The sequence below is a fragment of the Ranitomeya variabilis genome, chromosome 2 (assembly GCF_051348905.1).
Source record: "Ranitomeya variabilis isolate aRanVar5 chromosome 2, aRanVar5.hap1, whole genome shotgun sequence".
In the NCBI taxonomy this organism is placed as follows: domain Eukaryota; kingdom Metazoa; phylum Chordata; class Amphibia; order Anura; family Dendrobatidae; genus Ranitomeya; species Ranitomeya variabilis.
The window spans coordinates 279411017-279932246 of NC_135233.1; the positions used below are offsets into that span (position 1 = coordinate 279411017).

The following is a 521230-nucleotide window of genomic DNA, read 5'->3' on the forward strand; positions in this document are numbered from 1 at the left end:
TGTTCATGATCCGGAAGCAGCAGCGCTTTGGACGCAGTGTATGTTTGCTGCGTCCAAAACAATGCCTTCTATTAAACACAGATAAATCTGCATGTGCTCACTGAATCGTGCAGATTTACCGCAATTTACTGTTGCGGAGAATAGCGGCTCCACAAGAGAAATTGACATGCTGCGGTCTTAAAAGACAAGCTACATGTCCATCTCCACGGGTGATCCGCAGACGCATTTGCACGCATAGTGGACATGGGATTTCTAGGAACCCCATCCACTATGCTGTATCATCTGGGCGCTGTATATTTGAAGCTACATAAATAAGCAGCCTCAAGGCCGCAGCAATTCCTAATCGTTGTCACATACCCTTAATGCACCTTCTTTGCACTGATGAGGGCAATACCCTGAAACACGTGTCTGCAAATAGAGTTTCTGGTTTGCCTCCTTATACTAAGTCATGCTAAAAGTTTGATATTGACTTTTAGAATTGCTACATCCAATAAATGGCATATATATCCGATAGTTTTGGGCACAAAATACTAATTCTCCTAAATGAATGATTAAATTATCCTATCAAAAAAGCTTTGAGAACTTCTTAATAAAATCAACAATTCTTTATTAAACACAATTAACAAAACACATAGATTGTATGTAGTATGTGATTAGACAGTACATGATACCTTCAAGTAAGAAGTGGTACAAATATTAGATAGTTCTTAAAATATACATGATTATTCTCACAAAAACACTGTCCTCATTATATTGGACTGTGGAACTATATTCACCATAACCTTCACAAGAATTGCAGTCATAAATTGGGGAACACTTAAACAACAGAATATACCGTATTTTTCGCTTTGTAAGACGCTCCGGATTATAAGACGCACCCCAAATTTTGAGGAGAAAAATAGGAAAAAAAACTTTTTTTAATAAATTGGTGGGGCTTCTTATAATCCAAGCGTCTTATTGCTTACCAGGGGTTGTGGCTGCGGTGGATCAGGATCCCAGGGTCGTTGCTGGAGGCAGGAGTGGAGCATTGCTGCAGGCTGGGATGAGGGAGTCTGCATGGGGGCTCCTGTGCTGCAGGCTGGGATGAGGGGGTCTGCAGGGGGCTCCTGTGCTGCAGGGGGGCTCCTGTGCTGCAGGCTGGGATGAGGGGGTCCTGTGCTGCAGGGGGGCTCCTGTGCTGCAGGCTGGGATGAGGGGGTCTGCAGGGGGGCTCCTGTGCTGCAGGGGGCTCCTGTGCTGCAGGGGGGCTCGAGTGCTGCAGGCTGGGTTGAGGGGGTCTGCTGGGGGGCTCCTGTGCTGCAGGGGGGCTCCGGTGCTGCGGGGGTGTCTCCGTTGCTGCAGGGGTGTCTCCGTTGCTGCGGGGGGCTCTGACGACATTTTGTGAAAGGCCAGAGCCCCCAGCAGTTCGTCCATGGACTTCGGGAAAATGGCCGCAGGGAGGTGGCACATGCGCAGATGGAGATCTTGGGACCAAGATCTCGAGAGATGAGATCTCAGCGCTGAAATCTCATCTCCCGAGATTCCGGCGGCCATTTTCCCGGAGTCCGTCACAGAGGAAAGCATGGACGAACTGCCGGGGGACTCTGGCCTTTCACAAAATGTCGCCAGAGCCCCCCCGCAGCACCGGAGCCTCCAGCATCACCCTGGGCAGCAGCGGGCAACCGCGGCAGCGGTGGCGGGCGGCAGCGGTGGTGGACAACCGCGGCGACGGACACCCCCTCATCCCATCCTGTAACTGTAAGCGGTATATCCGCTTTGTAAGACGCATCCCCATTTCCACCCCAAATTTGGGGGAAATAAAGTGCGTCTTACAAAGCGAAAAATACGGTAACTCCAAGTAAATCAAACTTCTGTGAAATCAAACTGTCCACTTAGGAAGCAACACTGTTTGACAATCAATTTCACATGCTGTTGTGCAAATGGCGTAGACAACAGATGGAAATTATTGGCAATTATCAAGACACACTCAATAAAGGAGTGGTTCTGCAGGTGGGGACCACAGACCACATCTCAGTACCAATGCTTTCTGGCTGATGTTTTGGTCACTTTTGAATGTTGGTTGTGCTTTCTCACTCGTGGTAGTACGAGACGGACTCTACAACCCACACAAGTGGCTCAGGTAGTGCAGCTCATCCAGGATGGCACATCAATGCGAGCTGTGGCAAGAAGGTTTGCTGTGTCAGTGCAGCGACTGGAGGCGATACCAGTATACCAGGAGATGTGGAGGGGGCCGTAGGAGGGCAACAAACCAGCAGCAGGACCGCTACCACAACCTTTGTGCAAGGAGGAACAGGAGGAGCACTGGCAGAGCCCTGCAAAATGACCTCCAGCAGGCCACAAATGTGCATATGTCTGCACAAATGGTTAGAAACCGACTCCGTGAGGATGGTCTGAGTGCCCGACGTCCACAGATAGGGGTTGTGCTCACAGCCCAACACTATGCAGGACGATTGACATTTGCCACAGAACACCATGATTCGCAAATTCGCCACTGGCACCCTGTGCGCTTCACAGATGAAAGCAGGTTCACACTGAGCACGTGACAGACGTGTCAGAGTCTGTGGAGAGCGATCTGCTGCCTGCAACATCCTTCAGCATGACCGGTTTGGCATTGGGTCAGTAATGGTGTGGGGTGGCATTTCTTTGGAGGGCCGCATCGCCCTCCATGTGCTCGCCAGAGGTAGCCTGACTGCCAGTAGGTACCGAGATGAGATCCTCAGACCCCTTGTGAGACCATATCCTAGTGCGGTTGGCCCTGGGTTCCTCCTAATGCAGGACAATGCCAGACCTCATGTGGCTGGAGTGTGTCAGCAGTTCCTGCAAGATGAAGGCTTTGAAGCTATGTTCCCCAGACCTGAATCCGATTGAGCATATCTGGGACATCATGTCTCGCACCATCCACCAACATCACACCACAGACTGTCCAGGAGCTGGCAGATGCTTTAGTCCAGGTCTGGGAGGAGATCCCTCAGGAGACCATACGCTGCCTCATCAGGAGCATGCCCAGGCGTTGTAGGGAGGTCATACAGGCACATGGAGACAACACACACTACTGAGATTCATTTCCTTGTCATGACGCATTTCCACTGAAGTTGGATCAGCCTGTAATTTGATTTTCCACTTTGATTTTGAGCATCATTCCAAATCAAGATATCCATGGGATATTCATTTTGATTTACATTGATCATTTTTATGTTTTATTGTTCTCAACACATTCCACTATGTAATGAATAAAGATTTGCAACTGAAATATTTAATTCAGGGATATCTAGGATGTGGGATTTCCCTTTATTTTTTTGTGCAGTGTATATAGGATGATTTTTCACATTCTTTTATTATTACACTGCCCTCTAGTGGGATAGAAAGAATTACATCCTATTGGTGATTTAAACCATATATCCTGCTGCAATCATTTCTATAGTTCCTTATATGCCTTTTTGCAAATTATGCCAAGCCAAAAGGATATAATTCTTTCTATCCCACTAGACGGCAGTGTAATAATAAAAGAATATGAAAAATCATCCTATATATAACATTTCTGTATTGATTTTGTATGAATAAAACTGTGGAGATTTGTGACTGCGATTCTTGAGAAGGTTATGGTGAATATAGTTCCACAGTCCAATATAATGAGGACGGTGTTTTTGTGAGAATAATCATGTATATTTAAAGAACTATCTAATATTTGCACCACTTCTTACTTGAAGGTATCATGTATTGTCTAATCGTGTACTACTTACAATCTGTGTTTTATTAATTATTGTGTTTAATAAAGAACTGTTGATTTTATAAGTTCTCCAAGCTTTTTTGATTGGATAATCCAATAAATGGCACCAGAGATTAAAGACCTCTTAAGCCGGGATCACACATACGCGAGATACGGCCGAGATACGGCGAGATACGTGCCGGCGCCAGAGGAGGGTTTTCACCTGCGAGACTCGGCTGGATCTCGCGTATGTGTGATCCTGGCCTAATTCTGATTTTTTTTTCTGTAGTGGATGGCTCATGCAGCCTCTCTTTATCGTTAAATCACAGCACCATGGAACCTCAATTTGGTATTTGAAGTGCGGCGGCGATCAAAGTTTTAGAAAAAAAAAACTGGGGATGAAAAATGTGTCAGAGTTGGAGTCGTGTTTTGATTGGCATTAAGATTGTGCTTATGTTCTTGCCTTGAACTGGACTTTTGTCAGCACTAAGCCTCCGATTCATCATTGCTGTTTCTCCAGCAATACTTTTCTGGAGTAAATTGCCCCTTTTTAGTGGTTTTACTATGTGTGCCCTATTCTCAATATGTTTTGCTCCCCTTTAAGCTCTTTGATTTTCTTTACACATTTGCTGAGCCAGATATTTTAGAAAGATTCATGCAATGCCACATTTACCAAGTGTCACATTTTTTAGGCACATCTCACTTAAGTCCCTGGATTTAGTAAGCTTTCTAGAGGAGTTTGGTCAAAAAATGTGGTGCTTTTTTTTTTGTGATTTTACAATTTGCGACCTTTGGTGTTGAAAAGTTGAACAAACTGGTTAAAGACAGAAATAAAGAGCCTTTTGATTTTGAGCCAAATTCATGAACCAAGAACCATTTGGAGGAATTTGGTCAAAAAATCCCAGCAAATACAAACAAAAAAGGGACTTCAAGAAATAGCAAATGCATTTTTGTTGGCTTGTGCATGCAGGCTATGTAACGGAGAACAATTATCTTGTACTAGACTGCCACCTGCTGGCCAGTCTACCTTATACAATACTTTGCTGGAGGGTTTACTATTAGTGATGAGCGAATGTGCTGGGATAAGGTGTTATCTGAGCATGCTCATGTACTAACTGAGTGACTTCGGCATGCTCGAATAATATGTTCGAATCCCTGCAGTTGTTGACAGCTGCAACACATGCAGGGATTGTCTGTTTGTTAGACATGCAGCCGTGAAAACTCGAACATATTATTTGAGCACGCCGAAGCGACTCTGATAGCACCTGAGCATGCTCAAATAACGCCGTATCCAAGCACGTTTGCTCATTATTATTTACTATTAAGACTTTTTTGTTCACCAATCATGAAAAGTGCACTTGAGTAAAATGGCCAAATTAATTCAGTTATGTGCCTCTTAATTTGGTGCATCCTTTAGCGGCCATGCAAGAAATATACTCTAGTCAGCCACCCAATGACATACCTTTTATCTCCAAACATTGACTGTTCTATACAAGCAGTTCCTCAGGTTCGTTTATGCTTACTTGGTCATTTTGTTAATTTCACAAGTTATTGCTTCTCCACGCTAGCATAGAAACTTTCTACTTTGTGTCCATCTCCTAGTGGCAGAAGCTATAGCCAGGACTCAGCCTACCCCATAAATGCTGCGAGAAAATGCTTCTCTTATCCGACATCCGCTGTAAACATACAGAGCACATTGGGTCCGCTGGATGGAGCAGGCTCAGGAGTTGAGCCTGCACACCGTGGCTGGCAGATACATGCTGTAATATTTAGCCAGCATCCAGACGTCACGGCAGTGTCCGGAGCGAAGCTTCCATCTCTGCTGCTAATCTCTAAACAAATGTGAGCCCAGGACCGCCATTCTGAGAAAATAAAAAAATGTTTGACCCATGAAACTAAAGTTGAAAAAAAAAGCACAAAGGTGAAAATTGACTGAGATGGAAAGGGGTTGCAGCAAGTCACAACAAAACAAGTTTTGGAGTGTTTATTGGCTGGGCATGCAAGCAGCTACAAGGAAACAGCCCTCCCTGCCCATCTACCCTGCCCAACCAGGTGAAATCCCAGCTAATTGTACGCAGGAATTCACCGGACATCAAGCCATGGCAGGAGGACCAGTAAAGAAGCAGGGGGACACTGAGAAGCCGGACCTGACATCCAAGATCAGCAGATACCAGAGTGGGCTAGGCAGCCACAGCAGGACTAGCAACCCAGCGAGCCATCCTGTGGGGATGCAAAACAGACTGATGACGATTGGATTTCCATAGCCACCCAGACTTAAATGGAGCTGGTCACCATGAACATGCAGCCCAAGTTATAAGCAGGGGTGAGCAGAGCAGAATGGTCAATAGTTTTGTGAGAAAAGATTCAGTAAAACTTGTGCATTAATGCGAACCTGTCGGCAGGATTGTGCACAGTAACCTACAGACAGGCCACCCTGGAGCACCAGAATTTCATTAACTGAAAATAAGGATTAAACAATAACCACAAGACAGATTTCATCACCAAGGTATCAATCAGTATAACGGCGCCGACCTGACATTGTAGGTTACTGTGCACAAGCCTGCTGACAGGTTCCCTTTAAATCATTTAATCCTCTGCTCTGAGCGGTTCTATCATTAACTGACAGGTATCTCTGTATTCTAACTTATACAAAGAAAGCGGTCACTGATAGGGATTTTCGGACCTGTGAGTGGTCCTGAAAGAGCAGAGTTATACTGAATCTTTTCTCACAAAACTACGATATATATATCAATCTACTCTTCTATGCTTTATAACATGATGCCTACAGATTGGACTGCATTTTCATGGTGAAACACTCCCATTAAAGGATTTGTCCCATGAATAAAGAACATTTTAAGCAACTTGTCTGTTTCTCTGTATTCTTAGGAAAAGTGTCCATTGACTCTGGAGCAGCAGAGAATTTTACATAATTTTCATTGGACAAAAGACTTTAAATTCCCAAAGTTTGTTGGCGGATGGCTCTGAAGCCGATCTGTGAATAGCTACATAATACCGGTCATTGACTTGTTGTCCAACCAGATCGCCCACTGGGGATCATCATGTTTTCATAACGCCTCAAAGCTGTACCTCCACACCTTCTCTGAATCTCTGTTCTACATCCACAGCCTCTTTTACCTGCCTCTTTCCAGGACTTTGCAGATGTCTTCTCCAAGCAGATGGCCAACACACTACCTCCTCATTGGCCATATAAATGGTCCATTCCCCTTCTTCCAGGTATGGAACCATCCAAACAGATTTTATCCTCGATTTCTCTCAGAGATGGAGAGAATGTAAGCAGGGCTGTGGAGTTGAGAGTCCGTTTTCGCAGAGTCCGTGTCTTGGAAATTGAGGAGTCGGATTATAAGCCTATACCAACAAGAAACTGGAAAGGGGATTCATCCAAAAACCTTCATCCCCAGCCGATGCAGGCTTTTTCTTCATTAAAAAGAAAGATAGGCCTCTGATACCATATGTAGATTATTGGGATCTAAATAAAATCAAGCTGAAAGCCATGTATCCATTGCCACTCCTCCCTTAAGGTGCACTCAACTGTGAATTGTCCTAAATCTGAGCTGTCATTCACAGACTGGATGCAGGTGGAAGGGCTGGGGAATCAGAGGGAGCAGACCCCCTGTACAGTCCAGCCTCTGTGCACCGAAATAAAGTTAGAACGCAAATAGAAAAATATTTAGAATTGAGAGTCCTCAGTGGTTGATACCTTTTAATGGCTAACTGAAAAGATGGTAACAAATTGCAAGCTTTCGAGACTACATACGTCTCTTCATCAGGCAAAGACTAAAACAAATTCTGAAGAATCACATATTTATGCACAACATAGTATAGGAAAAAAAAAAAAAAAGGGGTGAGGGGGAAAAAAAAAACCATGGATAAGCCAGGTGACATGAAGCAGAATTACCATGGGTGATAAACAGTTACGTCCATAAATATTGGGCCAATTCTTAGATAAGGAATGTTTTATTGTCCTGTGATTAGGGTCTGTTGTGATGACCCCCACATGGTCTGATGGGCAAGTTCCTTAGTTGTAGTTAGTTGATGTAAAAAGACATAAATCCGTGTGACACATTCATTCCTGCAGTGTCAAAGGTCGTCATCAGTTTATATTCCCAGACTCTCCTGTCTTTCTGCGAATTGAAGTTACTTTTTAGTACAAGTAATTTCATGTCCATAATGCTATGATTTGGGAGACAGAAATGTATTGCCACAGGTATATCCATTCTTTTTTCTTTTATTGTATGGCGATGAGAGTTCATCCTTGTTCTCAGTTTCTGCCCTGTCTCCCCCACATACAGACCCCCAGTTGGACATTTAGTACAAATAATTAGGTACACCACATTAGAAGTGACGCAGCTGAAGGTACCTGGGATCTTGTAGTCCTGATGTGAATTGGGGATCTTTATCTTGTCCGTGGTCATTATAAGTGGACAGGTTTTGCATTTTTTCTGTTTGCAAGGAAAGGTACCTGCAGCTGTTGGAGAGGACAGGGAGCTTCTGACTAAGAAGCATCATTGTCAAGATAAAGATCCCCAATTCACATCAGGACTACAAGATCCCAGGTACCTTCAGCTGCGTCACTTCTAATGTGGTGTACATAATTATTTGTACTAAATGTCCAACTGGGGGTCTGTATGTGGGGGAGACAGGGCAGAAACTGAGAACAAGGATGAACTCTCATCGCCATACAATAAAAGAAAAAAGAATGGATATACCTGTGGCAATACATTTCTGTCTCCCAAATCATAGCATTATGGACATGAAATTACTTGTACTAAAAAGTAACTTCAATTCGCAGAAAGACAGGAGAGTCTGGGAATATAAACTGATGACGACCTTTGACACTCTAAATGCAGGAATGAATGTGTCACACGGATTTATGTCTTTTTACATCAACTAACTACAACTAAGGAACTTGCCCATCAGACCACGTGGGTGTCATCACAACAGACCCTAATCACAGGACAATAAAACATTCCTTATCTAAGAATTGGCCCAATATTTATGGACGTAACTGTTTATCACCCATGGTAATTCTGCTTCATGTCACCTGGCTTATCCATGGTTTTTTTTTCCCCTCACCCTTTTTTTTTTTTTTTTTCCTATACTATGTTGTGCATAAATATGTGATTCTTCAGAATTTGTTTTAGTCTTTGCCTGAAGAGACGCATGTAGTCTCGAAAGCTTGCAATTTGTTACCATCTTTTCAGTTAGCCATTAAAAGGTATCAACCACTGAGGACTCTCAATTCTAAATATTTTTCTATCTACTGGCTAACACGGTACCAAGATAATAGAATTAGTTCTTACCGGTAATTCGGTTTCTAGGAACCTTCCACGACAGCAGTATCGGAGGATGTCTCCCCGCCCTAATAGGGGACAGGAAACAAAGAGGTTAAATACCCCTCCCCTTCCTGCAACCACCAGTGTTTTTTCTGGACACAGTAGCATGTATAGTTACCATTTAAGTGCAGGAATCAAATTTATAAAACAGATAGGGAGGGAAATTAGTGCTGTCGTGGAAGGTTCCTAGAAACCGAATTACCGGTAAGAACTAATTCTATTTTCTCCAGTCACCTTCCACGACAGCAGTATCGGAGTGATACCAACCGCTAAATTCTTTAGGGAGGGACAACCGCCTGCAGAACACGTCTGCCGAACGTTAGATCCCTGTTGAAGTTGAGCCTGTAGTGCCTGGTGAACGTGTGTATTGACGACCAGGTGGCGGCTCTGCAAATCTGCTCTGCTGAAGCGCTTCCCCTTTCCGCCCAGGAGGTTGAGACTGAGCGGGTAGAGTGGGCCTTCAGAGAAGCTGGGGGTGATAGCTTTTGAGAAGAGTATGCTAGGCTAATGGCCTGCTTTATCCAATTAGCGATTGTGCTTTTGGCTGCCTTCTTGCCCTTATTACGCCCTGACCACTGGATGAACAGGTTTTGATCCAACCTCCAATCCTCCGTTTGCTGGAGGTAGAACAGGACCACCCTGCGGACGTCCAGGGTGTGAAAGACCTCCTCTTTAGGATTAGAGGGATTGGGACAGAAAGAAGGTAATATGATGTCCTGATTTCTGTGAAAGCTTGAAGCTACTTTAGGTGTAAAGGACGGGTCTAATTTGAGGATTATACTATCCGTAGTTATAGTCAGGAATGGTTCCTGAATTGATAAGGCTTGTAACTCCCCTATACGCCTGGCAGTGGTGATAGCTACCAGAAAGACCGTTTTGAGGGTTAAGATCTTTAAGCTAGATGCTCAAAGGGGTTCAAAGGGGTCCCCGGTCAGACCTTTTAGCACCAGGTTTAAGTCCCAAGGTGGGGTATGGATCTGGAGTCTCGGACGGATTCTGGTTGCCGATGATATGAATCGTTTCACCCATCGATGACTTGCTAGATCCCGGTCAAAGAAAGCACCAAGAGCTGACACCTGAACCTTTAGGGTACTTGGTGAAAGACCCAGCTCTAAGCCCTTCTGTAGGAATTGAAGAATCTGCGCAATATTTGGGTTGAAAGGATCCGGACTGTTCGGGGCACACCATGATGAAAATTTCTTCCATATCTTGCCATAAATGGCGTTCGTTATTGGCTTCCTACTTTTCTGTAGGGTTTCGATTACTTCCTGCGAGAGTCCTCTGGCTCTCAGGATCTCGGCTTCAGTAACCAGGCTGTCAACTTTAGTTTGTGTAGGTCTGGATGGGTCAGGGGACCCTGTTGAAGAAGGTCGTGTCTCTGTGGTAGCGGAATCGGGCCTTCTAGACACATGCCAGTTAGTGCGCTGAACCAGCTCCTTCCTGGCCATAATGGGGCCACCAAAATCGTTGTGACTTGATCCGTCCGGATCTTCTGCAACGTCCTGGGTAGCAATGGTATCGGTGGAAAAGCATATGCCAGGGTAAACTCCCAGGGGTGGGAGAACGCGTCCAGTCCTAGTGTCCCGTTTGAGGGGGTCAGGGAGAAGAAGGTGTTTGATTTTGTGTTCTGAATGCTGGCAAATAGGTCCACATCGGGAGTTCCCCACCTCTGGACCAGGGCTAGGAATACCTCCTGGTTTAGAGACCATTCCCCTGGATGGAAGTCTCTCCGGCTGAGATAATCCGCCTGGGAATTGTCCAATCCCCTTATATGAACTGCCGAGATTGACATCAGGTGGTTTTCTGCCCAGGAAAAAATCCTTCCAGCAGTCAGCTTCAGGTTCGAGTGTCCTGTGCCCCCTTGGTGTCGGAGATATGCCACGGTGGTCATATTGTCGGACATCACCCGGACATGGTAGCCCTGGATGATGACAGATGCGGCTTTTAGCGCCTCTTCCACCGCTTTCAATTCCCTCAGATTTGAGGAACTGCGTCTCACATCTGGGGCCCACAACCCCTGGAAGTGGAAGCCTTCTATCACGGCGCCCCAACCTCTCTGACTTGCGTCTGTTGTGAGAACTCTGAGGGGAAGCTGATCCCAGCTGACTCCTCGGTGTAGATTCTGGGGGTTCAGCCACCATAACAGAGAGGATCTCACATGCGAGGGAAGGGGAATCTTCCTGGTTAAGGCCATCTGAAGTCCTCTTGAGTATGCCAGGATGTGTGATTGAAGTATTCTCGTATGGGCTTGCGCCCAGGAGACTGCTTGAATGCAGGATGTCAATGAGCCCAGGACTGACATAGAGTCTCTTAGAGTCGGGGCTCTTTGATCTCTGAACCTGGAGATCCTGCGGACAAGATCGGTCTGACGGTCCTCAGGTAGAAAGGACATTCTCTTCTCCGAATCCAGAAGGATTCCTAGGAATTTCTTCTGTGGCGAAGGCTGGAGGTCTGATTTCTCCAGGTTCGGGATCCACCCGAGAGATTCTAGAATGTCGAGGACTCTTGTCACATCCTGATTGAGACGTGAAGCGGATGGAGCGATGATAAGAAAATCGTCCAGGTATGGTATGACACAGATCCCCTGTTGACGAATAAAGATTACCGCTTCTGTCATGATCTTGGAGAAGACTCGTGGAGCTGACGAGACTCCGAACGGGAGGACGTTGAATTGGTAATGGCTGACCCGTTTGTTTTGGGAGATCGCGAACCTGAGGAATCTTCTGTGGTCTGGGTGTATTGGCACATGATAGTATGCGTCCCTCAGGTCCAGCGTCGCCATCACCCAGTCCTGACCGATCAGCGGGATTGCTGATCTGATCGATTCCATTTTGAATCTCCGGTATTTTAATACCTGATTTAGAGGTTTCAGGTTGATAATGATGCGATGTTTCCCTGAGGGTTTTTTCACCACGAAGAGGTGGGAATAGTGACCTTCTCCTATTTCCATATGTGGTACCTGGGAGATCACCTTCGCTCGAAGCAGGTCTAGGATATCCGGCATCAAAATTTCCCGAAGTCCTGGGGATTGTAGGGAAGTGATAGACAGACGATGGGGAGGAGGACTCTCGAACTCCAATCTTAGTCCCTCCCGTATGGTACGTAGGACCCACTGGTTTGTGGTAATCACCTGCCACTGGGAGAGGAATCCCGAGAGTCGACCCCCGACCGGAGGGCAGTCATTGTTTTTCAGAGGCCTGAGTCGGTTGGGGGACCAGGATGTTTCTGGCTTTTCCTCCCTTGGGGTAACTCCATCGTCCTGATTTGCCCTTACCCCTGTAATTCTGCTGGGGGGTTTGGTCACGGGGGGGGGACGAAAAAAACGCTTATTAGGGTTCTTTTGTTCCGGAAGGACCTTCTTCTTATCCGAAGCTTTGTCCAAGATTTCGTCCAGGACTGGCCCAAATACATAATGACCCTGGAAAGGTATACCGCAAAGCTTAGACTTTGAGGTAATATCACCTCCCCAGGATTTGAGCCACAAAGCTCTTCTAGCGGAATTAGTGAGAACCGCTGATTTAGCGGCAACCCGTACTGATTCTGCGGAGGCGTCCGCGAGGAATCCGGTTGCCCTTTGGAGCAGAGGAAGAGAATTAAGAATCTCTTCTCTGGGTGTACCCTGCACCAGGTGATTTTCCAATATACGCAGCCAGAGGAACAGGGATCTGGCTACACATGTTGATGCCACGTTGGACCTCAGTAGGTTAGTTGAAGTCTCCCAGGATTTTCTTAATAAACTCTCAGTTTTGCTATCCATGGGATCTTTTAGCTGGGAGGACTCTTCAAAAGGCAGGGCCGTTTTTTTGGTTACCCTTGAAACCTGGACATCGACCTTGGGCATTTCGAAAAGAGAACAGTCTCCCTCCAAGGGAAACCGGTTCTTGAGTTCTGATGGCACATTTAACCCTTTCTCTGGAAGGCCCCACTCATGGAGGATGAGACTTTCTATATTTTCGTGTATGGGGAATCCCTTTACCGATTTGGGCTTTAACCCCCCGAACATGTCATCCTGTACAGAATGGCCCTCCACCTCCTCCTCCACCCCCATGGTGCCCCTCACCATAGACACTAATTCCTCCAAATCCTCGGAGGAAAAGAGACACTTTTTGTTGTCTGATTTGGGAGCAGAGGTAGAGGCAGAACTCTCATTCTCCCAACGGTCCCCTGAGTCAGAAGTATGCACTTCTCCAGAGTCAGAGACTACAGGGGCTATTTTCCTTTTTTTAGCAGGAGGAGGCTGTGGTGTCGGGGGCTGGGAGAAGGTCGCCATGGAAGATTGAACTTCCTGCCTGATGAGAGTCCTGATGCTGTCCATGAGAGGGCTGTTCAGCACGCAGAACCTCGTCTGTGCATGGCTGGCAGAGCTTTTTATATGTGGAGGGAAGCTTGGACGCACATGCAGCACACTTGCAACTGGGCACCTTCTTAGAGGCAGAAGCCTTGTCTCCCTAAAGGAGAGAGAGAGAAGACGGACTAAGTCGCTTGATTTTAGAAAATGGACAGCAAGGGACATCATCCCACTACTTACGGCAGGGGGGTGAGCGCTGGGCTCTGCAGAAGCAGAGTGAAGGGATTTGTCGCCATCCATATCAGAGATCTGACTATAGAGGGTATAGACAGGAGGTCTTACCTGGAGGCTTCCTTAGCCAGGAATAAATAGGTTACCGAGGCTCCCAGCGAGATTGGTGGTGCTCCTCCCCCTCGTGGTGTCCGTTTGATGGGGGGGGGTCAGGGACGTGGGACGTCCATGCCGCCACTGCATGTCCCAGCTCAGGACGCTGAACGGCGCGCGCGGGAGCTGCGGCGCAAGGAGCCGGCGAAAAAAACGGAAGTTCGGCTGAACGTCACTTCCGGTGCGCGCGTGCCAGTTCCAGCAGCAGCGTGGAGGGAGGAGGAAGCCGGGGAGCTTGAGAAGGACCCCGGAGCACCGCACCTCCCTGCTTTGCCTCCCGAAAGAGGCGCAGGTAGGGCGGGCAGGGGTCCCAAGTCGCGTGGAAGGTCACGGAAATGGGAGCAGTCTGGATGGAGGAGGAGAGCGGAGCCCCCGACCTCGACTGCCCGGCTAGAAAGGTAACAGTGCTCCCGATCGCCGGCCACGGCAGCACTATCAGAGAACCTCTTCATGCCCCATAGGGGACAGGAAAAACACTGGTGGTTGCAGGAAGGGGAGGGGTATTTAACCTCTTTGTTTCCTGTCCCCCATTAGGGCGGGGAGACATCCTCCGATACTGCTGTCGTGGAAGGTGACTGGAGAAATATTTATTTCCTGTATCAGAACGCAAATAGTTATTTAATTAGAACAATGCAATTTTCTTCACTTAAGGTGTCAATGTAATCAGTATTTGGCCACAACCACAAGTTGAGCATTTTACCTCAGTATTTGTAATCCATAAATCAGAGAGAGTATAATAAACACGTCGCCACTTATGCATTTTTCACCCGATCCTGGGTTTTGGCTTCTAAATACTGATGCAAACTAACCAAATACTGAACGTGGCCTTTAAGCAAGCGCCATTACAGTCAAGTCTTTACATTATAAAATTGTGTTGACAGGTTCTCTCAATAATAAATTCCAGAAGCTAAGCACTGTGGATTGACGAATCAGGCTCGGCCTCAAAAGTGTTAAGATACCGCCTGGGATTGGTATAGGAAGAGGTTTCAATGCTGGTACTGTTATCTAGAAATCTAGAATGAGTGATGGGAAGGCTGGAAAGAGAAATGCACATCTGCACCATGCTAAAGGCTGCTCAATGTAGTTGTTACACCATTTGTGCCTCTTCATTTTTGGGGGAACATGTGCATGAATAAGAATATAACCACCACACTTCCATTGTCATTTTGTTCCATTTTTATTACAGCAGAAACCTCCTCACCCTATAAAGGGACAATGAGGTTGCATATAAGGTATATACAAAGCATACACTTGTTAAACGTAGGGGAGGTAGGTCTAAGACAGTGGTGTCTGTTCTATTGGTCCCTCCATTCCTTTGGGGTAACTTTACCAACCGGAGACAGATTCCAACAAATTCCAGTTTGCGTTATCACCTGAAATAGGAACAGAGTCAATGAGCACCAAGTAATGGAAAATAATAAGTCTAGAACTCTGCATTAAATAGGTAGATTATAAGGCAGTTTTAGGGCTTCAATGTATGCCTTTCCATGATTATATGTTGTATCTACAGTGTTACCACAGTCAGATAAGGCATGACGTGAAAGTACAACACCAATAAAAGCAACTGAATTATGAAAATGAGGGTTTCCCAGGTTACAGGGTACAAAGTCCTTGCAACACATGACAGATGCCTCACTTATTGGTTTCATTCAACGCTCAAATACATCCTGTATCAAACATGTTATTTCCAATGGAGCATAGTTGCGCACCACATCAAGTCGCCCCATCCCTGGCTGCGTAACTAGGAAGGCAATTTTATTACCCATCTGAGAAACTTGATTTTTTAAAATCAGTTTTTGTGATAAGTGGCATGTTTTGTTTTTACACATCAAAATCTAATCGCAAAAACAAACAAATAAAAAAAAATCTTGCAATTTTTGAGCTGGACAGACCTTGACCCTATTTTTTGTTTCGGAGCATCTAATGAGTGTGCACACGGCTCATTATGAATGGAGGGGGAGCATGTGAGCTGTGAGAACCAGTCCTGTTGTCCCATGTCATCAACTGTGAAGAGCTGTTACCTCATTCTAAGGCCGGGATCACACATGTAAGAAATACGGCCGAGTCTCGCATGTTAATACCCGGCAACTATGAGATCCATGTTGTATATGTATATGCAAGTGTATTGTGCGAGGCCCGACATGTCTAGTCTGAATGTGACCAGGAGTATGCATACTTGTATTGTAGCCTAAGGCCGGACAACCCCTTTAATAGAGAAATCATAAGGCAATAATACAGAAAATATGTAACCATTTTACTTTTCAACTTTGCCACATATCTTTTTGTGCAAATAAACATTCAAGGATACAGCGGGGAAAACACGTATTTGATACGCTGCTGATTTTACAAGTTTTCCCACCTACAAAGGATGGAGAGGTCTGTAAGTTTTATCGTAGGTACACTTCACCTGTGAGACAGAATCTAAAAACAAAATCCAGAAAAATCACATTGTAGGATTTTTACATAGTTAATTTGCATTTTATTGCATGAAGTATTTGATACAGTAGAAACACAGAACTTAGTATTTGGTACAGTAACCTTTGTTTGCCATTACAGAGGTCAGATGTTTCCTGTTGTTGATGTTGACCAAGTTTGAACACTCTGCAGCAGGGATTTTGGCCCACTCCTCCATACAGATCTTCTCCAGATCTTTCAGGTTTCGGGGCGGTCGCTGGGCAACATTGAGTTCCAGCTCCCTCCAAAGATTTTCTATTGGGTTCAGGTCTGGAGACTGACTAGGCCACTCCAGGAACTCAAAATGCTTATTACAGAGCCACTCAGTTGTCCTGGCTGTGTGTTTTGGGTCATGCTGGAAAACCCAGCCATGACGCATCTTCAATGTTCTTACTGAGGGAAGGAGTTTGCTGGCCAAGATCTCACGGTGCATGACCCCATCCATTCACGCTTCAAGTATGTAAAATTCATACAATGATTTTCTGTTTTTTTATTAAAGATTCTGTCTCTCACAGGTGAAGTGTACCTGCAATAAAAAAAGACCTCTCCATTATTTGTAGGTGGGAAAGCTTGGTAAATAGTCAGTGGATCAAATACATATTTTCCCCACTGTACATAGATTACTTTGCATGCTAAAGTTTCTTACAATCCCCCTCGGCATTCCTTATATCTTCAGAGGATGAGGGAGTTCCCCCAAAATGCTGTGTCCTGCCCGAACATGAAGGAACAGTAAGGGCAGACTGCCTGGCACTTCAGCAAGCGTAAAGCTTTATTCTTCAGCGATACATTATATAGCTCTGAACATTAGCCAAAACTAGATGAAAGCGAAAAAGTTTAAAAAGTTGAAAACTCAAGCACTGCTGCACCCGCAGTTATATGGAACGAGTGAGCTCCCGTGTGCGCAGATTAAAGGACTGACGAAGCTGAAACCACATGTAAAAGGATGAACAAGTGTGAAGTGAGGTACAGCCCTGTGCACAATACTTACATATCCCCAGATGGAGACACAGAACAGGGCTCCAGATGCCAGAATGAGGGTTCCATACTTGTCATGAAAGTCAGGAGCCGCTCTGCTATGTGTCTGCCTGGAGACCGATCTCTGCACGCCACGGGCTGCAAGACACAGAAAATGTATTATCAGCACCATGTCATCCTCAGAGGTAAGGGCACCCCGACATTGTAGTATAGTGGATGAAGGCCGCACGCTGGATGTGATACCTGCTGCTTTCCACAGCTACAATTACGGATATTAAAAATCACTACAAAATACTAAAATATTTAGAAATGAGAGTCCTCAGTGGCTTAATTTAAATATTTTTCTATCTACTGGCTAACAAGGTACAAAGATCTTTATCTTTCCTGTACGAAATACAAAGAATGAAGAGATTCCAACTATCAACTGTTGAGAAGTGTTCTTAGGCCATGTTCTCATGTTCAACTGAGCACAGCGGCTCAGTTTTAGCCCTACTGATTGGCAGCGCGGAGGTCCTGGGTTCTCCCCATATTTGCGTGTGTTTCCCCTACAGTCTAAAGATATACTGATGGGGAACTTAGATTGTGAGTGACGATGGGGACAGTGATGGTGATGTCTGTACAGCACTGCAGAACATGATGGTGCTATATAACCAAACATAATAACAATACTGCAGTCAGTGCATGAGAAACTATTTGGGCCAAGCGCATAAGCCTGGAGAAAAAAAAAAAAAAAAAAGACAGAGCGATGATTTTTTATAATCCACAGCACTAGAGGGGTGCTAGTAAAAGTCCTCCAGAAGTAATATAGCAGGAGTCAGACAACATGATCCGCCTGCTGTACAGGGCACTGGATGCGCCCTGCTACACTTCAATGATACAACAATCAATAACAGACAAGTGTAAGTACACCAGCCCGCACAGTCACAAGGGCATACAGACAAGGCTACTTTCACACTAGTCCGTCGGTACGGGCCGTCGCAAACTGTCGGCCCAACGGACAGTGTGTTAAGTAGCACAACGGGGGCAGCGGATGCAGTTTTACAACGCATCTGCTGCCCCATTGTAATATCCGGGGAGGAGGGGGCGGAGTTCCGGCCACGCATGCGTGGTCGGAAATGGCGGACACGACGCTCAAAAAAAACCTTACATGTAACTTTTTTGTGACGACGGTCCGCCAAAACACGACGCATCCGTCGCACGACGGATGCGACGTGTGACCATACTCGCTAATGCAAGTCTATGGAAAAAAACGCATCCTGCGGGCAACTTTGCAGGATGCGTTTTTTCTCCAAAACGACGCATTCCGACGTACAGCAAACAACGCTAGTGTGAAAGTAGCCTTACACATTAGGACTGGCGACTACTGTGGTGGTAAAACCGTGGGGTATTGTCCATAGCAACCAAAGAAAAGTCTAGGCTGAGACTGCACACCTTTGGCTGTGATACAGGTTACAGGGCCAAATATCACAGTATGGGCTGCTAAGTCACAGTGTAAGTAGGTGAGAGGGGCCACACTGTAACGCACAAAACTAACTGGTTCCAAATGTGTGGCTGCACCTTGCAGGTCGTAATGAGACCCCATTCACCTGGACTAAGATGGACAATAGTAGGGTCACAGACCAACATGTGGCTGCACAAGCTGTTCCACGTCCAGCATTATAGAAAGCCATGATCAGACTGGCTGCCATGGAATATACCTGAACGCTTGTCTGTAGCGGTCTGCCATACAGGAGGCCAGAAGGGCAACAGAGGGCACATTGGACGCCAAGGTGACAGGGCCTTACAGCCCAGTACGGGCCCACACCTACTGCTGGATCACTACAGAGCACGCCCTGCCCACAGGATACAAGGAGGACGTGACGCTCCGCTCACACACACAGGGCTCTGCTGAGCACTACATCAAGCTGTGTGGCAAAATGCCCCCAAATACTGTATCACGCCGGAGCCACCTCACAACGAAGCCAGCGGGGTCACCGTGGACACTGTGCCACTCTCTAACCAAGTGCTTCTCTGAAGTGAAATACTGGAGGGTCCACAGCCACTGCCGGCTTCACTCAAATGAATGGCTGTCGGGTTTAGAATCGGAAAACAGCTTATTTTGGGGGATCACAATAAAAACCCTGACCTAGCGCTCCACGCAGAGCCCTGTAAGAATGCAAGCCGGACACCGCAGACGATACACCTCAGACCCCCGCACATGACACTGATGCGCGGGGGAGACCCCCTTATATGACATTGCTCTGCAGGGGGAGACCCCTACCTACCTCACATGACACTGCTCTGCAAGGGAGATTCCTACACAGCGCAGCCCGACATTGCTCTGCAGGGGACATTCCTACACAGCGCAGCCCGACATTGCTCTGCAGGGGACATTCCTACACAGCGCAGCCCGACATTGCTCTGCAGGGGACATTCCTACACAGCGCAGCCCGACACTGCTCTGCAGGGGACATTCCTACACAGCGCAGCCCGACACTGCTCTGCAGGGGACATTCCTACACAGCGCAGCCCGACACTGCTCTGCAGGGGACATTCCTACACAGCGCAGCCCGACACTGCTCTGCAGGGGACATTCCTACACAGCGCAGCCCGACACTGCTCTGCAGGGGACATTCCTACACAGCGCAGCCCGACACTGCTCTGCAGGGGACATTCCTACACAGCGCAGCCCGACACTGCTCTGCAGGGGACATTCCTACACAGCGCAGCCCGACACTGCTCTGCAGGGGACATTCCTACACAGCGCAGCCCGACACTGCTCTGCAGGGGACATTCCTACACAGCGCAGCCCGACACTGCTCTGCAGGGGACATTCCTACACAGCGCAGCCCGACACTGCTCTGCAGGGGACATTCCTACACAGCGCAGCCCGACACTGCTCTGCAGGGGACATTCCTACACAGCGCAGCCCGACACTGCTCTGCAGGGGACATTCCTACACAGCGCAGCCCGACACTGCTCTGCAGGGGACATTCCTACACAGCGCAGCCCGACACTGCTCTGCAGGGGACATTCCTACACAGCGCAGCCCGACACTGCTCTGCAGGGGACATTCCTACACAGCGCAGCCCGACACTGCTCTGCAGGGGACATTCCTACACAGCGCAGCCCGACACTGCTCTGCAGGGGACATTCCTACACAGCGCAGCCCGACACTGCTCTGCAGGGGACATTCCTACACAGCGCAGCCCGACACTGCTCTGCAGGGGACATTCCTACACAGCGCAGCCCGACACTGCTCTGCAGGGGACATTCCTACACAGCGCAGCCCGACACTGCTCTGCAGGGGACATTCCTACACAGCGCAGCCCGACACTGCTCTGCAGGGGACATTCCTACACAGCGCAGCCCGACACTGCTCTGCAGGGGACATTCCTACACAGCGCAGCCCGACACTGCTCTGCAGGGGACATTCCTACACAGCGCAGCCCGACACTGCTCTGCAGGGGACATTCCTACACAGCGCAGCCCGACACTGCTCTGCAGGGGACATTCCTACACAGCGCAGCCCGACATTGCTCTGCAGGGGACATTCCTACACAGCGCAGCCCGACATTGCTCTGCAGGGGACATTCCTACACAGCGCAGCCCGACATTGCTCTGCAGGGGACATTCCTACACAGCGCAGCCCGACATTGCTCTGCAGGGAACATTCCTACACAGCGCAGCCCGACATTGCTCTGCAGGGACCATTCCTACACAGCGCAGCCCGACATTGCTCTGCAGGGACCATTCCTACACAGCGCAGCCCGACATTGCTCTGCAGGGACCATTCCTACACAGCGCAGCCCGACATTGCTCTGCAGGGACCATTCCTACACAGCGCAGCCCGACATTGCTCTGCAGGGGACATTCCTACACAGCGCAGCCCGACATTGCTCTGCAGGGGACATTCCTACACAGCGCAGCCCGACATTGCTCTGCAGGGGACATTCCTACACAGCGCAGCCCGACACTGCTCTGCAGGGAACATTCCTACACAGCGCAGCCCGACACTGCTCTGCAGGGGACATTCCTACACAGCGCAGCCCGACACTGCTCTGCAGGGGACATTCCTACACAGCGCAGCCCGACACTGCTCTGCAGGGGACATTCCTACACAGCGCAGCCCGACACTGCTCTGCAGGGGACATTCCTACACAGCGCAGCCCGACACTGCTCTGCAGGGGACATTCCTACACAGCGCAGCCCGACACTGCTCTGCAGGGGACATTCCTACACAGCGCAGCCCGACACTGCTCTGCAGGGGACATTCCTACACAGCGCAGCCCGACACTGCTCTGCAGGGGACATTCCTACACAGCGCAGCCCGACACTGCTCTGCAGGGGACATTCCTACACAGCGCAGCCCGACACTGCTCTGCAGGGGACATTCCTACACAGCGCAGCCCGACACTGCTCTGCAGGGGACATTCCTACACAGCGCAGCCCGACACTGCTCTGCAGGGGACATTCCTACACAGCGCAGCCCGACACTGCTCTGCAGGGGACATTCCTACACAGCGCAGCCCGACACTGCTCTGCAGGGGACATTCCTACACAGCGCAGCCCGACACTGCTCTGCAGGGGACATTCCTACACAGCGCAGCCCGACACTGCTCTGCAGGGGACATTCCTACACAGCGCAGCCCGACACTGCTCTGCAGGGGACATTCCTACACAGCGCAGCCCGACATTGCTCTGCAGGGGACATTCCTACACAGCGCAGCCCGACATTGCTCTGCAGGGGACATTCCTACACAGCGCAGCCCGACATTGCTCTGCAGGGGACATTCCTACACAGCGCAGCCCGACATTGCTCTGCAGGGAACATTCCTACACAGCGCAGCCCGACATTGCTCTGCAGGGAACATTCCTACACAGCGCAGCCTGACATTGCTCTGCAGGGACCATTCCTACACAGCGCAGCCTGACATTGCTCTGCAGGGACCATTCCTACACAGCGCAGCCTGACATTGCTCTGCAGGGAACATTCCTACACAGCGCAGCCTGACATTGCTCTGCAGGGACCATTCCTACACAGCGCAGCCTGACATTGCTCTGCAGGGGACATTCCTACACAGTGCAGCCTGACATTGCTCTGCAGGGGACATTCCTACACAGTGCAGCCTGACATTGCTCTGCAGGGACCATTCCTACACAGTGCAGCCTCACACTGCTCTGCAGGGGACATTCCTACACAGCGCAGCCTGACATTGCTCTGCAGGGGACATTCCTACACAGTGCAGCCATGTCTAGAAACCAAACACAGTCGGCACCGTCCGATCTGTGTCACCATAACCGCTGAGAGGACTGCGGCTCCACAACAATGTGCGCAGTGACCGCCCGCAGCGGCCTCACCCCACGTCACACACAGGCGGAAGCGAGCATCTTACCGGCCAAGGACAGCGCGGACCTCGCCAGAGGGAACATGTCACCACCTCACGGTACCCTTGAGAAAATGAAGGAAAACAAAATGGCAGTTCAGGATATCCCGCAGTGGCCACGCCTCTTTAGAAACGTCAGGAAGTCCTGGTACCGCCTAGACGCAATGCATGCCGGTACTTGTAGTTCTACTGCCGACGTTTTCTACCATGGCCCATGCTTGAAATTGTCTCATTTTGCTTTAGTTCAGTTGCATTTCTCTCTGTGGCACAATGCAGCTAACGTTCACACGTCACGTGACCTGCGCCACACCACCTCAGGGCACGGCAACACAGTGCCTCGTTTCCTGCAACTTTCAACGTGCCGTAAAGCTGTAGCCCCAGATGCTGCAAAGTGGAACCCTGTTTTGTCAAAGTGTGACCAATTGTGTAGGTGCATCCCCATGGTCTTGGCATTGCTTACTGCCTTCTCTCATAGGTTTTCATTAAAACTGCATCCAATTTTATAGAATATGACGGCTCCTGCTACTTTGTAGTGGTGTGTAACATATTGTTAGGCTTCTTTCACACTTCCATTTTTACAATCTGCACAGGATCCGTCAAAATGTTGAAATGACGGATCCTGTGTAGATTGTAAAAAACGGGTTCACTGGGCCCGTTTTTCAGACGGACCCATCTAGGCTATGTGCACCTCTTGTGTATGCTGGACCGGACCGCAGCGGGACCGCCCTTGGGTGAGTATAATAGAACCTCTTTTTCTCATCTTTCAGGATACATCGGGGGCTTATCTACAGCATTACAGAATGCTGTAGATAAGCCCCTGATGACGGTGGGCTTAGCTCATCTTCGATTTTGGGGGTGACAGGTTCCCTTTAAAAAGCATACACCCTAAGTTCTTCCAGCACTGTTACAGGAATGGCCACTACAGCACTGCACTTAACAGCTAGTGTCCATTATAAAATTTAAAAAACATACGGTACCTCCGGGACCAGCACCATTCCTCTATTGTCTGTCAAGGAGCAAAGTATATGTTCTTTTATCATGGACACTATGTGTTAAGATTGGCTTTGACCAGTAGTGGACAGCCCCATAATGGGGGTTATCCCACCAAGAACAGTATGATCAGTGGAGTCCAACTGCTGGGTAAAAGGAGAAACTGGACCCCAAAAGTTATTGGACAATTTGTCCTGAGTACGCCGATACCCCATATGTGGGGGGGAACCACTGTTTGGGCGCACGACAGGGCTCGGAAGGGAAGAAGCGCCATTTGACTTTTTCAATTAAAAATTGGCTCCAATCTTTAGCGGACACCATGTCGCGTTTGGAGAGCCCCTGTGTGCCTAAACATTGGAGCTCCCCCACAAGTGACCCCATTTTGGAAACTAGACCCCCCAAGGAGCTTATCTAGGTGCATAGTGAGCACTTTGAACCCCCACATGCTTCACAAATTGATCTGTAAAAATGAAAAAGTACTTTTTTTTCACAGAAAATTTCTTTTAGCCTCAGTTTTTTCATTTTAACATGGGCAACAGGATAAAATGGATCCTAAAATGTGTTGGGCAATTTCTCATGAGTACACCGATACCTCACATGTGGGGGTAAACCACTGTTTGTGCACACGGCAAGGCTCGGAATGGAAGGAGCGCCATTTGACTTTTGAATGAAAAATTAGCTCCAATCGTTAGCGGACACCATGTCGCGTTTGCAGAGGCCCTGATGTGCCTAAACAGTAGAAACCCCCCACAAGTGACCCCATTTTGGAAACTAGACCCACCAAGGAACTTTTCTAGATGTGTGGCGAGCACCCCTAAGTGCTTCACAGAAGTTTATAACGCAGAGCCGTGAAAATTAAAAATAATTTTTCCTTCCTCAAAAATTATTTTTTAGCAAGCAATTTTTTATTTTCACAAGGGTAACAGGAGAAATTGGACCCCAAAGGTTGTTGTCCAGTTTGTCCTGAGTACGCTGATACCCCATATGTAGGGGTAAACCACTGTTTGGGCACACGTCGGGGCTCGGAAGGGAAGTAGTGACGTTTTGGAATGCAGACTTTGATAGAATGGTCTGAGGGCGTCATGTTACGTTTGCAGAGCCCCTGATGTGCCTAAACAGTAGAAACCCCAATTGACCCCATTTTGGAAACTAGACCCCCCAAGGAACTTATCTAGATGTGTAGTGAGCACTTTTTACCCCAAGTGCTTCACAGAAGTTTATAACGCAGAGCCGTGAAAATAAAAAATCTTTTTCTTTTCCTCAAAATAGATTTTTTAGTCTGCAATTGTTTATTTTCACAAGGGTAACAGGAGAAATTGGACCCCAAAAGTTGTTGTCCAGTTTGTCCTGAGTACGCTGGTACTATATGTGGGGGTAAACCACTATTTGGGCACACGTCGGGGCTCGGAAGGGAAGTAGTGACGTTTTTGAAATGCAGACTTTGATGGAATGGTCTGCGGGCGTCACGTTGCGTTTGTAGAGCCCCTGATGTACCTAAACAGTAGAAACCCCCCACAAGTGACCAAATTTTGGAAAATAGACCCCCCAAGTAACTTATCTAGATGTGTGGTGAGCACTTTGAACTCCCAAGTGCTTCACAGAATTTTATAACGTAGAGCCGTGAAAATAAAAAAATCACTTTTTTTCCCCACAAAAATAAATTTTTAGCCCCCAATTTTTTATTTTCCCAAGAGTAACAGGAGAAATTAGACCCCCAAAGTTGTTGTGCAATTTTTCCTGAGTACGCTTATGCCCCATATGTTTGGGTAAACCACTGTTTGGGCACACGTCGGGGCTCGGAAGGGAGGGAGCACCATTTGACTTTTTGAACACAAGATTGACTGGAATCAATGGTGGCACCATGTCGCGTTTGGGACCCCCTGATGTGCCTAAACAGTGGAAACCCCTCAATTCTAACTCCAACACTAACCCCAACACACCCCTAACCCTAATCCCAACCCTAACCATAACCCTAATCCCAACATACCCCTAACCCTAATCCCAATCCTAAGCATAACCCTAACCACAACACACCCCTAACCCTAATCCCAACCCTAACCACAAGGCTAACCCTAACCCCAACACACCTCTAACCCTAATCCCAACTTTAACCACAAGGCTAACCCTAACCCCAACACACCCCTAACCCTAATCTTAATCCTAATTCCATCCCCAACTCTAATCCCAACCCTAATTCCAACCCTAACCCTAAGGCTATGTGCCCACGTTGCGGTTTTGTGTGCTGATTTTTCCGCACCGTTTTTTAAAAATCCGCAGGTAAAACACACTGCATTTTACCTGCGGATTTCCTGCAGTTTTACACCTGTGGATTCCTATTGAGGAGCAGGTGTAAAACGCTGCGGAATCCGCAAAAGAATTGACATGCTGCGGAAAATACAACTCATCGTTTCTGCGCGGTATTTTCCGCACCATGGGTGATTTTGTTTTCCATAGGTTTACATGGTACTATACAATGCATGGAAATCCTTTCAAAGTCATCAGTGTGACGGTTCTAAACAAAAAGTGGACCCTCTGGACCGTGACGACGAACCCCCCACGGACGAGCAGACCAGATGGACCGCCCCCTATACAGGGAGAGTTAGGGGCAGGCCCGTGAGGGACTATCGCCACGGAAGCTGGAGGACCAGGACGGGAATAAACCAGGGACAGGTGGGAGGGATGGAGGACGGGATAGGAGGACAATGTAGAAGAACGGAACTGGCGGATATGACGGGGGAAAAAAGGACTAAACAGGAACACTGAAGAAACTCAGAGACAGACGGAAACACTACAGGGACACAGGGACTGGCGAGATATTGCAACGGCACAGGGACCGAGTGGGTATTGCAGCGGCACAGGGACTGGCAAGGTATTGCCGAGGAATAGGAACAGATTAGATATTGCTGCGGCACGGGGATGGACAGAAATACTGAGGAGACTCAGGAACAGCGAGGTATAGTAGAAACACGGCAACTGGCGAGGCACTGTGGAAACAAAGACAAGCCGAAGTCAGAGGATAGAAACCACACAAAGACCTCGGGTGGCCAAGAGCACTAGTAAGCACAAGTTATCATCAGGCGCTGAGGGGCTGCAGGAAGCAGATTAAATACCTGATGCAGTACGGTACTTCCGGGTACAAGTCCTCCTGGAGCATAGAGAGGACGATAAGGAGGACCGGCCGGTGGTTAGAAGTGCGCACGCGCAGCTTTGAACTTAGCGTGCGCGAGCAGCAGAGACCGGGAGCGAGCGCTGAGGAGAAGAGGCTGAGGAAGGAGAGGAACGCCGGGACGCTGAAGACAGGCAAGTATGACAGGACGAGGAAGCCGGCAGTGGCGGTGAGAAAAACGGCAGCGGCGGCATGACAATCAGGATGGTCGTGGGACATTATGGATTATCTGCTCTGCGGACAGGTGAGGAATATTATGGTTTATTATTTTATTCTTGTTACAGGAGACTTTGGCTTCGGTGGATTAGGCATTCAGTGAGTATGATTTAATTAAGATTCATTAAATGAGTCTGTGTAATTATTTCAAATAAAGGACTTTATTCTGGGTGTCTATGTTTTTTATACAATATCACTATGGGGTTACTAATGGATAGGTATCTTATAGACGCCTCTCCTTTACTAACCTGTGGGCTTGATGTCATCTGACAATACAAAGGTGACATCAACCCCACAAATATGAACCCCACTTGCCACCGGTACAGGGCAAATTGGAAAAGAGGCTAAGCGCCACATTATGCACATCTTATAGATGCGCATTTTCTGGGGCGGCTGGGAGCTGATGTTTTTAATATCAGCCTGCAGCTGTCTGCCTAGCCTTTGCTGGTTAGATTTTATAGGGGACCCTATGTTAATTTTTTGGGGGGTCCCCTTGTAAACTAGCCAGTAAAGTCTAAGCAAACAGCTGTCAGCTGATATTAATAGCCTGGGAACCTATATGGCAATTGGCTCCTTCTCAGAATATTAACATCAGCCCTTAGCCGTCGTCTTTCCCTTTGCTGGTTATGAAAATTACATGGGAGACCACGTAATTTATTTATTAATTTTTTGTAAAAATTAACAGTTACTGTTTGATTACAGCCTATGTAGGTTCATCCTGTCAACGCTCCTACATAGGCTGGTGACAACGTGGGACATCACTTTAACCCTTGGGTTATTTATTGTTGGACCTGGGGTGAGTATATTGGGTTAATTTAAATGATAAAAGAAAATGTCTGTTTTTATTTCAAATAAAGTGTTTTATTCTCAGTGTGTGTTTATTAAACTACTTACCGACTTAGGGTGTCGGGCTAACACCTCTTCATTACTATGCCTAGGGCTTGGTGTCAGTGACAGCTGCTGACATCAAGCCCTAATCCCATTACCCTGATGCCACTGCATCAGAATGAAAAAGAAGGGGTTGAACAAAGAAATTACAGCACAAAACAAATTTTTTTTAAGAAATCTTTATTTAGCTCAAAAAGCCTTCATTGTTGTACAAAACTGCATGCAAAAACCGCATACAAAAATGCAAGTTTTTACTGCCAAGCAGTAGGGTAGCTACCGGGGGGGGCAGAAGGGGCGGTGGCCCAGGGCTCCGCGCTCTGAGCGGGCCCACCCAGAGCTTTGCTATGTAATTGTATCGGCGTGCACAGCGTGCCGATACAGTTACATTCTCCGGCCGAGCAGGGAGACACGTTCTCCCTGCTCTGCCTCCGGGCCGCTATGCAGCCCCTGAGGAGGTGGTGGGGGGCCCTGTTCCAGCAGTGGGCCCCCCACCCGTCATCGCAGGGTTAGCTTGATGAGAGAGGGAGCTTTACACTCTTTCTCCCATCATCCCCCCTGCCAGCATCTGATGACGCCGACACTGACGGGGTAGCAATGACGTCAGTACCCGGCACCCGCTGTCAGGAGATGAGCAGGCGCTCAGAGCACCTCGGGAACAAGGAGGAATAAAGGTGAGTATTGTTTTGTTTTTTTATCTGGTGCATTATACTATACAGGCTGCCTTAATGGGGGCGCATTATACTATACAGGCTGCCTAATGGGGATGCATTATACAATACTGACTGCCTAATGGTGGTGCATTATACTGTACTGGCTGCCTATGGTGGTGCATTATACTGCACTGGCTGCCTAATGGGGGTGCATTATAATATACTAGCTGTCTAGTGGGGGTGCACTATGCTATACAGGCTGCCTAATGGGGGTGCATTATACTATACTGGCTGCCTAATGGAGGTGCATTATACTATACTGGCTGCCTAATGGGGGTGCATTATACTATACTGGCTGCCTATGGGGGTGCATTATACTATACAAACTGCCTAATAGGGGTGCATTATACTATACTGGCTGCCTATGGGGGTGCATTATACAGTACTGGCTGCCAAATGGAGGTGCATTATACTGTACAGACTGCCTAGTGAGGGTGCATTATACTGTACAGACTGCCTAATGAGGGTGCATTATACTGTACTGGCTGCATTATACTATACAGACTGCATAATGGGGGTGCATTATGCCATACAGACTGCCTAATGCGGGTGCATTATACTGTACTGGCTGCCTATGGTGAGTGCATTATACTGTACAGGCCTATGGAGAGTGCATTATACTATACAGGCCGATGAGGGAGCATTATACTGTACTAGCCTATGGGGAGTGCATTATACTATACAGGTTAAGTGGGAACTTAGTGTTATAGGGGAACTCAGGCTACTGTGACTATCAAAGGGGCACACAGGGCAATATTACTTTCTAGGGAGCAAAATATGAGCACTGTTTTCTAGGACACTTGCACCCGGCATTACTATATTCTAGAGGGGTGCTTTAGAATTTAGAAGGCACAGAGAACCACAAAGCAGGTGCAGTAATAGGGTCACATATGGCAGCAGCGGCTCAGTATTGGGGTATCGGGCTGTAATAGGGACACATACGGCAGCAGCGGCTCAGTATTGGGGTATCGGGTAGTAATAGGGACACATACGGCAGCAGCGGCTCAGTATTGGGGTATCAGGGGTAGTAATAAAGACACATACGGAAGCAGCGGCTCAGTATCGTGGTATCAGGGGCAGTAATAGGGACACATATGGCAGCAGCGGCTTAGTATCGGGGTATCAGGGGCAGTAATAGGGACACATGGCAGCAGCGGCTCAGTATTGGGGTATCAGGTGCAGTGATAGGGTCACATATGGCAGCAGCGGCTCAGTATTTGGGTATCGGGCAGTAATAGGGTCACATACGGCAGCAGTGGCTCAGTATTGGGTTATCAGGTGCAGTAATAGGGTCACATACGGCAGCAGCGGCTCAGTATTGGGGTATCAGGGGCAGTAATAGGGTCACATACGGCAGCAGCGGCTCAGTATTGCGATATCAGGTGCGGTAATAGGGTCACATATGGCAGCAGCGGCTCAGTATTGGGGTATCAGATGCAGTAATAGGGACACATACGGCAGCAGCGGCTCAGTATTGGGGTATCGGGCAGTAATAGGGTCACATACGGCAGCAGTGGCTCAGTATTGGGTTATCAGGTGCAGTAATAGGGTCACATACGGCAGCAGCGGCTCAGTATTGGGGTATCAGGGGCAGTAATAGGGTCACATACGGCAGCAGCGGCTCAGTATTGCGATATCAGGTGCGGTAATAGGGTCACATATGGCAGCAGCGGCTCAGTATTGGGGTATCAGATGCAGTAATAGGGACACATACGGCAGCAGCGGCTCAGTATTGGGGTATCAAGGGCAGTAATAGGGACACATATGGCAGCAGCGGCTCAGTATCGGGGTATCAGGTGCAGTAATAGGGACACATACGGCTGCAGCGGCTCAGTATTGGGGTATCAGGGGCAGTAATAGGTACACATACGGCAGCAGCGGCTCAGTATCGGGGTATCAGGTGCAGTAATAGGGACACATATGGCAGCAGAGGCTCAGTATTGGGGTATGAGCAGGATGAGGAGTTTGTGCAGGTTGGGAATAGATGATGATGGGGCTGGAATGTGAGAAGTGTAACGTGTCTTTGTTGTAGTCTCTGCAGACAAGTCCTGGGTGAAAGAAGTTGTCATGCCGGTCTGGGCCGGATGGAAAAGAGGGGAAAAGTGAACAATTCCATGAGAAAGAACGTCAGCGGTAAGACATTATCTGTAACTGTGCTGTGATCTCAGATGTTCTGGAGGATTAGTATCTACCACTGACCATATGGCGGTAATATCCATGTTGGTCGTTATATAGAGATTGTCTTCACTACTAGCGCGGTCATCTGCTGAGGTTCTCCTCCACTATTAGGGTGCGTCACCCAGTTGTAGTCAAGGTTACCTGGTTAGGGGCCCACTCAGAAGCTTAGCCCCCTCCCCCCCTCAAAAAAAAAAACCCTAGCTACGCCTCTGATGCCAAGAGAAGCAGAAACCTTGCAGATGTTTCTGCAAGCAAATACCCAATGCGTGCACATACCTGACGCTGGCATAAAATGATTAGAAAACATTAGAAACCTGGTAAATTTCACGCAGACGCATAGAAACCGCCTGGCACTCGGCCGCACGTCACACACAGAAGCGCACGCAAATCTCCCCGCGCCGCGGCACAACATGAATGAAGCTGTCACACTGGCTCAACCCACCGCACTGCTGACGAATAAGACTGTAACAGCTTGCTGCTGGCTGATTGGATGAGGCTGCTGGGCGCAGCCAATCATGGACAGCCACTGAATGATCCCGCCCCCTCACTGTGGACGTTGTGACGCGGTGACGCCTCCTACCGGTCTTCCTGGTCGGAGAAAAGTTTAGCCGGGAGATGGCGCCGGTGCGAGTGCTGCTGGCCGCGGTGGTCCTGCTCGCCCTGTGCGGGGGTCTCTCTGACGGCCAGAAGAAGAAAGAGGTGGGTCAGGTAGACGGCGGAGAGCGCCCGGCCTCATGGTGCAGGGACAGTCCGGGGGGACTTCAGCCATTACTGGCTCCTGACTACACAGTGCGGGGGTCGCAGCCAGGAGCCCGCGGGGTCGGTAGAGCTTCACCCTGGTGACGTCTCACATCCGTGCGTCGGGGTCCGGCTGCCTCCTGGCTGGGCACCATGGACTATAGTGTGACCACTGCAGCCAGTCACCGCTCACAGCAATCACCCTTCTGCCGCGTGATTGGCTGCATCTGTCACGTGTTCATCTCCCCCACAGGCAGAGGCACTGGTGGGGACCCAGGCAGCAGCATAATACTGCCAATATCGGTGGATTGTGTATGCCCCCATAAGCGCCAGGTCTCTCCCCCATTGTCCCAGGCGCCCACCCTGCCCGCAGTCCTGCACAGCAGTTTGTCCCAACAAGAGGGTAAGATCCCCAGTGTATGGGCAGGAATGGTGCGTCCTGTGACCCCGGGGAGCCTGGGCCTGCACGGAGTGGCTGCCCAGTGTCCGGATGCTCCCAGTAATGGCGGTTATCCATCCACAGCACTCACTGCCTCTTCTGTGGTCACAGATGGTGGACGGGGCGGCAGCTGGCATAAGGCTAGGGTCCAGGAACTCGGATAAGTAGCACCACTCCAGTGCTGGAGTAAACCAAAATGTTGGCGCGGGGCTTTACCGCTTCTGTTTCCAAACCCTGAAGCGTTTCTAAGACGACAGTAGCCACAATATGTGCACAGTAATGTCGTCCTGACCGTGCTGCACACAATGTGGAGAACGTGATCAGGGATGTTTTTTTCGCAGTCCGCTGTCACATGATCGCCGTTATTTGGTGAAGTACAATTTAAAATGAATTTCGCCCTCCTCTATGATCTAGCATATCAGAGAAGTTAGAAATGGGGGTCCCCGGGACACTGGCGGCTAGTGTTGAGCGCAAGTACTCACTACTCAAGTTTGCGTTGGGTGCTCTGGTATGCACGGAGTATTGCGAATCCCTGCATGGTTTTTTTGGGTGTCTAAGGCTGGGTTCACACTTGTGTTCGGCAGCCCTGTGTAGGGCTGCATACTTCCTCCCTTAAGGTCCGCCTATGCTCCTACTTCCGCATGCGTCCTGCGTACCTATCTTTAACATTGGGTACGCAGGGACACGCGGATGCGTCCACATGAGGCATTTTGACGTGCGGCCAAATGCAACATGTTGCATTTTCTTGCGTTCATCCGCACGTCAAAACACCGCATGTGGACGCATCCGCATGTCCCTGCGTACCCAATGTTAAAGATGCATGCAGAAGTGGGAGGAGCTTAATGGAAAAAGTACACAGGGCTGCCGAACACAAGTGTGAACTTAGCCTAACAGCTGCGAAACACGTGGGGCAGGGACTTGAGCACCCTCGATATTTGGTGCGCCCCCGATGCAAACTTGCGTAGCAAGCACTTGCACTCAACACGAATGACTACATATTCAATACAACGACCTAATGTTATCAAATTCTGTGTCGTACCTGTGGGTTCAAAATGCTCACTATACCCCTGGATAAAATCCTGGAGGGGTGTGGTTTCCAAAATGGGGTCTATGGGGGGTTTGCACTGTTCAGGCACATCAGGGGCTCTCCAAACGTGAGATGGCATCCACTCGATTCCAGCTAATCTTGGTTTAAGAAACAAACAAACAAACAGTGCTCTCTCCCTTCTGAGCTCTGCCATGTGCCCAAACAGATCTAAAGTCATTTATTTTGTGAAAAAAGTTAAATGCTAATTTTTTCCTTCCACATTGCTTCAGTAACGCGTGAAGCACTTGGAGGGTTAATAAACTTCTTGAATGTGGTTTTGAGCACCTTGAGGGGTGCAGCTTTTATAATGGTGTCACTTGTTGGATATTTTCTGTCATATAGGCCCCTCAGTCACTTCAAATGTGATATGGTCCCGACAAAAAAAAAATGTTTTTTTGTATATTTTGTTAGAAAAATGAGAGAAATCAATGGTCAAAAAATCCCAATACAAAACACTGAAAACAATAAAACCTGATTTAAATGATAGGTCTTTTTCCCTTTAAAGGGAACCTGTCACCCCCAAAATCGAAGGTGAGCTAAGCCCACCGGCATCAGGGGCTTATCTACAGCATTCTGGAATGCTGTAGATAAGCCCCCAATGTATCCTGAAAGAGGAGAAAAAGGTTAGATTATACTCACCCAGGGGCGGTCCCGCTGCGGTCCGGTCCGATGGGTGTCGCGGTCCGGTCCTCCCATCTTCTTACGATGACGTCCTCTTCTTGTGTTCCTGCTGCTGCTCCGGCGCAGTTGTACTTTGTTAGCCCTGTTGAGGGCAGAGCAAAGTACTGCAGTGCGCAGGCGCCAGGAAAAGTCAGAGAGGCCCTGCGCACTGCAGTACCGCCCCGGGGTGAGTATAATCTAACTTCTTTTTCTCCTCTTTCAGGATACATCGGGGGGCTTATCTACAGCATTACAGAATGCTGTAGATAAGCTCCTGATGCCGGTGGGCTTAGCTCATCTTCGATTTTGGGGGTGACAGGTTCCCTTTAAGCCAGTTTGAAGGTTAATGGCAGTGCTGAATAATAGGCCATAAATGTAGCAATGATGTAGATGATAACGATTGCGTGAGGACTGACCAATGGGACCTCTACCAATCCAATGAGCAAAGACCCAAAGTCTCCTGTGTTTGGAGCATTAGGCACATGTTACCATTACTCCATTCATTTGGTACGGGACTTATGGAGAACTAGATGTTTCCAGCCAGCTAACGCTTGGCACGCTCATTGCTATCTAATTAACGCTGCTGGTGATTAAACTATAGTAAATAATGAGAACATTCAATAGCGCTTACGCAGGTGGTAAATTAACTTAAAATGAAGTTAATAACAATAGTGTGGTGATGTGTTGGGGGCGGGATTATGTGTGGTAATGGGGTGGTGGGATTATGTGTGGTAATGGGGGCGGGATTATGTGTGGTAATGGGGTGGGGGGGCGGGATTGTGTGTGGTGATGTGTTGGGCTGGCGGGATTATGTGTGGTGGGGGGCGGGATTGTGTGTGGTGATGTGGTGCAGATTGTGTGTGGTATTGTGGTGGGGGGCAGGATTGCGTGTGGTGGGGCGGAGCTACTGTGCAGGGGGCGGGATTAGCGAGTAATCACGATGCGCGCTATATATATATATATATATATATATATATATATATATATATATATATATATATATATATATATATATATATATATATTTTATTATATTCTCTATCCATCCTATAGACAGTGAGTCGGTGTGGTGTCGTGCAAGAACGCCACTTCTCCTTTTACACAGGACTTGGGACACCTATTTTTGACAATTGTATTTAATAGGGAAACATCTGTATGGGATATTTTAAAGCTCTTTACATGAGTGACATGTCTGGTCTGCACTTTTCACCGTCTTCTGGTTTTGGCTTACAGAAACTGGCGTAAAATGCTGACCAAATACGGAACGTGTGAACGTGGCTTTAGTAGAACTATAAACTCGCCATTCATTTTACCATATAGCGTACTGGAAAACTGGCAAAAAAATTCCAAGTGTATGGAAATGCCAAAAAAAGTCCAATTCTACAATTATATATTTTTCTATTTACCGTATTCACTGTACGGTAAAACTGACCAGATCAGTAAGAGTACGCTGATACCAAACATGTAGGGTGTTTTTATTATTATTATTATTATTATTATTATTATTTAGGTAGTGAAAAATCAGAAACTTGTTTAAAAAAAAAAAAAAATTGTATTTTGTCTCCATTTTTGAGACCCGCACAGGTTTCCATTTTTTGGCATCTGGAGCTGTCAGAGGGCTTTTTCTTTTTTTTTTTTTTTTTTTTTTTTTTTTTTTTGCGCCTTGAGCCGATGTTTTTATTGATACCATTTGGCGGTAGATACGAGGTTATCAACTTTATTGCAATCTTGCAGTGGCCAAAGATACCAGATGTGTATCTTTTATTTTAATTTCAATGGGGCAAAAAGGGGGTGATTTGAATTTTTTTTTATGTGCTTCATTTAATGTTCCCCTTAGGAGACTTGAAGAAGCGCTGACAGTCTGGTCGTCTGTACTATACATAGCAGGGCTTCAACCCTGGTATGTATGTCAGACCTCCTGACCTCCAATGAACCCCAGTCACAAGGGGTATCGTAATGGCAGGCACAAGGGGTCCTCTGCAGACCCCCGGCTTTGATGACATCCCATCAGTGCTCTGTGATCACATGATAGGGGCGCCGATGGGCTGGATTTGTGACGCGCTTCTGCCTGGTGTGTCTTAAATCCAGCGGTCATTGAATGACATCTGGTCTTTATTCGGACTCCCATGACAGCACCACGAGAGAGGGGATCCGCCCCTTTAGGAACAGGAAACCCACAGACACAAAAGGGCGGCACCTCTCCCATGCATCAGTTGGTTTCCTGTTCCTAACGGGACGGGATCCTGCAGATTTCACAAAAGGATCCCAGGCCGGCCGGCCGACTCAGGTAGCGAGGGGGTCTCCTACCTCGGCGGGTGCGGGGTTCCTGGTAGATGTCGCAATGGTCCTGGCAGGGCTGCATGTGGCGACATTCCAGCAGGGAGCAGCCACCGGTGGTGTCCTGTCTCCGGGCCAGCGCCGGGTGAGTATATCCCCTGAGTCTCCTCCTTCTGGGGTGGCTGGGGCTCAGGTATGCGGCGGTGCTCGGGGGCGCCATCCGGGAGTGCTGCGGCTCTGTCCGGCGTCCTCGCCGCTCTGTGCGCCGATACTGAAGCGCTGGGAGCCCGGGTGACGCCGGGGGAGGAGTCGGCGGTCACTTCCGGGTTCCGGGGTCCTGCGCATGCGCAGTGAATCCAAGATGGCGGCGCCCACCGGTAATAGCATCGCCGGCGTTCTGGGCCCCAGGGCTTACCGCCTGCACCAGGGGGAGGCCGAAAGAAGTAATCAGGGGAGCGCTAGGCACAGCTGCTGACCGGAGGAGGGGTTATAAAAGGAACTCCAGATCGTGATCCCTTGCTTCTGGCCTCATATGGTGAAGATGGAGGACGAGCACGTGCAGTTGCTGCAAGAGGTGTCCCAGAAGCCCAAAGGGAAGGATCGCGACAGGAGGAGTAGTGAGTCTGGCCACAAAAGCACCTCCAGACAGGGGTCTGGAGCATCAGCCAGTGGAAATCCCCCTCGTATTCCGGTACTTTTTTCTCTGGGCAGCGCTGGTAAGTGATCTTCGTGAAAGTTCACCCAGTGACATGATTCCCCTCATATGTTCCATTATAGGGGAAGAAATGTGCCGGGAAGGCGAAACACAGGGAATGTGGCATCTGCGGGGTTCCCCTACCTGATTCGTGCCCCAAAAAGTTATGTGGGCCCTGTATCCAGCAGACGGTGAGGTCTCAGGAAAGGGGAGAGGGGGAGAGCATTATATCTACAGGAGTTAGATTGCTTTACTTACCCCCCTCAGGTAGCGGAGGAATCCCTTACTATGACCACCAGCCTGAAGGAGTTGATCAGAATGGAGGTCAGACAATCCTTGAAGGGTCTTTCTCAAGGAGGAAGCTCTAAGTCCAAAGCTCCGTTACTCTCCGATTCTTCAGTAGAAGAGGATAAGGAGGAAGTTTTTTCCGGTTCAGCTGCGTCTTCCTCTTCCTCGGATGAGGACACCGCCCGCTTCTGTCTACCCCTTGAACGAGTGGATAAGCTGGTTAAGGCGGTCAGAGGAACGATGGGCATAACGGAACCGAGACCCCAACTTTCCAAGGAGGAAATTATGTTCAGTGGGTTGGAGCAGAAAAAACGGAGAGTCTTCCCGCTCAATGAAAAAATCCAGGATCTCATCAATAGAGAGTGGAAAAAACCCGAAAGAAAGGGTTCTTTACCTCCAGCGCAGAAGCGCAGATATCCATTCGATGATCCTGCAGTCACCAACTGGGAAAAAGCCCCTAAGTTGGATGCGGCAATAGCCAAAGTAGCTAAACGAGCCTCTCTCCCTTTTGAGGACATGGGGACCCTTAAGGACCCCCTTGATAGAAAAGCGGACACCTTTCTAAAAAGTACCTGGGAGATGGCGGCCGGCTCTTTAAGGCCTGCGGTGGCTTCAACCTGTACAGCCAGATCAATGATGGTCTGGTTGGAACAGTTAGAGACTCAGTTAAAAGAAGGTGCATCAAGGGACTCTATTTTGTCTGCCTTACCACTGATCCAAGAAGCGGCTGCCTTCTTATCAGATGCATCTATTGACTCTGTCAAAATGGCGGCTAGAGCAGCAGGGCTCTCGAATGCGGCCAGGAGGGCTCTTTGGCTGAAATGTTGGCCAGGCGATATACAATCTAGGTCAAAACTCTGCATCATCCCTTGTAAAGGGGAATACCTATTCGGGCCCACCTTAGACGAACTCCTAGAGAAGGCGGGAGATGACAAAAAGAAGTTCCCCAATCTGCTGGGGTCCTACCGTCGTCCCTTTAATAAAAGAAGGTTCGGTCGCGGAGGGAAGCGTACCTTTTCACCTTCAAGGGATCGGTCTAGGTGGGATGACAGACGTAGACGAGGTACGGGATATATGTTCCGTCGTTCCTCAAAAGAAAGGAAGAAGGAGGACAAATGACTAGGAGCCCCGGTGGGGGGTAGACTTTTACATTTTGGTTCAGAATGGTCAGAGATCACGAATAGTATCTGGGTGCAAGATACTATTTCTCGGGGTCTTACTCTTGAGTTCTGCCATACCCCACGGGATAAGTTTATGTTAACTCCATTACGTTCTAATCCTCTAGAGCAATCTGTTCTGGAAGAAGAGGTGTGGTCTCTCTGTTCAAAAAATGTCCTTACACAGGTTCCAGAGGCTGATAGAGGGAAAGGTTTCTATTCTCCCTTGTTTCTTATCCAGAAGCCCGACAACACGTATAGGACCATCATAAATCTCAGACATCTTAACAGTTATTTGGTTAAGCATACCTTTAAAATGGAGTCCATCAGCTCGACAATAAAAATACTGTTCAAAAACTGCTTTATGGTGGTAGTCGATTTAAAGGATGCCTATTACCACGTACCTATTCATGTGGATTTCCAGCAGTTCTTGAGGGTAGCAGTATTAATGGGTGGAGTTGTTTATCATTTTCAGTACAGAGCTCTTCCCTTCGGTATAACGTCAGCCCCTAGAGTATTCACAAAAATAGTGGCGGAGGTGATGGCTCACTTGCGAGAATCTAATGTCCTTATTGTCCCATACCTGGATGATTTCCTCATAGTAGGTAACTCCGTAGAACACTGTTTGTCCCAACTGGAGCTTACTAGAGTTAAGCTGGAACGCCTGGGCTGGATAATTAATTTTGAAAAATCTCGGTTACAGCCTCAAAAAATTCAAAAGTTTCTGGGCCTATTACTAGATTCAACTACACAACAGTGTTATCTTCCAGAAAATAAATTAACTCAGATTCAGCATCAGGTTCTAAAAGCAATTAATACACCCTCTATGACCCTGCGGCAAGCTATGTCCCTGTTGGGGTCCCTCACATCGTGCATTCCAGCGGTAAGGTGGGCACACTTTCACACTAGATCCCTCCAAAAAGAGATTTTAGTTAAGGATAGAATCTTGAGGGGTGTATTAGAAGAAAAAATAACGCTTGAACCAGCGACTCTCAAATCCCTAAATTGGTGGCTGAATAGGGATAATTTATCAGCAGGCGTTCCCTGGATGATAGATGTGTCCCGGGTTGTGACTACGGATGCCAGCTCCTCAGGTTGGGGGGCTCACATGAATGACATTGTAGTGCAAGGCCAATGGGAACCATACTCAACGTCCTCTTCCAATCAGAGAGAATTATTAGCAATCGAGTTGTCGGTTAAAAACCTCCTCATGTATCTGCAGGGCCACCACGTCAGGATCCTCTCAGACAACCGGGTAGCAGTCTCCTATATAAATCATCAAGGAGGGACACGCTCCGAGGCTCTGATGCAGATCACAGATCGTCTCCTCCGGGTGGCAGAAGAGAATTTACAATCTTTGACTGCTCTGCACATCATAGGAAAAGACAACATAAAAGCGGACTTTCTCAGCCGCAATGTCCTAAAACAAGGAGAATGGTCTCTAAATGGAGACATCTTCAGACAGATTGTCCGCTTGTGGGGTCAACCGGTGGTGGACCTATTCGCCACAAGGGAGAACAAAAAAGTAAAAAACTTTTGTTCCTTAAATCCCAGGGAAAATCCACTGGCAGTGGACGCATTCCTCATAAAATGGGATTTTTCTCTGGCCTACGCCTTCCCGCCACTGAACCTACTACCTCTAGTGGTGAGGAAAGTCAGAGAAGATCGGGCGAGACTCATTCTGATTGCTCCCTTTTGGCCCAGGAGAACCTGGTTTTCATGGCTCAGGATGATGTCAGTGGGCGATCCCTGGGTACTCCCAGACATCCCAAATTTGCTTTCCCAGGGGCCGATACTCCATCCACAAGTGAAGGGACTTCATTTGACGGCTTGGATTTTGAGCGGTCATTGTTAGAAAATAAAGGCTTCTCTCCTAAATTAGTCGATACCCTTTTAAGAAGTAGAAAGCCGATAACAACAAAAATCTACTCCAGAACCTGGAGAAAGTTCTTAACTTTCTCAAAATTTAATATTAATGATGGTGTACCAATACGTCAAATATTGGAATTTTTGCAAAGAGGGTTAGAGTTAAAACTCTCCACAAGCACTTTAAGGGTACAAGTTTCAGCACTTGGAGCCCTGTTTTCATGTAATATTGCGGGTAACTACTGGGTGTCGAGGTTCATTAAGGCGGTCGGTAGAATTAGACCACTGTATAGAAACAAAATGGTGCCATGGGATTTAAATCTGGTCCTTTCTTCTTTGACAAAGCCTCCTTTTGAGCCGTTGAATGAAGCCTCAGTCAGGATGTTATCTCTCAAAACAGCTTTCCTAATAGCTATAACATCAGCTCGCAGAATAGGAGACATCCAGGCGCTCTCTAGAAATCCCCCGTATACAGAATTTCTTCAGGATAGAGTTATCCTTAGACCGGACCCAGCCTACTTACCGAAAGTAGTATCACAGTTTCACAGATCGCAGGAGATAATTTTACCTTCATTTATCCCTAATCCTTCTAACCCGAAAGAAAGTGAGCTCCATACCTTAGATGTCAGGAGATGCCTTCTTCAATATATCTCGGTCACTAATGATTGGAAGAAGGATAATGCACTATTCCTGTCTTACCAAGGTCCAAGGAAAGGGGCTAGAGCTTCTAAATACATATTAGCAAAATGGATTAGGGAGGCTATCTCTCTTGCTTACACGACAGGTGGGGGTCCAGCTCCGCAGAATCTGAGGGCACATTCCACCCGAGCCATGGCGTCATCCTGGGCAGAGAGGTCTGGAGTGTCGGTCGACCAGATATGTAAGGCGGCCACATGGTCATCCCCTTCTACCTTCTTTAAGCACTATAGGTTAGACTTGGGGTTCTCCTCAGATCTCACCTTCGGGTTAAGGGTGCTGCAGGCTGTGGTCCCTCCCTAAAAATGGCTTACATCTCTGTAAATCTCTCGTGGTGCTGTCATGGGAGTCCGAATAAAGCATTAAGCTACTTACGGGTAGCGGCATTTTTCGGAGGCCCATGACAGCACCCTTAGTTCCCTCCCTTTTCACGTGGGGTTGCACATCCTGGGTTTATAATCAACCAGATAATTTAAAGAAGGAATGTTATCTTCTCACATGTATTACTTTATTAAAAATCATTGTGTTCAATTGTATGCAATTTTGTGTTTGCTTGTCATTAACTGCGGTTAGTCCTCTCAGGCTCTGTAATCCAACTGATGCATGGGAGAGGTGCCGCCCTTTTGTGTCTGTGGGTTTCCTGTTCCTAAAGGGGCGGATCCCCTCTCTCGTGGTGCTGTCATGGGCCTCCGAAAAATGCCGCTACCCGTAAGTAGCTTAATGCTTTTCCACCCGACCCTGTAAGAGGCACTTGATGGCTGATTAAATCAGCCATCAAGTGCTGGGAAAGATGTGGGCTCTGTGTGCGAGACGGCATCAAAGGCAGGGACACAACCTTTGACGTACAGGTATGTCAAAGGTAGTGAAGGGAGTCAAGGACCAGTCACCTGATACATGCTGCCTGATCCACATGAATGCGATCCCGGTTGTGTGACTGCAGTTAGTTATGTTTGACCCTGAAACGCTGCAGCAGAGAAGCCATAGTTTCCCTAGCTGTCCGGGGACTATAGGGAGACGCCTGACTAGTCAGCTGCAGTCAGGTTTTTCCTGCTCCGCTCCAGGTGATGAACAGGTCTCGCTATATGTACACAGATCGCTGTTTATTATCCTGAGCGGCGCGGGGAGAAGCCAGACTAGTCGGATCTCCCCCATATAGTTCTCGAATAAGCTCTTCAATCTACCGTATGTCTTTCTGCATGACTGCAATCGTACAGCCAGACTGATTCATGCTTCCGTTGGTCTGGGCAGGATGAACCTTACATGTTTCCTTAAGGGGAACCTGTCACGTCATTTCAGGCATCTAAGGCTTCTTTCACACTTCAGTCGTTTGGCGTCAGTCACTTCCGACAAAGTGACGGATCGACGGATCCGTCACAATTGTTGAAAAAACGGATGTAACGGATCCGTTTTTTTGACGGATCCGTTACTCGGGGGTTGTATATACTTTTTGGAGCATGCGCAATTGAAAAAAATTGAAAAAACGGATTGGGGCGACGGATCCGTCGAAATGACGGTCTCGACGGATCCGTCGCCCATAGGCGCCCATTCTATAAAATGACGGACGCGACGGATCCGTCGCGATCCGCCATTTCAACGCAGACAAAAAACGTTGCAATGACCGTCAATGTCTAGATGACGTCCGCCAAATTTTGACGGATCCGTCGCATGACGGATGGAACGGACGACCATCCGTCACAATCCGTCGCTAATGCATGTCTATGGGGAAAAAAACGGATCCGTCACAAAAAAAACGGATCCGTTTTTTGAGGAAAAGGGCGGATTTAGACTGACGCCAAACAACTGAAGTGTGAAAGAGGCCTAAACTGTCAGTACTGCGTTGTCGGTGGTGCAAACTTTTAACCCTTCTAACTCCCTAACAACAAAAAAATGTTTAAAAAATGATAGTGATGTAAAGTAGACACGTGGGAAATGTTATTAATAGAGTTGAGTGAATTTGTTTGGATTCCCTCTTATTTGGTAAGTTATAGCACTTGCTGAATAAGCTGCAGAGGGAACCTGGCTTCCTGGATCATGGCGGCTGATGAGATGTTTCAGCACCACAGCTGCATGTGTCGCGGCTATGTGACAGCACATGTTTGGGGAGCCCAACACATAAGCTCTCCATGCATGTGTTGTGACTGTCACATGCAGCTGTGGAGCCGAACATCTGATCAGCCGCCACGATCCAGGAAGCCGGGTTCCCTCTGCAGCTTATTTGGTAAGCGCTATAGCTTGGTGACTAAGGAAACCCAAGCAAATTCGCTCATCTCTAGTTATTAACTCTTTTGCGCTGATTAATCAGTTGCAACTTTTTGTGCAACCACAATCCAGTTTTCTCCTTGGAGTAATTTTACGTACTTCTAAAATATGTTGCTGACATTTTGCATCTTTACAGCAGAACATGGGTGAAGACGACAATAAAGAGCATTTTACATTTTAGAATTTGTGCAAAACCCATGACCACATGTAAAATTTTTATGACTTTAAGCGGCTGTCTGCCTTTGGGCTACAAGTCTGCAGTCACTACTCTGCCTGCAGACTTCGGTGAAGTGTCACTACTGGTAGATCCCAACAGTGTGCGGGGGGGTAGGGGGAATAGAAAATCAGAATTTGACATGAAACAAAACAATCTGTCTGAAACCTTGTATGGCTCCTTATACCTGTAGCCTGCTTGTTACTCAGCCCCCCCATTTCTGCTTCGTGTCTGTGCAGATGGTATTATCGGAGAAGGTGGGGCAGCTCATGGACTGGGCCAGCAAGAGACCCGTCATTCGTATGAATGGAGATAAGTTCCGGCGATTAATCAAGGCTCCACCGAGAAACTATTCTGTGGTCGTCATGTTCACAGCGCTGCAGTCACACAGGCAATGCGTCGTCTGCAAGTAAGGAGATAGAAATGTCGTGTGTATATTCAGATGGGCAGATTATTCTCCTATCATAGCACAGGACTGCTGCAGGGTTTTAACTTTTATTTTCTTTTTTATATGGAGATGTTCAAAATTGCACCATTTCCCCATAGCACAATATAGTATTGCATCTTTGTGTGTGTGTATACATTAAGACTGTGGAATTACCCGGCAGTGTTCCTTTCCTCTCCCTCATTGGATTTTTTTTACTACATATAAAGAACACCATATTTCTTCCTATTACATCATTATTAAAGGGTTTTACATATATTTCTGCAGTTTTGAAAGTGACTGCAGATTGGCAAACCCCACTGTCAGGATTCACCTCAATTGCCAGATCAAGCTGGCAGTCACGTGACCAGTGGTATACAGTCTGCCCTCTCAATCTGGCAATTAAGTGGGATCCTGACAGTGTGTGTAATGCACAGTGTTGCGATTTGCAAATCTGCAGTCACTTAGAGCTTTGTCCCAGGATATCTGCGACTTTTCTGTGTTCCCTGAAGATCCACTAAGCATACAACACAGCGCAGATTTTTGCGCCAGCCCCGTTCCTGCGCTCTTGTTCTGGATAACAGAGGTAAGGTATATCCCGAGCCTGCATAAAGCTTCACCTTTTATTGGCAACGTGTTAAAACTCCATACAGCAAACCTACGCCCGTAGCCTTACTCATGGTATGATTGGTATATTCTGTTTTGTTCTCCATCATCATTCATTTTAGTTTGGGTTTGTTGCAAGTGACCATAACTATTACTGCGACGTAATGCAGAACCAGCCCACATTGTATAAGGACAATAAGCTGGAAGATGGCCTTGTTCTCATGCAGTGTTTCTGTGCAGGCAAGCTGACGAGGAGTACCAGATTCTAGCCAATTCCTGGCGTTACTCCAGTGCATTCACCAACAGGATTTTCTTTGCTATGGTAGATTTTGATGAAGGATCAGACGTCTTCCAAATGGTAAAGTATGAAAGATGTCTCCGTGGGTGTGTATATACAGTACAGACCAAAAGTTTGGACACATTCTCATTTAAAGATTTTTCTGTATTTTCATGACTATGAAAATTGTACATTCACACTGAAGGCATCAAAACTATGAATTAACACATGTGGAATTATATACTTAACAAAAAAGTGTGAAACAACTGAAAATATGTCTTATGTTCTAGGTTCTTCAAAGTAGCCACCTTTTGCTTTGATCACTGCTTTGCACACTCTTGGCATTCTCTTGATGAGCTTCAAGAGGTAGTCACCGGGAATGGTCTTCCAACAATATTGAAGGAGTTCCCAGAGATGCTTAGCACTTGTTGGCCCTTTTGCCTTCACTCTGCGGTCCAGCTCACCCCAAACCATCTCGATTGGGTTCAGGTCTGGTGACTGTGGAGGCCAGGTCATCTGGCGTAGCACCCCATCACTCTCCTTCTTGGTCAAATAGCCCTTACACAGCCTGGAGGTGTGTTTGGGGTCATTGTCCTGTTGATAAATAAATGATGGTCCAACTAAATGCAAACTAGATGGAATAGCATGCCGCTGCAAGATGCTGTGGTAGCCATGCTGGTTCAGTATGCCTTCAATTTTGAATAAATGCCCCAACAGTGTCACCAGCAAAGCACCCCCACACCATCACACCTCCTCCTCCATGCTTCACGGTGGGAACCAGGCATGTAGAGTCCAACCGTTCACCTTTTCTGCGTCGCACAAAGACACGGTGGTTGGAACCAAAGATCTCAATTCCTTGTGTTCTTTAGCCCAAACAAGTCTCTCCTGCTTGTTGCCTGTCCTCAGCAGTGGTTTCCTAGCAGCTATTTTACCATGAAGGCCTGCTGCACAAAGTCTCCTCTTAACAGTTGTTCTAGCAGCAGACACATCTCTACAACTGTGTGTGGCATTGACCTGGTCTCTAATCTGAGCTGCTGTTAACCTGCGATTTCTCCTTCGCCTCATTGGGGGACACAGACCGTGGGTGTTATGCTGCTGCCACTAGGAGGACACTAAGTGATACAAAGAAAGTTAGCTCCTCCCCTGCAGTATACACCCACCTGCTGGCTCCCAGCTAACCAGTTCTTGCTTAGTGTCTGTAGGAGGCACTTGGGTCTGTTTTCAGACCCCAACATTTTTTATTTTTATTTTCTGTACATTTTTATTTTTTAATTAACGGAGTGAAGGGGGCGACGGATTCCTTTCTAGGGTCCGCTCTCCCCCGAACCATCAACAGGCAAGCACGGCGAGTATACCTCCCCGTACCTTTCCTGCGACGACTGGGGCACGCCTAATCTACGCTAGGGCGACGGTTCCTATACGGTCCCGATCTCCCCCCTGTAAGATGGCTAGCACATAGAGTATACCTCTTATGTGCATCTCCCGGGCTCCTCCGCAATTAAGCCCTCACCTGTTGGCGTCATGTAGTCCCCACAGTAGCCGTAAGTCCCCTGTGGCAGGCACAGCCATAAGTCCCCTGCGGCAGGCACATATGAAGATGGACAGAGACTCTCCATCCCCCGGCCAAGGGAGGATCGATTGAGCTTATTCCCTCGCAATAGAGGCTGCATCTCTGCTCGGTGGTGGTGAGTAGTTTCCTTCCTCACGCTGCCTGCGTGGAAGGTGCGGTCCTGGTCCCTGGGGAGAGGTGCCGCTGGCCGGTACGCCAGCGGCAATCATTCGGCGGTACGTCGCGGCCCGCCGACGCGCTCCACCGGCAGGCTCCATAAATTTAGTCCCCGGCTTTTTCACCCGGACTAGGCCGCAGTTGAAATCCCCGCCAACCGCCGGAGCCCCGCCCAGCTCACTTCAGGGGCGACGGTGCCTTCACGGTCCCGATGCCGGATAACTGGCCCTGTCCACCCGAGGGCTGAACTCCGTGGATGTACAGAGGCCCCTCTCTATGGCGTCTGAGCAGCCCCCACTGTCCCACCACTGTGAAAGCGGATGGCACAAGGAGGCGGACGGTTCCTCTCCACCTCCCTAACAAAAGGGATGATGGATTGAGGTTTATCCCTCTATCCCTTGCACCGTCCACGCTGCAATACCCGACATCCGCGGCGGCTCCATGCCGGGACGTGCACCGTTGGTGAGTGGATCCTGCCAGCGATGGGCTTCTGCAGCGGGATATTCACAGGCAGTCTCAGGCTTCCCTGTGGCCCACCTCCCTGAGGTAACGCTCCAGCCGGCTACAAAATTTAGCCCCCGGCTTCGGCCGCTGTGTAGGCCGCACCCCGGCAGCTCTGCCTTTTTTCCTGGCACTTTTCGCCTGGCACGGAAGTGCTCAATTTTCTCGAGCAACGCCCCTCACTTCTACGCTGGCGCCGGCTGCAGAAATTTAGGCCCCGGCTTGGGCCTATTCATGGAAGTCTCGAGGCTCCGCCCACGTCGTGCCTGTGGCTCCGTCCCCTGAATTGGCGCTTCTCGCTCGCTGCGAGATTTGACCTAAACCCGCATGACCAGTATGATTTCTGAGGCTGGTGACTCGGATAAACTTATTCTTAGAAGCAGAGGTGACTCTTGGTCTTCCTTTCCTGGGGCGGTCCTCATGTGAGCCAGTTTCTTTGTAGCGCTTGATGGTTTTTGCAACTGCACTTGGGGACACTTTCAAAGTTTTCCCAATTTTTCGGACTGACTGACCTTCATTTATTAAAGTAAAGATGGACACTCGTTTTTCTTTACTTTGCTGCTTTTTTCTTGCCATAATACAAATTTTAACAGTCTATTCAGTAGGACTATCAGCTGTGTATCAACCAGACTTCTGCACAACACAACTGATGGTCCCAACCCCATTTATAAGGTAAGAAATCCCACTTATTAAACCTGACAGAGCACGCCTGTGAAGTGAAAACCATTCCCGGTGACTACCTCTTGAAGCTCATCAAGAGAATGCCAAGAGTGTGCAAATCAGTCATCAAAGCAAAAGGTGGCTACTTTGAAGAACCTAGAACATAAGACATATTTTCAGTTGTTTCACACTTTTTTGTTAAGTAAATAATTCCACATGTGTTAATTCATAATTTTGATGCCTTCAGTATGAATGTACAATTTTCATAGTCATGAAAATACAGAAAAATCTTTAAATGAGGTGTGTCCAAACTTTAGGTCTGTTCTGTATGTATAATTTATTTATACATTTATATTTTTCTGGCCTTAAATACAAAGGAAATGTCATTTTTAACTTTAGTTTTAGGCCTATTAGAGATAATTTCATCCTCAACTTGCTTAACTGTTCACAATAACAGTAATTTTGACCAGAGGCATCCAAACGTTTACATGCCACTGTATGGGTGAGGGGTAACTTGCTGATCTCTGGGTGTCTTAAGAATGGAGCTTTGTAGAGCCCCAATCTTGGCTGGAGCTGAGGTGAACATGCTCAACTTCCATTTATTGTCTTTTTAGACTGCTGGGAAAAGCACAATACATTGCTTGGCTATTTCCGGCAGTCCTATCAACAATGAGTGGAGGTTAAGCATTCACATCTCCACTCTGTTCAAGATGGGACACTGCAGAGCTCAGGATTGCTGGGAGTCCTAGTGGGTGCACCCCAGTGATGAAAAAAATTATCCCCTTATTCTATAGACACAGAATTATTTGCTGTTTTGAGTTAAAGAATTACTTTTTTGGGGGGGGACTCTCTGTAGGTTGGGGATGTATCAGAGAAAGGGTCTCTTTAGCTCCATCCTGAATGGAGCGGCGTTGTGTGCTCTGCATCCATGCCAATCATTGTCCATGAGACTGCTGGAGAGAAACAAGCGCTGTGCGTGGAGATTTCCAACAATCCCGCTGACATTGAATGGAGGCCTCGCATGTGCACCTTCTCTTCATTCAGGACCGGGCTTCACAGTCCCAATCTCGGGATCAGTGAGGGTCTCAGTGGCTGGATCTCAGCGGTCCATAAATTATCCCCTATCGCATGGATAGGGAATATTTTACTATTTTGGGAATAACCCTTAAACGTATATTGTGAATATGAAAACTGTTGTATTTTTATATGAACTAATTACCTTGTATCCTGTTTTCCAGCTGAATATGAACTCTGCACCGACCTTCATTCACTTCCCTCCTAAGGGGAAGCCCAGGAGAGGAGACACGTATGAGCTACAAGTGCGTGGTTTTGCTGCAGAACAAATTGCTCGCTGGATTGCAGATAGGACCGATGTCAATGTAAGCGTATTGGCCATTTAGGGCAGGTTTCATTGTTTTGTACTTCATGAAACCGGGGATATTAAAATTGTAATTCTGTTGTCTTCTGTCTTTACAGATCCGTGTGATAAGGCCTCCTAATTACGCTGGCCCTTTAATGCTTGGTTTGCTAATAGCGGTGATCGGAGGATTGGTGTATTTGAGGAGAAGCAGCCTTGATTTCTTGTACAACAAAACGGGATGGTCGCTGGCTGCCCTGGTAAGTGAATATTCATATGCTTGTATCTGCATGTGGCTTTAAAATGGCGTGGAAATTTAGATCTATTAAAATATTATTTTTGGAATGTGACCTATAAAATCTATTATTGACTGGTAAAACCTGCTGCTGTTTGAGCTCTGCGGCTCCTGTGGTTCCTGCCATTTTTTTTGCAGTGATGTCATGTACATAATATGACCACTGAAACAAGTGATTATCTGCAGCGGTCACATAAATGATGCATGTGACATCATCCCAGCAGGACAGGCGAGAGTCCCTTGGATGGCGGTATTGGAACATTAAGGGGGATTATGACAGGGTAGCAAGGTCCTCCTTTTTTTATTTATTTTTTATTATTTATTTAATAACACTTAATGTGTTTTCACTATTGTAATCGCAAGCTGAAATCTCAAAACTGTGGGGAGAGCCAGAAACCAAACACATTAGACAGCTCAACGATGGGTCCCGGTTTATTAAATTTACTCGTGGTGGTGAGATATTGAAAAAGCGGCTTTTAAATGGCATAACTTTTTGCTAATTGCTCTTGACATTCCTCTCTATTGTTCTTCCTTCATGTCCCAGTGTTTTGTGCTAGCAATGACATCTGGACAAATGTGGAATCACATCCGTGGACCCCCATATGCTCACAAGAACCCCCATACCGGTCAAGTGGTAAATGGTTTTTATTCCTTTTATTTTTAGAGGATTATGTTTATTTTCTTCAGGATAACAAAACCAAGAAATCAGTGGCCAAAGATGCACTAATTAATAATGGGTTGCCAAACCGAAGACCCCTCTGTGGCCATAAGCCCTAAATGGGCAATTTGATTGACGAGACCCTCCAGCTCACAATAAATGCATTATACTTGCTTAAAATTCCTTTCTTTGGCACAGTTCCTCTGATTTCCAGACATCTTAATTCTCAATGGCTGCCAACTTCTCAAACTACTCTTTGCGCAGACAATCCACCCCACCGCTCTCTTCTGGTCCATTCAGTAGGGCAGTATTTCAGGAAAAATGTAGTTAGAGTGAACCGAGAAAACTCTAGATTAGTAAGGTGATGTGATAGATTTGTCTAAAATGGCTTTTTTTGGGGTAGGTTTATAGTTGTGTAGGGATGGAAAAGAATTGTCTGCTTTCCTTCAGAAACTGCATCACCCCTGACTATTGGGCATGTCAGCCCCATGGAAGTGACTAGAGCTCAGCTCCAGTATCAGCCACACAACCTGTGATCAGCAGTTGGTCGGTTTCTGAATAAATCTATACATGTTTTTTCTAATCTTAGACTACCACTTTACAACTTTTATTGTCTGAAGGTATTAAAACCAGAAAACAGGCGCTGAACTACAGAATTGTTTGAGACTGGAGTGGGAGGTTGGGACTATGGGAAATATTGAAGGAGGAGATATGATAGTTTCATTCTGATTTAGATGCGCAACCAGTGCAATGACTGGCAAATGAGGGAAGCATCTGTGTAGCAGCTGGATAGAAATTAGCTAAACTGTGCATCTAGGATAGATTGGAGAGAATTTAGCAGGAGGAAGTCTGTTTTTTTTTTTTTTTTGTTTGTTTTTTAAAGTAGTGTTTCAGGAACTAAAGGGAATCTATCATGTCCCCAAATGCTATTAACCTGTAGATATTGGATTAATCTACATGTTAATAGCGTTCTAAAGCCTAAATCTGAATGCTATGCTGCATTGAGCAGGAGGTTGGACACTATGACCCTTGAGGTTCCTTCCAATTCTAACTTTTGTATGATTCTAAAGCCATGCAGCCGTCGCATCAAAAGAATGGCTAACAGGAGGAAATTAACTTTTGTCCCAGCAGTATCTGTCTTTCAGTGATGGAGGCGCAGCCGGTGCAGCTTCTGTCACTGCTCAGTAGGTAGAGTTGCAGCCGACACTGACAGCCAGCTCACCAGTGCATCCATACAGAGCCGGCTGTCAGTCAGTGCCGTGGTTACAGCCGCCGACTAAGTAGTGACTAAGTCTATGAATGAAAGCCGGAGACTGCAGAGAGGAATAAAGTACATTTCTCTCCGACAGCGGGGCTTTCAGTGTGGTGGTCGCACAGCTTCAGAACACAAATATCCTGCAGATTAACCCTATATCTACAGGTTAATAGCATTTTTTTACATGTTTGGTTCCCTTTTAAGAAGAGAATTACCCTGAGTGACAGAAGTTTACAGTTTTGATGGTAAGAAAAATGCAGATTCTGAAGAGCGTTACTAATTGTAGAGAACACATTATTTACATTGTAGCTTATGCTGTTGAATGGTAAAACCAGTGCTTTTTATATTGCCTCCTACTATATCTATGCCAAATACTATTGTTTTTTTATTTCTCATGTTTCTTGCAGAATTATATACACGGAAGCAGCCAAGCTCAGTTTGTGGCAGAAACTCACATCGTTCTCCTGTTCAGTATCCTTTCTTTGTGTTAACCCCTTCTTGACATGAGGTGTACATGTACGTCACATGTTGAGTGTGGGTCGATGGTTGTGTACCCACTAAGAGGTCACTGTCAGTCTCTGACAGCATCATTTTAAAACGAAATTGGAAAAAAAACTAAATTTACAGTTTTTGATTTTTCTGTAAAACCAAAAAGACCTTCATTAAAGCCGAGGTTAAGTAGCCTGAGTTACAATTATTCAGATGAGTTTAGAAAAACAATTTGCAGGACCCTGGTCAAGCAGGTACGTGATTAGTCTGTGGTCACTGGACCAAGTCCTACGACCTCCTACCTGCCAGGATCCCCGACATCTCTTCTGATTAGAATGCCTGACTTCGTACGTTCATCACACCACAACGGTTATGTCATGGCGGACCTACTAATCAGAAGAGGTGCTGGGGATCTCCGCAGGTAGGAGGTTGCAGGGCTCGGGTCTGCCGATGTGGCCACTGGACCAGGGTCCTGGGAGTCTTTTTGCTCAACTTGAATTATTTACCATGAAGTGTTTTTTTTCTCTGCTTCCAGTAGGTTGGAAGGAGTGTAGTAGACAAACACTAGATCATATAAGGCTTAGTGTGAATATGCTTTCCTTTTCCCTTACATCTGACTTCTAGATGGTGGAGTAACTTTGGGAATGGTCCTTCTACATGAAGCTGCTACTTCTGACATGGATGTAGGAAAGCGAAAGAGTGAGTAATGTAAAAATGGAATGTCAAATAGAACTGCAGTAAAAAGCCTCCTATTAGGGGCCAGATGAGTCTGCTACTTGGGGCCACGTACTCCCTTTATATTTGTCAGGTGCAGTTTTATCAGGGGAACCTCACATGCAGGAGTTCAGGTCTCAATCTACATCAAGGTCTGAACTGGACTGAATAGTAGCAAATTGTGTTTTATGTGAGCCTATTGATGGACAAGGGCTGCGATCACACAGGATCTCCGTGACTGTAAGGGGACATGCTGTTAGAAGTCAGTAGTGCAGCTCCAGGCTTTGGGCCGGTTATTTCTACTGATTAGTATCTCTGCACACTCAGTCAGATTGGAAAATGACGACTTGTTTAGTCCAGTGACTTTGCAGATAGTACTTGTGGCTATTTCTTGTACAGGACAGGATTTGTATGAACGAGAACCTGTCGCCACGTATTTGTCACTTAATCAGAGAGCAGCATAATGTAGAGACAGAGTTCCTTAATCCAGCGATGTGTTACTTACTGGGCTGCTTCTTGTTGTTTTGATAATCTCCTGGTGATAAAACATGGATTTTATCACTAGAGGACTATTAAACCTGTTGCCATGTAGTCCTCCATACTCACGAGCACTGTATAACCCGGCCCCATCACTGATTGGCAGCTTTCTGCCTATGAACAGTTGGCTGCTTTCTGTATACACTGTTCATAGGCAGAAAGCTGGCAATCGGTGGTGTAGGTGAAGTTATTCAGCGCTCCACATTAGAGAACTGGAAGATTTTCAGAAGAGAAAAGGTTATTAAAACTGTAACAGATACAAACAGCTCTTTAAGTCTACGTTCACATTAGCGTTCGGCGCCGCAGCGTCGCCGCATGCGTCATGCGCCCCTATATTTAACATGGGGGCGCATGGACATGCGTTGTGCTGCGTTGTGCGACGCATGCGTTTTTTTGGCCGCAAGCGTTGGGCGCAGAGAACGCAGCAAGTTGCATTTTTTTTGCGTCCAACTTTCGGCGAAAAAGGACGCATGCGTCGCAAAATGCAGCGTTTTAGCGTGCGTTTTGTTGCGTTTTTGTGTGCGTTGCGTCGCCGACGCAGCGGCGCACAACGCAAATGTGAACGTAGCCTAAGAGATCCATTGCTGAACCAGGGTCCTACATCATGCTGTCTGTCGGTCAGTGCCGGGGTGTGCTTCCATCCATTACTGTGTGTAATAAGCGGTGACTGAAGCCGCACCTCTAGAACTGAAACTCATCGGCTCCATTGGGGAAATGAGGTCATTTTCTCCCAGTGACCGCACGTTCAGTAAGGTGGTCGGTCTCATTGTAACGCTATCTATCTGCAGATTGACCCATATCTGCATTTGAGGACATGACTGGTTCCTCTTAAAGATTAACCAAAACTTTACCGCACTCAACACCATGACTACAAGAAGTGATTGTACATTAGTTACCTAACAGTAAGATAGATTGTGATGGTATGACATTGTCAGTTGCCAAAAAGAAAAGTATTTTGGGGCAAATCAATTCCTGCTATTTAATTACGTTTAGTATTCTCACTGACTCGCTCCCTTTTCAATGGCTTAATAGACTGAGATAGAAAATCCTACCAAATTACCAATATCTGTAAAGAATTATATTTTAGTTTTTGGCTATGGTTTAACCTGCAATGTACCATAAAGCATTCTGTGTTTTGGAGAGAAAAAGTATCGAAAAAGTTTCATTCTTCCGTACAGTAATGCGGATTATCATCTTTTCATAGTGATGTGTGTGGCAGGCTTGGGGCTAGTGGTGCTATTCTTCAGTTGGCTGCTTTCCGTCTTCAGATCCAAGTACCATGGATACCCATACAGGTAAATTGTTACATTTTAACAATTGTAATTTATTTTTTTACCATTCATTTTTTTTTCTTTTTGAGTGGGTGATAAACATCTACAAAAAACCTTTTTCTTCAATGTATTTGAGTGCAGTGCCTTTAGCTATTCCTTCAGCATGTACTAATAGAAAAAGTTAGACTATTTCCCTATTCACCTTTTGTTCTTTCTATTGGATATACTGCTTTTAATATAATTGCATTTAATTGTGGTCCTTGAAAAAGGACCTGTCAATCACCCAAAATAATTGAGTTAAAATTCCTGAACTCCCCTGATTCTCCCGTTGTTTTCAGTTTTGCACTGCACTACTCCAGTGCAAAGATATACAAATTTGACACTTTATAGAGGGCAGTATGTGAAATCTCTGATTGCAGTGCAACTGGACTTTTCTTCAGCATCTTCTCTAGGGGTATGCACTTTGCACCTTGTGTGCATCTGAGCTGTGATTGGCAGTATGTGGGAGGGTGAAAGTGCACACACCAGAGAAAATTCTGATGACGCTCTCAGTTGAACTGCAAGCAGAGATTTCACATACTGTGCCCGAAAAGTTAAAAATAAAATGTGAGTGACTCACCAAAATTGGGAGAACTTGGGAATCATATATATATTTTTTTTATTTATACTAGTTATTTACCTAGCTGCAGACAATGAGCTCAGCTGTTGATGGCACAAGCCTCTCAGAGCAGAGATTGTCTGCAGCTCTGTTGGTGTGACACCAACACTACAAACAGTAAGACACTGGGAGCAACGCTTTGGATTTGTATGCCAGCTGCTTTCAGCTTATGTCTGTAGAAAGTTCAGGGACTCGCAGAAAGCATGTCTCTGTGGGGAAGGCTAAGGTTTCCCTATTACACGAAGGAAGATGTAGACGTACAATTTGCAACGTAGCATCTATGTTGTGGTTGCACACAAACTCATCGTATTTTCTTTTTTTTTTTTCTTTTTAGCTTTCTAATGTCATAGAAGCAGTTCCATCATATTGAAGATGTTGGTAAGACCCAGGAAAGGTTCATGCTCCTCTAGAGACTCCTTCCCATGAGGATTCTATACGTTGGATTATACATCAAAGATATGAGAACTTGTTCTAAATGAGATTGTTTGGTCTAAGACTATTGGTAAATGTGAACCAAAGACCTGATGCAGTGCCTTAGTCAAATGCAGTGAAACCCCATCCAAGGTACAGAAGACCCCCTCCCTCCCTGTTCTAAATGCAAAGCATAAGAAATAAATTGGGTTTCATCTTTGTGTTTTGCACAAGCGTTAACAAGATTCCAAACGAAGCCGCCTCCTGACGCCCGCTACAAGATTTCCTTATTTTCTCTCATAATAAAATGAACTTTCCTATTTTTAGTGATCTGTTCTTAGTGTGATTATTTACTTTGTGCCGGGTGGAGGGGACGTGCTAATTATTTAGTTTTATATATTAAAAAAATGAGTGGATTCACTTTAGAAGCACAAGCTATGAATATGAGGTGAGGCCTGGGGTTATGCTGAGATGTGTAAGGGTCCTGCTCGTCACCTACCATAGCATTTACTAGATGGTAGGGCCATCTAACAGCTCATCTTAGGTAACGGAAGGGAAAAGGATCAACTCCCATCAGAAGATACCTTCAGAAATATGAGAAGATGCCAATGTCTTCTATGGCGATCATTTATGTAAAATACCCAGTAAATACATCACCTAACAAAATACAACTCTGCGGTTATACATGGCTTTCTGCACAGATCCTTCACATATGTTGTGAACGGATCTCTTCTACCTATTTCTCCAAATAAACTAAAAGCACCAGCTCTAAACCCTTTGTGACAGAGTCACTGGTGAAGTGATGCAGGGAAGATACGTGTCCCTGTGCATGATGGCGTTCGTGATGTAAAACCAGACGGTTTATTGACAGTTATGTTATGGGCTGGTTTTAGTGGACCTCCATAGAGCGGGTGGGAGGGGGTCTACCGTATCTCCACATGCAGAGTCCTGAAAGGACCTGTGTGATGTCAGGATCATGTGATCAGTCACATGATGGAGTCACATGGTCTGGGCTGAAGGGGAGAGCTTTCAGTGTTCAATGCTAGTCTGGAGAGAGAGCATTCCAGGAAAGTGTGTGCTAAACCTCAACTCTGGGAATTGCTGCCTGTGAGTGGGCAGGTTCCCGCTAGGAAAAGGACTGTTTGTTTTTTTTTGTTTGTTTTTTTTCACTTTGTTTTGCCCAGAGGGGACGTGTTTACTTTCCCGAGCTTGGCTTATGCGGTCTACAATAAACCAAGCCTTTTCTTAAAGAGACAGTGTTCCAGTTATACCTCTGTGTCCAGCCGAGTGAGCTGCTCTACAACACCTTCTACACATCATTACAGCAATCTGTGTGTAAGCCCCTCACAGATCCATGAAGATAACTTTTTATAACATTCCTCGGTGTGGTCTGGTTAGATATGTGATGCTGGTCTGTCCTCGGCACCTCCTCTCTCTCCCCACAATCGCCGTCCCTCTGGTCTTTGATGGATGTGGTGATGTTTCTTACATCATCCAACCAGCACTGCAAATCTTGAGCCTTTGCATTGAAGCATAGGCCTGAGCAGGCTTTCTTTATCTTGAGGGAGCCGCTGACCCAGAAGCGAGGCAGATGTTTGCACAGGCTTGAGATTTGCAGCACTGAGTGGATGATGTCCATCAAGTCCGTAGGACCGGCGAATATGGGAAGAGAGGAGGTGCCGGGCACAGACAAGTGACACCCTTGAGTCCAAACCATGCTGATTTGTAAATGGTTGTGTGAGTATAAGATATTTTGACGAAGGGGCAGGAGGCTTATATACAGACTGCTGGAGTGATGTGTTGAATGGCCTAAAAAGACTGTCCGTACAGAGTGACTGTTCGAACAAAGTACATGCTCTCGGTGATTCATGGTGAGGCCAAACCTTTATGTACACCTTCCCACCTGCTTGGTTCCCATCAATTGCCACCATTCTCTGACTATGAAGCCAGGGCTGTCAATCAAAGAGGAGTTTGGGGGAGATGGGTGAACACAAGCAGGTTGGAAGGTGTATATAAATGAATGGCCCCACCATGAAGCACCGAGCGCCTATACTTGGTTTGAACAGTCCTGTGCTGACAGAGGCCCTCCCCTTTAAAAATTGTGCTTTATGTTTTTTTTTGGCGAAAACCTGGTGACACATACCATGATACTTTCAGAGCCAGAAATGAGAAGTGCCTGACCTGTACACACAATTCCGGCTTTAGCTGATGGGCTTGTGTTGCAATGCTGCCCTATTTAGTGATTGATACCTTAGAATTTTAATCATAGAAATGGGTTTAGAAATTAAGAAATATTCAAGAACTTGCACAACACTTGGACACTGATTTGGAAAAATGTTATGGCCTTCAAATTTTTCTAATCGTTAACTTGCAGATGTAGATTTCTTTCAGGGTAAACAGGCCGTGTTGCTAACCGGTGTGGCAAATCTTTCTAAGGCTGGTGTCACACTTGTGAGTGCAATGCAAGAAACTCGCACATCAATTCCCGGCACAGCCGCCGTCATTCGGGACCTCCGGTGTGAGCCAGGATGCCGCCTGAGGATTGCACCATGTGCTGGTTGTACTGTGAGCATGTCTAACTTGCACATAACCTTGGTTGGTTAAGTATTTTACAGGCTATTACCTGTTTCGACCATTTGGACAGGTCTTATTTAACCTGAGCCTGCATTATTGATGTTAGGGGGCTTTTTTATAGTCTTAGGATTTATGTTAATTTCCATCACAAAAGATATAAATATTAGTATAATTTTTGATGGAGACTTAATAATAATTCATCTTTACATCCCTATGTGCCCTCCATTTTGTATTTGATGCCAATTCTGAATATTTCTAACTGTGTTACACGTGATTTACCCTCCGCAGAACGATGCACTTTAGTATTCCCATATTGAGGGTGGATTACTTTAATTAGGTGCTAATCTCAGAATCTGGGAATCCTATACACTTTGCATTGGTGATACCAGATGTACCGCAGCTCCTGTATGTTAGGTTACTCTTTCTCTGTAACCATTCATGTATTTTAATTTGTTTTTAAGAATTTTTGGTTTTGTGTGTATCATTATAATAAAACTTGATTATTTTATATGGTGATCCCTGCTTCTCAATATTTCTTCTTGGTTGTCAGTGGTTAAAATTGGACATATTGCAGGAGGATCCCGTGTATGTCTATTTAATGATATGGGATGGTGCCCTCCGTTTTTTTGTAATTTAACCCAATCAACATAAATTTCATTAGCAGATATTACTCTGCCGCCTCATTGGGGGACACCGGACCATGGGTGTTATGCTGCTGTCCACTAGGAGGCGACACTATGCATAATCTGAAAAAAATTAACCGTGGCTCCTCCTCTGCAGTATACACCCCTGGACGGCGTCAGCCTTCTCCAGTTTTGTGCAAAAGCAGTAGGAGGAACGTAACATGAATAACAAAACCATGCCTATAAGAAGGCAGCTATGTACGAGCTCAAGAAAAACAATATGAGAACTCAACAGTAACAACGGCCCGGAAAGGGCAACAGGGTGGGAGCTGTGTCCCCCAATTAGAGGCTAAGAGAAAGATTTTACAGTGAGTACACAAAAATCTCCTTTACTCTTGTTGCCTCATTGGGGGACACAGGACCGTGGGACATCCCAAAGCAGTCCCTGGGTGGGAAGCAATGGACAAATGTTGTGCAGACAGGCCCCTAAACTTGGGGCACCTCCGCCTGCAGAACCCGTCTACCCAGGCTCGCGTCCGCTGAGGACTGGGTATGAACTCTGTAGTGTTTAGTAAACGTGTGTAGGCTAGTCCAAGTGGCCGCCTTACACACTTGTGCCGAAGCCTGGTGCCGAATGGCCCAGGAGGCCCCTACCGCCCGTGTAGATTGTGCCGTAATACCGTCTGGAAGAGGAGAATTCTTAAGGCGGTAGAAAAAGATTAACCGTGGCTCCTCCTCTGCAGTATACACCCCTGGACGGTGTCGGCCTTCTCCAGTTTTTGCTTAGTGTCGCATAGGAGGCACAACTAAAATTTTTTTCTTTACTCCGTTTTTTCCGATGGGATTACAGATGAAGAAAAGTGGGTCTCCTGTGAGACTCCCGGCATGGCTCCTTTCTCGGCCCCCTATTACGGGGTGCCCGGTTGAAGTTGAGATGGCTATTCACCATGTCGCTCGTTCCCCAGTCCCTCGGGTGCTGATTCGAAGTCGAGACCCCCCCTCCTTCCCCAATTCCTTTTGGTTTCTGGGTTGAGGTCGAGGCGAGGATAAAGCCCCCTGATGGTCACAGCAGCACCCTCCCTAATCCCCCTTTGGGGGCATTAGGTTGAGACGCCTCAGGTAGGGCCTGTACAGGCAGCACTCTGCAGCTCCCAGCAATGGGCCAGCACACTGCGCCTGCATCCAGGGACCCCAGCCCAGCTGCGGGCTCCTGTTGGGGCCGGGGGGAATGCATGCAGGCATGACACAATAGAGACACAGGGCTCCCTGTGCCCCGGTCTCTGTGGCAGCACCAGCTCTATACTGCCTCAGGGGAACCCCTCACCGGGCTCCCCTTCCGCTTATAGCACCACCGCTATCCTGCCTTTAAATCTGGGGGGTCTGGTTCAGATCCGACCCCTTCCCGAACTTCCGCGCCGGCCTGGAGCCTTCCTGGGCATCAGGCATCTAATTCAGGCCGTGGCTTCGGCCTAGCTGAAGCATCCTCTCCGCCCCCCCCGCCCCGCCCCCCGGATGACAAATATGACACTCTACAGCGTCAGAGGGGGCGGATCGAGACAGGGCCCATTTTTTACACAGCTCTGCCACCTTTTTCAGCTGTCCGCCCCCTTCTCTCCCTTCCTCTTCTTCTCGGCGGCCATTTTTGCTGCAGGGATTAACCCTGCACCTCCCGGTCAGCAGGACCAGGCCAGCCAGTCTCCAGGGGGCACAGGACTGTGGATCTTCGGCGCTGGACCTAGGAGCAAACTGGTGGGGTAAGATCACAGCTGGGTTTTTTACTCTGCTGTGAATCCATATTCCCTATAAGGCTCCCCTATAGGTTCCTCTGCATAGCCAGCACTTCTGCACTCTGTGCACTATGCCGGGCTCAAGGTCCAAGAGAACCGGGCAGGACTGCTATTATGCATTCTGCACAGCCTGTAAGACCGCTCTCCCCAGTGGCAGCACAGAGCCCCAAGAAGCCCCTGCCAATGCCTCGGTGTCTAATGCCACGCCGGAATGGGTCACTCAGAGGTCGCAATCTATGACGCAGTCTATAGATAACCAAACCTCCACATTGCTTCAGGCGGCTCTGCAGAGTCATGCCTTGGCTATGACCGTTACCCAGCAAAGGGAGAGCTTGACTCGGGAACAGGATGACCCTGGCACATCCATGTCTACCTTTACAGGTGGATCAAAGACGCAAGCGGACCCATAGGTCAAGTCCATCTGCGTCGTCCCATAGCACACGGTCATCCCCTTCTAGGGAGAGACCGTAGTTCCAGGTCATCTAGACCGTCCCCTTCCAGGGGCAGACAATGCAGATCTCCACAATCCCCGACCAGAGAAGACCTCCTCCCTAGCTCATCTAGCAGGGGACGCCTCAGTGATACACAGGATTCGGAAGGCATCTGTAACTCAGACAAGGAAACGGAGGGGTCCCTGATCCCAATCCCCCCTAGCAATACAGCGCTAGTTGAGGACCTAATCCCTTCCATCTATCAGGTGCTGGACATTTCTAATCCACCACCAGAGGCCCCAGAACACAAGATTTCCTTTGAAGGACCTCTGAAGCCGCTCAAGGTTTTTTCTAACCACCCAGAGTTTAAGGCTATCCTTAAAAAAGCAGCTCTCACAGCCTGAGAAAAAATTTGCTAATCGCAAATATCTGGAAGCAAGGTATCCTTTCCCACAGAAGGACACCAAGGAATAGACAGATCCATCTGAAGTGGACCCCCCAGTCCCTAGACTAGCTGCACAGACCCTCCTTTCACTGCCAGACAGCTCAACCCACAGGAACACAGCAGACCGGCAGGTAGAGCGCATGGCTCGTTCAATTTTCGAGGCGGCAGGAGCCCCCCTGGCTCCCGCGTTCGCTTCAGTTTGGGCTACCAAGGCCATCCTGGCCTGGCCCAAAGAAATTACAAGCTGGCCTTCAAGCATCTGCTCCCGAGCTGTCGGACCAAGCGGTTCAAATAGCAGTTGTAGCAGATTACATGCTTTATGCAGCCCTGGATTCAGCAAGGGGTGTAGCTGGGATAGCATCAAACGCCATCACAATTCAGCGTATCCTCTGGCTGTGGGAATGGAAAGCGGACGCAGCCTTAAAGAAGTCCCTCACGCACCATCCCGTATCTCAGTGGACGACTTTTCGGTGAAAAGTTGGACACAATGATATCCAACGCTACCGAGGGTAAGAGTACCTCTCTCCCTCAACCGAAACCTAAACGCACTTACAAGAAGCGTAACAAACCCGATTCTGATCCTTTTGGAATTCTTCGGGCTGGGCCGTCTCGCGTCCAGCACAAAATCGTAACCGTTCCCCACGCAGGGACAACTCACGGTCGACGCAAAGGTCGGACAAGACGTGGCAGGCAAGAGCAGGCCAGTCAAAGCCCAAAGAAGGAAAACCTCAGACTTTCTCCTCATGACTCACGGACTCCGGAAGAGATCCCACCCGTAGGCGGCCGACTTTGCTCTTTCAGCAAGTCTGGATGCCTATTACAGAAGACAGGTGGGTCAGGGAACTAGTGTCTTCCGGATACAAGATAGAGTTCAATTCCAACCCACAGAACCTATTCTTCCTCCCTGTTCCCCCAAAACCGCCAGCCAAGGCTCGTGCCATCCACCAAGCGGTTTCCTCGCTTCTTCAAGCAGGAGTCATAGTACCGGTTTCCACGGCCGGGCGCTTCCGAGGGTTCTACTTCAATCTATTCGTAGTCCCCAAGAAAGGAAGCAGCGTACGGCCCATACTGGACCTAAAACAACTCAACAAATATGTACGGGTTCGTCACTTCCGCATGGAGTCCCTTCGGTCCATCATTGCGTCCATGGAGAAGGGAGAATATCTCGCCTTCATAGACCTAGAAGATGCATACCTGCATATACCGATTGCACCTGCTCATCAGAGTTTTCTCAGGTTCGCAATCGACCAGGACCACTACCAGTTCGTAGCTCTCCCGTTCGGACTCGCCACGGCTCCCAGAGTGTTCACCAAAGTCATGGCAGCCACCATGGACGTCCTGCACTCCAGAGGCATAGTAGTCGTTCCATACCTGGACGATCTACTCATCAAGGCTCCCACCTTCAAGGACTGCGTGCTCAGCGCCTCAATCACAACCGACACTCTGAGTCGCATGGGCTGGTTAGTCAACCTACAAAAGTCATCACCAACCCGAGTCAGTCTCTGACCTTCCTGGGAATGCTATACAACACCTCCAGGGGTCTAGTGCTCTTTCCCAGGGACAAGGCACTGGCTCTCCGCCTAGGAGTTCACACCCTCCTCCGCAAACCCCCTCAATCTCTCCGGTTTGCCATGAGAGTCCTCGGCATGATGGGGGCAGCAATAGAAGCGGTCCCATTTGCCCAGTTTCACCTCAGGCCTCTCCAACTAGCCATTCTCAAGTCCTGGGACAGGAATCCTTTTTCTGTCGACAGGGAATTCCAGCTAACGTCGACAACCAGGAGGTCCCTGCAGTGGTGGCTCAAGCTAACCTCGCTAGTAGGGTTGAGCGACTTTTATTTTTATAGGATCGGGTCGGGTTTCACGAAACCCGACTTTCTCAAAAGTCGGGTCGAGTGAAATCGGCCGATCCTACAAAAAAGTCGGGGTCGGCCGAAACGCGAAACCCAATGCAATGCAATGGGATACTATGGTTCCCAGGGTCTGAAGGAGAGGAAACTCTCCTTCAGGCCCTGGGATCCATATTTACGTGTAAAATAAAGAATTAAAATAAAAAAAATTGATATACTCACACTCTGACGCGCCCTGGTAGTAACCGGCATCTTCCGTTCCTAAAAATGGCGCTTGAAAGACCTTTCGAATGCTTCACGGCTTGTGATTGGTCGCGGCGGCCCACGTGACCGCTGAGCGACCAATCACAAGCCGGTGACGTAAATTCTCAGGTCCTGTTCTGGTTCTCAGGTACATGAGAATTACGGCACGGCTTGTGATTGGTCGCTGAGCGGTCACGTGGGCCGCCGCGACCAATCACAAAGCCGTGACGTCATCGGAAGGTCCTTCACGCGTTCATTCTTAAGAAGGAAGGCTGCCGGAAAGAAGCAGGGCACGTACGAGGGTGAGTATATACCTAATAGGAATATACTCACCCTCGGCTTCTTTCCGGCAGCCTTCCTTCTTAAGAATGAACGCGTGAAGGACCTTCCGATGACGTCACGGCTTTGTGATTGGTCGCGGCGGCCCACGTGACCGCTCAGCGACCAATCACAAGCCGTGCCGTAATTCTCATGTACCTGAGAACCAGAACAGGACCTGAGAATTTACGTCACCAGCTTGTGATTGGTCGCTCAGCGCTCACGTGGGCCGCCGTGACCAATCACAAGCCGTGAAGCATTCGAAAGGTCTTTCAAGCGCCATTTTTAGGAACGGAAGATGCCGGTTACCAGCGGTGATGTCCAGGCTGCGTCGGAGAGGTGAGTATATCAATATTTTTTATTTTAATTCTTTATTTTACACTTAAATGTGGATTCTGATACCGATTTCCGATATCGCAAACATATCGGAACTCGGTATCGGAATCCCGATACCAGATTCAGAAGATCGCCGACCTCATGGCCGACCCCACACAGGGGTCGGGTCGGGTTTCATGAAACTCGACTTTGCCAAAAGTCGGCGACTTCTGAAAATGGTCGACCCGTTTCACTCAACCCTACTCGCTAGCAATGGCAAAATCCTTTCTCACAGGTCAATGGAAGGTTCTGACCACCGATGCGAGCCTGACGAGTTGGGGTGCGGTGCACCTACACCACAGGGCAAGTGGTCCCCAGTGGAAGCGACCATGCCCATCAACATCCTGGAAATTCGTGCCATCCTCCTGGCATTGAGGGCCTTCCATCACATACTGGCAGCCTCTCACATCAGAATACAATCGGACAATGCCACACCTGTGGCATATGTAAATCACCAAGGGGGGACCCGCAGTAACCAGGCGATGCCAGAAGTGTCACACATCCTCTACTGGTTGGAGGACACAGGCTTGGTTCTCTCAGCGGTCCACATTCTGGGTGTGGACAACTGGGAAGCAGAATTCCACAGACGACAAGGAATAGATTCGGGAGAATGGTCTCTCCATCTCGAAATTTTTTCGCCAGATCTGCCATCGCCGGGGGACCCCAGATGTGGACCTATTGGTATCCCAGTTCAATGCCAAGGTCTCCAACTTCATGGCCAGAACACACGATCCACGGTCGCTCGAGTAGATGCTCTGGTTCAGGACTGGACCCAGTTCCAGCTTCTGTACATTTTTCCACCTCTCCCCCTGATATCCAGAGTGGTGAGGAAGATCAAGCAAGAGGGAGTTCCAACTATCTTAATTGCACCGGTCTGGCCCAGACGTACATGGTACGCCGATGTCGTACAACTTTCAGCAGACGCCCCCTGGCGTCTCCCCGACTGCCCGGATCTTCTATCACAAGGCCCGTTCTACCACCAGAACTCAGGGGCTTTCAATTTGACGGCGTGACCCTTGAAACCTGGGTTCTAACCCAGGCAGGGCTCTCGACGGACGTCATTACGACCATGATCAGGGCACGGAAGCCAGCTTCTGCCAAGATCTATGACCGTACATGGAAAGTTCACTTTACCTGGTGCGAATCTCGCGGCCAGACCCCATTCCCTTATTCCCTCCCCAAACTACCTGGTTTTCTCAAATCGGGTCTGGAGGCCAGGCTGTCCCTGGGCTCGCTTAAGAGCCAGCTGTCAGCCCTCTCAGTGCTTTTTCAAAGGCACATTGCTACCAAGCCGCAAGTAAGGACATTCCTTCAGGGGGTTTTCCCGATTGGTTCCCCCCTACAGATGACCACTAGAAATCTCGGACCTCCACCTGGTCCTGACAGCATTGCAGGAACCACCCTTCGAACCCCTTAAGGAGGTTCCGCTCCGCCTTCTATCCCAGAAGGTGCTTTTTTTCCTGGTGACAATCACCTCGCTACGCATTGTGTCTGATCTGACAGCACTCTCCTGCAGATGGCCCTTTCTGGTTTTTCACCAGGACAAGGTAGTCCTCCGTACGGTCCCATCCTTCCTTCTGAAGGTTGTGTCCAACTTCCACCTCAATGAGGAAATTTCTCTGCCTTCCCTTTGTCCTGTTATGATCTGGTGGCCTAGGAGTAGCATTGGACATACTCTGGAGAAGGTGGTATCTGTACTGACCGCGGACCCTGAACTTAACACCGCAACTAGAAGTAGCCATGGGATGTACCTACTGATCCTAGACACCTCGACAGAGCCGGAGGACTAATTAACCCTATAGATAGAAAAGGGAAAACTATCTCGCCTCAGAGAAAATTCCCAAAGGATAGGCAGCCCCCCACAAATATTGACTGTGAGAGGAGAGGAAAAACATACACAGGCTGAAAACAGGATTTAGCAAAGGAGGCCAATCTAGCTAAATAGGAAAGATAGGACAGAGAACTATGCGGTCAGTATTAAAATACTAGGAAATATCCACCACAGAAAATACAAAAAACTCCACATCTAACTAAAGACATGGAGGGTATATCTGCCTCTCCAGAGATTCCAGCTTGACTGCATAAATCCTTACACAGATTAAGCTGGACAAGAAAAAACATGAAATGCACTGAACAATGAGGCCCACAAAATGTGGGCTGCAAAACAAGCAGCACTTATCTTGGTGAAAAGACCAGGAAGCAGGAGAAACCATGAAGGAGTGTGAATCCTCCAGAAACAATGGACAACTGGCACTGACTAAAGGGTGAAGCCAGACTAAATAGGCCCAAGAACAGAATTCACAACAGTACCCCCCCTTGAGGAGGGGTCACTGAACCCTCACCAGAGCCCCCAGGCCGATCAGGACGAGACAAATGGAAGGCACGAACCAAATCGTCAGCATGAACATCAGAGGCAACAACCCAAGAATTATCCTCCTGGCCATAACCCTTCCACTTGACAAGATACTGAAGCCTCCGACTTGAAAAACGAGAATCCAAGATCTTCTCAACAACATACTCCAACTCCCCATCAATCAACACCGGGGCAGGAGGATCAACAGAGGGAACGACGGGTACCACATATTTCCGCAACAAAGATCTAAGAAAAACATTGTGGATGGAAAAAGAGGCTGGAAGGGCCAAACGAAAAGACACTGGATTGATAATCTCAGAAATCCTATAAGGACCAATAAACCGAGGCTTGAACTTAGGGGAAGAAACCTTCATAGGAACATGACGGGAAGACAACCAGACCAAATCCCCAACCCGAAGCCGGGAACCCACACGCCGCCGACGGTTAGCAAAACGCTGAGCCTTCTCCTGAGACAAGACCAAATTGTCCACAACATGAGCCCAAATTTGCTGCAACCTGTCAACCACAGAGTCCACCCCAGGACAATCAGAAGGCTCAACCTACCCCGAAGAAAAACGAGGATGAAACCCAGAATTACAAAAAAAAGGTGAAACCAAGGTAGCAGAACTAGCCCGATTATTAAGGGCAAACTCGGCCAATGGCAAGAAAGCCACCCAATCATCCTGATCGGCAGACACAAAGCATCTCAAATAAGTTTCCAAAGTCTGGTTAGTTCGCTCGGTTTGGCCATTTGTCTGAGGATGAAATGCGGAAGAAAAAGACAAATCAATGCCCAGCCTAGCACAAAAGGCCCGCCAAAACCTGGAAACAAACTGGGAACCTCTATTGGACACAATATTCTCCGGAATGCCATGCAAACGAACCACATGCTGAAAAAACAACGGAACCAACTCAGAAGAGGAAGGTAATTTAGGCAAAGGTACCAAATGAACCATCTTAGAAAACCGGTCACAAACCACCCAGATAACCGACATCCTCTGGGAAACCGGAAGATCCGAAATAAAATCCATAGAAATATGCGTCCAAGGCCTCTTAGGGACCGGCAAAGGTAAAAGCAACCCACTGGCGCGTGAGCAGCAAGGTTTGGCCCGCGCACAAGTCCCACAGGACTGCACAAAGGAACGTACATCCCGTGACAAAGAAGGCCACCAAAATGACCTACTAACCAAATCTCTGGTACCAAAAATCCCATGATGGCCAGACAACACAGAACAGTGAACCTCAGAAATCACTTTGCTAGTCCATCTATCAGGAACAAACAGTTTCCCCACTGGACAGCGGTCAGGTTTATCAGCCTGAAATTCCTGAAGGGGAGATGGCAGAAAGAATCACCCCCTCCTTCAGAATGCCGACCGGCTCAAGGACCCCAGGGGAATCAGGCAAAAAACTCCTAGAGAGGGCATCAGCCTTAACATTCTTAGAACCCGGAAGATACGAGACAACAAAATCAAAACTGGAGAAAAACAGTGACCATCGGGCCTGTCTAGGATTCAGCCGTTTGGCAGACTCGAGGTAAATCAGATTCTTATGATCGGTCAAGACCACAATACGGTGCTTAGCCCCCTCAAGCCAATGTCGCCACTCCTCAAATGCCCACTTCATAGCCAACAACTCACGATTACCGACATAATAATTGCGTTCCGCAGGCGAAAACTTTCGAGAGAAGAAGGCACACGGTTTCATCAAGGAACCATCAGAATTCCTCTGAGACAAAACGGCCCCTGCCCCAATCTCAGAAGCGTCAACCTCAACCTGAAAAGGAAGAGAAACATCCGGCTGACGCAACACAGGGGCAGAAGTAAATCGGCGTTTAAGCTCCTGAAAGGCAGAAACGGCCGCAGAGGACCAATTCGTCATATCAGCGCCTTTCTTCGTCAAATCGGTCAGGGGTTTAACCACACTGGAGAAGTTGGCAATGAAACGGCGATAAAAATTAGCAAAGCCCAAAAATTTCTGAAGGCTCTTCACGGATGTGGGCTGGATCCAATCATGAATGGCCTGAACCTTAACCGGATCCATTTCTATAGATGAGGGAGAAAAAATGAAGCCCAAAAAAGAAACCTTCTGTACTCCAAAGAGGCACTTAGACCCCTTCACAAACAAGGCATTATCACGAAGGATCTGAAATACCATCCAGACTTGTTTCACATGAGACTCCCAATCATCCGAAAAAATCAAAATATCATCCAAATATACGATCATGAATTTATCAAGATAATTCCGAAATATAGCATGCATGAAGGACTGAAACACAGATGGAGCATTAGAGAGTCCGAATGGCATCACAAGATATTCAAAATGGCCCTCGGGCGTATTGAACGCAGTTTTCCATTCGTTGCCCTGCTTAATACGAACAAGATTATATGCCCCTCGAAGGTCAATCTTAGTAAACCAACTAGCACCCTTAATCCTGGCAAACAAATCAGAGAGCAAAGGCAAAGGGTATTGGAATTTGACCGTGATCTTATTCAAGAGGCGATAATCAATACAGGGTCTCAAGGAGCCATCCTTCTTGGCAACAAAAAAGAAACCTGCTCCCAATGGAGAAGAAGATGGCCGAATATGCCCCTTCTCCAAAGACTCCTTAACATAACTCCGCATGGCGGCATGTTCTGGCACAGACTGGTTGAAAAGTCGGTCCTTAGGGAACTTACAGCCTGGAATCAAGTCAATAGCACAATCACAGTCCCTATGTGGTGGAAGGGAACTGGACTTGGGCTCATCAAAAACATCCTGGAAATCTGACAGAAACTCAGGAATTTCAGAAGAGGGGGAGGAGGAAATTGACATCAAAGAAACGTCATCATGAACCCCCTGACAACCCCAACTAATCACAGACATAGATTTCCAATCCAACACCGGATTATGCACCTGTAACCATGGAAACCCCAGCACAATAGCATCATGCAGATTATGCAACACCAGAAAACGACAATCTTCCTGATGGGCTGGCGCCATGCACATGGTTAACTGTGTCCAAAACTGAGGTTTATTTTTAGCCAATGGTGTAGCATCAATGCCCCTCAAAGGGATAGGACTCTGCAAAGGCTGTAAGGGAAACCCACAACGTCTGGCAAATTCTAAGTCCATTAAATTTAAAGCGGCGCCTGAATCCACAAATGCCATGACAGAAAATGACGATAATGAGCAGATCAGGGTCACAGATAACAGAAATTTAGGTTGTACAGTACTGATGGTAACAGAACTAGCGATTCTCTTGACACGCTTAGGGCAATCAGAAACAACATGAGCGGAATCGCCACAGTAAAAACACAACCTATTCTGACGTCTGAATCCTTGTCGTTCAGCTCTAGACACAATCCTATCACATTGCATAGGCTCAGGACTCCGCTCGGAAGACAACGCCATAGTGTGCACAACTCTGCGATCACGCAAGCGCCGATCAACTTGAATGGCCAGAGACATAGAATCACTCAAACCAGCAGGCGTGGGGAATCCCACCATAACATCATTAACGGATTCAGAAAGACCCTTTCTGAAAATTGCCGCCAAAGCATCCTCATTCCATTTAGTCAACACAGACCATTTTCTAAATTTCTGGCAATATGATTCTGCCGCTTCTTGACCCTGACACAGGGCCAACAAGGTTTTCTCAGCATGCTCTACGGAGTTAGGTTCATCATACAATAACCCAAGCGCCTGAAAAAAGGTGTCTACATTAAACAATGTCGGATTCCCAGGTTCCAGGGCAAATGCCCAATCCTGGGGGTCGCCACGCAACAGAGATATGACAATTTTAACTTGCTGGATGGGATCACCAGAGGAATGGGGCTTCAGAGCAAAAAACAGTTTACAGTTATTTTTAAAGCTCAGAAATTTAGACCTGTCCCAAAAAAACAGATCAGGAGTTGGAATTCTAGGCTCTAAAACCGGAGTCTGAACGATATAATCAGAAATACCCTGTACTCTAGCAGCAAGTTGATCCACACGAGAAGCAAGTCCCTGAACATCCATGTCAGCGCCAAACTCCTGAACCACCAAGAGGTAAAGAGGGAAAAAAAAACACAACAGAGTACAGAAAAAAAAAATGGCTCAGCACTTTCTTTCCCTTCTTCTGAGATGCGGTTAACTCATTGTTGGCCAGTTGTACTGTTATGATCTGGTGGCCTAGGAGTAGCATTGGACGTACTCTGGAGAAGGTGGTATCTGTACTGACCGCGGACCCTGAACTTAACACCGCAACTAGAAGTAGCCGTGGGATGTACCTACTGATCCTAGACACCTCGACCGAGCCGGAGGACTAATTAACCCTATAGATAGAAAAGGGAAAACTATCTCGCCTCAGAGAAAATTCCCAAAGGATAGGCAGCCCCCCACAAATATTGACTGTGAGAGGAGAGGAAAAACATACACAGGCTGAAAACAGGATTTAGCAAAGGAGGCCAATCTAGCTAAATAGGAAAGATAGGACAGAGAACTATGCGGTCAGTATTAAAATACTAGGAAATATCCACCACAGAAAATACAAAAAACTCCACATCTAACTAAAGACATGGAGGGTATATCTGCCTCTCCAGAGATTCCAGCTTGACTGCATAAATCCTTACACAGATTAAGCTGGACAAGAAAAAACATGAAATGCACTGAACAATGAGGCCCACAAAATGTGGGCTGCAAAACAAGCAGCACTTATCTTGGTGAAAAGACCAGGAAGCAGGAGAAACCATGAAGGGATGTGAATCCTCCAGAAACAATGGACAACTGGCACTGACTAAAGGGTGAAGCCAGACTAAATAGGCCCAAGAACAGAATTCACAACAGTCCTGTCCCGGTTCATAGAGTGGAGAAGACTCTGCATACGCTTGACCTTGTCAGGGCATTGCTTATATATGTGTCTAGAACTGCGTCCTTCCGGAGGTCTGATTCTCTTTTCCTTCCGGAAGGTGGCCGCAAGGGTCTGCCAGCTTCCAAAGCTTTCCTTCCCAGGTGGATCAAATCCACCATACAAGAGACCTGCCTCCTTAAGAATTCTCCTCTTCCAGACGGTATTACGGCACACTCTACACGGGCGGTAGGGGCCTCCTGGGCCATTCGGCACCAGGCTTCAGCACAACAAGTGTGTAAGGCGGCCAATTGCACTAGCCTACAGACATCTACTAAACACTACAGAGTTCATATCCAGTCCTCAGCGGACGTGAGCCTGGGTAGACGGGTTCTGCAGGCGGCGGTGCGCCAAGTTTAGGGGCCTGTCTGCACAATATTCGTCAATTACTTCCCACCCAGGGACAGCTTTGGGAAGTCCCACGGTCCTGTGTCCCCCAATGAGGCGACATTAAAGGAGATTTTTGTGTACTCACCGTAAAATCTTTCTCTTAGCCTCTAATTGGGGGACACAGCTCCCACCCTGTTGCCCTTTCCGGGCCGTTGTTACTGTTGAGTTCTCATATTGTTTTTCTTGAGCTCGTACATTCTTATAGGCATGGTTATGTTATTCATGTTACGTTCCTCCTACTGTTTTTGCACAAAACTGGAGAAGGCTGACGCCGTCCAGGGGTGTATACTGCAGAGGAGGAGCCACAGGTAATCTTTTTCAGATTATGCATAGTGTCGCCTCCTAGTGGACAGCAGCATAACACCCATGGTCCTGTGTCCCCCAATTAGAGGCTAAGAGAAAGAGATTTTACGGTGAGTACACAAAAATCTCCTTTTTGGTGAACACTCTTTAATATCTCATTTAGTTTATGTAAATTGATGTACATACTCCATATTGATCTAAAAGAAACATTTAACATATACCGTATATACTTGTGTATAAGCGGAGTTTTCAGCGCATTTTTTTAGTGCTGAAAACGCCCCCCCTCGGCTTATACACGAGTCACTGTCCAGAAAGCTGGCGGGGGAGGGGTAGCGTCGGCTTCCAGCACACATCAAACACACCTACCTGCGCGCCCTCGGTGCTGGCCTCTCTTCTGTGCAGAAATCCTACCTTAAATCTCATTTAGAAATTGATAATCTCAGTACTATTGTACAACTTGATTAAGGCCTCATTCACACGTCCATGTTTAAACACGTACATGAAAATATGGTACCGGTGTCATCAGTGTATCATCAGGGTGTCTGGTTTTACCAACAGAGTTTTTCATAGATGGATAAAGAAAAATTACAAAGCTTCTCCTATCCTTCGCCATGTTAATGATATAGTACACCGCCTGTATGCGGACTCATCTGTGTGCTGCCCGTTTTTTTCTTGGACCCATAGACGTGTATTGGCCCTTTTAATCATGTTTAATCTGGTTTTTATTGAAAAGAACTTCAAAACAAACAAGGAAAAAAGGATTCAACAACATAAAAAGTATTGAGTACAAAAAGAAATTTCATATACAACTGTATATCAAGACCTGTAACCAACAAGTCCCGAAATAGTATAACTTTCAGGTCAAAATCATTTTCAATCAAGTCCAACAAGATCTGAAAAGAAAAAAAAATCCATGGCGGATGTAGGTATCCCCTATCCAGGGAGACTGTAGGACCTTTGGTGATACATATGAGGTATCCTCTGAAAGAGAGCGACCCAAACAAGAGGAGCTAGGTCACTCCAAGTAATAATGGTATAAACACGAACGGAAAGAATGAGACTAAGAAGAGGAATATGAGGGAGGAGAGAGGATGAAAAAAAAGGGGGGAGGGGGAAGAACCATGGAGTCTGATATAGAAGGGGGCAACTTGCACCCCTATAATGACGTCCATCTAACCCGTATTGTTCAATCTATCTTCCTTATGGCTTAGAAAAGAGGGATTGAAAGTCCTGAGAGTCCATAAACAAAATCCAAGGACTCCAGACCTATAGATATTTCTCCATTGAACCGTTAACCTCAGCGGACAATTCCTCCATACTTTGAAGGCTGGTCATCTCCTTGACCCATTCAGACACACTAGGAGATTGGGAGGATTTCCAATGTCTCGGGATCACAGTGCGCGCAGCAGTTAAGCAGAATCTTAGGGTATGTTTCCACGGTAAGTAAACGCTGCTTGTTTGACGCTGCAGCGTCAAACAAGCAGCGTCCAGATGTTCCAGCATAGTGGAGGGGATTTTATGAAATCCCGTCTCCACTATGCGTGGAAACCCGCACGCGGCGGCCCTGCGACTCCGGACATGCTGCGCGTCTTTTCAGATCGCAGCATGTCCGTACACCTTGCGGGGACGCAGCGTCCCCGCAAGGCATATCACAGGGCCCTATGGCGAGGGGTGTGATGATCCCGGATGTGTACTGTACACATCCGGCACCATCGCCTCCCAGAAAGGGGGCGGGGCTTAGCGCCGAGCGGCTTCGCCGCTGCGGCGATACCGCCGCCCCTCCGGACCGTGGAGCCATACCCTAAGGAGTCCCTTTTTCTGGAAGCGAAACGAGCCCGGGAGGATAGATAATAAAGCCACCTGGGGGGAGTTGGTCACCAAATGACCACTAATGGCTTGATAAGCGGAAAAGACAGAATACCAAAATGGCTTAATAAGCTTACATCCCCACCAAATGTGTAGCATGGTACCTCTCTACCCCGCAACGCCAGCACCTATCGGAGATTGGCCCTTTTTATCCAGGCTGCCCAAAACAAAAGAAGTCTCCCTTTTTTTTTTTGCACTGACATGATCCTTGAAAAACACAGAGCTATAAACAGCACCGTAGATTGAGTACGTGTTGTATCTGTGGAAAAAAAAAATGGATGCAACAGGAACATGTTCATGAGACCTAAGAAACATGTTAGTGGTGCTGTCCGTCTGTCAATCTACACTAAACATTTATTTCTTCTTTATCAAATGTAAACACCCAATGCTTCACTTGTTCTTGGTATTAAGCTTCTCACATACCCCAGAAGTTAAAAATCTACAATAACTGAGTAATACAAAAATACGTTTTTTTTTTCTAATTGAAGGAAACACTAGAAAAGACAAAAGTACAGACATAATTTATGGTATATGCACACACTGTCCTTTTCAGGTGGAACCAGCCTGAAAAAGTGTCCCAAAACCACTGCTGAAAATGACCAACAGTGCACAGCAATGTAAAACCGACATTGCTGTGCCCATGTTCAAATTTTTATTAACCGCTTCAGGGTTCGAAAACCGTGAAAGAAGTAACATGTTAATACAGAGATGTTTGCACATAACCCTTGAAAATGATTTTTAAGCGCATGCAAAGAATAAGATGATGCGGAATGACAGTGGTATTATATGAAGGATTATTCAATATAGTATAGTATAGTGAGTGTCAGCTCCCCCATATGTAGACAGGAATCTGGAGCACGGAGACAGCGGTGCAGCAGGAAAACCAAGCGATCACGATGGAAGGTCCGGCTCCATGATATACATAAAAATTATTTTTTTAAATTCATAATTCATTAAAAATCATTTTGATACAATCGGCATAAATGTCACAAGCCCTCTAGGGGAGGTATATATTTTATATCATTATATATATATTTTTACCTCCCCATAGGGGACTTGTGACATTTATGCCGACTGTATCAAAAAGATTTTTTTAATGAATTATGAATAAAAAATAATTTTTATGGATATTATGGAGCTGGACCTTGCTTTGTGATCGGATTTAATATAGTATAGTTGCTTTTCTAGGCTATGAAAAATTATACACTATCCCAGCTATACCAGTAGTTATTATAAATATTGCAATTGAAACACCATGAAGGGAATAGTTGTGGAATAATGGAAAACTCTATAGATATGTAAATGATGGACATAATTTTTTCAAAATATCTTGATTCATTCAGTGCACTTACACATATTATCATGAGCTCAATGAGGTTATTACTGGTTGTGTGAGGAATATTCTGCCATGCTGAATTCACTTGGGCAAATCATCAAGAGCCAATGCTGACAGCTCCATTTGCAATTACCAGCCAATGATGTCCCAGATGTGCACATTGTGAGACAAGTCCAGGGATGCTGCAGACCATGGTAGCACAAGGTCATGCAAGCTGCACACAGTAGCACAAGCAACATTCGGCCTGTCGGAGAAATAGCCTTACTACTGGTTCCACAACCAAATCCATGTAACTTCAAGTTGTAAGTGTATCTGGAATGAGGACTAGAGGGGTCCGGCTACTATACATTATGCCACCCCACACCATAATCCCAGGTATAGGACTGGTGTGATGTACCTTCGCGAAGACCTTTTCATGACGATATCCACGCGGTCTCCAGACCAATCTCTGGCTATCATTACATCCAAGGTGAAATCACGTCTCATCACTGACCTTCATTGCTCCATTCCTGCATGTGATGTCCATTTGGTAATGCCGAAAACTTTTACTCAAAAAGGGGGCCTTCCCACGACTATAGATCTCAGAGATACCTATCTCCACATCTCTATTTTACGGGAAATTCCTTCGAACAGCAGTTCTGAATTATATAATCCATCGCCAGTTCTTGTAGCTGCTATTTAGGACTGTCGCCTCGCAGAGTTTTCACTGAGATAGTGGTTGCCATGTCAGAAGCCCTAACATTAAAAGGCATTTTCAATTCCTTACCTGCATGACTGGCTAATCAAGGCATCTTGAGAAAAATAATTGCTTCTGCATATTCAAACCTCAATAAATCTTCTCAAACCACATGAATTTCTCATAAATCTGGAAAAATTACAGTTGATATAATTGAGAAAAATCAAATTTCTAAGATTCCTAATGAACACTCAGTCCATAAATGTCAGACTATACAAACACAGGATTCCGAGAATGATGGTAGATATACAGTGACTTGCAAAAATATTCATCACTGCCCCTCACAACCTGGAATTTCACAGTATTTTTTTTTTTTTAGGGTTTGCATCCGTTCAAGTAAAGAACATACCTACAGTTGTGAACATTTGGTTTTCTTTTTATTGTGAAGCAAAAAACAAATAGAACAAAATAACGGAAAATGTCAGTGTGCATAACTATTCACCCCCCTAAAGTTAGTACTTTGTCGAGCCTCCTTTTGAGGCATTTACAGCTACTAGTCATCTTGGATAAGTCTCTATGAGCTTTCCACATCTTGCCCTGATATTTTTGCCCATTCCTCAAGGTAAATGTCATGGGTTTACTGCGACAGAGAGGAGCCAGAAGACCGCAGTGTCTGATTTCGCCTACTCCTGCACTGGTTAGACGCACTTCACCTTCATATTAAACATTGTAAATTTCTTTGTGCACTTGGGGTTAACCTGCCCTGTTGAGAGCTCCTGGAGCATTAAGACTCTCAGCTTTGCACTGTTAACCACTCACATCTCCCATATAAACTGGGTGCTGGCTAGCACTCATTGGCAGAACTAGCTTTTGCTGCATGGCTGGAAGTTGTAAGTTGTTATTATTGGAGAAAGACGTTTGGTGGATTTATAGGTGACTGTTGCTAGGTTTTCATTGTGATAATTTCCTTTCTTCTCCTACTTTGGTTTAACCCTATCCTCCACTCCACGGTGCATTCCTCTATTATGTGTATGTGTATATTTGTTTGGTATTTTTCATTACCCCTGTTCATATTACCTTGTTAGTCTGGTTGGTGTATTACGGTATACTACTACTCTCCTCTTCCCTAGGTGGGGAAAGGGTACAGACTGAGGGCGTATTCAGGAGCTAGGGCAAGGTACGTGGCCCTGTCATCTTCACCATCAGAAGTAACCCAGGGAACAGGGTGAGCTAGGGTGTCCCTAGCGTTAGGGACAGGGATGGAGCCCCTCGTCCTGTGACACAAAACTGCTCCAGCTCCTGTTTGTTAGATGGTTTTCTATGGTGAACATCAATCTTCAAGTCTGACCACAGATTCTCAATTTTATAAAGGTCTGCGCTTGACTATCTAGACAGCATAGAAAGATTCCTTAAAATCTAATATATAAAGCTGAATGTGTGTGTGTGTGTGTGTGTGTGTGTGTGTGTGTGTGTGTATGTATGTGTGTATGTCCGGGATTGGCATCTGCACCGTCGCAGCTACAGCCACAAAATTTTGCACAGCCACATGTCTGGACCCCGAGAGCGTCATAGGCTATGTTGTGAGCTGAAATTTTAACCCCGCGCGTTCCAATTCATGAAACAATTTAGCTCCTATCTATAGAATGGGGAAAAAGTGAAAGGAAAAGGGGGACTTAAAGAATGAGAGCGATGGCGCCAAAGAGTATATACCGTACAGTTGCTAAGGTGGGGCCCCGACATGGGATGCTCACCACACACGGGCATATGAACACACACACACAAAATGCACCACACACTACCACGTGCTTGAACACATATACCACCCTCAGCACACATTTCACCACACATACACCAACCTCGCCACATAACAGTCGAAACACAAAAGTCACCGCTCAAAACTTGCCACGCGCAAAATTCTCCACATGCAAAACTCACCACATGCAAAACTAGGCTCACGCAAAATTTGACACACGTGCAAAACTCACCCCATGGAAAACTCGCCACACGCAAAACTTGCACACGCCGAAAAATTAACATATGCAAAAGTTGCCTCACACAAAACTTGCGCATACTCAAAACGCACCACACATAAAAGGTGCCGGGACAGGTCAGAGAGGCCCGGCACCTGCGCACTGCAGTACTTTGCTCTGCCCTCAACAGGGCAGACAAAGTACGCCTGCACTGCAGCCGTGGCATGGAGACCAGAAGAGGACATCATGGAATGAAGATGGGAGGCTCCGGACCGGACCTGAGACACCCATCGGACCCGAACCGCAACAGGACCGCCCCTGGGTGAGTATAATCTAACATCTTTTTCTCCTCTTTCAGGTAACATCGGGGGCTTATCTACAGCATTAGGCCGGCGTAACACTGGGAGTAAGACAATACGGTCCGTTTTTCACGGCCGTAATACGGCCGTAATACGCAGAAAAGTCCCCAAAATAGTGATCCGTATGTCATCCGTAGGCAGGGTGTGTCAGCGTATTTTGCGCATGGCATCCTCCGTATGTAATCCGTATGGCATCCGTACTGCGATATTTTCTCGCAGGCTTGCAAAACCGACATCTAATGGATTTATGTGCTCAAATGTTCATTAAAACATATATACAGTATATATATATATGTCATTGAGACACATATATATATATTCTGTATTTATATTTAATTCAGCGCGATATACAGTATGTGAAAAGCCGGTAATTCAATTGCCGGCTTTTCATTTCTCCTTCACAAACCCGACAGGATATGAGACATGGATTACATACAGTAAACCATCTCATATCCCTTTTTTTTTTTGCATATTCCACACTACTAATGTTAGTAGTGTGTATGTGCAAAATTTGGGCGCTGTAGCCTGTAAAATAAAGGGTTAAATGGCGGAAAAAATTGGCGTGGGCTCCCGTGCAATTTTCTCCACCAGAGTGGTGAAGCCAGTGACTGAGGGCAGATATTAATAGCCTAGAGAGGGTTCATGGTTATTGGCCCCCCTGGCTACAAACATCTGCCCCCAGCCACCCCAGAAAAGGCACATCTGGAAGATGCGCCTATTCTGGCACTTGGCCACTCTCTTCCCACTCCCGAGTAGCGGTGGGATATGGGGTAATGAAGGGTTAATGTCACCTTGCTATTGTAAGGTGACATTAAGCCAGATTAATAATGGAGAGGCGTCAATTATGACACCTATCCATTATTAATCCAATTGTATGAAAGGGTTAAAAAAACACACACATTATTAAAAAGTATTAATGAAATAAACACACAGGTTGTTTTAATATTTTATTGCTCTCTCAATCCACCTGAAGACCCTCGCTCTGAAAAATAAGAGCCAAATTCTAAACTACAACAGATGATGAAAAAAAGCGACAGTGTTGGTCTGCACAGTAACAGGACCGCCCCACCCCCATTTAAAACAGTATCCTCAAAAAATTAAATAAATACATTACTGCAGTAATAATATCCCTTAATTAGCCCCTATGGTAACAATATTCCCCATCCTGGCCCCCATGTGACTCATTCCTGGTCCAGCCATATGTTCTCCTATCCTGCCCCATATGATTTCCTCATCTTGCCCAATGATCCTGCCTCCTCTGTCTCCATCCTGCCCCATATTCCTGACCGATCTGTCTCCATTCTGCCCCGTGTGTCTCCATTCTGCCCTCTTGTCTCCATTCTGCCCCATGTCTCCATCCTTCCCCTTTGTCTCCATTCTGCCCCCGTGTCTCCAATCTGCCCTCTTGTCTCCATTCTGCCCCATGTCTCCATTCTTCCCTTTGTCTCCATTCTGCCCTGCATCTGCATTTTGCCCCCGTGCCTGCATTCTGCCTCGTCTCATCCTTCCCGTGTCTCCGTTCTGCCCCGTGTCTCCATTCTGCCCCTCGCGCCTGCATTCTGCCCCTTGGCTCCATTCTGCCCTCTTGTCTCCATTCTGCCCCGTATCTGCATTCTTACCCCGTGCCTGCATTCTGCCCCCATGCCTGCATTCTGCCCCTCGTGCCTGCATTCTGCCCCGTTTCCATCTTTCCCATGTCTCCATTCTGCCCCCTTGCCTGCATTCTGCCCCGTGTCTCCATTCTGCCACTGTGCCTGCATTCTGCCCCGTGTCTCCATTCTGCCCCAGTGTCTGCATTCTGCCCCTCGTGCCTGCATTGCGCCCCCTTGTCTCCATTCTGCCCCGTGTCTCCATCCTTCCCCTGTCTCCATTCTGCCCCCGTGCCTGCATTCTGCCCCCTTGTCTCCATTCTGCCCCCGTGCCTGCATTCTGCCCCGTGTCTCCAATTCTGCCCCTTTGTCTTCATTCTGCCCCTTTGTCTCCATTCTGCCCCGTATCTGCATTCTGCCCCCGTGTCTCCATCCTTCCCCTTTGTCTCCATTCTGCCCCGTGTCTCCAATTCTGCCCCAGTGTCTGCATTCTGCTCCTGTGCCTGCATTCTGCCCCTTGTGTCTCCATTCTGCCCCTCGTGCCTGCATTCTGCCCCGTGTCTCCAATTCTGCCCCATATCTGCATTCTGCCCCTTGTCTCCATTCTGCCCCGTGTCTCCAATTCTGCCCCGTGTCTCTATTCTGCCCCTCGTGTCTCCATTCTGCCCCTTGTGCCTGCATTCTGCCCCTCATGCCTGCATTCTGCCCCTTGTGCCTGCATTCTGCCCCTCGTGTCTCCATTCTGCCCCTCGTGCCTGCATTCTGCCACTCTTGCCTGCATTCTGTCCCTCGTGCCTGCATTCTGCCCCTCGTGTCTCCATTCTGCCCCTCGTGTCTCCATTCTGCCCCTCATGCCTCCATTCTGCCCCTCGTGTCTCCATTCTGCCCCTCGTGCCTGTATTCTGCCCCTCGTGCCTGCATTCTGCCCCTCGTGCCTGCATTCTTCCCCTCGTGCCTGCATTCTGCCCCCGTCTCCATCCTTCCCCTGTATCTGCATTCTGCCCCATGTCTCCATTCTGCCGCTCGTGTCTCCATTCTTCCCCTTGTGCCTCCATTCTGCCCCTCGTGTCTCCATTCTGCCCCAGTGTCTGCATTCTGCCCCCGTGTCTCCATTCTGCCCCAGTGTCTGCATACTGCCCCTAATGCCTCCATTCTGCCCCTCATGCCTCCATTCTGCCCCTCGTGTCTCCATTCTGCCCCAGTGTCTGCATTCTGCCCCGTGTCTCCATTCTGCCCCAGTGTCTGCATTCTGCCCCTCGAGCCTCCATTCTGCCCCTCGAGCCTCCATTCTCCCCCTCGTGCCTCCATTCTGCCCCTCGTGCCTCCATTCTGCCCCAGTGTCTGCATTCTGCCCCGTGTCTCCATTCTGTTCCTCGTGCCTCCATTCTGCCCCTTGTGTCTCCATTCTGCCCCGTGTCTCCATTCTGCCCCGTGTCTCCATTCTGCCCCAGTGTCTGCATTCTGCTCCTCGTGCCTCCATTCTGCCCCACGTGCCTCCATTCTGCCCCTCGTGTCTCGATTCTGCCCCGTGTCTCCATTCTGCCCCGCATCTCCATTCTGCCCCTCATGCCTCCATTCTGCCCCTCGTGTCTCCATTCTGCCCCTCGTGTCTCCATTCTGCCCCTCGTGCCTGCATTCTGCCCCTCGTGCCTGTATTCTGCCCCTCGTGCCTGCATTCTGCTCCTCGTGCCTGCATTCTGCCCCTCGTGCCTGCATTCTGCCCCCGTCTCCATCCTTTCCCTGTATCTGCATTCTGCCCCATGTCTCCATCCTTTCCCTTTGTCTCCATTCTGCCCCTCATGCCTGCATTCTGCCCCTCGTGTCTGCATTCTGCCCCCCGTGTCTCCATTCTGCCGCTCGTGTCTCCATTCTTAACCTGGTGCCTCCATTCTGCCCCTCGTGTCTCCATTCTGTCCCAGTGTCTGCATTCTGCCCCCATGTCTCCATTCTGCCCCAGTGTCTGCATACTGCCCCTCATGCCTCCATTCTGCCCCTCATGCCTCCATTCTGCCCCTCGTGTCTCCATTCTGCCCCAGTGTCTGCATTCTGCCCCGTGTCTCCATTCTGTTCCTTGTGCCTCTATTCTGCCCCTCGTGTCTCCATTCTGCCCTGTGTCTCCATTCTGCCCCGTGTCTCCATTCTGCCCCAGTGTCTGCATTCTGCTCCTCGTGCCTCCATTCTGCCCCTCGTGCCTCCATTCTGCCCCTCGTGTCTCCATTCTGCCCCTCGTGTCTCCATTCTGCCCCTCGTGCCTGCATTCTGCCCCTCGTGTTTTCATTCTGCCCCTCGTGTCTCCATTCTGCTCCTCGTGCCTGCATTCTGCCCCTCGTGCCTGCATTCTGCCCCTCGTGTCTCCATTCTGCCCCTCATGCCTGCATTCTGCCCCTCGTGCCTGCATTCTGCCGCCTTGTCTCCAATCCTGCCCCCGTCCTTGTGTCTCCATCTTGAAACATTGCCGCTTTCAATTAAAATAATAAAAAAAAATAACAAAAACTTTCTCCTTACCTAGCCACGCTCCTGCGGCGAAGAGAAGATCCCTCCCGGCGTTTCAGCACGTGCTAACCGGCGAATGACAATGACGTCATACGCCGGTGATGCGCGATGACGTCAGCGGACAGCCTCCGATTGGCTGGCAGCTTTAACCATTGCAGTGCGGGCCAACATGGGCCCGCAAGGCAAACTGAACCTGCGTCTCGGACGCAGGTTCAGTTACCGAGAAGCCGCCTGCCGCTAAGGCCCGGGGCCGGGCCCGATGAGCAGAACAGATGGGGCCCTATGCGGGCCCCCTCTGCCACCGGGCCCCATACTCCAGTCAGGGCAGTAATGCCCTGATGGTGGCCCTGAGGGTAACAGAAGAAAACGTACCATATAATTTGTTGTGCAATACAGGATATCGATAGGATATGAAGCTGTGACATACACCCAGATTAAGGCCGGCCTCACACTCAGCGTATGTAAATACGGCCCGTTTTTTAAGGCCGTAATACGCAGAAAAGTCCCCAAAATAGTGGTCCATATGTCATCCGTAGGCAGGGTGTGTCAGCGTATTTTGCGCATGGCATCCTCCGTATGTAATCCATATGGCATCCGTACTGCGATATTTTCTCGCAGGCTTGCAAAACCGACATCTAATGGATTTATGTGCTCAAATGTTCGTTAAAACATATATACAGTGTGTATATATATATATATATATATATATATATATATATATATATATATACGTCATTGAGACACATATATATATATTCTGTATTTATATTTAATTCTGCGCGATATATGTGAAAAGCCGGTAATTCAATTGCCGGCTTTTCATTTCTCCTTCCCAAACCCGACAGGATATGAGACATGGTTTACATACAGTAAACCATCTCATTTCCCCTTTTTTTTTGCATATTCCACACTACTAATGTTAGTAGTGTGTATGTGCAAAATTTGGGTGCTGTAGCTGCTAAAATACAGGGTTAAATGGCGGAAAAAATTGGCGTGGGCTCCCGCGCAATTTTCTCCGCCAGAGTGGTAAAGCCAGTGACTGAGGGCAGATATTAATAGCCTAGAGAGGGTTCATGGTTATTGGCCCTCCCTGGCTAAAAACATCTGCCCCCGGCCACCCCAGAAAAGGCACATCTGGAAGATGTGCCTATTCTGGCACTTGGCCACTCTCTTCCCACTCCCGTATAGCGGTGGGATATGGGGTAATGAAGGGTTAATGTCACCTTGCTATTGTAAGGTGACATTAAGCCAGATTAATAATAGAGAGGCGTCAATTATGTCACCTATCCATTATTAATCAAATTGTATGAAAGGGTTAAAAAAACACACACACATTATTAAAAAGTATTTTAATGAAATAAACACACAGTTGTTTTAATATTTTATTGCTCTCTCAATCCACCTGAAGACCCTCGCTCTGCAAAATAATAAACCAACAATATTCACTCGCTCGTGCCTGTAAACCCCGGGTACTGAAAGGAAAGCTGGGTGATCTGTACTTACATTGAGTCGCGGTGAGGCGCCCTCTGCTGGATGAACTCATATGAACTCGAGCATGGGAATTTTTCCAAGGCTCCAGTTCATGAGGACATCCAGCAGAGGGCGCCTCACCACGACTCAATGTAAGTACAGATCACCCAGCTTTCCTTTCGGTACCTGGGGTTTACAGGCACGAGTGAGTGCTTTAGCACAGCTCCTGTCTGTAAAATGATTTAACCTCTTCAGATGGATTTACTTCGTGGGACGTGACAGATCAACAGATGGTATGTATATTGTTGGTTTATTATTTTGCAGAGCGAGGGTCTTCAGGTGGATTGAGAGAGCAATAAAATATTAAAACAACCTGTGTGTTTATTTCATTAAAATACTTTTTAATAATGTGTGTGTGTTTTTTTAACCCTTTCATACAATTGGATTAATAATGGATAGGTGACATAATTGACGCCTCTCCATTATTAATCTGGCTTAATGTCACCTTACAATAGCAAGGTGACATTAACCCTTCATTACCCCATATCCCACCGCTACACGGGAGTGGGAAGAGAGTGGCCAAGTGCCAGAATAGGTGCATCTTCCAGATGTGCCTTTTCTGGGGTGGCTGGGGGCAGATGTTTGTAGCCAGGGGGGGCCAATAACCATGGACCCTCTCCTGGCTATTAATATCTGCCCTCAGTCACTGGCTTTACCACTCTGGTGGAGAAAATTGCGCGGGAGCCCACACCAATTTTTTCCGCCATTTAACCCTTTATTTTAGCAGCTACAGCACCCAAATTTTGCACATACACACTACTTACATTAGTAGTGTGGAATATGCAAAAAAAAAGGGATATGAGATGGTTTACTGTATGTAAACCATGTCTCATATCCTGTCGGGTTTGTGAAGGAGAAATGAAAAGCCGGCAATTGAATTACCGGCTTTTCACTAACACTGCTGCGTATTTCTCGCAAGTCACACTGCTGGTCCGTGTGAAATCCGTATTTTTCTCGCCCCCATAGACTTTCATTGGCGATTTTTTTGCGCAATACGGTAACAAACGCAGCATGCTGCGATTTTCTACGGCCGTACAAGACCGTATATTACGGATGCGTAATATACGGCAGATATGAGCTGGGCCATAGAGATTCATTGGGCCGTGTGTAATGTGAATTTTACGGACGTAGTTTATGCGCTCATACGTCCGTAAAACTCGCTAGTGTGAGGCCGGCCTTAGTGTGCATGCCCAGAAAGCTCAGAGTCATTGTGCAAGTTCGGGATCTGCTGTGAGATTATGGAGATGTAGGGAGCAGTGAAGGGAAGGAATTATGATGCGACAGGTGTGGAGAATTTGAAAAAGGCATTTGACTGACTGGCATTTGAAAGCTAGAGATCCGAACCCCCAGGGCCGACATTTCGGGCAGGCAGACCAGGCAGTCAAATAGGGCCCCTGGTCATCCAAAAAACCTATCACAGTGATCAAAATAAAAAAAATAGAAAATGAACCCCCCCTTTATCACCCCCATAGGTAGGGACAATAATAAAATGAAGAAAATATATTTACTTTTATTTTTCCACTAGGGTTAGGGTTAGAACTAGGGTTAGAATTAGGGTTAGGGTAAGGCTATGTGCACATGTATTCTGGTTCTCTGCGGATTTTTCCGCAGCAGATTTGATAAATCCGCAGTGCAAAACCGCTGCGGATTTATCGCGGATTTACTGCGGTTTTTCTGCGGATTTCACTGCGGTTTTACAACTGCGGTTTTCTATAGGAGCAGCTGTAAAACCGCTGCGGAATCCGCAGAAAGAAGTGACATGCTGCGGAATGTAAACTGCTGCGTTTCAGCGCAGTTTTTTCCGCAGCATGTGCATAGCGTTTTTTGTTTCCCATAGGTTTACATTGAACTGTAAACTCATGGGAAACTGCTACGGACCCGCAGCATTTTCCGCAGCATGTGCACATACCCTTAGAATTAGGCTATGTGCACACGGTGCGGATTTGGCTGCGGATCTGCAGCGGATTGGCCGCTGCGGATTCGTAGCAGTTTTCCATCAGGTTTACAGTACCATGTAGACCTATGGAAAACCAAATTCGCTGTGCCCATGTGCGGAAAATACAGCGCGGAAACGCTGCGTTGTATTTTCCGTAGCATGTCAATTCTTTGTGCAGATTCCGCAGTGTTTTACACCTGTTCCTCAATAGGAATCCACAGGTGAAATCCGCACAAAAAACACTGGAAATCCAAGGTAAATCCACAGGTAAAACGCAGTGCCTTTTACCTGCGGATTTTTCAAAAATGCTGCGGAAAAATCTCACACGAATCCGCAACGTGGGCACATAGCCTTAGGGTTAGGGTTGGAATTAGGGCTAGGGTTGGAAATAGGGTTAAGATTAGGCTTGTGTTTAGGGTTATGGTTAGAGGTGTGTTGGGGTTAGGGTTGTGGTTAGGGGTGTGTTGGGGTTAGGGTTGTGGTTGTTAGGGTTGGGTTAGGGTTGTGGTTGTTAGGGTTGGTTTAGGGTTGTGTTGGGGTTAGGGTTGTGGTTAGGGGTGTGTTGGGGTTAGGGTTGTGATTAGGGTTATGGCTAGAGTTGGGATTAGGGTTAGGGGTGTGTTGGGGTTAGTGTTGGAGTTAGAATTGAGGGGTTTCTACTGTTTAGGCACATCAGGGGTCTCCAAATGCAACATGGCGCCACCATTGATTCCAGCCAATCTTGCGTTCATAAAGTCAAATGGTGCTCCCTTCCTTCAGAGCCCCGACGTGCGCCCAGTGGTTTACCCCCACATATGGGGTACCAGCATACTCAGGACAAACTGTGCAACAACTATTGGTGTCCAATTTCTCCTGTTACCCTTGCAAAAATAAAAAATTGCTTGCTAAAACATCATTTTTGAGGAAAAAATAATAATTTTTTATTTTCACGGCTCTGCGTTGTAAACTTCTGTGAAGCACTTAGGGGTTCAAAGTGCTCACCACACATCTAGATAAGTTCCTTGGGGGGTATAGTTTCCAAAATGGGGTCCTTTGTGGGGGGTTTCTACTGTTTAGGCACATCAGGGGCTCTGCAAATGCAACGTGACGCCCGCAGACCATTCCATCAAAGTCTGCATTTCAAAACATCACTACTTCCCTTCCGAGCCCCGACGTGTACCCGAACAGTGGTTTCCCCCTACATATGGGGTATCATCGTACTCAGGACAAACTAAACAACAACTTTTGGGGTCCAATTTCTCCAGTTACCCTTGTGATAATAAAAAATAGCGGACTAAAAAATCATTTTTGTATTAAGAAAATTTTTTTTTTATTTTCACGGCTCTGCATTATAAACTTCTGTGAAGCATTTGGGGGTTTAAAATAGTCACCGTACATCTAGATTAGTTCCACGGGAGGTCTAGTTTCCAAAATGGGGTCACATGTGGGGGAGCTCCAATGTTTAGGCACACAGGGGCTCTCCAAACGCGACATGGTGTCCGCTAACGATTGGAGCTAATTTTTCATTCAAAAAGTCAAATGGCGCTCCTTCCCTTCCGAGCCCTGCCGTGTGCCCAAACAGTGGTTTACCCCCACATGTGAGGTATCAGTATACTCAGGAGAAATTGCCCAATAAATTTTAGGATCCATTTTATCCTGTTGCTCATGTGGAAATGAACAAATTGAGGCTAAAAGAATTTTTTTGTGAAAAAATACTTTTTAATTTTTACGGATCAATTTGTGAATCACCTGGGGGTTCAAAGCGCTCAATATGAATCTAGATAAGCTCTTTGGGGAGTCTAGTTTCCAAAATGGGGTCCATTGTGGGGGAGCTCCAATGTTTAGGCACACAGGGGCTCTCAAAACGCAACATGGTGTCCGCTAAAGATTGGAGCCAATTTTTCATTGAAAAAGTCATATGGCGCTCCTTCCCTTCCGAGCCCTGTCGTGCGCCCAAACAGTGGTTCCCCCCCACATATGGGGTATCGGCGTACTCAGGACAAATTGTACAATAACTTTTGGGGTCCAGTTTCTCTTTTTACCCTTGGGAAAATAAAAAAGTTGTTGCTAAAACATCATTTTTGTGACTAAAAAGTTAAATGTTAATTTTTTCCTTCCATGTTGCTTCTGCTGCTGTGAAGCACCTGAAGGGTTAATAAACTTCTTGAATGTGGTTTTGAGCACCTTGAGGGGTGCAGCTTTTAGAATGGTGTAAATTTGGGTATTTTCAGCCATATAGACCCCTCAAACTGACTTCAAATGTGAGGTGGTCCCTAAAAAAAATGGTTTTGTAAATTTTGTTGTAAAAATGAGAAATTGCTGGTCACATTTTTTTTTTTTTTTACCATAAAATTTGTATTTTATTAAACATGGTATAACAAAACAGGGTCGTACAAGTATTTAGTTTCTGTATAGTGTGCATGAATAATAAACGATATAAACGATGTAAGGCTATAAATGACCTTAATTTTACAAAGACGTAAATGACAAAGACAAGACAAGACAGTAAGGAGTAGAAGGAGGGGAGGGGAAGAAAAAAAAAAAAAAAAAAAGGGAAAAACCTCAGTTAAATCGACTAATCAAATCCGAACTCAGCCGCACTACAGGTCGGATCCCGCTGCATAATAATCCCATGGGGACCATGCTGGTCAAATTTTAACCCTTATAGCTTCCCAGCAAAAAAAAATTTTGTTTCCAAAATTGTGCTGATGTAATGTAGACATGTGGGTAATGTTATTTATTAACTATTTTGTGTCACATAACTCTCTCGTTTAACAGAATAAAAATTCAAAATTAGAAAATTGCGAAATTTTCAAAATTTTTGCCAAATTTCCATTTTTTTCACAAATAAACGCAAAAATTATCGACCTAAATTTACCACTAACGTGAAGCCCAATATGTCACAAAAAAACAGTCTCAGAACCGCTAGGATCCGTTGAAGCGTTCCTGAGTTATTACCTCATAAAGGGACACTGGTCAGAATTGCAAAAAACGGCCAGGTCCATAAGGTCAAAATAGGCTGGGTCATTAAGGGGTTAATCCAATGAATTTGCCTGGCAGAAACCTTCCTCCTTGTGCCTTTATCTGCATGAACTCTGTCTGTGCTCTGTTTCAGTCACAAATCTCTTCACAGTATGATGATCACTCTTAAGTTTTCGTGAAATATCTAATGTTTTCATACCTTGTCCAAGGCATTGCACTATTTAACGCTTTTCAGCAGCAGGGAGATCCTTTTTATTTCCCATATTGCTTGAAACCTGTGGCCTGCTTAATAATGTGGAACATCATTTTTAAGTAGTTTTCCTTTAATTAGAATCACCTGGAAAACTAATTATCACATGTGTTTAAGATTGATTTCAGTGATCCATTGAGCCCTGAGACACAATACCATCCACGAGTTTATTTGAAAAACAAAACAATTAAATCTTTATGACACATAAATACAATTTGCATATTAATTTGGAACATGGTGTATATGGGACCTGCATTATACTGTATCGAGGACTATCTGTGCCAATCATTCTTCCTCAGCTGGAGTAAGGGTTTGTGCACATGGTCAGTAAACGATGTGGGTTGGACGATGCGTACTTGTGCAGCGTCCAGATGTTACAGCATAGTGGATGGGATTTCAAGAAATCCCATGGCCACTATGCATGCACAGATGCTCGCAGCTCATACACAGAGACAGACATATGGCATGTCTCGCCAGACCGCAGCATATCTATTTATCTTGTGGAGACGTTAGTCTCCGCAAGATAAATCTCACGCATACAATGTATTGGATGCGGTGAATCGGCTCTGTTCAATGAACAGGTGTGGATTCACCTGCGTTCAATCGCTGCTAGCAGACATGTACTGCGTCCGAAGCACTGCCAATTACTGAACGTGTGCACATACCCTAACGAGGATGGGAAACAAGCGTCGAACGATTTCAATATTGTCGATCACGCCCGTTTACCCACCTGAACTTAGCGCTTATAAATACAACATAAATATTTCTGTGTGATGGTGCAATATGGGAGCATTTGGGACCCACTTTAAAGTTTTGCCCATGGCTCCACTTTGCCTGAAACCAGCCCTGCCCACCCCTATGACTGAAACAGAAGGTATGTGGGGCAATCAACAAAGTATAAAAAGTGATTTTTTAGATAAATACCAGGACGTTTGGGATAAACATGTCAGTGATGCAATGTGCATCACTGACAAGACATTGGGGGCAGTTTAATAGCTAAATAGGATGTGACAGGTTCGCTTTAATGGTGTTGCAGCCTCTGTGGCTTTTCAGGAAAGGTGTGAATAGACTGACAGACATGTGACACTTAGATTGCACACAGGGGGACGTCCTTTCACTAAGCATGGTACTCATAAAGGGAATTGCTTGAACCAGAAATTTTTAGGGGGCTTCATAACAAAAGTTGAATACAAATGCACATGCCAATTTTTAGTTATTTGATCCCATAAATGAAATTCTTGCCTATATTTTTTCACTTCATCAGCTTAGACTATGTGGTGTAAGCGGGAATACTTTTGCAAGCCAATGTATAAGGGCTTATTTACACGTAGCATTTTTACTGATTGTTTTTTTTGCGTTTTTTAGAGCGGAACAATGCACTTTTACAGTAATAGCAAAATAAATTATATTTGCAAAACCTCATTAACACACTGCATTTTTTTTTTTTGCATTTTTTTGTTGCTTTTTTTTTCTTTTTTTTTAAACCCAACATCACTACTTTTTTCAGCATTTTTTCGTTATTTATTTCTATCCATTCAATTTATTATATGAAAAAAACACATCAAAATCCGTGCGTAGTATATGCAGCACTTTTCCAGCTAACACTGTATTTTCATTGTGAGGAAAAAAAATGATGCAAAAAAGCACTGTGTGAACATACCCTAAGGCTGGGGTCAACATTGCGACCCACAAGATGTTGACAAGCAAAAAATGAAACTGGTGCAGACTTTTCGTGACTTGTGACCCCACTCACAATGTGATAACACTGGTCAACTCAATTTTTTCTGGCAAAAGGTTTTAAAACATATTTTAAGTCAACTTTGGCTGCTGATTATGAATATGAACTCTGTTTTTGGCTATCACATCAGGATTTCGAGATATTTTCAATTTTTTATGAAAATTACTCCTAATGTTTTATGATAAAAACACACGATTTTCAGTACTACATTTTGTATATTTTTAATCAAGGAATAACAAAGAATACAAAGTCTATGTACAGCAAATCAAATATACTTACAGAATTAAACTACAAAATGTAAAAACACATATATATGGCACACAGATGAATGGCAAATGGCAGTTATTTGAACTTTCTTTTCTTGGCTGATCTGTGATGTACAGCTTCTGGGTTGTCTCTCATCAAGCTCCAGAAATAGTCAGCCATCATATGAGGTCCCACCGGCCTTGATACCGTTCTTCCATTGTTTTAATGTCCTGATGAAAACGCTCCCCTTGTTCCTCGCTCACATTCCCAAGCTTCTCTGGAAAAAAGTCCAAATGGCTGTGTAAATAGTGAATCTTGATACTCATTCTACATCCAAGATTTTGCAGACTCATTAGTAGCTCTTCCACAATCTCTTCATAGTTGTCTGCTTTCTAATTCCCTAGAAAATTCTGCACCACATTACAAAATGCATTCCAAGCTCTTTCTTCTGTCTCATTCATTGATGTGATAAAACTTGGGTCTCTCATAAGTGTTCTTATTTGAGGTCCATCAAATATTCCAGCCTTTTTCTTCTCTTCACTAATACCAGGAAAAGTTGAATATATATAGTTAAAGCATTCTCCACTGTGATTGAGAGCTTTGACGAACTGCTTCATCAATCCAAGTTTTATGTGTAAGGGAGGAAAGACAATGTTCTTCCTATCCACTAGAGGATCATGGATGACATTCTCATCACCAGATGCCAAACTCTGTCACTGAGGCCATTCAGTTTTCACCCAATGTTCTGCTGTAGCTCTACCTCTACCTCTGTAGCAGACCCAAAAGAAAGTTAACAATTTTCTAATCAACACAAATTTACCACCCAAATTAAACTAAATTTACCTTAGTGAACCGTATAAACCGGCACTTTTAATTCACTACTTATATTTATCATGGAATTCATGAAAATGGGCTATATACCTATAGTGCAAAAACGTGATGTGATAGAGAAATTATAAGATCAGATTTGAATTCAGCACCCTCAAATTAGTCTAAAACTGTTCTTAAAGTCCATGACAGAATTATTTTTTCTGTAGACCAGTGTAATTGATGGAGAAAGGTTGAACTTGATGGATCCATGTCTTTTTTCAACTTACAGAACCTCATTCACTTGCATCATGCTGCGATCTTTAGCCGTACGATCTGTGTAGCTGCCAAAATTGACTGGTTGTGCCAATCTAAGACATTTTTAATGGAAACTTTTTGAAGACTCTTGTGAAAGTTAACCCAAGGGCTGATTATGCACTAATGGGGAGAGACCTGTCCATTGGACGTTGCATTTTAGCAGAAGTCAGAGGCCCACACATCTCCCTGCTCTCCTTCACACTGTTTCTTTACAGTGTAGCATCTCTTTGGAGAAACTGAAAGAATTTATATATATTCTCTGTTTGCACAAATCACACATCATTTTTAATGGCAGGTTCTGTCATAATAGTAAATGAGTCTATATTCTGCTGGCATACTACAAGGGCCAAGGGAAGGAAGGTTGATGTGCCCTGCTGTGTTGATTTATAAGGCGCCTCATTTGTCTGGGCGTATGATACGGTCATGCTTTTTAAACAAAGATGTTTTCCCATGAACAGGTATGTCAGCTGTTGCCCCAGCCCCTGGGTGGAGAGGTGTTCTGTGTGTAGCCCCTCTACACTTGTTAGAACAATGTACCTTAAAAGCAATATGAAGGAAAATTCCCTTAAAGAAGCCCTCCCACAAAGATTTTTAAAATAAATCTGTGTATATATGTAGTGTATATGTGTTGTTATGCTCACCTATTGCCACATTCTTCGCTATTCTGTGCCGTTCTGCTCCTCTTCTAAGTGACGTCACTGATCTCCAGATTCTCTGGATCAGTCTATGCGTGAGTATAAGGACCAGGCTTAGAAATCCTCGCATTTACATGCCGTGGTATGTTATCAATGAGGTCATTAATGATTGTCTGAGGAATGTTCTGCCACAGTGAATGCACTTGAACAAATCATCAAGATCCACTGCTGGCGGCTCACTTAGCAATTGCGAACTAATGATGTCCGATATGTGCTCAAATAGGACGTTCAGAGACGCTGCCTAAAACTTTTGAACAGTACTGTATATATGTGGATCCCTAAATATGATAGCACATTGCTAATTAATAAAGCATAACAGGGAAGTCCTAATAAATGTTATCAAGCAAGATTACATATAAAGTACAGCGCAAAAGTTTAGACACACCTTCTCATTTAAAGATTTTTCTGTATTTTCATGACTATGAAAATTGTAAATTCACACTGAAGGCATCAAAACTATGAATTAACACATGGGGAATTATATACTTAACAAAAAAGTGTGAAACAACTGAAAATATGTCTTATATTCTAGGTTCTTCAAAACAGCCACCTTTTGCTTTGATGACTGCTTTGCACACTCTTGGCATTCTCTTGATGAGCTTCAAGAGGTAGTCTCCGGAAATGGTTTTGACTTCACAGGTGTGCCTTGCCAGGTTTAATAAGTGGGATTTCTGGGGTGGATACACAGCTGATAGTCCTACTGAATACACTGTTAGAATTTGTATTATGGCAAAAAAAAGCAGCTAAGTAAGGAAAAATGAGTGGCCAGCATTACTTTAAGAAATGAAGGTCAGTCAGTCCGAAAAATTGAGAAAACTTTGAAAGTATCCCCAAGTGCAGTTGCAAAAACCATCAAGCGCTACAAAGAAACTGGCTCACATGAGGACCGCCCCAGGAAAGGAAGACCAAGAGTCACCTCTGCTTCTGAGGATAAGTTTATCCGAGTCACCAGCCTCAGAAATCGCAGGTTAACAGCAGCTCAGATTAGAGACCAGGTCAATGCCACCCAAAGTTCTAGCAGCAGACACATCTCTACAACAATTGTTAACTGTGCAGCAGGCCTTCATGGTAAAATAGCTGCTAGGAAACCACTGCTAAGGACAGTCAACAAGCAGAAGAGACTTGTTTGGGCTAAAGAACACAAGGAATCGACATTAGACCAGTGGAAATCTGTGCTTTGGTCTGATGAGTCCAAATTCGAGATCTTTCGTTCCAACCACAGTGTCTTTGTGCGACACAGAAAAGGTGAACAGATGGACTCTACATGCCTGGTTCCCACCGTGAAGCATGGAGGAGGAGGTGTGGGGGTGCTTTGCTGGTGACACTGTTGGGGATTTATTAAAAATTATAGGCATACTGAACCAGCATAGCTACCACAGCATCTTGCAGCGGCATGCTATTCTATGCGGTTTGTGTTTAGTTGGACCATCATTTACTTTTCAACAGGACAATGACCCCCAACACACCTCCAGGCTGTGTAAGGGCTATTTGACCAAGAAGGAGAGTGATGGAGTGCTACGCCAGATGACCTGGCCTCCACAGTCACCAGACCTGAACCCAGTCGAGATGGTTTGGGGTGAGCTTGACCGCAGAGTGAAAGCAAAAGGGCCAACAAGTGCTAAGCATCTCTGGGAACGCCTTCAAGATTGTTGGAAGACCATTTCCGGTGACTGCCTCTTGAAGCTCATCAAGAGAATGCCAAGAGTGTGCAAAGCAGTCATCAAAGCAAAAGGTGGCTACTTTGAAGAACCTAGCATATAAGACATATTTTCAGTTGTTTCACACTTTTTTCTTAACCCATTACTTGCCAAATTTAATTTTTACAAGTATGGATTTTTCAGAAAAGGGCGTCCCAATATTCAATTAAAAATTACAATGACATGATTTCCTATTTTGAAAACATTCATTTTACAAACACAACACAAAAAATTGGACATAATAAATAATAAAAATTATAAAATCTTAGTTGCTAGAAGCTAAAGATTAGGCGTCCCAAAAAAAGGACATTGGTAGATAATGGGTTAAGTATATAATTCCACATGTGTTAATTCATAGTTTTGATGCCTTCAGTGTAAATTTACAATTTTCATAGTCATGAAAATAAAGAAAAATCTTTAAATGAGAAGGGGTGTCCAAACTTTTGCTCTGTACTGTATATATTTAAAAAATAAAATCTATATCAGAATCAATACTAACCCTTAGAAATAAGATGGCAAGCTTCTTGTTTTCCTATCTCGCACTTTGACACTGATATAAAAGGCTTAATATTTTATTCTGTACTGTATTCTATATTTTTTAGTATTAACCAGTCTCATAGTCTTATATTTTGTTAAATATTTTTCTTAAAGTTTCATATTTGGTATAATATTTTCCTATCTCATATACAGTGTTTTGAGAAATTTGTATGTTATGGTTAGTACACTGTGAAAGACATAATAGCTAAAAATCTCATAACATGTCTGTGAGAAGGTTGTAGCTAATGGAAATTTCCAAAGGAACTCTCTCCAAATCGCATTAAGAAAGCTGCTCACAGGGTAATAAACAGAATTGTTCTGCTCACAAATGGCGTTAATTTCTTTCCTCCGAGCTCTCATGCCTGAGGGCAGAGTCCCACTAATTTCTTCACTGATGGTCATGTAATCTGACTTTGAGTCAGAACACACAGCTACAACACTGCGCATCTTACTAGTGCTTCTTCAGTTACTGAAGGCTTTGATGCTTCAAAACAGCACATCTTGAACAGCAAATCTTGAGAAACCTAGTCTACTTTCAAATCTTAGTCTGGGAAACGAGATAAGTGAACTTGTTTGGAAAACATTCACCAATCTCAAATTGGACACAAATGTAGCACATTCGGATTCGTGTTCGGATTCCCGAGCATTTTTTCCTCAAAGTGGGCAAAATTTGGTTACAGTTCGGTAAATGATCGAGTTTTGTTAGGACTTAAGCTAGGATAGTGTTTCTGAGGGGAGGGGTGTGTGTATAGGTAAGAGAAGCGGCGGAATGTGTTTTTCTTTTAAAATTAACTTAATGTGTGGAGATTTCAGCAGCCAATCACTGTGCAGAAACCATCCACAATGTGCAGACACAAGGGATTCTGTCATTGGCTGCTGAAGCCACAGGTCCCTCTCCATATAAAAAGCGGACTGTAATATTTATAGGGGATAACTCAGGAGACTCTTTGCGTGGATCAAGACAACTAAAGGACACAGTTTTATAAGTGGTAAAATCTATACTATCACATGGTGATTCAAACAGGTGCAGAGAGAAACTCAAGTCCACAACACTTGGTGTAAATATTAAACGCAGCTTAGCAGTCTATAGGAAACTTCAGAGGAAAATGCAATCACGCAGAAAGTCTATGAAGCACAATTATTCTTGAGGATACTTGACACGAATAAGTCCTTGTCTTAGTCCAAACACAGATAGATATGCTTATAAGGCAGTTCAAATAATATCTTAGCTCAACCAGGGAGGCCTGGTTAATAGTCTCAGGTTTAAGCAGAGCAGCAACAGCTTACATGACCAGCAAATGCAGCTGGAAGTAAACACAAGCAGCAGATGAAGGATTACTCAAAACTGGTGTATGCAGCAGGAACTCAGAGCAGAGTAGCAGGATCACCACACAGGTTCACAGGAGCAGGTATATAGCCAGGGAGTCACCAGAGTCAGGAGCTGGATGCAAGGCAGAATACTCTAGCACAGACTGAAGGCTGGGGTGGAGTTTTATAGCAGGAAGACACAGTGCACATGAGACCAAAGACGCCATCTTAGAAAAGGGCAGTAATGCTCAAAAGGTAATAAAAATGTTCAGAGTCCTGACATTACTCCCTCCTTAGAAGCGGCCTCAGGACGATCCTGGACCTGGTTTCTCAGGGAATCTCTGATGAAAACGAGAAATCTTCTGTTGGGCATTGATGTTTTCCACAGGTTCCCAAGAGTCTTCCTCAGGGGGATATCCCTGCCATCTTATCAGATATTGGAGCTGATTCCTGCGAATCCTGGAATCAATAATTTCCTCCACCACAAATTGTTCTTGCCCATCAATCACCACAGGCTGCGGAGGTGGCACAACATGGCCCTGGAAGGTATTAGGAGATACAGGCTTTAGTAAAGATACATGAAAAACTGGGTGTACCTTCATAGTCCTAGGCAGCTTCAGCCGGCAGGCCACAGAGCTCACAATACTGTTGATCTTGAAAGGGCCAATGAATTTCTGTCCAAGTTTTTGTGAAGGAAAGTTTAACTTCAAATTCTTAGTTGCTAACCACACGGAATCTCCTACCTTGAACATGGGTGCAGGTTTACGGAATCTATCAGCTGATCTCTTATAATGTTCTTGAGCTGTGGTCAGGGATTCCTTCAGAACCTCCAGATTTTGCCTCATCGCAGTCAGCCTTTCCTCCACTGCCGGAACCGGAGAATTAATTGAAGACCTAGGTAAGATACATGGATGATAACCCAGATTGGCAAAGAAAGGTGTAAATTTAGTGGAGGCGCTCTGAGAATTGTTACATGAAAATTCGGCTAACGGCAGCAACTCCAACCAATCATCCTGGAGATGGCTGACATAGCATCTTAGATATTGTTCCAGCGTCTGGTTGGTCCGCTCAGTCTGACCATTTGTCTGGGGATGGTAAGCGGAAGAGAGACAGACATTAATATTGAGTGCAGAGCAAAACCCCTTCCAGAATCTTGAAGTGAACTGTACACCACGGTCAGAGATGATCTCATCCGGGACCCCATGCAACCGAAAGACATTCTGTATAACCAAATTCACTGTATCTTTAGCTGAAGGGAGGCCGGTGCACGGAACAAAATGAGCAGCTTTAGTCAGGCGATCAACTACCATCATGATTGTATTCATGCTCCCCAATGTAGGCAGCTCCACAATAAAGTCCATTGATATAGACCCCCAAGGGCGGGACGGAACAGGTAATGGTTATAGAAGACCCGTAGGTGCCACATGAGGAGTCTTGTAATGAGCACATACCTCGCAAGAGAGAACATAGTCCTTGGTATCCTTCAGGCAAGTTGGCCACCAGAAGAATCGGCTCAAGAACTCTTGTGTCTTCTGTACCCCCCTGTGACCAGCCAACTTGGAGTCATGTACCAACTTGAGGATCTGCAGACGGACAACCTCAAGGACGTAGATACGTCGATCTCTGAATCACATGCCACCCTTAAAGACAAGATTAATATCCACAGGTGGGTTGGCCAGAAATACATCACCGTCATAACCCTCCCTGCACTCCTTCCACAAGTCCTGATCGTGGATAACTCCAATGAAATTGGCATCAGATAGAATGGTCTTGGACGGGGCTCCAGGTACAGAATCCGCAGCATGGATTCGGGATAAAGCATCAGCCTTCCCATCACGAGAACCTGGACGGTACGAGATAAAGTTAAATTGATTTAAAAATAAGTTCCAACGAGCCTGACGAGGAGAAAGACATCTAGCGGATCTAAGGAACTCTAAATTGTGATGGTCAGTTAGCACTATGATCTGTTGTGCAGCTCCTTGCAGCTGATGCCTCCATTCTTTGAAAGCCGCAATAATAGCCAGCAATTCCTTGTCTCCCACGTTGTAATTCTTCTCTGCTGAGGTTAGTCTACGGGAAAAGAAAGCACAAGGATGTAGCAGACCCTCCTCTCCAGTTCTTTGGGAGAGAATAGCCCCCAAAGCATTATCAGAAGCGTCCACCTCCACAATGAAAGAAAGTGTTGGATCTGGGTGTATCAACAGCGGTGCTGAGGTGAAACAGATCTTAAGCCGATCAAAAGCTTCTTGAGCCTGTGATGACCACTTAAAGGCTTTTTCTTCTTTGTCAAGGAAGTAATGGGACGGACAATATCAGAAAAATTTTGAATGAAGCGTCTGTAGAAATTTGCAAAACCAATAAAACGTTGTACCGCCTTAACATTCTTGGGTACCGGCCAGTCAAGGATAGCCTGAATCTTACCAGATTCCATGTTCAGCCCCTGGGGAGAGATGATATAACCTAAGAACTGTATCTCAGAACGATGGAACTCGCATTTCTCCGGCTTAATATACAGATGGTTCTCTTTCAGACATCTTAAAACAGTTTTGACATGTTCTTCATGTTCCTGTAGAGAGTCAGAAAAGATTAGTATATCGTCCAAATAGATCACCACAAACTGGTCCAACAAATCTCTGAAAATGTCATTAGCAAGGTGTTGAAACGTTGCAGGGGCGTTACAAAGCCCGAAGGGCATCACAAGATATTCAAAGTGTCCATACCGGCATCTGAATGCTGTCTTCCACTCATCCCCTGGATGAATACGCACCAAATCCTTATTTTTTACAAAAAATATAGGTGCCCCTGCTGGTAAGGAAGAAGGACGTATGAAGCCTTTGGCCAGATTTTCATCAATATACCCCTTTAAGGCTTGAAGCTCAGGTGCCACCAAAGGGTATACGTTACCAAAAGGAATAGCTGCCCCAGGAAGCAGCTCAATGGGACAGTCATAATGCCTGTGTGGAGGAAGCTGATCTGCATTCTTCTTGTCACAGATGTCAGAGCTGTCTTTATATGCTGAAGGTAAAGTAAATACCTGTACATGTGGTTCCATAGCCGTGGACTCAGGGACAGCTTCTGTTAACGCTGAGTTGCTCCTTGTTGGAAAGATAATCTCCTTGGTCTCCCAGTTGATAATTGGGTTCTGAGAACGCAACCAAGGAATGCCTAAAATCACATGCAAATGAGAAGAAATTAGCAAGAATGAAAGTTGCTCCTGATGATTTGGCTCCAACAAAATTTCAAGGGGCACAGTCTCCTGATCCACAGGCCCAGAGATTAAAGGTGACCCATCCACTGTTTCCATGGTAATTGGAGAGGCTCTTTGCTGAATTTCAATACCATGTTCCTTGGCAAATGCGATATCCAGGAAATTGCCACCTGCACCAGAGTCAATCATAGCTGCACTGGAAATCCACTGTCCTGAACACAGGATCTTAATAGGGAGAGAACAGTGAGAGTTCCTCTCCTTCAGCTCCTTGGGGGGTGAAGTCATAGAAAGTGAATGGAATACAGCGTTTAAAGGCAGGCTACATTCAGAGATGTCAGATTCATCATCACAGTTGTCATATTCTCCTACCGCTGCTAGCACCTTGTTAGGCCGCTAGGGACACTTGATTAAAAAGTGGTCAGACTGACCGCAGTAGAAACATAGACTTTCACGAAGGCGATGCTCCCGGCGCTCATTAATCTCGCACCTCTGAACGGAGTCAATTTGCATGGGCACCTCCTCCACCTCCCGAGAGGTTTTACCTGCAGCCTCTTTGGAAGGAAGGGAAAAGTTAGAAATACGGTTATATGCAGCAAACTTTTCCTTCCTACGCTCAGTAAGGCGAATGTCTATGCGCACACAATGCTGTATAAATGTCAAGCTCTTGTGGTGACTCAGAGTGAGCTAGTTCATCTTTTACAATAATAGACAGACCCCTTTTAAAAATAGGCAATTGTGCATAACTGTCCCAATTGGTATCTACCGCTAATCTCCTGAATTCAGTGGCATACTCAATAACAGAATGTTTAGTTCATCTTTTACAATAATAGACAGACCCCTTTTAAAAATAGGCAATTGTGCATAACTGTCCCAATTGGTATCTACCGCTAATCTCCTGAATTCAGTGGCATACTCAATAACAGAATGTTTAGCCTCGCGTAAAGACAATAAAGCAGATTCAGCGGTTGCACGGCGATTAGGATCATCAAACATTAATGCCATAGCAGCCAAGAAATCATCCAAGTTATTTAACCGTGGGTCACGAGACTCAATCATTGGGTTCGTCCAGGCGACCGCTCGTGAGGTCAGCAGCATTATTACACACAATTAGTGTTGAGCATTCCGATACCGCAAGTATCGGGTATCGGCCGATACTTGCGGTATCGGAATTCCGATACCGAGATCCGATACTTTTGTGGTATCGGGAATCGGAATCGGAAGTTCCCAGTGTATGGTTCCCAGGGTCTGAAGGAGAGGAAACTCTCCTTCAGGCCCTGGGATCCATATCCATGTAAAAAATAAAGAATTAAAATAAAAAATAGGGATATACTCACCCTCTGACGCGCCCTGGTAGTAACCGGCAGCCTGCTTTGCTTAAAATGAGCAATCACAAGCCGTGACGTCATTCTCAGGTCCTAAATTCCTAATTCTAGGAATTTAGGACCTGAGAATGACGTCACGGCTTGTGATTGGTCGCCTGGCGGTCACATGAGCGGCACGCGACCAATCAGAAGCCGTGACGTCATGGAAGGCCCTAAACGCGCTCATTTTAAGCAAAGAAGGCTGCCGGTTAACAGCGGTGAGGTGCAGGGGCTTCCGGAGAGGTGAGTATATCAATATTTTTTATTTTAATTCTTTATTTTACACATTAATATGGATCCCAGGGCCTGAAGGAGAGTTTCCTCTCCTTCAGACCCTGGGAACCATCAGGATACCTTCCGATACTTGGTGTCCCATTGACTTGTATTGGTATCGGGTATCGGTATCGGCGATATCCGATACTTTTCGGGTATTGGCCGATACTATCCGATACCGATACTTTCAAGTATCGGACGGTATCGCTCAACACTACACACTACACACAAAACTTTGGATCTATCAGTAGGAAAACGGTCAGCATGCACATCAAAATATAGCATACATTGATTCACAAAGCCACGAAATTTGTCGAGATCACCATTAAATCTGAATGGGGGCAACTTAGGTGGGCTAGCTGGTGGCGGTTGCCCAGAGGGTAAAGTCACTTGTGCAGCTATTTGCGTTGTAAGGCAGTGACCGGTGTCATATGCGAGGGTCGCTATGTATCCCCCAGGATGTGCTTAGAAGCATATTAGGTCCGCTGGAGTGCCCTTGTGCTCACAGCAGGTTTGCCTGTGAGACACAGGGAAGAATAAAAGTGAGTGTGAACTGGATCAAGTTATTTGACCCAGAAATTATTCACAAACCAAAAAAAAACACACCCTCACATCAAGGCCAAATAATGGAAAGAGTATATACTTTATTGATGTAAAAACAACATTTATAACATATAAAATTGTTAGGGGTAATGACCACCAGTGCAGGAGCAATGGTGGGTCACACACAGGAAACGTCCTCAATATGCACAGAAATAAAGCAGCAGGGAGTACTCATAGAGGGAGCATATGTGGTAGTAACAATGTAAACAGATGCATAATAAATCCATAAACACACAGCCCAGTAAATACATACATGTCTGAACTATGACACAATGCCCATACCTAACATCAGGCAGCTAGATCAGCTTGACAAGAGTGCTCACATTCTACATAGTATAACGTCTGAATAAGGGTATAGTTACCTAGAGGAGGAACCCGGGGACCCACCACACCCGACGCGCGTTTCGCACCGAAATGCTTCGTCCGGGGTGGTTGGGTCCTGGCCAAATGGGGTTATATATTGGTCATGACCAATGAGAGGACAGAGGAGTTAGAAATAAAACCACCGACACCTGTGATCATGCATAGTAATGGCTAAGCATACCTTAATCCCCCACATCGCACGTGCCACTCAAGCAATAAGGTGCTGCTTTGACAGCACGGGCGCGCCATACAGCGGTATACATAGTTCCACGTGTAGCGCTAAAAACCGGAAGTTTGATCGGCGTCCATCTGACGCCGACAGCGCAGGCGCTCGCTTGTTAGGACCGGAAGCGTACCTACTGCGCTTGCGCATAATTAGACGTGCATCGCTGGACACTGGGAATATGTACGGCGTAAGTAGGGCACCTACAGCGCAGGCGCGCACTGTTGAAGAAAAAATGCGTACCTGCTGCGTGTGCATATAGTAAATGGAGCCTGAATAAAGTAACGCGTCTGTCAGACACCAACCGCGCAGGTGCGCGCTGCTACAGTAGAAAAAATACCTGTTATACATATATATAGTGGTTAGAATAGCAATTTTGTGGGGCCACAATACCAGGAGCCGAAAAAAATATGTATACAACTGTACTATAGAATAATAAGGCACAGGCGCATATGGCAGGAAAAAGCTTAGTCATACATAGAGATGTGACGAAAAAGAAAAAATATCGGTAATGCTAGTCAACACCAATAAAGATGATAGCAAAAATAAAAAAAGAAGTGGAAATTAGATGAAAAACCAACCAAAATAAAAATAACAATAAGAAAAGTGTGGGAATAATAATGTGAAACAGAAAGTGAGGAAGGTGAAGGACAATAACATAGTACATAAAGAATAATGTAAAACAATAACAAGAATTGCTATATATATAAAAATGCATGAATGAGAACTAGCAGGAAAAAGAAAAATAATAAGAAAATAAACTCTAATTAATAAATTGGAAGGACAAAAAGTGACGTACACCAAAGTGTATGAATATGTTGGACAAGAACAATATAATAAGCTAGGGAATAAAGTGATATAGGTGCGTATGAATAAATATGGTAATGCACAATAAAGTGCGATATGTGATATATTATAAAGGAAAAAATAGCCACACATAACACGGTTATAGAAAAAACATGAGATGACAAACATCAGTATATAGGATTATCCCAGATAGTAAAAAAGGAAAAACTTAAGCCAAGAAAAATAGAATAAAATGACATAAATGCATATAATAAATATGATGATTGACAATATAAAGTCCCCCCAAGGTACAGGTAAAGAATACAATGGGGTAAGTAATATCCTATAAAGGAATAAAGTGACATAAGTGCATGACAATAAATATAATAATTATCAATACAACAATACAACCAATTGGAATAAATAAATACCCTAATAGGTGAATATATAAAAATATTTAAAACCATATAATGATGACTATGAAAAATGAATCCTTATTAATTAATATAACAAATATAATGCCATGACGCGCGTATCCTCTTGAAGCAGCTGATAATGACATCATCTTGAAAGACCATGGAAACGTATGACCAAATATGTAAACCCCTAAAATATTAAAATTAGAAATAGAAATCATGAATAAGACACAGACATACAGTATATAAAAATTTATTAAAAACAAGCCAGGATAAAAACATACAGAAAACAGCAATGAAAAGTCGTGGAGATAATAACTCAAGCAGGACGATCATATAGGTAAAAAGGGAACAAAACTATTATGATCGTTCAAGCCATGTGGAGAAATGGTCTGGAGTCTGTATATCCACTTTGTTTCCCTTTGAGCCAAGAGTCTCTTCCAATTCCCCCCACGAGGGCCAATAAACACTCTATCAATACCCTTGACGCTCAACCCCATAGGGTCGCAGTTATGAAAGGCCTTAAAGTGGCGCGGTATTGGTTTTAGTTTAGTGGTGTCATCTTCAGTGGAAGCATCTGTAGTATCCAAAACATGCTCACGCACCCTGCGGCGAAGTTCACGCGACGTCATACCCACATAAATGAGGCCACAGGGGCAAGTGGCATGATAAACCACTGCTTTGGTAGTGCATGTAATTGTGTGGGTGATTTTAAAGATTCTATCCCCAGCAGAATTGGGGAATTCTGTGGACTCACAAATATTTTTACATGCAACGCACTTACCACATCGAGTGCAACCCCACTTTGGCCCTCTGGACTCGAAAATGTATTTTTGTCTTAGACCCTTATGGTGGCTGTGAACTAGATGATCTCTAAGATTCTGGGATCTCCTAAAAGAGATCGCTGGATAATCACCAATAAATTGGGAAATTGTGTCATCTAGTTGCAATATATGCCAATGTTTGGCAATAGCAGCCCTGATCTCACTACTCCTAGAGTTGCACGTCGGTTAATTCAGTACTACATGCGTCCTCACAATATCCTTATCATCTCATAAAAAATATCCCAACAGGACAATACCTACGTGCAAGAAGAATCTGTTCAAACAATCTTCTTTTTGAAAAGCAGGCATCAGACCTCCATAAACGATTCAAGGACAGAGGATATGGGAGAAGAACCATCTGTCGGTCATATCAACGAGCATATCGGAGCCAGAGAGCTGAATTGCTACAGCAAAAGAAACCCACTGGACAAAACGATCAGGTACGATGTATCTTGGATTACAACTCTAGGAGTAGTGAGATCAGGGCTGCTATTAGTTAGTAGGAGATCCCAGAATCTTAGAGATCATCTAGTTCACAGCCACCATAAGGGTCTAAGACAAAAATACATTTTCGAGTCCAGAGGGCCAAAGTGGGGTTGCACTCGATGTGGTAAGTGCGTTGCATGTAAAAATATTTGTGAGTCCACAGAATTCCCCAATTCTGCTGGGGATAGAATCTTTAAAATCACCCACACAATTACATGCACTACCAAAGCAGTGGTTTATCATGCCACTTGCCCCTGTGGCCTCATTTATGTGGGTATGACGTCGCGTGAACTTCGCCGCAGGGTGCGTGAGCATGTTTTGGATATTACAGATGCTTCCACTGAAGATGACACCACTAAACTAAAACCAATACCGCGCCACTTTAAGGCCTTTCATAACTGCGACCCTATGGGGTTGAGCGTCAAGGGTATTGTCAGGACTCTGGATTTCCTGTTTCATTTGTGGTACTTTTCGCCCCTTTTCCAAGATGGCGTCTGCTACCTCGCTTCTGCTCATGTGATCTGCCTTCCCTGTCTTTATAACCCTGGTTCACATACAACTCTCTGCTTGTGTATTCTGCTAGTACTCCAGGCTTGTGCTACAAGAGACTTTCCTCTTCAGACTCTCCGGCTCCGCCTCCTCAGCAAACCTGCTCATTTCTCAGTGGTCTTGTGCTGCAAGCTGTTTTTGCCTGAGTCTATCTACAACCTTCTCCTGCCTGCTAGGACACGTAAGCTCTGCCTGCTACAGCCAATCTAGTTTGGTATCCGCTGCCAGTTTGTCTGTTTCTGGACTCGTAAGCTCTGCACTGCTTTTGGACACTTTTCTAATGACTGCCTAACCTAGTATGAACTGTGTCTGATTACCTCTTCACCACAGAGGGTGCTACACCCATCAGACTTTGCCCGCAGCAGGGCTGCAATGAACTACTCCTAAGAAGGACCTCGTTTGCTTTTTACTGGAACTGTTGTACACATGCTGCAACCACGTTTGTGCATATAACACTGACTCTGCCTGCAGCAGAGCTGCTAAGGCACTACTCCTGATTTCATCTTGTTTGCTGTGTTTGGACTTGCTCTCACCTTGCACCTGTGTTTTTTGAATAATACAGACTTTTCACTGCACTTTGGTTTTGTTGCCTTATTTGTCTCAAGCCAAGAGATTCCTGAGTGTACCACTATAATCGTTACAGGATACACAAGCCAAATAAGGAATCTGCTGAGACAATGGCTACTGACCCTAAGTTGGAACAATTGTTCTCTATGATGAGATCTCTGCAAAAGGAGGTGGGCAGTCTGCAGAGTAAGGTGGGAGGCTTGGAACATAATCAGCAGTTGTTTGGACAGACTCTGCAGGATTTGAGTACTCGCATGGACACCCATGAAAATAAATTTAAGAGCATGGAGTCTCAGTATGGACAGGCCTTTCAGGACTTAAGTGCTCAGATGGCCACTCAGGCGGTCTCACCCCCAGGGCAACCGCAGGCAGTCAGTCCTCCTAAGCTGCCACCATTTAGATACAATGGCGATCGTGACAAATTTCGTGGCTTTATAAACCAATGTATGTTGTATTTTGATGTGCACACCGACCGCTTTCCCACTGATCGTTCTAAGGTGTTGTGTATAATTTTGTTATTGACATCACGAGCACTCGCCTGGGCGAATCCAATGATTGAGTCTCGTGACCCACGTCTAAATGTTTTGGAAGACTTTTTAGCTGCTATGGCCTTAATGTTCGATGATCCTAACCGTCGTGCCTCTGCTGAGACCGCCTTACTGTCTTTACGCCAGGGTAAACGTTCTGTAATTGAATATGCCACTGATTTTAGAAGGTTAGCAGTTGATACTAATTGGGATTGTTATGCACAGTTGCCTATTTTCAAGAAAGGTCTGTCTAGTGTTATAAAGGATGAGCTAGCTCGTTCTGAGTCACCTCAAGAACTAGAAACCTTTATCCAACATTGTGTACGCATTGATATTCGCCTTACTGAGCGGAGACAAGAGAAAATGGCAGTATTTAATCGCATGTCTAACTATTCCCTTTCTCCCAAGGAACCTGCAGGTAAAGCCACTCGGGAGTCTGAGGTGGTGCCTATGCAAATTGACTCAGTGCAGAAGCGTGAGAGTAATGAACGCCGGGAACACCGCTTCCGTGAGAGTCTATGCTTCTATTGCGGCCAATCTGACCACTTCCTGATCAATTGTCCCAAGCGCCCTAACAAGGTGTTAGCAGCAGTAGGGGAATATGATAACTGTGACGCTGAGTCAGATGTCTCTGAATTTAGTCTACCAGTGAATGCTGTTTTCCATGCACTCTCAATGACTACTTCTTCTACTGAGCAGAAAGAGAGGAGTTCTCACTGTTCTCTTCCTATAAAAGTTTTGTGCTCTGGACAGTGGATCTCTAGTGCAGCTATGATTGACTCTGGTGCAGGGGGTAATTTCATGGACATTGCTTTTGCTAAGAAACATGGTATAGATATTCTGCATAGAGCTTCCCCAATTGCCATGGAGACAGTGGATGGGTCACCTTTAGTCTCTGGGCCTGTCGATCAGGAGACCGTCCCTCTTACCATTGTATTGGAGCCAGATCATCAGGAGCAGCTTTCCTTCTTATTAATTTCTTCTCCTCATTTTCCTGTGATTCTAGGCATTCCCTGGCTGCGTTCACAGAATCCAACAATCAACTGGGAGACCAGAGAGATTACGTTTCCAACAAAAAGTGATTCAACATTTACAGAGACTCTACCAAAGTCCTTTGATTCGGAAACTCCAGAACCGGTATTAACTTTACCTTCTGTGTATAAGGAATTCTCAGATATCTGTGATAAAAAGAAGGCAGATCAGCTTCCACCACATAGGGCTTATGATTGTCCTATTGAACTGCTTCCAGGGGCAGCCATTCCTTTCAGCAATGTTTATCCATTAGCGGCTCCTGAACTCCAAGCTTTGAAGGAGTATATAGATGAGAATTTGGCCAAGGGCTTTATACGTCCTTCTTCCTCACCAGCAGGGGCACCTATTTTCTTCGTGAAGAAGAAGGATGGGACTCTGAGACCTTGTATTGACTATCGGGAACTCAACAAGGTGACTATCCGGAATAGATATCCTTTGCCTTTGATTCCAGAGCTATTGGAGAGAGTCCGTCATGCCAAGGTATTTTCTAAATTAGATCTTCGCGGGGCATACAATCTGGTACGTATACGTCCTGGTGATGAATGGAAGACTGCTTTCAGATGTCGGTATGGACACTTTGAATACTTGGTGATGCCTTTTGGGCTGTGCAATGCTCCTGCAACCTTTCAACATCTTGCCAATGATATCTTTAGAGATTTACTGGACCAGTTCGTCGTAATCTATCTGGATGACATCCTAATTTTTTCTGATTCTCTACAGGAGCATCAAGAACACGTCAAGGTGGTTTTGAGACGTTTACAAGAAAACCATCTTTATATCAAGCCAGAGAAGTGTGATTTCCATCGTTCTGAAATACAATTCTTGGGGTATGTCATCTCTCCTCAAGGGATAAACATGGAATCTGGTAAGATTCAAGCAATCCTTGATTGGTCGGTACCCAAAAATGTTAAAGAGGTTCAACGCTTTATCGGCTTTGCAAATTTCTATAGACGTTTTATCCGAAATTTTTCAGAGATTGTCCGTCCCATCACTTCTCTGACTAAGAAGGAGAAATCCTTTAAATGGTCTTCACAGGCTCAGGAAGCCTTTGATCGGCTGAAATCATGTTTCACTTCAGCTCCGCTCTTGATTCATCCGGATCCAGCAATACCTTTCATCGTGGAGGTGGACGCTTCTGATTGGGCGTTGGGGGCCATTCTCTCTCAAAGAACTGGAGAGAAGGCCCTGTTACATCCTTGTGCTTTTTTTTCCCGTAGGCTTACCCCTGCAGAGAGGAACTACGACGTGGGAGATAAGGAACTCTTAGCGATTATTGCTGCCTTCAAGGAATGGAGGCACCATCTGCAAGGGGCAGCACAACAGATCATTGTGTTGACCGATCATCGCAATTTAGAGTTCCTCAGATCTGCTAAATGTCTTTCTCCACGTCAGGCTCGGTGGAGTTTATTTTTAAACCAATTTAATTTTGTGATTTCGTACCGTCCAGGTTCACGTAATGGGAAGGCTGATGCTTTGTCCCGAATCCATTCTGCGGATTCCGTACCTGGAGCCCCACCCAAGACCATTTTATCGGATGCCAACTTCATCGGAGTAATCCATGATCCAGACCTGTGGACGGAGATCAAGGAGGCCTATGATGGTGATGTATGTCTTGCTAACCCACCTGTGGATCTCAATCTTGTCCTTAAGGGAGGCTTGTGGTTCTATGACCGACGTATCTACATCCCTGAGGCCGTACGTCTGCAGATTCTCAAGTTGGTACATGACTCCAAGTTGGCTGGTCATAGGGGGGTACGGAAGACACAAGAGTTCCTGAGCCGATTCTTCTGGTGGCCAACTTGCCTGAAGGACACTAAAGACTATGTTCTTTCTTGCGAGGTATGTGCTCGTTATAAGACTCCTTGTGCTTCTCCTACGGGTCTACTCCAACCACTACCAGTCCCATCTCGCCCATGGGGCTCAATTTTTATGGACTTCATTGTGGATCTTCCTACTTCTGGTGGTATGAATACAATCCTAGTGGTGGTTGATCGTCTGACGAAGGCTGCTCATTTTGTTCCTTGTGCCGGCCTCCCCACGGCAAAAGAGACTGTGAACTTAGTGATTCAGAATATTTTTCGGCTGCATGGGGTCCCAGATGAAGTCATCTCTGACCGTGGAGTACAATTCACATCAAGATTCTGGAAGGGGTTTTGTGTTGCACTTAATATTAATGTTCGTCTTTCTTCTGCATATCATCCTCAGACGAATGGTCAGACCGAGCGAACCAATCAGACTTTGGAGCAATATCTGCGATGCTACATCTGCCATCTTCAGGATGATTGGTTGGAGCTACTTCCTTTAGCAGAATTCTCCTATAACAATTCTCAGAGTGCCTCCACTATGGTAACTCCTTTCTTCGCTAATCTAGGTTATCATCCGAGCATCTTTCCTAGATCTCCAATTGATGTTCCAGTTCCGGCAGTGGAGGAGAGGTTGATTACCATGAGGGAGAATCTAGAAGTCCTTAAGGAATCTTTAACCTCAGCCCAGGAACGTTACAAGAAATCAGCTGACAGATTCCGGAAGCCAGCACCTATGTTTAAGGTAGGAGACTCAGTGTGGTTATCCACTAAGAATCTAAGACTTAACATTCCCTCACAGAAACTGGGACAGAGGTTCATCGGTCCTTTCAAGATCAGCGGTATCGTGAGCTCTGTGGCCTGCCGTCTAAAACTGCCAAGGACTATGAAGGTACATCCAGTATTTCATGTCTCTCTATTGAAAAAGGTCTCTCCTAATAAATTTCAGGGACGCAGTGTGCCCCCTCCACAACCCGTACTGGTAGACGGGCAGGAACAATTCTTGGTGGAAGAGATCATCGATTCCAGGATTCGCAGGAATCGACTTCAGTATCTAATAAGATGGCAGGGGTATCCACCTGAGGAGGACTCCTGGGAACCCGTGGCTAACATCTGTGCCCCACAGAAGATTGCTCAGTTTCATCAAAGATACCCAGAGAAACCAGGTCCAGGATCGTCCTGAGGCCGCTGTTAAGGAGGGAGTAATGTCAGGACTCTGGATTTCCTGTTTCATTTGTGGTACTTTTCGCCCTTTTCCAAGATGGCGTCTGCTACCTCGCTTCTGCTCATGTGATCTGCCTTCCCTGTCTTTATAACCCTGGTTCACATACAACTCTCTGCTTGTGTATTCTGCTAGTACTCCAGGCTTGTGCTACAAGAGACTTTCCTCTTCAGACTCTCCGGCTCCGCCTCCTCAGCAAACCTGCTCATTTCTCAGTGGTCTTGTGCTGCAAGCTGTTTTTGACTGAGTCTATCTACAACCTTCTCCTGCCTGCTAGGACACGTAAGCTCTGCCTGCTACAGCCAATCTAGTTTGGTATCCGCTGCCAGTTTGTCTGTTTCTGGACTCGTAAGCTCTGCACTGCTTTTGGACACTTTTCTAATGACTGCCTAACCTAGTATGAACTGTGTCTGATTACCTCTTCACCACAGAGGGTGCTACACCCATCAGACTTTGCCCGCAGCAGGGCTGCAATGAACTACTCCTAAGAAGGACCTCGTTTGCTTTTTACTGGAACTGTTGTACACATGCTGCAACCACGTTTGTGCATATAACACTGACTCTGCCTGCAGCAGAGCTGCTAAGGCACTACTCCTGATTTCATCTTGTTTGCTGTGTTTGGACTTGCTCTCACCTTGCACCTGTGTTTTTTGAATAATACAGACTTTTCACTGCACTTTGGTTTTGTTGCCTTATTTGTCTCAAGCCAAGAGATTCCTGAGTGTACCACTATAATCGTTACAGGTATTGATAGAGTGTTTATTGGCCCTCGTGGGGGGAATTGGAAGAGACTCTTGGCTCAAAGGGAAACAAAGTGGATATACAGACTCCAGACCATTTCTCCACATGGCTTGAACGATCATAATAGTTTTGTTCCCTTTTTACCTATATGATCGTCCTGCTTGAGTTATTATCTCCACGACTTTTCATTGCTGTTTTCTGTATGTTTTTATCCTGGCTTGTTTTTAATAAATTTTTATATACTGTATGTCTGTGTCTTATTCATGATTTCTATTTCTAATTTTAATATTTTAGGGGTTTACATATTTGGTCATACGTTTCCATGGTCTTTCAAGAGGATGTCATTATCAGCTGCTTCAAGAGGATACGTGCGTCATGGCATTATATTTGTTATATTAATTAATAAGGATTCATTTTTCATAGTCATCATTATATGGTTTTAAATATTTTTATATATTCACCTATTAGGGTATTTATTTATTCCAATTGGTTGTATTGTTGTATTGATAATTATTATATTTATTGTCATGCACTTATGTCACTTTATTCCTTTATAGGATATTACTTACCCCATTGTATTCTTTACCTGTACCTTGGGGGGACTTTATATTGTCAATCATCATATTTATTATATGCATTTATGTCATTTTATTCTATTTTTCTTTTCTTTTCCGGCCTACTAAAGGTGTCTGTCTGTGTGCCCCTGCCTGGTGTTGTCCTCAACTAAATAAAGCTGAGCTTCAACCTTCTGCTCCAAATTACCATTTTAAAAAATGCAATAGGCTTTTCCGGCCTACTAAAGGTGTCTGTCTGTGTGCCCCTCCCTGGTGTTGCCCTCAACTAAATAAAGCTGAGCTGCAACCTTCTGCTCCAAATTACCATTTTAAAAAATGCAATAGGCTTTTCCGGCCTACTAAAGGTGTCTGTCTGTGTGCCCCTGCCTGGTGTTGTCCTCAACTAAATAAAGCTGAGCTTCAACCTAAAAGCCTATTGCATTTTTTAAAATGGTAATTTGGAGCAGAAGGTTGAAGCTCAGCTTTATTTAGTTGAGGACAACACCAGGCAGGGGCACACAGACAGACACCTTTAGTAGGCCGGAAAAGCCTATTGCATTTTTTAAAATGGTAATTTGGAGCAGAAGGTTGAAGCTCAGCTTTATTTAGTTGAGGACAACACCAGGCAGGGGCACACAGACAGACACCTTTAGTAGGCCGGAAAAGCCTATTGCATTTTTTAAAATGGTAATTTGGAGCAGAAGGTTGCAGCTCAGCTTTATTTAGTTGAGGGCAACACCAGGGAGGGGCACACAGACAGACACCTTTAGTAGGCCGGAAAAGCCTATTGCATTTTTTAAAATGGTAATTTGGAGCAGAAGGTTGAAGCTCAGCTTTATTTAGTTGAGGACAACACCAGGCAGGGGCACACAGACAGACACCTTTAGTAGGCCGGAAAAGCCTATTGCATTTTTCAAAATGGTAATTTGGAGCAGAAGGTTGAAGCTCAGCTTTATTTAGTTGAGGGCAACACCAGGCAGGGGCACACAGACAGACACCTTTAGTAGGCCGGAAAAGCCTATTGCATTTTTTAAAATGGTAATTTGGAGCAGAAGGTTGAAGCTCAGCTTTATTTAGTTGAGGGCAACACCAGGGAGGGGCAGAAGCCGTTAGTAGGCCCTAACCACCATTTTGTTTTTTAAAAACCACTTAATGAGAGCCGGAAGGTTGAAGCTCAGCTTTATTCAGTTGAGGACAACACCAGGCAGGGGCACACAGACAGACACCTTTAGTAGGCCGGAAAAGCCTATTGCATTTTTTAAAATGGTAATTTGGAGCAGAAGGTTGAAGCTCAGCTTTATTTAGTTGAGGGCAACACCAGGGAGGGGCAGAAGCCGTTAGTAGGCCCTAACCAAAGTTGAAGGCCAAATGCAGTTTAATTTCTGATACTATAGGCCGAAAGCCAGAAGGTGGAAGCTCCGATTTAGACAGTGGAGGACAATTTGAATTAGGGACTGCAGACAGACTTAGTAGGCTGTCCCCTGTGGACCATGCATCCAACACATTAACCCATTGCGCCGTAATGGACACGTAATCTTCCGTGGCCATGCCTACAGGTCCATGCGTCTGTTGTCAGGTGCACCTTTGTACTCACAGATTGCCAGAGTGCATGGACAATGCGGTCTTCTACATGCTGGTGGAGGGTTGGGATGGCTTTTCTCGCAAAAGAAGTGTCGACTGGTTAGCTTGTAGCGTGGTACAGCGTAGTCCATCATGGCCTTATTAATAGTAAATAAAATATATAACTAGGCTCTATGAACTTTTAAATAGGTTCCAGGGGTACACGGGCAGCATTGGTGTGGTCAGTGGAGGAGTATTGCAAGTAGGGGCTGCAGACAGGCTATCAAAGGCCTAAAATACCAAACAGTAGGCACTCATGGCAGTTTTACATCGGTTACATGGATACACAGGCAGGCACTCCAGGCAGCATTGTGGTCAGTGGAGGAGTATTGCAAGTAGGGGCCGCAGACAGGCTATCAAAGGCCTAAAATAACAAACAGTAGGCAGTCATGGCAGTTTTACATCGGTTACATGGATACACAGGCAGGCAATCCAGGCAGCATTGTGGTCAGTGGAGGAGTATTGCAAGTAGGGGCCGCAGACAGGCTATCAAAGGCCTAAAATAACAAACAGTAGGCAGTCATGGCAGTTTTACATCGGTTACATGGATACACAGGCAGGCACTCCAGGCAGCATTGTGGTCAGTGGAGGAGTATTGCAAGTAGGGGCCGCAGACAGGCTATCAAAGGCCTAAAATAACAAACAATAGGCTCATTGCAGTTTTACAGCGGTTACATGGATAGACGGGCAGGCAGCTTGGTGGTGAGTGAAGGAGTATTTAAAGTAGGGACCGCAGACAGGCTTCAAAGGCCTAACATAAGAAAATGGGCTGGCTGTAGGCACTTTATAATTGGTTCCAGGGGTACACGGGCAGCAGTGGTCTGGTCAGTGGAGGACTAGTGGAAGGAGGGACCGCAGACAGGCTTCAAAGGCCTAACATAAAAAAATGGGCTGGCTGTAGGCACTTTATAATTGGTTCCAGGGGTACACGGGCAGCAGTGGTCTGGTCAGTGGAGGACTAGTGGAAGGAGGGACCGCAGACAGGCTTCAAAGGCCTAACATAAAAAAATGGGCTGGCTGTAGGCACTTTATAATTGGTTCCAGGGGTACACGGGCAGCAGTGGTCTGGCCAGTGGAGGACTAGTGGAAGGAGGGACCGCAGACAGGCTTCAAAGGCCTAACATAAAAAAATGGGCTGGCTGTAGGCACTTTATAATTGGTTCCAGGGGTACACGGGCAGCAGTGGTCTGGCCAGTGGAGGACTAGTGGAAGGAGGGACCGCAGACAGGCTTCAAAGGCCTAACATAAAAAAATGGGCTGGCTGTAGGCACTTTATAATTGGTTCCAGGGGTACACGGGCAGCAGTGGTCTGGCCAGTGGAGGACTAGTGGAAGGAGGGACCGCAGACAGGCTTCAAAGGCCTAACATAAAAAAATGGGCTGGCTGTAGGCACTTTATAATTGGTTCCAGGGGTACACGGGCAGCAGTGGTCTGGTCAGTGGAGGACTAGTGGAAGGAGGGACCGCAGACAGGCTTCAAAGGCCTAACATAAAAAAATGGGCTGGCTGTAGGCACTTTATAATTGGTTCCAGGGGTACACGGGCAGCAGTGTCTGGCCAGTGGAGGACTAGTGGAAGGAGGGACCGCAGACAGGCTTCAAAGGCCTAACATAAAAAAATGGGCTGGCTGTAGGCACTTTATAATTGGTTCCAGGGGTACACGGGCAGCAGTGGTCTGGCCAGTGGAGGACTAGTGGAAGGAGGGACCGCAGACAGGCTTCAAAGGCCTAACATAAAAAAATGGGCTGGCTGTAGGCACTTTATAATTGGTTCCAGGGGTACACGGGCAGCAGTGGTCTGGCCAGTGGAGGACTAGTGGAAGGAGGGACCGCAGACAGGCTTCAAAGGCCTAACATAAAAAAATGGTCTGGCTGTAGGCACTTTATAATTGGTTCCAGGGGTACACGGGCAGCAGTGGTCTGGTCAGTGGAGGACTAGTGGAAGGAGGGACCGCAGACAGGCTTCAAAGGCCTAACATAAAAAAATGGGCTGGCTGTAGGCACTTTATAATTGGTTCCAGGGGTACACGGGCAGCAGTGGTCTGGCCAGTGGAGGACTAGTGGAAGGAGGGACCGCAGACAGGCTTCAAAGGCCTAACATAAAAAAATGGGCTGGCTGTAGGCACTTTATAATTGGTTCCAGGGGTACACGGGCAGCAGTGGTCTGGCCAGTGGAGGACTAGTGGAAGGAGGGACCGCAGACAGGCTTCAAAGGCCTAACATAAAAAAATGGGCTGGCTGTAGGCACTTTATAATTGGTTCCAGGGGTACACGGGCAGCAGTGGTCTGGTCAGTGGAGGACTAGTGGAAGGAGGGACCGCAGACAGGCTTCAAAGGCCTAACATAAAAAAATGGGCTGGCTGTAGGCACTTTATAATTGGTTCCAGGGGTACACGGGCAGCAGTGGTCTGGTCAGTGGAGGACTAGTGGAAGGAGGGACCGCAGACAGGCTTCAAAGGCCTAACATAAAAAAATGGGCTGGCTGTAGGCACTTTATAATTGGTTCCAGGGGTACACGGGCAGCAGTGGTCTGGTCAGTGGAGGACTAGTGGAAGGAGGGACCGCAGACAGGCTTCAAAGGCCTAAAATAACAAACAATAGGCTCATGGCAGTTTTACAGCGGTTACATGGATACACGGGCAGCTTGGTGGTGAGTGGAGGAGTAGTGCAAGGAGTGTCTGTCCCAGTACTCCCAAAATATAAATAGATGTTAATGTCTCGCAAAACAACCAAAACAAAAAAAAAGGTGGCATACTTAGGTACAGGGGTGGGCTCATCTGCTGAGTTTCTGACATAGTAATTTGGCAGTAACTATTTAATGGTGCCAATATAGGACACAGACACAGACTACTTTAAGTTGCATCATAGATGTCTACAAATGTGTATTGTCAGTGCCAGACATTGAATGATGTCAGCGAATAGACTAAAGATTGGTGGAGCTGTGCGACATAATTTTGCATGTGGTAGAGCACATTTTGAGCTGGGGTAGGGGGGAACTCTCTAGAGGCCGGCGGGACCGCCCCAGGGCCCCTCATGTTACAACGGTGTGTCTGACGTTGGGTGCGCACCACCACCGCCAGAGACATTACATTGTACTATGAGGGACCCAGTAGCAATGCCGTCAACCAAAAGCGAGCACACCCACCTCTTCAGACAAACAGCAGTCTCACGGGTGCTTGCGCCAAGTCGCGATACCACGGCCCCGTGTGGGGAGTTTGGCCATTTAGGGAGGTGTAAACATGTCGTATGCTGTACAATCAGCTGCAGCAAATTAGACATTAGAAAAGTAATTCACAGGCAAGAGCCTTTCATAGGAAAGCTAGGTGTCGGCCGGGCAAGGTGGGGCAAAAGATTTCGAAATCCAGTTGTGGTTCATTTTAATGAATGTTAGATCGTCAACATTTTGGGTAGCCAGACGAGTCCTTTTTTCGGTTAATATTGAACCTGCAGCACTGAATACTCTTTCTGATAGGACACTTGCTGCCGGGCAAGCAAGCTCCTGCAATGCATATTCTGCCAATTCTGGCCAGGTGTCTAATTTGGAGGCCCAGTAATCAAATGGGAATGACGGTTGAGGGAGAACATCGATAAGGGATGAAAAATAGTTAGTAACCATACTGGACAAATGTTGTCTCCTGTCACTTTCAATTGATGCAGCAGTAGCTGTCCTGTCTGCGGTCATAGCAAAATCACTCCACAACCTGGTCAGAAAACCCCTCTGTCCAACGCCACTTCTGATGTGTGCACCCCTAACACTCCTAGTCTGCTGCCCCCTGGAGCTCGTGTGAGAACGATCACGTGCGCTGTGTGCTGGGAATGCCTGAAGCAAACGGTCAACAAGAGTTGATTGTTTGGTTGCTAATATTAGTTCCAAGTTCTCATGTGGCATAATATTTTGCAATTTGCCTTTATAGCGTGGATCAAGGAGGCAGGCCAACCAGTAATCGTCATCGTTCATCATTTTCGTAATGCGTGTGTCCCTTTTTAGGATACGTAAGGCATAATCCGCCATGTGGGCCAAAGTTCCAGTTGTCAAATCTCCGGTTGTGATTGGTTGAGGGGCAGTTGCAGGCAAATCTACGTCACTTGTGTCCCTCAAAAAACCAGAACCCGGCCGTGACACGCAACCAATTTCCTGTGCCCCCGGGAAAGGTTCGGCATTAAAAATATACTCATCCCCATCATCCTCCTCGTCCTCCACCTCCTCTTCGCCCGCTACCTCGTCCTGTACACTGCCCTGACCAGACAATGGCTGTCTGTCATCAAGGCTTTCCTCTTCCTCTGGTGCAGACGCCTGCTCCTTTATGTGCGTCAAACTTTGCATCAGCAGACGCATTAGGGGGATGCTCATGCTTATTACGGCGTTGTCTGCACTAACCAGCCGTGTGCATTCCTCAAAACACTGAAGGACTTGACACATGTCTTGTATCTTAGACCACTGCACACCTGACAACTCCATGTCTGCCATCCTACTGCCTGCCCGTGTATCCTCCCACAAATAAATAACAGCACGCCTCTGTTCGCACAGTCTCTGAAGCATGTGCAGTGTTGAGTTCCACCTTGTTGCAACGTCTATGATTAGGCGATGCTGGGGAAGGTTCAAAGACCGCTGATAGGTCTGCATACGGCTGGCGTGTACAGGCGAACGTCGGATATGTGAGCAAAGTGCACGCACTTTGAGGAGCAGGTCGGAGAACCCAGGATAAGTTTTCAATAAGCACTGCACCACCAGGTTTAAGGTGTGAGCCAGGCAAGGAATGTGTTTCAGTTGGGAAAGGGAGATGGCAGCCATGAAATTCCTTCCGTTATCACTCACTACTTTGCCTGCCTCAAGATCTACTGTGCCCAGCCACGACTGCGTTTCTTGTTGCAAGAACTCGGACAGAACTTCCGCGGTGTGTCTGTTGTCGCCCAAGCACTTCATAGCCAATACAGCCTGCTGACGCTTGGCAGTAGCTGGCCCATAATGGGACAACTGGTGTGCAACAGTGTCATCTGCCGATGGAGTGGTTGGCAGACTGCGTTCTGTGGAAGAGCTGTAGCTTCTGCAGGAGGACGAGGAGGAGGAGGAGGAGGGGGTGCGAACGCCTACAGCCAACTGTTTCCTAGACCGTGGGCTAGGCACAACTGTCCCTAAATTGATGTCGCCTGTGGACCCTGCATCTACCACATTCACCCAGTGTGCCGTGATGGACACATAACGTCCCTGGCCATGCCTACTGGTCCATGCATCTGTAGTCAGGTGCACCTTTGTACTCACAGATTGCCTGAGTGCATGGACGATGCGCTGTTTAACATGCTGGTGCAGGGCTGGGATGGCTTTTCTGGAAAAAAAGTGTCGACTGGGTAGCTCGTATCGTGGTTCAGCGTACTCCATCAGGGCTTTGAAAGCTTCGCTTTCAACTAACCGGTAGGGCATCATCTCTAACGAGATTAGTCTAGCTATGTGGGCGTTAAAACCCTGTGTACGCGGATGCGAGGATAAGTACTTCCTTTTTCTAACCAGAGTCTCATGTAGGGTGAGCTGGACTGGAGAGCTGGAGATCGTGGAACTTTCGGGTGTGCCGGTGTACATGGCAGACTGAGAGACGGTTGGAGACGGTATTGTTTCCGCCGGTGCCCTAGATGCAATATTTCCTCCTACAAAACTGGTGGTTCCCTGACCCTGACTGCTTTTGGCTGGCAAAGAAACCTGCACAGATACTGCCGGTGGTGCAGAAAATGGTGGCCTTACAGTGACGGAAGGGATGTTGCGTTGCTGACTAGCTTCATTGGCCGAGGGTGCTACAACCTTGAGGGACGTTTGGTAGTTAGTCCAGGCTTGAAAATGCATGGTGGTTAAGTGGCTATGCATGCAACTAGTATTTAGACTTTTCAGATTCTGACCTCTGCTTAAGCTAGTTGAACATTTTTGACAAATGACTTTGCGCTGATCTGTTGGATGTTGTTTAAAAAAATGCCAGACTGCACTCTTCCTAGACTCGGATCCCTTTTCAGGGATTGCAGACTGAGCTTTAACCGGATGGCAACGCTGTGCTCCAACAGGTTTTGGCTTTGACACGCGTTTTGGGCCAGATACGGGCCCGGCAGATGGAACCTGTTGCGATGTTGATGCCTGCTGCGGCCCCTCCTCCACCTCCGCTTCTGAACTACTGCCGCCTGCACCCTGTTCCCCCAATGGCTGCCAATCGGGGTCAATAACTGGGTCATCTATTACCTCCTCTTCGAGCTCGTGTGCAACTTCGTCTGTGTCACTGTGTCGGTCGGTGGTATAGCGTTCGTGGCGGGGCAACATAGTCTCATCAGGGTCTGATTGTGGATCTGTACCCTGAGAGGGCAATGTGGTGGTCTGAGTCAAAGGAGCAGCATAGTACTCTGGCTGTGGCTGTGCATCAGTGCACTCCATGTCAGAATATACTTGTAATGGGCATGGCCTGTTAAATGTTTCACTTTCTAAGCCAGGGACGGTATGTGTAAAGAGCTCCATGGAGTGACCCGTTGTGTCGCCTGCTGCATCCTTCTCTCTTGTTGTAGTTTTTGCTGAGGAGGACAAGGAAGCGACTTGTCCCTGACCGTGAACATCCACAAGCGACACGCTGCTTTTACATTTACCAGTTTCGGAAGAGGAGGCAAAAGAGCTAGAGGCTGAGTCTGCAATGTAAGCCAAAACTTGCTGTTGCTGCTCCGCCTTTAAAAGCGGTTTTCCTACTCCCAGAAAAGAGAGCGTTCGAGGCCTTGTGTAGCCTGACGACGAAACTGGCTCCACAGCTCCAGACTTAGGTGGAATATTTTTATCCCCACGACCACCTGATGCTCCACTACCACTACCATCATTACCAGCTGACAATGAACGCCCACGACGACCTCTTGCACCAGACTTCCTCATTGTTTTAAAATCTTAACCAAAGTAACTTTATTTGTTGCTGTCAAACAACTTACACGGTGAGCTATAACTTCAGTATGATTTCAATATCCCTTAACAGGTTGGTGAGACCACAAGGAAAATCAGGCACAATGTTACACACTCTGTTTTCTGTGGCACAAAATCACAGAGATGACACACACGCAGGACTGTCACTCAAGCACTAATGTCAATATTAATCTCCCACCTAATTTATTTATTTTTTTTTCTCAGGGAGACTTTAGAAACCAAATAATATAAAAAAAAAAAAAAAAAAAAAGGCTTTCTATGGCCCACAATTAGAGAGAGAGAGGTGGCACACCCAGGAGTCAAGACTGGCACACAAGCTGAAAGGGCAATATTACTCTCCCACTGTTTTTTTATGTATTTTTTTTTTTTAAGGGAGACTTTAGAAACCAAATAATATTAAAAAAACCAAAAAAAAAAATAGCCTTTCTATGGCCCACTGAATGAGAGAGAGAGGTGGCACACCCAGGAGTCAAGACTGGCACACAAGCTGAAAGGGCAATATTACTCTCCCACTGTTTTTTTATGTATTTTTTGTTTTTTAAGGGAGACTTTAGAAACCCAATAATATTTAAAAAAAAAATAAAATAGGCTTTCTATGGCCCACTGAATGAGAGGGAGAGAGGTGGCACACCCAGGAGTCAAGACTGGCACACAAGCTGAAAGGGCAATATTACTCTCCCACTGTTTTTTTATGTTTTTTTTTTTTTTTTCAGGGAGACTTTAGAAACCAAATAATATTAAAAAAACAAAAAAAAAAAATAGCCTTTCTATGGCCCACTGAATGAGAGAGAGAGGTGGCACACCCAGGAGTCAAGACTGGCACACAACTGAAAGGGCAATATTACTCTCCCACTGTTTTTTTATGTATTTTTTGTTTTTTAAGGGAGACTTTAGAAACCCAATAATATTAAAAAAAAAAAAAAATAGGCTTTCTATGGCCCACTGAATGAGAGGGAGAGAGGTGGCACACCCAGGAGTCAAGACTGGCACACAAGCTGAAAGGGCAATATTACTCTCCCACTGTTTTTTTATGTATTTTTTGTTTTTTAAGGGAGACTTTAGAAACCCAATAATATTTAAAAAAATAAATAAATAGGCTTTCTATGGCCCACTGAATGAGAGGGAGAGAGGTGGCACACCCAGGAGTCAAGACTGGCACACAAGCTGAAAGGGCAATATTACTCTCCCACTGTTTTTTTATGTATTTTTTGTTTTTTAAGGGAGACTTTAGAAACCCAATAATATTTTAAAAAATAAATAAATAGGCTTTCTATGGCCCACTGAATGAGAGGGAGAGAGGTGGCACACCCAGGAGTCAAGACTGGCACACAAGCTGAAAGGGCAATATTACTCTCCCACTGTTTTTTTATGTATTTTTTGTTTTTTAAGGGAGACTTTAGAAACCCAATAATATTTAAAAAAAAAAATAAATAGGCTTTCTATGGCCCACTGAATGAGAGGGAGAGAGGTGGCACACCCAGGAGTCAAGACTGGCACACAAGCTGAAAGGGCAATATTACTCTCCCACTGTTTTTTTATGTTTTTTTTTTTTTTTTCAGGGAGACTTTAGAAACCAAATAATATTAAAAAAACAAAAAAAAAAAATAGCCTTTCTATGGCCCACTGAATGAGAGAGAGAGGTGGCACACCCAGGAGTCAAGACTGGCACACAAGCTGAAAGGGCAATATTACTCTCCCACTGTTTTTTTAGGTATTTTTTTTTTTTCAGGGAGACTTTAGAAACCAAATAATATTAAAAAAAAAAATAAAATAAATAGGCTTGCTATAGCCCACTGAATGAGAGATAGCACACACAGCAGTGACACACAAGCCCTGACTGAGGCCAATATTTTTCTCCCACTGATTGATGTAGTGTTTTTGTGTTGAGGTAGAATTTAGAACACAAATCACGGAAAAAATAAATAGGCTTTCTATGGCCCACTCAGTGAGAGATGGCACACACAGGGATGGCACTGTAGCAGAAATGCCAATCTTAATCTCCCACAAAAAAAAAACAGGGACTGTCCTACAATTACTATCTCCCTGCAGTAATCTAAGCCAGGTATGGCAGGCAGCAATAGGAGTGGACTGATGCACAAATTAAATAAAAAGTGTGGACAAACAAAAAAGATAGCTGTGCAGAAAGGAAGGAACAAGAGGATATGTGCTTTGAAAAAAGCAGTTGGTTTGCACAGTGGCGTACACACAGCAATACAGCTATCAGGGAGCCTTCTAGGGCAGCCCAATGAGCTACAGCGCTGAGGGGAAAAAAAAAAAAAAATAGCTTCCACAGTCCCTGCACACCGAAGGTGGTGTTGGACAGTGCAAATCGCTGCAGCACAAGCGGTTTGGTGGTTAGTGGACCCTGCCTAACGCTCTCCCTGCTTCTGACGAAGTGGCAGCAACCTGTCCCTAAGCTCAGATCAGCAGCAGTAAGATGGCGGTCGGCGGGAACGCCCCTTTATAGCCCCTGTGACGCCGCAGACAGCAAGCCAATCACTGCAATGCCCTTCTCTAAGATGGTGGGGACCAGGATCTATGTCATCACGCTGCCCACACTCTGCGTTCACCTTCATTGGCTGAGAAATGGCGCTTTTCGCGTCATTGAAACGCGACTTTGGCGCGAAAGTCGCGTACCGCATGGCCGACAAGCACAGGGGTCGGATCGGGTTTCATGAGACGCCGACTTAGCCAAAAGTCGGCGACTTTTGAAAATGATCGACCCGTTTCGCTCAACCCTAGTCGCCACGATAGGGACAGTGTGTAATCCCGATAGGTTTCCCCTAGAGGTATTGGCAGGAGAGGTGGAGGAGAATTCACCAATTCCTGAGCTGGAGGTGTCTCCTGGTAAGTTCGGGACTGCCCAGCTCCAGGATCCCACTCTGACCCGGGCAAGGGAAAGAGTAATCGAAGTGAATGGGGTGGCACAACAACCTGGTGCAGAAAAGGAGTTTCCCCGGATGATGATCAACCAGGAGTTACTGTACAGGGTTGATAAAATCCGGGATGAGGTGGTGGAACAACTGGTAGTGCCCCAACCCTATCGTCGGACGGTGCTCGACATGGCTCACACTCACATGTTGGGGGGGCACTTGGGGGCCAAAAAGACGTTAGAGCGCATATTACAGAGGTTTTTTTGGCCTGGTGTCTACGCTGAGGTTACAAAGTACTGTGACACATGTCCTGAGTGTCAACTAACCTCACCCACCATGAACTACCGGAGTCCATTAGTGCCTCTACCCATCATAGAAGTACCTTTTAAGCGGATAGCGATGGATCTGGTAGGACCAATAGTAAAATCCGCCCGGGGCCACCAGCACATATTAGTAGTTGTAGACTACGCCACCCGGTATCCAGAGGCAATACCGCTCCGGCACACTTCGGCTAAACTAATAGCCCGTGAACTGTTTGCCATGTTTTGTCGCCTTGGGCTTCCCAAGGAGATCCTTACAGATCAGGGAACCCCTTTTATGTCTAAAGTGACTAGGGAGCTATGTAAATTGCTCCAAATTAAACAGTTACGTACGTCAGTGTACCATCCACAAACCGATGGGTTGGTCGAGAGGTTTAATAAGACCCTCAAGGCCATGCTCAAAAAGGTGGTCGCCAAGGATGGGAAGGATTGGGATATGTTATTGCCATATTTAATGTTCGCAATACGCGAGGTACCGCAGGCGTCCACGGGGTTCTCCCCATTTGAGCTATTGTATGGCAGGCACCCGAGGGGACTGCTGGATGTAGCCAAAGAGACGTGGGAACAGGAGCCCACTCCACATAAGAGTGTTATCGAGTATGTGGCAAGTATGCAGGATCGGATTGCGGTCGTGCAACCCATAGTAAAGGAGCCTCTGTTGGATGCCCAGGCCGCTCAGAGCCGTACATATAATAAAAGGGCCACGGTCAGGACCTTTAAAGAAGGAGACTGGGTGTTGGTACTAGTACCCACCCCAGAGAGTAAACTCATGGCCAAGTGGCAAGGGCCTTATGAGATACGGGGGAAGGTGGGGGAAGTGAATTACAAAGTGTACCAACCCGGGAAAAGAAAACCTGAGCAGCTGTACCATGTAAACCTGCTAAAGGCCTGGAAGGACCGAGAATGTTTGGTCACAGAAGCAACTACGGTCATACAATCGGAGGTCCCTCTGGCACTCGCCAAGGACACGGCCGGGTGTGAGGTAAAATTCAATGATGACCTCACAAAACAGCAGCGGCGGGAGGCTCGAGCTTTGGTACAGCAGAATATGGATGTATTCTCAGAGCTGCCGGGGCGAACCTCAGTGGTTCAGCATGACATTGTCACTGAGCCCCGGGTAAAGGTGCGGATGAAACCCTACCGAGTGCCAGAAGCCCGAAGGCAAGCCATCGCGGCCGAGGTAAAGCAAATGCTTCAGTTGGGAGTCAATGAGGAGTCCCGAAGTGAGTGGGCTAGCCCCATTGTACTAATACCAAAACCTGATGGGTCATTACGCTTCTGTAATGACTTTAGGAAGTTAAATGAAGTGTCAAAATTTGACCTGTATCCCATGCCACGGGTGGACGAGCTAACTGAGAGACTGGGGAAGGCACAGTACTTCACCACGCTGGATCTCATGAAAGGTTACTGGCAGGTTCCCTTAACAGAGTCAGCGAAAGAAAAGACTGCTTTTATAACCCCAGAGGGTCTCTTTCAATACGTTGTCTTACCTTTTGGGTTACATGGGGCTCCGGCCACGTTCCAGAGGCTGATGGACATTGTGTTAGCGCCACATAGAGATTACGCGTTGGCCTATTTGGATGACATAGTCATCTTTAGTACCGACTGGGATACCCATCTGTCCCAGGTACAAGCAGTGCTGAAGTCTCTTAGAGCCGCAGGGTTAACAGCAAACCCAAAGAAATGCGCAATAGGTCTCACGGAAGCCCGGTACTTAGGATACGTGATCGGCCGAGGGGTGATCAAACCTCAAGTGAACAAAATTGAGGCCATTCAAAACTGGCCCAAGCCCTTAAGTACCAAACAAGTGAGGGCATTCCTTGGCATCATTGGGTATTACCGTTGATTTATACCCAATTTTGCTGGTAAATCGGCTTCCCTAACGGACCTGTTAAAAGGGAAGAAAACGGTGATGGTCAAGTGGAATCCTCAAGCAGAGGAAGCTTTCCAGTCTCTGAAGTCGGCGTTGTGTGGACAGCCGGTCCTCATCAGCCCCGACTTCAAGAAAACCTTTATTGTGCAAACCGATGCCTCAGAGGTAGGCTTAGGAGCGGTGCTGTCGCAAGAGGTGAATGGGGATGAGCATCCAGTCACCTATTTAAGCAGGAAACTGACCCCGGCAGAGAAAAATTATAGCGTAGTGGAGAAGGAGTGCTTGGCGATTAAATGGGCCTTGGAGTTCCTACGCTACTATTTGCTCGGGCGTCAGTTTCGGTTGGTAACAGACCATTCACCCCTTGTCTGGATGAGAAATGCAAAAGAGAGGAATGCCCGAGTCACCAGATGGTTCTTGTCCCTACAAAACTTCAGCTTCTCTGTGGAACATCGGGCTGGGAAATCACAGGGAAATGCGGATGCCCTGTCACGGGCACCATGCATGCTGACAAATGTTCAACCCCACAAGTCTGAACAGAGGGGGGGGGTATGTAAGGCAGTGACCGGTGTCATATGCGAGGGTCGCTATGTATCCCCCAGGATGTGCTTAGAAGCATATTAGGTCCGCTGGAGTGCCCTGTGCTCACAGGAGGTTTGCCTGTGAGACACAGGGAAGAATAAAAGTGAGTGTGAACTGGATCAAGTTATTTGACCCAGAAATTATTCAGGAAAACCCGGTATGGGCATTTATTTTTAAAACGGACTGCAGGAAGGTAGTGGGGCCAGTCCGTTTCCTCCAGCCCAGATCTTATAGTGGCCCATGGCCATAGAATCTGGAGGAAAGAAAAAAAACCCTGCAAGAGAGTTTGGGTGTGTCAGTGTTGGTCTGGGAGTCAGACCTAGCAGGAGCTTTATGAGGAGCTCTGTCCGTGTGGTGCAACACGGGCCAGGCAAAGCCTAAAAAGCCTGACATCCCAGCGTACACGGTGGTGTATTACGTTCACGGCAACGGATTGTGGACTGTCGTTATTTTTCCTGGCTGCATACTGAAGGACTTGTTTGCTTACTTTTTCCGGTTTGTGAGTATGCTGTGAAATAAACAAGACTTTATTTGAACTTTATATGGGTCACTGCCTATTCACTGCACAGCAAGGACATCGCTACATCACAGCGTGCTTATGTCCTGAAAAGACCGTCCATACTGGGACTCTATGCCAGCAAGTTTGTTTTCCTGGGCTGCCATGCGGTTGCTTAAGTCCTGCAAAGTTTGTCCAAACACTTGTGTTCAAAGCTTCCAAACTTCTTTTGCAGACCTTCCACATCTTTCTGCAGTGATCTAATTTTGGAAAATACCTGCTCTAATCTGCTTTGTGCCTAATCTGCTTCCTGCAGTCATTGTTTCAGCAGTCTCCTCTTTTCTGGCTAGAGTATCCTGTAATAATTATAGGGGATAACTCAGGAGACTCTTTGCGTGGAACAAGACAACTACAGGACACAGTTTTATAAGTGGTAAAGTCTATATTATCACACGGTGATTCAAACAGGTGCAGAGCGAAACTCAAGTCCACAACACTTGGTGTAAATATGAAATGCAGCTTAGCAGTCTATAGGGAACTTCAGAGGAAAATGCAATCACGCAGAAAGTCTATGAAGCACAATTATTCTTGAGGATACTTGACACGAATAAGTCCTTGTCTTAGTCCAAAAACAGATATGCTTATAAGGCAGTTCAAATAATATCTTAGCTCAACCAGGGAGGCCTGGTTAAGTCTCAGGTTTAAGCAGAGCAGCAACAGCTTACATGTCCAGCAAATGCAGATGGAAGTAAACACAAGCAGCAGATAAAGGAGGATTACTGGAAACTGGTGTATGCAGCAGGAACTCAGAGCAGAGTAGCAGGATCACCACACAGGTTCACAGGAGCAGGTATATAGCCAGGGAGTCACCAGAGTCAGGAGCTGGATGCAAGGCAGAATACTCTAGCACAGACTGAAGGCTGGGGTGGAGTTTTATAGCAGGAAGACAGAGTGCACATAAGACCAAAGACGCCATCTTGGAAAAGGGCAGTAATGCACAAAAGGTAATAAAAATTTTCAGAGTCCTGAGATGGACATATTGTTTTTCTGATGTCATTTTGTCAGTGTAACAGTGCACAGAGACTGCTCCTGCTGCAAGTTGTCATATAGTTAGATAGGATCCTGTCCTGTGTGAAATCAACCTTCCAGCACCTAACTCGTTTGTGCTAATAGTGTTGTGCAGGCAGGAGTCTATATTTCCTACTCAAAATCATTTGAGCTAATACTGTTCCAGTTATGACACGGGAGGTCACATTTGCTAATGAAAATCATTAGGGCTAATATTGGGGCGCAGGCACCAGCCTCATTTCCTAATCAAAATTGTTGGGCTAATACTGTGTTGCAGTCAGGACTCAGAAGGCCCCATTTCTTAATCAAAATCATTTGGGCTAATATTGGGGTGCAGTCAGTAGGCCTCATTTCCTAATCAAAATCGTTAGTGCTAATATTTGAGTGCAGGCAGGAGGACCTATTTACTAATCAAAATCGTTTGGGCTAATATTGTGGTGCAGCCAGGATGCCACATTTCCTAATCAAAATCGTTAGTGCTAATATTTGAGTGCAGGCAGGAGGACCCATTTCCTAATCAAAATCCTTTGGGCTAATATTGGTGTGCAGCCACGAGGCCCCATTTGCTAATTGTTAGGGCTAATATTAAGGTTCAGGTACCAGTCCCCAATTCTTAATCAAAATTATTTGGGCTAATACGGTGTTGCAGTCAGGACTCAAGGGGGTTACATTTGCTAACCAAAATCATTAAGGCTAATATTGGGATGCAGGCACCAGGCCTTATTTCCTTATAAAAATCATTTGGGCTAATAATGTGTTGCAGTCAGGACTCAGGAGGCCTGATTTCCTGATCAAAATTGTTTGGAATAATATTTGGGTGCAGGCAGGAGGCCCCATTTCCTTATCAACATTGTTTGAGCTAATGTTGGTGTGTAGCCAGGAGGCCACATTTGCTAATCAAAATTGTTAGGGCTAATATTGGGGTGCAGGAACCAGGTCCCATTTCCTAATCAAAATCGTTGGGGAAAATATTGGGGTGCAGGGACCAGGATTTATTTCCTAATCATAATCGTTAGGGCTAATATATGGGTGCAGGCAGCAGGCCCCAATTCCTAATCAAAATTGTTTGGGCTAATACAGGGGTGCAGCCAGGAGGCCACATTTCCTAATTAAATTTGTTTGGGCTAATATTGTTGTGCTGGCTCCAGGCCCTATTTCCTAATCAAAATCGATTGGGCTAATATTGTTGTGCAGGTACACTATCTCAGAAAATAAATAATAATGACAGGTGACTAACAGGTTTAGGCCTTGTTTCCCCCCACGTCACAACTTTATAGCTGACTGTGGTGAACCACAGATGGCGAGTCTGCAGAGCTGTTTACATATTTTATTCCATGGGCATCAGAGGTCTTCTCCAAAGATTCACCTAATACATCAAAGGATAGCATCTGCACCAATGGCCAAAATGATTTCCTGTTGGATCTGGGGCCGGACGAAGTAGGGTCTGAGCAGAATCCAGACCCTTGTCATCAGATGTTAACCCCTGTGTTATGACCTGGTGGTTAAGAGGCCACACTGAAATGACCTGGTGGCTAAAACACAACATGGGACGAGCTCTGAGGAGGTGGTATCTCTACTGACCGCAGTCCCTAATCCTAACAACAACACTAGTAATAGCCGTGGGATGTTCCTGACTCTCCCTAGACACCTCTTCAAAGCCTAAGAATTAACTACCCCTAAAGAAGGAAATAGAAAGCTATCTTGCCTCAGAGAAAACCCCAAAAGGAAAGATAGCCCCCCACAAATATTGACTGTGAGTGGAGAGGGAAATGACATACACAGAAATGAAATCAGTTTTCAGCAAAGGAGGCCAATACTAAACTTGATAGACAGAGAGAAAAGGATACTGTGCGGTCAGTATTAAAAACTACAAAAATCCACGCAGAATTTACAAAAATGAACTCCACACCGACTCACGGTGTGGAGGGGCAAATCTGCTACCCCAGAGCTTCCAGCTAGCCTGAATATGACATAGCGACAAGCTGGACAAAATGAGACATATTTGCAAAGCAATAGAGTACAAAGCAAATGGACAAACAAGAACTCAGAAACTTATCTTTTGCTGACAAGGACAGGCCATATGAGAAATCCAAGGAGAGAACAAAATCCAACCTAAGACAATGACAGCTGGCATGAACTAAAGCCCAGAGCAGGTTTAAATAACAAACCCAGGCAAGGCGATCAGTGAATGCAGCTGCTACAGCCAGCTAAAGGAGCAGCAGTTCCACTCGAAACCACCAGAGGGAGCCCAAGGGCAGAACTCACAAAAATACCATTAGCAGCCACAGGAGGGAGCTCCAAAACGGAATTCACAACACCCTGGGGGTGTAGGTGATTCTGATGAGACTCAGATACCTGAGAAACACGCGGACTGTACTGTGCTGTCGGGGCAGGAAGAAAAAGGAGGGTGACTCTCAGCGCGAGGAGTGGGAGAATAGAGGATGATGATGAGGCTGTAGAACCCCCTTGGTGTGAACCTAGAGGCACACAGCTGAGTAGCTCAGCAGAGGAGGAGGAAAACAAGGAGGTTATGTTGCCTCTTCCCGCACAGGCACAGAGTGATGCAACCACAACATTCCCTGCATCCTCAGCCACCACTCTGGCTGTGGTCAGCAGCAGTTGTGAGTCTGCAGTTCGCAGCGGCAGCAAGGAGTGCCTAGACTGGGCCTTTTTTAAGACCACAAAGGATGACTCAAGTTATCTGCCAACTTTGCAAAAAACGACTCAGTATAGGCCAAATTTGCAATAATTTGATTACTACATGCATAAACCAGCACATGCGCGATCAACATGTCTTGGCATGGGAATCTCACTGTGTTAAAATACAGGCTAGTGGGCATCGCCAACCACCAGCCATCATCAACCGCATCTGCTGCTTCTTTCTCCTCTGTTACCATGTCAAGTGTTCTCACACAGGTCTCCAGATGCAGAACCTCCACTTCTTTGCCCCATACAGGGTGAACGAGAGCCCATAAGCTGTTAAGGAAGTGGAGATGACTGCTGTTTTTTTGTTTCACCGAGCACACCACATCTTTTTCAATCTGCCATAACATCTCCGCTTGCACCTCACTCACTGTCCAGCAGTTTGTTGGGTTGACCCTACTCCACCTTCTCTCAGCACAGCAGCCAGCCTTTGGTCCAGCAGTTATGGTCAAGTAAAATGTTTTCTCCTACATACGTCAAAGCTAAGAGCTTGAACTCCAGAACTCCACCATCTCCAATCTGTTGGTCATAGAAATGCTGCCTTCCTGCCTGGTAGAGACAGACGGTTTCCGAAAGCTGATGGTCATCATGGTCCCTCAGTTCAAGTTGCCCAGTCACCATTACTTCTCTAAGTTGTGCCTTCGCTACACCAGCATGTCGCAGACATCACCTGTTCCTTGAAAAAAATCTATGGCTATCAAGGTGGATTTGCAGCGCCCCAGAGTCCTGGTCGTTGCAGTACTGTCGCTCCGCCACTAAGGGGGGTGATGGTACGTCTGATGGCACTTAAGGAGTTCACCTGACCAGGTATCACAGTCACACATTACACTTCACACTCTGGCCACCAGGGGGAGCAAAGGGTTCTATGATTAGGCCACTCCTCACAATCTGGTAAAACTGGGGGCTGGATAGGAAGTTAGGGAGAAGCTGACTGGGTTTTGCCCAGGCAACACCTAGTGAGAGAAGGGGTTGCTTGGGAAGATTCAGGGGGTCCCTGTCAGGGGTGGGATCCTGACAGAGGCCTAGCGAAAAGGACAGATCGTTTCGGAACCGCGCCTGCACTTCATTGCGGCGGTATCTTAAGAAAGAATAAGAAGTGAGGTTTATTGTGGAGAAGTGAGAAACGAGATCACAGCACAAAGGAGAATAGAACCAGTAGGAGTCGTGCCCCGAGATCGGCAACATCCTACTGAGGCGCGTAGCCGGTGGCCGGAACGCCGAGGAAGTATTGGGCTCCACGCATTACTTCAAACAGCGGCAGGGCAGTTGACTTTAGGTTGGCTGTCTCACCTAAATCACCTAAGCAGACAACGGAGGCAATTGTGGGAGAGGGGCGTCTCTAGGGTCCCAGAATAACTCCAGGCCTACCCCGTCAAACGGGTGCGTCCTAGCCAAATCATCTGGGGGACGGAGAGAGAAAGAACATCAGAAACAGATGCAACAATTGTGAGGACTATCCCGTGGTGCTCAGCAGGGAGGTACTACAACACCCAGGCGCTAGAAGGTAGGCACTGATTTCCAGCTGCAAAGGGAACTCTGGATGTGCCTTCGGACCGGCCGGTCTCAGCCAACCCTGTGTCCTCGTTATTCATCGCGCCTCGCACCACGCATCATCATCACACCTTTCATTGGACGCCCCTTAGCAGGGTCACGGACCGGGTCTAGTCACCGTGACAACCCCATGACCGAGACAGAGAGGCCCGGTACCGAGTACCCCGCGGCCCTGCGTCTGGGGGCACTCCAGATTTCACCACTAACACATGGATAAGCAAACATGGGCAGGGACGTTACATCTCGCTGACTGGGCACTTGGTGACTCTGGTGGCTGTGAGGGCTAGCAGGCAAGGGGCTGCTCCACAAGTCTTGGAATCCCCAAGACTTGTGGGACAACCCTGTTTCCTTTACTGCCTCTGGCCCCTCACCTCCTCTAGGGCCTCCACTTGTACCCTCAACCTCTCCCTTAATGAGACAGTAATTTTAGCAGTGCAGAAAGATTCCTCCCACCTCCGTACTGCACAGCCAGGACTCATTGCAATCAGGCAGTGTTTAAATATGCTTTGAATAATGCAGTCACACAGCTCAAGAGTTGTGGACAGGTTTCCAGGCTGAGTTTGAGCAATGGCTGTCTCCACTGAACCTGGAGCCAGGGAATGTCATGTGTGATAACAGTGTGAACTTGGTGGCAGCCCTTCCCCCTGGCAACTTCACATATGCCTTGCATGGCTCATGTCCACAATCTGGTGGTACAGCAATTTCTATGCCAGTATACCGGCCTGGATCCGCTGCTGCAGAAAGCAAGATCGCTGTGTGCTCACTTCTGCCATTCGCAGGACATCGACTAGTTTCACTACAGAGGTCTTTTGGCCTACCGGTTAACTGTTTGATTTGCAATGTGCCGACACAGTGGAATTTCACTCTGCACATGCTGCAGCGACTGTGGCAGCAGTGACAAGCCCTGCTGCAGTATGTCCTTTTGCATAGCCTAGGCCAATGCAGTACAGACGTGTTGCAATTCACGCTTGCAGAGTAGGCAGATGAAAGACCTCTGCATCAATCTGTACAGTTTTGAAATGGCTACTTAGATGGTTAATGCTGACGATGCGGTCATCAGCATCACTATTCTGGTCACCTATATGTTGGAGCAGACTTTCAATAGTCTGCAGGAGGAGGTGGAAGCAGAGGAGGATGAGTAAGGGATAAAAATATCTATAAGTTCCGAACTGTTGTCGCACAGGCGGGTGCCATGGGAGGGTGGATTACAGTGGTGATTGAGGGGGGCTCATGGTACCAGACTAAGGGTACGTTCACACAGGACTTTTTTGCTGCATATTTTTGCTGCTTTTTTTATGCTAATTTTCAGCTGCTTTTTACATAACCAGCAAAGCCTATGAGATTTCAGAAATCTCATGCACACACATTGGGTTTTTGTTTGATCAGTATTTTCTGCTTTGCTGCGTTTTTTGGACATAGGGCATGTCACTTCTTTCAGCGTTTTTGCTGCGTTTTTTCACCCATTGACTTGAATGGGTGATGGAAAAAACGCTGCAAAAACGCAGCAAAAACACATGTAGCATTATTTGCTGCGTTTTTTGTGCAGAAAAATCATGGCCAGCAGGAAGTGATCTCACAGCCAACAGCTTAGGGGTGTGGTTAGTGAGGTGTGAAGAGCCATTGTGAGCCATTGTGAGGTGTCCTGATTGTGATCTATTGTGAGGGAGTTCCTGGTAGTGAGGTGTGAAGAGCCATTGTGAGCCATTGTGAGGTGTGAAGAGCCATTGTGAGGTGTCCTGATTGTGATCTATTGTGAGGGAGTTCCTGGTAGTGAGGTGTGAAGAAACATTGTGAGGTGTGAAGAACCATTGTGAGGTGTCCTGATTGTGATCTATTGTGAGGGAGTTTCTGGTAGTGAGGTGTTAGCCATGTCTTGGTATAGATGAATATAAGTCACACAGTACACATAGAGTAAATTTCAAAAATAATTCACATTCCTATTCATATATCTGTATATGTGAAGAAAGTTACAGAAATATCATACACGTCACCCCAGTGCACTGTGTAACAATTCGCTGTGGAAACCACAGCAGCAACCAAACTAAAACCAAAGCAATTCAGTAGGGGTCAAAAAAACCAAATGAAATACCAAGACGTGGACATATCGGAATAAACTTTTATTATTATTGTGTGTGACGATGGTTACAAAAGAGTGAATAGCACAACAATATACCCAGAAAGTGCCTAGTAAGGTGTTGAAGGATATATTGAATCCGAAACGCGCGTCGGGAGAAGCGCAGGTCCAGGATTCAGCCCCCGCAGGTATAAAACTATATATAGTTGCTGACACCGCTGTTTATAATTAGCTATCTCCAACACCTTACTAGGCACTTTCTGGGTATATTGTTGTGCTATTCACTCTTTTTGCACTATGTCACTTTATGTAGTGATTTGTATCAATTTATAGTCATGAGTGGTTATTTTTAATTTGATTTGGCACTGATGCACCTTAAATCATGTTTTATTGAGTTAAACTTAGCAATGCCACTTTAATTTTAACTTGGCATTTGTGCACTTTTTTATTGTTGTTCTATTGAGTTGGACTTGGCAGAGATACTTTTAATTACGTGGTGCCAGCATAATCTAAGACATCCTGTTATTATAGTGGGGCTGGGGTTAGGAGTGATATTTCACTCTTTCATCCTGATCTTCCTGGTGCAGCGCATGTTTTTGTTGTTTTTAGAAATTAATGTTTACATACGATTTTATATTTGTGGATTTATGTAATTTAAAGGTACTTTGTAACCATCGTCACACACAATAATAATAAAAGTTTATTCCGATATGTCCACGTCTTGGTATTTCATTTGGTTTTTTTGACCCCTACTGAATTGCTTTGGTTTTAGTTTATGTCTTGGTATAGGAGGATGAGCATTAATGTTTCCCAACTAATCATGGAGGTAATTTTTTTTTAATTTGTGATATATCTATCTATCCGATTGTTTGCAATGGTACACTTTGCGATGCTCATGTGCTGTTATGTACATGTTCATGTGTTCTGCATGTGTATGTTTGTATCTTCCTTGTCATGAATGTTGGCTTCACTTCATCTTGCATTTGGTAATTACTTTTTCATTTATTTTTCCAGGGTGGAAGCAATGCCTGTAATTTGGGATGTAGCTTGCCCAAACTACAGTGATCGTCAAAAAAAGGCCGATGCATGGCATGTAATTCGCCGTAAATTGTTCCCCCGCTGGGATGAAGGCGATGCTAAGCTCCACTGGGGTCACTCAACTTCATTATCATGCACAAATAGACAAAAAAACGCACCAAAACCGCACAAAAAAACGCATCTATTATAAGCAGCTGAAAATTGGCATAAAATACGCAGCAAAAATACGCAGCAAAAATACGCAGCAAAAAAGTCCTGTGTGAACTTACTCAAAAAACGCACCAAATACGCACCAAAAAAACGCACCTAAATTAGCATAAAAAAACGCAGCAAAAATACGCAGCAAAAAAGTCCTGTGTGAACTTACCCTAAAACTGTTACTGAAGGTGCAGAAGCTGAGGAACAAATAGAGGAGTCAAAAGATAAAGAGGATAACTATCCCCTCTCTGTTGTCCGTGGTTGGCGAGAGGCGATGGAGGAAGCAAGCTTAAGTGTTACTCTACTACCAACACACCATGAACTTGGACCTCATGGAAGCGCCTGACACATGAGCGCCTTCTTTTCTTTTTTAAATCATATAGTTTTTATTAAAGCATATGACATGCAAGTAACACAGTCTGATACATTTTCCAGACAGGTACAATGAATACAGAACCGATGAATACATTTTCATTTTAAAGTAAACAACGCTCTTACCCCATACCCAACCCCCCTCTCCTAAACCCCTGCCCTTTGTCCAATTAAACCATCTGAAAACATCACCTCTTGAAAAAGTGAAAAAGTTATACCAAGCTTTACAAAAGCACACCTGTACAAGTCCTTCCAGAATCAACTAAATGACACCCATTCTACTCTGGAATAACTCAGCAGACGCCACACCTGGACAATCCATCTATCCACCCCACACATTTTCAAACTTTGTATTCTGACCTCTCTTGATGGATATATTTTTTTCCATGAGGAAATAACATTTATTTTGTTAACAAATTCCTTTTTACCTGGCGTTCTTTAATCCAACCAATGCATCACAACAAGCTTCCTCGCAGCATACAACAATCTTGCAATAGCCAACCTTCCGCATTCATCCGTAGCAATAGCAGCCATACAGCCCAGGAGGCAAGTCAACGGGTTACGCACCACACTTACTCCTGTCACCTCCTGAATCAAATTAAGCCCCTTCACCCAAAAAGGCTGGAGGTGAGCACACAACCACATATGTAGAAAATCAGCACCTTTCTTACCGCACCTTGTGCATTTTGATCCACCTCTCAGTCTTGCCTTCATTATCCATACCGGAGTCCTGTACACCCTATGAACCAGGTATAGCTGCGACACCCTGTTAGCCTCACTCAAGGAAGCCCTGGGGATGTACTGTAGTATGGACTCCCACTGGGACTCCAACAAGGGACCCACGTCTGCCACCCATTTTTTCTTAGCAGACCCCCTGTACATCAAAGCAATAAATCCCTTCGTACTCCTCAGAATCCCTATAAGATTCAACAAGCTATCAGACTGCAGAATCACGCGCAACACCTCATTTTGACTATTTAGGGCGCGTCTCAATGGCAGATACTGAAAAAACATCTTCTGACTTAGGCTTCTTTCACATTTACGTCGGTAGTCGGCCGTCATAAAGCGTCGGCGAGATGTACCGACGGACGTTTGGGAAATAGTGGATAACGTGTGCAGCGGATGCAGTGTTTCAACGGGTCCGCTGTCCGGAAAGGTAAAGTGCAAAATCCCAGGGAGGAGAGAGAGATTTCCTGCCGGGCATGCTCAGTAGGAAACACAGGATCCAACGTACAGAAAAATGTTCCCTTGAACATTTTTAGCAGACGACGGTCCGCCAAAATGCACAGGATCCAGTGCATGATGGACATAACGTGTGCCCATATGTCGCTAATACAAGTCAATGGGAAAAAAACAGGTTCCTTCATACAAATTAGCAGGATCCTGTTTTTTCACAAACCAACGTATTTCGACGTGTGGAGAAAGACGGAAGTGTGAAAGAGGCCTTAAAGGAAACTCATTCCTAAGTGTTTCAAAATGTTTTAATAACATCTCCATCAAACAGCACAAACCAAATACCAATGCGCCTCCACTGACCGAACCCCGGCAATCTCAAAAACTACGCCAACCTGGGATCAAACCAAATCAACGCATAAATTCCGTTATTCCTCTCCACTGCTTAATTTTCTGCCAGTCTTTCCCAATCAAAACTATTGTTGGGAATTTTTGGGGGTTAATTCTGAATCTACCCGATTCCAGACTAGCTAACAATGGGCCCTTCCCCACCGCATATTCAGTGATTATCCCCGATGAAGAACTTTTTTCTGGTTCTCCCCAACCTACCATATGTTGACATTGGAATGCTATAATACTAATTTTATTTATATAGCGCCAACATATTCCACAGCGCTTTACAATTATAGAGGGGATTGGTACATACAATAGACATTACAGCATAACAATAATCACAGTTCAAAACAGATACCAGGAGGTGTGAGGGCCCTGCTCGCAAGCTTACAATCTATGATGCTATATAATAGATCCATGGATTAGGGACTGCCAGACCACCCTCATCCTTTGCCCTTTGCAGTTGTTCTAATTTGATGCGTGCACGTCCACCCTTTCAAATTAAATCCCTAAAGTATTGATCCTATAAAATTTACTCTGAGGCAACCACACTGGAGCATTATGCAATATATAAAGGAGATGAGGCATAAGTATCATTTTGATCAGATTAACTCTACCTGCAACCGATAGAAATAGCTTCTTCCAGGCCCCAATCTTCTGCTGAAACTTCCCAAGCTGGTGGTGTCCTGACAGATAAGCACATCCTGCTGTCCCCTGAAAGCGCAGACTGCCTAACTTTCATCAAGTTGAACAAGACATGGATCTCCAATGACTTTTGCACCCCAGTCGCAGACTTTGTGATGGTGTAATTTTTAGTGTGCTGCATTGATCTCATGTTATTGCAGTCTGTGACGTCTTTGTTGTGGCTTCTGTGCCTGCAGTTGCTACTGCTGCTTATGTTACAAACATTTTTTGGAAATGTGGAAACTCCAAGTTGGGTCTCCATCTGGGTGGTTGCCTGTAATGGAAGCAGTGTCAGAGGCCCATTATATTATTTATCTCATGGGGAAATTGATGTCACTTTAGTGGTGTGTGTCAATAATTTTTTCAAATGTTTGCACTCCAAAGTGGGTCTCCTTTATGTGTATTGCCTGTAGCAGTAGGGCTCCCAGACCAGCAGGCATGCACTTACTTTCAGTCAACTACCTGTGTTACTAGCCTTACATTTTTATAAAATTTGTGGTCTATCAAGCTGATATTTTGCTACCTGAGTCTGGCTGAGCAAAAAAGCAGTGAGCTGTTGCCTGAAGTATCAGTGCTCCTAGCAAATGAGGCTTACACCTCTCCCTCACCCACCTCATCTTAATTGAAACTTCAAATCTCTAAATGCTAGCTCAGACCCCAATACCTTATGCAAGGCCAACGACTGCTACTGTGTCATTCTAAAATTTCTACTGTGGGTGAATTCATCATCAGTCAACTACTCAGGGGAGGACAGGGGCCCAAGAAAGGGGCCCATTTCTACCTGCAAAGCAGGTGCAATTTTGCATTTTTAGTAGCTCTTGGGTATATACTATTCTTGCACAGGGGCCCTTTTCTGTCTACTTGTGTTACTATCCTTACAATTTTCTACCAATAGTCTGCAGAACTGATGTTAGTGGCACCTGAGTGTGACTGAGCAAAAATCCAGTTTGAGCTGTTACATGAGGTATCAAGGTTCCCAGCAAAGAAGGCTTACACTGCTCCCTCACCCACCTCATCTTAATTGAAACTTAAATTAAAACCTATAGATATTGGGCCAGACCCTGATACCTGGCCTATGGCTGACTGCTGCTGTGCCATTATCAAATTTCTACTGTGGGTGAATTGATCAGTCAACTACCTGTGTTACTATCCTTAAATTTTTATAATATTTGTGGTCTACCAAGCTGATATTTGTGGCACCTGAGTGTGGCTGAGCAAAAAAACAGTTTGAGCTGTTGCATGAGGTATCAGGGCTCCCAGCAAAGAAGACTTACACCACTCTCTCACCCATCTCATCTTACTAGAAACTTGAATTCAAAGCTCTAAATGCTGGGCCAGACCATGATACCTCATGCATGGCCCATGTCTGACTCCTGCTGTGTCATTCTAACATTTCTACTATGGGTCAAATGATGCCACTTTTCCTCGGGTCTGCCCCTAAATTTTGGAAATGTTTGGACTTGACTTCAAGTTGGGTCTCCTTCATGCATATTTCCTGAATTTGGCAGGGCTCTCAGAGCACCAGGCCTACACCTGTCACTCATCCATCTGTTATTGATTAATGTTTCATCTAGAAATGCTGGTCCAAGGCCTGTCCCATGCTGCTCAATTATACTATTTGTACTCTGGGTCAATTAATGTAACTTTTCATGGTCTCTGCCCCTAATTTGAGCTGTTTGGGAAGCTTTCTGGCCACCCTTAAGGTGTTGTCTATGCGCTTAGTTTTGCCTCCCACTGCATTCAATGGGGCTTGGGGATGTTCCACAAACCGTTCAGCGAACATCTGGAGGTTTACCAAACCGAATATAACCTTGAAAGGTTGGCTCATCTCTATGGGAGACTCCTTTCTGATGAAGTGTAACTACCATGTGTATTGTTGCTGTGCTCACGGTTGTCATGGTGTATAACATGATATAATTAGTCTTCCACAACCTCAACTTTGTTGCAGTTTGGCTGTTCCCCTCCAAATTTTTAGCCTCTGCTCAGCTGTTTCCGTTCCAGTTAATGATTGTTTCAACCTACTTATGAAAATGATGACCATGAGAGGCGTATTGAGGCCATAGGAGTGCATTGCAGTCACAGGCATAGCTGTGATTGTAATGCGGAATAAAATGTGTTAGTCTTGGGCATACTATTTGTCCAGGGAAGACTTGAGAAAACCTGATGGGTTTTGAAACGGACTACATTGCCCCCATTTGGAAGAAGCCTAGTCGGCGAAACGGCGCTGACGGGGTGGTGGCACAGGCGATATACACAGCTTTTACTCATGTAAGTCTTATTGGGTTTCCATGCTTGATTTTCTTGTTTCATTAAGATGCCAGATATGTTTTCTTATTACATTTGCACTATAGCACATTATGGGGCCATATTTCAGGAGTATTCATAGAGTTTAATGTTAGGTGACTATTAAGCCTTCATATGGCTATATGTCTTTTGCACTTTTGCACCTTACGCATAGTCTCTGTATGAGTGGCTCCCTATATTATTGTTGCCTTGTCATCTTTATTTTTTATGGTAGCTTTTTTTCTTTGGGCACCAATTTTTGTTGCATTTTTCTATCTGGCACAAAATATATTCATTAATTGAACAAGCGAATAACCTGGTCTAGAGAAGTCTGTTATTTCACTATCGCTCTGTAGCCGCCTCCGTTGTTTTTAATGGAGATTCATCTTGTTGAATGGATTTGTGGTTAAATTGTTACTGATTGTTTGGTTCTATAAAATAAAATATTATTTTTTAATTTTCTTTGTTTGCCTTTGTTTTTCCATGTTCATATATGGGATTTGTTGTTTTGCAGGATGGTAGTGGTGTAGTCCATTTCCTTCCTCGCCTGGTTTTCCATGTGGCTGGAGGCCACAGATTCTTTAATTAAAATTCCTGCAGTAAAGGGTTTAGATGTGTCAGAATCAGTCTGGTGTTTGCAGAAGTGCAGAGCGGTTGGCTCTGCAAAGCTCCACCTGTGTGAGGCAACACAGGCAAGCGGAGCCAAACAGCCAAGGCAGCAGGAAGGCCTGGCACCCACAGCGGTGCAGTTGCCCACGGCATATGGTCTCAGAGGTGGACTGGCGTGTTTATCAGATGCAATCCAGAGAATATGGTTCCCGGCTGCAATCCGTAGGATATCGTATACTGTGTAATGCTGTGAGTTGAACATTAACACGGCGGTGCAGTCGCCCACAGCAATCGGTCACGAAGGTGGACTGGCGCATGTATTGGCTCTAATTCAGGGGATATGGTTCCAGTCTGCGATCCGGAGGATATCGTGTGCTGTGCTTTTGTGAGTTGAACATTAAAGAAACTTTTGATTTGAACTTTCCTGGGTCACTGCCTCATCACTGCATAGGGTGCTAAAAGCTGCACTACACTGTTTACAAGAATGACTGAGCTCTGCAAACCCCCACCCCTCATCAAACACGTGCCAAACGCTCGATACACCACCTTTAATGTTGCTAAAGTGCTGAAAATTCTTTTGTGGCAACACAAATATTTTCCCGCTCTTTTACCGAATGTTACCAATTTTATAAAATGTGTCTTGTGTTTCTGAACACGAATCCGAATGTGCCATGTTCGTGCCGAATTTATGCTTGGCGATCATTTTCTGAACAAATTCGCTCATCAATAGTCCTGTGCTCCCCCTGGCTGTACTGGTTTATGACATAAGACTGAAAATACATGATAGATGCCCAGTCCTGTACACAAACTATACATGTGTACAATATATGCACAGTATATAACTAATAAGTACAGCGTGTAATGCATGTTTGTGTCTGTATAGTTGTGTACTGTAATTCCTATATGTGTGCCTATGTATAAAGAATGCATCTTAATTTCCACAGGGGTATGTGCACACGTTAGGTATTTGCTGAAAACATTTCTGCATCAAAAATGTTTCTTGTCAGGAAAAACGTATACAAAAATGGCATGTTTTTTACTTGCATGTTTTGTGTGTTTTTCTCTTGTGATTTTTTTTCTCCATGCATTGGATAGGGTGAAAACGCTGAAAGAATAGACATGCTACAGATATGAAACTGCTTCTAATCTGAAAGAAAAAACTAAGCAAGGTGTGCATGAGACTTCAGGATTCTCATTCACTTTGGTGGAACTAGGAAATGCGGCAGTTCTAGCGGCAAAGCTGTGCGGGAAAAAAAGGTAGAAAAACTTAAAAAAAAACAAACAAAAAACTTACACCTGCACATACCCAAAAGCTATACTCCTTCAGACTGCAGTAGCGTTTAACCCATTTGGCCAGGTTTTTTTGCTTCATCTAGTGGAATCTTTCCCACTTATGATGAGAAAACCTCCTTTTTGCTGCGGCTACACAGTTGTGACACAGGGCGTGCAGCCAAAAACCCTTGTGCCGCTCCTTCATGGCAGCATGATGTGGGTGATAGGGGTCACAAAGTGATCACCCCGAGGGAATACTCCTTTTTTCGGCGATTTATCCCCTGAGGGTATGTGCACACGTCAGGATTTCTTGCAGAAAATTCCTGAAGAAAACCGGACATTTTCTGCAAGAAATCCGCATGCGTTTTTTCTGCGTTTTTCTTGCATTTTTGACGCGTTTTTTTCCAGAGGTTCCCAATGCATTAAATAGCGGGAAAAACGAAAAAATCCACAAAATTAATGAACATGCTGCGTTTTTTACCGCGATGCGCTTTTTTGCGGACAAAATAACGCATCATGTGCACAAAAAATAGAATTAGAACTACCGGTAATTCGGTTTCTAGGAGCCTTCCACGACAGCCCAGGAGGTTGTCTCCATATTGTAATGGGGGACAGGAAGCACAAGAGGTTAAAAGCTCCTCCCACCTCCCATTAACCAGTGACTTACAACTGATACCAAAGCATCGGTTACCTTTTAGGTTCTTAGAAAAAATATCCAAGAATGTCGGGAGGGAATTAATGCTGTCGTGGAAGGCTCCTAGAAACCGAATTACCGGTAGGTCTAATTCTATTTTCTCTAGTTACCTTCCACGACAGCCCAGGAGGAATGCCAACCAATTCTGTATTTAGGGAGGGACCACGGCCTGGAGAACTTTCCGGCCAAAGACTAGATCCCGGTTGGACCAGAAGTCCAATCTATAATGTTTAGTAAAGGTGTGTAGAGAAGACCATGTTGCAGCCCTGCAAATCTGCTCTGTGGAAGCACCAGCCCTTTCAGCCCAGGAGACAGAAGTAGATCTGGTGGAATGAGCTTTTAGGCCTGCAGGTACCGCGACATTCTGAGCTAAATATGCTTCAGTTATGGCCTTTTTATCCAGTTGGCAATGGTATTCTTCACTACTTTTTTGCCTTTGTTTCGGCCAGACAAATGAACGAAGAGATTTTGGTCAATTCTGAAAGATTTAGTTTGTTCTATATAGTATAAGACTATGCGACGTACATCCAAAGTATGGAATCTATGTTCCTCCGGATTTGTAGGATTGTGACAGAACGATGGGAGGACTATGTCCTGTGATCGGTGAAATTCTGACACCACCTTTGAAAGAAAACATGGATCAGGTCAGAACACAATGGAATCGTCCCTTATGCTGAGATAAGGTTCCCTGATTGAAAGGGCTTGTATTTCCCCCACTGGCAGATAGATATGGCAACTAAGAAGGCTGTTTTGCAGGACAGGAGCTGCGAGGAACAAGAAGATAACGGCTCAAATGGAGGAGCCCTAAGGCCTTTTAGGACTATGTTTAAGTCGCATGATGGTACAAAGATTTGTTGTTTTGGATGATATCTTGATGCTGAGACCCTAAACCTTTTTATCCAACGATGACCTGCAAGGTCTTGGTCGAAGACAGAACTCAAGGCTGATACCTGAACCTTTAAAGTACTCAGCTTTAACCCCAATTCTAGCCCTTTTTGTAAAAAGTCTAATATTTGAGAGGTATTAGGGTGGAAGGGGTCAGGATTACAAGGGTGACACCACGAGAACCTTTTCCAAATTTTGCTATATATAGCGTTAGTGACAGGTTTCCTAGATTTTTTTAAAGTGGAAATCACTGATTCCGAGAGTCCTCTAGCTCTTAACACCTGGGCTTCAGCAGCCAGGCTGAATATTTGGGGGTTTGGGTGATAAAAGGGACCCTGAAGAAGATCGTCTGATGTTTGTAGGAAGACTGGACCATCTACTTGTAATTTCATGATGAGGTGGTACCAGCTCCTCTTCGGCCATGCTGGAGCTACCAGGATAGTCGGGATCTGATTGTCTCGGATCTTCCGGAGGGTCTTTGCAAGCAATGGTATTGGAGGAAACACATATGCTAACCGGAACCTCCATGCATGGGCAAAAGCGTCCACTCCCTGAGATCTGTCTCTGGGGTCTAGAGAGAAGCCTCGACCTGTGCATTCCGACTTGAAGCTAACAGATCTATGTCGGGCAGGCCCCATCTGTTCGTCAACATCCTGAAAACGTGTTTTCAGGCTCTATTCTCCTGGTTGTAAGTCGTGACGACTTAGGAGATCTGCTTGAACATTTACCGACCCCTTGAGGTGTATTGCTGATGAGAGGAGATGTTTCTCTGCTCAGCAAAAGATTCGGCTTGATACAACTCTCATGTAGTTAAATTTCGGACTCCCCTGGTGTTTGAGGTAGGCTACAGTCGTTATGTTGTCTGAGTATACGCTGACATGTTGACCTACGATTAGACTGTTTGCAGCTAGAAGGGCCTTCTCCACCGCCATTAATTCTCTGAGGTTGGAAGAATAGGAGCTTTCTTTTTGATTCCAGTGACCCTGGAATGGGACTTGCGATACAACGGCACCCCAGCCTCTTCGACTGGCATCTGTTGTTACTGTCACCAAGGGAGTTTGTATCCAGACCACACCTTTGAGAAGATTTGTTTGGATCACCCACCAGGTTAGGGAGGCTTTTACTCTCCCCGGAGTGTAGATTCTTCTGTTTAGGAAGTTTGGATTTCCATTCCAGTTTTCCAGAATGTGCCCCTGCAGAACTCTGGAATGGGCTTGAGCCCACGGGACTGACTATGCAGGCCGTCATAGACCCTAGAAGAGACATCGCTGTCAGCAGAGTGGGGGACCTTTGTTTTTTGAAGTCTAGAACTTTGGATATCAAGTTCTCCTGGTGATCTTCTGGTAAGAAAGATTTTTGGTTTGCTGAGTTCAAGAGGACCCCCAAAAATCTTATCATTTTCAATGGAAGAAGTTGAGACTTCTTTAGATTGGGTCCCCAACCCAAGAGTTGTAGAATGTTCAGAGTTCTGGAAACCCTCTGAGAATTTCGGCGGAAGGACCAATGATTAGAAGGTCGTCTAGGTAAGGTACTATGCCGACGTCTTGGTTCCTGATATGAGATACTGCTTCCGCCATGACTGGAGAAAACCCTTGGGGCCGAGGAGATCCCGAAGGGAAGAACATTGTACTGGAAATGTAGAATCTTGTGATTCAGCTGAACCGCAAATTTCAGATACTTCCTGTGACAAGGATGTATCGGGATATGAAAGTAGGCATCCTTGAGATCTATTGTTGCCATATACGAATGAGGAGCTATCAGAGGAATGGCTGATTTGACTGACTCCATTTTGAATTTGCGGTAGGTGATGTATTGATTGAGAGACTTTAGATTTATTATAATTCTGGCTTGCCCGGAAGGCAATATACGGGAATAATGCCCCCTTCCCTGTTCGTTTACTGGGACCATAGAAATTGCTCACGAGGTTATCAAGTCTTGTAACCCTGACGTCATCAATTTTTGAGTCTTTTTTTTTGAGTCTCCCGAGATGAAGGGGAGGTGACTCTTAGGATCCTGGGAGGGGGGGCTTCGAACTTTATAAAAAGACCCTGCGGGATAACACTTAAGACCCAGGAGCTGTTGAAGATATTCCGCCAACTGTGAACAAACTTCGAAAGCCTCCCCCCTACTGGTTCGGAGTCATTGCTTTTCTTGCTGTGGCTGCTGGGGGATAAGGATATTCTTGGGTTTCAACTTAGCATAGCTCCGTCTACCAGTTTTCCCTTTGGCCTTAGCCTGGGAGGGCCAAAAGAAACGCTTTCTGGGAGGTCTCTGTTCAGGAACAGTCTTTTTCCTGTCCGTGGCTTTTTCCAGGATATCATCTACTGAGGGCCCGAAAACATAGTCGCCTTTAAAGGGAATGGAGCACAATTTTATTTTAGAAGTCACATCTCCACTCCACATCTTGAGCCAGAGTGCTCTTCTGGCTGAATTAGTCTGGACTAAGGATCTGGCGGATACACGGATTGATTCCATGGAGGCGTCTGCAAGAAAACCAGTTGCTCTATGTAAGATAGGCAAGGAGTCCAACACATCATCTCTCGGAGTTCCCTGAGAGATGTGGTTCTGTAATTCTTCCATCCAGCAGAAGAGAGACCTGGCTACACAGGTAGATACTATATTAAACCTGAGAGCTGAAGTGGAGGTTTCCCAGGATTTTTTTAAGTAGGCTTTCAATCTTGATATCCAAAGGATCTTTTAACTGGGAGGAGTCTTCGAACGGCAGCGCAGTCTTTTTTGCCACAATAGCCACCTGAACATCTATTTTTGGGATATTCAATTTAATTAAGTCTTCATCCAGAGGAAACGTGTTTAAAGTCTGATGGGGTGGTTAGCCGTTTCTCTGGAAGTTCCCATTCCTGATTGATCATATCAATGATATTGTTATGTACGGGTAAGCCAGTCTGTTTATCAGTATGTATGCCAAATAACTCGTCCTGTATAGTCTGAGGAATGGGTTCCTCTTTTAGCCCCATAGTATTCCGCAATGCGGACACCAATTCTTCAATATGTTCAGAAGAAAAAAGGTATTTTCTGATTTCAGGAGTTTTATGAGGTAGGAAATCTTCCCATTTAACTGAGGATGACGCATATGAGCCGTCAGATTCTGAGTCAGAGTATTCCTGGATTTTTATTTTCTTAGAAAGCGATGGACCAGGTGAGGGTGGTGGTGGCGGCAGGGGAGGGGCAAACGTGGCTAAAGAGGTTTGAACTTCCTGTCTAACCAAGGAACGTATCTCTTCAATTAGTGAAGGATGTTCAGCCCGGATTATTTTGTCCGTACAGGGTTGGCACAATTTTTACTCCCATTTTAAGGGCAATTTTTCATTACATGTAGCGCATTTGCGTTTAGTGGTGGATCTATAGAGAGGCTTGTCTTCCTGAAACGAGAGGGGGAGTAGTATGACCTTTCTGACCTCAGACGGGATAGTACGTTCAAGGTCAGATACCCCGCTTTGATGCAGGGCTCCGGCGGTGAGCCCGCATCAAAGCCGGGACATGTCAGCTGTTTTGAACAGCTGACATGTGCCAGCAATAGCGGCGGGTGAAATCGCGATTCACCCGCCGCTATTAACTAGTTAAATGCCGCTGTCAAACGCTGACAGCGGCATTTAACCGGTGCTTCCGGACGGAAATGAGCACATCGCCAACCCCCGTCACATGATCGGGGGTCAACGATGCTTCTGCATTGTAGCCATAAAGGTCCTTGAGACCTCTATGATTACTGATGCCGGCCTGCTGTGAGCGCCACCCTGCGGTCGGCGCTCATAGCACACCTGCATTTCTGCTGCATAGCAGCGATCTGATGATCGCTGCTATGTAGCAGAGCCGATCGCGTTGTGGAGATCAGACTGAAAGAATCCATTGTGTCTTTCTCCTGAGGCATCTGGCTTATTTCAAGAAACTTAAACAAAGTTGACATTTTCTTTTATGGACGCATTTCTTCTTGTAATTGTAACCTTTTACCTACATACCAAGCTGAACCTTATCTCTAGTATAGACTGTTATTGTATAAGGATGTGAAATATGAGCGCTTGTACGCATGTCTGTAAAATGTTTAACTTTTTTTCTATATAAAAGGAGGGGTAGAGCTCAGTGGGTCAGACGCGCTCCTGGGCTTTCCCTGTATATGATCACACAACCTTTTGTGCTGCGTGTCATTTCACTCGGATTCCTACAGTTAGGAAGCCAGGGACAGATAAGGACTCAACATTTCTCTGGCGCCTGAACAGGGACCTGAGAAAAGAGTATTTGCTCGAGATTTACCTGCGGATACGGACAACGGAGATCTGGGATAATGGACGGCAAATGAACTGAAAAACCTGGCCAGGTAAGAGACATTATTAGTTCTCTTTTATCTGCCCTGTATTATCCGAAAGATCTCTATGAGCCGTGTCACGCTGGGTTAGTCTAGTAGTGAGTAGATACCTATAAAACTCGGGTTACCATATTGTATAGACTTATGAGTCCTGTCCCTGGCAGTGTGTGAACAGTGTGAAGGTTGTGGTATGTTGTGAAAGAAGAGCAAAAGTGCGTAGAAAAATAAGCCGAAATAGTTGGGGTATAAGCCTTATACACGGAAGTCAGCCTAACTGGGTCATGTGGTTGCGTTCTTCTTCTCCGCCCATGCTTGACTCTTATTAAGTGCTTAAACCTCCTTCATTTCTGGATAAGGTTTGATAGAATGAGCCCAGGACGCGGAATCATGAGCCTGGGACAAGTATGCTAACTGACACAGAAAGTTTTGTGATCTGTATGGTGTTGCTGGGTCTGTTTGCGTGCATAATAGCACTTAAGTACGTCCTGCATATTAGAAGAAATGGAGCAGACAAGCCCTTCAATATTTTAGCTCCCTAGGAGAGAAGGCAACGAGACGCCACCAACAGAGGAAGTGGTTGTCCAAACGTCACCTAGGGTAGTCATAGCTAATATTGAAAAAGAAAAATGGGAAATAAACAGACCAAAACTGTCTTAGGACAAGTGGAAGCAGCAGATATCATACAGGAAAGATGTGGAAAGATAGTCAGAAGGCAGATTAGGAGGGTAAGAGAAAAATTGGGAATTTCAGAAGCACTTATGTTCAGTACAGAATGGGAAAGACTGAGTAAAGAACGAGGTGGAATTATCAAAGACAATGGGTGGGAAGAAATCATACACTGTATGATAGAGGTCTCAAAAACAGCTAAAGAGGAGAATTGGAAGTACGATCCAGACACTTCCAAATGGATCATGGGGAAGGGAAAAAGTTGTGACATAATCCCGCCACCTTACCTAGATCCAAAAGCCCAATCATTTGTACCATCTGGAAGAGCAGAAGGAGGAAAACAATTTCCAGCCTTGTATCCCAATCTTGGTGGGGTAGGAGGATGGGAATGTTCACACTGTGGACAACAAAATCCAGATTGGAGAAATGATTGCCTAGCCTGTGGTACACCTAGATATGGCGCTGTACTTGCCCCTGTTAGGGTAGTACCAAGACCCTTTAGGGAACCTGGTGCTGACGGGGTAATGAACACCAGATATCACCAGACCAGACAATACTTTCCTTGGTCCCCTGCTGAGGGTATGTCCCTCCTGCATAATGCGCCTGATCCCACTCAATACCCCATAAGGTTTGCGCAGTATATACAACAAATCATGCAGACTCATGCTGGGGTCTGGGCGGACGGGGAAGAATTATGTAGAATGAAAATGTCCCCCGGACTTTTTCAGGAATTATTGACACACCTACAGCCCAATAGACCAGTGGCAGAAGGGGGTGCCTTACAGACAGAAGCATCAGGTACCCAGTTCACAGAGGCATTAATAATTTTCATGAGAGGAAAACAGAGGGAAAGGGGGTCTACAGGTGTGATTATGCAGAAATTTGGGCAAAGTATTGAAGAATATAGTCAAGAACTAGAAAATAGCTTTAGGGATGAAGGATTGGATTTGACTGATGCTTCAGTAAGGAGACTTTTTACAAAACAATTAATAGAGGGGCTAGATCCGAAAATCAGAGAAAAATTTAAATCCTCTACTCCAGATTGGAGAACAATTGAACAACCAAATATTGTGAAACAACGATGTTTAGGAATAGTCATGGATATGAGAGAGAATCGTAAGCCTGTTAGAATAGCACAAGCTAATACAGGAGGAAGAGTGAGACACAATTTTCCTTGCCACTACTGTAAAAAGCCAGGTCATTTCCAAAGAGAGTGCAGGAAGAAGTTGGCAGATATAAAGTCAGGCAAATTTGTTCCCAGAAATAACCCTTCCCAAACGGACAACCAGCAGAAATCTACCATCATAGATGGTCCCATACCAGATTCAGATTGACTCGATGTGTTACAAACTTCCCTACCAGCTAGAAGACCTATGATACAGGTGAATGTGGGGGGGAGAGAGATTCCATTTTTGATAGATACAGGTGCAACTTCCTCAATTTTGAATCAAGATTTTCTTCCGAATCCGGAAGATATTTCAGAACAAACAACTTTTGCTGAGGGTTATGATGGGGTAATTCGAACACTGCCATATACTGTGCCCCTAGAGGTCTCATTAGGACCTAAATGTTTTGCATCCAGATTTTTGTATGCCAGAGGTGCCCCAACATGTCTGTTAGGAACTGATGTACTAAAGAAATTAGAAGCTAACATCAAATTTAGGGAAGATGGCACAGTTATGCTGACTATCCCTGATGATGCAGAATCATTAGAACAATATGTCAGAATTCAGGCTTTTGAGGATTATACTGAAGAAAAAGAGTACAACACAGATCTAGACCTCTCAATGATCCCAGAAACACTGTGGGCACAGGGTGACACTGATGTGGGATTATTGCATATTTCTCCTGTAAAATTATCTGTGCAACCAGGAGCTGTTCTCCCACAGCTCAGACAATACCCTGTGAGTGCCCAGCAGGAATTAGCGATTACAAAACAGATAGAGGGATATAGAGAGAAAGGAGTTTTGGTAGAGATACAATCACCTGCTAACACTCCTCTGTATCCAGTCAAGAAGAGAACTCTTGATAAGGGTTCCATGCCCAAATATCGTATGGTACATGATCTAAGAGAAATAAACAAAGTTCTAGATCCAATCACCCCAGTTGTACCCAATCCTCATACGTTACTATCACAGATACCAGCCAGTTCTCAAGTGTTTACTGTAATAGATCTTTCAATTGCATTTTTCTCGGTTCCTTTACACCAAGATAGTTGGCATTTGTTTGCATTTACATTTAAGGGCAAACAGTTGGCGTGGACACGCCTTCCACAGGGAATGATACACTCCCCTACTCTTTATTCAAATGCCCTACAAACAGTTCTTCAAAGGTTTGAACCTGAATCACAGGTAGTAATTTTGCAGTATGTGGATGACCTACTACTTTGCTGCCCAGATTTAGAAACTGCAGAAAGGTCCACTGTGAGTTTACTATGTTTTCTAGAAAAAGAAGGGTGTAAAGTGAATAGACAAAAGCTACAAGTTTGTCAGATCAAAGTGGTCTTTCTAGGTCATTGCATTTCTCAAGGTAAAAAGCATCTTACACCTCAAAGAACTGAAGCAATAAGACAGATGAATGAGCCTAGAAATCATAAACAGCTACGAGCATTTTTAGGAATAGTGTCTCATTGTAGACAATGGATTATACATGCCAGTCAACTAATGCAACCACTGTATGACTGTGTAAAAAGTGAACCTTATTTGTTGACAAAAGAAGGTCAGATTTCGTTCCAACAATTAAAAGATGCCCTTGTTTCAGCTCCAGCGTTAGGGCTACCAGACTACACCAAACCATTTCAGCTTATGGCTGCAGAAGTTGATTCTCATGCTACAGGAGTTCTTACCCAGAAGCATGCAGGGAAACAAAGACCAATTGCATATCTTTCAGCAAGGTTAGATCCCGTAGCTAGAGCAGCGCCAACCTGTGTACGTGTAGTTGTTGCTGTCTCACTATTGTTGGACAAAGCATCAGAAATTGTCCTAGAGCATCCACTCACAGTTCAAACTACACATGATGTTTATGGGATATTAAACCAGGTCCAACCAAAACACATTTCCATGGCCAGACATTTGCGGCTACAGTGTTCTTTGCTGCTTCCCTCTACTATCACATTTGCTAGGCTTCAGACTCTCAATTTAGCTACACTGCTACCTCTCGAGTCTGAAGGGGGGAATAAGGACACTGATCCACACGCAAATTTTTTCCCTACAGACACACATGATTGTACAGAGCTCATTTTACAAGAAACAGCAGGCTTACCCAATGTATCCGAAACACCACTTCAAAATCCAGATTTAGAGCTGTTTATAGACGGTAGTAGGTTTGCAGATGACACAGGTAACTTTCATACAGGGTATGCAGTTGTGTCAGAATCTGAAACTCTCAAAGCAGAACCACTTCCACCAAAACAGTCTGCACAAGAAGCAGAACTAACAGCATTGATCGAAGCGCTAAAAATAGCTGAGAATCAGACAGCTAATATATACACTGATTCTAGGTATGCACATGGTATTGTGTTTGACTTTGGAGTAATCTGGAGAGCTAGAGGTTACATGACAGCGTCAGGCCAACCTGTAAAACATGCTTCTCTGATCAAACAGATCTTAGAGGCTGCACAAGAAACAAAAGAAGTAGCAGTAATTAAGGTAGCTGCACATGTGAGACTCGACACTAGGGAATCTAGGGGAAATGATAGGGCTGATAAAGCAGCCAAAGCAGCAGCGGTCAAACCCTTACGACAGGTTCATACTGTAAACCTCACAGAAAATACTGAAGATAGACTGAGACAAGCACAGGAAGATGCAGGAGAAGAGGAGAGGGACAGGTGGAAAAAGGAAGGGGCAGAAGAACAAGCAGGAATTTGGAAGAAAGATGGACTAATATGTCTACCTAGAGCCTGGTACCCGATTGTAGTTGGTGGACTACACCACCCTACTCATGTGTCTGCAAATGCAATGACACTACTGGCAAAGCAAGTCTGGTTGGCTCCAGGTTTTGGCAACTACGCAAGAGACTATTGTGCTGCATGCGTTATATGCCTGGCACATAATCCCGGACAGACGACAAAGACCCCTATGAAGCACCACGTCCGACCTCTCTATCCGTTTCAGCGATTACAAATAGACTTTATCCAGCTGCCAAAAAAATAATGGGTATGAGTATGTGTTGGTGTGTGTGGACATGTTCTCAGGGTGGCCAGAGGCCTATCCAGTTCGGAAGGCTTCAGCTAAAAACACTGCTGTAAAGCTAGTTGCCGAACTGGTACCCCGTTACGGTCTCCCTGAAGTGATCGAGTCAGATAGGGGTACTCATTTCACTGGAGAAATATTTCAAAATGTACTGAAAATGTTGGGTGTTGAAAGTCAGTTACACACTCCGTACCATCCTCAAAGTTCTGGTAAGGTGGAACGCATGAATGGAACTTTAAAATTAAAAATACAGAAAGCCATGGCTGAAACAGGAAAGCCTTGGACAGAATGCCTTCCACTGGCCCTTTACTCAATACGCAATACCCCAAGGGGTAAGACTAAACTGTCTCCATATGAAATTTTGTTTGGCAGGACTGCCAATTTAGGATGTTATTTTCCACAACAACTTGTGTTAAATATTGAGTCATTGACTTCTTATGTGCAAAATCTTCAGAAACAATTAACTAAGGTGCATGCACAAGTTTTTGCTTCCCTTCCAGATCCTGACAACATTGAAGGAAGTCACAAGTTGAAACCAGGTGATCAAGTCTATGTAAAAAGACACACCAGAAAGGCTCTAGAACCAAGGTTTGACGGACCCTTCCAAGTCCTGTTGACAACACCTACATCAGTCAAGCTTGAAGGAAAGGCATCATGGATACATGCAAGCCATTGCAAAAAAAGCAGTATAAACTCATGATATTGATGTTAATAGTATTAACCACGACAAAGGCATGGGAAAGACTAAATTCTCTAACCCCTTTGAACAATAGATTCGTACAACATCATAGAAAATTAGTGCATGACTTGTTAAATAATACACAACCCCTGGCAGATTGTTGGATCTGTACCCATTCACCGGTATCAGCCACAAGTATACCTTTTCTAGCAGTTCCCGTATCAGCAGAAGAAATATTTGCTTGGCCTAATTGTTCAGACAACCTGGCCAACAACCAAACTGGTAATGCTAGGCTGTGGAATACTACAATCGCCATACCAATTGTGGGATGGGTAGAATTTCCTTGGTGGCAGGGTAATCTCTCAGGGAGTAATACACATCTACAATATTTAGCATTCAGGGGAGGAAAATGGGTACCTAGGAATAAGACTGGATTAACTGATCTAGGACAGGTCCCCACTGAAAATCTACAGCTCAGTTTTAGTACAACCGTCCCTTCCTCTGATGCTTTCAAACCTGTAGTATTGGAAAGATACATACACAATAGAAATTGGGAACATTCTGAGTTGTTCCCTCAAGGTAATGAAAGAGATTGTACAAGCAAACTGGGGAACCTGGTTTGTAATGAATCTGATGAGTATGTCAATGGAATGCCTGTATGTGGAAATCCCGCAGCCGGGTACTGTAGCCCCTTGGGACAAAAACCTTCTTGGTGTATGCTTCAGAATGTATCTAGATTTGTGGATTTGGCTCACAGATTGGTATTGCAGCACTCAGCTTTATGGGATCTGCCTGAAGGTACATTTTGGATATGCGGAGAAGGAGCATATAAATGGCTTCCCGTAGGTATAAAGGGTACTTGTACATTAGGACGCCTAACCCCGGCTACTTTCATAATTTCGAACAAACAAGTGAATATGCAAGCCGTGCCCAAGCACACACTGTATAAAAGAGCTGCAGATAACTCACCACGTCCCTCGGGGAGACCACACATAGTGCAAATGGGTATAGCCAATAAAATTGTCAGTTCTATTTTTATTTACCCTATGATGATCAAATTTGGGATATATTGGATATACTAAACACTAGTATAGCTGTACAGAATCAGCTTATAATAGTCATCAACCAACATACTCTGGTATTGGATTACCTAACTGCCTCACAAGGAGGTATGTGTCAAATCATCGGACCCACCTGCTGTCATTATATAGACCCGAATAGTACTATGAGTATGACATTTAAATTAAAGGACGTACAACGACTCAGAGATCAGTATGACAAAGATAATGACCAGAATAAGGATAACTGGTGGTCAGATACCTTTTCTTTTCTTAACCCAGCCAACTGGTTCAGAGGAATCGGTGGGTGGGTTGCTGGGATTATGCAGAGCATAATACATATAGTTATGATTATTGTAGTCATATACGTACTATTCCAGATTGTGCTCAAGGGTATCTCAGTATGCACAGATAAACTTTGTGTAATAGATGCAAGAGTATAAATTAATATAAGTGTGTGTATGTGTAATGCCAAAAATAAAGGCTTTGTCTTTGGCCCTATGGTAATAAATAAAAGGAATATGTCAAAGGGGGGAATTGTGGAGATCAGACTGAAAGAATCCATTGTGTCTTTCTCCTCAGGCATCTGGCTTATTTCAAGAAACTTAAACAAAGTTGACATTTTCTTTTATGGACGCATTTCTTCTTGTAATTGTAACCTTTTACCTACATACCAAGCTGAACCTTATCTCTAGTATAGACTGTTATTGTATAAGGATGTGAAATATGAGCGCTTGTACGCATGTCTGTAAAATGTTTAACTTTTTTTCTATATAAAAGGAGGGGTAGAGCTCAGTGGGTCAGACGCGCTCCTGGGCTTTCCCTGTATATGATCACACAACCTTTTGTGCTGCGTGTCATTTCACTCGGATTCCTACAGTTAGGAAGCCAGGGACAGATAAGGACTCAACAGCGTTGTGCCAGCTTCTAGCCTCCTATGGAGGCTATTGAAGAATGGCAAAAGTAAAAAAAAGAAAAGTAAAAAAAAATGTGAAAAAATAAAAAAAATATAAAAGTTTAAATCACCCCCCTTTCGCCCCATTCAAAATAAATCAGTAATAAAAAAAAATCAAACCAAAATGCTATCATTAAAAACGCCAGCTCAGCACGCAAAAAATAAGCCCACACCTGACCCCAGATCATGGGGAACAGGAAAGACACTGGTTAATGGGAGGTGGGAGGAGCTTTTAACCTCTTGTGCTTCCTGTCCCCATTAGGATATGGAGACAACCTCCTGGGCTGTCCTGGAAGGCAACTAGAGAAATTGCAGAATGCATTATAATTGATGGGATGCATATGTATGCGTTTTTTAATCACGTTTTTATAGCGAAAAAACGCAACGTGTGCACACAGCCTGAAGCGTGTTTCGCAGCCCTCACATTGCACAGTGCCTAGCTTTGAACAGATTCCAGTCACAGAAGTAAATTCCATTTCCCTTTCCCCAAACTGCATTTTGCTGCAGCTGAAGAAAAAAAAACTTCAAAACCCGCTGGTTTTCCCATAGAAATGAGTGGGAAGAGTGTTCCCAGTGTTTTTTTTGCCGTTTGGTGTGGATCCGAGATGCAAACGCGTGATCGTGACATAACGAGCTCAGTCAGTGAGGAGCCGAGCTGCAAACGCATGCGTGTGATGCAATGAGCTCAGTCAGTCAGTGTGGATCCGAGCTGCAAAAGCGCGAGTATGACGTAACGAGTGCAGTCAGTCAGTGTGGATCCGAGATGCAAACGCGTGAGCGTGACGTAACGAGCGCAGTCAGTGTGGATCTGAGCTGCAAACGTGTGAGTGTGACGTAACGAGCTGTCAGTCAGTGTGGATCCGAGCTGAAACGTGTGACGTAACGAGCTGTCAGTCAGTGTGGATCCGAGCTGAAACGTGTGACGTAACGAGCTGTCAGTCAGTGTGGATCCGAGCTGAAACGTGTGACGTAACGAGCTGTCAGTGTGGATCCAAGCTGCAAACGTGAGCGTGACATAACGAGCTCAGTCAGTCAGTGAGGAGTCGAGCTGCAAACGCATGAGTGTGATGCAACAAGCTCAGTTAGTCAGCCATTGCGGAGCTGAGCTGCAAATGCGTGAGTGTGATGTAACGAGCTCAGTCAGTGTGGCTCTGAGATGCAAACGCGTGAGCGTAACAAGCTCAGTCAACGCAGAACCGAGCTGCAAACGCGTGACGCAACGAGCTCAGTCACTGCGGATCTGAGCTGCAAATGCGTGAGTGTGACGCAACGAGCTCAGTCAGTCAGTGTGGATCCGATCTGCAAACACGTGATGTAACAAACTCAGTCAGTGCGGATCTGAGCTGCAAACGCATGAGTGTGACGTAAGGAGCTGAGTCAGTCAGCGCAGATTCAAGCTGCAAACGCGTGTGACGTAACGAGCTCAGTCTCTCGGTGCGGATCTGATCTGCAAACGAGTAAGCGTGACGTAACGAGCTCAGTCAGTGTGGATCCGAGATGCAAACGCGTGAGCGTGACGAGCTCAGTCAGTCAGTCAGTCCCGGGCGCCAGCCGATACTGCACGGTCAGCACAAGGAACAGGATCGGTCACCGGAGAGCTGCCGTACTCCTAATAACGGACGAGTGCGTGGCGCCTCACGAACCGGATCCCGGCCACAGGAGACGTCCATTATACCTCACAGAACCCACCGGTGCCTACTGCTGGACAAATCAGATTTCAGGCGACTGCTGACGTCACCCCCCCCTGGTAACAGCCTCCCAGTTTCGCGCCGTTAGCCAGTCAGAAAATCTTTCCAGAGTCGTGCTCGTCCAATCAGCGCTCAGCAGTGCGGGCGGGGGGAGAAAGCGCCAATTCGATGCGTCTCTGTGCTCCCTCCCCCGACAAGATGGCGGTAACTGCTTTGTTTCTGGGTCTTCGCCGAGTAATGTCTGTGTGATCCGGGGAGGCGGGGAAAGAGCGGGCCGGCCGGGAAGGGAGCGATCCTCTGCGCTGTAGTGAGAGGGCGGCAGTTACCGGGCTGTAGAGCGCTGTTCCCGCCGCCCGTCCGGTGACGTTGCCCCGGCGCACAGGCCTCGCCGCCTTCTGAGGAGAGTCTCACTTGTCTCTATACTGTTCTCGTCATCCCCTCCCCCTCTTTCAGGATCTCCGGGGAATGGACGGACATTGGTGAGCGGGAGACCGAGAGACGAGCCGGGCGGAGGAGAGACATGACAGCGGAGCCCATGAGGTAGGTAGGCCGCGGGGCCTGGGGAGACGCCGGGGGTGGTGGCAGTGCCCGGGCGCAGGGTGGCATGTGACGGCGGCGGCTGCTGGTAGCACACGTGCCCCCCGCCTGCGCCCAGTACTGTGGGGGGTGTACACTACTACTGGGGGTCCTGCGTATACACACATTGCCCGCAGAGCTTTCTGAGCCCTGGATCTGATTCCCATCTGTTTCTCGTACTTTATTTTTCAGTTTTTAGCATTTGCATGATTTTAGTGTATTTTGCATATAAAGAAAAAAAACAACTTGTCAGATTTTAGGCACCAGAGTTGTGGCATGAGCGACGTCAGCACTGATTCTGGAGGTTATTCTTTAAAGAGGTTGTCCTATATTGGACAGCTCCATGTTAAAGGGAATTTGTCAGTAAGATCAACAACTCTTAAAGGGAACCTGTCACCCCCAAAATCGAAGATGAGATAAGCCCCCGATGTATCCTGAAAGATGAGAAAAAGAGGTTAGATCAGAGGTCCCCAACGTTTCTGACCTTGAGAACCACATTCAGTTCTGAGAGAGGGTCGCGAGCCACATCCAGCTTTGAGAGAGGGTCGCAAGCCACTTTCAGCTCCCGCCCCCTCACAATAGTGGCAACCAAAGCCCCCGTTACATGCATAATGGTAACCAAAGCTTTTCCACAAAAATCAATCACCCCATAGCAGTATACAAAGATCTAAGGGTTCCTATAATATCCCCATTCAGTATTCTCCTATAAAGCACTCCCAAGACACTGTCATATTCAGCTTTAAACACCTCCTCTGACAGGTGGTGTCATCTTGTCTCCAGCGTACCATACTTAAATCATCTCAAAACCTCTAAGAAGAGTATATGTGCATCCAGATCTTCTCTTCTGTGCAGGGTTGCTCACAAAATTCACCATTTTCAGATGTGTTCTTCATACCTGTTTGCCAGACCTGGAGCTAATGCACCAAGCTGACAGACAGCCGCGAGCCACAATTCATGGGACCGCGAGCCACATGTGGCTCCCGAGCTACAGGTTGGGGACCCCTGGGTTAGATTATACTCATCCAGGGGTGGTCCGGTCCCATGGGCGTCGCGGTCCGGTCCAGCCCCGTCCTCTTCTTGTCTTCACGCTCCGGCGCAGGTGTACTTTGTCCTGTTGAGGGCAGAGCAAAGTACTGCAGTGCGCAGGCGCCGGGAAAGGTCAGAGAGGCCCGGCGCCTGCGCACTGCAGTACTTTGCTCTGCCCTCAACAGGGCAGACAAAGTACACCTGCGCCGGAGCTGCAGCGTGAAGACAAGAAGAGGACGTCACCCTATGAAGATGGGAGGTCACAGACCGCGACACCCATCGTACCAGGACCGCCCCTGGGTGAGTATAATCTAACCTCTTTTTCTCATCTTTCAGGATACATCGGGGCTGCTGTAGATAAGCCACTGATGCTGGTGGGCTTAGCTCATCTTCGATTTTGGTGGTGACAGGTTCCCTTTAAGCCGTGGGCATGTAGGCCATAGGAAATCTTTATGTGTAAATGAGCTGTTAAGATCTATCGGCCGTAGATAGATCTCCCTGAGAATCTGCCTCCAGAGATTATTATAAATAAGCGGGGGGTTAGGGCTTGTGCACATGCTGCGGATTCCATTGCGGAATTTTCCGCAGCGGATTTGATAAATCCGCAGTGCAAAACTGCTGCGGATTTATCGCGGTTTCTATTGCGGTTTTCGCTGTGGTTTTACACATGCAGATTTCTATTGGAGCAGGTGTAAAACCGCTGCGGATTCCGCACAAAGAATTGACTTGCTGCGGAAAGTAAACCGCTGCGTTTCCGCGCGTTTTTTTCCGCAGCATGTGCACTGCGGATTTCATTTCCCATAGCTTTACATGGTACTGTAAATCCAAACACAGCATTGAAGCATAAGACCACAAAAATAGATATAAAAAATATATATTTTATTAAATTACATAACAATAAAATTAGTGCCACATGAGTACCATAACATTCAATAAATATACGTATAATGTACATATAATATACACAACCAGAGTTAATTTGAATGAGGGGCAGAAATGCACCCACTAAAAAGTGCGGCACTGAAATCGGCATTAACTCTGGTTGTGTATATTATATGTACATTATACGTATATTTATTGAATGTTATGGTACTCATGTGGCACTAATTTTATTGTTATGTAATTAAATAAAATATATATTTTTTATATCTATTTTTGTGGTCTTATGCTTCAATGCTGTGTTTGGAGATATTTATGGAAGCATCACATTGGATTTCTTAGAGTAGCTTTACGGGATTTCCCATTGACTACTATGCTAACGGTCAAGGAAATTTTGTTAACACTTGAGGAATGAAAAATTCTATCTATACCATCCCATATATATATATATATGTCAAAGGATTATAAACCAGTGATCTCCAGTGCAAACAAACAAGTGTTGAGTGGGAACCACTCATATAACTAGCAAGAGCCAACCACCAGAGACTAGGATCAATTACCAAAGGAATAGTGACACGGATATAGTTTATTAAAATTACTTTATTTGAGCTGGTAATAACATATTTCATGTGCACATGTTGGGAAAAATATAAAAACAATATAAGGTGACATAAATACACAATTAATCACCAATATATAAAAGCCTAGATAGGCAAATGGTGCACCACATCAGGAAGGGTTAATCTCAGGGCTCCCTATAGGACTATAATAGTGTCTCACAAGTGAAAAAAGTTTATAAAACCATAATGTGAGAATTAAAAATATAAAAATATGAAAACCCTACAAGGCAATGTGTGGGTTTAAAAGCAAGTGCACCAGTGCTGAGTGCAATGTGCAAAAAGCAAAAATGGAACAAAAGTGCTGAGTGCAAGAAATAGTCCAAAAATATATATGGGAGTACCTGTACCTTTATGTAGCGTCACCTTGGGGTGCGCATTGTTTGGAGGTTGGTGACGCTACATAAAGGTACAGGTACTCCCATATATATTTTTGGACTATTTCTTGCACTCAGCACTTTTGTTCCATTTTTGCTTTTTGCACATTGCACTCAGCACTGGTGCACTTGCTTTTAAACCCACACATTGCCTTGTAGGGTTTTCATATTTTTATATTTTTAATTCTCACATTATGGTTTTATAAACTTTTTTCACTTGTGAGACACTATTATAGTCCTATAGGGAGCCCTGAGATTAACCCTTCCTGATGTGGTGCACCATTTGCCTATCTAGGCTTTTATATATTGGTGATTAATTGTGTATTTATGTCACCTTATATTGTTTTTATATTTTTCCCAACATGTGCACATGAAATATGTTATTACCAGCTCAAATAAAGTAATTTTAATAAACTATATCCGTGTCACTATTCCTTTGGTAATTGATCCTAGTCTCTGGTGGTTGGCTCTTGCTACTATGCTAACGGTGCCTGAGATTTTGTATCTGATGGTACTGTAAATGCATGGGAAACCGTTGCGGATCCGCAGCAAAATCCGCAGCGTGTGCACATACCCTAACCAGTGTGAGACATGTAACTAACACAGAACAGGAGAACAGAACTTTGTCTCCTTACAAACATCTGCTGTAGCTCTCAGAGTTCTGATGTATTGTAATCCTGTCTGCCTGTGAGCTGGAAGCAACCTGCAGATGTGTCAGGTGTAATCACACCCTGCTCTGCAGAGAGCGACCATTACACACCACACTGGTAACTTCCCCTATCATTTACAATAAACGAGTCAGACTCTCAAGCTGATCAGTGTCTGCCCCATAGCCCTGAACAGCCCAGTTACATATAAGAAATACATGGATTACTCTGGAATAAAACTGGATCACAGATTTGATTCCACTTCCTATGACATTCATGCTTAAATGGGAAAAGCTATACTGCCTTTCCTCTCCCTGGATAGTGACACCAGCGGAGGAGAGGGAGTTTTTTTTTTTTCTCGCCTCCATGTATTTATTAATAAGAAGTTGTACTTTGGGGACAATGTTTTACTTTATTGTTCTACTTAAAAGGAACTGGTCACCTCGGAACACTCACTTTTTATTTGCAGAAATAGAGATATAGGGCTAATCTGCTGGTCAATAGCTTTACAGTGCTGCCTTACTGAAAGTGCAGCTAACAGGAGAAATTTGACTTATTTTTTTACCAGGAGCCACCATCTTTCAGTCATAGAGGCTCTGCAGGGAGCAGCTACAGTCACCATTCACTATAATGTGAGCACGGCTGTAAACAACGTACTCATGGCTGAAAGTCAAGAAATCCTGGGAGGCAATAAATCCATTTTCGCCCTATAGCCACACTTTCAGTAATCTGCAGTTACCTGCAGATTAAGGGTATGTGCACACGTTGTGGATTTGCCTGTGGAATTTTCTGTGCAGATTCTTACTCTCTTGGCAGAAACCCTGTTGAAAATCCATGTGTATTTGATGTCGATTTTCATGCGGATTTTTATGCGTTTTTGTAAGCTAAATAAAGATATATTAAACAAAAAATGTGATGTCATTTCCTTGTCCAACCTCTTTTACATACTCCATTGAAGACCATAATATCCATACATTCCATGTTCACATATGTTTACACACACAAAACAAATATTTATTATTATACATTTTTATAGCGCCATTTATTCCATGGCGCTGTACAAGTGAAAAGGAGGCAAATATAGACAAATACAATTAAACTTAAGCAAAAAAAACAATGCATACAGGTACATAATGAGGGAGGGCCCTGCCTGCGAGGGCTCAGTCTGCAGGGGATGGGTGAGGATACACTAGGAGGGGGTAGAGCTGGTTGTGCTGCGGTTCAGTAGGTTGAGGATCACTGTAGGCTTAGATATAAGTGAATATATGAGAGAGATAATACCAAGCCCGACGTTTAGTAATGAACATAATAAAATGGTACATAAAGAGTTAAATAAAGACACCCACACACATGAAATCTGCGTGAAATGCAATATCTGGTTAATTTAAAAAAATAATAGAAATAAAAATTGCTCCCATGTAATTTTCCTAACCAGCAGAGGGAAAGACAGCAACGGGGGGCAGATGTTTATAGCCTGGGAAGGGGGTAATACACATGGATGTTCCCAGGCTATGCTCACAGCTGTATATTTAGCCTTTACTGACTATTAAAATAGGGGAGGTCACCAAAAAATGACGTGGGGTGCCCCTATAATTAATAACCAGCAAAGGCTATGCAGACAGCTGTGGGCTGATATTAATAGCCTAGGAAGGGGCCATGGATATTGCCCAACCTGGCTACAAATACCAGCTCTCAGCCGCCCCAGAAAAGGTGCATCTCTAAAATACGCCAATTCCGGCACTTAGCTTTGCTCTTCCCACTTGCCCTGTAGCGGTGGCAAGTGAGGTAATAGGTGAAGGGGTTGATGTCGCCTTTGTATTTGGTGATATCAACCCCACGGCTTAGTAATGGAGAGGTGTCAATAAGACACGTATCCATTACTAATCCTATAGTTGTTACATGTTAAATAAAGACACAGACAGAATAAAGTATTTTAACCCCTTCCCGCCGCGGCCCTTTTTCGTTTTTCCGTTTTCGTTTTTCGCTCCCCTCCTTCCCAGAGCCATAACTTTTTTTATTTTTCTGTTAATATGGTCTTGTGAGGGCTTATTTTTTGCGGGACGAGCTGTACTTTTGAACGACACCATTGGTTTTACCATGTCTCGTACTAGAAAACGGGAAAAAAATTCCAAGTGTGGTGAAATTGAAAAAAAAAAAGTGCAATCCCACACTTGTTTTTTGTTTGGCTTATTTTCTAGCTTTACTAAATGCTAAAACTGACCTGATATTATGATTCTCCAGGTCATTACGAGTTCATAGACACCAACATGTCTAGGTTATTTTTTATCTAAGTAGTGACAAAAAAATTAAAAACTTTGCCAAAAAAAAAAGCGCCATTTTCCGATACCCATAGCGCCTCCATTTTTCGTGATCTGGGGTCTGGTGAGGGCTTATTTTTTGCGTGCCGAGCTGACATTTTTAATGATACCACTTTTGTGCAGATATGTTCTTTTGATCGCCCGTTATTGCATTTTAATGCAATGTCGCGGTGACCAAATAAACATAATTCTGGCATTTCAAATTTTTTTCTTTCTACGCTGTTTAGCGATCAGGTTAATGCTTTTTTTTTTTATAGATCCGGCGATTCTGAACGCGGCGATAATAAATGTGTAGGTTTCACTTTTTTTTTTTTGTTTGTTTTTTTTAAAATTTTATTTAGGATGGGGCGAAAGGAGGGTGATTTTAAACTTTTATGTTTTTTTTTTTTTTTTTCATATTTTTAAAAACATTTTTTTTTTTAACTTGTGCCATGCTTTAATAGCTTCCACCGGAGGCTAGAAGCTGGCACCACTGGATCGGCTCTGCTACATAGCAGCGATCATCAGATCGCTGCTATGTAGCTGAAATGCAGGCTTGCTATGAGCGCCGACCACAGGGGGGCGCTCACAGCAGGCCGGCATCAGTAACCATAGAGGTCTCAAGGACCTCTATGGTTACTGTCCTGACACATCGCCGACCCCCCGATCATGTGACGGGTTTCGGCGATGCGCTTATTTCCGGCCGCGCGGCCGGAAGCAGTAGTTAAATGCCGCTGTCAGCGTTTGACAGCGGCATTTAACAGGTTAATAGCGGCGGGTGAATCGCGATTTCACCCGCCGCTATTGCGCGCACATGTCAGCTGTACAAAACATCTGACATGTTGCGACTTTGATGTGGGCTCACCGCCGGAGCCCACATCAAAGGGAGAGACACGACATGCGCAGTACTAGTTCGGCGCATGTCGTGAAGGGGTTAAAGAAATAAAACACAATACAGTTTGCCATTTTTATTATTACACCTAATCCATGCAACACCCTGAATCTCTTGAGAAAAAAAAAGGAAACCAACACATACTCCCTGTTTCGATGCAATCCATTTAATAACGAATGTCCCACGACGATCTTCCGTGTAGAGCAATCTTATCGGGGGATGTGACTGCCCTACCGGGCCTCCGATGCACTGACAGAAGATAATCGCTCCTGCCGTGCATCAGTGTTCATCTGAGTTTGTGCTCTCACTTTACGACTTTACTGCTGCCTGAGAATTTTCTCACACAGCGGTGCCGCATGTGACAGCATGAACTCTGGTGAACTCTAGGCGGCGGATTGATACACGGCGGGAGGCATATCTCCTGTCACTGTATCACCAGAGCCGTGTGGAGCGGTCACATCTTCTGATGTGACTGTTCTACACGGGAGATTGTTGTGGGACCCTCATTATTAAATGGACTATGGTGGACCAGGGAGCATTTGTGTTGGTTTGTTTATTTTTTTGCAGGAGATCGAGGGCGTCGGGAATTAGCTGTTTGAGTATGATTTTTTTTTTTTTTTTTTACTATTGAACATAGTAGCTGAATGATGGGACTACTATCCCATCATCGGCTAATGCTGTTACTGTTATATGTGACAGCAGACATAGCCGGATGGGACTAGTAGTTCCATCACACGATGTCTGCCTTCACACAGACACCCGCAGATACACATAGACACCCGCAGACAAACCCGCACATATTCTCTGCACACAGTCTCCGCCCACACACTTCCTCCTTCCTTTCTGCAGTGTTTTTCGCACGCACATCCACAGTAAATCCACAAATCTTTTTACAACTGTGGTTTTGCTGCGGATTTGACTAACTCAATTTAAGTCAATGGGTGCCGAAACGCTGCAGATCCGCAAAAAGAATTGACATGCTGCAGAAAACAAAATGCTGCGAATCCGCATTAATTTTTTCCGCAGCCTGTGCACACCAATTCTGGATTCCCATTGATTAACATTGATTGTGCACTACACTGCGGATTTGGTGCAATTCCACACATCCAAAAACGCTGTGGGTCCGCAATGTGTACACATAGCCTAACCCTGTTCCTCCAGTGGTGTTCTCTGAGATGACCGATTCCCTTTAAATGTATGTAATGAAGGAAAAAAATTTTTTTTTTAGTCCCAAACAAATTCATTGCTTGCAAATGCCAGTGTGTGTAAAAAAAAAAAAAAAAAAATAGATGGACATCCTATTTCAATTGTCTGCCATCATTGAAAAGCTGTTCAAAGGCCATAGTACATTTAAAACAATTGCAGTGCCTTGTCCCCGATTTCCCCCTTGGGCTTCTGTTTCCCTGTTTTCGGACATAATGTATATACCATTTGACCACATCACCACTTGCCTCTGCGGTTTTATGCCGTACACTGCTCAGTAATTGGTTGTAAGGGCTCATACTCACTTGCAATCAAAACGGACGAGTGCAATCCGATAAAAAATCGGATTGTACTCGGACCAATGTTATTCAATAGGTGACATCTCATTTGCGATTTTTTTTTTTTTTTTTTTTTTTTTTTTTTCTCCTTTCCTCAGCAGAAATCGTACTGAGAAAAAAATCTCAGCTTGCTGCGAGTCTTGCCAATGCAAGTCAATGGGTGCGAAAAAAAACCCGCACGGAATGCAGACCATCCGTTTTTCATCCATTTTTTTACAGATACCTTACCATTCTGTGGCATAGAACACTGTAAATGGTCCTGTAAATGATTGTAAAAAAATAGTTGCAGAGAAAAAAAACGCATTGCATACGGATGTCAAACGGATGGTGCAATTAAAAATCGCATTGAAGTCGCATGAAATTAAAAATCGCATTGAACTCGCATGACAATCCCATAGTTGGCATCCAATTTTTTCGGTCCAGATTACGGACCGTTATTTTTCTCGCAAGTGAGTATGAGCCCTAATGGGTGATGTCTGCAGTGAAGTAAAATGGAAGACCAGCAGGAGATGCAGCAATCAAAAGTAGTGGGAATGATCCGTTGTTTAAATCAGGTTTCAGTGTTAAATATTTTTAAAAATTTTTGCCATTTTTTTCCACCCTATCACAATCTTGATTAAAAAAAAAAAAATAAAAAAATAGTAATGCTGCATTTTTCACGCTGTGGCTACTGGGGCTTTTTTTTTTTAGAACAAACTTCTAACAGTTGTCTTAGGAAATGCACATACATTACCAGCAATGAACAGACTCTCACCCTATATTTTGTATTGAAGCTTCTAATGAGCGTGTGCAAAGGTCATTGTGAAGGGAGAAGGAGTGGGGTCAGCTATGAAATCCCCTATTGTGGTCGATGGATACTGTGTATAGAGGCGTTACCGGTCAATGTAGCACTGCCTCTCCTAAGGAACCTGCGGAAAACTGTTCCTGAAAGGATAACAAGTGTTAGTCCAAAAAAAGCCCCAGTGGGTAGTGTTACTATTGCAAGATTAACTAATTGTTGTTTTTTTTTTTTTTTTTTTAAGGGTTGTCAACTACTCACACTTTTTAAAACTCTAAGGGTAAGTGCACATATTGCGGATTCTGCTGCGGATTTTTCCGCAGCGTATTTGAAAAATCCGCAGTGCAAAACCACTGCGGTTTTCACTGCGGATTTTATCGCGGTTTCTTCTGCGGATTCCTCTGCGGGTTTTCAACTGCACTTTCCTATTGGTACAGGTTGAAAACCGCTGCGGAATCCGCAGAAAGAATTGACATGCTGCGGAAAACAATCCGCTGCATTTCCGTGCGGATTTTTCTGCAGCATGTGCACAGCGTTTTTTTTTTTCCCATACGTTTACATGGTACTGCAAACTTTGGGAAAACTGCTGCGGATCCGCAGCGTCAAACCCTTAGGCTATGTGCACACGTAAGAAAAGAGGTGCAGAATTTTCTGCACAAAATCCGCATCTGCGGTTTTTATGCGGATTTTGTGCGGTTTTTATGCAGAATTTGTTCGGATTTTCTGCGGTTTTTGCCACTGCGGAATTTTAACATGGAGGGGTGCAGAAACGCTGCAGATCCGCACAAAAGAAGTGACATGCACTTCTTTGAAATCCGCAGCAATTCCGCACTGATTTTTCTGCACCATCTGCACAGCTATTTTTTTTCCCCCCCATTGACTAACAATATAGTGTACATCACAGTGCGGAACTGCAGCGTTTCTGCGCGGAAAAATTTGCTGCGGATCCGCAGCAAATCTGCACATAGCCTTAAGCCGTTGGCTCAACTTCGAGCCATGGCGATTTGATAAACGATCTGTAGGAAGATCGATCTTGTGCAAGCCTAGATAAGTCCACTCAGACAACCCCTTAAATACTACATTCCCCAATGAAAAATAACAGCTTGCACTCAACTCCTGTACAGGTGCCAGTCTAAGGAGGCGAGCGTGAGATTGTCACTTGAGCTCTGTGGTATTTCAGTGGTCGCTACTAGCAGCTCATTAGTGGCCTCTGGCTGTAGGGCTTTCTTGACATAACATTTTTAATTGATACCATTTTGGCGTACATACATTTTGATAGTTTGTCAGTGATGAGGTGACCGCAAAGACACAAATCTGGCATTTTTGATATTTTTTTTTTTCTTCATAGATTGTAAGCTTGCGAGCAGGGCCCTCATTCCTACTGGTATCTGTTTTGAACTGTGATTTCTGTTATGCTGTAATGTCTATTGTCTGTATAAGTCCCCTCTATAAGTTGTAAAGCGCTGCGGAATATGTTGGCGCTATATAAATAAAATTATTATTATTATTCCCTACATCTGCCTTTTATGGCCACAGTGATACTTGGGGGACTTAAACCTGTGTTTGTATCCTCGTTTATACTATATATTGAAATCCCATCGTATTACAGTATTTAGAGAAATCGATGTTCCATGTCACTCGGCCAGTGACTCACAGAAGGACTAAGGGGTACTGTCACACTAAACGATTTACCAACGATCACGACCAGCGATACAACCTGGCCGTGATCGTTGGTAAGTGGTTGTGTGGTCGCTGGAGAGCTGTCACACAGTCCTCTCCAGCGACCAACGATGCCGAGGTCCCCGGGTAACCAGGGTAAACATCGGGTTACTAAGCGCAGGGCCGCGCTTAGTAACCCGGTGTTTACCGTGGTTACCAGCGTAAAAGTAAAAAAAAACAAACAGTACATACTTACATTCCGGTGTCCGTCCCCCGGCGTTCTGCTTCTCTCCACTGTGTCTGTGCCAGCCGGAAAGCACAGCGGTGACGTCACCGCTGTGCTCGCTTTATGGCCGGCCGGCGCTCACAGTGCAGAGAAGCAGAACGCCGGGGGACAGACACCGGAATGTAAGTATGTACTGTTTTTTTTTTTTTTTTTTTTTTTTACTTTTACGCTGGTAAACATCAGGTTACTAAGCGCGGCCCTGCGCTTAGTAACCCGATGTTTACCCTGGTTACAAGCGAACGCATCGCTGGATCGCTGTCACACACAACGATCCAGCGATGACAGCGGGAGATCCAGCGACGAAAGAAAGTTCCAAACGATCTGCTACGACGTACGATTCTCAGCAGGATCCCTGATCGCTGCTGCGTGTCAGACACTGCGATATCGTATGGATATCGCTGGAACGTCACGGATCGTACCGTCGTAGCGATCAAAGTGCCAATGTGTGACAGTACCCTAAGGCTATGTGCACACTTCAGGATTATTTGCAGAAATTTCCTGAACAAAACCGGACTTTTTCCGCAGGAAATCTGCATGGGTTTTTTTTGGGCGGTTTTTGTGCGTTTTTTTCCGGAGATTCCCAATGCATTAAATAGCGGGAAATCCGCGAAAAATCCGCAAAATTAATGAACATGCTGCATTTTTTGTGTGGAAAAGAAACACAACATATGCACAAAAATTGCGGCTTGCATTCTATTAATAGGATGCTTAATGGATGCTTTTTTATCGCGTTTTTATAGCGAAAAATCCAGAACGGGTGCACACAGCCTTAGACTGCAGATACATTGGCTTTCAGCAGGCCCCCTGGCTGCCATGGTATCGTATTGAGGTTGGCCAATGGGAGCATTTTCACATTATCAATTAAGTAAAACACCACTGTCAGAAATTGACAGCACCATTTAAATGGTTAAATTAGTGATCTGAGCACATTTGGGCTATGTGCACACGTTGCGGATTAGTGTGTGGATTTTTGCGCACTGTTTTTGCAAAATCCGCAGGTAAACCGCACTGCGGATTTACCGCGGTTTTTGTGCGGATTCCACCTTTGGTTTTACACCTGCGGATTCCTATTGAGGAGCAGGTGTAAAACGCTGCAGAATCCGCACAAAGAATTGACATGCTGCCGAAAAAACACAGCTGCATTTCCGCTTGTTTTTTTCCACAGCATGTGCACTGCGGATTTTGTTTTCCATACGTTTACATGGTACTGTACAACGCATGGAAAGCAGCTGCAGATCTGCAGCGTCAAATCCGCAACATGTGCACATAGCCATAGGTTGGTGATGACTGTCTAGCAGAGCTGGCTTTAGCCTTATATAGTGCGGGCTAGGCTCTTGAGTCCATTTTGGTAACCCCACATAGGGACAAACTAGTATGTCCTAAGTCATTAAAGACGCACTCCCATATAGCCTCTTAATATATTGGAATCCTCATAGTATATAGCACTTTGTACTTACAATTGCTCATTTTGCCCTTCTACCCAGTTAATTCTCCTTTTCCATTAGGTCTATATCACTCAATTAAAAACTGACAAGCTGCGTCCTTCTAAGCTCTATGTAGAAACAGGAGGTCTTTTCCCTGCATGAATATTCATTACAACTACAATATTGCATCACTGCAAAGTCCATGGCAAGGGGGAGGAGCAGAGCAACTGGGTCAGGAGATCAACAGGGGATGACTCATGCAGGAAAAAGACTTCCTGTTTCTACATAAAGCAAATAAAAGGATAATTAGCTTGGTAGAAAGGCAGAAGGAGCAATTGTAAGTACACAGTTGTATATAATATGATTGCAATATATATTAACCCCTTCACCACCTTGGGTTTTTCAGTTCCTGTTTTTTGCTCCCTTCCTTCCCAGAGCCATCACTTTTTTATTTTTCCGTCAAAATGGCCATGTGAGGGCTTGTTTATTGCTGGATGAGTTGTACTTTTTAACAACACTATTGATTTTGCCATATAGTGTACTTAAAAACAGGAAAAATTTCAAAGTGCAATGAAATTTTAAAAAAGTGCAATTTCTCATATTTTTTTTTTTTTTTTTTACCATGTCCACTAAATGCTAAAACTAACCTGCCATTATTATTCTCTAGGTCATTATGAGTTTGTAGAAACATTTACCGCAGTTTTTTTTTTTAAGTTGGGAAGAAATCCAAAGTTTAAAAAAAGAAAAAGAAAAGTTGCCATTTTCCGAGACCCGTAGCATCTCCATTTTTCGTGATCCGGAGCTGGGTGAGGGCTTATTTTTTGCGTACTGAGCTGACGATTTTGTTGATACCATATTGTTGTAGATACAAAATTTTGATCGTTCGTTGTTACATTTTAATGCAATGTCGTGTCAAATAAAAAAACTTAATTCTGGTGTTTTTTTTTTTCTTGTTATACTGTTTACCGATCGGATTAATTATTTTTATATATTGATAGGGCGATTATGAGATGTTTAAAAAAATAAAATAAAAGTTAAAATCACCCCTCTTTCGCCCTATTCAAAATAAAACAATTAAAAAAAATTAAATGTACACATATTTGGTATCGTTCAGAATCGCCCAATCAATATATATAAAAAAAAGAATTACCGTATATACTCAAGTATAAGCCAAGATTTTCAGCCCATTTTTTGGGCTTAAAGTCCCCCTCTCGTCTTATACTCGAGTCATACCCAGGGGTAGGCGGGGGAAGGGGAGCAGGGGCTGTCTAATTATACTCACCTACTCCTGGCGCGGTACCGCTCATTACAGTAATGAATATGCGGCTCCACCTCCCATAGGGGTGGAGCCGCATATTCATTACTGTAATGATCGGTAACGGTGACAGCTCAGTACAGGAAGAAGCTGCGGAGCCGGGAAGCCAGGCACTGCACAGCGCCAGGAGCAGGTGAGTATAACTGGGAGCGCTGCGCGATATTCACCTGCTCCTCGTTCCGGCGCCGCTCCGTCTTCAGCGTCTTCTGCAGTGACGCTCAGGTCAGAGGGCACAGTGATGTGGTTAGTGCGCGCCCTCTGCCTGAACGTCAGTGCAGAAGACGCTGAGGATGGAGCGGCGCCGGAACAAAGTTAGGTGAATATGAAAGTGCTGGGGGCCTGAGCGACGGAGAGGTGAGTATGTGATTTATTTTTTTTATTGCAGCAGCAGCAAATGGGGCAAGTGTCTGTATGGAGCATCATATGGGGCCATAACGTTTGTGCAGCACTATATGGGGCAAGTGTCTATGGAGTATCTTATGGGGCCATAACGTTTGTGCAGCACTATATGGGGCAAGTGTCTGTATGGAGTATCTTATGGGGCCATAACGTTTGTGCAGCACTATATGGGGCAAATATCTTTATGGAGCATCTTATGGGGCCATTATTAACCTTTATGCAGGATTATATGGGGCATATTTTAATATGGAGCATCTTATGGGGCCATCATAAACTTTATGGGGCTCCTGATTCAATATGGATATTCAAAAACACTTAACCTACTGATGTCTCAATTAATTTTACTTTTATTGTTATCTATTTTTACTTTTGACATTTACCGGTAGCTGCTGTATTTCCCACCCTAGGCTTATACTCGAGTCATTAAGTTTTCCCAGTTTTTTGTGGCAAAATTAGGGGGGTCGGCTTATACGCAAGTATATACGGTTATTAAATCGGTGAACGACAGTGAGAAAAAAAATCAAAATTCCAGAATTGTTTTTTTTTAGTCGCGGCAACATTGCAATAAAATGCAATAGCGAGTGATCAAAAGATTAATTCTGCACCAAAATGGAATAAATAAAAAGCCAGATTGACACGCAAAAAATAAGCCCTCCCTCAACCCAAGATCACGAAAAATGGAGACGCTACGGGTTTTGGAAAATGGCAACTTTTTTTTGTTTTCTATTTTTTTTTTTTTATACAACATTTTGAATTATTTTTTCACCACTTAGATAAAAAAAAATATCCTAGATATGCTTGGTATCTATGCTTGGTATCTATGAACTCTTAATGACCTGAAAAATCATAATGGCAGGTCAGTTTTAGCATTTAGTGACTCTAGTAAAAAAGCCAAAACAAAAAAACAAGTGTGGGATTGCACTTGTTTTGCAACTTCACCGCACTTGGAATTTTTTCCCTGTTTTCTGTTATATGATATGGTAAAACCAATGGTGGCGTTCGAAAGTACAACTCATCCTGGAAAAAACAAGCTCTCAAAAATAAAAAAGTTATGGCTCTGGGAAGAAGGGGAGCGACAAATGAAAATGCAAAACCAAAAATACCCCTGGTCGTTAAGGGGTTAAATTTGCTTCAATAGTGTCCATGGGAGACTAGAAGCTATGATCATCCCATCATCTGTTCTACACACAGCAGGGTTTCAGCCTTGATGTCTGTAGTAGAAATGCTTTCTTGCTATGAGCGTTGGGTGGTGCTAATAGTTATCCGGCAATGACAACCACAGGGGGCTCCTGCAGACCCAGTGTTGTCATGCCAACCCATCGGCGACCCGTGGTCATGTGATATGGGCGGGATTAGTGACACTTCCGGCGCGAGCATGCTGAATGCTGCTGTCAGAGATTTGACAGCGGCATGTAACGTTAACAGCAACAGGTGGACCGTGATTCCACCTGTGGCTGTCAGAGGCACATGTCGGCTGATAAATGCAGCTGACATGTGCTGGAAAAGTTGCAAGCTTAGCAACATAGCCTGGGGAGCCAACATTAGACATACCTATACTCTAAGGTTTAAAGCAGTTAAGGACAAAAACTTTTGGGAGTACTACTTTAAGGAGTCATAGGTTTCGTAGTTGTTGTTACCGTATTTTTCGGATTATAAGACGCACTTTTGTTCCCCCCTCAATTTTGGGGGAAGTGGGGGGTGCGTCTTATAATCCGAATCTGTGTGTTGTGCTGTAGAGGAGGGGGGGCAGCTCTGGAGTGGTGTCGGGGCTGGAGTGGGCTGGCTGCAGAGACAGCAGGAGGTCCTGTGCTTCCGCTCATTAGCCTCATGTAATATTCACTGCACCTGCTGTCCATCACCTCGGTGCTGAACCTGTCGGGTTGATTCACAGGGGAGCAGCAAATATTACATGTGCCTGCATCTCTCCCCCCCTTCATGGATATGGCCCCCCGGTCACTCTGTCCCCTCCTGTGCTACTGACAGACACATGCCCCCCCTGCTGCTGGCAGACGCATGCCTCCCCCCCCCCCCCATGCTACTTTAGGCACATGCCCTACTGACCTCCCTCCTGTGCTGCTGGCAGGCACATGCCCTCCCTGCTGCTGGCAGACACATGACCCCCCCCCCCCGCTACTGGCAGGCACATGTCGTCGAAAGACGCCCCCCCCCCCCGTGTTGCTGGCAGGCAGATGATAAAATAACACACACTTAACTCACCTTCCGATGATGGCTCCGTGCTCCCAGCTCCTCGGTTGTGCTTCCTGTGTCTGTGCTGACATCCGATCATGTGATATCGGCACAGCACAGTGATGACATCACTGTGAGCCCAGGTCACATGATCCGATGCCTGGGAAACAGGAAGCACAACCGAGGAGCTGTGAGCTCGGAGCCATCAGAAGGTGAGTTGTGTTTTTGTTATTTTATCATGTGTCTGCCAGCAGCACAGGGGGGTGGCATGTGTCTGCCAGCAGCACAGGGGGGGGGGTGGCATGTGTCTGCCAGCAGCACAGGGGGGGGGGGGTGGCATGTGTCTGCCAGCAGCACAGGGGGGGGTGGCGTGTGCCTGCCAGCAGCACGGGGGGGGACACGTGTGTCTGCCAGCAGCACGGGGGGGGGGGGGGCGTGTGCCTGCCAGCAGCACGGGGGGGGGGGGGGGCATGTGCCTGCCAGCAGCACGGGGGGGCATGTGCCTGCCAGCAGCACAGGGGAGGCGGCGTGTGCCTGCCAGCAGCACAGGGGAGGCGGCGTGTGCCTGCCAGCAGCACAGGGGAGGCGGCGTGTGCCTGCCAGCAGCACAGGGGAGGCGGCGTGTGCCTGCCAGCAGCACAGGGGAGGCGGCGTGTGCCTGCCAGCAGCACAGGGGAGGCGGCGTGTGCCTGCCAGCAGCACAGGGGAGGCGGCGTGTGCCTGCCAGCAGCACAGGGGAGGCGGCGTGTGCCTGCCAGCAGCACAGGGGAGGCGGCGTGTGCCTGCCAGCAGCACAGGGGAGGCGGCGTGTGCCTGCCAGCAGCACAGGGGAGGCGGCGTGTGCCTGCCAGCAGCACAGGGGAGGCGGCGTGTGCCTGCCAGCAGCACAGGGGAGGCGGCGTGTGCCTGCCAGCAGCACAGGGGAGGCGGCGTGTGCCTGCCAGCAGCACAGGGGAGGCGGCGTGTGCCTGCCAGCAGCACAGGGGAGGCGGCGTGTGCCTGCCAGCAGCACAGGGGAGGCGGCGTGTGCCTGCCAGCAGCACAGGGGAGGCGGCGTGTGCCTGCCAGCAGCACAGGGGAGGGGGTTATATAGATACCAGGATGAGGGACATATGATTTGTAAGACGGACACTGGCATTTTAAGACAGACCCCCATTTAACATAAACAATTATTTTTTTCTCTTTTACTTCACCAAATTTGGAGGTGCGTCTTATAAAGCGAAAAATACGGTATTTTAGATGTATAGTAGTGGCCGAATGTTTTGACTATGGGGAGTATTTCCTGAAGTATATAGTGGAACGTCACAATATGCACAGAGCTGAACAGTAACAATTTCATAGTATAGTCTATTGTGTAAATGTGTCTTAAAGGGAACCTGTCAGCAGGATTGTGCACAATAACCTACGGACAGTGTCAGGCTGGCGCCGTTAAGGTACCGTTACACTAAACGACTTACCAACGATCATGACCAGCGATACGACCTGGCCGTGATCGTTGGTAAGTCGTTGTGTGGTCGCTGGGGAGCTGTCACACAGACAGCTCTCTCCAGCGACCAACGATCAGGGGAACGACTTCGGCATCGTTGAAACTGTCTTCAACGATGCCGATGTCCCCCTGCAGTACCTGGGTAACCAGGGTAAACATCGGGTTACTAAGTGCAGGGCCGCGCTTAGTAACCCGATATTTACCCTGGTTACCATTGTAAAAGTAAAAAAAAAAAACTCTACATACTCACATTCTGATGTCTGTCACGTCCCCCGGCGTCCACAGGGTTACGCACTGCTGCTCAGAGCTTCCTGCACTGAATGTGTCAGCGCCGGCAGTAAAGCAGAGCACAGCGGTGACGTCACAATGGTAACCAGGGTAAATATCGGGTTACTAAGCGCGGCCCTGCGCTTAGTAACCCGATATTTACCCTGGTTACAAGTGAACACATCGATAGATCTGCGTCACACACGCCGATCCAGCGATAACAGCGGGTGATCAGCGACCAAATAAAGGTCCTGATCATTCCCTACGACCAACGATCTCCCAGCAGGGGCCTGATCGTTGGTCGCTGTCACACATAACGAGATCGTTAGCGGGATCGTTGCTACGTCACAAAAAAACCTGACGTTGCAACGATATCGTTAACGAAATCGTTATGTGTGAAGGTACCTTTACACTGATTAAAATGATACCCTGATTGATGAAATCTGACTTGTGGTTATTTAACCCCTTAATGACCCCAGCTTTTTTTGGTTTTGGGTTTTTGTATTTCGGCCCCCTTCTTCCCAGAGCCATAACTGGCCAATCAAGCACAGTGATACTGTTGTTTTTAAGCCTTTAACCCCTTCCCGACCCATGACGCCTATGTGGCGTCATGGAATGATCGCATCCCTGCAGATCGGGTGAAAGGGTTAATTCCTATTTTACCCGATCTGCAGGGAGAGGGGGAGTTGTACTTCAGCCTAGGGGGGGTGGCTTTGCCCCCACGTGGCTACGATCGCTCTGATTGGCTGTTGAAAGTGCAACAGCCAATCAGAGCAATTTGCAATATTTCACCTATGAAAATGGTGAAATATTGCAATCCAGCCATGGCCGATGCTGCAATAGCATCTGCCATGGCTGGAAATCATGTTCTGGCCCCCATACCGCCCCCGATCTCCTCCCCAGTCCTCCGTTCTGTCCGGTACCCCCCTCCGTCCCCCTGTCCGCTCCCCCGTGCTCCTGTCCGCTCCCCCCGTCCTCCGATCCCCCCCCCCCGTGCTCCGATCCACCCCCCCACCATCCCCTCATACTTACCGATCCTCCCGAAGTCGGTCCGTCTTCTCCCTGGGTGCCGCCATCTTCCAAGCTCAGTGCGCCCAAAGAATCTGCCGGCTGGCAGATTCGTTAGAAGTACATTTTGATCGCTGTGGTAGAACCTACCACAGCGATCAAAATAAAAAAATAATAAATAAACCCCCCCCCTTTATCACCCCCATAGGTAGGGACAATAATAAAATAAAGAAAATATTTTTTTTTCTTTTTCCACTAGGGTTAGGGTTAGAACTAGGGGTAGGGTTACGGGTAGGGTTAGGGGTAGGGTTATGGCATGTGCACACAGAGCGGATCGGCCGCGTATCGGCCGCGGATCTGCAGCGGATTGGCCGCGGATCCGCAGCGGATTGGCCGCTGCGAATTCGAAGCAGTTTTCCATCAGGTTTACAGTACAATGTACACCTAAGGAAAACCAAATCCGCTGTGCCCATGGTGCGGAAAATTCCGTGCAGAAACGCTGCATTGTATTTTCCGCAGCATGTCAATTCTTTGTGCGGATTCCGCAGCGTTTTACACCTGTTCCTCAATAGGAATCCGCAGGTGAAATCCGCACAAAAAAACACTGGAAATCTGCTGTAAATCCGCAGGCAAAACGCAGTGCCTTTTACCTGCAGATTTTTCAAAAATCGTGCGGAAAAATCTCACACGAATACGCAACGTGGGCACATAGCCTTAGGGTTAGGGTTGGAATTAGAGTTAGGGTTGGAATTAGGGCTAGGGTTTGAAATAGGGTTAAGATTAGGCTTGTGGTTAGGGTTACGGATAGGGTTAGGGGTGTGTTGGGGTTACAGTTGTGGTTAGGGTTGGGATTAGGGTTACGGTTGGGATTAGGGTTAGGATTAGGGTTGGAATTAGGGTTACGGTTGTGTTGCGGTTAGGGTTGTGGTTAGGGGTGTGTTGGGGTTAGGGTTGTGATTAGGGTTATGGCTACAGTTGGGATTAGGATTAGGGGTGTGTTGGGGTTAGTGTTGAAGTTAGAATTGAGGGGTTTCCACTGTTTAGGCACATCAGGGGTCTCCAAACGCAACATGGCGCCACCATTGATTCCAGCCAATCTTGCATTCAAAAAGTCAAATGGTGCTCCCGCCCTTCCAAGCCCCGACGTGCGCCCAAACAGTGGTTTACCCCCACATTTGGGGTACCAGCGTACTCAGGACAAACTGGGCAACAACTGATGGGGTCCAATTTCTCCTGTTACCCTTGCAAAAATAAAAAATTACTTGCTAAAACATAATTTTTGAGGAAAGAACAATTATTTTTTATTTTCACGGCTCTTCGTTATAAACTTCTGTGAAGCACTTGGGGGTTGAAAGTGCTCACCACACATCTAGATAAGTTCCTTGGGGGGTCTAGTTTCCAAAATGGGGTCACTTGTGGGGTGTTTCTACTGTTTAGGCACATCAGGGGCTCTGCAAATGCAATGTGACGCCCGCAGACCATTCCATCAAAGTCTGCATTTCAAATGTCACTACTTCCCTTCCGAGTCCTGACGTGTGCCCAAACAGTGGTTTACCCCCACATATGGGGTATCAGCGTACTCACAACAAACTGGGCAACAAATATTGGGGTCCAAATTCTCCTGTTACCCTTGTGAAAATAAAAAATTGCTTGCTACAACATCTTTTTTGAGGAAAGAAAAATGATTTTTTATTTTCACGGCTCTGCGTTGTAAACTTCTGTGAAGCACTTGGGGGTTGAACGTGCTCACCACACATCTAGATAAGTTCCTTGGGGGGTCTAGTTTCCAAAATGGGGTCACTTGTGGGGGGTTTCTACTGTTTAGGCATATTGGGGGCTCTGCAAACGTAACATGATGCCCGCAGACCATTCCATCAAAGTCTGCATTCCAAAACGTCACTACTTCCCTTCCGAGCCCCGGCATGTGCCCAAACAGTGGTTTACCCCCACATATGGGGTATCAGCGTACTCAGGAGAAACTGGACAACAACTTTTGGGGTCCAATTTCTCCTGTTACTCTTGCAAAAATAAAAAAATTCTGGGCTAAAAAAATATTTTTGAGGAAAGGAAACACATTTTTTATTTTCACGGCTCTGCGTTATAAACTTCTGTGAAGCACTTGGGGGTTCAAAGTGCTCACTACACATCTAGATAAGTTCCCTTGGGGGTCTAGGTTCCAAAATGGAGTCAATTGTGGGGAGTTCCTACTGTTTAGGCACATCAGGGGCTCTGCAAACGCAACCTGACGCCCGCAGAGCATTCCATCAAAGTCTGCATTTCAAAACGTCACTACTTCCCTTCCGAACCCCGACGTGTGCCAAAACAGTGGTTTACCCCCACATATGGGGTATCAGCGTACTCAGGAGAAACTGGACAACAACTTTTGGGGTCCAATTTCTCCTGTTACCCTTGGGAAAATAAAAAATTGTGGGCTAAAAAATCATTTTTGAGAAAAGAAAAAATATTTTTTATTTTCATGGCTCTGCGTTATAAACTTCTGTGAAGCACTTGGGGGTTCAAAGTGCTCACCACACATCTAGATTAGTTCCTTGGGAGGTCTAGTTTCCAAAATGGGGTCACTTGTGGGGGAGTTCCAATGTTTAGGCACACAGGGGCTCTCCAAACGCGACATGGTGTCCGCTAATGATTGGAGCTAATTTTCCATTCAAAAAGCCAAATGGCGTGCCTTCCCTTCCGAGCCCTGCCGTGCGCCCAAACAGTGGTTTACCCCCACATGTGAGGTATTGGTGTACTCAGGAGAAATTGCCCAACAAAATTTAGGATCCATTTTATCCTGTTGCCCATGTGAAAATGAAAAAATTGAGGCTAAAATAATTTTTTTGTGAAAAAAAAAAGTATTTTCATTTTTACGGATCAATTTGTGAAGCACCTGGGGGTTTAAAGTGCTCACTATGCTTCTAGATAAGTTCCTTGGGGGGTCTAGTTTCCAAAATGTGGTCACTTGTGGGGGAGCTCCAATGTTTAGGCACACGGGGGCTCTCCAAATGCGACATGGTGTCCGCTAAAGATTGGAGCCAATTTTTCATTCAAAAAGTCAAATGGCGCTCCTTCCCTTCCGAGCCCTGCCGTGCGCCCAAACAGTGGTTTACCCCCACATATGAGGTATCAGCGTACTCAGGACAAATTGGACAACAACGTTGGTGGTCCAGTTTCTCCTTTTACCCTTGGGAAAATAAAAAATTGTTGCTAAAAGATCATTTTTGTGACTAAAAAGTTAAATGTTCATTTTTTACTTCCATGTTGCTTCTGCTGCTGTGAAACACCTGAAGGGTTAATAAACTTCTTGAATGTGGTTTTGAGCACCTTGAGGGGTGCAGTTTTTAGAATGGTGTCACTTTTGGGTATTTTCAGCCATATAGAACCCTCAAACTGACTTCAAATGTGAGGTGGTCCCTAAAAAAAAATGGTTTTGTAAATTTTGTTGTAAAAATGAGAAATCACTGGTCAAATTTTAACCCTTATAACTTCCTAGCAAAAAAAAAATTTGTTTCCAAAATTGTGCTGATGTAAAGTAGACATGTGGGAAATGTTATTTATTAACTATTTTGTGTCACATAACTCTCTGGTTTAACAGAATAAAAATTCAAAATGTGAAAATTGCGAAATTTTCAAAATTTTTGCCAAATTTCCGTTTTTTTTCACAAATAAACTCAGAAATTATCGACCTAAATTTACCACTAACATGAAGCCCAATATGTCACGAAAAAACAATCTCAGAATCTCTAGGATCCGTTGAAGCGTTCCTGAGTTATTACCTCATAAAGGGACACTGGTCAGAATTGCAAAAAACGGCAAGGTCATGAAGGGGTTAATGATCAGGGGTATTTTTTGGTTTTGCATTTTCATTTTTGGCTCCCCTCCTTCCCTGAGCCATAACTCTTATTTTTCCATCAATATGGCCATGTGAGGGCTTTTTTTTAGCGGGACGAGTTGTACTTTTGAACCACATCATTGGTTTTAGCATGTCATGTACTAGAAAATGGGATAAAAAATTCCAAGTGCAGTGAAATTGCAAAAGTGCAATCCCACTCTAGTTTTTTGCTTGGCTTTATTAGGTTCACTAAATGCTAAAACTGACCTGCCATCATGATTCTTCAGGTCATTACGAGTTCATAGACTCCAAACATGTCTAGGTTATTTTTTATCTATGTGGTAAAAAAAAAAAATCCAAACTTTGCTACAAAAAAAAAAGAAAATTTGCGCAATTTCCCATTACCCGTAGCGTCTCCATTTTTCGTGATCTGGGGTTGGGTGAGGGCTTATTTTTTGCGTGCCGAGCTGACGTTTTTAATTATGCCATTTTGGTGCAGATAGGTTCTTTTGATCGCCCGTTATTGCATTTTAATGCAGTGTCGCGGGAACAAAAAAACCCCGTAATTTTAGCGTTTTGAATTTTTTGTCGCTACGCTGTTTAGTGATTAGGTTAATTTTTATTTTTTTTATTTTTATAGATCAGGCGTTTCTGAACACGGCGATACCAAATATGTGTAGATTATTTTTTAAAATTTTTTTATTTTGATTGGGGGCAAAAGGGGGTAATTTAAACTTTTTTTATATATATATATATATATATATATATATATATATATATATATATATATATATATATTTTTTTTTTTTTTAATTTTTCATATTTTTTAAAACCTTTTTTTTTTATTTTTTACTTCTGCCATGATTCAATAGCTAGAAGCTGGCACAGCCTGATTGGCTCTGCTACATAGAGGCGATGCTCAGATCGCTCCTATGTAGCTAAATTACAGCATTGCTATGAGCGGCGACCACAGGGTGGCGCTCTCACCAATCTGGCATAAACAACCATAGAGGTCTTCAAGAGACCTCTGGTTGTCATGCCGACGCATTGCTGACCCCCGATCAGCGATCAGGGGGTCAGCGATGTGCGTATTTCCAGCCCGATGGCCGGAAGTGCTAGTTAAATGCCGCTGTCAGTTTGACAGCGGCATTTAGCTAGTTAAAAGCGGCGGCTGGATCGCGATTCCACCCACCACTATTGTGGGCACATGTCAGATGTTCAAAACAGAGTGGTTCTCTGCTTACATATTCATCTGTATGGCTTAAGTTTGTTTTTTGGACATAAAGCATGTCACTTCTTTCAGCGTTTTTGCTGCGTTTTTTCAGCGTTTCACCCATTGACTTGAATGGGTGTTGAAAAAACGCTTAAAAATGCAGGTATCATTATTTGCTGCATTTTTGCTGCTGAAAATGCAAGGACATTAGCATGGACAAAGAGGAAAAAAAAACGCACCTAAACCTGTGTTTTTAACGCAGCTTCTTTCCTGCCAAGAAAATCAGGTTTTGCTGCATAAAAAAGCAGCAAAAACACCCTGTGTGAACTTACCCTTATTCTGGAAATAAAAGTCTCAAAATGGCATATCTTGCGCAGTAGCATCTATCAGTGATCTACTACTATTTTGAGACAGAATTTTTTTTTCTCAGAATAAAAGTATATCAATAAATACAATAATGTATATTATAGAAGCGATACTGCTGCAGCGCCGGCGACTGCCTGATTTTTTTTTTTTCCCCAATACATATTATATTCAGTGTGTAAAATAGGGGGGCAGGTCAGTGAGGGATCAGAGACCTGTCAGAAGTCATACAGATGAATACCTAATCGGAGTACCACATAAAGACCCCCACAGGCCGCCCTGGAGCACGAGCATATCATTAAAGGGAACCTGTCACCCCGTTTTTTCGGTATGAGATAAAAATACTGTTAAATAGGGCCTGAGCTGTGCATTACAATAGTGTATTTTGTGGACCCCGATTCCCCACCTATGCTGCCGAAATACGTTACCAAAGTAGTCGTTTTCGCCTGTCAATCAGGCTGGTCAGGTCAGATGGGCGTGGTGTCTTCCCCCAGATCTTGCGTAGTTTTCCGTTGGTGGCGTAGTGGTGTGCGCATGTCCAAGGTCCCGAATCCTGCACAGGGGTGTGAAAATAGCAGCGATGTCCGTTATTCCATTGGTGGTCGGTGGGCGCAGCCATCTTGCTTTGGCCGCGCGTGCGCAGAAGCGGCGCTCTGCTGGCCGCGGCTTCAGGAAAATGGCCGCGGGCATCCGCGCGTGCGCAGATGGCTATCGCGGCGGCCATTTTCGTGAAGTAGAGTTCGTATCTCGGCTTCACGAAAATGGCCGCCGCGATAGCCATGTCAGCCAGTATGACCAACTTTTTACAATTGATGGTGCCTATGCAGCATCAATAGTAAAAGAATGTTAATAATAATAAAAAAAAAAATATGGTTGTCACCTTCCGAACGGCCCCCGATCTCCTCAGTGGTGCTCCCGGTACGTTCCGTTCCCAGGGATGCTTTTATGAAGGACCGTGACGTCATCTCAGGTGATTTGCACAATGCATCCCTGGGAACGGAAGCCGCCGCGTGCACCGCTGAGAGGTGGGAGGACTCCGGGGGCCATCAGAAGGTAAGTATATCCCTATTTTTTCTTAATTTTTTTTTTTTTTATACAGGATTATTGTACCCAGGGCCTGAAGGAGAGTCTCCTCTCCTCCAAACCCTGGGTACCATCCGCACATGAAGCGCTCACTTTACGCATGGCGGGCATAGCCACATGCGCAACGTGAGCGTTTCAATGCAATTCTATGGCTGCTGAATTGCCGCGATTCGCAGAAATAATGAACATGCTGTGGATTTTTCTGCTTTGCGATTCCGCAGCAGGAAAATCCGCAGCATGGGTGCAGCAAATGCGGAATCCCATAGGATTGCATGGGAATGCGGTTTTAAGCCTTTCTGCTGTGGCGGAAACGCATAAACGCAATGTGGGCACACAGTCTAAGACTGATTTCATCAACCAAGATATCATTTTAATCAGTATAACGGTGCCAACCAGAGACTGTAGGTTACTCAGCGCAGTCCTGCTGACAGGTTAAATAGGTTCCCTTCAAAGGGAATCGCATATAAACCAATAATATAGGCATACAGGTTATAGACTGAAAAATGTCTGCCTCATATTGGATGCCTTGTTGTGGAGAAATAATCTTTTTATCACTTTATATAAAATGACCTCTTCCAGGCTCTGGGGAGGTGACAGGTTCCCGTTAATTAAATTACATAAGTGTTTTTACATGTCTCGGTCTGTACAATAACAGCTTTGTTCACATTTACGTAATTGATTTTTGGTTAAGACATAACTAGTGATGAGGGAGTATACTCGTTGCTCGGGTTTTCCTGTGCACGCTTGGGTGGTCTCCGAGTATTTGTAAGTCCTCGGAGAGTTAGTTTTAGTTGCCTCAGCTGCATGATTTATGGCTGATAGACAGCTTGAATACATGTGGGGATGGGATTCCCTAGCAATCAGGCAACCCCCACATGTACTCAAGCTGGCTAGCAGCCGTAAATCATGCAGCTGTGTCAACAAAAACTAAATCTCCGAGCAGTTACAAATACTCGGAGACAACCCGAGCGTGCTCTGGGGGGGGGGGGGGGGAATAAAACGAGTACATTCGCTCATCTCTAGTCATAACAGGTGCCGTATACACTCGAGTATAAGCCGAGAATTTCAGCCCATTTTTTCAGGCTGAAATTGCCCCTCTCGGCTTATACTCGAGTCATACCCAGGGGTCGGCAGGGGAGAGGTGGAGTGGCAGCTGTCTAAGCATACTCACCTGCTCCGGGTGCACGGTCCCTGGTTCCCCGGTGCCTGCAGCTTCCTGTAGTGAGCGGTACCATGTGACCGCTCACTACAGGAAGAAGGTGCCGGGTTTAGCAGGGACCCGCGCCAGGAGCAGGTGAGTATAAGCAGTGAGTGATATTCGCCTGCTCCCCGTTTCACCGTCGCCAGCCGCCGCTGCATCTTCTCCATCCTCTGCACTGATTCTCAGGTCAGAGGGCGCGTTGACGCGATTAATGCGCGCCGCCCTCTGCCTGAACAGTCGGTGCAGAAGACGCAGCGGCGGCTGGCGACGGTGGAACGGGGAGCAGGTGTATATAGCAAGTTCCTGGGGCCTGAACGACGAGAGGTGAGTATGTGATTTTTTTTTTATTTTTTTTTTAACAGCAACAGCATATAGGGCAAATGACTGTATGGGGCAATTATCTGTATGGAGCATCTTATGGGGCCATAATCAGCATTTATGGAGCATTACATGGGGCAAATGACTGTATGGAGCATCTTATGGGGTCATAATCAGCATTTGTGCAGCATTATATGGGTGTATTTTGTATGGAGCATTATATGGGGCCCCTGATTCAATATGGATATTCAAAAACACTTAACCTACTGATGTCTCAATTACCGTATATACTCGAGTATAAGCCGACCCGAGTATAAGCCGACCCCCCCCCTAATTTTGCCACAAAAAAACTGGGAAAATTTATTGACTCGAGTATAAGCCTAGGGTGGAAAATGCAGCAGCTACCGGTGAATTTAAAAAATAAAAATAGATGCTCCATACCATTCATTATGGCCCCATAGCTGTGCCATATAGTGCTCTGCACCGTTCATTATTGCCCCATAGCTGTACCATAGAAAGCTGAGCCATATAGTGCTCTGCACCGTTCATTTGCCTCATAGCTGTGCCATATAGTGCTCTGCACCGTTCATTATTGCCCCATAGCTGTACCATAGAAAGCTGTGCCATATAGTGCTCTGCACCGTTCATTATTGCCCCATAGCTGTGCCATATAGTGCTCTGCACCGTTCATTATTGCCCCATAGCTGTACCATAGAAAGCTGTGCCATATAGTGCTCTGCACCGTTCATTATTGCCCCATAGCTGTGCCATATAGTGCTCTGCACCGTTCATTATTGCCCCATAGCTGTGCCATATAGTGCTCTGCACCGTTCATTATTGCCCCATAGCTGTGCCATATAGTGCTCTGCACCGTTCATTATTGCCCCATAGATGTGCCATAGAAAGCTGTGCCATTGCTGCTGCAATAAAAAAAAAATGACATACTCCCCTCTCTTGCTTGCAGCTCCTCAGCGTCCCGTCCCGGCGTCTCTCCGCACTGACTGATCAGGCAGAGGGCGGCGCGCACACTATATGCGTCATCTCGCCCTCTGACCTGCACAGTCAGTGCGGAGAGACGCCAGGAAGATGGAGCGGCGCCCGGCGTGTGGAACGCGAACAGGTGAATATGTAATACTTACCTGCTCCCGGCGTCCCACTCTTTCCCCCAGACAGATGGTCTTCGGTGCCGCAGCCTCTTCCCCTGTTCAGCGGTCACGTGGGACCGCCCATTAGAGAAATGAATATGCGGCTCCACCCCTATGGGAGTGGAGTCCATATTCATTTCTCTAATGAGCGGTCCCTTGTGACCGCTGAACAGGGGAAGAGCTGCGGCACCCGGAGACCGTGGGACTGCAGGGACAGCGCCAGGAGCGCCGGAAGCAGGTAAGTATGCCTCAGCGCCCTCTCCCCCTCACCCGCCGACCCTGCTGCCGACCGTGACTCGAGTATAAGCCGAGAGGGGCACTTTCAGCCCAAAAATTTGGGCTGAAAATCTCGGCTAATACTCGAGTATATACGGTAATTTTATTTTTATTGGTATCTATTTTTATTTTTGACATTTACCGGTAGCTGCTGCATTTTCCACCCTAGGCTTATACTCGAGTCATTAAGTTTTCCCAGTTTTTGTGGGAAAACTAGGGGTCTCGGCTTATATACGGTAATTAAATTGAAGCTTGAAATGTGACAGTGCGTTGACTGTACCCCATTGACTAAATTGGATCTTTTGGGTTTGCAGTGTGATGTCCATCATCTTGCCTTTAGGAAGTAGCTCACTATGCTGTGCTATTTATTATTTTTTTTATTGTATTTTTGAATGCTCTGCTATGGAGCCTCAAAACTGAGATTCCAACGCATTTGAAGAGCACATAAATTAAGGTATTTACTGCAAAATGGCAGAAAATCTCAAAGATGATCTCGCACTGTCATGAGAAAAAGTAATGGGTCCTCATAGAATGAGGTAGAAACTAAATGGCATACAGCGTCCTAAAGCCTAGAATTAGCCGCCTTTATCGCATTGAACAGGCTGCAGTGCTAGCACAGAGCAGAAGTTTTAGATTTTTTTTTTCCCCCTCCGTATAACACCACTCCTTTTGCAGTGCTGGGTAGGAGCCTGGACACAGCCAGGTTCACTTCAGAGGGGTTGGTTAAGTTCCTGCTGGTTCTCCTAGCAAATTGCTATAACTTTATATTGAGAATATAAGGGGTAACAATTAAATGCTGACATTGGTGGCACATGTTGACAAGAGATTAAATACAGCTCTTTCCACATTGGTGTCGTGGTTTTCATTGTATATTAGCCAAAACTGGTATAATAGCTCCATAATAATCTGAGACCAGTAAAAATGATATATTTATGCCACAGCTTGTAAATGTAAAGGGGTATTCCCATCTCCAAGACCATATCCCAATATGTAATAGGTATAATATCAGGGCTGTGGAGTCGGTAAGCCGCAGTTGCGACTCCGACTCCTTCATAAATGGCCAATTCGTAACAATAAATTTACTGTTGTAAAATATTAACATCGTGCTTATTCAGTTTCTCACCATCATATAACTAATCAGACCACTTGGAGCAAAAGCTATATTTATTAGAATACAATTAGAATATAGCAAATAACTTTTATAAACTTTTCTAAACTCTTGTAAGTAAATATGCAATAAACACTGTTAATAGAAGAAATCTATAAATTTGTCCTCAGAAAAAGTATTGCCTCTGTCAGATCCTCCTTCATGGATGCCCTCAAATCTGATCTAATTATTTTGAGAGCAGAGAACAACCTCTCTACACTAACTTGGGTTGGTGGCAAAGCAGTAACCACTCGGGCAACATCTCCGACAATGTCAGGATACAGAGGAATCGCTTGTTGTACTGTTATTTTTGATGAACGGTCAAATTTCTCAATTTTTTTTAGTGCACATGAAAAATTCTGCTGAAATGTACTGGCTGTGTTCTTTGATGGGGATGACTCTTCTTCTACGCGGGAACGCTTTGCACGGTCCTTGTGATCCAAATATTTTTCGAAATTTAACTCTTCATCAGTTGATGAGGGTGAAGATGTGGCAGGACGACCAAATTCTTCTTGTTCCTCCTGACTGTTCTGCAACCCTTTCATCCTTACTGCTATTTCAAACAGAGCTTCTTTTCCTTTAGTTAGCTGTTGATCATCTAGAAGAATCCGATGCATTGGGTCTACATAAACAGCTGCCAAAAGAATGTTATTTTGTAATAGTAGCTCCTCTCTCCGTTTCATTGATGTAGCAATGCCACTTGCAATTAACCCTCCTCTTTGCGACAGGCGAAACATCAGGTTCTTCCACTCCTTTAAGAAAATACCTGGAGTTAAGTCCTCTGCTTGTAATTTTTTAGTCACTGTAAATGGGTGCTCTAGCAATTTTTCCAGCTCAGTCACCTGATTCCACTGACTTTCATTTAGCGTCAGTTGAGTGTTAGCCATGTCTACAAGAAAGGTTTTCAGTTCAACCAAGCGCTGAATCATTAAGTACTGCCCCATCGTGTGGCTTGATCAATAACTGACCCTTTTCCAGCACGTCTCTTCAAAATTGAGTCAACTTTACGGGTTCTGGCAACAGTAGCCAATTTTCTCACCTTGCCAATCAGTGCAGCAGCATATCCTTCTTGCAGACTGTCTCTTATAGCCAGCTGTAGCGTATGCACAACACAGCGCATGTGATGAATGAAAGAACGTATTGACACAGTTTCAACAAGATCATCTAAACTATCATGTTGCTGTTCATCTGAAGCAACTTCAGTTTGCTCCTCAGTTACAATACTGTGTTCCTCTATTTCAAACATTTCTGTGTCTGTGGACCCAGAATGTTCTTCTAGCTGCTGGTCACCATCATTACTCTTTCATTAGCTTAATAGTACTTATCATATTTGAAGCATTGTCAGTTACGACAGAAAGAACTTGCTCTTTTTTAAGTTCATAGTCTTCCAGAACCTTTTCCACTAAGACCTGGAGAAACTCACTGGTGTGATGAGCTTTGGTGTCTTTTACTGCCAATGTCTTGGTAACTATTTCATTTTTGTCACAAACAAATCTGACATTGATGGCAAAATAGTTCACTCTGTGCCGTGTGCAGGCATCCATTTTAAGAAACAGAAAGCGTCCCTTGAGAGTTTTTTAAGTTCTTCCTTTTGTTTAACCCTTTCCCGACCCATGGCGTCATGAAAACCTGTGCCAATCCGACCCATGACGCCTATGTGGCGTCATGGAATGATCGCGTCCCTGCAGATCGGGTGAAAGGGTTAACTCCAATTTCACCCGATCTGCAGGGACAGGGGGAGTGGTACATCGGGACAGGGGGAGTGGTACATCAGCCCAGGGGGGTGGCTTCACCCCCATGTGGCTACAATCGCTCTGATTGGCTGTTTCACTTTCAACAGCCAATCAGAGCGATTTGTAATATTTCACCTAAAAAACTGGTGAAATATTACAATCCAGCCATGGCCGATGCTGCAATATCATCGGCCATGGCTGGAAACACTGATGTGACCCCCCACCCCCCCCAAGCCACCGATCTGTGGTCCGCTCCCCTCCGTCTTGTGCTCCGCTCCCCCGTCCTCCTGTCCGCTCCCCCCGTGCTCCTATGCCACCCCCCCGTGCTCCGACGCCCCCCCCGTGCCCCGATCTCCACCCCCTTATACTTACCGAGGCTCCCGGTGTCCATCCGTCTTCTCCATGGGCGCCGCCATCTTCCAAAATGGCGGGCGCATGCGCAGTGCGCCCGCCGAATCGGCCGGCAGATTCGTTCCAGGTATAGTTTGATCACTGTGATAAAACCTATCACAGTGATCAAAATAAAAAAAATAGTAAATGACCCCCCCCCCCCCTTTATCACCCCCATAGGTAGGGACAATAATAAAAAAAAGAAAATATTTTTCTTTCTTTTTCCACTAGGGGTAGGGTTAGGGGTAGGGTTAGGGCATGTGCACACAGTGCGGATTTGGCCGCGGATCCGCAGCGGATTGGCCGCGGATCCGCAGCGGATTGGCCGCGGATCCGCAGCGGATTGGCCGCGGATCCGCAGCGGATTGGCCGCTGCGAATTCGTAGCAGTTTTCCATCAGGTTTACAGTACCATGTACACCCATGGAAAACCAAATCCGCTGTGCCCATGGTGCGGAAAATTCCGTGCGGAAACGCTGTGTTGTATTTTCCGCAGCATGTCAATTCTTTGTGCGGATTCTGCAGCGTTTTACACCTGTTCCTCAATAGGAATCCGCAGGTGAAATCCGCACAAAAAACACTGGAAATCCGCTGTAAATCCGCAGGTAAAACGCAGTGCCTTTTACCTGCAGATTTTTCAAAAATCGTGCGGAAAAATCTCACACGAATCCGCAACGTGGGCACATAGCCTTAGGGTTAGGGTTGGAATTAGAGTTAGGGTTGGAATTAGGGCTAGGGTTGGAAATAGGGTTAAGATTAGGCTTGTGGTTAGGGTTACGGATAGGGTTAGGGGTGTGTTGGGGTTACAGTTGTGGTTAGGGTTGGGATTAGGGTTAGGGTTGGGATTAGGGTTACGGGTTTGTTGGGGTTAGGGTTGTGGTTAGGGGTGTGTTGGGGTTAGGGTTGTGATTAGGGTTATGGCTACAGTTGGGATTAGGTTTAGGGGTGTGTTGGGGTTAGTGTTGAAGTTAGAAAGAGGGGTTTCCACTGTTTAGGCACATCAGGGGTCTCCAAACGCAACATGGCGCCACCATTGATTCCAGCCAATCAAATGGTGCTCCCTCCCTTCCAAGCCTCGACGTGCGCCCAAACAGTGGTTTACCCCCACATATGGGGTACCAGCGTACTCAGGACAAACTGGGCAACAACTGTTGGGGTCCAATTTCTCCTGTTACCCTTGCAAAAATAAAAAATTACTTGCTAAAACATAATTTTTGAGGAAAGAACAATTATTTTTTTATTTTCACGGCTCTGCGTTATAAACGTCTGTGAAGCACTTGGGGGTTGAAAGTGCTCACCACACATCTAGATAAGTTCCTTTGGGGGTCTAGTTTCCAAAATGGGGTCACTTGTGGGGTGTTTGGGGTGTTTCTACTGTTTAGGCACATCAGGGGCTCTGCAAACGTAACATGATGCCCGCAGACCATTCCATCAATGTCTGCATTCCAAAACGTCACTACTTCCCTTCCAAGCCCCGGCATGTGCCCAAACAGTGGTTTACCCCCACATATGGGGTATCAGCGTACTCAGGAGAAACTGGACAACAACTTTTGGGGTCCAATTTCTCCTGTTACCCTTGGGAAAATAAAAAATTGTGGGCTAAAAAATCATTTTTGAGAAAAGAAAAATTATTTTTTATTTTCATGGCTCTGCGTTATAAACTTCTGTGAAGCACTTGGGGGTTCAAAGTGCTCACCACACATCTAGATTAGTTCCTTGGGAGTTCTAGTTTCCAAAATGGTGTCACTTGTGGGGGAGTTCCAATGTTTAGGCACACAGGGGCTCTCCAAACGCGACATGGTGTCCGCTAATGATTGTAGCTAATTTTCCATTCAAAACGCCAAATGACGTGCCTTCCCTTCCGAGCCCTGCCGTGCGCCCAAACAGTGGTTTACCCCCACATATGGGGTATCATCGTACTCAGGACAAACTGGACAACAACATTTGGGGTCCAATTTCTCCTATTACCCTTGGGAAAATAAAAAATTCCGGGCTAAAAATCATTTTTGTAGAAAGAAAAAAAAATTTTTATTTTCGCGGCTCTGCGTTATAAACTTCTGTGAAGCACCTGGGGGTTTTAAGTGCTCACTGTGCATCTAGATAAGTTCCTTGGGGGGTCTAGTTTCCAAAATGGGGTCACTTGTAGGGGAGCTCCAATGTTTAGGCACACAGGGGCTCTCCAAACGCGACATGGTGTCCGCTAACGATTGGAGCTAATTTTCCATTCAAAAAGTCAAATGGCGCGCCTCCCCTTCCGAGCCTTGCCGTGCACCCAAACAGTGGTTTACCCCCACATATGAGGTATTAGCGTACTCAGGACAAATTGGACAACAACGTTCGTGGTCCAGTTTCTCCTTTTACCCTTGGGAAAATAAAAAAAATTGTTGCTAAAAGATCATTTTTGTGACTAAAAAGTTAAATGTTCATTTTTTACTTCCATGTTGCTTCTGCTGCTGTGAAACACCTGAAGGGTTAATAAACTTCTTGAATGTGGTTTTGAGCACCTTGAGGGGTGCAGTTTTTAGAATGGTGTCACTTTTGGGTATTTTCAGCCATATAGAACCCTCAAAATGACTTCAAATGTGAGGTGGTCCCTAAAAAAAATGGTTTTGTAAATTTGTTGTAAAAATGAGAAATCACTGGTCAAATTTTAACCCTTATAACTTCCTAGCAAAAAAAAAAATTTCTTTCCAAAATTGTGCTGATGTAAAGTAGACATGTGGGAAATGTTATTTATTAACTATTTTGTGTCACATAACTCTCTGGTTTAACAGAATAAAAATTTAAAATGTGAAAATTTCGAAATTTTCAAAATGTTCGCCAAATTTCCGTTTTTTTTTTTTCACAAATAAACTCAGAAATTATCGACCTAAATTTACCACTAACATGAAGCCCAATATGTCACGAAAAAAAATCTCAGAATCGCTAGGATCCGTTGAAGCATTCCTGAGTTATTACCTCATAAAGGGACACTGGTCAGAATTGCAAAAAACGGCCAGGTCATTAAGGCCAAAATAGGCTGGGTCATGAAGGGGTTAAAAGCTTCTTCGATTACTAATTTTCTAATACTCTCTCTCTCTCCATAGAAACACCAAGCTTGCGGGCCATTTCCCCATTCAGACAGATAAAAGCTGGTCGTGAAAATAATGAAATAGGCACACTATCCTTTACAACAAGCTCTATGATCTGTTTTTTAAATGTATCTACTGTCATTGTCACAGTAACTTTGTCACTGACAAAATATCTTGCAACTGATGGCTTCAAAGTTCTCTGCTCCTTTGTTTGGCTGGAAGAGCTGGGCACTGGTTCATTGGTTTGGATGCAGTCTTTCTCATCCACTGCTTTCAGTACTTCTGGATGAAAGCGCTGTAAATGTCTATTTAGATTAGAAGCTCTGGTAGGAGCATTTTTATCTTTGCCTGAATATGCACTGATCTTGGCTTCACAGCATTTGTTTTTGTCTGGATCATTTGTCATACACTGACAGACATAATATTTTCTATCTAGAGTGATGGTGAAATGTTCAAATACAGCTGATTTAATGTGACGCTTCTTTGACATTCTCAGGTTTTTAATTCTGCATTCACAATCCAAATGACAATTGTTTTTCCTAAAACCAATTGTACAATATTATTGCCCGGTCGTACAACTGATATAGTGGTCAGTAATACTGTTATTCCTCATGTACTCACAGTTAACTGATGCAAAGTTTGTTGAAAGGATAATACTTCTTACAGTCTTCCTCTTCTGAGTAGCAGCTGTGAGATGCTTGGAAGACGCACACCTAGTAAACATCTAGTCTAGAGGAGGAGCTTTACTACTTACATAGTTACATAGTTAGTAAGGCCGAAAAAAGACATTTGTCCATCCAGTTCAGCCTATATTCCATCATAATAAATCCCCAGAATCTACATCCTTCTACAGAACCTAATAATTGTATGATACAATATTGTTCTGCTCCAGGAAGACATCCAGGCCTCTCTTGAACCCCTCAACTGAGTTCGCCATCAGCACCTCCTCAGGCAAGCAATTCCAGATTCTCACTGCCCTAACAGTAAAGAATCCTCTTCTATTCTGGTGGAAAAACCTTCTCTCCTCCAGACGCAAAGAATGCCCCCTTGTGCCCGTCACCTTCCTTGGTATAAACAGATCCTCAGCGAGATATTTGTATTGTCCCCTTATATACTTATACATGGTTATTAGATCGCCCCTCAGTCGTCTTTTTTCTAGACTTAATAATCCTAATTTCGCTAATCTATCTGGGTATTGTAGTTCTCCCATCCCCTTTATTAATTTTGTTGCCCTCCTTTGTACTCTCTCTAGTTCCATTATATCCTTCTTGAGCACCGGTGCCCAAAACTGGACACAGTACTCCATGTGCGGTCTAACTAGGGATTTGTACAGAGGCAGTATAATGCTCTCATCATGTGTATCCAGACCTCTTTTAATGCACCCCATGATCCTGTTTGCCTTGGCAGCTGCTGCCTGGCACTGGCTGCTCCAGGTAAGTTTATCATTAACTAGGATCCCCAAGTCCTTCTCCCTGTCAGATTTACCCAGTGGTTTCCCGTTCAGTGTGTAATGGTGATATTGATTCCTTCTTCCCATGTGTATAACCTTACATTTATCATTGTTAAACCTCATCTGCCACCTTTTCAGCCCAAGTTTCCAACTTATCCAGATCCATCTGTAGCAGAATACTATCTTCTCTTGTATTAACTGCTTTACATAGTTTTGTATCATCTGCAAATATCAATATTTTACTGTGTAAACCTTCTACCAGATCATTAATGAATATGTTGAAGAGAACAGGTCCCAATACCGACCCCTGCGGTACCCCACTGGTCACAGCGACCCAGTTAGAGACTATACCATTTATAACCACCCTCTGCTTTCTATCACTAAGCCAGTTACTAACCCATTTGCACACATTTTCCCCCAGACCAAGCATTCTCATTTTGTGTACCAACCTCTTGTGCGGCACGGTATCAAATGCTTTGGAAAAATCGAGATATACCACGTCCAATGACTCACCGTGGTCCAGCCTATAGCTTACCTCTTCATAAAAACTGATTAGATTGGTTTGACAGGAGCGATTTCTCATAAACCCATGCTGATATGGAGTTAAACAGTTATTCTCATTGAGATAATCCAGAATAACATCCTTCAGAATCCCTTCAAATATTTTACCAACAGTAGAGGTTAGACTTACTGGCCTATAATTTCCAGGTTCACTTTTAGAGCCCTTTTTGAATATTGGCACCACATTTGCTATGCGCCAGTCCTGCGGAACAGACCCTGTCACTATAGAGTCCCTAAAAATAAGAAATAATGGTTTATCTATTACATTACTTAGTTCTCTTAGTACTCGTGGGTGTATGCCATCCGGACCCGGAGATTTATCTATTTTAATCTTATTTAGCCGGTTTCGCACTTCTTCTTGGGTTATATTGGTGACCCTTAATATAGGGTTTTCATTGTTTCTTGGGATTTCACCTAGCATTTCATTTTCCACCGTGAATACCGTGGAGAAGAAGGTGTTTAATATGTTAGCTTTTTCCTCGTCATCTACAACCATTCTTTCCTCACTATTTTTTAAGGGGCCTACATTTTCAGTTTTTATTCTTTTACTATTGATATAGTTGAAGAACAGTTTGGGATTAGTTTTACTCTCCTTAGCAATGTGCTTCTCTGTTTCCTTTTTGGCAGCTTTAGTTAGTTTTTTTAGATAAAGTATTTTTCTCCCTATAGTTTTTTAGAGCTTCAATGGTGCCATCCTGCTTTAGTAGTGCAAATGCTTTCTTTTTACTGTTAATTGCCTGTCTTACTTCTTTGTTTAGCCACATTGGGTTTTTCCTATTTCTAGTCCTTTTATTCCCACAAGGTATAAACCGCTTACAGTGCCTATTTAGGATGTTCTTAAACATTTTCCATTTATTATCTGTATTCTTATTTCTGAGGATATTGTCCCAGTCTACCAGATTAAGGGCATCTCTAAGCTGGTCAAACTTTGCCTTCCTAAAGTTCAGTGTTTTTGTGACTCCCTGACAAGTCCCCCTAGTGAAAGACAGGTGAAACTGTACAATATTGTGGTCGCTATTTCCTAGATGCCCGACCACCTGCAGATTTGTTATTCTGTCAGGTCTATTAGATAGTATTAGGTCTAAAAGTGCTGCTCCTCTGGTTGGATTCTGCACCAATTGTGAAAGATAATTTTTCTTGGTTATTAGCAGAAACCTGTTGCCTTTATGGGTTTCACAGGTCTCTGTTTCCCAGTTAATATCAGGGTAGTTAAAGTCCCCCATAACCAGGACCTCATTATGGGTTGCAGCTTCATCTATCTGCTTTAGAAGTAGACTTTCCATGATTTCTGTTATATTTGGGGGTTTGTAACAGACCCCAATGAGAATTTTGTTACCATTTTTCCCTCCATGAATTTCGACCCATATGGACTCGACCTCCTCATTCCCTTCGCTAATATCCTCCCTTAAAGTGGACTTTAGACAAGACTTTACATAGAGACAAACCCCTCCTCCTCTCCGATTTTTACGATCCTTTCTAAACAGACTGTAACCCTGTAAGTTAACTGCCCAGTCATAGCTTTCATCTAACCATGTCTCGGTTATTCCCACTATGTCAGTTACTTGTAGATATTTCTGCTTCTAGTTCTTCCATCTTGTTTGTCAGGCTTCTGGCGTTTGCGAGCATGCAGTTTAGAGGATTTTGTTTTGTTCCAATCTCCTCGCTGTGGATTGTTTTAGAAATGTTCTTACCTCCCTTCTGAGTATGTTTTCCTGGGTCTTCTTTGTTCGAGTCTAATGTTTTTCTTCCCGTCCCCTCTACTTCTAGTTTAACGCCCTCCTGATGAGTGTAGCGAGTCTTCTGGCGAATGTGTGTTTCCCAGGTTTGTTGAGGTGTAGTCCGTCTCTGGCGAGGAGTCCATCGTACAAGTAATTCACACCGTGGTCCAGGAATCCGAATCCTTGTTGTCTGCACCACCGTCTTAGCCAGTTGTTCGCATCAAGGATCCTGTTCCATCTCCTGGTGCCATGCCTGTCTACTGGAAGGATAGAAGAAAAAACTACCTGTGCATCCAGTTCCTTTACTTTCTTCCCCAACTCTTCAAAGTCCTTGCAGATTGTCGGTAGGTCCTTCCTTGCCGTGTCATTGGTGCCAACATGTATCAGCAGAAATGGGTGGACGTCCTTGGAGTTGAAGAGCTTTGGTATCCTATCGGTCACATCCTTGATCATCGCACCTGGAAGGCAGCATACTTCTCTTGCGGTTATGTCCGGTCTGCAGATGGCTGATTCTGTGCCTCTCAGTAGTGAGTCTCCCACCACCACCACTCTTCGTTGCTTCTTGGCTGTACTTTTTGCTGTCACTTGTTGCTGTGTGCCCTTTTCTTTTTTGCTTGCTGGTATTGCTTCATCCTTAGGTGTGCCATCTTCATCCTCTACAAAGATTTGATATTGGTTCTTCAGTTGTGTGGTTGGTGATTTCTCCATGGTCTTCTTGCTTCTTTTGGTCACATGCTTCCACTCATCTGCTTTTGGAGGTTCTCTGACACTTTTTTCACCTTCTGTGACCAGTAGAGATGCTTCTGTTCTGTCTAGGAAGTCTTCATTCTCTTTGATGAGTTTCAAAGTTGCTATTCTTTCTTCCAGACCTCGCACCTTTTCTTCTAAAAGGGCCACTAGTCTACACTTCTGACAGGTGAAATTGGATTCTTCTTCTGGTCGATCTGTGAACATGTAGCACATGCTGCAGCTCACCATGTAGGTTGTCACATCTGCCATGTTGCTCCTAGATCCTGCTGACTTGCTGTGTGTTTTCCTTCTTGTGTAATCTACTCAGCCAAGCTTTCTTGCAATAATGACCTACAGGCAAAAATTCTTTGGTTTGGTGATGCTTTCCAAGCAGCTGGTCCCGGCTGTACCCAACGATCTTCTTGCTGAGGGAGACTCTTTGCTTTTCCCAGAAGGCACCTGGAATATGCAAATTATCCTCCTCAAGCTTGAATCCCTGGTTTGGTGATGCTTTCCAAGCAGCTGGTCCCGGCTGTACCCAACGATCTTCTTGCTGAGGGAGACTCTTTGCTTTTCCCAGAAGGCACCTGGAATATGCAAATTATCCTCCTCAAGCTTGAATCCCTGGTTTGGTGATGCTTTCCAAGCAGCTGGTCCCGGCTGTACCCAACGATCTTCTTGCTGAGGGAGACTCTTTGCTTTTCCCAGAAGGCACCTGGAATATCCAAATTATCCTCCTCAAGCTTGAATCCCTGGTTTGGTGATGCTTTCCAAGCAGCTGGTCCCGGCTGTACCCAACGATCTTCTTGCTGAGGGAGACTCTTTGCTTTTCCCAGAAGGCACCTGGAATATGCAAATTATCCTCCTCAAGCTTGAATCCCTGGTTCAAGAATTTTCAACACATTTTCACTTTCAGTTTCATACATTGTAAGTAGGGGGGTTGGGGCAGTTTAAGACTAGATAAGGGCAGTGGAGAACAGTGACACACAAGAAGTAAGAAATGTCTATCTCCAGCAGAACTGCTTATCACTGTTGTTCATAGTTTGATAGAACATATATATTTGAGTAACATTTATAAAATTCATATGAAAGTTCAATTATGAAATATTAATACATTTTTTTTAAAGCTAGAGTCGGTACATTTCTACCGACTCCGACTCCAACCAAAACTAACTCCTTCTCCGATTCCGACTCCACAGCCCTGTATAATATTAGCAAATACCTCCAGAGAACAGCCTTCTTGATTCGCTCTCTTTTCTCGTGTAGGCATTGCAGGACCTTTTTTTCTCCTACGCCTCATTGGGGGACACAGACCGTGGGTGTTATGCTGCTTGCCACTAGGAGGACACTAAGTGATACAAAGAAAGTTAGCTCCTCCCCTGCAGTATACACCCTCCTGCTGGCTCCCAGCTAACCAGTTCTTGCTTAGTGTCTGTAGGAGGCACTTGGGTCTGTTTTCAGACCCCAACATTTTTTATTTTTATTTTCTGTAAATTTTTATTTTTTAATTAACGGAGTGAAGTGGGCGACGGATTCCTTTCTAGGGTCCGCTCTCCCCCGAACCATCAACAGGCAAGCACGGCGAGTATACCTCCCCGTACCTTTCCTGCGACGACTGGGGCACGCCTAATCTACGCTAGGGCGACGGTTCCTATACGGTCCCGATCTCCCCTCTGTAAGATGGCGAGCACATAGAGTATACCTCTTATGTGCATCTCCCGGGCTCCTCCGCAATTAAGCCCTCACCTGTTGGCGTCATGTAGTCCCCACAGTAGCCGTAAGTCCCCTGCGGCAGGCACAGCCATAAGTCCCCTGCGGCAGGCACATATGAAGATGGACAGAGACTCTCCATCCCCCGGCCAAGGGAGGATCGATTGAGCTTATTCCCTCGCAATAGAGGCTGCATCTCTGCTCGGTGGTGGTGAGTAGTTTCCTTCCTCACGCTGCCTGCGTGGAAGGTGCGGTCCTGGTCCCTGGGGAGAGGTGCCGCTGGCCGGTACGCCAGCGGCAATCATTCGGCGCTACGTCGCGGCCCGCCGACGCGCTCCACCGGCAGGCTCCATAAATTTAGTCCCCGGCTTTTTCAGCCGGACTACGCCGCAGTTGAAATCCCCGCCAACCGCCGGAGCCCCGCCCAGCTCACTTCAGGGGCGACGGTGCCTTCGCGGTCCCGATGCCGGACAACTGGCCCTGTCCACCCGAGGGCTGAACTCCGTGGATGTACAGAGGCCCCTCTCTATGGCGTCCGAGCAGCCCCCACTGTCCCACCACTGTGAAAGCGGATGGCACAAGGAGGCGGACGGTTCCTCTCCACCTCCCTAACAAAAGGGGATGATGGATTGAGGTTTATCCCTCTATCCCTGCACCGTCCACGCTGCAATACCCGACATCCGCGGCGGCTCCATGCCGGGACGCGCACCGTTGGTGAGTGGATCCTGCCAGCGATGGGCTTCTGCAGCGGGATATTCACAGGCAGTCTCAGGCTTCCCTGTGGCCCACCTCCCTGAGGTAACGCTCCAGCCGGCTACAATATTTAGCCCCCGGCTTCGGCCGATGTGTAGGCCGCACCCCGGAAGCGCACTGTGGCGCCCTAAGGCAGCTCTGCCTTTTTTCCTGGCGCTTTTCGCCTGGCACGGAAGTGCTCAATTTTCTCGAGCAACCTCACTTCTACGCTGGCGCCGGCTGCAGAAATTTAGGCCCCGGCTTGGGCCTATTCATGGAAGTCTCGAGGCTCCGCCCACGTCGTGCCTGTGGCTCCGTCCCCTGAATTGGCGCTTCTCGCTCGCTGCGAGATTTGACCTAAACCCGCATGACCAGTATTCCTGGTCTTAAAGGCACGTGACCAGTATTCCCTGGTCTTAAAGGCACATGACCAGTATTCCTGGTCTTAAAGGCACATGACCAGTACTCCCTGGTCTTAAAGGCACATGACCAGTATTCCCTGGTCTTAAAGGCACATGACCAGTATTCCCTGGTCTTAAAGGCACATGACCAGAATTCCCGGTCTTAAAGGCACACGACCAGTATTCCCTGGTCTAAAAGGCAATGACCAATCCGAAGCTGGTCATAAATGAGGAGCCCTCTGCCGCTGATCCCAGTTTATCCCAGTGTAACTAGTTCCCTCAGTGGACTTCGTCACTGCCGCAACCCATGGTGTTTATGACCAAGAAATTGAATCCCTCCGTGGCTCGGAGTGCTCGCAGGACCGATATACATGGTCCCTCTCCTACATGGGATCCGTCGGCTAGCAGGGGCCGCGAGTATTCCAGAAACGTACAGGCATCTACAAAACAGAAGTTCTCATTTCATGATCTCTCTCCAAGGATTTGCTGACAACAAGACTCTGAACACGGATCGGATATTGCCTTGGACCTGGACTTGCCAGAGTTTCAGTAAAGGATGACTCGCCTATTTATATCATCATCCAATCTCTGTACATTGACGAGGACTCCGGTCCTGCTCTAGACTACAGTGTCCCTCATACGGTGACTAAACTCCCTCGTAGAGCATTTGTCATCCAGTCCGGATATGCGATTCACTGGACAGAAGCCTCTACGTGGGGCTCCATGCCTGGTCTGATTTTTAAGGGCGACAGGCCCTTCAAAGGGGCCGATCTCCCCACACCATCAACAGACGGGCACACGGAGTGTCGCCTCCAGGTATCCTCTTCTGCATCCAGGCCTAACGCCAGACAACCTGTCCGGTCCACCCGGAGACCTGAACTCTGTGGATGTACAGAGGCACCCTTTTCGGGCGTCTGAGCACCCCGCTCTGCATCACCACTATTTAACAGAAGATGCAAGAAGGCGGATGTTCCCTCTCCACTTCCCTGTTAAGAGGATGGTGGATCGAGGGTTCCTAATTTTTAACTCTGCAATGACCTGCTGGAAGCAGCCGCGCATTCTGCCACTTGGCAGATTAACCGGGTACAATCTCCTGTGGTTTACCTACCAGTATCCCTGCCCGATGTGTCATCAATTAAAAATGCCACGATCTGTCAAATAGCAAATCTGGTTTGTTCCGTTTTGCGGCTACGGGTCCAGCCCTCTACCCTCCCTAGCCGCCACATGGATTGCTAGAGCAACGGTCTCTTGCCTGGAGACCTTAACTACTTTGATTCACACCAGTAACCCTTTCCTGAAGACAGTACAGCTGGTCAATCAAATCTTTTGAGCGGGAGACTAACGAAGGATCGTACGTTCCTACAGCCCCGACCAACAGTGAAAGGGTTGTCCGGGACAGTCTAGATCTAAGGGATCTTGGTTCCTAAAAGGGGAACGAGAAGTAGGACCGATCCCGGACCTCAAACTTCTAACAACCTTTCACAAGGTTCTTCTTCGAATGGAGTTCCTCCGCTCAGCCATTACTTCAACAGAAAAAGGTGCAGTTTCTGGCATCCATCGACATTCGGGATGCTTACCCTCTTCAAAAATTCCGTCGCTTTTCCATTCGTGAACAGCATTTAAGTCACGACCTTGTCCTTCGGCCTTGCTACCGCACCCAGAGTGTTCGCAAGGGTCATGGCGGCTGTCATGTTCCTCTTGCACCTAGAGGCGTGGTCGTCCTGCACTGTTTACCTGCCCTTGCAGGACTACGCTAAGTCGTCTATATCACTTGCGATACCCTCTCACCTGAGCTGGTGGCTAGACTTAGACAACTTCTCATTTCCATCCCAGCAGATATCCTTTTTGAGGATGATCCGGTACTCTTCCAGAAGGGTGGTATATCTCCCTCCAGACAAGGTCATGGTCCTTCAACAGGGAGGTCGCGCACTTGCTCACTCATCCCCTCATTTCATTCGATTTGCTCGGAGGGTTCTGAGGAAAAAATGGAGACGACAATGGAAGCAGTTTCCTTCGCTCCGTTAGTTTCCAGCGAGTCAAGCAGACTTTCAGACGATAGTCTCTGAGCTCCTTCTTCATCCAGGACTTTTCTCCCGGTTCATTGGTTACTAGTAGCTTCCAATGCCAGTCCTCTTTTCCCGATCATTGCTCTGGAGATCCGAAAGGTAGTCCTACAGTAGGTCCACTGCCTTATGGCGGGTCAACCCATCTGAATTCAATTGGACAATGCCACGGCTGTGCCATACGTCAATCATCTAGCAGGTACCCACGTTCAGGCACCATGGCCGAGGTACCTCACATTCTCACATGGGCCGAGATCTATCACTCGGTGATCTCGGCAGTACATATCCCAGGAGTATGACTCTGGGCTGCGAACATATTCAGCCGTCAGGGTTTCGCCTGAAGTGAGTGGGAACTTCACCCGGAAGTCTTCCATCAGACCTGCCTTCACTGGCGCTCTCCAGTTGTAGTTCGGATGTCGTCCTGACTGATCGCCTGTGTACTTGAGTTTGTCGTTCGGCCTCGAGATCCAAGAGCCATCGCACTGCATGCTCTGGTTCTTCCGCGGTACCAGTTTCCACAACTCCCCGTTCACTACTTCCGAAAGCTTTTCAGAAGCAGAAAGGGCCCCAGTGATCCTCGAAAATCCGCACTGACCACGTCAGTTTGTTTGCTTGCGGAGCTGGTAGCTTTTCTGCCTTTCTGCAACAAAACTGCAAGTAGGGACCACCTCGCAGGAAGTTTTCACTTGTAGTTCTTCCCTATCGCATACCGTTAGATCATTGGGATCTATTCTATTAGGGAAGGTCGCCCCTTTTTTCTCGGCGATATCCTCATCCTGACGAGTCTTCGGTGCTAACGGGTCCTTTCAGACTTTTTGTTCCCTTATTTCCTTCAAGGCAAGGTCGTCCTCAGGCCTTCCCCGTCCCTTGTTACCAAGGTGGTATTGTATTACCACTGTTATGAGGGCATAGTTCTTCCCTCATCTCTTTCAGCACCAGTCCACAAAATGGAATGAGTTCCCCATATTCCGGATGAAGCGAGTGCTCTGAGTAGGTATGTCTCGAGGACGGCGTCCTTCCGAAGGTTGGACACTGTATCTTGGGCTTCCTGACGGTAAGGGGAAGGCTTCCTGACGTTTACAGGAAGGGTTTAGCCGTCTTCATCGGCCATTTAGCCTGGTGTATTCCTTTCACCATCCAGGAGTCCTTCCGTGTTAGGCTGACATCTATCTCCCTGTCTATCGTGGGTTCTAGGCACCAGGCGTCGACAAGACACGCCTGCAAGCTTGCGGATTCGTCCAGTCCGCATGCATTCTTCAAGCATTATAATTCCCAGACTTCCACAGATGTGAGTCTGGGCAGGCGGACTCTGCAGGCCGCGGTGGCGCACTTGTAAGTAGCGGTTACACAGGGCCTGATCTGATGTTGTCCCCACCCAGGGACTGCTTTGGTACGTCCCACGGTCTGTGTCCCCCAATGAGGCGTAGGAGAAAGAGGGATTTTTGTGTACTCACCGTAAAATCCTTTTCCCCGAGCCAATCATTGGGGGACACAGCTCCCACCCTGGTATTGGCTTATGCTTGTTTTTATAATCTGATATGCTATACTCTCATATATAATATGACATGCTGTAAGCTAATATGTTGTTACTGATCTCCTACTGCTTTTTGCACCGAACTGGTTAGCTGGGAGCCAGCAGGAGGGTGTATACTGCAGGGGAGGAGCTAACTTTCTTTGTATCACTTAGTGTCCTCCTAGTGGCAAGCAGCATAACACCCACGGTCTGTGTCCCCCAATGATTGGCTCGGAGAAAAGGATTTTACGGTGAGTACACAAAAATCCCTCTTTTTTTTTTTTTCTTTTTTCTTTTTTAAATCAGAAATTTTTATTCAACCAAATTCGAGGTACAAAGCAATAAAAAATCGCATTGATAACATTAACAGCACTGCTGTCCAATATGGGTTCAGTTTTGGACACTGCCATAACATATGGAGAATTCCAGCCCCCTCCACCCGGCACCGAGGACACTCAGAAGTCTGTCTCAGACCCGCTATATCCAGTTGTTCAGGGAGTCCTCTATACTCTATAGAGTACATATATCTGCGAGAGTATGCCCGGTTAACTCAGCGATAATTGGGGTATATATTCCATAATCACTTCCCATTTATCTTCCTCCTCCCATTTCCCTCCCATTTCCCCTGTGTTTTAATAGGATAATTATTTATAAAAGTAGCATTGCAGGACCTTAGAAATCCATAGTTGCGATCTCTAGCAATTAGCTAACTAACTCACTATATCAGTGGAAGTAACTATGGATACCTAAGGTCCTGCAATAACCTACATGGGGTAAGTGACATAGCGAATCAGAAAAACTATACTACATTTCTAATTGGAGGTATTTTCTAATAATGTTATTACACTTACTGCATATTGGGATAGGATCTTGGAGATGGGATTCCCCGTTTAAATAAGCACTCCTCCTCCCAGCAAAGATTTTACCTTAATATATTGCAGTTATCATATTGTATAGCACTGGGCACTTACAATTGCTACTTTTGCCCTTCTACCCACATAATAATTTTCATTACCGTGTATACTCGTGTATAAGTCGACCCGAGTATAAACCGAGGCACCTAATTTGGACACAAAAAATTGGCAAAATGTATTGACTCGAGTATAAGCCGGGTATGCATTCTCCCCTCATCCCCATCCTGGATGCATGGTTCCTTATTCCCATCCTTGTATGCGTGGCTCCTCATCCCTGTCCTGGTATGCATGGCTCCTCATCCCTGTCCTGGTATGCATGGCTCCTTATCCTTGTCAGCATGGCTCCAAATCCCTGTCTTTGTGTGCATGGCTCCTCATCCCTGTCTTTGTATGCATGGCTCCTCATCCCCATCCTGGTATGCGTGGTTCCTTATTCCCATCCTTGTATGCGTGGCTCCTCATCCCTGTCCTGGTATGCATGGCTCCTCATCCCTGTCCTGGTATGCATGGCTCCTCATCCCTATCCTTGCCAGCATGGCTCCTCATCCCTGTCTTTGTATGCATGGCTCCTCATCCCTATCCCTATATGCATGGCTCCTCATCCCTATCCCTGTATGCATGGCTCCTCATCCCTATCCTTGTATGCATGGCTCCTCATCCCTGTCCTGGGATGCATGGCTTCTCATCCCTGTCCTTGAATGCATGGCCCCCCATGAGAAAAGCATAAAAAAAACCCAAAACCACCTACTTACCTTCCCATCGTGCCCTCGCAGCATTCTGTTCTGGCTTCCAGCAGCTCCTGCGGCCCAGCGATCATGTGACCCCGCTCATTAAGGTAATGAATATTCACCTCTCTCCACTCACCAAGGACACTTGACACTTTTTTTTTTTTACCGCTGCTGGAAGCCGGCGGCTGCAGCTGTAACTGCGCGCTCTAAGAGAAATGAATATTCATTGCCAGTGCAGTGAATATTCATTTCTTTAGCAACGGGCACAATTACAGCCGCAGGCTCCGGCGCCTGCCTCCTCTGACCCGCTGCTCCGTCACTCCGCCTCCCCTGCCGGCTTCTGGGACAAAGACTCGTGTGTAAGCCGAGGGGGGTGGTTTCAACACAAAAAAGTGCTGAAAAACTCGGCCTATACACGAATATATACAGTAATTCTTGTCTTTTCTCTGCTTTATGTAGAAACAGGAAGTCTCTTGTCCCGGCATTTATCATCCCCATCTTCACCTCCTGACCCAGCTACTTGACTCCTCCCCCTGCCAGGCACTTTTGCAGTAACATATGACTCGTACAGGGAAAATTGACCTCCTGTTTCTACATGGAGCTTAGGATTCAGGTAGTCAGTTTTTAATCACGTCATGTCATAGACCTAATGGAAAAGAGAAGAATTAGTGGCGTAGAAAGTACAAAATGAGCAATTATATGTACACAGTGCTATACAATATGATTTCAATTTATTAAGAGGATAACAATTTTGATGCAATTGCTTCATCTTGTGAATGCAGCACAAGAATTAATGAAGTACTGCAGAAGACAAGCGATTGTCATTTGCTTTAGACAGTAGCTTATATCCAAAGGGCATATGTGGAAGAAAATCTGTCTTTTTACCATGTTTTTGGTGTAGGTTTGCCTTGGATTTTACCCTGACTTGCCACATTCAGCTAGGCGCAGGAGCGCTGCTAGGACCATTTACTCCACACAGACCTATGCCCGTTGGGAAGGCTACTTATACCCCCACCCCATGCCCACAGGATTTCTCTATCCCTACAAGGGATCCTCCCATTGTTACTTCTATTTGTATTCTTAAAGCGACCAATTTTGATTAAGGGTACCGTCACACAGTGCCATTTTCATCGCTACGACGGCACGATTCGTGACGTTCTAGCGATATCGTTACGATATCGTTGTGTCTGACACGCTACTGCGATCCGGATCCCCGCTGAGAATCATACGTCGTAGCAGATCGTTTGGAACTTTCTTTCGTCGCTTGATCACCCGCTGACATCGCTGGATCGTTGTGTGTGACAGCGATCCAGCGATGTGTTCGCTTGTAACCAGGGTAAACATCGGGTAACTAAGCGCAGGGCCGCGCTTGGTAACCCGATGTTTACCCTGGTTACCAGCGTAAACGTAAAAAAAACAAACAGTACATACTTACATTCCGGTGTCTGTCCTCCGGCGTCTCAGCTTCTCTGCACTGTGAGCGCCTGCCGGCCGGAAAGCGAGCACAGCGGTGACGTCACCGCTCTGCTTTCCGGCTATGGTGCTTACACAGTGCAGAGAAGCAGAACGCCGGGGACAGACACCGGAATGTAAGTATGTACTGTTTGTTTTTTTTACGTTTACGCTGGTAACCAGGGTAAACATCGGGTTACTAAGCGTGGCCCTGCGCTTAGTAACCCGATGTTTACCCTGGTTACCCGGGGACTTCGACATCGCTCCAGTGCCGTGATTGTAAAGTGTGACCGCAGTCTACGACGCTGGAGCGATAATCATACGACGCTGCGACGTCATGGATCGTGCCGTCGTAGCGATGAAGATGGCACTGTGTGACGGTACCCTAAGACTCAGGAAGAGTCGAAACGTCAGCTTATTCTTCTGGTCGCCCTCTGCATTATTGATTACTTTGTCTAATGTTATACAAATAAATTGTACTTCCTTTTTTTGCATCATATACTCACTGAGTGTGCGGTGTATATTACTTACATTGCAGGTCCTGGTCCGGCGCCTCGCATCTTCTTGCTATGCCGCCCTCCTGCTTGCTTCATCACTCCCTGGCATCAGGCTCCTGTGCAGGTGTACTTATCTTAGATAAGCCCTGAAAGTTGCCATATCTTATATCAGCCAAAACAGCTGACAGATTTGCTTTAAGCCCTAAATAGCCTCACAGAATGTGTGCAGTGCTAACATAGTCTGACGCTATTAGTACCCATTTGAAGTGGTATGTACTGTAAAAGCCTCAATTGTCAATTTAATTCTAAGAGAAATAGTAGAACTCTGCATAGTGGCTTTCCGCTAAAGCAGGGATGTCTAATTCCTATACAGAGCGCCAAAATTAAAAGCTTTGACACAGTCACGGACCAACCTTCATATTTCTAAAAAAATAAAATAAATAAATGTCTTCAATTGAGTAAGTTTTACCTTTTTCATATAGAAACAAACTTAAAGGGGTTGTCCCAGGAACAAAGAACATTTTAATGAATAGATCTTAGAATAAAATATTGAAATAATATAATATGTTATGTAAAGGCAGTAAAAGGCAAATGGCCTAATTTAAATATGTAGTCACAAAGGATAAAAAAAGTGAAAATACAAATAGTTTGATGCAAAGAAAAAGTGCCCCCTAACACAGCATGATACCTCACAGTGCCCTCCACATGCACGGTGTGATGACTACTGTACCCCCCTCCCTCAATCACCCCCCGACACAGAATGGTGACCACAACATGATACTCTAACCGTACTCCCCAAACAACTCTCCATACAGTATAATGGCCCCACATAGTGCTCCATACAGTATAATGGACCCACTCAGTGCTCCATTTAGTGTTATGGACCCACAGAGTGCTCCATACAGTATAATGGCCCTACATAGTGCTCCATACAGTATAATGGACCCACTCAGTGCTCCATTTAGTGTTATGGACCCACAGAGTGCTCCATACAGTATAATGGCCCCACATAGTGCTCCATACAGTATAATGGACCCACTCAGTGCTCCATTTAGTGTTATGGACCCACAGAGTGCTCCATACAGTATAATGGCCCTACATAGTGCTCCATACAGTATAATGGCCCTACATAGTGCTCCGTACAGTATAATGGCCCTACCTAGTGCTCCGTACAGTATAATGGCACTACATAGTGCTCCATACAGTATAATGGCCCCACATAGCGCTCCATACAGTATAATGGCCCCACATAGCGCTCCATACAGTGTAATGGCCCCACATAGTGCTATATACAGTGTAATGGCCCCACAGTGTGCTCCATACAGTGTAATGGCCCCACAGGGTGCTCCATACAGTGTAATGGCCCCAGAGTGCTCCATACAGTGTAATGGCCCCGCATACTGCCCCATTCAGTGAAATGGCCCCACATAGTGCTCCATACAGTATAATGGCCCCACAGAGTGCTTCTTACAGTATAATGGCCCCACAGAGTGCTCCATACAGTATAGCGGCCTCTTGTGATGCTCCGTAGAGTATAATGGGCCCCACACTAAAAAAAACCCCCCAAAAACCAAAATGCTCACCTCTGCTTGTTGCCCCGTTACTCTTCATGATTTCTTCAGAACCTCTGAGCACTCTACATCTGGCACAACGTCATCCCGCCTGCTGCTTTGGGACATCGGGTGGAAAGGGGGAATGATGGGAGAGGGAGCGTCAGCTGACTGTTCCCTCTCCATCATTCTTTCACTGAAACTTGAAAATGCGACACAGGGTGAAAGTTAGATGTCATGCGGGTTCCACCCGGCTTTGTAAGCCAAGTATACTCTGGCGGGTTCCGCCCGGAATAGCGCGAGCCTCAACATATGCTCACCCTGCGGGCCAAATTTGGCGAGCGGGCCAGAGTTCGACATATGTGTTCCAAAGCTTCATTCAGACCCCTGTTTTTTTATTGTTTCCCCCCCCCCCCCCCCCCATGCAAGAATAAAAACCACTGATACAGATCGGTCTTTTTTTTTCCCCTCTCTTCTTCCAAGGAAAAAACCCTCCACATTCCAATACCCTTAGCGTCTCCCATTTTTCGTGATCTGGGGCAGAGGATGATGGCTTATTTTTTGCACGCTTAGCTGATGTTTTTAGCCAGGGTCATCTACCTGGCTAGTCGGTATTGAGATGCAGCCGCTCTTCGCCAGTCGTTACACTGGTAGGATCCATTTCAAAGTACTTGTTCTCACCCACAAAGCTCTTCACAGTGCGGCACCCTTACATCTCCTCCTTTATTTCTGTCTATCGGCCTAGCTGACCGCTACGCTCTGCAAATGACTTTCGACCAACCTCTGCACTAATCCGTACCTTCCACTCCCGTCTCCAAGACTTCTCCCGCACTGCACCAATCCTCTGGAATGCTCTACCCAAAGAAATTAGGACCATTCACAATTTGCATAGTTTTAGGTGCGCCCTCAAAACATAATTTGTTCAGAGCGGCCTATCACGTTCCCTAATAAATAATTTTATGTGTAAAGGCGCGTGTGTAGCCCAATTCACTATCTCCATCTATCCCCCACCCCCTGAAGATGGCTGGACCATCATTGTAAATACATCATTGTAAATAAGCTCCTGTACTTTGTATCTCCCACAGCTCATTGTAGATTGTAAGCTCTCACGAGCAGGGTCGTCTTATTGTGCTTTAATTATTGTTAACGTTGTCACTTATGACTTGCTTTTGAAACTGTTAAACTGTAAAGTGCTGCGGAATATGTTGGCGCTATATATTATTTTTATTGATACCATTTTGGTGTAGATACGATCTTTTGATCACCCGTTATTGTATTTTAATGCAATGTTATGGCGACCAAAAAAAGTTATTCTGGCGTCTTGACTTTTTTTTCTCATATCACCGTTAACTGATTGGATTAATTTTTTTAATATATATTGTATATATATATATATATATATATATATATATATATATATATATATATATATATATATATATATTTATATTTTTATATTATATTATATTATATTATATTGTATTATATTATATATATTTTTTGTTTTATTTTGAATGGGGCAAGTGGGTGATTTTTATTTTTTTTTTTCTATATTTTTTAAAACTCTTTTTTTAAAAACTTTTTAATTGCTTCAATAGTATCCACGGAAGACTAGAAGCTGCGATCTTCCGATCGCTTGTGCTACACAACAGGGCTTCAGCCCTGCTCTATGTAGCTAAAATGCTCACTTGCTCTGAGCGCCGACCGCCAACTTATGATCACATGGTCATAAGTATTCAGACCCTTTGCTCAGACACTCATATTTAAGTCACATGCTGTCCATTTCCTTGTGATCTTCCTTGAAATGGTTCTACTCCTTCACTGGAGTCCAGCTGTGTTTAATTAAACTGATAGGACTTGATTTGGAAAGGTACACACCTGTCTATATAAGATCTCACAGCTCACAGTGCATGTCAGACCAAATGAGAATCATGAGGTCAAAGGAACTGGCCAAGGAGCTGAGACACCGAATTGTGGCAAGGCACAGATCTGGCCAAGGTTACAAAATAATTTCTGTAGTACTCAAGGTTCCTAAGAGCACAGTGGCCTCCATAATCCTTAAATGGAAGACGTTTGGGACCACCAGAAGTCTTCCTAGACCTGGCTGTCCAGCCAAACTGAGTAAAAAAGAACCCCAAGATCACTGTGGGTGAGCTCCAGAGATGCAGTAGGGAGATGGGAGAAAGTTTCACAAAGTCAACTATCAATGCAGCCCTCCACCAGTTGGGCCTTTTATGGCAGAGTGTCCCTATGGAATCCTCTCCTTAGTGCAAGACATATGAAAGACCGCATAGAGTTTGCTAAAAAATACATGAAGGACTCACAGACTATGAGAAATAAGATTCTCTGGTCTGATGAGACGAAGATAGACCTTTTTGGTGATAATTCTAAGCGATATGTGTGGAGAAAACCAAGCATTGCTAATCACCTGCCCAATACAATCCCAACAGTGAAACATGGTGGTGGCAGCATCATTCTATGGAGGTGTTTTTCTGCCATTAAAGGAAACATGAATGCGGCCTGGATGAAATCCTCTTCCAGAGTGCTCTGGACCTCAGACTTGTCCGAAGGTTCACCTTCCAACAAGACAATGACCCTGAGCACACAGCTAAAATAAGAGTGGCTTCAGGACAACTCTGTGACCATTCTTGACTGGCCCAGCCAGAGCCCTGAGCTAAACACAATTGAGCATCTCTGGAGAAATTTGAAAACTGCTGTCCAGCAATGTTCACCATCCAACATGACGGAACTGGAGTTGATCTGCAAGGAAGAATGGCAGAGGATCCCCCAAATCTAAGTGCGAAAAACTTGTTGCATCATTCCCAAGAAGACTCATGGCTGTACTAGCTCAAAAGGGTGCTTCTACTCAATACTGAGCAAAGGGTCATGCTTAAGACCATGTGATATTTCAGTTTTACTTTTTTAATAAATTTGCAAAAATTACTACATTTGTTTTTTTTAGTCAAGATGGGGTGCAGAGTGTACATTAATGTGAAAAAAATAAACTTTTTTGAATTTACCAAATGGCTGCAATGAAACAGTGAAAAATTTAAAGGGGCCTGAATTCTTTCCATACCCACTGTATGTGTTTGTATATATGTCAGTGCATGGAGAGCTGTGACTCAACCAGCGAGCCTGTGGGGGGGATAGTTTCCTCCCGAGAGCAGGGTCTCTCAATGTGCTGGCTACACATTGTCAGAACGCTATTATCCTGCAGATTAACCCTATATCTACAGGTTAATAGTTTTATTTAACCCCTTCCGGACCTGTGACGCCACGTAGGTGTCATGAAAGTCGGTGCCAATCCGACCTGTGACGCCTGGAGGGATCGCGTCCCTGCAGATCGGGTGAAAGGGTTAACTCTAATTTCACCCGATCTGCAGGGACAAGGGGAGTGGTACTTTAGCCCAGGGGGGGTGGCTTTGCCCCCACGTGGCTACGATTGCTCTGATTGGCTGTTGAAAGTGCAACAGCCAGTCAGAGCAATTTGTAATATTTCACCTATGAAATTTGGTGTAATATTACAATCCAGCCATGGCCGATGCTGCAATATCATCGGCCATGGCTGGAGACCCCGATCTGACCCCCCCCCACGACTGACAGCGGCGATCTGCCGCAGCTGTCAGTCTATCCTCCCATTCGTTCGGTGCTCCGCTGCCCTCCGCTGCTTTCCTATCCCCTCCGGTGCACCCCCCCCCCTGCTGTCTGATCCCACCCCCCGTACCGCTGGAGTCCCGGGAGTTCCGTACGGCATCTTCGATGGGCGCCGCCATCTTCCAGATTCGTTACAGGTACATTTTGATCACTGTGATAGGTTATATCACAGTGATGAAAATAAAAAAAAAATAGCAAATAAAGCCCCCCCCCCCATCACCCCCCATAGGTAGGGAAAATAATGAAATAAATAAAATATATTTATTTTTATTTTTCCACTAGGGTTAGGGTTAGAACTAGGGTTAGGGTTGCAATTAGGGTTAGAATTAGGCTATGTGCACATGGTGCGGATTTGGCTGCGGATCGGTGGCAGATTGGCCGTTGCGGATTCTTGGCAGTTTTCCATCACGTTTACAGTACCATGTAAACCTATGGAAAACCAAATCCGCTGTGCCCATGGTGCGGAAAATACAGCGCGGAAAGGCTGCATTGTATTTTCCGCAGCATGTCAATTCTTTGTGCGGATTCCGCAACGTTTTACACCTGTTCCTCAATAGGAATCCGCAGGTGAAATCCGCACAAAAAACACTGGAAATCCGCAGTAAATCCGCAAGTGAAACGCAGTGCGTTTTACCTGCGGATTTTTCAAAAACGGTGCGGAAAAATCCGCACACGAATCCGCAACGTGGGCACATAGGCCTTAGGCTTAGGGCTGGGAAAAAGAGTTAGGGTTGGAATTAGGGTTAAGATTAGGGTTAGGGGTGTGTTGTGGTTAGGGTTGGGATTAGGGTTGGTTGTGTGTTGGGGTTAGGGTTGGGATTAGGGTTAGGGGTGTGTTGGGGTTAGAGTTGTGATTAGGGGTGTATTGGGGTTAGGGTTGTGATTACGGTTATGGTTAGAGTTGGGATTAGAGTTAGGGGTGTATTGGAGTTGGAATTGAGGGGTTTCCACTGTTTAGGCACATCAGGGGGTCTCCAATCACGACATGGCGCCACCATTGACTTCAGCCAATCTTGCATTCAAAAAGTCAAATGGTGCTCCCTCCCTTCCGAGCCCCGACGTGTGCCCAAACAATGGTTTACCCCCACATTTGGGGTATCAGCGTACTCAGGAAAAATTGTACAACAATTTTGGGGTCTAATTTCTCCTGTTACTCTTAAAAAAATAAAAAAAAGGGGGCTAAAAAATTATTTATGTGGGGGGAAAAAAAGATTTTTTTATTTTCACGGCTCTGCGTTATAAAATTCTGCAAAGCACTTGGGGTTCAAAGTGCTCACCACAAATCTAAATAAATTCCTTGGAGGGGGTCTAGTTTCCAAAATGGGGTCACTTGTGGTGGGTTTCTACTGTTTAGGTACATCAGGGGCTCTGCAAACGCAACGTGACACCCGTAGACCATTCCATCAAAGTCTGCATTTCAAAAAGTCACTACTTCCCTTCCGAGCTCTGCCATGCACCCAAACAGTGGTTTACCCCCACATATGTGGTATCCGTGTACTCAGGACAAACTGGACAACAACTTTTGGGGTCCAAGTTCTCCTGTTGCCCTTGTAAAAATAAAAAAATGTGGGCTAAAAAATAATTTTTGAGGAAAGAAAATTTTTTTTTTATTTTCATAGCTCTGCGGTATAAACTTCTGTGAAGCTCTTGGGGGTTCAAAGTGCTCATCACACATCTAGATGAGTTCCTTGGGGGGTCTAGTTTCCAAAATGGTGTCACTTGTGGGGGAGTTCAAATGTTTAGGCACACAGGGGCTCTCCAAACGCGACATGGTGACCGCTAATGATTGGAGCTAATTTTTCATTCAAAAAGTCAAATGGCGCTCCTTCCCTTCCGAGCCTTGCTGTGTGCCCAAACAGTGGTTTACCCCCACATATGGGGTATCGGTGTACTCAGGAGAAATTGCCCAACACATTTTAAGATCCATTTTATCCTGTAGCCCATCAGAAAATGAAAAAATTGAGGCTAAAGGAATTTTTTTGTGAAAAAAAAAAAGTACTTTTTCATTTTTACGGATCAATTTGTGAAGCACCTGGGGAATGGAAAGTGCTCACTATGCATCTAGATAAGTTCCTTGGGGGGTCTAGTTTCCAAAATGGGGTCACTTGTGGGGGAGCTCCAATGTTTAGGCACACAGGGGCTCTCCAAACGCGACATGGTGTCCGCTAAAGATTGGAGCCAATTTTTCATTCAAAAAGTAAAATGGCGCTCCTTCCCTTCCGGTCCCTGTCGTGTGCCCAAACAGTGATTTTCCCCCACATATGGGGTATCAGCGTACTCAGGACAAATTGTACAACAACTTTCGGGGTCCAGTTTATCCTTTTTTCCCTTGGGAAATTAAAAAAATTGTTGCTAAAAGTTGATTTTTGTGACTAAAAAGTTAAATGTTAATTTTTTCCTTCCATGCTGCTTCTGCTGCTGTGAAGCACCTGAAGGGTTAATAAACTTCTTGAATGTGGTTTTGAGTACTTTGAGGGGTGCAGTTTTTAGAATGGTGTCACTTTTGGGTATTTTCAGCCATATAGACCCCTCAAAGTGACTTCAAATGTGAGGTGGTCCCTAAAAAAAAAAAAAAAGGTTTTGTAAATTTTGTTGTAAAAGTGAGAAATCGCTGGTCAAATTTTAACCCTTATAACTTCCTAGCAAAAAAAATGTTGTTCCCAAAATTAAGCTGATGTAAAGTAGACATGTGGGTTATGTTATTTATTAACTATTTTGTGTTACATAACTCTCTGGTTTAACAGAATAAAAATTCAAAATTCCATTTTTTTCACAAATAAACGCAAAAATTATCAACCTAAATTTATCACTAACATGAAGCTTAATATGTCACGAAAAAACAATCTCATAATCGCTAGGATCCGTTGAAGTGTTCTTGAGTTATTACCTCATAAAGGGACACTGGTCAGAATTGCAAAAAATGGCCAGGTCATTAAGGTCAAAATAGGCTGGGTCATGAAGGGGTTAACAGAACAGGTTCTTTTTTAAGCAGTATATGCCTTATCCAATTCAACCATTTTTGTCCAAGCATGAGTAAGCTTTTTTTCTTCCATACATGAGGTTATAAGAGCTCTATTATTTTTTTTCCATTCAGGTATTTAAATAATTTTTGCCTTTTGTAATAAGTGAGTCCTAATTTCTGTAACTTTTTTCTTGCTGATATTTGAGGGGTTATAGTGGTGTATGTGAAGAGTAAAAAAAAATGGAAATGTGTCTTAACAATTACCGTATTCACAATTTTTCACGATTTTTAATCTAAGTATCACTAAAATACTAATTGTGTGCCTCTTTTGGTAGCAGGAATTTTTATGAGCCTGTAATTGCTTTTTCAGTGGGACTAGAAACGGCAGTTCCAACTGGTAGTGGCTTTTCCTTTTTCTTTCTTCACTCCTAGTTCACTCAATGTGCCCCCACTGAGCCTTTAGGCTGTGTTCACACTTTGCAGATTTTGCTGCGGATTTTTCCACAGCGGATTTTGAAAAACCGCAGTGCAAAACCACTGCGGATTTTCCTGCGGTTTCTTCTGCGGATTCCTCTGTGGGTTTTCAACAGCACTTTCCTATTGATGCATGTTGAAAACCGCTGCGGAATCCGCAGAAAGAAGTGACATGCTCCTTCTTTTTTTCCGCAGCAATTCCGCGCGTTTTTTTCTGGGATTTTCCGCAGCGGTTTTTGTTTTCCATAGGGTAACATTGTTCTGTACCCTGCATGGAAAACTGCTGCGGATCCGCAGCGTCAAAACCGCTGCGGATCCGCAGCAAAAACCGCAAAGTGTGAACATAGCCTTACCATAATAGACCTTAGGAAGGAATTTAAACATTTACGTAAATAAATTTTTATACTGCAGATTTCCCCTGTAATAGACTGGCATATTTGCCCCAGTCACAGTATAAATTAATTCAGCCTATACTGTGTAACAAAGTTGATCTGTGTGAGCTAGGATCCAACAGTTTCTGCTTCATCCCAGCAATCGCCTGAACGCTGGGACCGGTGGAGGAGGTAGCGATGTTGGCACTTTCTATACTTTGTATATACAGTGCTTGTTCAGCACTAAACAAAGGCAGAAATAAACCGTTTTCTGCCGCCTTGATGTGGAGTTTGGCTGTCTGTGTCTCCTTGCAGAGTTATATGCAAAGTGTCCAAATGTTTAACCCCTTCACCCCCAAGGGTGGTTTGCACGTTAATGACCGGGCCAATTTTTACAATTCTGACCACTGTCCCTTTATGAGGTTATAACTCTGGAACTATTCAACGGATCTTGGCGATTCTGACATTGTTTTCTCGTGACATATTGTACTTCATGTTAGTGGTAAAATTTATTCGATATAGCTTGCGTTTATTTGTGAAAAAAATGGAAATTTGGCGAAAATTTCGCAATTTTCCAACTTTGAATTTTTATGCCCTTAAATCACAGAGATATGTCACGCAAAATACTTAATAAGTAACATTCCCCACATGTCTACTTTACATCAGCACAATTTTGGAACCAAAATTTTTTTTTGCTAGGGAGTTATAAGGGTTAAAAGTTGACCAGAAATTTCTCATTTTTACAACACCATTTTTTTTAGGGACCACATCTCATTTGAAGTAATTTTGAGGGGTCTATATGATAGAAAATACCCAAGTGTGACACCATTCTAAAAACTGCACCCCTCAAGGTGCTCAAAACCACATTCAAGAAGTTTATTAACCCTTCTGGTGTTTCACAGGAATGTTTAAATAAAAATGAACATTTAACTTTTTTTCACACAAAATTTATTTCAGCTCCAATTTGTTTTATTTTACCAAGGGTAACAGGATAAATTGGACCCTAAAAGTTGTTGTCCAATTTGTCCTGAGTACGCTGATACCCCATATGTGGGGGGGAACCACTGTTTGGGCGCATGGCAGAGCTCGGAAGGGAAGGAGCGCCATTTGGAATGCAGACTTAGATGGATTGGTCTGCAGGCGTCACGTTGCATTTGCAGAGCCCCTGATGTACCCAAACAGTACAAACCCCCCCCACAAGTGACCCCATATTGGAAACTAGACCTCCCAAGGAACTTATCTAGATGTGTTGTGAGAACTTTGAACCCCCAAGTGTTTCACTACAGTTTACAACGCAGAGCCGTGAAAATAAAAAATCTTTTTTTTTCCCACAAAAATGATTTTTAGCCCCCCAAATTTTTATTTTTCCAAGAATAACAAGAGAACTTCGACCCCAAAAGTTGTTGTCCAATTTGTCCCGAGTACTCTGATACCCCATATGTTGGGGTAAACCCCTGTTTGGGCGCACGGGAGAGCTCGGAAGGGAAGGAGCACTGTTTTACTTTTTCAACGCAGAATTGGCTGGAATTGAGATTGGATGCCATGTCGCGTTTGGAGAGCCCCTGATGTGCCTAAACAGTGGAAACCCCCCAATTCTACCTGAAACCCTAATCCAAACACACCCGAAACCCTAATCCAAACACACCCCTAACCCTAATCCCAACGGTAACCCTAACCACACCCCTAACCCTGACACACCCCTAACTCTAATCCCAACCCTAATCCCAACCGTAAATGTAATCCTAACCCTAACTTTAGCCCCAACCCTAGCCCCAACCCTAGCCCCAACCCTAGCCCCAACCCTAGCCCCAACCCTAGCCCCAACCCTAGCCCCAACCCTAGCCCCAACCCTAGCCCCAACCCTAGCCCCAACCCTAGCCCCAACCCTAGCCCCAACCCTAGCCCCAGCTCTAACCCCAGCTCTAGCCCTAGCCCTAATGGGAAAATGGAAATAAATACATTTTTAAATTTTTTTTTATTTTTCGCTAACTAAGGGGGTGATGAAGGGGGGTTTGATCTACTGTTATAGCGGGTTTTTTAGCGGATTTTTATGATTGGCAGCCGTCACACACTGAAAGACGCTTTTTATTGCAAAAAATATTTTTTGCGTTACCACATTTTGAGACCTATAATTTTTCCATATTTTGGTCCACAGAGTCATGTGAGGTCTTGTTTTTTGCGGGACGATTTAACGTTTTTATTGGTAACATTTTCGGACACGTGACAGTTTTTGATCACTTTTTATTTCGATTTTTGTGAAGCAGAATGACCAAAAACCAGCTATTCATGAATTTCTTTTGGGGGAGGCGTTTATACTGTTCCAAGTTTGGTAAAATTGATAAAGCAGTTTTATTCTTCGGGTCAGTACGATTACAGCGATATCTCATTTATATCATTTTTTTATGTTTTGGCGCTTTTATACGATAAAAGCTATTTTATAGAAAAAATAATTATTTTGGCATCGCTTTATTCTGAGGACTATAACTTTTTTATTTTTTTGGTTATGATGCTGTATGGCGGCTCCTTTTTTGCGGGACAAGATGATGTTTTCAGCGGTACCATGGTTATTTATATCCGTCTTTTTGATCGCGTGTTATTCCACTTTTTGTTCGGCGGTATGATAATAAAGCGTTGTTTTTTGGCTCGTTTTTTTTTTTTTTTCGTTTTTGTTTGGTTTTTTTTCTTACGGTGTTCACTGAAGGAGTTAACTAGTGGGACAGTTTTATAGGTTGGGTCATTACGGACGCGGCGATACTAAATGTGTACTTTTATTGTTTTTTTAAAGAAATGTATTTATGGGAATAATTTTTTTTTTTTCTTTACTTAGGAATCTTTTTTTTTTTTTTTTTTTACACTTGTGGAAATTTTATTTTTTTTACTTTGTCCCAGGGGGGGACATCACAGATCGCCCATCTGACAGTTTGCACAGCACTCTGTCAGATGGGCGATCTTACTTTCATCGGAGCAGCTGGCTCCGGACCCTGACCCGGAAGTACTCCCTGCAGGACCCGGATGCAGCCCCGCGGCCATTTTGGATCCGGGGCTTGCAGGGAGAAGACGCTCGGTACAAGGTGAGTACATCACCTTGTACCCATCGTCTCAGGGAAGCACGCAGGGAGCCCCCTCCCTGCGCGATGCTTCCCTGTATCGCCGGTACACCGCGATCATGTTTGATCGCGGTGTGCCGGAGGTTAATGTGCCGGGGGCGGTCCGTGACCGCTCTTGGCACATAGTGCCGGATGTCAGCTGCGATAGGCAGCTGACACCCGGCCGCGATCGGCCGCGCATGAGCGCGGCCGATCGCATATGATGTACTATCCCGTCGGTGGTCATACGGGCCCACCCCACCTCGACGGGATAGTACGTCAGATGTCAGAAAGGGGTTAAAGGGCCACTGTCACCCCCCTCCAGCCGTTATAAACTAAAAGAGCCACCTTGTGCAGCAGTAATGCTGCATTCTAACAAGGTGGCTCTTTTAGTTTTAGGTTCAAGTATACCCCAAATAAAGCGTTTTTATACTTAGCCACAATTCCTGTCTCTAGCCAGGTAGGCGGGTCCTCACTCCCCAGCTTTGCCAGCTCCTCTGCCGTCACTACAATCTTCCTGCGCTTTCGGCGCCGCCCCCTCAGCGCTGTTATCGTTTCAAAACCAGCGCCTGCGCTGTGTACTGGTGTCCTGCGCAGACGCAGTAAGCTCTGGCCGTCTGACATCCCAGCCAGGCTTGCACACTGCGCCTGCGCGGGCATTGCGGCCACCGGCCAGCCACCTTTGGAATCCCTGGAAAACGTCTTCTTATCAGTATATATTTGTTTCACCTATACAGAATATTCCGTGTAATGGCTGATACCAGAGAACAAAAGACATCCACAGAACACCAGGATGGATCTGCTGCACAGCAAATAGCTGTAGGACCTGCGGTGACGTCACTGCCATGTGATTGCCCTAATCACATGGCAGTGATGTCATCGCAGGTCCTACAGCTATTTGCTGTGCAGCAGATCCATCCTGGTGTTCTGTGGATGTCTTTTGTTCTCTGGTATCAGCCATTACACGGAATATTCTGTATAGGTGGAACCTTTGGAATCCCCGCCCCGCACTGTGCATAATGCATAACACAGTGCGGGGCGGGGATTCCAAAGGTGGCTGGCCGCAATGCTCGCGCAGACGCAGTGTGCAAGCCTGGCTGGGACGTCAGACGGCCAGAGCTTACTGCGTCTGCGCAGGACACCAGTACACAGCGCAGGCGCCGGTTTTGAAACGATAACAGCGCTGAGGGGGCGGCGCCGAAAGCGCAGGAAGATTGGAGTGACGGGAGAGGAGCTGGCCAAGCTGGGGAGTGAGGACCCGCCTACCTGGCTAGAGACAGGAATTGTGGCTAAGTATAATAACGCTTTATTTGGGGTATACTTGAACCTAAAACTAAAAGAGCCACCTTGTTAGAATGCAGCATTACTGCTGCACAAGGTGGCTCTTTTAGTTTTTAACAGCTGGATGGGGGTGACAGTGGCCCTTTAAAGTTGTTGGCAGCTTTGGAAACCATTAACTTAAAGGGAGATGCCTACTTTACATTTACTTCTACAAATTTGATGGGGAAATAATTTTCTGACACTTTTTTTTACATAAAAGTATTCCAGGATCTCCCCGTGCTCTTGTCAGTTGTCTATTTTTTCAAAGACCTCACTACATTATTGTAAAAATGAAGGAGCAGGTGACCAGAGCAGTTGGCCTCCTCCAGTTGAAAAAGGCTGTGCTGACAAGTGCAGGAGGAGAACCTGTAATGCTTCACATTACTAAGTGCCACAGCATTATGTTCCTAACAAAATTTGTTAAAAAAAAAAGTGTCCAACCCCTTCAGTGTAAATCGCCCCAATGTTCTTATCCTTAGAATTCCATTAAATAAGTCAGGGACGCGTTGACTTTTGTTTTATTTTATAAGGATTTCGATTCTTTGGTCATCCTTTTGAGGACTGAGTTTTTTAGAACATTCTCACGTCAGACATGAATTGTGCAGACTGATCTGAAGAGCTCCTCTGCCCTTGTGACTTATGTAAAGTTCAAAGTGCGTATTGGCAGATGGGCTTCCTTGAAGTCATGATGGCCATAATTTTATAGTCCATATTCTTAAACCATTTCCTACCACATGATCTGTATCCTCCCTGCAGTCCTGCATGCAGAGTCCTAATGGCTAGAATATGTCTTTAGATTCTGAAATATTAGTCCAGATTGCAGCCTTCTAGCCCTACATGTGAATATTACTATGTGTGTATGTGTATATAAATATATCAACATTGAAGAGAAAAAATAAATATATATATATATATATATATATATATATATATATATATATATATATATATATATATATATATATACGTACCTGCGGATGCTTTTGTCTCTGATTATTATATGTCAACTGAACTGTTAGGAATTTGGAGAAATGCCTATTGCTTGCTTATGCAGAAGTTTGGGTCTATTTCTAGATGAAAGTATTGTAGGTGTCTGATTTTCTTAGCGGCACATAACAATTAATATTTTTTTGTTTTTCCTCTTTTTTAGTAAAAACAAGTTGAATACTTTGGTGCAAAAGCTTCATGAATTTTTAGCTCACTCCTCTGAAGAGTCTGAGGATACAACTTCTCCTACCAGAGAATCTGGGGGCAGAAGTGCAGGTAAGATGGAGATGGTAATGTTTTTTTTCTGTTTTTCTGAGCACCATATGGAGCTCTACTTTCAACTTAAAAGGGGTTGGCCACCACAGTTTTTTTTATGTTCCTTATCCCAGCACGTTTTCTCATCACTAGTAACGATCACAAGCTCTAAATGTGAGTCTAAGAGACCCGTGTTCTGGCTTTGTATGGGAGAGATCACTTCAGGTCTTCTCCTCCCTTCAGCTTCCAACACTTTGCAAATTGAGGGAGCTTACTGAGAGGAAAACTGGTGAAAATGCAGGAAGCGAGTTATGTTATAACCACAAACCTTATTAGTCCTATTGTACATATACAGGACAGCTTTTTCCTAAGTTACGGTACTTGAAAGTACAGTAAGCCTTTAAAAAGTTGGCAAACAAATGTTTTTTTTTTCCTTCCGTTTTTTTTCTTTTTAGGTAAATTGAAGTCCACTCATAGGCTGAATTCAATGGAGAACATGGAGGAGGTAAAAAAAAAAAGTGAACTTTTCACAATTACTTTTTTTTACATGTTGTAAAATCCTACAGGAATTGCAGGTTTTATATGAAAGATATTGTAACCATTTGCCTGAATTAAAAATTAATTTACCAATTATATCTCTGCTTATGGAGGATCAGGGTGTGTCCCGTAATCTCTATAAGGGCTCTTTTCCATTTGTGAGAAACACGTCCATATCTCGCATGTGGAAACCAAGCTGGGGCGCCGGCACTTTGGAGCGGAGCGTGCGGCTCCATGTGTTCCTATGCAGCCGCACGCTCCGCTCTGGAGTGCCGGTGCCACAGCTTGGTTTCCACATGCGAGACACGGACGTGTTTCTCGCAAGTGGAAACAAGCCCTAAGGATCATCCTCTAATGCTGACCATGGCCGTATACATTAGATAGCCGACGGCTGAACTGTAGTCGCACATCTCTCCTGATTCCCCCTACACAGGGATGAGTTTGGCTGCACTGACGTTCACTTACAAATCTCACTTACTGTTTCAGGGAAGTTCTTCTGAAAAGGCCAAAATTGCAGGAACACCTCGCTCAAAAAGGTTGGTCTTTTTTTTTTTTTAACTTTTGTTGTATTCATGACAAAGTATTTTTGACTTTTTATGTTTGCTGTGATATTTCTGTTGTGTTGCGACATTAGAGCAAGAAACATAAAGATCACGATCGTTTTTATTTCATTAGCTCTCAACTGCTTTTTTCAGTGCCTATGATTTTTTTTTTCTTCTTGTTAAATAATTGAGTTTCATATGGCAGTTTTGAAGTAAGGCCACTTGAATAGGGTCACAATGCTTCCGTGACCTGTCCTTGCCCTAGCAAGGAAATTATTTTCTAACTTCTTCTCCACTAGATTTCTAAAACTTAACATGGACAAAACAGAATTCATCATCTTTCCCCCATCTCACGCGACCCCCCCCCAACGAACCTATCCATTACAGTAAATGGCTGCCCGCTCTCCCCAGTCCCACAAGCTCGCTGCCTCGGGGTAATCCTTAACACTGATCTCTCCTTCAAACCGCATATCCAAGCCCTTTCCACTTCCGGCCACCTTCAACTCAAAAATATTTCACAGATCCGTACATTCCTAAACCAAGAATCTCCAAAAACCCTAGTCCATGCCCTCATCATCTCCCGCCTCGACTACTGTAACCTCCTGCTCTGTGGCCTCCCCTCTAACACTCTCGCACCCCTCCAATCTATTCTAAACTCAGCTGCCCGACTAATCCACCTGTCCCCCCCCATTCCCCGGCCTCTCCCCTCTGTCAATCCCTTCACTGGCTCCCATTGCCCAGAGACTCCAGTACAAAACCCTAACCATGACGTACAAAGCCATCCACAACCTGTCTCCTCCATACATCTGTGATCTCATCTCCCGGTACTTACCTGCACGCAACCTCCGATCCTCACAAGATCTCCTTCTCTACTTATCTCCATTTTTGTGACCGTTTTTCAAATGATAAAATATAAAGGCAAGACTTTTTACTTTTTCTTTCTGAATCTACTTCTGGTTTAAAACACTGAACCAAAAACTGCTGTTAATTTAAAAAAGAAAATACTGGAAAACGTAACTAATTTAGACTATGAATTGCAGGTGCGTGTCCATATTGGATTGGCATGGAATATGTTCCATTTATGAACTGTGCGCAGTCTCCTATAGGGACAAATGTCAGTAAGCCGAGTCACTTGGCAGCTGCCTGTAATGTATAAATGGGTTGTCCTATAGATGCAATACCCTCTAAAAATATCCATATTTTTCTCGCTTCATTGGGGGACATAGGTAACCATGGGGTGTATGCTGCTGTCACTAGGAGGCTGACACTATGCAAATAAAGAAGTAACTCCTCCCCGGCAGTATACACCCTCCGACAGGCACCAGGCAACTCAGTTTTTGCTTAGTGTCTGTAGGAGGCGGACCTGGATCTAACACCAGATCCGCATTTCTTTTACAGGGATTTGTTGTTTGTTTTTAATCATTTCCCCTTTCTTTTTCAGATACTTTCTTCAGGGTAACAGGGTGCAGTTTTCTCACCCTGTCTTCCCCACTTTGAGCGACCGAGAGAGCAGTGTGGTATCACCCACATCGCACCCTCTCGGACCCGCTGGGCAGGACTTTGTCCCCTGTCACCCATTTGGGTGTTCAGGGTGACTCTTTCCTCGGTGGCCAGTCCTGCCCGTTTCCCCTCCTCATCCCTCTCCTCGGAGCGGGCTGAGAGGAAAACGGCGGTCACATCCATTGACCCTCTCCCCCTGTGCAGGGGTCGACGCCGTCTTCTGCGCCGGAGAGTCGTGGCGCGGGAAGGAGGACTACTTCCAGGACCCTCTATCTACCAGGGATCCTGATGATTCCTCATCTGCAGGTAGGGAATCTTCAATCAACAAAATCCCCCACCAATACCCTGCCCAGCGGCGATCTCCTCTTACCATAGGGGAGCATCTGACAGGGAAGTGGGCTGCATATTCGGGCGTTGAGACCACGTAGGAATGGGAGCAGGAAGGCTGGCATCTTTTCCCCCTCCTTATTCAAACTTGCAGGCTCCTTCGCCCGCCATTTCTCTCTGCCTCACGGTTTTTTCCCTTTCTTAGCGCTTGAGCGCCCTCTGGTGGTGGCTGGAATTAGTGCGGCCGGGATGTGCAGCGTCTCCCTGCTTTTCCCTTTCTTGCCGCTTGAGCGCCCTCTTGTGGCGGTCGACGGTATAACGGCCGGATTGCTTTCAGTTTTACAGGGGGCGTTCCTTTCTTTCCCCACTTCGGTCCTGTGCACGCCCACAGCGTCGCACTTTCTCCGCGCTCTTTTCTCCTGCTTCCTGCTCCCTGTCAGCGTGTCAGCGTCTGCTCATCGCGAGGGACACAGGATTTCTCGAGGGAACACAGGCACCTGCGGTTACCGCTGTCTTTCACCAGGCTCAGCGCTACCTCCTACTCCACCTGGCAGTATTCTCTGGGGACAAGGTAATATCCACCTATGTCCGACCCCACCCCGGCCTTTGCCCCTACGGCCATCCATTACGCCTGCGCTCACTGTAAGAAAAAGTGGGTTTCAGGTCAGCCATCTCCTTTCTGCCCGTCCTGCGTTCCTCCCACCATGTCCGCTCCCCTGGAAGCTTCAAGGTCCCGGGATGAGTGCACCCCCCTCCCCCGGAGTGGGCTGTTGCTATGTCTCAATCTGTGTCCGACCTGACTAAGGTTTCTCAGTCCCTGGTCCAGGCACTGGAACGCATACCGCTTCTCTCTAATGCCACCAGTGCCACGAACGCCTCTCACGGCGATTCGCCCGCACCTGTCCTAGACTCTCACAGAGGCAGACCGGACAAAAGAGACAGAAAACGGACCTTATCTAGATCTCCCTCCTGTTCACCGGACCACATCGGGATTCCCCTATCTGCCCGTTCCCCTTCCTCACAGGCGGACCTCGGGTCTGACGTAACTTCTCAGTCGGAATCTGACTCGGATGCAGATCAGACTTCCGGAACACAAGACATGGTTGATAGCCTTTTTTCAGCTATCGTTCAGACGCTTCATCTTAAGGAGGATGAGGCAAGCTCTCAGGACGTCTCCATTGCTTTTAAACGGATTAAACGTTCCTCTAGGGTTTTCCCTAATCACAAGGAGTTTGACAACACTACGCCACTCACTGGGAAAACCCTGGCAAGCGTTTCCCAGGTAGGAAACTGCTTGATGTGTTATACCCTTTTCACTCTGACCTGGTCTCCAAGTGGTCCGAGTCTCCTAAGGTCGACCCGCCTGTGTCCAGGCTATCCTCACAGACAGTTCTGTCTATTCCGGACGCGGCTTCTCTTAAGGACCCCTCGGACAGACAAATCGAGGCGCTAGCAAAATCAGCATTTGAGGCCTCCGGAGCCTCCCTTTGCCCTATTTTCGCCTCATCATGGGTAGCCAAGGCTGTATCAGCCTGGGCCAAGACCCTGCGCAGGGGCATTTCGGCCTCTGCTCCTGCTGAGGAACTGTCTGAATTAGCGGATCAGATTTCACTGGCAGGAAAATACCTGATGAATGCCTCCCTTGATGCAGCGGCCTGCTCTACCAGGGCTAATGGCAACATTGTCGCCATTCGCCGGATTCTTTGGTTAAAGGCGTGGAACGCTGACCCCGCATCTAAGAAATCGCTCACTGGTCTGCCCTTCCAGGGCTCCAGACTCTTCGGCTCGCAGCTAGATCAAATGATCTCGGACGCTACTGGCGGTAAGAGTACCTCCTTACCCCAGTCCAAGCCTAAACGTCCCTTCAACAGGAGGGGTCCCCAGTCCTTTCGTCCCTTTCGGTCTTTTGCCTCTTCGGGAAACCCCGTCCAGGACCGTTCCTCCTCACAAGGGGACCGAAGAAACCCTTTCAGGCCTCCGCCACGCTGGAGAGCCAAGAGCCAACCCCGCAAAACCATCGGGATCTCGGGGCCGCAGGTTTTCTAATAAATGACGGGTCGCCCCCACCTGGAACTCCTTCCAGGGTGGGAGGCCGCCTGCTTCTATTCTCAGAGGTTTGGCTTTCAGTAGTCGACGACGCCTGGGTCAGGGAGATCGTCACGTCAGGCTACAAAATAGAGTTTTCTTCGCCCCCAGGAAGACGTTTCATGCTCTCTCGTCCTCCCAAACAGCCCTCTCATCTCCCAGGGCTTCTCCAGGCCGTCGATTCGCTCCTCGCCTCGGGAGTCGTAGTGCCGGTGCCTTTTCGCCAGCGGTTTTCCGGGTTTTATTCAAACCTGTTCGTGGTTCCAAAAAAGGACGGCTCTCTCCGTCCGATTCTGGATCTCAAACGATTGAACCGCCACCTTCGGATTCAACACTTCAAAATGGAATCTCTGCGCTCGGTGATCGCGTCCATGGAGCCGGGAGAGTTTCTGTGCTCAGTGGACATTCGGGATGCGTACCTTCACATTCCTATTTGCGTGCAGCATCAGAGGTTCCTCCGATTCGCGATCAGGGAGCATCATTACCAGTTCACTGCCCTCCCCTTCGGGCTGGCATCTGCTCCCAGGGTCTTTGCGAAGGTCATGGCAGCTGTCATGGCCATCCTGCGTTCGAAAGGGATTCTGGTAATCCCATACCTCGACGACCTATTGATCAAGGGCTCATCCCAGGGGGATTGCAGCCAGAGCCTCCATCTTACTCTGGACACCTTAGTTCGCCTAGGCTGGTTGATCAACTACCAGAAGTCTTCCTTGATTCCAACCCAGCGGCTGGAGTTCCTAGGCATGGAATTCGATACCTTTCGGGCTCAGGTCTTCCTTCCCAAGGAGAAGTTTCTTTCTCTTCGTCGGGGTGTCAGAGCGCTAAAGGGTCCGAGTCCTCTGTCCCTTCGTCTAGCCATGAGAGTTCTGGGGAGAATGGTCGCTTCTATGGAAGCGGTCCCCTATGCTCAGTTCCACTCTCGTCCCCTCCAGCTGGCTCTTCTGTCTGCCTGGGACAGGAACCCGCTTTCCCTGGACCGTCCGTTTCGCTTCTCCCCCAGGGCGAGACAGTCTCTCTGTTGGTGGATGCTGTCCACCTCCATTCTGCGCGGGAGGTCATTTTTACCCCCCCACTGGCAGGTGATTACCACCGACGCCAGTCTCCAAGGTTGGGGAGCGGTCTTTCTCCACCTCACAGCCCAGGGCCGCTGGACTGCTCGAGAGGCGTGCCTCTCGATCAACCTCTTGGAAATCAGAGCCATCTTCCTAGCCCTCATCCGCTGGGAGTCCCTCCTTTCGGGAAAGCCGGTCCGCATTCAGTCGGACAACGCCACGGCCGTGGCATACATAAATCGCCAAGGGGGGACTCGCAGCAGTCAAGTCATGGCGGAAGTAGCAAAAATTTTCCGCTGGGCGGAGGGTCATGTTCCCTCTCTGTCAGCCGTCCACATCCCAGGGGTGGACAATTGGGAGGCCGACTTTCTAAGTCGCCAGGGCATCGTAGCGGGCGAGTGGTCTCTTCTTCCAGCAATCTTCAGCCAGATTTGCCAGCGGTGGGGCGTTCCAGACGTCGACTTGATGGCCTCCCGGGCAAATCACAAAGTTCCCCAGTACGTCGCCAGGTCTCGGGACCCGATGGCCGTCAGATGCGACGCTCTCGTGATCTCTTGGGCCCAGTTCCGGATGCCCTATCTGTTCCCGCCTCTCCCTCTGATCCCAAGGGTCGTAAAGAAGATCAAGTCGGAAGGGGTCCCCGTACTCTTGGTAGCTCCAGATTGGCCTCGCAGAGCCTGGTACGCAGAGCTGATAAACATGTTATCGGATGTTCCGTGGAGACTTCCGGATCTTCCGGACCTTCTTTCACAGGGGCCTCTCTCCCACCCGAATTCTCGGTCGCTGAATTTAACGGTATGGCCGTTGAGGCCGCGGTCCTGAAGAACACGGGTTTTTCTCATAGCGTCATCCAGACTATGATAAGAGCGAGGAAACCGGCCTCATTGCGTGTCTACCACAGATGTTGGAAGGCCTTTTTCCGGTGGTGTCAGGATAACAATCTGTTTCCTATGACCTTTTCCCTTCCTTCCCTTCTCAGCTTTCTTCAAACGGGCGTAGATTCGGGTCTTTCCCTTAGCACCTTGAAGGGTCAGATCTCCGCTCTATCAATTCTTTTTCTAAGAGACCTGGCTTCCCTGCCTCAGGTGAGGACCTTCATCCAGGGGGTCGCTCATATAGCTCCCCCTTACCGGTCTCCTGTTGAGCCTTGGGATCTCAACCTCGTCTTAGATGCCCTGCAGCGGCCGCCCTTTGAACCGCTTCAGGATGTTTCCTTCTCGCTTCTATCCTGGAAGGTAGCCTTTTTGATCGCCATCACCTCCATTAGAAGGATTTCAGAGCTGGCGGCTTTATCCTGTCGTTCTCCCTTTCTGGTCCTGCATCAAGACAAGGTGGTTCTTCGTCCGGTTCCTTCCTTCTTACCGAAAGTTGTCTCATCTTTTCATATCAACGAGGACATTGTCCTCCCGTCCTTTTGCCCTTCCCCAGTTCATCCATTGGAGAAATCCCTTCACAAGCTGGATGTGGTCAGGGCTATCCGGATTTACATCGCCAGAACTGCCTCTTTTCGTCAGGCCGATCCTCTGTTCGTCGTCTCGGATGGGCGTCGAAAGGGTCTTCCTGCCTCCAAGTCCACGATTGCTCGTTGGATCCGTTCGGCGGTTTTGGAGGCATACCGCGTCCAAGACAAACAGCCTCCTTCGGGGGTGAAGGCTCACTCTACCCGGGCAGTGGGAGCTTCCTGGGCAGTTCGTCACCAAGCTTCGGCCTCGCAGGTTTGCAAGGCCGCTACGTAGTCTTCCATGCACACCTTTGTCAAATTCTACGGGGTGAATACTCAGGCTTCCGTGGACGCGCGAGCCTGGGTAGGAGGATACTGCAGGCGGCGGTTTCTCACCGGCCAACCTGACTCCTCTTTTTCTGCAGAATACCCGCCCTAGGGACTGCTTTTGGACGTCCCATGGTTACCTGTGTCCCCCAATGAAGCGAGAAAGAAAGAGGGATTTTTGGTTCTTACCGTAAAATCTCTTTCTTGGAGCCTTCATTGGGGGACACAGCACCCTCCCTTGAAGTTGTACCGTGTTGGCTAATGTGCCGTTGTTGTGGGTTGGTACATAGGTTGAGTTTTATATTACCTGTTCCTACTACTTCTTTTGCACCAACTGAGTTGCCTGGTGCCTGTCGGAGGGTGTATACTGCCGGGGAGGAGTTACTTCTTTATTTGCATAGTGTCAGCCTCCTAGTGACAGCAGCATACACCCCATGGTTACCTGTGTCCCCCAATGAAGGCTCCAAGAAAGAGATTTTACGGTAAGAACCAAAAATCCCTCTTTAATCCTTAACTACTTTTTATATATTTGAAATTTGCTTTATTATAAAATCCCTACCATTCTCTTTTTACAGCTAATCCCTACGTAGAAAAGTAACCCCACCCCCTCCTGTGACTTTTCATTTGATGGGTGTCTCAAACAGGTTGTCACAGGAATCTGTCCCTGCAGTCACTTCCTCTAATCCTCTAGTACCCTCCTGTCCTCTGCAGAACTTCAGGGAGCAGCACTACTGTCACCAAAGCTTCTGTCACCGCCGGTCCTTTATTACATTCAGGGATAGTTGATGGAGAAGTGAACTCCTCTTCAGTTGCTACCCCCTGCATCTTCAGTGACTGTCGTGACACTTTTGTTGCCTTACTTCCTGCTTCTGTTCCTGCCTCTTCTTTCTTTGAAAAGAATCGTCATCTGTCGTTGTGATAAAAGCAGGGTGAGTGACATCCACTCCACAGCCTTAAAATGAATCGTCGTCAAGGGGTGGCACTGCTGTAACTCATCCTGCTTATATCTTCTGATGACTTATTGGTTCATGGAAAGAGGCAGCAATGTCAAAAGCAGGGAATGTGATGGTGACCAATGAAGATGCAAGTGGTGGCTAGAGAAGCTGTGGTCACTACTCAATCACCACCATGAAACCAGAAGTCATTAGGGGATGGCAGACATTACAACCCATAATGACATCCTGTTGCATGGGAGTTTAAAGAAAAATAAAGGGATTAGCTATGGTTAGGACTTTAAAGTTATTTATAATGGGTGTTATTGGTTGAAACCTTTTCCTTTAAAGAGGCATCATCTCGTTAGACATTTATAGAGCAGCATCCACCTTGTGGCTTTCCAGCTGCTGCAAAACTACAATTCTTATAATGCCATGGCTGCCACTGGCTCGTGATTGTTTTTTTACGTTTTGCTATGCTATCCTGATATCCTATGTAATTCAGTGATCTATTTGCTCTACCATTCAGCTTCATGTAACTGGTGAACGCTTGTTCTTTAAAGCACTGACTTTGTTTTAAGCCCTAACATCATCTGTTGTAGTATATGATGCTATACATAATTTATATTTTCGATTTCTTAAGGAAACCTATTTTTGTAACCAAGTATGTGGGATCTGAAGAGGATCCAAAACCTGATGCAATTGTTATTGATGATGTTCCCAATGAACACTCGGATCCTGAAGTTGATATGGAAAGTTTACCTTTAGGTATGAGAGAGAACATAATACAATGACCAGTTGTATTGATGTGTTTTTTTTATACATTTATGTACAGTCCTAAAATGGTTGCTGTAAACAATGTACCGGTATGCTGATCTAAGCTTTTGAAATTACTTGTTAAAGGGACACTGTCACCCCCTCCAGCCGTTATAAACTAAAAGAGCCACCTTGTTCAGCAGTAAAGCTGCATTCTACCAAGGTGGCTCTTTTAGTTTTTGTTGCTGTTATTCCCAAAATAAAGTTTTTTTTATAACTTCTCCAAAATACCCTTCTTTAGAGCTGGAGGCAGGTCTGAACCCCACTCTGTGAAGCGCCAAACTGCCGTCAGTCATATCTTCTGGGGCGCTGGTCGCCGCCCCCTCAGCGCTGTTTTCCTTGGAAAGGCCGTCTGACCTCACCTGCTGGGTTGCAGACTGCGCCTGTGCGGGCAGTGCAGCCACCCAGCTACTGAATCCCCGCCCCGCAGTGTGTTATGCATTATGCACAGTGCGGTGCTGGAAGGCGGGGGACCTGGGGGAGCTTCTGACAAGCGCACTGCGCATGCCCAGGAATCCCAGCCCCGCACTGTGCATAATGCATAACACACTGCGGGGCGGGGATTCAGTAGCTGGGTGGCCGCACTGCCCGCACAGGCGCAGTCTGCAACCCAGCTGGTGAGGTCAGACGTCCAATGCTCAATGCGCCTGCCCAAGGCAGAAGAGCACAGCGCAGGCACCGGATTTCCGAGGACAACCGCGCTGAGGGGGCGGCGACCAGCACCCCAGAAGATATGACTGACGGCAGTTTGGCGTTTCAAAGACCTGCCTCCAGGTCTAAAGAAAGGTATTTTGGAGAATTAATAAAACGCTTTATTTTGGGAATAACGGCAACAAAAACTAATAGAGCCACCTTGGTAGAATGCAGCTTTAATGCTGCACAAGGTGGCTCTTTTAGTTAATAACGGCTGGAGGGTGTGACAGTGTCCCTTTAAATACTCCTTGTAAAGGAGCCTGTATACAATACCCTAAGGTTAGCTGATCCCTCCAGTTATAGGATCAATCGTCCATTAAATGTGTATTCGCTGTTTGGCTGCAATTCTTTGTGTTTTTTTCATTTATCAGGAGGACAATGAGTTAATAAGGTATACCAACCATGTTATATAATTTAACAAACGTTTTTATTCAATAACATCAAATACAACCATAAAAAGGTACATGGGTCTCATATATCATGTGAATCACCCTAAAGTGTAAAATATGACCAGGAGAGAACGTGCCGGGCTGAAATGAATACATTTACACAATCATTGCAAAGGTTCCTGCTAAGTGATGAAATGTCCACTCCAATGAGTCTATTACTGGGTTGGAATTACAACCCCTCACACTCGCAGCAACATCATAAGTGTCATATACTCAACGCCCATGTTTCAGCAGATAAATATCATGTTAGAGGCAATAATTACCCATCATCAGATGCCAAAACCACGTTCCAGCCTGCGTCATGTAACCCCAACGCGCGTTTCGCGTATTAGTGATGTCGCTTCCTCAGGGGGCGACCCAGTAATAGACTCATTGGAGTGGACATTTCATCACTTAGCAGGAACCTTTGCAATGATTGTGTAAATTTATTCATTTCAGCCCGGCACGTTCTCTCCTGGTCATATTTTACACTTTAGGGTGATTCACATGATATATGAGACCCATGTACCTTTTTATGGTTGTATTTGATGTTTTTGAATAAAAACGTTTGTTAAATTATATAACATGGTTGGTATACCTTATTGACTCATTGTCCTCCTGATAAATGATATATTCATGAGTTATTATACTTAAGTGGGTATTTAATATTTATTCTGGTGCCGTATAGAAGAATTCTTTGTGTTTGTTGACGAAGGGATACTCCTTGAAGGTAAACTGCTGCTAGAGGTGTCTGGAACCCACTTATATTCCTTCTCATTCGGTTGATTACATAAAGTACCTAGTTTTAGGGCTCGTGCACATGACTGTATTTTCAGTCCGGGTGCAATCTTGACAATTTCAGATTGCATTCTGACTAATGTTGTTCTATGGGGCTGTGCACATGTCCAATTTTTTTGTTTTGACCAAGTGGTTTCAAGGGAAAAAACTCAGAACATGCACAAGTTGTATCTGGTTATGGGATTGCTCTCGGCCATGCAAGTGCGTGAAAAACATCAGACTGCACTCGGATGATATCTAAGTGCAGTCCAATTTTCAGACTGACAATATGGAGAAAATTTAATTTTTCTCTCCATCTTCTGATCCTAGCAAATAGCATCACACTGTGATTACACTCCTCAAACTGTGATAAGAGTTTGAATAGCGTGTTATCAGCATAATCGGCTCGATACGCTCAGATGAGACCCCAGCCTTATAGGTACTTGGGCTATTTCAACAAAAACAGATGTAGTTATTGGGATGATAGGATCCTCTCTCACAAAGTGATTGAAGCTGAAAGTGATGTATATTGTGGTGAGAAGCATTTCCTTTACACGTCCTACAATTCTTTCAGGTACTGTAGTTGTGCAACCAGAGCCAGTTCTAAATGAAGACAAAGATGATTTTAAAGGACCAGAATTCCGAATTAGAAGTAAAGTTAAACCTGATCTCTCCCTACCTAAGAAACGACCAGGTATTTAAAGTGCAATTGATGAACTATGAAAATTTGTTTCAAGTTGTGTTATACAAACGTAATTTAAAAATATGTATTCCTGTTCTTAGTAGCTCTAGTTCATGGCATTGCTTCTATGTGAATTTGCCATAGTGCTTGGCCAGTCAGCAGAAGAGTTTACGGTGTTCTGCTGCATTAGCTGGCTTGCTAATTCTTGGGCATTGAAGTAGTAAGAACTAGCTTTGCGAGAGAATAAAAGCTAAAGGGCTACAGGACTCTGCACAGCTATGCTTCTGCTTTTGTCTACTTTTTTAACTTATTTGTTGTTTTGCAAATGAATCCCAGTTCTTCTCCTCAGTATCTTACTAGTATTGGTATTTTACATGGTGAGAGATCTTGTTCTGTTGTCTAGTCAGATTGGTTCAGTACGCAGCTCTTGTATGAGTGTGCTCAGTGCATGGGCTCAATAAAAAGTTCATGCACCCATATATTGCTGTATTGCTGGGTCATCAATAGATTAGTCGTCACCCTCTCTAGGCTATGTTTTTATGATGAGTGTTTGAAGTTACAGATTTTCTGCAGCATTTCTGCACCTATTAGGCTATATTCACACATTGAGTTTTTGATGCGTTTTTCCCCACATGCAAAACCTGCTCTCTTGGCAGTAAGAAACTTGCTTCACATAAGGTTTTGCTTAGGTTTTTTTTTTTTGGTGCGTTTTTTTTCCCCCTGCGTTTTTGTCATGGTACTTTTGTCTCATGTGCATTCTGATAAGTTTAGTGCATAAAAAAAAATATTTTTCTACTTAATCAGATTCTTGCACCAAAAATGCAGCAATAACCTGATTAGTGTTTCTGCACCACTCACTGCTTTCAGTGGGTGAAAACGCTGAAAGAGGTGACATTCTGTGTTTTACAAAAACTAAAGGTATTGCACAAAATAGGATAAAAACCAAGCTGTATGCATGAGATTTCTGAAATCTCAAACTTTAATCTTACTGTAAAATGCATCTGAGAATTTGCATTAAAAATACGCAACTGTGTGAACATATTTAAACAAAAAAAGGAGTTCTATACGAAATTTAAAAATTACGTATTTTTATTACAACAATTTTAAAAGACATAAAGTAGTCCAAAAATTACAATACAATAAATAGAAGAAAGGAGACCCTAGTACACAAAAAATCCAAGTCACAGGCAAAAGAAAGTAAAAAACACCATGGTATAGGTATATGAATAAGCACCAATATTAGCACATAAAGAGATAATATAAGTATTTATGTAGTACTAATGTCCATGTGGACATATATCTACCAAAAAAGGCAAATTATAGTGCAAGTCTGATGCAAAGTTTCTTACCCATGAGGGGGTATTCAGAGTCCCAGGCAAATAACTACTTCATCATGGGTAAGAAACTTTGCATCAGACTTGCACTATAATTTGCCTTTTTTGGTAGATATATGTCCACATGGACATTAGTACTACATAAATACTTATATTATCTCTTTATGTGCTAATATTGGTGCTTATTCATATACCTATACCATGGTGTTTTTTACTTTCTTTTGCCTGTGACTTGGATGTTTTGTGTACTAGGGTCTCCTTTCTTCTATTTATTGTATTGTAATTTTTGGACTACTTTATGTCTTTTAAAATTGTTGTAATAAAAATACGTAATTTTTAAATTTCGTATAGAACTCCTTTTTTTGTTTAAATACTGAATATCCGGAGTATACGTCACCGTCCCTTTATATATACATGGGTAGAGGTAATCATCTGTCTACACCTGCACACGTTGTGTGTGGGATCCATGTTGTTTCTGTTGGTTTATTTTCATAACTGTGTGAACATAGCCTTAAATTACTTCTGTTTAATTGCATTTGTGAGTGAATTTTAAAGAAATATATTTTTACTTCTATAAGACCATGTTCACGCTTCGCGGTTTTTACCGCAGATCCGCGGCGATTTTGATCCTGCGGGTCCGCAGCAGTTTCCATAGCGTTTACATTAACATGTAAACCCTATGGAAACCGCAAACCGCTGTGCACATGATGCGGGAAAAACCGAGCAGAAACACAGCGGTTTAAAACCCGCAGCATGTCACTTCTTTGTGCAGAATCGCTGCGATTCTGCACCCATAGAAATGCATTGAACTGCTTACTTCCTGCATGGGGCTGTGCCCACTTTGCGGGAAGTAAGCGGATAATGCGCGGTTGCTACCCGGGGTGGAGGAGAGGAGACTCTCCTCCAGGCCCTGGGAAGCATGAATAGTGGAAAAAAAAAGAATTAAAATAAAAAATGATGTTATACTCACCTCTCAGCGCTGCCCGCGGCCGTCCGGTCTTCGGTTTGCTGTGCGAACAGGACCTGCGGTGACATCGCGGTCACATGACCGTGACGTCACGAAGGTCCTTCTCGGCACAGCAGCTTTGGAATCGGAGTGCCGCGTGCAGCGCCGAGGAGATCGCAACGTCAGAGGGTGAGTATAGCCAATTTTTATTATTTTTATCATTACTATTGATGCTGCATATGCAGCATCAGTAGTACAGGAGTAATCCCGCAGCGGAAACCGTGGAACAAACCGCGATAAATCTGCAGGGATAACCGCAGCGGTTTTGCCCTGCAGATTTATCAATTCCGCTGCGGGATAAACCCGCAGAGCACACCGCAAAGTGTGCACATGGCCTAATGACGTTGCAGTTTGTCTTTTTTGTATGTCATGTTTTAAATTAAACTGCTTTTTTGGATTTGACAAACCTTTACTGATATTCATATGTGAATTACATGTGTTTCTACCTGTGGGTTTTCCCGCATATAATGGGGAAATCTGCACACTTAGCTTGCAAGCAGGATAAGTTGACACATTGCGGATTTCATACACAAACCCGCAGGTCAGTTTCTGAAATGTAAAAAGAAACAAAAAAAAACAGTGGGCATTAGATTTCTATATATCCCATCCACTTTGCTGGAACTGTAAGTTCTTTTCGTTATTTGTGCAGCTATGACGCTTACCCCATGTGCAGGGCATTGCTGTAGTGTATGTGTCCATGGTTATGACCACTCATAGTGACAGTACTAAGTGGTCGTAACCATGGATACATAAACTACTGCAATGCCCTGCACATGGGGTAGGCAACATAGCTTATCAGAAGAACATTTCAAATTGGAGCTATTTCTTAATATTATTATTGTACCTACTACATATTGGGATAGGATATCCCGTTGAGGTGACCTGGCCCCATATGACCATCGACGGGATAGTACGTCATATGCGATCAGCCGCCCTCATGGGCGGGTGTCAGCTGATTATCATAGCTGACATCCAGCACTATGTGCCTGGATATGGACCGCTCCCGGCACGATCACAGACCGCTCCCGGCACATTAACGCCCGGAACACTGCGATCAAACATGATCGCAGCATTCCAGTGGCAAAGGGAAGCATCTCGCAGGGAGGGGGCTCCCTACGTTTTTCCCTGAGACCCTCAAAACAACGCGACGTGATTGCGTTGTTCCTCACGTCTCCTCCTCAAAGGAGGCGGCTTGTCAGTGCCTACTGAGAGCAGGTGCCGGCAAGCCGCCTGCACTGCCTGTCAGATCGCTGATCTGACACACTGCTGTGCAAAGTGTCAGATCAGCGATCTGACACTATATAGTGATGTCCCACCCTGGGGCAATGTAAAAAAAAAAAAAAAAAAAAAAGAGAAAAAAATAAATAAATAAATAAATATATATATATATATATATATATATATATATATATATATATATATATATATATATATATATATATATATATATATATATATATATATAAAAATCCTGAATAAAGAAATGTATTTATTGGAACAATATTTTTATGTAAATAAAAAAAACAATAAAAGTACACACATTTAGTATCGCCGCGTCCTTAACGACCCGACCTATAAAACTGTCCCACTAGTTAACCCCTTCAGTGAACACCGTAAATAAACCAAATAAGAGGCAAAAAACAATGCTTTATCATACCGCCGAACAAAAGTGGAATAATACGCAAAAAAGACGGATATAAATAAACATGGTACCGCTGAAAACTTAATCTTGTTCCGCTAAAAACGAGCCGCCACACAGCGTCATCAGCTAAAAAATAAAAAGTTATAGCCCTCAGATTAAAGCGATGCAACATAATCATTTTTTATGTTTTTATTGTATTAACCCCTTCACCCCTCGGAGCTTTTTTCGTTTTCGTTTTTCGCTCCCCTCCTTCCCATAGCCATAACTTTTTCATTTTTCCATCAATATAGCCATGTGAGGGCTTATTTTTTGTGGGACGAGATGTACTTTTGAACGATACCATTGGTTTTACCATGCCGAGTAACAGAAAACGGGAAAAAAATTCCAAGTGTGATGAAATTGCAAAAAAAGTGCAGTCTCACACTCGTTCTTTGTTTGGCTTTTTTGCTAGGTTCACCAAATGCTAAAACTAACCTGCCATTATGATTCTCCAGGTCATTACGAGTTCATAGACACCTAACATGTCTAGGTTATTTTTTATCTAAGTGGTGGAAAAAAATTCCAAAGTTTGCAAAAAAACAAACAAAAAAAATTGCGCGATATTCCGATACCCGTAGCGTCTCTAATTTTCGTGATCTGGGGTCGGGTGAGGGTTTATTTTTTGCGTGCCAAGCTGGCGTTTTTAATGATACCATTTTGGTGTAGATACGTTCTTTTGATCGTCCATTATTGCATTTTAAAGCAATGTCGCGGCGACCAAAAAAACGTAATTTTGGCGGTTTGATTTTTTTTCTCGCTACGCCATTTAGCGGTCAGGTTAATCCTTTGTTTTTATTGATAGATCGGGCAATTCTGAACGCGGCGATACCAAATATGTGTATGTTTGATTTTTTTTTAATTGTTTTATTTTGATTGGGGCGAAAGGGGGGTGATTTAAACTTATATATATATATATATATATATATTTATATTTATATATATATATATATATATATATATATATATATATATATATATATATAATATATATATTTTTATATATATTTTTATATTTTTAAACACTTTTTTTTTTTTTTAATTTTGGCATGCTTCAATAGCCTCCATAGGAGGCTAGAAGCATGCACTACACGATCGCCTCTGCTACATAGAGGTGAAGCACAGATCACCTCTATGTAGCAGAAATCCAGGTGTACTTTGAACGCCAACCACAAGGTGGCGCTCAAAGCTATCGGCCATCAACAACCATAGAGGTCTCGAGACCTCTGGTTGTTATGGCAATGCACCGCTGACCCCCGATCATGTGACGGGGGTCAGCAGTGCGAGCACTCCCGGACGCGCGGCCGGGAGCGCTAGTTAAATGCCGCTGTCAGAGCTTGATGGCGGCATTTAACTAGTTAATGGGCGCAGGCGGATCGTGATTCCGCTCGCGCTCATTGCGCGCACATGTCAGCTGTACAAAACAGCTGACATGTCGCGGCTTTGAGGTGGGCTCACCGCCGGAGCCCACGTCAAAGCAGGGGATCTGCCAGCTGACGTACTATTCCGTCAGCTGGCAGAAAGGGGTTAAAGTGCCAAAACCTAAAAAAGATATAAATGCGGTATCACTGTAATCGTACTGACCCAAAGAATAAAACTGCCTTATCAATTTTACCAAACGCGGAACGTTATAAACACCCCCTCCCCCCAAAAGAAATTCATGAATTACTGGTTTTTGTTCATTCTGCAAAAATCGGAATAAAAAGCGATAAAAAAATGTCATGTGCCCGAAAAGTGTACCAATGAAAACGTCAACTCGTCCCGCTAAAAAACAAGACTTCATATAATTCTGTGGACCAAAATATAGAAAAATTATAGCTCTCAAAATGTGGTGATACAAAAACTTTTTTGCAATAAAAAGTCTTTGTGTGTGACAGATGCCAAACATAAAAACCCGCTATAAATAGTAAATCAAACCCCCTTTATCACTGCCTTAGGGAAAAATAATAAAATTTAAAAAATGTATTTATTTCCATTTTCCCGTTGGGGTTATGTTTACGGTTGGGTTAGGGGTGTGGTTAGGGTTATGGTTAGGGTTGGTATAAGGGTTAGGGGTGTGTTGGGGTTAAGGTTGGAGTTAGAATTGGGGGGTGTCCACTGTTTAGGCACATCAGGGGCTCTGCAAACGCAACGTGACGCCCGCAGACTATTCCATCAAAGTCTGCATTCCAAAATGGTGCTCCTTCCCTTCCGAGCTCTGCCATGCGCCCAAACAGCGGTTTACCCCCACATATGGGGTATCGGTATACTCAGAACAAATTGTACAACAACCTTTGGGGTCCAATTTCTCCTATTACCCTTGGTAAAATAAAACAAATTTGATCTGAAGTTGTTGTCGCGAGAAAACAATGTCAGAATCACGAGGATCCGTTAAAGCGTTCCAGAGTTATAACCTCATAAAGGGACAGTGCTCAGAATTGTAAAAATTGGCCCGGTCATTAAAATGGGAAATATAGAACCCTCTCTCATGGTTGTTGGTCCCGAGCAATGGGACTCCCAAGTATATAAAGGGGTCTACAAATTTTCTGAGTGTGCTAAAATAAATATATATATATATATATATATATATGCACCATAAACGAGTTCAGTAGGCGGCACAATCTCTGCTGAGGTTCTGTGCAAATCGGTGTATCCCTGAGGGAGTGCTTAACAATTAACTCTTGCAATATTCACTGAACCAAACGTCGGGTGCTCCTCCAGAAAATGCGACTATGATAGTAATCCAGAAAATAGAAAAATAGAGGGCACTCACCGGTCTTCATATTCAGTCTTTATTAGCAATACATGTGAATAAAATTCATGGCCGGGAACGTCGGAGCCGAAGCTCGTGTGAGCAGGGAAGGAAGGAGACGACGGCCGTTTCGCGCTGTGCTTTGCGCTTCTACGGGTCACTCAGTGTGAGAGCAAAACAGCGGAAATATAGTGCCGGCCATGACACCCACCTCCACCTGTGAGCCCTCCCACCAAATCTAAAACACTCATTAAAAGGCACAATTAAAAACAATATCATATAAGCATAATTTCATTATAAAAATTCTTAAGTTATTAAATTAGGATGCTGGCTTATAAATTTACGGATGGAGATCAAATATGTATAATATACCACAGATATAAACACATATATACTAACGAACCCTTAGCACTTGCCCTTGTATCAGCCCTCCTCCATAATTGCTCTTTTTCTTCTAGAGGTACCTACTATTACCATCATTTATCCATGAACTTTCCAGTCCTTTCAAAGAAATATTGAGAGATCCACTCTATCATTGAAACCTAAAGGGCCCATCGCATTACTGCGCATAATCCATTTTGCCTCGGCCCTGAGCAGCAGATTATCTAAATCACCACCTCTGGTAGGTAAACTAATTTTTTCTATTCCCGCAAAACTTAAACAGTCGGGGCAGCCTCCATGCTTCTCCTTCACATGGGCAATTAATCTCGGTACCCCCTTACCTGTAATTATCGAACGGCAATGCTCACGGAACCGCACAAACATAGGTCTGATCGTTTTACCTATGTAATAATATCTGCACGGACAGAAAACCACGTACACAACGTGGTCCGTCCTGCACGTTATAAAGTCATTCACTGTGCGCTTTATCGCTCCCATTTGCAATGTCCGTTCTGTTACATGCTGTTTGCACATAGGGCAGTGTCCACACTTATGGTTTCCTTTAGGCGCAGCAGTACTCAACCAATTTTGATTAGGCTTGACAATTCTATTCCTCACAAGTTTATCCCGTAACCTGACACTTCTTCTGTTGGCTATCAAGGGACCTCGTGCTACAATAGCTGCCAATTCTTTATCCTGTCCCAAAATGTGCCAATTTCTCTTAATCAAAATTGGTTGAGTACTGCTGCGCCTAAAGGAAACCATAAGTGTGGACACTGCCCTATGTGCAAACAGCATGTAACAGAACGGACATTGCAAATGGGAGCGATAAAGCGCACAGTGAATGACTTTATAACGTGCAGGACGGACCACGTTGTGTACGTGGTTTTCTGTCCGTGCAGATATTATTACATAGGTAAAACGATCAGACCTATGTTTGTGCGGTTCCGTGAGCATTGCCGTTCGATAATTACAGGTAAGGGGGTACCGAGATTAATTGCCCATGTGAAGGAGAAGCATGGAGGCTGCCCCGACTGTTTAAGTTTTGCGGGAATAGAAAAAATTAGTTTACCTACCAGAGGTGGTGATTTAGATAATCTGCTGCTCAGGGCCGAGGCAAAATGGATTATGCGCAGTAATGCGATGGGCCCTTTAGGTTTCAATGATAGAGTGGATCTCTCAATATTTCTTTGAAAGGACTGGAAAGTTCATGGATAAATGATGGTAATAGTAGGTACCTCTAGAAGAAAAAGAGCAATTATGGAGGAGGGCTGATACAAGGGCAAGTGCTAAGGGTTCGTTAGTATATATGTGTTTATATCTGTGGTATATTATACATATTTGATCTCCATCCGTAAATTTATAAGCCAGCATCCTAATTTAATAACTTAAGAATTTTTATAATGAAATTATGCTTATATGATATTGTTTTTAATTGTGCCTTTTAATGAGTGTTTTAGATTTGGTGGGAGGGCTCACAGGTGGAGGTGGGTGTCATGGCCGGCACTATATTTCCGCTGTTTTGCTCTCACACTGAGTGACCCGTAGAAGCGCAAAGCACAGCGCGAAACGGCCGTCGTCTCCTTCCTTCCCTGCTCACACGAGCTTCGGCTCCGACGTTCCCGGCCATGAATTTTATTCACATGTATTGCTAATAAAGACTGAATATGAAGACCGGTGAGTGCCCTCTATTTTTCTATTTTCTGGATATATATATATATATATATATATATATATATATATATATATATATATATATATATATATATATATATATATATATATATATATATATATATATATATATATATATATATGTATGTATGTGTATATATATATATGTGTATATATGTGTATATATATATATGTATATGTATATATATGTGTTTGTGTATGTATGTGTAATTAATAAAAAAAATTAAAAAAAATATATATATATTTGGAAACCTCTGTCAGTGTCATAGTTACATAGTTACATAGTTATTGAGGTTGAAGGAAGACTTTAAGTCCATCTAGTTCAACCCATAGCCTAACCTAACATGCCCTAACATGTTGATCCAGAGGAAGGCAAAAAAAAACCCATGTGGCAAAGAGTAACTCCACCATGGGGAAAAAAATTCCTTCCCGACTCCACATACGGCAATCAGACTAGTTCCCTGGATCAACGCCTTATCAAGGAATCTAGTGTATATACCCTGTAATATTATACTTTTCCAGAAAGGTATCCAGTCCCCTCTTAAATTTAATTAATGAATCACTCATTACAACATCATACGGCAGAGAGTTCCATAGTCTCACTGCTCTTACAGTAAAGAATCCGCGTCTGTTATTATGCTTAAACCTTCTTTCCTCCAGACGTAGAGGATGCCCCCTTGTCCCTGTCTCAGGTCTATGATTAAAAAGATCATCAGAAAGGTCTTTGTACTGTCCCCTCATATATTTATACATTAACATAAGATCACCCCTTAGTCTTCGTTTTTCCAAACTAAATAGCCCCAAGTGTAATAACCTATCTTGGTATTGCAGACCCCCCAGTCCTCTAATAACCTTGGTCGCTCTTCTCTGCACCCGCTCCAGTTCAGCTATGTCTTTCTTATACACTGGAGACCAGAACTGTACACAGTATTCTAAGTGTGGTCGAACTAGTGATTTGTATAGAGGTAAAATTATGTTCTCCTCATGAGCATCTATGCCTCTTTTAATACATCCCATTATTTTATTTGCCTTTGTAGCAGCTGCCTGACACTGGCCACTGAATGAGTCTGTCATCCACCCATACACCCAGGTCTTTTTCATTGACGGTTTTGCCCAGAGTTTTAGAATTAAGCACATAGTTATACATCTTATTACTTCTACCCAAGTGCATGACCTTACATTTATCCCCATTAAAGCTCATTTGCCATTTATCAGCCCAAGCTTCTAGTTTACATAAATCATCCTGTAATATAAAATTGTCCTCCCCTGTATTGATTACCCTACAGAGTTTAGTGTCATCTGCAAATATTGAAATTCTACTCTGAATGCCCCCTACAAGGTCATTAATAAATATGTTAAAAAGAAGAGGGCCCAATACTGACCCCTGTGGTACCCCACTGCTAACCGCGACCCAGTCCGAGTGTGCTCCATTAATAACCACCCTTTGTTTCCTATCCCTGAGCCAGCTCTCAACCCACTTACACATATTTTCCCCTATCCCCATTACTCTCATTTTATGTAACAACCTTTTGTGTGGCACCGTATCAAAAGCTTTGGAAAAGTCCATATACACTACGTCCACTGGGTTCCCTTGGTCCAGTCCGGAACTTACCTCTTCATAGAAGCTGGTCAAATTAGTCTGACATGAGCGGTCCCTAGTAAACCCGTGCTGATACTGGGTCATGAGGTTATTCCTCTTCAGATACTCCAGTATAGCATCCCTTAGAATGCCCTCCAGGATTTTACCCACAGTAGAGGTTAAACTTACTGGCCTATAATTACCGAGTTCAGTTTTTGCCCCTTTTTTGAATATTGGCACCACATTTGCTATACGCCAGTCCTGTGGTACAGACCCTGTTATTATGGAGTCTTTAAAGATTAAAAATAATGGTCTATCAATGACTGTACTTAGTTCCTGCAGTACTCGGGGGTGTATCCCATCCGGGCCCGGAGATTTGTCAATTTTAGTGATTTTTAGACGCCGCTGTACTTCCTGCTGGGTTAAGCAGGTGACATTTAATGGGGAATTTTTATCACTAGTCATTTTGTCTGCCATGGGATTTTCTTTTGTAAATACTGATGAAAAAAAGTCATTTAGCATATTGGCTTTTTCCTCATCCTCATCCACCATTTCACCCAGACTATTTTTAAGGGGGCCAACACTGTCATTTTTTAGTTTCTTACTATTTATATAGTTAAAGAATATTTTGGGATTATTTTTACTCTCTTTGGCAATGAGTCTCTCTGTCTCAATCTTTGCTGCCTTGATTTGCTTTTTACAGAATTTATTTAATTTTCTGTATTTATTTAATGCCTCATCACTACCTACTTCCTTTAATTCTCTAAATGCTTTCTTTTTGTCCCTTATTGCGCCCCTAACAGCTCTATTTAGCCATATTGGTTTCCTCCTATTTCTAGTATGTTTATTCCCATACGGTATATATATACTGTGCACAGGTCCTATCCAGGATGCTAATAAACGTCTCCCATTTTCTTTGTGTATTTTTGTGTCTCAGGATATCGTCCCAGTTAATTGCACCAAGATCCTCTCTCATCCGTTGGAAATTTGCCCTCCTGAAGTTTAGTGTCCTTGTCACCCCCCTACTACCCATCTTATTAAAGGTTACATGAAAACTTATTATTTTATGATCACTATTCCCCAAGTGACCCCCAACCCTTATATTTGATATGCGGTCTGGCCTGTTGGTTAATATTAGGTCTAGCCGTGCCCCCCTCCTTGTTGGGTCCTGAACCAGCTGTGAAAGGTAATTGTCTCTCATAGTTGTCAAAAACCGATTACCTTTGCTGGAACTGCAGGTTTCTGTTCCCCAATCTATTTCAGGGTAGTTGAAGTCCCCCATAATAATGACTTCTCCTTGAGTCGCAGCTTCATCTATTTGCTTTACGAGGATATTCTCCATTGCTTCCATTATTATTGGAGATTTATAACAAACCCCTATCAGTAATTTATTATTTTTTCCCCCTCCCCTTATCTCCACCCACAGGGACTCCACATTTTCATTAAATTCACCTATATTATCACGCAGGATGGGTTTTAAGGAAGATTTTACATACAGACACACCCCTCCCCCTTATCACGCAGGATGGGTTTTAAGGAAGATTTTACATAGACACACCCCTCCCCCTCGCTTATCTGTACGATCATTTCTGAACAGGCTATAGCCCTGCAAGTTAACAGCCCAGTCATGGCTCTCATCCAGCCACGTCTCAGATATCCCCACCATATCATAATTATGCTCCAACAACATTAGTTCTAATTCATCCATTTTGTTGGCAAGGCTTCTGGCATTAGTATACATGCACTTGATGTTACTCTGTACCTCTATTCTTTCTTAAATTATTAACTGTTCTAACCCCACCCCCCATGCCACCGCCACCCCCAACTTTCTTATTGGTGCCCAGCTCTCTATCTGCACTATCTTCCCCTCCTATAAAATGAATACCCTCCCCCCCAATCCCTAGTTTAAACACTCCTCCAACCTTCTAACCATTTTCTCCCCCAGCACAGCTGCACCTTCCCCATTGAGGTGCAGCCCGTCCCTAGCGTAGAGCCTGTAGCCCACTGAGAAGTCGGCCCAGTTCTGCAGGAACCCAAACCCCTCCTTCCTACACCAATTCTTGAGCCACTTATTAACCTCCCTAATCTCCCGTTGCCTCTCTGGCGTGGCACGTGGTACAGGCAGTATTTCGGAAAATACCACGTTGGAGGTCCTTGCTTTCAGCTTGCAGCCTAATTCCCTGAAATCATCTTTAAGGACCTTCCACCTACCTCTAACTTTGTCATTTGTGCCAATGTGCACCATGACCGCTGGGTCCTCACCAGCCCCTCCCAGTAATCTGTCCACCCGATCAGCGATGTGTCGGACTCGAGCGCCAGGTAGGCAGCACACCGTCCGACGATCCCTGTCTTTGTGACAGATTGCCCTATCTGTTCCCCTAATAATTGAGTCCCCCACTACCAGCACCTGTCTGGCCTGCCCTGCTCTCCTATTTCCCTCCTTACTGGAGCAGTCACTCCTCCAGCTTTCAGAGGACATGCCTGGCTGCAGCAGTGCTACCCCTGTACTGGCACCCCCCTCATCTGCCAACTTAGCAAACTTATTGGGGTGTGCCAGATCAGGACTAGCCTCCCTGGCACTCTTCCCTCTACCCCGCCTTCTGTCTGTCACCCAGCTAACTGCCACACTGTCCTGCAGCTCCATCCTACCATCCCCCTCCTCATCTATCCCATTGAGCGTCTGCTCTGTGAGCAGAAGACTCCTCTCCATATTGTCTATGGATCTCAGTGTTGCCAGCTGCACATTTAGATCCAAAATCTGGGCTTCCAAATGCACAATGTGCTCACATCTCGCACAGCAGTATGCACCCTCGACCAGCTGGTCAAGGACTGCATACATGTGACAAGATGTACACTGGATGGCATTAACAATTGTGGAGCACATTTCCTAATGGGGATTGCACCACACAGAAACGTTAATTAAAAATAAATACAAAGTATTAATTAAAAAAAAAAAAAAACAGAAGCAATTCCTCCCTTGGAAACTCCCTGATTCCAAAGTCACTGAATCACAAGTCACACACTTACCGCCGTTCACACTTACGCTCAGGTCACACTCAGCTCGTTCACACTCGCTGTGCTGAAGATTTATAGATTTTTTTTTTTTTTTTTTTCTCTCTATCTCCCCTCAACAGCAATCCACCTTGCTGTTCAGATGCACTTCCAAAAAAAGTGTCCTTGTCCTGGCAGCTTTTTCTAAACCTTGGTCTAAAATGAGAGCTTTTTAGTCACCATTGCTGGGCAGGAATGTGGCTGGCCGACTTGGTAGTTATAGGGGATAATTGCATATGAGGACAGAGGATGGGCAGCGCTTACTGCGCCTGCCCAAGGCAGGAGAAAAGAGTGCAGGCGCCGGCTCATTTCAAAACAGCGCTGAAGAGACGGCGCCAAGAAGACTTGAGTGATGGCTGTGTGGCGTCTGCAGCAGAGGGGGAAAGGCCTGCCTCCAGGACTGAAGAAAGGTATTTTCTGACAAATTACAAAATGGATTATTTCTGCAGTTACAGCACCCAGAACTAAAAGAGCCACCTTGTCAGAATGCAGCATTACTGCTGCCCAAGGTGGCTCTTTTAGTTTCAAATGCCTGGGGGGGGGTTACAGGTTCCCTTTAAGCTCAACAGATTTCCTTTCTAGGAATGTCCCTGGACTCGCCTCGGGTGTTGGTAATTCTTCCTCCAGACAAGGTCTTAGCCCTTCAACAGGGAGGCTGAGCGCTTCGTCAGTCTTCCACTTCATCCGGTTTGCAATGAGGGTACTAGGAAATATGGTGGCCACAATGGAAGCAGTCCCTTTTGCCCAACTGCACCTTTGTCCCCTACAACATGCCCTTCTGGCAGTTTAGGACAGAAATCCGTTTTCTCTCGACCGCAGGTGCCACTTGTCCCTGCAGGTCAGACAGACTCTCAGGTTGCGGACGTTGATCTCTTCCCTCAACCGGGGGAAGTCTTTCCTACCCGTTCAATGGCTGGTGGTGACTACTGATGCAAGTCTTTCGAGCTGGAGAGCAGTTTTCCACCACCACACTGCTCAGGGCCGCTGGTCAATTCAGGAATCGAAGCTACCGATCAACGTTCTGGAGATCCGTGCTATTCGGCTGGCCCTGCAACAGTTCCATCATCTTCTAGCGGGTCACCTCATCCGTATTCAATCAGACAACGCTATGGCAGTGGCATACATCAATCATCAAGGCGGTACCCACAGCAGGGCGGCCATGTCCGAGGTGACTCGCATCCTTCAATGGGCAGAGAACAACCACTCTGTGATCTCAGCGGTGCACATTCCAGGAGTGGAAAACTGGACGGTGGACTTCCTCAGCCATCAGGGTCTCACCTCGGGGGAGTGGAAGCTTCATCCGGAAGTCTTCAACCAGATCTGTCTTCGCTGGGGGATCCCAGATGTGGTTCCTCAGTTTATAGCGAGGTCTCAAGATCCGTGAGCTATCTGTGTCCACGCTCTTGTTCTTTTTTGGTGCCAATTCTGCCTTCCGTACATTTTTTTCCCCCTCTACCGTTGCTCTAGAGTAATCGGGAAGATCAAAGCGGAAGGAGTCCCAGTGATTCTAGTCATTCCCGATTGGCCACGCCGATCGTGGTTCGCTGAGTTGGTACACCTAGTCGCAGAAATACCCTGGAGGCTGCCAGATTTGCTCTCCGAGGGCCCGATCTACCACCAGAACTTAGGGGCCCTGTGTTTAACGGCATGGCCGTTGAATCCTGGGTCACGACCCAGGCTAGGTTTTCTCAAAAGGTCATTTCAACTATGATTAGTCCACGTAAACCCACTTCGGTCTGTATCTATCACTGTACCTAGAAGACATTTTTTCTTGGTGCAAGGATCACAGTCTTTCCCCTCTCGTCTTCTCAGTTCCCACCATTTGAGTTCCTACAGGCCGGTCTGGACTCCGGTCTGGCGCTCTGTTCTCTCAAGGGCCAAAACTCAGCTCTTTTGGTCTTATTTCAGAGACTCATCGCGTCAAAACTTCAGGTTAAGACCTTTCTTCACACTTGCTCCTCCCTATCATGCCTTTAGAGCTTTGGGACCTCAACTTGGTGCTAAGTGCCTTTCAGGAACCTCCCTTTGAACTGCTTCAGGACATTTGCCTTCCTTGTGGCAATCGCATCGATCAGAAGAGTTTCGGAATTAGCAGCCTTATCCTGCCGGCCGCCTTTCCTTAATTTCCATCAGGACAAAGTTGTCCTCAGGCCGTCGTCATCCTTTTTGCCAAAGGTCGTTTTGCCCTTCCATCTTAACGAGGACATTGTTCTTCCTTCCTTTTGTCCGGCCCCTATTCACACGGTTGAAAGAGCTCTCCACATTCTGGACCTGGTCAGAGCTCTGTGAAGGTACGTCTCAAGGACGGCGTCCTTCAGAAGAACATATGCTCTGTTCGTTCTCCCTGAAGGTTACAGGAAGGGTCTTGCCGCTTCTAAGGCCACGATAGCTAGGTGGATTCGTTCCACCATAAGGAGTCATGTCGAGTCAGAAGTCCGCCCATCCCAGTGGGGATCAGAGCACACTCCACTCGGGCGGTGGGGGCTTCTTGGGCCATTCGGCATCATGCGACGGCGGAGCAGGTCTGTAAAGCTGCGACTTGGTCCAGTTTACATACCTTCAAAAAGCACTATAATATTCACTCTCAGGCTTCAGCGGATGCGAGTCTGGGCAGAAGAATTCTGCAGGCAGAGGTGGCGCACATTTAAGCAGTTGTTGCATGAAGCCTAATACTTTGTGTTGTTTTGCCACCCAGGGACTGCTTTGGGACATCCCATGGTCTGTGTCCCCCAGTGAGGCGAAAGAGAAACAGGGATTTTTGTGTACTCACCGTAAAATCCTTTTCTCCGAGCCACTCACTGTGGACACAGCACCCACCATGTTAGCCTAAGGCTAGGTTCACATTGCTTTAGTGCAGTCCGTTCAGCGCATACGCTAACGGACTGCGCTAACGCAAGTGCCGACTTTGGCACAGCGCTAGCGCAGATGGAGCATCTGCTAGCTCCCATCTGCGCTAGCAGTGACGGACCCAGAAACGCTGCAGCCTGTGTCTCGGGTCTGTCACTCAATGACAGCACATCGCCTAGCGCACCCCCATTGTGGGCGTGCGCTAGCGATGCGTCCGACATTGCTTTCAATGGCGGCGTTAATGGACTACGTTACACTGCGTTATGCCGCGGTGTAACGTAGTCCGTTTAACGTACAGCCATAACGCAATGTGAACCTAGCCTAATGGCTTATATAGCTTTTGTCTGTTTTTTTTTTAAGTTGACATGTTGTACTCTATGTTGTTACTGTTTGTTCCTACTGCTTTTGCACCGAACTGGTTCTCTGGAGCCAGCACGAGAGTGTGTACGGCAGAGGAGGAGCTAACTTTTTTTGTGTTAACTTAGTGTCAGCCTCCTAGTGGCAACAGCATACACCCCCATGGTCTGTGTCCCCCAATGAGTGGCTTGAAGAAAAGGATTTTATGGTGAGTACACAAAAATCCCTGTTTTCCTTATAAAATGGATACGGATACTTGAGTAAACTGGAAAACCCAAGACAAAGTACATGCTTACACAGGCTTTAACTCCTGTCTTTATGGGTGATTTTTTTCATTCGGACCAAAAAATATCAGCTTTGTAGTGATCTATGGCAAGGTGCTCGTATTACATTATTAGTGGATATACTGATGTCGGGCACCTTGTATTGCAGTTATAAGGTTAGTACACAGTTTTACATAAGCTGATGTAATTGATGTAAACCCCTGCTCCCTGTTTTTCTTTCTTGTAGAGGAAGGACTTCACGGGATTGTGAGTTGTACAGCATGTGGACAACAAGTAAATCACTTTCACAAAGACTCCATTTGCAGGCATCCTGCTCTCAAAGTCCTCCTTTGTAAGGTACACGTGGTTTTGTGTGTTCTGAGATGTTTAATTAGTCTTCTCACTGCTAGTGTATCTAAGCAGCCTCCACCAGATATGTAATTGTAGCTTTCAATTCTGACTTGAAGAAAAGGTGGAGTCCTCTTTATTAGGTCTTTTTATGCTTTAATGGAGATATTTTTAGTTCCCTACTATCAATGCTTAATCCTCAGAAAATCTAACAAATTATCTGACTGAAGAGGCCTCTGAGGATTCTTAATCACCTTAGATTTTGTACTTATAGCAACTTATTGCCATATTTGACTGTGCCTTGCACCAAAGTATATGGGCCTTACGCTGGCCCCTCTATATCATCGTGTCCGATTTATTGATTGCTGCGGGTTTAGCTGATCAGACCAGTAGGACACCTGAATAATAAAGGAGTAAGCCATTCAGTAGTTGATATCAATATTGATGCACAGGTGCTCATTTTATTTCCAGTACTGAGTCAGGTGTAAACCTCAGATTGGTGAATTTTGTAGCGTTTTCACTCTTATTTTTGCACCTTTTTTTTAATAAGGTTTTTCTCGCTTTTTTGTCCTTTCTGCCTTTTTAACCTCAGACTTGCTATAAGTATTACATGAGTGATGACATCAACCGTGATGCTGATGGTATGGATGAACAGTGTCGGTGAGTTGCATTCCCTCTCCATCCTGTAAATAAAAAGATTGTATTGTCTGAATGCATAATGTATTTTTTACAAAGGGGAAATGGGCATTCATGGACAATACTTGTATTAAATGAGTCAGAATTGTGAGCTGTTTTGAAATTCTCTGCACAGCCATGTCCTCCATGTTTATTGCTTAAGGTTTCATGTCTGTGGAAATGACTGTCAAACTGTAATCGTGCCCACTGCTCTACGTGTGATACATCCTACTCTACCTGTGACTGTGCTGAGCAAGATGTCTGTTAAAGATCCTTGGATGTGTATTCAGCTCTTGCACATGTAGAGCCATGACTGTTTGCTGTTAGGCCGCCCAGATGGATGGACAGAGACAACAAAAGAGGACAGAACTTTTTGTCCCTGCATCTAAACATTGTGATTAGATGCTCAGATAGGATACTGGAACTAATGATAAAATAATTTGGATAGTGATAGAATTTTAGTTCACTTTTAAACCTTAGGTTCAATCTAGACAGGCTGATATTTTGCAAAAGAGCAACACATCTTTTCTGGCACCCTTTTTTTTTTTTTTTTTCATGCTCCCAAATGCACAAAATTTAGCTCTGTGTTTTAAATAAAACTGACCTGGCTGCAATCTTAGAGCCCAGCTCTGATTCATGCTGCCTGTGGTTTGGGCAGCATGAATTTCCTGACATGTTTCCTTTATAGGTATGATTTTAATAGGGCTGTCACCTGTATGATTATGTAGTTTTGAGGGCTGATGATTTTTTTCTTTTTTAAGCTGAAAGTCTTCAATCCCATAGTGACGACTTTCTTTTAAATCTAAACCGTGAGCATACTGACCATATACAACGGGGAAAATAAGTATTTTATACACTGACGATTTTGCAAGTTTTCCCACCTACAAAGGAGAGGACTATAATTTTTATCATAGGTACACTTCACCTGTGAGAAACAGAATCTAAAAATAGAAAAATAGAATCCAGAAAATCACATTGTATGTTAAGTATTTGATCACCTTTTAACGGGGGCAGTTAAGGGTACTTATTCCTCGGCACCGCTTTTTAACGGCACTGAGAAATAAGTGGAAAAGCACCCCCCAGCGTCGGAAATTCTCTGGGGTCTCGGCTACCGGGGGTAGCTAAGACCCCAGAGAACATGATCCGGGTCAATTTTAACTGACCCCATTCATGTGATCACCGTTATTCACCGAAGACCAAGGAGCTGTCTAAGAACACCAAGAACAACATTCTAGACCTGCACAAGGCTGTGATGAGCTACAGGACAATAGGCAAGCACCTTGGTGAGAAGGCAATTATTAGAAAATGGAAGAAATACAAGATGAATGTCAATCTTCCTTGGCCTAGGGCTCCGAGCAAGATTTCGCCTTGTGGGGTAAGGATGATTATGAGAAAGGTCAGTAATCGGCCCAGAACTACAAACAAAGTCTCAAAACATTAGCATTCGCAACACACTATGCTGTCATGGATTAAAATCCTGAAAGACATGCAAGGTCCCTCTCCTCACGCCAGCACATGTCGAGGCATGTTTGAAGTTTGCAAATGACCATCTGGATGAGACAAAAATAGAACTTTTTGGTATCAACTCCGCTTGCTGTGTTCGGATGAAGAATGATAAGATAATAATATTTTTATATAGTGCTAACCTATTCTGCAGCGCTTTACAGTTTGCACACATTATCATCACTGTCCCCGATGGGGCTCACAATCTAAATTCCCTATCAGTATGTCTTTGGAAGATGAGTACAACCCCAAGAACACTATCCCAGCTGTGCAGCATGGTGGGGGAAACATCATACTTTGAGGGTGCTTTTCTGCAAATGGCACAGTACAACTGCACCATGTTGAAGGGAGGATGAATGGGGTCATGTATCGCAATATTTTGCCCAACAACCTCCTTCCCTCAGTAAGAGCATTGAAGGTAGGTCGTGACTGTGTCTTCCAATATGACAATGACCTGAAACACAGCCGGGGCAACTAAGGAGTGGCTCTGTAATAAGCATTTTGAGGTCCTGGAGTGGCCTAGCCAGTCTCCAGACCTGAACCCAGTAGAAAATTTTTGTAGGGAGCTGAAGCTCGATGTTGCCCAGGGACCGCCCCGAAACCTGAAAGATCTGGAGAAGATCTGCGTGGAGGAGTGGGCCAAAATCCCTGGTGCAGCGCGTGCAAACTTGGTCAAGAACTACAGGAAACGTCTGACCTCTGTAACTGCAAACAAAGGTTTCTGTACCAAATATTTAAGTTCTGTGTTTTTATTGCATCAAATCCTTATTTCATGCAATAAAATGCTAATTATGTAAAATTCATAGTGTGATTTTCTGTTTTTTTTTTTTTTTTGTTAGAATCTGTTGCATAGTTGAAGTGTACCTACGATAAAAATTACAGACCTCTCCATTCTTTGTAGGTGGGAAAACTTGCAAAATCAGCAGTGTATCAAACACTTTCCTTTATCGCTTCATTGGGGAACACAGGTAACCATTTTAAAACTGAGGTACTTGGCGCCTGTCAGTGGGTGTATACTGCTGGGGAGGAGCTATATTCATTTTTTTGCTTAGTGTCAGCCTCCTAGCGACAGCAGCATACACCCATTGTTACCTACTCCCCCAATGAAGGCTCCAAGAAAGATTTTACAGTGAGTACCAAAAATCCTTCTTTTTTCCCCACTGTATCTCTGGACCCAACTGGATAAACTTTTTACGTCTCCTTTATTACTGATCTGTTTAGGCATTGGGATGATGTAACTGCAGTAGCACAGCATTTTTAGTGTACAGAGCACAGGTTCACCTTTGTGTGTTTCAAATGCAATATTAAAATCACCCACGTATGCTTTATATCTGTATCAAATGATGAAGGGCTGGGGACCAAGTAAGCCTGGCTGCCGAATCCATCTAGAGTTCTTTAAATGACTGTATTCATTTAATTCATACAATATTAATAAGTTTATATTATTGGCATTGATATGTTTCCACGGACTCCAGCTCCGCATCCATCACAGCATCTTTGCTCATTCCCCTGAACCAGGCAGTTCTGGTAACTTAAGTTGTGCCGGAGACTAGGGTGTGGCATTTTATTATTAATGAATTGGTCTATTGTTTTTTTTTTGTTTGTTTTTTTTAAAGCCATATTATGGCCGTTATATAGAAGAGCATAATATTTGTATTTTTTTTTCTTGTTTCCTTTCGTAGGTGGTGTGCTGAAGGAGGAAATCTTATCTGCTGTGATTTTTGCCACAATGCCTTCTGCAAAAAATGCATTCTCCGAAACCTTGGTCGGAAAGAATTGTCTATTATAATGGATGAAGAGAGCAAATGGCATTGCTACATATGCGAACCAGAACCTCTGTTGGACTCGGTAGCTGCGTGCGACAGCGTTTTTGAAAACTTAGATCAGCTGTTGCAGCAGAATAAGAAAAAAATGAAAGTAGACAATGATAAGAGTAAGCCTTATGACCAAACTCAGAAAAACCTAAGTTGTAATGGACAGGATAAACAAATGGATAAACCACATTCTTGTGCAATAACCTATTCCTTCAAGGCATTAATGGTTCCAAAGGATATGTTAAAAAAGACTAAAAGAATAATTGAGACGACAACTAGTTTGAACTCCAGTTTTGTGAATTTTCTGAAGCAAGAATCTGAAACTGCGGACGCTAATCACAGCACTAGAATTAGACAGTTAAAGGCATTTAAATCCATTTTAGGGGACCTTAAAAAAGCACATCAAGCTTTGGAGGAAAGATTGATCAAAGAGATGGCTTCTGATTTTGGCAAAACAAAGAAAAACCGAGATGTTAGGGAGAATAGGCAGCCAAAAGAGAAACAGAGTGATAAAACTAGCGAGCCTCGGAAAGAACCAGCCAGCAAATCTGAAAAAGAGAGAGTCAAAAATGTCTGCAATGAAAAGTCCAGAAAGTCTGAGAACAGTGGTGCTGTTGAAAAAGTAAATTCAGATCAGACTCAAAATGGAGAACAAAACGATGTTTTAGATTCAAGTGTTGAAGAAAAAGAGGGTAATGAAGAAAATGAAGATAACGGTGATCTAAAAGCGTCACCTTTACATGGAGAGGTCACAGAAGATGCCTGTATGGGCACACAGGATAGCGACGTTGAAATGATGGAAGGTACAAAGCAAAAGCAGAATGACAATCCCCCTGATGACACTTCATTAGAGGTCATTGAGCAACCTCAAGAGGATTCTCAAGTTGAGGATGCATCTGATATTGAAGATCAACCAGATAAGTCTGAGAAAACTAGAAACAAGCTGAAAAAGACAAATGAAAGGCCAAAGCGTCCCACAAGTAACAGCAAAAAGAGAAGTACAGATAAAAGTAAGAAAGAGCAACAGTCTAGTGCAGAATCTGAAAATGATGCCGAGAAGACAAGATCATCGAAATTAGCCAAGTCTCGTTCACGGACGAAGAAAGAGGAAAATGATCCATCCTTTTCGTCTAATGCTGCTGAAGCACTTGACATGGACATTGTGTCTGTCCCCTCTTCTGTGCCAGAAGATATACTTGACAGCCTGGATGCTTCACAAGAAGCTCAAAATGCGCTGAGTGATTCAGGCTTAAAACCGCCAAGTAAGAAAGATGGAAAAAAAGATCCAAAGTCGACTGTTAAAAAAGAACTGATTCTGAAATTGTCTCCTGTATCTCGTTCCAAGTCACCTTCTAAGAAAATGCAGTCAAAAGGAGAGGCTTCTGAAGATGGATCTGATGCTGACAAAGCAATGAGCCCCAGCAAGGTTTCTGGTAATGAGCAATCATCTGAGAATGAAGAGTCCAAGTTAAGAAAGTCACCTCGTGTGAAAACCACACCCAAAAGACGCCAAACTGATAAAGTGACCCCCTCAAATACAGAGGAGGAAAGTAATGATACAGACAAGGAGAAAAAGCAGTCCTCTAAAAAGAAAGAGAATAAGACAAAACATGCTTCTTCAGACACTGGTAAAAGTTCTAAAAGAAAATCTGACAGAAAGAAAACAGATACCAAGAGCCATGAAAGTGGGTCTGATTCTGAGGAGATGCCTGATGTTCTTAAAAAAGCAGCGCTGATGAGTAACTCTTCTTCAGAACATGAGAGCTGCAGTGAAGCCAAAAAATCTAAAAAAACAGATAAAGATCACCTTAAGGTGGATGGAAAACGCAAAAGAAAGAGTTCAAGTTCTGGTCCAGAAGTTTCTAAGAAGTTGACGAGAAACTCAACTGCAAAAAAACGAAGATCAAACCACTCTGATTCATCAAACTATGACTCAGAACTGGAGAAGAAAATGAAAAAAGCAGGAAATACAGAGGCTGCAAAGAAGGGTAAAAAGAAAACCGTTAAGAGTGAGGAGGAAAGTGCGCCATCTGCCGAAGAAGTGAAAAGCAAAAAATCCAAGAAGAGTAAGGCAAAGACCACCGCACTGAAGAAGAAAGAGTCTACTTCATCTTCTGACTTGTCTGAAGACGGTCACCATAACTTAAGTCACAATTCTGAAGAAGGCAGTGAAGATGAGCAAAAGATAATGCCCATCGTGGAGAATGAGGTCCTGTCAGCTGTTGGATTCTCTCAGTCCTCCGGTATGCATTTATAATCCTGATGGTTTATTACGCCTCATAAAGGTTCTTTCCTTATTTCACTAACCACTTATTTTTCTTATTGGTTATGTTAAAATAGTCATTACTAGAGCTTGGTTTTCTTATTCTCCCCTATTTGGATCTATTCCAGTTAAAACTTCATTATTAGATATACCTTTCTTTGCAATTAGAGCAAAGCTGTTCAGGTAATGTGGACAGCAGCAAAACATTCTGATCTTGTGAATAGTGTGCAGCTGATATCCGCTTATTCATTCACAAGGTCAGGGACCATCAGTTTGTATTCTGCAGACTACACTTAATGTTATCTCTCCTGCTTGTAAGGTTCAGGTATACATTATGGAACACTTTGTAGCTTGGTAATCAGCCAAATTTAGCATCGACAGAGGTGTAATAAGGATTTCTGGAATGTATAAACGGCCTTGACCAGTAATCCTAGTGAACGATCACCGCCACAGCGGTATTGCTTTCTCTAGAGCTGGCAAATAAGGGCTGCTATTGGAATTATTAGTTTGTTTTCCTTGTAGGCAATTTTATTTTTCTAAGAACCTTGTTATTAACCTCTTGCTTATGTGACATGTATGTCTTATCATGTGTAGGGCATGCTCAGTAGATAAGTCCACTCCATGTGTAGTGAAAGCGGACTGTGGTATATAGATTTCCCGCCTGCCACCGACTAGACTGCAGTTAACTCCAATTGGTGCAGTGTTACTCTTTCAATTAATCTGAGCACCGACTGCTAATGACTCCCCCGACCTGAGGGTCACAGCTTCATATAATTTCTGAGGCTGTCACACTCTGGTTGGGAAACCCACTTCCAGTCGGTGCATTGCGTTTTTGATCTTGGACTGAAATCCACAGATGTCTGTCTATGCCAGATTAAGGTGACACTGACATATTGTACCAGAGACTGTGCAAGAGTGGAAGAAATGTAAGGCTTCTTTCACACTAGCGTCGGGCTCGGCCCGTCGCCGTGCGTCGGGCCGAGATTCCCGACGCTAGCGTTGTCTCCGCCGCACAACGGGGGCAGCGGATGCATTTTTCCAGCGCATCCGCCGCCCCATTGTGAGGTGCGGGGAGGTGGGGGCGGAGTTCCGGCCGCGCATGCGCGGTCGGAAAAAGCGGACCGTCGGGAGCAAAAAAATGTTACATGTAACGTTTTTTGCTCCCGACGGTCCACCACAGCACGGCGCAACCATCGCACGACGGGTGCGACGTGTGTCATTGCGTCGCAAATGCGTCGCTAATGTTAGTCAATGCAGAAAAAACGCATCCTGCAAGCACTTTTGCAGGATGCGTTTTTTCGGCAAAACGACGCATTTGCGACGTAATGCAGTTAACGCTAGTGTGAAAGTAGCCTTAAAAGTTCAATAAATCCTTTTCTTTGTTTTAAACATTAAATTAAAAATAAAATATTATTTCAAACATTAAAGGGAAGGTGCCGTGATTTTAGTTTTTGTATTAATAATTATTGATTATATTATCAATTATTTTTAATACAAAATTAAATTAAACTACTTTTAGATTTTTGTATTTATTCCCTTTTATTTTTGCCACTGGAGGCTGCCATTTTCGTTAGTGGGGGTTTAAGTGTCTGGGAACGACACTTGCACACCTCACTTACGGCAGCCATGGGCATAAGAGACTGCAGTCGGACTCCGGCTCCTCCTCCTGCTTCTTAGCTGTGACCTGGGCACGCCCACTGGGCTGCTACGTCACAGCTGTGAGAGGAGATAGCGGCCATTTTGTTGTAGCTACAGATGTGGGCTTTATTTCCCTCTGTCATCGCACACACAGCTCAGTGCGTGCGATGGCAGGAGCTGCTGGGTAGAAGCTGCTGCTGGGAAGCGAGGTAAGTATCTGCAGCGAGGAGCGGTGATTGCAGCCTGTACTTAGTATTACAGTACAGGCTGCAATCACTGCCGACCTGTTCAGAGCACAGCAGGGAGATCGTCACACTGCTCTGCCCTGAACATGATTCAGCACTTCCTGGGAGAGGACTGAAGGCAAGTACAGGGTTTTTGTGTTTGTTTTTATTATGCACCTACCACTGCTACCTGCCCCTATATATACCACCTACCACTGCTACCTGCCCCATATACAACCTACAACCGCTTCCTGCCTCTATATACCACCTGCTACTGCTACCTGCCCATATATATATATATATATATACACCACGTGCCCATATATATACACCACGTGCCCATATATATACACCACGTGCCCATATATATACACCACCTGCCCATATATATATACACACCATGTGCCTATATATATATATATATATATATATATATATATATATATATACATACATACATACATACATACATACATACATACATACATACATACATACATACATACACCACCTGCCCCTATATATACCATATATCACCTGCCCCTATATATATCACCTGCCCCTATATATACCACCTGCCCCTATATATACCACATACCACTGCTACCTGCCCCTATATACAGTCATGGCCAAAAGTATTCACACCCCTGCAATTCTGTCAGATAATACTCAGTTTCTTCCTGAAAATGATTGCAAACACAAATTCTTTGGTATTATTATCTTCATTTAATTTGTCTTAAATGAAAAAAACACAAAAAGAATTGTTCTAAAGCCAAATTGGATATAATTCCACACCAAACATAAAAAAGGGGGTGGACAAAAGTATTGGCACTGTTCGAAAAATCATGTGATGCTTCTCTAATTTGTGTAATTAACAGCACCTGTAACTTACCTGTGGCACCTAACAGGTGTTGGCAATAACTAAATCACACTTGCAGCCAGTTGACATGGATTAAAGTTGACTCAACCTCTGTCCTGTGTCCTTGTGTGTACCACATTGAGCATGGAGAAAAGAAAGAAGACCAAAGAACTGTCTGAGGACTTGAGAAACCAAATTGTGAGGAAGCATGAGCAATCTCAAGGCTACAAGTCCATCTCCAAAGACCTGAATGTTCCTGTGTCTACCGTGCGCTGTGTCATCAAGAAGTTTAAAGCCCATGGCACTGTGGCTAACCTCCCTAGATGTGGACGGAAAAGAAAAATTGACAAGAGATTTCAGCGCAAGATTGTGCGGATATTGGATAAAGAACCTCGACTAACATCCAAACAAGTTCAAGCTGCCCTGCAGTCCGAGGGTACAACAGTGTCAACCCGTACTATCCGTCGGCGTCTGAATGAAAAGGAGACCCAGGAAGACCCCACTTCTTACCCCGAGACATAAAAAAGCCAGGCTGGAGTTTGCCAAAACTTACCTGAAAAAGCCTAAAATGTTTTGGAAGAATGTTCTCTGGTCAGTTGAGACAAAAGTAGAGCTTTTTGGGCAAAGGCATCAACATAGAGTTTACAGGAGAAAAAAGAGGCATTCAAAGAAAAGAACACGGTCCCTACAGTCAAACATGGCGGAGGTTCCCTGATGTTTTGGGGTTGCTTTGCTGCCTCTGGCACTGGACAGCTTGACCGTGTGCATGGCATTATGAAGTCTGAAGACTACCAACAAATTTTGCAGCATAATGTAGGGCCCAGTGTGAGAAAGCTGGGTCTCCCTCAGAGGTCATGGGTCTTCCAGCAGGACAATGACCCAAAACACACCTCAAAAAGCACTAGAAAATGGTTTGAGAGAAAGCAGTGGAGACTTCTAAGGTGGCCAGCAATGAGTCCAGACCTGAATCCCATAGAACACCTGTGGAGAGATCTAAAAATGGCAGTTTGGAGAAGGCACCCTTCAAATATCAGGGACCTGGAGCAGTTTGCCAAAGAAGAATGGTCTAAAATTCCAGCAGAGCATTGTAAGAAACTCATTGATGGTTACCGGAAGCGGTTGGTCGCAGTTATTTTGGCTAAAGGTTGTGCAACCAAGTATTAGGCTGAGGGTGCCAATACTTTTGTCTGGCCCATTTTTGGAGTTTTGTGTGAAATGATCAATGTTTTGCTTTTGTCTTCATTCTCTTTTGTGGTTTTTCATTTAAGACAAATTAAATGAAGATAATACCGAAGAATTTGTGTTTGCAATCATTTTCAGGAAGAAACTGAGTATTATCTGACAGAATTGCAGGGGTGTCAATACTTTTGGCCATGACTGTATACCACCTACCACTGTTACCTGCCCCTATATATACCACCTTACCACTGCTACCTGCCCCTATATATACCACCTACCACTGCTACCTGCCCCTATATATACACCACCTACCACTGCTACCTGCCCCTATATATACCACCTACCACTGCTACCTGCCCCTATATAATCCTAATCTTGTCCTGTGTATCTAATCTTGTCCTGTGTATCTAATCTTGTCCTGTGTATCTAATCTTGTCCTGTGTATCTAATCTTGTCCTGTGTATCTAATCTTGTCCTGTGTATCTAATCTTGTCCTGTGTATCTAATCTTGTCCTGTGTATCTAATCTTGTCCTGTGTATCTAATCTTGTCCTGTGTATCTAATCTTGTCCTGTGTATCTAATCTTGTCCTGTGTATCTAAACTTGTCCTGTGTATCTAATCTTGTCCTGTGTATCTAATCTTGTCCTGTGTATCTAATCTTGTCCTGTGTATCTAATCTTGTCCTGTGTATCTAATCTTGTCCTGTGTGATACTGACTGGTAAGTCGTGTATCTAATCCTGTCTTGGGTAGCTAATCCTGTCTTGGGTAGCTAGTCCTGTCTTGGGTAGCTAGTCCTGTCTTGGGTAGCTAGTCCTGTCTTGGGTAGCTAGTCCTGTCTTGGGTAGCTAATCCTGTCTTGGGTAGCTAATCCTGTCTTGGGTAGCTAATCCTGTCTTGGGTAGCAGACTTTATCACACACGATAGGATTAGATACACGGCTCAGCACCGTGTCACACAGGATAGGATTAGATACACGGCTCAGCACCGTGTCACACAGGATAGGATTAGATACACGGCTCAGCACCGTGTCACACAGGATAGGATTAGATACACGGCTCAGCACCGTGTCACACAGGATAGGATTAGATAGACGGCTCAGCACCGTGTCACACAGGATAGGATTAGATACACGGCTCAGCACCGTGTCACACAGGATAGGATTAGATACACGGCTCAGCACCGTGTCACACAGGATAGGATTAGATACACGGCCCCCATTTTAATAGCCAGTAAAGGCTAAGTATACAGTTGTGTGAGCATGAGCACACTCCCCCCCCCCCCCCCCCCCCCCCCCCCAATAGACCAGCACACCGCTCTCCTGAAATACTGTGCTCTTGTCACTCTGCTCCTTCCACCATGCATCTCTGTGACCACCCTAGACCCCTAGATGCTCCCATATAGACAACACATGCCGCCATATGTATTTATTACATAATACTGCCATATAGATCACAAATGATGCCGCCAAGTATTGTGTGATCTGTATTATGGCATTGTGTGATCTCTATGGCGGTGTTATATGTGATCTATTTGGTGGTATTATGTTTGATCAGTATTGTGGAATGATGTGAAAACTATGACGGTATTATGAGAGTTATATTGTGGGATTATGTAGTATGTGAGAATTATATGGTGGTTTTATGTGTGATCTATATGGCGGTATGTGAGAAGTATATGGTGGTATGTGAGAAGTATATGGCAGTATTATGTGAGATCTGTATGGCGGCATTATGGGTGATCTATATGGTGGTATGTGAGAACACTATGGTGGTATGTGTGATCTATATTACTGTGAGAAGTATATGATGGTATTGTGTATGATATATATGGCGGTATTATGTGTGATGTATATGGCGGTATTATCTTCAGAAAGCGGACCCATTCTATGGTGGTTCTGGCTGAACACCTGCACGTGGGTCTGGGGTAATAGAGGGGGCAGCATGACCTCCAGTTAGGTGCAGTCGGGAGGGCTGGTGAGGCAGCTGAATAGAAGGGCCTTATTTTTATCGTTACTGTATGGCTACATTTCTTCCCAGCCTCACCCCGGACTGCGCCTGTCGCCTTGCTTTCTCACATTGCCAGGACAGCATGGAGAAGACAGGATCTGAGGAGGGGAATGGGGTCTTTGCATGCAATATCTGGATCAGAACAGGCCATCAATCAGCAGAAATGTTTCCTGGATTTCTGTGGAGCAGACGGTCCATCCATGTGTATAAAAGACAGCTCTCAATGTAAAATCCCTGGCTGCTCCGCGCACCGAACAGGTTGCCCCCCATAGACCAGCACACTGCTCTCCTGAAATACTCTGTGCTGATGTCACCCTGCTCCCTCCACCATATATCTCCCAGAATCCTTGCTGCCTGCCATCTTCGGTGACTGTCTACTTGTCAGAATAACTTTGCAGTCACTAACAAAATGGCTGCTCAATGTGTTCCTAATAGTGATGATTGAGTATACTCGTTACTTGAGATTTCCAGAGCACGCTCGGGTGTCCTCAGAGTATTTTTTAGTGCTCGGAGATTTAGTTTTCTGGGCCTCAGCTGAATGATTTACATCTGTTAGCCAGCATAAGTACATGTGGGGGTTGCCTGGTTGCTAGGGAATCTCCACATGTACTGATGCTGGCAAACAGATGTAAATCATTCAGCTGAGGCCCAGAAAACTAAATCTCCCGAGTACATACAAATACTCTGAGGACACCAGAGCATGCTCTGGAAATCTCGAGTAACGAGTATATTCTCTCATCACTAGTTCCTAAATCTCATCCGCTCTTATCCCTTAGCAAACACCCAGAAGGGGAGGAGAGGAGACATCACACACACACGTCAGCAGACTCCGCCCATAATTACTGCAGTGCTGTAATGTGAGCTAGTTGTACACTAGATTTTTGTCCAATTTCAGTAGCTGCTCCCCCTAGTGTTTAAAAGTGGAAATGCCAAACCTTTTAAAATTATTTTTCATATTTTACTAAATTATGAACAAATAATAATATTTTTTTAAGAAAATGTAAACATTAATTCTTTACATTTTTTCAATTGCTGGAAAAAAACATTTTTTGATGGCACCTACCCTTTAAGTGTATATGTAAGGGATTATTTTTTTCTGTTCACACCGTCCCACAGCTTGCTTGTAAAAATATAGAGGAGTGAAAATAATCTAGCTTAAAGGGAATAATAATAATAATAATTTTTATTTATATAGCGCCAACATATTCCGCAGCGCTTTACAACTTATAGAGGGGACTTGTACAGACAATAGACATTACAGCATAACAGAAATCACAGTTCAAAATAGATACCAGGAGGAATGAGGGCCCTGCTCGCAAGCTTACAAACTATGAGGAAAAGGGGAGACACGAGAGGTGGATGGTAACAATTGCTTTAGTTATTTGGACCAGCCATAGTGTAAGGCTCGGGTGTTCATGTAAAGCTGCATGAACCAGTTAACAGCCTAAGTATGTAGCAGTACAGACACAGAGGGCTATTAACTGCATAAAGTGTATGAGAACACGATGCAAGGAACCTGATTATGTGTTTTGTTTTTTTTCTATTTTTAATAGGCCACACAGGGATAGTTAGGTTAATGCGTTGAGGCGGTAGGCCAGTCTGAACAAATGAGTTTTTAGGGCACGCTTAAAACTGTGGGGATTGTGGATTAATCGTATTAACCTAGGTAGTGCATTCCAAAGAATCGGCGCAGCACGTGTAAAGTCTTGGAGACGGGAGTGGGAGGTTCTGATTATTGAGGATGCTAACCTGAGGTCATTAGCGGAGCGGAGGGCACGGGTAGGGTGGTAGACTGAGACCAGAGAGGAGATGTAGGGTGGTGCTGAGCCATGGAGTGCTTTGTGGATGAGGGTAGTAGTTTTGTACTGGATTCTAGAGCGGATGGGTAGCCAGTGTAATGACTGGCACAAGGTAGAGGCATCGGTGTAACGGTTGGTGAGGAATATGATCCTGGCAGCAGCATTCAGGACAGATTGGAGCGGGGAGAGTTTGGTAAGAGGGAGGCCGATTAGTAGAGAGTTACAATAGTCCAGACTGGAATGAATAAGAGAAACAGTAAGAGTTTTTGCAGAGTCGAAAGTAAGAAAAGGGCGAATTCTAGAAATGTTTTTGAGATGCAGATAAGAGCGAGCCAGTGATCGGATGTGGGGGGTGAATGAAAGCTCGGAATCAAGGATGACCCCAAGGCAGCGGGCATGTTGCTTTGGAGTAATGATTGAACCGCACACGGAGATTGCAATGTCAGGCAAAGGTAGGTTAGTAGAGGGAGAGAACACGAGGAGTTCAGTTTTTGACAGGTTCAGTTTCAGATAGAGGGAGGACATGATGTTAGAGACAGCGGTAAGACAATCACTGGTGTTTTCTAAGAAGGTTGGAGTGAAAGCAGGTGAAGAGGTGTATAATTGGGTGTCGTCAGCATAGAGATCGTACTGGAAACCAAATCTACTGATTGTTTGTCCAATAGGGGCAGTATACAAAGAGAAGAGGAGGGGGCCTAGGACTGATCCTTGAGGAACCCCAACAGTAAGGGGAAGGTGAGAGGAGGAGGAACCAGCAAAACATACAGTGAAGGATCGGTCAGAGAGATAGGAGGAGAACCAAGAGAGAACGGTGTCCTTGATGCCAATGGAGCGGAGCATAGTGAGGAGGAGCTGATGATCCACAGTATCGAATGCTGCGGAAAGATCCAATAGAATTAGCATGGAGTAGTGACCATTAGGGTACGTTCACACAGGACTTTTTTGCTGCTTTTTTTTATGCTAATTTTCAGCTGCTTTTTACAGTACCAGTAAAGCCTATGAGATTTCAGAAATCTCATGCACACACGTTGGTTTTTTGTTTGATCAGTATTTTCTGCTTTGCTGCTTTTTTTGGTCATAGGGCATGTCACTTCTTTCAGCGTTTTTGCAGCGTTTTTGCAGCGTTTTTTCACCCATTGACTTGAATGGGTGATGAAAAAAACGCTGCAAAAACGCTGAAAAAACGCATGTAGCATTATTTGCTGCATTTTTTGTGCAGAAAATCATGGCCAGCAGGAAGGGATCTCACAGCCAAGAGCTTAGGGGTGTGGTTAGTGAGGTGTGAAGAGCCATTGTGAGCCATTGTGAGGTGTCCTGATTGTGATCTATTGTGAGGGAGTTCCTGGTAGTAAGGTGTGAAGAGCCATTGTGAGGTGTCCTAGCAGCTGAAAAGTGGCATAAAAAAAGCAGCAATAATCTGCAGCAAAAATCTGCAGCAAAAATCTGCAGCAAAAATCTGCAGCAAAAAAGTCCTGTGTGAACGTACCCAAAAAACGCACCAAAAATGCACCAAAATAACGCACCTAAATTAGTATAAAAAAAAGCAGCAAAAAAGTCCTGTGTGAACGTACCCTTAGATTTAGCTGTTAGTAGGTCATTAGAGACTTTAGTGAGGGCAGTTTCAGTAGAGTGTAAAGAGCGGAAGCCAGATTGAAGAGCGTCGAGAAGAGAGTTATCTGAGAGATAGCGGGTAAGACGGGAGTGGACCAGGCGTTCCATGAGTTAGAGATGAAGGGAAGATTAGAGACAGGTCTATAATTAGCGGCACAGTTTTGGTCGAGGGAGGGTTTTTTAAGTAATGGATGTATGATGGCATGCTTAAATGAGGAGGGAAAAATACCGGAAGTGAGGGAAAGGTTGAATATTTTTGTTAGGCGAGAGGTGACAGCCGGGGAAAGGGACTGGAGGAGATTCTGGAGGGAATCTGTCTGTACGATCATAGGAAGCTGAATAAAATCTTATCTGAGAATCCGATGTCTTATTTCAGAGAAATCCTTGTTTTTGTTATATGTAAATGAGCTGTAAAAGGGAACCTGTCACCCCCCTCCCCCCAGGCGTTTGTAACTAAGGCTACTTTCACACTAGCGTCGTACGACGCACGTCGCAATGCGACGTTGCGACGTATCAACGCATACTGTGGAAGCTCCGCACAACGGGGGCAGCGGATGCAGTTTTTCAACGCATCCGCTGCCCCATTCTGAGCTCCGGGGAGTCGGGGGCGGAGTTCAGGCCGAGCATGTGCGGTCGGAAATGCTGCACACGACGCACCAAAAAACGTTACATGCAACGTTTTTTGTTGCCGACGGTCCGACGTGTGGCAATGCGTCGCTAATGTTAGTCTATGGATAAAAACGCATCCTGCAAGCAATTTTGCAGGATGCGTTTTTTAACCAAAACGACGCTGTGCGTCGTACGACACTAGTGTGAAAGTAGCCTAAAAGAGCCACTTGTGCAGCACTAATGCTGCATTCTGACAAGGTGGATCTTTTAGTTCTTGTTCCTGCCACTGCTGAAAGAATCATTAATCAAATTTGTCCCTCATACCTTGAAATCGCCACGGGGGCAGGTCTTTCCCCCCCCCCTAACACAGACGCACCACAGCCGCCACTCAGTGGCTGTTTTAGTTACAAATGCCGGGGGGGGGGGTGACCGGTTCCCTTTAAGATCTATGGGCCAAACGCTGTTCAGCTTGAGAATCTGCCTCCAAAGCTTAGATGAAATAAAAGGGGCTTTACCAGTAGCTTTATTGTTTTTTTGGTCTTTTATGGTCTCCATTTTATATATTCATAAAGCTTTGCTGTTTTCAGGTGATGAAGCAGGAACAAAATCTGCTACTCGCGATGGGGAGGATGAGGACGAAGATGATGACGATGATCCAGAGAATAGGTATGATTCCAACCATACGGACTTAAAAAAGATTATAACACACCCTAAGCGTGGGTCCAAAGCAAAGCAACGGAAGAGCAAGCAGGTTGTACAAACCCGGACTTCCTGCCTTTTAAAGACTCGATCCAAGGCTAATCTCAAGTTTGACCGAGTGGCCAACAAAGCAAGGCCAAAAACCAGAAAACCAATGAAAAAATAAATCTTTAAAGTGTTCACACACCTTGCATAGGGTGTGTTATAAATACACAGCAGTGTACTGTTGTTTGTCTTCATATTTTTCTTTGGGAAGCTATTTTTTGTTGGTTGAAAGCAATGACTTGAAGGATTGCGATTACTGTTCTAGGAAACAATGTTTGAATTGTTAATCTGTTCTTGAAACGCTGCCTTATTGGCTGTTGAAATATGTAAGTTTGAGTGGGAAATTTGTTCCTTAAATTTCTTTGCTCAGTTTTACTTCCTCTGAAAAAGAGACTTTATGGTTTGTGAAACAAAATCCATCCTGCCCTAAAATGTAAATGAGTTTGATCAACAGCTACTCTGCCGTTTTGTTTTGTGCTCACGAAGTGTACAGATTATGGGCATATAATGGCAGCATTTTATTATGCAAGCTATCCAAAATATTTTATTTTTCATTTAGATAATTAGTGTATGATTAAAGCTATTTTGGAACCCTTTGGTACGCTTTTTTACCATGACTTATGGGTCTGTCCTCACACATTCAGCCTTAAAGGGTATGCACTCATATGCAACCAGTGTTATTACCCTAATGCATGTAAAATATATGGAAACAAGAATACTTTGCAAGTAGCCTTGGTTAAAAATGTCCTGTTGTGTCTATGGCTCATATGCACAGACAACAAACACTGTTCTACTCGGTGTCCTGCATATTTTTTTTTTTTTTTTTTACAGCTGTTTTCCTTAATACCCCGCCCTCTTCTCCCTTCCTAGTCAGTTTTGCAGGGTTCAAGAAAGTCATGGATCTAGGACGCCATCAGTAAGGCTATTGACGTGATGCTCTGTTAAACAAAATCACTGATGGTTTCCCTTTTTTGAAAAAGTAGTTGATTTGATACATTTTACCAATACTTAAGAGGCCCTTTTCCTAGTGTTCTATGATTAGAGGGTCTTCTGGGGGTCCCTACTGGAACTAAGAATGAAGCGAACATAGGTCTGGCCACCATTCACTTATTCGAGCAGCCGTCCTTTACATACCCGTCCTATAGCGAGTGCTGCTGTTTAGTGGTCCTAAAAGTTATAAGCTCACAATTATAAAGTGATGGCGTATCCTGGCATTGAAAATAAACAAAACCCTGCAAAATATCTACCAGCCTGTTGGAAAAAGTGTGAATTGGGTGAGAGTGAGGGGGGAATCTGAATGAGGGGAGGCCATTTCCTATCCCTCAAATGGAAAGGTGACTCCATATAAGTTCTTTCTCTGCTGAGAACGGCGAACAGAATGGTAACCTTTAAGGGGTGAAGTGGACCAGTATTGGCAATTGCCAAACTGATATATTTCCAATAAATGCTGAAAATCGAGTTGGCCCCATTCTCCACTGGTGGTACAAGCCTCTTTGTGCTCCTTATTAACGGAAGGATGTACTCTTGATAGAAGGCAACAAGCGTAAGCTTATAACATTAAAGCTTTAAATTCAACGGTGTCCAATATCTGAGTGGGAAAGGTGCGTTTGCCTATCACGTGACATGTTAGAGCTGTTATCGCACCAATGGCACGAGAGATAACCGTCTTTGTCTGACATGTCGCTGCATAAGAACCTGCACACACCCAGCAGAGCTGACACTCGTCTATTCAGGACTGCCTCTTTCACGGAGTGTCTATCACTACCATTCACCCATTCAAAGTCTCTGTTTTGCGATAGTGAACTGGCACACTGTTTTGTAAGCTTTCTTTTGAGAGTTAATTGACCCCCGTCTTGTCTTATCCTATACCTACTATTGGTGGAAAAATGTGCTTGTCTGTTGCAGTTAAGGACACTGCTGAACAAGCGTTTTCAGCTGTTTATTCCTTATAAAGGGAGCTCTGCATGAGCGGCCACGGTGACCGGGCACATAGAGGGAGGTGTGCATGAGTGGCCATGGAGACACAGAGGGAGCTGTGCATGAGCGGCCACAGAGACTGGGAACATAGAGGAAGCTGTGCATGAACAGACACTTAGACAAGGCACATAGCGGGAGCTGTGCATGAGTGGCCACGGAGACCGGGTACATAGAGGGAGCTGTGCATGAGTGGCCACGGAGACAGGGCACATAGCGGGAGCTGTGCATGAGTGGCCACGGAGACAGGGCACATAGCGGGAGCTGTGCATGAGCGGCCACAGAGACTGGGAACATAGAGGAAGCTGTGCATGAACAGCCACGGAGACAGGGCACATGCGGGAGCTGTGCATGAGCGGCCACGGAGATGGTGCACATAGAGGGAGCTGTGCATGAGCGGCCACGGAGATGGTGCACAGAGGGAGCTGTGCATGAGTGGCCATGGAGACATAGAGGAGAGGGAGCTGTGCATGAGCAGCCACAGAGACTGAGAACATAGAGGAAGCTGTGCATGAACAGCCATGGAGACGAAGCACATAGCAGGAGCTGTGCATGAGCGTCCACGGAGATGGTGCACATAGAGGGAGCTGTACATGATCGGCCACGGAGACCGGGCACATAGAGGGAGCTGTGCATGAGCGGCCACAGAGACTGAGAACATAGAGAAAGCTGTGCATGAACAGCCACAGAGACTGGTGACATAGAGGGAGCTGTGCATGAGTGGCCATGGAGACGGGGACATAGAGGGAGCTGTGCATGAGTGGCCACGGAGACTGGGTACATAGAGGGAGCTGTGCATGAGTGGTCACGGAGACCGGGTACATAGAGGGAGCTGTGCATGAGTGGCCATGGAGACAGGGCTCATGGCGGGAGCTGTGCATGAGCGGCCACGGAGACCGGGTACATAGAGGGAGCTGTGCATGAGCGGCCATGGAGATGGTGCACATAGAGGGAGCTGTACATGATCGGCCACGGAGACCTGGCACATAGAGGGAGCTGTGCATGAGCGGCCACAGAGACTGAGAACATAGAGAAAGCTGCATGAACAGCCACGGAGACTGGAGACATAGAGGGAGCTGTGCTTGAGTGGCCATGGAGACGGGGACATAGAGAGAGCTGTGCATGAGTGGCCACGGAGACTGGGTACATAGAGGGAGCTGTGCATGAGTGGCCACAGAGAAACGGGTACATAGAGGGAGCTGTGCATGAGTGGCCACGGAGACCGGGTACATAGAGAGAGCTGTGCATGAGTGGCCACGGAGACGGGGACATAGAGGGAGCTGTGCATGAGTGGCCACAGAGAAACGGGTACATAGAGGGAGCTGTGCATGAGTGGCCACGGAGACCGGGTACATAGAGGGAGCTGTGCATGAGTGGCCACAGAGAAACGGGTACATAGAGGGAGCTGTGCATGAGTGGTCACGGAGACCGGGTACATAGAGAGAGCTGTGCATGAGTGGCCACGGAGACGGGGACATAGAGAGAGCTGTGCATGAGTGGCCACGGAGACGGGGACATAGAGGGAGCTGTGCATGAGTGGCCACAGAGAAACGGGTACATAGAGGGAGCTGTGCATGAGTGGCCACGGAGACCGGGTACATAGAGGGAGCTGTGCATGAGTGGCCACAGAGAAACGGGTACATAGAGGGAGCTGTGCATGAGTGGCCACGGAGACCGGGTACATAGAGAGAGCTGTGCATGAGTGGCCACGGAGACGGGGACATAGAGGGAGCTGTGCATGAGTGGCCACAGAGAAACGGATACATAGAGGGAGCTGTGCATGAGTGGCCACGGAGACCGGGTACATAGAGGGAGCTGTGCATGAGTGGCCACAGAGAAACGGGTACATAGAGGGAGCTGTGCATGAGTGGCCACGGAGACCGGGTACATAGAGAGAGCTGTGCATGAGTGGCCACGGAGACGGGGACATAGAGAGAGCTGTGCATGAGTGGCCACGGAGACGGGGACATAGAGGGAGCTGTGCATGAGTGGCCACAGAGAAACGGGTACATAGAGGGAGCTGTGTATGAGTGGCCACGGAGACCGGGTACATAGAGGGAGCTGTGCATGAGTGGCCACGGAGACGGGGACATAGAGGGAGCTGTGCTTGAGTGGCCACGGAGACCGGGTACATAGAGGGAGCTGTGCATGAGCCGCCATGGAAACTGGGCAGGAGTTGAGCACCACATCAGCGGCCTGCACATAACATATACAGGATTTTTTTTTTCTAATTTTTCATAAATAACCCTTTAGGAATAAAATGGTGTCAGATTCTCCTCAAGAGTTTGTAGGACATGTATATTTTTTTTCCCTCTCCTGAAATGTTACCCTGTTGTCTGTGTGGTTTGCATCACTACACTATTAGTGAATGGGACTGACACTGTGATCATAGGAAACAGTGACACTGTTGTGGTGGTGGGGTGAAATGTCACTACTCCGGTCTACACCCTTGTAAAGCATATTCTTTTTTTCACAATTCTCTGTACAAATCTGTCATCTTTCATATGTATAAAAGGAGCAGTAACGCTATTAAATAATGCCCCTCACCCACAAAATCTGGAGTATAAGTTAGATTTTCAGTACAGCACTCTGTTTTGCTTGTTCTTGACATTCAGAGGCAGTGTGCACCCACTGCATAATAACAGTGCTCTATAGAAGTGTGGTCTGGTACAAACCTGCAACTTCCAGCTATAGAGGAAATTAGCACCCCTGTAAGAGGTAACTGCTGATCAGATCTGGCTTGCATTTACCAAAGCTGTCAATTCAGTAAATTTACACTTGATTATTCCAGCTTAAATGGGCCGTCCAGCTTGACAAAAGTGAATAATATGCTTAACTAAAGAAAGCTTACCCCAGTCTGGAAATCAATAGCAGTGTAAGCAATAACACATTCAGCTTTTTTTTCTGTTTTTTTTTTCCGCCACCTTGGCAAAATGAGGCAGTCAGTCCAGTGCACACATCCACATTTAATTCTTGAACCAGGTTGCATTAGTATTAATATTCTATACGAATGTTTACAAGATGAAGAAAGGGTAACTGGAAGACATTTATATAGTCTGGAGCATTAGCGGCGAACATACATTTAGGGGCCAGTCACCAGAACTGGGTTTTGACACATTTCTCAATATTGTCCTACAAACCACTCCTGAGAACGTGATTTGTAGATCTTTGAGCCAAAAGTGAATATGATGCAAAAACTGACTTGTATGTTACTCACAATCCATTTGCTGCTTTTCTGTAATTTTTTAAAATAGGTTTTTATGAATAATATTTATTGTTCAGTTTTTCTGGTTGGTTGATGTCTTACCAGTCCGTAAAATGTAGCCTAAGAATTTACCTATAATGATTAATGTTCAGGAGCATGTTGCTTCTGAGACATATGTCTGCTGCTAGATTTTAAAAGAAGAAAAATGTAACTTAAATGCAATATAAAGACATAACTTTGTAAAACTAGATTCTGCCTTTCCTCCTGCGCTATTAGCAGCTCTGCTGAAGTGTAATTGTTGAATGAGATAAGGTTGATATGTTTATCGTGCACAACTGCTAAAGATGCTGGCTTTTTTACTTGTTTCTATAGAGTTGATTTTACATTATGGGAGCACAGCACAGCTGATTCAAACTGAATTATTATTAGGACTGTTACTTTGGGACATCATAAACTTCTTTTAAAGAAGTCACGTTTAGTAGTACAGACATTATTTGGAAGGCTTTAGATAAAGGGTGTTAAAGTTTGCAACTGAAAGACGTTTGAGAATGACAGCACATCAGCTTTTCCTTTACTCCTAACGTGAACTCATTGCTAGTCCTCAGTTTAGGCCTCTGTCAGCCATGCTACTTCCCCCAAAAATATTCCAGGAGCATTTCAAGTGTATTATCTGGATTTCTTGATTCATTCTAGAACCTTTTTCTTAATGAGTGAGGTGAAAACGGATGTCCTGCCAATATGTAGTGATGCCAAGATAAACCAAAATATTGGGAATGTATTCTTCAAAAAACTCACATTATGCTTTCAAGTAGATTAGTAATCCAGTACTGTGTTAATTAACCAGGGACCTTGTTTCTGGACCGTGAGATTTCAAGGTGTCCTGTTTGGTGGTCATAGACTGTGCTGATTAAAACTGAGTAACCGCCTTGAGAAAACCTGCTTAGAATCAAATGTCAATGAAACAGGGAGTCTTAATTTGTGCGTCGTCCATTTGACCCATTTTTGGAGAATCCCATTTAAATCTTCTGTAATTCAGTTGATGATGCAGTGCTGTGCTCCCACATGTGTGATTTAAACTTCTGCTTATATTTTTTTTTGTTTTTCCTTTTGGGATTGTTTTGTTACCTCATCAGTTCTAACGAGGTTAATGGTGTATTAATGCATTTTGCTTTTATGGTTGCAATAAATTTTTTGAAACTTTCTTGTCCATGCATTTCCTTTTTTATAATTATTGGATGTGGGAAGGATTAAGGTAGATTACAGGGAACTTTGGGTTAGTCACCCAATTTAAAAAAAAAAAAAAATCATTTTTTTTTTGTTCATCGGCTCTTAGGCAATGTTCACACATTGTGTTTTTATGTTCTTTGTGCAAATTAAAATCTTTTTACAGTGGCAACAAAAGCTATGAGATTTCAGAAATCTCATGCACGCAACTTTTTTCCTGACTTAATTGAAAAATTGCAGCATGTGAATTTCAGTGGTTTTGCATCATTTTTTGACCCATAGAAAGCAGTGGGTAAGTGCCAAAAAAGTTTTTGCTGTGTTTATAGTGAAAAAGCAGATAAAGCAGGATGTGAAGCCCATTTTTTTGTGACTTTTTTTTTTTTTTTTTTAGGATTAATACAGTTTCATTAAATTAATCATTTGTTGAAATAGACATTGCCTGATCATCTCTATGCACGACCATCGTGTAAAAGTAAATAAGGGTACTGTCACACAGTGGCACTTTGATCGCTACGACGGTACGATTCGTGACGTTGCAGCGATATCCATACGATATCGCTGTGTCTGACACGCTACTGCGATCAGGGACCTCGCTGAGAATCGTACGTCGTAGCAGATCGTTTGAAACTTTATTTCGTCGCTTGATCACCCGCTGACATCGTTGGATCGGTGTGTGTGACACCGATCCAGCGATGTGTTCGCTTGTAACCAGGGTAAACATCGGGTTACTAAGCGCAGGGCCGCGCTTAGTAACCCGATGTTTACCCTGGTTACCAGCTTAAACGTAAAAAAACCCAAACACTACATACTTACATTCCGGTGTCTGTGCCCCGGCGTTCTGCTTCTCTGCACTGTGAGCGCCGGCCGGCCGGAAAGCGAGCACAGCGGTGACGTCACCGCTGTGCTTTCCGGCTGGCGCAGACACAGTGCAGAGAAGCAGAAGCCCGGGGGACAGACACCGGAATGTAAGTATGTACTGTTTTTTTTACGTTTACGCTGGTAACCAGGGTAAACATCGGGTTACTAAGCGCGGCCCTGCGCTTAGTAACCCGATGTTTACCCTGGTTACCCGTGGACTTCGGCATCGTTGGTCACTGGAGAGCGGTCTGTGTGACAGCTCCCCAGCGACCACACAACCACTTACCAACGATCACGGCCAGGTCGTATCGCTGGTCGTGATCGTTGGTAAATCGTTTAGTGTGACAGTACCCTAAGTCTGACCAATGTGTGAAATTGAACAATACCTGACAAACTCAAGGGATGACCCATGTGTGAACATAAACCGTGTCCTGCCTACAAAGTGCACTACCAATGTGTTAGGTAAAGTATGCCTGACAAATTCCACTCCCCCCAATGTTAGTACATCTGCAATTCTGTATTTTTTTCATGAACTTTTTTTGGTCAGAATAGTCATTTATTTTTTTTCAGACATAAAATAATAATTCTCCACTAAATAATTTGATCAAATTGCCTTTTCCCCAAATGTTTTATGGAGTCACATACATCTTACATTGTTTCTGTTTCTATGGTGGAAGCAAAACTGAACTTGGGGATCCTGAAAAACACAGCAAGAGAAGGAAAAGTAGCAAAAGTCAGCAAAACCTGCTTTTTTTTTTTCCTTCAGTAATGCCAAGAGATTTATCATCAGAGTACTGCCCAATGTATGTGCACATAGACTATGGAGGAGATGGAGGAATTAAGTTCGGTCTTCTCGGCACCTGTGCTGTAATGCTCTCATCCCATAGAATCCAATCACAGTGCGATGACATTCATTCACATGATCTGCCCAATTTCTCTTGCATAAGAGACTCTACGGCACGTATATATATTTTCAGAAGCTTGGTCCTATTTCTGGTGGAAAAATAAGTTAAAGGGTTATGTCAGGATGTTTCTCCCCCACACATATAGATGTGGTGAGATGGCCTGTATAGGCATTTGTCATAAAATAAAAAAAGATACCTAATTTGTAGTGTTCTGATGTGTCACCCATGATAAATCTAGAGTAGGAACTATATGCAAATCAGGCTGTAAGGAAAGAAGCCGTCCAACTACAATGTCACTTTGAGCCTGATTTGTATAAAGGCCCCGTCTCACTAAGCGATTTACCAACGATCACGACCAGCGATATGACCTGGCCGTGATCGTTGGTAAGTCGCTGTGTGGTCGCTGGGGAGCTGTCACACAGACCGCTCTCCCCAGCGACCAACGATCAGGGGAACGACTTCGGCATCGTTGAAACTGTCTTCAACGATGCCGAAGTCCCCCTGCAGCACCCGGGTAACCAGGGTAAACATCGGGTTACTAAGCAGGGCCGCGCTTAGTAACCCGATGTTTACCCTGGTTACCAAAAAAAACAAACAGTACATACTCGCCTTTCGGTGTCCAGGTCCCTTGCCGTCTGCTTCCTGCTCTCACTGAGCCGCCGTACACTGAGAGCAGAGCGCAGCGGTGACGTCACTGCTGTGCTCTCACTTCTCACTGTACGGCCGGCAGTCAGTGAGAGCAGGAAGCAGACGGCAAGGGACACCGAAAGGCGAGTATGTACTGTTTTTTTTTTTTGGTAACCAGGGTAAACATCGGATTACTAAGCGCGGCCCTGCGCTTAGTAACCCGATGTTTACACTGGTTACCAGTGAAGACATCGCTGGATCGGTGTCACACACACCGATTCAGCGATGTCAGCGGGGCCTCAACGACCAAAAAAAGGTCCAGGCCATTCTGACACGACCAGCGATCTCGCAGCAGGGGCCTGATCGCTGGTACGTGTCACACATAGCGAGATCGCTATGGAGGTCGCTGTTGCGTCACAAAACTTGTGACTCAGCAGCGATCTCGCTAGCGATCTCGCTATGTGAGACGGGGCCTTAAGACTCCTAAGCTAGATTTCTCTAGACTGGCCTGATTTAACTTCCTTAGGTTTTTGCACCAAAAACACAGCAAAAACTGATAACTTTGTTGTTTGCTGGCTTTTTGCCCTTAGCTGTTGTTTCCAATGGGTGAAAAAACGCTGCAAATACGCTGACAGAAGTGACATGCTGCAGTTTGCAAAAATGCAGTAGTTTTCCATATCAGTCAGGACAATAAACCAATGTGTGTTCATGAGATTTCTGAAATTTCATATGCTTTGCTGGTACTGTCAAACTCATCTTATAATTTGCATTAAAAATACACCGTATAAAAGGCAACGTGTGAACATAACCTTACAGTAGCCTCAAATTATATGAAGTAGGCCAGTCATGTTTATATGGCATACACAGAGGACGGAACTGACTTGATGTTAAAACAAAAAAAAAAGTGATTTTCATCTTGCACATCCAATCTGCAGCAGTGTCCCATGTTCCGTTACATTTTCCATCTAGTGCTAGTTTCTTAGCTATAATCCAGTGCATCTCCTTAATGGAGTATGGCAAGTTTGACACATGTATGATCATTTGAGCTGCCCTTTTATGTGATGTCACATCTGACCGTCCTTACTTTAAAGTGGATGCAGTCGAGCATGAGCATTGAAATGGATGGGACTTCAGTGGATTCATGATGTAAAGACCTTGCACTGTAGTGTCTTGGATGTATGTTTGGCTATGTTGACGCATTAATTGCGCCTGAATGCTAAGCGATCCCACCAACATGTATGGTTTGTTGTTGCTCTACTCGATTGTACAGTTGCCCTGTAGAATCTGCATTGAAGGGTAAGAAAACATTAAAATAAATACAAAACTTGCTGCATTAACCCCTTAATGACCACCAAGATGTCTTTTTACTGCCTGCTAAATGAGACTAGCATCCCTCCATGGGTGATCCTGTAGCTGACAGCTTGCTGCATCAGCCACTGGTCATTTAACCCTTTAAATGCTGCTGTCTATAGTGACTATGGCAGATGGTTGAGTGCTGGGGGGGGGCTTTCTCTTTAACCCCATTGGCACCCTGAGATCTTGATCACGTGGTCCTGATGTTTGCCATGGCAGTTCACTGCCAAATAACGGCCATAGGCCAGGTTCACATTCCGTTGGTGCCGTCCGTTCAGTTCATGCGTTAAGCGGACTGCACCAACGCTAGTGCCTTTTCCAATATTGCGTTATGCGATTGCGATAGCATCTGCGTAGCGGTGAATGACCCGGAAACGCTGCAGACCGCGTCCGAGGGTCTGTCACAGAATGACGGCACATCGCTAAGGCTACGTTCACATTTGCGTTGTGCGCCGCAGCGTCGGCGCCGCAACGCAAACAAAAACGTAGCAAAACGCATGCACAACGCTGCGTTTTGCGCCGCATGCGTCCTTTTTTTGATTGATTTTGGACGCAGCAAAAATGCAACTTGCTGCGTCCTCTGCGCCCGGACGCGGGCGCCGCAGGGACGCATGCGGCGCAAAACGCAAGTGCGACGCATGTCCATGCGCCCCCATGTTAAATATAGGGGCGCATGACGCATGCGGCGCCCGACGCTGCGGCGCAGACCGCAAATGTGAACGTAGACTAACTCATGCCGATTATGCATTTGCGTTAGCGATGCGCTACATAGTGGCCGTCAATGGGTGCACTGAAGCATCAGTTACATTGCGTTAGTGCCGCTGTGTAACGGATGCCGTCAGCGCATTGCCATTGACGCAGTGTGAACCTGGCCTTAGTCTGCCAGCTATAGCGGCCTGTTCAAAAGTTATCAACGTTTAGGTGGTAAAAATAAACTTTTTCATTTGTTATGCTACTTTGCATTAAATCCTGAAAAGCACCAGAAGGGTTAATAAACTACCCGAAAGCAATTTTGATTACATCAAAGGGTGCAGTTTTTAAAATTGTATCACTTTTGGGGGTTAACAACATATAGGACCCACAGTCACTTAAAAAAATGAACAGGTCCATATAAAAATAAGTTTTGTACGTTTCCTTGAAAAAAATGAAAAATTACTGCTGCATTTTTAAACCTAAAATTCTAACAAAATAAAACCTTTTACAAATGGTGCTGATGTAAAGCAAACATGAGTAATTATTTATTAATGGTTTTTTGTGGTATGTCCACCTGGATTATAGGCATAATCGGTCAGTTTGAATGACGGTTGCGACGTGTCATTGCGTCGCAAATGCGTCGCTAATGTTAGTCAATGCAGAAAAAACGCATCCTGCAAGCACTTTTGCAGGATGCGGTTTTTCGGCAAAACGACGTAATGCAGTTAACGCTAGTGTGAAAGTAGCCTTACATATCAACCTAAATTTTGCCACTCAAATAACCAACGTATGATATGCCACAAAAAAACCCTCAATCAATGGTGTATATAGAGAATCCTTCCACAGTTATTACTACATATAGTGCCGACACAAGTCAGATTAAAAAAACATTGGCCTGGTCACTAAGGGGTTAAGTTTAGATGCTACCATTGCAACAGCTAGATTCTTTGTCAAGAGGATCTGAAAGGAAAAAGATAAATTGGAAATAGATAAGGATCAACAGAAATGTTTCTTATTGAACCCCTTAGTGACAGAGACAATTTGGTACTTACTGACCAAAGCAATTTTTACAATTCTGACCACTGTCACTTTGAGGTTATAGCTCTAGAACGCTTCAACAGATCCCACTGTTTCTGAGATTGTTTTTTCCGTGACATATTGTACTTCATGTTGGTGGTAACATTTCTTCAATATACAGCACTGGCAAAAATTGAGACCACTGCAAAATGTTCAGTTTGTCAGATTTTTCTCTTTATAGGTATATTTTTGAGTGAAATGTAAATTTTTCATTTATTCTGTAAACTTCTGACATGTCTCCAAATTTCCAAGCAATAAATTTAGTATTTTTTTTCTGAAAAGGAGAAATGGTCAAAATTACAAAAAAAAACAAAACAAAAAACCCAGTGCTTTCAGACCTCAAATTAATGTAAAGAAAACAAGTTCATAATCATTTAGAAACAACAATACTAATGTTTTAAGTCAGGAACAGATCAGAAATCAATATTTTGTGGAATAACCATGATTTTTAATCACAGCTTTTATGTGTCTTGGCATGCTACCCACCAGTCTTTCACACTGCTTCTGGCGCAAAAATGTAAGCAGTTATCATTTGTTTGATGGCTTGTGACTATCCATCATCCTCTTGATTACATTCCAGAGGTTTTCAATGGGGTTCAGGTCTGGAGATTGGGCTGCCCATGACAGGGTTTTGATGTGGTGGTCTCTTAATTTTTGCCAGAGCTGTAACTTGCGTTAATTTATGAAAAAAAAACGGAAACACGGGAAATAATTTGAAAATGTTAAAATTTCCAAACATTTAATTTTTGTACCCTTAAATCAGACAGTGGTGTCACACAAAATAGTTAATAAATAACATTTCACACATGTCAAATTTACACCAGCAAAATTTTGGAAACATACATTTTTTTTTTGTTGTTAGGACATTGGTAGGGTTAAAAGTTGACCAGTGATTTCTCATTTTTCCAACAAAATAAAACCATTTTTTTAGGGACCACCTCACGTTTGAAGTGAGTTTGGGGGACAATATAATACAAAATACCCAAAAGTGACACCATTTTAAAAGCTGCACCCCTCAAGGTGCGCAAAACCACATTCAAGAAGTTTATTTACCCTTCAGGTGCTTCACGAGAACTTAAAGCAATGTGGAAGGAAAAAATGAACATTTTACTTTTTTTCACCAAATTTTACTTTAGAACCAATTTTTTTTTCACAAGGGTAGCTGGAGAAAATGGATGACAAAATTTGTTGTGCAATTTCTCCTGAGTACGCCGATACCCCATATGTGGGAGAAAGCCACTGTTTGGGCACATGACAGGGCTCAGAAGGGAGGGAGCACCTTTTGACTTTTTGAACACAAAATTGGCTGGAATATTGTAATGGTGGTGCCATGTCACGTTTGGAGATCCCCTGATGTACCTAAACAGTGGAACCCCCCCAATTCAAACTCCAACCCTAACCCCAACACACCCCTAACCTAATCCCAACCATAACCCTAACCACAAGCCTAACTCTAACACACCCCTAGTCCCAATCCTAACCGTAATCCCAACCATAACCACAACCTTAACTTTAGCCCCAGGACCTAGCGCTACAGCCCTTTTTGGAGTGACATTACCGATCTGTTTGATGTGAAAAGGGTTCTTAAAATGTAAGCCTATGGGGCAGTATGAGGCACCATAAGCTTATATTTTTATAGAGATTTCTGTCTCCTAGTGCTCACTGATCCAGAGCGTCTGAAGTGCGGTGCTGGATACTAGAGAAGGCAAGGCAATGGTAGGTGAGTGTATTAACACAATGACACTACACCGCATACACATATAGAGAGAAGGAGAAAAAAAAAAAGTTAATGGTAGGGCGTTTTTTTTTTTTTTTTTTTTTTAAAGGGAATGCGTATCCATATAAAATAACCTATTACATCAGGTTTTTGTTACATGGATTTTTTTTTTTTTTACATAGATTCCTATCACTACATTGCTCATAAAAATAAAGGGAAAACTTAAACAGAATATAACTCCAAGTAAATAAAACTTCTGTGAAATCAAACTGTCCACTTAGGAAGCAACACTGTTTGACAATCAATTTCACATGCTGTTGTGCAAATGGAATAGACAACAGATGGAAATTATTGGCAATTATCAAGACACACTCAATAAAGGAGTGGATCTGCAGGTGGGGACCACAGATCACATCTCAGTACCAATGCTTTCTGGCTGATGTTTTGGTCACTTTTGAATGTTGGTTGTGCTTTCATACTCGTGGTAGCATGAGACGAACTCTATAACCCACACAAGTGGCTCAGGTAGTGCAGCTCATCCAGGATGGCACATCAATGCGAGCTGTGGCAAGGAGGTTTGCCGTGTCTGTCAGCGTAGTGTCTGGAGGCGCAACCAGGAAACAGGCCAGTACACCAGGAGATGTGGAGGGGGCCGTAGGAGGGCAACAACCCAGCAGTAGGACCACTACTTCAGCCTTTGTGCAAGGAGGGACAGGGGAAGCACTACCAGAGCCCTGCAAAATGACCTCCAGCAGGCCACAAATGTGCATGTGTCTGCACAAACGGTTAGAAACCGACTCCCATGAGGATGGTCTGAGTGCCCGACGTCCACAGATGGGCGTTGTGCTCACAGCCCAACACTGTGCCACAGAACACCAGGATTGGCAAATTTGCCACTGGCGCCCTGTGCTCTTCACAGATGAAAGCAGGTTCACACTAAGCACGTTACAAACGTGTCAGAGTCTGGAGACGCCGTGGAGAGCGATCTGCCTGCAACATCCTTCAGCAAGAGTGGTTTGGCAGTGGGTCAGTAATGGTGTGGGGTGGCATTTCTTGGAGGGCTACACAGCCCTCCATGTGCTCGCCAGAGGTAGCCTGACTGCCTTTAGGTACCGAGATGAGATCCTCAGACCCCTTGTGAGACCATATGCTGGTGCGGTTGGCCCTAGGTTCCTCCTAATGCAGCACAATGCCAGACCTCATGTGGCTGGAGTGTGTCAGCAGTTCCTGCAAGATGAAGGCATTGAAGCTATGGACTGGCCCGCCCGTTCCCCAGACCTGAATCCGATTGAACACATCTAGGACATCATGTCTCGACCATCCACCAATGTCACGTTGCACCACAGACTGTCCAGGAGTTAGTGGATGCTTTCGTCCAGGTGCATGCACAGGTGTTGTAGGGAGGTCATACAAGCACTTGGGATATTGTGATTTACGTTGATAATTTTTAGATTTTATTGTTCTCAACAAATTCCCCTATGTAATGAATAAAGATTTACAACTGGAATATTTCATTCAGCGATATCTAGGATGTGGGATTTTAGTGTTCCCTTTATTTTTTTGAGCAGTGTATATATGTAAAAAAAAGAAAAGGAAAAAAACAAGCTATTTTCACACTGCCCACTGTAAATCAAAAACTCCTTTCCGTTGTTCACATGGATATTAGCCACAATTGTTCGACTTGGATAATCTTGTATTGAAGCTTTGTCTAGTATAAGACTTGGAGGCCGGTGTAAAAGTTGCAAGATTTTTTTTTTATTATTAATTGATGTGGAATATTGAAAAAAAAATATGTAAAATTTTAAATTCTCAAGTAAAAAGAAGAAACATATAACATAAAACCAAAAGTGATTTTCAGATGAAGCATTCCCTTAACCATACTTTCATTTATAAGTAAGGATTTTAATATGTGAACTAAAACTTGTGGTGTCCAGCTGTAGCCTCTGATTGTACAGACAAATTAGTTAAATTTAAGGTTAATCTGCCTTTATTCCATGTTGTGGATTAAAATAAAATGAGCTTTCTTATAGCACTATATTTAATTATTCTTTTACAAGAGGGCTACGGGTGGCCGCATATGAGAAAAGGTGACCAAATCTTATATCTACATCTGATTTGCAAGTTAATTCCTGTGATTTTAATTTTGCTCATAAAGAAAAAAAAACACCACAATGACTAAATATGTTACTACGTAGAATAGCATTATAAATAATTATTGGATTGCAAAATAAAGAACTTTATTTATAAGCCCATAGCAGGTGGGTTAGATGAGGGCAGGCGAAAACTGAATTTTTCCTGAAGCAGCACAACTATTGTCAGCCATGACTTTTATATTACCAACCAAAGAAAATATTCATAGAAAACAGGGTTCAAATATAATACCTTATTAATAAATATTAAAGCATGATTACACAACAAATGAGTAATAAAACATGATCACATGAAGGATAAAAAATGAAATCTAAAATAACAAATGTATGAAGGGGGCAGGATATAGAATCATAGAATGGTAGAGTTGGAAGGAACCTCCTGATTCATCTGGTCCAACCCCCTGCTTAAAGCAGGATTCACTAAATCATCCTAGACAGATGTCTGTCCAGCCTCTGTTTGAAGACTTCTATGGAAGGAGAACTCACCACCTCTCGTGGCAGCCTGTTCCACTCATTGATCACCCTAACTGTCAAAGTTTTTTCTAATATCTAATCTGTCTCCTCCCATTCAGTTTCATCCCATTGCTTCTACTGTTTCCTTGTGCAAATGAGAATAGAGATGATCTTTCTACAATGTGACAGCCCTTCAGATATTTGTAGACAGCTATTAAGTCTCCTCTTAGTCTTCACTTTTGCAAGCTAAACATTCCCAAATCCTGTAACATTTCCTCAAAGGACATGGTTTGCAGACTGGTCACCATTCTGATCGCTCTTCTCTGAACTTGAGTTTGTTGATGTCTTCTTTAAAATGTGGTGCCCAAAACTGGACACAGTATTCCAGATGAGGTTTGACCAAAGAGTAGAGGGCAATAATGACTTCACGTGATCTAGACTGTATGCTTCTGTTATTACATCCCAGAATTGTGTTTACCTTTTTTGCTGCTGCATCACACTGTTGACTCATGTTCAGTCTGTGATCTATTAGTATACCCAAGTCTTTTTCACATGTGCTGTTGCTTAGTTCTATTCCTCCCATTATGTATATGCTTTTTTCATTTTTATTGCCCAGATGTAGTACTTTGCATTTTTCTGTGTTAAAAACCATTCTGTTAGTTGCTGATCACTGCTCCAGTTTATTTATATATTTTTGAATCCTCTCTCTCTCTTCTCTAGTATTAGCTATCCCTCCTAGCTTTGTGTCATCAGCAAATTTAATCAGTGTACCCTCAATTCCTTCATCTAAATTATTGATAAAGGTGTTGAACAATACAGGGCCCAAGACAGAACCCTGTGGCACCCCACTTGAGACATTCTTCCAACTGGATGTGCAGCCATTTACGACCACTCTCTGGGTCCGATCACTACAGCAGGTTATGAATCCATTTAACAGTTGTCTTGTCCATTCAATAATTAGTCTTTTTTTTTTTTTAATAAGGATGGTGTGAGATACTTTGTCAAATGCTTTGCTGAAGTCAAGAATATACTATATCTACAGCATTTCCCAGATCCACCCAGTCAGTGATTCTGTCATAGAAGTAAATTAACCCCTTCACCCCCAAGGGTGGTTTGCACGTTAATGACCGGGCCAATTTTTACAATTCTGACCACTGTCCCTTTATGAGGCTATAACTCTGGAACGCTTTGACGGATCTTGGCGATTCTGACATTGTTTTCTCGTGACATATTGTACTTCATGTTAAAGGTAAAATTTATTCGATATAACTTGCGTTTATTTGTGAAAAAAATGGAAATTTGGCGAAAATTTTGAAAATTTTGCAATTTTCCAACTTTGAATTTTTGTGCCCTTAAATCACAGACATATGTCACGCAAAATACTTAATAAGTAACATTTCCCACATGTCTACTTTACATCAGTACAATTTTGGAACCAAAATTTTTTTTTGTGACGGAGTTATAAGGGTTAAAAGTTGATCAGCAATTTCTCATTTTTACAACACCATTTTTTTTTAGGGACCACATCTCATTTGAAGTCATTTTGAGGGGTCTATATGATAGAAAATACTCAAGTGTGACACCATTCTAAAAACTGCACCCCTCAAGGTGCTCAAAACCACATTCAAGAAATTTATTAACCCTTCAGGTGTTTCACAGGAATTTTTGGAATGTTTAAATAAAAATGAACATTTAACTTTTTTTCACACAAAATTTATTTCAGCTCCAATTTGTTTTATTTTACCAAGGGTAACAGGAGAAAATGGACCCCCAAAGTTGTTGTACAATTTGTCCTGAGTACGATGATACCCCATATGTGGGTGTAAACCATTGTTTAGGCGCATGGCAGAGCTTGGAAGGGAAGGAGCGCCATTTGACTTTTCAATGCAAAATTGACTGGAATTGAGATGGGACGCCATGTTGCGTTTGGAGAGCCCCTGATGTGCCTAAACATTGAAACTCCCTACAAGTGACACCATTTTGGAAAGTAGACCCCCTAAGGAACTTATCTAGATGTGTGGTGAGCACTTTGACCCACCAAGTGCTTCACAGAAGTTTATAATGCAGAGCCGTAAAAATAAAAAATCATATTTTTTCACAAAAATGATCTTTTCGCCCCCAATTTTTTATTTTCCCAAGGGTAAGAGAAGAAATTGGACCCCAAAAAATGTTGTGCAATTTGTCCTGAGTACGCTGATACCCCATATGTGGGTGTAAACCATTGTTTGGGCGCATGGCAGAGCTTGGAAGGGAAGGAGCGCCATTTGACTTTTCAATGCAAAATTGACTGGAATTGAGATGGGACGCCATGTTGCGTTTGGAGAGCCCCTGATGTGCCTAAACATTGAAACTCCCTACAAGTGACACCATTTTGGAAAGTAGACCCCCTAAGGAACTTATCTAGATGTGTGGTGAGCACTTTGACCCACCAAGTGCTTCACAGAAGTTTATAATGCAGAGCCGTAAAAATAAAAAATCATATTTTTTCACAAAAATGATCTTTTCGCCCCCAATTTTTTATTTTCCCAAGGGTAAGAGAAGAAATTGGACCCCAAAAAATGTTGTGCAATTTGTCCTGAGTACGCTGATACCCCATATGTGGGTGTAAACCATTGTTTGGGCGCATGGCAGAGCTTGGAAGGGAAGGAGCGCCATTTGACTTTTCAATGCAAAATTGACTGGAATTGAGATGGGACGCCATGTTGCGTTTGGAGAGCCCCTGATGTGCCTAAACATTGAAACTCCCTACAAGTGACACCATTTTGGAAAGTAGACCCCCTAAGGAACTGATCTAGATGTGTGGTGAGCACTTTGACCCACCAAGTGCTTCACAGAAGTTTATAATGCAGAGCCGTAAAAATAAAAAATCATATTTTTTCACAAAAATGATCTTTTCGCCCCCAATTTTTTATTTTCCCAAGGGTAAGAGAAGAAATTGGACCCCAAAAAATGTTGTGCAATTTGTCCTGAGTACGCTGATACCCCATATGTGGGTGTAAACCATTGTTTGGGCGCATGGCAGAGCTTGGAAGGGAAGGAGCGCCATTTGACTTTTCAATGCAAAATTGACTGGAATTGAGATAGGACGCCATGTTGCGTTTGGAGAGCCCCTGATGTGCCTAAACATTGAAACTCCCTACAAGTGACACCATTTTGGAAAGTAGACCCCCTAAGGAACTTATCTAGATGTGTGGTGAGCACTTTGACCCACCAAGTGCTTCACAGAAGTTTATAATGCAGAGCCGTAAAAATAAAAAATCATATTTTTTCATAAAAATGATCTTTTTGCCCCCAATTTTTTATTTTCCCAAGGGTAAGAGAAGAAATTGGACCCCAAAAAATGTTGTGCAATTTGTCCTGAGTACGCTGATACCCCATATGTGGGTGTAAACCATTGTTTGGGCGCATGGCAGAGCTTGGAAGGGAAGGAGCGCCATTTGACTTTTCAATGCAAAATTGACTGGAATTGAGATGGGACGCCATGTTGCGTTTGGAGAGCCCCTGATGTGCCTAAACATTGAAACTCCCTACAAGTGACACCATTTTGGAAAGTAGACCCCCTAAGGAACTTATCTAGATGTGTTTTGAGAGCTTTGAACCCCCAAGTGTTTCACTACAGATTATAACGCAGAGCCGTGAAAATAATTTTTTTTTTTTTTCTCAAAAATGATTTTTTAGCCCCCAGCTTTGTATTTTTACAAGGGTAACAGAATAAATTGGACCCCAAAATTTGTTTTCCAATTTGTCCTGAGTATGCTGATACCCCATATGTGGGGGGGAACCACTGTTTGGGCGCATGACAGAGCTCGGAAGGGAAGGAGCGCCATTTGGAATGCAGACTTAAATGGATTGGTCAGCAGCCGTCACGTTGCATTTGCAGAGCCCCTGATGTACCCAAACAGCACAAACCCCCCACAAGTGACCCCATATTGGAAACTAGACCTCCCAAGGAACTTATCTAGATGTGTTTTGAGAACTTTGAACCCCCAAGTGTTTCACTAAAGTTTATAGCGCAAAGCCGTGAAAATAAAAATTCTTTTTTTTTTTTTCACAAAAATGATTTTTTAGCCCCCAGTTTTGTATTTTCACAAGGGTAACAGGATAAATTAGACCCCAAAAGTTGTTGTCCAATTTGTCCTGAGTACGCTGATACCCCATATGTCGGGGGGAACCACTGTTTGGGCGCATGACAGAGCTCGGAAGGGAAGGAGCGCCATTTGGAATGCAGCCTTAAATGGATTGGTCTGCAGGCGTCACGTTGCATTTGCAGAGCCCCTGATGTACCCAAACAGTACAAACCCCCCACAAGTGACCCCATATTGGAAACTAGACCTCCCAAGGAACTTATCTAGATGTGTTGTGAGAACTTTGAACCCCCAAGTGTTTCACTACAGTTTATAATGCAGAGCCGTGAAAATAAAACATCTTTTTTTTCCCACAAAAATGATTTTTAGCCCCCCAAATTTTTATTTTCCTAAGGATAACAAGAGAACTTGGACCCCAGAAGTTGTTGTTCAATTTGTCCCGAGTACGCTGATAACACATATGTTGGGGTAAACCCCTTTTTGGGCGCACGGGAGAGCTCGGAAGGGAAGGAGCACTGTTTTACTTTTTCAACGCAGAATTGGCTGGAATTGAGATTGGACGCCATGTCGCGCTTGGAGAGCCCCTGTTGTGCCTGGACAGTGGAAACCCCCCAATTCTACCTGAAACCCTAACCCAAACACACCCCTAACCCTAATCCCAACGGTAACCCTAACCACACCCCTAGCCCTGACACACCCATAATTCTAATCCCAACCCTAATCCAAACGTAAATGTAATCCAAACCCTAACCCTAACTTTAGCCCCAACCCTAACTTGAGCCCCAACCCTAACTTTACCTCCAACCCTAGCCCTAACCCTACCCCTAACCCTAAACGTGACTGAAATACGTGGCACTGAAATACGTGGCACTGAAATACGTGGCACTGAAATACGTGGCACTGAAATACGTGATACGTGGCACTTAAATACGTGGCACTGAAACACGTGGCACTGAAATACGTGGCACTGAAATACGTGGCACTGAAATACGTGGCACTTAAATACGTGGCACTTAAATACGTGGCACTTAAATAAGTGGCACTGAAATATGTGATATGTGGCACTGAAATACGTGGCACTGAAATACGTGGCACTGAAATACGTGGCACTGAAATACGTGGCACTGAAATACGTGGCACTGAAATACGTGGCACTGAAATACGTGGCACTGAAATACGTGGCACTGAAATACGTGGCACTTAAATAAGTGGCACTGAAATATGTGATATGTGGCACTTAAATACGTGGCACTGAAATACGTGGCACTGAAATACGTGGCACTGAAATACGTGGCACTGAAATACGTGATACGTGGCACTGAAACACGTGGCACTGAAACACGTGGCACTGAAACACGTGGCACTGAAATACGTGGCACTGAAATACGTGGCACTTAAATACGTGGCACTGAAACACGTGGCACTGAAATACGTGATACGTGGCACTGAAATACGTGGCACTGAAATACGTGGTACTAAAATATGTGGCACTGAAATACGTGATACGTGGCACTGAAATACGTGGCACTGAAACACGTGGCACTGAAATACGTGATACGTGGCACTGAAATACATGGCACTGAAATACGTGGCACTGAAATACGTGGCACTGAAATACGTGGCACTATGACTGTCAGAAAATGTTCATTAAACGGTTAGGGGTGAGGTTAGGGGTAGAGTTAGGGTTAGGGTTTGGATCCCTTTATCACCTTGATGGTGGTGGGTGGCTTTTCAGTGTGTTTTCTGTTTTTTTCGATAAAAATGCATGCGTTTTTAACGCAAACAAACGCATGTGCTTAAAAACGCAAGAAAATACTGCAGGTTGTATTTCTGAAAATGAACGCATGCAGAAAAAACCCGCATGCGTTTGAAAACGCGACCAAACGCATACAAAAAAACTGCATGCGTTTTCAATGTTAAATATAGGGAAAAAACGCATGCGTTTTTTTGTGCAAAAAACGCTGCAGACAAAAACGCAAGCGTGAAACCAGCGACGCCTTTTATAGCAAAAAAGTTTTTGCGTCTCCACATTTTGAGACCTATAATTTTTCCACATTTGCTCCACAGAGTCATGTGAGGTCTTGTTTTTTGCGGGACGAGTTGACGTTTTTATTGGTAACATTTTCGGACACGTGACCGTTTTTGATCGCTTTTTATTCCGATTTTTGTGAGGCAGAATGACCAAAAACCTGCTATTCATGAATTTCTTTTGGGAGAGGCGTTTATACCGTTCCGGGTTTGGTAAAATTGATAAAGCAGTTTTATTCGTCGGGTCAGTATGATTACAGCGATATCTCATTTATATCATTTTTTTTATGTTTTGGCGCTTTTATACGATAAAAACTATTTTATAGAAAAAATAATTATTTTGGTATCGCTTTATTCTCAGGACTATAACTTTTTTATTTTTTTGCTGATGATGCTGTATGGCGGCTTGTTTTTTGCGGGACAAGATGACGTTTTCAGCGGTACCATGGATATTTATATCAGTCTTTTTGATCGCGTGTTATTCCACTTTTTGTTCGGCGGTATGGTAATAAAGCGTTGTTTTTTGCCTCGTTTTTTTTTTTTTTTCCTTACGGTGTTTACTGAAGGGGTTAACTAGTGTGGCAGTTTTATAGGTTGGGTCGTTACGGACGTGGCGATACTAAATATGTGTACTTTTATTGTTTTTTTTTTTAATTTAGATAAAGAAATGTATTTATGGGAATAATATTTTTTTTTTTTTTTTCATTATTTTGGAATATTTTTTTTTATTTTTTTTTACACATTTGGAAATTTTTTTTTTTACTTTTTTACTTTGCCCCAGGGGGGGACAATACAGATCGGTGATCTGCCAGTTTGCATAGCACTCTGACAGATCACCGATCTGAGAGAAGTGCAGGCTGCTTCACAGTGCCTGCTCTGAGCAGGCGTCTGTGAAGCCACCTCCCTCCCTGCAGGACCCGGATCCGCGGCCATCTTGGATCCGGGTCTGGAGCAGGCAGGGAGGGAGGTAAGACCCTCGCAGCAACGCGATCACATCGCGTTGCTGCGGGGGGCTCAGGGAAGCCCGCAGGGAGCCCTCTCCCTGCGCGATGCTTCCCTGCATCGCCGGCACATCGCGATCATGTTTGATCGCGGTGTGCCGGGGGTTAATGTGCCGGGGGCGGTCCGTGACCGCTCCTGGCACATAGTGCCGGATGTCAGCTGCGATATGCAGCCGACACCCGGCCGCGATCGGCCGCGCTCCCCCCGTGAGCGCGGCCGATCGGCTATGACGTACTATCCCGTCGGCGGTCATACGGGCCCACCCCACCTCGACGGGATAGTACGTCAAATGTCGGGAAGGGGTTAAAGGGAACTTGTCACCTCATTTTTGAGCTATGAACTGCTGCCACTGCCTTTTAGGGCTTATTTACAGCATTCTAGAATGCTGTAGATAAGGCCCCAGTCTAACCCCATAGAGAAGAAAAGCAAGTTATTATACTCACCCGAGGCAGTCCGGTCCAATGGGCGTCGCAGGTCCGGGTCCGGCTCCTCCCATCATCATGCGATGTCGTCATCTTCCTTGCTTCTTGTTGTGGCTCCTGTGCAGGCGTACTGATCTGCCTTGTTGAGGGCAGAGCCAAGTACTGCAGTACGCAGGGCCTCTCTGACCTTTCACGGCGCCTGCGCACTACAGTACTGTGCTCTGCCCTCAACAGGGCAGATCAGTACGCCTGCGTAGGAGACACGAAGCAAGGAAGATGATATCGCATGAAGATGGGAGGCTCTGGACCTGCGACGCCCCCGGGTGAGTATAATATAACTTGTTTTTCTTATCTTTCAGGTTAGATCGGGGGCTTATCTACAGCATTCTAGAATTCTGTAGATAAGCCCTGAAAGCAGTGGCCGCAGCTCATAGCTCAAAAATGAGGTGATAAATTCCATGCAAGTTAGTCTGACATGACTTATTAGTTACAAATCCATGCTGACTCTGGTTAATCACAATTCTTATCCAGGTACTTACATACATGTTGTTTAATAATGTGTTTAAAGATCTTTCCTGGTATAGACGTCACTCACCGGCCTATAGTTCCCTGGATCCATCTTCTTCCCCTTTTTTGAAGATAGGAACAACATTTGCTCTTCTCCAGTTTTCTGGGATTCCCCTGTTCTCTAAGAATTTTCAAAGATTAAGGAGAGTGGTTCAAAAATTTCTTCTGCTATCTCCTTCAGTACTCTGGGGGTTTAATTCATCTGGACCTGGAGACTTAAATTAATTTGTTAGCTAAGTGTTTCCTCACTATCTTTCTGTTTATAAATATTTTGGATTCTTCTATTCCTTTAATAGGACAGTGAAAATCATTTTGTTACATTTCCTTTCTGAGAGAAAACAGATGCAAAATAGGAATTTAAAAGTTCGTCCTTCTCAACATCCTTTCTTACCAATCCATCATTTTCATCCCGTAAAAATCGTATGGCATCTTTGACTTTTTTCTTTTACTTTTGACATTTCTCCAAAATTCTTTTTTTATTGCTTTTGACGCCTCTTGCAAGCCTTAATTCATTTTCAGCATTATCTAATCTGATTTGTGCCATGCAGGTACTGCAGACAGCATTATATTCTTCTTTAGATATGCCTCCCTCTTTCCATTTGATGAACATTTTTCTTCCTTTTTAGCATGTGTTTTAAGTTGTGTGTTCATCCATCCTGGTTTCCTTAAATGCTTCGTATTCTTCCCTCTTTTTGGAATTGTTAATGATTGTGCTTTGATAATCTAATGTTTCAAAATTTCCCATCCTTCCTGGACATTTTTGTCCTTAAGGATATCCAGCCATTGGATCCTTCTGGTTCTCTTTCTGAATACCTTAAAATCTGCCTTCTGAAATCTAACCTTGAAGTCTGAGTTCTTCACAGGTTTTCCTCCTCTAGTTATCCAATATTCTAAAATAGCATGGTCACTACCTCTAGGGTCCCAGCCAATCTTACCTCCTCAACCATTTCCTCCCTGTTTATAAGGATTAGATCCAAGGTAGCAGATCCCGTTGATTTCTCCCCTACCTTTTGGAAAATAAAGTTGTCAGCAAGAGAGGATAAGAATTTGCTTGACCTGTTAGTTTTGCCTGAGAGAGATTCCCAACAAATGTCTGGATAGTTGAAATTTCCCATGACCACTAGAGAAAAATATTTAGGCCATGTTCACACAGTGCGTTTTTTACCGCGGAACCGCAGCGGTTTTGCCGCTGCGGTTCCGCAGCTGTTTTCCATGCAGGGTACAGTACATTGTACCCTATGGAAAACAGGAACCGCTGTGCACACGATCCTGAATTTTAAAAAAAAAGCCGCGCTGAATAGCTGCGGGAAAAAAGGAGCATGTCACTTCTTTGCCCGAAACAGCAGCGGTTCTGCACCCATAGACCTCCATTGTGAGGTCAAACCCGCAGTAAAACCCGCAGATCAAAAATATATCTGCGGGTTTTATTGCGGTTTGTGGTGCAGAACCGCTGCAGCCGGAAGTGCGGGGAAGCGGCCGGACGTGCTTGGGCGGAGAGACATGGAGGCATACCGTCGCATGGGGATCGTGATTGATTTGGTGTGTGTGTATATGTATGTGTGTGTGTGTGTGTGTGCGTGTGTGTCCCCATGCGACGCTAGTGCCACCATTGTGCTAAGTCGCCGTATGGGACTACTACTCCCATCCGGTATTAGGATGGGAGAGTTGTCTCTGTGTCCGGCGACTTAGCACAATTGTAAAGTTACACAAAACACCTACACACAATACACATACATGACACACAGTACAGTACATACAACACATAACATAGAGTATATACTCACCAACAGCACACTTGTAGGCGAAGCCCTCGATCCTCCAGGAAAAAATCACAAAATAAAAAATCAAATTCATACTCCCTGTCCGCAGAATCCATAAAACGAGTGTTCCTAGCAGTGTATCGCGTACTGTCCCGGAGTTCAATGACTCCGGCGTCTCGGTTAACAGCAGTACAGCTGCGTTGAACTTTCCCACGCAGCACTGCCGTTAAGCGAGAGTGCCGGGGTCAATGACCGCCGGTAAACTCGCTCGCGCATGCGCAGTGACACACCGACAGGAACTATGGCTCCTGTCAGTGTGTTGCTGCAGCCGTGGAGAGCAGACATATCTCTGGATGTGTCTGTTCTCCATGGAAAATCTTCGTGGGATACGTGGCACTTAACCCCTCTGTGACCTTAGACGTACTATCCCGTCGAGGTGACCTGGGCCTATCTGACCCTCGACGGGATAGTACGTCATAGCCGATCGGCCGCGCTCACGGGGGGAGCGCGGCCGATCGCGGCCGGGTGTCAGCTGACTATCGCAGCTGACATCCGGCACTATGTGCCAGGAGCGGTCACGGACTGCCCCCGGCACATTAACCCCCGGCACACCGCGATCAAACATGATCGCGATGTGCCGGCGGTGCAGGGAAGCATCGCGCAGGGAGAGGGCTCCCTGCGGGCTTCCCTGAGCCCCCCGCAGCAACGCGATCGCGTTGCTGCGAGGGTCTTGCCTCCCTCCCTGCCTGCTCCAGACCCGGATCCAAGATGGCCGCGGATCCGGGTCCTGCAGGGAGGGAGGTGGCTTCACAGAAGCCTGCTCAGAGCAGGCACTGTGAAGCAGCCTGCACTTCTCTCAGATCGGTGATCTGTCAGAGTGCTATGCAAACTGGCAGATCACCGATCTGTATTGTCCCCCCCTGGGGCAAAGTAAAAAAGTAAAAAAATTTTTTTCCAAATGTGTAAAAAAAAATATTCCAAAATAATGAAAAAAAAAAAAAATATTATTCCCATAAATACATTTCTTTACCTAAATAAAAACAAACAATAAAAGTACACATATTTAGTATCGCCGCGTCCGTAACGACCCGACCTATAAAACTTGCCCACTAGTTAACCCCTTCAGTAAACACCGTAAGGAAAAAAAAAAAACACGAGGCAAAAAACAACGCTTTATTATCATACCGCCGAACAAAAAGTGGAATAACACTCGATCAAAAAGACAGATATAAATAACCATGGTACCGCTGAAAGCGTCATCTTGTCCCGCAAATAACGAGCCACCATACAGCATGATCAGCAAAAAAATAAAAAAGTTATAGTCCTGAGAATAAAGCGATGCAAAAATAATTATTTTTTCCATAAAATAGTTTTTATCGTATAAAAGCGCCAAAACATAAAAAAATAATATAAATGAGATATCGCTGTAATCGTACTGACCCGAAGAATAAAACTGCTTTATCAATTTTACCAAACGCGGAACGGTATAAACGCCTCCCCCAAAAGAAATTCATGAATAGCTGGTTTTTGGTCATTCTGCCTCACAAAAATCGGAATAAAAAGCGATCAAAAAATGTGACGTGCCCAAAAATGTTACCAATAAAAACGTCAACTCGTCCCGCAAAAAACAAGACCTCACATGACTCTGTGGACCAAAATATGGAAAATTTATAGCTCTCAAAATGTGGTAACGCAAAAAATATTTTTTGCAATAAAAAGCGTCTTTCAGTGTGTGACAGCTGCCAATCATAAAAATCCGCTAAAAAACTCGCTATAAAAGTAAATCAAACCCCCCTTCATCACCCCCTTAGTTAGGGAAAAATAAAAAAAATGTATTTATTTCCATTTTCCCATTAGGGTTAGGGCTAGGGTTGGGGCTAGGGTTAAGGCTACAGTTAGGGTTGGGGCTAAAGTTAGGGTTGGGGCTAAAGTTACGGTTAGGGTTTAGATTACATTTACGGTTGGGAATAGGGTTGGGATTAGGGTTAGGGGTGTGTCAGGGTTAGAGGTGTGGTTAGGGTTACTGTTGGGATTAGGGTTAGGGGTGTGTTTGGATTAGGGTTTCAGTTATAATTGGGGGGTTTCCACTGTTTCGGCACATCAGGGGCTCTCCAAACGCGACATGGCGTCCGATCTCAATTCCAGCCAATTCTGCGTTGAAAAAGTAAAACAGTGCTCCTTCCCTTCCAAGCTCTCCCGTGTACCCAAACAGGGGTTTACCCCAACATATGGGGTATCAGTGTACTCAGGACAAATAGGACAACAAACTTTGGGGTCCAATTTCTCCTGTTACCCCTGGGAAAATACAAAACTGGGGGCTAAAAAATAATTTTTGTGGGAAAAAAAAAGAGATTTTTTATTTTCACGGCTCTGCGTTATAAACTGTAGTGAAACACTTGGGGGTTCAAAGTTCTTACAACACATCTAGATAAGTTCCTTGGGGGGTCTAGTTTCCAAAATGGGGTCACTTGTGCGGGGCTTCTACTGTTTAGGTACATTAGGGGCTCTGCAAACGCAATGTGACGCCTGCAGACGATTCCATCTAAGTCTGCATTCCAAATGGCGCTCCTTCCCTTCCGAGCCCTCCCATGCATCCAAACGGTGGTTCCCCCCACATATGGGGTATCAGCGCACTCAGGACAAATTGGACAACAACTTTTGGGGTCCAATTTCTCCTGTTACCCTCGGGAAAATACAAAACTGGGGGCTGAAAAATAATTTTTGTGGGAAAAAATTTTTGTTTTATTTTTACGGCTCTGCATTATAAACTTCTGTGAAGCCCTTGGTGGGTCAAAGCGCTCACCACACATCTAGATAAGTTCCTTAGGGGGTCCACTTTCCAACATGGTGTCACTTGTGGGGGGGTTTCTACTGTTTAGGTACATTAGGGACTCTGCAAACGCAATGTGACGCCTGCAGACCATTCCATCTAAGTCTGCATTCCAAATGGCGCTCCTTCCTTTCCGAGCCCTCCCATGCGCCCAAACAGTGGTTCTCCCCACATATGGTATATCATCGCACTCAGGACAACTTGGACAACAGATTTTGGCATCCAATTTCTCCTGCTACCCTCGAGAAAATACAAAACTGGGGGCTAAAAAAATAATTTTTGTGGGAAAAAATTTTTGTTTTATTTTTACGGCTCTGCATTATTAACTTCTGTGAAGCCCTTGGTGGGTCAAAGCGCTCAAAACACATCTAGATAAGTTCCTTAGGGGGTCTACTTTCCAAAATGGTGTCACTTGTGGGGGGTTTCAATGTTTAGGCACATCAGGGGCTCCCCAAACGCAACATGGCGTCCCATCTCAATTCCAGTCAATTTTGCATTGAAAAGTCAAATGGCGCTCCTTCGCTTCCGAGCTCTGTCATGCACCCAAACAGTGGTTTACCCCCACATATGGGGTATCGGCGTACTCAGGACAAATTGTACAACAACTTTTGGGGTCCATTTTCTCCTGTTACCCTTGGTAAAATAAAACAAATTGGAGCTGAAGTAAATTTTTTGTGAAAAAAAGTTAAATGTTCATTTTTATTTAAACATTCCAAAAATTCCTGTGAAGCACCAGAAGGGTTAATAAACTTCTTGAATATGGTTTTGAGCACCTTGAGGGGTGCAGTTTTTAGAATGATGTCACACATGGGTATTTTCTATCATATAGACCCCTCAAAATGACTTCAAATGAGATGTGGTTCCTAAAAAAAAATGGTGTTGTAAAAAATGAGAAATTGCTGGTCAACTTTTAACCCTTATAACTCTCTAACAAAAAAAAATTTTGGTTCCAAAATTGTGCTGATGTAAAGTAGACATGTGGGAAATGTTACTTATTAAGTATTTTGTGTGACATATCTCTGTGATTTAAGGGCATAAAAATTCAAAGTTGGAAAATTGCAAAATTTTCAAAATTTTCGCCAAATTTCCATTTTTTTTGCAAATAAACGCAGGTAATATCAAAGAAATTTTACCACTATCATGAAGTACAATATGTCACGAGAAAACAATGTCAGAATCACCAAGATCCGTTGAAGCGTTCCAGAGTTATAACCTCATAAAGGGACAGTGGTCAGAATTGTAAAAATTGGCCCGGTCATTAACGTGCAAACCACCCTTGGGGGTGAAGGGGTTAAATACGTGGCAATTAAATACGTGACACGTGGCACTTATACGTGATACGTGGCACTTAAATACGTGGCACTGAAATACGTGATACGTGGCACTTTGATACGTGGCACGTGTCACTTAAATACGTGGCACGTGGCACTGAAATACGTGATACGTGGCACTGAAATACGTGATACGTGGCACTTTGATACGTGGCACTGAAATACGTGGCACTGAAATACGTGGCACTGAAATACGTGGCACTGAAATACGTGGCACTGAAATATGCGGCACTGAAATACGTGATACGTGGCACTTTGATACGTGGCACTTAAATACGTGGCACGTGGCACTGAAATACATGATACGTGGCACTTTGACACGTGGCACTGAAATACGTGATACGTGGCACTTTGATACGTGGCACGTGGCACTGAAATACGTGATACGTGGCACTGAAATACGTGATACATGGCACTTTGATACGTGGCACTGAAATACGTGGCACTGAAATACGTGGCACTGAAATACGTGGCACTGAAATACGTGGCACTGAAATACGTGGCACTGAAATACGTGATACGTGGCACTTAAATACGTGGCACTTAGGCTATGTTCACATTTGCGTTGTGCGCCGCATGCGTCCTTTTTTTTATTGATTTTGGACGCAGCAAAAATGCAACTTGCTGCGTCCTCTGCGCCCGGATGCGTGCGCTGCAGTGACGCATGCGGCGCAAAACGCAAGTGCGACGCATGTCCATGCGCCCCCATGTTAAATTATAGGGGCGCATGCGGCGCCCGACGCTGCGGCGCAGACCGCAAATGTGAACGTAGACTTAAATAGCTGGATAGAGCTGGATCCGCGGGCTGTGATCTGGCCTACGCTCAGCACTCTGCGGAGCGCTGTCATTCAAAACACGTCCACTCATTTTGGTGTTTAGTCCCAAAATGGAGGATGGAAGAAGAAAAGGGTTGGACAAGGAAATGACATCATTTCTTTTTTTTTTTCCCCCACTGCAGTTAAAGCTTTATTTGTGTCAAACACAGACAATCTGCAGAGAAAACTGCATAAAAAACCGCACCAAAAACCGCACCAAAAACGCACCTGCGTTTTCTGCCAAGAGCTGCGGTTTTTGTCCTGAAAAAAAAAGGATTGAAATCAGGATCGTGTGAACATACCCTTAGAGATGAGAGTCCTCAGTGGTTGATACCTTTTAATGGCTAACTGAAAAGATGGTAACAAATTGCAAGCTTTTGAGACTACTCAGGTCTCTTCATCAGGCATAGACTAATAAAAATTATGGAGAATCACATATCACATTATGCACAACACATCACAGGGAAAAAAAAATCATGGATAAGACCTGAAGCAGAATTACCATGAGTGATAAACAGTTAAGTCAATGAAACAATCCTTATCTAAGACCTGGTCCAATATTTATGGACGTAACTGTTTATGACTCATGGTAATTCTGCTTCATGTCACCTGTATAATCAATGGGTTTTTTTTGTTTTTTTTCTGTGATGTGTTTCACATAAATATGTGATTCTCCAGAATTACTTTTAGTCTATGCCTGATGAGGAGACCTGAGTAGTCTTGAAAGCTTGCAATTTGTTACCTTTTAATGGCTAACTGAAAAGATGGTATCAACCACTGAGGACTCTCTATTCTAAATATTTTTCTATCTACTGGAAAACACGGTACCAAGATATACCGTATATCTTTCCTGTACCATGACCACTATGTCATATATTTTTTGGAGAACTTGGCCATTTGATGCATAAAGAGTTCATCAATATCTTCAGCTTGCTCAGGCGGCCTGTAGTAAATGCCTACAATGGTGTCCTTTCCGTTATCTCCTTGTGTTCATACCCAAACAGTTTCCACAGAACTCCCAGTCTCTGAAGCTCCAATCTCTGTCCAGATATATGCTTTTCTAACATAAAATGCGACAACTCCTTGTTTATCAAATCTGTTTCTTGCTTATAAGTTGTATGTATATATGTCAAATGAATTGGTAATTCATAAATAAAAGAATATCAAATCGCAATAAGCACATTTCCAAGAAAATGCTGTATATTGATAAGTGACAATCAGATGAAAAAAATATGAATAAATTATAAAAAGTACATAATGCATTAATAGTGAAATATTGCCTTGATGTTGAGATATAATATATAAATTTGTAAATATAAGTAAAAAAGGTTGAAGACCCAAATATACGGCAAGCAAGGTAAATGTAAAAAGTCTATGGGATAAATTTATCATGGAGGTAGAAATTGGCATTAGTAGCTGAAAAAATGCATAGTAAGGCTGAAGGTGCAGCCAAAAAAAAGATAAAAATCCAGTGAAGATGATGCATAATAATATGATACCAACCCTGATGAAGTGACAGCGAAATGTGCGTTGGAGTGGTGTGAGGGGGCAGTGGTGTCTCATCGTGGTAGCCTCATATTATGCATTATCTTCACTGGATTTGTATCTAATTTTTGGCTGCACCTTCAGCCTTATGCTTATGATTGCACTATGCACTATTTGCAGCTACCAATGAAAATGTCTACCTCTGTGATGTACTTATCCCATTGACTTTTTACTTTTACTTTGCTTGCTGTATATTTGTGTCTTCAATCTTTTCACCTTATATTTGCAAATTTATATATCAACATCAAGGCAATATTTCACTATTAATGCATCATGTACTTTTTTACAATGAATTCATATAACTTTTCATCTCATTGGCCCTTATTAATATACAGCAATTTTTTGGAAATGTGCTTATTGCTATTTGATATTCTAGAATAAAAATAGTAGTAAACACTGGCGCTGCACTATTCAGGCAATGAATCAAACAAGGAAGGGGGAAGAAAAAGGGGAAAAGGTAGGAAATTGTGGCTGCTGGTGTGGTGGCAAGGTCTGTGCTATACCCTGTCTAAGATAAATGCAATAAAAATTAAAATTAACACACCTGCGCTCTAGCTAATGACAAGATACAGTAAGAAGGCTGTGCAAATAAGCCTAGCAATGTCACACCTGCATACGCGGTAATATATAATAGCAATAGGCAGACTGTGTCCGTCATACAGATATACTGTTTAGGGAAAGAACTGCCAATAAAGGAATGCCTGTTGGTGCACAAACACTTACTATTGGTAGTGATGTTGATGGTCAGGGGAGTCGGAGAATGTCCAAAAACACTTCTTACTTGACGTAATGTGCTGCACCGTGCGGCTGGGGAGAGAGGTTACCCACGCCGGCTAACCCCAGATGGATGGCTCACCACTGGGAGTCCGGATGAGCAGGAACCGCCAACTCCTAGCGTGCCCCGGCCGGAAGCAACGCCGGAGCAGTAGCGGTGTGTGCGGGGGGCGTGGCTAAACAAGTGACGTCACAGAATGGGCGGGAGCGTGTCAGGGGAACCAATCCAAATTGGTAGCGTATGCAGGTGTGACATTGCTAGGCTTATTTGCACAGCCTTCTTACTGTATCTTGTCATTAGCTAGAGCGCAGGTGTGTTAATTTTAATTTCTATTTGATATTCTGTTTATGAATTAGCAAGACATTTGACATATCTTGCCTACTTTATACATTTATTTTATATTTTGCTTTCTTATCCTTCATGTGATCATGTTGAATAATTTATTTGTGTGATCATATTTTAACCCCTTAAGCCCCGAGGGTGGTTTGCACGTTAATGACCGGGCCAATTTTTACAATTCTGACCACTGTCCCTTTATGAGGTTATAACTCTGGAACGCTTCAACGGATCTTGGCGATTCTGTTTTCTCGTGACATATTGTACTTCATGATAGTGGTAAAATTTATTTGATATAACTTGCGTTTATTTGTGAAAAAAATGGAAATTTGGCTAAAATTTTGAAAATTTCGCAGTTTTCCAACTTTGAATTTTTATGCCCTTAAATCACAGAGATATGTCACGCAAAATACTTAATAAGTAACATTTCCCACATGTCTACTTTACATCAGCACAATTTTGGAACCAACTTTTTTTTTTTTTTTTTAGGGAGTTATAAGGGTTAAAAGTTGACCAGCAATTTCTCATTTTTACAACACCATTTTTTTTAGGGACCACATCTCATTTGAAGTCATTTTGAGGGGTCTATATGATAGAAAATACCAAAGTGTGACACCATTCTAAAAACTGCACCCCTCAAGGTGCTCAAAACCACATTCAAGAAGTTTATTAACCCTTCAGGTGTTTCACAGGAATTTTTGGAATGTTTAAATAAAAATGAACATTAAACTTTTTTTTACACAAAATTTATTTCGGCTCCAATTTGTCTTATTTTACCAAGGGTAACAGGAGAAAATGGACCCCAAAAGTTGTTGTACAATTTGTCCTGAGTACGCTGATACCCGATATGTGGGGGTAAACCACTGTTTGGGCGCATGGCAGAGCTCGGAACGAAAGGAGCGCCATTTTACTTTTCAATGCAAAATTGACTGGAATTGAGATGGGACGCCATGTTGCGTTTGGAGAGCCCCTGATGTGCGTAAACATTGAAACCCCTCACAAGTGACACCATTTTGGAAAGTAGACCACCTAAGGAACTTATCTAGATGTGTGGTGAGCACTTTGACCCACCAAGTGCTTCACAGAAGTTTATAATGCAGAGCCGTAAAAATAAAAAATCATTTTTTTTCACAAAAAATTATCTTTTCGCCCCCAATTTTTTATTTTCCCAAGGGTAAGGGAAGAAATTGGACCCCAAAAATTGTTGTGCAATTTGTCCTGAGTACGCTGATACACCATATGTGGGTGTAAACCATTGTTTGGGCACATGGCAGAGCTCGGAAGGGAAGGAGCGCTATTTGACTTTTCAATGCAAAATTGACTGGAATTGAGATGGGACGCCATGTTGCGTTTGTAGAGCCCCTGATGTGCCTAAACATTGAAACCCCCCCACAAGTGACACCATTTTGGAAAGTAGACCCCTTAAGGAACTTATCTAGATGTGTTTTGAGAGCTTTGAACCCCCCAAGTGTTTCACTACAGTTTGTAACGCAGAGCCGTGAAAATAAAAATTATTTTTTTTCACAAAAATGATTTATTAGCCCCCAGTTTTGTATTTTCCCAAGGGTAACAGTAGAAATTGGACCCCAAAAGTTGTTGTCCAATTTGTCCTGAGTACGCTGATACCCCGTATGTGGGGGGAACCACTGTTTGGGCGCATGGCAGAGCTCGGAAGGGAAGGAGCGCCATTTGGAATGCAGACTTAGATGGATTGGTCTGCAGGCGTCACATTGCATTTGCAGAGCCCCTGATGTACCCAAACAGTAGAAACCCCCAAGAAGTGACCCCATATAGGAAACTAGACCTCCCAAGGAACTTATCTAGATGTGTTGTGAGAACTTTAAACCCCCAACTGTTTCACTACAGTTTACAACGCAGAGCCGTGAAAATAAAAAATCTTATTTTTTCCCACAAAAATGATTTTTAGCCCCCCCCCCCCAATTTTTATTTTCCCAAGGATAACAAGAGAACTTGGACCCCAAAAGGTGTTGTCCAATTTGTCCCGAGTACGCTGATACCCCATATGTTGGGGTAAACCCCTGTTTGGGCGCACAGGAGAGCTCGAAAGGGAAGGAGCACTGTTTTACTTTTTCAACGCAGAATTGGCTGGAATTGAGATCGGACGCCATGTCGTGTTTGGAGAGCCCCTGATGTGCCTGAATAGTGGAAACTCCCCAAGTCTACCTGAAACCCTAATCCCAACACACCCCTAATCCCAATGGTAACCCTAACCACACCCCTAACCCTAATCCCAACCGTAAATGTAATCCAAACCCTAACTTTAGCCCTAACCTTAACCCTAACTTTAGCCCTAACCCTAACTTTAGCTCCAACCCTAGCCCTAACCCTAGCCCTATTTCTAATGGGAAAATGGAAATAAATACATTTTTTAAATTTTATTATTTTTCCCTAACTAAGGGGGTGATGAAGGGGGGTTTGATTTACTTTTATAGCGTTTTTTTTATATCGGATTTTTATGATTGGCAGCTGTCACACACTAAAAGACGCTTGTTATAGCAAAAAAGTTTTTGCGTCGCCACATTTTGAGACCTATAATTTTTCCATATTTTGGTCCACAGAGTCATGTGAGGTCTTGTTTTTTGCGGGACGAGTTGACGTTTTTATTGGTAACATTTTCGGGCACATGACCTTTTTTGATTGCTTTTTATTCCGATTTTTGTGAGGCAGAATGACCAAAAACCAGCTATTCATGAATTTCTTTTGGGGGAGGCGTTTATACCGTTCCACGTTTGGTAAAATTGATAAAGCAGTTTTATTCGTCGGGTCAGTACGATTACAGTGATACCTCATTTATATCATTTTTTTATGTTTTGGCGCTTTTATACGATAAAAGCTTTTTTATATAAAAAATAATTATTTTGGCATCGCTTTATTCTGAGGACTATAACTTTTTTATTTTTTTACTTATGATGCTGTATGGTGGCTTGTTTTTTGTGGGACAAGATGATGTTTTCAGCGGTACCATGGTTATTTATATCCATCTTTTTGATCGCGTCTTATTCCACTTTTTGTTCAGCGGTATGATAATAAAGCGTTGTTCTTTGGCTCTTTTCTTTTTCTTATGGTGTTCACTGAAAGGGTTAACTAGTGGAATGGTTTTATAGGTTGGGTTGTTACGGACACGGCGATACTAAATATGTGTACTTTTATTATTTTTTTATTATTTAGATAAAGAAATGTATTTATGGGAATAATATATATATTTTTTCTTTATTTAGGAATTTTTTTTTTTTTTTTTTTTTTTTACACATGTGGATTTTTTTTTTTTACTTTGTCCCAGGGGGGAACATCACAGATCGCTGATCTGACAGTTTGCACAGCACTCTGTCAGATCAGCGATCTGACTGACAGGGCTGCAGGCTTACCAGCGCCTGCTGTGGACCCGGAAGTAATCCCTGCAGTACCTGGATGCAGCCCTGCGGCCATTTTGGATCCGTGGACTGCAGGGAGGAGACGCTCGGTACAAGGTGAGTACATCGCCTTGTACCGATCGTCTCAGGGAAGCACGTGTACCGCCGGTACACTGCGATCATGTTTGATCGCAGTGTGCCGGGGGTTAATGTGTCGGAGGCGGTCCGTGACCGCTCCTGGCACATAGTGCCGGATGCCAGCTGCGATAGTCAGCTGACACCCGACCGCGATCAGCCGCGCTCCCCCCGTGAGCGCGGCCGATCGCATATGACGTACTATCCCGTCACTGGGAATTAAGTCCCAGGTCACCTTGACGGGATAGTATGTCATATGGGATTAAGGGGTTAATATTTAGTAATAAAGTATTTGTGCCCAACTTTCTTTGAATACTTTGGTTATATTGTGGTTATGGTATTCATTGTATGTTTAATAAACTTTTATTTGTTATTTTTTTCCATATAGGCTATTATTTTTTTTTATGTCTTACATTACCACCTACATGGCTGTAGGCCTTTAAGGAAAGGTTTCCTTCATAATCTCTGCTTCACCTTGGCTCTAGTCCAGTTTATATAATTAAAGGTGGACAAAACAAATCTGTCCAAGTCTATACTATTGGAGTTTTTAGGGTATGTTCCCACGGTCCGTATTATGTCCCGGAACACAGCGAAATACTTCCGGGACATAGTGCGCCGGCGCTTGCGCACTAATGCTTTTCGGCTTTGCCTGCAGTTGGGCAAAGCATACTGCGCGTGCGCAAGGCAAGATTGCCTTGCGCAGGCGTGTACTACGGAGGACAGAGAATGAGCTTCAATCCGATATTGTGGCCAGCATACAGCCAGCGGGTAAGGAAAGGGTGAATCAAACACCCGAAAACCCCGCCCATATGACCGAAAACTGCTCCCGCCAAATTCAGGTGACAGGTTCCCTTTAACTCTTTCTTCAGTCAGCAATAGACAGTGCAGCCAAGTGCTAACAGAAGGCAATCCACAAAGTTTTTAATGGAACATAATTGTAAAAATGTATTTTTAGCCACAAGTGCATGCTTTTAAGTAAGAAATTATAACCAAAGGTTGACAACCTCTGTTGGCTGATTAATGTATGTGGGACCTTGTTGCACTTCTCTAACAGGTAATGTGGGGGAGAGATAAAGATAAGGAAGGCAGATTGAACTCTATGCCAATCATTACCTTCTCCAGAAATTCTTTGCTTCGATGGGTGTCTGACAGCGGCTTATTCAGCTTTCCTGTTGACATTGGGAGTTTGGCAGAGGTAACGATCAGCCCAATGAGCTTTTGGCCAGAGGAGTATGGCTACCATGAGACAACAAAAATTAGTGAGTTCTGTGCTCAAAGCGTCAGAATTGGTATATAGGATGGGGCCTGAAGTAGGGGATGGCTCATTAGCCGACACATTTGAAACTTGTTTTTCTCTTCAGTTGTGATTAAACTTATTAATTAAAACTAATATTGTAGTGAAAACTCAGCTTCTGGATCCTTGTGGGTCTCCATTGGTGTACTGGGTGTAAAAAAGCATACTTATAGGTGGAGTGTTTATCTTTTACATCCCTTTTATATATGCATTATAGCAAATCAAACTTCCCAACCCATTTATTGTTTTCACAGGATTGCAAAGAAAATGCTTCTAGAGCAAATAAAAGCCAATTTGTCATCGGACGATGAGGCCTCTTCTGATGAGGAGCCAGATGATGAAAGTAAAAAGAAAAAAGTCAAATTTGAAAAAGCAGAGGATGAGGATAATGGTGAGTGTTGGTGTCTGTTTACTCAAATCACCAGAGTGTATGAGTACATGGAGGTTCATTTCTTAGTGTTTTTTTCCTTGCATATTGTTTCTTGTTGAGATTGTAGATGAAAAATCATATACCAAATTTTGCAGTGTATAAGACGCACCCCAAATTTTGAGAAAAATAGGAAAAAAAATTGTTGTTTTTATTAATAAAATGATTGTGCTTCTTACAGTCCATGCGTCTTATTGCTTACCGGGGGGGGGGGGGGGGGGGGTGTTGGCTGCGGTAAAGCAGGGTCCCTGGGTCGCTGCAGGCAGAGGCAGGAGTGGGGCGATGCTGTGGACCCCAGACTGGAAGAAATTGGTGTTCGGATGTGCGACGCTGCGGGTGTTTGGTTGTGTGGGGGCTCCGCCGACATTTTGTGAGAACCTGGAACCCCCGTACTTCCATGGTTTACTTTGCGGTGGACTCCGGGAAAATGGCTGCTGGGGGTGGCGCATGCTCAGAATGAGATCTTGGCACTGAGATCTCATCTCCCAAGATCTTGGTGCCGAGATCTCCATCTGTGCATGCACTGCCGCTAGCAGCCATTTTTCCCGAGTCCACCGCAGTGTAAACCATGGAAGTGCAGGGGGTCCAAGGCTTTCACAAAATGTCAGTGGGGCCCCTGCACCACCGAACACCCACAGTGTCACACCTCCATACTCACCCTCATCCCCCAGCCTGCAGCAACGCGCCACTCTTGCTTCCTCCAGCAGCGAACCTGGGACCCTGCTCCACCCCGAACAGTAAGGTATATTCGAATTATAAGACGCACACCCATTTTCCCCCCGAAATGTGGGGTGGGGGGGTGGAAATACATCTTATATTCTGAAAAATACAGTAGCTGAAAGAATTAAAAAAAATAAATAAAAAAATACCACAATAGTTTAGTGAGCATCCTGCTAGTGGTCTGCAATCACAATGGTAATGTGTGATCAGGCATTAATGTGAAGGCATTGTTAAAAATGCTTTGTTTTCCAGAATCGTAATACTAATAGAGCACATTTATGTTTTAGATGAAGAAAACTCTGACTCCAAGTCTGATTCTGACTCTGACGCTGACTCTGGAAAGAAGCCCCGCTACAGACATCGGTTGCTGCGGCACAAACTGTCCCTAAGTGAAGCAGAATCTGACGGGGAGAAAGCGGAAAAAGGAGAGAAGAAAGATAAATCTAAGCGTTCAAAGGATGGAAAGCGTCGGAACAGAAGAAAGGGTACTTGAGAATTCCTTTTCTGACAAATTATTCTAGTTCATGAGTGGATTTGCAGCTTCGCAAAATGCAGCTTTACAGTAAAAAATAAAAATTCTCATTTGTTTTCATAATGTTTTTTTTCCAACTGGGAACTTTAAACTTTGTATGCATATGTCACCAAATATCTTTGTGTATATTAGAACAGAATAAAAATCTGCACATAACAAATGTAAACATTACTTTCTATTAAAATCTTTTTAATAGCGATTTTCCATTCACTACTGTATTTGATTGTACATTGTTGTACACTTACTACAATGGAAAGATAAAAAACAATGACACTGGCGCTAATGAGAAATATATGTGCAAGCTGCTGATGTCAGACAGGTACCGTGCCTCACCCGTCACACCTACAGGTGAACAAAAACAAACATAAAAATAAGATATCGCGCTAAAACACTAATGTACTAATCTGACCTATTGTGGGTTTTGCAGAAGACTTATCTGTAACCACAAGCTACCGCCACTAGAAATGCCAAAACCGTTTTAATTTCTTTTTAACTTTATCAGTTTTAATAAAAATGTTTAAATATACGGATATACCTTCCTATTTATACAATAATTATAGGTCATATACATTTACTTTTATTTGTCATTTATAAGTAATTTTTAATTCATATACCTTAGCAGTATTTTTTACCGTAGTGGTATATACATTTTAATATTCCCTTTCCATATCTTCCCTCTCCCCCTTTTTCTCCCCTTCCCTTCCCCTCCCCCTTCCCCCCTCCCCCTTTTTTCCACAGTTTTGGTTGTTTAATTATAATAAAATGATTGTATTTTATATAAGCATTGTTGGCAATCCCACTACATATTGCTGTAGCATCCCACACATTACATAAATATAACAAATCAATGGGAGCAATTATTGCGCATTTATATTCCTTTTAGGGGTTAATTTGTTAATTCATCAATTACACTGGTAAACTATATATAGCGATCGGCAGTGAGGGGGCGGTAACCCTGACTAAGAGGGACGGTGTCCCTCGAAACGCGTTGGTTAGCTTCTTGCCCCGCTCTACACGCCGTAGTTTTTGTGACGTCACACGCTGCTGGGTTAGCAGTGTCGGCCATTTTTTCACACGCGCATCCAGGATCGCTACCGGCCGGAGCACTTCTGGCTCTGCGCGTTCTCTAACTACGGGCATTCTCACAGCCCACTCCTGCCGCCAGGTGTCCGGTACTCACAGCAACCGACACTTACAACCAGCACCGCTATGCCAGTCGTAACCCCTATTGTGCCATCTTCTAGGTAAGGAGCAGTGCTCACCTTTCTTTGTAACACCAATATCGGTTTTGGCATTTCTAGTGGCGGTAGCTTGTGGTTACAGATAAGTCTTCTGCAAAACCCACAATAGGTCAGATTAGTACATTAGTGTTTTAGCGCGATATCTTATTTTTATGTTTACAATGGAAAGATATTATTCTTTTAACTTTTTATACCTTTATTTTCCTAGTGAGCAGCGATGAATCGGAGTCTGCAAGTGAAGGTTCTGGAGTCAGCGAAGAAGTCACTGACAGTGAGTCTGATGACCAACGCCCCAGAACAAGGTCTTTTTTTTTCTTCTTTTATATACAAAGTTGTCTTCATTGTAGCCATGATTATGTACAGGTGCTATTCACAAAATTAGAATATCATCGAAAAGTTAATTTATTTCAGTTCAATGCAAAAAGTGAAACTCACATATTATAGTCATTACAAAAGAGTGATCCATTTCAAGTGCTTATTTCTGTTAATGTTGATGATTGTGGCTTACAGCCAATGAAAACCCAACAGTCATTATCTCCGAAAATTTGAATAATTAACAAAAAACACCTGCAAAGAAAGGCTTCCTAAGCATTTAACCCCTTTCTGACCTCGGACGGGATAGTAGGTCCGAGGTCAGATCCCCTGCTTTGATGTGGGCTCCGGCGGTGAGCCCACATCAAAGCTGCGACATGTCCGCTGTTTTGAACAGCTGACATGTGCGCGTAATAGCGGCAAGTGGAATCGCGATTCACCCACCGCTATTAACTAGTTGAATGCCGCTGTCAAAAGCTGACAGCGGCATTTAACTACCGCATCCGGCCGGAAATGTGCACATCATCAACCCCCCGTCACATGATCGGGGGTCAGCGATGCGTCGGCATAGTAACCAGAGGTCTCCTTGAGAACTCTATGGTTGCTGATGCCGGCTTGCTGTGACGCCACCCTGTGGTCAGCGTTCATAGCAAGCCTGTAATTCAGCTACATAGGAGCGATCTGAGCATCGCCTCTATGTAGCAGAGCCGATCAGGCTATGCCAGCTTCTAGCCTCCCATGGAGGCTATTGAGGCATGGCAAATGTAAAAAAAAAAAAAAATGTTTAAAAAAATATGAAATTAAAAAAATATATAAAAGTTTAACTCACCCCCCTTTCACCCCATTCAAAATAAAACAATAAAAATAAAATCAAATATTCACATATTTGGTATCGCCGCGTTCAGAATCGCCCGATCTATCAATAATAATAATTAAAAAAAAAATCATGATCTGTCGTATCAAGAAAAAATGTCCTAACGCCAGAATTACGCTTTTTTTTGGTCGCTGCAACATTGCATTAAAATGCAATAACTGGAGATCTAAAGAACGTATGTGCACCAAAATGGTATCACTTAAAACGTCAGCTCGGCACCCAAAAAATAAGCTCTCACCCGGCCACAGATCCCAAAAAGTAGAGATGCTACGGGTCTCTAAAAAAAAAAAAAAAAAAATTGCCATTTTCATTTATTACAAACTGGAATTGGAATTTTTTGTCACCACTGAGACAGAAAATAACCTAGACATGTTTGGTGTCTATGAACTTGTAATGACCTGGAGAATCATAATGGCAGGTCAGTTATACCAGAGGTCCCCAACCGCCGGTCCGCGGACCAGGACCGGGCCGTTGGGGTTTTGCAGCCGGTCCGCGGCGCCGCTGACAGCGGCTAAACACGCCGGTTGTGCGGCTTGTCACACTCCAGCGCCGCAGCGTTCGTCACACTCCAGCGCCGCAGCGTTCGTCACACTCCAGCGCCGCAGCGTTCGTCATTACCCCTTTGGTGGGCGGCCGTGGAGTTCGGGCGGAAGTCTCCTCCCCCTCATCCGCCACTCCCTCCTCCCATCTCCCGCTGTACGAGCAGGGCGGGCGGCTTCCACAGCCCGCCATGTATTTCCGGAGTCACCATGGGTGCCTGTGCGTGTGTGCGGGAACAGCGGGCTGGGCCCCTCTGAATGAAGGTATTACCGGCGGCTGTGCAGGGTCCATGTGTGGGGAGCTGGGATATAAGATGTAGCAGTGCTGAATATTTTTTTGGTGATATGATTTCATGAAGTGGCCATGAAACTTAATAAATAACAAACTCAGCTCTGCTACATCAGTAAAAAACCAATTGATTAATCATTAATCAATTGGTTTTTTACTGATGTAGCAGAGCTGAGTTTGTTATTTACTGTTTGTTACTCATGTGCTCTCAAGAGAAGTTATCGGTCCACACTGCACTGATAAAAGTACCACAAAGCTTTAGCATGAGGCCAGATGTAGCAGAGAGGAATGTGTCACTTGTAGATTTCATAAACAGAGTGATTCATTTGTCGGGTTTATGAAACACTGAACACAGATGTAGCAGAGCTGATGGTGTCACAGCAGAGTACATTCATTAATCATTAATGAATGTACTCTGCTGTGACACCATCAGCTCTGCTACATCAGTGTTCAGTGTTTCATAAACCCGACAAATGAATCACTCTGTGTATGAAATCTACAAGTGACACATTCCTCTCTGCTACATCTGGCCTCATGCTAAAGCTTTGTGGTACTTTTATCAGTGCAGTGTGGACCGATAACTTCTCTTGAGAGCACATGATCAATGACTAACACAGGTCTGCTACATCCGCACCGCCGTGCCGGAGGAAATGTTATGGAATGATCAGGAAACTGTCAAGGAGCGAAAGAAAAAGAACAAATCCAGCCCTGCTACATCTGAGTTACAATATTATTAGTGAACCATCACACAGCAGAGGGTTCGTCATAATGTATCAGTGCAGGATAGTTATAATATAAGCTCCATCCCTCCATAACCTCACCCCCATATGACCAAAGCCCCGCCCCTGCCCCACCCCCACCGGGCCATGGAAAACTGGTCTTGCTTAAAGCCGGTCCCTGGTGCAAAAAAGGTTGGGGACCTCTGAGTTGTACCATTTAGTGAACCTAGCAAACCCCTCCCCCCCCCCCCCCCCAAAAAAAAAAAAAAAAAAGTGTGGGATTGCACTTTTTTTTTCACTGCACTTGGAATTTTTTTCATGTTTTCTGTTACATAACATGGTAAAACCAATGGTGTCATTCAAATGTACAACTCGTTCCGCAAAAAATAAGCCCTCACATGGCCATATTGACGGAAAAATAAGAGTTATGGCTCAGGGAAGGAGGGGAGCCAAAAATGAAAATGCAAAACCCAAAAATACCCCTGATCATTAAAGGCTTAAAAACAACAGTATCACTGTGCTTGATTGGCCAGCAAACTCGCCTGATCTTATCAAGAGGAAGATGAGACACCAGACCCAACAATGCAGATGATCTGAAGCAAACCTGGGCTTCCATAACACCTCAGCAGTGCCACTGGCTGATCGCTTCCATGCCATGCCACATTGATTGCCGTAATTGATGCAAAAAGAGCCCAAACCAAGTATTGAGTGCATTTACTGAACATACATTTCAGTAGGCCAACATTTCAGATTTTAAAATCATTTTTCAAGCCGGTGTTATAAAGTATTCTAATTTACTGAGATAATGATGACTTTTGGGTTTTCATTGGCTGAAAGTTAAGTTGCTCACTTTCCCCTTTCTTGGCATCCTGTGTTACACACATGAATTCTAACTAGTAGCCTCAATTGGTTGTGACATTGACAGCCATATCATCTATAATATAACGCTGGGAAGCGTCACTCTGTCCGAAGCCTTTATAGACTGTTCAAGCGCCGGCGCAGTCTGGACCCCAGAGTGACACAGCCCAGGAGATCATGGTGTGCGTAAGCACTGAACGCACACCGCGATCTCCAACGGAGAAGCATGGATGTGCCAGGAGGGTGAGTATGCTATACTCACCTGTTCCGTTCAACCGCTGCGCGCCGCTCCGTCCTCCACATCCTCTGCCTGTGACGTTCAGTTTAGAGGGCGCGATGACGCGCTTAATGCGCGCCGCCCTCTGACTGAACAGTCACAGCCAGAGGACCCGGAAGACTGAGCGGCAGGCAGCACTGGATCAGGGCCAGGTGACTATAGCAAGTGCCGGGGGCCTGAGCTAGCGGCGACTCCGGCACCTGACCCCCACAGCGCGCTGGTGTCCCCGTCTGCTCAGGCCCCCCAGCACTCGGCACCCAGCGACGATAGGTGAGTATGTTTTTTTTATTTATTGCAGCAGCATACAGGGCATATAATACTACTATGGAGTATCTTATGGGGGCCATCAACCTTTATGGATCAGCATACAGGGCATATAATACTATGGAGCATCCTATGGGGGCCATCAACCATAATGGAGCAGCAAACAGGGCATATAATACTATGGAGCATCTTATGGGGGCCATCAACCTTTATGGATCAACATACAGGGCATATACTATGGAGCATCTTATGGGGGCCATCAACCATAATGGAGCAGCATATGAGGCATATACTATGGAGCATCTTATGGGGGCCATCAACCATAATGGAGCAGCATATGAGGCATATACTATGGAGCATCTTATGGGGGCCATCAACCATAATGGAGCAGCATATGAGGCATATACTATGGAGCATCTTATGGGGGCCATCAACCATAATGGAGCAGCATATGAGGCATATACTATGGAGCATCTTATGGGGGCCATCAACCATAATGGAGCAGCATATGGTGTATATTATGCTATGGAGCATCTTATGGGGGCCATCAACCTTTATGGAGCAGCATATGAGGCATATACTATGGAGCATCTTATGGGGGCCATCAACCTTTAGGGAGCAGCGTATGGGGCATATGGATGGGAGCAGCACATGACAGAATAGAGCAGCACATGACAGAACGGGGGTGCTGGATGGCAGCAGCACATGACAGAACGGGGGTGCAGGATGGCAGCAGCACATGACAGAGTGGGGGCGCAGGATGGGAGCAGCACATGACAGAATATGGCAGCACATGACAGAACGGGGGTGCAGGATGGGAGCAGCACATGACAGAATATGGCAGCACATGACAGAACGGGGGTGCAGGATGGCAGCAGCACATGACAGGACGGGGGTGCAGGATGGAAGCAGCACATGACAGAACGGGGGCGCAGGATGGGAGCAGCACATGACAGGATGGGGGCGCATGATGGTAGCAGCACATGACAGGATTGGGGTGGAGTATGGGAGCACCACATGACAGGATTGGGGTACAGGATGGGACCACCACATGACAGGATTGGGGTACAGGATGGGAGCATGTGTCGTGATGTGCTACTGTCTTCCTGAGCACTCATCCTAAGATGGAGGCACACAAAACAGGATGGGGCTGCACATGACAGGATGGGGGCGCAAGATGGTAGCAGCACATGACAAGATTAGGGCACAGGATGGAAGCAACACATACCAGGATGGAGACCATATACCAATATAAATGCTCGCCACCCGGGCGTAGAACGGGTTCAATAGCTAATGTACTATAAGGCCATGTTCACACGCTGCGGTTTTTACCGCGGAACCGCCGCGATTTTGATGCTGCGGGTCCGCAGCAGTTTCCATAGCGTTTACATTAACATGTAAACCCTATGGAAACCGCAAACCGCAGTGCACATGCTGCGGGAAAAACCGCGCAGAAACGCAGCGGTTTACAACCCGCAGCATGTCACTTCTTTGTGCATAATCGCTGCGATTCTGCACCCATAGGAATGCATTGAACCGCTTACTTCCCGCATGTGGCTGTGCCCACGTTGCGGGAAGTAAGCGGATAATGTGCGGGTGGTACCCGGGGTGGAGGAGAGGAGACTCTCCTCCAGGCCCTGGGAACCATAAAATAGTGTAAAAAAAAGAATTAAAATAAAAAATGAAGCTATACTCACCTCTCAGCGCTGCCCGCGGCCGTCCGGTCTCAGTTGCTGTGCCGAACAGGACCTGTGGTGACGTCGCGGTCACATGACCGTGATGACGCCGCGGTCACATGACCGTGACGTCACGAAGGTCCTTGTCGGCACAGCCGCTTGCAGCGCCGGGGAGATCGCGACGTCAGAGGGTGAGTATAGCCAATTTTTATTATTTTTTACATTACTATTGATGCTGCATATTGCTGCATATGCAGCATCAATAGTACAGCAGTAATCCCGCAGCGGAAACCGCGGAACAAACCGCGATAAATCTGCAGGGATAACCACAGCGGTTTTGCCCTGCAGATTTTCAATTCCGCTGCGGGATTAACCCGCAGAGGAACCCGCAGCGTGTGAACATGGCCTAACAGGACTGAACTAATCTGTTCTCTAATGGTAAAGATTTGTAAACACACAACACCTTGTTGATAATTGATGCACTTGTCATCTGTAAAAGGTAATTCCAGTATACTACTGCACATGTACATCGTGGTGATTGCATAGGCAGTGCACCCCCACCACACAACCAGCCACAGTGCTCCACATCTTCCCCTTAGCACATCAGAAAGGGGGGCTGCTCTGCTCTTTGGTATAAATCCTGCCCCTGTTCATAGCAGTGGACATAGCTAGAACGTACTGGACAAGCAGAACCTGCACAGATTTACTCTGGTGTTTGCACACGTGTCTCCATTGGTTGCTTACTGAACGGTCAGATTTTACAAAAGTCAGTGTTTCAGATCTGACAACAAGTGGGTGACATGGATTCTGTCCACCTTGCAGAGTACATGCTGCCTCCAGGACATTGCACAGCAAGGAACTTTGCTTCTCTAAACTGCATTCTGACTAATATCACCAGAAGATTGTACTCAACTGTCCAAAATAAAAACAGTGCCTAAATTAGTTATTTATACAACCATTATTTTTAAAGGCTAAAATGGAATTTCTCAAATATATCTGTCGCTTATAATTTTGCAGGTCGTCAAAGAAGGAAGCAGAGGAAACTCAACGAAGTTATAAGCAGAAAAAGAAGAGGCGACGAATCAAAGTCCAAGAGGACTCTAGTGAATCAAAGGTACCAGCCACAGTTACTGCACACTGGATTTTAGGGTGTGTGAATATCTATATCCCGAGATCGCACGTGCCCTAATTATAGCAGGTTTCCTGCAACACCTTATGCTATAATGCAAGTGGATGAGGCTTTCACACTCTATGAAAAATATCTGCAATGATATCCAGACATACTGTGTATTTTCAGATTAATGTCATCCTTTATATGCGATGTACTTGGTGTATTTTTCTCCACTTACGGTATATGTGTGGGTTTGCCACTGATGGTTAGAAGTCTTACGCTAGGGTCACACAACAGAATTTTCTCTGATGTCATCTAATCACATTCTGATCAGACTCTGATTAGAGGATGATCGTATTATGATCCGATTTTTTTCAGAAGACAAAATGGAAGGAAAAAAGGTCTCAATCTTATCCATTCTGTCAGTCCATGAAAATCTGACGTATTGTACTTGAATGTTATCTCATTGCAGTCTGACTTTTTTTTCCAATTCCCCCCCCCTTTTCTTTTAGCAGACTCTGTCCGAGTTAAAAATCTGACATGTGCATGGCCCCATAATCTCCTACTACTATCCACACTACAGTATATCACTTGTACTGCCACATCTCATCCTGCAGATGTCACTGTTGTCCTTTAATTTCTGTATGTAAACTTTTGCAATAAAGAAGCGGCGGCTCTGATGATTAGCCCTAGGTTAATTGGTGCCTGCTGGTGGCTTCTTGGACAGTGGGTTTGTAAATAAGACCAAAGTGCTAATATCTACTATACTTTTTTCTACAATTAAAGCTTGATATTAATAATCACTAGCCAGCTATGTATTTCTTCTAAATAATTTAGGCAAATTCAGAAGATGGAGATGAGGACGATGACTCGGACTCCAAATCTCCAGGAAAAGGTCGGAAGAAAATCCGAAAAATCTTAAAGGATGACAAATTAAGAAGAGAAACTCAAAATGCTGTGAAAATTGAAGAAGAAAGGAGGAAGAGAATTGCTGAGAGAGAACGAGAGCGGGAAAAATTGAGGGAGGTAAGATTATCACTACGTACCACAATTTATCCTTCTAATATATGATAGCCAAATAACACGATTAAGTTTGTAATGCATGACATAATCTCCATGTAATAACTGTTTTGTGCACAGGACTGCTTTCAGTGACCGTCTAACTAGTGTTCTTGATTTAGGTTATTCTTGTAGAAGATGCCTCACCAGTTAAATGTCCAATTACCACAAAGCTTGTTTTGGATGAAGATGCTGAAACAAAAGAACCTTTGGTGCAGGTTCACAGGAGCTTAGTCACAAAGCTTAAACCCCATCAAGTTGATGGTAAGACTGCATATTTTTTATGTTTAATATCAATTAATAAAATATCATGTATTTTCCCCCCACAACAGTGTAAACTCGCGCAGCCTGTGTGTGTTTTGATTTTTTTTCTTCTTACTCTAAGCACATCAATCTCTTCCAGTCAAAAAGCGCTGCGCTTTAGATAGCTGGATTGCTATTGGAGGAGGTGGCTGGACCAGCAGGTATCATTCTCCTCCTTCAGCTGGCATTTTATACCTTCAGAGCTGTGCGGTCTGTGAGAAGGGCTGAACAATCGGGCAGCTCTGCACAGAGGAGGAGAACCTGTAATACTTGAACATTAGATCCACAAACTTATGTCCCCTAATACATTTATTAAAATAAAGTGGACAATCCCTTTAATTTAATATTCGCTTGTATATGCTAGCTGCACCTATTCGTCCTGTTCGTCACATGCCCCCCCCCAGGATGACAGATTTTCTTGCTTTAGCTAGACCCTCACATCCCTTATTGTCACAATATCACATGATCAGAGCAGTTTAACACCAACCATACAAATAAAACAGCACTTATGAAAAATATACTACCAACTTAGAAGAATGTGACACTGGTGCAATGTTTAATATTGGTTAAAGTAGACAAATCCGATATAAGTATACTACCAGACCCAGGGGTTTTCTTAGCCCCATCACCAAGACAGAAGGTCATCATCTTGATAGCCAAGGCTCACATCTAACAAATCTTCATGCCTCTTGCCTAGCTGTGGCGCTGTAGCACGTGGTAAGGTTTTCACTAACTCCAAAAGGAGGATAAAGAGAACTGACCATTAAATGGGTTTTACTATGATGGTAAGTGCATTCTATGTAAGAGAACTTAACCCCCAGGTTAATTAACTTATGTAAAACAGCTTAAAAAAATTAACCCCTTCATGACCCAGCCTATTTTGGCCTTAATGACCTTGCCGTTTTTTGCAATTCTGACCAGTGTCCCTTTATGAGGTAATAACTCCGGAACGCTTCAACGGATCCTAGCGATTCTGAGATTGTTTTTTCGTGACATATTGGGCTTCATGTTAGTGGTAAATTTAGGTCGATAATTTCTGAGTTTATTTGTGAAAAAAACGGAAATTTGGCGAAAATGTTGAAAATTTTGCAATTTTCACATTTTTAATTTTTATTCTGTTAAACCAGAGAGTTATGTGACACAAAATAGTTAATAAATAACATTTCCCACATGTCTACTTTACATCAGCACAATTTTGGAAACAAATTTTTTTTTTGCTAGGAAGTTATAAGGGTTAAAATTTGACCAGTGATTTCTCATTTTTACAACAACATTTACAAAACCATTTTTTTTAGGGACCACCTCACATTTGAAGTCAGTTTGAGGGTTCTATATGGCTGAAAATACCCAAAAGTGACACCATTCTAAAAACTGCACCCCTCAAGGTGCTCAAAACCACATTCAAGAAGTTTATTAACCCTTCAGGTGTTTCACAGCAGCAGAAGCAACATGGAAGTAAAAAATGAACATTTAACTTTTTAGTCACAAAAATGATCTTTTAGCAACAATTTTTTTATTTTCCCAAGGGTAAAAGGAGAAACTGGACCATGGACGTTGTTGTCCAATTTGTCCTGAGTACGCTGATACCTCATATGTGGGGGTAAACCACTGTTTGGGCGCACGGCAGGGCTCGGAAGGGAAGGAGCGCCATTTGACCTTTTGAATGAAAAATTGGCTCCAATCTTTAGCGGACACCATGTCGCGTTTGGAGAGCCCCCGTGTGCCTAAACATTGGAGCTCCCCCACAAGTGACCCCATTTTGGAAACTAGACCCCCCAAGGAACTTATCTAGAAGCATAGTGAGCACTTTAAACCCCCAGGTGCTTCACAAATTGTTCCGTAAAAATGAAAAAGTACTTTTTTTTCACAAAAAAATTATTTTAGCCTCAATTTTTTCATTTTCACATGGGCAACAGGATAAAATGGATCCTAAAATTTGTTGGACAATTTCTCCTGAGTACACCAATACCTCACATGTGGGGGTAAACCACTGTTTGGGCACATGGTAAGGCTCGGAAGGGAAGGAGCGCCATTTGACTTTCTGAATGAAAAATTATCTCCATCGTTAGCGGACACCATGTCGCGTTTGGAAAGCCCCCGTGTGCCTAAACATTGGAGCTCCTCCACAAGTGACCCCATTTTGGAAACTAGACCCCCCAAGGAACTTATCTAGAGGCATAGTGAGCACATTAAACCCCCAGGTACTTCACAAATTGATCCGCAAAAATGAAAAAGTACTTTTTTTTCACACAAAATTTCTTTTAGCCTCAATTCTTTCATTTTCACATGGGCAACAGGATAAAATGGATCCTAAAATTTGTTGGGCAATTTCTCCTGAGTACGCCGATACCTCATATGTGGGGGTAAACCACTGTTTGGGTGCACGGCAAGGCTCGGAAGGGGAGGCGTGCCATTTGACTTTTTGAATGGAAAATTAGCTCCAATCGTTAGCGGACACCATGTCACGTTTGGAGAGCCCCTGTGTGCCTAAACATTGGAGCTCCCCTACAAGTGACCCCATTTTGGAAACTAGACCCCCCAAGGAACTTATCTAGATGCATAGTGAGCACTTATAACCCCCAGGTGCTTCACAGAAGTTTATAACGCAGAGCCGTGAAAATAAAAAATAATTTTTCTTTCCTCAAAAATGATTTTTAGCCCAGAATTTTTTATTTTCCCAAGGGTAATAGGAGAAATTGGACCCCAAAAGTTGTTGTCCAGTTTGTCCTGAGTACGATGATACCCCATATGTGGGGGTAAACCACTGTTTGGGCGCACGGCAGGGCTCGGAAGGGAAGGCACGCCATTTGGCTTTTTGAATGGAAAATTAGCTCCAATCATTAGCGGACACCATGTCGCGTTTGGAGAGCCCCTGTGTGCCTAAACATTGGAGCTCCCGCACAAGTGACCCCATTTTGGAAACTAGACCTCCCAAGGAACTAATCTAGATGTGTGGTGAGCACTTTGAACCCCCAAGTGCTTCACAGAAGTTTATAACGCAGAGCCATGAAAATAAAAAATAATTTTTCTTTTCTCAAAAATGATTTTTTAGCCCACAATTTTTTATTTTCCCAAGGGTAACAGGAGAAATTGGACCCCAAATGTTGTTGTCCAGTTTGTCCTGAGTACGATGATACCCCATATGTGGGGGTAAACCACTGTTTGGGCATATGCCGGGGCTCAGAATGGAAGTAGTGACGTTTTGGAATGCAGACTTTGATGGAATGCTCTGCGGGCGTCAGGTTGCGTTTGCAGAGCCCCTGATGTGCCTAAACAGTAGGAACTCCCCACAAGTGACTCCACTTTGGAAACTAGACCCCCAAGGGAACTTATCTAGATGTGTGGTGAGCACTTTGAACCCCCAAGTGCTTCACAGAAGTTTATAACGCAGAGCCGTGAAAATAATAAATGTGTTACCTTTCCTCAAAAATATTTTTTAGCCCAGAATTTTTTATTTTTGCAAGAGTAACAGGAGAAATTGGACCCCAAAAGTTGTTGTCCAGTTTCTCCTGAGTACGCTGATACCCCATATGTGGGGGTAAACCACTGTTTGGGCATATGCCGGGGCTCAGAATGGAAGTAGTGACGTTTTGGAATGCAGACTTTGATGGAATGGTCTGCGGGCATCATGTTACGTGTGCAGAGCCCCTGATATGCCTAAACAGTAGAAACCCCCCACAATTGACCCCATTTTGGAAACTAGACCCCCCAAGGAACTTATCTAGATGTGTGGTGAGCACGTTCAACCCCCAAGTGCTTCACAGAAGTTTACAACGCAGAGCCGTGAAAATAAAAAATCATTTTTCTTTCCTCAAAAAAGATGTTTTAGCAAGCAATTTTTTATTTTCACAAGGGTAACAGGAGAAATTGGACCCCAATATTTGTTGCCCAGTTTGTTGTGAGTATGCTGATACCCCATATGTGGGGGTAGACCACTGTTTGGGCATATGCCGGGGCTCGGAAGGGAAGTAGTGGCATTTGAAATGCAGACTTTGATGGAATGGTCTGCGGGCGTCACATTGCATTTGCAGAGCCCCTGATGTGCCTAAACAGTAGAAACACCCCACAAGTGACCCCATTTTGGAAACTAGACCCCCCAAGGAACTTATCTAGATGTGTGGTGAGCACTTTCAACCCCCAAGTGCTTCACAGAAGTTTATAACGCAGAGCCGTGAAAATAAAAAATAATTGTTCTTTCTTCAAAAATTATGTTTTAGCAAGTAATTTTTTATTTTTGCAAGGGTAACAGGAGAAATTGGACCCCAACAGTTGTTGCCCAGTTTGTCCTGAGTACGCTGGTACCCCAAATGTGGGGGTAAACCACTGTTTGGGCGCACGTTGGGGCTTGGAAGGGAGGGAGCACCATTTGACTTTTTGAACGCAAGATTGGCTGGAATCAATGGTGGCGCCATGTTGCGTTTGGAGACCCCTGATGTGCCTAAACAGTGGAAACCCCTTAATTCTAACTTCAACACTAACCCCAACACACCCCTAATCCTAATCCCAACTGTAGCCATAACCCTAATCACAACCCTAACCCCAACACACCCCTAACCACAACACTAACCGCAACACACCCGTAACCCTAATTCCAACCCTAATCCTAACCCTAATCCCTAACCCTAATCCCAACCCTAACCACAACTGTAACCCCAACACACCCCTAACCCTATCCGTAACCCTAACCACAAGCCTAATCTTAACCCTATTTCCAACCCTAGCCCTATTTCCAACCCTAACTCTAATTCCAACCCTAACCCTAAGGCTTATTTGCCCACGTTGCGGATTCGTGTGAGATTTTTCCGCACGATTTTTGAAAAATCTGCAGGTAAAAGGCACTGCGTTTTACCTGCAGATTTACAGCAGATTTCCAGTGTTTTTTTGTGCGGATTTCACCTGCGGATTCCTATTGAGGAACAGGTGTAAAACGCTGCGGAATCCGCACAAAGAATTGACATGCTGCGGAAAATACAACGCAGCGTTTCTGCACAGAATTTTCCGCACCATGGGCACAGTGGATTTGGTTTTCCATAGGTGTACATGGTACTGTAAACCTGATGGAAAACTGCTACGAATTCGCAGCGGCCAATCCGCTGCGGATCCGCGGCCAATCCGCTGCGGATCCGCGGCCAATCCGCTGCGGATCCGCGGCCAATCCGCTGCGGATCCGCGGCAATCCGCTGCGGATCCGCAGCCAAATCCGCACTGTGTGCACATGCCCTAACCCTACCCGTAACCCTAACCCTAGTTCTAACCCTAACCCTAGTGGAAAACGAAAAAAAAAAATATATATATATTTTCTTTATTTTATTATTGTCCCTACCTATGGGGGTGATAAAGGGGGGGGTTTATTTATTATTTTTTTTATTTTGATCGCTGTGATAGAACCTACCACAGCGATCAAAATGTACTTGTAAGGAATCTGCCGGCTGGCAGATTCGGCGGGCGCACTGAGCATGCGCCCGCCATTTTGGAAGATGGCGGCGCCCAGCGAGGAGACGTACGGACACCGGGAGGATCGGTAAGTATGAAGGGGTGGTGGGGGGGTGGATCGGAGCACAGGGGGGGTAATCGGACCACAGGGGGGGTGAATCCAAACAAGGAGGGAGCGGACAGGAGGACGGGGGAGCCGGCAGGCGGACGGAGGGGACCGGACCCCATAACGGAGGACTGGGGGGGGCGATCGGTGGGTGTGGGGGGGGGTCACTTCAGTATTTCCAGCCATGGCCGATGATATTGCAGCATCGGCCATGGCTGGATTGTAATATTTCACCAGTTTTTTAGGTGAAATATTACAAATCGCTCTGATTGGCTGTTGAAAGTGAAACTGCCAATCAGAGCGATCGTAGCCACGGGGGGGTGAAGCCACCCCCCCCTGGGCTGAAGTACCACTCCCCCTGTCTCTGCAGATCGGGTGAGATTGGAGTTAACCCTTTCACCCGATCTGCAGCTACGCGATCATTCCATGACGCCACATAGGCGTCATGGGTCGGATTTGCACGGATTTTCATGACGCCTACGTGGCGTCATGGGTCGGGAAGGGGTTAAACAAAAAAAACCTAAACTTTTGAAATATGATTCATGTTTAAAATTGCACTATTTTCCGATTTTAGGCTAACTGTATAGCTTGTCCAGTAGCAGACTTCTACTCCGGTCAAGCGTAGCGATTTCAGGAGGAAGACAGACAGCATTGTCCTAGGCAGCGTTCTCCCTGCATGATCGCAGAGAGCCAAAAATGATCACTTCTTCCCGTGACTGATGACTGTCTTGCATTGTCCCTGTGCGACTCTGTTCTATATATCTGGCTGCGTAGTAAAAGTTAGCCATCACTCTCAGGAGGAAGCGCGCGTTATTAGTTTTAGGCAGTAGTGTAAACATATACATAGGACAACGAGAAGGTAAATCAGACCATGTGAGGGAGAAAGGGAGGCTTGTTCCATGTACCTGCATTCCTGTACTATAACTGAGAACTGCTAATGAGTGCTGCGTCCTGTGAGTGACGGCAGGCCTCACCGTACAAGCCAACCGGCAGTCATGGAAGAGGCGCTCAGTCATGATCAGTCTTTGGCAATAGTTAAGGGAGATGTTTGCATAGGACTGTGCTGTCTCCCTCATGTAAATGCTTTAATTTTATTTTTCGGGGCAGTATAATGAGCACTACTCAAAGTGGGTTATGCATGCACCTCTGTTTCACAAGTAACCAAAATCCTATACATCTACCAGCCATGTCTTTCAATAGATTCAGGTTTAAAATTAAATTTCAACCCCTCTCACCAATTTCATTATAGTCAGGAAACCTTTTAAAGAAGGAGGAGGAGTAGTCCTTCAAGACCGCACAACAAATATCAATGAGGCATCACGCATTCTGTTAGGCTTTCCCTACTGTCAAAAACTTTACAACAATACCACCGTAGTTTATTTCAGAGAACACAAGACTCCGAGACGAAGCTACAGGTCATCAATAATAAAAAGAAAGAATATATCTTTATACCTAACCCTACAAAGGCCACTTGTTATCATCTCTAAAGCACTCAAGAATTAAACTCCTGGGAGACCAGTTATATCTGGCATAAAGTCTCTAACATGCAATTTGTCACATTTTGTTGACCTAAATCTGCAAAAACATATTTTAAAATTGATTACCGTATTTTTCGGACTATAAGACGCACCGGACTATAAGGCGCACCCAGGTTTTAGAGGTGGAAAATAGGGAAAAAAAATATTTGAAGCAAAAAAATGTGGTAAAATATTTAATAACATAAATAACATATTATTATATGTGGTGTTATTATATATAATAGTATGTTATTATGTTGGAAGCTGCAGGACCAGTGTGGTGTCTGTACAGTACTATATCAAGATGCTGGAGGGTGAGTATAAGAATGGGGGCACAGGGCTTATATTGAAAGCACCACTCCAGCACTGCAAAATAACACTGGAGTGCTGCTTTAAAATCCCATGGGAGAACTATAACTCCCAGCATGTCCTGCAGATCCTATGACATGCTGGGAGTTATAGTTCACCACAGGAGTGGCAGAGTGCTTTATTGTGTATTGTAAAGACTAACCTCTTAATTGTGGCAGCCTGCCAGCCTGTGGTGAGGTAAAAGCATCCCATGACTGCACACAGAGCCCACCCTCTTGTTGCCTCTCCACAGCACAGGTTTTGAGGAAGCCTGCAGATTCTAGTGGAGAGCCTGAAGGACCTGTGATGATGTCAAGAAGAGGGAGGGCTCTGAGCTGCCATGTGATGCTCCAGCCCGCCCACTCCTGACATCACACAGGTCCTGTTTGTGCACAGCACTCGGCATCCAGGCATGGCAGGCAGGTATACAGCGATCTCCTCTCCGCTCTGGCCCCTGCTGCTGGTGCTGCCTCCTCCCCAGGACACACAAATCTCCCTAGCTGCTGCAGCAATCAGCGCTGAGGAAGCCATGCGTGTCCCTGCTTAAGTGCAGTATTCATTTGCTGCTCCCGGCTCACCTCTCAGCTGATAGGTGGGCGGGGAGCCACTAATGAATATTCACTGCACTTAATCATCGGGACCACATGGTTTTCCCAGCGCTGATTCCAGGCAGGGGGGACATCCTGAAGTGGGATAACAGTGCGATCCCACTCACTGCTGCCCCCCTCCCCACATGCTACATCCGTACCATAAGACGCACCCACACTTTCCTCCCAAATTTGGAGGGAAAAAAGTGAGTTTTATGGTCGGAAAAATACGGTATATCTCAAAGATTCTTCCAGCTTTATTGCTAGGCTCCAACAATTCCACTGAGAATCATCACATATTGGTGACGGTTTCCTTTTAGTACTCACGCATCACATATGAAAAGGGCCTAAAATGCATAAAACTACCTGTAAATGATCTCCATATGTCTAAAGACTAAAGCAATTATCTGTGGGAAACTGCACTATTTATACTTACTCGTAATATGTTCACCTCCACTGCATAGACAGACTAGTGCAGAGTTTCCTAAACTCCGGTCTTCACTGCTCCCAATATGTCATGTTTTCTTTAGAATTGCACAGGTGATGGAATTACCGTATTTTTTTGACCATAAAACGCACTTTTTTCCCTCCAAATTTGGAAGGAAAGTGTGGGTGTGTCTTATGGTCGGAATGTGGGGAGGGGGCAGTGGCGGAGTGGGATCGCAGGAGGAAGAAAAATATCGCAGGAATCCGGCGTTGGGGAAACCACGTGGTCCCGATACTTAAAGTGAGGTGAATATTCATCAGCCGCTTCCCCGCCCACCTGTCAGCGGGGAGCAGCAAATGAAAATTCCTTCATTCAAACAGCGGACCCACATGGTTTCCCAAGTGCCGGATTCCTGCAGCAGCTGGGGAGATCTGTGTCCGGTGGAGGAGGGGGCGGGATGCTGCATACCTGACAGTGATGATGCAATGTTGAATGCTCTGTGGAGGACCTGTGCTGAGGTCAAGAGGAGGACGGGCTTGGAGCATCACATGACCGCACAAAGCCCTGCTTCTTCTTGATGTCATCACAGGTTCTGCAGACACTCACTACAAACCGTGCAGTTTCGTCTTACATGATCTGTGGTGGGGTCATAATAGGGAGGGCACTGTGCGGTCATGGCTGGCTGCAGGACCTGCACTGAGCACAGCCTGTACAAGAAAGAATTTATTAAAAAGTTAGTAATTACAGCACATAAAATAGCACTTTGCCACTCCTGTGGTGAACTATAACTCCCAGCATGCTATAGCATCTGCAGGACATGCTGGGAGTTATAGTTCTCCCATGGGATCTTATAGCAGCACTCCAGTGTTATTTTTCAGTGCTGGAGTGGTGCTTTAAATATAAGCCCTGTTCTCCCATTCTTATACTCACCCTCCAGCGTCTTCACATAGTACTTTACAGACATAACACTGGTCCCGCAGCACCATCTTCTACCGGTAGCTTCCAACATAATAACATACTATTATATATATTAACACCACATATAATAGTATGTTATTTAATATTTTACCACATTTTTTGCTTCAAATACATTTTTCCCTATTTTCCACCTCTAAAACTCGGGTGAGTCTTATAGTCTGAATAATACGGTATTAAGGCATCATAAACTCCCACAGGTTCTCTCATCTGTGCAATACTAAGGAAATCCTTAGTTTGGGGAACAGTGCACTAGAGGGGCAGTTTGCCCCTAGTTTTGCAAATATTTTTTGGTTTATTAAAGGAACTATAAATGTATAACAAAGCAGGGTCTGAAAATATTGTTTTATATGAGAGCTAGAGATGAATTTATCATAATTTGGGATAGATCCAGGAAAAATATACACGATTTCATTGAAAACCTCAAATGTAACAACTGAATTTGTGCTTTCTCTATCGCCTCATTGGGGAACACAGGAACCATGGTGTGTATGCTGCTGCCACTAGGAGGCTGACACTATGCACAAAAAAAGTTAGCTCCTCCTCTGCAGTGTACACCCCACCGACTGGCATCATGAACTTCAGTTTAGCTTAGTGTCAGTAGGAGGTGGACACGGGTCTTTCATTAGACCCTTATCTACCTCAATGTGCGTTGTTTTTTTTCAGGTTTTCCGGAAGGATACAGTGTGAACAGTCACAACTGTAATCCCACATTACGGACTGAGTACGGCGTGTGCTGCCACCCCGTATCCTCATAGATCAGCTAGCAGGACCAAGACCCCTAGCACACCAGCGTGCTCAGAAAACCGGTCCTAGCTCCGTCCCCCTCCCACTCGCCCACCAGAGCCTGTCGGTGGCGGAGACGAGGACGTCCATTACCAGCTCCCTGGACGTCTCATACCTTCCTCGGACTAAGGTCAGTAACGGACGACGTGGGATGTTTTAGGTGAGTATTTTCCGCACTAGTCCCAGATTAGGCAAAGGGGGCGCAGACGTTAATATGGGGTCCCCCTGGATTTTTTATTTTCCTAAAGGGTGCAGGGTTTTTCGCAGGCTACCTTGGCCTGGTCGTCGCTCCTTGTGGCCATCGGCGGTCGCAGGGGGCAGGGATCTTCGCTGCAGGCAGCCGTGGCAGACACAGTTCCTCTCAACCACGCGGCGGCCTTTGCAGGCAGCCACGTCTCCCACTTTTCCGGTCGGCTGCGGCCACACTGTTCAAGCACAGTGGCTTTCTCCGGCGGCCGCCGGCCTCTAATTTAGGCCCCGGCTTCAGCCCGAGCCTACTTCCGGCGCCGCGACTCTGCCCACTTCCTTTATTCTCGGGCGAGAGAAAAGCCCGCCCGACTGTCATAGCACGCCCACCGGCACCATCTTGGTACTCCTGTACAGGCGGTTTAGCTCCGCCCACCATTCCTGTGCCTCTGCAGGAAGCATTTTGGCGCCCTCCAAGAGCGCGATTCCTGGCGTCCTCATCTCCCTTGCGGTCGCCATCTCCCTGCTGTTGCCCGCACCACGCTCCGGACCCTGAAGCCTTCTCTGACTGACTTCTTTGAGGAGAATCTTCCAGCCGTGCAGTGGACACCAAATCGTCTGCTGGGAGTAGCTCTGCACTGCAGACTGACACTCTCCTCTGCCCTCCTGTCCCCTAACCTTTTGGCATTCGTCAGGGACCCGTTCGTCATGTCTAATTCTAAGGGAGGTCGCTCTCGCCCTCCTACTTCTTCCTCTACTTCCTCGGCCTTAGTCAAACACTTTGTGTGTTCGTCTTGTAACTGCAAACTTCCCTCAGGTCAGTCCTCTCCCCTCTGTCAGGCCTGCAGCAACCCCACTATGCCCACCGTCCAGGATCCTCCGGCTGCCCCACTTGAGTGAAGCCCCCACTCCAGTTTGGGCTTTTTCTCTGTCACAATCGGTAGCTGACCTAACTCTGGTGTCACAGACCCTTGTGTCCGTGTTTGATAGGTTACCCCTACAGGCTCCCGCAGTAGCCAGCAGGTTGCAGGAAGCCCTGTCCAAGCCTTCCACTATAGGCTGCAAAAGATCAGACAGGAACAACGGTCTGAGTCCTCTTCCCGTTCCATCTCGCCTCACGGTCCTTCTCTGCGATCGGCTTCTCCCCGATCCTCCTCCCCTGAGTCAGGCGAGGCGTTCTCTGATGCTCCTTCGGAGGTTAATTTGGAGCTGGACTCGGAACTAAATAGCTAGCCTGAGGGACACGGTTCAGAGTCTCATTGGAGCAATCAATCAGACCTGTGGCATCAAAGATTCCTCTGCGGATCAGGCGGTTTCGTTTAGACGGTCCAAACCACCTCCCAAGGTTTTCGCTTCTCATCCTGAATTTGATGAGCTTCTGGCCAAAGAAAGGGAGAATCCGACCAGACGTTTTCAAAGAGGAAAGCTTTGGCGTCTTGTATCCCTTTCCTCCGGATCTCATCGCCAACTGGACTTCTTCGCCCTCTGTAGATCCTCCAGTCTCTAGACTTTCCACCAACACAGTCCTTCCACTGTCCGGAGGGGCGTCTCTGAAAGATTCCAACGACAGGATTATTGAATCCTTTGCGAAGTCGGCTTTCGAAGCGGCCGCGTCTTCCCTATGCCCGGCCTTTGCTTCCACCTGGGTTTCGAAGTCTGTATCCGACTGGGCCAATCAACTCCGTCGGGGCATTCTGGCTGGAGCTCCACCAGAGCAGCTGGCGGAACTTGCCACCCACATTTCTCACGCGGGGGAATACTTGGTTTCCGCTTCCCTGGACGCCGCGACTTGTGCTGCTCAGGCGTCCAGTAATGTTGTTTCCATACGTCGCACCGTTTGGCTCAAGGCCTGGCAAGTGGATCTATCATTAAAAAAGTCCCTTACCAGCCTGCCTTTTCAAGGATCACGTCTTGTCGGTTCCAAGCTGGACCAAATTATTAAGGATGCCACCGGGGGCACAAGTTCCCTTCTTCCCCAGTCTAAACCTCGCCACCCTCCTCCTAGATGGCAATTTCGGTCCTTTCGGGCCCTTTCGTCATTTCGCGGCGGCAGATTCCTTTTCCCAACAGGAGAGGCCACAGGCACGTCAAGAGAAGAAGGTATACTTTAGACCCATTCCTTCCTGGCGTCCTCGTTACTCCCAAGGTAGATCCTCCAGGTCTAGGACTGGAAGATCCACATCGGCATGACTCCACGGCAAGACCCCAGCCCACTTCCCAGGCTGGGCGGATCATTTTTTCGAATTCCGACCTCCAAGACATCCTGCTCTAGTTCCGGGTTTCTTCGCAGCCATCGCTTCTCTCCTCAAATCCGGGGTAATTATTCCCGTCCCAGAAAAAGAACGGTTCACAGGTTTCTATTCAAATCTTTTTGTGGTACCGAAAAAAGACCGCAAAGTTCGCCCCATTCTGGATCTGAAATTGCTGAGCAAGAGGGTTTGTCTGAGACATTTCAGGATGGAATCCCTTCGTTCAGTAATTGCTTCCATGGAGGCTCAGGAATTTCTGTGCTCTAAAGACATCCAGGACGCCTACCTCCATGTCCCGATATTCCCTGGACATCACAGATTCCTGCGTTTTGCAGTACTTCAGGAGCACTTTCAGTTCGTCGCCCTGCCGTTCGGTCTCGCAACTGCTCCCATGGTTTTCACAAAGACCATGGCAGCGCTGATAGCCATCTTGAGGGTCAGGGGCCTGGTTCTTTTTCCGTACCTCGATGACATCCTCATGAAGGCCTTGTCCTTTTCTCAGGCTCACGAAAGTCTGTCCATAGTCCTCAACACTCTAGCCCGTTTCGGGTGGCTTGTCAACAGGAAGAAAGCCTGTCTTCTTCCCTCTCATCGCCTCGTTTTTCTGGGCATGCTCTTCGACACTCGTCAGACCAGAGTCTTCCTTCCCGAAGACAAGAGATCCATCCTTCGCGTGCTCCAGGCTTCTCGGCTTCCCTCCTTCCAATCGGCCATGAAGGTTCTGGGGAGGATAGTTGCAACATTGGAAGAGATTCCCTTCACCCAAATTCACTCAAGACCTCTTCAGCAGGCTATTCTATCACAGTGGGACAAGTCTGTCTTCTCCCTGGATCTTCCGATTCGGCTTTCTCCTCGGGTCAAACAGTCCCTCAACTGGTGGCTGACGTCACCTCTCATCTCCCAGGGCAGGACCTTCCTTTCAGTACACTGGCAGGTGGTGACGACGGACGCAAGCCTGGTCGGCTGGGGTGCGGTGTTTCGTCACCTGACTGTTCAGGGTCATTGGTCGACGCAGGAGTCATCCATGCCGATCAATGTCCTTGAGATTCGGGCCATCTTTCTGTCTCTCCTTCACTGGGAAAAGATTCTCAGGGGTCTACCAATTCGGATCCAGACAAACAATGCCACAGCAGTGGCATATGTCAACCACCAGGGGGGACTCGGAGGCCTCGGCCAAAGTATCCAAGATCCTCCTTTGGGCAGAGGCAACAGTACGGGTGATATCCGCGGTGCATATCCCCGGCGTGGACAATTGGGCCGCCGACTTTCTCAGCTGCGAGGGCCACGCGGCAGGGGAGTGGTCCTTGCATCAGGAGGTCTTTCATCAGATTTGTCTTCGATGGGGGACTCCGGATGTGGAGTTCACGGCGTCCCGAATCAACAGGAAGGTCCCTTGGTTCGTCTCCAGGTCCCCGCTATCCTCTCGCAGTGGGCGTCGATACTCCGGCCATTCCTTGGTCGCATTTCGTGCTCCCCTATCTGTTTCCACCCCTGCCCTTGCTTCCCAAGCTGTTGAAAAAGATCAAAGTGGAAGGGGTGCCGGTCATTTTGATTGCCCCGGATTGGCCCAGGAGATCTTTGTTTGCAGGGATTGTCAATCTTCTCGCGGACGCCCCCTGGAGGCTTCCAGACAGACCCGATCTGCTGTCTCGGGGTTCGATCTGCCACCCGAATTCTCGGTCGCTCAGTTTAACGGCGTGGCTTTTGAGACTGCAGTTCTAAGAGCGTCAGGCCTTTCGGATCGGGTGATTCATACTATGATCCAGGCTAGGAAGCCTTCGTCTTCCAGGATCTATTATCGTACCTGGAAGGCTTACTTCCGTTGGTGCGAGTCCATCCACGTTTCACCTATGTCCTTTTCCCTTCCTTCCATTTTGGCCTTCCTTCAGACAGTACTGGATGCGGGCCTTGCCCTTAGTTCCCTAAAGGGCCAGGTTTCTGCGCTCTCCATCCTCTTCCAGAAGACATTATCTTCTCGGCCATAGGTCAAGACTTTCCTTCAGGGAGTGGCCCATGCTGTCCCTCCGTACAGGACGCCTGTGGATTTATGGGATCTCAATCTTGTGCTGAGGGGTCCCCCCTTTGAGCCTCCCAGGGAGGTTTCCCTGTCAGTCTTAACTTGGAAGGTGGCCTTTCTTGTGGCCATCACCTCTATCCGGCTCGTTTCCAAGTTGGCGACCCTTTCTTGCTGACCTCCTTTCCTGGTTATCCACCAGGACAAGGTGGTCTTGAGGCCTCCGCCTTCCTTCTTTCCTAAGGTGGTTTCCACCTTCCACCTCAACGAGGACGACGTTCTACCTTCCTTTTGTCCAGCTCTGACTCATCCTCTGGAGCGATCGTTGAACAAGCTGGACCCCGTCAGGGCGGTGAGGATATACCTGGCTAGAATGGCCTCTTTCCTGAAGACGGACTCTTTTTTCGTCATTCCTGATGGCACGCATAGAGGCCTGCCGGCATCCAAGGCGACTATTGCTCGCTGGAACAGAACGGCAATTTTGGAGGGCTTTACAAGGTCCATACCTACGCTTCGGCGGACGCCAGCCTAGGCAGAAGGATCTTGCAGGCGGCAGTGGTGAGTCCTCTGACCTGATGGAAGTCTGTTTTTCCCACCCCAGGGACTGCTTTGGGACGTCCCATGGTTCCTGTGTCCCCTAGTGAGGCGATAGAGAAAACAGGATTTTTTTGGTTGCTTACCGTAAAATCTGTTTCTCGGAGCCTTCATTGGGGGACACAGCACCCTCCCATATTATTCAGTTTCTGTTGTTCTGTGTTCTATGACTGTTCTCACGTTAACAGTTCTCATGTTTGTGGTTGTTATTTCAACCTTATTGTTTTTCTCTTACTGCTTTCTCACTAACTGAAGTTCATGATGCCAGTCGGTGGGGTGTACACTGCAGAGGAGAAGCTAACTTTTTTTGTGCATAGTGTCAGCCTCCTAGTGGCAGCAGCATACACCCCATGGTTGCAGTGTCCCCCAATGAAGGCTCCGAGAAACAGATTTTACGGTAAGCAACCAAAAAATCGTGTTTTTCTAACACCCAGTCCCAACATGAGGCTGAATATTTGGATTTACTTGTATATATAAATCCTGCAGATCTACAGTATATCTGAAACAATTAAGTCAGGTCCTAACAACTATGTATCTTACAAACATAAGGTTGAATTATATTTTAATGTACTTTATAATGCTGCTTACATTTTTTTTTTCTTTTTGAATTGCAAATTTTAATTTCTGTTGTATCAAGTAGATAAACATGATGTCCTGTTTTTGTTTTTTTTTAATTCCTAGCTTAAAAGCAATACTCAGAACCCCATAGTGCACTATGTGTTCCACCTCCTGTGGCCCATTTATTCTGCATTGTTCTTTATTACGCTAAATGCATTATAATCTGTCTTTTTGTGTGAAAGTGCTTGTCAGGCAGGCAAAGCCATTATCCATTGTTCTTCTCTGTTTGTGATAGTTTTATAAATATGAAGTCTATGTATTCAATTTGTAGACTCCCCTAATACCTATAATTTGGCTTTACATTTTCCTTTTTGGGAAGAGCCTAACAAGAGAGGGAATATATTAATTTTTTGTAAATCCTTCTTTTAGGTGTCCAGTTTATGTGGGATTGTTGCTGTGAATCTTTGAAGAAAGCAAAGAAAGAGAAAGGCTCTGGATGCATTTTGGCTCACTGTATGGGTCTTGGAAAGACATTACAGGTACATGGTTAACTTTTCAGAATGACTCCCATGGCAGATGACTACCTTTTTATTTTCTTTCAATGTTTCTTAAAGGGGTTGTCCACTAATAGGACAACCTTTTATCATTCCCCATGCCTGGCCACGATAAAATAGGGATATATCTGTATAATACAGTCCTGTGATTTCTTGTGGTGTTCAGTGCTAATTATACTGTGAAATACGCATATCTGAACCTGGCCTTAGAGATATATCCGTATAATACAGTCCTGTGATTTCTTGTGGTGTTCAGTGCTTACTATACAGTGCCGTGTCACATCTTTCACCCTCTAGTTGTTGGTGGGGGCAGATTTATAAAACAAGTGATCATAAAGTGCACAACTTTTCCTGTAGTAATCTCTGGTTTAGCTGTATAACCCAATATTCTGCACACTAGGGAGACTAATTGTAAGATGAATGAATTGCCATGGGCTGCATGCAGTAGTGAAGCCCATGTATGCCCATGTTTTGGCTGGTGACTGCCTAGTAGTGAGTGATTGAGGCCCTGATGTACAGAAGTTTATAAGCGGTTTCCAAACCCATATGGTACCAAGGAAAGATGCTCGGTGGCTGATGGGGTGTTTTGTGCAGACCGGCAAGACCACCAGTGATTTTGGTTTGTGTAACGGAAGAAATAAAAAAGGCAGCATTTAACAATGGTGTATAAAATTCATTAATTAGGTAACTTATGGGTTATCAGACATCTCTATCTTCTGCATCTGTAGAGGAGAGGTGCTACTTCTCTGCTGCAGCCTTTACTCCTCCAGTGTCTTCTCATCACCAGAAGTTAGCTGTCCTTATCTACCATAAATTGTTTGTTTTCCTTGTACCCTGCGTGACTGAGAACGCAGCATAGACCTATAAATGCATGCTCCTGGCCATGCAGCAGAGGGTAGTTATAATGCGGATTTGCACGCTCCATTTACTGCATTTGATGTACATGCAACGTCTCTGCTTTGTTGGGTTGGAGCCTAGTTCTTGGTATCTATACGCTGGCTACACTCCATCTCCTCTCAGGTTCCATCTATTTATTTTAGTGTTTTGATCCTAAGCCTTTGTGGTAATTGGCTGTTCCCTGTGGGTGTACTTCTATACAGTGCTAATCAGATTAGCATTAGAAAATTTTATCACTCCTTTATTTATTTTTCTCTAGATGTGCTTACCATTAAGGGGCTGTCCACTACTAGGACAACCCCATCTTGATCTAAATGTTTGGACGTCAGGGCCGGCATCAGCACCCGGCGTACCCGGGCAGTGCCGGGGCCCTGGCGAGACGGGGGGCCTATTCAGGGCCGGCGTTAGGGGCAGGCAGCTGCCTAGGAACCCCGCTCCCCAGGGTCCCTCAGCTAGCGGCACATCACGCAGCCGCTATGAGGCCTCTGTGAGGCAGGGGGGCCCACCTGTCGCCAGCTCCAACTCCCCTGCTGCCGCATTGAACTACACCGGCGTCTGCCAGTAAAGTTCAAAGCAAATGATGGAGGAGAGCGCGTCACCTGATGCTCCCTCTCCCATCATTCCCCACTCTGACACTGCTGCTGCAGGTGCGCGCTGACGTCATTGCGCACTCGCTGTGTGTCAGGCAGTGCAGCGGCAGCCGCCGAGACCGGAGCAGGGAACATCGCGTGCACGTTGAGAGGTGAGAAGTGTCGTTTTTTTTTTTTTTTGTAACTATAACAGTGAGTACTGGACTATGGGGCCATTCTTGGGGGGAAGGGGGCTGTGCTGTATACTACATGTCTGTGCTATATACTACGTGGGCTGTGCTATATACTATATGGGCTGTTATATGCTACGTGGGCTGTGCTATATACTACACGGCTGTTCTATATACTACATGGGCCGTGTTATATACTACGTGGGCTGTGTTATATACTACGTGGGCTGTGTTATATACTACGTGGGCTGTGTTATATACTTCATGGCTGTGTTATATGAGATCATGAATCGTGGTATATGTTAAAGGGGGGGCCCACTGAGACTCTTTCGCCCGGGGCCCTCAAAAACCTGGAGCCCGCCCTGTTGGACGTGATAACACAAGAAAGTTTCTACTCCCCTCCCATGCCGGCACCATTCCAGTGGTGTCAACACTCGCTGTCCCAGGGCTGTGATGCTGTGTTGTGACACGTGACCCCGCCGCCCAATCAGTAAAGACTGTCCCCGCCTCCAGACAAATCGAACATGAACATAAAGTCCAGGCTGCATCTGCTCTTACTTACCATTCATGTTCAGCTCGACAGGAGGCGGGGACAGTGACGCCATCACTGATTGGGCGCCGGGGTCACGTGTCACCACAACAGCACAGGAGCCCTGGGGAGCACGAGTACTGACACCGCGAGAACGCCGCTAGCACTGGAGGCGAGTATAGGCTTTATTATTTTATGGGGGCCAAGCGTGGGGAATGAGAAGGGGTTGTCCCAAGTAGTGAACAGCTTCTTTATGTGCATTTAGTGGTTTAAAATTCTTTGTCAATGTGTAAAATGAGTACAATCTACTTGGGATTGAATATTAGTGAAATGTTACTGTCCTTTACTTAGAAAAGAAATATCTGCTAGGTCCATCTTCTGTGATATTTTATCTCCTTTATATTATAGAGTCCACAGAGAACCTGTCGTTATGACTGATTTTTTTTTTTTATATTTTAGCATTACGAGATGCGCAGTAAGTTGCTACAGATACAATTCTATGTAGATGGGAGAAGCTAGAGACAGAATTTTATCAGTAGCAGCTGCCATCTCCTATCCCAGTAATGGGAAAGTCTTCACTGAATACACATTTTATCTCTGGATTGAGAATTTTGATAATGTCTGATCAACTCTGTCAGAGAAGAAGCCGATTTCTCTGATAAGATAAATTACAAAGTTGCTTATTTTCATGTGTACTAATGATTTATGAAATGAAAACGACAGTTACGCTTAAACCCCTTTCCGACCTGTGACATACCTATACGTCATAGGTCGCCTCCCCTTCTTTGATGCTAGCTCTGTCACTGAGCCCCCATCTTATCAGTTGTGATGTGCCGGAATTGATCAGCTGAAATGTGCCCCTAACAGCCGCTGATGGGATCGCGACATGTTAACATGTTAAATTACGCTATCAATCTCTGACAGCTGCATTTAACATGCACGCTTCGGAAGCGCGTCATTAACCCCTTCATGACCCAGCCTATTTTGACCTTAATGACCTGGCTGTTTTTTGCAATTCTGACCAGTGTCCCTTTGAGGTAATAACTCAGGAACGCTTCAACGTATCCTAGCGGTTCTGAGACTGTTTTTTCGTGACATATTGGGCTTCATGTTAGTGGTATATTTAGGTCGATAATTTTTGCGTTTATTTGTGAAAAAAATGGAAATTTGGCTAAAATTTTGAAAATTTCGCAATTTTTGAATTTTTATTCTGTTAAACAAGAGAGTTATGTCACACAAAATAGTTAATAAATAACATTACTCACATGTCTAGGGAACCACTGTTTGTGCACATGGCAAGCTCGGAAGGGAGGGAGCGCCATTTGACTTCTGAATGAAAAATTAGATCCAATCGTTAGCGGACACCATGTTGCGTTTGGAGAGCCACTGTGTGCCTAAACATTGGAGCTCCCCCACATGTGATCCCTTTTTGGAAAATTGACCTCCCTTGGAACTAATCTAGATGTGCGGTGACCACTTTAAAACCCCAAGTGCTTCACAGAAGTTTATAACGCAGAGCTGTGAAAATAAAAAATCATTTTTGTTTCCTCAAAAATTATTTTTTAGCCCGCAATTTTTTATTTTCACAAGAGTAACAGGAGAAATTGGACCCCAAAAGTTGTTGTCCAGTTTGTCCTGAGTACACTGATACCTCATATGTGGGTGTAAACCACTGTTTGGGCACACTTCGGGGCTCGGAAGGGAAGTAGTGACTTTTGAAATGCAGACTTTGATGGAATGGTCTGCGGGCGTCACGTTGCATTTGCAGAGCCCCTGATGTGCCTAAACAGTAGAACCCCCCCACAAGTGACCCCATTTTGGAAACTAGACCCCCCAAGGAACTTATCTAGATGTGTGGTGAGCACTTTGAACCCCCAAGTGCTTCACAGAAGTTTATAACGCAGAGCCGTGAAAATAAAAAATATTTTTTCTTTCCCCAAAAAATATTGTTTTAGCAAGCAATTTTTTATTTTCGTAAGGGTACCAGGAGAAATTGGACCCCAATAATTGTTGCCCAGTTTGTCCTGAGTATGCCGATACCCCGTATGTTGGGGTAAACCACTGTTTGGGCGCACGTCAGGGCTCGGAAGGGAGGGAGCATCTGACTTTTGACTTTTTGAACGTAAGATTGGCTGGAATCAATGGTGGCGCCATGTTGCGTTTGGAGACCCCTGATGTGCCTAAAAAGAGAATTGAGGGGTTTCCAATCTCCAACACTAACCCCAACACACCCCTAACCCTAATCCCAACTCTAGCCATAACCGTAATCACAACCCTAACCACAACCCTAACCCCAACACACTCCTAACCCTAATCCCTAATCACAACCCTAACCCCAACACACCCCTAACCACAAGCCTAACCTTAACCCTATTTCCAACCCTAGCCCTAATTTCAACACTAACTCTAATTCCAACCCTAAGGCTATGTGCCCACGTTGCAGATTCGTGTGAGATTTTTCCGCACCATTTTTGAAAAATCCGCAGGTAAAAGGCACTGCGTTTTACCTGCGGATTGACCGCGGATTTCCAATGTTTTTTGTGCGGATTTCAGCTGCAGATTCCTATTGAAGAACAGATGTAAAACGCTGCGGAATCCGCACAAAGAATTAACATGCTGCGTAAAATACAACACAGCGTTTCCGCGCGGTATTTTCCGCACCATGGGCACAGCGGATTTGGTTTTCCATAGGTTTACATGGTACTGCAAACCTGATGGAAAACTGCTACGAATCCGCAGCGGCCAATCCGTTGCGGATCCGCAGCCAAATCCGCACCGTGTGCACATAGCCTAATTCTAACCCTAGTTCTAACCCTAATTCTAACCCTAACCATAGTTCTAACCCTAATCATAACCCTAGCCCTAACCCTAACCATAGTTCTAACCCTAGCCCTAACCCTAGTGGAGAAAAAAAAATATTTTCTTTATTTTATTATTGTCCCTACCTATGGGGGTGAAAAAGGGGTGGAGGGGTGTTCATTTACTATTTTTTTTTATTTTGATCACTGTGATAGGTTTTATCACAGTGATCAAAATGTACCTGGAACGAATCTGCCGCCCGGCAGATTCGGCGGGCGCACTGTGCATGCGCCCGCCATTTTGGAAGATGGCGGCGCCCATGGAGAAGACGGATGGACAACGGGAGGCTCGGTAAGTATGGGGGGGATCGGAGCACGGGGGGGACGGGGGGTGGATCGGAGCACGGGGAGCGGACAGGAGAATGGAAAGGCGGGCGGAGGGGAGCGAACGGGAGAGCGGACAGGCGGACGGAGGGGAGTACGGGACAGAACGGAGGACTGGGGAGGAGATTGGTGGCGGTGGTGGGGGCACATCAGGGTTTCCAGCCATGGCTGATGATATTGCAGCGTCGGCCATGGCTGGATTGTAATATTTCACTACTAGGTGAAATATTAGAAATTTCTCTGATTGGCTTTCACTTTCAACAGCCAATCAGAGCGATCTTAGCCACGGGGGTGGCGAAGCCACCCCCCCTGGGCTGAAGTAACACTCCCCCTGTCCCTGTAGGTCAGGTGAAAATGGAGTTAACCCTTTCACCTGACCTGCAGGGACGCAATCATTCTGTGACACAGCATATGCGTCACAGGTCGGATTGGCACAGACTTTCATGACGCATACGCTGTGTTACAGGTCGGGAAAGGTTTAACCCTACCCATCGGTGCCCCTGTCACATGATCGCAGGGCGCCAAAGGGTTGGCATGACAACCGGGGGTCTGCAGGAGACCCCTGTGCTTGTCAGTGCCGATATGGTATGAGCACTGCCCTGTTGCTGGTGTTCATAGCGTACGATCATTAAGTTCTTAATATTTTAAAAATATAAACGTGCAAATCGCCTCTTCACCCTATTCAAAATAAAATAAAAAAAATAAAAAATACACATTTGGTATCTGTGTTCAGAAACGCCCGATCTATCAAAATATAAATAGAATCAAATCGGTGAACGTTGCAGTGAGAGGAAGAAAAAAAAGCCAGAATTACGTTTTCTTTTGTTGCTGCTGCAACATTGCAATAACAAATTATCAAAAGATCGAAGCTACACCAAAATAGTATCGATAAAAACATCAGCTCGGTGCTCCTAAAATAAGCCCTCACCTAGCTCCAGATACTGAAAAATGGAGCTGCTACAGGTCTCGGGAAATGGTGCCCTTTTTTTTATTTTTATTTTTTACAAACTTTAAAAAAAAAAAAAAAAAAAAAAATTCACCACTTAAATAAAAAAAACAAACCTGTGCATGTTTGGTGACTGCGAACCAGTAATGTCCTGGAGATTCATAATAGCTGGTCAGTTTTCGCATTTAGTGATTATGGTAAAAAAAAACCACACAATCGTGGAATTGCACTTTTTTTTTGCAATTTCACCGTACTTGGAATTTTTTTCCCCATTTTCCGGTACACTATATGGTAAAACCAATGGTGTCGTTCAAAAGTACAACTCATCTCGCCGAAAACAATCCCCCTCACGGCCACATTGGCGGAAATTTTTTTTTAAAAAAGTTATGGCTCTAGGAAGGAGAGCAAAAAACGAAAACGCAAAAACTGAAAAGTCACAATATGGTGACGAGCTTAATGATTCGGCCAGGGACCATGGGCAGAGATGAGTCTAGTGCAGCACTGGCCTCAGTGGGCTTTTCTCAGCATTGCTGGACGTGATTCACAGGTTTCTCCCGTAGCGAGAGACCTGTCAATCACCTGGGACAAGCGAACCAGCAGCAGTGCTGGGTTTGTAATGTCCCCAGTCAGATCTTAAAAGTATATCTTAACTTTTTCAGAGAAAAATATACCAGCTGCAGCCATGTGAGCAGACTGATTCATGATGCTTGCACTTTTGGGCAGTATGACTTAGGTGACTTTACATGCAGATACCTTTCCTAGTTAGAAACAATGGAGAACATGGAAGCAGGATTCAAATCATGGAGTACAGCTTCTATTTTTTTATAACAAATAATTTTGGCAAAATTCATGTGAAGAACCTCTAGTGATGAGCGAACTTGCTCGGATAGAGTGTTATCAGAGTATGCTCGGGTGTTATCCGAGTATCTTGGGTGTGCTTGGATAATATGTTATAGTCCCTTGCACTGCATGTTTTGCGCCTTTTAGGCAGCCACAACAAATGTGGGGATTCCCTAACAATGTTTTCGGCTCAGACAAATCATCACATCTTACGTTGTTTTTGTTTTTTGTTCAGGTGGTTTCATTTCTACATACTGTCCTGCTCAATGACCAGCTAGACTTTTCCACTGCTCTGGTGGTGTGTCCTTTAAATACAGTTTTAAACTGGACCAATGAGTTTGAAAAATGGCAGGACGGCCTCAATGATGATGAAGCGTTAGAGGTACGTATATTACAATTAAAGCACGGTAATTTGGTATCTCTTATTTAATATTCTTGTTACTGAAGCTAGATCCAAAAATCTGGATTTGTAATTTTAGTACTTTAGAGTGAATTAAAAGGCTAAAGTACAAATTTTTTTTTTGTTGTTAAAAAGTGGTTTTCTGATAAAGTACATTATTGTCCTATCCGCTACAACACCCACCAATCACTAGAACATCTACCCCTTCCCTCACAAAGTATATTATTGTCCTATCTGCTACAACACCCACCAATCACTAGAACCTCTACCTGTTCCATCACACTTCAACCAGCGTGAGGAGCCGTTTGAATGGAGCAGCTTTCAGTATTTGTGGTAATGACAGAAATTGCTGAGCACAACACTCTACTGAATCAACCCCTAGATATATTTAATCTTTTGGGGCCCAAAAGTAACAGTAACCTCTGCTAAAATACATATAAGCTCTTCCTGCTGACATACAGAGAGCCTGAACAGAGCTCAGGGGACCCCTGTTCTAGTGACCGATGATGGTTCTGAGGACACAAAAGCGTCAGGTATAACGTTGTATACTGCCTGTAGAAGAGACAGGCAAAAGTGAAGAGCGGAAGGATTGGTGACATCACTGCAAGATGGGGACCAGGATGAGAGATGCTACTGCTAGATGGGGACCAGTATGAGGGATGCTACTACTAGATGGGGACCAGTATGAGGGATGCTACTACTAGATGGGGACCAGTATGAGGGATGCTACTACTAGATGGAGACCAGGATGAGGGATGCTACTACTAGATGGAGACCAGGATGAGGGATGCTACTACTAGATGGGGACCAGGATGAGGGATGCTACTACTAGATGGAGACCAGGATGAGGGATGCTACTACTAGATGGAGACCAGGATGAGGGATGCTACTACTAGATGGGGACCAGTATGAGGGATGCTACTACTAGATGGGGACCAGGGTGGGGAGGGACATTGCTACTAAATAAGGATCAGAGTGGGGGACATTACTACTAAATGTAGGAGAAATAAACATATTGACAAAACGGTTGATTAAACCCAGTCACGAAGTGTATGATATTTAAAACCAAACCTTTATTCACATGTAACAATACAAAAAAATATCTGCCCGGTACATATTACCTGAATCGCTAATCCTCTGCCCCGTGGCAGGGGAACACCTGGTGACACACCGAGGATGACCTCCTGTATAGGATGGGTGAATAGATGGAGGCGTACCGGGGACGGCCCCTCGTATGTGATTGGTCTATTAATGGTGTGTGTCCTGGGATGACGTACTGGGGATATTCCCCTGCGAGCTATCTGATTGGTTGGTCTTGATTTTAAATACTCCAAGATGCCTTACCTTAGAAACGCCCCCAGGAGGAAGCGGATGCGAAACGCGCGTCGGGGTAGTCAAGGTGCAGCGTTCCACGAGGCAGAGGATTAGCGATTCAGGTAATATGTACCGGGCAGATTGCCCGCAATGCTATATAAGATTGTTCATTTGATATATTGCCTGTATGGCGTGGTGGACTTTACAAGAAGTGTTTTTGTCCTGGGATGCTTTCATGATGGTGGGAATTTCCTGCCTGGGACTGTGTAAGCAGGGCATACGATTGAGGGATAGGGATTATGTGCAATATTTGGCTGCTTCCCTTGTGTTCTATGTTTGAGCAAGGAATTAGTATTGAGTCTTTAGCATTCCCCATTGTGCGGACCACGAACTGATGAATGAGGGATCATTTTGTATACATCACGTGTGGTTTCTGTATGGTCACCAGAGATAGTTACGGTAGCAATTTTGCGGTGTTATTGTTCGACTGTGGTATGAACCACATGGAAATGTTTGTTTGGTGACTTGTATGAAACTGTGAAGCAATATACCTATAAATCTCGCTGCCTTCCTTGACATTTAAATACTTTACTTGATTTTGAGGCACTGTTTTAATATTTTTTTGTATTGTTACATATGAATAAAGGTTTGGTTTTAAATATCATACACTTCGTGACTGGGTTTAATCAACCGTTTTGTCAATATGTTTATATCTAATTTGGAGTGTGACCCATTTGTAACTTGAGGAAATGGGTTGGTGCGTTGTGCTAATTAAATGTAGTAGAAGGAAGATATGTCTGCACTTCGTCTAGCAAATAGTGGTACTACTACTACTCACAACTACTACTCGCTACTACTAATCACTACTACTACTCACTGCTACTTCTTACTACTACTCACTACTACTACTCACTACTACTACTCACTACTACTACTCACTACTACTCTCTACTACTACTACTACTCACTACTACTCACTACTACTACTACTCACTACTACTCACTATAACTACTACTCACACTCACTACTACTCCCTACTCCTACACCACCACCAGGGTGGGGGGACTTTACTACTAGATGAGCACTAGAGTGGGGGGGACATTAGTACTAGATGGGCACCAGGGTGGGGAGAACATTGGTACTAGATGGGCACCAGAGTGGGGGGCACATTGGTACTAGATGGGCACCAGGGTGGGGAGAACATTGGTACTAGATGGGCACCAGGATGGGGGGGACTTTGCTCGCAGGGTGGAGTATGTATAGTATATAATCACTATAATTGTAAGACAATATTTGTATATGGGAGTCAATTGTGAGACAAACATATTCCCTGGCCTAGTCTAAGGGTACCGTCTCACAAAACGATTTACCAACGATCACGACCAGCGATACGACCTGGCCGTGATCGTAGGTAAGTCGTTGTGTGGTCGCTGGGGAGCTGTCACACAGACAGCTCTCCAGCTACCAACGATGCCGAGGTCCCCGGGTAACCAGGGTAAACATCGGGTTACTAAGCGCAGGGCCGCGCTTAGTAACCCGATGTTTACCCTGGTTACCGTCGTAAATGTAACGTCACCGCTGTGCTCTGCTTTCACTTTACGGCCGGCAGTCAGTCAGTGCGGGAACCAGACGGCAAGGGACCTGACGGACACCGGAATGTAAGTGTGTACTGTTTGTTTTTTTTACATTTACGACGGTAACCAGGGTAAACATCGGGTTACTAAGCGCGGTCCTGCGCTTAGTAACCCGATGTTTACCCTGGTTACAAGCGAACGCATCGTTGGATCGGTGTCACACACACCGATCCAATGATGACAGCGGGAGATCCAGCGACGAAAGTTCCAAACGATCTGCTACGACGTACGATTCTCAGCAGGGTCCCTGATCGCTGCTGTGTGTCAGACACAGCGATATCGTATGGATCGTACCGTCATAGCGACAAAAGTGCCACTGTGAGACGGTACCCTAAGTCTTCACTGTGTAAGAATTAGTGTTGATAAATCTGCCCTAGTAAGTCACTTTCACAAGCTAAAGTCACCTTGTGTTCTGTTGTGGTCCAGAGCCTAGTATTTCATTGCTTCAGTTATTGCATTATGTGGTTTTGTCTTCTGTCAGGTCTGTGAACTTGTGACAGTAAAGCGTCCTCAAGAGCGAGGATACATTCTACAACGCTGGCATGATAATGGAGGAGTGTTGATTATCGGCTATGAAATGTACCGAAACCTCACTCAAGGAAGGAATGTGAAGAGCAAGAAGCTGAAGGAAATGTACCAGAAGACCCTGGTTGATCCTGGTAAGGTTTCGTTTTAATAAACCATGTATGTTTTTTTCCTGGTGTACCCTCTGCAGGCAGATGCACTGATCTTTCTAGCCTAGGTATCACTCAATATTAGAGCTGCCTTTTTAGGTAAAGGATTTCCAATGACTTGGTGATCTTGTAGCTGTGCAAGTCATTTGTAGCCAGATAGTTGATCACAATCTGTCAGCAAACCAAAGGGCAGAACCAATGGCTATTGATCCTCCACAGCCAAGCTCTTCTCCTGTATAAGTAAGCATACTGACTCCTCAGAGGTCCATGTTTCAGTGTGTCCATCTTAGGTCTCCCATACTACTTGGCAGGTAATATAAACTTTGATCGCAGGGCAGGACAAAGGGCCATGAGCAGAATGGTCTCTTATGAAGAAGAATGTATTGTGGAACAAGTGCAATAAGCAGCTAGTGACTGCTTTTTATTATGGGGGCAATGATGCTTTTCTGAAGTGGGAAAACAAAATAAAAATGCAACGAAGGTCTGTGTTGTGCACACTTGTCTTTGGTTACTTAGTGGTCTCATATGGAAGAATAGTTGGACTGCTCATGATGCATCTCAACAATCAGGTATTGACAGGACCACATTACCATGTAAATTCAAGGTTAGCCTATGTCCTAGGATCTGATTCTTGGTGACTTATTTTTCCCATGTATTTCCCAAATTGTCTGCTTTTAAGAGTGGGTGGGAGTGCCCTTAGTGAGCCTGGCAAGATTGATGCTGCCTATGCCATGTGCAGCGTGCATCAGGAGCTGGCGTCATTATTGTAACTATGTATGGTTTGCTCTGAAATGCTGCAGTGTTTTCACAGAAAGAATATTTTGATGCCGGCTGGGGATTGTGTGTACTAAGGCCTCTTTCACACTTCCGTCTTTCATCTCCCGTCACAATCCGTCGAGTTTTGAGAAAACAGGATCCAGCAAACTTTTTTGCAGGATCCTGTTTTTTCTCCTAGACTTATATTAGTGACGGATTGTGATGGATGGCCATCCGTTTCATCCGTTGTGCACTGGATCCATCAGCCAAAAACGGTCCGTCGGGCGGAGAAAACGTTCAGAGGAACGTTTTTTCTGCACGTCGGAAAATCTGTCAGCGACGCATCCTGCGCTGCCCGTCACTGGCTATAATGGAAGCCTATGGATGCAGGATGCGTCGCTGACTGTGAAAAACAGGAATCCAGCGACGTATCCCGTTTTTCCACTCTAAGCATGCCTGGAAGGATTTTCAAGTCCGGGGAAAAAAAAAAATCTCTCTCTCTCTCTCTCTCTCTCTCTCTCTCGAGAGAGAGAGAGAGAGAGAGAGAGAGAGAGAGAGAGAGAGAGAGAGAGAGAGAGAGAGAGAGAGAGAGAGAGAGAGAGAGAAATTTCTCCATTGAAATTCAGGCAGCAACGCATCCGTCAAGATACTGGATACATTGCGCACGTTTTTCCCTATTTTCACGATGTCCATCGATCCGTCACATCAACGCATTACGACGCTCCACAGCAGACGGAAGTGTGAAAGAGGCCTAAGAGACCTGTCAGTCTAGGGGAGTGGGGCGAGGAGACGTTCTGGGATGCTTATCAAAAGTATATTTCCTCTTAAGTGGCGCAGACTAAATCCTATATGTCTTCAGTGACTCAATCAGTATCTAATTCATGCTATCCTGGGTTTGGACGACATGCATCTCCCATCAGGTTACCGTTAGCTGGGTTTTATACTTTTTTTTTTTTTTTCACCTTTGTCCTCTCTTCTTTACAGTAATAAACCATAAACTTAATCTTCAGTCACAAATTTGGAATGATCAGGGCCTTAGGCTTTTTTTTGTTAAAGTATTTAATTTCTGTGGATCTGCAGTTAAAGGGAGTCTGTCAGCAGTTTTTTTCTACCTCAGCTGTGAGCAGTCTGATGTAGGCAAAGAGACCCTGATTTCAATGATGTATCACTTAGGGCCCCTTCACACTGGTCGATTCTGCTACGATTACGACGCATTTGCGTCATATTCGACATCGCAGTACGAGCTCGTAGCCAGCGGTCACACTCTACGATGTTAACGCTTTTTCTGACGTAGTTGCGATGTGAACGTCACGCGTCGCAATCGTACGCTACCCTTCACACCGCCATAGTCCTACGACTCCGAGCGTGACGTATTACCAGCATGGGCGTGCTAAAACGTCACGCCCAATCAGGAGACAGGTATGCGGAAGCCCAACCCACGTAGTCGCATTACGAGCTCGTATGACCGCCGTCACATACTACGATTTCGACCGCCACAGCGAGACATTTACGACGAAAGAAAGTTCTGCTCTTTCTTTCACATCGTACGATGCTGGGCTGCATCGCAGATCGTAACGCCATGTCACACTTTGCAACCTCGGAACGAGGACGGATAAACGTCACAAATCGAACGCTCGTTCAGACTTTGATTGCACAGTGTGAAGGGGCCCTTAGATTACTGGGTGCAGCCATTCTGACACAATCAGTTTGTATATTTGCAGCAGACCTGAGAAAGCTAACCCCGTCCACACCGGGCTCTATACAAAGTCTGTAGACATGAGGTGCTTATCACAGGAGGGGAAGTTGCTTCTCAGTTAGCACTTTTAGAAGTGACACATCCCTGAATTCAGTGTTTGACCCTCTATCTCCTGCAGTGTTAAGATTACATAGCATAAACCTGCTGACAGATTCTAAGGTTATAGTCCTCCATCAGAGCACAGTATATACTAGTGATGAAGACCCAGCAATGTTTTACTTCATCTAGCAGTGATTTCTATAAAATCTTTGGATATCTGCTGCAGCTCCCCACCCAGCCAGCTATCTGTATACTGTTCATATGTACAGAGGGGTCATTAGCTCATGAATCTCACGGGCTGAGTGTGCTAAGCACTGAGCAAACACCTCCGCTCTGCCGTGCTACAGCAGGTAACCAAGGGATTTTATGAAGGCAGCTACTAGAGAAAAAAAGGAGAAACCTCGAGCTCTGGATTCAGGATCGATCCTCACCTTATATTGTTGTCAGCACAGCATAACATGGTGACAGATTTCATATAGGGAGGCTATAATGTGTAGCATGTAGCTATTGGTGAATGCTGGGGGTTGCAGTTTCAAAATACCTTTTAAAAGCCAAAAGCATATGAGACCTCAACCAACTTTCACATTGGGATTTCTCCACTCTGTGAATGTAGCATTGGTGTCCATGCTTGACCACCATTCCATTACTTCTATGGGATTAATTAAAGGGAACCTGTCATGTCATTTTTATCATCTAACCTGTCCCCATTGCTTTGTTGGTGATGCAATATGCATCATTAATACATTTTGTTTTAGTTAAAAATGGCCCTGTAATGTCCAAAAAGCATTTTAAGTGAGCATGTATGATCTAACTATATAGTTACTGGGGTGTTCTTCATTTTCGTTCAGTCACGGAGTCACTGCCCAAGTAATTGGATGTTCCAGGTTGCGCTGACGTCACTGGAATCCACTGTAAAATCTTGCTCAGTGTGTAGCGAGGAGCCGCGCTTGCTACACACATGTGGCTGCCCGCTCAACGTCACTCGAACCCGCTGTAAAATCCCATGTTTGCGCTGTATGGAGCCTCGTTGGCGCAGTGTTGAGCGGACAGTTGCGCTTGCGCAGTGTGTAATGTGGGGCTGCACTCGCACAATGTATGGCGGGGAGCCGCGCTTGCCACACACTGCGCAAGTGCAACTACACACTGCAGGCGTGGCTGTCTGCTCAACACCGTACAAGCGCAGCTCCACACTAAACAATGCGCAAGTACAGGACTTTACAGTGGATTTGAGTGACGGCGCTACCTGGAACACCAATCAAATCACCCCTATGACTAAATGAGCAGGTACGATTGAACTATGTAAAGTGCTTTTTGGACATGACTACAGCGTTTTTAACCCCTTCATGACCTTGGGATTTTTAGTTTTTCCGTGTTCTTTTTACGCTCCCCTCCTTCCCAGAGCCATAACTTTTTTATTTTTCCGTCAATATGGCCATGTGAAAGCTTATTTTTTGTGGGACGAGTTGTACTATTGAACGACATCATTGATTTTACCATGTATTGTACTAGAAAATGGGAAAAAAATTCCAAGTGTGATGAAATTTGCAAAAAAAAAGTGCAATCCCACACTTGTTTTTGTTTGGCTTTTGCTAGGTTCACTAAATGCTAAAACTGACCTGTCATTGTGATTCTCCAGGTCATTACGAGTTCATAGACACCAAACATGTCTAGGTTATTTTTTATCTAAGTGGCGAAAAAAAATTCCAAACTTTGCTAAAAAAAAAAAAAAAAAAAATTGCTCCATTTTCCGATACCCGTAGCGTCTCCATTTTTCGTGGTCTGGGGTTGGTTGAGGGCTTATTTTTTGTGTGCTGAGGTGGCGTTTTTAGTGATACCATTTTGGTGCAGATACGTTCTTTTGATCTCCCGTTATTGCATTTTAATGCAATGTTGCGGCGACCAAAAAAACTTAAGTTTGGCGTTTCAATTTTTTTTTTTTTTTGCTACGCAGTTTAGTGATCAGGTTAATCCTTTTTTTGTATTGATAGATCGGGCGATTCTGAACGCGGCAATACCAAATATGTGTATATTTTATTTTATTTTTATTGTTTTATTTTGAATGGGGCGAAAGGGGGGTGATTTAAACTTTTATATATTTTTTTATTTATTTCATTTTTTTTTTTTTTTTACTTTTGCCATGCTTCAATAGCCTCCATGGGAGGCTAGAAGCTGGCATAGCCTGATGGGCTCTGCTACATAGCAGCGATAATCAGATCGCTCCTATGTAGCTTAATTACAGGCCTGCTATGAGCGCTCAGCAAGCCGGCATCAGTAACCATAGAGGTCTCAAGGACCTCTATGGTTACTATCCTGACGCATCGCTGACCCCCGATCATGTGACGGGGGTCGGCGATGCGCGCATTTCCGGCCGTTCGGCTGGAAGCGCTAGTTAAATGCTGCTGTCAGCGTTTGACAGCGGCATTTAACTAGTTAATAGCAGTGGGTGGATCACGATTCCACTCGCCGCTATTGCGCGCACATGTCAGCTGTTCCAAACAGCTGACATGTCACGACTTTGATGTGGGCTCAGCGCCCTGCATCAAAGCGGGGATCTGACCTCGGACGTACTATCCCTTCCGAGGTCAGAAAGGGGTTAATGGGAAAAAGTGTTAGTGCACATTGGGGTCAGTTAACATGCTATAACTAACATGACCGGTTTCCTCTAAGGGCTGTCCCACACGTCCAGATAATTCCGGTACCGGAATAAATCGGTACCGGAGTTATCCGTGTCCGTGTGCCTGGGAACTCACATAGGCCATACGTGCGGCACACGTGTGCCGCCCGTATGGCGAGTGGGTACCACATGGAGCGTGTGGTACCCACGCGTGTGGTACCCTGCATCGCGCTGAAGCCGCGATTCATATGTTCCCTGCAGCAGCGTTTGCTGCAGAGGGGTCATTCCATGTCAAGTGAACCAATGATTTTTACCACTATATTTTTAATTCTTTTGAGATTTTGTTATTTGGTAATAGTGTGTCAGAGAATGCAAAATATGAAGAAAAAAAAATCTAGATTTTTTTTTTTTTTTTTATTGATTTTCAAAGTTCGGAAAAAGTGCGGATTTCGGTGTTGTCTGCCTTTACATTTCTCCCCATAACTCAGGCTAGAAAAGAGATAGAGAAACAAAATAAACACCATTCTACTCAGAACTGTACAGGCTTTCACCAGATATGTCACAAGAGTATCTTTAATAATATTTTACCTATGCGAACGCAAGCGCAAAACTTTAAAATACATTTCCGAAAAAAACGTTTAATTAAAAAATTTCAAAAACAGCACATGTGCCTGTTATGATCCTAGCCACATCTGTACCAAAATACAAGCTGGGATCGTGATGGGATCATATTTTAAAAAATAAAACTATTACAGTGTCAGTTCAAAAATCTTGATTTCAGGTCTGTTCAGCCTGTGGTGTAGAAGTAAGTGTGGGGTTCATATTTACCTAATAATCCATGATTGCTAGATATTCCTGTATTATTTTATTATGTTAGAGCTTAGAAGCAGGAGAGAACAGAGGAGAAAGCTTTGTTAGGGCCCAACCTGAGATTGAACAGGGGTAGACAGTGACTGCAGAGCAGATGACAGGCCGGCAGCTCGGGCCTCCACAGACCGTATTCGCACCAAATCTGAACACCCAGACAACTGTTCAAATGGAGGGAGAAAAATATTCTTAACATCCAGTTCATGTATTGTACAAACCTGGACTACGAAGAGGAGGAGGAGAGTTTGTTATATCGGTTACAGGAAGCAGAACCCATCACAGGGACTCCGCAATACCGGACTGTCATCCCATGTAGTGGAAATAAAGACAGTGATGTCTATGAAGTGGTAGAAGGCGGCACAAGATCGGCAATGGATGACAACTGGTGATGTGACCTGTGAATATGATCAGCGCTGGCGGCTACTGGACTCTCCAAAGATTGTGAAAATTTAGACATAGAAGTGACTTTTCTGCACCTTCTGGTCCACCGCCGTCCTTTGTGTATCCAAGAAAATTAGACATTGTAAAAGTTACAAAAATCAGATATAACTCAGGTGGAGCCGAGCACCATGACAGCCGCACATACTCTGACACAGAAGGAAACGGCCATTGCTAGTGAGCGCTTATGGACAAGATGACATTTCACCCACTAGAAGGGACACATTGATGATAACAGGCCAGTGTAAAAACCTACTATTAATTGTTTGATTAGTTCATATTTTATAGTACGAGGATTTAACTACTGGACTATTCTTCTTAAACACTTCAGAAATGACATGTTTAGTGATATAGTAGAAAAAAAATTGTTCCATGTATAAATAGGTGGTAAAAATATTGGTTCTTTTAATCTTGTTTTTAACATATAATTAGGATCAGACTGTATTTAGAAAATCACACTTGAGGATGTGATCACGTTTTTTCTTTTGGCTTGTTCAATGCATTCAGGTAGAAAATGCTGAGCAAGTTGTGTTATGATAAATAAGATGTATTTATTCTGGCACTTTGGTATTTATTTTTTGTGTTTCTTTATTGTTACATATAAATGCTGAATGCAATAAGTTGTAATTTGAAAAGAAAAAGGGAAGAAACTCGCACAAACCTAAAATCAGATGATTCAAGGCTTAAAAAAAAAATACAAATGTGATAGATCCCAAGTTGAATCCCGGTACAAATATAAACAAGGACACAAGTAACACACATGCATGTTTTCACAATTTTAAAACATACGTTTTTTTCAGAATTGCACATCAAAATGTTTAATTTGATTTCACCAAAACAAAATATAAAGAAACATAGTCTTGTGACATATCAAATGAAAGCCGGTACCGTTCTGAGAAAAATGATGCCTCTCCCACCTCTATATCTTAATTCTAGCCCGAGATACGATAAAAAATGTAAAGCCATACCAGGCCAAAATCCGCACTTTTTTAAAACTTTAAAAATCTGTAAAAAATTAACTGAAGAAAAAAATTCTAAACTTTTAATTTGTAATTAACTAAAGTTGTACTTCATAAAAACAAAAAATAAAAAAAATCTAAAGACGTCAGGTAAAAAAAATATTCATATTTGGATCACTTGATATGGAATGACCCAGAGAAAATATGAATAATAGTGTTTAAAATAAAGATCTATGTGTCCGCCGCCCTCCCACCCCCTGTGCGCCCCCCAAAACCCCCTCTTCCCCCCCCCTGCTGGTCAGAAAATACTTACCCGCCTCCCTCGCTGCTTCCTGGTCTGGCCGCGGCTTCTAGTGTATGCGGTCACGTGGGGCCGATCATTTACAGTCATGAATGTGGCTCCACCTCCCATAGGGGCGGAGCCGACTATTCATGATTGTTAATGAGCGGCCCCACGTGACCGCATACAGTAGAAGGCGCGGGGCAGAGAGGAAGGAGTGACAGCCAACGAGGGAGCGGGTATTTTCAGAACAGCGGGGGGGGGGGGGCAGCAAACGCTGCTGCAGGGAACCTATGAATCGCGGCTTCAGCACCATGTGGGGGGGACAGCGCTTACTGTAGCGCTGTCTCCTGCACGCACACGGACCCCAGACGGAGAATGTCCGCGTAAGGTCCGTGTAATACGTGCGCTCCCACGAACACTGACATGTCTCCGTGTTTGGCACACGGAGACACGGTCCGCAAAAAATCAATGACATCTGAACAGATGCATTGATTTTTATGGGTCTACGTGTGTCAGTGTCTCCGGTACGTGAGGAAACTGTCACCTCACGTACCGGAGCCACTGACGTGTGAAACCGGCCTAAGGCTAAGTTGACACTGGGCATTTTTGCTGCTTTTTTTTAATGCTAATTTTCAGCTGCTTTTTACAATAGCAGCAAAGCCTATGAGATTTCAGAAATCTCATGCACACACATTGTTTTTTTGTTTGATCAGTATTTTCTGCTTAGCTGCGTTTTTTGGACATAGAGCATGTTACTTCTTTCAGCGTTTTTGCTGGTTTTTTTCACCCATTGACTTGAATGGGTGTTGAAAAAATGCAGCAAAAACGCAGGTATCATTCTTTGCTGCTTTTTTGCTGCTGAAAATCCAAGGACATTAGCATGGTCAAAGAGAAAAAAAAAAACACCAAATACGCAACAAAAAACACACTCAAAACGCACCTACACCTGCTCTTTTGACGCAGCTTCTTTCCTGCCAAGAAGATCAGGTTTTGCTGCAGAAAAAAAAAGCAGCAAAAACGCCCTGTGTGAACTTAACCTAAGGGTAAGTTCACACAGGGCGTTTTTGCTGCATTTTTTTATGCTAATTTTCAGCTGCTTTTTACAATCCCAGCAAAGCCTATGAGATTTCAGAAATCTCATGCAAACACATTGCTTTTTTTGTTTGATCAGTATTTTGTGCTTTGCTGCGTTTTTTGGACATAGCGCATGTCACTTCTTTCAGCGTTTTTGCTGCGTTTTTCACCCATTGACTTGAATGGGTGTTGAAAAAAACGCAGCAAAAACGCAGGTATCATTTGCTGCGTTTTTGCTGCTGAAAATCCAAGGACATTAACGTGGACAAAGAGGGGAAAAAAACGCACCAAAAACGCACCTAAACCTGCGTTTTTGGCGCAGCTTCTTTCCTGCCAAGATGATCAAATTTTGCTGCAGAAAAAAAGCAGCAGAAAAAAAGCAGCAAAAACGCCGTGTGAACTTACCCTTAGACTGTCAATTTGTCAGTCCCATGTAATTGATCAGAGCAGTGCTCGAGCATTCATACCACTGCTACATTCACATCGCTCGTCAGTCCAATATAAGTGAACAGGAGCTGTGGTGAATCATGTGCCTCCACTTCATTCATACAGGGGACTTAGATCCCCGTTATTTATGGGACTCTGAGCGTTTGAACCCAAGTGATCACATTTTTAGGATTTTATCCTATTACAAGGATCGCTAATAGAGAGGTTTTCTTCACTAAAATTGAATTCAGATGTCTGTGTATCACGGTCCAGATATGCCTATGAAGCTGTCTGTGCTCTGGCTGTCCTACACGGACGCCTGAATTCAGCCTTACTCTTTATTCATTATAATTATGAGCTTTCAGTGCTTTGGGGTGGTGTTTTTTGGGGAGGGGGAGAGGGATTTTTTGACCTGCACTATATCTCTTATGCTGCATGTTTTTATTATTTCTTCCCCCTGGGTCCGGACATTGCACTGTGCAGTACCATAAAGCAGTTGTAACGCACGGTTATCGTCCAGTAGTTTCTGGCGGCACTAGACAGGGCTGAGATGCAGCTGTGCTGTTGTTTGGAGCTTATGGCGGTGACTCAGAGCTGGCAGTGAACCTGGCTGCCAGTAAATGCAGCTATGGTGTGGTGCTCTGGCTCACTGCTGTGACTTTAAATAGGAAAACATTTACTGCTGGGAACCATTTAAATTAAAAAAAAATAATAATTAAAAAAAAAGTTTGTGAACTGTTAACATCTATCACGTTATACATTGCTGTGTCTTAGTTGTAATATACTGACGTGTGATAAATAGACATTTCTTCCTTCAGTATTATTTGGAACAAAATGGCTCTTCCCATGTTTGTGTGTTCTTCATTTTCTCTGTACCGTAGATAATTGTTACATTTTTTAGGGATTTGGATGTTTCGCCCCCAGCAGTTCGCCCCGGGTACATTTACTTCACCTGTGGGAAGTTATACCATCCAGCTGCCATACTATCACCCCAGAGGACCCCTTTAAGCAGCATCGGTCCCTACTGACAGAATACCACAGGTGGCGTCACAAACAAACTTTATTCTTAAACTCCCTTTAAAGACCTTTCAATTTACTTGGGCGCCCAGGGCCACGGACCGGGTCGCAGCCACCGTGACATCCCCTTCAAGTACCGGACCCGGTACCGAGTACCCCACTACCCTGTCGGGCAACTCAACTTGGCGTCATGAACAGGATGTACCTGGGGCGAACTGCTATGGGCGAAACATCCTATAACCCATTTTTTACTACCTTGTGCATGCTGGAATCTGATGGGCGGTAGGCAGCAATTGGGGAGAGCCAAGAGAAGTCCACAAATCAAGTATTGTCATATTTTCCTGCATGAATAGCATACTTGATCCAAGGCAATCCATTCAGTTGCATGTTTTCTTCTAGGAAAGAATAAAAAATGTAGCGATATTTAAATTCCTATAGCATCCTGGATAGGACCTGTGCACAGTATATACCATATGGGAATAAACATACTAGAAATAGGAGGAAACCAATATGGCTAAATAGAGCTGTAAGGGGCGCAATAAGTGACAAAAAGAAAGCATTTAGAGAATTTAAGGAAGCAGGTAGTGATGAGGCATTAAATAAATACAGAAAATTAAATAAATTCTGTAAAAAGCAAATCAAGGCAGCTAAGATTGAGACAGAGAGACTCATTGCCAGAGAGAGTAAAAATAATCCCAAAATATTCTTTAACTACGTAAATAGTAAGAAACTAAAAAATGATAGTCTTGACCCCCTTAACAATAGTCTGGGTGAAATGGTGGATGAGGATGAGGAAAAAGCCAATATGCTAAATGACTTTTTTTCATCAGTATTTACACAAGAAAATTGAATGACAGACAATATGATCAGTGATAACAAAAATTCCCCATTAAATGTCACCTGCTTAACCCAGCAGGAAGTACGGCGGCGTCTAAAAATCACTAAAATTGACAAATCTCCGGGCCCGGATGGGATACACCCCCGAGTACTGCAGGAATTAAGTACAGTCATTGATATACGATTATTTTTCATCTTTAAAGAGTCCATAATAACAGGGTCTGTACCACAGGACTGGCGTATAGCTAATGTAGTGCCAATATTCAAAAAGGGGACAAAAACTGAACTCGGAAATTATAGGCCAGTAAGCTTAACCTCTACTGTGGGTAAAATCCTGGAGGGCATTCTAAGGGATGCTATGCTGGAGTATCTGAAGAGGAATAACCTCCATGACCCAATACCAACATGGGTTTACTAGGGACCGTTCTTGTCAGACTAATATGATCAATTTCTATGAAGAGGTAAGTTCCGGACTGGACCAAGGGAACCCAGTGGACGTAGTGTATATGGACTTTTCAAAAGCTTTTGATACGGTGCCACACAAAAGGATACATAAAATGAGAATAACGGGGATAGGGGAAAATATTTGTAAGTGGGTTAAGAGCTGGCTCAGGGATTGGAAACAAAGGGTGGTTATTAATGGAGCACACTCGGACTGGGTCGTGGTTAGCAGTGGGGTACCACAGGGGTCAGTATTGGGCTCTCTTCTTTTTAACATATTTATTAATGATCTTGTAGGGGACATACAGAGTGGAATTTCAATATTTGCAGATGACCCTAAACTCTGCAGGGTAATCAATACAGAGGAGGACAATTTTATATTACAGGATGATTTAGGTAAACTAGAAGCTTGGGCTGATAAATGGCAAATGAGCTTTAATGGGGATAAATGTAAGGTCATGCACTTGGGTAGAAGGAATAAGATGTATAACTATGTGCTTAATTCTAAAACTCTAAGCAAAACCGTCAAGGAAAAAGACCTGGGTGTATGGGTGAATGACAAACTCATATTCAGTGGCCAGTGTCAGGCAGCTGCTACAAAGGCAAATAAAATAATGGGATGCATTAAAAGAGGCATAGATGCTCATGAGGAGAACATACTTTTACCTCTATACAAGTCACTAGTTCGACCACACTTAGAATACTACGTACAGTTCTGGTCTCCGGTGTATAAGAAAGACATAGCTGAACTGGAGCGGGTGCAGAGAAGAGCAACCAAGGTTATTAGAGGACTGGGGGGTCTGCAATACCAAGATAGGTTATTACACTTTGGGCTATTTAGTTTGGAAAAACGAAGGCTAAGGGGTGATCTTATTTTAATGTATAAATATATGAGGGGACAGTACAAAGACCTTTCTGATGATCTTTTTACTCATAGACCGGTGACAGGGACAAGGGGGCATCCTCTACGTCTGGAGGAAAAAAGGTTTAAGCATAATAACAGACACAGATTATTTACTTTAAGAGCAGTGAGACTATGGAACTCTCTGCCGTATGATGTTGTAATGAGTGATTCATTACTTAAATTTAAGAGGGGACTGGATACCTTTCTGGAAAAGTATAATGTTACAGGTTATATATACTAGATTCCTTGATAGGATGTTGATCCAGGGAACTAGTCTGATTGCTGTATGTGGAGTCGGGAAGGAATTTTTTTACCCAGTGTGGAGCTTACTCTTTGCCACATGGGTTTTTTTTTTTGCCTTCCTCTGGATTAACATGTTAGGGCATGTTAGGTTAGGGTATGGGTTGAACTAGATGAACAAAGTCTTCCTTCAACCTTAATAACTATGTTACTATGTCATGATCCACTCTTTTGAAGGGTAGCATCCATACCAATGTTGTGTGGTAGATGCTCGTCTTTATATTCATGTCTTTAGGTTCAAATGGTGAACAACCGTGAGGCAGACACAGCTTTACATGTTATGTGGCACCAATTATAAGATATCAATATGCTACATGCAAAATCACCCTAATGAGGAATAAGATGTGTACCCATAGTCTTTTTTTTTTATATGGATACTAATAAACATACATTGCTTGCCCAATTTTTTTTGTAAGTTTTATATTTTAAATTTTGCTGCAGATTTCTCCTTTGCGTGACACGTTGAGCACAGTTAAATTTCTACAACATGTTGTTTTTCTTTTCTTTTTCTAAAGCTCGTGCACATTTATTGTTCTGTGCAAAATCCACACCTGATATCTCCACACGTCTGAATTCACCCTGCAGCCTCATTCAGACATCGAGTTTTCTTCCTGTACATTAAAAAAAGCAACTTCCCACTAGTGTGCTGAATTAGATTTTCATTAGGGTTTTTTTCTCTGTCAGTTTTTAATATCGTGTCTAGTATTCAACAGGAAAAATATATCTTTGTGTCATGTGTGGTAGATCGGCTCACTCGGCTGCACTCGGAGGTAGTCAAAACGCTGCGCTTTTAAGCATGCACTTGGTTTATTAGTACCGCATAAACCAAGGTAAAGAAAATACAGCCCTCTGGGCAAAACAAAACGGTAGCACTTCGTGCAGTCTTTACACTAGTGGGGGATCAGCCCACTTAAGGTTAACAATGTCCTTGCACAAGCACTATGTGCATAAACACTCTCCTGGAGTCTTCCTCTCTAGGCACTCAATAGCCCAGACTAACCCTGGAGTTCAGCTATTTAAAACGAGACCATGTGACTCTCCATCATGTGACTGATCAGATGATCCTGACATCACACAGGTCCTGTCAGGACTCTGCATGTGGAGATACGGTGGACCCCCTCCCACCTGCTCTGGAGGTCCACTAAAACCAGCACATAATATAACTTAAAATAAACCGACCCAACACATAGTGTGCTGGAGGAAACTATTCTGGTTTTACATCACTGACGCCATCATGCGCAGTGACACTTATCTCCCCTCCATAACTTCACCAGTGACTGTCACGCATGTTAGGGTATGTGCGCACGTTGAGCATTTGCTTCCTGAATTTTCTTCAACGTTTCTGCATCTCTAGGAATTTATTGCCAGCAAAAACGCAACGGAAAAACGCCTGTTTTTTATGCGGTTTTGGTGAAAGTAAAGAGTTAAACACACTCTGAGAATAAAACACATAATTTAATCATTTAAATCAACTCAATATACTCGCCTCTGGTCCTATGGTAATCCAAGGGTTAAAGTGATGTCCCACATTGTCACCAACCTTTGTAGGAGCATTCACAGAATGAACCCTACATAGGCTATAACCAAACTGCAACTGGCAGAACTCTGCACGTACTGCTACACCTGGCGGTGGTGACTTGCAGGGGGTCATAAAGGGCTCATGCTCATCTGCGAGAAGAATGGACGAGAGCAATCTGATTAAAAAATAAATAAATAAAAATTGGATTGCGTTTAGACCAATGGTAATCTTAGTCCCTGCTCTTCTGCAAATTTTTTTTTTCTCAGCTGAATTTGGACTCAGAAAAAAATTGCAGCATGCTGCCATTGTCTTCGTATATCGGACGTGACTCACCAATGCAAGTCAGTGGGTGTGAGGAAAAAAATTGCATGTCACTCAGACCATGCGAGTGCCTTCCAATTTTTACACATCCATGTCCTTAAAAACCCGGCGTTTCATCTGCCATGTACCTTAAAATCACAGTGTGACCCGACAAAATAAAATAGATGGATACACATACAATACATAAATATAAAAATGTTAGTGACATAATTAGTACAGTAATTGTGTAGCTTACTGTAAATGTATTTAACCCCTTTCTGACCTCGGATGGGATAGTACGTCCAAGGTCAGAACCCCCGCTTTGATGCGGGCTCCGGTGGTGAGCCCGCATCAAAGCCAGGACATGTCAGCTGTTCAAAACAGCTTGCCGCTATTAACCCCTTCACCCCCAAGGGTGGTTTGCACGTTAATGACCGGGCCAATTTTTACAATTCTGACCACTGTCCCTTTATGAGGTTATAACTCTGGAACGCTTCAACGGATCCCAGTGATTCTGACATTGTTTTCTCGTGACATATTGTACTTCATGATAGTGGTAAAAATTCTGTGATAGTACCTGCGTTTATTTGTGAAAAAAATCGGAAATTTGGCGAAAATTTCGCAATTTTCCAACTTTGAATTTTTATGCAATTAAATCACAGAGATATGTCACACAAAATACTTAATAAGTAACATTTCCCACATGTCTACTTTACATCAGCACAATTTTGGAACCAAAATTTTTTTTTGTTAGGGAGTTATAAGGGTTAAAAGTTGACCAGCAATTTCTCATTTTTACAACACCATTTTTTTTTAGGGACCACATCTCATTTGAAGTCATTTTGAGGGGTCTATATGATAGAAAATACCCAAGTGTGACACCATTCTAAAAACTGCACCCCTCAAGGTACTCAAAACCATATTCAAGAAGTTTATTAACCCTTCAGGTGCTTCACAGGAATTTTTGGAATGTTTAAATAAAAATGAACATTTAACTTTTTCACAAAAAATTTACTTCAGCTCCAATTTGTTTTATTTTACCAAGGGTAACAGGAGAAAATGGACCCCAAAAGTGCCTAAACATTGAAACCCCCCACAAGTGACACCATTTTGGAAAGTAGACCCCCTAAGGAACTTATCTAGAGGTGTGGTGAGCACTTTGACCCACCAAGTGCTTCACAGAAGTTTATAATGCAGAACCGTAAAAATAAAAAATCATATTTTTTCACAAAAATTATCTTTTCACCCCCAATTTTTTATTTTCCCAAGGGTAAGAGAAGAAATTGGACCCCAAAAGTTGTTGTACAATTTGTCCTGAGTACGCTGATACCCCATATGTGGGGGTAAACCACTGTTTGGGCGCATGGGAGACCTCGGAAGGGAAGGAGCGCCGTTTGACTTTTCAATGCAAAATTGACAGGAATTGAGATGGGACGCCATGTTGCGTTTGGAGAGCCACTGATGTGCCTAAACATTGAAACCCCCCACAAGTGACACCATTTTGGAAAGTAGACCCCCTAAGGAACTTATCTAGATGTGTTTTGAGCGCTTTGACCCACCAAGGGCTTCACAGAAGTTTATAATGCAGAGCCGTAAAAATAAAACAAAAATTTTTTCCCACAAAAATTATTTTTTTAGCCCCCAGTTTTGTATTTTCCCGAGGGTAGCAGGAGAAATTGGACCCCAAAATTGGTTGTCCAAGTTGTCCTGAGTGCGATGATACACCATATGTGGGGAGAACCACTGTTTGGGCGCATGGGAGCGCTCGGAAAGGAAGGAGCGTCATTTGGAATGCAGACTTAGATGGAATGGTCTGCAGGTGTCACATTGCGTTTGCAGAGCCCCTAATGTACCTAAACAGTAGAAACCCCCCACAAGTGACACCATTTTAGAAAGTAGACCCCCTAAGGAACTTATCTAGATGTGTGGTGAGCGCTTTGACCCACCAAGGGCTTCACAGAAGTTTATAATGCAGAGCCGTAAAAATAAAACAAAAATTTTTTTCCCACAAAAATTATTTTTTAGCCCCCAGTTTTGTATTTTCCCGAGGGTAACAGGAGAAATTGGACCCCAAAAGTTGTTGTCCAATTTGTCCTGAGTGCGCTGATACCCCATATGTGGGGGGAACCACCGTTTGGACGCATGGAAGGGCTCGGAAGGGAAGGAGCGCCATTTGGAATGCAGACTTAGATGGAATGGTCTGCAAGCGTCACATTGCGTTTGCAGAGCCCCTAATGTACCTAAACAGTAGAAGCCCCGCACAAGTGACCCCATTTTGGAAACTAGACCCCCCCAAGGAACTTATCTAGATGTGTTGTAAGAACTTTGAACCCCCAAGTGTTTCACTACAGTTTATAACGCAGAGCCGTGAAAATAAAAAATCTTTTTTTTTTTCCCCACAAAAATTATTTTTTAGCCCCCAGTTTTGTATTTTCCCAGGGGTAACAGGAGAAATTGGACCCCAAAGGTTGTTGTCCTATTTGTCCTGAGTACGCTGATACCCCATATGTTGGGGTAAACCCCTGTTTGGGCACACGGGAGAGCTCGGAAGGGAAGGAGCACTGTTTTACTTTTTCAACGCAGAATTGGCTGGAATTGAGATCGGACGCCATGTCTCGTTTGGAGAGCCCCTGATGTGCCGAAACAGTGGAAAACCCCCAATTATAACTGAAACCCTAATCCAAACACACCCCTAACCCTAATCCCAACAGTAACCCTAACCACACCTCTAACCCTGACACACCCCTAACCCTAATCCCAACCCTATTCCCAACCGTAAATGTAATCTAAACCCTAACCGTAACTTTAGCCCCAACCCTAACCCTAACTTTAGCCCCAACCCTAACTGTAGCCTTAACCCTAGCCCCAACCCTTGCCCTAACCCTAGCCCTAACCCTAGACCTAGCCCTAACCTTAGACCTAGCCCTAACCCTAGCCCTAATGGGAAAATGGAAATAAATACATTTTTTTTATTTTTCCCTAACTAAGGGGGTGATGATGGGGGGTTTGATTTACTTTTATAGCGAGTTTTTTAGCGGATTTTTATGATTGGCAGCCGTCACACACTGAAAGACGCTTTTTATTGCAAAAAATATTTTTTGCGTTACCACATTTTGAGAGCTATAAATTTTCCATATTTTGGTCCATAGAGTCATGTGAGGTCTTGTTTTTTGCGGGACGAGTTGACGTTTTTATTGGTAACATTTTTGGGCACGTCACATTTTTTGATCGCTTTTTATTCCGATTTTTGTGAGGCAGAATGACCAAAAACCAGCTATTCATGAATTTCTTTTGGGTGAGGCGTTTATACCGTTCCGCGTTTGGTAAAATTGATAAAGCAGTTTTATTCGTCGGGTCAGTACGATTACAGCGATATCTCATTTATATTATTTTTTTATGTTTTGGCGCTTTTATACGATAAAAACTATTTTATGGAAAAAATAATTATTTTTGCATCGCTTTTTTCTCAGGACTATAACTTTTTTATTTTTTTGCTGATCATGCTGTATGGCGGCTCGTTATTTGCGGGACAAGATGACGCTTTCAGCGGTACCATGGTTATTTATATCTGTCTTTTTGATCGAGTGTTATTCCACTTTTTGTTCGGCGGTATGATAATAAAGCGTTGTTTTTTGCCTCGTTTTTTTTTTTTTTCTTACGGTGTTTACTGAAGGGGTCAACTAGTGGTCCAGTTTTATAGGTCGGGTCGTTACGGACGCGGCGATACTAAATATGTGTACTTTTATTGTTTTTTTTTTATTATTTAGATAAAGAAATGTATTTATGGGAATAATATTTATTTATTTTTTTTTTCATTATTTTGGAATATTTTTTTTAATTTTTTTTTTACACATTTGGAAATTTTTTTTTTTACTTTTTTACTTTGCCCCAGGGGGGGGACAATACAGATCGGTGATCTGCCAGTTTGCATAGCACTCTGACAGATCACCGATCTGAGAGAAGTGCAGGCTGCTTCACAGTGCCTGCTCTGAGCAGGCTTCTGTGAAGCCACCTCCCTCCCTGCAGGACCCGGATCCGCGGCCATCTTGGATCCGGGTCTGGAGCAGGCAGGGAAGGAGGTAAGACCCTCGCAGCAACACGATCACATCGCGTTGCTGCGGGGGGCTCAGGGAAGCCCGCAGGGAGCCCCCTCCCTGCGCGATGCTTCCCTGTACCGCCGGCACATCGCGATCATGTTTGATCGCGGTGTGCCGGGGGTTAATGTGCCGGGGGTTAATGTGCCGGGAGCGGTCCGTGACCGCTCCTGGCACATAGTGCCGGATGTCAGCTGCGATAGGCAGCTGACACCCGGCCGCGATCGGCCGCGCTCCCCCCGTGAGCGCCGCTGATCGCGCTGGACGTACTATCCCGTCCGTGGTCATGGGGGCCCACCCCACCTCGACGGGATAGTACGTCCAAGGTCAGAACCCCCGCTTTGATGCGGGCTCCGGTGGTGAGCCGCTATTAACTAGTTAAATGCCGCTGTCAAACGCTGACAGCGGCATTTAACTACGCGGCCGGAAATGCGCGCGTCGCCGACCCCCGTTTTTTAGCTCGGTTTGGAATTTTTTTTCACCACTTAGATAAAAGGTAACCTAGTCATATTTGGTGTCTACGAACTTGTAGTGACCTGGAGAATCATAATATCAGGTCAGTTTTAGCATTTAGTGAACCTAGCAAAAAAGCCAAACAAAAACAAGTGTGAGATTGCACTTTTTTTTTGCAATTTCACCGCACTTGGAATTTTTTTTCCCGTTTTCTAGTACACGACATGCTAAAACCAATGATGTCGTTCAAAAGTACAACTCGTCCCACAAAAAGGATTTTTCATCAGTATTTGTAAGCCAAAACCAGGACTGGAACAATTAGAGGAAAAGTATAACAGAAACACATGCACCACTTTTGCATTTATCAACCACTCCTGGATTTGGCTTACAAATACTGATGAAAAATCCTGACCAAATCCTGATGCAATCCTGAACGTGGACACATACCCTTACAATATTGTAATCCTATCTGCCTGTGAGCTGAGGGGAACCTGCAGATGTGTCAGGTGTAATCACACAGCTCTGCAGTGAGATCAGGAGAGAAGCTATATAACACTGGTAACCATTACACATAACACTGGTAACTCCCCCTTATATTTAAAGCAAGCTCTGGAGGCAGAGTTATCTTCCTGGCAGCATCCTCCCCACAGCCTGGAAGAGGTCATTGTTAAAAGATGATTTCTCCACAACAAGGCATCTGATAGGAGGCACACAGGGAGGAGTGGTTTCAGCTGTCTATAACCTGCATGCCCATATTAATAGTTTAGATAGGTCAAATGTGGTGACGGATTCAGTTTAAAAGGTATCAACCAAAAAGGCTCTCAATTTTAAATATTTTTCATATGCAACAAATTGATGGAAGATTCTCAAACTTCTAGCAAACAGTAGATGAATATCAGACAGCACTGGGATGCGATCAGTGTGCTATCAGTAGACATGTATTGATTTATGACTACTATAAAAAACGGACGCCTGTGGTTTGTATTTGTTTTTTTTTTGTGGACAATAATGAAGACGATAGTGAAGACCAGACATCTGAATATGACCTAATAGTGGGTTACAGCGTGCTGCAAAAACTAATTTTACCATAATGTGTGGACTCTCCATTAGTAGTTGTTTAATTTCTTAGCCATTATTTGTTACTTTTCTCTATGGTTAACCCTTTCACGACATGCGCCGTACTAGTACAGTGCATGTCGTGTCTCCCCCTTTGATGTGGGCTCCGGCGCTGAGCCCACATCAAAGTCGCGACATGTCAGCTGTTTTGAACAGGTGACATGTGCGCGCAATAGCGGCAGGTGGAATCGCAATCCACCCGCCGCTATTAGCTAGTTAAATGCCGTGTGGTTGGCGCTCATAGCAAGCCTGTAATTCAGCTGCATAGGAGCGATCTGATGATCGCTGCTATGTAGCAGAGCCGATCCAGTTGTGCCAGCTTCTAGCCTCCCATGGAGGCTATTGAAGTATGGCAAAAGTTTTAAAAAAATGTTTTAAAAAATATGAAAAAAGAAAAAAATGCATCATGCAGCGTCCTGTGCGCCCTGACGCTTGCGCCAAAAATGATGCATGCGTCACATAACGCAAGACAACGCATGTCCATGCGCCCCCATGTTAAATATAGGGGCGCATGACGCATACGCCGCTATGCGTCTCCGAACCTGCGCCCGACGCAACGCAAATGTGAACGTAGCCTGAATCTTTGTTTTAATAACCTCATATAGTAACATTGGTGACCACAGTGTGAACCTGGCAATTACTGGTCATACATGGACCTTGTCTTTCATTCTCTGGGATTGTCATATTTTTTTTTTTTTTCAATCTGCCTGTGCATCCGGGTATGATCGCGTTCAGTACACTTTCGATAACAGTTTTGTCATCGTGCATGTTGGCGTAAGAAATCCACCGCTCAAGCAGAAAAAATAAACTGTTCTCTTGAGATGTCTGTGTGGGGCTGAGTCCTGGGTCTTGTGTGCAGTCATTTGATGCCTTGTTTAAACTCCAGCCGTGGTCACAAAGTAAAGCGGAGAATTGGGGCAGTCATATGTTTTGTATTTATTTTCCTTCTAGAATTCTATAAATCTTGTAATCTACCCTTTCAAGCACTTACGTTATTTTTGTGTCTCTCCTCATTTATTATTGAGTTACCGTATATGTAAGGTGCATGTTATAGGCTAATACTGATTAGAGATTAAAAGTTGTCAGAGCTTTATGGTGCACTTTGTCAGAACCATGTGTGTCTAAATGCCGTACTCATTACCATGCAAAGCTTTCTACTCGTCCTAATTGACTCGAACATCTCATTGCTGGTTTGTGTTAGCAGCGTTTATTTCACCTCTTCTCAGGGTAAGAAAATAACCTGGAGCTTGATTGCACTTGCCTTTGATTTCTTCTTTAATAACTCTTGCATTGTTTTTTTTTTTGCTTACTTTGGTCTAACATAACCCTGAAGGCTTTGGTTTTTATGTTTTTACTGAGGGCATGCTTTAGAAATCCATACTTCCTATTATCAGTGGTCACTCTGCATAGTCCAAAGTATCTTTCCTTTTACTACTTTGCACATCATAAAACGTGAAAATGCTTCCCTTCTCCGGAACACTTCCTTTTGGTACTGGGCAAAAGGTATAAAGAGCACAGCTTGATCATTCTTAATGACTGTGTTCCAGTAGTAGAAGACATAGATGTACATACTTTGCTGTCACTATGTGATTATTGATCTGCTTCTAATGCCTAGCTCCACTGGAAGCCAGAAAATGTGACTTTGGTATAGGTTACTACCCCTGGAAGGAGTTCATGATGCCAAGATGGAGATTGAGGCTGATGTTGTCCTGGAGGTTCCTGTTAGCTGATCATACACCAGATACTCGTTCAGACAATATCTATAATTCAAACAAAAAGTTACTTTGGGTGCAACCCGACAATGCTCAAAAGCATAAGTTGGCTACTTGGGGACCAGGGGAACCTTCTTAAGCTTGAGTGTAACGGACTACTTAACCCTGCTGCTCTGCTCATATTGGCTATACACTTGTGCTGTACACTGACCTAATAAAGTCTGTTAGTTTCGACATTTAGCTACTCTATGCGTATTATTTAAATCCTAGTTGCATTATATAGCTGTATTTGAACATGGTTGGTCAAAAACAAATGAAAAATAAAAATCAAAATTTCATTTTGCTTTTTTATTTAGAAATAGGTTGTACATGTTCACTTATTGGTATATTCAGGCATTCTAAGGCTATGTGCACACGTAAGAAAAGAGGTGCAGAATTTTCTGCACAAAATATGCATCTCCTGGCAGAATCCGTAGCTGCGTTTTTTGTGCAGATTTTATTTCTATAATGGAGGGGTGCAGAAAGGCTGCAGAACTGCACAAAAGAAGTGACATGCACTTCTTTGAAATCTGCAGCGTTTCTGCTCAGATTTTTCTGCACCATGTGCACAGCTTTTTTTTTCCACATTGATTTACATTGTACTGTAAATCACAGTGCAGTTCTGCAGCGTTTCTGCTGCAGATCTGCACCAATTCTGCACTAAGGCTGGTTTCACACTTGCGTTTTGATCTGCAGCGTTTGAAAAAAAAAACCGCAGGTGGTGAAAAAACGCATATAAACGCGTGCAAACGCTGCGTTTTTTTTAGACGCATGCATTTTTGCATGCAGGAAAAAAATGCGGCGTTTTGACGCGTTTACATACGTTTTTTCCTGCGTTTGCGTTTTTGAAACGCATGCTGAGAAGTGTGTGACAGCTGCCAATCATCAAAATAAACTAGAAAACCCACTATTAATAGAATTAGCTAGGGTTAGGGGTAGCTTTTTATTAGAAGAATGTCCTGGTCACCAGGTAGGTCACTGATAAGCCACCCCCCACCATCAAGGTGATAAAGGGATCCAAACCCTAACCCTACCCCTAACCATAACCCTAGGGATCCAAACCCTAACCCAAGGGATCCTAGGGATCCATAGGGATTGGCTATTATGTTGACCTGGAGACCAGGACATTCTTCTAATAAAAAGCTTTGTTCAATGTGGACACCCCAAGATATACGGTATTGCTATAGAGTACTAAAAATATAAACTCGGAGAGTATTCACTGTCATATTGGTAGGGTTAGGGGTAGGGTTAGGGTTAGGGTTTGGATCCCTAGGGTTAGGGTTAGGATCCCTTTATCACCCTGATGGTGGGGGGTGGCTTATCAGGGTGCATTCTTGTTTTTTTTCTATTTAAACGCATGCGTTTAAAACGCAAGCAAACGCATGTACGCAAAAACGCATGCGTTTCCATAGACATCAATGTATTTTTTGACGCAAATGAACGCATGCGTTTTTTGCGGCAAAAAAAAGCCTCTGAAAATTACTACATGTTGCATTTCTGCAAAAAAACGCATGCGTCGTAAAACGCGGCCAAACGCGTACAAAAAAAAATGCATGCGTTTTTAATGTTAAACATAGGAAAAATAAACGCATGCGTTTTTTTCGGAAAAAACGCTGCAGATCAAAACGCAAGTGTGAAACCAGCCTAAGGCCTTGTTCACACTTTGCAGATTTTGCTGCGGATTTGGAAAAACCGCAGTGCAAAAACCTCTGCGGTTTTCACTGCGGATTTTCCTGCGGTTTCTTCTGCTGATTCCTCTGCGGGTTTTCAACAGCACTTTCCTATTGGTGCATGTTGAAAACCGCTGCGGAATCCGCAGAAAGAAGTGACATGCTCCTTCTTTTTTTCCGCAGCAATTCCGAGCGGTTTTTTAAGGGAATTTCCGCAATGTGGGCACAGTGGTTTTTGTTTTCCATAGGGTAACATTGTACTGTACCCTGCATGGAAAACTGCTGCGGATCCGCAGTGTCAAATCCGCTGCGGATCCGCAGCAAAAACCGCAAAGTGTGAACATAGCCTAAATCTGCATCGTGTGCACATACCCTTACATTCTGCACAGAAATAACTCGCGTGTGCTTTACATAAATATTTATTACAACAATGTGTAATATTTATCACACAAAGATGGATAAATGCTGCATCTTTTCGGCTATGTGCACACTTTGCGGGTGACCTCTGCGGGTTCTCCCGCAGCTGATTTGATAAATCTGCAGGGCAAAACCGCTGCGGTTATCCCTGCAGATTTATCGCGGTTTGTTCTGCGGTTTCCGCTGCGGGTTTCCGCCTATACTATTGATGCTGCATATGCAGCAATATGCAGCATCAATAGTAATGTTAAAATTTAAAAAAAAAGTTTATATACTCACCCTCTGACGTCCCGATATCCTCGGCGCTGCACCCGGCGGTCCGGTTCCAAAGATGATGTGTGAGAAGGACCCTTCGTGACGTCACGGTCATGTGACCGCGACGTCACCGCAGGTCCTGTTCGCACAGCAACTCTGACCGGCCGCGTGCAGTGCTGAGAGGTGAGTATAACATGATTTTTTATTTTAATTCTTTTTTTTACACACAAATATGGTTCCCAGGGCCTGGAGGAGAGTCTCCTCTCCTCCACCCCGGGTACCATCTGCACATGATCCGCTTACTTCCCGCATCGTGGGCACAGCCCTATGCGGGAAGTAAGCGGATCAATGCATTCCTATGGGTGCAGAATCGCAGCGATTCTGCACAAAGAAGTGACATGCTGCGGAATGTAAACCGCTGCGTTTCTGCGCGGTTTTTCCCGCAGCATGTGCACAGCGGTTTGCGGTTTCCATAGGGTTTACATGTAAATGTAAACGCTATGGAAACTGCTGCGGACCCGCAGCATCAAAATCGCAGCGGATCTGCGGGAAAACCCGCAAAGTGTGCACATAGCCTTCCTGTTTTGGAGGCTGCTCATTTACTCCGGGGTTTTAATTTTCTTCCTAAAATAGATGGCATAACAAGTGACCTTCTTAATTCTTCTAGAAAGAGTCTTTGTTTATGCAGTTTATTTCACGCCAAAAAGCTAATGCATTGTATGCAGATCCATCAAGAATGTTCTAAAATATAACTATTGGCCACCTTTTGCATTTACATGTGTTTGTAGCTAATAGTTGTTCTTGTGTATCAACTGCCCCTTTGCTGGAATTGTAATCTCAACTCTTGCATTGTCATGGTGCAGAATGACTTGTATTTTTTGGGGAAATGTAAGAAACCACTGTTGTATCTCCAGTAAAGTAAACATCTATTTTACTAAAGGTACCTTCACACGAAGCGACGCTGCAGCGATAGCGACAACGATGCCGATCGCTGCAGCGTCGCTGTTTGGTCGCTGGAGAGCTGTCACACAGACCGCTCTCCAGCGACTAACGATGCCGAGGTCCCCGGGTAACCAGGGTAAGCATCGGGTTGCTAATCGCAGGGCCGCGCTTAGTAACCCGATGTTTACCCTGGTTACCAGCGTAAAAGTAAAAATAACAAACAGTACATGCTCACCTGCGCGTCCCCCGGCGTCCGCTTCCTGTACTGTGTGAGCGCCGGCCCTAACAGCAGAGCGGTGACGTCACCGCTGTGCTTTTACTTTCGGGCCGGCGCTCAGTCAGAGCAGGAAGCGGACGGCAGGGGATGCGCAGGTGAGTATGTACTGTTTGTTATTTTTACTTTTACGCTGGTAACCAGGGTAAACATCGGGTTACTAAGCGCGGCTCTGCGCTTAGTAACCCGATATTTACCCTGGTTACCAGCGTAAAACATCGCTGGTATCGTTGCTTTTGGTGTCAAACCTGACGATACACGCCGGTCTGACGACCAAATAAAGTTCTGAACTTTATTCAACGACCAGCGATATCACAGCAGGATCCAGATCACTGCTGCGTGTCAAACACAACGATATCGCTATTCAGGACGCTACAACGTCACGGATCGTTGTCGTTCTCGTTGTAAAGTTGTTTCGTGTGAAGGTACCTTAAGGATACCTTGCAGAAGTTCAGGCTTGCTTTTTCTTAGTGCCCAGCATTGTAAGTTTTCGTTTTAGCAACAGCTGCTCCAGTTGGTGCGATGATAAAAAAAAAAAGATGTCACATTTTGTCCTCTTAGTCCATACATCAAAGCTGAAACAACTCGCATGCCCTGCTTCTTTTTAGGTTTTTCTCCAGGCTTTTTTCCTGTATACACCTGAGCGTTTAGAGCAAATTAACTGCTGCTGTCACAAAGTGTCCATATCTTAGGAAAAAAACACTCCTAATAGCACCTACCCTTAAACAGACTAGCCTAACCTTGATTTCCAGATCCTCATAATCTGCTGCTTCACCAACTTTTTTCAGGTCAAATTAACCCTGCTGTACTGTTTGGGTCTAAGGAAACCTGTCATCAAATTTCCTGTTATTAAACTGCTGCCTAAGGGGTAAGGTTTCTCTTTATGGAGAGTGACATTCCAGGTCTGGCATGCCAGTATGAGGAGACTTAAACGCCTTGCATGCTCCTCTGGGAAATTCTCTTCACAGAGTATGCAAATTGCCTCTTCTGAGAAAAAGAGGACTTAACTCTATAGCGCCACCTGTTGGAAGTAGCGATCCTACAAGTCACAATCAACCCTTTAACGAGTCGTGCAAAGGGTTGATTGTGACTTGTAGGATCGCTACTTCCAACAGGTGGAGCTATAGAGTTAAGTCCTCTTTTTCACAGAAGAGGCAATTTGCATATTTAAATTCCCAGAGGAGCATTGTACGGCAAATAAGCCTCCTTACCTTGACAAGCCAGAGATGGTATGTGACTCTCCATAAGGAGAAACGATACCCCTTTGGGCTTGTTCACACGATGCGGTTTTCGCTGCGGATTTGCAGCTGCGGATCCGCATCCTTTTTCCATGCAGGGTACAGTACAATGTTACCCTATGGAAAAAGAAAACCGCTGTTCCCACGTTCCTTTTTTCCGCTGGAAAATCCGCGCTGATTTTCTGCGGAAAAAAAGAAGTACCATGTCAATTCTTTCTGCGGATTCCGCTGCGGGTTTCCACCTGCACCAATAGGAAAATGCAGCTGGAAACCCGCAGTGGAATCCGCAGTAGAAAAAGGACTGAAAACCGCAGTGAAAACCACCGCAGGTTTTGCACTGCGGTTTTCCCAAATCAGGACCTGAAAATTCCGCAGCGAAAAAAGGATCGTGTGAACATAGCCTTAGACTTCACAGAGTAAGAAGACTTGAACTCTAGCTCCACCTAATGACTGCTGCCAATAAGTTCTGTGCCTTCCAGTTAGGATCCGAAGAAACCATTCAGATGGGTGTGTACAAACCAACCTCAACACTTGCTGTGAGGTTTGACCCAGACCCATCAATAGCTAGAGGGGCTCTGTTAGTGAGCTCACAGCGGGTGCCGAGGATGGTCTGTAAATGCCCATTGTGCCTCTTGGTATTGATTAGCATACACCGTGTAGTGTATAAAAATCATATTTACGGTATGTCCGGCTTCAGGGGCACACTGAGCATTATAAACCTAATTAGGAGGCACATACCTAGATGATAATGGAAAACCTGAGGACAAGTTCTCTTTAAATTGGTTTTCACTTTCCAGGGAAGTACTTTTTTGTTGTTGTTGCTGGTTTTTAACCCCTTTTATGGACCAAACCATTTTTTCCTATGTATATTTGTTTTCATTTTCACCATGTGACTGCCCAGAGCAATGACTTTTTTTTTCTTCTTGTTATGTAGACATATCTGCATGAGGGTTTTTTTTTTCTAGGGGATGTCTTTTAATTCATCCTCTTTGTGAGGTGAAATGGAAACAAATGCAAATTCTTCTGCTGTTGAGTTGTTTTATGGTGTTTATGGCATGCCCTACAAAAATGACTTTACTTTTCGTCAGCATGGCTACATTAATACCAAACAACTGTCTTTTTATGTCCCAAGACCAAAAGGTTTTCGGTCAATGGACTTGTCTAAGGGCTTGTGTTTTGTTTTTGCCAGGCAAAGTTGGGACTTTTTTTTTTTTCCTTTTTGAGGTGTTTTTTTTGGTTGCCATTTATTTGTGTGTGTACTTTGTCACTTTTGATACCATAATTACTGTAACCTAAAAAGAACCTTGTAGTATTATTTTTATCTTGTAAGCTGTTCCTCATGGTGATGCCACCTGCAGGGCTGTGGAGTCGGAGTTAGTTTTGGTCGGAGTCGGTAGAAATGTACTGACTCCAGATTTTTTAAAAAAAGTATTAATATTTCATAATTGAACTTTCATATGAATTTTATCCCCTTTCTGACCTCGGACGTGATAGTACGTCCGAGGTCAGTTCCCCTGCTTTGATGCAGGGCTCCGCGGTGAGCCCACATCAAAGCCGGGACATGTCAGCTGTTTTGAACAGCTGACATGTGCCCGCAATAGCGGCGAGTGAAATCGCGATTCACCCGCCGCTATTAACTAGTTAAATGCCGCTGTCAAACGCAGACAGCGGCATTTAACTACCGCATCCGGCCGGGCGGCCGGAAATGACGTCATCGCCGACCCCCGTCACATGATCGGAGGTCGGCGATGCTTCAGAATGGTAACTATAGAGGTCCTTGAGACCTCTATGGTTACAGATCCCCGGCAGCTGTGAGCGCCACCCTGTGGTCGGCGCTCACAGCACACCTGATTTTCTGCTACATAGCCGCGATCAGCAGATCGCTGCTATGTAGCAGAGGCGATCGTGTTGTGCCTGCTTCTAGCCTCCCATGGAGGCTATTGAAGCATGGCAAAAGTAAAAAAAAAAAAAAAAGTGAAAAAAATAAAAAAAAATATAAAGGTTTAAATCACCCCCCTTTCTCTTACTCTCATGACGGCACCACAGAGAGAGAGGGATCCGCCCTCAGGGACAGGAAACCCACAGGTTAAAAAGGCAGGACCTCTCCTCCACCTCAGTTCGGTTTCCTGTCCCTGACGGGGAATCCACAGTTACCTGACGTCGCGGGATACCGGGGACCATATGGCCGAATTCAGGCAGCGGGGGGCCCTGCCGCGGTCGTAGGTGGAGGTTCTCCCTGTAGGCACAATCCGGGGTCGGCGGGCCTTGTATGAATGTGCAGTGAAGAGGACACCAGTCTGCCTCTTTCCTTCAGCAGCAGCAGCCGGTAATAGGTAGCGGCGGCTACCTGGTATGTTACCGCCGGCTTAGGGCCCTGGGAGGAGGTGGCGGTGGTCACCAGCAGGAAGCGCCAAACAGGAGACAGCAGCGGCGGCTGCTGCAAGGCTTCCGTCCCTCCTGGGAGCCGACAGGAGCACGTGCGCATGGGGATGGAGAAGAAGAGCGCTATGGGCGAAGCCGCTGATCAACAAATTTCACAATGTGTGAAAAAAAAAAAAAGCTAGCAGAAGAAACGCCCGCAGCAGTGCCATCACCCGCAGCGGAGACCGCAACAGCAGGGCGAACCTGTGCAACGCCACAACTCGGGATCCTTAAGCAGCAGAGGCTCCAGCGGATCCGGGAGAAAATCAACGGTTCAAATGGAGGAGGCTTCCCCAAACACCAGAACCTGTATCTCTCCCACATTAGGAGGGTAAGTGACCTCCGTGAATGTATATATTCCAAATAGGGATTCATTGTGGAAAGGCACATCGAAAATCAAACATAAAGTGTGCCCACTTTGCTCCACAAATTTACCCGCTACCTGGGTAAAGAAACTATGCGACATGCATAGAGAACACCATAAGTGAAGAAACCCCAAGATTCACTTCTGATCTTAAGTACTTAATTAAGTCTCAAGTGAAAGATGCGCTGAAAAGCGTAGAGAACCGTAAAAAGAAACGCAAGGCCAGACATAAATCCCCGGAGTCTAGCGTTAATTATAGTTCAGATAGCTCTACGTCCCCCTCATCATCCTCTGCATCCTCAGAGAGCGAGCAAAACTGTTTTCCTATAGAGGAAACTGATGTTCTAGTCAAAATGGTTACAACAACCATGGGACTGGCGGACACTCACTCTAAAAAACGGTACAAGACCTTATGTTTGGCGGACTAGAACAAAGGAAACGCAGGGCGTTTCCGTTAAACGAAAGAATTCAGGCCCTAATAAAAAAGGAGTGGTAAAGGCCAGATAAAAAAGTCCTGTTAACACATAAGAGAAAATACCCATTTGACCAAAATTAGATGTCGCAATTACGAAGGCCTCTAAAAAAAAAAAAAAAAAATTTTGCATTGCCCTTTGAAGGCATAGGAACTCTCAAAGACCCTATGGATAAGAAGGCCGACATCTTCTTAAAAAGGCTCCTGGGAAGCAGCTAGGGGGGTTAAACCCCGGGATAGCTGCTACATGTACGGCCAGAGCATGACTAGATCACCTGGAGACCCAATTAAAAGATAAGACTTCAAGAGAATCTATATTAGACTCTGTCAGTAATGAGGGGAGCCGCGGCATGTATAGCGGACGCCTCCTTAAATTCAGTGAGACTGACAGCAAGATCAGCCTCATTCTCAAACGCAGCAAAAAGATCGCTTTGACTGAAGTGCTGGCCAGGTGATCTACAAACTAAGGCCAAGCTATGCTCCATACCATGTCAGGGCGAATTTTTATTTGGGCACCCTGGATGATAATCTTGAAAAAGCTGTGGACAAGAGAAGAAAAAAAAAAAAAAAGCCTTCCCAGGTTTTCCCAATCAGTCTTATAGATGACCCTTTTGAGGTAGAGGATGGGAGGATAAGAAATTTAAAGGCAGAGGCTTCATGTTTAACAAACAGGATAATAAGAAGCTGCCCCAATGAAGGTGCGCCTCAGGTAGGAGGGAGACTGACATACTTTCTCCAAGCCTGGGGGAGAGAAAAAAAAAAAAATCAGTAAGCACGTGAACTTTAAACATAATCAAGACGGGTCTGAAGTTGAATTTCCATACAATGCCACATCATCAAATTGTCACAACACCACAGAGGAAATCAGAGATCAAACAGCTGGCCATTCAAAAGGAAGTCTACAGTCTCCTTTTAAAGAACGTCCTACAGGAGGTCCCACAGCAGGAGGAGACAACAGGTTTCTACTCCCCTCTTTTTCTACGGACAAAGCCAGATGGAACTTTCAGGACAATAAAAAACCTGAAGAACTTAAACAAATACCTTATAATAGACAGCTTCAAGATGGAAGCAATAAAATCATGTGTCAGAACCCTTCATCCATCTTGCTTTATGACTGTAATAGACCTAAAAGACGCATACTACCATGTGCCGATCCATCCGGATCACCGAAAATATCTGAGTGGCGGTTAGTGATGCAAGGGGAACTGAGGCATTATCAATTCAAAGCTCTCCCCTTTGGTCTTGCCATAGCCCCGAGGGTGTTTACAAAATTAATGGCAGAAGTGATGGCTCACATAAGGGAACAAGATGGGTTAATTGTTCCTTATCTGGACGACCTCCTAGTGATGGGCAGATCCTCTCTCCATTGCAGTCAGCAGTTGGACAAAGTGACGATAGCCCTATCAAATCTGGGTTGGTTATTGAACCTAGAGATATCCAAAATTATCCCAACACAAGTACAGCAGTACTTAGGGATAATAATAGACTCAACAAAACGAGAGTCGTCTCAGAGTTAAAAATTTCCAACATGACACAACTAGTGGAGCACTTAAGACATTCTCCAGTCATTTCTTTAAGGAAAGCAATGTCCATATTAGGATCGATGACCGCCTGCATTCCAGCAGTCCAGTGGGCTCAGCATCATTCCAGAGATCTCCAGTGGGAAATCATGCCTAGAAGGAGATTTAGAAAAACGCTTGAAAATCTCCTCGCAAACAATGACTTCCCTAGCCTGGTGGATAGACTCGACCAATCTCACCAGGGGGGTTCCATGGATATGGCCTGTCTCCGTAACCCTCACCACGGATGCAATTCCATGGGGTTGGGGAGCTCTCTTAAAAGATCAAATTGCCCAGGGCCCATGGTCAGAAGGGGAAAAGCTCTTCACTTCAAACATGAAAGAGCTTTTGGCAGTAAATACGCGCTAGACCATTTCTTAGTTTCCCTCCGTTCCCATCACGTAAGGGTACTGACAGACAACAGGATGGTAGTGGCGTATTTGAATCACCAGGGGGGTACGAGGTCCCAATCCCTGATGGAAGTGACGAAATCCATTCTGTTACAAGCAGAATCCAACCTATCCTCCCTAACAGCCCTTCATATCAAAGGGACAGAAAATCAGACAGCAGATTTCTTAGCAGAACACAGCTAAAGCAGGGGGAATAGGAATTAAACCAGCAAATATTCAACCACATAGTGGACCCTTGGGGGACCCCGGATATAGGTCTATTCGAGAACAGTCAAAACCGGAAAACAGAGACCTTCTGTCCAATAGATCCACGGGGGAATCCAGTGACCCTAGATGCCTTTCTAATTCCCTGGAATTTCCAAATAGCATACGCCTTTCCCCCGATAGCATTAATTCCATTAGTCCTGACGAAAATCCAGGACGACAGAGCAAAGATGATCATGATTGCCCCGTTTTGGCCAAAAAGAACGCGGTTCCCATGGTTACTCCTAATGTCGGTAACAGACCCTTGGGTCCTCCCAGATATCCCGAATCTTCAGCGCCAGGGGCCAATAAACCATCCACAAGTAAAAAAACTTGCATATGGCAGCCTGGAATTTGAGAGGGAACTTTTGACCAGGAAAGGGTTTTCTCCAAATTTAGTCTGAACTCTGTTAACCAGTAGGAATCCAGTAACTACCAGAGTGTATGGCAAAGTCTGGAAAAGATTCCTCTCTAATTCAGGTATCAGCTTATCGGGAGAGACCCCAGTTGAGGAAATACTGGAATTCCTCCAAAAAGGATTAGAGAAAGGCTTGGCAACGAGCACCCTAAAAGTTCAAGTCGCCGCATTGGGCGCCCTTTATAACTGTGACTTGGAAGGGAACCACTGGATTAAAAGGTTTGTTAAAGCTTTAACTAGATATAGGCCAGTCGTACATCATACTACGCCTCCCTGGGATCTGAACCTAGTACCTTCTGCACTAACCAAAGCGCCTTTTGAACCCTTATCACAGGCTTCCTTAAAAATAGTTTCCCTGAAAACCTCCCTACTGGTAGCACTAACCTCGGCTTGCAGGATCAGTGACTTACAGGCTCTATCAGCTTATCCCCCTCTAATTCAAATAAAAAAGGACCGCGTAGTCCTTAGAACTGATCCATCCTGCCTTCCTAAAGTGGCATCACGCTTCCATAGATCCCAGGAGATATCCTTACCATGCTTTTGTCCAAACCCCAAAAATAAAAAGGGAAAAAATCTTGCACACACTAGATGTGAAGAGATGTCTCACCCAATATATATCAGCCATGAGGAAGTGTAGGAAAGGGAGGTCTCTGTTTGTCTATTTTCAGGGGCCAAACAAAGGACACAAAGCATCAAAAGCCACGTTGGCAAGATGGATAAGGGACGCCATTGCCTGTCATACGCCTCATCCAAGGAAGCCATTCCAGAAGGAATTAAGGCTCATTCAACCAGATCGGTGGCGACCTCTTGGGCAGAGCGAGCTGGAGCATCACTTGACCAGATATGTAGAGCAGCCACTTGGTCCTCTTCCTCTACTTTCTTTAAGCACTACCAGCTTGACCTATCTTCCTCTTCAGACTTAACCTTCGGGAGAAGGGTTCTGGAGGCAGTAATCCCACCCTAAAACTCACATCCTATGAAATTCTCTCTGTGGTGCCGTCATGAGAGTAAGAGAATATCGTAGTTACTCACCGATAACGGTATTTCTCTGATCCCATGACGGCACCCGTATATTCCCTCCCTTCACATATGGGTGTGCACACTACTAGTTAGCCGTTAATGCTTAGCCACGCGGTGCGGAAAAGGAAAAGGAAAAATTTTTTTTTCAATAATAATATAATGATGATAAACGATGACTTGAAAGACTTTCTGTGTGTGTAAATAACTACTTAAGTTACAGCTGAAGTCCTGTCAAGGCTCTATAAAACAACCTGAGGTGGAGGAGAGGTCCTGCCTTTTTAACCTGTGGGTTTCCTGTCCCTGAGGGCGGATCCCTCTCTCTCTGTGGTGCCATCATGGGATCAGAGAAATACCGTTATCGGTGAGTAACTACGATATTCGCCCCTATCAAAATAAATCAATAAAAAAAAAAAATCAAACCTACACATATTTGGTATTGCCGCGTTCAGAATCGCCCGATCTATCAATAAAAAAATGCATTAACCTGATCGCTAAACAGCGTAACAAGAAAAAAATTTGAAACGCCAGAATTACGTTTTTTTGGTCGCCGCGACATTGCATTAAAATGCAATAACGGGCGATCAAAAGAACGTATCTGCACCAAAATGCTATCATTAAAAAACGCCAGCTCGGCACGCAAAAAATAAGCCCTCACCTGACCCTTGATCACGAAAAATGGAGACGCTATGAGTATCGGAAAATGGCGCTTTTTTTTTTTTTTTCTTGCATAGTTTGGAAATTTTTTTCACCACTTAGGTGAAAAATAACCTAGTCATGTTAGGTGTCTATGAACTCGTACTGACCTGAGAATCATAATAGGTCAGTTTTAGCATTTAGTGAACCTAGCAAAAAAGCCAAAAAAAAAAAACCAATGTGGGACTGCACTTTTTTTTGCAATTTCACTGCACTTGGAATTTTTTTCACGTTTTCTAGTACACGACATGGTAAAACCAATGATGTCGTTCAAAAGTACAACTCGTCCCACAAAAAGTAAGCCCTCACATGGCCAAATTGACGGAAAAATAAAAAAGTTATGGCTCTGGGAAGGAGGGGAGTGAAAAACGAACACGGGAAAACGGAAAATCCCAAGGTCATGAAGGGGTTAAAAATGTTACTGAAATATATATGTTCTATCAAACTATGAACAACAGTGATAAGCAGTTCTGCTGGAGATAGACATTTCTTACTTCTTGTGTGTCACTGTTCTCCACTGCCCTTATCTAGTCTTAAACTTGGTTAAAGGGACACTGTCACCTGAATTTGGAGGGAACAATCTTTAGCCATAGAGGCGGGGTTTTCGGGTGTTTGATTCACCCTTTCCTTACCCGCTGGGTGCATGCTGGCTGCAATATGGGATTGAAGTTCATTCTCTGTCCTCCGTAGTACATGCCTGCACAGGGCAATCTTGCCTTGCGCAGGCGTGTACTATGGAGGACAGAGAATGAACTTCAATCCCATATTGCAGCCAGCATGCACCCAGCGGGTAAGGAAAGGGTGAATCAAACACCCGAAAACCCCGCCCCTATGGCTAAAGATTGTTCCCTCCAAATTCAGGTGACAGTGTCCCTTTAACCTCATGCTGCCCCAACCCCCCTACTTACAATGTATGAAACTGAAAGTGAAAGTGTTGCAAATTCTTAGTAGTAAAGCTCCTCCTCTAGACTAGATGTTTACTAGGTGTTCGTCTTCCAAGCATCTCACAGCTGCTACTCAGAAGAGGAAGACTGTAAGAAGTATTATCCTTTCAACAAACTTTGCATCAGTTAACTGTGAGTACATGAGGAATAACAGTATTACTGACCACTATATCAGTTGTACGACCTGGCAATAATTTTGTACAATTGTTTTTAGGAAAAACAATTGTCATTTGGATTGTGAATGCAGAATTAAAAACCTGAGAATGTCAAAGAAGCGTCACATTAAATCAGCTGTATTTGAACATTTCACCATCACTCAAGATAGAGAACATTATGTCTGTCGGTGTATGACAAATGATCCAACAAAAACAAATGCTGTGAAGCCAAGATCAGTGCATATTTAGGCAAAGATAAAAATGCTCCTACCAGAGCTTCTAATCTAAACAGACATTTACAGTGCTTTCAACCAGAAGTACTGAAAGCATTGGATGAGAAAGACTGCATCCATCAGTTGCAAGATATTTTGTCAGTGACAAAGTTACTGTGACAATGACAGTAGATACATTTAAAAAACAGATCATAGAGCTTGTTGTAAAGGCTAGTGTTCCTATTTCATTATTTTCACGACCAGCTTTTATGTGTCTGAATGGGGAAATGGCCCGCAAGTCTTGGTGTTTCTCTGGAGAGAGAGTATTAGAAAATTAGTAATCGAAGAAGCTTTTAAACAAAAGGAAGAACTTAAAAAACTCTCAAGGGATGCTTTCTGTTTCTTAAAATGGATGCCTGCACATGTCACAGAGTGAACTATTTTGCCATCAATGTCAGATTTGTTTGTGACAAAAATGAAATAGTTACCAAGACATTGGCAGTAAAAGACACCAAAGCTCATCACACCAGTGAGTTTCTCCAGGTCTTGGTGGAAAAGGTTCTGGAAGACTATGAACTTAAAAAAGAGCAAGTTCTTTCTGTCGTAACTGACAATGCTTCAAATATGATAAGTACTATTAAGCTAATGAATGAGAGTAATGATGGTGACCAGCAGCTAGAAGAACATTCTGGGTCCACAGACACAGAAATGTTTGAAATAGAGGAACACAGTATTGTAACTGAGGAGCAAACTGAAGTTGCTTCAGATGAACAGCAACATGATAGTTTAGATGATCTTGCTGAAACTGTGTCAATACGTTCTTTCATTCATCACATGCGCTGTGTTGTGCATACGCTACAGCTGGCTATAAGAGACAGTCTGCAAGAAGGACATGCTGCTGCACTGATTGGCAAGGTGAGAAAATTGGCTACTGTTGCCTGAACCCGTAAAGTTGACTCAATTTTGAAGAGACGTGCTGGAAAAGGGGCAGTTATTGATCAAGCCACACGATGGGGCAGTACTTAATGATTCAGCGCTTGGTTGAACTGAAAACCTTTCTTGTAGACATGGCTAACCCTCAACTGACGCTAAATGAAAGTCAGTGGAATCAGGTGACTGAGCTGGAAAAATTGCTAGAGCACCCATTTACAGTGACTAAAAAATTACAAGCAGAGGACTTAACTCCAGGTATTTTCTTAAAGGAGTGGAAGAACCTGATGTTTCGCCTGTCGCAAAGAGGAGGGTTAATTGCAAGTGGCATTGCTACATCAATGAAACGGAGAGAGGAGCTACTATTACAAAATAACATTCTTTTGGCAGCTGTTTATGTAGACCCAATGCATCGGATTCTTCTAGATGATCAACAGCTAACTAAAGGAAAAGAAGCTCTGTTTGAAATAGCAGTAAGGATGAAAGGGTTGCAGAACAGTCAGGAGGAACAAGAAGAATTTGTTCGTCCTGCCACATCTTCACCCTCATCAACTGATGAAGAGTTAAATTTCTAAAAATATTTGGATCACAAGGACCGTGCAAAGCGTTCCCACATAGAAGAGGAGTCATCCCCATCAAAGAACACAGCCAGTACATTTCAGCAGAATTTTTCATGTGCACTAAAAGAAATTGAGAAATTTGACCGTTCATCAAAAATAACAGTGCAACAAGCGATTCCTCTGTATCCTGACATTGTCAGAGATGTTGCCCGAGTGGTTACTGCTTTGCCACCAACCAAGTTAGTGTAGAGAGGTTGTTCTCTGCTCTCAAAATAATTAGATCAGATTTGAAGGAGGATCTGACAGAAGCAATACTTTTTCTGAGGACAAATTTATAGATTTCTTCTTATTAACTGCATAACAGTGTTTATTGCATATTTACTTACAAGAGTTTAGAAAAGTTTATAAAAGTTATTTGCTATATTCTAATTGTATTCTAATAAATATAGTTTTTGCTCTAAGTGGTCTGATTACTTATATGATGGTGAGAAACTGAATAAGCACGATGTTAATATTTTACAACAGTAAATTTATTGTTACGGATTGGCCATTTATGAAGGAGTCGGAGCGGGAGTCGGAACCTGATAAAATCCAGGAGTCGGAGTCGCAACTGTGGCTTACCGACTCCACAGCCCTGGCCACCTGTGACCCACTCCTTCCTCTGCAAGCCAGGAACTGCTCTGCTGCCAGTGGCAACATTAAACCCCATTCACACCTGCCTGTATTCTACATAGCAGTCGATGTAGATCTTATTTCAGAACAAAGACTATTTCCATCCCATTCATGTGACTACTGTTCATATGGAGTGGAAAAGTATCTGGATGGATTTTTGGTGCCAACAATTAAATGAGCGGCATGTCAATTTTGGATAAAAAATGCAAGAACTAGTCTATATTGAAATAGATACTGGGGCTTAACTGTGTGCCGGTCTTCTGTAGACTCGGCGGCACATCCATTTCAGGCTAGCTTCACACTAGCATTCGGCAGGGCTGCGGATGGCAGCCTTCTTCCCCTGTTAAGCCTCGTCTACTGCCGCACCTCTTCCTTCAGCTCCACCTACAGCTGCATGCTTCCTGCGTTCCCTATCTTTAACATTGAGTACGCAGGCCATGCCTATGTATGTGGATGCCTCCACATGCTTTTTTTTTGATGGTGCACTGACCGCAACCAAATGCAACACGTTGCGTTCGGCGCTGCGTGAAAATGACGCAAGCAGAGGCATCCGCATACATCCATATGGCCTGCATACCCAATGTTAAAGATGGGTACGCAGGACGCATGCAGACGTAGGCGGACCTGAAGGAAGAGGCGGGGCTTCACAGAGGAAGAAGGCTTTCATCCGCAGCCCTGACAAACGCAAGTCTGAAACCAGCCTAAGCCTAACCATGACCATAACAATCTTTGGTGACATGTGGATGAAAGTCATGATCTTAGCTAAATGCCGAGCTAAGGAACAAAATCTTCTGCCATGGCAGGGTGTAGAGTGGCACATTTGGCACCCATTCCCCATTATTGGGTTGTTCTGTGAGGGTGGGATAGCATGTTGTGGTTCAAGGCATACGTTTGCTTTCCGTGTGCACAGTGGACTGTATATTAACCTATTTTCAAGTACACAAGTAATTTATTTATTCATTTTTAGACAGAATTTGGGTCCATCTAGAAACAAATGGCAGTGGGCACTATTGTGGTCCATCTACCCACATAATAAAGCAGGCAGCTCCCTCACCCATCTACAGTGTGGACGGTCACCAGGAGCCAGGCACATCCGTCACTGGTTTGGGCTTTACAATTGCCATTTCAATCAGTCTTTAAATTGATGTTAGCTTAAAGCAAGTTGTTGTGATCGGCCATCGTTTTTCAGCTAAACAGCCGTTTAGAGCAAACTTTCTACTATCGGACAGCCACACTTAAAATAAAAGCAATGCATACCCGCAGTCGTGCCGGTCCCACTGTTCTTGGGAGTGAGGTGATGTTGGCTTCAGCAGGCACATGAAAACAATCTGAGGCCGCATTTTGGAAGGAGCCTTTACTATTTCAGTAGTTGTCTACCCTAATAAAAGATTGATGACCTGCAGCCAAAAAGCAGCTGCTCATTGGCTACTGCAGTCATGTGACAAAATGTTGAGCAAGACATTAGTATGCATTGTTTTGATTGCAATTGGATTGATAAAACAGGAGCTGTTCAGTAACGGACAGCACCACCTTTTGACAATCAAACTGCTTTTAGCAAGAAATTGTAAGACTGGTCCAAATTTGAGAACCCGGACTAACCAGTGCTACAATCTTTAATACTGTAGTACGTCCCTTCTGATAGATCTATCCTGGAAGATTTCCTTCTGTGTGTTAGTCGCAGTAGAGAAGTGTGCAGGTGACAGGGTCCCCTCTACCTTACAAGTGCCACAGTTTCTTTCCACCCACTCGGATTCGGTGGTTTGTGAGGTTGTTAGGCCGGGTTCCCATTGCATTAATGACAATGCACTGACGGCATCCGTTAGATAGCGGCACGAACGCTATGTAACGGATGCGTTCGCGCACCCATTGACTGCAATTAAGTAGTGCATCGCTAACGCATGTCATAATCGGCATGCGTTAGCGATGTGCCGTCATTCTGTGACAGACCCACGGACGCGGTCTGCAGCATCTGCGCTAGTGCGATCGCATAATGCGATCTTTAACGGCACTTGCGTTAACGCAGTACGTTCAACACATGCATCGAACGGACTGCCCTAACGCAATATGAACCTGGCCTTAGCTACATTAACTATAGAAATGAAGATGTTTCATAGCTCTGTATAATGAATCAGAGTTTAATGTGTCTGTATGCAGATGTTTATTAACCCCTTCATGACGGAGCCCTTTTGCGTTTTCCTTTTTCACTTCCCTCCTTCCCAGAGCCATAACTTTTTTATTTTTCCACAGTTTGAAGAAAAAAAGTTGACAGTACCGCTCTGTGGCAAAGTCTTTGTCACAGATGTGATTAGCAAAAACAGGCTGAACCTCAGGATCCCAGGTGCTTGTCCAGAAAAAACATTGTCATGTGTCATAAGAATAAGGAGATGGATAGCACTCACCGATCCTTTTAAAATTCCATGCTTTATTCAAACCATTAAAACATCATGGCCAGGAGAGTGGATCTAGGAGTGTACGAGCCCGTGCTGACGACGGCCGTTTCGCGCTAAACGGCGCTTCCACGGGTCAAGCGGTTCGAGTTGTACTTTTGAACGACCCCATTGGTTTTACCATGTCTTGTACTAGAAATAGGGGAACAAAATACAAATGTGGTGAAATTCCAAAAAAAAGTGCAATCCCACACTTGTTTTTTGTTTGGCTTTTTTGCGAAGTTCACTAAATGCTAAAATTGACCTGCAATTGTGAGTCTCCAAGTCATTACGAGTTCATAGACACCAAACATGTCTAGGTTATTTTATTATCTAAGTGGTGAAAAAAAAAACATAAGTTTGCTAAAACAAACAAAAAAAAAATTGTGCAATTTTGGTGCAGATACGATCTTTTGTTCGCCCGTTTTTGCATTTTAATGCAATGTTGCAGAGACCATAAAAAGCGTAATTCAGGAGTTTTGAATTTTTTTCTCCCTACGCTGTTTAGCGATCAGGTTAAGCCTTTTTTTTTTAATTGATAGATCGGGCAATTCTGAATGCGGCGATAACAAATATGTGTATGTTTGATTTTTTTTTTTAATGGGGCGAAAGGGGGGTGATTTAAACTTTTATATTTTATTTTATTTATTTTTTTTTAATACTTTTGCCATGCTTCAATACCCTCCATGGGAGACTAGAAGCTGGCACAACTCGATCGGCTCTGCTACTTAGCAGCGATCATCAGATCGCTCCTATGTAGCTGAATTCCTGCATTGCTATGAGCGCCGACCACAGGGTGGCGCTCACAGCAGTCCGGCATCAACAACCATAGAGGTCACAAGGAGACCTCGGGGGTCAGCGATGTGTCGGCATGACAACCAGATCACGTGAAGGGGGTCAGTGATGCGCACATTTCCGGCCCGATGGCTGAAGCGCTAGTTAAATGCCGCTGTCAGCGTTAATAGTGGCGTGTGGATCGCTATTCCACCCGCTGCTATTGCGGGCACATGTCAGCTGTTTTGTACAGATGACATGTCGTGGCTTGGATATGGGCTCACCGCCGGAGCCCGCATCAAAGGGGGAGACACGACATGCGTAGTACTAGTACGATGCATGTCGCGAAGGGGTTAAAGTGACCTTTTGGTTAAGGATATAAATCTCACAAACCAGGGGCAGTGTCTTGTTTTGCTTGTTACTGTGGATCCGCCAACGCACAGCAATTATCCACAAAGACCGCCAGCTTTTGGCTACCTATGCTTTAGTCTAGGAAACCCCTTCTTCTCGCAGATCTGCCTGTGCTGCTGAGGTCAGTCCTGGACTGCTGGTATCTGTATGCTGACTTTTTTTTCTTGGTAGTGTTTCAGTGTAACCAGATAGGTTCCCGTTATTGCACTATATATGAGCTAATGTTTTCTATAGTAGTGATATAGAATATATAAGTGAAGTCATGAGTTGGTGTTTGCTGGCTTTGCATATATTTATTTTTCTCTTTCCCTCCAGGCCCAGACTTTGTGGTATGTGATGAAGGCCATATTCTTAAAAATGAAGCATCTGCTGTTTCAAAGGCTATGAATTCTATAAGAACAAAAAGAAGAATAATCCTGACCGGAACACCACTGCAAAATAATTTGGTGGAATGTAAGTAGTTTCTTTTGTTTCTTGTTTATTCTTATTTTATTTTTCTACAGACTTGACACCCTTGAAGCCTGTACAGATATTTTTTTGTCCCAAAGCATTTCGCCCAAGACTGGTGTACTCACTTTAAAGATCCATTGTTGTGTAAAACATCTGAAAAGTGTTTTTCTCCAAAAAGTTAGAGCTTGTGAGGAAGCTTTCTACACTTGTTCTAATATGGATTTTTAAAGCAAGTACACCAGCCTCCTTAGGTCCAGCAGATTTATTCATGTATGCAGATTGTATTTTGAAGTCTGGTGACAGGTCCTTTTTCAGTTTTGCTTGTTAAGCCATGAATACTCATGATCAACTCTAATTTGAAGATCCCTGATATTGGGGACTCCGTTTTACAGTTTATTGGTAGTTTGCAGCATTTTTATGCGTTGTGCATTTCCAAGCCTAGTGCTAATTCTGAACTTCTTTTCAGACCACTGCATGGTTAACTTCATCAAGGAAAACTTACTTGGCTCAATCAAGGAATTTCGAAATCGCTTCATGAATCCTATACAGAACGGGCAGTGCGCAGACTCCACCATGGTGGACGTCAGAGTGATGAAGAAACGTGCTCATATTCTCTATGAAATGCTGGCCGGTTGTGTACAGGTGAGGTGTAATGTTGAACTGATGGATGGTTTTCTGTCTCTGTAGCTAGTGTGTGAGAAACCATCATTACATTGTGAGTATCTAACTTCTAAAAACTGCTGGTCGTTTATTTCAGAGAAGAGACTACACTGCTCTGACAAAATTTTTACCACCCAAGTATGAATATGTCTTATCTGTTCGGATAACTCCAATACAGTGCAAATTGTATCGTTACTATCTGGACAATATAGCCGGTAGGTAGTTGGTGAGTCTGTGACTGGAGTTGTGCTTGACGTGCTCATATTTCTTATTGAAATGTTTATGAAAACAGAAATTGAGGAGGAAGTATGGGTTTATACATGTTCTAGGGGTCTTCTCAAGTTTTAAAGTTCTCTCCTATCCGAGGGATAGGTGATAATTTTCTGATTGCTGGGGGTCTGACCGCTATAGCCCCCACCAATCCCCAGAACCACTATTGGCAATCTTCATGAAGATTAATGAAGCAGCTTCAATGATCGACCTCTGCTTTATTCAGTCGTAGCTCTTCATAGCCCCAGTTCTTGAGATCGCTCAAGGCCACTGCTGTCTGACAGCCAGCTATCGGAAAGTTATCCCCTATCCTGTGGTTAAGGGTTCATTTTTAAACTTGAGAACACCCCTGTAAGTTATTGCACCTGAAGATATTTGTTTTTTACTTGCATGAAGGCCATATTTATGCAGGGGTCTCTGAACAGTAGACCAATGTACCACAACTGCAGAGTCTGCTAAACCTTTCTGAAGGTCTTTTGCAGACAAGCGGGGGTTCTGATTTGCCTCACTAGCAATCCTAAGAGCAGCTCTCATTGCTTGGTCTTCCAGACTTTATCTTGACCTCCGCTTTTCCTGATAACTGCCATTTGTTAATTACATTTCAAACTGATGAAAAAGCAACTTGACAACGCTTTCCTATTATCTTTATAGCCTTCTCCTGCTTTGTGGGCCTCCACCATTTTCATTTTCAGAGTGATAGGCAGCTGCTTAGAAGAACCCATGGCTGCTATTTTTTGGCACAAGGTTAAAGGAGGCTGTGTTTTTCTAAAGCTTTGAAATTTCCATCACCTGCCTTTCTAACGATAATAGTGAACAAGCCATAACCCTAACAGGCTAATTAACTTTGACCAAGGTATCAGGCCTTATCCTGAGCACACAAATCTCCAGGGGTGCCCAAACTTTTGCATCAGCCCATTTTCCTTTTTGTAATGTTTACAAATATATAATTATTTTTTGGCTAAAATACAGAGGAAATGTGCCATATTTAACTTGAGGCCCTTTAATTAAAGATCAATTAAACTTCAACTTGCTTAACTGTTCAAAATGACAGTAATTTTGACCAGGGGTGCCCAAACTTTTACATGCCACTGTTAATGGGTCATGTACATCAGCACATGGAGACCCTATGGGCTATCCTTGCTGATCCACTGCAGTGGTATAGTAGGTTTCCCTGGTTGCTGGTCTGTAGTTGGGAAACCTGCATCATTTTTCTCATGGAGTCTGTATCCAGCAGACAAAATCTCCATGTTCCTCTATATAAATTGCAGTCGCACATGGGCCCAGTATGAACCCGTAGAAAGCGAACGGTGCCATATTATGTTCCATGCAGACCATTAATATTCATATGACCACACAAGTACTTGTGGGAATTTGTTGTGAATGATTTGAGTTTGTGATGTAAACCTGCATTTTAACATTAATTAAATTGTAGATAAATTGATCCTCAATATTGTGTTAATCGCTGCTTCTACATTGGGCTTTTTTCCTGTTCTTGGCAGATTTGTCTAAAGTTTTTCTACCAACTTTAATTTGCAACCAGAGGTATATCATAAATATAATTGCACATTGTACCAGTGCATGATGGGCAGCAGATGTTAAATCTAGGTACAGAAAGTCGGCCATTGTCCTAATTGTTTTGATTGTGCAGTTCAGAGTGCCTCAGATAACTTGCCAACTGGCTTTTTTTTCCGTCTGAATTTTTAGACAGACTATTATCATTAGGCTGGATTTGATGGTAATAAGATAGTAATTTTGGAATATTAATAAATCGTGTGCATTAGTAATGCCACTCTACCCCGAGGGGAGCAGTGTAAATAATCTAATAAATGCTGAACTCTGCATTTAATCAAATCATGTCATTTTGCCTCATTATTTTCTTGTTCTTTTTTTTCTTTTTTCTTTTTTAATAAGCTTCACAAACTCTTCACTGTATGGAGGACTGAGCTGAAAATGCGATAGACGGCCATTTCATTATCTGTGCAAATTGACTGAAGTTTATATCCCTTATTTAGATTTTTAGATTAAAAACATCTCACATGTGAAGAGGGGTAATAGCCTATCTTTACTGTCAGAGACAGCATAACATTCAGGGAGACTAAAAGTGTGGCGGCCACCATGTGTGTATACAAGATAATTCTTGCAATAATATATATTATTGTATGTATTATCTTATATATAATCTTAGATCTGTAATCTATAAGTATTAAACATGCATATGAATTTCTAATACATTAGTAAAGATTAATCGGCTTAAAATCAATACCAAGCTGTTAGCGCTAGTCTATGGAGAAGTGTGCTCACAAGGTCGGCCTGATGGAAAGGATTTTTTGTGAAACCAAATTGTGTAATATATTGTGCACCTTATCTCCTATTTATTGACTGGGGAATAAACTGCAGTACTCGCCAATGACCACTAAACCATGTGCGGAGCTGTGTTCTGCCCCATACATCAGCTGATCAGGAGATTGGCGTCAGACCCCCACCCATCTTCTGTCAGTGACCTATTATAACACAAGTTATCATACATCAGTTGTTTACTCCATGATGGCCCTATTAGAAAAAAAAAGTTCAGGATCCCAAATCACTACATTCCTACCTATTTAGCAGGGTAGATACCGTGGTCCCCAACCAGTCCAGTATTACATTTCCTGCTTAGACTGTATGACCTATTACCACTGCAGACAATCACTGAAAACACAATATTCAGCATGTTGGGGATTTTTAAAGGCAGAATGTTGTTCTAGGCCAAGATCAGTTGCTATTAAATTTGAGAAAACCGCTTTACATTTCCAGGAGAGTCTTTTGCTTTTTGACACAATAGAAATATCTGACGCTTTGTGCCTCTCCTAGGGGCATTTTGTAGCTACATCTTTGCCTAGAGACCTTATAGTATGGTTAACATAGAGCTAGTGTTTTTATACAGTCCCAAACCTGAACACAAAGATATTGTATCCTTCCTCAATATCCTCAATACCAATGTCATGGTGTAGTCAGGGAAATGGCCACAAGTTACTAGACTGCACTCTGTAATTGACAGCTAGGTGTACTCTATATTTCTCTACACATAAAGCATGTGGTTTTCTTTTTTGTGGTTTTAGATAACGCACTTGCTTTTCAATTTAACTTTTCAGGCTTAAAACCAGATTTCTGTATAGAGAATTTAAGTGTGAAATGGAAACACATGCTGGGATCTTGTAAAACCTTGCCATAGCCCCTCCGTATAATCCTTTTACCTTAACAGGTGGTGGTGGTGGTGTTGGTGGTGAGGGAGGAGGCGGACGAGGCAAATCTGGAACCAAGCTTTTCCAGGACTTTCAAGTTTTAAGTAGGATCTGGACTCACCCTTGGTGCTTGCAGCTGGACTACATTAGTAAAGAAAATAAGGTACAGCAGATATCAGACTACATATTTTTGTCTGTTTCCCCAATAAATGGTGCCAAAAAGTGGGTAGAATTTCGGTGAAATAATGGAAATTAGTTTTTTTTTTGACTATGCAGTGCTATAGATTTGACTGCTGCTCTTTCATCTCTGATCATATTCCGTTATATTTCAAGATATATGCCCATTATTAAAGCTTTGTTTGAAATGATGTAAGCCAGACTTTTTCCAAGTGACTAAACAGATGTGCTAGAGTTTAACACGACAGTGCCTGCCGCTTCTGAGTTATCCGTTGCAGTGACGTTATCATGTGTTTTTTTGTTTGTTTTTTTCTCTTTAGGGTTACTTTGATGAAGACAGCATGGATGAGTTTATTGCATCTGACTCAGACGAATCCTCAATGTCCTTGAGTTCAGAAGAAGAGTCCTCATCGTAAGCATTTTTCATACAAGCACTGAAAGGGTTACAGCCCCACAGGATCATTCTGCCTCTTTCTTTTTTTTTCTCTCAGTGGGTACAACAGTATTATGAATGCAATCAAAATTTGCCTCTGTGGCAGAGCGGCCTACCTACTAGAATAATTATTGTGTGTTTATCATCTTCTGCCAGAAAATCACTTAACAATAACGTAATGTGAAAGATCACCAGGAATTAGTCAAACAATCAAAGATAAATGCCAATTGATTTTACGTGTGTCCTGGCATGTTTTGCCAAAATGTGAATTAAATTATGAATCAACCGGTTACAGTTTTATAGAAGGTATATTTAGGTTGCAAGCAGCCTAATTGGTTTCAGATTTTTTTTTCTTTTTCAATGTAACTTGCTCATATTTGGCAATTTTCTAGAATTGCTGAAAATAGTCTTTGCTCTGGGTATGTCCTCATGGGATGGTGTTAATGTGAATTTTACCTGTGACTTTTGCACAAGCGGGAGCAAGCAAATGGAATAGATATTTAAGGTTTGTTCCTAGTTTTTTGTTTTTTTTTTTCCCTTCAAATACTTTGTGGAGCTTGAACCATACGTGTGCTCATTAAAATCCTCCTTGAATCTACAGCAAGAGCTGCATGTAACACATGTGGATTCGTAATGTAAAAATCTACCACGTGGTGAACAACCCTCGACTACATGGATGTCTTACACTTTTGCGCCCTACATTTAAGTAGCAAAGATTATTTAATGGGAGCCAAATAAAATGCATGTCTCTCCTATCTGCGTAAAATAAATTGTTGTTTTAAAAATTTTAGCAAGAAGAAATCAAAGGTTAAAAGCAAACCGGAGAAAAGCTCAAACTCCGAAGAAAGCGATAATGAGGTGGAAGTGATTAAGGTGTGGAATTCTAGGTCTCGCGGTGGGAATGGAAAAGACCGCAAACTCGACGAACATTCAAATACTTCTGCGGCTGCTAAAGTAGAAGAAAGTGAGTTACTCATATGTAGTATGTAATAGTTTGGGTGGAACTAAAACTGTTGCGTATACCGTATATATTTGAATATGTCGACCCGAGTATAAGACGAGGCACCTAATTTTGCCACGGAAAACTGGGTAAGCTTATTGACTCGAGTGTAAGCCGTGTATGTATTGCCCCCTCATTCTATCCCTGTGTGTGGTTCCCTCCATCCAGTACTGCTTTGTGTGGCTCCTCCTGTTGTATGCGTGGCTCCCTTGGTCCCCTCGTATGCATGGCTCAGCGCCCCCCCCCAAAAAAAAAAATAAAAAAATCCTTGTATGCATGGCTCTGTGCTACCCCCGTCCCATCTTATATGCATGGCTCGGCTCCCTCCTGTCCCATCTTGTATGCATCGCTGGCCTCCCCCATCATACTCGCCCTCCTTGCACCGTCGCTGACTGCCCCTGCATCTCCATTGTCCCGGCGCCACAGCTTCTTCCTGTGCTGAGCGGTCACCTGGTACCGCTCATTAAGGTCATGAATATGCGCTCTACGCCTATGGGAGTAGAGTTGCATCCATATTCATTACCTTAATGAGCGGTACCACGTAACCGCTGAGCACAGGAACAGGAAAGAGCTGCCGGGACCGAGATGCAGCGACGGAGGGTGAGTATTGATGTCTTCTGGAAGCCGACAGCTGTCACTGTGCGACACCCACCGGCTCCATAATCCCCCTCCCCCGTCGGCTTTCTGGGCCATGAGTCGAATATAAGCCAAGGGGGGCATTTTCAGCACAGAAAAATTGTACATTATATAATGTATAATGTAAAAAAATACATGTGGATTCGCTACATCTGTAAAAGTCCAATCTATCAAATGGTGTAAAAAAATAAAAAAATCAAGACTACAGAATTGTGGTTTTTCTGCTACCCCAACAGCGCAAAAAAAGGTACAATAAAAGATTATCAAAACATCGCATCTTCCCTAAAATAGTGTCAATAAGAAATGTGAGCTTAGGGCGCAAAAAATAAACCCTTACACAGCTTCAGTTCTCAAAAATTTAAAACGTTTTGGAAAGCGTCAATAGAAGCAAAACATTTTTTCCCCCAGTTCATTCTTGGAGTATAATGAATGTTGTAAATAACCACCCCCTCCCCAAAAATTAAGAATTTTGCTTATTTCGCTGCACTTGGAATCCCACCCCGTATCTCTGCTTTTTAGTACATCACATCAGAGAACATGGATGGTGTTGTAGAATTGCACTTTTTTTTTTTTTTTGCAATTTCACCGCACTTGGAATTTTTTCCGTTTTACAGTACACTATGGTACAATCAATGGTGGTGTTCAAAAGTACAACGTTGTGTTTTTTCATAGAGGAGCAAAAATGAAAAATCACCCAGTCAGGAAAAGTTTAAAGTGGTTCAAAAATTAGAAAAAGAAATGGATATAATGTGTTTTTAAATATTCTAAAACTTATGAGTTGGCTTTTTAATTAGCAAATGATGCTTGTTTTATTAGTGAGGTAATCACTATTGTACATTAAAATGCCTTTCATCTTTCTAAACTTGACAATAAACTGTCAGAATTTTAAAGGGAAGCTGTCCCTCTCTTCCCCCATAAACATGCACATAGCTCAAAGACAAATCCAGCAATACCTTTACATGGCCAGTCTGTTCCTCAATTATTAAAAAAAATCATTGTTTCAATTGCTGTGTAGATAAGTCTGAAGATCTGAAGCCTCTGTCACTCCAGCCCTAGATCCCCGTCAAGCGCCGCAATCTCCTGCCCGACCGATGGCGCCTTTGCCTGAAATCGCACAGCATTAAAGGCTGTCAATCAGGATAAGGCAGCCCTGGGCTGGGAATAGAGCTGGAATAAGTAGTTTGGGGGGGTGAAATTCTGTAGACAGATTCCATTTAATACAATAGTATTAGAGGAGAAAGACATGATGGACAGCATTCCTAACCTCAGCACTCCTGGTATCGCCAGCATTAGAGCTGATAGACATGGTGGACAGCAGTGGGAGCAGCCTCTCCTTACCTCAGCACTCCTGGTATCTCCAGTATTAGATCAGTTAGACATGGTGGACAACAGTGTGAGCAATTTCTCCTTACCTCAGCTTTCCCGGTATCACCAGTATTAGATCAGATAGACATGGTGGACAGCAGTGTGAGCAATTTCTTCTTACCTCAGCTTTCCCGGTATCACCATTCTTAGATCAGATAGACATGGTGGACAGCAGTGTGAGCAGTCTCTCCTTACCTCAGCTCTCCCAGTATTGCCAGTATTAGATCAGATAGACAGGGTGGACAGCAGTGTGAGCAGGCTCTCCTTACCTCAGCACTCCTGGTATTGCTAGTATTAGATCATATAGGCACGGTGGACAGCAGTGTGAGCAGTCTCCTTACCTCATCACTCCTGGTATCTCCAGTATTAGATCAGATGGGCACGGTGGACAGCAGTGTGAGCAGGATCTCCTTACCTCAGCTCTCCCAGTATTGCTAGTATTAGATCAGATAGCACGGTGGACAGCAGTGTGAGCAGTCTCTCCTTACCTCAGCTCTCCCAGTATTGCCAGTATTAGATCAGATAGCACGGTGGACAGCAGTGTGAGCAGTCTCTCCTTACCTCAGCACTCCCAGTATTGCCAGTATTAGATCAGATAGCACGGTGGACAGCAGTGTGAGCAGTCTCTCCTTACCTCAGCTCTCCCAGTATTGCCAGTATTAGATCAGATAGGCAGGGTGGACAGCAGTGTGAGCAGTCTCTCCTTACCTCAGCACTCAGATAGGCACGGCGGACAGCAGTGTGAGCAGTCTCTCCTTACCTCAGCACTCCTGTTATTGCTAGTATTAGATCAGATAGCACGGTGGACAGCAGTGTGAGCAGTCTCTCCTTACCTCAGCTCTCCCAGTATTGCCAGTATTAGATCAGATAGGCACGGTGGACAGCAGTGTGAGCAGTCTCTCCTTACCTCAGCTCTCCCAGTATTGCCAGTATTAGATCAGATAGCACGGTGGACAGCAGTGTGAGCAGCCTCTTCTTACCTCAGCACTCCTGGTATTGCTAGTATTAGATCAGATAGGCACGGTGGACAGCAGTGTGAGCGGGCTCTCCTTACCTCAGCACTCCTGGTATTGCTAGTATTAGATCAGATAGGCACGGTGGACAGCAGTGTGAGCAGTCTCACCTTACCTCAGCTCTCCCTGTATTGCCAGTATTAGATCAGATAGGCAGGGTGGACAGCAGTGTGAGCAGTCTCTCCTTACCTCAGCACGGTGGACAGCAGTGTGAGCAGCCTCTTCTTACCTCAGCACTCCTGGTATTGCTAGTATTAGATCAGATAGGCACGGTGGACAGCAGTGTGAGCGGGCTCTCCTTACCTCAGCACTCCTGGTATTGCTAGTATTAGATCAGATAGGCACGGTGGACAGCAGTGTGAGCAGTCTCACCTTACCTCAGCTCTCCCTGTATTGCCAGTATTAGATCAGATAGGCAGGGTGGACAGCAGTGTGAGCAGTCTCTCCTTACCTCAGCACGGTGGACAGCAGTGTGAGCAGTCTCTCCTTACCTCAGCACTCCTGGTATCTGCAGGATTTCATCAGATAGGCACGGTGGACATGAGTGAGAGCAGCTGCAGCCTCCCTGGTATTTCATTAGAATATCCACTCGCAGCACGTCATTATAACAAGATAGCAGCCATGTTACTTCTATAGTGATTAGTTCCCTATTCATAATGAGGTTGATTTACGAATTGAGTATTTAGGAACTTATTTATGACTTTTCTTTTTGTTACTCATCTTGTTGTAAGAGCAGAGATTTGTCATTTTTGTTTTTGTCTTTTCCAGCCGTTAGTAAAACCACATCTTCCACTGCAGGGAGCCCATCCCCTGAATGGTACAAAGAGTTTGTAACTGATGCTGATGCAGAGATTATAGAACACTCTGGAAAAATATTCCTTTTGTTTGAAATTCTTCGCATGGCGGAGGAACTTGGTGATAAAGTGTAGGTTGCATTTTCTTTCTTTGTGTTCATTTCTTTTTCGACTAGTTAACGTATATTTGGGCTTGTATATATCTAGTTTGCTTTAGAATAGGTTAAAAGTCAGTACATTTTGTATTTTGTTTTGTGATGTTTTTTTTAATGAGTTTTTTTTTTTCTTTCTGAATATTTCAGTAGACATTATAATTTGCCTTGAAATTTAATTTTTTTTTTAAAATGCTTTCAAAGAAAATTCCTGGTATTTATACAGATTATTTTGAAGCCGTTTTAGAAAGGATCTGCTAACAGTTGTCAGTTCGGTGCACGTTCCCACCTGCTTGTTTTCAATCGTTCTTCCCCATTTCTTTGGCTTTTTAACCCCTTAATGACCGCCAATAGGTCTTTTTAACTGACCTGAGATATAAGAGAATAGTCTCCCCATACAGGTGACAATCCAGCAGCTGTCGGCTGTACACTATAGCTGACAACTTGCTGCATCAGCCACGATCAGTATTTGCACCATGCAAATCTGTTTAACCCCTTAGATGCTGCTGTCAATAATGACTACATCATATAAATGGTTAACAGAGTGAGGGGGGCCTCCTCTTTATCTCCATTGGTGCCCTCAGATCAGGATTGTGTGGTCCTGATGTTTGCGATTGGCAATTAATGACCAAATAGCGGCCTTAGGGTATATGCACACGTCCGGATTTCTTGCAGAAATTTCCTGAAGAAAACCGGAAATTTTCTGCAAGAAATCCGCATTTTTTTTTTTGCGGTTTTTTCGCGGTTTTTTTAGCATTCTGCAAGCGTAATTAGCTTGCAGAATGCTAAAGTTTTCCAAGCGATCTGTAGCATCGCTTGGAAAACTGACTGACAGGTTGGTCACACTTGTCAAACATAGCGTTTGCACATGGCCTTAGAGTCTGACGGCTGTAGTAATCTGTTCAGAAGTTGGGGACATTTAGGTGGTAAAAATACACATTTTCATTTCTGTCATGCCACTTTGCATTAATTCCTGAAAATCACCTGAAGGGTTAATAAACTACCTGACTGCAGTTTTCAGTGTGTCAGGGGTGCTGTTTTTAAATGGTATAACTTTTGGGGTTTTTCCAATATATGGGACCCCTAAAGTCACTTCAAATCTGGATAGGTCCCTAAAATAATAAAATTTGTAAATTTCCTTGAAAAAAATAAAAAATGACTGCTACATTTTTAAACCTCCTAAAATGCTAACAAAATAAAAGAACACTTTACAAATGGTGCTGATGTACAGCAGGCATGTGGGAAATGTTTATTAATGTTTTTCTATGGTATGACTAGCCTTGATTAAAGGGATAATAATCATTAAACGTTTGAAAATTGCTAATTTTTTAAGAATTTTTCTCAAATTTCTGATATTTTTTTATAAATAAACACAAAACATTGACCTAAATTTATCATTATCATAAAGTATATTGTGTCACGAAAAAACAGTCTCAAAATCACTGGGATTTGTTGAAACGTTTGAGTTATTACCACATAAAGTGACACTGGTCAGATATTAAAAAATTGGCTCTGTCACTAAGGGGTTAAAGCCAGATCTGTTAATCAAGGAACAGGGAATCGGAGGTGGAAACCAAGTGGAAGGAAGTTGCACAAAACTGCTCAGTGACACAAAGTTCACGCTGCTTCTGTAGTTGGTCTGAACAGTTTTTTTTTTTTTGTTTACATTCTTTTACGAGGACATGCAACCAGTGCCATCATGTCTATTTTACTAAATACATTCATGCATCCTGAAATATCAAGAAATGTATTAGTTTCACATCTGCATCATTACATACCATTTCTTATCCTCCAATCCAATTATTAGCAACACACTTTTTTGGTGTAAAGCTTGATGAATATTCTACTATGAATTCGCATCAAATTGGTGACATGTCACTTTTTTTTTTTATATATATATATTTCTATTGAAATCAATAGGAATCTTTTTCAAATAATATTTTATTTTTCTTTTTTTTTTTCTTTAAGTTTTATTTTGGAGAAGAATCTACTCCAAGATCCAAGTAAAAAACAACAACCTGTGAATATAGCATAAGAGTGCATTTACACTGCACGATTATTGTGAATGCTGTTCTGAGGGACACATATTTCACAATAATCGTGCAGTCTAAACAGGCTGCCAATCACAGAGCAAAGAAGCAAAACGTTTATCAGCTGAAATTATCTTTTGGGTTTGCCTAAAATATCATAGTTCTCTGCAGCACCCCGTTCTGTGTAAATAAAACTTGTGCTGTTGAGAACAATGTCAGCCTATCGGTGGCCATTTAAAGCTGCAAAGTTTGGAAGTGTAAAACTCTTTAGAGAAAATACTCCAGAATGATTTCACGGGAAATACAAATAATTACTTCAAAAAACTTCTGCAAGGCTGGTTAATGATTGTTCTCTGAGCCTTAAGCTGGGTTCACACTGCGTTATAGACGTCCATTAGACGGTCTACGTTACACCGCGGCATAACGCGGTGTAACGTAGTCCGTTAACACCGCCATTAATTCCTATGTCGGACGCATCGCTAGCGCACACCCACAATGGCCGTGCACTAGCGTTGTGCCGTCATTGAGTGACCGACCCTGGGACGCAGGCTGCAGCGTTTCCAGGTCCGTCACCACTAGCGCAGATAGAGCATCTGCTAGCTCTATCTGCACTAGCGCGCTGACATATTGGCACTTGCGTTAACAGCAGCCCGTTATCGCATGTGTTGAATGGGCTGCTGTTAACGCAATGTGAACCCAGCCTTAGTGAGGACCTTTCACAGCTTTTGACCTTCTAATCTATGCATTGGTGCACATAGTAGCAGGATTGTAGATAACTCTTTTGTGGAGATACAATAGGTCTGCCATCCTCAGCTGCTCCTGTGATCCTCCTCACTCTGATGCTGCTGTATGCCTCCTCTTCCAGTGCTTTAATAACAGGAAGTGCCAGGAGGGAGTGGGCGCACAATACAGTATCGCGTGATCACGCTGGCTAGTACGTCCTCTGGCACTTCCTGTTATTGAAGCAGTGGGAGAAGGAGGCAGATAGCAGCATCAGAGTGAGGAGGGTTTCGGGAGCAGCTGAAGACAGCAGACCTATTACATGTATGTATTACTGTTAATGCAGTTAGGGAGGATTTATAAGTGTGAACACATGAGTCGCACAGGTTTGACATTTTCTGTGGTATGGGTGTTTATTTTGGTTAACTGTGGGCATCTACTATTTCATCCTGATGCCGCTGACTTTTTATGATTGGTCAGTCATTGGGATGAAAGCACGCACCCACTCAACGGAAAGCAATTAAACTCAGTTGAACAAGAAAAAAATTGACGCTAGTGATTTTGTAACTAACGCTAAACGTTTTTATCTTCATGTGCAGGAATGTACAGTTTATAAGGTCAAAAGTTGTGAAACGTCCACTTTAAGCTGCCACATGCAAGAGATTTTAGATATTCAGAAAGGTAGATTTTAGACCATTTTTTCATTCTTACCTGACTTAATAAATCTGCTTCCCATCAATAAAAGGCAATAGCAGGCAACATATAAAGACAAAGATTGATTTATCATTTGACAAGTCGTTCAGAAAAAGCCATCTGAAATGCCTAATGTCTGCACCCCTTCTGGGAGTTTGTGTTCTATGATGAAACGAATTCTAATTTATTTGTGTCAAATGCTGCAATGTTTCTTGTGCTGTTTCTTCAGTTTAGTTTTCAGTCAGTCTCTCATATCCTTGGATCTGATTGAAGATTTCCTAGAATTGGCAAGTGTAGATCGATCAGAAGAAGAAGAAGCTGAATCCAAACCAATTATATACAAAGGTATGTAGTAACCAGAAATAAGGGGTTCTGCCAATCTACTCAAGTCATTTGGCGCTCATTTACCAGCCTTTTTACTTAGGCCGACAAATGAAGGGGGTCCGTCCCCATACAGTATCATGTTGTCTGAAGCCCCTCCACTATTTACTCCGGATAATGTGCTGGGATACTGATGTGTTCTATGTTTGTCGGCTAAGAAAAAAATCTCATTGCCTGATGAACAAGTGTTTTGCTCATTTGTTGGATAATTGCAGTCATGTTTACACTGGTAGGTAATCAGGAATGAGTATTTATCTACCAGTGTAAGTACACCATATGTACCTTAACCTATTTTTTGTATTCTAAGGATTTGTAATAATCTGAAAAGTGAATCTATCACATTGTTAATGTAGCCTAATCCTCATAAAGAAACTGTTTAGAAGGAAAAGATTTAGTACAACTTGTTGCATTCATTTATTTCCCTGTTTATTGTGTCCTTTTCTGTCAACTGGGTGGTCCTACTGAGTAACTGACATTTGCATCTGTATCCACACTTATACAGGGAAGACTGTCCGTCACTGATTAGCACCGCCCACTTCACTGAAAAGCCCACAATAAGCAGGGAGATAAATGAGTAAAGCAAGGGTTATACTGAATAATTTCTCACTAAATTATGTATCAATCTGTTGAGCACCTCCCGCTCTATGCCAGGCTTCCTGCTAAGATTACATTTTCAATGTGACAGGTTCACATTAATGAAAAAGCGATTTAATCTGCCCCATAGGTCTGATATGCTGCAGCCACTCAAGATCTCTTGCTAAGTGATTTTTCTTCCCTAACCACACTGTATTGTTTGCTTGCCTATAAAAAGTTATAATTTCAGCCTTCCATAGTTTTAGGAATTGTTTGAAAGAAAATACATTAGCTTAAACTTGTTCATATTTAGGAAACAATGGCTGTAATTTCTAGTCACAGCATGAGTGATAAATGGACATAAAACATTGTGGACGTTGTAGCTGTAGTTTTCTAGCAGTCAGCTGTTTAGTTTTCGCATGCTATAGGTTCATGTGTTTTTTTTTGTTTTGTTTGTGTCTGACATCTGGTAAAAACCTATAATTATTAGTCTAATTAAGCACGCGCAGCTGGTCCACATTTGTGTGCAAAAAAATAATTAGACCTTGAAGGCAATTGCACTGGCTACAGTTTGCAAATTGTGTTGAGAAAGCGCTATCTCCTAATTGAAAGCACCTCTTCTGTTTGGGACGTTGTCGTTTTTTTTTTTATTTTCTATTTAAATGAAAAACCCCTATGACAGGTAATAATGACATGGTTAACATCGCCAGCATTTTGGCCCAGATTCATTAATTCAGTCTTAAAGAACGGGTCCGCTGGTGTATGATGTGCCTAAATCATTAAAGAGTAATCGTGATTTTAACTTTTGTTTCCTAAATCGATTGTATGCATGAAAATTAGAAACTTTGTAATAGATCTTATCAGAGAAAGCTCCTTTTTTCTCCTCCTGGACTGACCAGTCATTCTAAATTCCAGCGTAAAATCTGTATTCAGTGAGGACAGATTGTTACATCACTTAGATAGGAGATGAGAACCGCTTACAGACCAGATTCTATGTAGATGGGAGTGGGGAGGCTCTGCCTCCAGCTCCCCTGTCCTCCTCCCTGCCATCTTAAAAATAAGATTCTATCTCACTAATGTAGTAATCTGTCTTCACTGAATACATATTTTATCCAGGTATGGGGAGTTTAGAAAATAAATACTCCATCCTGGATGAGAAAGAAGCATATTTCTCTGATAGGATATATTACAAAGTTACTTATTTTCAAGTGTTTTATTGCATTTGGGAAATAAAAATGTAAACAATTGTTACCCTTTAACCCCTTCCCGACATGCGCCATACATATACTGCTCTGCGGGAGGTGCATTCCCACAAAGAGCAGAATATCTACGGCGGCACAATTGCGAGGCCTCACGTTAAGTGCCTTGGCGATCTCGTGCGGGTGTCTGTATGTGACAGCTGACACCCCACAGCAATGCCCACGATTAGTGCTAGCACCGATCGCAGGCATTTAACCCCTCTGATGCTGCTGTCAGTAGTGAAAGCGTCATAGAGAAGAAACGCACAGGGAGGGGGCTCCCTGCGCGCTTCCATCAAGACATCGCGATCGCGTCACGATGTCCTGATGGTCTCCATGGAGACCCCCGGTACTAAGATGGCGGCGGGGTCCTCCAGGGAAGTTGGCTTGCGAGCGCCTGCTGAGAGCAGGCGCCGGTTTGCCTCCTTCCCCGCCTGTCAGATCCTGATCTGATGCTCTGCTGTGCAAAGTGTCAGATCAGTGATATGACATTATATAGTGATGATCCATACTGGGACAAAGTAAAAAAGTTAATAAAAAAAAAAAAAAATTACAAAGTGTAAAAATACTTTTTAAAAATCACTAAATAAAGAAAAAAATATTTTTTCCTTTCCAATAAATGTGTTTATGTAAATAAGAAAAAAACAATAAAAGTACACATATTTGGTATCGCCGCATCCATAACGACCTGCTCTATAAAACTGTCCCTCTAATTAACCCCTTCAGTGCACACCATAAAAAAATAAAATAAAGCATTTTTTTGCCTAGTTTTTTTATCATCATACCTCCGAACAAAAAGTTCAATAATACGTGATAAAGACTGATGTAGATTAAAATGGTACCTCTGAAAACTTCATCATATTCCACAGTAAAGCAAGCCGCCGTACAGCTCCATCAGCAAAAAAATAAAAAAGTTATAGCTCTCAGAATAAAGCGATGCAAAAATTATTTTGTTTTTCTATAATAGTTTTTGTTTAAAAGCACCAAAACATAAAAAAATATAAATGAGGTATCGTTGTAATTGTACTGAACCGAAGAATAAAAGCTGTCTTGCCAATCTTACTACACACGGAACGGTATAAAAAAACAAAAAGTAATTCCTGAATTGCTGGTTTTTGTTCATTGTCTCCCAAAAATCAGAATAGAAAGCGATGAAAAAAATGTCATGTGCCCGAAAATGGAACCAATAGAAACGTCAGCTCGTCCCGCAAAAAACAAGCCCTCACATGACTGTCGGCCGAAAATAGAAAAAATTATAGCTCTCAAAATATGGTGATACAAAAACTAGTTTTCCCAATGAAAAGCGTCTTTTAGAGTGTGACAGCAGCCACACATAAAAACCCAATATAAATCTGGTATCGCTGTAATCACACCGACCCTAAGAATAGTCGCCTAATGACTTATACCGCACGAGGAATGGCTTAAAAAAGAAAACCAATTCTTCACCTACTGTTGATTTTTTTTTTTTTTTTTCTCATTCTGCCTCCCAAAGATCGCAGTAAGGCTTGGCGCACATTTATCCTGCACTATGTGCTGAGTGCTTACACCGGGGTTTCTGTGTAAATCTCTGAAATACGTGATTCAGACAGAACCCCTGGCGGAGAATTCCCTATAATGAGGCAGATGGAGTCAATGTGGATGCCATAGGACCTGTGATCTGGTGGTGTCCATCTTTTTAGGATTGCACAGTTTTGTGCACTTCTGAAAAGGACACCGCTTACCAGAGGCCAGACTGAGTCCAGAGTAAATCTGCTGCCTCATTATTGTGAATGGATCCCTCAGGGGTTTCATCTAAATGTGATGAAACCCTTGAGAGGGGCCACGTGATCGCGCTCAGCACAGGAAGCCGGAACCTACGAGATGCTGTGAGCACGCCGGGATCAATGAGATGCTTCGAGGGCACGCTGGAGAGTGAATAGGATGTCTTCTGGATGCTGTCGGCTGCGGGTGTCACTGTCGTGCTATAAGAGAAATGAAAAAATTGTTTCCAAAATTGTGCTGATGTAAAGTAGACATATGGGAAATGTTATTTATCAACTATTTTGTGTGATATGACTCTCTGATTTAAGGACATAAAAACAACAATTTGAAAATTGCTAAATTTTCACCAAAATTCTGTTGTTATTTCACAAATAAACACAAGTCATATCAAAGAAATTTTACCACTATCATAAAGTACAATATGTCACGAAAAAACAGAAGTCTCAGAATCGTTGAAGCGTTCCAGAGCTATAACCTCATAAATTGACACTGGTTAGAATTGTAAAAATTGGCCTGGTCAGGAAGGTGAAAACAGACTTTGGGGTGAAGGGGTTAAGAGATGCTTGCCACTTAATGAACTTAGGCGCATCTTACAACTGGCTTGTGCATCCGCCAGAAATGTTACTTCTGCTGGTATCTGTAGGCATAACATACAGCTTACCACGGGCTCAAGTAAAAAAAAGAAAAAAAAAGTTGTCACCAAATCCTGAATCCTACTGAATATGCAACATTCCAGTGAAATGGTGATATAATGCATAAAAGATTTAATCCCTTCCCGACCTTTGACGCCACGTAGGCGTCATGAAAGTCGGTGCCAATCCGACCCATGACGCCTATGTGGCGCCATGGAATGATCGCGTCCCTGCAGAGCGGGTGAAAGGGTTAACTCTAATTTTACCAGATCTGCAGGGACAGGGGGAGTGAGACTTCAGCCCAGGGGGGGTGGCTTCACCCCCTCCGTGGCTACGATCGCTCTGATTGGCTGTTAAAAGTGAAACAGCCAATCAGAGCGATTTGTAATATTTCGCCTAAAAAACTGGTGAAATATTACAATCCAGCCATGGCCGATGCTGCAATATCATTGGCCATGGCTGGAAACACTTATGTGACCCCACCGATCGCCCCCCCAAGCCACCGATCTGTGCTCCGCTCCCCTCCGTCTTGTGCTCCGCTCCCACATCCTACTGTCCGCCAACCCCCCCCCCCCCGTGCACCTACGCCACCCCCTTATACTTACCGAGGCTCCCGGTGTGCATCCGTCTTCTCCATGGGCGCCGCCATCTTCCAAAATGGCCGGCCGGCAGATTCGTTGCAAGTAAATTTTGATCGCTGTGATAGGTTCTATCACAGCGATCGAAATAAAAAAAATAATAAATAACCCCCCCCCTTTATCACCCCCATAGGTAGGGACAATAATAAAATAAAGAAAATATTTTTTTTTCTTTTTCCACTAGGGTTAGGGTTAGGGTTATGGCATGTGCACACAGTGCGGATTTGGCTGCGGATCGGCAGCGGATTGGCCACGGATCCGCAGCGGATTGGCCGCTGCGAATTCGTAGCAGTTTTCCATCAGGTTTACAGTACCATGTACACCTATGGAAAACCAAATCCGCTGTGCCCATGGTGCGGAAAATTCCGTGCAGAAACGCTGCGTTGTATTTTCCGCAGCATGTCAATTCTTTGTGCGGATTCCGCAGCGTTTTACACCTGTTCCTCAATAGGAATCCGCAGGTGAAATCCGCACAAAAAAACACTGGAAATCCGCTGTAAATCCCCAGGTAAAACGCAGTGCCTTTTACCTGCAGATTTTTCAAAAATCGTGCGGAAAAATCTCACACGAATCCGCAACGTGGGCACATAGCCTTAGGGTTAGGGTTGGAATTAGAGTTAGGGTTGGAATTAGGGCTAGGGTTGGAAATAGTGTTAAGATTAGGCTTGTGGTTAGGGTTACGGATAGGGTTAGGGGTGTGTTGGGGTTACAGTTGTGGTTAGGGTTGGGATTAGGGTTAGGGTTGGGGTTAGGGTTGGAATTAGGGTTACGGGTGTGTTGGGGTTAGGGTTGTGGTTAGGGGTGTGTTGGGGTTAGGGTTGTGATTAGGGTTATGGCTACAGTTGGGATTAGGATTAGGGGTGTGTTGGGGTTAGTGTTGAAGTTAGAATTGAGGGGTTTCCACTGTTTAGGCACATCAGGGGTCTCCAAACGCAACATGGCGCCACCATTGATTCCAGCCAATCTTGCGTTCAAAAAGTCAAATGGTGCTCCCTCTCTTCCAAGCCCCGACGTGCGCCCAAACAGTGGTTTACCCCCACATATGGGGTACCAGCGTACTCAGGACAAACTGGGCAACAACTGTTGGGGTCCAATTTCTCAAGTTACCCTTGCAAAAATAAAAAATTACTTGCTAAAACATAATTTTTTGAGGAAAGAACAATTATTTTTTATTTTCACGGCTCTGCGTTATAAACTTCTGTGAAGCACTTGGGGGTTGAAAGTGCTCACCACACATCTAGATAAGTTCCTTGGGGGGTCTAGTTTCCAAAATTGGGTCACTTGTGGGGTGTTTCTACTGTTTAGGCACATCAGGGGCTCTGCAAATGCAACGTGATGCCCGCAGACCATTCCATCAAAGTCTGCATTTCAAATGTCCCTACTTCCCTTCCGAGCCCTGACGTGCGCCCAAACAGTGGTTTACCCCCACATATGGGGTACCAGCATACTCACAACAAACTGGGCAACAAATATTGGGGCCCAATTTCTCCTTTTACCCTTGTGAAAATAGAAAATTGCTTGCTAAAACATCTTTTTTGAGGAAAGAAAAATGATTTTTTATTTTCACGGCTCTGCGTTGTAAACTTCTGTGAAGCACTTGGGGGTTGAACGTGCTCACCACACATCTAGATAAGTTCCTTGGGGGGTCTAGTTTCCAAAATGGGGTCACTTGTGGGGGGTTTCTACTGTTTAGGCATATCAGGGGCTCTGCAAACGTAACATGATGCCTGCAGACCATTCCATCAAAGTCTGCATTCCAAAACGTCACTACTTCCCTTCCGAGCCCCGGCATGTGCCCAAACAGTGGTTTACCCCCCCATATGGGGTATCAGCGTACTCAGGAGAAACTGGACAACAACTTTTGGGGTCAAATTTCTCCTGTTACCCTTGCAAAAATAAAAAATTCTGGGCTAAAAAAATATTTTTGAGGAAAGGAAACACATTTATTATTTTCACGGCTCTGCGTTATAAACTTCTGTGAAGCACTTGGGGGTTCAAAGTGCTCACCACACATCTAAATTAGTTCCTTGGGAGGTCTAGTTTCCAAAATGGGGTCACTTGTGGGGAAGCTCCAATGTTTAGGCACACAAGGGCTCTCCAAACGTGACATGGTGTCCGCTAGAGATGGAGATAATTTTTCATTCAAAAAGTCAAATGGCGCTCCTTCCCTTCCGAGCCTTACCATGTGCCCAAACAGTGGTTTACCCCCACATGTGAGGTATCGGTGTACTCAGGAGAAATTGTCCAACAAATTTTAGGATCCATTTTATCCTGTTGCCCATGTGAAAATGAAAAAATTGAGGCTAAAATAATTTTTTTGTGAAAAAAAAAGTACTTTTTCATTTTTACGGATCAATTTGTGAAGCACCTGGGGGATTAAAGTGCTCACTATGCTTTTGATAAGTTCCTTGGGGGGTCTAGTTTCCAAAATGGGGTCACTTGTGGGGGAGCTCCAATGTTTAGGCACACGGGGGCTCTCCAAACGCAACATGGTGTCCGCTAAAGATTGGAGCCAATTTTTCATTCAAAAAGTCAAATGGCGCTCCTTCCCTTCCGAGCCCTGCCGGGCGCCCAAACAGTGGTTTACCCCCACATATGAGGTATCAGCGTACTCAGGACAAATTGGACAACAACGTTGGTGGTCCAGTTTCTCCTTTTACCCTTGGGAAAATAAAAAAATTGTTGCTAAAAATCATTTTTGTGACTAAAAAGTTAAATGTTCATTTTTTACTTCCGTGTTGCTTCTGCTGCTGTGAAGCACCTGAAGGGTTAATAAACTTCTTGAATGTGGTTTTGAGCACCTTGAGGGGTGCAGTTTTTAGAATGGTGTCACTTTTGGGTATTTTCAGCCATATAGAACCCTCAAAATGACTTCAAATGTGAGGTGGTCCCTAAAAAAAATGGTTTTGTAAATTTTGTTGTAAAAATGAGAAATCACTGGTCAAATTTTAACCCTTATAACTTCCTAGCAAAAAAAAAATTTGTTTCCAAAATTTTGCTGATGTAAAGTAAGACATGTGGGAAGTGTTATTTATTAACTATTTTGTGTCACATAACTCTCTGGTTTAACAGAATAAAAATTCAAAATGTGAAAATTGCGAAATTTTCAAAATTTTCGCCAAATGTCCGTTTTTTTCACAAATAAACTCAGAAATTATCGACCTAAATTTACCACTAACATGAAGCCCAATATGTCACGAAAAAACAATCTCAGAATCGCTAGGATCCGTTGAAGCGTTCCTGAGTTATTACCTCATAAAGGGACACTGGTCAGAATTGCAAATAACGGCAAGGTCATTAAGGCCAAAATAGGCTGGGTCATGAAGGGTTTAAGAACAAGAAAATGTAAACTATAAAATAATGTTTTATAGGTGACGGGAAGTGGTTTAGAAACATTGATTACTACCGATTGGATGGCTCAACCAGTGCTCAGACCAGAAAGAAATGGGCTGAGGAGTTTAATGATGTGACCAATGTGAGGTAAGATATTCTTGAAAAAATACCAGCTCCTCATTCCATTGAACTCAGCTGTTTGCTATGTGCCTAATACCATTTTTTTCCCATGGTTTATTTTACTAGGGGGCGTCTGTTCCTGATTTCTACAAAGGCAGGATCCCTCGGCATAAACCTGGTGGCTGCTAATCGTGTGATCATTTTTGATGCTTCATGGAATCCATCATATGATATACAGAGTATCTTCAGGGTATATCGATTTGGCCAGACCAAAGCTGTGTTTGTGTACAGGTTTTTGGCACAGGTTTGTTTTTAACTTTACTAACGTTTCTTGTTTTGTTACAACTTATAGTAAACTTGTTATTGCTGAATAAGTACAATTATGTAGTATGCCATCCCTCCCATACACAGTAGCACTCTCTCGGCAGAGCACTTTTGTGTTCTCTAGGATAGAGTCGCTGCCAAACGTTTCTGGCGGTGGCTTCTCTCAGGGAGAACAAAATGATCACTAGTTTGAAATCGGACCTGCCAGTTTATTATCTCCCGACATCATCCCTGAGGACCCTTTACACATTAGACTGCCTTTACACAAGCTGTATTTTGTGTATAAGAACCAGGATTGTCTAAAAAATGCATCTTAAAGTGCACAATATAACACAAATTTCTTCAGTAGAATAACAGAAAGCAAGGACTTCCTAATAACTATAAGAAAGCACAATTTATTTATAATTCTCTTGCGACTTTTGTGTTACATGTATATATATATTTTTTAATTGGAAATAATTTTTTTTTTAATCCATATAATTTATTTTAATGTAAATGCGAAATCTTGCAATTTTTTCACTAACCCCTGGAGCTTTTTAAGATTCCAAATTTTCTATTGTTTCAGGAAACAACACTAATACATAGTGGTCGTATTTTGACCTAATGTTTTGTATGGAAATGTCTAATCATGTGCCAGTTGTCACTGTGGAGGGACTGGGAGCAGGGGAGCTGTGACATCACCTATTGTGATTGCTGGTTCCTCTATTATCAGCTCTGTCTGTATAGAGCTGTTAGCTCAGTGAAAGCATAAGAAACAAGTACACCAAAATATTTTTTTCGCCACTGCTTTTATGTAGTATTAATGACCATCAAACATCACACAATAGCACATATGATGATACATCATATAATCAGATAGTACACCGTAGTATTTCACAGATTTTCATATCCACCAGTATAGGCACAATTGTGACTTTCTGTGCGGAGATTCCTTCGCTCATGGCGCTTGAGCCTAAGAGCAAGCAGAATTTCTAGTTGGAATGTTTTGGAGTCTACCCCTTTCTGATTGGGGTGGTCCCCAAAAGGTCAAAATGTCACCAGCCGAGTATCATTAAAAATTGATGAGCATGCCTAAGGCCATGTGCACACGTTCAGTATTTTTCGCGTTTTTTCGCTATAAAAACGTGATAAAAACGCGAAAAAAACGCTTACATATGCCTCCTATTATTTACAGGGTAGTCCACATTTTTTGTGCAAATGTTGCGATTTTTTCCGCGAAAAAAATCGCATCGCGGAAAAAAAGCAACATGTTCATTAACCCCTTCACCCCCGGAGCTTTTTCAGTTTTCGTTTTTCGCTACCCTCCTTCCCAGAGCCATAACTTTTTTATTTTTCCGTCAATTTGGCCATGTGAGGGCTTATTTTTTGCGGGACGAGTTGTACTTTTGAACGACATCATTGGTTTTAGCATGTCGTGTACTAGAAAACGGGAAAAAAATTCCAAGTGCAGTGAAATTGCAAAAAAAGTGCAATCCCACACTTGTTTTTTGCTTGCCTATTTTGCTAGGTTCACTAAATGCTAAAACTGACCTGCCATTATGATTCTCCAGGTCACTACGAGTTCATAGACACCTAACATGACTACGTTATTTTTCACCTAAGTGGTGAAAAAAAATTCCAAACTTTGCAAAAAACAAAACAAAATTGCGCCATTTTCCGATACTCGTAGCGTCTCCATTTTTCGTGATCTGGGGTCAGGTGAGGGCTTATTTTTTGCATGCCGAGCTGGTGTTTTTAATGATAGCATTTTGGTGTAGATACGTTCTTTTGATCGCCCGTTATTGCATTTTAATGCAATGTCGTGGCGAGCAAAAAAACGTAAATCTGGCGTTTCGAATTTTTTTCTCATTACGCCATTTAGCGATCAGGTTAATGCTTTTTTTTTATTGATAGATCGGGCGATTCTGAACGCGGCGATACCAAATATGTGTAGGTTGGGGGTTTTTTTTATTGATTTATTTTGATTGGGGCGAAAGGGGGGTGATTTAAACTTTTATATTTTTTTTATTTTTTTCACATTTTTAAAAACTTTTTTTTTTTACTTTTGCCATGCTTCTATAGCCTCCATGGGAGGCTAGAAGCAGGCACAACGCGATCGGCTCTGCTATGCAGCAGTGATCATAAGATCGCTGCTACACAGCAGATTTGCAGGTGTGCTGTGAGCGCCGACCACAGGGTGGCGCTCACAGCCACCGGCAATCAGTAACCATAGAGGTCTCAAGGACCTCTATGGTTACAATGGAGGAGCATCGCCGACCCCCGATCATGTGACGGGGGTCGGCGATGCGCTCATATCCGGCCGCACGGCCGGATGCGGTAGTTAAATGCCGCTGTCTGCGTTTGACAGCGGCATTTAACTAGTTAATAGCGGCGGGTGATCGCGATTTCACCCGCCGCTATTGCGCGCACATGTCAGCTGTAAAAAACAGCTGACATGTCGCGACTTTGATGTGCGCTCACCGCCGGAGCGCACATCAAAGCGGGGGTCCCGACATGTGACGTACTATACCGTCACATGTCGGGAAGGGGTTAAAAATGCGGAATTGCGGGGATTCCGCACACCTGGGAGTGCATTGATCTGCTTACTTCCCGCACGGGGCTGTGCACACCATGCGGGAAGTAAGCAGATTATGTGCGGTTGGTACCCAGGGTGGAGGAGAGGAGACTCTCCTCCACGGACTGGGCACCATATAATTGGTCATAAAAAAAAGAATTAAAATAAAAAATAGTCATATACTCACCCTCTGATGGCCCCCGAAGTGTTCCCGCCTCTCCGGTGCATGCTCCGGCGTCTGTTCCTATAGATGGTGTGGTTCAGGACCTGTGATGACGTCCGTGATTGGTCACGTGACCGCTCATGTGACTCACGTGACCAATCACAAGCCGCGACGTCATCACAGGTCCTGAACCACACCGGCATCTATAGGAACGGACGCCGCTGAGGAGATCGTCTGGGTGAGTATAACCATTTTTTATTTTTTTTATTATTTTTAAACATTCTATCTTTTACTATAGATGCTGCATAAGCAACATCTATAGTAACAAGTTGGTCACACTTGTCAAACAGTGTGTTTGACAAGTGTGACCAACTTGTCAGTCAGTTTTCCAAGCGATGCTACAGATCGCTTGGAAAACTTTAGCATTCTGCAAGCTAATTACGCTTGCAGAATGCTAAAAAAGCGAAAAAAAAAACGGGAAAAAAACGCAAAAAAAAAAAAATGCGGATTTCTTGCAGAAAATTTCCGGTTTTCTTCAGGAAATTTCTGCAAGAAATCTGGACGTGTGCACATACCCTAAATTAGTTTGTAGATGGGTTACCTCGCACTGTAATCCTGCCTCTTATAATATGGAGCCTGCTGTGATCCTTGAAAGGACAGGAAGTACAAGTCTAAAGAGAAAAAAAAGCCATGAGTGGCCATTGTGAAAATTTGCAAGATTATTATTACCGTATATATTTTTTGTAATAACGATTATATTTAAAAAAGAATTCCAAAAATTAAAAGAAAAAATGCAACACAAACACCTAATTTAAAACAATAAATCATTTTCTATTGACGTCTGTCACATGTGCTCATTGTGAACCTGCTTTCATCTGTGAAAAGCACAGGGTGCCAGTGGCGAATTTGATAATCCTGGTGTTCTGTGGCAAATGCCAAGCGTCCTGCACGGTATTGGGCTGTGAGCACAACCCCCATCTGTGGACGTCGGGCACTCAGACAATCCTCATGGAGTTGGTTTCTAACAGTTTGTGCATACACATGCACATTTGTGGCCTGCTGGAGGTCATTTTGCAGGGCTCTGGCAGTGCTCCTCCTGTTCCTCCTTGCACAAAGGCTGAGGTAGCGGTCCTGCTGCTGGGTTGTTGCCCTCCTACGGCCCCCTCCACGTCTCCTGGTGTCCTGGCCCGTCTCCTGGTAGCGCCTCCAGCCTCTGGACACTACGCTGACAGACACAGCAAACCTTGCCACAGCTGGCATTGATGTGCCATCCTGGATGAGCTGCACTACCTGAGCCACTTGTGTGGGCTGTAGAGTCCGTCTCATGCTACCACGAGTGTGAAAGCACAACCAACATTCAAAAGTGACCAAAACATCAGCCAGAAAGCATTGGTACTGAGATGTGGTCTGTGGTCCCCACCCGCAGAACCACTACTTTATGGAGTGTGCCGTTGATAATTGCCAATAATTTCCATCTGTTGTCTGTTCCATTTGCACAACAGCATGTGAAATTGATTGTCAAACAGTGTTGCTTCCTAAGTGGACAGTATGATTTCACAGAAGTTTCATTTACTTGGAGTTATATTCTGTTTTGTAAGTGTTCCCTTTATTTTTTTGAGCAGCGTTTGTTTAGTGCTGGATCTGTGGACATACTTTTTTTTCTCTCCCACTCCACCACACCTTGTATAATTAGGAGTTATAGTAAAATATAATAATAAAAAAAGGACACTCTGTAATATATTGCAACCCTCTATTAGCAGTATACATACGAGCAAAAAGGGAAAATGAAATGTGACAGATACATCTGGTGGACTTCAGGAAGATATAAACAGTGGAATTAGAACTACAACATGCTATGGGCTTTTTAAAAAGCAATTGTTAAATAACAGAAATACTCCCTTTCCTCTGGATGAGTAGCCTGTATAAAAAATGTGTGTAACGTTAAGGCTATGTTCACACGGTGCGTTTTTTGGTGCGGATCCGGAGCGGAATTTCAGCTGCGGATCCGCATCCGTTTTCCATGTAGGTTACAGTACAATGTAACCCAATGGAAAACAAAATCCGCTGTGCCGACGATCCTTTTTTCCCCAGGAAAATCCGCGCGGATTTGCCTGCGGAAAAAAGAAGTACCATGTCAATTCTTTCTCCGGATTCCGCTGCGGGTTTCCAGCAGCACCAATAGGAAACTGCATTTGGAAACCCGCAGTGGAATCCGCAGAAGAAAAAGGATCAAAATCCGCAGCTAAAATCAGCGCTGAATTTTAGCTGCGGTTTTTCAAAACAGGACAGGAAAAAAAACTGATGAAAAAACTGAACGTGTGAACGTAGCCTAACAGTGGAGTATCTGAAAAGGTTCTAGTTGTCATTTACGCTAGAGCATAGAATATTGATAGACAAGTTACATAACGTGTATGCCTTGTGTTACCTAAACGGTAAATAGACATTTAACGGTTTAACGTGAATATTCGATTTGATTCTTAAAGCAAAATTATTTGTTGGATTTTCAGGGTACCATGGAAGAAAAAATCTATGATCGACAGGTCACCAAACAGTCACTCTCCTTCAGAGTAATCGACCAGCAGCAGATAGAACGTCACTTTACTATGAATGAGCTCACAGAGCTTTACGCATTTGAGCCAGATCTCATAGATGACCCCAACTCAGAAAAGAAGAAGAAGAGAGAGATTCCAAAGCTGCCAAAGGTGAGAGGATCAATCCTTATTGTTTGAAGCCATACTATAGTCATAATATTGTACTAGAGGCGAATCATCACCCAGTGCGCATTTACAGTCAGTGACCTGAAGAAGATTTAGCTTTAGGCTGTGTTTTTGTATGCATGTTTGTGGTGTATGGACATTATCTCTGCGTCTTAGACTGCGGTTCTGTACACTAGTCTTTATAAACAGTGTGCCGCAGTACAATATGCTGAAATCATTGAGGCATGCAGCTGAGTGCCAACGCAAAGGGAGTTTTTCTGTGATTTATTACCCTTTTTTATGCTATAAGTTACAATTAATTTGCTGGACACTGTCATCCATGCCCCCTCCCTCCGACGCTCCTCCTTTTTTTGTTGTTTGTTTTTTTTAGTTGGCCAGGCAGGACTTGCATAAAATACCAAGTTGCAACACTTTTATGCAACTACAAGCTGTGGTGACATCTCAAGCAGTTTTATGCAATAATTTTGTGAGCCCTTCATTTCCATCTGAAAGGAAACTTTCAGTGCAATTCTATATAAAATGTTGAGTATGCTTATACATTTTGGTTCTCCTTTTGAGCTTATGCTGCAGTCTTTTCTATTTACCCTCAGAGTAACCTTTTTCTGGTTCCTTTGTGGAATTATCTGTGCTTTGTAGACATGGAACTTAATCTGCTCTTCTTTGTTTGTGGCCATACTCAATAAACAAATGCAGAACCAAAGAAATGAGCCAGAATATATGTTGGTTGTAGGTATACAAACCAAAGATACCAAATGTTAGAACAGGACCCGGATCATGTTTGGCCTGCTTGGCTATTTTCATGTATCCCTCAGACTTGTATAGAATATTGTCCTCTCTTATGTAGGTATAGTGTAGATTGGTGGTTATGATCTGAATACAGGGTCGGAGCACTTCATATCTAAGGATCAGTCTGATGGCTGCATGGCCCCATGTGAGTTGAGCCAACGTTTTGTCATTTTTAGTTTGACATTTTTGACATTTCTGAATTTTTACCATAATGTAAAAGTCTTACTATTACAGTCCTACTATTTTTACATCACAAGTCTGGAAACTGATCACAATCTCTACTGTAAATGGTGTAATGTTTTGCTGAGCACAGTCTTGTGTACATTGGCATGGCAGGGCTGTCGACATAAAAGAAATGATGTCATTTGACTTGTTGGCGCTTTACCAGAGTACAGGGATGGGCAGTGATGTTGTGACCTCTGCAGCTCCTTCACCCCTGATTCAGAGGAGAAGATATTGCAGAGAGTTTTGGCATCGTTTTGGCAAGTTTTATTAGAACAGCATGAGCAGGTCTCCTCCAGACGTGACTTTTAGGGACTTATGCATTAAAATAAATACCAAGTGCTTTTATGTGTGTCCAGCCAAAAAAGGGATCTGAAAACCTGGAGAAAAACAGCCTACTGCAGGAGTAGCGCGGGCTACTAGACGTCTGCTGAGCATATTCCAAGAGTAATTCTTTCCTTTTCACTTCAGAAGTTCTTTGAAAGGTAACCCGCTACCCTGCGCTATTACCCTCCTCCCCTTCCTTCAAGCACACACTTATCCAACATAGATCTTTCCCACAGACAAAGAATGCCAGAGAACCTAGTGTGAACTGAAGCTTGACTTGAATATTAGATGACTTGCACAGAGGAATAATGGCCGTAACCTCAGAATAGAAACACGTCCCCTTTCACAGAGAGATTGATTTGATGCCTTAACTTGGAGATCAGATTTAGGCTGGCAGGATAAGGTTTAAGGAGGTAAACAATAGGTTATTTTAACCTCTTAGCTGGTAATGCTGCTGAACTCTTCCTCCGGTTCCTGATATATGAATGAATCCGTTTGGGCACAGACCACCAACAGTGACCTTGCAGCTATTGACATTTTGATGTTGGCTTGATGTTGCTACATTAAATTTGTATTGGGAACTGCATTGTTTGAGTAGACCCCCTACATTCCTCAGCACTGACTTTCATCATTGGGGTCACCTGCCCCAAATCATTGTTAATGTCTATTTAATACATGGTTATCTCTTCATGAGATCTGATTTGTGTACAATGTTCCTTTGTAACTGCATTGCTTGCACGTAGTATCATGTGGGGTGTTTTTTTGCATTTAGTGTACCTTCAAGTACTGTACCACCCACCGTAACTGGCCTTTTCTAGCTTTCCTTCCTTGGAGTTAACATTGTCCCTTTTTCTTGAACGCGTGTACAGTATAGGAGGAGCATGGCGCGGTCTATGTGATCCAGGTCTGTGGAGTCGGTAGCCAAACCTCCAATTCAGACTCTTCCATTTCCCTGGCTCCTGACTTCACGACTCTGACCCCACAGTGCTGGTCACTACTGAGTCTGAGCATGTACATAAAGTGCAGCACAGATTCATCTCAACTAAAAGCCCAGATCCTAAGATCAGGAACAGAACAGGCATTTATAGGACATTTCATAACTTTCCCAAATTCTAATGAAAGAATTTACAGCACATCCTGCTCTGAACTACTGTGCCCAATTTATTACGGTATATATTTTAGGAGTCAGTCCATTTTATACAGACTCCACCAAAATGGACACACTCCATCTCCACAGCCCTGCTGTGAGCATATAGGATTTGACACAGGAACTAGCAGTACTCCCAAGTTTTGTGAAGAACCAGAATGTATCGTGTAACTAAGCTTTGAAATTTTGTTTTGTACCTATTGAAATTTTTGCTACGTGATGAAAGGTATAATTTTCCCTTACATGCAAGTTTCGTTGTGACAAGTGTGTTACATTTTCAAGCTTTCATCTTATAATTTCTCTGCTATGTGTTACTCTCATCGTCTGCTTTGATACTTTGTTTTCTTTTATTTCATGTTTTGCACCTGGACTTTGTTTTTTATATACTTTTGAACAGTTGGAGCAAATGTGGTATAGCCTGGGACACACTGAAATTGCTGCTCAGTTTTGTAGTGACTGGCAATTATTTGCCTGAGGTTATCCATTTTCTAGCTATCATATCGCTTAAAAGAACGTACTGTTCCTTATGTCTCATACTAGTGTAAATATCCTAACAATTATAATTACAGCTTACCGTGACTGATACCCCAAAGAGACCATATTCAAGTTAAATGGTTATGATCACTGAAAAGGAAAAGAATCATGACTTCAGATTAATGCATTTCACCTTCATATTAATTGATATTTTTATTGACTGTCATATGCCCCATAACAATGGCTGCTTAGTACTCCATTGTAGATACCTTCCTATTTTTAATTGCTTTTCCTATGTCTGATAAACGTGATAAATCTCTGTCACACGTCTGGGAATTGCAGTGGTGATGCTTTCTGACATTTTGTTATGAGGATGGCAGACATTTAGTAATGTGAGAGTTTATCAATACTTTTTGACTACCAGTTTCTATATCAAAGCATACCTCCAGCCAACAAAGAAAACTTCCCTATACTCTGTGTTCATGAATCTTGATTTGTTGGAAGGCAGCTTCATACAGACTCTCCCTACCTTCTAATGACAACAGTGTGTGGAAGGCCCTGGAAGGGCTGTAGAGTCTCCTGTTAGTGGCTGCAGATCACATCCCTGAGTAGCTTCACTCAGTTAGGAAATATCAGATTTGGGAGATATACTGGTGATTATAAATGGAAGTCTGTTTTAATGCATCCTATTGTATGTCTACTCTTTATGGAAACCAAAATATAGATAGTCAGTGTATGTATAGCAGGAGGACAATGCTAATGTTTTATTTTGTGACTCTGTAACTTAAGGCCCCCATATACATTAAACGGCTGTCGTCCCATGGCTCCTGCATTCTCTGTGAGACGGCCACTGACTGACAGCTCTGCCGGCAGCTTATCTATGGGAAAACAAAGCGCTCGGCAATCCGAAATCGCACATGCCCAATCTACATTTCCTACGACATTCAGTGGCTGGCGCCCCCATACGCACTATAGACTGGTGGGTGCCTCAGATCTAAGACTAATACGTATAGGGGGCTTTAACCTATGAGCAACCAAGTGTGTATGGACAATTGCCTGGCTGCTACTATAGAGAAGTTGTAGGTGATAATTAATTTGGGTCACCATGACTGATGAGGATTCCCACCAAGTACCGTATTTTTTGGACTAGAAGACACACCTTTTCCCCAAAATATTTTGGGAAAATGGGGGGTGCGTCTTATAGTCTGAATGCAGGCTTACCAGGGGGGATTGTGGGGGTGGAGGAGCAGGGTCCCTGCTCAGGAAGCAGAAGTGTGGCAATGCTGCTGGCCCGGTGTCGGCGGTGAGCAGAGCGGAGTGCATCATTGGTTTCCCGGCGGCCATTTTCCTGAGGCTATTGGCTTCAGGGAAATGGCCGCCGGGAAACCAATGATGCTCACTGCCGTCACCGCGCCCACAGCACCGCCACACTTTTGCTGCCAGCTTCCTGAGGAAGGGACCCTGCTCTGCCTCACTGCCGACATCGGGCCCGCAGCATCGCAACGCTGGGATACCCCCTCCTCCCACCCAGGACCCGCGCATTGCCCCACTTCTGCTGCCGGTTTCCTGAGGAAAGGACCATGCCTCCTGTGACCCCGCTCCACCGCCGCTGGCCTCCAGGTAAGATATCTTAAATTCGGACTATAAGACGGACAACCATCTTATAAAAAAAAAAAAAAATTCTTCCTATTTTCCACCCCAAAATTTAGGGTGCATCTTATGTTTCAAAAAATACGGTAATCTGTAGAAGCGCTGGACGTAGAGGAGCCATTGATATTTTACCATCTGTGTATCAGCCATGGAGATGGCTGCCAGTTTCAGGAACATCACATACATAAATATTTTTTTGTGTCCCTTTTAAATGATCACGGTAAATAAGTAATATGATCAACAAATGGATAGTGGCCTAAACATTGGACTCTGAAGTACAGTTATTGCCATTAAGTGAACAAAGGGGTTAAAAGAGAGCGTGCCAAGTCTGGCTTTCTTCTCTAGTGCTGGCAGATTATATATGACAGGTTTTATAATTGTAAATTGGCAGCTTATCACCAATCCAAGAAATGTAATAAAAATGCAGCTTTGAAATATTAGCTTTATATATTTTTTTTCCCTAAAGGTTGTTCCCGCCAAGACGCTGTTGTGTAATTCAGATCTGAGGAGCTGATAGCATTACCCCAGTTTATAATTTGGGTTTATACTTACTAAGCAGCATGAGATTGTTTTCCCGAGCTTTCTGGACAGGAAGCCAAAGCAGCTGTGATCTTCCCACTGCATCGGCTTCAGCAACAGAACATATCTCCTAAATGTACACCAAGCAGAATGTACACACATTTTACAGCTTTTTTCTTTTTTTGCTTCACATATTTGAGTGTAATATTAGGTCTTTTTACCTGATGTGAACCATGGTTTAAACTTTATAGTCCGGGATTTTGCAATCTGAACTGTATGAGTAAGCATTAAGTGTAAGAATTGGTTTGTGGCATCCACCATAATGTGATCAATAGGATGTTTGGTTCTAGTCCAGCAGAATGTTACAGTGGCCGCAATGTACTGACAGTTAGTTGGCAACATCCAGGTCTATTGTAATAAGCTTGTCCTGTGTGATACGTGTATTGTTCTGGGCTGGGACAGTGGATATCATACAACTCCAGAAGTACTTATAAAGTATTTTGCCATTTTATATTGCCAAGTGTTTGTCTCGGATGTTTTTATGGGTGGTCCAAAAAAGCACTGAAACATCTACTTTTTGTTGGAAGACAGCAAAAATATATTAGTACAGACATAGACCTCAGAAGTAAGAGCGATTCTTAATGCATGACTACAGGAAAGTAATCTACATTCCTTCCATGAAGTTTCCATACAAGTCCTGCCAGTTGCTGACCATTTGTTTTTACCTTAGTCGGAAGGAATATATAGAAAAGCACACTCTAGATAGGCCGAGCCATATATCCGCTTAGAGAACAAAGAAAAAAAGGTGCAGAAATGATCAGACTTCCATCTTTTTGCATAGTCTTCTGCAGCATTCAATGTTAGTGTTTAACATAATTCATCTTTAAGAACAGCCAGCTGTTTTGACATTCTACAGCTGATAGGATTTTATATGTAATGGGCACTTTTTTTTATGTTGATGGAACTGGGTATCTAGCCAGGTCTAACAGGTATATATATATATGCCTTTCACTTGCTCCCTACTGCTGATGTTACCCTTTATTGTCATTAGACACAAGTTTACACATCATGTCTCTCTTCCTCAGGATACAGTTCTTGCAGAGTTGCTACAGATCCGTAAGGAACAGATTGTGACTTACCATGAGCATGATTCTCTGCTGGATCATAAAGAGGAAGAAGCTCTGACCGAGGAGGAAAGAAAGGCAGCATGGGATGAGTATGAAGCTGAGAAGAAGGCAAGTGCAGATGCTGAGAATAATTGGTAGAGGACCACAAGTCTCATAATTGAATACAAACTTCTATAAACAGAAGTATTTGGACACATCTCTTCAAAGGGGTTTTGGGGGAATAGAAAAAAAAACAACATTGTAAAAAAATTCCTAAATTTAGTCAGAAAATCTCAAGTATTTTGGCTAGGAAGTAGTGATGAGTGAATATACTCGTTACTCGAGATTTCTCGAGCATGCTCGGGTGTCCTCTGAGTATTTTTTAGTGCTCGGAGGTTTAGTTTTTCTTGCCGCAGCTGAATGATTTACATCTGTTAGCCAGCATAAGTGCATGTGGGGATTCCCTAGCAACCAGGCAACCCCCACATGTACTTATGCTGGCTAACAGATGTAAATCATTCAGCTGCGGCAAGAAAAACTAAACCTCCGAGCACTAAAAAAATACTCTGAGGACCCCCAAGCATGCTCGAGAAATCTCGGGTAACGAGTATATTCGCTCATCACTACTAGGAAGTTAATCACTATAGAATTAAAATGACCACCACCTTATTGCACAGACATTAACCTATCCTGGAATGTTTAGACAGCAGTAAGAGCAGCCTCTTATTTCAGCATCTCTGATACTTCCTGTATTAGATCAGATGGGCAGGGTGGTCAACAGTGTAAGCAGCCTTTTCTTACCTCAGCACCTCTGATACCTCCCGTATTAAATCAGATAGATGGGGTTAATAGCAGTGTGAGCAGCTGCCTCTTATCTCAGCTCTCCCTAGTATCTCCAGTATTAAATCAGATGGACAAAAGTGTGAGCATTTGCTTCTTACCTCAGCACTCCTGGTATCTCCATTATTACATCAGGTGGACCGTACTGTGAGCAGCTGCTTTTTATCCCAGCACTCCTGGTATCTCCATCATTAAAGGAGGTAGACAGCAGTGTGAGCAGCCTCTTCTTACCTCTTCATCTCCAGAATTGTTAGAAGTATATAGTGTATATATCACAGTTTGATCACACTTCCTTATTCTGAAGTTGTGAGTTTTGGATGCCGTTGCATGTGTTACTTTATGGAACGCTGTAGTTCGTTAGATCTCGAGTCATTGCTTTCAGCAGTCTTTATTTTGCACACACTGGTCCACAGTTATTAATAGTGCCATACCTTGCACCCCCAAAAAATTAAAGGGTCTAGTTGTTGACCATTTCACGTAATTCATGAAAGGGCCAACGTGTCTGATGCATTTATAATCAATTTTTAAGTGCTTTGAGCAGTTGTTCATTTTTTTTATGTTGTGGAGTGAGAAGACAAATTACAGATTTTGTGCTAATTTTAAATCCAACTTTTTAAACTGCAATTTTATTCCAATTTGGTGTGCGCTGAATAATAAATGTTGGTCACCTGCTGTTTGCATGTGAGTGGACTAAAGTGCATGTACTGTATCATGTATGCTTTAGCTAAAGGGCTTCTCCACTACATAAACAGCTTCTTCTTAAATGTTGTATTCCCCAATGTAAAATAAAAATGCCCTACATTCACCTCCCGTACATGTTCTCACACATAAGCCACCAATATTATTTTTCCAGAAAAACTATTTGACTAAAATCTTTTAGTATGATTTAAAATTCATATGCAAAATAAGATTTTATAGTTATAACCATTGTGCTGTCACTTTTGCTCTAATGTATAAATGTGGTGTTTTTTTTTTCCTTTAAGGGTTTGACCAGTCGTTTGAACACAGCAGCTGCAACTGGGGTCAATTACTCTCAAATCAATTTCAACGCAGCTCAGTCGCCTTACATGCCCTTAAACTTAGGAGCGTTGTCTTCACTGACTAATCCTCAACTGGAGGTGAGTAATGTCATCTGACTGCTCCGATGCATTTAGAGCCATAGGATGAAATGTACCTTGAAGCCTTGTGCTGGCTGGAAGCACGTACTGTTATGAGCTCCTCATCTGTTTACGTATAGTAACTTCTCATCCTAAGCTTCTCCTCTCTATGAAATCATTACATGATATAGCTAAGTGGTTACATCTTGCTTGATACATCTAATTCAACACTACCAACAAAGCAATGTTCTTGTTGTCATTTACCTCTTCTCTTTTCTCAAGGATCTTATTAACCAAGGCCGAGAGAAAGTGGTCGAGGCTACAAATAGCATAGCATCTGCGAGGATTCAGCCTCTGGATGATATTATTGCTACAGCGGTAAGTGATTTTGATTGTGGTCTTTACTTCATAAATATTCTGAACCCTTCTTACAACCTTGTATTTATTTTTTCTCCTAGTGGAAGGAAAATCCAAGCTTGTCGGAATCCCAGATCCAGGCTTTGTCTCTTAACAGACAGTCAACCCAAGAGCTGGAAATTAAAAGACGGGAAGCTATATACAATGATGTTTTGGCCAAGCAGCAAATGGTGAGTATTTCAACTGTATCTCGTTCAGAAAGTATGACAATTGTGAGCACGTGTAATGCGGGGTATAGAACTAGTATAGTATCCAGTAATTTCTGGCCTCCTTGGTATTTGAAGGGTTACATTTCACAGATACTTGTTATGTGAGCTTTTGACACCTTACCAGAAAAATACAACTTTATCCTTCCTGCGGAATCCCTTTGAATCTTTCACGCAAGTGTTTCCTGGCCTTATTTCCAGTGACCGGCTTCACACAATTAAAAAATCCTTCCAGTTACTAGGTTCCAAGTTATTTGGGGAACACATTGCTCCGGAATGTTCTGGCCTCTACAAGGTGCTGGACACCTCCACGGCATTCCTGCTTCAAATTGAGCTCTACCATTAATATTTTTTAACTTGTGCATGTTATACTGCCCCTTTTCCAGTCACAATGACTTTCAATGTCCTCACTGTGACGAGTGTGAGCTTGGTTTTTCCCAGCCTGCATGTGTCTTGTTCTACATGAGCAAGTGAGAACAGCGTGGCCCTGCAACTGAGTGTTAGTATGTGTAGGAAATGCCCTCTGGATGCCAACCTGTTAGCGATAGTGAGAAGTTTAAGGCTCTTGCATCTGGTGGGGGTGTTCCTTACTAATTGATTTTATAGTGGAAAGCTTTTTCTCCTAGATATGTAAGAATGGAAAACCATGTTATTCCATTCAGGGAAATGTATCTGTTGACCAGATTCTTCCTGAGTTGCACCAAATTAATGTAACATAAAATGTATTTATTTCAACATTTATACCACCTTTTTCAGTTAGTGATAATGACAGTGGGCTGACAACTAACAAGCCATATCCAACTGTAAAATTTGTTGTCCGTGCATATTGCTGTAGATGTGACTAATGGTGATACAATGTCCCCTTGATATAATTCTGTTTCGCCTTTAATAAAGTGGCGATATCCTATACAGAAATCCCTGTTAACCAATGTCTACAAGACAGTCTTGTGAAATCTATAAAAGAAAGGGCTTGACCCAGAGAAGTTTCTTTTAGTGTGCCCATTAGAGACCATTAATGAAGTTGTCCACTACTTGGACAATCCCTTCTCATTCCATGTTTAACTCCCAGTAAAATAATAATACCTATACTGACCTCTGGTGTCAGCACTCTCTCTCCCGGGGATTGTGTGACATTATGTCATGGGAGCCCTGCGGCCAATCAGTGGCTGCTTGACTCTACCCTGCATCAGACAAATCACATATATCCGGAGGAAGTGAGAGAACAGCAGTGCTTGCTTCCTCTACATAAAACAGCCCACTTAGAAAAAACGCAGTCATAAGTCCAAATAGATTTGAATTACAAAAAAAATCTTTTATTTATCATAACAGATATAAAAACAGCAGATAGGGATACTCCCCCATGCCATCCTCAGCACATACAAACAGGACAGAGGCGGGTATATGTATGTATATCAAATGTAAAAGATACAGAAAATACAAAAGGAAACCGTATAAAGTGCATATCAATAAATAGGTATCACCATTTGCATTTTAGTCATAATAATAATTTCAATATAGCAGTTAATTATATATAAGATATACTTACCAAGAAACGTAATAACCAGAGTGTACCAATACCGCACCTCCGTCCACCCCGACGCGCGTTTCGGCAAATGCCTTGCTCAAGGGGTGTGATTTGCCGAAGACTGGGAGAGTGAAGCCGCCGCTCATTGGCAGCAGGGCTATCGTGACATAAGTGTCATACAAACCCCAGGAGAGACCATGCCAACATTGGTGGGATTATAAGTGTTATTTTATTGGGGGCAAACATGCTGGTTGAGAAGGGGTTTGTTCAAGTAGTAGATTGCCCCCTGTTACTGACCAGTTAAGCCTGTTAGAAAAAAAAAAAAAACATAAAAAGGTGACACTTTGTACCACTTTAGCACTCTTTGTAATATTTCATGGTAAAATTACACCTGTGAGCAATAAACGTGCTTAGATAAAATGTTTGACGTGTCGGTGTCAGCATTATATCACATATAAAATGGTCCAAAGACTGTTGGTTTCCAGTCATTAGTTTCAGGTTTATCAAGATCGGTAGGGGTCTCGGCTGCTAGCAGACTACTTAAGTTTATAAATGTCAGATATGGGAAAGTGCCCTATAAGGAACACAAAGCCAGCCATCTTAAGGCTATGTTCACACGTTCAGGATTTCTTGCAGAAAATTTCTGACAAAAACCTGAAATTTTCTGTAAGAAATCTGCATGCGTTTTTGCCACGTTTTTGGTGCGTTTTTTTCCGGACATTTCCCAATGCATTTTATAGTGGGAAATCCGCAAAAAAACCGCAAAATTAATGAACATGATGCGTTTTTTTCGCGGAAAAAAAAACGCATCATGTGCACAAAAATTGGTGAATTCATTCTAAATGATGGGATGCATATTGTATGCTTTTTTTTTGCGGTTTTATAGCGTTTTTATCGCGAAAAAAAAAACGTGAAAAATCAGCAACGTGTGCACACAGCCTAAGGGTTCATTGTTGTTTCTTCCGACAGCTAATTAGCTGCGTCCAGCGAATACTGATGGGCCGAAGATTACAGCAGCAGTATAACCAGCAGCAGTATAACCAGCAGCAGCAGCAACATCAGCTCGCCTTCCAGCAGCAGGCGGTATTGAACCGTATGATGATGCAGCAGAAACCGCCAAACCTTCTGATGAACACACCTAACTATTCACAAACAGACCTGCAAGGAATATATCAGGCCAGTATGCAGAACCTCCAAATGCAGAGAGCACCAACTCCCAACAGAAGCAAAAATCCTGGACCTTCGCAATCAAAAAAGTGATGATACTGCACTGACCTCGACTGGATTGTTTCAATATGAGACCTTTTTTATTTCCCTCATTTTGTCTAGGTATCTAAGGCTTGACATACTGTAGAAAACACCACACATAAAAGCGTTAGGTGTGTTCCCTTTCTGAATGCTGAAAATGTACCGATATTAAGCTTTGCAAGTGATTGGTTCTCTGTTTTTGTTGAAGAAAAGCCCACAGGGGACATCATTTTTCTTTTTTTTTTGACTAATCGTGTGCAGAAGAGACCTGTTTTCAGTGAAAACATGCCTTCTGTATCCAGACCAGTTGCACAGCTTTGGCGACAGTCACTCCAAAGCAGACATCCTAGCAAGACATAATTATCTTTACTAGCCATTGCACTCTGTATGCAGCTCCACAGTACTTTAGACATTTCTATGGTATTGTGGAACGCGGCATATGTAGTAATTTTCTAAATAAATAAATAAATTACTGGTTTTAGACCCAAGAGGGACATCCTATCAGGACTACTGTTATTGCTGAACTACATATTCAATGATAATCAGCCACATCGTGCAAGATGTAGCTCAGCAATGTAGCGGGAATAGCCATCAGATACCCGTAAATGATTCGATGGGGGTAATAGTTTTTCTGACTAGAGATTTCAAGGCTTGAAAAGACTTGTTGCCTAATGGCAAAAACATCTAGACACTTTGTTCATGTTAAGGCTCCTGTTGTCCGTCATGCATTGCTATACGTTTTTATGGTTGTATCAGCATCCCGGTGCCTTTGTAAATATAGTTTATTTTTTTCTCCTTTTTTTTCCCCCCTAGTGCTATACTAAATAATAGGTGTTTACATTAAACATGTTTGTTCTTTTTCTGCCCTTGTACTGCGCCACAAAGTGTTAGAATTATCTAATATTTTCACAGTCTGTTGAATTTGCACAGCAACTAGTCCTTGTATTTTTAGCACTTTTTAAGGTGCAAATCTTCATTTCAGCCTATAATCCTTAAGACCTAAACTACCACCTAAATATAACCCTAAATTGTGGCTAACGATTAGCCCTACCATTGTATAGACATTTAAATAATATTTTGGAGTATCTGCACCGATTGGAAATATGAATATATATTGATTTCCTACTAAAAAATCTTTTTCCTTTGAATATGTGGGTGAGTGAAGACATAATTCCGGACCCTGGATCATGCTCCTTTTCTTGCCATTATTGCAATTTTCACAGTGTGTTCAGGAGCCACCTTACCTACCATCCTGTGGCTTCATCCTGTACAGCTTGGAGGAAGTAAGCCATTGTTCTAAAAAGACCAGGCATATGCAGTCTATACTGAAGTCACAGATGAAGAATGATTTTACTGCTTATGTCACTGAATGGCATTGATTCCTGTTTATTGATGGAGAAGTGCTTTCTTTTCACCATGCAAATGACTATACAATTTGGCACCAAGCCTTTCCTGCTGTTTAATTGCAGGCCACTGTATGCAAATTGAATTTTTTTTTTATTTTCTTCCTAGTTTTGTATTAGAGTTTTAATTCAGTCCTTCCCAAATTTTGTGGGATCTCTGCACATTTCTCCATTAGTTCCATGGCCAGTCATTGAAAATGGACCCTCCAACCCGTGGCTGTACCAGAACAAGTGACACCATCTACACTTTTGTCTAGCACTTGCTGTTAAAGGTGAAGTCCCCCTTTTTTTTTTCCATGGGAAAATAAAAATGCTTGTTCTACTGACCAACATACAATAGACTCAGAAATCACACTGCATAGACATTTGGATTGAGATTGAGCTATCAAGTAGGCTCTTAGTCACTTATGTAGGGGAGCAGCAAAATTGTAGCCACTATGATTACAAAAAAAAGGACAATTTTCAACACTTTCTACATTTTTGTTATTTAAATATTTCATTAGTTTTGCATACAAGTAGTGAAAAAGTCAGAGCGGAATTAAGTTAAAGATATGTCAAATGAGTAAAATGTTCAGATGTTTAAGAAAAATGTACATGCTTTCTAACTGCTTTAAATGTCTTGTAATAAGATTTCTGTTTGTACCTAAATGTAAAAAAAGAAAATGCATTTGTTTCTCTTTATTAAAGCAAAAAAGCATATTTGCCTTTTGAAGTAACGGCTTTTTACTTTAAAGTTCACAATTACGTCTTGGTAGATCAGAAGCGTTCCTGGAGTTACAGAGCAAGCCTTGTGAAGAGGACGTGCATCGCGGACCACCCACACCAGTTTCAGTAGACATTTTAGTTGCATATACTGTCTGTACTTAGTAGAGCATCAAGCTTTAACCAATATTCAGAGACTTATCTAAACCTTAGAAAGACACGGAAGGCTCATTTTTTTATGTTCTTGGTGTTTTAACTAGCTGCATTACCTTTAAGCACAGTTAAAACAGAGTTACTTGTATTACAGTTTTGCCTGCTAAACTCTCCACATTTTGATGCTGTTACTTTGGATGTAAAGCGTTGGTATTTGTGATCTTGTACATGTATGTCTCAGTTGTATAGTAGTTTCAGTCCATCTGATCAGCTTTGGCTGCTGAAATCATACAGCTGTTGAAATAGCGTTTCTTTATTTCCCTGCTATTTGATTTCGATATTAAGTACTGTAGAAGTACTACAGAAGTTAATAATTCCAACAACGCAGTGTTTTTTTTTTTTTTCCTGTTTGTAAAATACTGAAGGACTGAAAATGTGTTTTTAATGAGCGAGCATTTAAAATGAAAATATCCTATGTGTTTTCACCATTAAAAGTGCTGTTTAGTAGTTGAAACTTTAAAAAAAATATATTTAATATCTCATTTAATAAAGTGACCAAAACAGTTTCCAGGCTTTGACTGTTGTATTGGATTTTTTACACATTTGAAAAAGGATATTCAGAAGTTAGTTCAAATGTGGCAACTAGATTATTACAAAGGATGGAGGCCTCTCGTATGATGAATGGTTGGAAAAGTTGGGCTTGTTTAGATTAGAAAAAAATGTCTCGGAGCTGGTCTTATTTATATGTATGGTCAGTTATGTGTGGTCAGTTCAAAGGACTGGCACATGACTTATTCCTTCCAAAGACCATAAGGACCAGGGTGCATTCATTACGGGTGGAAGAAAGGCAATTCTGGCAGCTAAATAGAAAAGGGTTCTTTACAGTTAGAGCAGTCAGACTGTGGAATGCCGACCACAAGAGGTAGTAATGGGAGACACTATAACAGCTTTAAAAAAGGCTATATGATTTTCTCACTACACATAACATTGTGAAACACAAAAAAAGGCACAGTAAAACCCAAAAAATATTCTTGCAAAAAATATCAGTAAACAGCAAGTGCTAGTAAAAAATATGGAAAAACACAGGGTATTTGGTTAATACGTTTTTTTGCGGAAAATTTGTTAAGCAGCTCTACCAAACGTCAAGGTATACCTGTATTAGAGCAGTCCTAACTAATGTGTGTAATCCCTATCTGATGTATTTAAAAACCTGGTCATATATATAGTACCTGTATGAGCAGGATTCAGAAAGGTAAAGTCCAATGTGGACACGCTGCATAGAACGGCATTTATGTGCACGGCTCACAAGGAGGGGTGGGAACCTCCCTAGTCTTGTAGAAACAATTGGTTAAAACAGAAACATGAGCCGCGCACACAGTGATCAAGCCTGTAAGGACACTGTTAACACCACCAAGAAACTGAAACACAAAAATGGCACAGTAAAACCAAAAAATACAAAAAAGTTTGTTTTACATAACATTGTAAGTTATAAATAATTTAGTGACAAAAATGTACAATTGTTGGGGAAAGATTGAACTTCATAGACCTAGGTCTTTTTTTCAACCTATGTAATTAAGTAACATAGTTAGCAAGGCCGAAAAAAGACATTTGTCCATACAGTTCAGCCTATATTCCTTCAGAATAAATGCCCAGGTCTACCTCCTAAAGAACCTAATAACTGTAAGATACAATATTGTTACGTTCCAGGAAGACATCCAGGCCTCTCTTGAACCCCTCGACTGAGTTCACCATCACCACCTCGTCAGGCAAGGAATTCCAGATTCTCACTGCCCTAACAGTAAAGTCTTCTATGTTGGTGGAGAAACCTCTCCTCCAGAGTCAGAGAATGCTCCCTTGTTGACCATCACCTTCCTTGGTATTAACAGATCCTTGGAGAGATATTTGTGTTGTCCCCTTATATACGTATACAAGGTTATTAGATCGCCCCTCAGATGTTTGTTTTTCTTGACTAAATAATCCTAATTTTGCTAATCTCTCTGGGTATTGTAGTTCCCCCATCCCCTTTATTAATTTTGTTGCCCTTCTTTGTACTCGCTCTAGTTCCATTATATCCTTCCTGAGCAATGGTGCCCAAAACTGTACACAGTACTCTGTGGTCTGATCAGGGATTTTTACAGAGGCAGTATAATGGTCTCTTCGTGCGTATCCAGACCTCGTTTAATGCACCCTATGATCCTGTTTTCCTTGGCAGCTGCTGCCTGGCACTGGCTGCTCCAGGTAAGTTTATCATTAACTAGGATCCCCAAGTCCTTCTCCATGTCAGATTTAGCCAGTGGTTTCCCGTTCAGTGTGTAATGGTGATATTGATTCCTTCTTCCCATGTTGTATAACCTTACATTTATCATTGTTAAACTGCATCTGCCACCTTTCGGCCCAAGTTTCCAACTTATCCAGATCGATCTGTATCTTCTCTTGTATCGACTGCTTTAGGGTATGGCTCCACGGTCCGGAGGGGCGGCGGTATCGCCGCAGCGGCGAAGCCGCTCGGCGCTAAGCCCCGCCCCCTTTCTGGGACGCGATGGTGCCGGATGTGTACAGTACACATCCGGGATCATCGCACCCCTCGCCATAGGACCCTGTGATATGCCTTGCGGGGACGCTGCGTCCCCGCAAGTTGTACGGACATGCTGCGTTCTGAAAAGACGTGCAGCATGTCCGGAGTCGCAGGGCCGCCGCGTGCGGGTTTCCACGCATAGTGGAGACGGGATTTCATAAAATCCCCTCCACTATGCTGGAACATCTGGACGCTGCTTGTTTGACGCTGCAGCGTCAAACAAGCAGCGTTTACATACCGTGGAAACATACCCTTAGGGTACGTTCACACAGGACTTTTTTGCTGCTTTTTTTTTGCTGCTTTTTTTTATGCTAATTTTCAGCTGCTTTTTACAGTACCAGTAAAGCCTATGAGATTTCAGAAATCTCATGCACACACGTTGGTTTTTTGTTTGATCAGTTTTTTCTGCTTTGCTGCTTTTTTTGGACATAGGGCATGTCACTTCTTTCAGCGTTTTTGCTGCGTTTTTGCAGCGTTTTTTCACCCATTGACTTGAATGGGTGATGAAAAAAACGCTGAAAAAACGCATGTAGCATTATTTGCTGCGTTTTTTGTGCAGAAAATCATGGCCAGCAGGAAGGGATCTCACAGACAAGAGCTTAGGGGTGTGGTTAGTGAGGTGTGAAGAGCCATTGTGAGCCATTGTGAGGTGTGAAGAGCCATTGTGAGGTGTCCTGTTTGTGATCTAATGTGAGGGAGTTCCTGGTAGTAAGGTGTGAAGAGCCATTGTGAGCCATTGTGAGGTGTGAAGAGCCATTGTGAGGTGTCCTGATTGTGATCTATTGTGAGGGAGTTCCTGGTAGTGAGGTGTGAAGAGCCATTGTGAGGTGTCCTGATTGTGATCTATTGTGAGGTGTCCTAGCAGCTGAAAATTGGCATAAAAAAAGCAGCAAAAATCTGCAGCAAAAATCTGCAGCAAAAAAGTCCTGTGTGAACGTACCCAAAAAACGCACCAAAAAAACGCACCTAAATTAGCATAAAAAAACAGCAAAAAAAAAGCAGCAAAAAAGTCCTGTGTGAACGTACCCTTACATAGTTTTGTATCATCTGCACATATCGATATTTTACTGTGTAAACCTTCTACCAGATCGTTAATAAATATGAAGAGAATAGGTCCCAACACCAACCCCTGCGGTACCCCACTGGTCACAGCGAACCAGTTAGAGAATATAGCATTTATAACCACCCTCTGCTTTCTATCACTATTTAAAGGGAACCTGTCACCCCCAAAATCGAAGGTGAGCTAAGCCCACCGGCATCAGGGGCTTATCTACAGCATTCTGGAATGCTGTAGATAAGCCCCCGATGTATCCTGAAAGATGAAAAAAAGAGGTTAGATTATACTCACCCAGGGGCGGTCCCGCTGCGGTTCTGGTCCGATGGGTGTCGCGGTCCGGGGCCTCCCATCTTCTTACGATGACGTCCTCCTCTTGTCTTCACGCTGCGGCTCCGGCGCACATTGTCTGCCCTGTTGAGGGCAGAGCAAAGTACTGCAGTCCGCAGGTGCCGGGAAAGGTCAGAGGCCCGGCACCTGCGCACTGCAGTACTTTGCTCTGCCCTCAACAGGGCAGACAATGTGCGCCGGAGCCGCAGCGTGAAGACAAGAGGAGGACGTCATCGTAAGAAGATGGGAGGCCCCGGACCGCGACACCCATCGGACCAGAACCGCAGCGGGACCGCCCCTGGGTGAGTATAATCTAACCTCTTTCTCATCTTTCAGGATACATCGGGGGCTTATCTACAGCATTACAGAATGCTGTAGATAAGCCCCTGATGCCGGTGGGCTTAGCTCACCTTCGACTTTGGGGGTGACAGGTACCCTTCAAACACATTTTCCCCCAGACCCAGCATTCTCATTTTGTGTACCAACCTCTTGTGTTGCACGGTATCAAACGCTTAGGAAAAATCAAGATATACCACGTCCAATGGCTCACTTTGGTCCAGTCTATAGCTTACCTCTTCATGAAAACTGAATAGATTGGTTTGACAGGAGTGATGTCTCGTAAACCCATGCTGATATGGAGTTACAGTTATTCTCATTGAGATAATCCAGAATAACATCCCTCAGAAACCCTTCAAATATTTTACCAGCAATAGAGGTTAGACTTACTGGCCTATAATTTCCGGGTCACTTTTGGAGCCTATATTGAATATTGGCACCACATTTGCTATGTGCCAGTCCTGTGGAACAGACCCCGTCACTATAGAGTCCCTAAATATAAGAAATAATGTCTTGTCTATTACATTACTTAGTTCTCTTACTACTCATGGGCGTATGCCATCTGTACCCGGAGATTTATCTATTCTAACCTTATTTAGCCGGTTTTGCACCTCTTGGGTTAGATTGGCGACCCTTAATATAGGGTTTTCTTTGTCTCTCACCATTTCACCTAGCATTTAATTTTCCACTGTGGAGAAGAAGGTGTTTAATATATTAGCTTTTCCCTTGTCATCTACAACCATTCTTACCTCACAATTTTTTTTAAGGGGCCTACGCTTTCACTTATGCTTCTTTTACTATTGATATAGTTGAAGAACAGTTTGGGATTAGTTTTACTCTCCTTAGCAATGTGCTTCTTTCCTTTTTGGCAGCTTTAATTAGTTTTTTAGAGTTTTTTTTACAGTGCCTATTTAGGATGTTTTTAAACATTTCCCATTTATTATCTGAATTCTTATTTCTGAGGACATTGTCCCAGTCAACCAGATTAAGGGCATCTCTAAGCTGGTCAAACTTTGCCTTCCTAAAGTTTAGTGTTTTTGTGAGTCCCTAACAGGTCCCCCTAGCGAAAGATAAGTGAAACTGTACAATATTGTGGTCGCTATTTCCTAGATGCCCGATGACCTGCAGATTTGTTATTTTGACAGGTTTATTAGATAGTATTAAGTCTAAAGGTACCTTCACACTCAGCAACTTTGCAACGAGAACGACAACGATCCGTGACGTTGCAGCGTCCTGGATAGCAATCTTGTTGAGTTTGACATGCAGCAGCGATCTGGATCCCGCTGTGCCATCGCTGGTCGGAGGTAGAAGTCCAGAACTTTATTTGGTCGTCAGGTCGGCGTGTATCGTCGTGTTTGACAGCAAAAGCAACGATGCCAGCTATGTTTTACATGGAGCTAACGACCTGTGAGAACGATAAGTGAGTCACCGTTACGTCAGAGGATCGCTCCTGCATCGTTCTGGAGCTGCTGTGTTTGACGTCTCTACAGCGACCTAAACAGCGACGCTGCAGCGATCGGCTCGTCTATATCGCTGCAGCGTCGCTGAGTGTGATGGTACCTTAAAAGTGCTGCTCCCCTGGTTGGATTCTGCACCAATTGTGAAAGATAATTTTTCTTGGTTATTAGCAGAAACCTGTTGACTTTATGCGTTTCGCAGATTTCTATTTCCCAGTTAATATCTGGGTAAAATCTCCCATAACAAGGACCTCATTATGGGTTGCAGCTTCATTTATCTGCCTTAGTAGTACACTTTCCATGATTTCTGTAAATCATTGGGGGTTTGTAACCGACCCCAATGAGAATTTTGTTACTATTTTTCCCTCCATTTATTTTGACCCATATGGACTTGACATCCTCATTCCCTTCGCTAATATCCTCTCTTAAAGTGGACTTTAGACAAGACTTTACATACAGACAAACCCCTCCTCCTCTCTGATTTTTACGATCCTTTCTAAACAGACTGTAACCCTGTAAGTTAACTTCCCAGTCATAGCTTTCATCTAACCATGTCTCGGTTATTCCCACTATGTCAGTTACTTGTAGATATTTCTGCTTCTAGTTCTTCCATCTTGTTTGTCAGGCTTCTGGCATTTGCGAGCATGCAGTCTAGAGGATTTTGCTTTGTTCCAATCTCCCTGTGGGTTGTTTCTTACCTCCCTTCCGAGTATGTTGTCTTGGGTATTCTTTCCCGCACCTCATATCCTTCATCAGTATATTTTCTGGCTTCATGCTCAAGTCTAATGTTTTTCTTCCCGTCCCCTTGTGTAGTTTAATGCCCTCCTGATGAGTGTAGTGAGTCTTCTGGCGAATGTGTGTTTTCCAGGTTTGTTGAGGTGTAGTCTTTCTCTGGCAAGGAGACCGTTGTCCAGGTAGTTCACACCGTGGTCCAGGACTCAAGTGCAAAGAGGGTTTCTGAGATAAGAAAAGTGATGTATCCATGCCTTGGAATGGTAATAAATAGCTGATTTCTTTCTCTGCCACTCCGTCAACACATTTCTGGTCCTTCCACTGATCTTTCTGCTTACCTATCTACAGTCATGACGTCCTATATGTACTTGATGTTCAATCTGCAGCCAGTTTAACAGAAGTCTGGCTGATGGACTGTAGCTGAGTGAGAACTAATCAATAAATATACACTACTTTTGTTATGGAAACTGCTAAGTTCAGACATTAACCCCTTCCCGACCTGTGACACAGCGTATGCGTCATGAAAGTCGGTGCCTTCCCGACCTGTGACGCATATGCTGTGTCACAGAATGATCGCGTCCCTGCAGATCGGGTGAAGGGGTTAACTCCAATTTCACCCGATCTGCAGAGACAGGGGGAGTGGTGCTTCAGCCCAGGGGGGGTGGCTTCACCCCCCCCCCCGTGGCTACGATCGCTCTGATTGGCTGTTGAAAGTGAAACTGCCAATCAGAGCGATTTGTAAAATTTCACCCAAAAAAACGGTGAAATATTACAATCCAGCCATGGCCGATGCTGCAATATCATCGGCCATGGCTGGAAAACCTAATCTGCCCCCACCCCACCCCACCGATCGCCCCCCCAGTGCTCCGGTGCGCGGTCCGCCCCCCTAATAAGTTCTGTCCGCTCCTCCGTCCTCCTGTACGCTCCCCCCGTGCTCCGGTGCCCCCTCCCTGTGCTCCGGTCCCCCCCCCCTGTGCTCCGGTCCCCCCCCGTGATCCGATCACCCCCCCTTCATACTTACCGGGCCTCCCGATGTCCGTCCGGCTTCTCCATGGGCGCCGCCATCTTCCAATATGGCGGGCGCCTGCGCACTGCGCCCGCAGAGTCTGCCGGCTGGCAGATTCATTTCAGAAGTATTTTGATCACTGCGATATAGCCTATCGCAGTGATCAAAATGAAAAAAAAGTAAATGACCCCCCTTTATCACCCCCATAGGGACAATAATAAAAATAAATAAAATATATATATTTTTTTTCTGCTAGGGTTAGGGTTAGAACTAGGGTTAGAATTAGGGTTAGAATTAGGGGTAGGGTTAGGGGTAGGGTTAGGGCATGTGCACACAGTGCGGATTTGGCTGCGAATCCGCAGCGGATTGCCGCGGATCCGCAGCGGATCGGCCGCAGATCCGCAGCGGATCCGCCGCGGATCCGCAGCGGATTGGCCGCTGAGAATTCGTAGCAGTTTTCCATCAGGTTTACAGTACCATGTACACCTATGGAAAACCAAATCTGCTGTGCCCATGGTGCGGAAAATACCGTGCGGAAACGCTGTGTATTTTCCGCAGCATGTCAATTTTGTGTGGATTCCGCAGCGTTTTACACCTGTTCCTCAATAGGAATCCGCAGGTGAAATCCGCACAAAAAAACACTGGAAATCCGCTGTAAATCCGTAGGTAAAACGCAGTGCCTTTTACCTGCGGATTTTTCAAAAATGGTGCGGAAAAATCTCACACGAATCCGCAAAGTGGGCACATAGCCTTAGGGTTAGGGTTGGAATTAGAGTTAGGGTACCGTCTCACAGTGGCACTTTGATCGCTACGACGGTACGATCTGTGACGTTCCAGGGATATCCATACGATATCGCTGTGTCTGACACGCAGCAGCGATCAGGGACCCTGCTGAGAATCGTACGTCGTAGCAGATCGTTTGGAACTTTCTTTCGTCGCTGGATCTCCCGCTGTCATCGCTGGATCGTTGTGTGTGACAGCTATCCAGCGATGCGTTCACTTGTAACCAGGGTAAACATCGGGTTACTAAGCGCAGGGCCGCGCTTAGTAACTCGATGTTTACCGTGGTTACCAGCGTAAAAGTAAAAAAAAAAAAAAAAAACGTACATACTCACATTTCGGTGTCCTTCAGGTCCCTTGCCGTCTGCTTCCCGCTCTGACTGTCTGCCGGCCGGAAAGTGAGAGCACAGCACAGCAGTGACGTCACCGCTGCGCTCTGCTCTCACTGTACGGCGGCACTCAGTCAGAGTGGGAAGCAGACGGCAAGGGACCTGAAGGACACCAAAATGTGAGTATGTACATTTTTTTTTTTACTTTTACGCTGGTAACCACGGTAAACATCGGGTTACTAAGCGCGGCCCTGCGCTTAGTAACCCGATGTTTACCCTGGTTACCCGGGACCTTGGCATCGTTGGTCGCTGGAGAGCGGTCTGTGTGACAGCTCCCCAGCGACCACACAATGACTTTCCAACGATCACGGCCAGGTCGTATCGCTGGTCGTGATCGTTGGTAAATCGTTATGTGAGACGGTACCCTTAGGGTTGGAATTAGGGCTAGGGTTGGAAATAGGGTTAAGATTAGGCTTGTGGTTAGGGTTAAGGATAGGGTTAGGGTTGTGTTGGGGTTACAGTTGTGGGTAGGGTTGGGATTAGGGTTAGGATTAGGGTTGGATTTAGGGTTATGGGTGTGTTGGGGTTAGGGTTGTGGTTAGGGGTGTGTTGGGGTTAGGGTTGTGATTAGGGTTATGGCTACAGTTGGGATTAGGGTTAGGGGTGTGTTGGGGTTAGTGTTGAAGTTAGAATTGAGGGGTTTCCACTGTTTAGGCACATCAGGGGTCTCCAAACGCAACATGGCGCCACCAATGATTCCAGCCAATCTTGCGTTCAAAAAGTCAAATGGTGCGCCCTCCCTTCCAAGCCCCGACGTGCGCCCAAACAGTGGTTTACCCCCACATATGGGATACCAGCGTACTCAGGACAAACTGGGCAACAACTATTGGGGTCCAATTTCTCCTGTTACCCTTGCAAAAATAAAAAAATACTTGCTAAAACATAATTTTGAGGAAAGAACAATTATTTTTTATTTTCACGGCTCTACGTTATAAACTTATGTGAAACACTTGGGGGTTGAAAGTGCTCACCACACATCTAGATAAGATCCTTTTGGGGTCTAGTTTCCAAAATGGGGTCACTTGTGGGGTGTTTCTACTGTTTAGGCACATCAGGGGCTCTGCAAATGCAACGTGACGCCCGCAGAAAATTCCATCAAAGTCTGCATTTCAAATGTCACTACTTCCCTTCCGAGCCCTGACGTGCGCCCAAACAGTGGTTTACCCCCACATATGGGGTACCAGCGTACTCACAACAAACTGGGCAACAAATATTGGGGTCCAATTTCTCCTGTTACCCTTGTGAAAATAAACAATTGCTTGCTAAAACATCTTTTTTGAGGAAAGAAAAATGATTTTTTATTTTCACGGCTCTGCGTTGTAAACTTCTGTGAAGCACTTGGGGGTTGAACGTGCTCACCACACATCTAGATAAGTTCCTTGGGGGGTCTAGTTTCCAAAATGGGGTCACTTGTGGGGGGTTTCTACTGTTTAGGCACATCAGGGGCTCTGCAAACATAACATGATTCCCGCAGACCATTCCATCAAAGTCTGCATTCCAAACCGTCACTACTTCCCTTCCGAGCCCCGCCATGTGCCCAAACAGTGGTTTACCCCCACATATGGGGTATCAGCGTACTCAGGAGAAACTGGACAACAACTTTTGGGGTCAAATTTTTCCTGTTACCCTTGGGAAAATTAAAAAATTCTGGGCTAAAAAAATATTTTTGAGGAAAGAAAACACATTTTTTATTTTCACGTCTCTGCGTTATAAACTTCTGTGAAGCACTTGGGGGTTCAAAGTGCTCACCACACATCTAGATAAGTTCCCTTGGGGGTCTAGTTTCCAAAGTGGGGTCAATTGTGGGGAGTTCCTACTGTTTAGGCACATCAGGGGCTCTGCAAACGCAACGTGACGCCCGCAGAGCATTCCATTAAAGTCTGCATTTCAAAACGTCACTACTTCCCTTCCGCTCCCCGATGTGTGCCAAAACAGTGGTTTACCCCCACATATGGGGTATCAGCGTACTCAGGAGAAACTGCACAACAACTTTTGGGGTCCAATTTCTCCTGTTACCCTTGGGAAAATAAAAAATTGTGGGTTAAAAAATCATTTTTGAGGAAAGAAAAATAATTTTATATTTTCATGGCTCTGCGTTATAAACTTCTGTGAAGCACTTGAGGGTTCAAAGTGCTCACCACACATCTAGATTAGTTCCTTGGGAGGTCTAGTTTCCAAAATGGGGTCACTTGTGTGGGAGCTCCAATGTTTAGGCACACAGGGGCTCTCCAAACGCGACATGGTGTCCGCTAATGATTGGAGCTAATTTTCCATTCAAAAAGCCAAATGGCGTGCCTTCCCTTCCGAGCCCTGCCGTGCGCCCAAACAGTGGTTTACCCCCACATATGGGGTATCATCGTACTCAGGACAAACTGGACAACAACATTTGGGGTCCAATTTCTCCTATTATCCTTGGGAAAATAAAAAACTCCGGGCTAAAAATCATTTTTGAGGAAAGAAAAATATTTTTTTATTTTCATGGCTCTGCGTTATAAACTTCTGTGAAGCACCTGGGGGTTTTAAGTGCTCACTATACATCTAGATTAGTTCCTTGGGGGGTCTAGTTTCCAAAATGGGGTCACTTGTAGGGGAGCTCCAATGTTTAGGCACACAGGGGCTCTCCGAACGCAACATGGTGTCCACTAACGATTGGAGCTAATTTTCCATTGAAAAAGTCAAATGGCGCGCCTTCCCTTCCAAGCCTTGCCGTGCACCCAAACAGTGGTTTACCCCCACATATGAGGTATCGGCGTACTCAAGAGAAATTGCCCAACAAATTTTAGGATCCATTTTATCCTGTTGCCCATGTGAAAATGAAAAAATTGAGGCTAAAAAAATTTTTTTGTGAAAAAAAAGTACTTTTTCATTTTTTACGGATCAATTTGTGAAGCACCTGAGAGTTTAAAGTGCTCACTATGCATCTAGATAAGTTCCTTGGGGGGTCTAGTTTCCAAAATGGGGTCACATGTGGGGGAGCTTCAATGTTTAGGCACACAGGGTCTCTCCAAACGCGACATGGTGTCCGCTAACGATGGAGATAATTTTTCATTCAAAAAGTCAAATGGCGCGCCTTCCCTTCCGAGCCTTGCCGTGCACCCAAACAGTGGTTTACCCCCACATGTGAGGTATCAGTGTACTCAGGAGAAATTGCCCAATACATTTTAGGATCCATTTTATCCTGCTGCCCATGTGGAAATGAACAAATTGAGGCTAAAAGAAATTTTTTGTGAAAAAAAAAGTACTTTTTCATTTTTACGGATCAATTTGTGAAGCACCTGGGGGATTAAAGTGCTCACTATGCATCTAGATAAGTTCCTTGGGGCGTCTAGTTTCCAAAATGGGGTCACTTGTGGGGGAGCTCCAATGTTTAGGCACACGGGGGCTCTCCAAACGCGACATGGTGTCCGCTAAAGATTGGAGCCAATTTTTCATTGAAAAAGTCAAATGGCGCTCCTTCGCTTCCGAGCCCTGCCGTGCCCACAAACAGTGGTTTACCCCCACATATGAGGTATCAACGTACTCAGGACAAATTGGACAACAACTTTTGTGGTCCAGTTTCTCCTTTTACCCTTGGGAAAATAAAAAAATTGTTGCTAAAAGATCATTTTTGTGACTAAAAAGTTAAATGTTCACTTTTTCCTTCCATGTTGCTTCTGCTGTTGTGAAACACCTGAAGGGTTAATAAACTTCTTGAATGTGGTTTTGAGCACCTTGAGGGGTGCAGTTTTTAGAATGGTGTCACTTTTGGGTATTTTCAGCCATATAGAACCCTCAAACTGACTTCAAATGTGAGGTGGTCCCTAAAAAAAATGGTTTTGTAAATTTTGTTGTAAAAATGAGAAATCACTGGTCAAATTTTAACCCTTATAACTTCCTAGCAAAAAAAAAATTTCTTTCCAAAATTGTGCTGATGTAAAGTAGACGTGGGAAATGTTATTTATTAACTATTTTGTGTCACATAACTCTCTGGTTTAACAGAATAAAAATTCAAAATGTGAAAATTGCGAAATTTTCAAACTTTTTGCCAAATTTCCGTTTTTTTCACAAATAAACTCAGAAATTATCGACCTAAATTTACCACTAACATGAAGCCCAATATGTCACGAAAAAACAATCTCAGAACCGCAAGGATCCGTTGAAGCGTTCCTGAGTTATTACCTCATAAAGGGACACTGGTCAGAATTGCAAAAAACGGCAAGGTCATTAAGGCCAAAATAGGCTGGGTCATGAAGGGGTTAAGATTCCAAAAGCCTTTTGGTGGGAAAACGCTTTCACATGAAACTAGTGACAGTATTTTAAGTCCATAATCTATTCCCTGGCTAAGAGATATAAACATCAAAAATGGCTAAAATTGATGCCTGTTACCATATCTGTCTATTGTGAATATCTCATCCAGACATGACCAGCCCCCATCTTGTAAGATGTTACCACTTTTGGAAAATCCACTATTTACATAAGGCATTGAACCTCAGACTGACTATATTTTGGCCAGTACACAAATGGAAGAGGGCCTTTGTGTTGACCCCACAGCTTAAAGGCCCCGTCTCACATAGCGAGATCGCTGCTGAGTCACAAGTTTTGTGACGCAACAGCGACCTCCATAGCGATCTCGCTATGTGTGACACGTACCAGCGACCCGGCCCCTGCTGCGAGATCGCTGGTCGTGTCGGAATGGCCTGGACCTTTTTTTGGTCATTGAGGCCCCACTGACATTGCTGAATCGGTGTGTGTGACACCGATCCAGCGATGTCTTCACTGGTAACCAGGGTAAACATCGGGTTACTAAGCGCAGGGCCGCGCTTAGTAACCCGATGTTTACCCTGGTTACCAGCGTAAATGTAAAAAAAAAAAACAGTACATACTCGCCTTCTGATGTCCGTCAGGTCCCTTGCCGTCTGCTTCCTGCTCTCACTGACTGCCGGCCGTACAGTGAGAAGTGAGAGCACAGCAGTGACGTCACCGCTGCGCTCTGCTCTCACTGTACGGCGGCACTGTCAGAGCAGGAAGCAGACGGCAAGGGACCTGGACACCGAAAGGCGAGTATGTACTGTTTGTTTTTTTTGGTAACCAGGGTAAACATCGGGTTACTAAGCGCGGCCCTGCGCTTAGTAACCCGATGTTTACCCTGGTTACCCGGGTGCTGCAGGGGGACTTCGGCATCGTTGAAGACAGTTTCAACGATGCCGAAGTCGTTCCCCTGATCGTTGGTCGCTGGAGAGAGCTGTCTGTGTGACAGCTCCCCAGCGACCACACAACGACTTACCAACGATCACGGCCAGGTCGTATCGCTGGTCGTGATCGTTGGTAAATCGCTTAGTGAGACGGGGCCTTAAGTTTAGACTAGATCCTAGACAAAATAAACTGCATTGCGTCTGTAGAGCTCTAGTAAGTCTAATATAGCAAGGTAGGTTACTAAAGAGTCACTAGACTGGTAGAAGTTATTTTAAAAAGAATTTTATACAGACAAAAATATACAGTTTGTTGTTCCAAATATCCAATAAAAGTATTGATGACCATCCTCGACTTTGATAGGTGTCATAGTTGTAGTCGCTTCTAATAGTAATTAAACAGATTGGCTTCTTTGTGCTCATACACTTTAGGGCTTATTTGTGTGCTGTGTTTTTAAAAACTGATTATAGATCAGGATTTTTATTTTCACTGATTTAGGTGATCCAAGAAAAAGTCACTGCAATATCCTCTTCTAGTCCATTTTTATGAATAAGACTATGATAGATGGTTGGCCCGGGCGCATAGAAAATCAGTGGGTTTGGCAGACTTTAATGTCTGTGGGGTGAGTTCAGTGTATGGGCTTCTCGTTTTAGATAATGAAGTCTGACAAGTACTATAGCTCATGAAGGTGGATGGTGGCATTTCTTCCCTTCAATGTAGCCTTATACTTGGGATGTCACCTCCGCATTCTCTCTCCAGCCCCTTAGAGTACTAGTTTATATATACTTTGTTTTTAAGGATCTATTTTAGATTTGAAAAAAAAATAAATTATATATATAGAGAGAGAGAGAGAGAGAGAGAGAGAGAGCATCTTGTTGCATAATATTTTGGTTGAATAGTTTTACATCTAGCAATAAGACTCATGCTATACAAATCCATGCAATCTGGCATACCTATTACCACTCCCAATGAAGTCAATGTAGCAGTGGTCAATATGTTAGGCAATCCCTGTATGTCTTGTGACTATTTGACAGCCGCAACACATGCAGGGATTGCCTAACGTATTATTTTTTTTAGCATGCCAGAGTCACTCTGTTAGCACCCAATCATGCTCAGATAAGACCTTATCTGAGCACGTTCATTCATCACTACCGTAGTGATGAGCGAGTATACTCATTGCACGGGTTTTCCCGAGCACGCTCGGGTGGTCTCCCGAGTATTTGTGAGTGCTCGAAGATTTAATTTTCGTCGCCTCAGCTTCATGATTTACAGCTACTAGCCAGCCTGAATACATATGGGGGTTACCTGGTTGCTAGGGAATCCCCACATATATTCAAGCTGTCTAGCAGCCGCAAATCATGCAGCTGCACTGACGAAAACTAAATCTCCAAGCACTCTCAAATATTCGGAGACCACCCGAGCAACGAGTATACTCGCTCATCACTACTCATCACTAATTGTAATATATTTTATGAGACAAATCTGCTTCTTTCTCTGCCAGAATTGATCAGTCATCATCAAAATTCTCAATTCAAAGTTAAAATCTGTATTCACTGAAGACTTTCCCATTACTGAGATAGGATTGTATCTGTAGCAGCTGCCATCTCCTATAGGAGGGAGGAGCTAGACAGCTCCTCCCTCCTGCTACTCCTATCTACTTGGCAGCTGCTACTGATGAGATTCTATGTAGATAGGAGGGAGGAGCTCTGTCTAGCTCCTCCCGCCGTAGGATTTTATCAGTAGCAGCTACCATCTCCTATCTAAGTAATGGGAAAGTCTTCACTGAATACAGATTTTACATCAGAATTGAGAATTTTGATAATGTCTGACCAATTCTGTTGGAGAAAAACAGATTTCACTGATGAGATAAATTAACAAAGTTTGGATCAGCCTGCTAAGTTGAGTTGGTGCAGATGTTAGAAAGTTAATTAAGTAAAGAAGATTTCACACAAACTATAATGCATGTTTTATCTAAAGTTATCCACGAGTATGAACTGCTTTTTTTTTTTTATTATTATTATTATTTCAAAAAGTGTCTGGTAATGCAGCAATTTGGACAGCTACAGTCCAGCACTTGCAAGCTACATAGCAAGGAATCTGGCCAGTGCAGAGGTGGCTGATAACCTAGACAATGAGCTGTAAACTATAGAATAAAAATTAATTTATTATTTTTATAGAACTTAGAGGATTTTTAATAATGGATAAATTGCAAAGTTTCTAGTTTTTACAAACACTTTGCAGTTTTAACCATTCATGAGTATGAGACGACCCCTCTAATTTATCTCTGATAAAACATGGCATTGGCTATTTTCTTTAATAGGGAGTAACCATATCCTTTTGTAAATCCATTTTGCTGGTGAAATTAGTTTATACCTTATTTGAAGTGTTAATAACCGTGCTCCTATAATAACCCAAAGTTCCCACAATGCGCTATGGAACAGCTGGAACAGTGTCATTTTCTTCCACAAATACTGCTTTCCTGATCCATCACTCTTCATGTACCCGGCTGCACCCATGTGCAAAGAACAGCTGCACTTTGTATTGTGCTCTTTCCCTTAATACCAGCTTTTACTTGCTTCCTTGTACAGAAAGCTGCAGTCTACTCAGTATTACCAAACTTAACTATTGTTCATCACTTAAAGCATAAGAAAAATGGTGGTAGTTGTCAAGGACCATTAAAGTTCCCCATTCATTTTACATCAATTGCAAATTTGTTTTTCAACAATCAGCGAAAAGGTAAACAAGAAGCATTGCCATGATCAGGTCTCCAGCCAGGAGAAACCCTTTAAAGCACTCAATCGTGGAGGCATCGACTTTGGGGGAAATTTATCAAGACTGGTATGTGACCTAAAGCAGTGCCTGAGCAGGTGTATCTCGCTGAGCTCCAGCAACGTCTGCTTATTGCTAGTGATGAGCGAATATACTCGTTACTTGAGATTTCTCGAGCATGCTTGGGGGTCCTCCGAGTATTTTTTTTTAGTGCTCGGAGTTTGTTTTTCTTGCCGCAGCTGAATGATTTACATCTATTAGCATAAGTACATGTGGGGGTTGCCTGGTTGCTAGGGAATCTCCACATGTATTTATGCTGGCTAACAGATGTAAATCATTCAGCTGCGGCAAGAAAAACTTAAACACCGAGCACTAAAAAAAATACTCGGAGGACCCCCGAGCGTGCTCGAGAAATCTCGAGTAACGAGTATATTTGCTCATCACAACTTATCGCTACCTCCTCCTAACTGACTCCTTGAAAAAGCCACGAAGGCGAAACGTACGTTGGAGCTGGAGTCTTGGGGAACCACGGATCATCCTTCTACTGATACTTATGCTGAGAGACACTTTGTTTTTACACTTTATTTGGTCTTAGGACCTCTTAGGATATGTATTGGTATTCACCTCGTTTTTTTTGAGGTTTATTTCCCAGTATGGGTGATCTGTACCCTTTTTTGATGTATTTAGCAATTTGCACTATGTACTATTTTTGTCAGTTTCTCCTTTTTTAATACCTTTTGTAACAATTTAATAAACTTATTGACAGTAGTTGTTGACACTTTGGTATTATGTCTTTTTTTGAGGTTTCAATTTAGTTTTTGGGACATATGGTGAGGTTGTCTCACTGAGTTGTGCATTCTCCTCCTAACTTGAGCAAATCCAATAGGAAACTTATCTACTTTTTCTGTTCTTGAACATGGAGGATTTTCACCCACACTTTTGGCTTATTATGAACATCATGGTTTTCTTGGTCCTTGGTGACCACAGCTTCTGTTAATACTTACACTGGCAGAATTGCAGATGGCTTACCTGCTGCCTCTACTGGAGCCGGACCTGCAAGAATGAAAGGAGAAGTAGGTTCCAGATCCTTGCAGAACGAGACAAAGCACTCACAGGGAAATCTTGACATTTTAATGAATGGCCAGAAAAGAACTGCCTTCTTAGAATATAAGCTAAGTGTGGCCTGCGTTTGCTCACTTGCCCATATACAGGACTGCCTCTACAATCCGTCCACATAAAGAACTGCCTCTGCATTCCGCCCATATAAAGGACTTCCTCTGCAATCCGCGCATATAAACGACTGCCTCTACAATCTGCCCACATAAAGGACTGCCTCTACAATCTGCCCACATAAAGGACTGCCTCTACAATCCAACCACATAAAAGACTGCCTCTACAATCCAACCACATAAAAGACTGCCTCTACAATCTGCACACATAAAGGACTGCCTCTACAATCCACCCATATAAAGGACTGCCTCTACAATCTGCCCACATAAAGGACTGCCTCTACAATCTGCCCACATAAAGGACTGCCTCTACAATCCAACCACATAAAAGACTGCCTCTACAATCCAACCACATAAAAGACTGCCTCTACAATCTGCACACATAAAGGACTGCCTCTACAATCCACCCATATAAAGGACTGCCTCTACAATCTGCCCACATAAAGGACTACCTCTGCAATCTGCACACATAAAGGACTGCCTCTGCAATCCGCCCATCTAAAGGACTGCCTCTACAATCCGACCACATAAAGGACTGCCTTTGCAATCCGCCCATCTAAAGGGCTGCCTCTAGAATCCGCCCATATAAAGGACTGACTCTGCAATCCACCCATATAAAGGACTGCCTCTACAATCTGCCCATATAAAGGACTGCCTCTACAATCCAACCACATAAAGGACTACCTCTGCAATCCGCGCATCTAAAGGACAGCCTGTGCAATCCGCCCACATAAAGGACTGCCTCTACAAACCGACCATATAAAGGACTGCCTCTGCAATCCACCCATATAAAGGACTGCCTCTACAATGTGCATTGCTTTATTGTTCCTGAATGACTGGTTTCTCTGGCAGAGGGTGATTCTGCCAAATAAGTCTACATTATAATTAATATTTCCACTTCTCAAAGGGCAACTTTCCTCGACAATTTTCCAAAACTTTTTGCAGGCTCATACACAAACATAGCGACTCAGCTGCAAGTCATACATAATTATCTCCGTTTTTTTTAGGCCACATTTTGCAGGAGATGATTGAATCTTCTATTATCTCAACACTATCTAATCATCTCATCTAACATACTGTCCTTGAATTTCCTAAAAAAGATGGTTATTGTGGAAAAGAGGCGTTTTCCTCTTATAAGATACATTGCAAAGTTTCTTATCCTCACTTGAATTATTAATTTATGTAAAAAATAAAAAAAGTGTCACCATTTAAGAATGCCCTTTGGGATTTCATATCAGGAATCAGAAGAAATCAGAACTGGGATTGTAACATAACGCTCAGGAAAATAGGGTTATGTTGTTCCTTCCTGTTTATTTATTAATATTTTTCTTGCAATACATAGGGGCCGATTCACCAAAGCTTGGAAAATTTGTGTGCAATGGGGAGTTGTGTAAACATGTAGTGACTTTTAAAAAAAATGTTTTTGCCTGTTTGACTCAGCTCCCTTGAAATAGGCAGCTTGAAAGGAGTCGGATGGGGTATGAACATGTCCGACTGTTCAATTCTGCAAAATTGTCAGGGCTTTGTACGCCACTGGGACTGGAGTAGCATTTCTTTTTTTGTACTTTCAACTACAATATTCATCAGTTTTCTGGAATATATTGTAGTACATTTGTTGCAAATTGGTTGGACGTGCTTTTCTGTAAATCCCTGTAAACTTTTTTTTTTAAGAAAAGATCAACTTTCCAATGACTTTCTATTAGAATCGCCCACCATGCTTTTAGTTGAGTCAAAAAGAATGTCATCACTGGTGCCACATTTCGATGCCAGCCTGACTTACAGTACAATATTTTATTACAACAACATAGTAAAAAGACAATATTACCAAAAATGTAAAGAAAAAAGGGGAGACCCTAGTACAAGAACATCCACGTCACAGACACATACATTTGTATATCACCATGGTGTAAGTATCTAAAAGAATATTTGTATTAGCACACAATGGTAGAACATAATTCTAGTTCTCATATGGACCAGTGTCCTCCATGCAAAATACGCAGGAACACCATTTGTAATGCATATTAAACAAACAGTTTCTTACCCATGGTAAAGTAAAGTGACCAGTGCCTGGGACTCTGGAGACCCCCTTTTTTCTTTACATTTTTTGTAATATTGTCTTTTTACTATGTTGTTGTAATAAAATATTGGTTTTTATTCAATATTTCGTATAGAACTCCATTTTTTTCTTGTTACTTATGAATATCCGGAGTATACGGTACTTTCCTTATATATACATGGGTAGACCTCGACAGCTTTCTACAACTACACACGGTGTGTGTGGGATCCATGTTATTTCTGTAGGTGTTTTTTCATGACTTACAGTACAGTACATGTACTGAACATTGGACAAACCAATTGGCGGCGCATACCCATACTTGGTGCAGTATTAACTCAGACCGTGTTGAACACGTGCGCCATATTCATATAACTTTTGGTAGGCTTCTTTGTTATGTTTTCCATGTAAATTTTGAATAAATTTCACACATGGCACTACTATCAGTATCTTATACATAGTCAACGTACCACAGATAGGAATCCCAATCCACTCGAGGTTGGGTAAGCAAATGTAAAATAACAAATATATCTACACATAGTGACTAGTGATGAGCGAGTGTACTCATTGCTTGGGTGTTCCAGAGCACACTCGGGTGACCGAATATTTATGACTGCTTGGAGATTTAGTTTTCATCTCGGCAGCTAAATGATTTACAGTTAGTAGACAGGCTGAGTATATGTGGGGGTTACCTGGTTGGTAGGGAATCCCCACATGTACTCAGCCTGGCTAATAGCTGTAAATCATTCAGCTGCAGGGATGAAAACTAAATCTCCAAGCAGTCAAATACTCAGAGGTCACCCGAGCATGCTCGGGAACACCCAAGCAACGAGTACACTCGCTCATCACTAATAGTGACCCAATAAATAACTAAAAGACAGGTCTTCAAATACCAAAGTTTGCACCGAATTGATTAACACATAGCCCAGTGTCTGTATACTGAAGTCAATAATACATAATAGATTTCGAGCCTCTAACTATCTATGCCAGTGGGTTCTTGTTATAAGTCCAATGATATTCCAAGCAGAGTGTTCAGTGTAAAGTGCCCTGATCAGCAGCAACTCCCCACACGTTGTCCCCATCTTCAAGCTGAGCTCCAAGTGTCCAATTCTCAAAACACAAAATGGTACACAGCAAGGTCCACATACAACCAACACTTTTCTGAGATGAACCCTCTCCTCATCAGAGTATCTGGGCAGCGTGACTCGGCGATTGTGATAAGTGGTAACATTACTGATGTCACTGCTCATCACAGTCGTCGGGTCTTGCTGAGCGCATCGGGAGTGGCTGCTGCTCAAAGCCTATGGAGCCTCAGGCTCCACAGCCTTTGATCGTCGGAATCAAGGAACGTCGGTGGAAGAGTTGGACTACTTCGGACTTGCATGGGAACTTTACTTTCTAATAAATTGGTGAACGAGGGACAGTCCCTTGTTTTTATTTCTCTCTTTTTTAAATCTTTCAGGTTTCCATTTGTGAACTGCATCAGATTCCCTGGACTACGTTGGACCTGCATAGTTTTTTTTTCATAAATTGGTGAACCAGGGAAAAAGTTAGGGAGTGTTTTTAAAATAAAAATTTGTGTGCGTGTGTTTTTTTCATTTTTACTTACTAGTAAAACTAGGCTAGTAATGGAGGTGTCTGATAAACAACTTTCCATTACTAACAAGAGAGCTTGATGCTAGCTGTGTTTTGGGCCAATTCACAGCTGACATCAACTCCAACCACAATTACCCCGATTGCCAATGCACCAAGACAATCTGGGAGAGCCAATGCGAACCACCAGTATTGGCACATCTAATGTAATGCACCACTTCTGAGGCAGCTGATAGCTGGTATCTTTAGGCTGGGAAGGGCCCAGTAACCATGTACCTGCCCAGCCTGATAATATGAGATAACAGCTGTCTGCTTTACCTTTGCTGGTTGTCAAAAATAGGGGGGACCCCATGTCATTGTTTTGCAATTATTTATTTATTTTGTTAAATCAGGCTAAACACCTTTTAGTGCTACATGAAAGGCACTAAATGATGCAAGTTTATTATATGTAAGTGACTTGTGAAATTATATATCTGCAGTATATCTATTATTTATTTATCTTTCTATCTACAGTAGAGAAAATAAGTATTTCATATGCTGCCGATTTTGCAAGTTTTTCCACCTACCTATCATACGTACACTTCAACTGTGAAAGACAAAATCTTAAAAAGAAATCCAGAAAATCACATCTTATGAATTTGACATATTTCATGCAATATAATGCAAATTAATTAAGTATTTGATACAACAGAATTTAATATTTGGTACAGAAACCTTTGTTTGCTATTACAGAGGTCAGACTTTTCCTGTAGTTTTTGACCAAGTTTGTACACATTGCAGCAGGGATTTTGGCCCACACTCCAATACAGATCTTTCAGGTTTCGGGCTGTCTCTAGGCAGCATTGAGTTTCAGCTCCCTCCAAAGATTTTCTATTGGATTCAGGTCTGGTGACTGGCTAGGGTACTCAGCCATGACCCATCTTCAATGCTCTTACTGAGGGAAGGAGGTTGTTGGCCAAAATTTTGCAATACATGACCCCATCCATCCTCCCTTCATTACGATGCAATACCATATTGATGGGTACTACGGTATTGCAGAAAAGCACCCCCAAAGTATGATGTTTCCCCCACCATGCATCACTGTTGGGATGGTGTTCTTGGGGTTGTAGTCATCCTTCTTCCTCCAAACACGGTGAGTGGAGTTGATACCAAAAAGTTCTCTTTTGGTCTCACTTGCCCACAGGACCTTCTCCCATACCTCCTCTGGATCATCCAGATGATCATTGGAGAACTTCAAATGGGCCTGGACATGTGCTGATGTGAGCAGGGGGACCTTGCGTGCTCTGCAGGATTTTAATCCATGACAGCATAGTGTGTTACTGTTGAGGGAGGATCTAAAGTGATCCTTCACGGTTAACTCAGTGATTTCCAAATTAATCTACAGGGAGTTGCCGGCAACTGAAAATGACCAGACGGAGACGTGTGCCTCTGTTTGGCGGGATCAAGCAGATCTCTGGGCCCCCGTTTATTGTGTATGACTTTTCATAGTCATAGAAATTATACTTCAACCAATCAGCATAAGAACACGCTCACAGTTCTTAACCTATAAGAATGCAGGAACAGTCTGTACGTCATCTTGTTTTTCTTCCATTTTCTAATAATTGTTCCAACAGTTTTTGCCTTCTCACCAAGCTGCTTACCTATTGTCCTGTAGCCCATCCCAGCCTTGTACAGGGCTACAATTTTGTCCCTGGTGTCCTTAGACAGCTTTTTTGTCTTGGCCATGGTGGAGAGGTTGAAGTATGATTGATTGAGTGTGTGGACATGTGTCTTTTATACAGGTAATGAGTTTAAACAGGTGCAATTAATACAGGTAATGAGTGCAGAGTAGGTGGGCTTCTTAAAGAAAAACTAACAGATCTGTGAGAGCCAGAATTCTTGCTGGTTGGTAGGTGATCAAATACTTATTTCAAGCAATAAAATGCAAATATACTTATTTACAAATTATACAATCTGATTTTCTGGTTGTTATTTTTAGATTCTGTCTCTTACAGTTGCAGTGTACCTACGATAAAAATTGCAGACCACTCCATTCTTTGTACGTGGGAAAACTTGCAAAATCAGCAGTATATCATATATTTTTTTCCCCACTGTATATAATATCTATGTATTTATTATACAGAGTGGGCCATTTATATGGATACACCTGGGTGGGCCATGTATATGGATACACCTAAATAAAATGGGAACGGTTGGTGATATCAACTTCCTGCTTGTGGCACATTAGTATATGGGAGGGGAAAACTATTCAAGATAGGTGGTGACAGTGGCGGCCATTTTGAAGTTGGCCATTTTTTTATGTAACTTTATAAATGGCCCTCCCAGGTGTATCCATATACATGGCCCACCCTGTACAGTATATCTGTTATAGATATATATCTAATATCTTTATATAGTCTACTAGATGGTGGCCCGATTCTAACGCATCAGGTATTCTAGAATATGTATGTATGTATGTATATAGCAGCCACATAGTATACACTGTGTTCCAAATTATTATGCAAATTGGATTTAAGTGTAATAAAGAATTAATTGTTTTGTTTTTCAAATAAACTCGTGGATGGTATTGTGTATCAGGGCTCAATGGATCACTGAAATCAATCTTAAACACATGTGATAATTGGTTTTCCAGGTGATTCTAATTAAAGGAAAACTACTTAAAAATGATGTTCCACATTATTAAGCAGGTCACAGTTTTCAAGTAACATGGGAAAGAAAAAAGATCTCTCTGCTGCTGAAAAGCATCAAATAGTGCAATGCCTTGGTGAAGGGATGAGAACATTAGAAATTTTCCAAAAACATAAGCGTGATCATCGTACTGTTAAGAGATTTGTGGCTGTATCTGAGCACAAATGTGTTTGTGCTGATAAAGGCAAAATGAGGAAGATTTCTGCCAGGCAAGTTCATTGGATTAAGAGAGCAGCTGCTAAAAAGCCATTACAAAGCAGTAAACAGATATTTGAAGCTGCTGATGCCTCTGGAGTCCCTCGATCCTCAAGGTGTAGGCTCCTTCAAAGGCTTGCTGTGGTGCATAAACCTACTATTCGGCCACCCTTAAACAGTATTCACAAGCAGAAATGGTTGTATTGGGCCCACGCATACATGAAGACTAATTTCCAAACAGTCTTGTTTACTGATAAGTGTTGAGCAACCCTGGATGGTCCAGATGGATGGAGTAGTGGATGGTTGGTGGATGGCAACCATGTCCCAACAAGGCTGCAACATCAGCAAGGAGGTGGAGGAGTCATGTTGTGGGCCAGAATCGTGGGAAACAGCTGGTAAGGCCCTTTAAGGTTCCTGAAGGTGTGAAAATGACCTCTGCAAAGTATATAGAGTTTCTGACTGACAACTTTCTTCTATGGTCTAAAAAGCAGAAAAGTGCCTTCAGGAGCAAAATCATCTTCATGCTGACAATGCCCCATCTCATGCTGCAAAGAAAACCTCTGAGTCATTGGCTGCTATGGGCATAAAAGGAGATAAACTCATGGTATGGCCACCATCTTCCCCTGACCTCAACCCTATAGAGAACCTTTAGAGGATCATCAAGCAAAAGATCTATGAGGGTGGGAGGCAGTTCACATCCAAACAGCAGCTCTGGGAGGCTATTCTGACTTCATGCAAAGAAATACAAGCAGAAACTCTCCAAAAACTCACAAGTTCAATGGATGCAAGAATTGTGAAGGTGACATCAAAGAAGGGTTCCTGTGTTAACATGTAACTTGGCCTGTTGGGATGTTTTGGCGTTAAATAGCTTTTTTGTTCAGTGAATGTGACCTCCTAATGCTGCAAATTCCACAAATGAGCATTTTCAGTTCTTTAAAACATATCAAATGTGTAGAAATTCGACTGTGCATAATAATTTGGAACAGTGCATTTTGAGTTTTTATTCATTTTGGAGATTATACTGTTATCATTGGGAGGTTTCTTCAATAAAATTCGATGTATAATCTAACGGGTGATGACTTTTATTAGACTGACTGTCATTTGCACCGACCATTTAGGAAAATCTGATAAAAATGTAATTTGCATAATAATTTGGAACATAGTGTATAGGAGCCATGTATTATATAGCAGACAAACAGTACATGGCCTGTGCTATATACTATGTGGCTGCTATATACATACATACAGATTGTAGAATATCCGATGCGTTAATACAGGCCACGCTATATATAACAGTGGCCATGCAGTATGTAACACAGCCCAAACAGTATATAACCCAGCCCACGTACTATATAACACAGCCCACGCATTATATAGCAGCCACGCAGTATATAACACTGGCCACGTAGTATATAACACAGGCCACGCAGTATATAGCACTGCCCACGCAGTATATAACACTGCCCACGTAATATATAGCACAGCCCACGCAGTACAAAACATAGCACATATAGTATCTAACACTGGCCTCGTAGTATATAGCAGCCACGCGGTATATAACAGCCCACGTAGTATACAGCAGTGTGGGCACCATATCCCTGTTAAAAAAAATAATTGAAATAAAAAATAGTTATATACTCACCCGCCGGGATCCAGCGAAGCTCTGGCGATGCGCGCATGGCTGCCGCCATCTTCCGTTCCCAGGATGTATTGCGAAATTATCCAGATGACTTAGCGGTCTCGCGAGACCGCTAAGTCTTCTTAGAGAATAGTAGGTTTTTTGTTTTTTAATTATTTTTAACATTACATCTTTTTACTAGTGATGCTGCATAGGCAACATCAATAGTAAAAAGTTGGGGACACACAGGGTTAATAGCAGCAATAACGGAGTGCGTTACCCGCGGCATAAAGCAATCCGTTACCGCTGGCATTAACCCTGTGTGAGCGGTGACTGGAGAGGAGTATGCGGGCGCCGGGCACTGACTGCAGGGGAGTAGGGAGGGACTAATCAGACTGTGCCCGTCGCTGATTGGTTGCAGCAGCCATGACAGGCAGCTGGCGAGACCAATCAGCAATGCGGGATTTCCGTTACGGAAGTTGAGGACAGAAAGACGGAAGTACCCCTTAAACAATTATATATATAGATGTTTATATAATGTTGTTTTATTATTTATGACAGCTAAATTTAATTTTCATACAGTATTTTATTATAGTATGTAAAAGATGATAGCATGCATATGCAATGCATTTTTAATAAGTGAGAAAAAAAAACCAAAACACTTGCATAGCACTCGCATGACATACAGAATGACATACGCATGGCACTCATCTGACACTCGACAGCTTTTCTGGCTGAAAATCTGAGTGATTTTATATACACAGATGTGAGCAAACCCTTACAATAATTACAGGTCCTTCTCAAAAAATTAGCATATAGTGTTAAATTTCATTATTTACCATAATGTAATGATTACAATTAAACTTTCATATATTATAGATTCATTATCCACCAACTGAAATTTGTCAGGTCTTTTATTGTTTTAATACTGATGATTTTGGCCTACAACTCCTGATAACCCAAAAAACCTGTCTCAATAAATTAGCATATCAAGAAAAGGTTCTCTAAATGACCTATTACCCTAATCTTCTGAATCAACTAATTAACTCCAAACACATGCAAAAGATACCTGAGGCTTTTAAAAACTCCCTGCCTGGTTCATTACTCAAAACCCCCATCATGGGTAAGACTAGCGACCTGACAGATGTCAAGAAGGCCATCATTGACACCCTCAAGCAAGAGGGTAAGACCCAGAAAGAAATTTCTCAACAAATAGGCTGTTCCCAGAGTGCTGTATCATGGCACCTCAATGGTAAGTCTGTTGGAAGGAAACAATGTGGCAGAAAACGCTGTACAACGAGAAGAGGTGACCGGACCCTGAGGAAGATTGTGGAGAAGGACCGATTCCAGACCTTGGGGAACCTGAGGAAGCAGTGGACTGAGTCTGCTGTGGAAAGGAGTGTGCAGGAAATGGGCTACAGGTGCCGCATTCCCCAGGTAAAGCCACTTTTGAACCATAAACAGCGGCAGAAGCGCCTGACCTGGGCTACAGAGAAGCAGCACTGGACTGTTGCTAAGTGGTCCCAAGTACTTTTTTCTGATGAAAGCAAATTTTGCATGTCATTCGGAAATCAAGGTGCCAGAGTCTGGAGGAAGACTGGGGAGAAGGAAATGCCAAAATGCCTGAAGTCCAGTGTCAAGTACCCACAGTCAGTGATGGTGTGGGGTGCCATGTCAGCTGCTGGTGTTGGTCCACTGTGTTTCATCAAGGGCAGGGTCAATGCAGCTAGCTATCAGGAGATTTTGGAGCACTTCATGCTTCCATCGGCTGAAATGCTTTATGGAGATGAAGATTTCATTTTTCAGCACGACCTGGCACCTGCTCACAGTGCCAAAACCACTGGTAAATGGTTTACTGACCATGGTATTACTGTGCTCAATTGGCCAGCCAACTCTCCTGACCTGAACCCCATAGAGAATCTGTGGGATATTGTGAAGAGAAAGTTGAGAGACGCAAGACCCAACACTCTGGATGAGCTTAAGGCCGCTATTGAAGCATCCTGGGCCTCCATAACATCTCAGCAGTGTCACAGGCTGATTGCCTCCATGCCACGCCGCATTGAAGCAGTCATTTCTGCCAAAGGATTCCCGACAAAGTATTGAGTGCATAACTGAACATTATTATTTGATGGTTTTTTTGTTTGTTATTAAAAAACACTTTTATTTGATTGGACGGGTGAAATATGCTAATTTATTGAGACAGGTTTTTTGGGTTATCAGGAGTTGTAGGCCAAAATCATCAGTATTAAAACAATAAAAGACCTGACAAATTTCAGTTGGTGGATAATGAATCTATAATATATGAAAGTTTAATTGTAATCATTACATTATGGTAAATAATGAAATTTAACACTATATGCTAATTTTTTGAGAAGGACCTGTATATAATGTAGAACGTTACCTATAAATTCCTATACATTTTCTTTTTTACAGATGTATCTACATAAATAAAGAAACTCTGCAGGGAGGTTGTTCCACACATCTTGGAGAACTAACCACATATCTTCTGTGGATGTCGCTTCTGCAAATCCTTCTGTATTTTCATGTATTCCCAGACATACTCCGTGATGTTGAGATCAGACCTATGTGAAGACGTATCATCACTATGAGGGCTCCTCGTTCTTCTTTATGCTGAATATAGTTCTTAATGACATTGGTTGTATGTTTAGGGCCATTGTCCTGCTGCAGAGTAAATGTGAAGCCAATCAGAAGCCTCCCTGATGGTATTGCATGATGGATAAGTATCTGCCTGTATTTCTTAGCATTGAGGACACTAAGGGTACTGTCACACATAACGATTTACCAACGATCACGACCAGCGATACGACCTGGCCGTGATCGTTGGTAAGTGATTGTGTGGTCGCTGGGGAGCTGTCACACAGTCAGCTCTCCAGCGACCAACGATGCTGAAGTCCCCGGGTAACCAGGGTAAACATGGGTTACTAAGCGCAGGGCCACGCTTAGTAACCCAATGTTTACCGTGGTTACCAGCGTAAAAGTAAAAAAAAAAAAAAAAACAGTCCATACTCACATTCCGGTGTCTGTCCCCCGGCGTTCTGCTTCTCTCCACTGTGTCTGTGCCAGCCGGAAAGCACAGCGGTGACGTCACCGCTGTGCTCGCTTTCCGGCCGGCCGGCGCTCACAGTGCAGAGAAGCAGAACGCCGGGGGACAGACACCGGAATGTAAGTATGTACTGTTTGTTTTTTTTTACTTTTACGCTGGTAACCAGGGTAAACATCGGGTTACTAAGCGCGGCCCTGCACTTAGTAACCCGATGTTTACCCTGGTTACAAGCGAACGCATCGCTGGATCGCTGTCACACACAACGATCCAGCGATGACAGCGGGAGATCCAGCGACGAAAGAAAGTTCCAAACGATCTGCTACGACGTACGATTCTCAGCAGGGTCCCTGATCGCTGCTGCGTGTCAGACACAGTGATATCGTATGGAACGTCACAGATCGTACCGTCGTAGCGATCAAAGTGCCAATGTGTGACAGTACCCTAAGAAATGGGCAGTATTGAAGACTGTAGATGCACTAGTCGGCTAAGGAATGTTGCAGCATATGAAAGACACATCAAGTTTGCATCCCTCCAAAACCAGAAAATGTCCAGCAGTGCCCTCAGCTCAGAACTGGCAGTAAACAGTGGGACCCAGTTACTAATGTTCGCAGAAGTCTGGCTAGGTATTGTCTTCATGGAGGCATTGTGGCCAAAAGTCATACCATCAACTTGGAAACAAGACTAAAGGTACCGTCACACTAAACGATATCGCTAGCGATCCGTAACGTTGCGGCGTCCTGGCTAGCGATATCGTTGTGTTTGACACGCAGCAGCGATCAGGATCCTGCTGTGAGATCGCTGGTCGTTGATTAAAGTTCAGAACTTTATTTGGTCGTCAGATCGCCATGTATCGTTGTGTTTGACAGCAAAAGCAACGATACCAGCGATATTTTACAATGGTAACCAGGGTAAATATCGGGTTACTAAGCGCAGGGCCGCGCTTAGTAACCCGATGTTTAACCTGGTTACCAGTGTAAAATGTAAAAAAACAAACACTACATACTCACCTTCTGATGTCTGTCACACGTCCCTCGCTGTCCGCTTCCTGCACTGACTGAGCGCTGGCCGTAAGTGAAAGCACAGCACAGCGGTGACGTCACCGCTCTGCTGTTAGGGCCGGCACTCACACAGTGCAGGGAAGCGGACGCCGGGGGACGCGAAGGTGAGTATGTACGGTTTGTTTTTTTACATTTTACACTGGTAACCAGGGTAAACATCGGGTTACTAAGCGCGGCCCTGCGCTTAGCAACCTGATGTTTACCCTGGTTACCCAGGGACCTCGGCATCGTTGGTCGCTGGAGAGCGGTCTGTGTGACAGCTCTCCAGCGACCAAACAGCGACGCTGCAGCGATCAGCATCGTTGTCTGTATCGCTGCAGCGTCGCTTAGTGTGACGGTACCTTAAGTGACTCAGCTATGTATGACAACACATACTCTGTACTGGAATGACAAAATGTGAAATAGTTGGCTGCACCAAACGGCAGTTTGCTGAAGAGCTGGAGATCGGTCCAGTAATGAGCGTCTGCAGGCAACAATGGAGGTGGGTCCTTGTAAGGTTTGTGCTGCATTTCAGGAAATGGACTTGGGGATTTGGTCAGGATTACTTTTGTCCTCAATGCTGAGGAATACAGGCAGATACTTATTCATCATATGATACCATCAGGGAGATGTTTGAATAGTTTAAAATCTATTCTGCAGCGAGTCATCAACCCCAAAACATATAGCTAATGTCATTAATATCCAACATAAAGAACAAGGAGTCCTTGAAGTGATGATATGGCCGCCACAGAGTACTGTTCTCAACATTGAGTCTGCCTGGGATTATATGAGGAGATAGAAGGATTTGCACAAGCAACATCCACAGAGGAACTGTGGTTAGTTCTCCAATGTTTGGAACAACCTTCCTGAAGAGATTCTTTAAAAACTTTGTACAATGTGCACGCTTCCCTTGACCTAAAAAGCATCACACAACTTTCAGTGCGCCTGTGATGAATTTGACAGCCACGACCGGACTGTCAATCAATTTGATATCAATGGTAACACTCAGTTGACAGAGCAGTGCAAAAGAGAAGTAACTACTCTATCGATGGGATTCACAAGATAGAAAATTGCTGTTAGGAGTGGTCACTAGGGATGAGCAAGCACTAAAATGCTCAGATGCTCATTACTCGAACCAAGCAATTGAGAGTATAATGAGAGTCAATGGGAGATATTATGGAAGAGGGACTCAGATACACCCTGTATTTGAGATAAAGAAGGACCTCATGCACATTATGTTCAAATTGTCACATAGTGCATAGCCTTTATCAGTCTCGGAGTACCACTAAGTGCAAAGGCTACCAAAAATCAGAAGCAGGGTCATCCATACACCCTTAAAGGCACCAACTGTAGTGCCTCATTCAAATATTGTGAACAAAGTTTAGTTGTGGTACTTCTACCCTCATAAAAGCTGCACATAGTGCAAAGCCTGAAAAGAAATTAAAAGGAGGGTCATCCATACATCCTTGAAGGCACTGGAGTGTCATCTGCTGGTGTAGAAAAGTCAGGGCTAATCTAGGCTGTGTTAATTTTTATCAGAGTTAGCCTGTTAGCATTTTCTTTTGACAGGCAAAAGCACCTGTCTGTTATGACCTCCCCGGCAGCACTAAAAATCTGCTCAGTCAGACAAGACACCAGCGGCAGCAGGGCAGCACAACACCTCCAAGGCATAGAGGGATAGCTCATGCCAGGTGTCCAGCTTTGAGACCCAATAGTTTAATGTTATGATCCCAAGTGGCAGAGGATCACAAATAGATCAGCAAGTGATTAAACTAAGGACGAGCTCTAGGGAGATGGTAACTGGACTGATCGCAAATCTGAACCTATCCAAAACAACTAGAGGTAGCCGGTGAACGTGCCTAAAAAATTCTTAGACGTCTCGAGCCAGCCTGAGGAACTAGCTACCCCTAAAGAGAAAGAAAGACCTCGCTTGCCTCCAGAGAAATAATCCCCAAAGATATAGAAGCCCCCAACAAATATTAACGGTGAAGTAAGAAGAAGGCACATACATAGGGATGAAATCAGATTCAGCAAGAGGCCCACTAGTACTAGAAAGCAGAAAATAGAGCAGGGGTCTATGCGATCAGTAAAAAACCCTTACAAAATATCCATCCTGAGATTTCAAGAACCCACACACCAACTAACGGTGTGTGGGGAGAAACTCAGCCCACTAAAGCAACCAGCAAGCGAGGGAATTACATTTTAGCAAGCTGGAACAGAAAACATGATAAACACTGCTGATCAAAAAAAGAGCAAACAAAACTTAGCTTATCCTGGATGGACTGGGAGCAAGGTAGTCAGAAGGAATCTGAGTAGCACTGATTACATCAACAGCCGGCCACAAGTGGAAGTAAAACAGAGCTATATAGGAACCTCCCAGAGGATAACCAGAGACCAGCAGGATAACAAACAAAGCCACCAGGGGGAGCCCAAAGCAAAAGTCACACCATACCACCAGTGACCACAAGAGGGAGCCCGAAAACAGAGTTCACAACAGTTTAAGGTAGCAGAGGAATTTGGGAGTATGCGGGTTTTGTTTGATCATCTTTAAAAATGTTTCCCTCCTTGTCAAATATACCCAGTCATCAGGGCCTGGGCACTTGGAGGGTGTCATAAAATTGGCCCAGGCCTTTGATAAAGTGCCCCTGCACCCCTTTACCCGTGTACATAAAGTCGGCCATATGTGTCTAGTTCCCTCCAGCCTATACTTCCCTGTCTCCACCATGATGACGACTCTCCATCTCCTCCCTCTTATTTTTCTCATTCCCATCCTCACCCCATTCACGTAGACGGGACACAGCTTGTGTGGTTACAAGCCTCTGTTGCACTAGCAACCAGCTCCTGTTCCTCTTCCTCAGCCTCCACCTTTACATTGTTACCTATTCCGCTCTGAGCAGATGAGATGAGGCTATGTAGTATCTATGTCTTATGTCTACCTTGACCAGAGGCTCTGGCAAATCCAGGTATGTTTTCAGAAAACGCTGTACTACCAAGTTGAGCACCTGGGCAAAGCATGGTACATGTGTGATCTTGTCAAGCTTCACAGCTGCCCCCAGGTTATGGCCATTATCACACACGACCATGCCTGGTTGTAGGTTCAGCGGCTAGAGCCACAGATATGTCTGGTCTGTTATTCCTTTCAATAACTGCCGTGGTATGCGTTTTGTCTCCTAAACAAATTTGCTTCAGCAGAGTCTATTGCCTCTTTGCTGAGGCAGTACTGCAGAGCTTACGGCTGATGTGGTTGATGTGCTCTGAGATAACACATCAGAGATGGAGCATGAAGAGGAGCAGGAGGGGATGCAGGAACTGATGTAGGAGGTAGAGAAGATAGATAGTGTAGGAAATAGAAGTTAGGCCAGCAATCCTTGGTGTCGATAGCACATGTGCTGTGCCAGGGTGGAACTCAGCCTCGGCAACCACAATGTTCACCCAGTGTGCCATCAGGGATATGTAGCATCCGTGGCCACAGCCAGGGCCATGTGTCTGTTGTTAAGTGGACAATCCCAGTAAATGCATTGGTAAGGGCACGAGTGATGTTTCTGGACATGTGCTGGTACAAGGCGGAGGAAAACATGCTGGACTGGCTGAACGCTCTGCTGTGACAAGGGTTTGGAAGTGCCTGATGGTGGTACCTCAGAATGTGCAAGAACAGGACAGGAGGCATCAGTCCCATTGCGATATGTACAAGGGATTGGCAAGCACCTAAGCACAGGTGAAGAGGCAGTGGTGTCATCCGCTGGCATCAATTGTGAACCTTAGTTGGGTGCTAAGATGACATGTGACCAATCATGCTCGTGGTGGTTAGGCTCTTTGTGGTCTGGCCCTTCCTGATCTTGGCATGGTAAAGTTTGCAAATGACCATTTTTTTGTCTCAGAACTCTTTTAAAAAATGTTCCAGACTAGGTAACACCTAACTCTTTGATGGAAAAATTATCGAGTGTTGGTGCTCTGCGGAACAGTTGCCTGCCTTTTCCTTCTGGTCACCCCACTGCCTCTTCTTGCATGTTTCGATGCAGCTGATTCCTCCCCCTCAGCACTGCACGCCTCTGCATGCCAGCTTCCCAGGTTGGGTCACTGATTTCGACATCCACCACACCTTCTCCCGCCACCGCACCATGGTGGTCCTGACTTGGTGACTTAACAACAACCTAACTTATTGGCAACAATGTCTCATCATCATCAATCTCACTAAACAATTGACAGAACCATGTGGAAGACTGGGTGGTGCTGCCAAGCATGCTAGAAGCATTATCTTCTATTTAATCAACCACCTGTTTGCACTAGTGTGGCTTCAGAAGTGGTGTCCCGTGCCTCTGTTATAGAAGGGTTAATAGTTTGCCTTTAACTGCCTTGCCTTTAAGTGCCTTTTACCTTTAAGTGTTAGAATTACTAGAATCTGTTGACTCAGTAGTCTGATGGTCTCCTCTCCAAGGAGACTACACTTCTTATCATGTATGTACTCAATAGTCAGTTACAATATGTTCTGAGCTATGGTAAATAGAATATGACCCTGGGTGCTGGTGGGGGCTACATGAGTTACATTGAAATGCATTGGATGTAAATGGTATAAAACATTGCTTTGGCTTTTTATATATCAGATAAAAGTGACTTGCTCACGGGATACGTGTGAGGTGTCTTTTGTCTCCAAGCGCTTGTCAACTAAGGGCGTAAATCCACAATTAGGTCTCACTGGTGATATGTCAGCTGACATTTGGGTCAGAATGAAAACAGCTACGACAGTTTGGCGCCCGAACGGGGACCGTGTAACCAGCCGCCTTATTCGGAATCCGTATGTGGGAGCTTCCAGAGAGATTGGATAATGCAAACAACAGCTGCAGCAAGGTGAGAAACGTTATTCTTACAATCTGTTTGCACCTGCAATCTCTCTTCCGGATTTCTCCATACCTCTGGGTAAAGGCTGTAAACACGGTTCAAAGAATCCACACATCACCAGTGAGTTTTGTGTTTGTTTTGTCTGTTTATGTCCGTATGAGAGTTGAATAATAGAGTTATAAGATGATAATTGTTTTCTGTATTATTTGTCAATATCCTAATTGGTTGTGTATTTGTTTAGTGTGTGTAATACAAGAGCTGGGATAGACTCTGTGCAGTGTTGTTATTTTGGTCACTTTGGATTGGCAGTACATTATATGAAGCTGTATTTTGTATAAGGCTGTGGTTTTTGTTGTTTGGCCTTAAAGTGTTTTCAGAGTGTCAGTGGACACTGCTGCAGTTTTATTTATATGGAGTTGTGTTAATTCCAAAGTGCAGAATAGACAGGCTGTGTGAGCCTTGTATGTGTGTATGTCTATGAGAACCTCTGAATGAGATAAGAGGTGGAGTGATTGAGATAAGGGATTTTCTTCTTGTGAAACTCAACTAAAAAGTGAAAGGAAAAGAAAAAAAAAAAAACCAATCCCTGAGCACGTATGAATGAATGATCACATAAGTATCATTACTTATCTAAGTGTTGTTGAGGGTCCAGGATGAATGAGTTGTGGATATTTTTAATGTACATTTAATTTACATCTGAGATTTAGAGAAACCTGTGTTATATATGGTTTGATACTGGATAGTTTTCTATGTATGTCTATATGTGGTTTGGCCGGACGCGGTCAGAATCAGCTTTTTCAAGTTGTGCAGTGATTTGCCTGTATAGAGAAATTGTTTTTAATTCCGAGAGGATGAATGTTTTGTAAACTGCTTCTGTGTGTGTGAGGCACAAAGCTCTGATCAGCGCGAAATACCAGATGGGAGGAGGGAAGTGCACCCCTGCGCTACTTGCTTGAGATTTCTCCCCTTTGCGTTGTGGGCCAGAGGAAGGGGGGCCATGTATTGCATTCTAAGTTTCTCTGTCCTTGGTTTGGTACACGCTGAGAGATTTGTGTTTAAAGCAATAAGTACTGTATGAAATTGAAAGTGAAAAAGAACTGTGCCTATTTTAGAGGAAAACTTGTAAGTGATTGAAAAGATTGGTAAAAGATTCACCTGCTTCAAGCTGAGTGACTGATATAGCAAATTGAGGATCAGCAGAGGAGGTAGCCAACTGCACGGCTGATGTAGTGTACGGAGTAACCTGCTACAGTCAGTCTACGGCATTAGGTGGTGGAACCTTGCCGTCCATGGAGCTGTGCTAGCCAGCTGATTTACCGAGTGGTAGGTAGTGAACCTGCTCGGTAAAATCCTTTAAGTCCACCGAGTGGTAGGTAGTGCACCTGCTCGGTGCCACCGAGTGGTAGGTGTTGTTGAGCGGATAAGTTGAAGCCATGGGCAACTTATTCTGTGTGCAGTCAGGGCCCCCAATGGGATCCAAAAACCACTGTATAGATTGGAAAAAGGAAGCAGTGAAAGATGTGAAACCAATATTGAAAAAAGGCAAAAATGCCAGTGAGTGGATGTTTTGTTGTTCAAAAAGGCACAGACAAAGGACGAAAGTAAGGTGTATTATGAATGTTTTGATGCTTAAAAGTCCGACTATGACTGACACATTACTGCTACCGTTATACCTTTGTATAACCAGAGACCCAGACAAGACAGATGGACTGTGGTCAGACAAACCCAGACTGGAGAAATACTCGTATGATTTGTGCTGCAACCTGACCTAAGAATTGCATTGAATCCTGTCCAGACAAGATCACATGTAGTGACATAAGAAGCTGACACAGGATTGTGGTTGGTGGATAGTGGGGACATTAACTTTTGGGGGTAGGCTGACAGTAATCCTTTTGGGAAGGAGCTGTAGACCAGCATGTCTAGTCACCCCCACCACCAGAGAACCAACCACATCAGGTAGGGTAAGACAGATACAGGAGTATTATCCCTGGAGGCCCTCTGACTAGCTAGCTACGCTAAACACAATTGGCTGACCCTGAGAACCAACCTTTCCCATTTTTCAGATAAAGACAATATGATGGACGTATAAGTGCACCTGGGCAGGCCTAGGTAGCTAGTGAGCACAAAAGCAGGTGACGTACTAGGACACATAATTAAGACACATACAGATGTGACAAAAGAAGAGAGTGTAGAGATGTACTTTGGACAGTTACAGCTGAAATGGACAGACATGGGGTACAGTCCCATAAACCCACTTGATGTTAAAGTATTGGTAAATACATTCATTGACGGTATGACCAAAAGCTTACAAGACACAGTACAGACAGCCAGACCTGAATGGAGAAATGTATATCCAAAGACCTCCTTAAAAGTTGCTAAAGGAGTTGAACAAACTAGGACAATAAGACGACGTGTCATGTATGCTGGATTACAAGGACTTAGAAACAGAAAAGTGCTGGAATTGTGGAGAAAATGGACACTCAGACCAATCTTCCACCTTCTTCACCTCCAGACTAGGAAACTGACAACCCAGTGACAAATGTGTGCCCTGTTCTTGTCCCCTCTGGACCAGGTCCAGCCTTGATGGCCACCATACCAATGCCGGGAGGGAAGGAGACAGAATTCTTGATTGACACCGGGGCAGCCGGAACTGTGGTACACAAAGACTTGATAATGCCAGAGATGATTACTGACGAGACTGTGGAATACGTGAGTGTAGAGGGACAAGCGACTGAAGCCCCTATGACTAAACAAATAAGACTAGAATCACGAGACCGTGCTTAGAAGAGCTGCTTACAAACTTATTGTCAGTGACAATACCCCTATGGATTTGCTGGGAGCAGAGTTGAGTGCTGGCTAGGCCATCATACAGTACTCTCCTGAGGGTATTACAGTCACAAGTCCCCTTTCATATAAACACTTGGTGCAGAGAGACGCCAGAGTCTTCCACATGCACATTATACCACAGGTAAATCATGCCCAATTATAGTTACACTTAATTCCATTCATTTACCAGTTTAATAGTTTCCTTACACAAGATGGTATAGTTACCGTGTATTTCTAGGTTGTCTTCATATGATATATAGTTTTTTTAGCCATTCATTATATTGGCTCAACCCATAATCACTGTTTGTCTTTTCCACTTCCTATACCTTATCGCAAGCAACTGGTATTGATATTTGGTAGTTTTCAAATCCCTTCTTTTTATATTTGGAACTGTTAGTTATGGATTTACATAGGGCTACTACCTTCTTAAAATAAGCTTGTGCTTTGCTGTGGCCTATGGCATTGTGCTCTCCCATTTTACGACTCAGTATCTTTCGTAAATATATATTTTCATATATATAATTTCTTTTGGTAACATATTCTGTGAATCAAATTTAGTTTTCTTAAGAGGTACTCTACCCAATCAAATATGGGTATAAATAGTATTTGGTCATTAATGTGTGATTTATATAAACACTTGTGTAATATTGCAGAACTGGTGTATATGGCAAGAGTAGTGAAAGTAATACCTGACACCAGAATGTCTGAGGACAGGGAAAAGAGTCAGGTACCAGACACCGTTTGGGCAAGGGGAAAATCTGATGTGGGTCGGCTGCCCATTCCCCTTGTCATGATTAAATTAAAAGAAGGAACCACTCCTCTTTGGTTAAAGCAACACCCCTTTGTATCCCATTAAAAAGAAAAAGGACCCAAGGGTTCCCCTGACACAGAATAGTTCAGGACTTACAGGCCATTAATGATGTTACAGTGAGTGTAATCTCAATTGTCCCTAATACACACACCGTACGGTCACAAAATGTTTCACAGTCATTAATTTGGCAAATGCATTCTTCTCTGTACCCCTGCACTCTGACTGTATCTTTTCTTTTTTACTTACGAAGGTAAACAAATACTGTTGGACGGTCCTCCCAAAAGGGGGAAAGAACTCCCCAACCATCTATTCAACAGCGATGGCAGGGGTTCTTGAGCAGTGGCAACCACCTCATCCACCTCATCCACAGACTGTACTATTGCAGTACGTGGATGACTTCTTGCTCTGCTGCCCGGACCAGACGTCCTGCAAGGAAGCTACAGTTTCCTTGCTGTGTTTTTTGGCAGAGAAGGGGTGCAAGGTCTCACGTGACAAATTACAGTATTACAAACAAAAGGTGACATTTTTAGGACATTGTATTGATGAATGTACAAGACACCTGACTGAAGACAGAAAACAGGCAATACAAAATCTCCCTTTACCCAGGTCACACCAGCATCTACGTATTTTCCTAGGTTTGGTGACCTACTGTAGGCCTTGGATAAGGTCTGCTTCACAAATGATGCAACCACTCTATGACAGGTTGTCATCAAACCCCTACAATCTCACTCAAGAAGCAATTGATTCTCTGAAGCTGCTCATTGTGCCAGCCCCGGCCTTAGGCATTCCAAACTATGATCGGCCATTTTTCTTATTTTGAACAGAGCAGGGAGGACATGCTACCGCAGTACTGACACAGCAATGTGGAGAGGAACAGAGACCAATAGCTTACTACTCAGCACAATTACACCCAGTGATTAGAGGGTCTCCTACGTGTGTCCGTGTTGTAGAGCTGCTGTATTACTGCTAGGCATGTGAGCTCACAGTGACTTTTTCTTTTGATAATTTGTTCCCCACATGACATTAATGCCATACTTGTACAAGTTCAACCAAAACACCTGTCTATGAATTGACAGATCAGACTCGAATGTGTTCTAATACTAATTCCTGAATACGTCACCCTCAAAAGACATAGTGTTCTGAATCCAGCCACTCATCTGCCTGTGGATTCAGAAAAGGGGGAATTGGTGACAGCATTAGAAAAAAAAAAAAAAAAAGTACACTGGTACGTTGACATGACGCACAAACATGACTGCATAGGAACTGATGAGTCAGGAGACAGTATGTTTTACATGTTCATGAAAAAAAAACAAAAAAAAAAACCTGTTCCTAATGCATATTTTGAAGTTTTATTTTTGTAGATGGCTCCAGATACCACCAGGATGGGCGATTCTACCCTGGACATACAGTAGTATCCTCACATGAGGTAATCCGAGTTGAACCACTCCCTCCACACATGTTGGTGCAGGAGGCAGAGTTGAAGGCGCTCACTGAGGCGTGTAGAGCTGCTGCAGGTAAAGTCGCTAATATTTACACAGATTCGAATTGTGCATGGGGAATATCCCATGATTATTGCCCTGTCTGGAGAAGCAGAACGTTTCTTACATCAGCCGGTAAGCCCATTAAAAAAATGCAGAGCTGGTGAAACAATTAGTGGAGGCATTGACGTTACCAGTCTAGGTTGGCATCGTCAAGGTAACAGCACACACGGACGGTGACTCTGTGGAGGTAGAGGGCAACAGAAGGGCGGACGAGGCTGCTAAAGTAGCAGCAAGGCGGCCTAGGGAGCAGTGGACGGTGGCGGAGAGTCAGCGTATTCCAGCCACACTGAGCCTAGATGTCCTGAAATCCCTCCAGCTGCCCAAACAGAGAAGGAACACGGGGGAGAGAATGGGAGCTGAGCAAAACTCAAAAGGAGTTTTGGGAGAATAAGGATAAATTGTATACACCAAAGTCCCTGTTCCTAATAATGGCGCAAGCAACACCTGGCCCCACTCACACCTCAAAATGTCACATGCCTTCCGGATCGCTCCTGGTTTCAGTTACGCAGCAGCAAAGCTCGTACGGTCATGCCTCATCTGTGCACAGCACAACCCTGGTAAAACAGTAAAAATCCCTAAGAAAGCGACACCCAGGCCTCTCTACCCGTTTCAGAGACTGCAGACGGGCTACATACAGCTACCCAAGGTAGGAGTGTGTGAAAAATGTCCGAGTATGTGTAGATCTCTTCTCTGGTTGGCTGGAAGCCTATCTGGTAAAATGTGCAAATGCTAAAGTGACTGCAGACAAACTGATGAAAGAACTGATCTGCAGGTATGGTGCCCAGAAACCACAGAGAGCGATAGGGGCACACACTTCACGGGAGAAATAATGAGGGAAGTCATGCAGGCCCTGGGAGTACAGCAAGCATATCATGCACCATATAGACAACAAAGTAGTGGGAAAATGGAAACCCTAAATGGGACACTTAAACTGAAAATTCAGAAGCCATGGCAGACACAGGAAAGAGCGGGGTAGAATGCTTGTCTCTTGCACTCTTTCTAGTCAGACACACTCCAAATAGAAAGACAAGCTTGTCCCCTTTTGAAGTCCTGTTTAGTAGTTTGCCAGAGACTGGTCTGTACTTCCCACAGGTGCTACAAATGCAACACGGTGCTATGACAGCCCATGTCCAGGCCTTGCAGAAAATACTTAATGTGGTGCATAAACATGTGTTTTCGTCCACTCCAGATCTTAATGCCAGTGCGGACGCACATCTGCTGAATCCAGGTGATTGGGTGGTCATACACAGACACGCGAGAAGGAGCCTATATCCACGGTTTGCCGGCCCGTTGTAAAGTCCAGTTGACCACATTCACTTGAGGGAACGCCCACCTGGATCCATGCCAGTCACTACAAAAAGATCTTTTCACTAGCAGAAAGACGGTTGTTCTAATCACCTTGCTGGTAGTGGTAGGATGTCTGCACCTTACAGAGACACTGGATAAACTTTTAAATGTTGACAAGGACAGCAACTTACTCAACATCATGGTTTTCTTATAAAAGACGCGGACGGACAAACCTGCTGGACTGTTAGATCTGTATACACAGCCCAGTATTTGTAAGGGCTATGCTGTACTTAGCCTTTACCCCTGGAGCCAAGGAAGGTATTAACACCACACAGCATACCCAATGAGACTTGGACTCAGATTTTCTTGGTTCCTTAAGGCTCTTAATCAGACTAATACAATATAAAGACTTCTTTTTAAATCCAGCCGATTGGCTTAGCGGCCTAGCAGGATGGATTATTTTTGGTATTTTTCAGACTTGTATGCAAATCTTGTTGCTTTGCTTATTGTTTTATGTAGCCGTAAAAGCGCTAATATATGTATTATCTAAGGCTGAACCTTCTGTAGTATATCATAGGCCCCGTATGGCCACTGCTGATGGGGAAGTTGAGTGTCCACATTGAGGGTGGATGGGCGAAGCAGGTAGGAAGTCCCCTTGTGGGTACTAGACCCATGAGACAGTAGCTCCTTTGTGGACATCAGCGGACCCCGTAGCAGAGGTTATACCATTTACAAAAGGGGGAAATTGTTATAGAAGGGTTAATAGTTTGCCTTTAACTGCCTTGCCTTTAAGTGCCTTTTACCTTTAAGTGTTAGAATTACTAGAATCTGTTGACTCAGTAGTCTGATGGTCTCCTCTCCAAGGAGACTACACTTCTTATCATGTATGTTCTCAATAGTCAGTCACAATATGTTCTGAGCTATGGTAAATAGAATATGACCCTGGGTGCTGGTGGGGGCTACATGAGTTACATTGAAATGCATTGGATGTAAATGGTATAAAACATTGCTTTGGCTTTTTATATATCAGATAAAAGTGACTTGCTCACGGGATACGTGTGAGGTGTCTTTTGTCTCCAAGCGCTTGTCAACTAAGGGCGTAAATCCACAATTAGGTCTCACTGGTGATATGTCAGCTGACATTTGGGTCAGAATGAAAACAGCTACGACACCTCCCTGCAAAGTGTGGCATGAAGCTATGTGTCATGGATGGGCGTGTTGCTTGTACTCCAGCAACAGGCGCATTCGCACCTGCCCCACATCCTTGCTGTCTGCGTGTACCATCATCAGCACTTCCACTTCTCTGTCCCTTACTGCACGCCTTATACATTTTGTAATTGGTAGGTCTCTGGAAACCAAATTTCCTTAATTAATTGAAACTACATTGTTTTAAGAAAAAAAAAATGGTCGTAGCAGTCCAAGCGGTTTGAAAAAAAATGTTAAACCACTGTAATTTCACACAAACCACGTTGAACTGTATGAATGACAATAGTCAATTTTTAGAACAAACAAATTTGTTCTAAAAATGTTTTTATAAATTTCAAAACTGCTATAATTTCATACAAACGATGTTTAACTCTTTGGATGACAACAGTCAATTTAAAAAAAAAACAACAACAATGTAGTCACTTGCAGCAGCTATATATTTAGTAATGGACTGCATAAGCTAAGCCTTGCCTAGAGGCTGCATTCAGTCACTCTCCATGCTCCAGCTGTCCCTAGGCTAAATGAAAGGAACTGGGAGCGCAGGTCATCTTCTCATCCATCGTCCCAGTGGATGGACATGGACCATGGAGAATGAACAGGATTCTACTGGGGAACAACCTGCTAAGTTGATGGTGCCGTGAACGTTTTGGGTTTCTTGACCATGGAGTGAATTACCTGTATGATGAAAGGACTTGGCTATAGTAATAAATCACAGACTGCACATGAGTCAACAGTGTGATGTAGCAGCAAAAAGGCAAACACATTTCTAGGATGTATTAAGAGAAGCATATAGTCTAGATCATGTGAAGTAATTATCCCCCTCTACTCCTCCTTGGTCAGGCCTCATATGGAATACTGTGTCCAGTTCTGGGAAACCACATTTTAAAAAAAGACATTGAAAAACTTGAGCAAGTTCAGAGAAGTGCTACCAGGATGGTGAGCGGACTGCAAAGTCCAACGAGGAACGGTTAAAGGATCTGGGAATGTTTAGCTTGCAAAAAAGAAGGCTAAGAGGAGACTTAATAGCTGTCTACAAATATCTGAAGGGATGTCACAGTGTAGAGCGATCATCCTTATTCTCATTTGCACATGGAAACACAAACAATGAAATGAAACTGAAAGGGAAAAGATACAGATTAGATATTAGTAAAAAACCTTTTTTAACAGTGAGGGTGATCAATGAGTGAAACATGATGCCACGAGAGGTGGCGATTTCTCCTTCAATGGAAGTCTTCAAACAGGCTGGACAGACATCTGTCTGAGATGGTTTAGTGAATCCTGCATTGTACAGGGGTTTGGACACGATGACCCTGGAAGTTCCTTCCAACTCTAACATTTTCATAGAATCATAGATTGTATCGCATAGAAACAGCAATGTACAAGATTGGCCCTAAGCAGGACTTTTAGTATGATTGTTCAGCAAAGTATCACCACTAGAGGACTCTGATTCCTAAAATTGTTCCCACAGGCCTGGACAACTACTCTATCCCTCTAATAAGAACTGTTCCTGAACTATGCAATGGCATCAGTGTGCCGAGCATAGCGGAACCAGTCCTTTTATAACCTTTGATGAGGTAATGCCACTACCAAGATGGCTACGGTATTACACTGACTGGCAGGCAATCTCCGTATGTTTATTGGCTGTGTAACAGGCCCCAAACATGCGAGGTGGGAATTCGAGCACCAGCCAATGCTCGACGAGTGCGAGATCGTTCATCACTAGTGGTCGCATAACTGCTCTAAGCAGAATATAATTGCTATACTTTACAAGAGGTAGTCAGGTACCACTACCAGTCCTCTAGTATTCAGTAAATAGTTTAAAAAAAAAAGTACCTAAAACTCCCTTTAGAGTTAAACTGTCATTTAAGGAGATCTTACAGCAGAATGTCTGTGTCTGCCTGTAGCTACTCTCTCCTCTTTCATCTTCATAGAACTTTATGAGCACCTACTGTCATCTTGTGTCTTGATAGAGGGTAGATCTGTAATCACTGAAGACAGATTTTACAGATATTAACAGCGAATTGGGAATAAAAGAACAATCCAGGAGGAAAAAGAAGCTGATTTCTCTTATCCATCAATTGTAAAGTGTCTTTATTTAACGAGTACAATTGATTTGTGAGAAAGAAATTAAAACGACTGCTACTCTTTATTTTCCTTTTGGACACAAATACCACTAGTTGGGACAAGAGGTTATCTGACCTATTAATATAAGGGTTAACACTGCTCGAATTACAAAGGAAGGCAGAATTACATTTGTCTATTTCTGCTGGAATAATGGGTGTTTCTTTGATTTTGTAGTTAATGAAATGCATCAGAAGCGTGATTTATGACAGTATAATTACCAACAAGCAGGATTTAATGTATAGCCCTTTAAAGTCTGAAGTTATTTCCTGAAGAGTAACTCACAAGAAAATGTTCCCGCAAATCCAAGCAAAATGTCATTAAAGCTGTATTTGGGGTTTAAAGTTGAGACACCCCCTCCCATCACTGCCTGGAAATGAACATACGGCTTCAGTTATGTAAAAGCCTCATACCATTCCACCAGTAGTCAACATGGAAGTGGCAACCACTACTAGCCCCATCCACTTTATTTTGCAGTTGCTTTGGAAATTACATATATAAGTAATATTATGCCTGATTATCATTAGGGGATTCAGAGGGATTATATTAAATGGCTCATAAGCATTCCAAAAGGGATCATGATCACACCGTGGGGCACCCTATATTTGGCACATTTTTAGGGCACCATTTATATGGCACTGTTGATGCAGTAATACGAAACTGAAAATGAGAGCAGCAGGGAGGGAACAAGCTAAGGTCCTTAAGGTGGTCTGGGTTAGCGTCCTGAAGTGCACAGCACCAACACAGACTACAACTGGTCCATTTGTGGTCTGTGGTGCACGCAAACTGGAAATACACCCGTCTGAACGAGATCTTAGTTTTTGGGAAGATATTTGCTTTCAAAGCAGTCATATGTTTTTTTCCTAATTTGTTGTTATGGCAAGTGAGTTTTTTTTATCTTTACTAAAAGTATACGAATAAAATATAGATCCCAGTGTTGCTTCGTTGATTCATTCCAAAAACTTATGAGGCAGTTCCAATTCCAATTTTAATTTTCTCTTCCCTATATTATGTTGTGCTTGCGACACCCACTAGGGCCGTGGGGTACTCGGAATCGGATCAGCCGGTTCTTAAAGGGGTGGTCATGGCAGTGGTGACCCGGTCCGTGGCACTGGTCACGCAGTTAAAGGAATAGCTAATGGGAATAAAGTTTATATAGAAAAGGGGATTGTTTGTGACGCCACCCGTGGTGTTCGGCTATAGATGGCCGACGCTGCTTAAGGAGACCTGCTGGGGCCGATTGTGATGCAATTGGGATGGTTCTGCTCCCCACAGGTGGATCATGCATAACAAGAAAAAACCACGACCAAAAACTCCCAAATATAGTTTAGATGATCCATAATATATTTATTCTCACCTCTTGAGAAAGGCTACACCGCCGAAACTCGCGTCGGGGAGGACGCTCGCGGACATATTCCTGGCATATCACGGGTAATGATATCAGCTTGTATGGCTACTTAGCTGTTCCCTCTCATTTGTGATATACACCTTATATGCTAGACGCTATATAGATTAGGCTGGATGGGAATTGTGCAATATATGCATGTGATCATACTTCAAATTATGATATATGTCCCTGGAAGCCCTACCACTGATATATTTTATGTCCTTGTGAGCGTCCATTTTTTCTGACATGTGCTAGTGGTTGTAACCCCTCTTTTTTCCTGTTTGTCATCTATTCCTGTTTTTTCAATAAATATATTATGGATCATCTAAACTATATTTGGGAGTTTTTGGTCGTGGTTTTTTCTTGTTATGCATGACTTTTGCGACTGTTTCCTTGATTATGTCCTTGGAAACATACTATCACAGTATTTTTATATTGTAATCTAGTTGATAGAGCTACTGTGATTCTTCTTTGTCTTCATGAGGTGTGTTGTCCCCACAGGTGGAGCAGGGCCCCAGGGCTACCGGTACAGTTTTGTAAAGGGATTGTGGACGTTTGGGTGCAGGACTGAGGGTGCAAGAAATGATTAGAGGACACGAGGGCTACAATTTTCTTTACCTTTAATCCCTGGTTGAAGGTGCAGTATGGGGCACAGGTAACAGGTGGTAATGGAGATCCGGGCAGCCTGGAAGCAATTCAGAGTCCACCTAGCCAGGTGGGGTTGGAGGTCTTCCTACTGCGCTGTTCTCTAGGTTCTTGATGCTTTTTTCTCTGCTCAAGTCCCTCTCTCAGTCTGTCCATTAGATGGAACACTACCCGCATGGCAAGCAGCTTGAGCCTGTTCCAGGTGTCACTCCCTTGTGGTGACTGTGGGCTCTCATATGCTGCTGTCCCTAAGGGTGTCAGCTGGGGCCAGGAGACTTGCAATCTCCTGCCCTCCAGTTTTAGTTGCTGGGCCGGCAGTTCCCAAACAACCACGGGCTCCAGTGTCCGGTCTTTGGCGCTCAGTCCTGGGGCAAGCGCAGTTGCAGCTCCAATCCCCCAGGTTCTCCTTACTTTCCTCTTCCTCCTTTACTGTCTGCCCCCTCACACTGACTCTCTCAGTCTCACTAACCCTGCCTCCAGACCAGAACTTATAGGGAGGTTCCCCTGAAAACCGGGTTAGAGCTCCCCCTTCTGGTTTGGCATCAGGAAAGGTGTTGGATGCGGACATCAGCTGGTAAGGGGACCCCTCTTTGCTTTCAGGCATGGCATCACCCCCCATGAGGAAGGCAATGCCACTGTGGCAACCGGACTCCTGGGATGCCACATGCGCAATACTAGATTTACAGGGCAGAAGCTCTAAGGTAGATTTGCTAAGCCAAATGTTAAGACTGCCCCGATTTGCGATAAAAAAACTGTTATACTTCCCATTATTATGTGCTGTAGACACTTCCCAAATAAGGGAGACATGGCAGAATGAGGAAGGGACGTTATAACAAAGCGCACCAAAATTATGCTGAAAAATGTATTGCAACATAAGCTAATAGATAAGACGCATTTGTCTAAATTTACATTAAGACACAGCAAATTTATTTAATGGCATGAGCTGTCTGGTGGGCTGTCTAGCTGAAGTTTACAAGGTCTGAAAACTAGACCGTATTCATAGTTCAACCAATTAGGCTAAGTTCATACAGCCTTATTTTCAGTCCTGATTCTGTCTGTGGAAAAAGCTGACAGCACCCGGACAAATGCTAATCATTTGGGTTGTTCAGATGATGGTTTTTACATGGACCGATTATATCCGCGTGAAAAAAAATTGCAGCGTGTGCTAATCTCATCCATATTTCAGATGAGACTTGCTCATTCCAGTCTATTGGTGCAAAAGAAAAAAAAGAAAAATCAATTTCCATGTGCTTCAACTGTATAGTGTCTGATTTTTATGGATACGTTGAAACTATTAACACAAGAAACTTTTTTTGGCCTTGTAAATTTTGTTCACTGCTGATGTATAAAAACGGATGCCATACAAACGACAATGCAGATGAAAATCAGAGAGGACCTTTCACCAAATTTTTCATATTAAACTGGACAGAATGGAATAAAGCTTCTTTTTTTTTTTTAATTTGTCTCTCCGTTGCTGAGATATTAGCTGTGAGGAGCTGGCCTTGTTCTAAAGAATATTGGACCAATGGACGTAGAGTGGAATCCGCGGCTCTAAAGGTACCTTCACACTAAACGATATCGCTAGCGATCCGTGACATTGCAGCGTCCTGGCTAGCGATATCGTTTAGTTTGACACGCAGCAGCGATCAGGATCCTGCTGTGATATCGCTGGTCGTTGTACCAAATTCAGAACTTTATTTGGTCGTCAGACCGGCGTGTATCGTCGTGTTTGACACCAAAAGCAACGATACCAGCGATGTTTTACACTGGTAACCAGGGTAAATATCGGGTTACTAAGCGCAGGGCCGCGCTTAGTAACCCGATGTTTACCCTGGTTACCAGTGTAAAATGTAAAAAAAACAAACAATACATACTCACCTTCGCGTCCCCCGGCGTCCGCTTCCCACACTGACTGAGCGCCGTAAAGTGAAAGTGAAAGCACAGCACAGCGGTGACGTCACCGCTCTGCTGTTAGGGCCGGCGCTCAGTCAGTGCAGGAAGCGGACGCCGGGGGACGCGAATGTGAGTATGTACTGTTTGTTTTTTTTACATTTTACGCTGGTAACTAGGGTAAACATCGGGTTACTAAGCGCGGCCCTGCAGCGACGCTGCAGCGATCGGCATCGTTATCGCTATCGCTGCAGCGTCGCTTAATGTGAAGGTACCTTTAGGGATGCAGACTTTTTCTAGCACGGAGCATTGGTTACGTCAATCTTAAAGCCCCGTCTCACATAGCGAGATCGCTAGCGAGATTGCTGCTGAGTCACTAGTTTTGTGACGCAACAGCGACCTCAGTAGCGATCTCGCTATGTGTGACACGTACCAGCGACCCGGCCCCTGCTGTGAGATCGCTGGTCATGTCGGAATGGCCTGGACCTTTTTTTGGTCGTTGAGGTCCCGCTGACATCGCTGAATCGGTGTGTGTGACACCGATCCAGCGATGTCTTCACTGGTAACCAGGGTAAACATCGGGTTACTAAGCGCAGGGCCGCGCTTAGTAACCCGATGTTTACACCCTGGTTACCAGCGTAAATGTAAAAAAAAACAAACAGTACATACTCACCATCTGATGCCCGTCAGGTCCCTTGCCGTCTGCTTCCTGCTCTGACTGAGTGCCGCCGTACAGTGAGAGCAGATCACAGCAGTGACGTCACCGCTGCGCTCTGCTCTCACTGTACGGCGGCTCAGTCAGAGCAGGAAGCAGACGGCAAGGGACACCGAAAGGCGAGTATGTACTGTTTGTTTTTTTTGGTAACCAGGGTAAACATCGGGTTACTAAGCGCGGCCCTGCGCTTAGTAACCCGATGTTTACCCTGGTTACCCGGGTGCTGCAGGGGGACTTCGGCATCGTTGAAGACAGTTTCAACGATGCCGAAGTCGTTCCCCTGATCGTTGGTCGCTGGAGAGAGCTGTCTGTGTGACAGCTCCCCAGCGACCACACAACGACTTACCAACGATCACGGCCAGGTCGTATCGCTGGTCGTGATTGTTGGTAAATCGCTATGTGAGACGGGGCCTTTATTGTTCTGCTCTATTAGAGATTTTTGTTTGCTCATCAATTCAGCCTCAGGAATCAATGTTTCCATTCAGTGACAGTAAGCAGAGGAAGACAGGAAGGCTGGATCCTATGCATACATAAGGCTAGACCAAAGATTAGTAAAGCAATCATTCCATTGTTCTCCCAGTCACTAGTCCCATTGTGTGGATGGGGATAGTAGACCCAGCAGAGCTGTTATCACTGGCGGTCTCACATGCAGTTCCAGATAATGGGTTCGGCCTGAGGAAAGCACCTCCCCACCAATGCACTGTTAACTTTAGGGGGGAGGGAGGGTGTGAACACTTCTGCCCATTCAGGAGGCTGATCCCAGGGAAGGAGGACAATAAGCCACATGCTTAGTGGGGAGTTTGTGAAGTAATGTCGAGGGGCAAGGATGTAAGGCTGAGGTCCTGTTGCCCATGTATGGATGACCTATGGAGTTTGAAGATCGGTTGCTGGCTGGACTGAATACACGTTTATGGTCGTGGGATCTGGCTTTTGGATTTGAGGAATTTTCTTAAGGACTATTGCTGCCAGCTGAAGCTGGACACATGCTATAGTTGTGTTATCTGTCGTCAGGAGGAGCATGGACTGTGAATACAGACTATACTGGTGGGGGATATGAAATCTGTGGGCCAACCAAAAGTTGAGAGACAGTAAGTATCACCTGGCATGGGGCAGTGGATCTACTGGCCCTGTGGTGGAGATCTTGTGGACATGGAGCAATGTATTTTAGCCATCAATCCAGAGTTGTTGTAAAACCATGGATGTAAGGAGTAAAAAATAGTTGCATCATAAACTGGCTTACTGTATATGATTATTACAACCCACAATCCCAGATCTTCACATTAGATGCCAAATACTTTACTTGCTAATGAGTTAACTTTTATAAATTTTAAGTGGGTGTTGTCAGAAAGTTTTCACTGGGGGTGTGTACTTCTTCCTGTATGATGCAGACCAATCATAGGCAGGGAGCGGTCCCAGATGGTCCCCAGGGTCTGGAGGAGAGGAGACTCTCCTTCAGGCCCTCGGATCCACATTCATGTAACAAAAAAAGAATAGAAAAAAAAAATAGGGATATACTTACCTTCTGATGGCCCCCGGAGTTCTCCCATCTCTCAGCGGTGCATGCGGCGGCTTCCATTCCCAGGGATGCATTGCGCGAAGGACCTGAGATGACGTCGCGGTCATCAGCCAAGTACAGTAAATTAACATCCCAAACTGTCAGAATAGAATAGATATAAAGATAGAAATATATCAGCGAGATATATAACCAGTGCTTTGCCTGTGTAGTTTTCTGTACTTTTACTTAGCTAATATTTAAATAAATGAAAAAAAAATGGCTAGAGGTCGCCCTATTTTTAATAACCAGCTAAGGGAAAGTAGACAGTTATGAGCTGGTGTTATTATTCTAGGAAAGGACCAATATCCATAGAGCTTAACAGCCTATTAGTAATAGCTCACAGCTTAGCCATTACTAGTTATTAAAAAGGAAAGGGGATGAAAAAAATAATGTGGGGTCCCCCTATTTTTAATAACCAGTAAAGACCAACCAGACAGCTGTGGGCTGATCTTAATAGACTGCGAAGGGGCCATAGATATTCTTGCACTTAGCCTTGGCTCTTCCCAATTGCCATGGTGCCATGGCAATTGCGGTAATGATTTTAGGGTTGATGTCAGCTTTGTAATGCCTGCTAACATCAATTGCAGGGGTTAGCAATGGAGAGGTGTCTGTCAGGCACCCCAATCATTAACCGTGTAGTCAAAAGAAATAAATGCACACGCATGCAAAAGTCTTTTAATTGTTAAAGGTATTCCCGAACAATTACTCTTTTACCCAGGCTGTGATGAGTGGTGACATCAGTAATATGACTGCTCACCACAGCCGCCAGAACACACTGAGCATAGCCTGAAAATCAGTGCTAGTGATGAGTGTTGACATCAGTAAGGTTACCTCAGGTCACGGACGACAGTTCCCACGGTAACTTCTGTGTGAGACGTAGAGGACAGCATGTGAACTGGCCAGCTGTGAACTGTGGTAATCTTATGGAGCTCACTGCAGTTCACAGTTGGCGGCTCACACAGAGGTTACCATGAGAACTGCCAGGTGTGACCTGTGGTAACCTTACTGATGTCACTGTTCGTCACTGCCGCTGGTCCTCTTGCTACTCAGTGTGTTCCGGCAGCCATGGCGAGTAGTTACTTTGCTGATGTCACCACTCATTACAGCCTCCAGATGGAGTAGAGTCAGGGATCGTCATGGGATGTCCATATTATGGATTTACGTCAGACCCTGACGATTCTTTTTTTTTTCTTTTCTAATAATTGGGTAAAAGAGTGTGTTTATTCTTTGGAATATGGGGTTAGTAATGTGGGTCTCTGACTGACACCTCTCCATTACTAACCCCTGAGCTTGAGGTCAGTGGAGATTACACAGCTGACATCAACCTCAAAACCATTACCCCGATTGCTCTGGTATGGTGGAAATCAGGAAGAGCCAAGGCTGAGCGCCAGAATTGGCACAATAAATGGATGCGTCATTTCTGTGGTGGCTGAGAGCTAGTGTTAGTCTGGGAAGAAACCAATATCGCCCCTTCCCAGCCCGCAGCTGTCTGCTTAGCCTTTACTGGTTATTGTAAATAGTTGGGACCCACGTCTTTTTTTGGGGGGTCCAGCCTTTTTAATAAGTAATAAAGTCTAAGCAGACAGCTATGAGCTGTTATTAATAGGCTGGAAAACTCCATGGATTTTGGCTCCGTCTCAAAGTAATAATAGCAGCTCACAGTTGTCTGCTTTCCCTTAAGTAGTTATTAAAAAAGGGGGGATCCCATGTCATTTGTTTTATGAATTACTTATTTAATAGGTTAAATAAGGCTAAACACCCTTTAGTGCCGCAGGAAAGACACTAAAGAGAGTGCTAGTTTATTATATTTATGGTGCTTGTGACATTAAATATCTACAGGACATCTATTTTATCTATCTACAGGGTGGGCCATTTATATGGATACACCTACATAAAATAGGAATGATTGGTGATATCAACTTCCTGTTTATGGCACATTAGTATATGGGAGGGGGAAAACTTTTCAAGATGGATGGTGACCATGGCGGCCATTTTGAAGTCGGCCATTTTGGATCCAACCTTATTTTCTTCAGTGGGAAGAGGGACATGTGGTACATCAAACTTATTGAGAATTTCACAAGAAAACCAATGGTGTAACGTAACTTTTTTCTTTCATGAGTTATTTACAAGTTTATGACCACTTATAAAATGTGTTCAAAGTGCTGCCCATTGTGTTGGATTGTCAATGCAACCCTCTTCTCCCACTCTTGACACACTGATAGCAACACCGCAGAAGAAATGCTAGCACAGGGTTCCAGTATCCGTTGGTACAGATGCTGCACATCTTGTATCTTCACAGCATAGACAATTGCCTTCAGATGACCCCAAAGATAAAAGTCTAAGGGGGTCAGATCGGGAGACCTTGATGGCCGTTCAACTGGCCCATGATGACCAATAAACTTTCCAGGAAACTGTTCATGTAGGAATGCTCGGACCTGACACCCATAATGTGGTTGTGCATATATAGTATATAAAGTTGCTTTATTAGTTTACCTTTAAATGACAGAGAATTACAGTGAATAAAAGCTGATGTTAAAAACGCATGTCATACGTATGCTAGCTGATAATCAAATTAGTAATCCCTGGCAGTAGGACACTCAAACAACGCAAAATGTATACTAAGAAAACAGTTCAGAAAAAATTATACCATCCAATAGGATTAATGTAGAAAAACTGTTCTACGCTGAAATACGAAAAGCATATAGAAACAAGCGTATAATGAACAATAGAAATAGGACAACTTTATTAAATACCTTAAAAAGTGTGAATCATAAAAAAGTAGCCAATGGTGCTTACTAGGGTTGAGCGACTTTCATTTTTTTAAGATCGAGTCGGGTTTTGTGAAACCCGACTTTGTCCAGAGTCGAGTCGAGTGCAGTCGGCCGATTATCGCTAAAAGTCGGGGATCGACCGAAACACGAAACCCAATGCAAGTCAATGGGGAAGCATAGTCGGCAGTGAGTGGAGGCCAGGAAAACACCTACAGTGCCCATTTAATGCCAAAAACATCCATTCTTGTTTCTGAAGCTTGTCAATCTTAATTAACTTTATAATAATAGTTGTTCAATGGAACTTGGGGGTCATTTGGCAAATTTGTGGGGGGTAGGGCTGGTTCAAGGTTTTAGTGGGCCCAGGAATCGTGGACTACGTCACGGCGGTGGAGCAGGGAGAGGAAAGTATTTCAACGTTGCAAGTGCTGTGATCCTGAGCAAGCAGGGGGGCACACTTGTTCGCATTGGCACTGGCACAGGGCCCCTCAAAGTACAGCGGTGTGTTTGCACGGCGAGGGCGCCTCCCACCAGCAGCGACACTTTTGCGTACTATGACGGGCCCTGTGCCAGTGACGTCGCCAACGAGTATGCCCCCCCCACCTGATGAAGGAACCTGCACTTTCATCTGCACCTTCCTCTTTGTCCCTGTGTAAGGTGGTATAACATGCGGGAAGGGGAACCTTACTTTCAGCAGGGTCAGATTCTGGCTGTGTAGAGAGCAAGGGGAATGTAGTGGTCTAGGTCAATGTACCAGCAGACTCATCTAGCAGTGGCTGGGCAATGGGCAGGATGAGGAGGAAACAGATATAGGGCCAAAGAATAAAGTAGGCTAAATGCAGTTCAAAATTGGTAACAGGACAGGACTAAACAGGCGGCATTGCTTTGTTCAGTGGAGTAGCAAACCCAGGAGCAGCAGATACTGTTTTAAGGGCCCAACCACACTAGTAGGCCAAATGCAGTTTAATATCTGATACTAAAGGCCCAAAGCCAGAAGGTTGAAGCTCAGCTTTATTCAGTTGAGGGCAAACACCAGGGAGGGGCAGACACCGTTAGTAGGCCCTAACCACCAATTTTTAAAAACACAGCACTTAATGAGAGACAGAAGGTTGAAGCTCAGCTTTATTCAGTTGAGGAAAAACACCAGGGAGGGGCAGACACCGTTAGTAGGCCCTAACCACCAATTTTTAAAAACACAGCACTTAATGAGAGCCAGAAGGATGAAGCTCAGCTTTATTCAGTTGAGGACAAACACCAGGCAGGGGCAGACACCGTTAGTAGGCCGTAACCAAAGTTGAAGGCCAAATGCAGTTTAATATCTGATACTATAGGCCCAAAGCCAGAAGGTTGAAGCTCAGCTTTATTCAGTTGAGGAAAAACACCAGGCAGGGGCAGACACCGTTAGTAGGCCCTAACCACCAATTTTTGAAAACACAGCACTTAATGAGAGCCAGAAGGATGAAGCTCAGCTTTATTCAGTTGAGGACAAACACCAGGGAGGGGCAGACACCGTTAGTAGGCCCTAACCACCAATTTTTAAAATAACAGCACTTAATGAGAGCCAGAAGGTTGAAGCTCAGCTTTATTCAGTTGAGGAAAAACACCAGGGAGGGGCAGACACCGTTAGTAGGCCGTAACCAAAGTTGAAGGCCAAATGCAGTTTAATATCTGATACTATAGGCCCAAAGCCAGAAGGTTGAAGCTCAGCTTTATTCAGTTGAGGGCAAACACCAGGGGGGGCAGACACCGTTAGTAGGCCCTAACCACCAATTTTTAAAAACACAGCACTTAATGAGAGACAGAAGGTTGAAGCTCAGCTTTATTCAGTTGAGGAAAAACACCAGGGAGGGGCAGACACCGTTAGTAGGCCCTAACCACCAATTTTTAAAAACACAGCACTTAATGAGAGCCAGAAGGATGAAGCTCAGCTTTATTCAGTTGAGGACAAACACCAGGCAGGGGCAGACACCGTTAGTAGGCCGTAACCAAAGTTGAAGGCCAAATGCAGTTTAATATCTGATACTATAGGCCCAAAGCCAGAAGGTTGAAGCTCAGCTTTATTCAGTTGAGGAAAAACACCAGGCAGGGGCAGACACCGTTAGTAGGCCCTAACCACCAATTTTTGAAAACACAGCACTTAATGAGAGCCAGAAGGATGAAGCTCAGCTTTATTCAGTTGAGGACAAACACCAGGGAGGGGCAGACACCGTTAGTAGGCCCTAACCACCAATTTTTAAAATAACAGCACTTAATGAGAGCCAGAAGGTTGAAGCTCAGCTTTATTCAGTTGAGGAAAAACACCAGGCAGGGGCAGACACCGTTAGTAGGCCCTAACCAACAATTTTTAAAAACACAGCACTTAATGAGAGCCAGAAGGATGAAGCTCAGCTTTATTCAGTTGAGGAAAAACACCAGGCAGGGGCAGACACCGTTAGTAGGCCGTAACCAAAGTTGAAGGCCAAATGCAGTTTAATATCTGATACTATAGGCCCAAAGCCAGAAGGTTGAAGCTCAGCTTTATTCAGTTGAGGGCAAACACCAGGGAGGGGCAGACACCGTTAGTAGGCCCTAACCACCAATTTTTAAAAACACAGCACTTAATGAGAGCCAGAAGGTTGAAGCTCAGCTTTATTCAGTTGAGGAAAAACACCAGGGAGGGGCAGACACCGTTAGTAGGCCCTAACCACCAATTTTTAAAAACACAGCACTTAATGAGAGCCAGAAGGTTGAAGCTCAGCTTTATTCAGTTGAGGAAAAACACCAGGGAGGGGCAGACACCGTTAGTAGGCCCTAACCACCAATTTTTAAAAACACAGCACTTAATGAGAGCCAGAAGGATGAAGCTCAGCTTTATTCAGTTGAGGACAAACACCAGGCAGGGGCAGACACCGTTAGTAGGCCGTAACCAAAGTTGAAGGCCAAATGCAGTTTAATATCTGATACTACAGGCCCAAAGCCAGAAGGTTGAAGCTCAGCTTTATTCAGTTGAGGAAAAACACCAGGGAGGGGCAGACACCGTTAGTAGGCCCTAACCACCAATTTTTAAAAACACAGCACTTAATGAGAGCCAGAAGGTTGAAGCTCAGCTTTATTCAGTTGAGGAAAAAACACCAGGGAGGGGCAGACACCGTTAGTAGGCCCTAACCACCAATTTTTAAAAACACAGCACTTAATGAGAGCCAGAAGGTTGAAGCTCAGCTTTATTCAGTTGAGGAAAAACACCAGGGAGGGGCAGACACCGTTAGTAGGCCCTAACCACCAATTTTTAAAAACACAGCACTTAATGAGAGCCAGAAGGTTGAAGCTCAGCTTTATTCAGTTGAGGAAAAACACCAGGGAGGGGCAGACACCGTTAGTAGGCCGTAACCAAAGTTGAAGGCCAAATGCAGTTTAATTTCTGATACTATAGGCCGAAAGCGAGAAGGTGGAAGCTCCGATTTAGACAGTGGAGGACAATTTGAATTAGGGACTGCAGACAGACTTAGTAGACTGTCCCCTGTGGACCATGCATCCAACACATTAACCCATTGCGCCGTAATGGACACGTAATCTTCCGTGGCCATGCCTACAGGTCCATGCGTCTGTTGTCAGGTGCACCTTTGTACTCACAGATTGCCAGAGTGCATGGACAATGCGGTCTTCTACATGCTGGTGGAGGGTTGGGATGGCTTTTCTCGCAAAAGAAGTGTCGACTGGTTAGCTTGTAGCGTGGTACAGCGTAGTCCATCATGGCCTTATTAATAGTAAATAAAATATATAACTAGGCTCTATGAACTTTTAAATAGGTTCCAGGGGTACACGGGCAGCATTGGTGTGGTCAGTGGAGGAGTATTGCAAGTAGGGGCCGCAGACAGGCTCACAAAGGGCTAAAATAACAAACAGTAGGCAGTCATGGCAGTTTTACATCGGTTACATGGATACACAGGCAGGCAGCATTGTGGTCAGTGGAGGAGTATTGCAAGTAGGGGCCGCAGACAGGCTCACAAAGGGCTAAAATAACAAACAGTAGGCAGTCATGGCAGTTTTATATCGGTTACATGGATACACAGGCAGGCAGCACTGTGGTCAGTGGAGGAGTATTGCAAGTAGGGGCCGCAGACAGGCTCACAAAGGCCTAAAATAACAAACAGTAGGCAGTCATGGCAGTTTTACATCGGTTACATGGATGCACAGGCAGGCAGCATTGTGGTCAGTGGAGGAGTATTGCAAGTAGGGGCCGCAGACAGGCTCACAAAGGGCTAAAATAACAAACAGTAGGCAGTCATGGCAGTTTTATATCGGTTACATGGATACACAGGCAGGCAGCATTGTGGTCAGTGGAGGAGTATTGCAAGTAGGGGCCGCAGACAGGCTCACAAAGGCCTAAAATAACAAACAGTAGGCAGTCATGGCAGTTTTACATCGGTTACATGGATACACAGGCAGGCAGCATTGTGGTCAGTGGAGGAGTATTGCAAGTAGGGGCCGCAGACAAGCTCACAAAGGCCTAAAATAACAAACAGTAGGCAGTCATGGCAGTTTTACATCGGTTACATGGATACACAGGCAGGCAGCATTGTGGTCAGTGGAGGAGTATTGCAAGTAGGGGCCGCAGACAGGCTCACAAAGGCCTAAAATAACAAACAGTAGGCAGTCATGGCAGTTTTACATCGGTTACATGGATACACAGGCAGGCACTCCAGGCAGCATTGTGGTCAGTGGAGGAGTATTGCAAGTAGGGGCCGCAGACAGGCTCACAAAGGCCTAACATAACAAACAGTAGGCAGTCATGGCAGTTTTATATCGGTTACATGGATACACAGGCAGGCAGCATTGTGGTCAGTGGAGGAGTAATGCAAGTAGGGACGGCAGACAGGCTATCAAAGGCCTAAAATAACCAACAATAGGCTCATGGCAGTTTTACATCGGTTACATGAATACACAGGCAGGCAGCATTGTGGTCAGTGGAGGAGTATTGCAAGGAGTGTCTGACACAGTTAGTACTCCAAAAAAATAAATAGATGTTAATGTCTCACAAAACAACTATAAGTAAAAAAAGGGTGGCATGCTTAGGTACAGGGGTGGGCTCATCTGCAGAGTTTATGACAAAGTAATTTGGCAGTAAATTAGTATTTACTGGTGTCAATATAGGACACTGACCCAGACTACTTTAACTAGCATCATAGATGCAAACAAATTGGTATTGTTTGTCAGTGCCAGGCATTGAATGATGTCAGTGCATAGACTAAACATTGGTGGAGCTGTGCGAGATAATTTTGCACGTGGTAGAGCACAGTTTGAGCTGGGGGGGGGGGGGAACTCTCTTGTGGCCGGCGGTACCGCCCCAGGGCCCCTCATGTTACAACGGTGTGTCTGACATTGGGTGCGCACCACCACCGCCAGAGACACTACATTGTACTATGAGGGACCCAGTGGCAATGCCGTCGACCAAAAGCGGGCACACCCGCCTCTTCAGACAATCAGCACTGTAACGGGTGCTTGCGCCAAGTGGCGAGACAACGGCCCCGTGGGGGGATTTTTCCCATTGGGGGAGGTGTAAACATGTCGTATGCTGGACAAACAGCTGCTGCAAATTAACAGATTGGAACACTCAGTAAGACCAGTCCACAAGCAAGACCTTTTTATAGGAAAGCTAGGTGTCAGCCGGGAAAGGTGGGGCAAAATAATTTGAAATCCAGGAGTGGTTCATTTTAATGAAGGTGAGATCATCCACATTTTGGGTAGCCAGACGAGTCCTTTTTTCGGTTAATATTGAACCAGCAGCACTGAATACTCTTTCTGATAGCACACTAGCTGCTGGGCAAGCAAGCTCCTGCAATGCATATTCTGCCAATTCAGGCCAGGTGTCTAATTTTGATGCCCAGTAATCAAATGGGAATGACGGTTGAGGGAGAACATCGATAAGGGAAGAAAAATAGTTAGTAACCATACTGGACAAATGTTGTCTCCTGTCACTTTGAATAGATGCTGCAGTACCTGTCCTGTCTGCGGTCATTGCGAAATCACTCCACAACCTGGTCAGAAAACCCCTCTGTCCAACGCCACTTCTGATCTGTGCACCCCTAACACCTCTGCCATGTAGCCCCCTGCAGCTTGTGTGAGAACCATCACCGGCGCTGTGTGCTGGGAATGCTTGAATCAGTTTGGTTGCTAAGATTTGTTCGAGGTTCTCATGTGGCATAATATTTTGCAATTTGCCTTTATAGCGAGGGTCAAGGATGCAGGCCAACCAGTAATCGTCATCGCTCATCATTTTAGTAATGCGTGGGTCCTTTTTGAGGATACGTAAGGCATAATCCGCCATGTGGGCCAAAGTTCCTGTTGGCAAATCTGCGGTTGTGCTGGTTTGAGGGGCAGTTACAGGCAAATCTACGTCACTTGTCTCCCTTAAAAAAACAGAACCCGGCCTTGCAACGCCACTAATTTCTGTTGACCCAGGAGAAGTTTCCTCCTTAAAAAAGTACTCATCCCCATCATCCTCCTCGTCCTCGTCCTCCTCTTCGCCCGCTACCGCGTCCTCTACACGGCCCTGACCAGACAATGGCTAACTGTCATCAAGGCTTTCCTCTTCCTCGGCTGCAGACGCCTGCTCCTTTATGTGCATCAAACTTTGCATCAGCAGACGCATTAGGGGGATGCTCATGCTTATTATGGCGTTGTCTGCACTAACCAGCCGTGTGCATTCCTCAAAACACTGAAGGACTTGACACAGGTCTTGTAGCTTCGACCACTGCACACCTGACAACTCCATGTCTGCCATCCAACTGCCTGCCCGTGTATGTGTATCCTCCCACAAAAACATAACAGCACGCCTCTGTTCGCACAGTCTCTGAAGCATGTGCAGTGTGGAGTTCCACCTTGTTGAAATGTCGATGATTAGGCGATGCTGGGGAAGGTTCAAAGACCGCTGATAGTTCTGCATACGGCTGGAGTGTACGGGCGAACGGCGGATATGCGAGCAAAGTCTGTGCACTTTGAGGAGCAGGTCGGGTAACCCCGGATAACTTTTCAGGAAGCACTGCACCACCAGGTTTAAGGTGTGAGCCAGGCAAGGAATGTGTTTCAGTTGGGAAAGGGCTATATCAGCCATGAAATTCCTTCCGTTATCACTCACTACCTTGCCTGCCTCAAGATGTACAGTGCCCAGCCATGACTGAGTTTCTTGGTGCAAGAACTCGGACAGAACTTCCGCGGTGTGTCTGTTGTCGCCCAAACACTTCATTGCCAATACAGCCTGCTGACGCTTGCCACTAGCTGTCCCATAATGGCACACCTGGTGTGCAACAGTGGCAGCTGCGGATGGAGTGGATGTGCGACTGCGGTGTGTGGACGAGCTCTCGCTTCTGCATGAGGAGGAGGAAGAGGAGGAGGGGGGGCGAACACCTACAGCCAACTCTTTCCTTGACCGTGGACTAGGCAAAACTGTCCCAATATTGCTGTCCCCTGTGGACCCTGCATCCACCACATTCACCCAGTGTGCCGTGATGGACACGTAACGTCCCTGGCCATGCCTACTGGTCCAGGCATCTGTTGTCAGGTGTACCTTTGTAGTCACAGACTGCCTGAGTGCATGGACGATGCGGTCTTTAACATGCTGTTGGAGGGCTGGGATGGCTTTTCTAGAAAAGAAGTGCCGACTGGGTAGTTCGTAGCGTGGTACAGCGTAGTCCATCAGCGCTTTGAAAGCTTCGCTTTCAACTAACCGGTAGGGCATCATCTCTAATGAGATTAGTCTAGCAATGTGGGCGTTCAAACCCTGTGTACGCGGATGCGAGGATGAGTACTTCCTTTTCCTAACAAGAGTCTCATGTAGGGTGAGCTGGACTGGAGAGCTGGAGATCGTGGAACTAGCGGTGGTGCCGGTGGACATGGGTGACAGAGAGGGTTGGAGATGGTATTCTTGCCGGTGCCCTACATGCAGTGTTTCCTACTACTAACCTGGTGATTCCCTGACTGCTTTGGCCTGGCGACGAAAGCTGCACAGATACTGCAGGTGGTGTGGGAAATGGTCGGCTTACAGGGAGGGAAGGGATGTAGCGTTGCTGACTAGCTTCATTGGCCGAGGGTGCTGCAACCTTTAGGGACGTTTGGTAGTTAGTCCAGGCTTGCAAATGCATGGTGGATAAATGTCTATGCATGCAACTTGTATTTAGACTTTTAAGATTCTGACCTCTGCTTAAGGTTGTTGAACATTTTTGACAGATGACTTTGCGCTGATCATTTGGATGTTGTTTAAAAAAATGCCAGACTGCACTCTTTCTACTATCGGATACCTTTTCAGGCATTGCAGTCTGAGCTTCTTTAACCGGATGGCCACGCTGTCCTCCAACTGGTTTTGGTTTTGCCACGCGTTTTTGGCCAGATACGGGCCCGGTAGATGGAACCTGTTGTGATGTTGATGCCTGCTGCGGCTCCTTCTCCTCCGCTTCAGAACTACTGCCGCCTGCACCCTGTTCCCCCAATGGCTGCCAATCGGGGTCCACAACTGGGTCATCTATGACCTCCTCTTCTATGTCGTGTGCGATTTCGTCTGTGTCACCGTGTAAGCCGGTGGTATAGCGTCCGTGACGGGGCACCATAGTCTCCGCTGGGTTTGATTCTGCCTCAGTACACTGCGAGGGCAATGTTCTGGTCTGAGTCAAAGGAACAGCATAGTAATCTGGCTGTGGCTGTGCATCTGTGCACTCCATGTCTGATTCAACTTCTAATGGACATGGCCTGTTAACTGTTTCACTGTCTAACCCAGGAACGGTATGTGTAAAGAGCTCCATGGAGTAACCCGTTGTGTCTCCTGACGCATCCTTCTCTCTTGTTCTGGGTGAAGAAGACAAGGAAGCGACTTGTCCCTGACCGGGAGCATCCACTGACGATGCACTGCTCTGACATTTGGCACTTTCCGAGGAGGAGGCGAAAGAGCTAGAGGCAGAGTCAGCAATGAAAGCCAATACTTGTTCCTGCTGCTCCGGCTTCAAAAGTGGTTTTCCTACTCCCAGAAAAGAGAGCGTTCGAGGCCTTGTGTAGCCAGACAAGGAACCTGGCTCAACAACTCGAGACTTAGGTGCTGTACTGCTTTTACCACGACCACTTGATGCTCCACCACCACTACCATCATTACCAGCTGACAATGACCGCCCACGGCCACGACCTCTTCCAAAGACTTCCTCATTGCTTGCAAAACGTAACCAAAGTAACACTATTTGTTACTGTAAAACAACTTATAAGGTGAACTCAAACTTCTGTAGGATTTATATATACCTTTATAGGTGCCTGACACTGAAAGGAAAATCAGGCCCAATGTTACACACTAGGTTTTCTGTGGCCCAATAATTTGAGACAGATGGCACACACAGGCCCAGCACTCAAGCAGAAATGCCAATCTTAATCTCCCACTATTTTTTTTTTTCTGGGAGAATGTACCCTAAAAAAAAAAAAAAAAAAGGCCCAGTATTACACAGTGTTTTCAGTGGCACACAATGAGAGAGAGATGCCACACACAGCAATGGCACGGAGTCTGACAATATTTATCTCCCACTAATTTTTTTTTGGGAAAAGGGAGAATTTAGAAAAAAAAAAAAAAAAAGGACAAGTATTACGCAGTGTTTTCAGTGGCACACAATGAGAGAGAGATGCCACACACAGCAATGGCACGGAGGCAGACTTGCCAATATTTATCTCCCAATAATTTTTTTTTTTTTTTGGAAAAGGGAGAATGTACCCCCCCCCCAAAAAAATGGCCAACTATTACACAGTGTTTTCAGTGGCACACAATGAGAGAGAGATGCCACACACAGCAATGGCACGGAGGCAGACTTGCCAATATTTATCTCCCACTATTTTTTTTTTTGGAAAAGGGAGAATTTAGAAAAAAAAAAAAGGACAAGTATTACACAGTGTTTTCGGTGCCACACAATGAGAGAGAGAGATGCCACACACAGCAATGGCACGGAGGCAGACTTGACAATATTTATCTCCCACTATTTTTTTTTTTGGAAAAGGGAGAATTTAGAAAAAAAAAAAAGGACAAGTATTACACAGTGTTTTCGGTGCCACACAATGAGAGAGAGAGATGCCACACACAGCAATGGCACGGAGGCAGACTTGCCAATATTTATCTCCCACTATTTTTTTTTTTGGAAAAGGGAGAATTTAGAAAAAAAAAAAAGGACAAGTATTACACAGTGTTTTCGGTGCCACACAATGAGAGAGAGAGATGCCACACACAGCAATGGCACGGAGGCAGACTTGACAATATTTATCTCCCACTAATTTTTTTTTGGGAAAAGGGAGAATTTAGAAAAAAAAAAAAAAAAGGACAATTATTACACAGTGTTTTCAGTGCCACACAATGAGAGAGAGATGCCACACACAGCAATGGCACGGAGTCTGACAATATTTATCTCCCACTAATTTTTTTTTTGGAAAAGGGAGAATTTAGAAAAAAAAAAAAAAGGACAAGTATTACACAGTGTTTTCAGTGGCACACAATGAGAGAGAGATGCCACACACAGCAATGGCACGGAGGCAGACTTGCCAATATTTATCTCCCAATAATTTTTTTTTTTTTGGAAAAGGGAGAATGTACCCCCCCCAAAAAAAAATGGCCAACTATTACACAGTGTTTTCAGTGGCACACAATGAGAGAGAGATGCCACACACAGCAATGGCACGGAGGCAGACTTGCCAATATTTATCTCCCAATAATTTATTTTTTTTTGAAAAGGGAGAATGTACCCCCCCAAAAAAAAAATGGCCAAGTATTACACAGTGTTTTCAGTGGCACACAATGAGAGAGAGATGCCACACACAGCAATGGCACGGAGGCAGACTTGACAATATTTATCTCCCTGCAGTTATCTCAGAAAAGTATGGCAGGCAGCTGTAAAAGGACTGCTGCACACAATAGTGTGGACAAACACACAAGATAGCTGTGCAGAAAGGAAGGAAAAACAGGATTTGTGCTTTGAAAAAAGCAGTTGGTTTACACAGCGGCGTACACACAAAGCAACGCAGCTATCAGGGAGCCTTCTAGGGCAGCCCAATGAGCTACAGCGCTGAGGAAAAAAAAATGTAGCTTCCACTGTCCTGCAAACAAAAGGTGGTATTGGACAGTGGAAATCGCTACAGCACAAGCCGTTTGTGGCTTTATGTACCCTGCCTATCACTATCCCTGCTTCCGAAGAAGCTGCAGCAACCTCTCCCTACGCTCAGATCAGCAGCAGTAAGATGGCGGTCGGTGGGAACGCCCCTTTATAGCCCCTGTGATGCCGCAGAAAGCAAGCCAATCACTGCAATGCCCTTCTCTAAGATGGTGGGGACTGAGATCTATGTCATCACGCTGCCCACACTCTGCGTCCACCTTCATTGGCTGAGAAATGGCGCTTTTAGTCGCGTACCGCATGGCAGACCCCACACAGGGATCGGCTCGGTTTCATGAGACGCCGACTTTGCCAAAAGTCGGCGACTTATGAAAATGAACGATCCGTTTCGCTCAACCCTAGTGCTTACTGATGAGCCAAAAAATTAAAGCGGCACCACCGAAAAGGCAGGCAAGACTAAATTGTATAAATAATGGAGTTATACCATGCAGAGCATAAACAGGTAAGTATAACAAATCCAAATATTCAATACAGGAACACTATTATATCTCATATTATGTCAAATCATTTGAAACTTCTAGAGTGCCCATATTCCATAACTATATACCAATAAAGCATAAATGCTACACCTATATTGCCCTCATAAGCAGATAGAGTGAACATGTCTTACCAGTGCCCAAGCAATGGTGCTACAGCCCCATGCTAGGTGATGTACTTGCATGACACCAGTCCTACTTTTCTGGATCAACATCTTATCAATTTTTTATAGGCTAGCCTAAATTCAACAAGTTGTCCACGACCTTAAGGGCTCATTTACATGTCTAATTTTCACATACCAGTGCTCTCCATATTTTTCATGGATAGCACTGATAACTGTGATAATCCATGGGTCATTCACATGCCTGATTTTTCATGAACCGTGAGGTCTGCTGAAAATCATGGAGATATGTTCGATTTTCATCCATGCATCAGAATAAAAATCGGCAATGCAAGTTGAAAGGTTGGTGAAAAAATTGGACTGCTCTCAAATAACACCCGAATGTGGTACAAAAAAAATCAAATGACCCTTGTACCCCACTCTGATCAAAGTCTGAACAGAATACTCAGTTATGTGGAAAAAATTGGACATGTGAATGAGTCTTAATTCATGATAAGGACTTGAAAATTATTATTATTATTATTTATTGTTATAGCGCCATTTATTCCATGGCGCTTTACAAGTGAGGAGGGGTATACATAATAAAAACAAGTACAATAATCTTGAACAATACAAGTCATAACTGGTACAGTAGGAGAGAGGACCCTGCCCGCGAAGGCTCACAATCTACAAGGGATGGGTGAGAATACAGTAGGTGAGGATAGAGCTGGTCATGCAGCGGTTTGGTTGATTGGTGGTTACTGCAGGTTGTAGGCTTGTCGGAAGAGGTGGGTCTTCAGATTCTTTTTGAAGGTTTCGATGGTAGGCGAGAGTCTGATGTGTTGTGGTAGAGGGTTCCAGAGTAGGGGTGATACGCGAGAGAAGTCTTGTATACGATTGTGGGAAGAGGAGATAAGAGGGGAGTAGAGAAGGAGATCTTGTGAGGATCGGAGGTTGCGTGTAGGAAAGTACCGGGAGATGAGGTCACAGATGTAAGGAGGAGACAGGTTGTGGATGGCTTTGTACGTCATGGTTAGGGTTTTGTACTGAAGTCTCTGGGCAATGGGGAGCCAGTGAAGGGAGTGACAGAGGGGAGAGGCCGGAGAATAGCGGGGGGACAGGTGGATTAGTCGGGCAGCAGAGTTTAGAATAGATTGGAGGGGTGCGAGAGTGTTTGAGGGGAGGCCACAGAGCAGGAGGTTGCAGAAGTCAAGGCGAGAGATGATGAGGGCATGGACTAGAGTTTTTGCAGATTCTTGGTTGAGGAATGAACGGATTCGTGAAATATTTTTGAGTTGAAGTCGGCAGGAAGTGGAAAGGGCTTGGATATGTGGTTTGAAGGAGAGATCAGCGTCAAGGATAACCCCGAGGCAGCGAGCTTGTGGGACTGGGGAGAGTGGGCAGCCATTTACTGTAATGGATAGGTTCGTGGGGGGGGTCACGTGAGATGGGGGAAAGATGATGAATTCTGTTTTGTCCATGTTAAGTTTCAGAAATCTAGCGGAGAAGAAGGATGAAATAGTGGACAGACATTGAGGGATTCTGGTTAGTAGGGAGGTGATATCTGGTCCAGAGATGTAGATCTGTGTGTCATCAGCATAGAGATGATACTGAAAGCCATGAGATTCTATGAGCTGTCCCAGGCCAAAGGTGTAAATGGAGAAGAGCAGGGGCCCAAGGACTGAACCTTGTGGGACTCCGACAGATAGGGGGCGAGGTGAGGAGGTGGTGTGTGAGTGGGAGACGCTGAATGTCCGGTCTGTTAGGTATGATGAGATCCAGGATAGGGCCAAGTCTGTGATGCCAAGGGATGAGAGGGTCTGTAATAATAGGGAATGGTCCACTGTGTCAAAGGCAGCCGACAGGTCGAGGAGGAGGAGAACAGAGTAGTGTCGCATGCTCTTGGCGGTTAAGAGGTCATTGGTGACCTTAGTTAGGGCAGTTTCAGTGGAATGGTGTGACCGGAAGCCAGATTGTAAGCGGTCAAAGAGGGAGCAAGAAGAGAGATGGGAGGACAGTTCAAGGTAGACGTGTTGTTCCAGTAGTTTTGAGGCATAGGGGAGAAGGGATATAGGGCGATAGCTAGATACAGAGGATGGGTCGAGAGAGGGCTTTTTGAGGATAGGTGTGATGGAGGCATGTTTAAAGCTTGAGGGGAAAGCACCAGTTGTTAGTGATAGGTGAAAATGTTGCTTGCTTTAAAAAAATGTTGCTTGCTTTAAAAAAATAAAAAAAGGACAGATATTCTTATCAATGCCAAATATCCCCTTTTTAGGGCACTTAAAGGGAACCTGTCACCTGAATTTGGCGGGACCAGTTTTGGGTCATATGGGCGGGGTTTTCGGGTGTTTGATTCACCCTTTCCTTACCCGATGGCTGCATGCTGGCCGCAATATTGGATTGAAGTTCATTCTCTGTCCGGAGTACACGCCAGCGCAAGGCAATATTGCGTTTTTGATGTTGCAGTCTGCAGATTTTCTGTACCCATTAAGTAAACTAGGTTACTTGCATTTTTTCTTAAAAATTTGCAGCGTCAAAAACTCACCAATAACTCTTCGTGGGAACGTAAGTTTAATCACCAAGGCTCCAATCTGACATTACCCCTTACTACTTAGGCTGCTTTCACACTAGCGTCGTACGACGCACGTCGCAATGCGTCGTTTTGGAGAAAAAACGCATCCTGCAAAATTGCCTGAAGGATGCGTTTTTTCTCCATACAGTTGCCTTACCGACGCACTGCGACGGATTGCCACACGTTGCACGCGTCGTGTTGTGGTGGACCGTCGGCACAAAAAAAAGGTTACATGTAACTTTTTTTGTGCGTCGTGTCCGCCATTTACGACCACGCATGCGTGGCCGGAACTCCGCCCCCGCCTCCCCGGACATCACAATGGGGCAGCGGATGCGTTGAAAAACTGCATCCGCTCCCCCCGTTATGTTTTTTTTCCACTGCATGCGTCGGCACATCGCATTGCGACGTGCGTCGTACGACGCTAGTGTGAAAGTAGCCTTATCCAGTTTCACGCAACAAGATATTTTATATGGACAGATGCTAACATTTATTACATCTGTAACACTACAAAAAAAAAAAAAAAAAATGTAGAACCAACCAAGAAACACAGCCATTCATTTTTATACTACCTACTGTACATTCACCCTCTTTTTCTCATATTCATAAAGTGTTCTTCTACCACCACGGCCTTAGCTCAGTACATTATTATTGGCCCTTCTGTCTATGGCTTGGGATGTCCCTGTATACAATTTGGCTTTGACGTTGCACTGGCAAACACAAAAAGAAAAGGGCCCTGGTGCAAGAACAATATATGGGCCTTCTGTAGTCCAATAACTCATCAAAATGCAGAATTCCACCTGCTTTGGAGGGGATAGTGGCCCTCTTACCTCTAGGGCCCCTGTGCGACTGCATCAAGGATATGTCCACCCCTGCATCGCGCAACCACACAAGAGACGATAAAAGAAGGAAACAGACATTGTAAGCTCATATCTCCAGCAACGCACCAATAGATTTATTACTTTATGTTCACTCTAAAATGCAAGAATGGATGTTATCTTTAAAAAAGGCCATTATTACCTCATTTAGTTAATAATGTGCAAAATTCTATAATTCCTGATACTCAAAACGCAAGAAAAAGGAAGGACAGGGGATATACCCCATAGCATACAACTGCTCCTTGGTTTTGGAATGGGGGGTATTCTTGGGAAAATGTCAAACTCATTTAGTATCCAGGCATGAGTAATCTCATCCTCTCAACATCCTCCGGACCAGATAATAAAGGGTTTGTTCACCCCACCTCTGTGGAAATAACAGGGCATCTAATAACAGTTCAGCTTATCTTACTTTAGCGTTGACAAATCCTCTAATTTCAAAGATCATAGGAGCAGGACAATGTCTGTTCTCATTACCCCTCGGGTTATATTGCAGAATGGTGATTGTCATTGGGAGAAAGAGGAATCCTGTCTGAGCAGTATCAAACATTTAACTCCTCTACTGCAAGAACAGACTGGAGCCCTTCAAACTGGATTTAATATGATTTCAATTATCAAGTCATTACATTTCTCTGTAACTCTTTCAAAACCAAATTTGTTTTCTCCAGCGTTTTTTTCTTACGTGATTTGTTTTCTTTACATCAAAAAACACTGATTCAAGATTTTGGCTGGAAGTTATAAGGACAATACTAAATGCAGGGTCTACAGTCTATTTCCGGTGGGGGTTTTTCCCCCTCAAATTGTTTTTGTTTGCCTGAGGCATGGCATTTTTTCCCATAAAACTCCATTGTTTTTTTTCTACTTTAATTAAAATGAACATGGTATTCATAGCATTGGGTTTTTCATAGCGTTACATGCGAGGAATAAGCCAACTACTTTCTAGTATCAATTACGGTAAGTTTGTTGGGCTTTGATTTTCCCACTAATGATGCCCAAATTGTAAAAAATATTATAGTAGTACTTTGTGGTCATAAATTCATCATTGCCTTTGCATCTGTTTTTTAGTTCTATGGGTTTTGAGCCTTCTTTGTGCACACAATTCATTATTTGCACCTTTTTCAAAAGTCTATTTTATATGTGCTCGGCTGTTTTTTAGTTTTTTTTCCCTTCTTTATAAGCGGCGTCTAACAATTGCAGATGTTTTAGGCTACTTTCACACTAGCGTCGGGCTCGGCCCGTCGCAGTGCGTCAGGCCGAGGTTACCGACGCTAGCGTTCTCTGCGCCGCACAACGGGGGCAGCGGATGCATTTTTCCAGCGCATCCGCCGCCCCATTGTGAGGTGCGGGAAAGTGCGGGGAGGTGGGGGCGGAGTTCCGGCCGCGCATGCGCGGTCGGAAAAAGACCGTCGGCTGCAAAAAACGTTACATGTAGCGTTTTTTTGCAGCCGACGGTCCGCCACAACACGGCGCAACCGTCGCACGACGGTTGCGACGTGTGTCAATTTGTCGCAATGCGTCGTTAATGTTAGTCTATGGACAAAAAACGCATCCTGCAAGCACTTTTGCAGGATGCATTTTTTGACCAAAATGACACATTGCGACGGAGGACAAAAAACGCCAGTGTGAAAGTAGCCTTAGCCCAAATCATCAATTGTGACTTTTCAAAAATTTACAAATTTTGGTACAATTTAAAATTAATTTCCCATCTGGTGTATTTTTGAATATGCCAGTAGTTTGGCGCAATTGTTTTTTTTACTACTTCTGGTGCCAAAGTAAGGATATGAAGAAAGCCCATTTTTGACTTTGCACCAAATTCATGAAACATGTGTTCCCATTTGTTTAATTTGGGGTAAAAAATGGCAACTAATACCACAAGACAAAAAAGTAAAAAATTACTTAAAAATTGCAAATGATAAACCTGGGCCTGTACATCCCAAAAATAAAATTGCCAAAATTTCTTGAATATCAGAATGAGAATTTTTTTTTTTTTTTTTTTTTTACACTTACCGCATATATGAAAAAACGTTAAACTAGTTAATAACAAAGATGACATTTTGACTCATCACTATTTCTTCACTGTCATGTCAGAACTACGGCCAACAGAGGAGGCTTTGGTGGTCATTTCAACACTGGTGACGTTGGATCAAATGTATCTCATTTACTGCACTTGCTTTCAGGGCAACACATAAAGGTTTGCTGGAAGGTGAGTACATGACTTCACCCTCAGATTTAAGACAGTTTCCAACCAATCACAGTGCAGCTTTTATTTTCCAAGAACACCAGAAGAAATTAAAGCTGCTCTACAATTGGTCGCTATGGGCAGCAAAGACAATTTTTCATTCCAACGGTTTCATAAATCTGTTCGATTGTGTAAACCATTAGTAAACCATTTACATATCTTCAACCTCTGAGGCTGATTTATAAAACTTTCTCGTGAAAAAACAGTCTTTGATGTCCACAGTTTGTTGGTATGGGAGACAAAACAGTTTCTTTTTAGGCGTTCAATACATTTCTCCCATATTTTATTACTATGTTTTCTAGGGCTTTTTTTTTTATTCATCCATCTTTTACATGATTTATTTTCAGGAGTTTATAAAATCCTATTAAGATTTTGAGGAAAATAGCCATAACCAGTGACCCCACAGAAAGCACCAAAAAACTACACTATCAAAAATGCTTTGTTTATAGTGCATCTTAGGCCGGCGTCACACTAGCGAGTTTTACGGACGCATGAGCGCATAAACTACGTCCGTAAAATACGCATTACACACGGCCCAATGATTCCCTATGTCCCAGCTCCTATCAGCCGTATTTTACTGATCCGTATTATACGGTCTTGTATGGCCGTAGAAAATCGCAGCATGCTGCGTTTGTCACTGTATTGCGCAAAAAAACGCCAATGAAAGTCTATGGGGGCGAGAAAAATACGGATTACACACGGACCAGCAGTGTGACTTGCGAGAAATATGCAGCGGTGTTAGTGAAAAGCCGGTAATTCAATTGCCGGCTTTTCATTTCTCCTTCACAAACCCAACATGATATGAGACATGGTTTACATACAGTAAACCATCTCATATCCCTTTTTTTTGGCATATTCCACACTACTAATGTTAGTAGTGTGTATGTGCAAAATTTGGGCGCTGTAGCTTGTAAAATAAAGGGTTAAATGGCGGAAAAATTGGCGTGGGCTCCCGCGCAATTTTCTCCGCCAGAGTGGTAAAGCCAGTGACTGAGGGCAGATATTAATAGCCTAGAGAGGGTCCATGGTTATTGGCCCCCCCTGGCTACAAACATCTGCCCCCAGCCACCCCAGAAAAGGCACATCTGGAAGATGCGCCTATTCTGGCACTTGGCCACTCTCTTCCCACTCCCGTGTAGCGGTGGGATATGGGGTAATGAAGGGTTAATGTCACCTTGCTATTGTAAGGTGACATTAAGCCAGATTAATAATGGAGAGGCGTCAATTATGACACCTATCCATTATTAATCCAATTGTATGAAAGGGTTAAAAAAAACACACACACATTATTAAAAAGTATTTTAATGAAATAAACACACAGGTTGTTGTAATATTTTATTGCTCTCTCAATCCACCTGAAGACCCTCGCTCTGCAAAATAATAAACCAACAATATACATACCTTCTGATGATCTGTCACGTCCCACGATGTAAATCCATCTGGAGGGGTTAAATCATTTTACAGACAGGAGCTGCGCTAATGCACTCGCTCGTGCCTGTAAACCCCGGGTACTGAAAGGAAAGCTGGGTGATCTTGAGTTGCGGTGATGCGCCCTCTGCTGGATGTCCTCATGAACTGGAGCCTTGGAAAAGTTCCCACGCTAGAGTTCATATGAGGACATCCAGCAGAGGGCGCATCACCGCAACTCAATGTAATACAGATCACTCTGCTTTCCTTTCAGCACCCGGGGATTACAGACACGAGCGAGTGCTTTAGCGCAGCTCCTGCCTGTAAAATAATTAACCCCTTCAGATGGATTATTTATTTCATTAAAACACTTTTTAATAATGTGTGTGTGTTTTATTAACCATTTCGTACTATTGGATTAATAATGGATAGGTGTCATAATTGACGCCTCTCCATTATTAATCTGGCTTAATGTCACCTTACAATAGCAAGGTGGCATTAACCCTTCATTACCCCATATCCCACCGCTACACGGGAGTGGGAAGAGAGTAGCCAAGTGCCAGAATAGGCGCATCTTCCAGATGTGCCTTTTCTGGGGTGGCTGGAGGCAGATGTTTTTAGCCAGGGGGGGCCAATAACCATGGACCCTCTCTATGCTATTAATATCTGCCCTCAGTCACTGGCTTTACCACTCTGGCGGAGAAAATTGCGCGGGAGCCCACGCCAATTTTTTCCGCGAATTAACCCTTTATTTTACAAGCTACAGCGCCCAAATTTTGCACATACACACTACTAACATTAGTAGTGTGGAATATGCAAAAAAAAAAAAAAAGGGATATGAGATAGTTTACTCTATGTAAACCATGTCTCATATCCTGTCGGGTTTGGGAAGGAGAAAGAAAAAGCCGGCAATTGAATTACCGGCTTTTCTATAGAACACCGCTGCGTATTTCTCGCAAGTCACACTGCTGGTCCGTGTGTAATCCGTATTTTTCTCGTCCCCATAGACTTTCATTGACTTTTTTTGCGCAATACGGTGACAAACGCAGCATGCTGCGTATAATACGGATCAGTAAAATACGGCTGATAGAAGCTGGGCCATAGAGAATCATTGTACCGTATGCAATCCGTATTTTCAGCGCCTCTCATACGTCCATAAAACTCGCTAGTGTGACGCCGGCCTCACAGTGTGTGCACCTCACACTGTCAGGATTCTCCAGTGTCGCCGCTGAGAGTGGGCAGGCGTGTAACTGCAAGCTATCACACGCTGTCAGGATTCTTTGGTGCAAGAATCAAGAGGTGGTGGCCACATGTGTGTGGTTTGCCACATACCGACTATACGTGCTCGGCCTTGTTAATTTCACTAGTACTGAGCAAGGTCGCACACGTCTAGTCGGAATGTGGCCGGTAGTATGCAAATCACATACTTGGTCATATGACTGCACGCTTTCACCACTGATGCCAGAGTATCCTGACAGTGTGTATTGCTCTGTGAGGATTCAAAAGTCTACATTCACAAAGCGTGACTGCATACTGTCATCCCAAACCTGGACAGCCCATTTAACTAGTTTGAGTGGACCGGATCATGCATTGTGGTTGTGTATATGCACCTTACCTTTGTCCTTTCCCATTCCTTGGATGAACTTGATGACCATTTGGCTTTTTGACCTATGTAACTCTACTTGGTTTCCAGAAACTTCTGCCTGCAAAGCCGGAAATAATACAACTAGAAAAACACAGCTAAAAATTTGCTATTGTTCCTCAAAAACACCCTGTATGAGGAGTTTTCTGCCAAAAAGCTGTGAAAATTACGGTGCTTGTTCACAGCTGTTCTTGCCAACCTTTTTTTTTTTATGCGGTAAAGGACAAAAAAAAATGCACTCTACAGTACCAGCAAAGTGAGTGCCATTTCTGAAATCTCACACACATACTGCAGATTTGAGAAAAAATGCCGTATGTTAGTTGATTCAATATTTTTTTTTTCATTTTTCATCCAAATGAACGTAAAAAAAAGTGTGTTTTTTATGTTGTGTTTTTCCTGCCAACGCTCTGCTTATTAGTGCATAAAAATTATCTGCAAACATTCACCGTATGCACACTATGTTCTCACAATGCGTTTTTGATGTTTCAGATTTTCTGCACTTATTAGTCACATTAGATTACTTGCGTTTTTTTCATTGCATTTTTAAACACTTGTTTTGCGTGCCTTTTTATTGCTTTTTTGATATTTTTCCTTTTTTGTCACTTGTTGTGTCATTTTCTATATAAAGCTGCTTCGTCATGTTCCCAGGATTTGGCTTTGACAAAACTTTATTGATATAGTCATTCAGATGACACGCATTTGATTCGCTTCTGTCATGGACATGCACTAAAATCACTTGTGCGTTTTTTACTTGTGGATTTTCTGCATCAAATACAAGTCTAGGGGAAAAATCTGCACAGGAAAATCAGGTTACCCACAAGAGAAATTGAGATTTGAAACACGCACTGCAGGTCAGTTTACACTGAAAGGCCGCGTTCACACATTCAGTATTTGGTCAGTATTTTACCTCAGAATTTGTAAGCCAAAACCAGGAGTGGAGCAATCAGAGGAAAAGTATAATAGAAGCACGTCACCACTTCTGCATTTATCACCCACTTTGGCTTACAAATACTGAGGTAAAATACTGACCAAATACTGAACGTGTGAACGTGGCCTAAAAAAGAAACTCTGACAAAGAATGCACAATGCATTCAAAACTCGTTGCTCATGTATACTTGTGACATGGAGTCTTTTTACCTCAGTTTTTAAATAAAGTTTTTGCATTCTAAGAAGCTGGATTTTTGATCTCTTGCTTCAACACACCTAGATGTTTGGTGAGCTGGTTTCTTTCTTTTTTATCAGCTACGTTAAAAAGAAGCATAATAGGCAGGAGATTTCTACAAATCCCATCCATTTTGCTTGAACTGTAAAACGCTGTGTCACAAACTCACCAAAAGCTGCTTGTGGAAACGTAGCCTAAAAGTTCATATTTAAATATGTTCTACACAGACCATAAGACAAAGCTGACACATTAAAAAAAAAAAAAAAAAAGCTGACAAATCAAAGCTTTGTTTTTGGTGTCTTTCTATGCCCATTTCTGTGTCCCGGTAGTATTTGGGTGAGTACGCCATTCACCTTGGTTTGCATTCCTGAGTTAACGAGCACAAAACAAAAAAGTTTGGTTGGGCACAGAAGACACACTGTAGTATTTAGTTACTATGGTGACCCTAAAACACTATAAAAATAAATATTTTAAAATTCTCCGACGCCTGATTTTTGCCGAGATGGCAAACATAAACATGTCATTACCTTTCAAAAATCTGGAGCTGACCCACTTACATTACAGACGTTGTAGATTATTATTGAGTCATATATATTTTTTTTTTCTTTAGCAGGTTTTAGCGGTGGAGGTCATTCCTAAGTCTGGCCTAGCAGTCCATGGGTTAAGGGTGGCACAGCTGGTGGGAGACACGGATTCTGGCAGCGTGCCAGGCACAGCTCTCTGAAGACAGGACTAGCTCCCGCTAATAGCTGCGGAGGGTGATTAAATGCAGCTGCCTTCATGCACAGCCTTTCGGGGGATCCCCTTTCAGATACCTCTCATCATTTACCCTTTCAGTACCTCATGCTTTTCCATCACAGTGCATAAATACCTGTATGAAGACTTTCCTGGGGCTGTCCGGGGCAATGTGAAAACTCTTAAAAATAACAATCATTCATGCGCTCGCCTCGATAAGCTCATTAAGATGTTTAATGGTGGCGTCTCCCTCAATGATAAGAAAAAGAAAGGATTTTGGGTGTCCACCGAAATTTGTAATACGCCGTTTAATAGTCTTCCATGTGCTCTAATGAACATTTGTAATTTAATGTTCCCCCGCTTATAACATACTCTTTGAAGTAGCTATAGAAAAAGCAGAGGTAGCTGCCAATATGCCCTCAAAGGGACATTCTTCCTATACGGGTAGGGTCACACCAGCTTATGAAAAATCCAATTTTATTCACGCCCCCATAGACCTGAGTGGGTGAGGCTCATCTGATTTATAGAAGAAACTAGACCGAGCTGCAATTTTTTCATACACAGATTCGGTCAGTGAAAATAAAATTGCTCATCTGCATTGCCCTATGGAATAACATTGGTCTTTCAGTAAAGCCTGCATATATGGGTTGGCCGGAACCAGATGTGGTTAGATGTAATTAAAAACCACATGGTGAAGGGAGGAGTGCTGTTATGATCCTTAGTGGTTGAGGATCACAAATTACTCCAGCTAAGTAACAAACATAGGACAAGCTCTAGGGAGGTGGCAAACTGGACTGACCGCAAATCTGAACCTATCCAAACACACTAGAAGTAGCCGGTGAACGTGCCTAAAAATCCTAGACGTCTCGAGCCAGCCTGAGGAACTAACTACCCCTAGAGAGACAGAAAGACCTCTCTTGCCTCCAGAGAAATAATCCCCAAAGATATAGAAGCCCCCAACAAATAATAACGGTGAGGTAAGAGGAAGGCACATACACAGGGGTGAAAGCAGATTCAGCAAATGAGGCCCACTAATACTAGATAGCAGAAAACAGAAAAGGGAATCTATGCGGTCAGTAAAAAACCCTTACAAAATATCCACTCTGAGATTTCAAGAACCCCCGCACCAACTAACGGTGTGGGGGGAGAAACTCAGTCCCCTAGAGCAACCAGCAAGCGAGGAAATCACATTTTAGCAAGCTGGACAAGAAACATGATGAATGCTGATAATCAAAAAATGAACAAACAAAAACTTAGCTTGTCTTGGAGAGACTGGGAGCAAGGTAGTCACAAGGAATCAGAAGAGGACTGAATACATTGATAGCAGGCAAGGAACTGAGTATCCAGGTGAGCTAAATAGGAAACCAACCAAGGATAACGAACCAGCTGATGCAGCCAACCTGCAGAAAGACAACACTACACAGTACCGCTTGTGACCACTAGAGGGAGCTCAAAAATAGAGTTCACAACAGTACCCCCCCTTGAGGAGGGGACACTGAACCCTCATCAAGACCCCCAGGGCGATCAGGATGAGCCGCGTGGAAGGCACGAACCAAATCGGCCGCACGAACATCAGAGGCGACAACCCAGGAATTATCCTCCTGACCATAGCCCTTCCACTTAACCAAATACTGAAGCCTCCATCTAGAGATACGAGAATCCAAAATCTTCTCCACCACGTACTCCAATTCGCCCTCGACCAGCACCGGAGCAGGAGGCTCAACAGAAGGAACCACAGGTACCACATACCTCCGCAACAAAGACCTATGGAACACATTATGAATGGCAAACGATGCTGGGAGATCCAAACGAAAAGACACCGGGTTAAGGATTTCCAAATCTGCTGCAACTATCCACCACAGAATCCACCCCAGGACAGTCAGAAGGCTCAACCTGACCCGAGGAAAAACGAGGATGGAAACCAGAATTGCAGAAAAAAGGCGAAACCAAAGTAGCAGAACTAGACCGATTATTCGGCCAATGGCAAAAAAGTCACCCAATCATCCTGATCAGCAGAAACAAAACATCTCAAATAAGTTTCCAACGTCTGATTAGTTCGCTTGGTTTGGCCATTAGTCTGAGGATGGAAGGCCGACGAAAAAGACAAATCAATGCCCATCTTAGCACAAAAAGTCCGCCAAAACCTGGACACAAACTGGGATCCTCTGTCAGACACAATATTTTCAGGAATGCCGTGCAAGCGAACCACATTCTGAAAAAATAGAGGAACCAAATCGGAGGAGGAAGGCAACTTAGGCAAGGGCACCAAATGGACCATCTTGGAAAAACGATCACACACCACCCAGATGACAGACATTTTCTGAGATACTGGAAGATCCGAAATAAAATCCATGGAAATGTGTGTCCAAGGCCTTTTCGGGACAGGCAAAGGCAAAAGCAAACCGCTGGCACGAGAACAGCAAGGCTTAGCCCGAGCACAAATCCCACAAGACTGCACAAAGGAACGCACATCCCGCGACAAGGAAGGCCACCAGAAGGACCTAGCCACCAAATCTCTGGTACCAAAAATCCCAGGATGACCCGCCAACACCGAAGAATGAACCTCGGAAATAACTCTGCTGGTCCATTTATCCGGGACAAACAGTCTCTCTGGTGGACAACGGTCAGGTCTATCCGCCTGAAATTTCTGCAGCACTCGTCGCAAATCTGGGGAAATGGCAGACAAAATCACTCCCGCTCTGAGAATACCAGCCGGCTCAGAAACTCCCGGAGAGTCAGGCACAAAACTCCTAGAAAGAGCATCAGCTTTCACGTTCTTTGAACCAGGCAGGTATGAGACCACGAAGTTGAAACGGGAGAAAAACAACGACCAACGAGCCTGTCTAGGATTCAGGCGCTTGGCAGATTCGAGGTAAATCAGATTTTTGTGATCAGTCAAGACCACCACACGATGTTTAGCTCCTTCGAGCCAATGTCGCCACTCCTCAAATGCCCACTTCATAGCCAACAACTCCCGATTACTAACATCATAATTCCGCTCGGCAGGCGAAAATTTTCTTGAAAAGAAAGCACATGGCTTCATCACAGAGCCATCAGAGCTTCTCTGCGACAAAACAGCCCCTGCTCCAATCTCAGAAGCATCAACCTAGACCTGGAAGGGGAGAGAGACATCTGGCTGACATAAGACTGGAGCTGAAGAAAACCGGTGCTTCAGCTCCCGAAAGGCCTCCACGGCCGCAGGAGACCAATTAGTCACATTCAGAACCCTTCTTGGTCAAATCTGTCAAAGGTTTAACCACGCTAGAAAAATTAGCGATGAAACGACGGTAAAAATTAGCAAAACCCAAGAACTTCTGAAGACTCTTAACAGACGTGGGCTGAGTCCAGTCATGAATAGCCTGGACCTTGACTGGGTCCATCTCCACAGTAGAAGGAGAAAAAATAAAACCCAAAAAGGAGACCTTCTGTACTCCGAAAAGGCATTTTGAGCCCTTCACAAATAAAGCATTAGCACGCAGGACCTGAAACACCATCCTGACCTGCTTCACATGGGACTCCCAATCATCAGAAAAGACCAAAATGTCATCCAGATAAACAATCATAAATTTATCCAGATATTCTCGGAAGATGTCATGCATGAAGGACTGAAACACAGAAGGAGCATTAGAGAGTCCAAAAGGCATCACCAAGTACTCAAAATGGCCTTCGGGCGTATTAAATGCTGTTTTCCATTCATCTCCCTGCTTAATGCGCACAAGGTTATACGCACCACGGAGATCTATCTTGGTGAACCAACTGGCACCCTTAATCCGAGCAAACAAATCAGACAATAGTGGCAAAGGATACTGAAATTTGACTGTGATTTTATTCAGAAGACGATAATCTATACAAGGTCTCAAAGAACCGTCCTTCTTGGCCACAAAAAAGAATCCTGCACCAAGAGGGGAAGAGGATGGGCGAATATGTCCCTTCTCCAAAGACTCCTTTATATAACTCCGCATCGCGGCATGCTCTGGTATAGACAAATTAAAAAGTCGTCCCTTAGGGAATTTACTACCAGGAATTAAATTTATAGCACAGTCACAATCCCTATGAGGGGGCAGGGCACTGGACCTGGGCTCATCAAATACATCCTGGTAGTCAGACAAAAACTCGGGGACCTCAGAAGGATTGGAAGAAGCAATAGACACCAATGGAGTATCGCCATGAATTCCCTGACAACCCCAACTTGACACAGACATAGCTTTCCAATCTAAAACTGGATTATGAGCCTGCAGCCATGGCAGACCCAAAACGACAACATCATGCAAATTATGCAGAACAAGAAAGCGAATCACCTCCTGATGTACGGGAGTCATGCACATGGTCATTTGCGTCCAATACTGAGGCTTATTCTCAGCCAATGGCGTAGCATCAATTCCCCTCAGAGGAATAGGAAATTCCAAAGGCTCCAGGACAAAACCACAGCGCCTGGCAAAAGACAAATCCATCAGATTCAGGGCAGCACCCGAATCCACAAAAGCTATAACCGAGTAGGACGACAAAGAACAAATCAAAGTAACAGACAAAATAAATTTAGGCTGTATAGTACCAATGGTGACAGGTTTAGCAATTTTCTTTAAGCGTTTAGAGCATGCTGAGATAACATGAGTAGAATCACCACAGTAAAAGCACAACCCATTTTGACGTCTATGACTTTGTCGCTCAATTCTGGTCAGAGTTCGGTCACATTGCATAGACTCAGGTCTCTGTTCAGAAAATACCGCCAAAGGGTGAGCAGATTTGCGCTCCCGCAAACGCCGATCAACCTGAATGGCTAAAGCCATAGAATCACTCAGACTTGTAGGGGTGGGAAACCCCACCATAACATTCTTAACGGCCTCAGAAAGACCTTCTCTGAAATTTGCAGCCAGGGCACACTCATTCCATTGAGTAAGCACCGACCATTTCCGAAATTTTTGACAATGCACCTCTGCTTCATCCTGACCTTGAGAGATAGCCAGCAAAGCTTTTTCTGCCTGATTCTCAAGATTAGGCTCCTCATAAAGCAATCCAAGAGCCAGAAAAAATGCATCTACATTAAGCAATGCAGGATCTCCTGGCGCCAGAGAGAAAGCCCAATCCTGAGGGTCGCCACGCAACAAGGAGATAACAATTTTAACTTGCTGAGCGGAACAGAGGAACGAGGTCTCAGAGATAGAAATAACTTACAATTATTGTTAAAATTTAGAAACCTAGATCTATCTCCAGAAAACAACTCAGGAATGGGTATCTTTGGTTCTGACATAGGGCTATGAATAACAAAATCCTGAATACTTTGCACCCGTGCAGTAAGATGATCCACACTAGAAGTCAGAGTCTGAACATTCATGTCTGCAGCTGAGCTCAAAACCACCCAGAGTTCAAGGGGATGAAAGAAGCTAAACCGACTGCAGCAAAGGAAAAGCTGGAGGGAAAAAAAAAAAAAATGTACTCAGGTCTTCTTTTTATCCCACTTCTGCGATGCATTAAACACTTTTTGGCCTGCTATACTGTTATGATCCTTAGTGGTTGAGGATCACAAATTACTCCAGCTAAGTAACAAACATAGGACAAGCTCTAGGGAGGTGGCAAACTGGACTGACCGCAAATCTGAACCTATCCAAACACACTAGAAGTAGCCGGTGAACGTGCCTAAAAATCCTAGATGTCTCGAGCCAGCCTGAGGAACTAACTACCCCTAGAGAGACAGAAAGACCTCTCTTGCCTCCAGAGAAATAATCCCCAAAGATATAGAAGCCCCCAACAAATAATAACGGTGAGGTAAGGCTAGGTTCACATTGCGTTAATGGGTGAACGCTAACGGACAGCGTTGCACGGCGAAAATGTCGCAATTAACGCCGTGCAATGGGTCCGTTAGCGCACCCATTGACAGCAATGTTAATTTCGCCAGCAGCGCATCACTAGCGCGTGCCTTTTTCGGCTTGCGCTAGTGATGTGCCGTTCTTCTGTGACGCGCCTCGGACGCTGCTTGCAGCGTCCGCGGCGCGCCCGAGGTCCGTTCCCCGCTCTCGCAGATCGGGGATCTGCGAGAGCGGGGACGTTAACGCGACCCCTAAACGCGATCCATAAAAATACATTGCGTTAGCGCAATCCGCTAGCGCTAGCGCTAAACGGATTTCCCTAACGCAATGTGAACCTAGCCTAAGAGGAAGGCACATACACAGGGGTGAAAGCAGATTCAGCAAATGAGGCCCACTAATACTAGATAGCAGAAAACAGAAAAGGGAATCTATGCGGTCAGTAAAAAACCCTTACAAAATATCCACTCTGAGATTTCAAGAACCCCCGCACCAACTAACGGTGTGGGGGGGAGAAACTCAGTCTCCTAGAGCAACCAGCAAGCGAGGAAATCACATTTTAGCAAGCTGGACAAGAAACATGATGAATGCTGATAATCAAAAAATGAACAAACAAAAACTTAGCTTGTCTTGGAGAGACTGGGAGCAAGGTAGTCACAAGGAATCAGAAGAGGACTGAATACATTGATAGCAGGCAAGGAACTGAGTATCCAGGTGAGCTAAATAGGAAACCAACCAAGGATAACGAACCAGCTGATGCAGCCAACCTGCAGAAAGACAACACTACACAGTACCGCTTGTGACCACTAGAGGGAGCCCAAAAATAGAGTTCACAACAGAGTGCTCAGTCAGTAAGCTAACATAGAAATGACAGAAAAAAGCTGAAACATCCAAACTAGTGTGAATAGGTGCATACCAGGAGCAGCTACCGCCATATACAATATGCAAAAAAAGTTGCACTCTATAGTGCCAAAGCATGTCTAATATGAAATACATTAAATATTAATAGCAAAATGGCTTTTGAACATTAGGAAAAATATTTATGAGACGCTTTGCACAAAATTTGGCCAAATAGTGTGAGCCCATCAACCATCGTCAAGGTGTCCTCATTAATCTGATGGGTCCCTGACCTCCCTGTCCAAATGTGAACACTTACCTAAGGCTAATGTCTGTGTGCATGGGTGAATGTGGACACCTCTCTCAGTAAAGCCTACATATATAGGTTGGCCGGAACCAGATGTGATTAGATGTAATTAAAAACCACATGGTGAAGGGAGGAGTGCTCAGTAAGCTAACATAGAAATGACAGAAAAACGACTGGCACATCCAAACTAGTGTGAATAGGTGCATGAGGCTATGTGCACACGTCAGGATTTCTTGCTGAAATTTCCTGAACAAAACCGGACATTTTCTGCAAGAAATCCGGATGCGGATTTTTTGCGTTTTTTCACGTATTTCTCGTATTTTTTTGCACGTTTTTTTTTTTTTGCGGATTTTTCCGGAGGTTCTGGGATGCAATAATATAGTGGTTTTTCAATTACATCTAATCACATCTGGTTCCGGCCAACCCATATATGTAGGCTTTAATGAGAGAGGTGTCCACATTCACCCATGCATACAGACATTAGCCTTAGGTAAGTGTTCACATTTGGACAGGGAGGTCAGGGACCCATCAGATTATTGAGGACACCTTGACGATGTTTGATGAGCTCACACATTATTATTGCAAAGCGTCTCAAGTATTTTTCCTACTGTTCAAAAGCCATTTTGCTATTCATATTTCATGTATTTCATATTCGACATGCTTTGGCACGATAGAGTGCAACCTTTTTTTTGTATATGGAGGTAGATGCACCTGGTATCCACCTAATCACACTAGTTTGGATGTGCCAGTCGTTTTTCTGTAATTTCTATGGTAGCTTACTGACTGAGCACTCCTCCCTTCATCATGTGGTTTTTAATTACATCTAATCACATCTGGTTCCGGCCAACCCATATATGTAGGCTTTACTGAGAGAGGTGTCCACATTCACCCATGAGGCCACCTTGACGATGGTTGATGGGCTCACACTATTTGGCCAAATTGTGTGCATAGCGTCTCATAAATATTTTTCGTAATGTTCAAAAGCCATTTTGCTATTCATATTTCATGTGTTTCATATTTGACATGCTTTGGCACGATAGAGTGTAACTTTTTTTGTATATTGTATATGGAGGTAGCTGCTCCTGGTAAGCACCTATTCACACTAGTTTGGATGTGCCAGTCGTTTTTCTGTCACACCTGAATCATTCAAGACTGGCATTGTGCACACCAGTCTTAATGATGGACAGCTGGAGTGAGATGTGCCTAATTCACGAAGAGCACTGGACAACTGTCATGCTCCAATCAGAGACTGCAGTACATTTCCGGCAAAATGTTAATGGATCAGATGGGTGGCATGAAAAGACCAAAAGTCATAAAATATTTGTAAATGTCATGCTAATAGAACCCATGGGAATTAAAAAAGCTAGAAATAGAAGAAAACCACTGTGGCTAAATAGTGTAGAGCTGTAAGGAGCACAATAAATTACAAAAAAACAAAGGGGCCAATTCATTAATTCTAGAGTAGCTATGCTAGTCTTGCTGGAGTAGAAGTTACCAAATCTGTAACACCCCAGGATCCTTGTTGTTACAGTGGCATTGCTTTCATCACGGAGAGAGTGATGTCACGCTTGGAAGCAAGGGAAGATCTCTTCTATCAGGTAACCACAAAGCACACAACATGTTCACACTCCAGGCCAGAAGGGGGAGCTCTAAACCCGGATTAAGGGGAACTTCCCTATATATACATTCTGGTTTGGAGAGAAAGTCAGTCCGCGAGTAGGAAGAGAGAAAGGAGACGTGTGAGGGGCCGTGCAGCCTGAGGTGCTGCAGCTCCAGGATTGAGAGAGTACGGAAGTAAGAACAGTGTTTAGTGAGCGTGCAGGAGAGCAAAGCGCAGGAGAGTGACACCAGGTGAGCACAGCAGCATTTGGGCTACCTCCCTGGCCGAGCCCAGATTCCGGGAGCCGGAAGACGGAGTTGGGTCGGACTCTAGGAGGCACAGCAGAAACCGGCAGGACAGCTGAACTACAAGTAACCTGTCGACCCTAATACCCAGGAGGCACAGTGGTACATAGAGCTGTTTGCTCAAGGAAGAATGGGCAAGAATTTCTGTCGCTCGAAGTACAAAACTGATAGAGACATACCCCAAGCGACTTGCAGCTGTAATCGCAGCAAAAGGTGGCGCAACAAAGTATTAAGGTAAAGGGGCTGAATAATATTGCATGCCCCACTTTTCAGTTTTTGAATTTCAACAAAAATTTTAAATAACCAATACATTTTGTTCAACTTCACAGTTGTGTTCCACTTGTTGTTGATTCTTCAACAAAAATTTACATTTGGTATCTTTATGTTTGAAGCATGATATGTGGGAAAAGGTTGAAAAGTTCCAGGGAGCCGAATACTTTAGCAAGGCACTGTATACAGGGTGGGCCATTTATACACTGTGTTCCAAATTATTATGCAAATTATATTTCCTCATATTTTCTCTAAATTACCTATCTGAATTGCAGTCATTGTTATTTTCCAGTCATCTACTATTCTAGTATAATTGCAATGTTTTGGAACAAACTGCCTATGAAAACAGTATCTTTTAAAAAAAAATAAACACTCAAAATGCATGTTCCAAATTATAATGCACAGCAGAGTTTTCAACCTTTTTTTTTTATTTTGAACAAAAAAATGGTAAATTGTGAAGTTACAGGCATTATCAGCTTATTACAAAATGAAATCCAACAGTTTTCAAGTGAAAACTTTATTCTAGGTGATGTTACATTTGCACATAGGACCCCTTGTTCAAAAGAAGCTTCTGAACTCTCTCGTCCATTGAATTTGTCAGTTTTTGGATGGTTTCTGCTTCAATTGTTTTGCATGTGGACAGAATACCCTCCCAGAGCTGTTGCTTAGATGTGAACTGCCTCCCGCCATCATAGACACTCATTTTGATGATGCTCCAGAGGTTCTCAATGGGGTTGAGGTCAGGGGAAGATGGTGGCCACACCATAAGTTTGTCCTCTTTTATGCCCATAGCAGCCAGAGATGCAGATGTGTTTTTTGCAGCATGAGACGGTCCATTATCATGCATGAAAATGATCTTGCTGCGGAAAGCACAGTTCTTCCTCTTGAACCTCTTGAACCATGGCAGGAAGTGTTGTTTTAGAAACTCCACATAGATTATGGAGTTCATCTTTACCCCTTCAGGGATCATAAAGGGGCCGACAAACTCTCTCCCCATGATTCCAGCCCAAAACATTACTCCACCTCCTCCTTGTTGGCGCCTTAGCCGTGTTTTCATGGGGTGTCCATCAACCAGCCATCCCCCACTCCATCCATCTGGACCATCGAGCGTTGCACGGCACTCATCGGTGAACAAAACAGTTTGGAAGTCAGTCTTCATGTATTGTTTGGCCCACTGGAGCCGTTTCTGCTTGTGTGCAGAGGGTAGAGGTGGTTGACAGGATGGCTTACGCACAGATGCAAACCTCTGAAGGACCCTGCATCTTGTTGTTCTGGGGACATTGGAGGCACCAGCAGCTTAAAAAACTTGTCTGCTGCTATGACAAGGCATTTTTGCAGCTGCTCTTTTAACCTTACGCAATTGCCTGTTGGAAAGAGTCCTCAATTTTTCCTTATCAGCACGCACACGTGTGTGCTGGGAATCAGCTACATGCTTCTTGATTGTGCGATGATCACGATGAAGTGTCTTGGCAATGTTGATTGTAGTCATGCCTTGACCTAAATACTCCACAATTTGTTGCTTCTCAGCTGCCGACACATCCTTTTTCTTTCCCATTTTGGCAAAAAATGTAGGCTGCTTAATAATGTGGAACAGCCTTCTTAAGTAGTCTTGCCTTTATTTGGACACACCTGCCAAACTAATGTGCACAGGTATCTGCAATTGCTTTCAGTGATATAAAGAGCCCTGACACACATCACCATCAATGAGTTTAAATGACAAACAAAAAAATTCTAACCTTATCACTCCTAAACTTTTTGTGCATAATAATTTGGAACACAGTGTATGGATAGATCCGGGTGGGCCATGTATGTGGATACACCTAAATAAAAAGGGAATTGTTGGTGATATCAACTTCCTGTTTGTGGCACATTAGTATATGGGAGGGGAAAAACTTTTCAAGATGGGTGGTGACCATGCTGGCCATCTTGAAGCCGGCCATTTTGGATCCAACTTTATAAATGGCCCACCAAGGTGTATCCATATAAATGGCCCACCCTGTATTTGTCTAAATTGATTTGCGCCAAAAAGAAGGTGCAACATTTGCCAAATTTCTAGTGCAATTCATATATTGTACCTTACCTCCGAGGAAGCTACACATACTGGGGGTGATACGTGTGTAATCTTCTCCCCTTCTACTTATCCTTACCTATTTACCCTCCTTCACAAATCCGTATAAAACACGTACAGTACAGACCAAAAGTTTGGACACACCTTCTCTTTTAAAGATTTTTCTGTATTTTCATGACTATGAAAATTGTACATTCACACTGAAAGCATCAAAACTATGAATTAACACATGTGGAATTATATACTTAACAAAAAGTGTGAAACAACTGAAATTATGTCTTATATTCTAGGTTCTTCAAAGTAGCCACCTTTTGCTTTGATGACTGCTTTGCACACTCTTGGCATTCTCTTGATGAGCTTCAAGAGGTAGTCACCGGAAATGGTCTTCCAACAATCTTGAAGGAATTCCCAGAGATGCTTAGCACTTGTTAGCCCTTTTGCCTTCACTCTGCGGTCCAGCTCACCCCAAACCATCTCGATTGGGTTCAGGTCTATTTACTGTGGAGGCCAGGTCATCTGGCGTAGCACCCCATCACTCTCCTTCTTGGTCAAAAAGCCCTTACACAGCCTTGAGGTGTGTTTGGGGTCATTGTCCTGTTGAAAAATAATTGATGGTCCAACTAAACGCAAACCGGATGGAATAGCATGCCACTGCAAGATGCTGTGGTAGCCATGCTGGTTCAGTATGCCTTCAATTTTGAATAAATCCCAAACTGTGTCACCAGCAAAACACCCCCACACCATCACACCTCCTCCATACTTCATGGTGGGAACCAGGCATGTAGAGTCCATCCGTTCACCCTTTCTGCGTCGCACGAAGACAGGGTGGTTGGAACCAAAGATCTCAAATTTGGACTCATCAGACCAAAGCACAGATTTCCACTGGTCTAATGTCCATTCCTTGTGTTCTTTAGCCCAAACAAGTCTCTTCTGCTTGCTGCCTGTCCTTAGCAGTGGTTTCCTAGCAGCTATTTTACCATGAAGGCCTGCTGCACAGTCTCCTCTTAACAGTTGTAGAGATGTGTCTGCTGCTTGAACTCTGTGTGGCATTGACCTGGTCTCTAAGCTGAGCTGCTGTTAACCTGTGATTTCTGAGGCAGTTGATTCAGATAAACTTATTCTCAGAAGCAGAGGTGACTCTTGGTCTTCCTTTCCTGGGCGGTCCTCATGTGAGCCAGTTTCTTTGTAGCGCTTGATGGTTTTTGCCACTGCACTTGGGGACACTTTCAAAGTTTGCCCAATTTTTCGGACTGACTGACCTTCATTTTTTAAAGTAATGATGGCCACTCGTTTTTCTTTACTTAGCTGCTTTTTTGCTTTTTTCTTGCCATAATACAAATTCTAACAGTCTTTTCAGTAGGACTATCAGCTCTGTATCCACGAGACTTCTGCACAACACAACTGATGGTCCCAACCCCATTTATAAGGCAAGAAATCCCACTTATTAAACCTGATAGGGCACAACAGTGAATTGAAAACCATTCCCGGTGACTACCTCTTGAAGCTCATCAAGAAAATGCCAAGAGTGTGCAAAGCAGTCATCAAATCAAAAGGTGGCTACATTGAAGAACCTAGAATATAAGACATAATTTCAGTTGTTTCACACATTTTTGTTAAAGGGCCACTGTCACCCCCCCCCCCCCAGCCGTTATAAACTAAAAAAGCCACCTTGTGCAGCAGTAATGCTGCAGTCTAACAAGGTGGCTCTTTTAGTTTTTGATTCATTTATTACCTCAAAAAAGCGTTTTAAAAATTGGCCACACATACCAGATATTGTACCAGGAGGCGGTCCGAATCGTCCTGTATGAAGCTCCCAACTGCCGTCACTCTTCTCTTCAGGGGCGATGGTACCCGCCCCCTGAGCGCTGTTATCTTCTGAAATCCGGCGCCTGCGCTGTGCGTGCCTGCCTGGGGCCTGCGCAGTGTTCATTGTCAGTGCGGCCACACTGTTGCTGAATCCCCCGCCCCGCACTGTTATTCATTATGCACAGTGCGGGGCTGGGGTTCCTGGGAAGGCGGGGGAGCTGGGGAGCGTCGGAGCTGGGGAGCGTCTAAACAGCGCAGTGCGCATGCCCAGGAACCCCAGCCCCGCACTGTGCATAATGAATAACAGTGCGGGGCGGGGGATTCAGCAACAGTGTGGCCGCACTGACAATGAACACTGCGCAGGCCCCAGGCAGGCACGCACAGCGCAGGCGCCGGATTTCAGAAGATAACAGCGCTCAGGGGGCGGGTACCATCGCCCCTGAAGAGAAGAGTGACGGCAGTTGGGAGATTGATAGAGGACGATTCGGACCGCCTCATGGTATAATATCTGGTATGTGTGGCCAATTTTTAAAACGCTTTTTTGAGGTAATAAATGAATCAAAAACTAAAAGAGCCACCTTGTTAGACTGCAGCATTACTGCTGCACAAAGTGGCTCTTTTAGTTTATAACGGCTGGGGGGGGGTGACAGTGGCCCTTTAAGTATATAATTCCACATGCGTTAATTCATAGTTTTGATGCCTTCAGTGTGAATGTACGATTTTCATTGTCATTAAAATACAGAAAAATCTTTAAATGAGAAGATGTGTCCAAACTTTTGGTCTGTACTGTATGTGTAAACTCGGTGTCATCAGTGTTTTCCATCAGTGTGTCCATTTTTACCATCAGGGTTTTCCATCAGTGTGTCCGTTTTTACCATCAGTGTTTTTCCGGTATGGATAAAGAAACAAATAAATGGCAAAGCTTCTTCTCTATTTGCAATGTTAAACACGGGTGGCACACGGATGGCACACGGATGGCACGTGGATGCCATCTATGTGTTGTATGTGTTTTTCACTGACCCATAGACTTGTATTGGATATTTTCATCCGTGCTGCCAGAAAAGCATGGATATGTGCATAGGACCATAGATAATAATGGTTATGTGTGTTGAGACATGGTGATGTCTTGGTGAGTGACCATGGCATGGTTCTGTCCATGTGCTGCTGGGGAAAATAGGCCTCATCAAACTCCGGTGATCAATTTTATTTGAGGACAACCTGCGCATGTGTTTGGGAGTTGGAAATGTACGGATGATGGTCGGCGCACGGTGTTAGGACTCATTCACACGTCAGTATTTGATCAATATTTTGCATCAGTGATTATGTGCCAAAACCAGGCGTGGAGCTTACAGAGGAAAGCTATAATTGAAAGATCGACACCTGTTCCCTGGTTTTGGCATACAGGTACTGATCAAAACATACTGGTGTGTGAATAAAGCCTTACTTGGGAGATCCATAGATCTGTGATCATAGAGGGAATGTCTGGGATCTGTGATTGGAGCCGCCTTCTGCTGAGCTGTGATGAGCTCTGACACAAGCGTGCAGGCCTGTAGATGGTGCAGTGGAGTAGATGGTCCCATACACCCTTGGAGGATACAAAGAAAAGGAGGAGTTCACCCCAATAAATTGCCAATGTTATTTTCTGGGTGCTCATATTTAAAATGTTTTGTTTGCTACTGTTCCATTCGACTGTTATGTTTCTGCGCTCCAGTGTTCTTTGCTCCGTCGTGTCCAAGCTCTGAAGTAAAAACTTGTTTTCGAGTTAAAAGTTCTAAACTTAATTTTCCACTTCTCTATCATCACATAACATGAACCATTTATCAAAATTATGCCATGCGAGACATAGAGGAGAGATAATGTTCGCTATCTGCTACATCAATCTTGAACTACTTCCAATACTTTGTTGGGGCATATGTGTTCCCGCGGTCATGCAACACTTCTGACCACCGGCCCACCTTTATTAATGTTATCTAATAGTTAGATTTCATTTCCACCTGGCAGATACAATATGCACCAAATTTATCGCAGTGGCTAGGGACTCGTTCACATGAGCGTATTATATGAACTTGCACTGTCCTAGTAAAAACTGTACAGCTCACTGACCAATGCAATTTAATAGGGCTGTTCAGATGACATTTTTTTCACATGAAGAGAGTGTTTGTATGAAAAACTACCTGCACCATGCACTATTCTCTTCCGTATTTCACATGAAACTTACCTATTCAAGTCTACTAGTGCGAATAAGGAGGTTACTAGGCACTTCCTTCAGAGGATCCTTAACCCAGTTTGGAATTAGAGGCTTATATAGCCAAAGAACCAAGTAGCGATTGGTTTCTAAGTTAGTACAACCACATCCATTAGTACTGAAAATGGGGTATAAATCAATTCTAACAAAATTATTTTTACTATATACCTGATCAAGGCGCCAAAACACGTGTTTTTTTTAATACGTTTTTATTGTTTTTTATAATTTTTTTATTTGCTGCACATAGCCAATAAAATACTGTCTGATTCAACATCAGAGATACTTGGTTATTTGGCTATATAACCCTTTTATTCCAAATTGCGTTAAGGTTCCTCTGAAGGAAGCGCCCTGAAACTTCCTTATTCACATTCATCCACGTGGAGGAGTTTTTTTCTGGGAGAGGAAAATCACCTCCGTGTTATTACAGATGGGCAGCACACCAGTGGAAGGATAACCCTTGTTTGCAAACTTTTCCTAGTGTTGTGCCTCCTTGCACAACCACACCAGGTGAGCAAGATTCAAGTTGTACTTTTCTCACCAAGCCAGATTTACTCATCTACTACACTTAGATAGCACTCTCCCTCTCTTTCCCCTCATCCTCTCTTTCCCAGGACCTCATTCACAAGTCTACTGGTGCGTAACTAAAATCGGATGTCATATGGATCATCTATATTACATACGATTTTTAAAGATGTATTACCATTATTAACATAGGAAACTGTACTTGATCATGTCCATCTTAAAGTGTTAAAGATGCTGCACTAATGACATTGTGAATGAAAATCGGACGATTTTTCGTATGCTTGCCAGAGTGTTACATTGCATGCATCTTACATGAAGTTAAATATTTTCTCTTACTTATGTCACATTTTACTTTTAAATGTTCCAGCCACTAATTGGTTTCTAAAAAACAGTTCTTACCAATAATAAATTTGTCGCATTTTTACCCTCCAAAGCTACTCTTCCTTTTCTAGCATACATCTCTTCTTTTTGGTGCAGATCAATAATGTACAGGGTGGCCATGTATATGGATACATCTGGGTGGGCCATATATATGGATACACCTAAATAAAATAGGAATGGTTGGTGATATCAACTTCCTGTTTGTGGCACATTAGTATATGGGAGGGGGAAAACTTTTCAAGATGGGTGGTGACCATGGCGGCCATATTGAAGTTGGCCATTTTGGATCCAACTTTATAAATGGCCCACCCAGGTGTATCCATATAAATGGCCCACCCTGTATTTGTCTAAATTGATTTACGCCTAAAAGAAGGTGCAATATTTGCCAAATTTCTAGTGCAATCGCAGCTTCACAAATCACTTCACAAATCACTCACACACATAGCAGTCTCATAAAGCAAGAAGGAGGAGCACAATAAATGAAAAATTGGTTAAAAGTATGAATGGCATAGAAGAGTGCATCTTGTCCATAAAGCAAGCGGACAAGTAAATTTCAAGCTGGAGCACAGAGACTGCAGTCACCGCTGAACCTGCTACTATTTTATATTATGGAGACATATCTCAGTCACAACATTTGAATTGCCATTTGTGAAATATTTTAGGTCCAACCCCTGTTCAACACAGAAGTGCTTTACCCTGTGTAACTTATGTTGACATGTTCAAAATAGGTTACCACTACCGCCGGTGAAAACTAATCCCAATGACCACCTACCAAAAAAGATTTATTTGCACTTTAAAAATATAATTATAATGAATTTTTCAATTTTGCCCCCTTGATTTTGCATTTTTTTTTCCTTTTCCCTACATGATCACGTTGTTTGTCCTGATTTAAGAAGTTGTAATACTTTGAAATGCGTTGACTAATTGCAATACTTGGATTCCTGTCTTTTCATCAGTCTTTGATGACACTGCAGGTTAACCCCTTTGTTTTTCCATTTTCTTCAAGGTGATGAGCTTGTCATTTCAACCAAAACTAAAGTATAAACATAGTCTTGCTGCCCTCATTCACGAAAACCTTTTTAAACTGCTTGACAA

General features: G+C 44.4%; 3 protein-coding genes across 4 annotated transcripts; 2 read left to right on the forward strand and 1 right to left on the reverse strand.

Moving 5' to 3' along the window:
- Positions 1-14890: 14890 nt before the first annotated feature.
- Positions 14891-22695, reverse strand: COX7B (cytochrome c oxidase subunit 7B). The gene is made up of 3 exons (XM_077285031.1): positions 22537-22695; positions 17175-17299; positions 14891-15105 (listed from the first exon to the last, which is right to left on the reverse strand). Exons 1-3 carry the CDS (start codon positions 22571-22573, stop codon positions 15028-15030), a joined length of 240 nt encoding a protein of 79 aa, XP_077141146.1. The 5' UTR covers positions 22574-22695; the 3' UTR covers positions 14891-15027.
- Positions 22696-31216: 8521 nt separating this feature from the next.
- MAGT1 (magnesium transporter 1) lies at positions 31217-55215 on the forward strand. Its single transcript, XM_077285032.1, has 10 exons — positions 31217-31374; positions 43290-43459; positions 44321-44438; positions 48483-48623; positions 48721-48861; positions 49441-49530; positions 51217-51280; positions 51923-51997; positions 53754-53844; positions 54813-55215. The coding sequence occupies exons 1-10, from the start codon at positions 31291-31293 to the stop codon at positions 54826-54828; spliced, it is 990 nt and encodes a 329-aa protein (XP_077141147.1). The 5' UTR covers positions 31217-31290; the 3' UTR covers positions 54829-55215.
- A 101168-nt stretch (positions 55216-156383) lies between these two features.
- Positions 156384-428535, forward strand: ATRX (ATRX chromatin remodeler). Of its 2 annotated transcripts, none has more exons than XM_077285034.1 (36): positions 156384-156596; positions 156991-157077; positions 221005-221117; positions 221552-221601; positions 222120-222169; positions 230483-230607; positions 233128-233247; positions 250405-250514; positions 251098-251165; positions 254366-256740; positions 267275-267353; positions 306218-306354; positions 307398-307595; positions 309092-309185; positions 315709-315805; positions 316640-316828; positions 316984-317125; positions 333374-333483; positions 340888-341034; positions 344483-344660; positions 386415-386552; positions 387016-387191; positions 387307-387424; positions 390721-390863; positions 391198-391289; positions 392102-392274; positions 396093-396249; positions 399943-400058; positions 408308-408416; positions 408516-408693; positions 413938-414132; positions 420358-420507; positions 422202-422336; positions 422598-422693; positions 422774-422902; positions 425433-428535. In XM_077285034.1, exons 2-36 carry the CDS (start codon positions 157058-157060, stop codon positions 425721-425723), a joined length of 6798 nt encoding a protein of 2265 aa, XP_077141149.1. In that variant the 5' UTR covers positions 156384-156596; positions 156991-157057; the 3' UTR covers positions 425724-428535. The 2 variants fall into 2 exon arrangements, with proteins under 2 accessions (XP_077141149.1, XP_077141148.1); XM_077285033.1 differs by lacking the exon at positions 156384-156596 and adding an exon at positions 156610-156741.
- The last annotated feature ends 92695 nt before the right edge of the window (positions 428536-521230 follow it).

Excerpts from the sequence above, each read along its gene's own strand:
- COX7B (XM_077285031.1), bottom strand. The coding sequence starts at position 22,573 with ATGTTCCCTCTGGCGAGGTCCGCGCTGTCCTTGGCCG. Across the intron at positions 17,300-22,536 it reads GTCCGCGCTGTCCTTGGCCG|CCCGTGGCGTGCAGAGATCG; the intron begins GTAAGATGCTCG and ends TGTGTCTTGCAG. Across the intron at positions 15,106-17,174 it reads GTGTCTCCATCTGGGGATAT|GTGATAACGCAAACTGGAAT; the intron begins GTAAGTATTGTG and ends TTCCTATTTCAG.
- MAGT1 (XM_077285032.1), top strand. The coding sequence starts at position 31,291 with ATGGCGCCGGTGCGAGTGCTGCTGGCCGCGGTGGTCCTGCTCGCCCTG. Across the intron at positions 43,460-44,320 it reads AGGCAATGCGTCGTCTGCAA|GCAAGCTGACGAGGAGTACC; the intron begins GTAAGGAGATAG and ends GTTTCTGTGCAG. Across the intron at positions 48,624-48,720 it reads CAGATAGGACCGATGTCAAT|ATCCGTGTGATAAGGCCTCC; the intron begins GTAAGCGTATTG and ends CTGTCTTTACAG.
- ATRX (XM_077285034.1), top strand. The coding sequence starts at position 157,058 with ATGACAGCGGAGCCCATGAG. Across the intron at positions 233,248-250,404 it reads CCTACCTAAGAAACGACCAG|AGGAAGGACTTCACGGGATT; the intron begins GTATTTAAAGTG and ends TCTTTCTTGTAG. Across the intron at positions 400,059-408,307 it reads CAAACCAATTATATACAAAG|GTGACGGGAAGTGGTTTAGA; the intron begins GTATGTAGTAAC and ends AATGTTTTATAG.